This window comes from Gopherus flavomarginatus, chromosome 17 (assembly GCF_025201925.1).
Source record: "Gopherus flavomarginatus isolate rGopFla2 chromosome 17, rGopFla2.mat.asm, whole genome shotgun sequence".
NCBI lineage: Eukaryota > Metazoa > Chordata > Testudines > Testudinidae > Gopherus > Gopherus flavomarginatus.
This window is the reverse complement of record NC_066633.1, coordinates 11523812-12100527: the sequence shown is the minus strand read 5'-3', so window position 1 is coordinate 12100527 and position 576716 is coordinate 11523812. Positions and strand designations below refer to the sequence as shown.

Below are 576716 nucleotides of genomic sequence, written 5' to 3'. Positions count from 1 at the left end.
GAGGTGGGAGCACAGCCTCTCAAAGACGATGTGAAAGCCTGACCAGCATGAGGGGCCGTGGAAGGAGCAGTTGTAGGAGGCCCCCGACTCCAGCAGGAAGCGCAGGAGCGGGAAGTGGAGTTTGAAGCTTTTGAGGCAGATGTGCGTGAGGGACTCATGGGCTGGGCACTTGCTGGGGTCAGCACCATGGGCCATCAGCAGCTGGGTGACCCGGAAGCAGAAGCGGTTGATCATTCGCGCCTCCTCTTTGTCCCCACCCACCGTCTCACCAAGCAGGAAGATGATGCAGGTGAAGACGGTGTCACCATCTTTCGTGGTGGCCTTCACATCTGCTCCTGAAGCCAGAGACAAAAGGGGGACCCATGGTCAGAGGCCGCAATGGACGCAGACTCCCTAGAATGGGGGACTGACCCCGAAGAGCAGGTGTACGTATGTGTCACAGCACATGGTACCCCTCCTCTGAACTGCAGCCCCAAGCCACTGATCACTGTTACTCATCTCCAGCCCTCCTCTGCCTGCCATTTAGGGAGTTGATGGAGGGCACCGTAGCAACTGAAACTGTTTCACCTGGAGGGACAGCATCTCTCTGCACCAACCTGTGCGACCAGTTAAAACAATCACCGAGGGTTCACAGTGTGACCAATACAAGGGTTTCATGCAGACAGTGACAAGTAGGCTTAAGAAGAGTGCAGCTGTCGAGTGTAAGGTCAGATAGCACCACGAGATCATCTGGTCTGACCTGTATATCACAGGTCCCAGCACCCGCATGCTAAACCCAACCACTGACATTAGACCAATATTATGATGTCGCAGGCAGAGGATGGGGGGACTGATGTGCACCAATGCCAGGCCCCTGTAGAATAACTGATTAAGCAAGATATACCCAGCTGATTTTGGCAAGCAACCCATAACCCACGCTGCAGAGGAAGGCAAAAAAAACCCCATAGGCATTGCCAGCCTGACCTGGGGGAAAATCCCCTCCTGGCTGATCCCACATGGCCATCAGTTAAGACCTAGAGCATAGGAGCAAGAACCAGCCAGCCAAGCACCTCAGAGAGAGAATGCCTGGTGCCACCTGAAAGCCCTGGCCCTCCTCATCGAATGTCCTATCTCCAGCTGTGATCATCCCTCATGCTTCAGAGGGAGGAGACCAACCAAACTCCAGAATAGGGTGGGAAGGGCAATCTCTTCTTGACCCCTGCAGGCTGAAGCCCTGAAGCATGAGCTTTTAGGACTATCAGACACGAACCAGAAGGGTGAAGCTGTGAGTTATTGCACTTGGGGGCAGGTGAATCAGGAGAGACAAAGCTCCTGTTTGGACTATTGCAGGGAGGAAAGGCCAGTGCCAAATGTTTGCAGTGTGGTAGCACCTAGGAACCATGGTGCTAGGTGCTGTACAAGCACAGAACAGACAGGCCCTGCCCGAAAGCGTGCTCGGTCTTTACAGGGCAATGAGCCAACAGCTGCTGGGCTGCCCTCACCTCCTTCCAACAGGAGCCGGATGTTTTCGGTGTTGTGGATCTGAACTCCATCGCTGCTAGCCAGGGCATGCAGCAGAGCTGTCTTTCCTGTGGAGAAGAGCGTAAAACGGGGAGGGTGAGCATTACATCAGGGTGACTTCTAGGAGGAGTCCCTGTTGGGGCTGCCCCTGTTGGGGCTGCCCCTGTCCACGAACCATGACAGCATGGAAGGGAACCCCATTAGGGAGCTAGTCAAACTCCACGAGGATGCAGCAGCGGGAGCACACACAGCGTTGGGGATAGGGTTGCCAACCGTGTAATCACACAAACCTAAACATCCTTGCCCTGCCCCTTCCCTGCTCACTCCGTCCCCTCTCCCTCCATTGCTCACTCTCCCCTACCCTCCGCTTCTGGGAGACTCCGGGCGAAACTGGGAGGGGTTGGCAACCCAACCTGGGGCTAGTGCGTGTTGGCGCAATACTGCTTTAGAGTCAGCAGAGGGAGCACTAGACATCGTGACACTTCCATTAGCCCCTGACCACAGCGGGGCAACTGCAGGCATGTTACAGCGTGAGTGGCACTAGCACAGACGGGGGTGGGCAGGAATGAAGCGTGCTAGCCAGAAGGCGCCAGAGACTGGCAATGCCAGGTAGTCTGAGCACTGCCACACTGCAGTGCTAGGGCATGGCTGAGACCCACCATGTTCAAATGTGCTTAAATCCCTGGCTGTTTTGTCTGTCCTAGAGATGCCAATGCCCCTGAACGCCAGTAGGGTTTGAAGATCTTAACCTGGATCTGAATTTCCACAGGTGATTCTGACTTCTAAAACGGGCTGAGCACTGGGCGATTCAGAAATCCAGAACCAAATTTAACAGCCTAGGCAAAAGAACCCAAGTGTCCTGCCTCCCCGTCCCCTGCTCTAACTAGATCACACTGTCTGCCCATTCTGTTTGCTACACATACCAACAGTTGCTTCTGGGTGGGAATCAAGTGCAACAGGAGTTGGGGGGGGCGGGGGCATTAACGCTTTATGTGTGATGGAAAGGGGCACAGACCATTTTTGTCAGCTCCGTTGACGTCAGCACCGAGTTCCAGGAGACGCTGCAAACATGGCAGCCGTTCGGGCTCCTCACTGGCGAGGTCCAGGGGGCTGCTCTCGTGAATCTGTGGGTAGGAAGACGACAAGGACGAGAAAAAGCCAATGTTCTTCCGGTTTAGTACTTTGCTGTGGCGGCTGATCACATGGAACGATCACTGCCGCATGAAAAGGTTCCACAGTCAGATAAGCGGTTGAAAAGCAGGGCTAGTACAGCCAGAAGGGAGTAGCAGGGGTTCCCCCCATTAGTGCTAGCACTATGGGGCAGGGCATGCAAAGGACTGACTGCAGCCAGGCCTCATTACTGAAGTGCAGCCTGTGCAAACTACAAGCCCCAGCATGCAATGCTCCACCTGGATCCCAGCCCCTCAAGATTTTAAGATAAAGGGAGATAAGCTAAGCAGGCATCACTCTGGATCCCTCTCTGCGTGTGCTCTCTGCAAAGGAATTCACAGGCCCAGGTCTCCCAGGAGGCATTATCAGTACCATACACCTAGGAGAGGTCAGATCCTTTAACCCTGCGTCTAAGGTGGGTGCTTTCCATACCCGATCTCTCCGGTTAATGTCCGCCCCGCGGCGCACTAGCAGCTCCACCATGTCCGGCTGGTTTCGGAGAACAGCGATGTGCAGAGCAGTATAATAGGTGACGGGATCTAGGGCCAGACCAAACAACAAGTCAGGGAGTTTCAGGACTAAAGATACTCTCCAAAAAATCAGAAACAGTCCACGCTAAGGCAGAATAACCCAAAGCAGCTGGGTTCAAGAGAATCCAGCTCCCAAATGGGGCTGAGAGCGTGGGAAGGGGCTTGGATCCTGCTGGGCTTGGAGGAATTACAAGGAGGGCTGGGCTGAAGCTAAGCAATTGGTTGCCCAGGCTCTGCTGTTGTGCGGGCCTCGTCTCTAGGACGATGAACAAGCTGGCCCTAAGCCTCCAGCAGCTGGATCAGAAGAGCCAACTCCATCCCAGCCCCTTTCTGGCAGGCTGCAGCCCTGCTTTTGCGGCAGTGGGGCAGCCTGGATCCCTTACAAGCTCTGCGACCCACAGACGGGCCCCAACCACCTCCCTGGCAGCAAGGCTGGGAGCGAGGAGGGATGAATGGATGGAAAAGAGACTCACTGCTTGTCACTGCTACCCTGGTGCGGCTGGGCCTGCAAGGGAAGCAATTCATGGCCCAATTCCCCCATCCCCACCCCCTTCCCAACAGTTGGATGCTCCCCAGATCATAAAGCCAGCTGTTTAAACCTGGCCACCCCGCGGGAGCACAGCCAGCATTCCGGGTGTGATGTCACAAAAGCCCAGCCACTGCTGGAAGAAGGGTTTCTCTGGCCACGGGCTGAACAGAAGAGTCAGTGTTGGTTTCTGCAGCTTTTTAAACCCTTCACCCTGCTAAACAGGCCATGTGCTAACGCGCAGGGCTAATGCAAGGAGCGTTGCTGAGCGAGGCCGGACGTACAGGCCTGGAGCCTGGTGTTCACTAGCCATCCACAGCCCACGCTTAGGACAAGCTAGTCAGCACAGACCAACCAGCATGCCTCAATCCTGAGCTGAAGGGGTGGTTTAATCCTCGGGACTCGCATCCTTGTGCTCACTGCTGGGACTGGCAGCGCGGGTGCCTGATGTGGCCACTGAATTGGCTGGAACCCCGACTGTGCTCATCTCACACAAGCAGCCACCAGTCGGTAACAGCTTGTTGGCAGTGCTGGTGGATTTGAACTGGCAACCTAAAGGTGAGGGGGCCACAGAGCCCATTACTCACCCCTGAGCCATGCAGTCCCCCCTGCAGCATCCTCTGTGCTACAGAGACTGCCAGACAAACCACGGCACTAGCCCATCGCCTGCCCCATGAGCTGGTAAAATCAAAGTGGTGTCATCAGATTCTGGCCTAACATTTTCCTCTGTTTCCCTGGAACCACGCTGGTGCTTGCGCCCTGGGAAGCCAGCACGTTCCTACCTATGATTTAAACCTAAAGGCACTGACTGACTTCCTGCGATGCCCAGACCATTAGCACAACACATGTCGAAGTTGGCTCAGAAGAAAGCATCAAGGACCGGTGGGAGAGACCAGGCCCAGTGCCAGCAATTGTATTTTCATTAACATTGATAAAAAAAAAAAAGCAACGCAGCATCCTCTCCCTGGCTTAAGCGTTCCGCGGGGGAGAGGGGGGGAAAATATCAATCCATTGTGAGGGAAAGGGGCATGAAAGATCTTAGGAGACAGATAACAAAGGACCAATTTTATTACCCACTGACGGGGGTTTGGAAGGGAAAGTGGACTATCCTATGATCCCACCCAGCTCACTGATCTTCCCTCTGATGGAAGGGGGTTGGGCATTGGCTTCTTCCAAAACTCATAACACATCTAACACTGCTCCACGCCTCAGACAGGTTAACTTGGGAAGGACCAGCCCAATGAGGAAGGGGCAGGGCTTGGGACCTTGATTCAGATCCAGGACGCTGCGTCGTGGCTCCAATCCGTCGGCCAGCCCACAAACGACCCTTCCCTCCCTCTCTGCCACCCGTGAAGCCTGTTTGTGTCAGGAACAGGCATGTGCTTAGAACGCATCATCTCCCCCAGATTTACCTTCAAAGACAAGATTGGCCCCGTTCTGCAGGAGGATTTCAGCTGCAGGCACCAGCCCGAGTTCCGCTACCTTCAGCAAGGAGTAGCTCACGCCTTCTTGGTAGAATGGGGACTGGGTCTCTCTCTCCAACAGCTTGTTGAGGACCAAGAATTTGCCACTGTCTTCAGCTAGGCAGCTGGGGCTTGAGACACAAGTGGCCCATTGTTAGAGCTCCACGCATTTTTCCTGGGATGTGCATTGGCAAAGGGCAGGAGGGAGGCCTAACACTGACACTGCTATTACCTGCACATAGGGCCTGATCCACAGTGACTGAAACCAACGAAGAGACGCCCACCAGCATTTGGATCAGGCCCTGAGACAGCACCGTTCCTCAGAGGGTCTCAAAGTACTTTCCTACCATAGTAAGTCTCAACTCCACTTTGCAGAGGAGGGGAAAAAAAAAAAAATCATCAAGGCACAGACAGCACGAGGGACTCGCCTGTAACCACATGGCACATCTGAGGGCGTGCTAAGAACAGGGCCCCACTCACCAACCTCTCAGACCTGCGCTGCAACAGCTAGACGACTCTCCCTTCTCACCAGCCTTGCAAGGACCACAGCTGCGATCGAGGTGCCCAAGATATTTTGACTTCTAATGGGATTTGGGCACCCGACTCTGTTGGGCTCCTTCACAAAGCCCAGGCCAATAACAGTCTCTGCAGGTGTCCTGCCCTCCTATCGCTCCAGTCTTGTGTTGCGGGAGCCAGCCGCCCCCTCGGTGCACTGCGCCTGCTTTCGCTGCTGTTTTCGGTTAGGGTCTGACTGCCGGGGGAGGTTTTACTTGCTCAGAATTAAGTGTCAGCTGCCTGACTTAGTTCCTATTGCAAGAGTTTGCTCCAGGTCAACAGACTAACAGGGAAGGTCTCTCTATAGGGTTAAACCACCCCCCTCTGCAGGTTTTGGGGAACATCGTAATCTGCCTTTTAATCCCTGTATAAACAATTGGCCCTCCTCTATTAAAGGGCTCCCATAATCTTCTTGGCACCCACATCCATCCAACATCAGCATCCAGCTTTCCTACAGCGAAGGCCTCTGATGGTACAGTCAGGGATTCAGGGATAGCACACCAGCTATCCCACTGCACTGGGCCTTAGGACACCTGGGTTCTTGTCCCAGCTCTGCCACTGGACCTGCCAGGTGACCTTGGGCAAGTCATTTCACCTCTCTGCTGCCTCCTCCACTTTCTGTATGTCTTGTCTATTTAAATTGTAAACTCATTGGGGCAGGGACCGCCTCTTACAACATGCCTATACCGCAGTGGGGCCCTGATTTCAGGTATGACCTCTACATGCTACTGTAATACAAACAACAATTTAGAGTGCTAATTAGATACAACACTGCTATTCAGAGGAACTTCTGTGGAGATAAGCTTAGAGTAACCCACAACCACTTATTTAATCCTTCATTCAGTTACTTAAGAAAAAAACAAACAAAACGCTGTCACAGAGTACAGGCTCGAAATTTGTTACCTCTCTAGAATTTCCTGCTTTTCAGGATCCTGTATCCCCAAACATCCCAAGATCTCATCTACCAAAGGCTGATACTCAAAAATGATCCTGCGGAAGCCGTGCAAGAAAGGCATTGTGCTCTTCTATTCAAAGATCATCCGGAATATCCGGTTGTCTCAAGCCCAAGAGATGGATTCTTCTTTTCTCCCTGAAATCAGAGAGATGTTCAAATACGGATCAGTTACAGGTTTCTGGAAGGAGCGCATCAGATACAGAGCTGGCCAAAAAATGACGATTCGGTGACACCAAAACATTTAGCGAATTTGTGTTGGTTTCATCTGATCGTTTTGGATTGGAAAAAAAACATTAAACAATTCTGGAAAAAAATCAAAATATTTTTGTTTCAGTATTTTCAAAATGTTTCAATTTTTCAGTTTGAAACAACTTTTTGTTTCACAGTATCTTTTAATTTTATTCAAAACAACCAAAAGTGTTTTAAAATGATCAAAACAATATTTCAGTTTTGTCAAAACAAAATGATTTGTTTGACCTGAAATAAATGTATTTTACTTTTCAATTTGCTGAAAAAAAGTTTTCAGTTTGACCCAAAACATTTTTTTTTAAACTGCCAGTGAACTGAAAAATCTTTTATTCACACAAAACTAGCGAGAAGGTCTCACTAAAGGCAGCCTAGGATAAATAAGGAGAGTTGAGGGTTAATCATGACCAGGTAACATGTTTTTAAACACAAGTTGTCCTGTCTACATTAAAACCAAAGCCCTGTTTAAAATTCGTATTAGTTAAAACACATTGATTAATATGTTTTAAAACCCAACAGTATTTCCTGGTTTAGCTGTGGCCTAATTTTAATCAATAGAATAGTTAGAAACAATGATCAGGGAGTCTTGGTTCTGTTTTTTTAAGAAGTGTTCTCAACACTGGCTATAAACAGAAACATTCCTAGGTGTTTTAAAAAACATTAACTACACTGAACTTAAAAGATCATAATGTTGCAAACAGAACACTTTTTGCTGTGTTACTAGTAACACATTAGATGCTCTGATTTCGTAGTGATGAGCATGATCTAAGAACCTAACCAGAGTAAGATTTTTTAAAATGAAAGGATTGTAAGGATCGGATTTAAGTCATCACTATTTAGTTCCTTTGTTTACTTTTTGCATTTCTCCCAGTGTAGACAATGGGAATCAATAAAGTCACCTCTACTGTTGTTCAGTCAATTTCACTTTCAGGTTCTGTGTGGAGCACAGTTGGAATCTCTGCAGAGAAATATCTTTGTTTAGAAGCAACTGTTTTCACTGGATTTTTTCCCTTTTAATTTGTACACACCATGTTGGTCTTAGGTTTTTAGAAAAGCTGGAGGGCTTCCCCCACTCCTTACACATTTTAAAAATTTGGCCCCTATCTAGGTCATGCCCCTTTAAATTCAAACAATTTTTTAAAATTAAAAAACATTCCCTGCATTGTTTCCTGGGTTAATTCAGAAGAACCAAAACATTAAAGCCACTGGTCTATTTTCATTGTCCAAATACCAAATGTAAAAATAACCAAAACCAGAGATAGAAGTAAATTAGATTTTTTTTCAGTTTCAATCATTTTAAGTATCGTTAGTAACCAGAGGCAGGAACTCTCGCTCTGTTTCTCCAAAACAGGATTTTAGCCTGACTGTGTGTTCCTTTCAACATAGATTTAATTTCTGACTCTTCTACTGCTATGGCCCTGACCCTACTAAGACCTAGACATATGCTTAATTTTAAGCACTGCAAGTAATTCCATTGACTATTCACAGTGCATGGAGTTAAGCACAGGCATAAAGCTTCGGAGGATTGGGGTGTAATACTGTAAGTTCTTTAGGTTAGGGACTGTCTTTTGTGTGTGTGGCTGTGCAAGGCCTGGCCCCCTGGGGCCCTGATCCTGACTGGAGCTGCTGGTTGCTACCACAATAAATGAATACCACCACCTGCGGAATAACAAGAATATCAAGATACCACAAGGTTACCACAGCAGTCACAAGGTGCTTAATTCACCTGATGCAAATGAGGAATTTGTATGAGTGGAATCAAGCAGATAACACCTCCCTCCACTTGAAACAGGACCATGCACAGCAAAAAGAGCACCCAGCTGGATGGGAAATTTCACAAATAAGCAATGTTGTTTACATGCATGCACACACGCATATGTATGCTTCCCAAGCAGCTCGACCGGATCATACACACCAGGAGTCCTCACACAGTGGGTCCCAGGGTACAGGCCAGGTGACTCAATGACCACTTGCCATCTGTAGGGGCATGCGCTTCCTTGCAGAAGCAGGGTGGCTCTCTGGGGGATCTCTCACTGAAAGCAGCAGCTTGCCTTTATTTAGTGCTTATGGCCACCAACAGCATCTGCCACAGTGCAGCTACCAGGCATTGCAATAGGGGATGTGACCATCATGCCACAAAGCTAGTAAAGACAAGTACCAGACCCTGCAGTCAGCAACAGCACACACACGTCTGCCATTGCACACTGCTGCGCTCACACGTTATTTGCACAACCTGCACACACGCATCTGCCAACGTGTATGCCATTGCACACTGCTGCACCCAAACATGTTATTTGCACACATGCACCCACTCCTGCAGTGCTGCACCCACGCACCCGCCATTGCATGCTGCTGCACCAACACACACTATCTGCACACTTGCACACACACCCCTGCAATTGCAGTGCTGTACACACACGCCTGCCTACCATTGCACACTGCGGCATACACGTGTGTGCCACTGCACCCTGCTGCACCCACACGTCATTTGCACACTCGCACGCACACACCCGTCGTTGCACAGTGCTCTGCACACACCCCGCCTGCCATTGCACACTGTTGCACACCTGCTATTGCACACTGCTGCACGCACACGTATGCCATTGCACACGCTGCACCAGAGAGAGCCACGATTCCTGCCTAAGCCCAAAGCAGCGCCTGAGAACCGCCCACCGGGCTCAGCTCCCTTCCCCAGCACCCAGTCCCCACTGCCCCCCTAGGACCCGGGGCCAGGCAGCCTCCCCCGGGCCGCCCTGCGCTGCGCTCCCTGCTCCAGCCTGGGCCCGGGGCGCGCGCGCTCCTACCTGCACGGGGCCCCTCGCGCCGGGCAGCGCAGCGCACAGGAAACGGAAACCGCCGCCACACGGGCCGCAGCTCAGGGTCCCTCTAGCGGCCGAAGGGGGATGCTGCAGGGGGGCTGGCTCAGCAGAGGGCAGCAGCCTACAGGGGAAGGGGAGCCAGCCAAGCCGTGCACATTGCAGCCTGGGCTGGCCGCAGAGCATGTGCTTTGCAGGGGCTCCTTCGCCACTGAAGGCACCTTGCCTCCCCCTCCCCCGCAGCTACTGTAGCTCGGGGGCTGGGCATGTCACACACCCCAGCTCCAAAGTCTCAAGGCCATCAGCGCTGGACCAGGGCCAGGCTAGATGCCCACCCTCAAAGTTGGTCGGGGTTCACGTGCAAGATTTGCAAATGTAGCGACAACCCTTTGGGCCAAAATTCACACCCCCCCCAAGCGTGGCACACAGTGCGAGCGTGCACCTTGTCTGTGCACTGATAATCCAAACGCGCCCATCTGCTGTTAACCAGAGTTTAAAGTACCTAACAGGGCCAGCTTGGCTTGCAAAGGGCTAATGCGTAAAAAAAGAAATGATGTCAGTACGTGAGCTGTGCTTCAGGGCCAGGCACTGCAGTTTAAAAGTACACATTTTTACCTTTTGGGATCACAGCTCCAGACAAATGGCTCAGGTGCTCTGTCCCATTAACAGAGCCAGCCTGAAATGATTACTCAGCTGTTGGTCTAAGTGATGGACCTTATCTGGAGCTGGCTGGCCCATTACTATGGCATGGCGATAGAGGTTGCGCTGTGTCTATAGGTCAGTAACAAACGGCACACAAAGTCTCACATGCTGTGATACAAATGTTTGATTATTTTTGTGCCATCTATGGTTTGATCCCATCAATAGAACATTGTGGGGTGCTCTATCTTAGCAATACTCTTTGTCCTGCATAGTTCATGTCCTGGTTTCCCTGAAATGCAGGGCCACATGGTGTGACTGATATTTCTGACGTATCTAAGGAAGTCCTTGCTAATGGAAAAAAACCCCTGAAATGGTGCCTGGTATTGTGTTCAGTGCTGGCCTTTGAAAAAAAGCCCATCCAAAGTGTCCTATATCATATCGCTCATCTAGACTTCTGGAAGCTTCCCTGGGGCCTGCACCTTGACATGGTAGGAAGGTGCATGTGGCCCAGTGACCCCCCCCCATAAGCTGTAATTTATGGGACTTAACAACATAGAGGACATGCCAGCAGCAACCCAGGCGAGACAGGGAGGGTAGCACCTTTTCGTGCCCTAAGCACTGTCTGATGGTGCAGGAAGGGTTCGGATTCAGAGGCCTCTGAAAAACACAGGGGTTTGATTGTATGCCTGCTTGTCTCCTTGTTTTTCGTGAGGTGCTCCTGGAGAGCAAACATTTGAAATAAACACATACTTCACATAAGCTATGTGGCACTGAGAAACCTTGGTGATAGCTGCCTTAGAAATACCCAAGATTTAATAAGATGCTAAAACTAAGTTTAAGTTATTGCAACTGCAACAACCATAAACCAAACTACATTACTGCTTATTTAGTTCTTACAACTCACTCAGTTGGCCAGTGAAAATAGGCAGGTCATTTTCCTCTTTGCTTATGGTCAATCGCTCTTGTGGGTTCTCTAGGGCTAGGACAATAGCACCACTTGGCTTTACAAAACCCAGAAGATGTGTCACATTTTAAGAATTGTTTTCAGTGATTTTTTTTTTCAATTTTTGCTGATATAAGGTTTTGCATGGAGAGAGCGCTGGTCTAAGCAAAAGAGGCTCAGTCCTGCATTCTAATCCTGTCTTTGACACTGGCCCCGTCTGTCACGGAACAAATCTTTTCAGGTGAAAGTCTGACCCCACTGATGTCAATGGGCCTTTTGCCATTGGTTTCAATGGGGCCAGAATTTCACTCAGGCTCTCAGCCTTGCTCGCCCCACTTGTAAGTAGGGGAAAACGCTTGTAATTGCAGCATGTCCCTTGTAGCACCCACTAAGTGGCCCTCACAGAAGCTGCAGCTTCTCATTCAGTCCTTGAAGACTGATGCAGTCTCTTGTGAGGTAAGGGTAGGCTAGGCAGGGTTAGCTTTTAATCAGTAACCTTTGATTGCACTAGCTGCACACAAACCAACCAAAAAATATGTCCATCACTAATCAAACTTCACAGCTAGGCAAAGTAAGAAAAAAGCAGCTTGACAACTTCTTAGCATTTGATTTAAGGATTTTTTGTCACTTTGTCCATTGTGCTGTGATGGTCACAATTTGCACGTACAATGCTTTAACTTTTTGAATCGCACCGCGTTTACTGTCATTCAGTAATTACTGTCATTGTCTGAGGCCCATATTTTCATGCAGGCGTGAAAATTTAAATAGCTAAACAGAGACAAAAATGCTTAAAATAAACATCCGTATGATTGATTGAAATTCTACCCAACTGGCTTCGGCCACATCTCGCTATAGCGCATCGTGCTGGCTGCTCTGGGGCCGCTGAACCCAAAGTTATGGACATGCTTTTGCCCCAGTGTAGCCCTTTTCCCATGTTAATCCTGTCACCCTCTGCCTTGTAGCAGCATCAGCAGAAGTACAGGCCATGTGGCATGGCACATGGAGTCCTAGGGGAGAAACAGCAAAGATTCAGAGGTAGAGCTGGGCCCTCCCCCCAGTGCAGAGTCAGTGACACTGGAGCATTTTGCAAATTTGTGTCATTTCCACTGAATTGTTTTGGTTAAAAAACAAACAAACAAAAAAACCAACCCTAATAGCCCCCCCCCCAACATTCCAACGATCAAAACCTTTAGATTTCCCAATTGAAAATGACCTTTTTGTTTCAAACTATCCTTTAATTTTACATTTTAAAAAAATAAAATGGTTTATGATGCTCAAAACTGAACCAGAAATATTTTAACTGAAACAATTTTTTTCGACTTTTCAATTCACCCCCAAAAAACTTTAAAAGTTTTTTTTCATTCAATCCAAAACCACCACCACTCCCTGCCCCGAATGGCCAGCAAACCAAAGAGTCTGTTAGTCACACTGCTTTAGTCAGAAGGACAATCTAGGTCCTTCCAGGGCCTGCATCATTGCAGGGCCTGAGCCCATCATGCCACACACTGCTGAAGCAAAAGATTTTTTCAACAGTGGCAAGTCCAATGACTAGTCACCATGACCAGGGGCCTCGTCCTCTCTGCACTGGTGCTGTCCTAATTTTGAAACGGAGGAAGTGGGACTTACCTTTGATAACTGCCACTCAGCGACATTTGATACCCCCGCAGGTTCAAATGTCAGGCTCCTGTCTTCAGAAATGAATCTGCCTGTTAACCTTTCTGTTAATAAAAAATGCCTCGTTTGCTACCCAGCTCCATCTGTCTCTAGTTACTACCCCGTTTCTCCTAGCTTCAGCCTGCTTTATGAGTATTCCTCTCCTTCCTCACACACCCACCCCATGTTCTTTCTCCCTGGACGTTGTATCATCCTGCTGGGCTCTCGATGCATGGTGCAGTTTGGTTTGCAGACTGGCTTTCCAAGGGCTGTATAACTCTGGGGGAGTGCCTGTGTTTCTTAGGGCCATGATCACAGTGTGGGGCTGGGGTAGTAGTGATGGGGGTCCTTTGTGTTTTCTGAGCTATGGCCATACTCGTGATGGGATGTAGGCACCCAGGGCCCTGTGATTCCTCAGGGCCGTGACTCTGACCTGCAGCTGGAAAAAAGCCATGTCTGGTTCCCAGCTCGCTCCGCGACCCATGCCCGCTGTGTGCTCAGGAGCGTGTCTGAGTACGGCATGAAAAGTGAGTTTGTGGCCTCAAGCAAGGCAGCTCTGAGGAGACAGCGCGCCGAGTGCTGAAGCTATCTCTGCGGGGAGCAGACGGAGGGAGGCCGAGAGGTGGAGAGGAGCAGGGGGGAATGGAGAGTCTGTGAAGACGATCCTGGGGTAGGGCACAGCAGTTCCTGCACCGTATGGCAGAACAAATTCCCTACCAAGGGTCTTCTCCAGTGCCCTTCACTGTACTGTGTAGGTGCCAAGACAGAGTCATTGCTTAGAGGGGCAGAGCCTGGGCTTGCGAGCACTAAGAACCTGATTGTCCTCTCATGCAGACAAGGCATAAAGCCACAAAAATCCAGGGATTTACACCAAGGCTAAATGAGTGCAAGTGAGAGGAGCCTCAGGCCTTTAAGTTTTAGCAAAGACCCCAAGTCAGCTTGTAGAGCTGATAAATGAAGTTGTTTTTAATTGTTCACTTTATTAATGTAACTTCTGTTCACCATCCACTACACTTGTCTATACTGTAACTTCTGTTCACTGTTTGTCATATTGTAATTCAAACCCCACTTTAAAACACTCACTCCATTTTGTAAAAGCCTCCTGCAACCTTCATGTTTGCAAACCCTGCTGTAATCTTATTAGTTTAGTTTAGATGTGTGACTGAGGTATGTATGGATGATGGAATCAACCTCCAAGCCCCAGCCTGTCCTGATGAAATAAAGTTCAAACCCCACCGACTGAAGATGCAGACAAGAGCCCTAACAAAGTAAGAAGAGTCCACCCTAAAAAGAAAAGGTACAATAGAAGGAAGATCAAAGCCAGGTCCCAGGCTGAAAGTCACACCTGCAATTGATGGGTGATCAGTCACCAAACCCAGAGGCAGCGTGACAGTGCAAGACCTAGAGACTCTGGATTCAAACTAAAGCCTACAAAAAAGGATGGATGAGATGGGAGACTTTGGAAGGTAACATTCTGCTGTCAACATGGAAGGACATCGGTGCATGCCCAACAGAAATCCTTGTGCCCGACTTTCCTGGCCAGTTAGCCACCGCAAGCTACGAACCCAAGCTGCAAAATCAAGCCATGAACTTAAGCTATCTTCAGGACTGGTAACTATGCAGCAGCTGCAGAACATCTGATGGATGTTATGTGTGTGTGTGTGTATAGGTATTAGGTATAATGTGTGTGTATAAGGATTAAGATATTAGTTATTGGTCATAAATCAGATTGTTATCATAATAAATGTGGCATCTTTGTCTTGCCCCCTGAAAAGATCCTGTGTAGTTTTGTCTGTACAACAAGCTGAGAGGCTGAGATGTTCCCAGCTCCTACACCTGTACTCCGGCTGGCTGATAGATGTTTGCCATGGTCTCCTTGTTGGCCGTGCAAAACGAACACCGGCAAGGTGCCACTCACGTGCAGCCAGCATGTCCCAGCCTATCCTCGTGTCTGCCTTTCTGCTCGCGCCCCATGAGCACGACAGCACTTTGTAACGTTTACTTGCGCCTTGGTTGGAAAGGGCTGTGGGCATCACAGCTGGGTGTTTGCTAGCCCCCTTGGGAGAAAATGAACCCTGACAACTGCCCCGCCTTGATGGGTAGGTCAGAACCCTGCGGTCAGAAGACTGTGAGGCCAAGCCAGTAAGCCACAGCCTGGCCTCCTCTCTGTCACCAATTAATCAGCAGTTTGTAATTTGGGGAAGGGGCACGCTCCCTTGCCACTAGTTCTGCCCTGGAACGAGTGTGAATCTCACTCAATCTTTCATCAGCGTTTTCCTGGGAAAACTCTCCAGGCTCTTAGGCAGCCAGACCTGTCAGACCTGAGGCCTAGCACCTGGAAGTTGGAGATGCAAACGGTGAAAATATGTTGGCGGAGGTGATCGGTTACAGCTCTATTTCCAACGGAGTTCTTCAGACACAGCTTCCAGCTACGGTCCCTTCTCTGGTCTGCTTTCATGTTGCTGTTCCTCCAGGCTTTCTTTGGTCCACAGGTCCTGACGGCTCCATTGTGATCATCTCGTCTCACTTGCTTTCTTCCTTTTGCTACTTTAATTTCCCCATATACTGAGATGCTGGAAGAAGGATTTGTTCAGAGCCCTCCCCTCCAGACTTTTCCTCCCTGCCCGGGAGCTGACTTCTCCTGCAGGAGCAGAATCGAGGCAGAGAAATACATTTTGGAGCCACTGGGAGATGCAGCCCATCAGGGTACTCAGAGACTAGTAAAGAGTCCAACTGGCCTAACCCAACAGCCTAGGAGCTTTATAGCCATCCACTTTGCATGGTGTAAATGGCTACAAAAAGTGCAAGGCGGCTGAGAATCAGCCGCACTATCTGCAAAACACTTTAATCCCAAGGGCGTGTCAAGATGCTGCAGAAATCCAAAACTAGTGTCATCCCAGGGCGCTGAAATTCCAGTGGGGCGGGACGGTTGCCTTCCTGAAATACTACCTCCTGTCTCCCCAAAAAACCCTCCCCCTCTCCAGTGCCCACTCACACCTGCAGGGCCCAGCACCAGGTCTGTTACCTTGCTTATGTGCCTGGCCCAGATAAACAGGACTTTCTGCAGGGAAGAGCTCAGCTGCGTGTGTGCCTGCAAGGCTGCTGTTAGCTTTCTCCTCCATCTGCAGCAGGCCCTAGCCTGCTCCCCTCTTGCCTTGCAGCCCCAGGAGACGACTTCCTGAGCCCAAGCTCTCTAGGCAAATGAAGCCAGTGAGCCTACAGCCAACATCGCCCCTGCCCCTCTCCCAGGGCCGACAGGGTTTGAACATGGCTGGGTGGGCTGGAGGGGGAGGGTGGTGTTAGCCTGGGGTTTTGATTTGCTTTTAACGATGCTATTGGCATTTCCAGGCATTTGGATCGTTGGAAAGTTAACAATAAGGGAAGCAGGGCTGATGATGGGTTTGGTTTTTTTAACGGAATGAATCCAAATTTCAACACAGGGTTGCGTCCCTGGAGGGAGGGGGGCGGGGCGGGGGCAGAGAAGGCATGCAGCCCAAATAATCTGGCATTTTTCTGACATGTAGTCATGAAATGCTCCCTCCATCCCCCTCTTTCCATCTCCTGTAGGAGGCAGAGCAAAAGGGTGGGGTTATAGCACTTGCCCGAGAGCCTCTCCCCCACAAACTAAGTATAACAGCCCCTCACTTGAGCTACCAGTGGGGTTTGAACTTGTGACCGCCAGGGCTAAAACCATGCGCCGCTACCCTTTTAACCCATGGTTTAATGCTGTTAGCACATAGCAGTAGTAGACTCTTATCGTCTGTGGCTCAGCCTCCAATTCACCTACTATGGGTAATGACAAGTTCCCTCACACTGCCCCCTGCTGTGCGCCTCAGCCCAGCCCTGGAGTTGCCTGTCCCCCTCTAGCGCTGAGAAGGGACACCAGACTCCACAGTCAATTCTTGGCTTCCCTGCTGACCCCCCGCCCCCACAAGAAATCAGGGGAGAGGCATAAATGCCAACTGTGGTGAGAGTTACCAGCAGGCAGACAGCTCTCCCTGGGGCCTAGACGGGTTCTCTGAGCTCAGCTCCTGCAGTCCAGCATAGTTAGGTTTAGTAGCCTAGCGCCTAGGACCCCCAGTTGTGGATGAGCCCCCGCCCCCGCCGCCAATGTGCTAGGTGCTGTACTAACAGAAGCAGATTTGACTGGCAATGAATGGGATGTAGCCCAGGGCCAGTCCTATGCAATCCAATCCCCTCCACCTTCCCCAGCTGTTTTAAACTGGAGCAGAGGTGCAGCTGTGGGGAGGCCCTTTAACCCCCCCCCCCCCGGTTTCCTCAGCAGGACACAGCAGGCCCCCAGGAATGCAGAGCATAGCAGTGCTGCCATCCAAGCTAGAACAAGAGCCCCAAAGGGCCAGGTGTGCATAGGTGTGCAGGGGGCACTTTTGTACAATGTTGCGGATCCACTGTCCCTCATCAGGGCACAGCAAACAAACCTCTGGGGGTGAGGAAGAAACAGAATCTACCACTATGCAGAGCCTTACATCGCCTGCCCATTGAGTGCCCTGTCCCCAAACCCTGGTGCTGCAGGGTGAGTTACCTATGGTACTTAGCAAGTCCGCCTTGCTGTAATATCTGAGCACCCCACAAGCTCACAGGCAGGGCATGTTACAGATGGGGAACTGAGATGCTAAGTGACTTGCCCAAGGGCATACAGGAAAGCTGTGGTGAGGTCCATAAAGACCCATCTGTCACCCCCCACCCAGCTCGCAATTGTTCCTTTCCTCCCCAGAGCACTGGCTCCTGGGGCCTGAGTCTGGCACGGAGCCTGTGAGCCAGCAAAGAGCCTGCCCCAAAGCATTGGCTTCAGTGGGATCTGGCTCAGGAAAGTCTCTTGTTGCCTACAATGGGCTTCGTCCCATAGACTCTAAGGGCAGAAGGGCCCATCGTGATCATCTACTCTGACTCGCTGCACATCGCAGGCCAGAGCTGCTCACCCACTTCTGGCACAGACCCCCAGCCCAAGAAGTGGGCAAACTTTTTGTTCTGAGGGCCACATCGGGGTTCCAAAACTGTATGGAAGGCCAGATAGGGAAGGCTGTGCCTCCCCAAAGAGCCTGGATCCTGCCCCTATCTGCCCCCTCCCACTTCCCGCCCCCTGATGGCCCCCTCAGATACCCTGACCCCTCCAACCCCCCCCTTCTCCTTGTCCCCTGACCACCCCCTCCCGGGACCACCTGCCCCTAACCGCCTGGGACCCTACCCCCTCTCCAACCCCCCCCTGCTCCCTGTCCCCTGACTTCCCCAACCCCTATCCACACCCCTACCCCCTGACAGGCCTGCTGGGATTCCCATGCATATCCAACTCTCCCTGTTCCCCGTCCCCTGATCGCCCCCCCCGAACCTCTGCCCCATCCAACCGCCCCCTGCTCCCTGTCCTCTGACTTCCCTGACCCCTATCCACAACCCTGCCCCCTGACAGGACCCCCCCCTGGGACTCCTATGCCTCTCCAACCCTCCCTGTTGCCTGTCCCCCGAACCTCCATCCTATTCAACTGCTGCCTGTCCCCTGACTGCCCCAGGACCCCCTGCCCCTTATCCTACCCCCCCGCCCCCTTACGATGCCACTCAAGAGCAGCAGGACTGGCAGCCACGCCGCCCGGCCAGAGCCAGCCACACCACTGCACTGCCCAGAGTGCTGGTGGTACAGCGAGCTGAGGCTGCGGGGGAGGGGAACAGTGGGAGAGGGGCCGGGGGCTAGCCTCCCCAACCGGGAGCTCAAGGCTGGGCAGGATGATCCCGCAGGCCAAAGTTTGCCCACCTCTGCCCTAATCTCTGGCTGAGTTACGGCAGGCCTCAAATCATGGTTTAATGACACCACAGGACACTCCATCCCCTATGTGACCCAGGGGGCTGGTCCCTGAGGGTAACTATTCAGTTGTGGCAGTGGGCTATCAGGCCTGAGGCTCCTGGGTTCATTGCTGCACAGTGACACAGTTACAACAGTTCGCTCCTCAGAAGGGGAGCTCCAAGCACTTTGCAGACATTAGTGCATTGGGGGCGGGGGAGGAGAGGCGTTGTGTGGCATCACCAGGCACTGAGGTTTCCTACATGCACCACTCTGGATGGGGGCAATGAACATGTCTTATAGCCCCACACAAGGAAAACAGAAAAAAAAAATCCCTCGTGCTACCAAACACATTAAATGTTTGTATGGGTTTACCACATTTTTCCTCTTCATCTATTAAGGGGCTTAGAAACAGCTCAAAGAGTGTATGTGTTAATGAGATATGTTGTGACACTGAGAATAATTCCTCCTACTGCATTTCTACTGCCCTGATCACACAGACTGGTTCTATCCCCATGCCACCTGGGGAAGCATCCACCCCTTGGGGTTTGAGCCAGCCCATCGAAGTCAATGGCCATTTTCCCATTGCCATTAATGGGAGCAGGAACAAGCATTTGCTGCCTGCCTCTGCAGTGTGGGCTAGTGGTCAGAGCAGTGAGGCTGGGTTTCAGGACTCCAGGGGTGTAGTTCCAGGTCTGCCACTGACTTGCTGTGCCATCACGTGCAAGTCACAGAGCCCCTCTTAGGTCACTAAAAGCAGCAAAGAGTCCTGTGGCACCTTATAGACTAACAGAAATATTGGAGCATGAGCTTTCGTGGGTGAATACATGCATTCGACCAAGTAGGTATTCACCCACGAAAGCTCATGCTCCAATACATCTGTTAGTCTATAAGGTGTCACAGGACTCTTTGCTGCTTTTACAGATCCAGACTAACATGGCTGCCCCTCTGATCCTAGGTCATTGTTTCCCCATCTGTCAATCACGAGTACTCATGTGAAAGGCAGCGCTAGATAAGCATGAGGTATTAGCATCATCATTCAGGCCTGGCTCTCACAAGCTCCACCACCTTTCTGGGGGAGGGGTGGTTATCAGCTCTTTCTCATAAGACCATTAGAATGGCCAGACTGGGTCAGACCAATGGTCCATCTAGCCCAGTATCCTGTCTGCCGACAGTGGCCGGTGCCAGATGCTTCAGAGGGAATGAACAGAACAGGGCCAATTATCAAATGATCCATCTCCTGTCATCCAGTCCCAGCTTCTGGCAATCAGAGGCTAAGGACACCCAGGAAGGGTGACCAGATGTCCTGATTTTATAGGGACAGTCCCAATTTTTGGGTCTTTTTCTTATATAGGCTCCTATTACCCCCCATCCCCGTCCTGATTTTTCACATTTGCTGTCTGGTCACCCTACACCCAGGGCATGGGGTTGCATCCCTTGCTAATAGCCATTGCTGGACCGATCCTCCAGGAACTTAGCTAAATCTTTTTTTCTGCCATCAAAGATCTACTGCTGGCGATAAGACAAGCAGAGCCAGCTGCAGAAACGGCCCTGTCAGCCTAGCAGAGTTTCTCACTAACCATATTTAAAGGTCTCAGGCTTTTGCCCCATCATGGCCATTTATAGCCCTGAGACGTGACATGCCACGGGCACGGTGCAGTGCAATAGCAGTCTGCGGCTCTGGCCAGGCAGGCCCTTCTCCATCTCAGAATAGCCCCGGCTGGTCAGAAATTAGTTTGGGGGGGGGGCCATGCTCAGTGCCAAAGGCAGATCAAAAACTGCCTCTGGCAGTGTAATGGCCAGAGGTACCCAATGGGTCAAGCCCCGTCTTATTAATGAATATTTATGACCCCCAAGGCATAGGTGAATGCCTCTTTATTGTCCCTCATCCCAATGAGGAGAAGGGCGCCAAAGTATCCATGTGTATAACATCCTTCTTCAAATCTCTCCCACTCTAGGTATCCAGCTCCAAACCCTGCAAGCCAAACCTTCCCGGTGGGGAAGTGACTCCAGATTCCAGAGCTGGAAGAAGTGCATTTTTAGGGAAACAAGCAGCGATTGCCTTGTGAATAAAAGCTTCGCTGGCCACCGCCAGCCACAAGCATTCTGTGCCCTGCTAGAATAATAGAGGTGGGAGCTGCCCTCTTTCCAGATCTCTTTGGCTGGGCTGATTGCAGGAAGAATGCAGTTGGCTATCCATCAGGGAGACAGAGCAAGGGAGAGAGAGAGAGAGGGCATTTTAGGAGGAGAGCCAGGGAAATTTGATCATTAAGAAACCCTCCTGGCTGTCTGGGGGAATTTAATTAAATTGCTGGAGAGGGCTGTATACAAGGGAGCACATCTGGATCCAATATGTGCAGCTTTGATTTTTTCTTTCTTTTTTTTCTTTTTAGTTCAGTCTTTTCCCATCTCGCTGCTGAAGGGTGGGGGGAAAACGGGAAATAGCAGAGCCACGGAGCATTGGTTCATCTGGGACTAGAATTCCTGGCACAGAAAGAAAGAGAGAGAGAGAGAGAGAGAGAGAGAGGGGGAATAAGAAATCTGGGAGAAAATCTTTAACAAGAGCATGGAACAGGGCACTTTGTAACAATGTGGACAAGTAGCTATATCAGGCTGTGGGTGTGGGTGTGTTGGGTAACCTAAAAGATACAGGGAGAGGATCTAAATTCCCAGTGAATTGCACCTTCTGGAAATTAAGGAGATGGCAGGAGAAATAGGAATGGATCAGTGAATAAAGAAATACCATTCATAATTAGGCAGACAGAGATAGCTAGAACCACCTCCTTTGCCAACCCTCTATGGCCTGCCTCCCTCACAATAGATTTCCTTTCCGAATAGATTAGCACTGCACTCCACTCAGCCCCGCAGCTAAGCCTCTCTCTCTCTCTCTCTCATATAGTATAACACCCCCCCCTCGCGTCACACACACACAGTCTAGATTTCTCAGCTCTCTGAAACCCTCCAGCATTCTCGCTCCTATCGACCTGTAGTCCTTGCTCATCTGCTAATGGGGAAAACAACCCAACCAGCCCACAGAAGGCCCGATACCACTATCGGTCTGGTGACTTCAGTGGAGTTACTCCTGATTTACATCAATCTATGCAAGAGGAAGATACGTTCAGACAAACAGCACTGAGGAAAAGCTGCCTGCCCAAAAACCTAGCACCCCCCTTTGACATCCAGCTGTCGAGAGCTCACTATGCCTAAACATGCTTAGTCAGCAGAATCAGGCTGCAAAAGGGGTCAGACATATGAAAATGGGCATTTTTAGTGAAGGGAGGGAATTATTATTTCTGCAGTGTAAAGCGTGGCCACTGGCAGGCGAAAATATCCCCCTGTTGGTCACCTGTTGACTGGGCAGGAGATGAGATTGTTACTGTTGAACCTCAGACTCCAGCCCAGATGTCCATAAGGGCCCTCCACCCAAAAAGAACTAGATATATTCGTGGAGGATAGATCCATCAATGGCTATTAGCCAGGATAGGCAGGGATGGTGTCCCTAGTGTCTGTTTGCCAGAAGCTGGGAATGGGCGACAGGGAATGGATCACTTGATGATTCCCTGCTCTGTTCATTCCCTCTGGGGCACCTGGCATTGGCCACTGTCAGAGACAAGATACTGGGCTAGATGGACCTTTGGTCTGATCTAGTATGGAGGTTCTTATGTTCTATAGGGTTGAGGACCCCTGGCTTAGAAACATTTCCTTAGGCTCCTGCTCTGGGCCCTCCACCCAAACCCAAAGCTTGAGGCAACCATCTGGGCTTCCCAGGTTTGCAATTGGGCCCCTGTTGCAGGCACGTGATGGCCATAAGGGCTCGGACCAATGGCCCTCCCAGCCTGTGATGGTGCCACCTGGAGCACAGCGGGGACTGGGAGTCAAACTGAAAGGAGGAACTGTCCTGCAGGTAGAGGGAGTGCACCAAGGGAAGTAATCCCCAGGAGTAACGGGCACAGGGGCAGGGACTCCAAAGTAGGTGGCTTTGAAGCTGGCACGCAGGCAAGTGAGACAAGACATCCTGGCCAGCGGTCAAGAATTTGATTGAAAACCTGGCCTGGCAAACTCCCATTGACGCCAATGAGGCAGGAGTTCACCTCTGGTGTTTATTGTATCTAACATCACAGGGGAGCCTTGTCATGCCCTGGGCCATATGCCGTCACATGCACTCGACTGTGACGCGGCAGAGCCCTAGGGCAGTATATTTGGAAAGGGGCTCATTGCTGACAGGAGTTAGGAACACACACACACACGCACGCACGCGCACACACACACACACACACACACGTGCACAGAGACATGGCTACATTAGTCCATACTGGAGTTCCAGAGGCAACGTCTAAGCCACAGGGAGGGGCAAAGTTCAGCAGCCTTGTGTAGCTGCTAGAACCTAGAACCTAGTGGCCTTTGAGTAAACCCCACAACAGCTCCCTGATTAATTCTGACTCCTCCTCCTCCAGCCCCTGCTGCCCTCCTAAGCCCCTGCAGCCTGGTGCTCACTCCCTCTAAAAAATAAATAAATAAATGCTCTTAAGCAGCCAGCAGCGCAGCTTTGCCCTCGAGCTTCTGTGCCGGCTTGAATTTGGCCATTCAGTTATGTCACTCCTGGGAGCTCCGTGGATTTGGTGCTCAGTTTGTCTATTTAAACCTGCAAACCACACAGCATAGAATCATAGATTATTAGGGTTGGAAGAGACCTCAGGAGGTCATCTAGTCCAACCCCCTGCTCAAAGCAGGACCAACGCCAACATATACAACCTTGCAATCGCATTCGTACCCATCTTGTTGCCCAGTGGAAAAAACTCCTTTCCTGCTGGATCAGTCTCGGTATGGAGATGTCAGGCGAAAGCTTGTGATCTGTAGACGGACAGTCTGGCAGGTCTCCTGGATTTCCTACCAGGCCAGCTGCTTGTTTACTTCACCTGAATACTACTCTCCTCCGCACAGCCAGAGAGGGGGCAGAGAGGGTGGTTAGTAACTGCAGGTTTCTGTCAGCTTCCCCCCATTCCATTTCCTTCTGATTTCCTCACAGCTCCTGTGAGCTGAGAACCGTGCTGCGGAGGAGGTGGAAACACCACCCAAACTCAAACAATACCACCGACACCCAGAGGCTCTGTAATGTTCTGGACCCTGCGCTGCAGTGAACCTGCAACACGATGGGTTACACGCCACTGACAGCTCCTCTGCTGTGATATCAGGTGCCTTCTACACTCAGCTAGACCATATGTGGCTCTTCCACATTGTGGAGCTGACAACTCTGGTAGGTGTTCAGGAATCGCGGGTAGGACTCCGAAAGTTTAGGCAGATATTCTAGAGCCTGAAGACTGTAATCCTTATTCAGGCAAATAATCCTTGTTTGAAGCCAATGGGAGCTGTGCCTGGATAAAAACCAAGGGGAAGGTAAGACTTTGGCTCTAATCCAGCAAAACATTTTAACACATGAGGTCCCTTGGCTGCAACTGGACTACTCTTGTGCTTAAAGTTAAGCACGTGTCTAAGTGTTTTGCTGGATCAGGTCCTTAATGACACACACATGGAGAATAGCAATATTCTGCTTTTGTTGCAAGCGATGAAACTAGATAAACTTCTAGCTGAGATTCCCTCTCTGGAGTTAGTTTCAGTGCCTGATGTTTTGAAATCAGTTGCAAGTCAGGAGACACACGTGTTGTAAATGGCTTCCTAACTTGTAGGGTAAATAAGGAAAATTTATTGGTTTGACCTCTTGGATCATCTCCTCTATGAGCGTAAAGGGGGAGAGAGCCCAGCAAATGAAACAGAAAGGTCAAAAGTGTACATGGCTAGGAATTATCACAGCATAAAGATTCAGAGGGGGAGCTGTGTTAGTCTGGATCTGTAAAAGCAGCAAAGAGTCCTGTGGCACCTTATAGACTAACAGACGTATTGGAGCATGAGCTTTTGTGGGTGAATACCCACTTCGTCGGATGCGTAAAGCTTGACTGCAAAGAGAGGTTTTGCTGCTCAGGGAGAAGAGGAGCCAGGATTTGCATGAGAGCTGTTAAAGAGTGCAGGAAGGTTTCAAGGAAGACGCAGATTCAAAAGATGGAGAAACTCTAATGGGGTATTATGGACAGAGTAGTCCAGTACTGATGCAAGGTAAATGCTACACTAGTAAAACACTGAATACCCCTGTGAACCCAGGTAATTGCATTCTGCCTATGCCCTGTAAACTTCCTCTGCAGTTTCAGACAGAAAATATGGGTCACATCTCAGATGGTGTTAGTTCTAGAGAGATGCTGATGCCATTCTCATCACTGCAGCATGCAAGTGTGCTAGAGAAGCACCGACCCAGTAAGTGCAAGCTACCTTCCATACCTAAAGTGTTGTGTAGCATTGCTACTGAACTGCTGCGGTGTTCCACCCCTAGAGGCAGCTGTATTTCAGGGATGAGGAAGAGGATTGTGTTTGTAAAACATATTAGGTTCCTTTGTGCTGGTAGGCACTACATAATAAATAAATAATCTGAAAGAAAACCTGAAGACATTCAATGAGATTACTAAAATAAAATAAAATAAAAAGAAAGGTTTAGAAAAAAAACTGAAGGAAACAGGACATGGCAACGAAAAGTCCATCCACAGGGTTTCAAACTGCAGCCTTCGCAAACGTTGACCATACAATGGGCCAGATCCGTAGTAGGGGTAAATTGCATTGCTCCATTGACTTCAATGGAAATATGCCACATTTACACCACAACTCAGCAAAGCATTTAATCACATGCTTTAAGCTATTCAGCAAAACATACATGCTTAACTTTAAGCATGCGCTAAAATCTCGTTGATCACGTGCTTAAATGCGTCACTGAACAAGGATGAGGGGTGGATTGCTGAACCGGGGCCCCACTGAGATCTGGTTTTGACTATTTAAAACAAATGAAAATTTAAAAAAAACATTAGGGTCCCATCCGAAGGAGCCAGCAAAGCAAGGAGATAGGTGTTTTTACATAGATGTCTCTAACTCTAGATGCATCGTATGGCTGGAGGGGGAAAAATGATGCTTTAAAAAAATACTACAGCTGAAAAGGAAATTGCATTAATACAGATTGTTTTATTTTAAAAAAGCAAACCCTGACCTCTACTTCAAAAAAGTCATTAGCCATTCCCCTTCTGAAAGGCCGACAGGGGATATTATTGAAAGGCCAGTTAATTTCTCAATGACTTACTGTTCTTGCTCTGCTCCTGGAAATGTGTAAAGAGTTGGAGGGTAATTTAAGGCACCCTGCAGAAAGGTGTGTAAATCTTTGCATGTCTAAAGAAACTTTACCAGACCGCTAGGATTGGGAAAAAGAAAACTCGCTGCCTTTTTTTCTTTCCTTTGGAACTCTGATCCCCTTTGATCATAAAAAAGGTCATATTTCACCCAAAAAAATATCAGCAATCACAGGGGCTGAGGAAGTGCGAGCCCAAGGGGGTTTCACTGCCGATTAATCCCTCCGTTTCATTATTTAACACTCTGAACTGAGCAAAACTCTCCTCTGAAAGAAACAGGCTGGCCTGGGTTCATGCCTAGGGTCTAAATAATAACAATGATGCTGATGATAATTATAACCCTGATTAAATAGGGTAGGAGGGAGACAAGGCTAAACCATTCAGCCTCCCCCTTCCCCATGGCCTGAAAATGAATAGCCCTTGCAGATCTCCAGCGCTCCACAACATAATCACAGCAAGATGTTACCCAGCTAAAGAAGGCCTCTGGGTTTGAGCAATTAGAAGGCTTGTGGGAAGGTCAGAGGCCAGTCCTTAGCCTTCAGGACCTATCCTCTAGCCACAAATGCTCAATCCCTAACCAGGAGATACCAGCCCTTGAACCCTAGTTGCCAGTATTAAGCTACTAGCTTTCCACCAGTCCTGCTGTCCTAAAATAGTGTGTTGTGTGAGGTGCCCAGCAGTGCTGTCCACTGTCCAGCTGTGGGAGGTAGATCTCCATCCACCAAGCCGAGGGGGCAGCACTGGGCAGCCCTGTTAATCCTTCAGTGTTCACAGCTTGGTCTGATACTTCTAGAATTTAATTGTAATTTACAGTAACTGTAAGACATAATTGAGTAAGATCGGTCTGACAGAGTTTATGACCTCCCTGGTGCATAATAATGGACGCGGCGAACAGATTCTTGGGCAAACCCAATCTTCTTTTAAAGATACATTTCTAGCCGCAGCTGCCAAAATATCTGCCAGGCCATTGCTTGATCGACTATCGTGAGAAAAATCGAGTCTGGTGTGCTTCAGGATTAATCCCAGTAATCTCTGTCTTGATCGTTCTCTGGGAAGAGTTCATCCAAGTCAGAAATTGACAAGAGGGAACAAACACAGCTGGGCAAACCTCTGGTAGCAAAATGTGAAACAAAGCAAAACTTGGTTTACATTTGCCAAATGGCAGCATGGCTTAGTGAACTGCGTTTGGAGCTGGGAGCCGGGTGTTTGAAGGCTCCTACCTTGATGATACCAATGAGGTTATAGCTCAGTGGTTTGAGCATTGGCCTGATAAACCCAAGATTGTGAGCTCAATCCTTGAGGGGGCCATTTAGGGTTCTGGGGCAACAATCTGTCTGGGGACTGGTCCTGCTTTCAGCAGAGGATTAGAATAGATGACCTTCTGAGGTCCCCTCCAACCCTGATATTCTATGAAAATATAAGCTTTGAAAAGTACCAATGATCCTGTGTAGGGGGTTGGACTAGATGACCTTGGGAGGTCCCTTCCAAACCTGATATTCTATGATTAAGATACTCTCAGGGCAACCCTTTGTGCCTAAGGACAATGACTAGAACAGAAGGTCTTTTAATCTGAGCCTCAGTTCCCCCATCTTTAAAATGGGGGTGATAATCCTCACCTACCTCCCAAGAGGATTGGTTTTGTGTGCAGAGCTGCTTGAAATTTGAACAACATTTTGAAAATTCAATCAATACAAAATAGGCAGGGGAACATTTTGATGAAATTTCCCCCCCTCCATTTTTAGCCAGCTATAGAGTTGGTCAAAATAGAATGAATTTCAAACTTCCGTAACTAAACAAAAAAAAAAAGGCAGAAACATCTGAAAAAAAAGGCATCATGTTTGTTTTCTTATCCGACCTGCTCTGTTGGGAAGCATTAATTCATGAATCTTATTAAAGTACTTCAAAAAATGTAAACTACTGGAGAGTTTGCTGATGAGCCACTCTGGGCCAGTTTCAGGCCTTCTTTATGGTTCCTGGTGGAAACCAGGCCAGATGTGATGGTTTCACATTGAGCTTTTGGATTAATTCGAACCTGACATGGAAGGGATGCTATCGATTCCATCCGGAAGCCACACACCCCTGTTTCTCTGGTACTACTAGAAACACAATCCTTTCCCACACAACACACAAGGCTAAGGACAGAAATGGGTCCAACCCAAAACCTCAGCTCCAGTATCTGCAAACCTTGAGGAAGTTTGAATCCAAATCTGAGCCGGGCAACTCTTCATAAGGACAGCATTCCTGGCTCCAGCTGCTGACTCCTCTAGGAAAACTGAAAAATGTTGTAAGCTGTACAAGCATTTTGTTTATACCAAGGATGGGCCAGCATTGTCCAAATTTAGATTTGATTTAGGCTCTGATTCAGGGACAAGGTCAAGTCAGCATAAGGCTTTTAAGTTCAGATTTGGTGGTGATGCTATCTCACCAGCTGTTCTCATGAGATTTCACCAGCATCAGGACGACAAAACAGGCCCTTCCTGGGTTTGGATAAAAACCGGAGCCAAAGGGCTCGGACCAAAAGATTAGATTCCAAACCATCTAAGAATCAAAGGAGGTCTGATTCAGGGGTTTACCCTGGGCCTGTTTCTCGTTTCTACATCCTGTCTTGCTCTCAATTTATCCTTTAGTAATTTACAGACATTTATATGACAGCAAGGTCTTTACTCCTTCAGACTCCATCCACTCCTGCGCATTACCCATTTGAAGACATAATTTACTCTTTGTGACACTAGCAGGTGGAGATGAGGATTAGGTCACAGAGGATATTAAATGAGCTAAATTCTTTGTGGGAGTCAGATTATACAAGCCCAGGAGACCACACTCAACTCTCATCCATAGATCTGGACCCTGCAGCTCAGCTGAGGAGTTGATTGGTGACAGAGCACGATGGGAAACCTGTCATGCTTCGTCTCATGATTTATCTGTCCTTTGGTCAGAGACTCTCAGTTTGACAGCCGATCTCTAAATTCATGCAATAACATATTTTGAAAAAAGAAAAGTTTGGATTGGCTTCTTTATCAGCCCAAATTGCCTCACTCTAATTCAGAGAGATCCATGCTCTGATTTCAGGTACACCCATCTAAATCTGGAGTCTCTCTGCTGACTTCAGTGAAGTTACTTCCAGTTCACACCAGGGCTAAGAAGATCAGAACTGGCAACATTTAATACTAATGAACAAGGCTGGAGTCCTGTTTTGGAAGCTTAAAAAACAGCCTCTGAAACTCCATCCTTGTTCTTGTTTTAAAATAGGCTTGTCTGTCACCGAAAAACAGAATGCACAAGTGAAACTTGCTACATATTTTAACTTGATTCAGTCAGTGAGCTCCCTAGCTGGGATATTTTAGGGCATGTTAAGAGTTCAGGAGTAGATTTTTATGAGCTAGGAGTTTGGATCGCCAGTACAGGTCACATAGCTGTACACACATGTGCCTTCAAAAACAAGCTCACCCACAGCACTGAGGAAGAATCAGGATAGGCACAGATACATCAAAAGAAAGAAAAAAATAACTAACCTCCCCTCGTGTTGTCCTGACTGCAGCCCCTCACCAGACACTAATAACAAGCCCCCACCTCACTTTTCAAAGCTTGCTTCTTTCTTTCTTTCTTTCTTTCTTTCTTTCTTTTTAGAGAGGAAAAACTCATTTTTCCTCTCTCAGTGGCTGCTTTTCATTAGGGAGGCTCCTTAGCAATCCCTAGGGAAGCAGCCTATGAGTTTTTAACTGTGGTGCAGGGCATAATTATCTCGTTAAGGCAGGAGAGCTGGGTTTTTCCCAAGAGAAGTGACCTTGATCTGAGGCTGAGGGAGGCAGTGGGGGCTATGCAGAGATTTTGAGGAGGGTGTGTGTATATTGTATATATGGAAGGGGGGGGTTACATTGATGTGCGTGTGAGCTTGATTTTATGAGGTCCCTTATGCCAAACCATGGGTCAGATCTTTCTCCGGTGGAATCCGTACATGTGAAAAAGCCCTTCCCTGTCGAAGCTCTGCTGAAAACATTCACTTACACGTGTTGATAGAAGCACTTAACTTTCTCAGGCACAGGAGAGGGGAAAAATGCGTGCGGGGTAAGAGGGAAAGCGAAGTGGTTTCTCTCTCTTTTAAAAAAAATCTCTGCAGCAGAAAAGAGGGGGCAGACAAGTGGGGGGGGGACAGTGGGGGCTGTTCGCGTCAGTTTCAAAGAAGGGGCGTTGTGTGGACACGTTTCGCTGAGCCACTCCAGAGCGAAGGGGAGAGGAAAGTTTTGGGTGTTTCTTTTTTTTTTTTTTTCCTCTCCCCCAGACGTCAGCACAAGGCGGACCGGCGCTCGGGCCGGGAGAGGGAGAGCGAGGGGCTGGCTGCCTGGGGCAGGGTGGCTGCCTGGCCGCTCGGGGCACGGGGGCGCGGGGCGGGCTGGGGGGCGCCGGAGCGAGCCATGGACAGCGCGGCAGCCTTCGGCGTGGACAAGCAGTTCGGCCCCAGCCCCGGGCGGATCCCGGAGCCGCCTGACAACCCGCAGGGCAGGAAAAACTTCAGTGTCAGCCACCTCCTGGACCTGGAGGAAGTGGCGGCCGGCATGAACGGGCGCAAGGAGCCCGGCGCGGAGGCGAGGGACGGCGCCAAGGGGCTGCAGGAGCCGTCCGGCGGCAGCAGCGGCAGCGAGGCGGCCCCCCAGGACAGTGAGTAGCGCCGGCCGGGGGGGGGTCACTGCTGGGGCAGGGAGCGGAGCCCCCAGAAATAGCTGGGGGGCAGGATCACTGCTGAGGCAGGGAGCGGAGCCCCCAGAAATAGCTGGGGGGGGCAGGATCACTGCTGGGGCAGGGAGGGGAACCCCCAGAAATAGCCGGGGGGGGTGAGACCGGTATAATGGGGGGCAGAATCTGAGCATCCCTTAGAGGCACCAGCTGAGCAGCAGCTGGGATGGGACACAACTGAGAAGGGAGGGGACAGTGCTACTTAGTGCCAGGGGGCACCCCAGGCCTGGCGGATCCGAGCCCCAGCACCCCTGGCCCTGGCCGTTCCGAGCCCCGGCACCTCTGGCGGTTTCGAGCCCCGGCACCTCTGGGCTTGGCGGTTCTGAGCCCCGGCACCTCTGGGCTTGGCGGTTCCGAGCCCCAGCACCCCTGGGCTTGGCACATCAGTTATGAATGTCAAAATACTGCTTGAGCCCCGGCACCTCTTTCACTACAAATTAAGCACTGAGTGGAGGGCATCAATCCAGGGTATCAACAGTGACTGAACCAAGCTTCTGAGCACCTGATTTCATAGGGTCAGACCCTGAGTGTCAGCTGGGATGGGACGCAGGCCCCCAGCCCTGGTTTTAACTTATTTCTCCAGGTAATTTTGAAACTTACGTGATTGGACTCAGCCAAGACATTTGTGCTGTGGGTGGGGATAAGAATGGGACACCTTCCCCTTCCCCCTACACACTCCTAAATGGGTGGCTGGCATCTCTATACTGATTGTGGATGAGACAGAGCCACTGGTTGCCCTTTACAAACTGTGACAGAAAGAGAGTTGTTGGTGGGCCACCGGCACCAAATAAAGGCCAGATCAAGCCTGGCTCCAGTGGGCATAGACATGTGAGACTGGGCTGGTGGCTGGTTGGAGCCGCAGGTCTGAGGGCTGGGAGAAGAGCACGGGAGACATAAAAGTGCCTGGGAGTGAGTAAGGGGCAGAGGAAGAGCATCATCCATGGTCAGGGAGAGCTCTGTTGATGCACACAGGGTTTGGGCAGCATGATTTGCTGGTTCTATTTGGGAGTTCCATTAACAGGCCTGTGGACAGACCTTGTGGTCTGAATACTCTGACTTTAAATGCACCAGCGCAGCAAAGGGACTATTCGATTGAAAGAAACTCAATTCATTCAGGCAGGAAATGCTACAGGCCAAATACTCCCCTGACCAAGATGTTAAAAAATAACTAGGAATTTTGAGTGCCTCAGTTTTGAGGTCCCTAACCCAAGGCATCTGAATGTCGCCCAATTTTCAGAGAGCGAGGGCTCAGCGTTTCTGACAGTCAGGCTGCGTTTAGGTGTCTTGAGCTGGATATCCAAAAATCACTAGTGACTCTTGACAATCTGGACCATTATTTTATTTTCCAGAACAGATAATACCAAACAATTCTGGCTAGAGCATGTGCCCATATTTATTTAAAAAATAAAATTAAACCAGCACGTCTTTGATTTTTAAAGGGCTAGATTTTGCCCCTCTTCACTCAGATTAAGCAGTCCCTTGCTCCACAAATCATAGCAATGAGATCCATTGGACCATTCACACAGCAGGGCACTGCTCAGAGTAAGTCAGAGGGGCAGAATCCGGCCTCTGGTTTAAAATTAACTGAGTGCTGTGTGAGGTTTGCAAGCAAGCTTCTAAAGTCACGAAGGTAGAATAATATATTGATATTTTGCTGGGTCTGCTGCAATAATATCACGGGTCCAAACCAAACACAGCAAACTTCAAAAAGCCAGAAGTATTTTTTAATGCCATAAACACTCAAGTTTGGTTCCTAGCTGTCCAATAACCTGGGTAACCCAAAAAGATCAATTATTTGATCTCTCTTTGGAAAATTCACAATAGGTCTCTACCCATCCTAAATTTATGGATCAAAAATTACGCCTTGCCCCTCTTTTTTTTTTTAAGTAAGGAAAATAATTTGGCTTAGGTTTTTAATCTGAGCTTCAATAGGCACTTTTTCCTCTCCGCCGAAGGCAAACTGAGACGTAGGCATCCCAGCTCCTTCTAAACTCATAAAGAAAATGAAAAGAGACCCCTTGAAAAAGTGGAGCAGAGCACTTGTAAACACCCGTAAGAAGCACACTCCAAAGAGCCAATGCGCTAAAACGAAGGCAGAACGAGCATTTTTCTTGTTTTCAGTCTGGTAGCGGCGTCTTGTCGAGTGACTAGCATCTATCTGAATGCAACAGAGAAGCCGCTTAATCTCATTCCTTATCATTAGAGACTCCATGTACGGTCTCTTTTTCACAGCATCATTCTTGCCAGGAAGTTGGGCTAGCTATTGCATCTAGAAAATGACTAATACGTTCGCCAGTCGATGCAAAAGCACTGGAAAGATTCTTGGGGGGTGGCAGGATATTGGTTTATTGCCCTCCCAGGAAAAAAATATTAGCACATTTTTTTTTAAAGTTCTTCCTACTGATTTCTAGTAAATTTTGAGAGAGAAGCTGGAAAGCAAATCAGCTACAGTTCTGCGCGGATCTCTCTGAAAAAGGAAAGACCAAAACCACGCAGGTTTCTCTCCGTCTCTCTCTTATTTTTGTGGCTGGTCTTATCTGTTATTGTTACCAAATCAGAGAGGGGGAAAGACACTCTTTTTCAGAAGGAGCATATGCACACACACCATCTGCAACAGAAAACCTCCAGCATTTAAATTCACAAATCACAGAGAATGGACACAACTTTTGAATATAGACTCTGATACTTCTTGATTTTGTATTGTGTTTAAGATACCAACATAATCGGTGCCTTAGAAGTATGATAGATAGATAGATGCCAAAGGAAAGAAAATACAGTGATTATGGGAAAGCCAACCAAGTCAATTTCCTTTGGAACACACATTACAAAGCTTTTTCAAAGCACATTTTTTCCGATGAGTCGAGATTAAAATACTGTGGGAAGCTCCTTTCGCAAAGAAACGTCATCTGCTTTCCAGCAAAACAAAGTAGCAATCGCAAAGTTTCTAAGCAATGCAGTATACAGAATGCAATTCTGGTTATAGTGAACCTCTGCAGAATGAGGAGGGAAAATACTATCAAATCACTTCCTGCAAGATTACTTTGCAGGAAAAAAATATTGATCAAATAATAATCCCGTTTTCCCCACCAAATTACACTGGGTTTCATCAATAAAATATTTGATACATGGGAAAATAAACACAATTTTAAAAGAAGCAAATTACTAAATCACAATAAGTGGAACCCATCCATGTGGTGTTTCTATCCAAAATGGGTAGAACATTACAGTCCTCTACGTCAGTATTCCCCGACTCTAAACAATGCCCAAGAGACATGGGTTGAGAATTACGGCTAAATCCCGAAAAACCCTTTTGGAAACAGCCCTTATGGGAGTGGACGACAGTGGAACTACTCATGTGAGTAAGGGCTTGCTGAAGGGATCCCTTCGTTATCATAATCTTAAACGCTACCCATGTGATGATAACATATAGTGTCCTCAATGGATTGCAGAGCAAAAGGAAAAGGGATGCTGGGGAAAATACGTACACAGACAAACTTTGCTGTATTGTAACACACATCCCTAAATAGGTATTTGACTGGAAGGCTGGAAAATGCCCGTTTTGTAAGGATTAATAGCTGTCTAAGCCCACCGGGCTAGTTTAAATGACACTAGCCATTTCTACCAATGAGACAGACGGCAACATTTTCACAAGCATCTAAATGACTTAGGAGCCTTAAGTCCCATTGATTTTTCACTGAGACTTAGGTATCACGGTGACTTTTAAGAGGATCTTAAATCACTTAGGCAGATTTGCCAAAAAAAAAAATTACCCGGAAACACTGAGATTCCTCATTCCACAGCTCAAGACTGGGAGAACTCAGGCAATGTTATCAGTTTGTCAGATAACGACAGTCTCTACAGCTCATTAATTAAACCTTTCCACCGTGGCACACTGAGCTCAGCAGCAGTGCGTCTGATTCGAGCAGAGCACATTGGGTTTATTTTTTAAAACTATTATTACTTCCTCTTCCTTTTTTTTGTGGGGGGGAGGGATCAGCTTTTTTGATGTATAAACATGTTCACAGCAACTCTGTTGCTGTCAGCACGATACTCTGGAGGGTTCCTCTAGGAAGTACGGCACCGGCGAGCATCAAGGCTGATGTAACTGATTGTTAGAGAAAACAGAGGGCCCTTCAAAGCCTTTTCAAAGTCGCTGCATGTAGGGAAGGGAATTACTGGGAAGTGATGGTCCCAGACCAGCACCGGGGGAGCTGCAAGTTAAAAGTGCCCCTGTAGTGAACCATCCCATGCAGCAGATGGAGAGACCCCGAGCACCTCCACCTAACTCCACCCTGCACTTCTGTCCATCAGAGACCTGCTGGTTCAACCAGCGTCCCCTCTGTAGTGTAACATACCTGAGAGGTCAGAGGCAGGCTGCCATGCGAGGCCACTCCCAGGCATGCCTCTTAACTGGGACTGATTGCAAAGCCGCCCGTTTTATTTTGGACCCCATCAGTTCCTCATGGTCCTGCACGAAAGCAAGGGCCCAATCCTGCAGCCCTTACTTGGGCAAGATGACCTGACGCGTGCAAGTTGTCCCGCTGAAGTCCCAGCGACAGCTCTACTCGCTCGTGTGTGACAGGGCTGCAGGATTAAGCCTTTCGATAGGAGGAAAAGTTATGTGCACGTTAAAGGAGTGAATACCTCCTCACTTCCAGCGGCCTCCTTTGCTGGTTTTCATCCTGCCATGGAGTTCATTCTGGGTCTGTGTTGCACATGGGAAGCCAGGGAAAGCCGAGAGCAATAGACTTGTTCGATGGCCGCCACAGTCAGGCCTCTGTGATCCCATTCCTAGCCAACTTCTTTATAATATTCCCTGGGTCCTCAGCCTTTTAAACAGGAAGCCCGCTCCTAAAGCATCCAGACACCTTTGTGAAGCTAGGCCAGAAGGAACCTTTGTGATTATCTAGCCTGACCTGCCATAAAACACAGGCCAGAGAACTTTCCCAAAATAATTCCTAGAGCAGATCCTTTAGAAACACGCACGGCTAGGATGCTCTGGGGTTTTACAGGAGAAAGAGAGAAAAATGTGCCTCCATAGCTCCAAATAAATATAAAATAATAGCAACAAATAAAAAATTAGCAGAGGAGTGGTTAGCAGGGACTGAGCTGAAGTCCTGCACTTAACAATCTTTCTGTCGCTTTCCTGAAATTGCAGATTCATACATCCTCAGCTGGCATAAATCGAAGTAGCTCCATTGAGCTATGCTGAGTTACATGAGTTTGTTATTTGGCCCAGATTGTTCCTTTATTGCCAAGGAACCATTTCCTAGAGTCCTTACTCCAGTTTTGCTCACATCTTACTTAGGGAAACTGACGTTTTACGGGAGCGGGAGCTCACCGGAGTGGGAACAGAGGAAAGATCTTAGGAGATGACCCTTAAAAAAGAAAGATTTACAAACAGAAGACAACATTGCAAAGAGGCAGCCACAAAAAAAGCCGTGTCTTGGTCCCCCTAAGTCAAACTTTGAAGTATGAATTAGGAGTATTAAAATAAATCAAGCACATGCAGAAATTAGAAGTTTGGGCCACATCCCCAGCTGAGGTCATTTGGCCTGACTGGAGCTAGGCAGATGGACACCAGCAAAGGGTTTGGATGCTTCATTATTAATCCACGGTAAACTACAGCAAATAAATAATATCAATGCTGAAATTTTCTCCCCACTGGACAGATAACCACTGCCACTGAAATAAACCTACATAGAAAAGGGAATAATTAAACTTCCCTGCCATGTAGAATTATTTTATCCTTTCCAATTTCCCCCCCCCGCATGTTAAAAAAAAAATCTAAATCCCAAGTTTTTGTTTCTTAATGAGCATAAGACAATTTTTTTTTAAAAAAAAGCAAATAAATTTCCCCCTTGAATGTAAAATGTGTAATTCTTCTCCCGATCTGATTACAAGAAACGGAGAGGGAGGGTTTGATTTCAGCAGCTATAAATCAGTCGCAGGCTCTCGCAGATTGAGAGCACCACAGAAGGTTTTATTCGGATCCTGTGAGACGCCAGTGATTAGTTCCCATCCCAACTTCCACCGCACCATCCTGTTTGCCTGGTGTATAACATGGGTGGGTGTGGTGGGAGAGCTAATGGGAAACTGCAAAGAGATATACAGAAATAAATCAGGATCTCTTAGGGGGCTTCGTTTGGGGAGACAGCGTAGGGGGATTTGGGTAAGACGGACTAGTTCCTCCCTGAGCTGAGGGGCATCTGTAATCAATTAGTGCCATGGGGGAGTGAGCTGGATTTCCAAGTTTAATGTTGCCCCTTTTTGTGACTTGCTTGGAAACTCTGTGGCTAATGAACCCATGTAATGTTACATTTCCTGTGTGCTCATATCAGAAAACTAAAGAGGACCAGAGAGTCAGAAAAGCCTTTTTAACCAACCGGCCAGTGCAGGACAGAAACAAAAGTCACTTTTCCAGCTGTCAACTGCCTTTGTTTCTTCTGATCAGGATCTCACCATTGAACCTAAGGGATCCCTAAGCCCCTTAAGGGCTCACTAACATCTAAGTAAAGCTTATAATGGGAAAACTCTCTCCACTGATATGCTCAGACGTTCCCCATTAATGTGTGTGATAGGATGTTCATTCAGTGCAATTCTATAAGCAGCAGACACTTGCCAGAGCAGGAATGTAAAGGGTTAACCATGGATTTTACCCCTCCAGTCTGTCCCATCTTATCTCCAGGGGAGCCAAGAGCAGCATAAGGAACATGTGGGTAGCGTAGAACGTAGAAGCGCTTTGCAAAGAGAAAGCTAGAAAAACCAATCCGAGATAGCGCGTACTCCCACCAATCCACCTCGTGCGAGTGTCCGCACAGGAGGAAAGCAGAAGGATTTATCGACCACACAGGGAGGGGAATGAAACTGTTGAACTGGGGGAAAGGGAAGATGAAGAATGGCCGGCTCCTTTGAAAATCTCAGGCACGCTCTCTTAATCTTGGAAAGTCCTGGCTGGTTAACACAGGCCCCATTTAGCCGCATCTGGCTTTCTGATGGGCTGGGGCTAAGAGCACTGCAATAGCTGGTACCTAGTACTTATTAATCAGAGGACTGGTTGCTGTTGTTTTTCACAGCTTACAATTCATGGGGGAGGAGCGGGTGTTGGAATCTGGTGTTCACCAAAGTCCTGCTCTCCTCCCCAATTTTACAGGTGGGCTGATAGACCAAGGCACGCAGTGGCCCAGGCCGGATTCAAACCCAGGATAACCCTGGCTTTCAACCCTGCTGTTAGCACTAGATCATACATCCCTGTTTCCGTACTTGGGGCCAGAGGCTGCTATGAGAGCGATGCCGCATGCCTTTGGTAGTGGCCTGATGGTGGCTATGGGGCTCAGATTTTGCAAGCCGCGGCAGCAGTCTGCTTGCCAGAATCTTGTTCTGCAGCCTCAACGTGTTGTTAACATTCGTAGGTCGCCCAAAGTGGGGTGTTGCGGAGAAGGGGATGAATAGAGGGGAAAGCGAAGAGACCAAAACTGTTGCCCCCATAAAGTACTGAGGAAAATGAAGCTACAATAGACCCCTCCCATGCATCACTGGCACCCCATAGGTTCTTTCAATGGAGACGTGGAAATACAAGGAGCGTAGGATAGACAGAGGGAGCTGTATAAACACAGGGAGCATAAGAATTGCCAGATCAGATCAGACCAGTGGCCCATCTACTCAGTGTCCTGTTCCCCACAATGGCCAGTACAAGATACTTTAGAGGAAGGGGCAATAAACCCCGATGAGGGCAGTTCTGGGATAAACTGCCCATAAGGAAAGTTTCTTCTTAATTCTTATCCCCGTCAGTTACTGGTTGGTTCACACCCTGCCTAGTGTAGCTGGGGCTGTTCTCATTATCCATGTAAAAGTCTAATCCTTTTTATAATCCTTCTGCGTTCTCAGGCCCAATGAAATCTTGTGGCAATAAGTTCCACAGGCTAACCAGGTAAAAAAAAACATTACTTGGTGTCGGGTTTGAATGTGTTGCCTTTCAGCATCTTCATCTGTCCCTTGCTCATGTAAATCACAGGCGGGTGACAGGGAACACCTAAGTATCTTCTCTGTACCTGTCATTACTCTGAAGACTTCCCTCAGGTCTCCTCTTCTTCATCCCCCCAAAATGGCCTCATTCCTTTCGCTCTCTTGTCAGTTGGAAATCCCTCTGGGGCTCTGGTCCTTTTCATCCCCCTTCTCTTACTGCTGTGTCCTTTTTGAGGTGGGGTGGCCAGAACAGAACGCAGTATTCCAAATGAGGCTGCGCCATTGATTTCTGCAATGACATTGGAATATTTTGTGCATTATTTTGCATCCCATTCCTTGTTCAAGCTAACGTTTTGTTTGCTTTGCGGATTGCTGTTGTGCCCGGAGCAGAGATTTGCACAAAATGGCCCGCAGGTCTTTTCGTTGAATGGCTCCACGCTGCAGTCCTGACTTTCATGCACTGTCTAGCCCAAGTCAGTGGGTGAAATCCTGACCGTATTGAAGCCAGTGGCAAAACTTCTATTGACTTCACCAGGGCCAGGATTTCGCCCAGTGTTGACATCAGGGATACAGGATCACAGGGTCCAGATCCGCATTCCTTGTTTGTCCAATGGATTCAATGAGCCCACAATTTTATCACGTATACAACTGCTATTTTAGGGTCCTGACCTTTCCCCTGTAGTTAAGGGGTTTGCTGCTATTGATTTCAGCAAGATTAGGATCAGGGCCTTAAAGTTTCCGTGTTAACACACAAGTTACTTGTAATATCGGCCTTCCTATTTACTTACATGGCATTTCCACCTGAGCATTTGGAATGACAGGAATCATCTAAGCACAAGCAGAATTTCAGCATCTCTTCCAAACCAAAGCAGCACTTCCAAAGGAATATTGCCTTAAAAAAAGAAGACAGGTGGGGTAGGAGGAGTTGTAAATTTTTGCTTTCTAATATTTGGCAGATTGTATTTGTAGCATTTGCTAGCCTAAAATTCTTTCCCAAATGCCAGACATTGAACCTTCCCAGTTAAGCACAAGTGGCTTGGGGAAGAGACCAGCATTTTGTTTTGTTTGTACGTACAGCACCTAGCACAGTGGGGTTCTGGGCCCATGCCAGGGCTCCTGCCTGCTACTACTGCACAAATAAATACCAATAGTGCCCTGACAGTGCTTTGCAAATGGTAATTAAAACACGTAAGCGTCATACCCCACCCTGCCAAATTAACCAAAACCTAGGCCCTGATTCAGCAAGCTTCTTAAGCAACTGCCTAACTTTAATCGTGTGAATAGACTGACTTCAATTAAACTACTCATGTGCTTAAACTGAAGCATGTGCTTAAGTGCCTTGTTGATTCAGGGCCATAAAGAGTAGCAGCAAGCTCCACATCTGGGGCTAATGATGCGTGGGCTGCAGACCACATGTAGGGGGCATGCCAATTTCCTCAATCCACTCATAAACCTCATCCACCAATGTGGGTCTCTGTGTTGGGAGAGAAGCACACGCTGGCTGGGATCTGCAGAGCAAGGATTCCTCTCTCCCTAGCCCTCCCCTGTGCTGTACAGAACAGCACCCATGTAGATCTGAGAGATGGCAACGTTTGGTCCAGAGGGACTAATTCTGATCTCTGCAACACTGGCATCAATCTGGAGCAACGCCATTGATGTCGGTGGAGTTACTTCAGGTTTACACCTGATTTACAAAGAGCAGAATTTGAGCCTTAGTTTCCTGAACTGATGATATTGTCATAAAGTGTGTTTCCTAACTAATTCCCATTGCACTTACTTTAGCACCACATGTCCAAACTGCTAACTGGGGTCTGATCCTGCAAACGCTTACTGCCAGGCATAGTCCTTACTAGCACGAGTTATCCTCTTGAAGTCAGTGAGTCTCCATGCAGGAGTAAGCATCATGCTCTGTAAGTGTCTGCAGGATTGGGCCCTAATGTTTTCTAATGGTTGGACCACAGGTCTGGGATCAGGCCTCCTGGTTTCTATTGCTGGTTCTCCCACTGATTCACTATGTGACCTCTGGCAAATAATGTCACCTCTCCCTACCTCAGTGTCTCTATCAGTAAAATGGGGATAAATGATATTTATGCATCTCGGGAAAGCATTTGAACTTCTCTGAGGAAAGGCACCATGGAAGTGAAGTCTTTCAGCCATACCTGACTATTTAGGTAATTGGGTGATGGAAAAGTTGGGAGCTAAAACTCACTAATCAGAAGCTGAACATAAAGAGGAGGAGGGGGAAATGATCCAACCATGTAAGTGTCAAGGCCCTTTAAACTGAGGATTGGCCTCTTGAGCCATGTCTAAACTCAGAATCCAAATACAGACCAGGTGAACCTACTAGCATGTCCTCCCTTTGCAACCAGACTCACCCTCACTGCACATCTGGGATGCTTTCCCTTATGGAGAGGAGACAGTGTGATGACAGGAGAAGGTTCGCATGATAACCTTATCTTTTATTGTCATCCTAAACTGAAACAGGCACTCGACATGATGTCTCATTTCTTTTTATGGCCGTCTTCTGCTAGATGTAGTTTTGATGGCTGACGTCACAGACTGTGGCAACAAGTTTATTAACATTAAAAGTAAAATGAAATAATCTCCCTGAGTATTTCCATGAAGGAGCTGAGGCCCAGAGTCCAACACCCTTGCGGCCCCTCCAGGACATGAGGTCTCTGGAATGGAATCATTCAGTGGGTCCCAATGGTGGCAATGCCATTCTCACCATGTGTCCTGAACACGAACACATTGAACGAAGACCTGCATCATGTCTCCATGACAACTCTTTCCCTCCACCCCCTTATACATACAGAAAGGCCACAGCTGTGAGGAAGCAGGGAGGCCCAATGCCCAGAATGGCTATGGTGACTTCCAGTACCCTAAGTTCTATTCCTCACTCTGCTACCCATCCCCTTTGTGATTTTGGGCAAGTAGCTTCCCCTCTCTGGATCCCTGTTTTCCTCCCATCCATAAAGAGATATTCCCTACCTTATCTGCTGCTGTGAGGATTAACAGCACTTAGAGATCCTTGCCAGAGAGACACAAAGGGTTATTCCTTTGGCCAGGAGAAAGCCCTATGCAGGCATTGCCCCTCTTCCTTGTTCTTGGAATATCACGACTACACCTCCCACAGCGAGCACAGCAAATTCATCTTCATCCTTGGCCACACGCCCCCTTCATTCTCCAGCAATGGCATCCCAAAGCCACCACCACAGATGGTCATGTAATGACAATGTCTTCTCCTCCAAGTGGCTCTTGGCAAACAGCCATCACCATCTCTTGCTTCTCATCTGCATGGCCATCACCACTCCCCTCTTCACATGTAGCATTTGCTTTATGGGTAATTTGCTTTCTTCCTTGCTAGAACACAGGTACGGCAAGCCAGTTCAGTTTCCAACTACTACCAAAAGTATCCATCTATTTTTTGATGTTCAGCTGGGCACATGAATACACATTGTGCAGTACTTATTAAATGGGACATTTAACTAGATCAAAAATTACAATGCAAAATGATTGAATACAACAAAATCAAAGGAAGAAATGCCAAGTGAATTGGCAAGGAGGTCTTTTCTCTACCAGAGCGATGCAATAATCTCATATAAAACCTTACACAGAACTTTTGAGGTCTTGAAAGCTTGTTCACCTCCTTTCATTAGACTAACAAATAACGTCTAATGCAAAACATCTGTTAACAACAGCCTTTAATGTTCTCAAGATGATAAAGCAGAAGGATAATTTTAGCCAGCAGGCCTTGACTGATGCCTTTTCAAACAGTACAGTTACTTTTGGTGTTTCTTGGGGATGGAGAGGAAATTGTGAACCTCAGAGTTGGTTTGGTTGGTTGGTTTCTCACTGGCTAAAGCTACAAACCTCTGGGAATGATCTGTTTCATCAGGGTTCCTAGAGAAATTTCTGTAAGTTGAGCTGTTCCATTGCAAGGGTTTGCTGCACCAAAGTTAAATGTGGTCACCCAGGAGAAACATTTGCCCTCTGCAGGATTTTCAAAGGCACCTGGAGGTCCCAGCTCCCAGGAAAAAAAAGAGACGATTCATACAGCATGGCTAGAGAAAGCCTTCTCAAATAGGACTAGTCTATGTGCAACCCCCAGTTCATGGGAGAGCCCAGTGGTTTACTGAGACTATTTCATCCCCCTCATAGTCTTGGACACCAGAATGGATTGATTTCAAGCCAGGTCCTTCTTCATTTACTAAGTTTGTCATTATTATTATTTATATTACCATAGTGCTTTGGAACAGTAGTCCTGGAGCAGGACCCCATTGTGCTAGTTCTGGCTTCTGCCCCAAATGATAAGAGTTAGACATCGGAATGGGAAGGTTTGCTCTTGTTGTATGTAAAGCAGCTGTAAATGAAGAAAGGAACAGAGACACATACAAGATGGCAGCTGGGACCAGTGATGCTAGAGTGATTTTTTAAATGTAAATTAGTGTGAATATAAACAACAACCAGGACAATAAGAACAATAATATTTCACAAAGCTATATGTAGACACAGTATATGGGGTCTTTAACCAGTCTAAATAAACCTCTTCTAAAGCTAAGAGACCGATTAGACCCCCTCATTGACACAAGTCTGCTTCTGGGCAGGACTTAGCCTTTAAAGGAGAACGTCCTCTGTTACATTCAAGACACACACACATACAGTTAAATAAAAACAGAAATACTCTTGCTGGGAGGTTGTAACATAACATTATTTCTGATAATTCACTGTGTTAACACACAAGAACCCAAAACAGAGAGAGACAAAGCAGGCTGCTCCCTAAAAGAGAGTGACACAATTCACCCCACCTTACTGTAGGATAGCTGCCTCTAGACTAATTGGGATCTCTTGCTTTCCTACAAAGCCCCCTAGCCCACAAGTAGGAACGGCAACCCCTTTACCAATTAAAGTGACAACCTACAATTCCAACAGAGGTTTAAAATCCCATCTTCCATTTTGAATGCTTTTCTCCAAACAAGCCCATCTCCTGGTGCAGGAAAATAAATAATCTTAAACCAATGAGAGAAGGTGGGGAGCAGGGAAAGAAAGCATAGACAAAGGAAAGAATAAGGAGATAAGTGGTGGAGCAGAAATCATGTCCTCTGCCTGAAATTAAAAAGGAAAGTAGAAGAAACAACACACTTTATTCCTTGGAGTTTCTGGGTCAAGGGCATTTCAGGCCTTTCCCCTGTCCCAACTGGAGAACCAAGAAGTGACACTGATGACAAACAGGAAGTGAAACCAACCAGTCTCAAGCAAAGCGCAAGTAGTAAACAGCAAAAAGGAGGCAAAATACAGTGATGGAGATGGTCAGAAAATTGGTGGGGGAGGAGGACCCCATGGAAAAATTATATTTTTCATCAAAAAACTGAAAATCCTTCAGGTTTTTGGTTTATTGAAAAAAAGTGAATTTTTTCCCCACAGAAAATAGACGCTTTTCATGAAAAAAATATATTTTAGTCAAAAATTCAATTTATCATCACAAAAGGTTAGTGGAAAGTTTTTGACTAGCTGTATACATTGGGTTTTTAAAACTTTTCAGATGTAGTGAGATGAAGGTGCTGCAAACAGCACAGATAAGAGGAAATAAGTTAGAATTGGTCAAAAATGGTAGAGAGAAAATGTCAAAATAATGTTCACTTTGTGGGTTTTGAAAAACAATTTATTTATTTGAAATTTGTCACAAAAATTTTGGTTCAGATCATTTCCTAGTTTTTTGGGGCTCAGCCCCCCCTTTATTTTCCTTGCCCCCTTTTTCTCTTCTTTTCCCCTTTTGCCACTGAAAAAACCGGTGGGGGGGAAATTAAAAACATTTGGAGGGGGATTCACTGAAAATATTTTTCACCAAGGTTTCTGGTTTGGGGGGAAAAAAGGCAATTTTCAATGGGGAAAAAATGGAGAACATTTCAAGCAGTTCTAAAATATATAAATAGGGTTGGTTTTTATCCTGACAGTGCCCCTTTAATGAGGAGGTTACTGTGCCGAATGGTGAGTTGCATTCTGAGTTTGGGGATTCAATGGTTTTTTGTCAGATCTTTCCAGGCTTGCAGTTTCCCACGGCTCTCCACGGGCTGCTACATGAGTTTTTAAATGAATTATTAGTATTACTATTGACTAACCACAGAGGGCTTCATTTTAAGTTTCTATAGAGGCAGAGAGGACACGTGTATAACCTGGCTGTCTGTGTCTGTGGCTAGTTTTGTAATCTTTGTCAGATGATGGAATGGTATTTTGGTGGACACATGGATGATGGATTAGCTCCCTCCCTCCATCAAGGTCTGTCCCTTCAGAACCTGCCTTGGAAGTTCTGATGAAAAGGACGTTGGATAGAGCAAGATTGAAGTTTTGTATTTATCATTCCCAGGGTCATTTTTAGTTTCTATTTTGATTCGGCTAATTCAGTTTCTCTCTCTCCTGTTGACCCCTTCTCCTCTCAGTTCACCTCTTGCACAGGACAAGGCAAAGTGGGAAGATGTCATGATTCATTCTCCCCAACCTGATTTCCAGAGTGCAGCTCTCTATCCCAATCATGTACAAACATGCTGGTGTCAACCAAAGGCAAAGAATCACAAGTCCAGCAGTTCCACCTGCCACTGAATTCTCCTACTATGGGATCAGAAAATCCAGGTTTCCTCTGAATGGGCCGAACCAAAACCTATCGGGTGATAAATCCCTAACCTCACCCCAGGATGACCCAGCCACCCACCAAAGGAATCACAGTCACTCTCAAAACAACAGATGGTGCGAGCTCCCATCTAGGGCCAAATTCTTGCACAGAGCACACAGCCCAAGTAAAAGAGAAGTGCACATGGCGATGCACATATCATGGCTAAGGGGTGGAATCCCCATCTCCAAGCTCAACAGCTGGCGTGGAGTCGCTCTGCTGTCACTCCTGCAGGGTGGAGGAGAGGATGGAGCCTGCTTCTGATCCCTCTCCCACCAACCAAAGTTTGGGTCGATGTGCCAGTCACAGCCCCCTTTGCACTCCTCTCTATGGCAGTCTGGTGCTCAACAGCGCAGAGCTGGGGATTGTGAGCAGGCCTGGTGAGCAGTGGAGTTGGGTCTGTACGTACTATGCACGTACTGGCCTGAAATCCTGAGTAGAAGCTAGGGGAACAGCGGGCACAGCTAGACAATGGACCTTTGGGGCAAGAGTCACAAAGCTACTGAGGGAATAAGGGATTGGGAACTGGAGGTGAAATCCTGGTTCCATTTAAATGAATGGCAAAACCACCACCCTAGGTGTCTAAATCCCATCGGCAGCATTGAAAAAAATCTCACCCTCAATGTCCAGTCTCAATGGGCTCTTGACTCTCCAGCCAGGCAATGGATCCTTAGCTCACTATTAATCCAAGGGCCTAATAAAATGAATTTCCTAGTTGTAGTGGCCTGGCTGGGCCAGCAGGCAGCTGAGAAACCCTCTCCCGCACCCTTTCCAATTGCCTTTTGATCACAGGTTTCATAATGCTCAGAATTAAATCTAATTTATTTCTCATAATTTAACAAGCAAGCCCTTCCAATGAGGGGGGAAGTGGCCGGCTTTCCCTTCCACAACGGGATAAAAATCTACTAAGATGCAGGGGGAGAAGGAAGTTCGGTCTCACAGTTAGAGCAGGGAAGCGGGAGGCAGGATTCCTGGGCTGAATTCCCAACTCAACAACTGACTATTCGCTATGGGCCCAATCCACTTAAGGCAATGGAAAGACACCCAATGGGCTGTAGATCGGAACCCGTGTCAGCTTGGGTCAGTTCACTTACCCTAGACATGTGCCTCTGTTTCCCCATGGGTGAAATGAGGCTACTCATACCTGTGGCACTTACTGTGTAGGGCTGATGTGAAGCTCAATCAACATCTGTACAGCCCTTTGAGCTGCTCAGATGGATAATGCTATCGAAATGCTTCCCCTGTTTCAACTGTCTCAGTCACAGGAGGAATCACAAAGCATAGTTACTATCCAGGCGTCCCTTTGGCAGAGGTCCGGCACTGGGCTCTCTACCACTGGTCACCATCCTTCGCTACCCCACTCAAGTCCAAGCCCATCTTTTCAGCAGTCCCTTTATTTTCCATGGCACATGCTGCATCCATGCAGCTGCTATGAAATTACATGGCAAAGGCAGTCTAAATACCCAGGGATTGAGGAGGGTTTTTACCATATTTGAAGTTAACAAGGAATTCAGTTCTGAGATTAATTGTTGTGTCACCTACAATATTTAGATCCCGAGAGAGAAGGTTTTGTGTTTAGAGCAGCAAAATGATTACAGATCTACCCTGGGGATAGCCTGGCCAGGAGTTACAATACGGTCCCGGAGTGTAGACATTGGTTGGTCCATAAACCAAAGTGATGCAAATCTAAGGGCAATACTAACCATTCCAATGCTTCCATGTAAACATTATACACGGTTTCTATTTGATGCCGGCAAATACAAGGACAGCTCTTGCCCCCATTTACACTTGGGCAATCTTTCTCTAGACTAGGGCAGTATTTGGCCCCCAAGGTTGAATAAAAGGGACATCCGACAGGAGAGCAGAGCAGAACGTGCTCAGGGGGTAGAGGCTGCAGATTCCAGGCAGAAGCAGTGCTGGCCTCACTAACAAACATGGCACCTAGATGTACAGTGTGAGTGCATCAGACACATGCAAATTAGAAATTAAACCTGTACCAACCTTTGTTGCCCTTGCAGGTGATCTCTGCAGAGAGGCCCAGGAATAAACAGGGCAGGGAACCTAAGCTCCTATCTCAGTCCTAGGGAGGATTCCTCTAGGTCAGGCTTAAGATAAGAAGATGGGGTGGGGAAATCTGTCTGAATGCTGTAGAGAGGAAGGCTGGCCCCATGATTAAGTGTCTGGAGTGGGACTCAGGAGACCTGGGTTCAGCTCCTGGCTTTGCCACAGACGCCATGTGTGACCCTTGGCAAGTGACTCCAGTCACTAGAAAGTGCCTCGGCCAATCTGTGTTTGTATTCCTGCAGCCCTCCCTCCACTTGGAGCTCCTCCCAACAGCCCCCTGAGCTAAGGAACTGCTACCCCCATTGTACAGATGGGGAACTGGGGCCCAGAGAAACAAAGGCCCAGATCACCAAAGGCATTTAGGCGCCTAACTCCTATTGAAATTAGTGGAAGTTAGGAATCTAAATATCTTTGAGGATCTGGGCCTACGTGACTTCCCCAAGGTCACAGAGGAAATCTGCAGTTGAGGCAGGGATTGAACAGAGATCTCTTGAGGGCCAGTTGTGTACCCTGTCTCCCAGGCCATCCTTTCTACTGCAGCTGCCCAATGGGGATAATAATGCTCCCATTCTCCTGCGCTCAGTCTTGTCTATTTCAACTGTAAACTCTCCAGGGTGTGGATTGTCTCCTACCATGTGCCTGTACAGCACCTAGCACAGGGAGGCCCAGATGTTGAGTATGTCCATAAAACAAATAAGTCATAATCATTATCTGCAGTCTGAGGCTGTCAGTCCAGGCCTTTTCAACAGCACTGCCACCCCTAAAAAACAGACATGAATGAAAGTTTAGTTTTGATGTAGTGCTTGCGTTTTGTGAGGAAATGCGAACGGATAGCCATGCTGAGTTGTGACAGCTCAAACCCAACCGTGAGAGAATCTAGGGGCGAGTGGTGCCGCTGGAAAAATCTGCAAGAGCTGCCTCTACTGCCCTGCCACAGTGTGAGTTTTTCCAACCACAAAAAGCAGTTTGAGCAAGGTTAGGAGTCCATTCCCCATCGAGCCAATGGGGTTTGCCAATGCACCTCCCGGACAGAGTTAAAAATCCCCATCTGGTTGCAACACTTGTACTTCATTAGCCAGTTATTACAGCTTTTTGTGCTGACACTGGGAAAAGAATACGATTCATCAGGCACCTTAAATCTTCCAGCCCCATGGCACAGAGACTGTGTATATAGCATACAGATCGCTGTAACTGGCAGGGAAGGATTAAAGGTAGAATCCAAGGGAATCCTCAGTTGCAGAGGGCCCATTGCAGCAGTGCAGCCGTGAGCAATCGGTGGCAATGCACACAGCTGACTGCTGCTGACACAGGCCCCAAATAGGAAGAGACACACCCTGGGCCAAAGGTGCCTCTCACATGACTCCAACTTGAATGGCATCAGCAGCACATGCTGCCAACAGAGTGTGTGTGTGTCGGGGGAAGAGGAAGATTATTGTGGGGAGAGGCCAATATCTGAGAGGTTCTGGTGCCGGTCCCTGCTCTTGACTTAGCCCCAAAAGCTGGAGATGGAAGAGACCAAGTTAATCTACAGGCTGTAGTTTTCCCCCCAAGGAGAGACTATATCAGCGATATGCATTATATTTATCAGCACAATAAGTGTGAAAATGGACAGACTGTTGTATTGTAACCTATATAGTGTTCTCAGGGAGCCAGGATTCTTCAGACTTATAGGGTCAACTAGTCAACTATCCAGTCTCCAGCAGTAGCCAGCACTAGATGCTAAGAGGGAAAGTGTAAGAAACCGTGCAGTGGGCAAGCGTAACACAGCTCTGTGTATGCCGCGCGTGGCGCTCCTTGCAGGACCAGGGCCTAAAAGGAGACAAAGTCGTTGCGTTAAAGAACTTAGGCCCCGATGGATCTACAAAGGTACTTCAGCGCCGACTTCCATTGAACTCGCTGGATGTTAGGTGCCCAAATACTTTTGAGGATCCAGGTCTTCCAGTTTAAACCGATGGGCATGGATGGGGAATGAGATGCCGAGAAGGACAGCGAGTGAGCGGTGATATACATTATGGGATTGGTTAGTTCTGTGATTTTATATTTTGGCAGCCTGTATCTTGGTGGGGGAACTAGAGGTTCGGAGCCTGGTGGAAGAAGCATGCTTCAAAGGTTCTACAAGTTATTTTTAAACATCGTAAAAATACACTCTTGTGAAATTAGCTTAGAAAAATAAGCAGAGGACCCTGACATTCTGTCTGTACGGGGAGCACTTGCTGTGGATCTCAGATCTAACCTCAACAAAACTGATTTATTTGTACAAGTTAGCAAGGGCCCTCCTAACATCAGGAGCTCTGCAGCACAGGTCATGTCAGACTCCAGAATAAACACACACCATACATGATCTCCCAGGTGTGGGGAGGAAAAACAACATCCTCGTCTTCAAAAGCCGGAATGGGCCTTCCCACAAGTTACTTGCTCTTCTTCTTTGTGCATATAAACGTCACCTCAGACCCGCGTATGCTCTCAAGTGCACGGAACACAGTCAAGGCAAATGAGTTTTAAGCAAGTTCAGGCACTCAGACGCTATGATGAGCAGCCCCGGTGCTACCCAGAACCAAGGTAGTACAGGGAACATTTGCCCCCTGCTACCTCCCCCCCAAATAATCTGCGAAGGGCTGCAAATTACTGTCAAAAAGCATACATACAACATATGTACAAAGTTATCCAGTGCTAAGCAGCGGAAGTGACAAAGACAAAATATTGACAGCAGCCAAAGTTTACTTTTTCTAAATCTTAAAATCGAAGCTTTTCCAGGGGTCTCACTGGCCCCTGGACTCCTGGAAGGCTGGTTGTTTTTAAACAGCATCATCCAGGAGCCCCAAAATGCCCACTTGTCCCTCCGCCCAATAATAGGACCCTAGAATCGGCCCTGATGTTGGGTATGGTGTAAGATCCTAGACAGAATAGAATAGGTTAAAGCTTATACTAAGGCTTTGCCTACCCTTGATTTTGTTGCACCCCTGTAACTACATTGATCTAGTGTAGATGTGCTGCGCCAGTGGGTCTTACACCTTAAGCGGTGAAAAGCCATGCTGGTGCCTGGGACAGCATCCACCAGGTAGTGCATGCACAGCCAGCGTGTGCCGCCGTGCAGCTTGTCTATGTTTACTACGCACTAACTGGTGTGCAATGCATAAGCCACAGTAATAGCATTCTTACAGACAACGGTGTCCTGTTTCGGTCTGTAGATTGCGGACACACAACAGGGCCTTGGTACTCACTAGCATGGTCCTTTGCTTCGTTACTGAGCTGTGTGCTTTCTGGGATTTTTCTCATTGTACGTGGTGGGATACACAGTGAAAGCCAGGGGAATTCTAGGACTTAGAGTCAAACTCCAAAAGTCCATGCAACTAGACTAGTGCAAAAAATTAACCCAGCATAGACAAGACTAACATCACCCAGCTGCAGCACTTTGGACTCTAAAAACAGGGCATGATGCTCCTACATGTTCTGCCCAATACTGAGACATTAAAGGGGGAATTAATGATGGAGCAACCTCCAAGAAATTGCACTGGCTTGAACCACATATATTATATACGTAATGCAATCTCAGTTCCCCAAATGACCTGACGGAGAATAGCTAGACATGTGGATAATTGAGGTTTCAGACAATTGAGGGCATTTGCAATGTCATTAATCTTTTTTTTGTGGTTGAACATACGATCCGGTGTCATATAACAAGATGTTCCAGATCATAGATGTTGGAGTTTATGTTATCCATCTCCCCTTTTCTCTCCCAAACATGGCATCAGTTGGAGACCCCTTGGCACAGGATCTCATGTCTGAACTGATTCCTTCTGGAACCATTATAACTATCAAGCTTCAGACAACCTTTCAAGGATCACTATAATATTTTTAGGTCTGACCCCCTTTTGTTTTGCACGGAGGGAAGAGAAACAAATGCCAGAAATGGTATGAGGCATTAGAAGGGAATCTTCTCCAACGTCCATTGAGAACTGTGAACCAGGAGCATGTGTTAGATCAGTCTAGTTTGTTTCAGTCATTGTAAGGCCGCTGCAGCCAGTGCTGGTGGTTAAAACATGCGTTAAGGGTCCATAACAATACTGAGGGCCATACGATACCCCTTCACAGGAATAAGCCTTGAAGGAGCCAAAATCCGCTGGCAAAAAATACACGAATAATAAGCACTGAGAACATGGCACTGAAGCCATGTGCAAAGCAGTTGGATGCAAACTTCATGGAGTAGTGGGAAAAACAAGTGCAGAGCCAAAATCCATGTTGGAAAACAGGTTTAGGATTGTGTTCAATCTCACTTGCCTCTTGCTGGCACAGAGGTAGGACATTGTAAGTCAGTGCTATCCTCACTGGATGGAGGTGGCTCCTGGATGCCTCTTTAGTAGCCATTGAGATGCATTGCTGTATGATTGCAAGTTATTTCTGGTAACTCTCAACCCTTTTTACCCATTAATTCACATTCTTTTATACAGATGGCATGCTGCATAACTTCCTTTAACAACAGCAGCACTTCTCTCAGGTTTTCGAGGCATTGGGCAAACATCAATCAATCAGTATTTACTAAGATCTGCCAATTAATCAAGCTTGTCTTTTGCCTCTTGGCACCTCCTCTCCCCCAAAACCTTTCAGAGAAACTAATGAGTTGTGGTGCCTGTGAGCTAATTTTCAGCAGCGGGTAAAAATCCAACTCCATCCGAGTCAAAAGATTATAGGGAAAGCCTCCTCTCCCTCCCCCCAGAGCGTTCCACATTGCAGTATTCCCACCCCAAGGTTCAGCTGCATAGAATTGTTTGAGACTTGGGTGGGCATCACCCCAGGAAGTGTAACTTCCCCCCACAAGCATGATACAGCCACATCCCTAGCATACTCTCTATCCTCCCATTCACGCTGTGCCTCACTGGGGGAGCAGAGAACCCCAAACCAATATTGTAAAAAGCAACGTGAAGATGCACAACAACCTTTCCAGCATATGTTCCCGGAGCCAGAGTAGGCCATTTCTGCCTTTGCTTACAGACCAATGCAACTCCACTGAATTCATAGCATTCTTTCTTTATATACCAAATGGGCCTGATCCACATTATGCAACAATGAAAAGCAATGTGTCATTAAATGCTAACCATTTTAAACTCAAAGAGATGGGGAGTTGCCTCCCATGGGTACCCATCACGCACAACACCTCCGCAGAGAGATGGAGCTCTCCTTGAGCAAATATTAAGGCAAGCAGAGCAGACAAGTCCTACATGTTCTATGTCTCATCCAAAAGACTCCGATGCAGTTTGCTGCATACTTAATTTAGCTGAGCCAGCCCTGCAGGGACCCAGTTCACAGTTCCAAGGAGTCCAGGATGTTCTAAAACAGCAGTGGCATAGACCACTGGATGAGACAGTGTGGTCTACTGGTTAGAACAGAGGGCTGGGAGCCCGGAGAGGGAAGGTTCTTTTCTCACTGACTGGGGCAATTCGCTTAGGATTTCTCTATGCAAAGTTGCATCCCTTTAACTTAAATCGGTTTTAAAAATATTTAATTAAACTGGTGCAAACCTCTGTGTGGACACACTTAGATCAGCTTAAAACTGGGTACATTGGTTTTCTTTGTGCCTGGAAATGTCCTGGTGCAAACTAAACCAATGTAAGCCAGGTTTAAATCCATTGAAGAGTGTCCCATCAGCAAAGCTGCACTGGTTTAATTGGATTTTAAATCAGGCCTTTAGTTAAACTGGTGTAGCTCTGTGTGTAGACCAGGCCTGTTGTGGCCTGATCTAAAAGTTATTGAAGTCCCGGGGAAAACTCCCACTGGCTTCAATGGCCTTTGGATTGGGCCCTTAATCTCAGCCTCTACTATCCCAACTTTTGTACAGCACGCTGAGCCCCTTGAATGATGGTGCAATAATCGTACAAAACATTATGAAATGGCCTGTGGCCACAAGCTAGACATGGGATGTTCCTAGAGGAGGTGGATAAAGTCAGAAAACTGTTTTTAAAAAGCCCAGTGCTAAGTGGGGCAGTTCTACCTTCCTCCCTACGCATTTGGCGGGCTCTCTCCTAGTCACACAATTAACATTTACAGCATCCCATTGTCCAGGTGAGGTTCCTTCCCCTCCCCAGCCATATTCATTTTACAGCACTGGTGGAATACTCCTCTTCCCTCCTCTGCCTGTAGAAACCATGCAAATCCTACACTGCCCAAAAACCAGACCTTTGATTCTCCGCAAATCTCCTGCAAGCTGAGGAGAGGGGAAATGGCACTGAACCCAGGAGCCAGGGAAAACAGAGCCCGGTCTGTAAGAACAAAACCATAAGGCACAGTTATGGGGTTTCTTGGTAAGAGAGTGTGCTGCAAACTTTGCTCAGCTGGGGCCCGATCCAAAGCCTACTGAAGTCAATGGAAAGATTTCCACTGACGTCAATACTCTCTGCATTAGGCCATATTCAGAAGCTCTGAAGCTGGGGTCAATATGGGACCGGATCTCTCTCTTTCTCTCTTGCTGTAATGTGACTGTAAAACACACAGGGGGGGCTGATAGAAAACAGATTTCCAGCAGATTAAAGCTACGATCACGCATTGATCGTATTTTAGTTGTCAATTGCACAGCCATAGAGAAAGAGAAAGTGCTTTATAAATAGACAAATGGAAGGAGAAGGAAGCAAGTAATATTAATTCCTCTGGCTCATTGGCTTCCTACTTTCCAAGGTTCTGGAGGGAAGACAGCAAGTTTTGTTCTGGGAAAAATAAACGAGAAAAAAAAGTTTCCATGTTTTTTTCTCTACTGCATGGCGGATGGAAATTCCTGCTTCTCCTGCACCATATTTTCTTTTATTTGTCATTCAAGGTCTCACATCTACCCGGCTGCTTTGGGAGCCAGATTGGTTGTTGCTGTTATTTTGCAGACAGGCTAAATATACAACTTACATACAAAACTCACAACTTCAGGTGTATATTTGTGCGTCGATTTCTCGGCTTTCACCCTCACCAGTATGCAGCAGAGATGGGCCAGCATTTTTTTATCTAGAAACACACAAATACTTAGGCTGATGGAAATGTTTGTTTTTTTTTACCAGGGACAATGATTGGGAAGGGAGATGTTTTAACAAAACACACACACACACACACACCCCAATCATACAAGATAAAGGGAATCACTTCTTTTCACTTGCATCTTAATAAATTCCCACTCTATAGAATTCCAGAACCAAAATGTTTTCAACCAAAGCAGATCTGGCTCCAATAACAAACAAATAAATAAATAAATATAACCTAACCTACTGTTCAGCCTCATTAGTGCAGATGTGGCTTGTAACTAAAATCTAGCTGGACCTGTGTATCTTATACGTAGGTGGAGCTGAAAGGGAGTTTGCTGCCCTAGTGGTATTCAGAGAGTTTGAGTCTCAGACATATGAGCTGTGTGGCACCCACACGAATCGCTGGGCAGGAACAGACCCGCACGCTGCTCTCTTTTTCTCGTGCCCCTTAATGTCATCGTGTTGGAAAGAGGAACGTGCTCAGGTGTTTTGCAGTGGATGGCCTGGTTTATCAGTGAAGGGGCCCACAAATAGGACTGGGCGCTAGAATCAGCATCCTTGATGCTTTCGAGATAAGTTCCCCGTTAATGTTTTGAGGGTGGCTATTCCAAAGGGCTTAAAAATCAAGAGGGGTGGGGTGATGGTGGGGGGATGTTAAAAGATCATTTCTCTACAGTAATCAGTTCTGTTTATTTTAAGCTAAAAAGGGATCCAAAGTTTTTTTTGTTTGTTTAAATGAGACAAACGAAAATTTGCTGGAAAACCCAAGCTCGTGAAGGGAAGTTAGTGTCAAAAAGAAAACAGGACCAAATGGGTTGGTGTCCTCCCCCTGCCCCAGTGTATCAGGCAGGAAGTTGTTTTAATTGGAGATTTTTGTGGAGACTGGTTTCTCTGTCTCACCCCTACCCCGTCTCTCCAGACTCTTCCTAGAGACAAATTCATTCTTGCTATAGTGAAAATAAAAGTTCTCTTAGCAAATCTCTGTCTCTTACCAGGTTATTTCTTGCAATGAAACCTTTCAGAGCAGATAGTAAATCGGCCCGCTGCCCTAAAGACACCCCCGTGAGTTCAGCCCTTGTCCTTTTACTGCTCGGATTTCGCGGCGTTTGCCCCGGAGATAAATATTTTTTTCCTCATAACGCATCATCCTCACCTTCCTTTGCTTTCTGTATACCGCACCCCCCTGCCCCGCACACAGCCCGGGCGTGAGCTCCCACCCACGGCCCCCAGCGCAGGAATGATTTTGCCAATCACCCAGCTGGGAGCGGGGGAAGAGGGAGCGAGGTCTGGGCCGATTGGAGGGGCTGCAAGTGTATTGGCGGCAGGGGTCGAGGGAGCCCCGGGGGGGAGAGACCCGCCCCATCCCCGCCGATCTCCCAGGACGCAGGAGAGGAGGAGAAAAGCGCCTAGGAAGGCGGCTCCGGGGCAGACACCGCTCTGATCTCCTAACGCCCCAGTGCAGTCGCTGCTCGCGCGGCGGGTCCCCGGGGCAGCCGCCGGCCCTCGCCGGCCAGGTGAACCCAGGTCCGCGGTCCGGGCTCCGCAGCATCCCCAGGAGCGGGGCTCTAGGGTACCCGGCTGGCTACTCCACGAGCGGCCCCGGCCCCCTAGTGGTGCACAGGCTCTGCCAGCCAGCCCCGCCCTTCATTAGTGCTAATTAGCGGCACGTTGCCATCGCCCCCACAGATGGGTTTTCTCCCCCTTCCACCGTAGTGTGAACGGGACTGAGAGCGGAGTGAGAGGCCGAGCCGGGTGGGCAGGATTCCTACAGAGCGACCCTCAACTCACATTTTAATTTTAAATCACTTTGGGGGGGGGTGAGGGTTGGATTAATCACCTCTCCCTGCCCCCTAAACCTCGCGGTGTCCAGCTAAAACGGGGCCCGAAAGGAAATGCGAGCGGCTCAGTGGAGGATCATGTCGATCTTCCCCGGCGCTCTCGTGCGGAGAGCGGGTCTGATTCACGGGGAAAATGTGAAATTTAAACCGTGGGGCGAATTGCACCGAATCAGCATTTTCAGGGAGACGGGGCGTGTGTCTCTGGAACGCCAGTTGTTGAAATGATTTAATCGTGGTTCGAAATCTTCCCTGCTCTGAGTGATATTGACAGGAGTCGTGTTATTCCATAAATGCTAAAACGATCTGGAGCGGGAAGGGGGCTGTGTGTGAGGGAAGGGTCCTCCAGCCCTCAGTTAGTGCCCTAAAAATATGATCAAAGGGATTTCCCCACCTAATCCTAGCCCTAAACTTCAGAAGGAAGTAAAACTTTTATTCAATACCTTTTCACAAAGCGCTCAGTAGAAAGGCTCCTTTTCTAGCTTCTGTACTGGAGTATCACAGACCTCCATGTGTCTATTTGCAGCTAGGCATATTCACACACATTTCTGTGTAGACAATGTACATGCAATTTGATCTTGGGGAGTGTCCCACACCTGCATGTATACCTTTAGAGTGTGCACCTGTGTGGATAAATACATGCACATAAATACGAATTGTACATTATATATTAATTGATCCTATTGCTGTACATTGATTCTATTTGGATTTATTCTGTAAACCTTTACTCTACTTTTTGTCAAGCATTTAGACTTTGGTAGATAAGCACTCTATAAATAATAATTATATATAAACAGGCTTTACTGAACAGTTTTCCATGAATTGCTACTAGCTCTGAAAAACTGGCATTGCCTGCTAAGACAAACGTCTGGCAAATGAAACTGAAGCCAGGTCCTTCAAAGTTTTAACAACAAATATTCGAGGATTTAAGTGGGGCAGCTGATTAAATCCTAACATCTATCTCCTGGAGACTTACTAGACTGGGAGTTGAGGTCACAAGTAAATGGAATCTGATGATCTGATTCTAGTACTCAGTTGCACAGGTTTGACATCCCCAGATCTCCATACTTTTACATGGTCGACAACCTCTTAAGACCAGGTAACACCAGTGCAAACCCAGAGTATCAAACACTGACTTCAGGGGCTTTATTCCTGGGTCACACTTAATCCGAATCTGGCCCATTGTGTTGAAGCATGAAATACTATTGCCAACTGCACTGACATAATGGTTTCCTAGGGGCAGTGATTAAAACCCTCCCCGGGCAATGTTTTCCCATTATAGTTCTGAACTCCAGCCAATATTTTATGCCTTTGTGCCATCTACACACTACAATGCACCCTTAAACTTGGTGTACTGTAGTAGTCCTTCACCAGCCTTGAAAGCTGTAAATAATTGAGTTGAAAGGGCTAGGTTTGAAGTGGAACTGGGTTTAGTTAGCTTCCTGTGGTTAAGCCCCCAGACTGGTTTACACAGGCAATGTTTGGACTTACAAGGGCCAGCACTCCCCCTCCCCCGTGGAGTTTAACAGCCTGCAGCATAAACTCCAGTAACGCAGCCCACACATGGAACAAGTTAACCAGGAAGGCGAAATAAGGCAGGGAACTGCATCATTCAGGGCAGGACAGAAATAGAGGCTAAAGGCATCCCAAATACTTAAAGTCTGCAGTCAACGATTTGTCTTTGGGATGGGCAATATGTTAGGCTGTGCATTCTACAGAGAGGTGATCAGTTCTGTTGAATGGGCGGGGGGGAAGAAAACGCACTTCCTCTTACTCCCTCCCCTATATAGACATCTTAGCTCCCAACGCCAATGAACTAATGTTTGCTTCCTTTCAAGTTTCCCTCTGGCTAAGCTGGTCCATTCTGCAACCTCGTGATTGTGGTTGTGCTGCTCTTTAGACCCAAGTTTCTGTTTTGGAGGCTGATATTGTTCCTGGCTGCAGTATGGAAAGGAGGTGTGGAGGAAAGGGAGATAAATTACAAATTATAAATTACAAAGCCAAGACAAGGGGATAATTTATCATCAGTAGCCTTAGTTATAACTACAAGAGATGCTTTTTAAAAGTAGAATGGAAGGGGTTCCAGTGGAAACTGACAGGAAGACGTTTATGCTAGAGACTTACTTCGTATGAAAATCAGTTGGGCTGGGTAGGACAATTTATAGCATTATTCGTAGACGGAGAAATCGAAAGCTCTGGTTTAGAGGAAGTGTAGCCCTGGTTTTCCAAAAGTGATTAGTGAGTTTGGAGGCACAAATTGGACACCTTAAAGAGTCCTGATCATCAAAAGGAGCCAAGCACCCACCCTTTAAAAACCAGGACATTTTAACATGTCTTAAATCAGGGCCCCAAAAATCACTAGTTACTTTTAAAAATCTTGGTCCCAAACTTCTGAAGAAACAATATTAGTAACAGAATCCCCAGTTCAGTGCATCTGATGTCATCTGGTAGGGGACTTGTGCTGGCTGGCTTAATTTATAATGTAAAATAAGGCTCTACTAGATAAGAAGTCTGATTATACAGCGGCTTTTAATGTTCACTGATCACAGTGCATTTTCATATTAAAAATTCAGTTCTTTCACTCCATAAGGGAGGTAAAAGATTGGCTTTTCAAACTTTACACAATATAATCATCCAACCCTCCATCATGCAAAACATTTGCCACCAGAGCAACAACTATGGGGCAGACATCAGAAAAGAGGAGCCATGAGGTGAACTCTCTCTTTGTTCTTCATCCCTCTTCCCCTCTTAAGGGTGTTATGACTAGTTCTTTGCAGGTTTCCTTCTTTGCAGGTTTCCTTGCTCCAGTCAATGCTTAACCACTATAACAAGTCGCTTTGCTCATAAGAACTTGCAGGGGCACTATCTTAAGTGGAGACCTGAGGTTTATATCCAGCATTCAGACCCAGAGAGTGAGGCTTTAAGTCCTGGCCTATAAGAGGAGTGTGTTGTGACTTCTATGAGCTTCAAGCTGGATTTCTTTAAGAGGAAAAAATAGGAGGAAATATATTCCTAGAGCATTGGAAGATACATGGGTGTAAGAAAAAGATGAGACACATGGAAATAAGTTCTGTGGAGCTTTGGAATGGCATAAATGTCTAATTGTTTACCTAATCCAAGGTACATTACACACTTACTTCGATGCAGCAAAGTGAAAAGTGGTCTCTTTCAGGGGCACTTAAACAGCTTCAGCAGCTCTTCAGATTTGATGTTAGTCTTGTAAGTGAACAAGGGGAAATGCCCTTTCCCAGAAGCCCCTTCTTCCTTACATGTTACAAGTGTAATATGACTGGCATGTCCCTTTTTTCACCTCCAGTCCTTGTAGTAGTGGACTTGAGAATCCAATACATCTTTTCCATCCCTAACTACTAGGACCCTAGATATAATGTTCATGATGTTTTTATTGGTACTAGCACTCTACATATTACCTTCACGAAAGAACACATTTATAGAAAATAAATATATTTTAAACTTTGGGGGAGTTCTGCTTTCACTTACCTGCTAAGATATTAATTCAGGATTCCTTGTTTCCCTTGTAGTATCACAGACATTCACAGAACACATCCCTGATACTCATCTAGGTACCATCAAACACCAAATCCTGAATGCTGTACTGGGCAAGTCTGTGAAGGAAGTGAATATATACATATTAAATATATTGCACTCTTATAAGCATCTTTGCACCTTTGAAGTCTTACTTTATATTATTGTTAATAGTCTGGGACTTCTTTAGAGAAACAGCTTTGCAGATTTTGATCTTCAAACTTGAGTAAATTACTACAGGTACTCCTGTGGACCCTCTAGAGAAGTTGGGATGCTGGGCCTTAGGTTCACCTGGTGGCTGAACTTTATAGAAATGAAAGAAGCACCCAGGCCAAACCCCTGGATTCAGCTCCACAGACTCTTTTCTCTCCAAACTTTGTGGCGTTCAAACCTAGATTTTGCAGCTGGTCCTTTTAGCTTTGCAATGGGCTGAGCCCCAACTGAACACTCCCAAACGTTAAATGAGCTGAATTTCAGAGTCTTGCCCATTCCTCAGAGAAAGGCCAGGGCAAGGAGGAGGCAGGGACCTCTTTGATTCACACCCCTCTCACTCCAGAGGAGAGAGAGTTGCAAAGGCAGGCTCTGAAGGGCTTTTTCAAGAGCTACCGTGTTTCTGGGAAGCTCAAAGCCAGGGTCTGATGAGATGCAATGGATTAGCTCAGTTATTAAATGGAGAACCTGCAGCTACAATGAAGGCTAGGAGTGGGCAAGCCACAAATCAATCTATCTAGGTATTTAAACTGTCTAGGGCTTTGTGCACCCCCCCCCCCTCTCTCCCATCCCTTCCAGAGTGCATGGCAGGCACTTAACACAGAAGTAATCACTATGGTGTGGAAGCACAGACTGACCGTTTGCAGCCCCCCCAATGAAGACACTACAGTACACGCTGTGCAGCAGAGAAGGGGGGGTTAACACAACAGCTGAGTTTGGGAATCTGAGTCCTACATAGGCAGGTAGGCAGCTTGCTCTCTGCAGGGCCAGGTGTTAATTCAGCAGGAAATTAATCAGTTGTTGGAGGCGCCCTGCTCTGGGGAAGTGTCTTGCGTGTGGACGCGTGTCTGAACCGCTGGAGCAAAAACCCACGTTGCCAAGGGCTGCTGATCCCCGGGGGTGTGGGGAGCCCGCCCTGAAGTCAATCCCCGGACCCGGGCAATAGTTCTCGTCCCTTCTGGTGCGCAGCATGGGGTTCCCATTTCCCTGGAGACGGCGGGACCTGGGCGATAACGGCCTTTGCCAGCCCCCAGAGAGAGCAGAGCCTGGTGCCGGTCCTGCAGAAACCCCAGCCCGCCCTCCTCTTCGGAGCGCAGCTCATAAAGCAGCTTTTCAGCTGCGGCTGCAGTGACAGATCAGGAAGAATTGCATGAGTCTATTAAAGGCTGTGTGTCTCTGAGTGAAGTCTGTGGCTAAGCCAGGCGCCAGGCTCTCACATTGAACCAGATGTGGAGAGGCGCCATCCCTTCCAGCCACTGAATCCGAGAGGCTGCAGCCCTCACACGCAAGGAAACTGGCGCGCACATGGCAGGGGAGCCAGGGGATTGCTCCGGCGAGCACATGGCGCGGGGCTGCAGCCAGAGGACGCGCAACCCTCCTGGCAAACGAGGAGCTGCCGGGGGACGCATGCGAGATGCGAGCCATTGCATTGGCCCTAGCGAGCCAGCCGGCTCCTGGCCAGGGTGCACCGAGCCTGCCTGGCTGTTGGGGTATCAAAGCACTGCGCGCGCAGCCGGGCCAAGGGCCAGGCTGCTCCTCTCCGCTCTGCCGCGCCGTGCACGGCGTTGCCATGTGGGGGTCCTGCTGCAGGCACTGGCCGCCTTCCCTAACCCGAGCCCTGCTGGGCATTGCTCAGGTCACTGCTCCGCGGGCCCTCAGCAATTCTGCTCTATCACCCAGCGTCCGCAAGCCCAGGCTCCAGGACTCCACCTGTCTTCCCCGCGGGGAGCAATGCCGTGACCTGGTGCAGGCGTCTTGCCCCGGGAACAAGGCGGGGCGCGTGGGGTTTGCTACGCGCGGGACTCAGGCTGCACAGCTGACCCGTCCGCACAGCGCGCGCGCGTTTTCCACGTGCACCCTGCAAAACAAAGGCGAGGTGCCCAGCTCCCCGGAGAACAAAACCAACCCACCTGCTTGGGAGGCTGCACTAGGCAAACGGCTTGGCCCTCACCCCGCTCCCGTCTCATCACCCTGGCGGGCAGAACCCCCACAAACCCCGTTTTCCTTGCCCGAGATGGAACACCTGGTCCCGCAGACCTGCTCCGGAAGTGTCCCTACCCTACCTCCACCCTTTTATTTGTGGTGCAAACTGCAGTTGTGATCAGCCTGTTTGCAGAACTCAGCGGACTATTTTCAATACCTGGCTCTCGGTCTCAGTTTTTTCCCTCCCAAAGAAATAAAAGGGAAAAAAAATAAACCACCAGCGCTTTAGTTGCAAGTGATGACTTGGTTTAACATTTAAGCAACTGCTCCAGAGAGAGGCAGAGGGGCTGTTTTAATTACTTGCAATAATTAAAAAAAATCAGGGACCAAGGGTAGATCGTTTGTAACACACTAGGAAGTAGTCTGAGCCTTAGCTGCTTTGTTACTTAGTTCTTTGCAAGCTAAGGATCTGTGTACAGTTCTTAAAACAAAACTTGGGAGGGTCTTGGAATGCGTGATGGCCTCTCAATCTAGGTAGAGAGAAGGAGCTGCACTGGGTTGCTTCCATTTTGCTTTTATTTTCCTGTTTATTTAGCAACCAGATTGCTCAACAAATCAACTGTAAGCTTATAAGGTGTTTTCACTGGTATTAAATCTGCAAAAGGTGGAGGAATGCATCTTCCAATTCTCTTTTTATAGTTCCTTCTGTTTAAAAACACACCCTACTCTCCAGAGCAGCTCCAAAATACACCTACAACTCAGGATAAAAACATAAAAAATAGCCTTGGGGTCATAACTGTAGAGTTGTGAATTTATGGCGGGGGTTTGCAAAGAGTCGGAATAGATTTTAGTCCATTAAATGTCAATAAGCAACATGTAGGCATCATGTGTTATACATTAGTTTAAAATGACTTGTGCATTGATTTTAAATAGGCAATTAAGACCATATTAAGTGCACCAACTTTCCTTACAAGCCTTTTGAATAACACCTCATTATTAAAAATACAGGAATTAGATAACATACTGTCTCTCTCAGATCTTGGGAACAACACAGCTAACAATATATTTGTTGCCACTGATGTTCTTTGTTTGAATTTTCTGCACTTCATTCACATAGTCAGTTTCACCTTGGTTTCTAGTTATTTTGTTTCTGGTTCTTTATAGGTTAGCTTATGTCCACATTTTGGGATTGTAAATACTGCAGGGACATTTTTTAATTAAAATGGAAAGACACTGAACCATTTATATGAGTTTTAGGGGACTTATAAAATGTAAAACAAATGTTGAAATTCAACTACCGGACAATGTCCTTTTAATGAAGCAAATAACCACTAAATGTGGTCCCATTTACTGACCATTTTTGACAAGCTTTTTGCCATTGTCATTTTATTTGTTTGTTTTTAGAAAAAGCAGCTCATTTACAGATCTGGGGCCTAGTCCCGCCAATCCTTGCTCACACAAATAGCCCTGACAAACACAATCCAGTTCACAAGCACAACGCTTCTGCAGACTCAGGCCCATAATCCTGCAATCAACAGGTTTACAAAGTTACACCCCCTCAGGGCCCAATCCTGCACAGTGCTGAAGGCTCCTCCTGCAAGACGCAGATGGGCGCCTATCTGCATCCTTAGGCTCCTAAATCCCACTGAAAATCTGCCTCCAAGCACCCTGTGCTCCTGCAAAATGTGCTTATGCCAATTGCATTGTTGGCTGAGGGAGGAGATGGCAAGGGAGAGAACGCAAATGTAACTACAGTTATCTACCACGGTTATCAAAGCTAGCCTAGGGAATCAAAACCAGGCTGTTGATTACATTCAACCCTCATTAGACAACTTGTCCCTAGGGTGAAAAATGTTTTAAAACCCTTTGCCTATTTCAGGTAAGGCCCAGCCCCCAACCCTTTTCCTGTGGGGCTACGTGCAAAGAGCTTTGGCTCTCTCAGTTGCACACTGACAGTCTGAATGGACACGAACGAAAATGGATACTCCGATAAATGTTTTCATATGGGGCACATCGGAGGAAAGAGGTCACCTTGTGTTTACTTTGTCAGTGGTTTTTCCCTTGCAAGGTTTGGTACTTTGGCCTCTTACATTTTTCCCTTTGGAGGAAAAAAGAAGAAAAAAGAGAAATTGTAACAGTTATCCCAGTTTGATATTAAAAAGCCCTCTTCCATTTGTGTAGGTTATATACACTGATATGGAATACTGGCCACATGTCCTGTCTGCGTGGCTTTTTCTTTGGACCCAGGGATTTCTGTTATACCACATGTATATAAAGGAGGAATGTTTCTGGTAAGCATGTATGGCAAAAAGCTATTTATTTAAATTAACAAAATATAAGTTTAACACTGATTCTGGGAGTAAGACATTCAAGGCTTTGGGACCTTGGTAGTACAGTGGGAGAGAGAATTATCACATTCCTTAATGCCTTTCACTCTGGAGAGCCAGGTTCAAAGGTGAACCAGGTCACCAAAAATAAATAAAATAGAGTTGGGAGTAGATCTTTGGTCCCATCTGCGCACATGGCAGTCTCCCAGGCCTGGCTGAGCAGAAGGTCCTGCAGGTAGCAAAGTAGTGAATAATGAGATGAGGTGACGGAGCAGCAATGGCCTGCTAATCCAATGTGCTCTGCACATCTGGGTTTGAATTCCACCTCTGGTGAATCTGGTTCTCAGATAAGATGATCTCATGGTCCCTTCTGGCCTTTTGAAGTCAAGCTGAATTGGCAGAGCTGTGAGGAGCAGCAGGTCTGGGATCGCAGAGGACATTGCAGGTCAGGTCTCAGGGGCTTTGGTAGAGTCGTGCCTAGCGGAAATTTGCCTACACTGCTTGTGGCTTTAACCAGCGTTCCCAGCCCTTCTCTTTCCTGGAACACCGTGTTCACTCTCTGTTGTCCTGGAGAAGTGACTCCTAAGCATCTCTGCAAGTGGTGGACAGGCTGTAACAAGCATAGACACTCAAGCGCACCTTCTGGGAGCCACAATGGCCTTACAACCACTCCTCTTAGGAGTCCCAGGAACGTAGGCTAGAACAGATGATGCCTTAGAGGGAAAACCAGTCTCATGGTGCACTGTTCCAAAGGCAGAGCACTAGCTCTCCTTCGATCGTATGGATAAGACACATGAGCTGGCTCAATCATAGGCCCCTTCCCTCTGTTCTCATAGGTCATTCTTGTCTTATCTCACCTTCCCAAAAGTAAATCAGGGGCCATGCAAGGCTTATGCGTCTGCTCTGAACTTCGGAAGGGAGAACCAGCCGACTCTTGCTACTTCAGAATCTATTCTCAGAAACACTCACTGTGTTTCCAGTTCCAGGGGTGGGTTAAGCTGACTCAGGGGCTAGGAGGTCAGAAACACCAGATCTCATTGCAATGTTGGGACCATCTAGTCCTCTGTCCGCATTTTGCGTGCCCGTGAGTTGCTTGGACTGCCCCGCGGTTGGTTGGGCTTCCTAAGTGCTTCCCTGTCCACCACCACCGCAACGTCACAGCATCCCTTGCTGCTCAGGCAGTGTGACGGGCAGACTGGAGTCACTCACATGGTCAGCTGTCTCTGCCCACATGAGCCAGACAGACTGAAGCCAGCAACACAGTTGCTGTTTCATCTTCTCCCAGCAGCCACACAGCCTGGGGCACATCACATGTCCTGGTGAGGTAGGAGGGGGTGAAAGGGCAGAGACACATTCACTCTTGTCCCCCCCGCCCTCCAACACCAGCATCTTATGTCCATCCCTGACCTTGTCCCATGGCTGTGTCTACGCTGGGACTCTCTGGGAAATCTCACCACTATGCTAGAACCAGTGCAATTGATGTAGACCAGCCATTCTCACCGGCATGTCAGCTGGACCTGCTCGGTGCCTGAGTGAGACTGTGTCAATTCCTGGCTCCCAGTCCTCTGCTCATACCTCTAGGAAACACCTTTGGTGGTGGAGCTTCCATCCCTGGCCATTTTAAAATGAAGAGTGGATGTTTTTTCTAAAAGAACTGTTCTAGTTCATATAGGAATGATTGGGGGGGAAGTCCTATGGACTGAATTACGCAGGAGGTCAGATGAGATTATCACAGGTATCCCTCCTGGCCTTGGAATCTGTGAATCCAATCTCTCTCCATCGTAGATTTATAAATATCCTGGGAGAAGTTCTGCTCCTATTGACCTCAATGGCAAAACTCCCATTGACTTGAATGGGGCCAGGATTTCCCCTGCATTGAGGGGGAATGTGGCTTCAGGGGGAACGGGAGTATAAACCCCAGTGAATGCCTGACGTTTGGGGTGGGTCTGGAAAATAATACGGTGCCTGTTTCCTTTCCCTGCCCCCATTTGATATAATCTGATGCTCTCCCAGTTTGCAGGAAGCACCAGTAGGTGTGCTGGAGGTCTGCTTTCCAACACCTGCCCACTAAAGTGCTGTTTCCCCCTGTAACCACTGTCTTTCTTTTGTGGATTCCTTATCATAAGCTAAACAAGGCTTTGGTTTAACCTAGAAACAGTTAAAGGGGCTGGGTTTTGAAGAGATACGAGCCACTGATTAAAATGAATGTTTTACAATAAATTTGGCGAGAGGCCACCGACCTCAAATGAAAACCAGATTGAAGGACAGCGACTCCGTGCGCAGAGCGAGGGTTTCCAGCATGCGTGTTTGCGCCCGCCGAGTTGCCGTCACAGACTGTGCGGGCCGGACGACTCCCAGGCGCTGGCCCTTCCCCCCGTGATCTTCTCTATGTCACCAGCCAAGAGTTTCAAAAGTGAGTTCAGGCGCCTCCACTTTGCAGGGGGTTTGAGTTGAGACACCCAAAAGGGGCCTGTGTCACAGAGGGTGGGTGCTCAGGACGTTCTGAACATCAGGGGCCTTTAAAGCGTTTCAGGCTGCACACCAAAAATCCCTGAAAATCTTGGCCTTTAACCGGAAAAGCACAGTCCTGGTGCCAGGCAGTGAGGCTCAGGCCGTACATGCTGAAGTGGCAGTGCGGGGCTACAGGGAACTATCCTTATAGAGGGGAGTACATGTTAGTACCTGGATGGCAGCTTGTACTTGGCAGTCTCCCTAATGCAATTAGGTCTCTGCTTTAACATGGAGGGGCAGTGTTGGATTTCAGTGCCAGATGCCCCTCTGGACTGGTTTGCCGTGGGCTTCTCCCTATAATGCCTATTAAATTTCAAGAGACTATGCTTTTGGGAGGAGTGGGAGCACCGTGCCAGGGGCCCCTGGATGGAAGCCAGGGCTTTGCATAATAGTCTTACTATGCAATCCACACTGGATTTATTTTTGGTATGCAAAATCTCTGCCAACTATTGACATCCTACTGGGGTGAGGGACCCACCGATCTCTATCCTGTCAATAGCAATGTGTTCTGGGGTGGCTAGTTGTACTGCTTGTCTATTCAAATTTGAAACAGGAAGAAGTTAAATACAAAAAGTAACATTAAAACATACTGCAGCCGATGGCAGTGTGGCCTAGTGGATAGAGCTGCAGACTGGGACTCAGGAGAGCTAGTTTCTAGTCCCAGCTCATTAAATTGCAGGACACATAAGCCAACAGGTTCAAACCAGGGCACTTGGCATTAAGCATTTAGGTCTCAGTCCTGCAATGACCTAAGTGTGAGCCAATCCTGGCACCCATGTGGTGCTCCATTACAGTTAGCGGGTGCAGAATTCGGCCTTCATGGAGCTCATGGCGGTTTGGAGCTGTTGGCCAAGATCTACAAAGGGATTTAGGCTCCTCAAGCATTGAAATCAGTGGGAGTTAGGCACCAAAATCCCTTTGAGCACCTGGGCCTTCAGTACTTACATTTAATTGACTTCTGGGGAGGAGTGGGGGGGCTATGGGTGCTTGGCCCCTTTAAAAGTCAGGCTACTTAGTTAAGGGCCTCAATATGGACTGCGGAGAGGGAAGCATAAACGTAGACACCTGAGTTTGTAAATATTGCCATTGACCAGTGTCTCCGTTTCTCCAGTAAGTACATTTCTTAACCACTTACAGAAAAGAGATTCCCAGTAAAATAACCGAGAGATTTCAATAGAGCGTGTCCGCAAAACAGTAAAGGCTTCCATTTTCAGTGATTCAGTGGGGAGACCCTTATTAACAGTAATTAATGCCTCCGTTCACTCCCCACACACCACAGGTCACCCTTCATGTCAGGGGATCACGAGAAGGACGTTAGTGCCTCTGCAGTTTTGGAGGGAGACCCATAAGGTCACAGGCCAGGCTACAGTGGCCAAGCTCTGAAGCCCCCATGCCAACGATGGCTATGACAAGGGCAGACTTTGGCTGTGATCCCACATGTACCTGGATTCTCTACAGGTGGGAATGTTGTCAAGAATGAAAGCAGCCGCCTGGGTCCTATTCCCACTTTGCTCCTTGTCTTACTAGGCAAGTCGCTTCTCTGTCCCTTGATCTCTCCACCTGTGAAGCGGGGACAATAACACAACACCCAGCCCACAGAGCTGCGGGGGTATTGCAATGCAGAGATGCTGCGAGGTTGAGCTCCTTGAATAGTAGCTGCAGGGGAAGTACAACGTACCATAATTATGTACACACACGTACGAGGCAGTGGTGATAGCATAGACTCTGAGTCAGAGCTACAACCAGGACTCCTTTATTAAGAGTCGGAATCGATCATACTTACTCACAGCAGAAGCCATTCCCACATCTGTTAACTATCACCAGCGTTGTCATTCTCTCGCTCAGCTATTTTTTTCCCTTACTAATTTTAAAACTTAAGAAGCAAGACATAACGTACCACATAAAACGTGTTAGCAAGACAAGGAGACTAAATTAGTCCCAGGTGGGTCAGTCTGGGCCTGTTTCCAGGGGCCCGGTTGTAACAGCAAGACATCCCAGTAAGTAACTCGCGGAGCTGACAGGGTGCAGGAGAGACCAGGAGTAGGTTCCCTTCTACCATGAGATTGTCTCCTGGTCTGGAGACTAAGGAGAAACCCATCAGCAAGTTCATTTTATAAGGGCGTGTGGTGGTCCATCGTGCTTTGCAGCAGGGGCTGGCAATTACTCTGGACAACTAAACTGAAGTTTCCGACCACATCCATCCACTCTTTTGTACTTGGGCTGATCCATCCTTTCAAACTGTCCATCGATGCCTTGGTCAAGGTGACAGCGGCCAGCACTGCCCTACAGAAACGGAGGCTCCTTTCAGAGGACTTGTTCCAGTTTGGTGAGCAACAGGCAGTGGCTGTTTTTTATTATTATTATTAATCTTCCTTCTCCAGCAAGAAGAGCTAAAAGGGGCACAAAGGTCTAGTGAACATAGGAGGGGTCTGGAGAGCTGGATTTTCTTTCAAGCTCTATCACTGACTTCCTCTGTGACCATGGGCAAGTCATAGAACCATAGGACTGGAAGGGACCTCGAGTGGTCACCTAGTCCAGGCCGCTGCATTCATGGCAGAACTAAGTATTATCTAGACCATCCCTGACAGGTGATTGTCTAACCTGATCTAACAAATTTCCAACGATGGAGATTCCACAATCTTCCTGGGCAATTTATTCCAGTGCTTAACCACCCTGACAGTTAGGAAGGTTTTCCTAATGTTCAGGCTAAACTGCCTTTGCTGCAATGTAGGCCATTGCTTCTTGCCCTATCCTCAGAGGTTAAGGAGAATAATTTTTCTCCCTCCTCCTTGTAACAACCTTTGATATACTTGAAAACTGTTATCATGTCCCCCCTCAGTCTTCTCTTCTCCAGACTAAACAAACCCAGTTTTTTCGATCTTCCCTTGTAGGTTGTAGTTTCTAGGTCTTTAATCATTTGTGTTGCTTTCCTCTGGACTTTCTCCAATTTGTCCACATCTTTCCTGAAATGTGACGCTCAGAACTGGACACAATACTCCTGATGAGGCCTAGTCAGCACAGAGCAGAGCGGAAGAATTACTTCTCGTGTCTTGCTTACAACACTCCTGCTAATACATCCCAGAATGATGTTTGCTTTTTTTGCAAGAGTGTTACACTGTTGACTCACATTTAGCTTGTAATCCACTATGACTCCCAGATCCCTTTACGCAGGACTCCTTCCTAGGCAGTCATTTCCCATTTTGCATTTGTGCAACTGATTGTTCCTTCCTAAGTGGAGAACTTTGCCTTTGTCCTTATTGAATTTCATCCTATTTACTTCAGACAATTTCTCCAGATCATTTTGAATTTTAATCCTATCCTCCAAAGAACTTACACCCCTTCCCAGCTTGGTATTGTCCGCAAACCTTATAAGTGCACTCTTTATGCCACTGTCTAAAGCATTAATGAAGATATTGAACAGAATCGGACCCAGAACTGATCCCTGTGGGACCCCACGCAATATGCCCTTCCAGCTTGACTGTGAACCACTGATAATGACTCTCTGGGAACGGTTTTCCAACCAGTTATGCACTCACCTTATAGTAGCTCCATCTAGATTGCATTTCTTTAGTTTGTTTATGAGAAGGTCATGCGAGATAGTATCAAAAGCCTTACTAAAATCAAGATATACCACGTCTACCACTTCCCCGCATCCACAAGGTTTGCTAAGAAAGCTATTAGGTTGGTTTGACAGGATTCATTCTTGACAAATCCATGCTGACTGTTACTTATCACCTCATTATCTTCTAGGTGTTTGCAAATTGATTGCTTAATTATTTGCTCCATTATCTTTCTGGGTACTGAAGTTAAGCTCATTGGGCTGTAATTCCTCAGGTTGTCCTTATTTCCCTTTTTATAGATAGGCACTAGATTTGCCCTTTTCCAGTCCTCTAGAATCTCTCCCATCTTCCATGACTTTTCAAAGATAATTGCTAATGGCTCAGATACCTCCTCAGCAAGCTCTTTGATGTATTTCATCAGGCCCTGGTGACTTGAAGGCATCTAACTTGTCTAAATAATCTTTAACTTGTTCTTTCCCTCTTTTAGCCTCTGATCCTACCTCATTTTCACTGGCATTCACTGTGTTAGACGTCCAATCGCTACTAACCTTTCTGGTGAAAACTGAAACAAAAAAGGCATTTAACACTTCTGCCATTTTTACATTTTCTGTTATTGTTTCCCCCCACCCTTTGAGTAATGGGCCTACCCTGTCCTTGGTCTTCCTCTTGCTTCTAATGTATTTGTAGAAAGTTTTTTTGCTACCCTTTATGTCTCTACCTAGCTTAATCTTCTTTTGTGCCTTGGCGGGGTTCTAATTTTGTCTCTACATGCTTGTGAATCCTGGGGCTCACCAGAATGAACTGTCTGCCTCCCTCAGATGAGGGAGGGGGCCACAGACCCAGGAATGAACTAAAGACAGAGGACAACAAATGAAAATACAGCGACAGGAGTGAAGGGCATAGGTACAAGATGATGGACTCAGAAGTGACCACAGAACAGAGAACCCTAGACCAAGCCCTCTGCTCTGCAAAGGAGTCTCTGGTGGAATTAGCCAGCAGCCTGATGCCCTCCGTTTATTTGCAGAGCAAACAGCAGCCAGGCATGGCTTGCTCATATCAGCCTGCCTTAGCACTGGCGTGGAGGGATTCACTCTGTGTGTCAGAAGCATTTGATCTCCATGGGCCATTCAGCCCTTGGCTTCTCTCCTGAGGCTGCCAAATAATGTCTGCTGCAGTCGTGAGTTAGTGAGATGCTAGACTGAGATCGCCAGGCCACTCATGGAGGAGTTATGGATTGCTAGCAGCCTGCACCCGAATTTGAATAGGCGACCTGGTGCTGAAAGGCCTTATAGCGCATTAACCTCGGTGAGCCTCCCAGGTTTCCCGTTTGTGAAATGGGGACGATACCTCCCAGTTTAAGTAGTTAACGTTTGGGAAATGCTTTGAAGATGAAGAGCACATTAAAATTGCTAAGTGCTGCTGGCGTAACTCCACTGCACACAAGATTATTTATTATATATTTCTACTACAGTAGTGTCTAGAGCCCCAACCAAGGCTTGTGTGGTTGCCTTGATTAGTTTATAGTCTAAATAAACAAGCATTCCCCCAGCCCTCCCTCCACTCTCCTGTTTTACAGATGTGGAGCTGAGGCACTGCAAGCTTAAGTGACTTGCCAAAGTCACACACACACAATGCGTAGCAAAGCCAAGAACAGCACACACAGCTCCCACATCCTAGGCCAGTGCCTTAAACGGAAGACCATCACTCCTCCCTTAGAAAGAGTTTTATAAAAGCACACAAATAATGCCCAGCATTACAGTGTCATTAAGGTTCCCCGAATGAAGCACATTCAACCAGGAGAGCTAGAGTGAAGGTCTGTCTCTCACCCACCCACATCCCTCCTTCCCTCTCTCCCATGACATGCAATTCATTCACAAAGCTGTCGAGAAGAAAGAAATCTCCCCCCCACACACACACTCGGGTGAGCTAAGGACAGCTTGAATTTTGACTCTTCCTTCTTGTGTGGGTTAAAGCCAGATCCTCAGTGCAACTTTAACGTCATTTCTTTTCTTTTGTGGTTTAATTTCCGCTGTAGCTCCATCTGCCTTAAAACTGTAGGAGCTTCGACACAATAGACCTAAGAGGCTGCTTTAGAGCCATCACAGTCTATTGTGCAAGTGTGTAATTACAGACTCTTTCGAACGCACATGATTCTCTTGGCAGCTTATGAAAGCTCTCCTCCGGGTTGTAATGACCCGCATAGTGTTGGCCGCAGGAGGGAGTTTTAGTTTGCAGATCACTGGCTAAGACAGCAAACTTTAACTACAGGCAGACAGTCCAAAAGCTAGAAATCTTTATGCAACAGTCATTGTCACAGATCACGGCGTGTGTGCTCTTGCCTGTTCTTATAAATGCAGTAACAAAAGCCTGCTTTACAATGGGGAGTTGCTCTAATTGCAGTTAAACCTGCTTTAAGCTACAGTTTGCACCAGTGCCACTTTCTCCCACTCTGCTGGTACAAACCGTAGCTTTGTGCCTACTAGGGGTTTGTGCTGGTGCAGCTACAGCAGTGTTTTAGGCTGGATGGCACGTTCCCAGGTGGACAAGGCCTCAGAGCCGACGAGGGGGGAGAAGCCAATACAAATTACCGAGGCCTGACGATCCGGAAGGGGTCCAGAAGGGGGCCCAGGACCCAGAAGGGGACCCAGCTTCCCTGGCTTCATTGGCCATGTTTACCCGGTCCGCCCTTGCTGGGGGGGGATGGGGGGGGCTGAAAATGTTTTTTCACCTGGGCCCGATCACGCTCTCGGCGGCCCTACCTCAGCCTTTCCCAAAGGTCTTTTCGGAGTCCAGAACTCGTTAACATTATGGCTGAGTCACATTCAATGTTTCATTTAGGCAAAAGAACAGGTTGCTTCTAGGGCCTCTGTTCAAATCCCGTCCTGAGCGGCAGTGACAGGACGTTGCTAGGTGATGATTCTTCAGTGGCTTGTGTGAAATGTGCTTGGCTCAGCCGAGATCCCAGTGGGCAAGTGGCTGCAGTGTGCAGTGTGCACACACACAGTCACACGCACACGCTCTCTCTCTCTGAACTGGCTGGCTGATTGGCAGTTTCAGCAAGGACTGGATGGACTGAGAAGATGGAATTATCATCTTGCCCTTGAGAGTCGGCCTGCTCAGGGCAGCGTGGGAGAATTTTGCCCTGTGCGATACCGGTCCTGTGGGAGGACTTTTTCCTCCATAGCTGTCTTCCAGTTCCTTCCCCTCCTGAATATCACGTCCACCTCATTGAAGAGGGGACCGAACCAAAACCCCCGACCCACATGCCCCCAGGCCAGGCAGGAGGAGCGATCAAACCTTATTTCAATATTCCTCCTTCCTTCAACCTTTCTCCACTCACTGAGGCCCTGGCAGCCACTCGCGTTGAGGATCATTCGCCCTTACTATTCATTATTGGTTATTTACATTGCAGTAACGCCTAGGGGTGCCAATCATAGACCAGCAGCCCATTGTGCTACGTACCATACAAACACTAAGACAACCCCTGCCCAGAAATCTGGGGAATCCTGTTGACTCTACATCCTGTTCACCTGTGGGGTTTGCCCCTGAACAAGGTAGGGCATTCTCTCCCCAGCTCAAAGCATACTGGGTAACATTTTTTAAAATGTCTAAGGTGCAGAGCTTCAAAGATACTTAGGCATCCAACTCCTTGTGAAAGTCAAAATAATAATAAAAAAAATATTGGAGCTATACCTATCTCATAGAACTGGAAGGGACCCTGAAAGGTCATTGAGTCCAGCCCCCTGACTTCACTAGCAGGACCAAGTACTGATTTTGCCCCACATGGCCCCCTCAAGGACTGAATTCACAACCCTGGGTTTAGCAGGCCAATGCTCAAGCCACTGAGCTATCCCTACCCCCAAAGTCAGATGTGGGAGCCTAAGTCTCTTAAACAGTTTTGATCGTTCCCACATCTCTGCCTCCTCTCCAGCTCTCCAAGCCTAGAGCAGCTCTGGGCAGTAGAGAAAAGAGTCCTTCTGGCTATTCAGCTTGCTAACCCTGCAGCTACACGCCCAGTCCTTTGTATTTACTGATTATCCTCTCCCTTGCCGAGCAGACCCTCCTAGACACTTGAACCAGAATGCTTTATTCCCTGCTAACTCGCCTTCCCCATGGGGTAAACATGGGAGAGAGACTCAACTACTTCCGCTGACTGAAGCGCCTTGCCCTGCCCAAACGCCTTTGTTTGTGCCCTGGCCTCAGCTAGATCAGCCCAGCTCTGGGGCAAGTGTCTTTTTTAGTCTAAAAAGTGCTGCTGTGGAAACAGCTTAAACCACTGCGATTCTGTAGGTCATGCTTAGAGTTAATGTTAAAGCGAATATCAGCAGTATTGTAACTTAACAGTCGGGGTGTTGATAAGTGTGGCTCCACTGAGTTTGGGAGAGCTATGCTGATTTGCACCAGCTCTTGGTCTTTATTATTTGGATTGCGATCATGCCTAGGAGCCCAGTCATGGCACAGGGCTCTGCTGTGCTAGGAGCTGTACAAACGCATAACAAAAAGATGGTCCTTTCTCCAAAGGGTTTACAGTCTAAATAATTTCTGTTCATAGGGCCCAACCCATCTACCTTTAGTCACTCAAGCAGCCCTACTGAAGTAAATGGGCTTATTCCTAATTTATGTGAGTAAGGATGACAGGTTCAGAGTCTTTTAGTTACACTGGTAGAAATCCAAATTAGGTCCATTTAAGTCAGTGGAATTGCTGTAAGTAACACGGTGTAAATTCAGAGCAAGATTTGGTCCCTAGACTGCAGAGCCCATCATCCAGTTGTGAGCCAGGTGAAATCAGGGGCACTCTGCATTGGGTAAGTCCTCCCAGCAAGTTTTCAAGCAAGTTTGCAGAATAAAATGAGGTCTGGGAAGAGTCCAGCCAGTCCCTTCTCCTGGCTAATGCTGGATTGTTCTCGAAATCACAACGTTCCAGACAACGGAGCTTCTGCCGCTGCCCTGGGATCATACACAGCTCATTGGCAGGGCGCTTCTCCTCATACATTGTCCTGCCTTAATTTCATCCTAAACTGGACACCTCTAGCCCTCAGCCCTCTTTGGTGTTCATGCCCTTCAAATACATTACCTTGTTACCTATCATCTAGTGCGGAATCCTACCTACAGAAGTAAAATGCGGCTGCTTTCCCATTTTGGTCTATTAGAGCCATCTAGTACAGACATCTTTGTGGCCAGGATTCACAGGATGGTGTCACAAATCGCAGGAGATATGGTCCTTCCCTTCCAGAGTGGTTCTGCCCCTGGCACCCATATAAACATCTGATCTGCCCGACCAGCATGATGGGCCTGAACCAAACCCCTCGGTGTGAATGTCTTGCATACCCAAAATGGGCAATCGTGCACCACGTGCACATAAAGGTTCTGCATGTGCATCTTTTGGGGGCACAATTCTGGGGGTTCCTTTGAAGCCCACTGATTTGGAGGGGATACACATAACACCCACATATCTACATAGGCTTCTGGGCATCCCCACTGGAGAAACAGTTCTGGGTAGAGACCCTGCCTCCTAACCCACGTGTACGCTTCTCACACACCACAACAAGGTCTGTGGCAGCGAAGGGCTGGGCTGGGTGGTTTCTGACCGGTGCAGGCTGCAGCTTCAGAACCATAAACTCCTCTGCTGCTGCCTGTCAGTGACTGGAAGGGAAAGACCTCAGGCTCACGGGACAGCTTTGGCCTCCTTTTGGGTCCCGGCTTTCGCTGCTCTTTTTAAACAGACACTTCCCCCCAGCAAAACTGGCAGCCTGTAAAAACGTGCAAGTGTTTCAGTTTTTTCACAATTAATGAGGTGAAACATCCTCGGAAACATTCGGCTGACTCTGTAACGTTGCTACAGTAGCGGAGATCTGCTCCCCCTCCCCCAAATTTTTCATGGACTCCACTTGCGCTGGGGAAGTTTCCGTAGGATTCAGCAATTCTTCAGCCTCTCCCCCCTTCCACATGCACTTTGCTTGGCTCCATCCAGAGCCTGGGCCCTTCCACAATGAGCTCGCGCGTTGCTCTTTGTTTGAAAACTCACCACAGAGTGGAAAAAGCCAGAGCGGCAAGCAGACTGGTTATTGATATGGGAGCCAAGTCTCGGGGCTTCTTGCATATTTCCTCCTGTCGGGTGGTTTTACTCTATTTCTTAACAGCGCCACATGCCTTCAACCCGACGCCACTGTTGATGGCCAAAGCTTCTCCCTAGTAGCTGTTGACTGACAGCCCCAACTGTACACCTATTGGGATGATTATTCCCCGCCTCACCCCATCCCATGTGATGGCAAGGGGGAGTAACCTGTTGCATCCAGCCATGGAGCGCCAGTGCCAGTGTTTGTGGCTTGGCAATGCTGCACCTGGCAGGATGCACTCAGCCAGAATTTTCCACGTATGATTTATGCAACCAGCACAGTAATCGCTGCTATGAAAGCTCTCCCCTTAATCCTCAAACGCATTTCTGGAGACAGAGTAGCCCATGAGGGACGGGGCTGACTGGGGGTTGGCTTTTGGCAGGTGAGGTGGAGAAGAGGCCTGGATAAGCGTTCATTTGATAGCTAAACATTGTTTTCCTGCCCTGCCTTTGGAGAGGTCTAAAGCCAGAGCTCTGCAGAAGGAAGGGGGCGGGGTGCAAATCCTGCGCTTGCATGATGACTCCATCGGCTGAGGCTTTAGCTTTCTCTCCACTTCTTAGCCACGCCCCGAAGAGAGCTCACTAACAGGGTGTGTCTACACTGGAGCTGGGGTAGACATACCCGTCCTAGTTGCAGTCACTTAGTGTAGCCCCAGCTGCTTGGGCAGCGGGATGGGCTGGCTGCCCCGTCTGAAACCCTCAGGACATACTTAGGGCAGCTAGCCCACCCCGCCACCCACGCAGCTATGGCAACACTGCTATTTTTAGCGCATTAGCTCGATCAGAGCAAGCAAGGGCCCGTGTGCCCGGACTGCAGATTACACCTGCTTTCAGCGTGGTCTGAGACGCAGAAGCAGAGAACATCCCTCTCCGTGGCAGATGGCTCCTGGGGAACGTGGGATGAGTCATTAAAAGAGAGTTCATTGCAATAGGCCTGAGAGAGCCACGTCTTACTTTCGTGAATGTCCCCAGGGACTTAACCGTGAGAGGCAGGCTCAGTCTAGAACTGCACACGCATCCCTGGCACATCCACACAAACTAAGCTTGGCTCACGGATGCCGGCCAAATGGCGCAGCTCAAGGGGTTGGCATCACCCTATATTGCACCTGGCTACATCCAAGGTGGTTCTCTTCTTTGCAACAGCTGAGTTGCTGGTAATCTTTAGTTCTGAGCCTTAATGAGGACTCAAGACAGTGTCAGTGGTGGGTTCTTGCTTTTGGAGGCAGCCCACCTGAGCTCTTCTTTCTCAGCCATCAGAGCATTTAGCTCATTGCCCAATGGGTCCAGATTGAATCATTCCCTTCCTTTTCTGGGTGGGTAGACGATTACCCAGAGGAGGTTAGTATTGTGATGAAATGCACTATAACTTATTAAATATGTGTCTACTCATCTTTGGAGTTGCTAATTAGGGGTGCAATCCTGCAGCACTGAAGGGAATAGGAACTTTGCATTGGCATCAGTGGGCACAAAAATCAGGTCCTAATTGCCCAGGGCAGCTTGCTTGTGCAAAATGCAAGCTCCGTGGTGCACCTGCTCTAGTGCTGACTCAAAGCCATTGAAGTCAGTGGAATGATTCCCGTTGACTTGAGTGGGCTTTGGGTCAAGACACATGTTCTTGTCTGAAAACTTGCTGCATCACCTTGCACCAGTAGAATACTCAGTAGACCTCAGGGAACCCTGCTTGGGTCAGTTCATTTCACGCCAAGAAAGTGTCTTCAATTCTGGGGCCAAGAAGTGGCTTCACACCCTGAGCCAAAACAGAAAGTGGCAGCTGGGTTCCATAGAAAAGATCGTTCTATTCTCTCTCTTTGGGAAGGCAGTGTGACCTAGCGGATAAAACACTAGACTGGGCTCCAGCAGACATGTGTTCTACTCCTCCTCTGACCAGCTGTGTGATGCTGAGCGTCTGCTCCTGCCTTATCTATCTAGATTGTAAACTCTGGGGGCAAGGGCTGTCTCTCACTGTATGTACAATGGGGCCCTGATCTCAGCTAAGGCCTCTAGGTGCTACAGCCATACAAATAATTTAAAAAAATCTCACTCCCTTGGCCTGCTCCTGCGCTGACTGAAGTTAGCCAGAGTATTGCTTTGACCTGAATGGAGCAGGTTTGGACCTCATCCTGCAAGGTGCTGAGCGAAGTCAATGGGAGTGGAGGGTGCACAGAACCTTATGGGAGACACTCAGCACCTTGCAGGATCAGGCCCAGTGTCAGCAAACTGATCCATCTTAATTGCTTCCCACCCCTCACCAAATCCTTCTGTGGCAGACAGTTGTGCATTCATGAGCCGGGGGCAGATATTTCTTCTGTTGTATTTTTCAGTCTATAAGATGGAAAGCAGGTCCCAGCCCAAATAGCCAGCTTGGCTATACAAATGCAGTCAGCTTTCCAAACTAGCAGACAGTTCAAAGCACAGACACCAGCATAGTGCACATATACTGCACTCGGGTGTCAGCCTGCCCATACTTTTGCAATCTTGTATTTCTATTGTGTAACGCAGGCCAAATTCAATAAAAGGAATAATTGAAAACAACATCACAGAGGCAAGCACAAACACTTTCAAAAGTCAGGGCTTCCAATTACCTCTCAAGCACAATAGCCTTGTTGACATAATTTGTACAGATTAAAATGTTTTTGTAGAGTATTTGGTTCCTACCATTTCCATGACTGTCTAATGGGAAATTCAGTGCAGTCTAGTGGTTAGACCAGGGGACTGAGCACTTGGATGCCTGGGTCCTATTCCCAGATGACTCATGCTGTGACCTTCAAAAAGTCTCTTTCTGCCTCACTTCCCCCACTCTGTAAGACCCAGTTCAAGAAAGCACATGAGTTAAGTCCGTTCCTATTCAAGAGAGCATCGTAGCATGTATTTGGTTTTAAACACAGCAGGTTTCAAGTCAAACAAGTGCTTAAGTGTTGTCCTGAATAGGAATACTTTTCTGAGCCACAATCTAAAATGGGAGTGATACTATTTAGGAAGTTTGGAGTTGCCTAGTGGTTAGAGCTGGTGACTTGGCATCAGAACTCCAGATTCTGTTCCCAACTGATCTGAAATGCGACTTGCAACAAATGACCGTACCTCTTTGTGGTCAGTTCCCCCCTTTTCCTCCATCCTGGGGAGGAATTATGATGAATTAACATCTGTAAAGTGCTTTGAGTTCCTCAGATGAAAAGTGCTGGCAAGACAATTATTAGTGTTCAAGGGGGAGGGAAAGGACACAGAAAAATAACCGCAGCCCCTGGATCATTTACTCCACAGATTAATCCAAAGGGAAACATTGAAAATAGATTTCGTGATTTAAGGAACAAGTTAAACAATTGCACCTGAAATCTAGGTGGACGTCATTGGTGTAGTTCTTTTGGTTTCCCTAGAGTATATAATGGCAGTCCACATGTGTACTGAGAAAGACCATGGGGGAAATGAAAGACATTGTTTTTCCAAAGAATTTCTTGGCTGTAAAAGCCCTCCGCTGCCCTGCAGCTTCCCTGATTAAGGCCCAGTGTTAATTTGTTAAATCCACATCAAGTGTCCGGAGAACCAGTTGTTTATTTTTGCTAATTCAGCCGGCTGAGATCAAATTGGGGTTTTATTTGGTAGGATAAACATTAATTAATAAAACCTATTTATTTGGTTAGAGCTGGCCGCAGCCTTGGGGTCATATATGCCGTGATCATTATTTCAAACAAAACAAACCCAAAACGTCTCTCAACAATTTGAAAAAGGCACAAACTTAGAGGGCTGAATTTATTTGTTTTAGGAAGAATTTACAGTTAATTCCCTCCAGGCTATTTCAAATCTTAAATTATACGGAATCAGGGGAAAAAGAAAAAAAAGGCTGGGTTGGGAGGGAGAGAAGTGGGAGGAAGAAAGGGAGGGGAAGTGACTGTAGAGGAGATTTGATCATTTGGCTGGGTGAAAAATATAAAGCTTAAAAAGGTCTTTGGCAAACTGTCCACAAATAAATGGAACGTGTGAAATAATTTAATGGCAAGAAACTGCTCCGCTCCAGGTTTTTACATTGCAACGCAATAGGGCGAGATGTAATTTAAGCTTTTAGAGATGTGGGTCTGATCTGACCAGGCCAGAGATGCACGAGGAGGAGTGTTCTGTATTCACCACCAAATCATAATCGTTTAAGGGTCGAAGCTGCTGTCCAGAGAATGGGCTGCACATAGCGAGGAAGGGGATGTGTAGTTAAAGCAACCAGAGAGCATGTGGCCAGAAGGGACCACCCGACCATCTAAGTCTGACCTCCTGTATGTCACGGACCACCAGCACCCACCACCCAACGCCTGCACACTAAGCAGAACTAGACTGAAATAGGAACAGAGGGAGCCTGTAGAAGAGAAGAGTGAGGTGGGATTTGATAGCAGCCTTCAACTACCTGAAGGGGGGTTCCAAAGAGGATGGAACTAGGCTGTTCTCAGTGGTGGCAGATGACAGAACAAGCAGCAAAGGTCTCAAGTTGCAGTGGGAAGGTCTAGGTTGGATATTAGGAAACATTATTTCACGAGGAGGGTGGTGAAGCACTGGACTGGGTTACCTAGGGAGATGGTGGAATCTCCATCCTTAGAGGTTTTTAAGGCCCAGCTTGACAAAGTCCTGGCTGGGATGATTTAGTTGAGGTTGGTCCTGCTTTGAGCAGGGCTGGAGTAGATGACCTCTTCCAACCCTAATATTTTATGATTCTATGATAGTCCCTGGTTTAAATGTCAGCTTTTCCTATATTAAGGAGGCCAGCCAGTGTCTCTTGCACTGCTCCCCAAAGCCAGGGGACGAGGGGTGCACTCCTGCTCTGAGCTGGGCTCCCCCCACTAGGCCTTATTTTAACCCCCAGGCTCATTTCTCTCCCTAGCCCATAGCTGCAGACCCATTCTACAGACGCTACTTTAGCACTGTGGCTGACTGTTGCAGCACCCCACCTCAGCAGGGGTTCCCAAAACTTTCCCTAAGCAGTAGGGCACCAGGAGCTGCCGTGGAGCTGAGCTTAGCAGCATACCATGATCAGAACCCCTGCATTCAGGGCCTTGCCTGAGTGGCAGGATTAGGCCTTAAATAAACCCTGATGGCTAGTTTTCAGGTATCCATCCCCTGTTGACTTAAGGTAGCTCAGCCTCTGAGAAATGAGACCATTCCCCCTTAGATTCATCTCAAAGCAACAACTAGGGGAGGCAGTTTGCACTTGGAAGGTGCAGAAAAGCACTGAGGGTCGTACATTCCATTACAAAAATCTCCCCTTTCCACACAATGTGACGATGGCCAGGTGCCCGGTTTTCAACCGAAAAGGCCAGTCGAAAAGGGGACCTGACAGTGTCCGGTCAGCTGTACTGACTGGACACCTAAATTTTGGTTACAGTGGGTGGGGGAGCTGCTGGGTCATCACCCATGCCAGTCCCTACTCAGCCGGGGCCACCTCCTACCTGCGTGGGGTGGCTGCAGCTCCCAGCCCCAGCAAAGCAGGTGAGTCCCTCCTGAACTGGGCAGGGGGATGGGAGGGGAAAAGCAGCGAGCTAAGAGGAGTGGATGGGGGCAGGGCATCAGGGGGAAGAGGCAGGGCAGGGGAGGTTCCGGCACTCCTGCTGGAGGGTCCAGTTCTTAAATATTACCAAGTTGGCAACCCTAGTGAGGCCTACAGGAATAGTACACTTGCCTGAATGAAAGGGAATTGCCATCTCTCCCTGATATGGGCACTCCTCTCCCATGGCACAGGGACATTCCATGTAGATAAGGTACATTTAGAAATTGAGACATTCCCCTCATTGAGTTCCAACATGTAAACGGATGTAATTTCAACGCAAATCAAAATAAATAATAATAATACATTCAGATTGCCTGGATCACGACTGCCTTGAGCTCATGAATCGCTCGTGAACAACGGTCATAAATCAAATCTGAAACCTTGGTGGAAAGGTAGGGAAAATTCCCTTTCTAATGGCACAAAGTACAACTTTCTACTGCTGATAGCCTAGGAGGAGTTCAAGGGTTAAAATCCCTCACTACATGTATATTTAACCATGACCCAGATTTGCTATAATACCTGGCTTTCTAGTCTCAGCTCAGCAAATAATTATTAAAGAAAACTGCTATGAGCGCAGATGAGAAGTGCACACTCAGCAGAGCTGCTGTGAGCTGCTTAGAAAATGAACATCGGAATACTGCCTTTGGGCCTGATCCTGCAGTCTCAGTGACTCCAAACAGGCATGTTACCTGGATAAAGAATGCAGGATCAGGCCTGTATTTTGACAAAGCAGTTTTCCTACGAGCCACAGGTCTGAGTCTGCTCTCACTGAAGCTAAATGATAATGTGCATAGACGTCGGAGGGACAAGGATCGGACTGTCTCACATGCGTTATGGGGTTACCTGGTAGAATAGCAGTGTTAAGTAAAGAACGGCCAGGACAATGACAAAGGAAGAAGAGGCAAAGGAGAAAAGGGAGGCTATCAAATGGGATGATCAAGATTAATTTAAGAAGAGGACCAGAAGGGCTGTGATTTTCAAAAGACCCTTAGAGGGTTAAGCCCCAAAGTAAAACGTTCAGAAGCACCTGATGTCTACACAGCATATTGTGGCATGAGTAGGTGCAGCCGTTCTAGCTTTAATCTAGCTAGTACGGGTAACAAGAGCCGTGGCGACATGGCGGCAAGGGCTTCCGCACCATCTAGCACCCAGACCGCAAGCCTGTCAGGGAACACGGGGACACACACTGGTTGCTAACCCATACTGAAGCCTGTTTCACCATGTCTACGCTGTTACTGTTACCCGTGCCAGATAGATTAACATTAGTGGTATGTCTGCCATGCTACAGTCAGACCTTCACTCTCAGTTTAGCTGTACCCTGACTGAGGCACCTGGGAAGCTAAGTCCCATTGACTTTCTAATGAAACGTCGGCTCCTAAGTGTCTAAGTCCCTTTTTGAACAATGGGACTTAGGATCCTAAATCACTTAGGTGACTTTGAACATTTTATCCCATTTTCTCTAACAAGCTTGAAAATCCCAGCTCAAGTCCTTTGGAATAATTTAGTATTTGGATGAGATTTTCAAAAGCCTCTAAGTGATTCAGGGATACAAGTTCTACCGAAAGCCAACGTCCATTGGGCGCTTTTGGAAATTCCAGCCTTTATCGTTAACATACCCCAGCAATGAGTAGGCTAGATTTAGTGTTAAACAGACAACAAGGTTCTAGTTTGTGCAATGTCTGAGACGCGCACACACGCACTTGTTACAAAACAACAGCTTAATTCCATGTCTCGTATATTCCGTTTAATGCCAGTTTCCCTTGGGGAATGTGTTTTTCATCTCAGGGTTCCTGAGCAGTCTCGCTTTCCCTTTTTATCCTTGCAATGTCATCGTTCATTATTCAGTAATATTATCCCTCCCTCCCCTCTTTATTTTTTCCCCTTAGAGGAAATTGTAATCAGTGGAAAATAAATACACCATACAAAAAGCGGCCACAGGAAGGGGGAATATTCACATGTCCCCTCTGACCTCTAGGTTGGACAATCAACACAGTCAGTATCTCCAAGTGAGCCAGACAGTAACCAAAAAATGACAAATGCAAACTTGCAAATTCGCTCCATCCTTTCAACCCCCCTTGCCTCCCAAAACGAGGCCTGCAAAGTCCTTCAGGAGGGAAAGAAATCCAGTGCGGAGCTATTTCTGCCTTTCCATAATTAATTAGTCTTATTCTTGGAAGAGCATCAGGATGGGAAAACACATTCTAATTCCTTGGTGAAAATCACAGAGAAGCCAATTAAGTAACTTTTCCTTCTGTGTGTCTAACGCTCAGAAGTGAATAGGGTTATCTTATGGCACAGTGGCCTTTGGCATGAAAAAGTAATGGCTGGATGGCCAGAGTCTGCTGTGGATTTCATGTAGGATTTGTGACTGCAGATGGAAATAGGATCTATTAGGTTTATCCTCCTATCCCACCCCGTGAAAGCACAAAAATGGAACGTTTAATGACATTCATTTTTTAATGCTGATTTCAGCTCTATCTTTTTATAGAACGGGCGATCGCTCCCAACCTTGCACACCATAAACCTGTCACACACATGCCATCAGCAATTAGAGTGGCATTTATCTGGTCCTACATTTCTGGAGTATGGGCAGGGCTCCAAAGCATAAGCTAATTGAGAAAAGATGTGGATTCATTATGGAGCGGGAGAACCCTGTCTCTGGGCTAATTAGAGGAATCAAACAGGTACGTTTGGATCAAGAGCGGCCTCATCTGCAATCAACGGATGGGCTTTTTTTTAAAGAGGAGGGAAAAACATCACATAATGGAGAATTCATCTGGAAGCAGAAGGGCCTATGTAGAGTTCAGGAACAACGATACCCTTTGAGCTGTACGGGGAGGCAGCTATCTTTCAAGGGAAGGTTTGATTAGGTGAGGAAAGGCTTTCACCAGCTAACAATAGCTTTTAAGAGTTTGCCTGGAATGTGCTGCATGGTTTTGTGGCTCAGAAGAAGATCTCACTTGTACATGGTTTAGGGGCACATTTAAACTAGCAGAGGGGCCTGAACATAAAAACTGGACCCGTGCACCCCCAGACTTTACAACTCTTTAAAACGGTCCGCCCTATTCCAAACATGGAAGGGGGGTGTAATCCATATTGGAATCTTGCAGCTTGGGCCCATCTCTGATGCAAATCCCACATGGAAATAATTTTACACAGTGGGTCCGTGGTAGCGCCTGACCTCATTTCCATTAAATTCCATGTGAGTTTTTGTGTTGATTTCAGTGGGAGACAGATCAGGAGTCCTGCTTTGCTAGGAGGAAAAAAGGGCAGGCAGAGTGGGTGCAGTTGAGAGCACATTCTCCACATGCCATTTTAAGAGTTAAATCAATAGGTTCTTCTCCCTCATTCTTTCAACAGAGCAACCTGGAAGCTATCGCTCATGGAAAAGTCCTACAGACAGATTTAACTAAGGATCAGCCCAGCTGGGTTCAATAGAAATCACTATAAAAACCTATACCATTTAATAGAGAATGAGATCCTCTTTCTATAATTTGTCCATTAAACCCTATCAGCTAGTTCATAAATCCTATAGGGAGCTTATTTCTCCCTATTAAATTCTGTAGGGCTTTTCCATCAGGGATGGTTCTTGCATGCCGGCCCATGTCAATGCCAGGTTCTGGGAGGAAGCTGGGACAGCAGCGAACTGACGTATTTTTTTAATCCAGAGGCTCATTAGCTTGCTGAAGGAAAACAAAACCAAAAAAGGAGTTAAACTAAAAGGGGCAACTGTAAAATAGAGATTGGCAGCGAATTTGAGGCTCTCAACAGAACCAAGGGCTGGAGGGAATTCTGGGAATTTTATTTGTGATGCAAAGCTAGACTGCGGTCTCCTGGGCGGGGCAAAGAGCGTCTTTCTCTCTCGGCTTTTTGACTCAGCTTGCGTTTATTTCAGATTGAACCAAACACGTGTCACCTTTCATAACATTCTCCCCCGCCCCAGTCCTGGAGCTTCCCAAATGCAGCCGCGCTCAGCTTCTACCAGCCCGAGGGTCCCTCTTTCCTCAGAGGGGTTTACAGGGGCAAAGAAAGGATGAAACTTACTTGGAATGCAAAGATGTGTAACTAAATGATCAGAAAGCGGCAGTACATAAGGAGCTCCCCGGCGCTATTCAGACAACTAGGGCCCATGGTAGCTGAGGTCACCTCTCTTTCTACAGCCCCTCAAGGGAGTTCCTGTTTCACCATCCAGTTATGGGGATGGTGGTCTCAGTGGACTGTTCCCTTCCTCTATCCCCTGGACACCTACTTGTGTGGCTGAGGCAGAGGAATGAGGTACCCTGACACAACGCAAGCTCTATTTAGTCACGCTTGTTGAGGAGCTGCACCAATAACAGGTCGAGGAGTAGGGTGAGTGCTGGGTTTTGAGCCTGACCTGTGGATTGTTAGAGGCCATTCCTACAAGGTGCAGAGCATTCTCACTGCCCGTAATGTGTAATGGTTTCTAATGATGGACGGCATCCAGGGATCTCAGGCCTCAATGTGCATTGTAAAAAAAACACCAAAGACTCATCTCACACTGGGCCATTGTCAGCACCAGCCACAAACCTAACCCCTCATTCTTGGAGATTTCAATTGCCACTTCCCCCGGGGTAACTGCCACATGGTTGTCAGGATTTCTGAGTCAAGCCAGGGAGAGCTGCCTCTGCAATTATGCCCTATGTTAGGGTTGCCAACCCTCCAGGATTGTCCTGGAGTCTCCAGGGATTAAAGATTAATCTTTAATTAAAGACTATGTCATGCGATGGAACCTCCAGGAATATGGCCAACCAAAAATTGGGAACCCTGGACCTGATAGCAGTGGTGGCTTCAGTGGAGGTCCATGGCTGCAACTGCACCCTTCAGAATCAGGCCCAGTGTTCAATGGGAGCACTTGCACAGGGGCTCCTGTCTCAGGTTTGGGCCTGGCTGTCCCTCCAGAGGCAGCTGGGCCAGACCTGAGTGGTGGCACTGTGACCTTGTGCACCCAGTCACAATGCCCAGAGTGGGCAGCTGGGCCCAGCCCCGTGGGACAGGAGTCACAACCGCTGAATGAGCATTGAGTGGGTTCACTCTCTATGCCCACCCCTGGGGCCTCCCCTCCATGCCCGGCCAGGATTAGGGATGGAGGTGCTGCTATGGGTGGTCAGTGCCCCCTCGGCGGGCTGAGAAGCAGGCTCCCATTGAATTGGGAGGCTACGTCCGCCCCTGCTTGATAGCCACAGGCACAGCACAGCTGAAGTAGACTAGGCTCAGTTTATTCATTATTAAAATGGGACTGTCCCCGAAGTCTCTGTCCGACCATACTGAACGCTCCCCAGTGCTACGGAGAGAGACTCTCAAATACAAAGTATAGCAAAGAAAGGGTCCACCTGGAAATTAGCAGCACAGATGCCTACTCTCGGTTTCCTTAACCGATAAAGCAGACAGCACAGACCAGTAATTAGGACAAGGGCTCAGGAGTCTTAGAACACGTCTACACAGAAAAAACCAACCCCAAACCAAGCCACGGCAGTGAGTCTCAGAGCCCAGGGCAACTGCTTGGGCTTGTGGGGCTAAAAATAGCAGCGTAGACGTTTGGGCTTGGACTGGAGACTGGACTCTGAAACCTGGCAAGGCAGGGAGGGTCTCAGAGCCCCAAACGTTGAGCCAGTGGACCCAGGCTCAGACTCACTACCGCGTGTCTTTTTCTCCAGTGTAGACAGACCCTCAGGTTCTAGTCACTGTGTGACCTTGGTCAACTCACTTCACCTTTGTGTGCTTCACTTCTCCCCTCTGTAACTCAGGGGTAATGCTGACCTTTGTAGTGCGCTTTGAGATGCTGGAGAACCACGAAGGGTTGTAACAACAGCCATGCACATTTCTACTGCCCCACTAACCTAAGATTGGGGGGTGGGTGGGTGCGGGGTTGATGGGCGTCTAAATTATCTTTAGTTTTTCATCAGCGTGGTAAAAGTAGGAATCAGATCACACTGGATCACGTTGCCCCATTGGATGAGATTCATGGTGCATCTACTCCAGTATCCTGTTACTCACAATGGCCAGCACCAGATGTTTCAGAGAAAGGTGCAAGAAACCCTGCGGTAGCAATGGAGTACGGCACAGAAGTTTCCATCTAGCCCGCAGTAGTCAGAAGTTTCAGAGTAGCGGCCGTGTTAGTCTGTATCCGCAAGAAGAACAGGAGTACTTGTGGGACCTAGGAGACTAACAAATTTCTTTGAGAATAAGCTTTCGTGGGCATCGTGCATCTGAAGAAGTGGGCCGTAGCCCACGAAAGCTTAAGCTCAAATAAATTTGCTAGTCTCTAAGGTGCCACAAGTATTCCTGTTCTTTTTTTAGTAGTCAGAGGGTGGCATGAGGGTTTATATTCCTTTCAGGAGATTTGGTGCCTGGGCTAGTATCATCTCATGACGATTTTACAAAGCTGCATTTGAAGCTTTTTAGCAAGAGGCAACAATTTCTCACCTCATAGGCTCTAACTTTGACATAGGGCACAGAAATCCAATGCAACGGGTGTAAATCCATGGGATGTCATAAAACTATAACATTTCAAACAATTCAAAAATATTTTCCCGCCATTAGGTACAAATTGAATCCAGATGCTTTGCTAATGGAAAGAATAACTGAACAATACTCCACTACAGAATTAAAAACAACAACATACTTTCCCCACTGGGCCTCTGTAAGCAACTGACTGTGTCCTCCAGAACCAGTCTCCATCAGCCTGCCCCATCTCATGTAACGCTGGCGACAAAGAAAGAATGAGTTACCCTGGATGAAGGCCCAAGATGTGCCATACTCAGACCTGGATCTGGGCCAAAAAGGCAAACAGACGGACCAGTGGCAGGCTTAAGGTTCAAAATTTCACGAGCCACAAAAATGGAAACAAATGCTGGGTGTGAGCAGAAATCTCAGAGCCTTGGTAACATTTGTTTCTAGCACTGGCGGGCCATGAGATAGTTCACCTTAAAAATCACGTTCTAATTACCCTCCTGTTCCTCCCCATGTCGCAGACAGATGTAGCTGCTGCTACTTCAGGAACTACCGGCAGGGGAGCTGGAACCATTTTTATAGTGAGTGCTTTGAAAGCCATTGGACAAAATGGTCTAATATGTCATTGCTATTATTATTCCAAGCCAGGGTGTGCGGCTGCATCCACAGCACCACTAGTTCCTGCACCGCTGACGCTGGCGTTAGAGACTACGACCTCCATTTGCAAAAGCGGCCACGGATTTTGGGTGCTTCCATTTTTGGGTGCCCAACTTGAGACATCCTGGGGCCTGATTTGCTCCGGTGCTGAGCTCCCGCAGCTTGCATTGACTTCAACAGGACTTGCCAGCACTCGTCGCCTCTGAGAATCAGGCCTCAAGCATCTGCTGCATCTGAAATCAGTGGCCACCTTTGGGAATTTTAAGCTTCGTACTTACATAGCACTTGGCATATATTAACTAGTTAAACCCTTTCCCCATTCATCCCCCCAAAGGTAAGTATTATCCCTGCGAGAAACTGAGGCACAGAGAAGGGCTGGGACATGTGCCATGAGACACAGTCTGTGGCAGAGCTAGGACTGGAACTAAAGAACTGCTTCCCCTTCCCATAGACAGTCCAGTGGACCACGCTGTTTCCCCTCGCAGTAGGCTGAGAAGTTAGATTTCTATCGGTAAATGTTGGTGAACAGCGATTTCACCCTATACATGCACACTGAAGAAAAAATATTTCCATCAATGATCATCAAAATGTACAGACAGACGAAGGAAGAAAAATGCTGCTTGAGAACTTAGTCCAGTTCAATTTCAGGGTATTTACCTTGTATCTTTTGACACGGGATGTTGACAATGTGTATTTTAATGGCTATAAAGCTTTAGCTTTTTAACTTCCAACGTCTGCTGTCAAACAATTATTGCCTGACTCTCCCCGTCGTCTGACCTCTCCCCCATAATTCTGCATCACTGTGAACATATCAACTGGAAACAATAGGAAAACATGCTTTCAAATAAACATTGATGTTATCCATCAACATTCTAAATGAGTTGTATTCTGCCAAGCTTGGCTCTAGGCCTTGCAGAGAAGGGCAGGCTGTGTTCCTCTGCCGAATTGCAGACATCTGCACTGAGCAAGGTCATCTCCCAGGCCCAGCAATGAAATCCTCTCTAAGAAGGTTTCAGAGTAGCCGCCGTTTTAGTCTGTATCCGCAAAAAGAACGGGAGTACTTGTGGCATCTTTGTTAGTCTCTAAGGTGCCACAAGTACTCCTGTTCTTTTTTCTCTAAGAAGGGTCAGTCACCGGCCTTGTTCACCCTTTGAATAGAGACACAGAGCAGTGCCCCTGCTGCACCCTGCCTGCCCCATCCCCCTCAACAGTGCCTGGGTGTGTCTGTCTAACCGGCAGGGGAGAAGTGGGCTGGCCCCATGGACGTGTCACTTGTACCCAGCCCCCCTGGGATTGTCTCCTTTGTGCTCCCCCTAGGTGAGAGTCTGAGTCCAAGCCGGGGGGCTGCCAAGCGGAAGAAGAAGCAGAGGAGGAACCGCACCACATTCAACAGCAGCCAGCTCCAGGCTCTGGAGCGAGTCTTCGAGAGGACGCATTACCCCGATGCTTTCGTGCGAGAGGAGCTAGCGCGGCGGGTCAACCTCAGTGAGGCCAGAGTCCAGGTGAGCAAAGCGATTGGGAGAAACTAGGCCTCTGCCTCCTGGCTCTAGGCAAGGATGCTGGCTCCCCCCAACCCTCTTGGCCAGCTAGAACTCAGGCCTTCATAGAGTTCAGAACGATCAGGGCAGTGCATCCTCTAGGAGCATCGCAGCTCCTCCTGGCCCACTGTGTCATGGCAGGCAGAGCAGAGGTGTCACTGCCAGGCTGAGATCTGCCAGAATTAACTCGGCCCCCTGCTCAGTGCAACCAGCCTGCTGCGCTATGCATTAGGGAGCGTGGGGCAGCTCCACCTCTCCCTCCCACCTGCCTTGTCTGTGCAGCTCAAGTGACCAGTCCTGCCTCTCCTCCCGCTAGGTGTGGTTCCAGAACCGAAGAGCCAAGTTCCGCCGCAATGAGCGGGCGATGCTGGCCAACAGGTCCGCATCGCTCCTCAAATCCTATAGCCAAGACGCAGCCATTGAACAGCCCATGGCCCCCAGGCCGACTGCCTTGAGCCCAGAGTATCTCTCCTGGACTACCACATCCCCATACAGGTAAGTCCAGGCAGCCTCATCATTATCTTTCCATCTATTCCCAAACTGAGTTACCATGGCTGCCTTTCAGGAGGTGCTGGAGAGCCAGCCAAGGCCACCCTACCAGGCCTGTCCCTAGTGGGCAGAAAAGACGGCAAAGGCTGGATGGTTGAGAGATTCATAGATTCATAGACTCTAGGACTGGAAGGGACCTCGAGAGGTCATGGAGTCCAGTCCCCTGCCCTCATGGCAGGACCAAATACTGTCTAGACCATCGCTGATAGACATTTATCTAACCTACTCTTAAATATCTCCAGCGATGGAGATTCCACAACCTCCCTAGGCAATTTATTCCAGTGTTTAACTACCCTGACAGTTAGGAACTTTTTCCTAATGTCCAACCTAAATCTCCCTTGCTGCAGTTTAAGCCCATTGCTTCTTGTTCTATCATTAGAGGCTAAGGTGAACAAGTTTTCTCCCTCCTCCTGATGACACCCTTTTAGATACCTGAAAACTGCTATCATGTCCCCTCTCAGTCTTCTCTTTTCCAAACTAAATAAACCCAATTCTTTCAGCCTTCCTTCATAGGTCATGTTCTCAAGACCTTTAATCATTCTTGTTGCTCTTCTCTGGATCCTCTCCAATTTCTCCACATCTTTCTTGAAATGCAGTGCCCAGAACTGGACACAATACTCCAGCTGAGGCCTAACGAGCGCAGAGTAGAGCGGAAGAATGACTTCTCGTGTTTTGTTTACAACACACCTGTTAATGCATCCCAGAATCACGTTTGCTTTTTTTGCAACAGTATCACACTGTTGACTCATATTTAGCTTGTGGTCCACTGTGACCCCTAGATCTCTTTCTGCCATACTCCTTCCTAGACAGAGAAGACTGATTAGAAAACTGCTCCCCCTCCAAGGGAGAGAATTAAACAGGCAGGGGAAATGGAGAAGGCACAAAGGCCACAGGGAGTCTTTCCTGGCTTTAGCGGGAGTTGGGATGGGCCCTAAGCCTCAAGTAGGAAGGAGAAGTTAGAACTGAATAAACTGCAGGCCCATTGGTCCAAGATGTCGGCCTGCCGCTAGGACAAACACAGCCAGCATATGGGATGGAGGCAATGGCTGTGCTGAGCTGAATGCAGTGTTGTGGGAGCTGTGTCTGCCCCAGGTTATTAGGAGACAAGGTGGGTGAGGTAATATCTGTTACTGGACCAGCTTCTGTTGGTGAGAGAGACAAGCTTTCGAGCTTACACTGAGCTCTTCCTCAGGCCTGGGAAAGGCACTCCAAGTGCCACAGCTAAATACGAGGTTGAATAGATAGAATATGTGCTAACTCCTTATGCTAAACTAAGCGACCATTCCAGGTGAAGTGGCCTATAAACACCACTGTCATCATAGGACGAAAACAGGGGGTTAGCGGTTGTCTGGTTTCACCACAGGTGGCAACTTTCCAATGTGCCGGGGTGCTCTACCCCATACCCTGCCGCCACTCCCCTTTCCCCCAAGTCCCCAACCCCACCCTGTCTCTTTCTGCCCCATTCCACCCCTCCCCTGAGCACGCCACATCCCTGCTCCTTCCCTTCCCCCCAGAGCCTCCTGCATGCTGCGAAACAGCTGATCACGGCGGGCAGGCGGCATGGGGAGGGAGGGGGAGGTGCTGATCAGTGGGGCTCATCGGTGAGCAGGAGGCACTGGGGGAGGGGAGCCAGTAGGAGGGCTGCTGGTGGGTGTTCAGCATCCACCATTTTTTCCCTGTGGGTGTGCCAGCCCTGGAGCACCCATGGAGTCAGCACCTATGGGTTTCACTCGCATAGTTTTTGTTAGGTCGTTTAGTGCCCTGGATGAGGTACACGACACCACATGTTGTGATAGGCGTGTGTAGGACCCATGGATCGGACTCATCCTCAAAGGAAACTGCACAACACTTTCAAAAGACAAGCCTGGGAGCCATAGGCACCGACTTCCCTTCTTTTCCATGGGTGCTCAAAGCCCCCTCTGTCCCCAGCCCCGCTCCCACTCCATCCCTTCCGTGAGGCCCCACCTCTTCCCCGCCCCCATTCTAACCCCTTCCCCAAAGTTCCTGCCTCAATTCTACCCCCTCCCTGCCAATATTCCAACTCCTTCTCCAAATCCCTGCCCCAGCTCCGCCTCTTCACCGCCTCCTCCCTGAGCGTGCAAGGTCCCCGCTCCTCCCCCTCATCCCGGAGCGTGCTAATGCTGCCAAACAGCTGTTTGGCAGTGGCCAGGCAGGAAGAGCTGGGAGGTAGGTGGGGGAGCGGGGATGCAGCGTGCTCAGGGGGGAGGAGGAGGTGGGGCGGGGGAGGAGGGGAGCTTGGCTGCCGGTGGGTGCAGAGCACTCACTAATTTTCCCCCATGGGTGCTCCACCCCCCAAGCACCCATGGAGTCAGCGCCTATCCTGGGAGCTGAAATTCATAATTTTGCACGATGCTAAAAATCATGGTGTTAATGAAGACACTGGATTCATGGTTTATTACAACAATATGTAACCCACTAACCCCCCCCTTTTTGTCCTGTGACTACAGGGGTCACTTCCCCTGGAATGGTCCCTTGGAACACGTGCTAACTACTTATGCTAAACTATGTGTTCCACCTTGGATTGAGCTGTGGCACTCAGAGTGCCTTTCCCAGACCCAAAGAAGAGCTGCGTGAGGCTTGAAAGCTTGTCTCTCTCACGAACAGAAGTTGGTCCAATAACAGAGATGACCTCACCCACCTTGTCTTCTAATGTTGAGTTTAAATATTTATAAAAGAGTGAAACTTGAGTGAGGATAGTTAATATTCTAAGTGTCGGAGGCACATGGTGCTCCCCAGGGGTCATGAGAACCAACAGAGCTTTTTAGCAGCCTGAGCACTAATGACACCCCTCCACCCCCCGGGGGTAAAAGCAGAGCCCAGAAAGCTTTGCAAGAGAGGTCTTTTTCAGTGGTTTAGGAATCCTGTAAACTAGGGACAGGCAAACTCAACAGGGTCAAATTCCTTTCTGGGGTAACTCTAGCAATTGCATCAGGGATGAATTTGGCCTGTTTTATCTAAGCCAGAACCCACTTGGAAATGCAAACTCATGTTCTGCTTGGGAGAGACGTCAAAATAAAGAGCCGGAGAGGGAGAGGAGGAGGGAAGAAATTCTAATGAACAAATAATTACAAGCACGGAGTTGGTACAAGATAGACCCTCCCACCACCTTGGTTTCAGGTCAAGGGGCTCTTGCAGGGCCGCCCAGAGGGGGGCGGGGCGCAAGTGAGGCAATTTGTCCCAGGCCCCAGGCCCTGCAGGGGGCCCCCACGAGAGTTTTTTGGGGGCCCTGGAGCGGGGTCCTTCACTTGCTCCGGGGGCCCTGGAAAACTGTCTCAGGGCCCGGGCCCCCGGAGCTTCTTCTGCTCCAGGTCTTTGGTAGCAATTTGGCAGCGAGGGGTCCTTCTGCTCCAGGACCTACCACTGAAGTGCCCTGACGACCCATGGCGGGGGTCCTTCCGCTCTGGGACCCGCCGCCAAAGTGCCCCAAAAATCTGTGGCGGGGGGTCCCTCCGCCCTGGGACCCGCCGCTGAAGTGCCAGGTCTTCAGTGGCAATTCAGCGGCGGGGAGTCCGTCCGCTCTGGGACCCGCCGCTGAAGTGCTGGGTCTTCAGTGGCAATTTGGTGGCAGGGGCCCCCCTTCATGAAGACCCCAGGCTCCCTGAATCCTCTGGGTGGCTGTGGGCTCTTCTACCCCAATACACTGCACAGGGGCTTTGTTTCAGCCAGGAAAAAGCTTCTTTTCACTTTTAAATAGAATTTCCTTTGGCAAAGCCATTCCGGGGAAGAAAGGGATTGCAAATTCACACTCATTTGTTGAATCCTGTAACCAGAGTCAGTCATAAAAACTGCACTGGGAGTGTCCATCCCTGAAAACTCGACTCTTCTGTACAGACCGTGGAACTGAGAAATTGTAAGGGGTGGGGGGAACATCAGCCATCCCAGTCTTGGGTTCTCTCCTAGGCCCGCGGGTGATCTGAATGAAGTCAGCTTGGGATACTTGCAGTAATGAATACCTTTCCCTAAGTGCTTTGAAAGCCTGGGAGGAAGAGCTTTGCAAAAAGGACCCAGCATTTCAGTATCTAAGAGCCACAAGGGCAGAATTTTGGTATGGAGACAGACATTTGCTCCAGCATAATCCCCGTCTGATTTGCTTCTGTATCTAACGCCTATTTCATTCTTCAGCCCTTGAGCAACTCGTGTCATTGAGTGCTCAGATAGTGGGTTTTCCCTGCGCTGCAAAGCTCAGATCCAGATCTGGACTTCAGGACATGTTCCTCTCTGGGTTTGTGACTCGATCCATTGCCAACCCTAGCGATCAAGTGCACAGTCTGGAGTGAACCTCCCCTGTAATGTTCAGAGTGGGTAGGGAAGGGGTTTAGCCCAGGGGTGGGCAAACTACGGCCCAGGGGCTGCGGCCCTTCAGATGTTTTAATCCGGGCCTCGAGCTCCTGCCAGGGAGCAGGGCCTGGAGCTTGCCCCACTCCGGCGCTCCAGCTGAGGAGCGGGGTCCGGGACTTGCCCTGCTCTGTGTGTGGCCTGGCTTCCAGAAGCAGCAGCATGTCCCCGCTCTGGGTCCTACATGAAGGGGCAGCCCGGGGCTCCACATGGTGCCTGTACCCCAAACGCCGCCCTCACAGCTCCCATTGGCTGGCAACTGGAGCCAATGGGAGTGCAGGGGCGGCGCCTGCAGACGGGGCAGCGCAGAGCCACCTGCTCGCGCCTCCACGTAGGAGCCGAAGGGGGAACATGCCACTGCTTCTGGGAGCTGCTTGAGGTAAGTGTCCCCAGAGCCTGCACCCCTGTCCCCCTCCCGCATCCCAACCCCCTGTCCCAGTCCTGATCCCTGTCCCACGCTCCGAACCCCTTGGTCCTAGTCCAAAGCACCCTCCTGCACCCTGAACTCCTCATTCCTGGCCCCACCCCAGAGCCTGAACCCCCAGACAGAGCCTTCACCTGCTCCTGCACCCAACCCCCAATTTCATGAGCATTCATGGCCCGCCATACAATTTCTATACCCAGATATGGCCCTCAGGCCAAAAAGTTTGCCCACCCCAGGTCTAGATCCAGGTTTTTGCCCTGGGCCCATCTCAGATGTATTCAGTTTAGAAGCTAGAGGCAGGGACTTAAAAATCTCATTTAAAATTGGTATGCACAAACTGCCTGCCTTCACTGAGCAGCATAAAGCCATCCAGCCCCTGCTATGGTTTCCGGGTGAAGTTTACTATTGGCATCAGCCAATTGTTTCTGAGAAGCTGGTGAAAGGAGCCAACTGCCTGACAACTTAAAATCAAATGAATCAAATAGAGAGGTGCTATTCTACTTAACCATTGCAGCGTCGGCGTCTAAGGCTTTCCCTGGGCTGTGCCTAAGTCTCATAACTATTTTCCTCTCCCTCGCTCCTCTCCCCCCCTGCAGCACCGTGCCATCCTACAGCTCAAGCAGCACCGCGACGCCCGCCCAGGGGGTGAACATGGCAAACAGTATCGCCAGCTTACGCCTCAAAGCCAAAGAGTTCAGCCTGAATCAGAGCCATGTGCCCACGGTGAACTGACTGCACATCCCCAGAACCGGGACAAAATACCAATGTGCCTGCCCTAGGCGGGAGAGCATCTTCCCGATCACAAGAGGCCAGCTTGCTGCTCCTGTTCCAGTCTAAACCCAAACCCTTCTGACTCTCAACCAATGCCGAGTCTGTCACCAGCATCCCCTTCTTCTTCTGGCCCCTTTGGAAAGCAGAGCAAGTCACAATCCCCTTTGGAAAGTGGCGTGTAATTGCAGCCACAGATGGAGTGAACTTGATAAGAAAGTTGCTTTCCCCACACACTCTATAATAAAATATACGTACACACACACACACACACACACACACACACGAACATTTCAAGGATGAACAGACTTGCCAAGTTAACTTGAAGATGCTTCCGAACAGGGAAGAATCTTGGACTACAGGATTTGACCAATTTGGATATCTCAGCTGGACAGCCAAAGAGCGACTGAGTATCCTCCTACGCTGGGGACGTCCCGCTGGTCTTTGTTGGGAGGATCACTACGTTGTATTATGTCAGTTATATAGTCCCTTTTCCTGTGGTTGTCACTCAAACTTGACTGTTCAGCCATTGCATTTGTAGCCGACACATTATACGACAGCAGTTCCAAGGCTGACAACTTTGCTCATATATTTTTGTGTCACCAGACTGCAGTGCTTGAGAGAGAAAGACTTTTGCAAGCGGGACTTCCCACCCCTGCTGTATATATTCATTACCCTAACCCTGCATTGTGCTTTGTACATTTAGGAGTAGCCAGCTGCCCATGCCAATGTAAGATATATGTTACCGACTTCTTTTTTTTTTTTTAAACCCTTAGTCAAAGGCAAAGATGATGGTTTGAGTGCTCAGGAGAACTCACTCCAGCTAGCTGACGGGACTTTGCAGCTTTCCAAAAGTTGATGTTTGCTCTGCACTTTGTGGTTAAGTCAATGAATTCACAAGCAAGTCTGAAGGGGCTTGGGTCCTTGAACTGTCCGGGGGGAAAAAAAACGGCTGTGGGCTTTGGCTGAGTGCATCGTTGTCCAATGGCCAGGCAGGCTGCCTCCTTCGGAAACACTGCCTCTCTTGTGGAACTGCCTCCCCTGGATGTGGTTGATGGCCTGGCCTCGTAAATTAAACGCCTTCTGCAGCAAGTGGCTGGCTTTTCCCATCACCCCACCTCTTAGCAATCTCTTCCCTGCCGAACAGCTGAAAATCAAAGTTAAAGTGTAAGATGTGAACAAGCAGAGCCTCAGCTGGAGGCCTCAGGGGTCTTCTCTGAGCTTTTTATTCTGGGGCTTTAATTAATGGGGCTAGAGCAGGGGGCTGGACAGACAGCTCTGGAGACAGCTTTCCTTACGTATGCACAAGTACAGATATAACATGGGCAGTACAGGCTTCCCTTGGTACTGCTATACCACTGAGCCTCACCCCTGCTCTGTTGGGGCTTCCGGCCAGGAAGGAGAAGGGAGCTCAGTTTCCAGGCTTCATTCAAGCCCCGACCTCTCAGCTGCGTAGTGCTGGTTTTATGATGTGGACAAAATACCCACTGGAAACCGGGCTGAAACGGCTTATTCATTTCACATAGGCCACCAAGCAGGCACCAGCTGAAAACAGCTTTGGGTCCTGACTGACTTGCCCTGGATTTGAACTAGTGACTTAGAAGTAAAAGGCATCATCTCCCCATGCCAATCCCCCAGCCCATTCAGTCACCCTCGTGTTAAGGCCTGTGTCTTGCTGGGAATTTAGTAAGGAATGAATGAATGTGCTGGTACTTTTAAGAACAAAGGCGGCTACTACTGAGATGCTTTTCTACAGATAACTCTCTACAGTAGGATGACCATATGTTTCGATTTTATAGGGACAATCCCAATTTTGGGGGCTTTTTCTTATACAGGCATCTATTACCCCCCACTCCCTGTCCTGGTTTTTTACGCTTGCTCTCTGGTCACCCTAGTCTATGGGAAGCCCAGTAGTTTTGCTGTAGCCAGTACTACAGAGGTGGAAAGAGCTCGTATTCTGCAACGTGGCATTAAAAGGCACAACCACCTTCCCTCGCAGTAGTCACAGATGCTGAACGGGCTCCAGGACAAAGGCACATGTGGAGTTTCTGACGGGCTGGCATAGCTCGTCCATAAAGGTAACCTAATTCCTCCCCCACTGAGTGCTTCCCTTGGGAGCAGCCTTTTCTTCAATGGGTCTTTGGCTGCAGCCTGATACGTTAACTGGCAGGAGGACTCATGCACGGGCCCATCTGCTTCAAAAGACACAAGTCTCTAGTGCCTGAGCCAAGGGAGAGTCCCCACAAGCTAGGCAGCAGCAGGATTTGTATCTGCTGTAGTTATGATAGGAGCAGATCCTACTGAGCCATTCTAACTTTCCACCCAGTAGAGCGAAGTGATGCTGTAGCCACTGAGTGACCCTTAGCTGCTGTTATCAAGGTCTGGAAAGACCCAGGCCTTCTGGGCAGCACCAGCAGGGCCACGCCTGGCCTGGGCGGTCCAGTGGGGAGGATCCTGCCAGACTTATCTTCCCAGCTGCTTCCCAACAGATGAAAGATGTTTCCAAAATCAAGGTGGTGACACCTAGTGTGCGTTTACCTTAACTGGACATGGGGACGCAAACTTCTTAAAGAAACCAGCACAACCAATGCCAAGATCATTGTCAGAGTGAGCAGATAATAGCACCCACCCCCTTGGAACAAGATGTTCACTGCCCTGCTCGCTATGGATGTGAATCACAGCTCTGATGCTTTTAGGCTGCTCCAGCCCCCACCCTCATGCTGGTGATTCTGTACTTAAATTCCAACAACCAATTCACGTGCTGTGGTACCTGAGCACTTCTCAGTCTCTAATGCATTTACCCCCCCCCCGACACCCCTGTGAACTAGGGAAGTGCTTATCATCTCCACTGAAATGATGAGAGCAGAGGTGCAGAGATATGGGAGGGGGAGTGGCATTGGGTGTACCAGTAGAGTTAAAGCAGTTGCTTTTTTGTGCCTAGACAAGCCGGTCATGCAGGAAGTCTGTGGCACAGCAGGGACGTGAATCTTGGTCCCCTAAGTCTTCAGGGTAGCACCCCGACCCCTGAACCACCCTCTTTTAAAAAGTAATTCCAGATTTTCCAAACTGGCCAGCATTTTGGGCCCTGAATGCTTTGAAAGTATGGCCCCCGCTGTGGGTGATGGGCATAGACAATCTGGTCCCGGTCTCTTAGGAAAACTCTGTCTCCATGAGGCCAAATATACTTGTCAGATCAGATACCACCCCAATTACCCCCACCCCACCCTACCCTCATTGCTGTGACTGTAAGGGGCCTCATCTTAAGGGCAGCCTCTTGGCCAGCAGGCACCTGCCAGCATCCTGGTTAACACAGCCTCTTGAAGACCATCTAACCAGTGCACAGTTTCAAACACTCGGCGAGAGGTCATTTCAAGCGCATAGAGAACAGTTGTAACACTTCATGGAAAACTGGTGGCAAACATCATCGGAGCAGGGCTGAGGCCCATTAGCATGAACCAGGCGTGCAAGTGTAGAAAACCTTTACCCGGGAAGGAGCTTGAGAGCAGGCAGAAGCGCATGAGGCAGGGAAAAGAGATCATGGGCTTGAGTAAAGTTCTGGCTGCACCGGTTTCAGTTTAACACCGGGTGTCACTAGCACAGCACCAAACAGCCCAGGATAACCATGCAAGGACTGAAACGTCCTATTTCCCCCGTGAGAAAAGCCATGGAACAACGAATTCCAAATTTCCAGCCCCAGTGTTTGTTTGATGCAAAATAAAGATCTCCAAGCAGCGATGAGAGAAGCAGCGCACGATGGAGGTAGCCTGTCAAAGCCAAGACGTGCAGCCATAGAGTCACTGAAGATAGAACTCCCATCATGAGAAACTTTGCTTGGGGGTGGGAAGAGGGAAAATCTTGGAGCTTTTATTCCCATGGAAAGCGTGGGGCTCTTTCCTGTTGTATAAGACGAAACCGCAGAGATATAAATGTCACTCCCTTTTTGAGAGCATTAATGAAAATAAACCGGTTTAATAGTTTGCAGATGCTGTTTCTCTAAATGTAAAAAAAAAAAAAGGACGGGGGGGATATTTCTTTGCACAATCTCAATTAGAAAACATTTGCTCTTAATTTTACAGCTCTCTTGGCAGCCTCCTCCAAAATTGTCAGCTAACGTTAAAGCATTACCAAGACAAGACACAAATTGCCCCAGTGGAGTGATAGCAAGAACTAGGGATTGTCCTAATCTAAGCTTGCTCTCTTCCGTTTTATTTGTACATTTCAATTACTTGTAACAGGATCTATGGGGTGGGGTGGGGTTGTTCGGGTGGGGTTTCTTTTTGTGCATGTCTGTGTAGGGTTTTTGGTTTGGTTTTCGGGGGGGTTCTTTTTGGGGAGGGAAGTAATTTTTGTAAGAACAACTTGTGAAATAACTGAGAAATAAATATTTTACTGAGTAGTTCAGCGTCTAGATGCATGAATGAGGATTCAGCTTTTCCCTGCTCTGTCACAGCCAATTCTGGGACGATGCCCGGCCCACAGCAGGACTGGAGGCTGCACTGCGCTGGAAGATGGCGGGGTGGGGCTCTTTGGACTTCTCAGGCCAAGAAGAGTAATGAGATGAAGAACACAAATAGGGCCATTTAGCAGCATTTAGCATCACCTTCTTCCAACTGAGCTGGCACTCATCTGTTGAAGCCCCACCAAGGGTGTATTTGACTATTGCACCATGATTGTCGAATGCTCCCATAGTTCCTGCCAGTTGAGAATCTCTCTGTGTTTTACAAAAGCGGGGTGGGGGTGTATTAGTATCTCCAGCTAAGAAGTGGGGAAACAGAAGCTCAGAACAGCAAGGCTGCAGATCTCGCAAGCCCTGCTCTAACTGCTAGATGTGTTGGATTCCTAGTAGGGAAGGGTTCCCCTTCCACAGGTGCTTGGTTAATTCCATGCTAACGCTGCCCCTGGGTCTTTTCCCCGGGGTGCGTCATTAACGTCTGTGATGTGTGATTCAGGTTGGGGATTGGGCCTTTGTATCCCCTCTCAGCCTGGCCCCCAATCCCTTACAGAGTATGTCAGTTGGGAGCCTTGTGCCACAGCACTGAGGAGATGTCTACGCTGCATTGAGGAACGAACCTCCCTGTTGATACCCACAGCCTTGGGCTGGTGGGCCTTGTACCAGCGTGCTCAAAACAGCCGCGTAGGCATCGCAGCCGGAGCCACAGCGGGAAAGCAACGTCTACACCGCTATTTTTAGCGCACTTGCGTGACATTCCCCCCAAGGCTGCAGATGCCAGCTGGAAGGCTTGCTCCGTCTCCCAGCTGCAGTGTAGACATACTCTGAATGTCTGGTAGGCCACCCTGTAATAACCAGGCGTCGCTCAGCCCTGTTCCAAAGGAACAGACGCATATTGCAGAAACTGGGAGCTGCCCGTGGCCTCCACTAACCCACCACGGTCTCAGCTACAGTCGAGTGGGCGTGAAAGGAGCCACAACCGTCCTGCAAATTAGTTCAGTGGAATTCTTCAAGCCAGGAGGCTTTCAAGGCCCGGCACAGTCGATGTCCAGAGGGAATAGAAACTTACAGCCAGGGGCACAGAATCGAAGGGCTCGGCCTGGCATTTCATTGCAGAGCTGTGCCAGAGCCTAGTGATTTCATTACATTTCATGGGGTAGAAAGTGCTGGTTGTTGGTTGAAGGGCCTGAGTCTTGTCAGAGGTAATAGGATTGGTTCACTGCAGGCAAAGCCATGGCTGCCTTAGTACTCTGTGAAGTGGGGAACGCCCGTAACTAGCCCTCCCCCCACGGTTATGACTCTTTTCCCCTTGCAAGGGCAGCAGCCCCTCACCACAGCCCTGCCGCAGGAACTCCTGTTCGGGAGGTCACAACTGCACCGTGTTCACTTGGTCCTAACACACGGGGAGCTCTTCCACATCTGGCTTCACGCTGCTCCAGTGTGCAGGCCCCTGACACTTGTTTTCACGTCGCTCCCTCTTTCCCGTTTTTTGAGCTATTCCCAGCAGCAGAGAAGGACTCAAACCCCGATACTCAGGGCCAGATTTTGAATATCCCAGAACTGGGGGCAGTATGGATGCAGCGGGGCTGGACTGGGACCATCTCTATCCATGAAGAGGAAACGGGTTTAAAAATCTCTCACACCTCATGCATTTCACACCTGGCCATAAAGTTCCTACAGCAACCGCATGTCTCAGGGAGTCAGAAACAGGCTACAGAGCTTTTTTTTAACTCTTTACTGCTAAACCACCAGTTCAAATCCTAGTGCAGCCAGGGATTGGGAGAGAGGTTTTGAATAGATGGTGGATACTTAATGGGCGGTTCCTGGAGTTTCATCTCACCGTGACCATCCGTGCACAGCCTTGGGGAATGTTGGAGAAGTCATCGAGTGGTTCTGCTGTAGCTGCTCGGGAAACAAACATTCACTCTCGGACTGAACAGAGTCAGTGCATCGCACAGCTTCACGAGTGACACGTTTGGGTCACAGTATCTGTCAAATGTCCTCAGGGAGCTACAGGAAGGGTGTGACTGCTGCTCTGCTGAGGTGAAGATTCAGTAATGGCTGCAAAGGAGCATTAAGTCTGGGTCATATCATCCTCTTCCCAAGTCCATTCTGGAGAAGCCTATGGACTGAGAAAAACTTTAAAACAGCAGCGCCAAAGTTCAGGGTAAGTTATAACCTGGTTGGCAGGGCAGGAGGTATAGAGAAACACACACACACACACACACACACACACACACACACACACACACACACACACACACACACACGATGTGGGGTGGAATCTGATGGGGGAAGTGAACTACTCCTACTGCCCACACTCCATCCAGATTCCTAATAACCCAGTTTATACTGTAGCCTGAATTATAAACCTCTGTCCCACGTCCCCTGACTTGTGGGTTGCACCATTGCTTGGCGACATGTCTCCATGAGTTCAGATGTCAGGTATGCTGTCCAAAGCAGTCCCTGCCCCGTGCCCAGTTTGGCTCTTCCCCAAGGAAGCTAGAGGGTGGCTCATTTGCAGAATCATTCATAGCACTTCACCCCTCTTGGCCTGGAGGATGCAGAGCCTGTTGGACCCTGCTAAACACCATCTGCGCGATTTCTGTTACCTGTTAGGCACGTATGTACAGATACAGCAGCTGCAGGACAACCTGAATGGCCATGTCTCAGTCAGATCCAACCTTCAATTAACTCACTCCCTATATCTGCTAAAAGTCTGTGTTGATTCATTTCTGGGAAACTTTCTAAGAGCACAAACAAGACAATCCCTGCCCAAAGAGCTTGCAATCTAAACATAAGACAAGAGACAAACAGGTAGAAACAGCTGAGGGGGCGGGGGGAGTGAGGGGGAGGCTCAAAGAAACAGTGAGACAATTATCGGTCAGCATGATAGACCACTTAGTTACTAATCCCTACATTTAAGGCCAGAAGGACCTGACCTGCCTAACACAAGGCATAGAATTTTGTCCAGTAACTCCTGCATGGGGTCCAATAACTTGTGGCCGGACGAGAGCATCGTTCAGAAAGACATCCAGTCTTGACATGAAGAAATGGAGAATCCAGCACACTCCTGGGCAGACTGTTCCACCGGCTCGCTACTTTCACTGTTAAAAATTTGCACTTTATTTCCAGTTCAAATGTTTTTAGTTTCAGCTTTCAGTCATTGGGTCTAGGGCTGCCTTTGTGTACTAGATGCCACATGGTTAGTCTCTAGCAGTGGAATTTTAGTTCGAGAGTGAACCAATGGTGACACATCACCCCCCAGGGCTGGCCAAACATTTTCTATTGAAATACTTTCTTTCAACAGATTTTTTTTTCATTTTGATTAAACAAAACTTTCCCCAGAAAGCGTCTGCTTTCCCTGGACATTGTTGACTTGCATTAGAAAACTGATTTTTTTTCAGGAGAAAATTTAAAGGCTTTTTTTTTGTTTCTGACCAAAAACTGAATTTTGGGGGTGTAACTGGGGTCCTCGTTGGGGAGCCAGCAGTGGTCACTCAATTAAGGTGACCGGCAAAGAATGGGGCAGACAATCCCCATAAAGCGGGTGGATATTCCGATACCTAGATTCACCAAACCAGCATAAAACAGCTTCTTTGTTACCTCACTGGTTACTCAGAAGTCCAGACAACATGGTTCCCTTAAAGTGATCCAGCCTCCGGCCTCCATCCAGGTACCCACATCAAACATGATGAAAATTTCTGTAAATCTTATTTCATCATATAAAAGAAAAGGTTCTACCAACTCCAAAGGACCGGACACATCGCCTCCCAAGTTAGCAAATGTTTCAGATCTTACCCAAATACATGCTACAGCCAATTCTTCTTAACTAAAATTGAAAGCTTTATTTATAAAAAGAAAGAAAGGTGAGAGTTAAAATTAGTTAAAAGAATCCATTACATACAGTAATGACAATTTTCTTGGTTCAGGCTTGTAGCAGTGATGGAATAAATTGCTGGCTTAAGTCAAGTCTCTGGAGCACATCCACAGCTTGGATGGGTCATTCAGTCCATTGTTCAGAGCTTCAGTTTGTAGTAAAGTTACTCCAGGGGTAAGAAGCAGGACTGAAGAAATGGAGAAGATGCAGCTGCCTTTTATAGTCTCTTGCCATGCGGCCTGTGTTTCCTTTGTTCCAAACACGAGCTGCCCAGCACATGGCTTGGGAGCCATAGAGTTCTCTCCATAGGCATGTCCCTGCCTGCCTTGCTGAGTTACAAGGTGTATCTGCCTTCTCTCCATGGGTCAAGTGTCTAGTTGGTGGTCCCTAATGGGCCATCAAGCAGGGTAGGCAGTGCTGATACCAAACTGGCTGGGGTGTCACCCAGAAGCATAGCACAAGTTTGAAATACGGACATACATACATATTGTGATAGACCCAGGCCTGTTGGGTACCACAAAGTAGCAGAAGGCAGACATACTGGCCACTGGATTAGCAGTTTTCTGTTCCCTGACTGACCAGAGCAGGGGCTGCTCCAGACTAATGAGAACACCTGACTCCAATTAACCTTCAAAGAGTCAGGTGAGTCCATTAAGGTAATGTGACCTGACTCTAATTAAGGCCCTTTTGATACTATAAAAGGGCTCACTCCAGTCAGGCTGGAGAGAGCCGGGGAGCCAGAGGAGAGGAAGTGCAGCTGAAGGGCTGGTTAATGAAGACACCCTCAAGTCATCAGTAAGGGAGCCCCAAGGTAAGGGTGAAGAAGGGAGAAGCAGGAGAGCTGTGGGGAAGTGGCCCAGGGAAATGTAGCAACTCTGGCAGTGAAAGGTTGGCTGCCAACAGCTGCTCCCATTAGGGTCCCTGGGTGGGAACCTGGAGTAGAGGGTGGGCCTGGGTTCTCCCGAAACCTGCCATTATAGGAACATCTCCTGGGAGGGGAAGACAGGCCCTGTCACGACTGGAGGCTAAAGTGTTCTGAAATAAGCCCTAGAGACAACAGAGACTGTGGGAGTTCTCTCACCGACCTTCTCGCTGGCTTATGATGAAAAGGGCTCAGTAGACTGTAACCCTGGCCCTAGAGAGAAGGGCTACGTGGAGGCTCGTAGTGAGCCACTGAGGCTAGCATAAACCACCTGGAAGTGCGGGACCCACAGGGTCGGAGCTCTGCCACAATATCTATAACTCATAATACAAAGGCGATACAAACATATAAACAAGATGATCATATCTGGCAAATTAGAACATTTTGCAGATCTCTTACAAGGCACATCTGGCTGATTACTTAGTAGGCATTACCCCAGGAGCCAACATTTGAAATCCAGGTATAGAGCCAATATTTATAACTTTAAATATAAAAATGATACAGGCAGGCAGACAGCATGATCATACCCAGCCAATCATAACCTTCTCAGAGACACCTTACTCAACAACCTTAGTACAATATTTGCTGCAAATGTATAATAGTGATTGCAACAAAATATGGACATATTTTAATCAGGTAACATCACGGGGCTGGGGGGAAGGGTTCAGTTTGACCTGCTGATAAGTGGAAATCTTCCACTGAAAATTTGGCTGAAACCAAAGTTTTGTTTTCATCAAAATTTTCTCAGAGGGAATCAACACAACCCAGTTTCCAATCAGCATGGAACAGCCGGGCTAATAGTCTAGCTCAGTGTTTCTCAAATGTGGCCACCGTGGCTGCATGTGGCCATCAGGGGCTTTTCTTGCAGCGACAGCCTCCTGGGTGCTGATCGGGGAGGGGAGGGCTGCAAAGCAGCAGTCCCTCCCCCAGGTCCACCAGCAGAGGTTGGGCCCTCCCCACCCTGAGCCAGCCAATATGAGTTCCCCACTTCCTGGGGGAAGTGGGGCTCAGGTTTCCGGCTTCAACCCTGGCTCACACCACCCCCCTTATTACCCTGGTTCCGCTGCCTCCTCTGGCCCCTCACCCATCCAGCCCATGATCCTGGGCCCCTACTGTCTCCCTACCCACCTCCCCATCCAAGGCTTAACTTGTCCCCAGGTTTGCCAGGGCTGAGTAAGTCTGTTGTGAAAAGTGATATGTGTATCTTTGTTAATATCACTTTTCACAGCCTCCCAGCAAGCTAACAAGTCTTCTGCTGTGAACAGTGATATTATCAAACATACAAATATCACTTTCCACAGAAGCAGACTTACTAGCTAGCAAGTCTACAAAGAAAATGCAACAATAACAAAAAGACAAGAATATGCAAAGCACCTTATTTGTGTTTCTTTTCTGTTTAGTTCCAATAAAGAAATAGAGGCAAGTGTACATTATTTTTATTATTCAGTCTGCGAAAAACTCCTACAGACATAAATGACTACGATTTGGACATTGCATGGGGGGGTGTGCATCTGGCTGACACCGCAGGGGGGTGCTGTAACATCACACAGAGTAAGCCGTCAGCAACGGGTGAGAGCTGACAGATTCTGTGGGGGTCTTGGTGAGAAGGAAGAGAGGACACTGAATTCCCATTGATCCCTCCTGGAACAGTTTCCCTACCACCAGGTTACAGTTTCGTGTATCAATGGCCATATTTTGGTTACAGTGCCGGGTTAGATTTTCTTCCGCACCTGGTACCTATTCTAGAGGGACTATTTTTTTAACCCCACTCTCATCCCTCTCCGCAATACTCACTCCTGCCTTGTTTCTTGCGTTTTTATCCCGTTCCCAACTGCAAAAACCCGAGACCCAGCAAATCCCACAAGAGAGAAAGATTCCCCCAGGCTACTAAAAAATCCCAAACAGTCAGTTAATATATACATGGAATTCAGACACAATTTTTACTACTCAAGAACTAAAACAAATCTTGTTTAAATCATGTAGAAAAATACTTTAACTCGTTATAATAGATGTCAAATCTCTTTCGGTGCCTTGCTTAAACAGAAGTAGTAAAACCTTTATTTAAAAAGATGTCGTCTCTTCCTACAAATTACCGCACTCTGGGGGTTTTGCCCACCCAAACCCACCTGCTCCCACTGTTATGGCAGCAGGGTCTGCGATACCCACTGGATCCCAGACCCGCTGCAGGGCTCTAACCTGCTCCACCCTCAGGTTGGCATTTCCACATTCATCCAGGCAATGGAATGGTCACCACACTACATGAAAAACAAACCCTGTTCGCCCCACGCCAGCACAGCTCCCCTTTAACACTCCCCAATCTCAGACCTAGAATCTACAGCAAACAGGCCGGTGTGAACGGACGATGCTTCTCTGTGTGGTCACTCGTCATTTGAGGGCAGATTTCCATGATCTCCTTACATTTACTGACAGAGTAAGACCCGTCTATCAGTAACAATAATGCTATGCCGAGAGAGAGAGAGAGAGAGAGGGAGAGAGAGAGAGAGTGAGAGTGTGTGTGTGTGTGTGTGTGTGTGTGTGTGTGTGAGAGAGAGAGAGAGAGAGAACTTGATCTTGAAGGGGTCAGGGAGTGGGGGGAACTATTTTCTTTGCTTTTGCTTGTAATAGAATTTAATTCCTTATGAATTTTCCCCCGTGTCTTTTGTTACCCCCGCTTCCTTCCCTGGGGTTTGTTTGAGAAGTCGGCTCTAGTGGAGAAATCAGCAGAGCAATTCATGAGAGGCCTACACCTTCCTCTTGCCCCACCTGTATGCTGCTCCCTTCAGCACACGAAAAGGGACCTAGATCTCTCTCTCTCTCTCTCCCCTTTACAGCTGTTAAATCATTACAGCTCGCACCCCGTGTTTCCTATACCTTGGACTCTAACCAGTCCAGCAACCTACGCCCTGGCTTCGCCTGGTATTTCCAGGTGTGAAGTGGCAGGAGTTTATACTTGTTCCTTTCACAGGGGCATGGTGCACACCTATGTTTAACTATAGCCCCACTTCCACAGTTCATTCCTAAAGGTAGTTTGGCTTTAGGCCAAGGGGGTGTCTCTTAGGTATGGCTTTGTGAAGGGACCACAGCTCAGTCCATCTTCTCTGCCCCAGCCCCGCCCCACCCTAACCCCATTATTAAAGCCTGCTGTGGAAGAGTCATGCCTAAGCCATGAATGGGAGAGTACAAATATACACGTTCCCTTTGCACTGGGCCAATCCGGGGGGGTCCTTAGGATGCTGCTTACATCTAGCTCGGGTAGAGGACATAGGCAGTGCCATGATCGGCCACAAGCAAGGGCAGCCGGGAGGAAAACAAGAGCTCTGCCTGCTGGTGGGGTGCTTCAGACAAACGGGGACTGTCTTGGGACAGGTCCAGAGAAACCCAAACTCAGCATTGCCAACCCCAAGTCTTTACAAAAAGAAGCAGGAGTCAGCACCCCCAAAACCCCATGATATTTAACAATAATAAATACAAACCTACTGGGTTTTTTTATTTATTTATTTGCCTTGTGCCTCCCCCTCCCCCCGGGCCCAGTTTTTACAGTTCACTTTTTCAAGTTTCTCTCTGTAACCCTCAGGCCAGGAAATGAACTGTTTGTTTTTTAAAGAAAGCCAAGATTCCTGGAGTCATGTGATCATGATTCCAGGAAAGACGACTTTATGAGGGACAAACATCACAAGACTCTCAGTGAAAGTCGAGAGCTAGCAGCTTTGCAAACTGGATTTTTCTGTGCTCCACCTCCCCTTCCCCCCCAAAATAGATCCTAGCACCTACTCCCCCACCCCCAAAAAGCAACAATGGGTCAGATCAAGGTCTCATTTTATCCAGCTCTTCCCTCCCTCCCTACACTTTGAAGGCAGAGGCAGGGTTGAAGAGAACAGGAGTCAGCTAAATGGGTCCTGAGACAGGGCAAAACCCAGGATGATTTAGAACCTCACCAGCTGCCCCTCTTTCTAAAAAAAGGGGGGTGGAAAAAATACTTTAACTCATCTTCACTTACAAGGAGGGAAAACTCCTAACCACAAAATTCAGACTGTACCAGGGAGGCCTGTTGCCACCCCCATCCCAAGCTCCTGATGCAGCAAGGGAGAGCAATCATCCCCTACCTGAACTTCTCTAGCCTACCAGGCTGCCAACACACCATCTCCAGCTCAGCAAGGGACATAATGGCACATGCCGCAGGGTTCCAGCTCCTGCTCCAATTTGCCCTTCCTGGCTGTGTAATTAACTCCTTGTTTGTCATGGGAGGGGAGCAGGAAGAGGACTAACATTATTTCCTAGGGTAACATCATCATGCAGTTGGTGAGAATGGCCCATCCTCAGGAGCAAAAGAAAACTGAACAGGAGAGAGAGACTCACCAGCTAGGAAGGAAGGCAGGAGATGCAGCCACTCACCAAATATGGCTGCTTTAGGGCTGCAGCTCCTTGGCTCTGCCAAATTTAAAGGGCCAGCTCCAGCAAGGCATGGTGGGAAGAGAGCTCCTTTAAGAAGGCAACCTTGTACCAGGGGAAAGTTAGGAGGGGCCAAGAGGTCACCCAGGAAAGCGCTGCTTCTGCCTCTGTGTGTTACATGCTTTAATAGCCCTTTTTATCCAAGCACGTCAAAGGACTTTGCTCCGAACAGAGGCACGAGGTGGTATTCTGCCTGGTTCACAGACGTATACAGAGAGGCATAAGGAATGGTAGAGAAGAGGAACACATACTATTCATTTTACGATGACTATATACTTCGTAACTCCAAGGAAGCACAAGAGGGGAACAGTGTAATATACGCAGGTTTGCGGTCTTCCATTCAGCCCTGCACCTCATATGAAGCTATGTAGAAATGACAGAACATCTAGGTACCTGTAGGAAATAGAAAAGGCCCAGATCCGTGCTGAGCACCCCAAACTCCTTTTCAGCTCACTGCTCTTTCCAGAACGGAGCCTCAAGATAGCTTGATGTGCCCAGAGCCAACTCCCCCTTCTCAAATGGAGCTGTCTGCTCTGGAGTTCACAGTCAAGTGAAATCTTGATCTCAGAGGCCCAGAGGAGAGCTGCCTCTTTGGATTGATGATGTAATTTGGGTTTGGAAGGGGGACCTGCACTAGTTCTGATTCCCTCTGTGTTTTTACTGCCACCCTCTGAAAGATTGAACCCTTTGGGTTCTGTTTCCTAGCAGAGATTTGCCCGGCAGTGTCAGATGCTGCACCACCAAATTGTTTCCTTCCCGTGTAGGAGATTAAACAAACAACAAACAAACAAACAAACAAAAGGAAAGTCAGGTCTCTCTAATCAAAGAGTAAAAATGAGGTTTTGGGGGCAGGGGTTTGTTTAAAACAAAGACTCAGTTTGTTCCTACTATAGCTTTTTCGCTACATCACCAGGTATTCTTGCAGAAGAGAGGAGATGAGACATCATCTCTCTTCACCGTACACACTCCCATCGAAGTGAGTTAGGGGGACCAAGTGTCTCCCGCTTTTCTCTCCCCATAGTGATGGGGCCAGGCTACTTAGAGACTTTTCACCACTTCCTGGTTTAGTTGTGTTCTTAACTTGGCGTCATTCCCTCTCCCCCTCAAGAACCCTCCCCCCAGGTCGCCAGCGAGAAGATTGGAAGACACCACAATGCTATTGCTGTGGTACTAATGCAGTGGCATTACTGAGTACTTAATGTACGAGCACCCAGCTGCGAGGAGCACATCCTTCCACCTCTGCAGCCTACTCCTGGAAATAGGGCCTTGCACACATCCAGAGGAGATTTCCCAGAGCCCTGAGCTCTGCCCAGATGAGAGATGCTGACACTGAAGCCACAGCAGAATGAGTCCTTCTCTTGGGAAAGCGGCAAAGGCGTGTCTTTCCAATCCACGTTGCAGCACCAGCAGCAGCGGGTTATCTTTAATGTTACCAGTGTGTGATGATCGCGAAGAGAATCTGCAGCGCCATGGAGAAGCAGGGCAGTTGTGCCACGCTGTAGGCCACGGAGCGTGTGGGAGCTTTCAGCCGCAGAAGGTATGCCACGGTGTGAACTATCCGTCCCACGCAGAAGATCAGGAAGTGGATCCTTGCCACGATGGGATTGGGGTCCAGCAGGGAGTAGACGGCCCCAAGGAAGAGGAAGGGGAAAATGTTCTCCATGTCATTGCGATGGGCCCTGGAAACGTGAATAGGACAAGTCAGGCTTATGGGGCTGCCTTGGAGTCCATTCCCTCCCACCAATCACTGAGCTGCCCAATTCTTCTTCCCACCCCACCCCCACACCCTAGTCAGTCCATATTGATGCCCCTGCCTTTCTGGACTGGATGAACTCCCCCTTGGCAGCCCAGCCGCACAGAAAACAGGATGGATGGCTTGCTGTTGGTCAGAATGCCACGGACTACTGGGGAGGAATAAGCAGCCGAAACAAGTGAGCCAAGAAATGAAGAGGCACCAAGATTTTCAAAGGGACCTGGTACTCAACTCCAGCTGGATTTCAGTGGGGGGGTTCGGCACCTCATTTTCTCACCCAGTAGCTTTTTAAGGCAAGTGTTATTAGTGATGAAAAACGGGGAGAAGTACAGAAACATTGTGATAGGACATCTGACTGAGTTTAGAGCCTACGGTAAGACTCATTTTTCCCACTAAACTCCCTCTGTCCTGCCCTGCCCCACCCCACCCCTAATGGAAGAGTTTATGAAACAAGGACAAAGCACTGCTTCCTAGAAGCTGGGGAAACCAAAATCCTGGATGAAACCTACTCACTACGTCAGTACACAGACGTGTGTAAATTCTTCCAAATTTCCCATGAGATGCCGAAAGGAAATTGAAGGTCCTCCAAGCTTTTACTAATTTTTTGACGCAAGTTTCCCTGACTCTGCCCCTCTACCCCCTCCTCTGGCTGGGAGAGAGTCTAATGGGAAGTGTTAGGCAACCTTAAGTATATGCAATGCTACCAGCCATCCCAATTTATATATAAAATAGTTACAGTTAAGATGACGGTCAAGTTCACGATGACCTGTTAGGGACCAATCCCACTCCCAGGGGAAGTCCATGGGAGTCTTTCCATTGGACTTAGTGAATGCTGGACGGGATCTTTGCACCACATTCTCTCTTTGAGCCCTCCATCCTATGAGGTGCTGAGTGCCCTCAACTCCTACTGAAATGAAAGGAGCTGAGGGTGCTCTGTATCTGATAGGATTGGGCCTCAAAAAATTAAGATCGGTGCAGGTCTCCTCCCAAAAGCCACTAGAAATGACCCTCCTTCACACTGCAGCTCTCAGCCTAGAGCAGGGGTAGCAAACCTGAGCCTGAGAAGAAGCCAGAATTTACCAAAGTACATTGCCAAAGAGCCATAGTAATACATTCCCCACCCCGCTCTCAGGGCCTCCCACCCCCCTGGCCGCCCTGCCAATCAGCTCCTCAGGCACAGCAAGCTCAGAGGAGGGGGCAGGAAGGGGCGGAGTGGGGGCAGGGCCTGTGGCAGAGACAGGGGTTGAGCAGTGAGCACCCCCAGCACATTGGAAAGTTGGCGTCTGTAGCTCCAGCCCCGGAGTCAGTGCCTATACAAGGAGCCGCATATTAACTTCTGAACACCCCTGGCCTAGAGTGTTAGTTCACAGAGACCTTCCCTCACCCAAAACCGCACACATAGAATAATCTCCACTTCAACTCTGGCTTCTGCTGAATGAATTGGGGCACTCCCCAAGGGGCATCAGCTTTCCCCATGGAGTCTTGTTTTCTGTGTCCTTGTTTATTTAGTCACTCAGTAGGTTCCTCTTTCCAGCCTGCAAAATCCCACTGCATTTGACAGGCAATTCTAACCTAATGCTGCTTTTGTTTGAGCTGAAACTGGTTGTATAAGTGGGGTCAGCAAAAGGAGTGGAGACAGTACAGGAAATAGGTGCAGTTTATTTCTCAAGTCCAGGCTTATACAACAAGCCACTTACATTTCATACATGCACCTTTAAATGGTCTGTGATAGAGATGGCAATGCACTTAGTCATCCTCTCACGGCTCAATATCCTTTGGGGACTGGGCCCAGGGGGAAAAAACCCTAACGACAACAGCCACGAGGAATGGAATGCTGGAAATTCAGATGCAGCGCTGAGTTATGAGGGTTGGGCCAGTCTACAAAATACCTTGACAGGTAACCGGCAAAAGGAAAGGCTACTGGCTTCTTTGCGATCGGTCTGAGAGGTTTTGCTTCTATTTTTCTGCTTCCCCTGCTTGTTTTAGCTGGAGGTCTCATTAGGGGACCTAGAGCAATGGGGGTGGGAGCTCTCTCAGCCCTTACCAGGAGATCATCATCCTTCCTTCCAACTCTCTGGTGGGCACAGGAGTTACATCAGTATTTAAAAGCATTTTAGGGTTTGATTTTAACAAAGAGGGGTGTTCTGACTCCAGAATAACTAACAAGCTTTAGCTATCCTGGTGTAAAAACCTAGTGGAGAGCGGGCACTGTGGTCTTACTGCAGATTAACGTACTGTGGGGGGTCAACATGGACAGGGGCTATAGGACTGACCTTCCCTAGCTCAGCAGGCCCTGCAGCTGGCCTTGCTAGCAAGAGAACCCATGTAGTTATGCCCCCATTAAACCCCATCCCCAACCACCTGCGTGTCAATGGGGACGAGCCTTGAACAGTTTGACCAAAACGAAACCCTTCATCTCTCAGTCAGGTTTCGCTGGCTTGGGACCTGTGATGTCATGAGCCTACTGGGTCTCTAGTTATCCACAGAGGCTTCCAGGAAGGGAGGGTAGACCAGACCCAAACTGCTAGTGTTAAAAGTAGTCAGAAAAAAGTCCTTTTTCCTATCAAAGAGGAGTAGTATAAACCCACTTCCCTGTCCCATTGCATGTCAGCTTTAAAATAACTCCTTCCCCTTATCCCCCAGAGATGACTGGTATCTCCATGTACCAGCCCTTACTTAGCCTGCAGGCTCTTTGGGGCAGGGACTCTTTTATTCTGTGCTTGTACAGTGCCTAGCATAATGGGACCCTGGTCCATGACTAGGACTCCTAGGTGCTACCATGATACAAATGAGCACAGCTGGTTGAATTTGGAGTTTCTGTCCCATGAATAATTCCCAGATTTTAAATATGATTTAATCTCAAATCAAGACAAAAAGTTGAAGTGTGTTGCTTCAGTTTGTATGAGATAGGACATCGTGTCATAATGTAATGGGCTAAAGCATGACATGAGCCATATGGCACACCACCACCACATGGCATGATGACACCACAACATGAGAGTGCATCATAGCCTGACATATCACACTCTGACATCATTACGTCATGGTAGGATATGAAGACTCATGATGTTCTGAGACAAGAGGTGACATTACATCATAATTTATAATACTACAACAAAAGTCAAATAAAACAAAAACCTACACATGCCCACAAACATTCCGATTCTGTCAAATCAGTATTTTTGAGGGCTGTCAAGCAATTAAAAAAATTAATTGCAATTAATCATGCAATTAATTGTGTTGTTAAACAATAATAGAATGCTATTTATATAAATATTTTGGATGTTTTCCACATTTTCAAATATATTGATTTCAATTACAACACAGAATACAAAGTGTACAGTGCTCACTTTATATTTATTTTTATTAAAAATATCTGTACTGTAAAAATAAAGTAATTTTTTTCAATTCACTTAGTACAAGTATTGTAGTGCAATCTCTTTATCATGAAAGTTGAACTAAAAAATGTAGGATTAAGTACAAAAAATAACTGCATTCAAAAGTAAAACGATGTCAAACTTTAGAGCCTACAAGTCCACTCAGTCCTACTTCTTGTTCAGCCAATCACTCAGACAAACAAGTTTGTTTACATTTGCAGGAGATAATGCTGCCCGCTTCTTGTTTACAATGTCACCTGAAAGTGAAAACAGGCATTCGCATGGCACTGTTGTAGCTAGCGTGGCAAGATAATTTATGTGCCAGATGCGCTAAAGATTCATATATCCCTTCATGCTTCAACCACCATTTCAGGGGACATGAGTCCGTGTTGATGGTGGGTTCTGCTGGATAATGATCCAAAGCAGTGCAGACCAACGCATGTTCATTTTTATCATCTAAGTCAGATGTCACCTGCAGAAGACTACAAAGAGTCTGGTGACACCTTAAAGACTAACAGATTTATTTGGGCATAAACTTTCGTGGGTAAAAACCCTCACTTCTTCAGATACATGGGCTCCATGATGATACAAAAGTCTCCATGCATCTGAAGAAGTGGGTTTTTTACCCACAAAAGCTCATGCCCAAATAAATCTGTTAGTTTTTAAGGTGCCACCAGACTCCTTGTTGTTTTTGTGGATACAGACTAACATGGCTACCCTCTGATACTTGACAGCAGAAGACTGATTTTATTTTTTGGTGGTTCAGATTTGGTGATGTAGTTTCTGCACCGGAGTGTTGCTTTTATAAGACTTCTGAAAGCATGTTCCACACCCCATCCCAATCAGGTTTTGGAAGGCACTTCAGATTCTTAAATCTTGGGTCGAGTGCTGTAGCTGTCATTAGAAATCTCAGATTGATTGATACCTTCTTTGCCTTTTGTCAAAGTTGCAGTGAAAGTATTCTTAAAACGAACATGTGCTGGGTCATCATCAGAGACTGTTATAACATGAAATATATGGCAGGATGCAGGTAAAACAAAGATCAGGAGACATACAATTCTCCCCCAAGGAATTCAGTCACAAATTTAATTAATGCATGAGCGTCATCAGCATGGAAGCATGTCCTCTGGAACGGTAGCTGAAGCATGAAGGGACATAGGGATGTTTAGCATACCTGGCACGTAAATACCTTGTTACGCTGGCTACAAAAGTGCCATGTGAATGTCTGTTCTCACTTTCAGGTGACATCGTAAATAAGAAGCAGGCAGCTGTACCTCCTGCAAATTGTAACCAAACTTGTTTCTCTTAGTGATTGGCTGAAAAAGAAGTATGACTGAGTGGACTTGTAGGCTATAAAGTTTTAAATTGATTTGCAGTTATGTAACAAAAAAACCCTACATTTGTAAGTTGCGCTTTCACGATAAAGGGATTGCACTGCAGTACTTGTATAAGGCGAACTGAAAAATATTTTAGTTTATCATTTTTACAGTGCAAATATTTGTAATAAAAATAACAAAGTAAGCGATGTATATTTTGTATTCTGTGTTGTAATTGAAATCAATATATTTGAAAATGTAGAAAAACATCCAAAATATTTAAGAAAATTCAAGTGGTCTGTATTCTATTGTTTAACTGTGCAATTAAAACTGAGATTAATTTTTTTTTTAGTTCAGCGTGTGACTTAACTGCCATTAATCAACAGTCCTAGTATTTTCCCTAACAGAAAACTCTGCTGTTGGAAATGTTGTGTCCAGCTCTAGCAACAAGCCTTAAGCAATAAGGCTTTGAAAGCCTGGATTTTCGAGGTTTCATCTAGTCTCTAGTCGACACTAGCCTTTTCCGTAGCATGGCAAGCCATAGCAGGAGTGCACCCTACTCACTCGCACCATGCTGCCCTCTGGCTATGTTATTAGCTCACTTGGCAGGCCTAGGTCTCCACGGCAAGGGTGGGGTGAGACGGACAATGAGCACTCGGCACTTTGAGCATTTGCACTGACGCAGAGATGCTGGGAAGAGGGAGCTGGATGACAGACCTCAGTGCCTTGCAGCTGCTTCCAATCACCACATCCCTATTTCCGAGGGAGACAGACGGAGTGTGCGCCAGAAAGTCCCAAGGAACCCAGTCACCATTTCCTGTTTCCCCATCCTCACTCCAGACCCGTAAATGCAGGTTTTATGTAAACAAGGCAACCACAGCCCGTGGCCAACACCTCAATCAAGCCATTTCCTGCCCCAAGCTGTCCAGGAGTGGGAAGGCAGCCACTGAGTCTGTTTATTTTTAATAAGGATTTTTATCTGCTGACTAAAAGGCCCAACCCTACTACCCAGTTACCCTCACCTGGGTGCCTCTGTGTCAAAAGCTCTCACTTCCTACCTGCCTTTTGCTCAGTAACATTCCCCTGGAGCCTGGCTTGGTAGCTAAGCTCTGTGGGCTAAATTCTTCTCTTGGTTACGCCAGTGTAAATCCAGAGCAACTCGCCGTAGCCTGGGCAGTCAGGCCATATTGCATGCTGGGTGGTCTCCATGAGAAATGAGGGGGCGGGGGGCAGTTCTGATTTTTTAAGTGCAGGTACAGTAACTCCTCACTTACTGTCCCGGTTAACATTGTTTTGTTGCTGATCAATCAGAGAATACGCTCGTTTGAAGTTGTGCAATGCTCCCTTCTAAGATCATTTGGCAGCCACCTGCTTTGTCCATGGCTTGCAGGAAGAGCAGCCCGTTGCAGCTTGCTGGTGGGGGCTTGGAACCAGGGTCAACAGGCAGCCCCCCTATCAGCGCCCTGCTCCCCTAAGCTCCCTGTGTTGCAGACGCCCAGCAGGCTATCAAGGCAGTTGAGCTGTCCCTCCCCCCACTGCCATATGCTGCTCCTGCCCTCTGCCTTGGAGCTGCTCCCGAGACTCCTGCTTGCTGTGGGAGGGGGAGTGGTAGAGGGGGGCTAATGTCAGGGTGTCCCCCTCCCCCTGCTCCTGCACCCCGTTTACCCCATCTTCATAGAGCAGGGGGGGACACACGACAGGGCTCAGGACGGAGGGAGCTTCCTGGCAGCAGCTGCGTCTCAGCTTGCTGATTTACTTAACAAAGCAATGTACTTTGAGTGGGGTCAGCACACTTAGAGGGGCAATCTGTCTCACACACACACACACAGAGTGTGTGTCTCTGTCTGCCGTGCTGTCTCCCCTCCCTTCATTCATGCTGCCTTGCAGAGTGTGAGGCCAGGGCAGGCCCCAGGCCCCAGCACACCAAGAGCATGCTTGGGGCAGCATGCCGCAGGGGACGCTCTTCCGGTTGCCAGGAGGGCGGCAGGCAGCTCCGGTGGACCTCCCGCAGGCATCCCTGCGGAGGGTCTGCTGGTCCCGCGGCTCTGGTGGAGCATCCGCAGGCACACCTGTAGGAGGTCACCGGAGCCGCGGGACTGGCGAGTGGCAGAGCACCCCCCACGGCGTGCCACTGTGTTTGGGGCGGCGAAATGGCTAGAGCCGGCCCTGTGTGAGGCCAAATTAACAACAATGAGTTAACCCTTGAGGGCTCAGCCGAGTGTTAGTTCATCATTTAGCAGCAAGGCATTCCCTGGGAAATATCCCTCCCTCTTCCACCCTCTGACTTCACCACCTCAACCAAGCTATCAAGCTTCCCAATCATCATTACTGTGTACAGTATTAATTATTTAAAACTTATACTGTGTGTGTGTGTGTGTGTGTGTGTGTGTGTGTGTGTGTGTGTGTGTGTCTTTTGCCTGGGGAAAAAAAATTCCCTGGAACCTAACCCCCTGCTATTTACATTAATTATTATGGGGAAATTGGATTCACTTAACATTGTTTCACTTAAAGTCGCATTTTCGGGAACATAACTACAACGTTAAGTGAGAAGTTACTGTACTCCACCCACACCAGTGTTGCTCCATCCCAGAGGCTTGACTCGCCCCTTGGTGCGTTTCTGTATAAAATGGCATCTTCCATGTGGCATGGCCTTGCATGTTCAGTGCGTGTGAGGTCAAATGTGTGGGTCCCACCCCATCGTTCCACATGGATGACTACAATTATTCGGTCAAGTCTCTCTCTCTTACACATACACACATATCTGAAATCACAGACTCCTCAGTGAGCTATATCCCTGAGCTGGTAGGAGTAGCAGGTTGTCATCCTCCCTGTGGGCACACACTAGGGGGCAACCCATTCTCACACACAAAGCTGCTCCATTACAGTTCATTTCCCCACTTCCATAAGCAACCCATCCCCAGAGCACACACCTCCTGCTCTGTACTTTACCGCAGCAGGCCTGAAAGGCAGGCCCCTAAATCCTTTGCTTACAATTCCTTTCCAGTTCCAGCTGTATATTAGTAAACAACTATAAATCTCCCCACACCCAACTCCAATTTCGCCACCATTTCTGCGTCATTCAACCAGTTTCTCCGCTGACACGTTGGAAGTCACAGAGAAAGAACAGTTAACTGCATCCAAGTTGCCTCAGCCACTAACCAGCCCTTCGCTCAACAAAAATAAACTCTCCGGCGCTAGCTATGCCAGCACATAGTGTCCTCCCAGAGAGACTTCAGCAGGAGAAATGGAAAGAAACAAAGGCAGCTTTTAGGCCAACTTTAATGCCGGGGCTCCTTATAAGGCTGCGGGATTCCAGACTCTCTGCTCGTTTTCCCTCAGGTCTCGCTGTCGAGCTCTCTCCAGTCCTTTTGTGGCTCACTTTGCACAACTCCTAACCACAGGCATCTCCTCCTCCCAAGCTGCGCTGAGCTGCTGGGGCTCGAGGGAAAGTCAGGCTTTGTCTTCACTTGGAAAAGAGTTCGCTAGCATTGTAACGTGGGTCAGTTAAGAGACAGCAGTTGTCTCTGTAGCCCAAGGTAGGCCCTAAGCTCTCCTTGGGGTTTGCTTTGACCAGCCAACAAGGATTAAAATTGCTCCTGCCTTGTATTCACTAGGGCTACATCTTCACTGCCAAAAAAGAGGGGATTTTTAGCATTCCCATCAGTTATCTCATGGAAAATTCCAGCAGAGGCAACGCACAGGCAGTTTGTACTGAGCCTTTTAACATAGCGAGGTGAAATCAAACATTATGCCCCATGGCGGAGCTTGCTTTGACACATCACAATTATAACTACAGAACCTTGTCTGCATTAACATTCTACAGTGACCTAGCTAACACACACACACTCACACACACCACACACACACACACACACACACCAGGGCTGGCTCCAGCTTTGTTGCTGCCCCAAGCAGCAAGAAAAAAAGAAAAACCCAATTGAGCTGCTGCCTAAGTGCCACTGAAGAGGAAGAGAGGGAGTGAAGGACCCACCGCTGAATTGCCACTGAAGACCTGGATGTGCCGCCCCAATAACGGATGGAGCGCCGCCCCAGGCAACTGCTTCCTTCGCTGGTGCCTGGAACTGGCCCTGGCTTAGGGCAAGTCTACACTACAAAATTAAGTTGACCTAAGCTACGTCGACATACAGCAATTGAATCACATTTACACTACGTTTCTTGTGTTGGTGGTGCATATCCTCACCGGGAGCAATTGTATTGATTTAAGGTGCTGGGCATTGTGGGATGGCTTCTGAAAGGCAGCTACAGTTGATCTAAGCAATGCAGAGTCTACACTGGCACTGCATCCACCTAACTACATTGACTTAATTTCTATGTCTCTAGCAGAGGTGCCATTATTAAGTTGGCAAGTTACATTGGTGGGAGTGACATTTTAGTGTAGACACTTACAGAATTAGGTTGCTGGAAGCTGCCTATCTCAAAGAGCTGGAAGGAACCTTGAAAGGTCATCAAGCCCACCCCCCTGCCCTGCCTTCACTAGCAGGACCAAGTACTGATTTTGCCCCAGATCCCTAAGTGGCCTCCTCAAGGATTGAACTCACAACCCTGGGTTTAGCAGACCAATGCTCAAACCACTGAGCTATCCCTCCCCCCGTTATGTCAACCTAACTCTGTAGCATAGACTAGGCCTTAGCTATGGTTTCACTGTCAAGTAAAACCAAGTTCCTTAATACAGGTTTTTAATTTCTCATGACAATACAGCGTCTGTAGGTTAATGCACTAGCCTGGCACCTTTTGGAGAGCTGGGTTCAAATCTAGCCAGGAGCACGAGTGAGCTCAGATTGGGGGCAGGGGTCTCAACCTCATTTGCACCCATTAGAGGCAAAACCAACATGCAATGTGACATCACCGACTGTCTCTTCTTAGACCTAGGACTGAAACGGTGAGCAAGGTGCACTGGCAGAAATGTGTGGGAGTCCAGAGCATTCCACTGTCAGAGCTGTGCAGGTATTAGGGGAGATTTGGGTCTGGCAGAGCTGGGGGTCGGGGGGCTGGGGGAACCTTAGTGCATTAATTCAAGACATGGCCACAGTCACCTGGGACACTCTGAACATCTGGACCCTAAGGAACCAGTTATAATGGGACCCCGGAGTTCATGGCTTTAGGACCCCAGGCATGAATCCATCCCTGTTTCATGAGCCAGAGCCTCCATTTAATATTTAACTAGCCCCAGCACTTGCTTCAGGCACCTGTTGATCAATCTATGTAGGTAATTGCCAAATTAATGAGCCCTTTGTTTTCCTTTCCCATGACACCGAGCAGCTGCCGAGGAGCGTTTTGCCGCACAAGAGGAATTCCAGCCATGTGCTGGCCAATGGAATTCACAGTACAGCACTTGCCTGCGGCATCGCTCCACGTCTGGGTCCTCTCGACAGTACTGCAGCCCTCCGTTCCTCAGGGCATCCTCTGGATTGGCGAAAGCCTGGAAGAGAGAATTGCCGTCTCAGAGGCGTGAGGAGATGCTACCCACCAAGACTCATGGGGGCATCAGGCGTAGAGCCCTGCACAGATACGACATTTGCATCTGCATCCGATTGGCGGCTAGCCGCGGATTTGCAGGGCTCCAGAACTAGGACGCTAAGTGCAATCAAGTTTGCTGCACAATGTGAAGGTTGCTCTATGAATAGGGAGCCAGGAAATGGGGAGTTAATGTTCCCATGGCAAGGCCAGCTCCTCTGGGCTGCACATAGCATGTAGGAGGTGATCCCTTTCTGTTCCTCATTAAGTGTGCAGCTTTTACACACAGTCTTGGGGCCTGCTCCTGCCAACTCCCCTGCACGTGATTAATTCAGTCACGTATTCAGGCCACTGGAGCATGCAAGTTGCTCTGACCAGCGTTTGCAGGATCCGGCTCTTTGGCTGAGATTGTCAAAGCTGCTTAGGGATTTGGAGACCCAGGCCCAGCTCCTCAAAGGTATTTAGGGGCCTCGTCTGCCTCTTTGGGCACCACTGACATGTTCAAAACAGCCCTCCAAGATCCCCATGGTGCTTACATTTCCACCAATCAGCATTTGAAATGCTGTCTAAGCCCTGATGTTGACCCACAGCTAGCAAGCTGCTCAGAGCCTCACTCAAGCCTAAGCCATGCAGGGCCCAAAACACAGGAATGCCTATCCTGCCAAAGGGACCCATCGGCGTGCTCACCCCAAGACCCAATCCCTGTCAGATCCCATTGCAGGAGGGCTGGATACAAGCCGCCAGTTGGTATGTGGTGGGGGGGAGAGCACAGCACCCCACAACGAGACAACTGGGGGCACAGGGAAAGCATGAGAGAAACACACACACACACACACTCTGTTGGTTTCCAGGGCATGGACTTGGCTTTGGAGCCTAGCTCCAGGAGATGGAGGCACCTATCTCTGACCTGCCAGGGGCACCAGGTCAGCTCTTAAAAATATCTAAGCCCTCTCCTTGGCATTTCGCTAATGTCTAGCTTAGATGAGTTGCCTTAGGTGCCTAATGCTTCCCATGCATTGACCGGGGAGCCGATGCACCTAGCTTGGGGCTGAGAATTCCACCAGGCCTCCGGCTGCCGCAGCACAGCAATGCTGAGCAGAGCAACATTTAAGTACCTTAGTGGGTACTGGGGCCCAGATCTTCAGAAGTCAGTGGGACTCGGGAGAATCTCAGCCCTAGTGTTTATTGCACACAGCAGCAGTGACCGCTATTCCTTGGGGTTTCCATTCTCGCCCCCTTTTCCAGTTACTTACAATACAGTCTGAAGCTTTTGAGGGCTGAGGTTTTCAGACGTGGGATGAAATCCTGGCCTCGTTGGAGACAGAGCAAACCTGACTCCAGGGGGACCAGGATTTCAGCCTTTTCATTCATTTGTTCGGAGGTTCAGGGAGGAGGAAGTGATTGTCTCAAAAGGCTGAACCGTATGCGAGGGTGAGAAGGAATCCGCATATTTCTAGTGCCATCATATCACCACCACCTTCAAACAGAGCCCAAGCATGGGAGAGCAAGACAGGTCAAAGCGACCAGGATTGTAATCAAAGCCAAAGGCGACACCTGGGAGAGACAAGAATGATCAGATGCCCCTCCCCAGATGCCTGGGGGTGGCACATTCAGCAGGGACCCGCAGCAGCAAAAGGAGCAGAACATGGGGTCGCCCCGCCCCCAGCCCTTCCACGCAGCTGTGTCTCCTGTGTGGGTCTGTACAGCCTCACAGGTGGGCAGGGCTGGGGGCTCGGCTGGGGGCAGTACAGCCACACTGGAGGAGCTGCCAGCGTGGGGCTACCCAGCAACCCCATGTTCTGCTTCTATCGCCGTTGTGGTTCCCAGGAGAGCCCAGCGGCTCAGAAATCAGTAGACACTGAAATTGGTACCCAGCGCAGCACGGGGACAGAGCACCTTCCCCTCTCAGGTAACGTGGAATGGGGAGGGGACAGGGAGAGCTTAGGGTCCCCGGGCTGGGGACGGGGTGGGGAACAGTCACATGGAGGGGGTTCACGTGCCCCCCTTTAGCTGGTGTCCCCTTTTCTGTGCCACCTGTGAGTCACCCATGATCAAAGCCACACTGCAAGCTTAACTCAATTTCACCACCATGTGATCTGTTATATAATACAGGAGATACTTCACCTAGCACTGAAATGCAGCCGCCTCTGGGATGGTACACGGCAGCTGTTTAATAGTGCAATGCAGTGATAAAAAAACCAAACAATTGCCAGAAATGGCAAAGAATTCTGTGTCCTATGAAATCAGAAGGGGTTTTTTGTTTGTTGGTTTTTAGAAGTACAGCTATCATACAACTTCCTGAACTGGCATTTGATTCAGTAGCTTTAATGTGCCTTTTGAACTTACTGAGTCATATGTACGTAAAGGATAATTATCCAACTCACTGATCACAGAGTTCAGATTTTGATAAATAGCCTGTCCCCACATATGTTACAGGAACTGCTATGCTGGGATCCATTTACAGCAGTGGCAGTCTGGTCTTGCAGCACAGAAAGGACCCGACTCTGTTCCTTAAACATTCTAGAGCCTTGGATTTTAGCAGGGCTGAAGCACAGTGCAGGGAGATTGAATGATTTGGGATTGACAGTGCAAGCCCAAACCACGTTAAGTACATCAGAGTTACAGCACAAAAGTACCAGGTCCTCACAGTAGTTTTCACAGCGAGAGAGAGTCCTAAAAACAGGCCTGTTATTACACACACACACGCGCGCGTGCACACACACACACACACACACACACACCTTCACCAGTTTCCAGTAGAAATTTGACTAATATTTTTGAACTGCTTTATAGCAGATTTCTCTTTGTTGCAGGGCATTTGGTTGGGATTTTTTTTTTTTAAAGGAAAAAGGACAGAATGTCCTAGCAAGAGGAGAAAAAACATGAGCTAATGTTTGATTGACTTCCGTTGACATGTCAGGCCAGCTTTTCTGCCTGCACTAGGAGAATACTTCTGTTCTACTTCCCAACCCCAAAACAAGTTCCCTCTAGACTTGTTTACCTCCTCAGAAGTTAGGTCCTCCTGTAACAAACACAAGTAGGAATTCAGCCTTTAAAAAGCCACAAACAGACTCAGAGTTGTTTTTTGTTTGTTTGTTTGTTTTGCTATTCACTTAAACAACATTTTTAAAATTAGTTTCTTACAGACAAACTGTCAAACTGATAGTTAGTGAAAAGGCTGGTTCCAAAAGGAACTCACCTGCATGGCATTTCAGATTTGCAAATGACTGTTTATCTTTTTGAATCCTACTCTAAACATGTTGCAGATGGGAGGGAAATACTCACACACCACTCCAACCTGATCTACTGCAGCTACAAAATAGTTTCCAACTTGCTTCAAAACCTCAGTAAAAGCAGTCAGCCACTATTTAAAGGCTCAAACTCAACCCTCCGTAGTTGCAGAAATGCTAACAGAAACCCCAAAGCAGCGCAGGCAGTTCTGGAGTGCAGAAAAGCTGGAACATACCTTCTTTCTGAGCCTCACTTGTCCTGTAATAATGGCGAGAACATACATTTTTATAATCAAGATTGTGCTGTAGAAAGTAAACGATGCAAACACTTCATTTTCCATCATTTTCCAGAAAGGCAGGAGAGGATTTGCTTTTCCTTAAGCAGGCTGCAGCCACTAGCAATCTCAGTTCAGAGTGATTCTGTGAGAAAAGGGGATGGATCACTGTTTTATTCAAGTCTAAACATAAACTTCTACACCCACAGAGCGCCTCTTGCTTGGTACATCCAGCACTGCAAGAGCTATTCCACTCTAAACTGCTCAAACATATTCGAATCCCTCAGATCTATAGATGCAAAGAATCCAGTTAGCAAAGACAGACACCCCTGCCCCCAAACACACACACTTTGAACCCTAGAACGGACCCACTCCACACCATTTTCATAACATATTGGTGACTCTATGGCTAGTAATAACAGCAAGCCCTAGCCCTTTTTCAGTGCTCCAAGTGGGGCATTTTTTACAATATATCTACAGCTATCAGGGGGGTTTGATCCCCGACCGATAGAGATGTGCTGGCACACAAGCCCCCAGTGTAGCCACAGTTACCCCGGCCAAAATGTGCTTTTGCTGGTACAGCTTTGTTACGGTTCTGGAGGGAACCGAACCTGCTCAAGGGAGTTCTGTCAGGTCTCAACCCGTCCAGTACTCACCTCTCAGTGGGAGGCAACCTGCATCCCTCTCCCTGCAGATCGGGGCTTTAGGCATCCAGTCTCCCCACGATTCACTGCGATTAACCCAGCGGGGCAGACCTTAGCCCAGCACCTGTGGCTCGCTCACGTTCCAAGGTCAATGGCAGCGTCACCAGTGACCAGCCAGCCTCCCCCGAGCAGTTTATTTTAGCACCCAAGCACTGCTGAGAAAGCAGGACAGCAGTCTACCCACATGCTAGCTTACCTGGTGTCACCCTCTTCCACGGTACCCTCTAGGTCCAGTCCTTCAAATCCTACCAGCAGGGCTTTGCCCTCTTGCTTCCAGTTTCAGATCAGTGCTTCGGATCTAAGGGGGGGTCACTCAGCCAGTTCAAGGTGACCCTTTAGCCACGAAAACTCGTGCATCTCCCTGGGCCTCTTGAATCTGCTCTGACCAGTCTGTACTATTCCCCCCAGGGGCTGCTACTTCTCTGGAGAGACTGACCTGCCTGGGATTTGCAGTAATTAGCCCCTCATTGATATTAATGCCTGGGCGAAACTCAGCTAGAATATAGTTCCTCACTCACACAGACACAGGGTTTCATGGCAATTCCCTGGGCGTCTGGCACCTTTTGCGGGGTACAGGGCTTGCCACACTCCACACGGCTCCCGAAAGCAGCGACATGTCCCCCCTCCAGCTCCTATGCGTAGACACAGGCAGGGGGCGCCACATGCTGCCCCCGCCCCAAGCGCCGCCACTGCAGCTCCCATTGGCCAGGAACTGTGGCCAATGGGAGCTGCAGGGGCAGCGCCTGCAGACAGGGCAGTGTGCAGAGCTGCCTGGCCGTGCCCCCGTATAGGAGCCAGAGGGGGGGAACATGCTGCTGCTTCCGAGAGCTGCTTGAGATAAGCACTGCCTGGATCCTGCACCCCAACCCCCTGCCCAAGCCCTGATCCCCCTCCTACCCTCTGAGCCCCTCAGTCCCAGCCCAGAGCACCCTCCTACACCCCTAACCCCTCATCCCCAATCCCACCTCAGAGCCTGCACCCCCAGCTGGAGCCCTCCCCCCCACACCCCAACCTCCTGCCCCAGTCTGGAGCCCCCTCCCACACCCTGAACTCCTCATTTCTGGCCCCACCCCAGGACCCTCACCCCCTCCGGCACCCAACCCCCAATTTTGTGAGCATTCATGGCCCGCCATACAATTTGCATACCCAGATGCAGCCCTCGGGCCAAAAAGTTTGCCCTCCCCTGCTGTAGCAAGTACTGATGTGGTCTATTGTAGTACTTGGTGGCAAGATGGCTCAGGGGAGGGGGGAGCGGGAAAGGGCTAAGAAAAGGGCTCTATAGGGCTGGTACCAAGCCAAATAGCATCACATTTTTCAAACACACGCGCGTGACTGCCCTGGTTTAATGAGACAAAGCAACATGCAACCAACATGCCAGTACGCAGGAATCAAACCACATCTTGATGGATCTGCAGTGGTTCTCAACCAGGGGTTCGCGTGCCCCTGGGAGCATGCAGAGGTCTTCCAATGGGTACCTCAACTCATCTAGATATTTCCTTAGTTTCACAACACACTACATAAAAACAGTAGCAAAGTCAGTTTCCTACAGACAATGGCTGGTTTATACTGCTCTATAAACTATACACTGAAACATTAGTACAATCTTTATATTCCAATTGATTTCTTTTATAATTTGTGGCAACAATGAGAAAGTCAGCAAGGTTTCAGCAATAGTGTAGCGGTGACACTTTTGTATTTTTAGGTCTGATTTTGTCAGCAAGTCGTTTTGAAATGAGGTGTAACTTGGGGCACACAAGACAAATCAGACCCCTGAAAGGAGACAGCCACCTGGAAAGGCTGGGAACCGTTGATTTAAAATAGCTAAACCAGGTCTGGTCCTAAACCAGAGATTTATTTATGTAGAAAATTGGGTAGACTCTTTTCTCTGCTTGGGTCGCTAATCCAAGCTTCCCTCCCACAGCTGAAGAGTGCCTCAAGGACCCTAGCCCAGCCCCAGGATATCATCAAGCCTGTTAAAGAGAACAAGTGAAGGGTGAGTTAGGGCAGGATGTCTTGCTTCTCAGCCTCCAATCCCCAAGGAGCTATTTAGACCCACAGGCTCACTGAGGCAGGGAAGCTGCCATGTTTGTTCTGCTCCTCAAATGTAACCTTGAAAACAATGAGTTGCTTAGTGTTTTCCGGCTGGGATCAGAGCTGAGGAAGCCGTTTCTGTCAGAGTCATTCATCATTCCAGGCCACGCAGCAGCCTCGCACGCAAGTTTCATACTCCGTAGGCCGCAGCGGAGCACGGACCCTTCCCTGCCCCCGTCCAGCATAGCCTCCACTGTTGAGGGGTGGTCTGTCCTCCTGTGCAGCGCATCCATCTGCTGTCCCTTCCCACGTTCGCAGCAGGGCCTGGATCTATAAAACCCACCAACAGGCCAATCAAGCCCGAGAGCAGGAAATTCACATCCGTTACTTACATATTGGAACTGCAGCTGCTCCTCTGGCAATCAGAACAGCATCACCTCCTGCTGGCTGATTAGTCGTTTCTAGGAGGGGCCACAGGTACCACACTCAGGGAAGATTTGTTTTTTTTAAGCAACACCAGATACTTGATGCATTTGGAAGGCAAGAAACCCAGGGCTTTTCCCAACTAGCTTATGGGCCCAAGTTAGAAGATCCCAGGGTGGCAAGAGGTCAGGTTGCACGCAAAGAGTAGATTATCAGAAGAGCTCAAAGCCAGATTTTCCAGCACCTCCCACGGTGCTGCTTATGGCCAGATTTTCAACTGAGCTCAGCACCCAGCATGCACCAATCCCATTGAGCTCTGACCCATCTCGTTTGGGAGAGAAGGAGGCAGGCGGGACACAAGCCAGCAAGGGGCAGCTGGTGAAGCAGCATGTGGTCCTGTGTTTAGCAACCAATCCATTGAGGATGGGCAGGAAAGGGGGATGTCTGAAGCAAAGCCCCAGAGCCACAGAGATTGGAAGGGTTCATCATTCCCCACTATCACATTTGGGGAACGGCAGCTTGTCAGCACCCACCCCCAAGTCACAGCCACACTGACTGCAAATGCCAGACTTTCTTTCCTGGGAGCTCTGCAGCAAGGGGATGGAAAATTCCCTTTGCTGCTGGCCCTGTGAAAGGTGGAGAAACAATCCAGGCCCAGAGTCACAAGTCAGCCTAGGTATCAGCTCCACTTCCCCTCTGCTATTTACAGAGAAGTGGGGGCTAAATGACCTTGACTTCTAATTAGTTGGCAGATGGGAGGAACACACCAGCAAAGCAGAAGAAGGGCAGCAACAGGAGACATTCCCTTAGGAGCTTCTAGCCAACACCACCTGGGATTTTCAAGCCGAGCCACAGATGGTCAGATCATCAGCTGGTAAACCAAGGCAGCACCGTTAAACTTTGTGAAGTAACGCCAGCCAAGGATCTGACCAGAGATTCTTAGGGACAGTAGCGTCCTAATCTGTATTCTCATTTCTGCTGCTCCCCCCACAGCCCCTTTCCTTCCTTACAAAGTAACTGGTGTGTGGCACAAAGCATCAGCAATACCTGGAATCAGGTTCCCACCAGCAGACAAACTAGCCCGTCTCCTTGGCGCCTTGGGTGTGGCTAATTTCCTCCTCCTTGGCTTTATTAAAGGGTCACCGGGAGGCCACAGGTGCCTTGGCGCCAGGGACCAATTAACCCAGACAATGCATATAAATCATCCATGTACATTTCAATCAAGTGAAATAAACAGCATGCAGAGTTTATTTATGTATGTGTAGATGGGGTAGATATAAATGCAGGTGTATGTGTATATATACATATATATATTCAATGCCATCAGGTAGTGCACATAACAATCTGTAGTAAGCACATGTTTTTTTCTCTAATGTTACCCTCTATTCCCATCCCATTTTTGATGCTCTCTCACATTGTCTCTTGCCTGCATTTGCTCTCAGTCCAGCAGTCGTGGAGCTCTGTTGATTTCGAGGCGGCACTGTGCCGGTGCAGAGGGCTGCCTTAGGATCATTATTGGTATTTCTCACTTATATTGGAGTAGAGCCCAGAGGCCAAGCAGGTCGAGGCCCAGTTGCACTAGGTGCTGTGCGAACATACAGAAACGACAGCCCCTGCCCCAAAGCACTTACAACCAAAAAGAGCCGCGCCTCTCGTTGCAGGATCACACTCTCTACAGGATTGAGCATTGACCGTGAGCTCTTTGGCCCAGAGCCTCAAAGGGTGTGTAGGTGCCTACTCCCCTGAAAGCAATGGAGATTAAGAACCTAAATACTTTTGAGGACCTGAGCATTTTGCCACCCCAAGCACGACAGGCAGGCTGCCTGCGGGAGGTCCTCCGAAGCTGTGGGACCAGCAGACCCTCCGTAGGCAAGCCGCCAAAGGCAGCCTGCCTGCCGCCCTCGCGGCGCCAGCAGAGCACCCCCCGTGGCTTGCTGCCCCAAGCATGCGCTTGGCGTGCTGGGGCCTGGAGCCGCCCCTGTTTGGGACTGGGGCGTCTTCCCAGGTTTCATTTTATTCTCTACGCTTGCTTAAACAACTTGCTATTAAAGGGACACTCTGGCTGCAGCATGCCCCTATTCTACCTGCCTCCCACCTGGGCAACATATACTGCAGCCTATGGGCCTAGCTCACTCTCAGCAACACTGGTATCAATTCAGAGCAACTCTGCAACTTACATGGAATGACTTTGGGTTTACACTAGTGTAACAACAGGTCTGCTCCTGCCAGGCTTACTCACACGAGTAGCCCTTACTCACAGGAATAATTCCATTTACTTCAGAATGGCTACTTAGGTGAGGAAAGCCTGGTTTCGAGTAGCAGACGTAAGGGGTCAGGGACCGTTTCTCTGTTGTGTGTGTGTGTGTGCAGTGCCTAGCAAAACGGGATCCATGACTGGGGCTCTAAGGCTGCCTCAGGACAGATAACGATAATACACGCATTGGAGCAGGGGCTGGGTCTGATTTACCTGCCCATAAGGCACTTACACCACAGCCAGACTTCCGCTACAGACATGCGCTGAAGGAGTTCAGGATTAATCCATGGGGTTAGAATGACCCAGAGGATGAGGGGAAGGCAGTTTCAAAGAAAAGCGAAATCAATTACTGTGCTTTGGAAGTGGACTGGTTATTCTGGAATACAATCGCCTTCATTCCAGACCACTGCGCACATGGGGAGTTACTTTGCTATACCTATGCTCAGAAATTTCCCCCCATGTAGACAAGGCTGACAAGAGAGGAGTGACTCGGAACCATACACCTGGGAATGGAGCTGTGCAAGTATGAATTCGAGGGCGCGGTGGAGAGTTAATCTCTCTGCTGCCAAGATCAGCCCTGCAATCAGACATCTAAGAGCTGCAGCATGGAGGTGCTTGCAAGGCAGCTGAGTTTTAATAACCCAGGGTCACCTTAAACCAGCATTTCCGCAACTTTTGAAAAGTAGAGTCCCAGTCCAGGAAAACAAACCCCATCTCTCTCTCCTGCAGTCCAGCCACGCAGTAACAGCCTCCTCATCTTAATCTGTGTTTTTAGGTGTTTGCACCCTGTCCCTTCCGCTGGGAAATGGTGGTATAGATCTCCAAACAGTCTTTTTCTTATATGTTTTGGTGAGCAGTGAGATACTTTTAGCACCTACAGAAATGAATGGTGCATTTCACACATCTCAGTGGTCAGGCTCTCTGCAAACTCAGGCAGATATCAGTTATGCATGGGTCACGTTTTGATGCTTTTCTTTGCAACCATAAAAGCTAGAGGCTTTTTGAATGAAAACTAAGACTCCTCAGAACAAATGAGAGGTCTGTCCATGTCCCCCCCAGTTAGTCCTTTGTGCCCCCTGGGTGGCACGCCCTTCACTTGGAGAAAACTGCTTTAACAAGCGAAAACAAACAACCATGTCATTTTCTAATCTCTGCTCCTCCATTGTGGCTGGCAGATAGACTGCTAGTTTGAGGAGATGGGGACTATGGAAGGGGCTTCAATCTCTCTTGTTATGAGCGTCACATGGACTCACTCCACAACCTCTCTCTCAGGGTGAAAGAATTTCTTGGCTAAATCACATGAATGTGTGCTGGGACACAGAACAGCTGCAGAAGATGGGACTGAAGCACAGGGTTTAGTCTAGTCTTATCTCTCCCCTTGCTTTAGCATTTCCAGTATTCACAGCTGGGTTTTAAAACCTGGATCTGAGTAAAGCAACACCTGTAATTCTGGGAGAGATACGCACTGGGCCAGGGAGGGAAATCAGGAGTCTGCTGGAAGCCAGCCGCCTCCTCTACTTTTGCTCGGACATGAATATGGCAACCACCATCTGGTTCTGTTCCAGAGAACTACATCACCTCAGGAAATCATTTCTATAAAAAATGTAGAATGTGCCTCACATTGCTGCCTTGAAAATGGACTTTTCAGCCAAAAATATAACTAGCAATGTTTCTAAACTGCTGAAATTTACATGCATCTTTAATCTTTGACCATATAGAACAAACCTCTTCATCTCTGCTTATGCAACCTGAAACTGTTCCCAAGCGGAAAGTACCTTATAGATTGGTGACTCTGAGACAATGCTATACTAATCTCTCCCCCACTAAAACAATCTACGACTCTCCTGCCTCTCACTTCATGGCTGATACCGAAGATTCTGCAGTGAGAACTTAGTTGACAACGTTGTTGATGAGAAGAATGCCTAACTCTTATATAGCACTTATCAGTAGATCTCAAAGCGTGTCATGATATATAATGTATTTATTCTCATCACACCCTTGTGAGACAGGGCAGCGCTATTACCCCCATGTTACAGATGGGGGACCTGAGACACTGAGAAGCTGCGTGACTTGCCCAAGGTCACACAGAACCCCTGTAGCAGAGCATGGAATTAGACTCAGGTGTCTCACGTCCTAGGCTATTGACCTAACCATTGGGCTGTCCTTCCCCAGGCAGATCCAGTGTGCTCTCCTGTTGTGTAACAGGCTGTGGAGCACTAGCAGGCAGAAACACTTGTCTTTGTCTGTCAGATCAGCAGCCAGGGACCAGAGACACACAAGGAACCTGATCCAAAGGGAAATCAATTAGAGTCTTCCCACTAACTTCAAACAGCTTTGGATCTGATCCATCATCCCTCTCCTCGCCCTCTGTGCCCACACTGGGGAAGAAATGTCATGTGGCTTCTTCTCAGATGGGTCAGCAGTGGAACCTGCCATGATGGTATTTCAGGTTTTCATTGGCTAGTAGCAAGGTTTTGTGGTGACCATCATCACTAGCTCCATGCAGGAGGAAGAGGAAATCTGGTCCCCGGTTCTAATTATGAGTAGTTCCCCTCTCCCATTCAGTGCCTTCAGTCCTCTTACTTGGTCCTAAAGGGCTGGTCTGCCGCGGCATAGCTACCTGTCTGAGCAGTGTGAACCATCTAGCCCCCAGGTGCAGACAGCACTAGGACAACAGGAAAAACCTACTGTCCCTTGGAGCAGGACTCTCTACACCAAAGCGAGAACCCCTCCTGTTGGCGTAAGAGGCGTCTACATTGACGCGATACAGAGGTGCAACTATAGGGCAGCAGATGCACTGCTGTAGCCTTTGAAGTGTAGACAGGCCCTGACTCTGAGCCAGGGGCATCACGTGCCCCTCCAGATTCCTGCCAGGGTTTAGATCTTCTTATTTATTTAGTTGTGGGGAGGGGGTTCAAAATCCATGCCACCCCTCATCCCCACTATCAACAGTTACACGTCCCCTTTCTGTCTGAGCCAGCTTCAGATTCTGTTCTCTTCCTCCACTGCAAACGGGGGTTGTTTTAGCTGCGTTGTTTGTGGCGCCACTTGCTGGACGCTCTCGTTATAGTTACCACAACTCTTGCTCTTCAAGCTATTCATTCTGGAAAGAAAAAAATGAATCCCCTTCTTCTTTTAAAAGCTGGGGCTTACAGGTGCCACCTCTTCAAAATCCGAGAGGAGATGCCGCTGAAATCCTGCCTCCTGCACAGAGACACAAGTGCCCTTCAACCCCGCTGTAAATTGCAGTGCCAGGGTAGAACTACAGACATAGTTACAAAGGGCCTAATTCTAAGCTCAGTTACACCGGCGTAAATCAGAAGCCAGTGGGGTTACACATCCATTAAGGTAGCATGAACCAGATCAGAGTCAGGCCCGAAGGCAGCAGAATAGGAACTAGGCCTGGTCTATACTAAGGCCGTAGTTAGGTTGAACAAGCCTCTGGTGTAGATGCGGCAAGGTCAACAGAAGGATTCTTCCATCAACCCAGCTACCGCCTCTTGGAGCTACATTGATGGGAAAACCCCTTAGCCGCAGTAGGATTTCGGTAACACTCCTGCAGTGCCATAGCTGTACTGCTAGAGCTGCTGTAGTGCAGACATATCCTATGTGAAAATAATGAGCATAATTTATCCACTTCCGGTAGAGGCGGTAGCTACGTTGCCAAGAGAAGCTCTCCGATTGACAGAGTGCTGTCTGCACTGATGGATTTTTCACACCCCTGAGTGATGTCATTGTACCAATGTACGTTTGTAATGCAAACCTGGCCTCAGTGTCTTGTGCAGCACCATGCACGTTGTCTGAGCGTAAATAATATTGAACAAAAACCCTTGGCCAAATATATCCCTGGCGTAACTCCACGGTTTGAATGGGACCTGGATTTGGCCCAAAATGATCTGGGGGCTCCCATGTTGAGTAGCGAGACCCCACATTAATGCTTACAGCAAGTAGTAAATCCCTGGACTAGCCCTCCCTAGGTCTCTTCTCAATGAGAATGAGCCTGGAGAAAGAATCCTTGCTAGTTCTCTTAGAAATCTATGTGATACCTTACGGTTCTGCTCCTCAGGAGATGCTCTTGTGTCCATGGCTTGTGCTCAAACATCTCTGACTCCTGAGGGATTATAGAATTTCAGAGCTTGTACCAGGCACTGGGGGTACGCGACTTCTCTGAAATGGAATGTGTTCATACCACAAGCATTTACACAACAGAACACCTCTGGTCCAGCATGACAAGCATCTGTTAGGGCAGCCACGTTAGCTGAAGTTAAAAAGAAAATACTGCCCTATAGGTCAGAAGATGTGAATGGAGAGATAAATGGAAAGGAAGGGTTGGTTAGTGGTCAGAGCTGGGACTCTTGGGTTCCATTACCCACTTTTCAAATGACCCACTGGCTGACTTTATGGAATTAACTTGGCTTCTCGGTGCATTTCCATTCAGGGCAGCCCATCCCCAAGCTTAATTCCACAGCCATTTAGCCACAGATTTGAATATAGTTCACACAGGCTCATAACATCTCTTTTCTTTATTTTTTGGAACTTTTCCTTACCCATGAATAAGGTCTTCTCTGTGGCTATCAGTACAAGCCCATGACCTCTCTTTAGAGCAGCTGTAAGCACTTACACCTCTAAATCATGCAGAATTGTCAGCTGTAAAATTCCCATCTCACTAATGTTCATTTAAAAATAAATGGTGATCAGAACTCTGCACACATCAGTCTCTTTGTGACGGGGGTAGACTAGTCCCAGAGGCCCCTTGCTAGAGGTCTCAGGGTCCTGCAATACCCTCCCCAAGAAAAGAGTAGTACAGGAGTCCTCCAAGTAGCCTAGAGTGGCTGCAGGGGAAGCAGCCAATCAGGGCCCAGAAGGGCCATATAAAAGGAGCTGCTGGAGTCAGTGGAGTGCAGATGGTGCTCCTAGCTAGCTAAAGGGGACTGCAGAACCATAGACAACCCAGGACTGGGGGAGCGAGGAAGAGCCCCTGGCTGGCTGCTGGGCCTGAATGTAGAAGAGCCCTGAGCTAATGGTGAAGGCTTGATGAAGGCTGGGGCCATAGGGAAGTGGCCCAAGGAACTGAAGGTGGTTTCGTTAAAGGAACACAGTGGCATATAGCTGCTATTCTTAGGGTCCCTGGGCTGGGACCCAGAGTAGTGGCTGGGCCTAGATCCCCCCACAACCCCAAATACTACTAGGGAAGTGGGCCTGCCGTTGAACTGAGATAAACCCCCGGAAGGGGAACTAAACTGCTAAGAGGCCCAGCTGGGGCCAGAACAGACCAGAGAGGGTGAAACCATTGCCTCCAGGGAGGAAGCCTTGGGGGTATGGCCCGATACCATGGCCGGGACTATTTAAAGACTACAGACACACCTGGCTGGAAGGGGCACTCAAGAGAGATGGGTGACACCCCATTCTACTCTTTAAGGGACAGAACAATTGCATCTGCCCAGAGAGGCAGTGTTGCATAATGATGAGATCAAGGGACTGAAAGTCAGAATGCCTGGGTTCTCTTTGACTCTTCATTGCATGATCTTGATGAGTCACTGTCATCTCTCTGTATCTCTTCTTATCTATCTGCAGCATGAGGAAAATGATACTCCCCTCGCTGGCAGAGGGTGATGTGAGGCGTAATTAACACCTTGTAAAGCACTTTGAGATACTTTACAAGAAAGGCAATGTTGAAGTAGAAAGTATTAATTAGGATTAATTCCCTCTGCTCATCTACATACACAGTGAAACAGCTGGACTAATGGTGGAGGTCATATTCAAAACACCACGAAGGAAGAAACCCACATCTCTCACTCTGTCCCCTATCTAGGGAATACATATCTTTTGTTTCCAGGGAAGCGGGGCTGATGCCAGTGGCTCTCCTCCTACACGGATGCTGTCACAATGAAAAGAACATGATCAGCTGCATCTGGAAACTGGACTGATCCAACTCAGAGGAACTTGGAAAGCTGCCTAAGGTGCCACAGGCTTGCCTCGGGGCTCAGTTTAAATGGAAGGGCAAGACTGGAGCATCCTCTCCAACTGGGAGGAGGCTCCAGCCTTGCTCCTGTAGTTGAATTTCACTCTCAATAACAACAACTGCTATTTTTCTAACTTGCCTCCAGACTCTTCTATTCTTTTACTCCAAACACATCAAGGACCTGGTGGAAATAGAGGGCCTGATTCTGCTCTCACTTACCCCAGTGTAAATCAGGATTCTTCCAGTGAAGTCGATGGAGTTACACCTGCATAAAACCAGTGTGAGATTAGACTCAGGCCCCCACTTGGGCCTGACTTTTCATTGCCCTGGTAGCATTTTACCCTCACTTTGCACTGACGTAAATGACAGCACACAGTGCAAGGCAGTGGAGAATCAGGCCTTCTCAGAAAGAAGTTTCTGCCAACTGGCTCTGCAGGTGGACCTGTGAATGGAGCATGACGCCCTGTCCATGCAAGCTAGTCCCACTGCCGCTTACTGGCAAGCCCCTTGCGTCTGTTGGTCCCCTGCATGAGACTCTTCAGAGACAGCTATTTCTCAGAGCTTCCCTCTGTGTCAGAGCCATTGTCCAGAGTCAGGCTATCCACAGGGACTTCTTCACAGCCGTCCTCAGGATCGGAGAAGGAAGAAACAGAGTGCAGGGCGGAGATGGGCAGGTAATCCTGGGATTGGGCCTTGGGGAAGACGGAGAGCTCCAGGCAGCTGGTGCCGGGCTGTTTGGTTGTCACATCCCAGATCTCCACCAAGGGGGAGCACATGGCACATCCCATGGTCAGCCACTCAGGGGCATAGGAGTATGGATGGTTTCAAGGCCAAAGTCAGATGCTCCAGGCTGCACAGAAATAGACAGGCTGGTGGCGTTGTTCCACTTCAGAGAAGTCTCCGTGCTGGGATTCCCCAAAGGGGCGGAAATCAAAGCCTTGTGCCTTTCCCAGCCGGGATGGTACGGCATTCTCCAAGCACAATGCTCTCCATCATTCATGCCCAGGGTGGCTGGCCGTTCAGCGCCATTGTGTTCTCCGATTATCAACCCTTTCCAGGAGTTCTATAACAAAAGCAGCTTTTAGGAGACCATGAAGATGGTTCTTGTCCTCAAGCCTTCGTTCTGCTGGGGCAGTGCAGCACTGTTCTTCGTTGATCCCTGCTCCTCCCAGGGCCCCTCGCTCAGCTCCCAGCGCACAATCTGCCTCTGAGCAGCCTTCGTTACATTAGGCGAGGAACCAGACTTGGCCTGTGAGAACAAATCAGGGAAACAGTTTCAGGCAGCAGCGCATGGCAGCAGGCAGTCACTTCCTCTTGGCGTGTTTGCCTCTTCTGGAAACCCGTCTGGCACAGCTGATTAGAACATACAGAGGCATCAACAGCAGCTCTGCAAAACTGAGGTCTTAGTGAGCCACATGGACTCTCCCTCAGCAATAAGATACACACCAAAACCCAGGGCATTTTGCCTTGCACACCCCAAGCCAGGAGCAGTTCTGGTCTGGGCTCCCCCTTTTCAGGTCAAAGGTTCTGGTTCCAGTCCTGCTCAAACAACACTTAGCACTTCTCAAGCACCTTTCACCTGAGGGTTTCAAGATGCCTGATAAGCAATCATACAATTAATACTAATACTTTAAATACTGAGGGTGAAATCATGGCCCAGTGGAGGTCAATGGCAAAACTCGCATTGACTTCTGGATTTCACCCTATTTCTCTCTCTCTCAGGAGCCTGAGCTTATGCAAACAAAAATCTTGATTGCAAATTATTCTTCTCTTGCTGCTTCTAGGATGGCTAAGAGAATAGAACGTGCCAGGCCTGAGGTCTACCAAAGCCAAATGGAAATGGATTCTCAAGTTTCCAGTTACACTAGATTTAGCAGCCCCAATTTCCAAGCAGGATCTAAATCTAGCAGTTATCTCCATTTTACAGATGGGAAACCAAGGCCTGGGCAGCTTGACTGACTTACCCAAAGTGCACACAAAGCCTGGGCTCTGACTCAGGTTTGCACCCAAGCCCCTCTTCTGTCCACACGCAAATCAGTCTGACTTGGGTCAGCAATCACTCAGGACCCAGGTCCTAGGATCCTGCTGGGGGGGCGGGGTCCAAGTCCTGCCATTTTGCAGCATAGACTTAACTCACGCTGCAGATCCAAGTCAGAAGGTCGGCATAGTGCAGTGTAGATGCATTAGCACAGCTGTGAGACCCAGGCCCAGAAACTGTAAACCCAGGTTTACAATACAGCTTGGATGTTCAAGCATCGGCACCGACTCCGTGCGGGGGGGGGTCCAAGGCTGGAGCACCCACAGAAAAAAAAAGGTGGGCCCTGCCAATCAGCTTCTTCCCCTACCTCTCAGCGCCTCCTGCCCACCATGGATCAGCTGTTCAGAGGTGTGCAAGAGACACTGGAGGTAAGGGGGAGGAGCAAGGGCGGGGCACACTTGGGAGAGGGGACAGAACAGGGCAGGAAGAAGTGGCGTGCGGGCAGAAAGGGTTGGGGCAGGGATGGGGCCATGGAGGATGGAGTGGAGTGGGGGTGGGGCCTGGGGCAGAGTGGAGGTCAAGCACCCCTGTGGAAATGAGAAAGCTGGTGCCTATGCGCTCAAGCATGGGCTGGGATACACTGAGCCACAATCCCAGTTCCCACAGACCCGGGACGACAATGCAGTGTAGACACAGCCTCAGGGAGTGGCAGCAGCAGCACAGGAAACAGAGCCCAGGTGCCCAGACTCCCAGTCCCTTTGTCTAACCGCTAGACCACAAATGACTTCCATATCCTGGATGCTTAGTTTATGCATCCAAACAGAATCTCCCTGCCAGCACTGCAGGTGCAACCTGATATTTCATCCTCAAGCTGTGTTGATTCAGCTTTGTACACCCAATGCGGACCCTGAAATCAGAACCCAGCTGGCAATTTTGCCGAGGATTATGCATGAGGAAGGAGCAAACCCAGCCATGTTCTGCTGCAACTAGGGGTGAAAGGTCAGGTTGTTAATCCACCACGCTCACTTCCACCTGACCCTGTTGGTGACCTGGAGTTTTGTTTCAGTTACTGCAGCAGGGGTATGTTTCATCCAAACCCCAGCCAATACAAATTTGCATGGTAGCTCTATTATTTATTTGCATCTGGACATGGGTGACACCACGAGATACCTGAGACGCACTGTATCGCCTTTCCCTGCAATATGAACCACCATCCTCAGCACCGCACAATTTCCACCTCAACTCATTAATGGGCTCTGCAAAGGCCCCCGAAATGCAAGGGCTTCGGGATCCAGGCCAGGCTGGAAGGCATCAGTTCCAAAGGAAAAGGAATGTGACAGCTTCGCACGTGTAGATGGATTCATACACCTCCTTACCTCACCATCTCTCTCACACTGACCCACAAACCCAACCCAGTCATTATTATGAATGGGAACTGGACAGCCCAATTCCCGCAAGTGGTTTAGAAAATGTCAGACGGTATCTCCAACTAATGCCTGTGCCGACAAGGTCCTGCTCTGCCATGGTGGAAACACAATCTGCTGAACAACATGCTGCAGGCTATTGTGGCAATGTGATCTAGTGGATAGAGCAGGGGCACTTGGAGTCAGTACTGCTGAATTTCTTTAGCTCTGCCTTGCCACTGACTCACCGCATGGGCTTGTGCCTGTTCCCGTCCCCACTCCGTGCCTTAGTTTCCCCACCTGTCCCATGGAAGGCCATAATTACTTACCTACCTCGAAGGGCGTTGGGAGGGTGAACTCACTCATGTCTGCAAAGTGCTTTGAAATCCTCAGAAGAAAGGTGCTCTAGAAGGGCAAAGCGTTACTGATTTTCATTCATCAAGGAGCTGCACCCTGGCTTTAAAAAGCTTCATAAATTTGCGATCAGCATCAGCTCACTGCACGTGGCACCACTGTGGGACGTACTGAGCCAGCTGGTGCATGGAGGGAGAGCAAGGGAAAGCGTCTGTGTGCCCACAAATTGCTGCAGGATCAGGGATGCTTTCTATGGGTGAGGTGTCCATGCAGATAGGCTGCTGTAAGCTGAATTGTGTGGCTTGAACTGCCCTGCACTTCTCCAGTGATCACATTCCTGCTGACACTGAGGGGTCAAAAGCTGCCAAACAACAAGGCGCAGAGCCATTTTTCTCCAGTATTTGTTGATGTCAACCCAACAACTGAGGCAGCTCGGGCCTGGAGTCCTTATCGCAGCCTTTGCAAAGCAGGCTTGGACTCAGACCTTCCTGAGTCAACCCCGCCACAGGAAAGCAAAGAGGGGCATCAGGGAAGGCTCCAGGCTCACAGATGGTTGCTGACACACGGCTTTGCTTTCTTTTATCACATGTGGCCAGTGGGGGTGGGGATAACAGCCTACAAAGTAAATTTCCAGGAGCATCTGAGCAGACACGATAACATCCCAGAGCCCAACTGTGAAGGTAACACAGAGACTAATTCTGACCCCCCACCCACTGGATTTACACCGGTCGAACTCCCTTGACTACAGCAGCTATTCGCAATGTGCACTGGAATGGGCAAGAGGAGCCCGCGGTCAGGGCCGGCTTTAAGCCAATTCCACCAATTCCCCCGAATCGGGCCCCGCGCCTAAGAGGGCCACATGCCCAGTGAGAATCTCTTCCCTGGCTAGAGACGCCTCTTTAATTTTTATTCACCTGGCGGCGCTCCGGGTCTTCGGCAGCACTTCGGCAGTGGGTCCTCTGCTTGTTCTGGGTCTTTGGCGGCACTTCAGCGGCGGGTTCTTCACTGGCGCCGAAGATCTGGAGCGAGTGAAGGACCCACTGCCAAAGTGCCGCCGAAGACTCGGAGCACCACCCGGTGAGTACAAGTCCCACATGTTTTTTTTAACTTTTTTTTTTGTCTTCCCTGCCGGGGCCCCGTCAAAACTGTTCAAATTGGGCCCTGCACTTCCTAAAGCCAGCTGTGCCCGCGGTGTCCCCAGTAATAGAGAGAGGCAGACACCCTTGTGGCTACAGAGATGGAGGAAGGCTGACTTACCAATGGCCTGAGAGGTGGAGGTGTGAGCACCCCCAAAGCCCAATGAAATCCAGAGGGGCTGCAGGTGCTCAGTACCTCCAGAAACTCACCCACAAATTGTTACTCATCTTGGGCCATTTTTTCCCTTCACTTCTCCCAGTGTGGTGCAAATGGGGCTCCTGCACCCATGAGAACTGAGGGTGCTTTTTTAAGAGGCAACAGAGTTGGGGTGGTTGAGATTTTTGGGGAACAAAAAACAGACAATATTTCCCAAGTCACATAGACCTGGTGTACATGGAGCTCTTCAATACCTCAGCATAGAAAAATAACCACACCCAGCCGCATGAACCCCCCCCACCTCACAGCTACACAAGCACCCACACACACACAAATACATATATGCACCCATACACATCTAGTCACACAAACACACAACCTAGTTTTGTTCACTTGTAGATACAACCATACATCCGCATGCGCAAAGCCACATGTACACACACATAAACACGTCACCCCACAAACACACAGATATCCAAACATATGTCACCCCCGACACAGGGAGTCACATGTATACCCCAACAGCCAGTCATTGTCCTGCACCAACACATCCCCCAGGCTCAGATACACCGAGTCATATAAACCCACGTGCAAACGCACTCATAGACATATGCAACCCTCTCTGCGCGCACAAACACACACACCTGCACAAACACCCGCAGAGCTACACAAACAGATATGCCTCTTTTCTCTTAGGCACAAACATGCGGAGAACAGATACATGCATGCACATTTTCCACACCAACGTATATGCCCCAACACTGGACGTCGACTGCTTAGTAGCTGCTTTCCCCTTCCAAGCCAACCTGGGGAAAAACAAACTCCCCCTGAACTTCTGGGACTCTGACATCAAAGACTATGGGAGCCTGGAGATTGTTTATATAGTGGAATTAGGTCTGAGCAATCAGTGAGCATCCAGCTCCAGATCAAACACTGCTCTCCCTAAAGCCAATCAGTCAGAGTCAGGGCTCCTGGATTTGAAGAGATTCCTTGGATTCACCCCCCACCCCAGCTTAAAAAAGCCATTCCCTCCTCCTGGAGCTGCAGGTAAAGAACATAGCAGCTGGTGGAAATGACAGACTCCACGCGACCTAACATGCCTAGTGGTGTCTGTTCTGCACTTGCAAAATGGCGATGCTGCCTTCTGCACTCATTTCTGCATGGGAAGCTCACTGTTCGCTGGCGCTGGGTATGGAGATGGAAAGGTCAAAACAGGTGCAACTGGTCGGACTGCTCCAACTAACAGGATTCCACCCAACACACGGAGTGGGGAAACAGAGAAGAGAAGGGCTGTGACCCCAAGTGCACCCACCCCACCCCTCATCTAGCACTCGCCTGCACAAGGCTTACCTTTCCGGGCTGCTTTGGGCAGAAGTGAGAGGCGCCGGACAGCCGATCCCAACACCCGTGCAAGTGCTGTCGAGGGAAATGGCTTCAAACACACTGAGCCTTTTCACCTTCTCATCTTTCACTTCTGCTCAGGGCTGTGTAATCCTACCCCAGCTGGAGCAGCAGACTCAGGGCTGCTTGGATGCAGTAGCATGTGTTTCCCTCTCAAGACAGCTGGGGAAGGGCTGCATTGCTAATGGTTAACACCCGCAGCCAGAGCCTCCACTGGGGTTTGCAGCTGGGTTATTTACACCCAGGTGAGGATCTGTCCCTACCCGCCTCCCCCTCTGTAGCTTGTCTGCTCCTGAGGGCAAGGTCTGTCTCTTTGTTCTGTGTTTGCACAGCACCTAGCGCTGGTCTCTGACTGTGGCTGCTAGGCACTACCACAATACAAATAATGGTATCAATTCAGATTGAGCCACAATAACCCGTTACATATTCTGCTGAGCACTCGCTGACCTGCGGCTCGCACAGTCAAGAGAGCTCCATTTGTCAACAGAAGACACGTACATTCCCCCAGACAAACCCCAGGCAGCAGTTAATAAAAAGTCAGTGGAAGGGACTGGGTTGCTCAGGGGATTGCTAGCAGGCTGTGGGGACCGATCACTTCTAGATCACTGGCTAAAATCAAGCCCAGATGGCGGTGGCTGGTGGTAGTCCAGTGGCCTGGAATGAGCTGGTAATCGCAGGCCTAGTCAGTAGGGTGACTGGTGATCTGTGGATAAATAGAGATCAGTCCATTTCCGATTGTGGAGGTGCCCACATCACAGAAAACACTGTTGCAGCTGGATGACTTGTCGGCAGCCTCAACAGGGAAGTCAAAGACAGAACGAGCCATGGGGAACGAGCTCCCCCCATTCCCTTAGAAGTCAGACTTGAGGTTCATTGGTGAGGGAAGTTAGTTAGCTGAGCAGCGTGCATGTGATGTTTGCACTGGGGCTATAATCAGAGGATTCAGTTTGCAGGGCTCCCAGCTCACCGGCATAAAAATTCACTTTCAAAGTAAAGCCAGGAGAAGATCTCCATTGGGTTCACTGGAAAAATCAGGGATTGCTGGCTTGTGCCAAAGATCACAACGTGCAGAAAAGGTTTGCCTCGTTACAGAGTGAGAGAGCTGGGCTTGCAAAGATTCTGGATATCCTGCCTCCAAAAGCATGGCTGTTCTGGGATCCTCTTGTTATAGCTGGATCTGGATAATCCAGAGATTTGAGCCTCAGAGTCCCAGCTAGTTTCTGGCCTGCTGAGTCACTCTGGCCCTGGGGCTTCCAGGCTGCGGAGTGTAGGGACTACAGTGCCATGGATTGGGTACCACTGCCAGTCCCCTTTCAGGTCAGCGCTTTGACAGGCAAGTGGACTATGAAGATGGGCCCAGTCCACTCTACCCTGGAGAGCCACGCCGCCGAGCTTGCTGGGAACAAGGCTTTCAGGACACAGCCCCTGCTGAAGGGAAGGGCTGCAGATCGGCATGTCCAATTATTTATTTAACACAAATTTCCCCTCTTGTTTGCTGTTCATCTGTGATCCCGTCAGTGCTCATCATTCCTCATCCAGACACTTTCACTGAGTGGGACAGTTGTGGGACCGCTGTGTATTAGCCCATTAATACAGATGTGTATTAAGAGTCTGACTAGTGTGACTAGAAGCTGGCTAGAGAGACAGGCTGACACAGAGAGGGAGGGAGGGAAAAGAGTGGTATGGGGATTTGCAGAGGAAGTCTAAGCAGTAGGCCCCTCCCAAAGCCAGGGAATGGGAACCCTTTGGAAGAGCTAACTGTGCACACCATCTGTTGCTGTTGGTTTTAAGGTCTGTTTTCTCTCAAATACTTTTGTTCTAAATAAATGTTTGCTTGGCGGAAGCTGTTTGGCCACTGATCTGCACGGTCATTGCCCCAGAGGGAACAGACTTGCAGAACATATTGCACTTGCTCTGGTTGTTACACAGAGGACTTCAACGCTGGGTGATTCTGGCTTGAGACTGATGGCCAGAGGCCTGGAGAGGGTGCCCCCAGAGGGATCAGAGATGCAGTTAGCCTGGTTTCTGGGGTACTGAGTAGTTTGAGCTAACAGCCTTCAGCCTGCGGGTCAATTGCAAGCCATCCTTTTTGACTCTTCATAACCTGTGGTGAGCAGTCACCTAAGTCACATGGTGTTGTCTCTGCTCCCTGATTGGATGGGTAAAACTTTTGAAACAGGAGAACAACAAATAGCAAACACCATGGTTGAATGTGAATATGGCGTGGGAGGGAATGCAGCCGAGCTCTGTTCCCAGTCAGGCAGATGAGCTCTTGCCCACACATTAAAGCTGGACCTACAGACCCCCCATGCTGTGATAGCCCTGAGCCCCCCACTGAAACCCTTGCAATGCTCCTCAGCCTTGACCCACAGCAGCTGAAAACTGTCCTAGTTCTAGGTTTCCACAGCTGGGTGCTGACTCACCCAGTCCTTGGCCTCTCATGCTCAGTGGTGCCAGATTATACAGTGGTTTTATGATGCAGATAAATGGTCACTGAGACTAGACTGGAAGTTGCCCAACTCACTTTACTGAGGGGTTTTCCCCGCTTTTGAATTTGAACCCAGGTCTCTAGAGATGACGTGTTGGTGTGTGTATAAGAGCCACTCTTGGTTCCCGGCAGGGATTGAACTGGGGAACCGCCACAGCAAAACGCAGGAATTGTGAAAGCATGAGCTAGAGCCAGACTCTAGGTGGGGCTGTAACAAACTCATTTCTGCCGTGGCTTGGGCACAGAGTGGCGCACACAACACACATTGATGTTGCACTAGCACTGCTCCTTCCTCCTTATTCCTCTTAGAAACAACCATAAACCCCCGACCGGACCAACGCAGGGCAGGCTGCAAAATCTAAAGGAACCTGTCCTGCCTACAAGGTTAAATGTGCTCCCAGGGTGGCCAGGTATATGGGGAGCTCCAGTCACAATGAAGGATAGATAGTGTGGCAGGACAATCAGGACATGGAGCCATTCCCTGCTCCTGCATCAAACATCCAATTACTGCCGGTTTAATTAAAATTTGAAGCCAGCCAGATGGGCTATGGGAGCAACTTTCACTCCTTCTGCCTGGACTCTGAAAGGCACATTATTCTGTGTGTTAAATACTGGAAAATGACCAGGGGACGGAAGGGGAGAAAAACGATTGTCTGTGTCATAGACCTGCCCATTCTGCCTATCCATGAGCTCAAGGGGCTCACACAGCCACTAAACAGAAGGGCTGATTCTCAGGTGCACTAAGGAGTCTTTATAGCATGCTGGCAGAGTGCAGGGCTCTTCGAGCAAGTGCAAATGTCATTTACTCATACTTTATGGCCCCTTTGTGGCAGCAGAGCAACATCAAGCAGCTGCAGTGTAAATAAGAGTCCGGTCCAGAATGTAACGACAACTAGATGAGAGATCTGATCCTACCAGCCTTACTCAGGACAGCAGGGATGGGCCCTAAAATCAGATCCCCTTTCATATTCTTGTACAGTAGGCCGTTCCCCTTACCTGGTCACTTTGTCCAAAGACAGCATCTGTCCATAAAAACATCCAGGATCTAAAACTTTTCCAGATGTATGAGAAATCACCAGTGACTCCAAAATCCATTCAAAAGTCACACTCGTCCCCCAACAGAGGGTTAAGATGTGATCAAAGAAATCACTTGATCCAGGCAGGTTTATCCTCACACCTCTACATTTTTCCCAACAGGACCTTGTCCCCATCCCTCCCATGCATCACAGGCTCATGGACTCCCTCTCTCCTGCCCCCATGCACCTGACATAAAGCGGCACTACACCCTGCAGAGTGGTGTGGGGACTTTGTAGTTCTCATCTACAAAGTTCTCATCTCTTGAGGTGCCTTCCAGCCCCTCAGTGGATCTATGCTGTTATCCCCTTAGCTCTTACCTGTTAAATAGCATCCCACACCCAGGAACACCTTTACTGTTGCAAAAAAGCCAGGAGTTCTTTAATGAGAACCACTGGACAGTTTAACAGCCAAAAGACAGTCCCTCCCACACCATTCTGGGGCACTGGCTCCAGGCAGATTAGAAGAAAAGGGTGCCACCCTCATCCGTACTGCAATGCTTTGGTGGTTCTTAGGAGGTGTCTCAGACAAGCACCTCACTCAGGCCAAGCTTGGCTGGAGTTATTGCCTGAGTAAAGACTGCAGGATCTGGTCCTTGTTGCATAGTCTCTCTTCTCCCTGCTATAACTTGGAGATAGAAAAACAGAATAAGGATCTTAGGCAAATCACTTCTCCTCTCTATGCCTTGGTTTCTCCAGCGTAGCATGGGGATAATGATCCCCACCCTCATCTCACTGGGGTGCTGTGAGGATTAAGCAATGTTTGCGCAGTGTTAAGTGATAAGTGTTACCACTACCCGCAAATCAGAGAACAGCCAGATATGTCCCAGTGAGTCAGAGCTCATCCCACAGTTCCTGATGCATCGGCAAAGCGCAGCCTGGCTCTGTGTTTGGATAAAGCACACTGTCATCCAGCTCCTCCAAAGAGTCTGATGTGCGTCAGAGGTGCAGTCTCTCCCTGCAGTGCCTCCTCTGTGAGTTTAAAGGGGGCTCTAACCTGACCTTCTCTGGGAAGATGCTCTCAGAACAAACAGGCATCAGCCTACTCATGAGCCAGCAGGCAAAGAGGGCGGGTGTGTGTGGATGAGTCTGCACGCATGGATGTGTGCGGGGTAACTGTAGAAAGGAGAAGCTCTAAAGTCCCCTGAAATCAGGGGCACGTTTTAAGGAAAATGGGGGGGCTGCTTCTGTTCTCACTTGTGGCCAGTTTCATGATGTTGCCAATACATTGTACCAGTGGTGATACAAATAGTGTGCATTTGTCTAGTGCCTCGCACCTCAAAGAACCCAAAAATACTCTTCAACTAGCATCCAGCTTCCACTGTCACTGTCCAGAGACATCACTTTATCCACCAACTGAAATGCAGCCCCTTCTGGGATGAAACACATCAGCCGCTTATTAGCCCACAACACCTCAATGCATTCAGCTAGGAAAAGAATCCTGCTTCCGGCTGAATCTGCATGGGGAACTTAGGAAGGCAGAGTGCAATTATCAAGCTCTGAATTTGGCCAGAATAGCAGAGGTAAGACACCCACACCCAGGAACACCTTTACTGTTGCAAAAAAGCCAGGAGTTCTTTAATGAGAACCACTGGACAGTTTACAGCCAAAAGACAGTCCCTCCCACACCATTCTGGGGCACTGGCTCCAGGCAGATTAGAAGAAAAGGGTGCCACCCTCATCCGTACTGCAATGCTTTGGTGGTTCTTAGGAGGTGTCTCAGACAAGTACTGACCCATCTTGATGCTATTTAACAGGTAAGAGCTAAGGGGATAACAGCATAGATCCACTGAGGGGCTGGAAGGCACCTCAAGAGGCATCCACTCCTTCACCCCATGCTGAGGTAGGACTGAGTACACCTAGTCCAGCCCTGACAGGTGTTTAACCTGTTCTTAAAAACTCCAAATAACAGGGATTTCATAGCCTCCCTTCCAGTACTCAACAATCCTTAGAGTTAGGAAGTTTTTCCTAATGTCTAACCCAAATCTCCCTTGCTGCAAACTCAGCTGATTATTTCTTGTCTGGTGGATAGCAGTTGATCACCTTCCTCTTGATAACAACCTTTTACATATTTGAAGACTGAGGTCACGTCCCCCTGCAGTCTTCTCTTCTCTAGACTAAACATGCCCACTTCCTTCAACCTTTCCTGATAGGTCATGTTTTCCAAACCTCTTATTGTTGTTACTCTCTGCTGGACTCTCTCCAATTTGCTCATTTCTTTACTAAAATGTGATGGCCAAAACTGAACACAGTACTCCAGAGTACTCCTCACCAGTGCTGAGTGGAGCAGAACTACTATTTCCTGTATCTTACATATGACACTCCTGTTAACACATCCCAGAATGGCATTCACCTTTTTCGCAACAGCACCACACTGTTGATTCAGATTCAATTTGTGATCCACTATAACCCCCAGATTGGTTTCTGCAGTACTGCTTCCCAGCCAGTTGTTCCCCATTTTATATTTGTGCATTGGATTTTTCCTTCCTACCTTGCATTTGTCTTTATTGAACATCATCTTATTGACTGCAGACCAATTCTCCAATTTATCAAGATAATTTTGAATTCTAATCCTGTCTGCTTGCAAGCCCTCCCAGGTTGGTATCACCCACAGATTTGATAAGCACTCTCTCCACTCGATTATCCAAGTCATTAATGAAAATACTGAGTAGGACCAGACTCAGGACAGACCCCCATGGGAGCTATTAGATGCAACCTTCCTGTTTGACAGTGAGTTATTGATAACTACTTTTTCAGCATGAAGTGTTCCAACAGCGAATCACTTGTACACCCCTCTGGCACACGTTAAGCAGCACACAGCCCATCTCAGTATAGGAAATATATTATTTCCCTCCCATATGGGAAAGAAGAGTCTATAGACTTTTCCCCCTTTGCCCCTCTCCTATGCAAAGCTCAGCTGATTCTTCTCCAATGTGCTGTCTATAATATATAGAACTGTATTTCAATAGTCAGCCCTCTTCAGCCCTGAGGGACCTCAAAGACAGAAACAGACTCAGAGAAATGAGTCCTCCCCTCGCTACCCTGTATTTCAAAAACAAGAAGTGGGTTCACACCACCGAGGTCTGATGGGATGATGAGAAATATGGATCTCAAACTTTGAGACCTACTCACTTGACAAGAGAGAGAAGTACACACAACTTTCTTCTCCAAGGCCATGCAAGACAAACAGTTCACTCCAGAGCCTCTAGCTATCCAGCTCAATCTCTACCACAGGAGTGAGTAAACCTCACCTGAAACCTGTGAACTCTGTAACGGGGCCTGCTTTCTTCTTTAATACAAAAGTTTAGTCCATAGAGTCTACAGGGCCTGGCATAAAATTCTCTTAGAGCTTGAATCAAGTTCTGCATCTCCATGTGAAAGATGAGAGTAGCTGCATTGTGTTGCTCTGTAACAGTTCTTGGGTTCTGGATACACTGTCCATGTGACTCTTGGCTTGGCAGCTCTGATGGCTGGGCAGCTTGGAATCCCCCTGAATCATGTTTCGAACACAAACCAGCAGCTCTGTTTATGTTCACGCCCATCTCTTTTCCTTCCATTGTTTGCATTCATTTTGCAGGGGGTGCTCCTAGGTCTAACTCAGGGGTAGGCAACCTATGGCACGTGTCCCAAAGGCCGCAAGTGAGCTGATTTTCAGTGGCACTCACACTGCCCGGGTCCTGGCCACCGGTCCGAGGGGCTCTGCATTTTAATTTAATTGTAAATGAAGCTTCTTAAACATTTTAAAAACCTTATTTACTTTACATACAACACTAGTTTAGTTATATATTATAGACTTATAGAAAGAGACCTTCTAAAAACGTTAAAATGTATTACTGGCACGGTAAATGAGAGTGAATACATGAAGACTGGGCACACCACCGCTGAAAGGTTGCTGACCCTGGTCTAGCTCTAAGGGTACGTCTACACTACGGGATTATTCCGATTTTACATAAACCGGTTTTATAAAACAGATTGTATAAAGTCGAATGCACGCGGCCACACTAAGCACATTAATTCGGCGGTGTGCGTCCATGGTCTGAGGCTAGCGTCGATTTCCGGAGCATTGCACTGTGGGTAGCTATTCCGTAGCTATCCCATAGTTCCCGCAGTCTCCCTCGTCCCTTAGAATTCTGGGTTGAGAGCCTAGTGGCTGATGGGGCAAAAATTATTGTCACGGGTGGTTCTGGGTAAATGTCGTCAGTCATTCCTTCCTCCGGGAAAGCAACGGCAGACAATCATTTCGCGCCCTTTTTCCCTGGATTGCCCTGGCAGACGCCAAAGCACGGCAACCATGAGGACGGTTACCAGCCATTCTGTACCATCTACTGGGAATGACCGAGAATCATTCCTGTTTTCACCCAGGCGCCCCTGGCCAGCCTCACCTGAAGCCAGCCAGGAGCACTCACGGGTTGATAACAAGGACGGCTACCAGTCCTACTGCACCGTCTGCCACCGGGCAGGGGAGAGGAGTGGATACTGCTCTTCACTGCTGCAGCATCGCGTCTACCAGCAGTATTCAGTAGACATAGGGTGACACTGAAAGAAGTCAAGAAACGATTTCTTTCCCTTTCCTTTCACGTGTGTGTGGGGGGTAAATTGACAAGCTATTCCCTGAACCACGCCGGACAATGTGTTTGAACCTACAGGCATTGGGAGCTCAGCCAAGAATGCAAATACTTTTCGGAGACTGCTGTGGACTGTGGGATAGCTGGAGTCCTCAGTACCCCCTCCCTCCCTCCATGAGCGTCCATTTGAGTCTCTGACTTCCCGTTACGCTTGTCACGCAGCACCGTGTAGCCTGTAGATTTTTTTTTCAAACTCTTGGGCATTTCGTCTTCTGTAACTGAGCTTTCATAGAACAGATTTGTTTCCCCATACAGCAATCAGATCCAGTATCTCCCGTACAGTCCATGCTGGAGCTCTTTTTGGATTTGGGACTGCATTGCCACCCGTGCTGATCAGAGCTCCACGCTGGGGAAACAGGAAATGAAAATCAAAATTTCGCAGGGCTTTTCCTGTTTACCTGGCCAGTGCATCCGAGTTCAGATTGCTATCCAAAGCGGTCACAGTGGTGCACTGTGGGATATCACCCGGAGGCCAATACTGTCGATTTGCGGCCACACTAACCCTAATCCGATATGGTAATACCGATTTTAGCGCTACTCCTCTCATCAGGGAGGAGTACAGAAACCGATTTAAAGAGCCCTTTATATCGATATAAAGGGTCTCATAGTGTGGATGGGTACAGCATTAAATCAGTTTAACGCTGCTAAAATTGGTTTAAACACTTAGTGTAGATCAAGCCTAAGACCTTGGTTGTTGCGCCACCTGATGTTCATACAAATAAATGCAAAGCAGCAGAGGTTTGAGTTGGAGGAACAGTGCTCAGCGTGGCTTAGAAGGCTCTTACACACAGTTTTTGTACAGCTGAAATTATTTTGGATAAGGATGTGATTTTTTTAAACCAATATAATGACACTGGTACAACCCCTAGTGTGGGCACAGTTATACTGGTAAGCAGGTGCCTTATACCAATATCACAATTCCCAGTCCCATACAGGAATAGCTACACCGGTGTCACAGTTCAGGGCAACTGCACCCGTATTTCCCCTCAGCAGACCAGCAAGGGCACCCACTGTAGGCTCCCAGCTGTTGCTGCTGTTGGGTTGAGGTACACATCAGGCCTCTAGATGGGTATTTCCAGGCTGTGTATTTCCCAGCACAAAGATACCTGCTTGCTTCATCTTCAGAGCTGTTTAACAGGTTTACTGTAACCTTTGCTATAGGTATAACTTACCAGCCAGCACTTTCTATGCAAGCCTGCTTTATTCTTAAGGTGAAAAGCACCACAGAGAAAACAAATTAAAAACAATGAAAGAACCTACACGCATGTCCAGATCACCACCCCAACCTAACATGGATTCTGACAGGAACAGTTCTTTAAACCCCAAGCAAGGGGGATTCCTTGTGGTTACCAGCTCATCACAACTTCAACTCTGAACAAGCACCATAAGGCCTCAGTAGGATCAGTCCTTCCAACCCTCCCCTAAGGATTAGGGCCCTCTGTGGACCAGGGGTCCTGTCAGTTTGCTGGAGCAGGAAAAAGGCCACCAGCCTGTTTAAAACCAGGCTATTTATCCAAAAACTTTTTCTTTATCGATTGGCCCCTAGAGAATCCAGTTGGAACCAGTATATGCATCTCTCTCCAGGGGGTTTGCTACAAAGGGTTAATAACAGAGGAAGTACATATGCATCTAGAGAAGGTACATACAATGCCACAATAATACACACTCAATTGCATTTTTAAAACCATCCCCAAAGATATTAACCCTAATTCAATAAGGTTTAATTTAATTCAATAAAGTTTCTTAATTCCATAAGGCTTGTCCAGGATACTACAGGGAATTGTCAGCCTGTCACAACTAGTATAAACGCCTGTATGCCGATATCACTGCCTCCACTTTAATTCCATGCATAGACGAGCCTTGAGTGTGACGTTGCACTCTATATGATTTTATGAAACTATGCTAATGAGTGTGAATATAATATAACTGAAATATGCTTCATGCGAAAGGTTTCTTGGAAGGTATCATTACAAAGCTTGTAATCTACTGAGTGTGTTCATCCTATTTGTATGAATGTATCATTCTTGTATCTGAAACTAGAAATATGAAATATAACTCTAAAGGCCTATTGTAATTATGCAAAGCGTGGGCCATTAATGGTGGTTTGGAATCTTGATGGCTCCCATAAACCAGAACAATTGACTGTAGATGGCTCTGTTTTACTTGTAAGTGTTCCTGTCTATGTGTGTGCTGGCAAGTGGGTAATAAAGTCTTACAGTGACATGTGATCATGTCACCTGAACTGGAATCCATCTTCAACCTGGTGCTTTTCCATTTAGAAGTGTGTGGGTGGGGGGGGGAGACAGAGAGACAAAAGATTCCCTTGTGCCAAAGATACAGAAGCGGGTGGAACAGAACAAAGGGGGCTGCAGTCAGGAGAAATCCCCTAGCTACCACCTGAGCTGGAACAAGGGCTGTACCAGGGGAAGGGATTGTGCCCACTAGGAAGGCGTCCAGTCTGTGAAAGAAACTTATTGAAACATCTCTGAGGGTGAGATTTTAATCTGTATTCAGTTTTATTACTGTACTAGGCTTAGACTTGCATATTGGGAAAAGGAGAACAATCCCCACAGTCTCTGCTGGCCCATCTAATGGGTTGGGGGACAGGCCAGAGACCTTCCCCTCTGGTGGGACCCACAGTCCACATCAACTCCTCTTATATCAAAAAGGGAGGTGAGTGGAAAGGGGGAACCCGGGCCCACCTTCTACTCCGGGTTCCAGCCCAGGGCCCTGTGGATTGCAGCTGTCTAAGGTGTCTCCCGTAACAGCTGCATGACAGCTACAACTCCCTGGACTACTTCCCCACGGCCTGCTCGCAACACCTTTTTTATCCTCACCACAGAACCTTCCTCCTGAGGTCTGGTAACGCTTGTATTTCACAGCCCTCCAGCAGTTTGCCTACTCACCCTCAGCTTCTTTTGTCTCTTACTTCCAGCTCTTCACAGATGCCCTGATTAGCCTGCCTGTCTTAATTGAGTCTAGCAGCTTCTTAACTGGCTCCAGGTGTCCTAATTAGCCTGTTGCCTTAATTTGTTCCAGCAAGTTCCTGATTGTTCTGGAACTGCCTGTTACCTTACCCAGGGAAAAGGGACCTGCTTAACCTGGGGCTAATAATCTGCCTTCTATCACTCTCCTGTAGCCATCTGGCCCAACCCTGTCATACCATATAATTTTAATAACTACATTGACCCAGTCTAGCCACCTCTAAACCCGCTTGTAAATCAGTGGGACTGAGGAGCACATATGGAAACATATCAGTTAAACACCGATTACTACATGCTCATATAATTAATAAAGACATTTTCAGCTTAATCAAATTGTACTCCCTTGGGAAGGCAAGGGGCACAGTTTAGAGGCCAGGGCTCTGATTCTCCATTGCTCTGCATCTTGTTTATTCACTTACACCAGTGCCAAGTGAGTGTATCATGCTATTAAAGGAGAATGGTAGCAAATGCACTGCTTTTGTGACTACACAAGTGTGGGTGGTAATGGACAAATAGACCAAATGAGGCCATATTCCATTGTATCTAAAGCAACTCTTACCTTGTTTCACCAATAGAGCATAGAATCCTGTGACTGGGAGAAAGATATATTTCTTAGGAGGTCGAGCATGAAGGAGATGAGGTCTCACCAAATATGTATGTTAAATGCTCACTCTTCCGTGGAAGACTAGATGCCACTTTAAACTGTGGGACAGAACACAAGTACAAAGGAGAAGCTTGCCGCAGTCTGAGTCATATGCGTTTGGGCCTCACATTGTTGTGGCAGGAGGTTCTCCTCCCTGGGCCAAGATTCTGAACTCCCCTTTCAAATGTGTTAATTGGAAACCTGGAGATGTGCAAAAGAAAGGGAGCTGTCCAGGGTGCTGAAGGACAGTATTAATCCAAACCCACCACCCCAGGTGCTGAAAGGTGCTCGTTGGCCAATGGAGTTCCAGCTGAGTGTGGTTGAAAAAAGTGGAGCCTGCTAAATATTTGACAATTCAAGCATTAACGGATCCACCGGATGGACCCTGGCTTGTACCGGTCAGCAGGAGCACAGATAACAGGTAGTTTGAGCTAAGTTACAAACCAGTTAGGGCACTGGAATACCCTACTTAGTCAATGTACAAAGCATTCAGGGACCATGAACATTGGGGCTAGTCAATACAAACTTTAAGATGATAGACGAGCTTTCTTGGAGAAAATCACAAGCACAAGCCCGAAAGACTCCTGTTAACTCTAGTGGGTTATGGATCTGGTTACTGAAAAGGAAAGCTTAAAACTGGGGCTTACTATTTTTTTTTTCATATCCATCCTTAGTTCTCTGGTTATTTTTTGGTGCCACTACCCTCACAAACTCCTGCCTGTTAACTGTTTCTCCAGGACACATGCACCATGCCTACTTATCCACCCATGTTGCAGTGAACACTCCTCTCCAAGTTCCTGGCAGTGTCCTTTTCAGCGATGACGATACCCAGCTCTTATAGAGTGATTTTCATCCAAAGGTCTCAAAGCACTTTACCTAGGAGGTCAGTATCATTATCCCTTGAGACAGACAAAGTGACTTGCCCAAGATCACACAGTAGAGCAGTGGCAGAGCCAGGAACACAAGCTGGATCTTGGGGGCCTGATCCAGGTCTCCACTAGACTAGCCTGTCTGCCTCTTGTTGCCTTGCTCCTCAGAGCACTTAGCACCCGTCACATCAGTACAGGAAATCAAAGGAATGGCTGTACCCACCTTCCTCTGGTTGGCTCAGGTCTCCATTTTGTATCTCTTCTCCTTCCTATTCTCCTCCTCCTTTTTATCCCCTCAACATTTCTATTTCTCCCCTTGGTCTGTTGCCTCTCTCTTCCTCCTGATCTTATCTCTCCTCCCCTCTCCTTTTCTACCAATCTCCTCCCTGGCCTTCATCCCCTACAGAACAGTAAAAAGCCTAAGTCACAGGGTGCACCACTCACTGCTTCTCTGGCACCTCCTCCTGGTCACTCTGGGGATTAGCTCTTGAGGTCACAACCCTTTCCATGGTCACACACTGTCGCATTGTCTCAGGTCTGCAGCTCCTCTCTCACGCCAAGTACCGCAGCATCCTCTTCATGATTCAGCCCTCTGGCCAGGTCACTCAGCATTCCCACTCCCCTCATACACGGTACAGTCCCCCAAAGTCTCTGTCACTCCCCATAGTGACCCAGCCAGTCTTCCAGTTCACTGCCCCATCAGTGCCACTTCCCTGACAGTGTATAGGGAAACCCAGGCCTGCCGTCTACTCCAGGTTCCAGTCCAGGGATCCTCCACCTGGCAGTTCTGGGCTCTACTCTCCCAGCCCTCACTGGTCTTTCTCTGGACTGTTTCCTAATTTTCCTGGTTCCCCACTCCTGGGATATACCAACTCCAAACACTCTTCCCTCTTCCCAGGGAGTGGCTACCCCTTTCCCAGCAACAGCCCCTGTCTGTGTAAGCCCCACCTATTCCTGCACAGCTGAACCTGCTTGCAATCAAGTCCCTGCTCCCAGGCTCTTCCTCCAGGTGCAGCTTGTGGGGTTCCTAGGCCCGCATGACCAGCTTAACCCCTTCAAGTCCTGTGTGAGATGGACACCCCATTGCAGGCGAACATCCCCAGCCATCAGCTGGTGAAAGAGACACCAAATCTTTAACACAAGTCTTGACTGGCAAATAAAGCTGGTTGGAATTTTTCCAATGAACACTTTTTTCATTGAAAAATAAGATTTAGTCAAAACCAAAAGAAATCACTTCTGTCAATAATATGAAGGGGAAGGGGGAGATTGTTGAAAAAAATAATCAGTATTTGATATTTTTTTTTAACAAAACCTGAAATTTTTCCACAGGGGAAAAATCATTTTCAGAACACCTTTACTGGTCATTGCAGAGAAAATTATTTCAAATGTTTGTCCAGAGGATGAATTCGTTTTCAAGCTTACACACATCCTGTTCCCGATCTGGGACTTTGCATATCCTCTCCAATCGACCAAGCTGTGCAGGGCATGGAGACTGGAGCTGCCCAGAATGATCCCGAGACACCTTGCCAGGGCAGCCCAGTCAATGGAACCTGCTCTGTAGAGGGCTTTACTTTAAAAAGGAACAAGATGCTCTCTCCCGGTACTGTTTCAGAGGGGTAGCCGTGTTAGTCTGGATCTGTAAAAGCAGCAAAGAATCCTGTGGCACCTTATAGACTAACAGACGTTTTGGAGCATGAGCTTTCGTGGGTGAATAACCACTTCTTCAGATGCATGACATGCATGACATGCATCTGACATGACATGACATGCATCTGAAGAAGTGGGTATTCACCCACGAAAGCTCATGCTCCAAAACGTCTGTTAGTCTATAAGGTGCCACAGGATTCTTTGCTGCTTTCCCCCGGTACTGTATCTGCTGGCGAAAGGTTCAGTCCTGCAAGGTGCTAAGTGCCCTCCATTCCTGCAGAAGTCAGGGGGATTCAAGGAGCTCCGCACCTCATAGGATCAAGCCCCAAATGTGCAGGGTCTTGAGGCTAGGCAGCATACACCCTAGCAGCTCCCTCTAGAAATCTCAAGGCTGGGATCCTGTTCAGTTGCTACATGGGAGCATGAAAGAGTGGGCCGAAGAAGCTCGCGGCCTCCCCCCTCCCTCCCAACAGGAACATAACCCAGCTCAGGATGCGACTTTGCCTTTAGGCTAACACCAAATATAATAATGTGATGATGACTCAATTATTGTTATTGCTTCAGTGGCTTATCCACGCTAATGGGAACTAGCCTCCAGCTCTCAGAACATCCTGAGATTGCAGAAACACATCGGGAAGTCATGTTCTGGTGCTTTCCCTTTTGCTTTCACCGAGCCAGGCTGGCATTCAGCTCCTGCCATGAAGCTTCTGAACGTGGCTGGATTCTTCGCTCTGGTGCCCACTTTGGTGTCAGCTCTGGAGCCCATCACTACCTCACTTGCTTTCTGCGGGGCAGCTGTCATGTGGCAGCTCTTCTCCCCCGCCTCCTGGCTTAAGTGCCGCTTCCTGGAGTGCTGCAATATGAAGGACACCTTGGACATCCCAGGTAATAGCAGCAGCAAGCGATGACGCGGGCGGAGGAATCCAAGGGCCCTGCTGACCTCAGGAATGCGATTGCATTCTGGGTGAAGGGATTCTAACTGGGGAAGTGCAGGCTGCCTTTTCAGGCAGCGGTTCTGATGGGAAAAGTCAGCTTTCCTTCCCACCAGGGCAGGGCTCAACCTGGCAGAGACTGGCCAGGGAATGGACCTGACTGCATGCCTTGGCCATGCCCCTCCTCCCATTCCATGGGTCTTCGCTGGCAGAGAAGAGGTTGCAGATGCCTCATGTCACAACTGCTTTTCCTTTGATGGACGTTTCCCTTGCCAGGAATCCCCTGCTTTATGCTGGCATAATTCAGGAGTGAATTTAAGGCCATGAGCTAATTAATCCTCCCAATGCCCCTGCTTCCAGTTGTGCGCTCAGATACCGCACAACCAGGAGTGGCAAAAACTTCCTAAAAGTGTGTGTGTGGGGGGCAGCCGTGCCACCCCTTTCCCCTGATGCCCTGTACCTTCCCCCAAGGCCCCAGTCCCACACTGCCTCTCCCCCCAAGACCCCATTCCCTGCTTGTTCCTCTCCAGGGCCATGGGCCCCTCTGTGCAGAACCCAACATCACTGGTGAGAATGTTGGATGCACGAGTCAGGTCTGGGGGTGGGATTACAACTCAGAACTGCTAGGTTCAGAGTCCCAGGCTTTCTCCACTAGCCCGCCCTGCCTCTGAGCCCTGCCACCTCTGTCTGTGAAGCAAGCAGCCGCCCCAAAGAGGAAGTTGGGCAGCAGTTCTCGCCCTGCATTCAAGGCATTAGTGCTGAGAAATGGAAACCGAGATGATCATTAAATGGCCTGTTGGAAACTTTCCATAACCCATGAGCCTGGCAGCCTAGGAAATCCCCTTGTGTTTTCAGCACCAGTAACACCAGGCCTTTAATTAACCCTTTCCCTGAAAGACTATGCTGCAGATTCTGAGCCAGATCCTTTGTTGGTGAAAACTAGCACAGCTCCATTTACTTCAAGGTACACAGATTTCCTCCAGCCCTCCGCCTATAGGCAGTGTTCCTTGAAGTGCTTCTTGCCACTGAAATGTCAGCTCTTCTTTGAGAATGGGGGGGAGCAAGGGAGACATGTCTTACCTCATCTATTAGGTACCTTACATGTCACCAAAGGTGGTTAAAGAGGATCCAGGAATTTCAACAAACACGTCCCCCCAGAACCACAGGATCACATCCCAGGCCCATGTATGAGGCACCAGCTACAGTGATAGACATATTGGGAGTCTCCAGGTATCCCGTGCAAGCTGCTTAGCTCCCATGAACAGCCGCTGAGGGCCAGATACAGGGAGCAGCTCAGTGCCTACAGCTCATGTTACACAGGGAAATGGCTCCATGATAATGTTAACTGGGAATGTTCTCCCCATCTGCGGCTCAACAGTAGCATGGGGAGGGAGGGTCAATGAAGTGCTTCCTGACGCTGACCTCCCACCATGCCTCCAGCTCTGCAGATGGCTTTGGAACAGAAAGTCTTTGGTCAGCACCTCGCCACCCAGGTGGTTCTGAAAGCACTGAGCACGCACTCCAGACACAAACAGCCCAGGAAGCCCCTGGTGATGTCCTTCCATGGCTGGACCGGCACTGGCAAGACCTTTGTCAGCAAGATCATTGCACAGAACCTGTACCAGCGTCAAGAAGCAAGGAGGAGGTTCGTCCATCAGTATGACGCAGTCTTGCATTTCCCACACGCTGAACATATAAAGCAGTATAAGGTACTTCGTTTGTGACTCTACTCTCCTAATGAGATGGATAGGTCAGGAATCCTGCATGCAGATCACATATGGGGCTGCGTGTGAATAACACTGCCCAGAGAATTTCAGCACCTCTGCTGCCCATCATGGGCATAACCAGACAGTGCAGAGGGGAGTGGAAAATGATACAAAGTTCACCAAACTTGTTGAACCTCTCCAAACACTTGGGTTGTTTCAATGTTTGAAGTGAGGTCCAAGCCAGTTCTTGCTTTAGCCACAGAGTTTGCCCCAAATTTATTACTGTAGGTCCTACATAAACACTGGACTTTTTAATTTGTCACTAGATTATAACATTTAGGAAGTAGGTCAAATTTGAGACCTATTCTATCTGACTGTATCCTTTCAGCGAACTATAGCTCAAGGAATCTACAGGCCTCATGTACAGAGACACAGAATTTACCACAGCACATCAGATTATTGGTCCATCCTTTTCAGTATTTCTGACCCCACCCCCCCAGCCCTATTGAACCAAAGCTCCCATTGACTTTAATGAGTTTAGGATTAGACCTTCCGGCAATGGTTAAACCGAATGTCTCATGGAAGTCAATATCCAGACAAATACTTCACCGACACACAAGGACATACTGCTCCCACTGAAGTCAATGTGAGACTCTAACACGTGAGATTTGATTACCTTTACATATCACTAGCATTACATTAATAGTCCCTCCAAGATAGAGCACCGGTGTAATCCCCCATGAAAAAATAATCCAGCTCCAATCTTGATTTCCAGCTCCCCCTGCTCACCGACCATCTTGCCCGTCCCCACAGGAGCAGCTGCAAAATTGGATTCGAGGGAATGTCAGCGTCTGTCCGAGGTCGCTTTTCATTTTCTCTGAAATGGACCAGATGCCGCATGGTCTGATCGACTCCATCATGCCGTACCTCAGTCATCGCGAGGCTATCAATGGCGTCTACTACGGCAAGGCCATCTTCCTCTTCCTGAAGTAAGGAAATCCAATGGTTAGTGAGTAACTGTGACCCAACAGAGTCAGCAAGGGCAAAGGGAGAAGCAGGTGCTAATAGGCTTTCATCAGGCTACAGTTTGATGGCACAGGTTCGGGTACCTTGCTGTACATGCTCTCCTTGGTCACCGAGAAAAGACTGTCCATATGTGGTAACTGAACCTGTCCAACCCTCGTGTCAGTCAGAAGAACTTATACATCTACAATTATACAGAGTAACAGGATCTCCTTCCTTCAGAACTGTACAAATGTTGCCATTAGCAACTCCTCCGGTACCTCCTCTTTCTCCAACACCTTCTTATATATTTTTCCTAATGCTTTGATAGCACTTGTCCCACTGGCTTTTATCAACTCAACTTTATATTGTCTATTCCTGCAGCTTTCCCATTTGTAACTGCTTCACTGTTCTTTCCATTTCTTCTTCTGATGGATACATATAGAAAGATAAATATTGAGAGTTCATAATATTGAACAGAATTCATAAGATATGCATAGATTCCCCAAGTCATACCCATCCACTGAGGGCTCCTTCCATGCACGGATCTAGGGGGTACAATCTGGCCCTTTGCATTGTTCCTGAGATAATACCTTGCTGAGGGTCATTCTGATGATCCAGTTCATTTCTCTCCTAACAGTAATGCAGGAGGGGATAAGATAACAGAGGTGGCGCTCGATCACTGGAGGAGGCAGAAGGGAAGAGAAGAAATTCCCCTGACGGACCTGCAGTCTATACTATCTGCCGAGATTTTCAATAACAGGAACAGTGAGTACTTCTGAGCTCGTGAGGTCCATGAGATCCCATGTGTATTGTCCAGCCCCAGTTCTCTGTGGAATGACCCGTGCACTACTGGTACACAGCACTATATCCCTGCAACATAATTATTTTAAAGAACTCAACTGTAAACCTCCCCACATAGGTCAAATAGTGTTTGTAGAGTGCTTTCAGATCCCCAGATAGCAGGCTTTGTAGAAGAACAAAACATTGTGGTGACATGTGCTCATTCCAGCTATGCATGGACAGACATCTTTCTCTCTCTTCTCTCCCCCACACCCCAGGTGGTTTTTGGAATAGCAAGCTGATCCAGAAGAACCTGGTGGATTATTTCATCCCTTTCTTGCCCCTGGAATATAAACATGTGAAAGAGTGCATCCAAGAGGAGTTGCGCTACCAAGGCCACCAAGAAGATGAAGACCTCATCATAAAGATTGCCTTAGCAATGTCCGACTATCCCACAGAAGATAGAATCTACTCTAGCAAAGGTTGCAAAACTGTGGCTTCAAAGGTGAACCTGGCTACATAGAAAGGCCAAGTGCTCAAGGACAAGGAGGAAAAGAAAACAAGTCTCTTTCTCCTTCTCCCACCAGTATCTTCTCAGACTATAAGCTTGTTGGGGCAGGGAACTTCCCTTTAATATACCTAAAGACTGTGGCACACTGGGACTGGAGAGAGAAGATAACTTCCTCATCTCAACATGATACAGTACATCCTTTCCCTACCTTCAAAACATGCTGCTGTAAGTAAAACAACATTAATATGGTATTTATTCTTAATTATGATAGGGAAAATAAAATCCCCTCCACAACAGGGGCTTTTCTGTTATTCCCCTTCACAACAGGGATTTTTCAGTTGTCAAGATTTTACAGGCCAAGCCCTTGGCTGTACTAACCCTAACTTTCCTAAAACTTGTTTACACAGATACACTGTCTGGAAAAGTACTAGCTGAGGACAGGGGGGGCCCTAGGGGAGTCATTGCAGCTTTGTGGGTTATATTGTAGAAATAAGTTGCTTGCTTAAGGTAACCACAAGCTAGGGTCACAGAACATTTAGGCCCACATGACCACCTAACAAGAAAAACAGGATAGTTATGACAGAGTGCTACTGAATTTGCAATAGCTGAACCATATAAGGAAATTATCAATTGTGTGTTGCTATGGCTTGCAGAATTAGCAATGTAAGTGCCAAATAAGGATGTATTGAATGTATTGCTGAGCGACGCTTTGTGGTTTTAAGCTTTAAAAGCTTAGTGAAATTTGTAATAGGTAGAGCAGCCAACCCTCTGCGTAGGCGAACGCTGTCTCTCCCTGTGTGCACACTTGTAATCAATAAAAGAGCCTTGGGCTGTCTGATCCAAATTCAACGGTGTGGTCGATTTTCCACAACAATTATCTCTCTGGAATCTTGACAAACCTCCCCTATTGAGACCAGAAGGCGGCAGCACAGAGCAGGCAGGGCAGATATGCCAGCCTTGTTTTTCCGGGGATATGAACAAAGGAAAAACAAAAGCAACAGAAGAAAAGGGACCCAATATACAGAACTACTGACTCAGGTTTGCTTGCCCACTTAATTCCTCACCAGTCTCTATTAATGATGAAGGTGTGAAGCTTTCGATTTTAACAGCAAATCTAGAAAACTCTGGTTATGGACAGAGGTTTGACAGAGAAAAGGCCAGAGGTGCTATAGTTTAGAATGATGCTCTAAAAAGCATGGAGCCAAAATAAGCCCCCCCACACTTCTAAGCTTTTAAAAATCTTCCCTACCATTTTATTAAAATATTTTTAAGGATCCTGTCAAGGAAATTCTTGGGGCAGGATAACAGAGGGGAAGATGATGAGTTTATTGGTATCTGCCGAAACACCCATCAGCTTAGATCTTTAAATGTACATGCACCAATTACACAGTGTTTCTTTCCTGCAATTCACTCAGATGGCAAACCTCTACCCCAATATAACACAAATTCGGATATAACACGGTAAAGCAGCGCTCCGGGGGGGCGGGGCTGCGCACTCTGGTGGATCAAAGCAAGTTCGATATAATGCGGTTTCATCTATAATACGGTAAGATTTTTTGGCTCCCGAGGACAGCGTCATATCGAGGTAGAAGTGTATAATGAAGATATATTAGTCTATTATGCTTTTGGTGCAAGTCAGTTTCACTTTCTAACCTCTCCTTGCAATGTTTTGGTTGCAAACACCCTAGGGAAATGTTTGAATCCAAACAATAAACCCTTTTTTATAGTGAGTCAAACACATTATGAAAGGTTTCTGTCAGTGTCAGGTTTTGAAAAACTACTTTTTACACCACCTACATTTTTGCCCTGGATTAACACTTGATCATTTTACTTTGACAAACCACCAACAAATAAAGTATTTTTAGCACAAGAAATATGAATCTGATGGAACTGAAAAGAAGGCAAGACAAAAAAGCAAACACCGAGGTTACTTAAAGACTTGTCTGCCAAGAGGAAATATACAGTTGAAAAATGCAGAAGCCACTTCATTTGGACAGTTTCACACCCATTAAAACTTGCAGAAATAAAACGGACGAAGCAAAAAATACCAAATGAAACTTACTTAGTAAAGGGGAGGAAATGGAAAGCCTGTTTATAATCTCTCACCCTTTCACACTCCATTGATTTAAATGGAGTTAATTCTGACTTACGCCAGTGTGAATTTCCAATTAAACCATAGGGAGTCTTTTAGCTGATTTCAGTGGGACTTGGATCTAGCTAAATGAGATCAGAATGAGCCCCAGAAATCTTAAACATACACCAAAGGTGACTGGGGCTAGAGATCTGTGCACAACAGTGACTCAACTTCACTTCTGCTGAAATCCTCATCCATGCTTCCATCTTCACTCATCTTGTCTATTATAACTCTCTTTTCTATTGTCTTCCAAACCGTCACTTCACCAGTAGCTACTTGCTTTCTTAAATGTACAAAGGAACATAATGATGTCACCCCCATCCTCAAACAACTATACATGCAACGGCTGGAATTTTAAAATGCCATTTTCCTTCAGGCTCTTTTCTCTTGGTGGTTGTAGGATTTAGTGCTATTTTGGCAGTCCCTTGTGTATTTACCCCAGTTGGCTCACTGTTTACTCTCTTTTGTAATAGTCTGCAATGATTTACCTCTCCCATTTGCGGGGGCTGGCACAGGGCACTCTGCTGCTGCTGCAGACGTGTAGCTTTCAAACTGTAATGGTAAACAAACAAGAGAGAAGCACTGTTCAGACAGGTTCAAACTATTCCAATGCATGATGAGGAAAGGCATCAGCACTGACATTTTACATGCAAAGGAAGGTATCTTCTGGACTGTGATAGACACAATGCAGGAGAAGGCCTGTGAGATCAGAGAAAGGGTGCGAGTCTGCCACCATGGGAACCTTTGCGGGAAAATGGGATTGTGATGATGACATTTTACTCTTACATCATCACGTTGCATCATGGGAAGAAAACATTCTTGCAGACAAGCTTTTCAGCTGGTCTCTTGCTCTCGGAGGTGATGCTGTATCACAACAGATTGTGACACCAGCACCCCCAGAGCCAGAAAACAGGTTGTAACACACACACACACACACACACACACACACACACACACACACACAATGGGAAACATCCAGGTTAAACTAGGCCCCTGAATGGAGCCAGAAGCCGGCACAAGCCTCTCCCAGTCTTGAACTGAGCAGACCATGTGTCCCTATCCATCCCTCCCTTCCAAGCAGCGGCCCGCATCCGCCCCTCACAAAGATGGCCGGAGGAAGCCTGTGCTTGCGGGGCGGAAATAGCTGACGTCGGAACTCTCCGTCCCACGCTTTTCAAGCAAAGGGAATCTAACTCCCGCCCTCACAAAGATGGCGGCACAGTGCTGCGCGTGGCGGAAGTGTGCATGAAGCGCAGGGGCCGTCGGGAGTTGTAGTTTCTACCGGGCCCTGGCGGCAAGCCGCTGCCTCCCTCGCGGACTGGGCCGGTCAGCTGCAGCCGCCATGCAGCTGCTGCCGGGGCTGCTCTGGCTCCTGGTGCCGGGCTCGGCTGCGCTGGAGCCCATCAGCCTGAGCATCGTCATCGGGGCGGCCTCGGTGCTCACCGGCTACCTCTCCTACCCCAGCTTCTACTGCGGCTTCGTGGAGTGCTGCCCCGGGGAGGCGGACCGGCCCAATACCACCGGTACTGGGGCGGGGCTGGCCCGGCCCGGCCCGGCCCAACGGAACCGGGATCGAACCCGGGCGGACTGGGCTGGTGCTGCCGAGGGCACTGGCTCCAGGCTGGAACTGGGGGGCAGGGGGCACGAGGGGCCACCCAGTGTAACGGGGAGAGCGGGACCAAGCCTTGGGGGACCAGCAGCTGCAGGCTGGCCCGGTGGAGGGGCCATGGGAGAAGGGAGAGCTGCTTGGGACAGACCCTGGGTTTCAAGGGGAAGGAGCATGGGTTAGTGGAAAGAGCGGAGAGCTGGGGTTGGCACCCTGGGGTGCTGCTCCCAGCCCTGCTACTGATTGGCAATGTGACCTTGAGAAAAGCACTCGCCTTCTCTGCCTGAAGTTTCCCCATCTGTGAAATGGGGCTGATACTTCAGGTACCTCAGCTGGACATTCTGGGAGCCACATTCATTAGTGTCAAGGATCAGAGGGGTAGCCGTGTTAGTCTGGATCTGTAAAAGCAGCAGAGTCCTGTAGCACCTTCTAGACTAACAGACGTATAGGAGCATGAGCTATCGTGGGTGAATACATCATGCATCCGATGAAGTGGGTATTCACCCACGAAAGCTCATGCTCCAATACGTCTGTTAGTCTAGAAGGTGCCACAGACTCTTTGCTACATTCATTAATGTTCTTAAAACACTTTGAGATCCTTGGTGTAAGTGCAAATCAATATCGGGCTCTGTTTCCCTAGCACAGTTACCGAGGCTCCTCTAATGTTTCCCAGTGTGGGATAAAGATCACCTAGAGAGAGAAATGGGATTCATGGTACCATTCAATTTGCAAGCCATTTTTGGAAACCCTTGTTCTTCTAAAATGACCTTCTTTCTTTTTCTCCTTGGATTCTTCAGCACTGAGGGAGGATCTGGATAATAAACTCTTTGGACAGCACCTTGCCAAAGATGTGATCCTGAAAGCAGTGACAGGATTCAGAAACAACCCAAATCCCAAAAAGCCACTCACTCTCTCCCTCCATGGCTGGGGAGGCACGGGTAAAAACTTTGTTAGCCAGTTCATCGCAAAGAGCATTCACAAAGCGGGACAGAAAAGCAAATTTGTTCATCTCTTTATAGCCACGCTACACTTCCCACATGAACATCAGATTACACTGTATAAGGTAAGAGAGCAAATTTTAACTTCCCCTTGGTGAAATCAGTAAATATTAATCTTTAAAACTCCACACCATGAAATTAGATTGTTCTTGGTATACAAATCCATAGGTGTCTCAAATAACAACCTTGTATCCAGCCGTTTCTGTGTATTTTCAGACATTCACTGAATCGAAATATCCCCCTGCAGTGCTAGAAACTGGAACACAACAGCACTGAGTTAAATGCTAAGAAATGGAAAGTGAAAGAGTGAAATCTCTTTACTCCTGCTTTTGAGTGTTCCTCAAAGGATTAAAAGTTACTTCCTCTCCTTCCTTCCCCTGAGGCTACCCTTCAGGTTTCTTTTTACAGCGTTCACTGTTGTGAAATGTCCTCCGCTCTAGCTAAATGAGGTGACTGTAAGGAGCAGTAATTTCAGAGGCTTATAAGTGACTGATGCTAATCACCTTGTTTATTCCCTGCAATTTTCGTGAAAAGGATAGTCACAGACTGAAGGTTACATACCCCAAGCATCTTTACATGTTTACAACTGAACATTTCAGGAATCAATTTTTGGTGGTGGTGGTGGTTGTTTTTTATTATTATTAGTCAAGTAGATGGTAGAAGAAATTTCTTCTTTTCCCCTGTATGGTCTCTTCTCTCTCCCATTTGAGCCCTGCTCTTCATGCTTTGACTGTTCAACTGAGGATGGAAATAATGTGCTTTATGGTGACTCTCATAAAATAACTGGAATAGGATTCACATTCTAGCAGCATGTGAAGGTAGTGGGCATATTCCTCCCTTCAAGAAGCTGGATATAATCAGAGCATTTGAAGGATCATTACTCACACCCCCTCCCAGGTGTTTTTTGAGCTCTCTACCAGTGGGACCTAGTTTTTTTAATGTGCATTTCTCGTTTGTTCCAGGATCAATTGCAAATGTGGATTCGGGGTAACGTGAGCGCCTGTGCCAGGTCCGTGTTCATATTTGATGAAATGGATAAATTGCACCCTGGCCTCATTGATGCCATCAAGCCATTCTTAGACTATTATGAGCAGATTGATGGGGTGTCCTACCGGAGAGCCATCTTTATCTTTCTCAGGTTTGTGGTCTGTCTACTGTGGCAAATCCAGGCTCACCCGGACCTTCGCTGTCACTGTGGTTTGTGTCTTGGCCACTCAGAGCTTCCAAGCATCAGCAGGGATAGAACCCAGATTCTTCTGTGAAAAAGCATGTGCTATCTGAGCTAAAGAAGAAGGTCCATTAGCTGTCTGCATTGCAGGGACTATGGTACAGTTGAGCAATTTTGCCTCCATCCAGCAAAGGACTGTAGCACATAACACCTTAAAGTGGGCCGATCTGGTAGTCTCATCTGGTAATAGCACGCTGCTATACAGCAGATGGGAGATCAGATCCTAAATCTGTCCCTCATTCCATGCACTGGGAGCATTGCACTGGTATCATACTTCACTACGGGGTGGTGTGGAGAGACCACTATGCATCACTCAGAGGGCCCACCACATGTGCTGAGCTGATGATTTCTTTTGAGAGGGAGCTACGTGACCATTTCTTCTGAGCAAGAGGTATTGTGGCTCAGAAATAACGCTGTAGAGACAAGGTGGAATTTAGTCCTGAGTGACTTAGACGTTGGTTTAAGGGTTTTTATTCTGGTGACATGGTTGCTGTGCAGACAGACATTAGAACAGACAAGTGTTAAATGTAATCCTGCTAGAGAAGAGCTGCTGGACTCTTTCTATCTTGGGTCTGTACTAAACTCTTTCTCTTATGAACAGTAATGCAGGTGGGGATTTAATTAATAAAGTGGCTCTGGACTTCTGGAGGAGTGGAAAAGACAGGAAGCAGATTCAGCTGAAAGACCTGGAGCCTGTGCTATCTGTAGCAGTCTTCAATAATAAGAATAGTGAGTTACTTTCCCAATGAGTTGGAGGTTCTTTTACTTCATAAACACAGAAAATCCTCGCTCGGTGTGTGCTGCTCCAGCTTGCCTCTTTAACTCATGTAAGATTGTTGTGCACACACCCACTCACTTAGGCCCAGATACCACTAGGCACTGAGCACAACAAATCATTGATTTCACTGGGTGCTTGGCAAATTTCAGGAGGCACCCTGCAGCTCTCAGGATTGGGTCCTCACCCAACAGAATGTTTGTTTCAGAGAGAAATTATGCCCAATGTTTCTGGGGCTGGGAGACTCTAATGCGCTAACCGTTCACCTTTGCGGATTGACCTGAGTTTATAACCTAACTTAAGTCCCAGCAAAAATGATGTTAGATGATCCCAGCCTAGTTCTTAGAAGACAGCTGCCTACCTGATAGCTAGGGCACTATCAAATTCATGGTTCATTTTGGTCAATTTCATGGTCCTGGGATTTAAAAAATCATAAATTTCATGATTTCAGCTATTTAAATCTGAAATGTTACAGTGTTGTAGTTTAGGGGCTCCTGACTCAAAAAGGAGTTGTGGGAGGGGAGGTTGTAAAGTTATCGGGGTAGGAGGGAGGATTTGTGGTACTGCTACCCTTCTGTGCTGCTGCTCACAATGGTGCTGCTTTCAGAGCTGAGCTGCTGGAGAGCAGTGGTTGCTGGCCGGGAGCCCAGCTCTGGCGACAGAACCGCCGCCAGCAGCAGGGCAGAAGGAAGGGTGGCCTGGTGTGGTATTGTCACTCTTACTTCTGTGCGGCTGCCTGCAGAGCTGGGCCCTCTGTCAGCAGCCGTCACTCTCGGGCCGCCCAGCTGTGAAAGCAGCAGCGCAGAAGTAAGGGTGGCATGTTATGGTATTGCCATCCTTGCTTCTGTGCTGCTGCTGGTGGGGCGCTGGGTGCCCAGCCAACAGCCGCCACACTCTGGCTGCCCAGCTGTGAAGGCAGCACAGAAGTAAGGGTGGCAATACCACAACCCCCCTAAAATAACCTTGCGACCCCCTGCAACTCCCGTTTGGGTCAGGGCCCCTAATTTAAGAAACACTGGTCTTCCTTGTGAAATGTGTATAGTATAGGGCAGCAGTTCTCAAACTGGGGGTTGGGACCCCAAAGTGGGTCACAGCCCTGTTTTAATGTGGTCGCCGGGACTGGCTTAGACTTCCTGGGGTCAAAGCCTGAGCCCCTCCAACTGGGCATTGGGGCTCAGATTACAGGCCCCTTGCCTGGGACTGAGGCCCTCGGGCTTGACTTTGCCCCTTCCCCCTTCAGGGGGTGGGGCTCGGATGGGCTCAGTCTTCAGTCCCCCCTCCTGGGGTCATGTAGTAATTTTTGTTCTCCGAAGGGGGTCACGGTACAATGAAGTCTGAGAATTCCGGTATAGGGTAAAAGCACACAAAAGACCAGATTTCACAGGCTGTGATGTGTTTTTCTGTGGCTGTGAATTTGGTAGGGCCCCACAGATAGCTTAGTAAAATCAAAGACCTCTGCACAGGGGATGAGCTGCAACTGGACCAGCAGAGGGCGCTGCAGATCAGGAATGGATTGCACTGACAGAACGGTGCATAGAAGATTGCTGCTTTACGCTTGGTAACAAATATTAATCAAAGTCTAAGCCCTCGTCCAGACTAACCCGCGGCATCGGCGGGTTAAAATCGATTGCTCGGGGATCGATATATCGCGTCTAGTCTGGACGCGGTGTATCGATCCCCGAGCGCGCTTACATCGATTCCGGAACTCCATCAATCCGAACGGAGTTCCGGAATCGACGCGGAGAGCCGCGGACATCGATGGCGCCCCGTCCAGACTGGTGAGTATCTCGATTTTAGAAATTCGACTTCAGCTACGTTATTCCCGTAGCTGAAGTTGCGTATCTAAAATCGATTTTAATTCCTAGTCTGGACGTGGCCTTAATCTTAGATAATGTCCCTAGTGGTGTAAGACCGAAGTGCAGTGCACAGGCCTTTCATGTTTGGAAGTGTTGGGGGCTGTTCATCTGTCATTTAGTAAAATCACCTACCTAGAAAACAAGGACCAAGCATTTATTGACAATGGAGGACAGAGCTATCATTAAGATATTACATTTTTTCTCCCTGACCATTTAAGCAACTTCCTGTCTGATGTTTTCTAGGTGGCTTGTGGCACAGCAGCCTGATAGACAAAAACCTCATTGATTACTTTGTCCCCTTCCTGCCCCTGGAGTACAAGCATCTTAAGATGTGCATCAGGGCAGAAATCGAGGCTGGTGGCAAGAAAATCAACGAGGCGATCGTCGACGAGGTGGCCAAGGAGATGACATTCTTCCCAAAAGATGAGAAAATCTACTCCGATAAAGGCTGCAAGCTTGTGCAGCAGAAGCTGTTGTATTACTGGGAGAGGTTATGAGCAATATGGAACTGAGGTGGAACAAGGAATGCGATCCCCTTTCCTCGCTGAAGCACTTTTAATGGCATTTTGAAGTCTTGTCTCTTTGCACTTTTAATATTTTGGGACATGTCAGGGATCCTAGGAATGAGTGATTTTTCTTTTATTTTTTTAAACCCCAGTGCTCTTCCTTAAACGGGCAGTACCCAAGTGTTGCCTTTTTAATCTGGGATAGTCTCTAGAAATCTTTGAGCACAGCATTCATCACTGGATCCAGCCTTCACTACATTGTGTTTTAACAGCTGAGATTGTTAAAAATTCCATCCTCTCCCTCCAACCCTCTCTTCTAGACAACTGGAGTAAAACGAAGGAATCCTTCCTTTTGGCCACAGTCCCTTCCTAGTATATGGAAATCAATGGGCGCTTTGGCCTTGACTTCAGCTGGCACGTCCAGAGTCCATGATAATGGCAGCAAGGGTTGAGGCCTTGATGCTTTGCTAGTTCAAATGCCTCTGTGCTGGGAGGACTCCTTGTGCTCTGGAAAGGGGTGGTAGTGTTGTGCTCAGGTGGTCAGTTGTCCAGGGATGGAAGGGCAGGACCTTGGTTCATTTCTGACTCTAAGCTGTCTTCATGCCTCCTGCTCTGGTGATGTGGAACGTTAAGGTGAACTCAGAGAAATCTTGGGTTGGGGAGAAATTAGTTGCTTCCCTCCACAGTCTTTATCTAAAAGACTCTGTATTCTTTCCCCTCCTCATACGAAATTTGAATCAAAGAGTCCAAGTGGCTGTGGGCTTGGCTGCCAATGGGTATTTCTGTCCCTTTCAGTGGGGGGGAACCGTTCACGAGGCGTTTGACTGCTACAGCACCTCAGGCAAGTGTCTTGTCTTCCAGGGGAAAATATTCATGAGGGTTTGACTGTTACAACTTGTCAGGTCAGTATCTGTGCACAGTGGTGGGCATGAAATCCACAAGGTGTTACATTCCCTCCAAGCCACAGCCACATAATCCAGCAACATCCCCCCTTCCCCTCCCCAGACGCACCTCTTGCTTGAATGTTACGTGGGAGTAGAAATGATTTTGAATAGTCTATTTTTTATACTATTTTATACTGGATTGAAGTGGAAGTACAAAATCTTTTCCTACAGAACCAGGACGGGAAAGGGGGGGTGGGAAATATGGTCAAAGAACAACCTCTCCCCCCCCCAGCCTTATTTTTAGTAGTTTTTAATAACGTTGTAAAATTAATGAGAACCGGTATCTGGGATGGTCAGTGTGAAACATCGTGTTCCTAGCAGAAAGGTGAAATGGGAACCTGAAGGGTTAGGAAGCTGGGAGAGGATCAACCTTCACCCAGCGAGTAAGGGTGGAATTTTCATATTGCAGCTTACTCACCAAAGACTCAACTTTCTAACGCTTTCTCCCTCCTACTCTGCCCCAGACATGAGATGGAAGTGCCTTTACATACATGGAGGAGAGAAAGTTTAACTGAACTACATAGTATGTGCAGCATGATACCAGTGCAGCTAAGATTTATGGGAGGAAGTTGATTTTATTATGCAGTTGCTGAATTAACTCCCTCCTATTGACACTTGTTTTAAGACGGTGTGCAAAACTGCTTTATATTAGTGTCTCAGATCAAGCCTGTTTTTGTTCAAACTACCAGCAAGAAAGTTTTAAATGGTCAGGTGAACCTCTGAAATTGGAGTTAGTTACACTTTTTTTTATAACCCTGCATGCGGTTTTGTCATAACTGTGACAAACTGTTTACTCTGATGCAATCACTTGAAGTAAACATTAGCTCTTAACCTTCGGACATTGGACTGTTGCTTTGATGTGTGATGTTTTACCCTTATTGGTAACTCTTCCTCAAAAAGGTTCTAAACACTGCACCCACAAAGTCTGGTAGCTCTTCCAGCTCTGATGTTCTGAATGTAAAGTACTCATGCAGTTTTTAAAACTCTAAATGTCATAGCTGCAATAAATGTCTTTCATCCTTCAGCTGCCTTTTGACTTATTAAATAACTGCCAGCTGGTAGACACTACCATTCTACTGCTCAACCCCGAGGCAGTCATGCTGTGGTATCTCAGGTTCCTTCTGCTCGGGTTTGTTCAGATGAAGTCAGGCCATCTTTAAGTAACAGCTGACTTACCTGCTCCTTCCCAGGGTAAATAAGGGATCCTTGTAAGGATAAGCTAGACCTCCCTGTAGCTTTTTATTGAATTCAGCAGTTAATACAGCAGGGTGCTCCAGTTAAACCACAGCAATGCAATTGGCAAAAGTGCCATTCAGGAGTATAAAGGTGGAAGGCCTTCCTGGGGCAGAGAAGTAATGCTCTTTTCAGGTGATAGACCTGAGGTGGGAATTTAGCTGAAAGGGTTGCATGTTTACCTGTTTCCAGCAAGAGTGGCTGGAATTTTGCTCTTCTCACAGAAAGTCTTCAGCATTCCTGCCAGTTTTTTCTATGATGCAATTGTAGAAATGTAACTTGTCACATATCTTCTGCAGCATAGGATGTATTCAAGCAGGATCTTGGTCCTAACTCTGACCTGACCAGCTCAATTGATGTGTCCCAACAAGCAATTTTCCCCACTGCTACAGTGTAAGTACTGTGGTAGTACCTGCTGGAATTTAAACACCCTATCATCTAGACAGCAGGGTGGTTAAAATGCCAGCAGCCTAGTCTAAACATCCTATCATTAGTGGGAAATCAGGAAATTAGTGTTCTATGCAAGACAGGGCAAATGCTCTTTCCTCTCTTCCCCACAGTGCTCTCAGAGGGATAGAAATCTAACAGCATTAAGTGCTTTGAGTTCACTAATGGATGGAAGTGCAAAGTATTACTTGGCAGAGTTGCATAATGTTCTTCACTATTCAAAGTGAGCGGTTCAGGATATTGTGATATAAACGAAAGCAGGATTTCTTTAACAGAAACCACCATGGACAGCGATGGAAGTTTCTTACTTCCCCTCTCTAATTGCATCATGGCGCTATAAGCTTGTAGAATGTAATCCTCATAATTTATGTATTTTGGAAAAGCCAGCAAATAGTGACTGTTTGGAGCGCTACACCCTTATTCCAGCTGGTCTGCCCTGTGAGTTTCAAAAACTCAGGCTCCTGGTGGGTTTATGAAATCAGCAGGTTAAAAGGAACCTGTGAGGATGAGCTAACAGATTTAAGTTAAATTACATTATCCAAATGTAACAAGAACAAACAAGAAAGGCTTGAATCCTGCTGCTCCATTTCTCTACAGAGATCCGAAAAGCAGTACACACCAAGTGCTGCACTCTAACTGTCCCGTGTGGACACTGCTGGAATGAACTAAAAGATATCTACTTTGCATAAACATAGTCCTCTTCAAACAGGACTACATTAATGCAAACTAGGTACAGCATCCACAGCTGTTACAATGCAGCACCCTGGTCTACCCTGTGGCACAATGTAGACATAGCTAAGGCCATCATCACTTACTGTAACTAGTCACCCACATTAGCGATATCAATAAGTGGGCAGACAGAGGAAGTGGGGTCTTAATCTACTCTATCAGCTGGACAGATCCAGTCCATGTTTTAAGCACCTTTAGAATACTGTTGAGACTACAGCATGTGGAAGACTGTTCCTCTTACTAGGAGCCAGGAGCCTGGTTTGTAGTAGCATAGCATTAGAAAGTTCATGCACAATCCCAAGCAGTCTGCCCTAATTGCTTGCTTCATGATGCAAACCATAATGACTTAGCTAATCTTTTTTAGCAATGACTTAAGAACCAGGCCACTCTCCACTACCTAGCCCCAAAAAGCAAACGAACGTTTGTATTCAAGCACAGCAGAATGCCACTAACCAGATGGCAGAATAAGTGTGGTAAGATGGTAAATTACATACAAAGGTAACCATGAGGCAGTCCCTTCTATATATGCAAATAGCAGAGAGGTATCATATACAAATTTTACTGGTGAGAACTTTTATTAAGGGAATTATAAAAATCTTATTTTGCAATTGAGAGAGCTAGAAACTGGAGAGAAAAAAGTTATCAGTGTTGGCATTTATAAGTAAAACTGGCAGATGGGCTGCTGTAACTTCGGCATTACTGTAATTAAATATTTTCCTGGGTAGTGTTGAAGCCATCTTCATCCTCTTCCACATAGCACTGCCTTGTAAGGCTGGGATCAAAACTAAATCACACAAGAGCTTGAAAGAGGTGAAACGTTATCCAGACGGCTGCTTTCTGCATTTAGAAAAGTTTAAAACTAAAGAAAGTCTTACAGCAGCCATGTGGACTAAACAGGATAACAGATTCTGCCTTCCAATTACTCGGACTCTATGAAACAGCCCTTTTCTTCATTACTGCAAAGAAGGAAAAGGAAAGAGACCGAGTGTCACCGCTACACTTCACAGTAAACAGTCAAAGAAGGAACTAACTCCATTACAGGGACATAGTCAATGACTTGGCTGCAGTTCCTCTTCTTACTCCGCCTTGTTTCACATACTGACCTTCCCCTAATGCAGTTTGGCACCAGAAGGGACAGTTTACATGCCTGTTTTTATAAGAATAGCACTACATTACGCTAGGTAAAAACATACTCACTCCCGTACTTTGGTTCCATTACAGCTGGAAACACCAAGGCTGGTTATCTTCAAGAAAACAAACCTGCATATCCACCTTTCAGACAGTCTGGGAAATACCCCACCCACAACTCCTAGGAATGGTCTTACAGAATATTTTAATCAAGGCCTTTATATCTGCACCATCTGGAAACCATTTCTACAAATTAAAAGCTAATTAAAACTGCAGGTCTAATGTACATAGCTGTGTTCCATTGAACAGTTGTAGCAATCAATCCATGATATGAGCTAAATCATAGGCACTGTTAGACAATGCTCTGGAAGGGGTGACTGTTCCATGCACAGTTCTTTCCCAGCTTCTCAGCATAGGACTGATGTCTTTTGAGGATACGACTATTACAAGGCTCCCCCAGAATAAAAAGACACGTGTATTGCCACTTATTTACATCAGGCAATTAAATTACAATGTTTGGTTTTTTTTAAAAGTGCTTGACAAATGAAATGTTTCGGATTCTCCACTTTGTGATTAGGTTCATTTTTTCCTTTGCAGATCACAGCATCGTAAAACATTATAAGTCATAGTAAAAATCCAGCTTGGTGAACACAGTTTTGCATCCTTTATCAGAGTAGATTTTCTCCTCCTTGGGGAAGTAGGTCAACTCCTCAGCTACTTTGGTTACGATTTCTTCATCCACCATGTAGCCACGTGATTCAAGTTCAACCCTGACACACATTTTCACGTGTTTGTACTCCAGAGGCAGAAAGGGGACAAAATAATCAATGAGGTTTCTGTCGATCAGGCTGCTGTGCCAAAAGCCGCCTGCAAAAAACACTGTTGGTTAGTGCACCTTTTGTGGAGGTTGACAGCTAGTAGGGAAGGGGATATATTTATCACAACTTTCTGCTACCCACCCTAAAGTTGTTTACTCTGTTTTTAGTCTTACCACAATCACTTCTACTTTTATAAGGTCACACATTGCCACGGTATGAGAGTGGCTTCACTTTAAGCCAAGCAGGATGGATACAGAAATATCACATATTGGAGCTGTTGCTGCATGTCAAGGTTTCAAGGCTAGCAGCACCTCTGCCCTCTCTCCAGTCTCTGAGTACAGCCCCTCAGGTGTTAGGCTCTAAACCTTTACCTGTCCTGGGACAGAATCCTACAATTCTCCCACTTTTAGACTGGGTCCTGGCTACAGTATCTGGTGCATCAACCATGCTTTCCCTAACGCGTCCAACTGGGTTCAGGTACCTACGGTTCTTCCCTTCAGGAGCCCGTGACCAGCAGTAAATACACTGACCAGACACCCTTTTCAAACCAAAGTATTGTTTAATCTTAGCAGTAGAAATAAAGCATAACAAAGAGGATTTTCAAACAACAAAAGGATTGTGCACATGTTTATTTTACCTATGGCTTACCGTCTCCCTGTCTTGGAAGCCTCGGAAGGCCTTCCTGCTTTAGACCCTCCAGCAGGGTCTATGAGTGTTTCAGTTTATTCCCCACAAAAAAGTACCTCACCTCTCACCAGAGAGTCTTTTAAATTGTCATTTTGATTCCCAGGCTGGGCAAAACAAGCTCTGAAATTTGGCTAGAGCCAAGGAAGTAGGTTCTTCACAGTTAATATCTCAGGTATTTTCTCTTAGCCCCCTTCAAGTGTTTACGAGGGCATGTTTTTATTTCCCAATCGGCTGCTGTTAAACTAAACTAACACGCACAGAGTAGATATCCAAATATTTACCCAATGCAGCAGAGTGGGTAGAATTAAATCAAAGTGATTTAAAACTACTCAATTTTAATCACGATGTAAATCAGCAAGCAGGAAAACTTGATTAAATCATCAGTTTTAATGGAATTTTGCATTTGTACTTTAGTTACTTTCCTAAAGAAAGGTTGATTCTTATTGGTTGGTAACCATTAAAACAGGCTGGTTTCCAATTGAATAGAGCCTTTACATTCAATTTGGTGCTTTTGTTGGGGGTGGGGGAAGCTAAGAGGATGTGCTGTAACCTATACACAGGTAAGCAATTATATAGCTTCATTTATATTTATTCAGATTTTTAATTTTTGTATTTATTATGCCAGAAATGGTGAATGATACACTTATTTACTAGAAGTATTTTTGATTTGTGTCAAAAAGTTTACCAAAACATTTTCCATTTAAAACTGATTTCTTAAAGAAAATACTATCCGTGGTTAGTGAACTTAACTGTTTGTTTCACATCACCATCTCCTTCAGGATTTTAGAACTAAGTACATGTCATCTTCTGACACAGATTGGAAGAGGAAAACAAAGTTTTCTTGTTTTGTCAAATCCCATTGATCTCTTATTGTTGAATGAAATAGTCATTGAACTGACCTACTGGATAAAGTAAAAAAAAAACAAAAACCAACTCTCTGCATCTGCTGAAGGGGCTACTGCTGTCAAGAGCTGGTTTAGCACTTCAACAAACGCTAGTTTGGCCAGTGACTTCCACCAGTGCAGTGGTTTGCTTTTCTTTAAAATTTGGCAGCAACCATTTAAATTTTAATAGATTTAGTAAGTTTAGGCCTTAACATAGGTTGTCATAACCAGACATTTAATTTTAAAGAGGTTTATTTAAAAAAATTGTTAATACACCTCTACCTCAATATAACGCTGTCCTCAGGAACCAAAAAATCTTACCATGTTATGGGTAAAACCGTGTTATATCGAACTTGCTTTGATCCATTGGAGTGTGCAGCACACACCCCCGCATCTCCCCCCGGAGCACTACTTTACCGCGTTCTATCGGGTTGCGTTATATCAGGGTAGAGGTGTAATTTGAACAAAAAAGGTCTGATTTTATTTTTTTCTTAAACCATCTATTTATCCTTACTGTGTTGTAGACACAGTCAACTTCAAGAGCCAGGTCACCAACAATATTAATAAATTACAGAGCAGTCCCATGTCCTTCACGCTGGACCATTCCTCTCCACCTCAAATCAGCAACCAGACAGCATCAGTCTGAATACTTCATGACTGTACCATGGTACCTCCCTGCCTGAAAACTGTAGTTAGCACTGAGCTGCAACAGCTGCTGCCACACCAGTTCACATCAACTCTAGCCCTGCCACTTTTGTTTCTCTCTCTTGGTAAATAAACCTGTGTGCACTTTCACCATGGTAAAAGCAGTTCCTCTCTCTCTCCCCCTAAGGCTGCTCAAAACAACATCAACCAACAGATGCAAAACTCATCATTTGACACACCAGTCACTGAGTGCATTTCTTAGCTTGTCATCCTGTGGACTGCTCTGTTGGAGAGCTGCAATAGTGTGGGTCCATTGTTAGAAGGTTTATTTCTAAGCTATTGTTAAAAATAACTTTGTAACTATACAACTATGCCATTATAATTTAGGGAAACAGTAACTCAGGCTGGCAATCCATCCACCCTCAATTCTGAAGGGCAAGGAAGGATTAGGGTGTGGCATTTATCGTGCCGCCTCCAAATTATGAGCCAAAGAAATCGATCTACAGTCTTGGGAAGGGGAATGGCAACCTTCCTCATCAGAGATAGTAACTCAGTGCCACAGGCAGCAAAAAAGATGCATAAAATAATCCCACTTAAATTGCATATAGTCTGTTGAAAAGTCAAACTATATAAAGAGAAATATTATGGCAATCTCATGAGTACCACTGGGACTCTTGTAACTGAAACATTTGTTTCTTAGGTGTTCTCCAAAAGAGAGGCAGTTGGTGAATACCAGAAACAGCTGCAGAACCACTCATTCAAAGAGAAGGATTTTTAGCCACGGGAATAATCAATATTACTCACTATTCTTATTGTTGAAGACAGACAAAGACACTCCAGCTTCCAGGTCTTTGAGTTCCATGTCTTCCCTTTTCTTTCCACTTTTCCAGAAATCTAATGCCACCTCTGTTATCTTTTCAGCCCCCGCATTGCTGCGTGAAGGAAGGAAAAGGATTGCAGATGGATGTGTTTCAGAGCATTCAGTTGACAGTACTGCAAATATTTCACAGATGCTCCTTACCTGAGAAAGATGAAGATGGCTCGCCGATAGGACACTCCATCAAGCTGCTCGTAATAGTCCAAGAACGGTTTGATGGAATCAATGAGTCCTGCATGCATTTTATCCATTTCATCAAATATAAAGATTGACCTGCCACAGGCACTCACATTTCCCCGAATCCATGACTGCAACTGGTCCTATGTTACATAAAAATAAAGGAGAATGCAAATTTCATTTGCATCAATGTCACATTAAAGACACAGGAAATATGTAGACTTTAGATCACCATTTTCCATTCAAAAGCTATAACTTCAATTGTACACCTGTAATTATGTGAATTTCTCGATCAAAAACGGGTTAAAAGATCAACAGTAAATAATGATAAAAAGAACAGAAATGCATTCTAGTTGTTAAAATAACCTTAAAAACCCAGGTGAGTTACCAGAATCTGTCTGCCAGGTATCCATGAAAAGGACTATACTTCAAGCCAGTGAATTAACATTAATACAAAGCAGTAATCTGGCTTGTAGGACAAAGTGAAGCCCAGGGGCCAAACTATTTTCTCTGGTGCTAATACTCTGCAGTCATATAGCATATTCCATCTTTAGATCTCAAAACATTACCAAACTAATGAATGTTGCACAAATTTAGTCAGTGAGAGATTAAGTGACCTAGCCAAGGTCATATAATAAAATCACAGGAACAGCTAGGAATAGAACCTAGAATTATAACTCCTAGTCCCATGCTTTAACCACTAGTAAGTAATCTAACTGGAGGGGATTAAAAACCTTTCAAAAGTGCAGCTTTGTTCAGGAAGGGGGTTAACCTCATGTAAGTATTTTATTATATGGCACAGGGGTTAACCCACTGTTAAATGTTATGTTGAAGATTAGCAATGAGAAAGAAAAGGAACTGGGACAGTTGATTAAAAACCAACAATGAGTCTGCTGATCACCATCATTTTACCAGTCTCACTATTATTTGGTTCCTGCACATGGGTGAGGCAATGCAGGGAAAACTCCACTGCCTGTGCTATGGATGGAGAGGGCTTTAGTTTCTAGCACTGTCCACATGGTAAATTTCATAAGACGTTTTTCTTTGTAAGTGAACAAAGAGCATAAAGATCCTTTTCTCCCACTGCATTTAGGAAAGACTCAGCTGGGACAGGACAATAGAAAGCTTTACAAGGGGAAATATATAATCTAGAGAAAAAGTAGAATTCTCCATTTTAAAAGCTAATGTAAACATTGTTCCATTCCTTTAAATCTTCAACATGCACACATTTTGTGTTTACATGTTCAAAACACTGTACAAACATTCACTGATCAGCATAATACTCCTGCTAGGTAGTAAAGTTTCACCCTCATTTCGCAGGCAGCAGAAGAGACTCTCACACAACCCAGTGGCAGAATCAGGATTAAAATTCAGGAACACAAGCAATGGTATTTCTTGAAACTGTGCTGCCTCACATATCTACCTACCTAAGGTACTTATATAGCCCGTTACTGGGGTCTCTCAGCATTTCACAAGCTTTAACGTATTCATGCTCCCAACACCTCTGTGAGGGACAAAGTACTACTAGCCCCATTTTTCAATTGGGAAACTAAGGCAGGGAAAGAAAGTCACATGGCCAAAGTTACACAGGAAGCCTGTGGTGGGATACTTGGGTTCAGTTCTCTGCTCCAAGTCCCATGTTGATGCCCTACCTGTGCCCTTTCCCTCTGGATAGAAACATGAGAGGATGCATAAATAATTTTTTTTTTTTTAAGGGAAATTAGTCCCTAAATGTTGGGGTTTACACATTTGCACTTCAGACTCAGTATACATTGTATTTTACTGTTTCAGATAAAAAAGTCTTCACTTGCTAGTACTGCTGATACCATAACCTTTATAAACTAGCAAAAGAGATAACGCAACCAATCACTTATGATGAGGTCCAAAATGAACTCGTACCTTGTACTGGCCAACACTATGTGCATGGGGAAAATGCAAAGTGGACACAAACTGATGGACATAATTGCTGTTCAGGCCTCCTTCATAGATACTCTCTGCAATTATTTTACTGACGAAGTTTTTGCCAGTACCAGTCCATCCATGCAAGGAGAGGGTGAGAGGCTTTTTCGGGTTTGTATTGTTCAAGAAGCCACTCACAGCTTTCACAATCACCTTCTTCACGAGGTGCTGGCCAAATAGTTTCTTGTCCAAATCGTCCTGCAGTGCTGAATGAAGGAGAAACCAATCAGATAAGTAAAAAAGAAGGCGATAAGTTTTAGTGTTTCTAAGCTGCTTCAGAAGAGAGGACCCTTGATAACATTATCCAGGGGTGCCCAAACTTTGCTCATCCCAGGGCAGCTGCTGGGGAATCAAAGAGCTACCCTGATTAGAACAGAGCAACCATTTTTCTCTTGAATATATAGATATGACCAGTGGAGACTACAGACCCTAGCATGTGATGCTCTGGTTCCAGCTGCCAAACACTACCCCATGTTCCTGTGGAGAGAATCATACTACCAAGTCCCCCTTTTACTCCACCTCCTTCCATCTAGGAGCCACACATCCCTTTAAAAGAAGGCAGAGCCCAGTCCTCCCTAGAGCCCGCACCAACAGGCCCTTTCCTCTAGCGACAGCCTCCCTGTATCTCCTTAGCATCCTACCTCTAATCGCCTCTCCCTGCCCCTCACCACCTTCCTCTGCCTGCTGCCCCATATCGCTCTCCCCAGCGACCCTGCCCTGCATTCTGAGTTTGGGGATTCAATGGTTTTTTGTCAGATCTTTCCAGGCTTGCAGTTTCCCACGGCTCTCCACGGGCTGCTACATGAGTTTTTAAATGAATTATTAGTATGACTATTGACTAACCACAGAGGGCTTCATTTTAAGTTTCTATAGAGGCAGAGAGGACACGTGTATAACCTGGCTGTCTGTGTCTGTGGCTAGTTTTGTAATCTTTGCCAGATGATGGAATGGTATTTTGGTGGGCACATGGATGATGGATTAGCTCCCTCCCTCCATCAAGGTCTGTCCCTTCAGAACCTGCCTTGGAAGTTCTGATGAAAAGGACGTTGGATAGGGCAAGATTGAAGTTTTGTATTTATCATTTGCATCTTCCTAGGGGCCCCCCCCCATCCTTCCCCAGGTTAAATAGCCCCCAAGCTCAACCCCACCCTATAGGGACAACTCTCAAGCCCTCCCCAACCCCGCACTTACCCCACAAGTGCCAGCCCCGCCCGCCGTACCTGCTCCCGCCCGGGCCCCCTCCCGCTGGAGGCAGCACTCCCTGAAGTAGCAGTAGAGGCGGGGATAGGAGATGAGGCCGGTGAGCGCTGAGGCGGCGCCAGCCAGCGCCAGCCCGAGGCTGATGGGCTCCACCGTCTGCACCGGGCTCAGCAGCAGCAACACAAGGCCCAGGGCAGCCCCCAGCGGCCCCCGCAGCAGCTTCATTCCCCCTCCGCCAGGCCACCACAGCCCCGAGCCTGCCAGCCACCACCCCCACCCGGCACCGGCACTTCCGCATCCGGCCTGACCGCTTCCGGCACCGCCATCTTGGTTGTGGGCAGAGGCCTTGGCCCGGGGGCGCGAGGCGGCGGCGACTATTTTGGAAACAGAAGCGTTAACTGTCACGTGACCTAAAATGGTCCCGCCCCTTTGACGCTCTGCGGCAGGTCACGTGTCGCGACATGCGGTCCAGCGTGCAATGTCAGCTCGTCATCATGACGTGGCGTCCGGACCCAGCTGCGTTGATACGGCCGCAGCGGGTGGTGGGGTGGGCTCTGGGGGCGCGGACAGGCCAGGTTGTGCCGACGCGGCACCGGGCTGGGCCCCATGTCGCCCCGTGAGACAAACCGGCACCAGCTGCTCTTGGGACACGGGCACGTGGCCACGGAGCCCCAGCTGGAGGGGCATTGAACCAGCTGTTCACAACCCCCCTCCATGTTCTGTTAGTCCAGGGGCCGGCAACCTATGGCTCGGGTGCCAAAGGCGGCACTCAGCCTGCCCGGGTCCTGGCGGCTCTGCATTTTGATTTAATTTTAAATGAAGCTTCTGAAACATTTAAAAAACCTTATTTACTTTACATACACCAATAGTTGTTCTATAGCATAGATTTATAGAGACCTACGAACGTTAAAAGGTATGACTGGCACGCGAAACCTTAAATGCGAGTGAATAAATGACGACTCAGCACACCGCTTCTGAAAGGTTGCTGACCCCTGTGTGAGAGCTTTTTTGTGAGGCGCCTAGTTCGTTCTGTGCGGTGTAACAGGTAGAAGCAGGGGTGGAAGGAGGGCAAGGATGTTATATAAACCCTTTAACACCCAGCCCCATTGAAAAGAGTAATTAGTAAATAATGCTTTTGGTCTGTCAGAGTCACTGCTGCTTGAGAATAGCCCATTGACAGGTGCTCATGCTAAAAAATGAATACAATATTGGCACTGCTTTCAGCAAGACCGATTCATTGTACTTCCTATTATGAACAGTCATGTCAATTTGTATAAAATGTTTTCATGCTTGCTAAATCAGGTGGTTTTACATATCAATGCACTGTTGATCCTGCATTAAAGTAGTCTTGAGCATCACTAAAATGAACTGGAAACCTTTGGATTCACACATTTTGTTTACCATGCAATCAAACATGATTTACATCAAATGCAGGAATGTAACTCACACCAACTGTTTTTCAGCTATAAATATGAAAAGAAGATGGTGGTTCTGTAGCTGCACAATTGTGACTGTTAATGAGGGCTGGAGTAATGTTTTTAATTTAACAGAACAATAGTTCTTAAGTCATCTTTTGAGGAAAATATTATTTAAATATTTGAAATCTCCATGCTGTTTATACATACTCTAAATGCTAGGTGATGTACTATTGTAATCTATTTATTATAAACTTTATGTATATAACAGCACCTGTTAAGATATAGAATGGTCTTACGTTTAAACGGTGTAGGAGCTTGCCATCGGTGTTGCTTAGACATAACAGTTACTGCTGTTGTAACAAACAAAACAAACAAACAAACAATCAACTATTAGATGAAAGGTCAATATACCAAAAACACATGATCACAGAACTTCACCCCAGGACCAAAATCACGTAAAGAATCATTTCCCCCCATTTTACAGATGACATTAAACACAGACGTACAGACATTAAAACATGTTCCAGCATACAGCGTCTGTCAGTGGCAGAATCACAAAGTTGGTATCTAGACTGTCAGAGTATGTCTACACAGCGAGTGGTAGCCCTCAGCAGCTAATCTCAGAGTCCAGATTGACAGACTCAGGTTTGCAGGGCTTGTGCTACAGTGCTAAAAATAGCTGTATAGATGTTTAGGCTTAGGCTAGAGCTTGGGCTCTAAGATCCAGCCTGAGCCCAAACATCTACACAGCTATTTCTAGTGCCACAGTGCAAGCCTGAGTCTGTCAATCCGGGATCTGAGATTTGCTGCCACGGGCTATGTTCGAAGTGCTAAACAATATTGCCTCTTTCAATACATTTTCATAGCTAGGTTTTTTGATTTGCAGGAAAAGTTGATTTACAGGAAAAGTTTATTTTTCTCCTCTTTACAGAGATTTAAAAATTAACTCAAAGAAAAATGTATTTGAAAGGTGTCAGTCCAACAGTAGTGGCAACAGAAATTCTTGGAGGTGAGAAGGCAGTCTAGTCTCAATGCTCTATTCACTCATTAAATTGCCAATAACCATGCTAACTGTGAGGGGTAATTTCTGTGATATGAGCATGTGCTTAACAATTGGACCAACACCATCAAACTCATTTGAACGAAGATAAACAGCTATCAGCTAGGAACAACGTTCAAGTAGTACTTTGGCAGATGACACCATGAAGATTGATTTGAGCAGATGAAAGCCTATCTGCCATTATCAAACTCCTGAACCTACCAGTATCTTTAGTATTTTAGACAGGCAGACAAACCAGTCATTTACATTTTCACTGTTGTATACTTCACTCTAAAAATTTGTTTGACTTGATACAAATCATTCATGAAAGCATCCAACAACGTTACTAAAGCACTGGATGTGAGCTGGCTCATGATCCCAACTCTCACAACAGTTGCTGCTGCTGCTACTTGTTCCGATTTGATGATTTTGTCAATTTCACACAACTTTAGAAATTTTTTGACTAATATTTGTTTTAAGTACATCCAGGACTTCATTACAAGCGGCATGGGATGAATCTAGTGTGCACATTACTGAAGTAACAGAATCTCACTGATGTCAAGTTAAAAGTTTTATTTATTTTTTTAAAAGTTCAAAACCCATTTTCAATTTCATTTTAATTTATTTTACAGACAGTTTCTGGAAATATATAGCTGGTGTTTGCTTCCTATTTGTTTGGCTTTCTGACACAAAATCTTACATCATCGCTATCTAGAAAGGCCTCAAAATAGTTACAATAATGATTTTTCTCATTCTTGGCAACTGAAATAAAATGAAAAAACCCTCATTGCTATGGAAATAAATCCATGGCGAGGAAACGATACAAACACAATGGGCATCATTTAAAAAAATCTCAAACACATTAATTATTCACGCACCTACAGTAACTGCTGTATTTCCCTACACTGAAGATAAGAAATCCTGTCATACTGCAATCCCTGCAGAGTAGCACACATTGAAGATCTTACATGGCACCCACTCTAACTGGAAGAGAAGTTGAATACTGCTGTGTGCTGAACAAATTCCTGTATTATCTCAGAGTCGCACACTGTCTACAATTTACACCCTTTGGAACTAACAAAAAGTACCTTTTTATGAAGTTGCTTTGGAACCTCAATCTGGCAAACCAGCTTTAAACATAGACTATATGTTTACAAGCTGAAAGCATTTTTGTCTTTAAAAAGTTTCTTTTTTTAAGGTGAAAAGATCTATGAACAAGGTTGACTTTACGCTAAAATAAATGCCAAACAGGAAGCCAACATATTTAGAAAAGAAAAAAAAAAGTTTTATAACAAAATAAGTTATATACAAGTCACCACGGGGAAGGGAGATGTCACAAGCACTGTGCCCACTAATTCACTATGACTTTACTGTGAGAAAAAATCTTGTGGGTAATACTAAAAATCTATAGGAAGTGATCCCGTCCACTTCAGGAGTTTTTACACAACATCTTGCACTTAAAAGCTCTAGCAAAATGTTTGGTCCATACTGTTCTACTGAGCAGATTTCAGTATCGTCTGTTCATCTTCTTGAATTTCTCATAGTGGTAGTCATCTGTTGCTTTCTCATTGGGTGGGCGCTTGCGATTCGGCGGGGACCCTTGAAGGAGAGAGACACACCTTATTTCCTATTCTTTAATTAAGAGAGGATAGTGCAGGGAAGCATCATTCTCCTTCACCTCCTAAAGAGTCAGTCTAATGACCTTTAAACCACCTGGCCTGCAGCACCCCTGCTATTCTACACTTGCGCCTCCAATAATGCCAGTGTTCTTTAGACTTGATTCTTTATTAGTCCAAATCCTTCCCTCCCCTTCCTCCCTCATTCCAAGACAGGTCTGCCCAATGCACTTAAAATCCCCACCTTCAACATCCCCCATTACTCCAGCCTTGGACCTCAGCTGAGCACAGACTGATAGCAATGGTGTGCAGCCAAGCACAGGATGGAGAGCTAAAGTGTGGGGGTCATTTTCTACATGTAATCCTGACCCTTCACCTATGATGGGAGATAGCAGGAGGGACATCTTCCATCCAGGGTTGCTTCAGAACTCATCTAGCAGGGAGCACATCAAGAAGAGTATAGGCATCACCTTTCCCTTGAAGATCAAAGGCAAACCACTCTACAATACAAGTCCTTCCCACCAGTTCAGGACACCCTGCCTTAGAAGGCTAGAAGAGAAGATCATATCTGTTCATGGATCTTGGATAAGGAAGACTTGATACCTCCAACAACCTGGCCATGCTTTGTGTTTAGTACTCACGCTCAGGTTCTGGCTTCTCCGTATCCCCCACTCTCAGTGGACGAGCTTTTGGTTCTTCTTTATTCCTCCTCACTGGTGCACTCAGCTCCTCATGGTAGACTGGAAGAAGAGACACCAAATGGTGAATTTTAGAGAGTAGCAGTGTTTAGATGTAGAATCACAGAAATATACACCTGGGATGGATCTCAAGAGGTCACCTAGTCCATCTCCCCACACTGAGGCAGGATTAAGTACACCTAGACCATCCCTGATGGATTGTTTATGTTTATCACATATCTTTCATCAGTTGGGATTAAATTTTAGCAGAAACACAAATGGAAGCAGGGAGTAATCACTATGATCAGCCTGTGGCTACGGATACTGAATGAAGGCAAAGCGATGGGACACTAAAACTTTCAAGAGTTCAGGGGATTTTTTTTTCTGGTTTCTTTCCACCTTTGCATTTGACCTAGCTACTGCTTCATCGTGGTCCTGAGACTCTCCATTGTCTTTGGGTCCCATGAATATTAATCTGAAGTCAGCCATCTGGACATGGTGAGAGACATTAGAAGGTTGCCTTTCCTCCAGATCCTGTACGAGAGGCAGCCTCAGAAATGAACTCTCTTCTCTTGTCTAGCAATTCTGTCTCACCTGAACATTGGTCTGTTCTAGCATCCCAAAATGCTCTCGCTAGTCCAGTAAGACAGACTTTGTCATCACAGGATGGTCAGAATTTTCCATCATACATCCAAGAGGTCATTTATGGGCCCCAGTCAACTGGGTGTTCACGAGTGGAAAGTATGAGTAACATGCCCTACCTTCAGTCCTACTAGGGGAAGGGAAAGATTAGGCTAGCCCAGATGTTTTCCATGTGGGAGCCCCAAAAGGAGAAAATCGAACAGTGCTTAAGGTTGACCATATGAATTAATAAACTCCGCTTGCATCAGACTTAATTCCACACCTTATTGCCTCTAATCAGTAGAGTAGCTGCCCATACCTGAGACTGGAGAGCTACACAGTTAGACAAACGTGTTAAGGATGGTCAGATATACTGGGTCCTGCCTCAGTACAGGGTCCGTACTATATGACCTATGAAGGTCCATGATACTCACATCTGTTGTGCTGGACGTAGTTCACAGCCATGTTTGTGGGAACAAAGGAGGTTTCACTGTCTTTCTTTTTGTTTTGCTGCTCCGCCAGCAGCCTTGCCTTGGCATCCTCAGTAAAGATTATGTTTTTTATTTTTGCGCTGAAGAGAAAAACAAACGAGGAAGAGACTTGTTTATATGCTGCAGGTAGAAAGAAGTCTGGGTCCCCAAGTATCAAAACACACAGTAGAGCAGTTTTATCTAAGAGTTAGTGGATGGACAGTTTCATGTCGGTGGGGCAGCAGTTGTTGGTGTCTTTGACTAGCAATCTGATTGTCAGAGAATTGGCAACGCTGTAAAGATGAGTGCTCCATCCAAGGATGGAGAGGAACATCACATCCCTCAGCAGCTCACCCTATGTTAGTACTTGCTGGGAGCTAATACTACTGGAAGATGCTGCATCACAGACCCGGGGAATTAACCCCTCTATTATTCTGAGTGCTTAAGCGCCCATAGGACCCCACTGTGCTTGGTGCAGTACAAACACAGAACAAAGAGACTGTCACTCCCCTAAGAGCACAGGAAGAGGCAGTATAAATTACCCTATCACTTGCCTATCAACTTGCCTCAGCCATGACCTGCAGGGATCACCAGCTATCAAACTATAAATAATTGAACAGTGAACCACATACTCTATTCCCAGATCCACTTCAGGAATGCCACTCAGCATCTGATTGGACAGCATCTCTTCGGTCTTCTTGGCTGAAGAGACGCGGATGCTCTCCGGCAGCTCGTACAGACAATCCTCGGCATTCTTCAGCTTCACCTTCTGCTCCTCGCTTTCTACAATCCCCTTCCTCTTCTTCAGCTCTGTCTCAATGTACTTCATCCTTAGCAGCAGCAGCACATAAGGGGACAGCTGGCATTAAGTTCTATTTCTTACACATCCCTCCAATACCACAGACCACAGCTGTGTCACTGTCCCAGCAGGTAGGAGGGAGGAATGAATGATTTCTCTGATGTCACTCAGCCAGCCGGGGGGGCACTGAGAAGCAAGAGATCTGCTATTTTGTTCAAGAAACTAATCAAATCCTCCCTGCAATAAGCAAGCTCTTTACCAATCCACAGAGCAGGTTGCCAATAGCTCACAGTGTCAGCGGACCACCTGGCTGGCCAGCAAGTCTAGGCTCTAACCACAAGACCACGTTGGTTTCCAGAAGGTGAAAGATCAAGCAGAAGTTTCAATGTAAACTTGGAAGCTACTCTGAAAACTCCCCCCGAAAAAGGCCTAGGACACCCAATCCAGCATAGTGAATCAGAGCATACAAACTATAACAAAACAAACACTTACATGTCAGCATCCTCATCCCGCCTGTTGGTTTCTGCTGAGAAAGAGGTTCCCAGATTGAGGTCCTCCTCTTCGTTAATCCTAAACGGAACAAATATTTTTTAAAAGAATTTGACAGCCTAAGGTGTAAGTGACCAGACAGACTGCATTAATGGAAGCCTTCAAAACAACACGAAGCCTGGAGCATTTTGCCTGCGTTCTTCAATAACAAAAGCCGCCTTGGTGTCATTAACTGCTGCAGACTCAGCAACATTCAAGGGAGTGTTTTTCAGGACCAAGTCTCCCACACACCCACCTGTCCTTGCCGCGTTCTTTCAGCTTCTTCATGTCCACCATCCCACCGGTCTTTATCTTAAAGGGATCATCCTACAAAACAAAAAAAATAGTTCAAAAGCAGGAAGCTGGTGCCTAGGTTTATACCATCCTCAGGTTCACTTTCTTGAAAATCCTACACTTCCATCACCTGGGCAAAAATGCCTATGATTTTTCTGTAGTAAGAGGCTGCATCCTAACCTGCCTTTTATTAAAGCAAGTCATTTCTTGGAACTAGACTTTCAAAGAGATCTACTGGACTGAGCAAATGCTTTCACATTGATATGAACCAGCAGTGCAGTAATGAAACTATTCAGAACTTACCGCCAACGTTGTCTCTTCTTGCAATTTCTCCCCAACAAGCAGGGCTGCAGCACTAGCAAAACACACACAAAAGAGACAAATTAAATGCATAGAGAACAAGTCCACAACACTGCCAGTGATGACTACCACGCAAGGTAATTTCTTAAAAAGAATATAGTTCTTCTTTGCCCTTCTCTAACATCTTTTACCTGGGGATCTTAAAGTGCTTTGATAATACTAAATAATTAATCCTCACATCACCTTTATGCGCTATGGAATGATTATCTCCATTTTACAGATGGGGAAACTGAGTCAGGGATAGTTTAAGTGATTTACCCCAAGTCATGCAGCAAGTCATCAGAGTTAGGAATAGAACTCTCTGTACAGAATGAACCCTGACTCTCAGTCCCCTTTTCTAGTCACTACACAACATTTCTTTCCATCAAAAAGCTTAAAGGGAGAAAATGAAATTAACAGGAGAGACTTGTTTTATGGGTCTCAATTTATAAACTATACACTACAATGTGGTGTGTAAGATACTGAGTCCTACCCCCACCCCCCAAAACGGTACAACTCTGGGAGATAAAAACCCCGTCCATGAGGGTGATATGGTTAATTAGCAATATATGGCATATTCATTGAAAAGTATGACCCTATTCTCATCATTTAACTTCATAGGTATGTTGGGAACAAGTGCCCCACAATAAAGTCTGCTAAAAATTACTGCACCTATCCCCAATATCTCCTCTTATCTGTCTTCACATTTTTAATGTACCTGGCTCCTCTCACAGGTCAGATTCTTGTGGCCACTGTGACATATTACCATTTCTGACTGAAGACGCAAGGAAAGGCAGGAACATCGACCCTCAGATGAAACACAAACTTGCCTCTTTTACTGCGTCACCTACCTCACCCCATTGGGCCGTCTTCTGAGACTCTGAACTTCTTTTGCTTCCTCAAGTTTTAATCTGAAGAAAGAACATTTAGTTTATTAAGATAGTCTTAATAGAAAGAAAAAAAAAGGCAGGCATTTTCTGTACCTATCCCTCAACTTTCAGGGCAGACTTTTCACTGACAAGTTCAAGCAGGTTTTCTAAGCAGATCTCACTCTTTTTGATAATATCAGACAGCTTTCACATTCTTCTTCATGAACCAACGGGGAGAACCTTACAACATCTGTCTGAATATACCACTTCTGTACAAGTTCCTTCAGCTAAGGAAGGAAGCGTCCAAAGATGGCTTCCAAATCCAAAAAAGCAGCCACAGGATTCTTTGCTGCTTTTACAGATCCAGACTAACACAGCTACCCCTCTGATACTTTCCAAATCCAAGTCTCCCTATCCAATGGGGCAAAAATGCTGCCTTGGGCGACTAGCCCAACTTCAATTTTCAGTTTGTTAAGATGTACAGCCACGACTGTCTCACAACAAAACAAGGGAGTCAGAAGCCTAGTGGGAAAAATCATTCATCACTGATGGGCCAGCTAGGCAGCAAACGTTTGCTTATGTTCTTTGATTGGTTGATGTTCAGTACGAACTGTTTGACTACAATGGTTAATTAGCAATATATGGCATATTCATTGAAAAGTATGACCCTATTCTCATCATTTAACTTCATAGGTATGTTGGGAACAAGTGCCCCACAATAAAGTCTGCTAAAAATTACTGCACCTATCCCCAATATCTCCTCTTATCTGTCTTCACATTTTTAATGTACCTGGCTCCTCTCACAGGTCAGGAGATGTTCCCTCCTAAACACGTTAGTATTTTACAGAGATAATTTTTACTTTTTTTCTTTCTTAATTAAAAGCTTTCTTTTTAAGAATCTGATTGATTTTCCTTGTTTTAAGATCCAAGAGGATTGGGTCTGAACTCACCAGGGATTGGTGGGGGGAAACTACAAGTCAAACAGAACACATATATTTGCATGTACGATATGATACAACATTACTATTAACCTTAGTATTATTCTTCTGGAAGTAAACAGAAACAAACCATACTCATCCCATGACTATTTGAGCCAAACATGGACCAGGATTGTTATCATACAAGTTTCACTTGTATCACATAACAACAGGGATTCTTAGGTTGTCCTGACTGGCTCCCAAATGGAACCTCTTTCCAGTCTGTAATGTCTCTATGTGCAAATAATTCCTGATGAGAATTTACAGTTGAATAAACACTAGCCAGGAAAAACAAAGCAATAACGTAAGGAAATGTATAATAAAAAATACTGCCATCAATACTAGCTCAAGGTTTCGGAGTTAATGACTATAAGAGTTTTTTTGGGAAAAGCGGGATAGGGGAGATTACAAAAGCCCACCTAATTCAAATTAAATGTGTACAACTTCACTTAGGTGTCTTTTCAAGTGCTCTATACAATTTTCTAGCTAACTGACCAAGGTAACGCTACTAGATATTTATTGGATAAGAGGGACAAAGGTGCAAGGAAGATTATAAGGAAGTTTATAATGTATGATCTGTGATTTATAACAATAAAAGATTACAGGATTAATGGTAAACAGCACAGGTAATACTTTTACTTTGATTATTTATTTTCAACATTGTCATACCAATCCAGTTCTTCAACTGAAATCAGTGGTAGTTTTGCCATTGCTGTCAATGCGAGCATGATCCTGTTTCTTAGTCTCCCATCAACACCAGTGGATTTCACATGCAAGTTTTCTTTTGGTGATAGATGTTCCCTCCTAAACACGTTAGTATTTTGCAATATATTCAAAGGTTAATAAATCCACTCTGTCCATGCTGCCTAATCAAGTGGCCAAGATTTTCAAAACTGGGTGTCTAAAATTAGTCCTCTAAATCTCTATTTAGGGATTAAATTAACAGTCTGATTTTCAACAGGTGAAGCACCCAATGACTTCACTACACAAAATAATAAGAGGGCACAGTGGGTCCACAGAAGGTTGCCACTTATCCTGGATTTCCCAGGTTCCTCTTCATTTTATAAAGTCAATCCCACAAGTGGGGCTTTGAGGGACAATTATGGGTCTAGAGCAGTGATACCCAGACTGAGGTTGGTGAGCTGCAAGTGGCTCTTTAATGTGTCTCTTACGGCTCTTTACAGCACATGATGTTGAAACACTGTGTGATTTAATTATTAACTAATCAGGATGCTTTTACTGGGTTGTTAACCAATTGTAGTTGATAAAATAATACTTGATCAGTCATTTTGCTGTGAGAACCACACACACACACGCACACAGTGAATTCACACTACTGTGGTTCTTCTGGGTAATGTTGATTACTAATTTGGCTCCTGTCATAAACAGATAGTCAAGGGTGTCATAAACAGATAGTCAAGGGTTAATGTCTCTTTTACCTGTAAAGGGTTAAGAAGCTCAGTAAACCTGGCTGACACTTGACCAGAGGACCAATAGGGGGACAAGATCCTTTCAAATCTTGGTGGAGGGAAGTCTTTGTTTGTGCTTTTTGTTTGTTCATTGTTCGCTCCTGGGACTAAGAGGGACCAGACATACATCCAGGCTCTCCAAATCTTTCTGAATCAGTCTTTCATGTGTCAAAATTGTAAGTAATAGCCAGGCAAGGCGATTAGTCTTATGTTTGTTTTCTCAACTTGTGAATGTTTCTTTTTGCTGGAAGGATTTTTACCTCTGTTTGCTGTAACTTTGAATCTAAGGCTGGGGGGGCGGGGGTCCCTCTGGTCTATATGAATCTGAGTACCCTGCAAAGCATTTTCCATCCTGATTTTACAGAGATAATTTTTACTTTTTTTCTTTCTTAATTAAAAGCTTTCTTTTTAAGAATCTGATTGATTTTCCTTGTTTTAAGATCCAAGAGGATTGGGTCTGAACTCACCAGGGATTGGTGGGGGGAAAGAAGGAGGGATGGTTAATTCCTCCTTGTTTTAAGATCCAAGGAGTTTAAATCTGTGTTCACCAGGGAATTGGTGAAGCCTCCCAAGGCAACCCAGGGAGGGGAAACTCTGGGAGGGTGGGGTGGGCGGGGACAGGGAGTGCGCCAGACACTGAATTTCTGGCTGGTGGCAGTATTACCAGATCTAAGCTAGTAATTAAGCTTAGAAGTGTTCATGCAGGTCCCCACTTTTGTACTCTAAAGTTCAAAGTGGGGAAAGAAACCTTGACAGCTCCTGAACCACTGAGGTCTGAGTATCATTGGCCTAGAACAGTGGTTCTCAACCAGGGGTAAGTGTACCCCTGGAGGTCCACAGACATGTTCCAGGGGGTACATCAACTGAACTAGATATTTGCCTAGTGTTACAACAGGCTACATAAAAAACACTAGCAAAGTCCGTTTCCTACAGACAACGACTGGTCTATACTGCTCTGTAGACTGTACACAGACATGCGAGTACAGTATTTGTATTCCCATGGATTTATTATACGGTAACAATGAGAAAGTCAGCAATGGCTCAGCACGAGGGGGCGGTGACACGCTATTTTAGGTCTGTATTGGTCAGCAAGCAGTTTACAAGTGAGGGGAAACTTGCTGGTGCACAAGGCACATCAGCCTCTGGAAAGGCGGCGAGCCAGTGGCGTAGCGAGAAGGACACTGCGCCAGGCAGCCCTGTGACAGCTGGACACAACCCCGCCTTGTTCCACGCTGCTCCACGTGACCAGGGCCCGAGCTCCCTGCAGGGGTCGCCCACCCACCTGACCTCCTCGGTGACCTGCTCATCCTCCTCCTCGTCCTCGGAGTCCGCTCTCCGCCGGCGGAAAACCTTCCCCGACGGCATCCCGGCCACCCGAGCGGGCCTCAGCTTCCCTCGACAACCCCCCAGCCCCGCTTCCGGCGCCCGGTGATTGAGTCACAGCGTCGCGCCGACGTCACGCGCTCTGCCTCCCTGCGCGTACGGGGGGGCGGGGCTGCGTGGAGCTCGCTCCATAGGGAGGTGCCTGGGGAAGGGGGCGTGGCTATTGCAGGGCTAGGTCAACTGGGTGTGCACAGCAAGGGAGAAGGAGAGAGCAAAGCCAGGGGCGTCCATTGCCCAGAGGGAGGAGGAGGAATTTCCCGGCTAGCAGCCTGGGATGGAGGTAGGATCAGGAGTTCGTGACTGGCTGACAGGCTCGGATCAGCTGCATCTCAGGTTTCTGGAGGAGTTCAGCTAGCTATTATAGGAAGGGATGGGATCAGCTGCATTCTCTATTTCTAGGAAGGAATCACCCACACATATATATATGTGTGTGTGTGTGTGTGTATATATATATATATATATATATATATATATATATATATATATATAAATAAATGCCCTAGGGACCAACTAAGATCAAGACCCCTTTGTGCTTGACAGACGCAAAGTAGTAGCATGTGGTCCCTGTCTCAAAGAGCTTATCTTTGTAAATAGACAAGAGAGCAAAGGGTATGGGGAAAGACTCTAATATACAAACAGGCTTTGGCAAGGATTCAGTTGCATGATAAATATCAGGAAGGGGGAGTCACCAGCATTATATATTTTAGTAAGGGATTAGTTGCTTTATTGCTGTATATGTTTTAGGAAGAGACGGTACCCATTGCTTTCCATATTCTAGAGAGAATCTGTTGTATTTGATATTTTAGGAAGGGGCTTTGGTGCTTCAGGAAAGGGTTGATTATATGAGGTGTAGTTTAGTAATGATCCATATCCATTAGCCATTTTAGGGGGGGATTGGGTATAGTTGATGCTTTTGGGAAGAGATCAATTACATTTGATAATTTAGGAGGAAGAGTGAACTATCATTATGTCACTTGATTGATTCCTCACAGCTAGTCCAGGGTTTCCTCCAGTATATATTTAATGTTTTTGGTATGCCTAATGTTCTGTGTCCCAAGCAATGTGGGTTTCACTCATTCAACAGGGAGTTTATTTCACAAACTGATCGCTCTCATCATCAGGATTTTTTTCCGGATATGGGCCCTTATTCTGCAATGGGTTTTGCACAGGTGTAAGGGGCTGCCTGTGTGGATAATGTTGCAGGATTAGGGTAGTGATCCTGAACCATTCTGGTGAATTGATAAATGCCTATCTCAACATACCTTCTCCTGTCAGATTTTATCTGGGGGAGTTGAATTATTTTAATTTTTTTAAATGAAGAAAAGCAAATTTTAGCATGTTTAATGCAATCCTATGAAAATTAAATTTTATGAAATTTATCAAAAGATAGAATAGAATAGAAATATATGAAAAAGTGGACTTATTTTTACATGGGTTTAAAAAGAGGTTCAAATTCCTATTGTCCTGACATAGTTTCTCCAGAGTAGTGATTAAAGTCCCATCACTTGGGGCATTTAAAACTAGACCTGGACACAACAATAGAGAATGCACTGTAGGGAACAATCTCACTCCTTTGATTCTTTGAGTCTTCTTATCTTTTAAAATTTAAATTTTATCTCCCAGAAAAAGGAGAGAAAATTACCAACAGCTTCTCTCAGATGAATGAGCTAGTGGGGCCTTTCCAAGTCACATGGCTTTTAATGCTGACAATTCAAGCTCCACTCCTTCTTTTACTGAGCAAGTTAAAACCCACCAGGGGTGTCTTGAAGAGATCGCTGCCATGTTTGGCATGATTGTAATTTTCAAGGCCTCTTCCCAGATTGCAAAATATTTCCCATAGATGCCTCCTGGCTGTTAAGAAGTGTGGTGGGGCTATCAGAGCATTGGACTGAGAGTCTTGAGTCTGGGTTCTATTCCTAGATCTTCCACTGAATGATCCTGGTAGTGAGTCTCTCTGTGGCTCAGTTTCATCATTTGTAAAATGAGAATGGAACTCATGCAGGAGCTATCACTGAAAGATTTGAGATCCTTAGATGAAAGATACAATGCAAGGTCATCTTCCTTTGTGTGTTAATCACATCAAACAGGGGCTGCTCAGTGCAAAGTATTACCATTATTACCAAATCACTCCATTATTTTAAACATTTTCCCTTGTGCTTGAGTGCTCTAAATTCAATAAGGGCCAAATTCTGATCTCACTGAAGCCAAAGCAGCTCTGGCACTGATTGCAGTGGGATCAGCATTTCACCCTAAGTGCCGTGAAGCTATGAAGTTGGATGTCCTTGGTGCCCATCCTAAAAGGTACTTTGGGATACAGTCTCAAATTTCAGCTAAAGAAAGGAAAAAATATGTACATAACATTGCTTGTTTCTTGGTAAATTGGTCATAAGAAACCAGGATTGTGTATTTTAAAAATATTCCTCATTTAATACCCCTTGAAAGACGGTAACTATCTAGTTTAGGACAGCTCCTTCTGCCCTTTTGGCTTGTGTGGTAGAATTACTGCCTTGGCATTTGATTTTTCAGGGGCAGTAATGTTGCAGGCTGTACATTCAGCCACTGGATGGGAGACTCAGCTAACTAGTTGTCTTGTCTGGCTGCTGGTTGGCTAAAACATTTCTGTTTCCAGTATAGATGTATAGAAACTACTTTGGTGCAATCGCACCCTGATCCTGTAATGAGGTACATACAAGTGGACCCTTGCAAACTTTTTGTTACAAGATCCGGTCTTGAGGTAACTTTCTCTGGACCTACACAATAAACTTGCAATATTAGATGTATCCAGCTGGTAACAAGGAACCCATGAGTGTGTGGCTCCTTCTATGAATGACAATGTTGTGTAAGAGCCAGGTCTGATTAATTTTGATAACATTAGTATTATTCAGCAGTTGCGAAGTGACAGCTCAAGAAACTGATTTCCTTCTCCTGGATGGTTTAATGCATAAAAAAATATACAGGGTTCTTTCTCTGTCTGTGTCCTTTTATACCTGTGATAGAATGCACTTTTTACCACAGGAGAACAACGGCCCTGAAGGAGGAAGGGTAAACTAAGGACTATGTAAGGACAAAGAGTCATTGCCTTAAGGGCTGCCAAGTCCTGGAAAAACTCTGCAGCCCTGTCAGAAGCAGGAGCCAAGCTGCAGAAATGCTGTACTTGCATTCTGTACCAGGTCATTAACATGCAGCACACATTCTTCTTCCTTTGCAAGACGCAAAGAGCAAGTAATCTATTCTTATTGTTAGTTGGATTACAGTAGCATCTAGAGTCCTAATTTGGGCCAGTTTGTTGCAGATGCTGTATTGCAGGTGTAAAGGACACAGGGTCTACACAGCCCACTGCAGTGAGCCTCCCAGCTCAGGTCAACAGACGTGGGTTGCAGAGCTGGTGTTCTAAAAATAGCTGTGTAGACAGTACTTTGAAGTTGTGGCTCAGGCTCGTGCTTGGGCTCTGAATCCTAAGGAGGAGGGTGGTATTTAGACCCACAGCTCCAGCCTGAGCCACAATGTCTACACAGCTATTTTTAGCGCAGTAGCATAAGCCCAAGTTTTGTCAACCTGGCCTGGGAGTGTTGCTTCTGCGGTCTGTGTAGACACCCCCAGACAGGGGAAGAAACCTGAATATCTTTACAATAAACTTTTCCAGGGGAAAAAGAAATCTATATTATGAGCTGTCACCTGGTTGCTGAATTTGCCATATAACTTCATGGGTTCCGAGGTGTTCTGCACTTTATCTCCTAGGGTAGAGTTAAGATGGTTTGATGATAACCTGTTCTTGTAAATCAATGGGCTTTCACTAGTCTCTATGGATACTGACCAGTCCATTCCTTATTCTTTTCATGGTATTTCTTCTCACTTATACTAGCTGCTAGTAACCCCTTTGATGCTTCAATATCTCTGTCTTTTGTCTGAGAAGCCTGGTATAATGAATTGGCTTGAATAACTCAAGAAACATTTTGGGGGGCAGGGGGTGATTTCATGCAAAACACAGACATTCAGGGTTCTTGTTCTGTGTATGTTCTTTACAACTGCATACTGTACATGGTATGTAAGCATGCAGTATGTGGCATCTGTATTCCTAGCTCTTTGCTATGTGTGTAGCACTGTCCTTAGCTGGACCTGTTCAGTGTTTCTGTCCCCTCTCCTGGCTGGCTCCTTAACTCTGTGAGGGGGAGGTGAGCTGTGGTGTTTTAGTGACAATGTCCTGGGTTCTAATTTCCCATGGTGAGCACGTGTCAGTGTATCCACATGACCCCTCTTTATGGGAACCCTAACTGGGACTGGCCTGAGAAAGTCTCTGCCACCTTTCTGAACCATTCCAGCCTAGTATCCTCTCCAGGCCAGGCCAGGCCACCCCTTCTCCCCCTTTCACATCCAATGGACAATCCCCTGCGCTGTGTGGCTCAAAGCAGCTCAGGATCAGGGGGATCCTGGTGACTCAGGAGCTTCCCAGATGTTCAGAGCAGGGCTGGCACCTGTCCAGGCTTTCCTAGGATCGCCCCTTTTTTGAGGTAGCCGGGTACCCACTGCTGTTGGGCTAAGGATCATCCCGGGGTTCTGGTCCCCCGAGGTGGCAGCTGTAAGCTCGGGGGACTCCTGCATTTTGGGAGCCCCCCCCCACCTAGCGAACCGGCTCCCTGGAGATCCCGGGGGGGGGGTGGCGGAGGGCAGTGGGGTCCCCTCTAGCACAGCCCGTCTGGCCGGGCCTGCTGCCCCACTTCTCCCTCCAGGCTCAGCCCGGCCCCCATCGCCTCCTCCCCGGCCCGGCCCGGCCCACCGGCCCCTCCCATCCTGCCGGGCTTGCCTGCTGCAGCGCCCGGCCCCTGGCGTCTCCTCCTCCGGCAGCAGGTAACCGGCCTCGCCGCCCCGCCCGGCGCTGGGGTCTCGGGCCCCCTTCCCGGGAGGAGTAGGCGGGTTGGGCCTAGCTCGGGGGCCGAAGCACCGGCCTTGCCTAGTCAGGCACGCCGGGAGCGCCGCGCCTCGCCCCGCGTTCCAAAGTCCGCAGGGCAGGAAGGGGTCCCTGTCCGGCTCCCCAGAGCAGCGTCTCCAGACGGGCCGCGGAGTGACTGGGGAATAGGGTGACCAGGTGTCCTAGTGCTCCCCACCCCCTGGCCAGAGTTGCTGTCTGGTCACCCTACTGGGGAAGGCGGCTGTGTAATGCTCCCCATGCACCCCACCCTTCACCTGGGGTGCCAGAGACTTGTCACATCCCCACGCTGGGAAGAGGGGAGATTCCTTAGGCAGTGGGGGGATGCGCTTCCATGTATCAATGGGGCCAGGATGGGTCTTCCATTGCCTATGGGACCCCAACGGGCTCACTCTTGATTTGTGGGGCCCTGCGTGAACAGTGTGTGGAGCCTTGGGGTGCACAGCGCAGTGGTGGGTCCCTAGTGTATCAAGGATGCTTCCCATTGGGGGAGATGTAGGAGAGTTTTAGTATTTGGGGTGTGGGGAATTTGGTGCTTGTCATCACTTGGGGCCATGGAGGGAGTGGGATCAGAAAGGTTTTATCAGCTAGATGTGGAGGTTAAGGCAGGATTTTAATGAGGATACGTGGTTGTTCCTGCACATTTGATCTTCATATTGGGATGGCATACTGCACAGTGTTAGCAAATAGGGAAGAGTCCGGGGGTGCTCTGGAAGAGTGTGCAGACAAAACAGCTATCCCTCCCCAAGATAAAAGTGTGGATACCCGTGTGGCTACTGACTTGGCATGTGCATAGTGCAGGCCCCGAGGTTTCCTCAGTTACTGAAAGTTCCCAAGTTTGCAGATGAGGGAACTGAGATGGCTTGAGAATTTCCAGTATATTTAGGGTTCCCCCAAAATGCAGGTACCCCCAAATATTGATTGCATTGCTTGTCTTTAAGGTCTTGACACTCGTCACTGTGATCTTTGCTGTGAGCTGAGTCCCTTGGCAAGGTAATGGGCATTTATCTTAAAGAGTATTTTAAGAACTTTGTTTATTATATATTCCTGATCAGTAGGTGGAAGGGGGGACACAGAAGTAGAAAGCTCAGAGACTTAGCCTGTGCAGAAAGAGGATGATGCAGCATCAGCTGTTTGAAAAATGATGAGTAATGCCTGCTGTTCCTACTAGGAAAGGCAATCCACTGCTTCCTTTCAGCTGCACTGCCTGATAGTGCTGATACTCTATTATCCCCTGGTCCTTAAAATTTTGGTAAGTGTTGCCAAGGCAGCAGTTTGGCTTATTTAGCAGAATTTAAGGAACTTATGTCTTTCCCTAAGCAACAGTGAACACCTGATTCTAAATATTTGTCCTTTGTTAATTGTTGCAGAATTATTGTTGAAGAAGGGACTGTGTTGGTATTGGGCTAGTATATTAGTTGGTCTGTTTTCTTGTACAGAATCTTATCATCTGTTGATTCAGTCTTTCCTCTAGTAGTGGACAGGATCACATTTAACTTATATTCTGACTAAAAGTTGTAGCTTATATTAACAACTGCAATACTACTGGAGGAGGGAAATGATTTTCTGGGCCTATTGTATTTGAAGAGTTGGCTTTTTGGAGGGCCTAAATGGCAAATGCTCAAAGATGATAATTTTGCAATCCTAAAGCTAAACATGTGGGCCCATCATTTTTAATTACCTCAAATAATAAATGAATATGAAAAATTTTGCTTCTCTTGATTGTCCTTCAGTAAGGCAAGTAGTACCATCAGGGTTTCTAATGGGAGATGTGTTCTGAACATGAGACTGGGACCACGAGTTCTGATTCCATCACTGACACTGACTCTCTGCAAGTCACTTAATTTTCTGGCCCAGTTTCCCCCTGTATAAAATGCAGATAATATTGTATGTATGTATGTATGTATCTTTATGGAGGGGAAGGGGGAGGAATAACTAGCAAATGTTTGTAAATTACTTTGCAGATGGAAAGCACCAAGTATTTCTTACTATTAATACATTTACATAGTATGTTGTGTACTAAATGTTTAACTTCTGAAAAGATATTTGCAACTGATTAGCTTTGGTGTAGGTGCATGTAGTTTCTTTTAGCAAAAAGGAGAGAGAGATGTTGTTGAGTAGGATAAGCCACCAGTTTTGGCAGCAAGTGTCATCTTTTTGTAGTTCAAAGTTACTGTGGAATTGATCTGACATGTTCATGCTGTTCTGCAGTGCTTGTTGGGAAGGAGACAGACTTGCTTTAAGGTTATTTTCTTTCACTTTAAAACAAAATATAGGAACTTTGATCAATAAAAGGGTAGCTTTAAGAAATGTGTTTATTATTAAATTCCTATTTTCTCAAGCAGCAGCAGAGAGAGAACCTGTACGTACGATGTAATTAAGTCGACTTAAGCCCTAGTGTAGACACTGCTAAATCAACAGAAGAATTCTTCTGTCGACTGAGTTACCACCTCTTAGAGAGGTGGATTTACTTCAGCGATCTAAGACTCCCTTCCATTGCTGTAGTGTATACGCTACAGAGGCGCACTGCAGCATTTCTAAGGGCCTGTCTACACGTGAAATGTTACAGCCACACCACTGTAGCACTTCACTACCTAAACTGACAGGAGGGGTTTTCCCCAAGAGGTGGTAGCTAGGTCAACAGAAGAATTCTTCTGTTGATCTAGCGCTGTCTACACTGAGGGTTAGCTTGGCGTAACTGCATTGCTCAGAGGTGTGGATTTTGTAGTTAAGCCAATTAAACTTTCTAATGAAGACCAGGCCTAGAGTAGATGTACCCTATACTACAAGAAAATCAACTTTAAGAATGGTTGCTAAACTCATTTACAGCCTAGCTGTGGTCTAACACATTCAACCCGCACTAGGTGGATGGGACTGACCTGTTTCCCAGTTGTATTCGAAAAGTGAAATGCTAGGAACAAGTGCAGGGGTTCTCAGACTTTTGTACTGTTGATCCCTTTCACACAGAAAGCCTCTGAGTGCGACCCCTTACATTAAAAACACTTTTTAAAATCTATTTAACACCATTATAAATGCTGGAGGCAAAGCGGGGTTTGGGATGGAGGCTGACAGCTCGCGACCCCCCATGTAATAACCTTGCAACCCCCTGAGGGATCCCGACCCCCAGTTTGAGAACTTCTGAACACGTGGGAAAATCAACTCCCCCGTATTGCAAACACTTCACACACATTTAACTTTAAATATGTGAGTAGTCCTTTGGAATACAGTGGAATCAATGGAATTTAGTGGGACTACATGTGTGTGTAATTTTAAGCATATATTTAAATGTTTGTATGATCAGGACAGCTATTTGTTAATTGTTTTTTAAAAATAGTTACCATTTAATTTAATGTTCCTATGTTAAAGATGATAGTGAGGTGCTACCGTTTGGCTTTCCTGCTCCAGGCTCTAAACTGCAGCCCTGTGGGATTGGGCAGTGGCTATTTAGGCATCTGCTCACTGGTTATTAAACCCTAGAGCCTCTGGCTACTACCAATGTGTCATTTTCTATTATTTGCAATGACTTTCTTTCCTCCAGTGCTGCTATGCTCCTGCAAAATGTTCAGTTCCTAGCTGGTAAAGCCGTTTTTAAAAATGTCATATTAAGTCTTAATTTCTGCCAGGACCTGGCATGGAATTAGGAAGGATTTTCAGCTTTGAGGGAAAAAAAAACTTTCCTTTAGCTGGAGTGGCTTAGCTCTTAAGCTCTTGGTCCCCCTAATGTTTTAGAGTATCTTTGGAAATGATGTCTGAGGTGTCAAAGAATGTTAAACAGCAAGAAGCAATGAATATGCTGCTGTATGCATCATTTAAAACTTTTGGTGAGCTTGAAGCTGACCTTTCTGTACTGGTATGGAGCTTTTACAGCTGGTTGGCCTCTAGCTAGTAGTAATATTATGGAGCAGGTTCTGAACTGTCTGTATTGCTTGCAGAATTTTCATTTAAGGCCATAGATGCAATTTCCTTAAAATATATTGCTCAGAAGATGCCTCACTTTGATTCCTTATGTTGTGTTATATGCCTGAGGGCATGTCTGGATTGCTCCATAGGTAGGCTCCATGTCTCAAATACAGACTACTCCAGAGGGGTTTATTTTGCTTATAAATTATATTGATTTGAAACCCTGGAAATGTTCCTTTATACTGTGTGTGCTTGGCTATATTATCCTGAGTGGAACTCCACTTGTCATACTCTGCACTGTGCTTTACATATGTTAATGTTGTTGAGCAGATATTTAATAAAATGCTGGTCGCTTCCTTTCTTTTGAAGGAGAGTTACTGACTTTACAGCCCTTCCTACTCTGGTCCCCCCACCCTCCTCCTTTTAAAACAGTAAGTACATTTGTAGTGATTAGGGACTAATGGCACTAGCTTCAGCTAAGCATATAGCGTAGGTCCGGTGCCAGCTTCTATACACAACTATGTGGGAGCACCTCAAAACTGAGCTGCAGCATCCTTTGGATTTTAGTCTAAGCCTCCTGTGAACAGACTGACTAGAATTTTATCCTCTGCTGTGGAGCTTTGGTTATGTTTGACAACAGGAAGTAAGATAAGATAATGAAGTTCGTTTTTACTTGTGACCTGCTGAGCCAGGATGGGAAACTTGGTCTCCTGTAATAAAACTCTAGTCCGTCAAGCCATCCTTGGCTTAATTAATTAGAATGTATTCATGACATGTAGCTTACATGTTTTTCTAGTTACCTTGTGTGGACTCAGAAGAGGTTTAGTGAAATGATATATGTAAATACATGTATAAAATGTGGTGTTTGTTTTTTTTTAAACTGGATTAATATTCTGTAGCATCCAACGATGCTGTGTGATCCAGACAAGCTGGGACTTTGAGCCTTCAGAAGAATGTACTCAGTGGTTCATCACATTATCATCTTCCTCTGAGGTAGGAACCGAATCAATTTCAGCAAATCCAAATCTTTATTTTTACCTGTGGTTCTTAACCAGGGGTCCGGGGCCCCTAGGGGGCCTCGAGTAGGTTTCAGGGGGGCCTCCAAGCAGGACCAGCATTAGAATTGCTGGGGCCCAGGGCAGAAAGCCGAAGCTCACCGCATGGAGCTGAAACCCAGATCCCCAAGCCCTGCCACCTGGGGCTGAAGCTGAAGCCTGAGCAATGTAGCTTTGTGGGGGCCCCTGTGGAATGAATCATAGACTTTAAGGTCAGAAGGGACCATTATGATCATCCAGTCTGACAATGCAGACTACAGAATCTCACCCACCCACTTCTGTATCAAACCTATGTCTGAGCCATTGAACTCCTCAAATCATAGTTTAAAGACTTCAGGGTGCAGAGAATCTCATAGACTCTAGGACTGGAAGGGACCTCGAGAGGTCATCGAGTCCAGTCCCCTGCCCTCATGGCAGGACCAAATACTGTCTAGACCATCCCTGATAGACATTTATCTAACCTACTCTTAAATATCTCCAGAGATGGAGATTCCACAACCTCCCTAGGCAATTTATTCCAGTATTTAATTACCCTGACAGTTAGGAACTTTTTCCTAATGTCCAACCTAAATCTCCCTTGCTGCAGTTTAAGCCCATTGCTTCTTGTTCTATCATTAGAGGCTAAGGTGAACAAGTTTTCTCCCTCCTCCTGATGACACCCTTTTAGATACCTGAAAACTGCTATCATGTCCCCTCTCAGTCTTCTCTTTTCCAAATGAAATAAACTCAATTCTTTCAGCCTTCCTTCATAGGTCATGTTCTCAAGACGTTTAATCATTCTTGTTGCTCTTCTCTGGACCCTCTCCAATTTCTCCACATCTTTCTTGAAATGTGGTGCCCAGAACTGGACACAATACTCCAGTTGAGGCCTAACCAGCACAGAGTAGAGCGGAAGAATGACTTCTCGTGTCTTGTTTACAACACACCTGTTAATGCATCCCAGAATCACGTTTGCTTTTTTTGCAACAGTATCACACTGTTGACTCATATTTAGCTTGTGGTCCACTATGACCCCTAGATCTCTTTATGCCATACTCCTTCATAAACAGTCTCTTCCCATTCTGTATGTGTGAAACTGATTGTTCCTTCCTAAGTGGAGCACTTTGTATTTGTCTTTATTGAACTTCATCCGGTTTACCTCAGACCATTTCTCCAATTTGTCCAGATCATTTTGAATTTTGACCCTGTCCTCCAAAGCAGTTGCAATCCCTCCCAGTTTGGTATCATCTGCAAACTTAATAAGTGTACTTTCTATGCCAACATCTAAGTCATTGATGAAGATATTGAACAGAGCCGGTCCCAAAACATACCCCTGCGGAACCCCACTTGTTATACCTTTCCAGCAGGATTGGGAGCCATTAATAAGTACTCTCTGAGTACGGTTATCCAGCCAGTTATGCACCCACCTTATAGTAGCCCCATCTAAATTGTATTTGCCTAGTTTATCGATAAGGATATCATGTGAGACCATATCAAATGCCTTACTAAAGTCTAGGTATACCACATCCACCACTTCTCCCTTATCCACAAGACTCGTTATCCTATCAAAGAAAGCTATCAGATTGGTTTGACATGATTTGTTCTTTACAAATCCATGCTGGCTATTCCCTATCACCTTACCACCTTCCAAGTGTTTGCAGATGATTTCTTTAATTACTTGCTCCATTATCTTCCCTGGCACAGAAGTTAAACTAACTGGTGTGTAGTTTCCTGGGTTGTTTTTGTTTCCCTTTTTATAGATGGGCACTATATTTGCCCTTTTCTAGTCTTCTGGAATCTCTCCCGTCTCCCATGACTTTCCAAAGATAATAGCTAGAGGCTCAGATACCTCCTCTATTAACTCCTTGAGTATTCTAGGATGCATTTCATCAGGCCCTGGTGACTTGCAGGCATCTAACTTTCCTAAGTGATTTTTAACTTGCTCTTTTTTTATTTTATCTTCTAAACCTACCCCCTTCCCATAAGCATTCACTATGTTAGACATTCCTTCAGACTTCTCGGTGAAGACTGAAACAAAGAAGTCATTAAGCATCTCTGCCATTTCCAAATTTCCTGTTACTGTTTCTTCCTCCTCACTGAGCAGTGGGCCTACCCTGTCCTTGGTCTTCCTCTTGCTTCTAATGTATTGATAAAAAGTCTTCTTGTTCCCTTTATTCCCATAGCTAGTTTGAGCTCATTTTGTGCCTTTGACTTTCTAATCTTGCCCCTGCATTCCTGTGGTGTTTGCCTATATTCATCCTTTGTAATCTGACCTAGTTTCCATTTTCTATATGACTCCTTTTTATTTTGTAGGTCATGCAAGATCTCGTGGTTAAGCCAAGGTGGTCTTTTGCCACATTTTCTATCTTTCCTACCCATCGGAATAGCTTGCTTTTGGGCCCTTAATAGTGTCCTTTTGAAAAACTGCCAACTCTCCTCAGTTGTTTTTCCCCTCAGTCTTGATTCCCATGGGACCTTACCTATCAGCTCTCTGAGCTTACCAAAATCCACCTTCCTGAAATCCATTGTCTCTATTTTGCTGTACTTCCTTCTGCCCTTCCTTAGAATTGCAAGCTCTATGATTTCATGATCACTTTCACCCAAGCTTCCTTCTACTTTCAAATTCTCAACAAGTTCCTCCCTATTTGTTAAAATCAAGTCTAGAACAGCTTCCCCCCTAGTAGCTTTTTCAACCTTCTGAAATAAAAAGTTGTCTGCAATGCAGCAAGTGACCCGTGCCCCACGCTGCAGAGGGCCAAGGCAATTGCCCTGCTTGCTAACCCCTAACGTGGGCCCTGGCTTTTATATGCAGAAAACCACAGCCCACCTGTGCCACAGTAACTGGAGTTTTTATAGCGTGGGGGGTGGGGGTGGGACTCAGAAAGAAAAAGAGAATCTCTGGGTTAGACAGTATAGATATAACTGAATTGGCAGTTGTGGCCCTTAAAGTGTGCATGTATATTTAATATTTTACTACATTTTTGGAACACCGCTAGCACATTGTGCTAATAATGATAATTATGAACTTTGTGTGCTCCGTGGTCTTTTCTGTTGCATCACCCACTTACCTCTGATATCATAATGCCATTACTCAACAATGAGCTCTTCTGTATTAGCACAACTGCAGGATTGAACTGCAGTGTTACCTGACATCAAGATTGGTGCCTTTGTGTTCTGTATCTGGTGCTTGGAGGTTTAATTTAATCTCTGAGATTTGCTCATGTAGTCCCTTCATCCCTGCATTGGGACAAATGTACAGTCTGGGAACTGTTTTACTTCATTACAGGGGAGATGTATCTTTTGAGATTATTACCTTATGCTTTTCAGTTGTAAAGATGGATTCTCATACTCCCTAACATCTTAAAATTGAAGCATATGAGTTTACTTTCCTACTGTCTTTACCATCAAGTCTGACACTTGACCAAATTGAGGAGTCATCCTGCAATTTCTCTACCTCTGTAGGTGAGCTTTAGTGAGAATGGGAGATACAAGAGACATTTGTCCTCACCTCGATTCTATAGGTGAGGTCACCAAGGATGAACTGCTGCTCAAATCAAAGGTAAAGGACGTGCTGCTTGCAGTGTGGTTACCTCTTGTGTGTGTGTTTGGGGTGGGTTCTGCCCTAGGATGCAAAGATTGTACAAGTGGGATGTAGAAGCTGAAATTCAAATATTGATATCTTTTTGAGTATGCCACATAAATGAAGTTTTGTCAGCAATTTGTACTTCAGAAATACAATTAGATCATGTGAAGAGGCTGTCTTTATGAGATAGCCTAAGGGAAGGCCCATAACTCTAGCATTTAGTCTTGAGTGCTGTTGATCTGTCTACCTCCTCATTAACAAATGAAGTCTTCAAAATCTCTTTCCTGTTAAATGGTTTCATTTGGCAACTAATACATTTTCAAGGCTCATGGGCTTACTTCAGAAAGGGGGTGATATGAAAAAAAAACATCTTAGTAGCTGGAATTTGGAGTGAGTAGAAGTGGCTGATGAAATTAGATTAAAAAACTTAACATTTCTGCCATCTCGGCAGTACTCAAAGCCCTCTTCACTGGTGCATTTCTGAATGACTGTTTATCCTGCTCAAAGATGTCTCTTATCCCAGGTATTTTAAAGTGTAAATTTCATTTAGGTGGAATTCATAGTACTGTGAAAAAAATAAATTGTGCAGCCAAATAAGTTTTTATTCTCTGCCCTAAAAAGTCAACTCCCATGCAGTAAGCCTAGGGTGCTCCCCTCTGAGTCAAGGACTAGGCTACTAAAATATAATGACTTTTTCTTTGTGTGTGACTGCAGGGAACTTGCCAGTCATGCAGAGCTGGGGGACCGAACCTCTGGGCTTGCCTGCAGGTAAAAAGAGCTTGCTATTTGTGTGTGCTGTATAGAGGGGCTTCTCATTTTTTATTTATAGTGTTTCTTAGTATAATGCTGTACTTACTTTCAGGCTGAGTTATCGCCTTCGGATATGAAATTAGGTCTGAAATCACAGTATCTGGTAAACAAAGAAAGAAGCATTAGAAGAAAGGAAACCCAGTAAACATTTCCATCAGCTTTCAATTATATCCCAGAAAAATAAAAGCCAATGATCAAACCCTAATGCTGTTTGCCTCACATCTAGGCCTATTTTGTTCACACCTCACAAATGACTTCCTCCTGGAGCCCCACTGGGAATGAACACTGGAGAATGCTACTAACTATCATCTGTTTTTAAGCACCTAGTGATTGATTGGATCCTTCCGCTTGCAGCTTTGAGGGAGATTTAAAGTGTATGGAGCCAGAGAACGTTAGTGATGTTGTTGAAAGGAGGGGAACAAAGCAGAAGGGAATTAAAAAGAGCTGGCTTAAATAAGATGAAAGCTGGAATGGACTCCGATGTCATCGAATCTGGGACATAGGCCATATTTAGCCCTACTGTAAACAGATGCACCGCCATTGACATTAAAACAAATCAAAGTAAAACACTCTATGCAGTGACATCATCATTGACTGGTGGAGCTTCACCCACCTACACCAGCTCTGATCTTGGTCTCTGTCACTTAAAATGATCAATGCGAGGAGCTGCAGAGTAGTGTTTCTCCGTGGGTTGCTTCCCCTGGGGGCAGATATCAAAAGGCAATCGAGGAAGGGGCGCTGCAAGGCACTGAATATGTTCTTACCATCTAAAGCAAGGAAAGTCCCCACTCTCCCCACACTGGTGCTGTTCAAGGTCAAGTATTCTCTGCCAAACCTCTTCAGACACACACACACACAATTATATAGGCTTTTCATTGTTAGCATGGCTACATTTACTATAAAAGCATGAGTAAACAAAAAAAGTAAGGAAGTCACGAAAATGTTTGAGTTGAAATAAGGGCTTGCTTACCTGAAAAAGCGGAGAAGCACTGCTCCAGAGAAAGTTGTAAAATTCCCACCATTCACCTGACTGTGTAGCGGAACATCACACCTGTGTGTATCTATCATACCAATTGTCGCTCAGTTGTACTATCAAAAATTATTCCTGGGTAAGAAATGCATGAAGCATTTTTTTCAAACAAGGGGAAGTCGCACCTTGAAGCGCTTACAATGCTTGTCAGTTTCATGTGTAGGAGCTGTAGAGGCACCAGTACTGGTACTCCGGTAGTGCTGGGGCTGCTCTATGAGGAGCCGAAATAATCTTCCTTCCCATCCGTGAACACCCTGAGCAGTGGGCAAGGATTGCCCTGTATTGCCTCTGAATATCAACTTCTTTTATGATACTTAAGGGTAGTTTGCATCACGGTAGTTTCTAGTCCTGTTGTGCTGAGCTCCGTATAATCAGAGTAAAAGACAGTCCTTGACCCGAAGAGCTCTTAGTAGGAGCAGCGGAATAAAGCTGAAAAAGATTTTGCCAGATTTGACACTGTTGTTCGGGAAGCTGCAGCATGCCCGGAAGTATGAGACTGATAGATCTTATACCTGTAACTGCAGGGGCAAGTTATTCTTTTTAGATACATTTCTAGTCCTTTCCAAAACATACTTGTAATAGAAGAAAGAAAACAAGGCATTTGAATGAGGGGACTGATGGGAAAAGACAGCAGTGGAAAGAGAAGAGGTGACAGGATAGACGTGGACCAACTGAGCGCTTCTCATCTTAGTATCTGGATTTCAGCAGACAAGCAACTTATTTTTACAACAGATTTTTGAATGATCTGATCTGATTTTTGAATGTTCTGATCTATCTGTAAATCTATGGACACATAGATCAGAACAACTAACTTCAGTGATTTGGATTGGAGGTTTCATAGAGTCATGTGAGCAAGGGTGGCCAGAGTGTGTTTTTCTTTTTTTGTTTTTTTTTTGTTTTTGTTTTTTTTGTTTTGTTTTTGTTAAGAAGTGCCAAGTCTTTTGTACTGCTGTGACTCCGGTTACAACGCATGCTTATGAAAGGCAGCTGCTGGCTGGGATGGGGGTCACAACCCCCTTTTTTCATTTTGTTGTGGGTTTATCTTGCCACATCCAAACTGTTCTCCCACTATCTCCTCTCTCTAGGTTGCTTGTCCTTATGTTGGGTGTGGGGAATCCTTTGCGGATCATAGCACCCTTCACGCACAGGTGAGCTGTTCTCTATAACCCTCTCTCTCTCATCAGGACAGACAGGGTTGGATTTCCAAATAATTAAACTCCGATCCACAAAGCATGGGCGCTTATTGATTATAGCCATTCCCTGCCACCTTTCGTGCCCAGACATTTACATAATGACTATGGTGTATAGGTTCCAAACTCTAGCAATTGAGTTACAGTTTGTGGTTCTCCGTATTCTCACGATTTTGGTTTTTAGGCCAAAAAACACAACCTGACCGTGAACCTGACGACATTCCGGGTGTGGTGTTATGCCTGTGAAAAGGAGGTATTCTTGGACCAGAGACTGGCAGCACATGCTCCATCCCCGTCATCAAAGTTCAGCGAACAGGTGGGTCTTTCACCCCATAAGTCAGAAGGACACTGTTGAACAGGATGGAACACTTTGTGGGGTTTTTGTTTTCTTTTGTTAGGTGACTAGTTTAGGACTCCCTACTATTGGACATGCCATTGTTGCAATGAGAGCTCTCAAATCTGAAGGAAGATGCTTCCCATCAAGATAATCTTGCATTTCTTTAGCACCTTTCATCCAGCAGAATTCCTAATGTGCTTTAAAAACTCCGTACATGTCTATATAATCAGTCTGTCTTTGGCCACTTCTGAAGGGTGGCCCAGTCTGGCGTGAACTGCAGCAGTGTTAACTGCCAAACTAGAAATGTACCCACTGCAGACACTATTGACTGTCCCTGGGGCCCCTTGTGGCACATCTTGAAATCACTGAGGGTGCTCCTTGGACAGCCTCGTCATGTTACTGAGGCAATGCCATCAGGGAAGGTAAAGCGGTTATTGCAGTGCTTATTGCCAGTGCCTTTGTTACTGGTGGACCTTCTTAGTGGCTGGCAGAATAAATGGTACTGTGTGTGTGTGTGTGTGTGCGTGTGTGTGTGTGTGCGTGTGTGTGCGTGTGTGTGTGTGTGTGTGTGTGTGTGTGTGTGTGTGTATCAGACCTGCCACCGATGCTTATTTCTCTGCCTTTAATCTAGGAGCCTATATTGCCTGCTCATCCACTGAAGGCAGTTCCAATTGCAGTGGCTGATGAAGGGGAATCGGAATCAGAGGAGGATGATCTGAAACCAAGAGGTAATGCCATATTGAATTATGGGATCAGTTATAACTGCACCTCTGGACTCTAAGACTTAAGTTGTGAGGTTCCATTTCAGAAGGACTGGGATGCTGAGCTCATCTGCAAGGGACATGCTGGATTCCATTTCCTCTTGTGTGGAATGTAAAATGTGCTGCTTCTGAAAAGGAAGAGGTGCTGAAAAGTGACATTCCTTTTTTGTCTCATGTCGCTTGCACTTTCTCCAGGCCTTACTGGAATGAAAAACCTTGGGAACTCCTGCTACATGAATGCAGCGCTTCAGGCCCTCTCTAACTGGTAGGTGACAGGACCATTCTGTGGTGATGCTCCCTTGAAAATACTCACTGAAAATAAAAAAGTGGCTGTTCCAATCCAAGACCTCCCTCGTGAATGCTGTGTGTGCAGATCAGCCCAGGTGCAGAATAGGGAGGGAGAAGGGAAAAAACAGGATCATGGTATGTTTAAGGCATAAAAAGCTGTAGAGTAGGGAACTGCGCGAATCAGTGGGACGCATACCATTGGACTGATGATGGAAGTACAGGCCTTTAGTTTCCACTGTGATCTTTAAGATATAGTAAATATAAAATATTTTATAGGTGCACGTGCATGTGTTTTCCTCCCAGCTTCTTTTAAATGTTCTCCCTAATGAGGTGGCTTTGAGAACCTCAACCCAAAAAATAATTCTCACCATCCTGTCTTGGCAATAAACTCCAGCATCTCTCAGACATGCTGGGGAGGGATCCCAATCGTTCTGTCCAAAGGGAACGATTTGTGAAGAATCAGAGGGTGGCATTTGCAGCACCGCCTCTTTCCCCTTTTTCTAAATGTTACATCTAAAAAGCAACCTTAGGACATGTCCTCTTGTTCTGTGTGACTTCAAATGTACGCGTAGAAGAAATTCCCCTCCACTTAACTCTCTTATCTTTCCTTCTTTAGTCCGCCTCTCACACAGTTTTTTCTGGAGTGTGGCGGGCTGGTCCGTACGGACAAGAAGCCAGCATTGTGCAAAAGTTACCAGAAACTGGTCTCTGAGGTTTGGCACAAGAAGCGGTGAGTAATCCCTCCCCAGTCCAAACGGGCAAGTGTACAGCGGTTCGTACTTCAGTTATGAACCCAGTAAAAATAACGAGAGGTGTGACCCAGTCCCTGAATTGAAGCTTTAGGGCCAGCCCTAGAAGATGTGGTGAGCGCTTGGTGTAGTACTCCCCTTCTTCCACCCTGCAACTAGTGATCAGCCAGCCATCTTTTGAGGAACAGGGTCTAGAAACATCTGAAAATTCATTACATTGATATCAAACCAGTGAATCAAAGTGTGCATGGTAATGTGAAGTGCTTTAAACAAAGAGCTGCTCTTATGCTCATTGGTTTGCTGAAAAGAGGGTGGAGATATATTTGGCTGCTGCCATGCAAGTGGTGCTGCTCTTGATTTGCGGAGGAAAAAGCAATTCGCATCTGATAGTGATATTTACCAGTCAGCCTGGAAGCTGTTTTTGATTGTCAGTTGTTTGCTGTTGACTCAGTATGAGAACTAGTAACCCTGGGCCAGATCCTGAGCCGGTGTAAATTGGCGTAGCACCACTGAAATAATTTGGTTTATAGCAGCTGAGGATCTGGCTCCCTAACTGCAAATGTAAGTAGGTGCAAGAATCAAATCGAGTGTCTAAGTGGTGTCCTGTGTTTAGTGTTAATTGTTATCATGGTACAAGACAGACAAGGTGGTTGAGGTGATATCTTTTATTGGATCAACTTTGTTGGTGGAAGAGACAAGCTTTCGAGCTTCACGGAACTCTTCTTTGGGTCTGGGAAAGGTAACCAGAGCGTCAGCTGTTCTACCAACAGAAGTTGGTCCAATAAAAGATATTTGCTCACCCACCTTGTCTCTCTCTTATCCTGGGATCAACACAGCTACAACAACACTACAGACAGCGTATGAGTAAGTTGTGGGTTTGGAATGGACTACAACTATTTGGAACAAGCTGTGGAGTCATGGCAATAATTTTTAGCAGTGTAATGTAATTTTAATAGAACTCTTGTGAGTTCTGATTCTTTGAGGTGGGCACTGCTCTTTGTCTATGAAATCAAAATAAATAAGGAGACCAAATCGTTCTGGCAACGGAAATGACAGATGGTTCCATCACTTGATATTTTAAAAAGTGACAAAGCATTGGTGAATGTACAGTAGGGATCAGTCTGTCACTAGTAGGGAGAAGAGATTAAAATACTTGGTAGATACCTGCACCATCTGAAATCTTATGATTTCTAGTTAACAGAGAAGTTCAGACTTTGCAGCAACATAACTATTCTTTCCACCGTTTCTGTTAAAGCTGACTACCTCTCTGTATTGTATGCTTACTACACCGTTCCGCTCCAGACATGATATGTGAACTAATGGTTTTTGTTCTTAAACAGCCCAAGCTATGTGGTTCCAAGCAGCTTGTCTCATGGAATTAAACTGGTCAACCCCATGTTCCGGGGCTATGCACAGCAGGTGGGCCATCCAACACACACACAAGCCTTTCTAGACGTATGCCTAGGTTGTTCCACATCATGGGATTCTTACTACTCTAGTGGAGCCCGCTTAACAAAGTACCTCATGTAAGAATAAAGGGCCCATATTAACTGGCTGGGTGCTGGGATTGTCCCGTTATTTACTGCATCTGTATCAGAGAATGGCTAGAGCTCTTGACTGGGACTCAGGAGATCTAGGTTCTGTTTCTGGGTCTGTCAGGGGCCTGCTGTGGGACTTGGGGCAAGGCTCGGCCCGTCTCTGTACCTCAGTTTCCTTGTCTGTAAAATAGGGATGATGACACTGACCTCCTTTGCCAAGCACTTTTGAGATCTGATAAAAAATACCATTGAAGAACAAGGTGGTATTATTATTACTTATATTAGAGATGAGAGTCTGGGTACACCTGCACTAAAAGGTTACAAATACCGACCTTTATTACACGCACACCCTTCTCAGCACCCAATTTAAATGAGTCCTTTTAAAAGAGCATGTCTTTTTTGGGGCGGAGGGATGGGAGAAGTATTTCACTGTACAAAAAAACACCACCACTTATTCTTTAGAATGAAATGTCACCCTCAATATTTAGTTGGTTAGAAAGTGAACAGAGAGAGGGGACATCAGACAATAGCGTGTTTAAGCCATGGCACTGGTAGCAAATGAAAACCGAGATGATGATGATGATGATAAAAATATCAATTGCTGAAACAGAGAGACTAGGGCTGCTATATTTGCCCGTGATCAAAGGGCATTGGATTGTAATTCCAGCTATAAGGAGTTAAAACTGAAGAGCTGATGATCTGTTATTATATTTTAAACCAAATCGTCACATAAATCTTCAAAATTTCACTACCCAGAGCTGTCAGGACACCAAGTGGTTCTCTGGGAGGTCCCTCATGAGCAATCTCCACCATCTCATGGGCCACCTGGGGGCCTGACGATTTGTCTTTGATTTCTAGTTCTAATCCCTGGCAATAGAGTACTTTAATGTCCTGCTTGCTGTAAGGGAATGGGTTATCATCTGAAGACATCAGTGGAGCTTGAAGATTGGTTTTGTAGCATAGACTGTACTGTTCTTTGCAGCCCACTGTCTTGATTGTCTTTCTCCTGGTTTCCCACGTTCTTCCAGTGCTGACATCCCAGTAAACAAAATAACGGTCTAAATTCTGTAGCAGCAGCCCAGTTTGACCATCCTGATTCCTTCCTAAATTCCTGAAAAAATGCAGAAGCTGAAACAGTTAGCTGCAAATTGGGACTCTAATCCCCAGGCATTAGAGCAGTCGGTTAAATGGGCAGGATCCCTCTGTCCATCTGCTGCATATCACCAACTCCATGTGTTCTCTGAGTGGGACTCCCTGTATTCCCCTAGAGGCTAACTTTTGTGGGCAACAGATGAACTAAGTGGAAACTGGAGTAGGGTTGTTTTGTCCCTAGATGGGCAGTAGATAATGTGGGATTGCTCCTGGTTTTAAGGACACCCAAGAGTTTCTGCGATGCCTGATGGACCAGCTTCATGAAGAGCTAAAAGAACCAGTTGTTGCTGAGGCAAGAGACTCTGACTCCAGTGACATGGATGACAAGCGGGAAGGTGACCGTAGCCCCTCGGAGGATGAGTTCCTCTCTTGTGATTCGAGCAGTGACAGGGGTGATGTGGATGGACAAGGCAGGACAGGGGGCATGAGCGGCTCCCTAGCAGAGCAAGAGTTGCTGATCCAGGATGAGGCCGGGAGAGGGATCTCTGAGAAAGAGAGGCTGAAAGACAGGAAATTCACCTATAGCCACCGGCGGAGCAACTCAGAACAAGTTGATGAGGATGCAGACGTTGATACCACCATGAATCCAATTGATGGCAGAGCTTCTCCTGAAACCCTACCTCCTCCATGCCCTGCCAGCCCATGTAGGACACAAGGTACTAATATAGATTCCCTATCTCACCATATAAGAGAACCAGTGCCATATTCATGTGTTGAGGCATGTCAGACAGATATACTGTGTAGACATTCCCACTCCTGATCTCAGAATGTCTTTGCTTCTAAGACAGGAGACCTGCTTCCTTCAACTTGCCTCATTTTCCCATGCACTGCTATGGTAGAAATCAGCAGGGAAGTACTTCAGTGTGCCCAGATACTGTGGTGATGAACATGGTTTACATGCTGGATAGGCTACTAGTTTGAGCTGCCTCTGCCAAATCTGATCATTTAAAAAAACCTTGTGTTGAGGGAAAGGTGTGTTTTGTAATGCCAGACTAGCGCTTTAAAGAAGTGAACTGTATGTGGTAATGCTAAACCAACTATTACTAATAACACAAGACATACAAAAAGAAACCAAAAGACACAGTAACCCCGAACAGAGCACAGTCTGAAGGAACTCCTGGTCCTGCACATCTTTTAAAAATTACTTTAGGAAAAATGTGGAATAAGTATGTAAAGCTCATATTATCCTACAAACTGACCCTGGGAATGGTTGGTTCCGAGACGGGTAAAGGAAGGGAGGTAATGAGGGGTGTGTGGAAGAGTGGACTCACTGCAGGTGCCCCACCTCATGGCTAGGTATGTGGAGTAGTAGCTCTGTCTGTAGCACCCCCTGCCAACCGTGGCTCCTGTCCCTCGGTGGTCTCTCTCTTCTCATGACTCAGCCCTCTGGCCAGGTTATATTTAATCCCGCACCTTCTGTGGTAACAGAGAGTCCAACAAATAGTTCAGTGTCCCTACAAAAGGCCTTTGGACCCTGCTCTGGGGCCCATGGTCTCCTCTCACTGCTCTCAATCATTCTTGTCCCCTTCTGAAGGGCCTCATGTCACCTTCCCCAATGGCTGGTAGGGGAACCCAGGCCTGCCCCTGACACTAAATTCCACCCAGGGATTCTATACCCAGCAGCCAAGGTTTGCTCCATCAGACTCCTTGCTGCTGTCTCCCTGGATTTCCTCCTCCTGTAGCCTGTCAGCTGGCCTCTCTTGCAGTCTCCCTAGGTTCCCCTGTCTCTCAGGGCTGGGACTTGCAGGGCTCACCCAGGAATTCCCCAACAAAATCACAGATTAAAGGTACAAAATGTAAATCCATTTCTGCCCTCCGCAGGCTTGACCTTTCATCCCTCTCTGCTCCTCATCTGAGCATCTCCCAGGGCTCTCTCCATGGAAATCCAAATCCTGCCCTATTATCGTAGTTCCAGAGCCTGCTCCTTCCCCAGTGCTGTTGTGTGTAATTCCTGGCCTCTGCTAGACTTCTTCTCTACTCAGGAGAGGATGCCTGAGTGAACTCTTCCCCTAGGATTCCTCCTTGACCCTCCCAGTCCTTCTGCTCTCTAGTCCCAGAGAGTGACTGCAAAGCTTCTCTCTGCAGCAAACTGTTTATAAAAGCTGCCCAATTCCTCTGGCAGCTTGGCCTCATCTTTAATTAGGCATGGCCCAACCTCTAGGTGCGACCAGGTGGGTCGATTGGCCTCTAGGCCGAGATGAACCCTTTCATTACCTGTGGGGGGGACGACACCCCTTCACCAGGAAATAGAGGTATTTGTTAGTGCTGGGCAATGAACATTGAAAGAATCTTTTTAAGCTGTGGAGAGATGCCATGTGGTTCTGCAGAAGAGCTGGCATTTAAAGGCTGTGCTCCAGCTGTGACTCCTTGTCTTGACCCAAAGGTGATGACCCAGCCTACAGCCCTGTGGGCTCCAGAGACAGGAATGCTGGCAGATGTCTGTGGGGTGGTTTGTTTTCTAAGAAACCCAGAGGATTCCTCAGGTATCCAGTCCTCAGAGTGGTGGGCTGGGCTGGGAACTAGCTTCCCTGAACATGAAAGACTTTTTGTTGTGCTAAGATTCAGAGACCAGCATTCTACCGGGACTGACTGGTGACCGGCTGGGCTGGCACGTTCGGTGTTTCACTGGTGGTCTCTCTCCCCACACAGAGCCAGACAACGACGCCTACGTGCGCTGCTCCTCGCGCCCCTGCAGCCCAGTTCACCAGGAGATGCACTCCAAACTGTCCAGCAGTCCCCCTCGCTCCAGTCCTGTGCGCCTGGGACCTTCCTATGTGCTGAAAAAAGGTAGCATAGATGGGAAGCTACTGCAGCCAGGAAGCTGAGGGGGCCATGGAGGCAAAGGGCTACGTTTGCGCGAGGGAGCAGGAGAAGAGGGAAGTACTGAAGCCATCATGACCCCATGGCTGACAGTCCTTCAGTATGTTCTCTACTAAAACAGTGTTAGGAAACAAATGATAGAGAGTCTCAACGTGGCTGTGTTTAGGGCAGAGGGATGCCTGGCTGTCCAAATACAGCCTGAAATCAATGAGAAAGGGTTGTCATTGGCCTTATCTTCTTGGTATCGTAATGCCTAACTTACTAATCACGGTAAGGAACTCCTGAGCTACCCTGCACTGAGGGGAGAATCCGGAACTGGCCTTCAGTCTTACGCTTCATAGCATATGTGGCCAAGGGACTGCAGGGCAGCATTACCGTTCAAGGCCTCCTGACTATTAAAGGGATGTTGCCATATTAGTCTCCCTGCGGGATTGAAGTTAAGAGCATTAGTCTAGTGTGGGAGTGTTGTGAGGTTACAAAATTGGGCCCGTTGCTTCATCTCAAAGAAATCCCAAAACTAAACCCACTGTCCTTCCACAGCCCATAAACACCATGGCTTGTGTCCCCACCCTCGCCCTGCTGCCATTCAATAATTGTGTTCTTTCCCGAGCTGTGCTGACCTCAGCCGGTGGGGGTGGGCACGCAGACGCAGACGTTCCAGCCCGATAAAAAGCACTCTAAGTGGGGGTTTTGTTGTTAAACAAAACCACCACGTTCTGCCAGCCACCACATTCTGTGAGGCAAGCCGCAGTGTGAAATGCATGGGGGAAAACTGGATGATGGCTGGAGGGGAAAAGACAAAATATCCTTGGGGAAAAACAGTCGGTGAGTGGTGAAGAGAGTGCTACAGAGATTAAAGCCGTCAAGAATGCTACACGACCCCATCATGTCCTTCTAAACTAGTGTTAGAGGAGGGTGGAGACAAAGACAGCACCTCCAACAGTATTCGGGTGCATTGCATTGGTGCAGATTGTTACACCCGGCTTCCTGCTGTCACCTGAAACAAGGATGTTCTTAATGTAAGCTTAAGTTCGGAACCACCGAGAGATTCATGCAGGCTGTGTCGAAGCGGGTACAAAACACACTTGTCTTGTGCTGTACTCTGAGTGAGACGTCCCCCTAGCTTGACTGCAGGACTCTGCTGAAGCTACGTAAGAGCTTGTAAGTGACGGAGGCGTATGTGTGTCTTTTCAGCCCAGGTGCTGGCTTCCGGGAAGAAGAAGAAAGAGCTTCGTTATCGCAGCGTTATTTCTGACATCTTCGATGGCTCCATTCTCAGCCTGGTGCAATGCCTCACCTGCGACAGAGTGCGTCTCCTTACTGCCATTAATCAAGTAATAAAACAGCAGGGCCTGTTTGCTTCAAAAAAACCCTCGCGTTGGGAAACAGCTGTTCCCAAATGTTCTGGGATGTGAGGGCCCTATTAACATGATGGCATGTTAGGAATAGTCTGTGTTATTGTTTATGTGCCATACAGAATCTTGATCCTGTGTAGCTCAGTCAGCTTCGCCATTGTGCGTGTGTCCTACGATGGAGCTGGCCACAGCAAAGGGAGAATAAGGTGGAGGAGCCAACGAAATAGAGGGAGCCGGACAGGACTTGGGGGGCCTCTCTGTGGAGAACTTGGGGCCAGAGCTGTAGGGAACACTAGGCGATTAGGAGGGGGAGTGACCACACTTCTGTTACCCTGTTTGCGAGTGAGGAATAATCCTAGTGTAGACTGGACAAAACCATTTCAGCGCTGCTTCGGAGAGCATGGCTGGGGCTGGGCCAGACTCTTCCTGGTGGCGGTGCTGAAAATTGCCTACTACAGTCAGCAACGCTTCAGTTTCCTAGTGTAGATGGGCCCAAGTGATGCTAAAAGTTCCGGGCCGAGTACCGGCTCCTTTGCGTACACTGGAGGCCCAGACTTTTTTGCATGTCCTCAGGTATCCACAACGGTGGAGACGTTCCAGGATCTGTCGCTGCCGATCCCTGGGAAGGAGGACTTGGCCAAGCTGCATTCCGCCATTTACCAAAATGTGCCTGCTAAGACAGGGGCCTGTGGGGACAATTACACTTCGCAAGGCTGGATTGCCTTCATCATGGAGTACATCAGGAGGTGTGTTTACCTTGCAACCTTTCTGCAGTTTCTCACCCTCTTCGGCTTTGCTCTCGTCAGTTACTGGAAGGCAGTTACCCTTAAGTGTAACAAGCTGATTGGTTCTTTACAGAAGGGAAATGAAGGAGAGAGACACAAATATTGGATATAATTGTGTCAAAAAGTCACTGTAAAGAATTAAGATCCATAGCCAGGAACCTGTATCTGTAAGATCCACAGCAAAGAACAGCTGTGCCTAGCTCCTTCCTCATTTAGTCCAACAAAACATATTTTCAATTGTGTTTAAAAAATAAACCGTGTGCAGTAGTAATGGCCTGACTGTAAAACACCTGTGAGCTGAAGGTGCAGGACATTGCAAATCCTCACTGGTATATTTCCTTCCAGGTGAATCAGTTCCTTCAGTCATTTAATAATGTTCCTTTGTGGCTGCCTTCCTTCTGGTGGAAACCTCTGTCTGGGACCTGTCAGTGCCTGCCTTTTCTTGCCACTCTACAAGAGCGAAGGGTTAAATCCTCTACTCACCCACCACCTTGGCCCTTCCTGGCGTGGGAGGTCCCAGTAGCAGCCCCAGTTCTGAGAAAGACCCAGCGCTTTCCCATAATGCTGTGGGATGCTGTTCCTGAGCTGCCCTTCCAGGCTTGATTCACAGAAAGCAGCACATCACCAGGGAATTTTAGACCCAAAGTGCATAGATCACCAGTGACATTCACATTTCTTTCTTGCATGACCCCTCCGTTCCGCAGGTTTGTGGTGTCCTGTATCCCCAGCTGGTTTTGGGGTCCTGTGGTCACACTGGAGGACTGTCTTGCTGCCTTTTTTGCTGCCGATGAGTTGAAAGGTGAGTTTGGGGAGGGCTGGCATAACTTGTCTTCTCTGTCTGCCTCCGAGGGAAGCTGTCCAGAACCCTCCCCGATGCGTTTCTGGAACAAATGGAAGCTTCTGGGAGTCTGGCTGGAAACTGCATTCCTCGGGAGCAGGAGTGAGCGTTTGCCATCTACTCCGGGGCAGGGTTTGCTGTTTGGAACTAGGGTGTGGTGGGCTCAGCAAAGAGCAGACGCGATTGTCTTTCCCTTTTGTGCACAGTGGGAGTCCATAGCCTAGTGCTATGCAAGGACTTTCCTGGGCGGGAGGAACAAGGTGGGGTTGCCAGGCTCAGCTGTGCTTGCTTGGGGGTGGGTTTGAGCCGCTCGTTTCCTGCATTGCTTGCAGGGTGTTGTGGTGTTTTCTGGTAAATTGTCTGGTTGGCTGAATTTGTAACATTTGCCCTGGCTCCTCTGTCTGTTGTATTCAGGGAGGATAAATGGGCCTGTGGCTTCTATGTAAGACAGAGAGATGGAGCCAACCCATGTGCTGGCTGCAGCAGCAGGGAGATCAAAGCAGGGACTGCACTGTATGCTGGTGCTTTTGGACCCAGTCTGTGTAGCATTCATCCTTCCTGCAGGCAGCACCACTAAACCTGGGCTGTGGACTCCTTAGATGTTTCCCAAGGTCCTGGTCCCGACAGGTTTTTCCCTGGGGGCGTTGCAAGTGGGGGATGAGTTCCACAGGGCAGAAGTGTTACAAGGAGATTCTCCCACAACTCTGCATGCCCAGCTGAGGAGTCTGGGTAACCTCAGTCCGACCCTTATGCCTAGGAGTGCAAGATTTGCATTTTGTGTTCATGTAGGAGGTTCCTCACCAGGAGCCCACACTGAGGGGGCAGAAGGAGGCTGTGTGGTTCTGTCTGCAGGACAGTCTCCTGTGCCATCGTCCTGGGATGGAGAGCAGAGGGACTGAACACATTTTGCCCCTGTGTTAATCTGGGGAGTGGAAAGGAGGGTTTGAGCATGTTTCCTACCATCCCTGCTTTAACTGGGGAGAAGAGGCTGCTCCAGCCACACATGAACCACTGTGGGAGGGCAAAGCGGGTTCCCTTCCACCTCAGTAGACACCACCACTTTGCATGCATGGTGCCTGTCTGTTGTCTGTGCTATGCCTGTGTTGAGTGGCATAGGGGGGTGGCAGAGAGGCTCCTGCCCAGATCTGCTTTATCTCTGCTAGGCAGGCGCTTTACCCGGCTTCCCCACCTGGGAGGAGAGTTTGTTTCCTTGTGGGGGCTGCAGCCTCATGGTTCCTCCTGTCAGTAACATTGCGACGCTTGTCTTTTCTCTCTCCAGGGGACAACATGTACAGCTGTGAACGGTGTAAAAAGTAAGTTTGTGTCCTCCATGTTGTGCTCTTTCCATTAACCTCTCTCTGCCCAAACTGACTGTCCTCGGCCAAATGTCCCCCCGCTACGGGCTTGCTGAACTGCTAGTTGCTGAGTTCTAGGTTTGAAAGTGACCTTGAAAGCCCTGGTTCTGGGCCACTGGAGACCTTGGTGCTGGTGGGAGGAAAAGTGGGGGCTGTGGTAAAGGGAAGAAGGAGGGGAGTGAATTGGGGCACTTAGAGGATACTGAGGAGAATGGAGGGATGAGGCCAGTGGCCCATGCTCTGATACATAGTGGGAGGCTGCTCTCACTGAAGTCCATTCCAGCTTTGCCATGGAGTTCAAATGTGACCTGCCCAGCTTAGCCTGGGGTCCCCATTCTTAGTTCTCATGGGGACTTGACTCTTTCTCTCTTAGACTGCGGAATGGCGTGAAATACTGCAAAGTTCTCCGGTTACCTGAGGTGAGTGGAGGAGGCTTGTTTCTCCCGTGTTAGCTGGGGGGTGGGGAGAGAAGAGTTGCTGAACCGAGAATTGAAAATAGCAAAGTCCTATTTTATTAGCAGATCAGAAAGGGCCTAGTGACCTACAACTGATGGGCCATCAACACCTCTGCCAGGTTATAGTGACTATAGTGTGAGGACATTCATATAAAGATCAGGGGGTCCAGAGAGGGAACTGTATTTGATTTGGGTATCCTCTGGTGCCTTAGATCCTGTGCATCCACTTGAAACGGTTCCGGCACGAGGTCATGTATTCCTTCAAAATCAACAGCCATGTCTCCTTCCCGCTGGAAGGACTGGACCTTCGTCCCTTCCTGGCCAAGGAATGCGTCTCCCAGATCACCACCTACGATCTCTTGTCTGTCATCTGCCATCACGGCACAGCAGGCAGTAAGTCTGTCCCTGAAATGCCTGGGCATGAGATTGATCTGATACATGTGTCTGAGAATAGCCTCAAAGAGTCCTGTGGCACCTTATAGACTAACAGAAGTATTGGAGCATGAGCTTTCGTGGGCGAATACCCCCTTCGTCGGATGCATGACACAAAAGCTCATGCTCCAATACGTCTGTTAGTCTATAAGGTGCCACAGGACTCTTTGCTGCTTTTACAGATCCAGACTAACACAGCTCCCCCTCTGATACTTGAGAATAGCCTGAAGCTCTGAGCGTGGTATCCTGCTGCTGGTCTTTGGGCAGTGGCAGGGCATTAGGTTTTTACTTTGACTCTCCCCTCAGGAGCTGCATGTAACATGCCAGCATGTTTTGTAGTGGAGTTGGCTTTGATGCTGTCCAAGCTGCATGTTCCTACAGGGTTTCCCAGTGCGACTTTGGGATCCTCTTTTAAACCTCCTCAGATTTCTTGTCCCAGCCTGGTCCCATTGTCTGCAGTCTCCTCCTCCTTTCCTGTTGCCTACGAAGTCGCCCTTTCCAGGGCAGCCTCGAGCCTCACTCGAGTGCATGCAGCAAGACGCACTAGAAGGCTCACTCCTGCACTGCTAGGCTTCCTCCGCTCTACCTGTTTCAGGCTGGAGTGGCGGGTTGCGCAGTATTCGCAGATCCCCACCACTGCGCTGGTTCAGACCCGTTTCCCAGTGAGGCCCCTAGGAGTGTTTCCTCTCATTCAGCAAGGGGGAAGCTTGTCAGGGAGGGCAGAACTGAATAAATGGAAATGGGCCTGCACCTGCAGCCCCCTTCCAAGCTGACACAGCACCAGGTGGCAGGCCTGCCATACTAAAATCTCTGCAATACACCACTTTTCCCTTTGCTGGGCCAGCAGCCCAGGAGTCATCTCCGCTCAGTCGCTGACATCATTCCAGGCCTGATTCCTCTTTCTGCATGGTGAGTCCCAGTGCTGCTACATTCCCTCCATTCCAGGTGGGCACTACATCGCGTATTGCCAGAACGTGATCAATGGCCAGTGGTATGAGTTTGATGATCAATATGTCACTGAGGTCCATGAGACAGTGGTACAGAACGCGGAGGCCTATGTCCTGTTCTACAGGTGAGTGAGTTTCCTGGCTGGAGCTGTTGGTCGGTGCTGTTAGCATATCAAGGGCTCAGATACTGGGGATTGCTTCACTGTCTCTCCCCTTTCCTCCTCAAGGAAGAGCAGCGAGGAGGCTGTGCGGGAGCGGCAGAAGGTCGTGTCCCTTGCCACCATGAAGGAACCCACCTTGCTGCAGTTCTACATCTCTCGAGAGTGGCTCAACAAATTCAACACCTTTGCAGAGCCTGGTCCCATTACCAACCACACGTTCCTGTGCGCACATGGAGGTGAGGGGAAGTGGCCAGGCATCCTGGTTTGGGAATTGTAGTGTTCACTCAGCAGCGGGAAGTTTCCGGCCACACCTTTTGCTGGCTGACACACGGTCGCATCCGGATAAAAGCCCCAGCTCCGTTCCCAGTATAACATGTATTGCAGTAGAATCCGCCTCGTTGGCAGAGACCCCAGTGCACTCAGGAACATGACAGATCATTGACCCGCTGATCAGGGGCCTGGAGGGATATGCTGTGCTGGGAGACAATCGCTTTCATTTCAGCAGTTGTTTTCAAACAAGCATTTAGCAAGCTAATAGGGTGGAGGAGGTAAACTCTTGGGTAGCTTCCGAATGGAAGGGAAGAGGTAAATGCAGCTGGGAGAGTGTAACAGGTTATTGGTGCTTTAGCTGCACTGACTGCCATTTACTACTGTGTTAGCAGTAAGGCTGGTATTCAGTGTGACTTTTGGGAGGGGTGGGGTGGGCTGATACCAGGAACCCTTATAGACTGGTAAAAACTGTCTGTCCTCCTCCCTGGGAGTATTTATAACTCTCTAGTCAAACCAAGAACTCTCCAAAAGCCAGTGTGCGAGAGCGGGACTTGCCTGAAGGCTTCAGCTGCCTTAGAGCAACAGTTGAGGGTCTCCTGCTGAGAAAGCCCTGCTCCCTCCCCATCAGCTCCTTCTTTTCTTTGCCTCACTCCTCACCCATTGGCGAGATGAGTGATACCTACCATCAAGTCCTTGTCCCCCTCCGTTGTCGGAAAACGCTGCTCCTTGTTCAGTACCCAATTGAACTGCCTCTCGCTCTGGTTTGCAGGGATCCCACCCAATAAATACCATTACATTGATGACCTGGTGGTGATACTGCCCCAGACTGTGTGGGAGTATCTATATAACAGGTGAGGAAAGCTGGTTTACTCCTCATCGCACAGTGCCTTGGAACAACTGAAGCTTTGTCTTGGTTGAGAACTACGTAGACGTGCCAGGCCACATCCCTAAAGTGTGGGATCGTGCGTCTGGCATTGGCCAGACATGGTGCTTCCCTCTAAGACACCTAAGCAACTGTATATGCTGTTGCAATGCTGTCTGTAAGGTGGTGAGTCTATTTCTTGATCTCCAGGGTGATTCTTATGCCCCGAATCCTGAGGGGAAATTTCCCTCTGGAGAGATGGAGCCTGGTAATGTGTAATGTGAGAGCCCCTAATCTAGACAGCAGATGAGCTGTATTCTCCATTATCCCAAAGATCAAAGAGGTGGGAATGGTCTGATCCACACCATGCAGGGTGGAGGCAATGGTGTTCATTAAAATAACCAGCCATAGCCCCCTCTGCATCCTCTGGATATGGAGAGTAGTGTAAGAATCCACCCTATTTACTTGTAGGGCTCAGGGCAGTTAACTTCTTCCATATCAACCCAGTTCTCAGTTCCTTTTTCCTTCTCATCCTGGGCTCAGGTTTGGGGGAGGCCCTGCTGTGAACCATCTGTATGTGTGCTCGGTCTGCCAGGTGGAGATTGAAGCCCTGGCCAAACGCAGGAGGATTGAGATTGACACCTTCATTAAGGTGCGTGTGGAAAGGAGCTAGAGAAGGGAACCAAGGGCTGAGGCCAGAAGTGGAGACTTCATCACAGATGGGTGGCAGAGAACTCACCCCTCTGACTCCCAGAACAAGATCTGCACCATGGCATGTAGATTCAGCTCTGGGTTCCCTGGTGCACATGCCTCAGTGAGGTGAGGGTGATGCTTTGCATGGGGGCCTGCGGTTTGAGAGCAATCTAAGGACTTCCACATGCTGAGCAGGTGGCTTGCTGGGGTGGGGGTGGAGGGTTGCAGCTGAGTAATCCTGAAGAGTGGTGAAGTTTTTCCAACCTGTAATGGAAAGATGGAAAGCCCTATTGCAAACCTCAACAGTGACAGAATATTTCCCTTCTGTTCCTTGGCCTCCAGCTGAACAAGGCATTCCAGGCAGAGGAGTCTCCCAGTGTCATCTACTGTATCAGCATGCAGTGGTTCCGTGAGTGGGAGGCTTTCGTCAAGGGGAAGGATAATGGTAAGGAGCCTGATGACTCTGGAACCTGTTAGAGGTGGGGCATATCGTGTACCTAAGCCTCTTTGTTTATGTATCATCTCTTCTGTAGGCAATGTACCTAATTAGCCTATAAATGACACCAACCAAAACTAGGCTAGCAAAGAAGGGGGTATGGCCTCTTCCCTCCAGTCACGTTCAAGCTATTCCCAGAGAGTACAACAGAAGAGCAGTTGACAGGAAAAGAAACGTCAAGGTAGAGGAGTGGGTCGAATCGCTATGAAAATCCAGCCATTGAGATGGTAAGGATAGGCCAGGGCATGTCAAACTCACATTTAAGTACCACATGCCACGTTATTCAAGCACTTGTGCCCGGTTTGTTAGGGTGGCAAAGTGAAGTGGAAAACAGAGTGGGTTTGTCTACACTGCAGCTGGAGCCATGGTTAATACAACTCCAGTTAGCAGACCCTGGCTTCTTTAACTTTGGGATTGAGCGTCTACACTCATTTGTAAGCCCAGGTTAGGAATTGTTGAATCCCGGGTCCCAACCTGGGGCTCCTGTGCCTGCACTGCATGATACGGGCTCGAGTCCAACGACTCCTATCCCAGACTGCCTAGCGCCCTCCCAAAAGATGGCCACTCTCGCCCTCTGTATGTGGTGCAGTTTGGGGTGGGAAAACGTCACTATCCAGAGGACAAAGAAAGGCTGTGAGATTGTGGAATATTTGATAGACTCCCAGAGCCTGAGTCCAGTGGGGCGGCTTCCACACTGCAGAGCACCAGGGCTTGAAGCCTAGGTCCCGGCTTGACTCAAGCTCAGACCCTCCACCCCTGTAGGGTCCTTGGGACCTGTATCTGAGCCTGGGTTAGTGCAAGTGGTGTGTAGAAGGAAGGGGGTGAGGTTGGACCCTTGGGGCTTACGTTGCAGTGTAGAAATACCCAGTGAGGAGCTGGCTTCCTGAAGCTCGTAACCCCCCCCCCCCAGTCCGGGGGGGGGGGGTTTGCACACTGTCACTTGCTGTGAGGGCTAGTGTGATATTTTGGAGGAATCCAGATTGAATCTCTTTTGGGGGCTAGCAGGGAACGCAGCCTGTCTGGGGGAATCCTGTGTTACTCCACAGCTCTAGAACACTGTTCTGCGTTTGATGCTTTTCACCGGAGGCTCAGAAGTGGGCATGTTCCAATCCCCTTTTGACAGGGACACAGAAGCACAGGGAAGATAAGAGTTGTCCAAGGTAACACAATGAGTCAGTGGTAGAGTGGGAGTCAGAACGGCTGGATTCTCTCCTAGTCCCTGATTCTGATCATGCTGCCCACCCGCCTCCCTCCAGATTCTCATGGAGGAGTGGCCTCCTCTAGTCCTCCGAGAGCTGGATGGAGCAGTGCCGCCCAGCCAGGAGGTGATTGTGTCAGCTCTGGTGGACTACCTGCCTGGGAGAGCAGGGGTGAGAGAAGCCTCAGGAGGGGAACCTGGAAGTCTTGGCCACATGCTGCGTTCGGCTCTGCTGTAGGTCAGATCTCCCTCCAGAACAGCACGTGGTGCCGTTTCAGCCCATGCGAGGTAGCGACACTCCACCAGCCCTTCTTCGGTCGGTTTCTCCTACGGTGAAAGGGCACGTCCCTGTCTTGGGAGGGTCTGGAGTGTACCAGCGCAGACAGAGCTGCTGCTCTGCTCACCTCTCCTTTCCAACAGCCATGAGTTCTTGCTTTTCAGGAGTCCAGGCTCCTGCTGCCAAATGAGATGCTGCCTGGGCTGGTGTCTCCTAGTTTGTTCTGTGGCTAGTGCCTTCTGCAGCAGACTGCTGAGGAGAAGCTTTGTTTCAGGGCTATGGATTGGTTGTCAGTTCCCTGCTGTTTTAGATCTCTGGAGCTCTCGGACAATTGCTCTCCTGGACGTCAGCTGGCATCAGCCACTGCAGAGTATCTTTGCATTTGATATCCATCATATACAACCAAAGCTCTTCGCTATGTGTTTAGTGTGATCGCTGGGGCAAAACCCTCTTCTCGCTCCTCCCCCAGCCCCAGTTGGGCTTCCAACTGCTCAGACTAGCAGCTGAGGGCAGGTGGAGGGGAGAAGCAGGTAACTGGCTCCCTGATCTACCTTCCATCCTTCCTTACAGAGCCTCCTGGACCAATTGACAACAGCAGGATTGCACTTGCAAAAGGAGGTGGACACGTGCAGGTGAAGCAGGGTAAGGCTCATGCTTGCCCCACTCCAGGCTTCTGTGTGTGTTGCTGTCCCTTGGCGGGGTTGGTCCCATGAGGAAGGGGGAACATGCCTGGAAACATCCTTTTTCGATCTATCATTGTCACTCTGCCTCTGCTCAGCGCAAAGCTAGATCGTTGGCTGATATCCTAGTGCTGACTCCCAGATCTGCCTTTCCCTTTCTACCTGGGCTCGCCTCTGCCATCTCCTTCTGTATCTCCCACGGGCTTTTCAGACTCCCTCTTTCCTCTCGGTCCCCCTAGCCGCCTCCACCAACCTCCCTCGTATCTAGGCATGCAGCTTCTGTCTCCTCTTCCTCATCACTTTCCATTCCCAGCTTCCCGGCCATGGGCCACGTTCTTGCAAAATCCAGTTGCTTTTCTCCATCTCAGGTGTTAAAAGCTTTGTTCAAACCTTGATCATCTCATGCCTCCACCATTGCCGCCATCTCTGTCTGCATGTTCTGTCTGGCTCCCTAGTATGTAAAACACATTGCAGCTAAAATCCTCTTGCTACTGTGACTGTGTCACCTGCCCCTCTGATTCCCTGCACAGGCTCCCCTCATCTTCTGCATCACCTCCAAGCTTAGAGGCCCTCCACATCTTCCATCACTGCTCTCACTCCTGGGGCCTACAAACCTTCACTCAATGCCCTTGTTAGATCCCTGCCTCATCTCCCTGTCTCCTTCCACACTGACCTGTGTGCTTGGAACTCCCTTCCTTTCCTGGCCAGCCAAACCTCACTCACTCAATTCACTTCCTCTAACTGCACTTTTCCTCAAATACAGCTTACAATCAGTCTGCAGTGAGGGTGGGGCCTTCCTCCTGTGCATCAGAGGGGCCTGAGTGGGTCTGACTGTGTGTCGTTTCAGACTGATTGCCCATTGGGGCAGGGACCTAGCCATTAGCACTGTGCAGACAGACAATGCTCAATACATAATATGATTACTGGGCTGAAAGACAGTCTAAAAGCTCCCGAGGAAGAAAGCGTAGCCTGAGAATACTTGAACAAACTGCTTTGGGTGCATGGTCCTACTGTCTAGGAACCGCGAGAGCTGCAGTGGTCAGAGTGTCTTTGGTTACCACGTGCTGTGCTCCGGCAGGCATCTCTCTTCCTGGTTGCACATGAGAAAGCTGGGCTGGTAGCATGGTCCTCTTTGGTGAAGGACAGGGATTCAGTGTGAACCCAGTCACGGGTGGGCAGTGCTTTAGGGTGAAGTGCTGAGGCGTGCCCTGCACTGCTTTTTACTTCCTCCTGGAAGCAAGAAATGTGGCAACTGCATGGAGCCCTGAAGGGTTTGATGGCTAAGTTGTGTCAGGTGAGCTGGCACTGGCCCTCTCTGCCTTCACCAGCAGGTGGCACTCCACACCAGTGCTCTGGGAGCAGGAGGATATAATGTCAGCTACAAGATACAAGGGTTTATGTCTCTGACCGTCCATAGTGCGAGCGTTCCTTGCCTGGCGCTGTGCGTGCACTGCCCAGCCATTCAGGCCACAGGGCTTCACCCTGGCTTAGTGTATTGGCAAGTACACCTCCTCTCTCACTCACTGAAGGAGTTTTTAAAGTCACATTTTCACCTGCCTCACTGTTCCTCACTATCTGAGCAAGGAGGAAGATTCCCTTTCTAGCATAGCTCCCCGCAACACTCTTTCCCACCCCAGCACAGCTTGAGTGGTAAACCGAGACAGCTGCATTTTGTTGTTGTTGCTGCTGTGCTTTTCAGGAGCTGATTATGGGCAGATTTCCGAGGAGACGTGGATTTACTTGAACACGCTATATGGAGGAGGGCCGGAGATCCCTGTACGCCAGAACATCGCGCAGGTGCAGGAACTGGAGAGCCTGCATGGGGAACAGAAGATAGAGGCTGAGACGCGGGCTGTGTGAGCCGCGCTGGACGAAGTGGTGGAGGTATGCCATGGCAGCCCTGTGTGTCTGGAAAAGCGGGGGATCGTTGGACTGAAGAACAGGGGACATAGTCCACCTCAGAGAAATAGAGAGGAGATTTTCCTTCTAGGGTGGAGGTGCCCCCCGGGTGTAAGCTTGCTCCATCGTCCTTGTATAACAATGTAAAACCTCATGCAGACTCTAGGCTTGGCTATAAGGATGCTGCTGGTCAGAAGAACCTCACCATAACCCAGCTCCTGCACAGCCTCCATGCCTAAGGCTGTGGTGGGGAGACTGTCTCCAAACAAAACTTAAGTGGAAGAAGTTTGGCCTGAACCTCGCCCTGCTTTGGCTGCTCTGGAGAGTAGCCCAGGTTTGCCTTTGGTGACTGAATCTCTGCTCCTCTGCAGGTGACGCTCGGCCCCAACTTCACACATTGCTCCTCAGGAGTAGTTCTGAGCACTTTTTTTGGAAGGCAAATGTATAAGGAAGAGACATTGTTTTGTTCACAGTAACGTTGTGACTAGAGAAACCCTATTTGTTTGGAGCTGGTTAAAGCCACAAGGGCTTGTAGCCTTTGTTTTGTTCTGCTGGTGCGCAGGTGACAAGCGTCCTCCACGTTTTGCTCTTGTTCTAGTTCTTGCAGCCCCACTTACAGCAGAGAGACCGTTTCTCTTCCACTCTCAGACGTGTCTGTGGCCCAGCGCTGCCTACATCTGCTCCGCATGTTCTTGGTGAACAAAGCGGGAAGACTGGCAGCAGCTTCACACTCACTCCCCACTGTGCTACTTCCTGGTAGCCTTGTAGCTGTGGACAAGTCCCAGGCCTGCAGGGCTCTGTTACGAGTGTTAAACAGTCAGACTCCATTCGAGTTGCTGAGGCTGGACAGAGGCAGTTCTGCAGCAGGTGCCATGGGTCTTGGTGTGGCCGAGATGATGTTCCCCTGCCTCCATTTCATAGTCCCTGAATGGAACATCTCCATATTCTGCTCTCCAAACACCACTGCCCAGCCCTCTCCCATGGGCCTGAGGAGAGGGGAAGGGCCCATTAGGAGTGGGGGAGAGCCATTCACTTGCAAGAAGCCAGGTGTTAACCCACCTGTGCTGAAATGTCCATCTTTTGACTTACTCTAAATCTTCTCCCGTCCTGCTGGGGAGGGCACTTGGCTGAGCAGTTCCTGCTGTGGGGGTGGGAAACAAGCTGCCTGCAAATGAACCTCCATGCTCCCCCGTGCAATGCAGTGCTGAGCTTGCTCTAGCTTTGTAGGGCAGATAGTGTTTGGTGTGTGCAGTGGCTCATTGAATGAATGGGAATACCTTGCACCCCAACCGTCAAGCAATGGGATGGGATGGAGGGGCGGGACGAACGGAGAATGGCAAATATCATTTTTCACGTCTAAGCTGCTTTTCAAAACGAGCGATTGGATTTTAGCTGTTGGCCCCACTGTAAATCAGTGAGATGGCTGCAAAATCCAGCCTGGCTCTGGGAAGGGCTCTGCAAGCCCTCGGGTGAGATGCAGCAAGTGCAGGGCAGAGCGAGGCTGGCGTGGCGTATCTGGCCAGCTCGAGTGCGTGCCTGGACCAGCCTCGCAGGCCGTCTCAGAGGAGAGCCACGCCGCATGCTCACAGTGGCACTGGTGCTGGGAATGGAATGAATTCACTGCATCAGCCTGACTCCAGCGTGTGACTGTGGCCTCAGGGGAAGCCCACACGCTCCTAGCGTAAAAGATGAACAAGGGTGGAAGGGGGCTGCTGTTTGTCTCACCGCAGGGAAGTGAAAATAGGTTGGGGGGAGGGAGTTTCTGAAATGAGGCCTTTTTAGACCAAAAGTTTGCTGCAAACAGCAAGTTCTTGTTTAAAACAAAAAAAATTCCTGTAAATGGTTCAATGTGTTCCTTTTACTGTCTTGGTTACCTGGATCCTTGTCTGTACTCAGCCGGGGGTGGGGGTGTGTCAGAGAATGAGCCACTGTTGGATTTCTCAGTGTTTTAAGCTGTTTTTTGTTAGCTGCTGCAGCCAGCATTGAATCTCTTGTGGAGCCTCTAGGGCTGCATGTTGTATCTTGTCTGCGTTGTCTAGAGGATGCTGTACAGATTGTAACTACACTCCCCTGCTCAAGTGTTACACTTTGTGCTGAGACTGTTACAATAAATACACGTGCATTCAACAAGTTGCATGACTGCTGCCTGTGCGGGCATGAGGCCTAAGTTGTACACAGCTGATGGTGGTGGGGAGAGTCTAGGTTTCCTGCTGCCAACAGCCCCAGCCTTGGCAAACCCTTCTAAACAGCAGCTGGCTTTAGTAGTGATCCACTGAATCGTGATAGCACTTGGATTCTGTCATCTACAATAATGCTCCTTAGTGGTACTTATTCGAGCAAGGGCACTTGTGTCTTTCAGCCTAACTTGGAACTGCTTAGAAAGGCTCTGTGTATTAATGATGGCGCTTTCATGCACCAGTGCACTACAATAGATCAGGAACACATTCTCAGCTCCTGGCTTCTTTCTTGCATGGTCTCGTTAGCTGGATCTCTGCTGTCCCAGTGGCAGGACAGTGCGTTCACTGTTCATGTCCATGATTGCTAAGAGAGCACTGGCAGAAAGTAGCAGCACCCGGGGAGTCAATTCCTATTTTGTAGCTAGGGACACGGCTTGTGTTGCTAACCTACCACAGTGAAGTGCTTGGAGAGCTACGGCTGAGCAGCACAATGGAAGGGCACTGGGTTCTAAAACGTTCCCTGCCGCATGCGTATAAAGCTAGAGAGAGTGATCCCAGGACTGCACAGCAGGCCAAACATTACTCCTTCCCCCCGTTAGACAGAGCACAGAGGGTTCTGTAGAAATAACAGCATTTCTCCAAAAAATGCTCTAACTCTCATCTTCCCCGTGTGCTACATCCAATATGGAGTGGGGCTGTGTCTCCTTGAGCACTATGGAGTTCATGTTTAAATTGAAATGTGTAATCCTAGCGCACTATGGCGCGTATTTTCTGGATGGAACACGGTGTGGGTAAAGCAGTGGCAATTGACCCCTTGGAGCGGGTGGTATAGAGCCTGAGACTGAAAACACTGTACAGCTGCCTTGCTAATGTGAAAAGTGTGTCTTCAACTGTGCTCTGCTTGGTATGGCCACACCGTATTAGAGATAGTTCCAAACAAAATCCAGACTGCTCCTTAGAGGAAGGCATTAAACTAAGATAGTCCTAGTACTGGAAAGATCATTACATGAGGCTGTACAGAGTAAACTGTCAGTGTCCCAGCAGCAGCATTCTGGAAGCTGCAGATATCGCTTTACCGGTGAGAGAAGGGAGCGTTTCACAGCCTGAAATATTCAGGAGGAAAATGCTTCTGCAGTTGAAGTAGGCACAAAACTGTAGCTACTTGAAACAAACCGTGGAGTCCTGGCCACTCTTGGGCTGTAAATGTGACACACAGATCAATGCACTAGGAGTTAATCTTGGCAGATTTGAATGTGAAGTGCACCCCTGTAATGCCAAATAGTCTCATCCTATAGAGAATGGGGTTGTATCTTCAGAGGTGGATTCTTGACTGAGGCTCACACTGTGGGCTGAGGGACTGCAAGGAAGGGTGGCTTATCAGCTTTGTGCTCTTCAATCAGGGGCTCGTCTCCTGGCATCAATCAGAGGAGCCTAAAACTGCTCTAAATGTCACCAGCTGCCAGTGGCTCCAAGGCATTGATAATGGCAGCTGGGGATCCAGCACCCTGAAGAGGAGGCTGGGCCCCATCCCTTCTGCTGATGGTAGATATGGGGGTTGCATAGTTACTGCTGTGTGTGACTGGAGAGCTCTACCCTGGGATGATCGTCCTTCCCCCGCGTTTGAGCAGCGCTGTGCTGGCGGCATGGTGCGGCGCAGCTGCCTGGATCAGGTCTACAATAAGCATCGTGCTACCGCCAGCCTGGGTCTGCTCTTCACAGCAGTAAACTTGAATGGCTCAGACATGTTCTTTTGACTTACAGTTGCACTAATCAAAAGTAAAACCGCTGAACTTGCCAGATGTGTCCCAATAACTGGATCTAGCGTGTAGTCGGTAAGGGAAAAACCCACAGCTTTTAGTCCTCCAACTCTCAGCCACCCCCCCCCCCCAACTCATAAGCAGAAACTGAACTGTGTTCTGTAGTTGCTAACATTACTAGACCGTTTGTGACATTCTACAAGATGTAATCGGCCTGTATTTCCCTGTCTCGTGATTAGACTGTCTCTAGACAAACATCTCTTGTTGTACAAGCAAACCCTTAGGGTACTAAACAAACACTTCCTACTCATCATAAAACTCAAAGCCACATTGTGCATCCACGCTTGACTTTAGAAGTGGAGTGTGATCAAAGTTCTGATATTCTCTTAGCAGGTATCTGAAAAATGATTGGGCCAAAGGGGTCTCTGCTACCTGTAGCAAAGCTGGCTTGGGAGCTGTTCTTCAGTGAGACACTCTCAGTTAGTTTGATCCAAACCACCACCTCCGATTTTCCTCATGGCCAGTTCCCCCTCTTCCTATCTGACTCAGCGCAGCCTGTGCAAGGCGAGGTTAAAGAGACAGCTCTGGTCAGTTATTGTATGGATTAACAGCCCTTCCAGTCAGCTGATGTGATTCTTCCTTCCTGGCTCTTACCTGCATGAGGGTAACAAACCCATCCTCTCTGCTGCTAGGTGGCAAGGCTTTCCGGAGGCCGTTTTTAGCCTGTCATTAGCAACCACACCCCCCACTCCCTTTCAAATAAGGGAGGACAAAGGTGGAGCTCTAACCATTCCTTCCTGCTGCCTTCCCCACTCCTGGCTGTAACAACAGCCTCTGTAGTTTTATGGTCTCTTGTTGACAGCACCTGACCCTGTCTACTGGCTGATGATAAATATCACTGACCTCTGGCTGGCCAGGGCTTCTTGCTGCTGACAAACAGAAACAGCCGAAATTCTAAAGATCCGGACTCTTAAAAAAAAAAAAAAGTCAACAGCTGGCTGCTTTGGGCAGATGCTATTACTCCCTCCTCTGTTTGCTACTCAGCCTCGCTCTGCATGTGAGCTATGGAATAGCAAGGCTCCTGGAGGAGGTTGATTTCAGTGCACAGGGGAGAGTGGTGGTGGTGAAGGAAAGCCTGCAAGGAGCTACTCACAGTTTTGTGGTGAATGATGCAGGGAGCAGGATGGTTCAGGCTGGCATGCTCAAGCCAAAGGAAAATCATAATGGAGACAGCTTGATCAGGGCTACAGCTGAAAGGCCACTAGCCTGTTTCAAAGTCAGCTGGAGTGGCTTGTATAGCCCAACCTTTAATTCACCAGCAGATGGCAGCATTCACAACTGCCAGAAATAGTGCCGCTTTACATCAGGTATAAATATGTGCCAGCACGTGGTCGGGGGAGATTTCTTCTCTGGGCTGGTCTACACTACAGGGGAAAATCGATCTCAGATACGCAACTTCAGCTACATGAATAACGTAGCTGAAGTCAAAGTATCTAAGATCGAATTACTCACTGTCCTCACGGCACGGGATCAATGTCCGCGGCTCCGTTCGGGTTGGTGGAGTTCTGGAATCGATATAAGGGCGTTCGGGGATCGATATATCGCATCTAGATGAGACGTGATATATTGATCCCCGAGCAATCGATTGCTACCCGCCGATACGGTGGGTAGTGAAGACATAGCCTCCGTATTCAGGGGCTAGTTGTCCCTGCTCTTACATTCCCCTACAGCGACATAGCATGCACTGCCCTGTGTTTTGTACAGTAACTGGGGTTAACATCTTAAATTCAAGGCTGTTTCTCTGAAGCAGTGATAGAGAAACTACTTGCAAAAGGGGGAAGCAGCAGTCCAGATGCTAGATCATGTTCTAGTTACCAGCAGCTGAGCTCAATCTTCAAAAAGAGGTTAGAGGGAGGTGTGGTCCTACCTTGAACACACTATTGCCATTTTCACTAGCTCATTCCATACGAAAGACATTAAAATGCAAAGCTTGTAAATCTAGAGCTGATTGGTGCTTATGCACCCTTAACTCTGCCCCGTATGCGTATGCATTACGATACCATCTTCATGTGACCACAGGCCCCCCCTTCCATATTCAGTATGACTGATGAATGTGCCGTTAGAGCAGCAGCTTATTGGTGGTGTTTTTATCCTCATGTACTGACCTCCCTTGTCTTATCTGAACTCAGTGAGGCAGAGGCCCTGCGGATTCCTGCCACTTATTGCCTCACCTCCATCTCATCCATTATACCCCATTCAAATTCTAGAGTGAATAAGGCAGCACACCTCTCTGGACCCCGCTTTATTCACCACCCAACCTGTGCGTGGAATGAGGAAGGGTTTTTATGGGAAAAAAAATATGGTCTGCTTGTGTAAATGAAGCGTGCACAGCAATGTAGCCGCACACGTGGGCAGAGTTAAAGATGCACAGGCAGTGTAGAAATATCCAGATTTGAGTCACTTAATAGTTTTTTGATAATTTCCTTGTTTGTTTTTAAAGGGAAAATGATCAAAATTTCCCCCGTGATGGATTGTAGCAGAATGCCAGCATTAACCCAGAGGGTGTACCGTACACAGAGAGGCAGGGCAGCTGGGCCTGAGATGGGATTTCCTTGGATCCTCGTTTGCTTCCGCTCAGCCAGTTTCTATCCCATGAATACTTGCATAATAAAACGTGTTCCACTCACCCTTCTTTCCCACATGTGCCAATTCAGCGTTGAGATATCCTCCACTCACTGGCACTGTCCATATAATTACACAGGCATGGGTTATGGCAGCAGTGCAGTGACAAATTTAGTTCTGTTGTGTATATAAACTAGTGTTCATGTGTAAAGTACCTTTTTCAAACCTTCAAAGCAGCTAAATCAACCCGCCTTTTCACTCGGCCCCGAAAGGCACAGCTATGCCTCAGTGACTATGGGCCAGATTTTTAAAGGTGTTCAGGCAGTCGAAATTTTGAAAATGAAATTTCGGCTCCCGATTCAGGTACGTATTACAATGCTCAGTGCAGCAACACCTCATATCTTTAAACATCTGTCCCTGTCAAATTTCAAGTTCCCAGCACCAGACACTTTATAAAAAAAAGAAAAAGATATAAACAAACTTTTTCAACCACCATAACTGCAGTTTTCCTCTTCTCAAATGATTGAACAGGTTCTGTGTGAGCTTCCCCAAAACCCCATTCTAAGACTGACAGCTGTACAAATTCCAGCCCAAAAGGTAAAAGTTTGACAAAGTATCAGCTTCTCAAACTGACCCGCTGGAGAGAAAACATTTAAGCCATTTTCATCCTAGGCAATGTTCTTCCTGGTATCAGCACAATTAATGCCAAAATGTGCCTAAACCCCCCAGTGTGATGTAAAAATTCAAGTACCGAGAGTAAAAGTGTTCCTTCGCCATCCCACGGATTACAGCAGCTAGACACAAACATCGCACTCAAACAGATTTGTTTCTCCTCATTTGCCAAGACATGTTGCAGTTTAATATAAAAATTAGAAAGCCTCCAGCAATTCACTGAGAGTGCAGAGGAAGAAGAAATTGGCATAGTTCCAAGCTTGTGATTTATATTTGGCTACATCTAGAAGTAATGCAAAGTGGAGTTCCCATCTGCAGGTGTAGGTGGTAATGGCAAATGTGTCACTGCAGATATAATAGACCTGCCAATGATAGCAGCAGTGAATGGCGAGGGTATGGACTCTTTTTGTGAAACAATTAGGCCAGTTTTGCTTGCATCCCCTACATGATAAGAGGGTTAAAGTAAATGGCAGGTCAAATGAAAGGTTTATTTAAATATGTAGATAACTTTTCATTCATGGTTACAAGATCAATATTCGCTTTCCAATGGAAGCACTTTATTTGGCTGAATTCTGTCTCCAGAAATGAATGGGCAACACCAGAACCTTTTTACACTGGCAATGAAATCACAACAGTGAGATGCCACCAAAATCTAGAATTCAGTGCGCAAACACATACACACACAAATACAAATTTTAAAAGTGCTCAGCATCATGTTAAAATATAATTTGGCTTCTGTTAAGTCTTTTGACACTTCAAGCAGGAAAAAAAAAAAATCAATATGCATCAAACCAAAAAGAACTTTTGAAAAATACTCAGCATTAAACACAACTTTCAGTATCAGTAAATATGTCTCTTTTCTTCTATATTTACAGATGTTAAGAAAGGGCATTAGAAACACTGTTTTGCTGGGGACAATGGTGAGATTCCATTTCATAGAGTGTACAATCACACTTTTTCAGTGTGAGCTTAGTCAATTCAAGCAAAGTTTTTATAAACCAGTCATATGTTTAGAGACACAAAGTGGGTGAGGTAATAGCATTTATTGGACAGAAAAGCTTTCACGCTTACATGGAGCTTTTGTTCAGGTCTGGCCTCACCCACCTGTGTCTAATATCCTGGGACCAACACAGCTACAACAACACTATGTAAGTCATATGTTTAGTCTGTCTGTTTGTTTTAAAGTTAAACTCTATCACTTACCTACTTCTTATGCTGAATACACACAGCAGAAGAAAGATCTAAACTATAGTACCTGACTGGTAATTGTTTCCTTCTCATCAGTTGTAAGGTCCAGGCTTTCTGAAATGGGGCAGCAGGTTTATAAAAAATCCACGGATGGTTTTCTAATACATCCCTTTCAAAGAAAATCAGTTGGCATGGCCAAAGCTAATGCTCCTTCTAAAGCACTATGTAGCAACACTGACATTGGAATAGTTCAAATGTTCCACAGAGGCTGACAATAATATACTGTCCACCTAGATTAAATATATAAAAGAAAACACTCTCGTTTTTACATAGATGGCACATTAAAGGGTGAAAGTCAGCTGATTCTAGCTGCTGATTCAACAGTGCATCAGACACAAAGGAATAAATACTGCAGCTAAAAATATTTGTAGATATTTGCACACCTGTTGGCTGCTTAACCATTTAGATCCCAATGGAGATATGCTAATATTGAAATGAAACAGAATTCTCACACGCTTGTGTCACAGGTCCGCATATGAAGTTATAAGAGCAAACTGCGTACGTGGTGGATTTTATTCTGGTATCAAAGGCTTGCGGATCTAAAGAGCTAAGTAAAGGCAGTAACAGCAGTGGTATGGATGGCAGTTGAGCTGATTTTTGACCCTTCCGACTGTGATAACATTGCAGCAGAAGGGCTTCAGAGGTTTCTAAGTTTGTACTATCTGCTTAGACAACGCAGCCTCCTGACCTATGTTAACTTGATTAAAAAAAATTGTCTTCTTGCTTGCTGAGGCTCATAGTTATTAAGCATGATGAAGCATTAGCCACAGTATTAACTACTGTAGAAGTGAAGAACTCTGCTATTAAAAATGAGGATTTTTATTATTATTATTTTAAGAGGGACAAAATTGTGAACACAACATTTAACCCACCTTAAAGACAACCACCTCATCCTAAAATGGGAAGAGCTAGGTGATACCCTACATAAGAATGCACAATTCTTGGATACTATATTTTACTATTGTCCCTGCTCACAAGAACAGGGTACAGCATTGCAACATGCACAGGCCTGCCTGCAAACCAAAACTGACAGGTCTCATTTTAGGGCCACTAGCCATGATGGCATCCATTTTAATTCTCTCTTATTCCAGGCCTTTTACAAAAAATCCAGGATATTTCTTAAGAGCTGGGATTTCCCCCCGCTACTAAGACAGGTCTTGGTAAGCTGATCTTATTACCCACTGGCTGCTGTTAGACAAGGTTTGAGGAGGTATCTGATTTCTGCAATAGCCTAGTTATGTGAAGATTTTGGGAGAAGGAAAGCGAGAAACTCAGTTTTAGGAGCTTAGAAAGCAACCTGACCCCTCTTTAGGGAGTTTGGCTCCAGATCACTTGATATTTGGAAGCAGCATAACTTCCTCTGCACTAGGTACAGCACCACCATCAAAATGTTTCTCCTTTAAATAAGATCACATGACAACAGGATGGTTGATGATGATGGATAAGTCCGGATTCCTGTCTGAAACGCCTGGGCAAAAGTCCAGTCCGTGGCGAGATGGAGGAGGGGAGGGGAATGCCGTTGTTTTTTTTTTTAACGTAATTTCTGCTGTTCACACTGATGAGAGTGCACAGGAGCTCATGCAAAGGGAGAAGGCAGGTCTGAAATGCTAAAAAACTGGAAAGAGATTCAGAAGAACGAGCCGTTAGGAAGGTATGCGCAGGCAAGGCAACAGGGCGAGCATGCAGGCTGAAACAAGATTCAAATGGAGGTCTTGGTGAGGGGGAAAATGTGACTTTAAACCAAAATTCCATTGTGTGTGTTTGTTTGTGAGAGTGAGCAGGAAAGCAAGCAGACACTCATGAGTTGCTAGGCTCGCAGGACACAGCAAAAGCCAACGGGGATTGAATGCTTCGAGGGAGCACCAGCCATTTGTAAAAAGGCTGATTGACATTTGGGATCTTTTGGGGAAGGTGTAATATGAAATAATGGGTGTGTAAAATTTAACATAATCCGATTCGGGGGTCAGTCCAGCTGCTGTCATATTGTTCCTGTTAACTGGCTTTCCACTTGTATGTACCTCCTTCCCTAGCTGTCTGATGAGTCTGCCTGCAGGATTAGCACTAAAGGCACCATGTGAAATGCTGATGGACCAGTGCAGACATTCAGATGGGCTGAGGGCCACGGGAGGATAGAATCCCAACTAGCACATGCATGGGATTCTCTGGTTACTCTTTGCATCCAAGTGCAGCCAGCCGTTTGTGTCTGGTTGTGGGTAAGATAGTGGTGGGGGTGGGTGGGGTTTGTTGGTTATGCTCTACAGAAGGGCAATGCCCAGTTGGCAGAACAATGGGAAACGTCAGTAAGTTAGTCTGAGCCACAAGTAACATGCCATAAAAAAGAGCAAGCGGCTGAGTAATGTTGGGATGGAATTTAGATTTCAGTTTTTTCAAGTGCTGACTCCACACCAGACCAGGAGTCTGTTTGTATGGGCGAATTTTAACTGCCTGCAGGGTAAACAGACCATTTGTTTCTCCTTCTGTGACAAGCTCGCCCCAGCTTCTTGCACCAACACAAACACCTTTAGGAATCTAAAACATAAGAGACAAAAAGAAAGAAAGAGACTTAGGTTAGAAAGAGGCAGGGTGAAGGGCTCGCCTGAGAGTGGGCCTGCTTCGGGGAGCTTAAAGGGGAAGGACAGCACCAAGAGCATTTATCAGGCTGCCTCATGAAAGGGTTAAGAGCAGCTCTAAGTCAGAGATTCCCTTTGGCCAGAAGCAACCCTCCTTGTTGAGGGTCAGCCACCAGGAAGTGTATTTTCTCCTTGAAAATCAAAGTAACTCTGCCCCCCCTTCCCCGGTGATCCCCAACTCAGGCAAGAGCTTTACCTTGAGCACAGCTCTCCTCTGGTGACCATGCGGGATGCAAAATTCAAGAATGGTTCCCACCAAAGGGAATCTGAATTGTTTACACCAGATGAAACAATTAGCTTCTTGTATCTGCAGGGGAGCAGTGGGTGGATTTGGTCAGACTACAGCTCCCCATGACAATGAACTACTGGGGAAGGCTAGCAGGGGAAGTATTTTTATACCTGGATAAAGCATTTTGCAGTGATTAGAATACATACATCCAAAGAAAGCTGATTGTTCATCAAGCAATAAACAATGAAGACCCTTCATCTTGATGGGAAGTCAAGAAAGAGACAGGACGGATGCAAACATTCCTAGCTCATAAACCCTATGGGAAGGTACATTCTTGTAAGCACATGGTTCTGGCCCAAATCCAAATTGTCCCCAAAGTTCAAGGGTGTTCTGATCCAGGGGGTTGGGTTGGCCCATTAGCTGGAAGGACAAAGGGTGAATTCCCCCATACATGGGAGCACATCTGAATCTGAAATTATGGGTCAGGCCTGTCTCTAATTTTCATAAAGAAAAGGAAACACAAGAAGAGAAAGGGAACATATTAACAATGGTGAAGTGTGAGCTCTTTCTTAAAACGTAATCACATCCTTACTGTTAATAAAGTGCTTTTCTGAGGGTTTGGACCATTTGTTTTGCATCTAACAGGTAATCTGCTTATGTGAATAATCATCAGAAAACCCCACAAGAATGAGAAAATATGTTTATTAGAGGAAGAGATGATGGTACAGCTAGCTATGGGGAGAGACGCTCACCCAGTAGATGAGTTTTCTTTAAAGAATAAGAATAGAAAAGGAACAATCACATTGACCAGATGTAACAAACTTTAACACAGAACAGAAGTTTCTATAAAAGTCCAATCAGAGGCAGGCAGCAGGAAACACAAAAAAAAGTTATCGACTTAACAAGATTTTGTCTTAATGGTTATCAAAACAAAGATTGGGTTAAGCAGCAGAACAGCAAATAAAACCATTTTTAATATATATATGTATATATAAAAATCAAAATTCAAGTACCTTTAGTTATTAAGTTACATTATATACAAATTATTCTTTTTATGGGGAGCATTATGGACATATATTTAAGAAAAGGAATTAAACTAAAAAAAGGTGTCCTAATCCAGTTCATAATTACTGTCTCCTAAATGTTTTGGCAAGTGTAAGTAATCATACTGTATATCCAAGATAAAAAGTGCCTCAACGTGGTTAAAAAAAAAAAAAAACACACACACACCCTCCCCCCCATGAACCTGGGTTACAGTTGTAGTGAACAAGCAGCAGAGCTGCAACAAAGCCAGAATCCTAGAGCTGTCGATAGATTTATATACACACAGTGGGGAGAATGGAACCAACAGGAGCAAAGCGACTGAAATACTAACCAGATTGTGGGCCCAACATTTGTTTCAAGAAATAAAACCTCTGAAACAGGCTCTGTTCATTGTTTGTTACTCAAACAGCCAGTATTTCTAGGGGGAGTGAACTGGGCATGTTTGTTGGGAGCAGCGGGAAGTTACTCTAATATTAAGAGGGTAATTTATGTAACTTCTTTTGATTATCTATCTTTATCTCACAGCATTACTCAGAGACAGACAGTTTTGCTCCTAAGTGGGCTAGAAGGTATGATTTCCAGTAATGCAGGAATTGCCAGACTGGATCAGACCAGAGGTCCTACTAGTCTAGTATCCAACAGTTCCAGATACTTCAGTAGAAGGTGCAAGAAACCCTGCAGCAGACAATTATAGGATAATCTTCCAAAAGAGGAATTTTATTCCTGACCCCCTCAATAAGAATCCCTGAAACCAGAGGGTTTATAGCCAATATATTCAGTTCCTAGTTTGCACATGTAAGTATCTGGCATTAATGGAAGCTGCATGTGTGCACCACAAGGAGAATGGATTACTTGTGTATCCTTCCTTTAAATTATATTACAAAGGGATAGGAATATTGTCTACAATTATTCCACAGAACTGGGCCAAAACCCACACGGGAAATGACGCACCTTTAGTTTCAGGGGCTGAATGAACTGCACCTAACAAATGATCGTTCATTGACAGGGCATGTGCATTCCATAACTTCTAAAGAAAACCTTCTGAAATACACCTCTTAAAATAATTGAAGAAGCAAATCAGCAGAACGAAAGGACAACAGGCCTATGCAAACCTACTCAGGGATTTTCTGAAGTGATGTGTACACATCTGGAAAAAAGCAAACGGCCTTTATTAATGAGGTTCTTGCTTTTGCTGGTTTCAGTCAATGTAAGTGTTTCATTCTGCCCTTAGACACATGGGCATGCTCAGAGGCATATTCCACCAAACCTGCTGCTCTGCTCCTGAGCAGCTGACTTCACAGACTGCTCTGCTGATGTCTATGCATGCCAGTATATTCAAAGGGAGGGGTGAACAATTGTTATTTTGAGGTGGGTTTTCTGTTGCCCAACAGAGACTTTTGCAGGACAAAAATTAAGCCTGGACATGCAATTACCACTGTGCATGGAGCAGGCACTGCTTACAGGCAGTCTCCATACCAACGAGCACAAGGGTAATGACCAAATATCTCATGCTGAGCTTTCTGCCTTTCCCTGTATATGGAGTAGGCAGTACTTGCATTCAACTGTATACCGCTTTACAAGGGTAATGAGAAGATCCAGGATGCTGAGTTTTCCGCACAGACTATCTTGGCGGAGGACGGGATCCAACTGATCCTATCTTTGCCAGTGCAAACTGAAGGAATTATGGCAAGATCAAACAATAATCCAGGCTGTCATTTCAAAAGGACATGGTACTGCATTGCTTAATACTGAACCAAAGAAAAGTGAATGAATAAAGTTGTGTGGTTTTGTACAGGAAGCTCCTCTATTTCTATTGCTTGCGGTCCAACGTGAAAGTTACATCTTCCTTTTAAAAGGGACAAAAAGACTTGGTGCACAGAGAATATTTAGACTCTATGAAAGAAGATGACAACTTGCAGGATTAAATGATTGAAAAATCCATGCACTATTTAACAGTGAACTTCAAAATCTTCCTGATTGGAAACAAGATGTCACTTCCTCAGAGCTGGAACCTCTTTGATTGCTCACTGGACTATATCAGCAGGGAGATACTTGCAGGGAGCAGCATGCACATACCCTGATTCCATGCACACACTTTTCACTTACAGAACACAGACCTTCAGTCATGAGGTGTAAATAGCGACAAGGGGAACAAAAGGCATGAATCCAGGCTCTGAAATACTCCATTGATTGTATGTGAGCAGAGGATGAAACAACTAACTGTGCTGTGCAGCAGTAGTAACCACATATGCCCAAAAGAGCATTTTCTAAACTGCAGCTATGGAGAGGGGAATTCTAGTCTAACACCACCATCCTCTTGATCTACCAAGGATGGTGGAATACTTTGTGGTTACATTTTCGATAGACCCCCTTCCCCTTCCCATAAATACTAACAAACTAAATGATGATCCCTGCCTGAATTTACATGGCCCACAGAGAGTATATTAGGCTCTGAAAAGCTGCCACATTGAAAGACAAACAGCATCCTAACTATTTCATGTATAACATTTCACGGAGTCAGTTTGCAACAAATAGCATACTTCTGACTATGGCTGAAATGCCACGTATCATCTGGATAGCTAGAGAAGACACATAGTTATTAAGAATGGCCTTATATTCCCCACCTTGAACTGGGTGGTATTTTGGCAGTAACTGAGCTCTATCCATGGAAGGCTGTCTCAGCCAGAGAAGGCTGGGTATTCCCCTATTGTTAACAGTTTTATCCCACTCAGTATCTTCTAATCGGACCAATCTAAATCACAGTGCATAAAGTCATATGAGTCCGTTATTTAAGAGTATGAAATAATGCACTTTGTGGCATTATGTAGTCCTTAAAAAGGCTCATCATAGAGCAGTTTCAGGGTGGGATGTCCCTGTGAAAGCAAGCAAAGTAATAAAAAGGATATTAAATGTAAGTCATAGCACCTTTGGCATTTTTGTCCAAATAGACTTCAACATAGGATGTTGGGACATAACCTTCCTCATCTTCATTCCTCCGGATTCGCGTCCACCCATCGCCTTTGTCTTCCTCTATTACATAGAGCATTTCACCTTCCATTACTGAAATTGTGCCTTCATTCTGACCTGAGACAGAGTATACAGTAGTTTAGGATTTCCTGTCCACGGGAGAACATACAGACCCGATTGTGGCAAACTCAGCAATGGTACTGAAATATACCCTCCTTTAAGCATGAGCAGCATGAATAAAACAGCAATAATTGGGAGAAAACAGCATGTATTCAAAGAACCAGAAGAATGCAACTCTGACATCAGACCTGTAATAGAAAATTTCAGTACAATCAACAAGTAGACACAAGTGAGTCATGAAATTGGGCCTCCACTGAATATCTTTTAACTAGTATTGAATATTTAGCCTTTACTGTTACTCTGCTGAGATGCAGCTACCAAAGGCAAGTGTGTTTATTTACCATATTCAGGGTAAATTTACTAGCCCTTCTGTCTGGCAGTGATAGGAGGGTCTGCTCATCTGGTCTACAGCTGAATACGGTACTTGTACGTTAAATAATCCTTGCATAAAATCTATTCCTTATACTCTGAACAGCTCATTTAATACCACTCTCCCCAACAAACTGTCCAGTAGTCTGCAAAGAGCTTGGGAAATATTTTTGCTTCAACTTTTGCAACCATCAAAATTGCTCAAGTCTTAGCTCCAAATCCCAGGACTCTGCTGGAGCCTGCTCACTCCTAGCATTCTCTGCTCCCCCTGAGCATCCCCTCTTGCTGCAGCTTCCAGGGGTTGTTTATAGGGGAATCACCTGATCCCTCTCCAGGCCCTCCATCTCTGGCAGGACAAGACACCATGTTACATCCATTTCTGCTTTTCACAACAGGAACAGTCTCTTATTCTATATGTGAACAGTGCATAGCACAACAGGGGACTCTGGAGGCTACTTGTAATACAAATAAGTAATAAATAAGAAGTGAAATGGAGGCTGAGAGTTAGTGGTACCTTCAAATGTATAGAGAGCTTTACAGGTTCCTATGGTAGGGAGTGGCTCTTCATCATCAAACTCGTCATCAAACTCTGTCACTGGCACCTTCATCTCACTCTCCTGACTTGGCTCCTCTGTGTAACTGCCATCTGGGCTGCTCAAGAAAGGAAAATATACGGCAACTATAGCAACCAGCCTCAGGAGCAGTGTGACAAGGAACACGCACCTGCCAGAAACACTCAGCTGCGGAAAGTTAAGGGCCAAGTGAGTGGTTGCAGTGAGGGCCAACTTGATCATTTAGATATACCGTCAGGACGTGCCATTGTCAGTCACCGTATTTCCAGCACAATGGGGGAAATCAGTTCAGTCAACTCCTCCTGCCAAGGCCTCTCAAATGCATCTCTCTCGCCTACGTTTCCCAACGGCCAATGTAGTAGTTCTTTATGCTATTGTGTAAGGGCTTGCTGCATGTTCAGAAGGGCTGTTCCAACAGAAATACAGGGAGACTGTTTTGGCCAGTGTCCTCTGCACATTGGAAGATGGGCCTAGGATTTTGGGCACTCCCAGAGTTTTTGGGCACCTGGATATTTCCCTTTCTAGTTTTCAGGTTATTTCCATTAGGAGATACCTCTATAGCGGTGTGTAACGACTGAAAACATTATATGCACTGAACAAATGACATGCAACAGTTCTAGCGCTGCCAGGATTGGAAGTTTCCTGAGACAGCCAGCTCACGTGAGATTTCCAGTCCAATTTTCCATTCCCAAGAGTTCTGGAGGGGTCTTTATTGGGAAAAGAAGGGATTCCGGCCAGAGTGCTGCAGCTGGTAAGCATCCCACACAACAGCTGTGTCTTCCTGCATATAAATCCAGAGGAACCCCATGGAAGTCAGTGGAGTTGCTCTGGATTTGCAGTCGCATAACAGTACAGAAAGTGGCCCCAGTCTTCAATCTGCTCTGCAGGGGTGAAATTCACATCTATTCAGAGGGCCAGCATGACACCTAAGCAACACTCACATCCCACTTAATGTCCTAACTGAGACATGACTGGTCAATAGGCCTTGTGCTAACTCTCTGCACAGGAATGAATTTCACCCTGTGCGCATGTTTGGAAGTGACAGAACCAAACTGGGCTTTGGACCTGTTAATGTTGTTCCTGGAAAACATTTATTCTCTTTGCATTTCCCCAATTTTTGCTGTGGCAAATTAGAATTTTCTGCATCAAAGTAAGGAATTATTTTCTCAGAGTGGCAGCTTGCAGTCTCATCATGGATTAGGCTTGTTGCATGCAAGATTTACACATCTATTGTTGAAGCACAGCAGTATCTTGTAAAGAAGAATTTGCCTCTAATGAAACAAAGGGAGGTGTAATAGTAACTAGCATGCTAGTCTGGACAGCTCTGTACAGATACTGTACCTCTCCCGGTCCTGTGCACAGTTATTGAGGCCTGATGTGTTCTGGGTATCATACATTCCACTCTGTCGTCTGCTCTGCTCAGTCCGCACAGGTAGCCTGCCTTCAACCTCAGCCAGCCAACCCTGCAAACAGAAAGCAACGGGTTTCATATGCACCAGATAGCCAAGGGACAGAGTTTGCTCTTCCTTCGCCCGTTTGGAGATATACCTAACACCTGAACCACCAAAACTACAGGCAAACAGTCCACTAGTATAAACACACTTAAATGTAGCTTCAAACTGCTGTCATTTAGAATGTCATTCTGCATTCTAAATCTATATTTAAAAATAATAACGTTGCAAAAATGTATGGGCTGATTCGAAACACTGCGTGACTCACACCCCTGCTGGCTTAGCAGCAGGAGTTTACTGGAGCTGGGCTGAAGTGCTGTTGGTCTAGGAACAAAGAGGTAAACAGAAGGAAGCCGTGATAATTTCAGAAACACAGAAGCACCCAAAAAAAAAACCCCTCTCTTATTGGCCAAATGGAAAAGGACAATAGTTGGGAGAAAAGGAAAAGCTGTTGGCTTTCAAAGGGGCCTCACAAGCAATGGAGAGTACGACAAACAATTGTGACAAGCATCCAAAATTAATTGGCTGTGTACGTTTTAGTCCACAACATAATCTATAGCGCATGGAATGTAGTCCTTCCCTGTCCTTCCTAATTCTGATGTAATTACAATAGTTTCTGTTTATAATGGGTTCAGTTATTCCAACTATTAGTTAGACTCCAGAGTCTTTATATCTTTAAAATGCTTTCTGTTGACAGCAGAGATTGTTCCTTAAAATGTGCTTCGTCTCATGGCTTCTGTCCAGCTCTCAGACATTTCGATAGCTCTGTCCATGGATCCTCATCACATTTACCATAGCAGCTTCTTTAGACACTAACGGGTTTCACAATTGATTTTTTTTATCCTGTTTTGGATTCCTACGAGACCTGGGTGGGGGCTGGGTGGAGATGAAGCTTTCGGTGCCCGTCAGGTTTTCACCATCAGCAGATATCAGATTGGTAAAACGCACCTTCGGGTGTGAAAAGATTAAAGTGGAGTTTTTCCAAGTTCTCACCTGTATCTCTGTCTTCGAAGAGGCATTTAAACCCCGCTATTGTTGCAAATGCAAGAGTACCAGAGCATTTCAGAGCATTCTCCTGCACCTCCCTGCTCTACATAAGCCATTTTCGGTGACAAATTACAGAAAAATCGAGTTGGCTGACAAATGCAGATGAAGGATCCAGGACATAGTTATGCTAAAAGGTGGCTGTAAGGCTCCACTTGAGCAACATATTTAAATGCTGCCTGACGATAAGAACGTTCTTAAATCCATCCCTGTTACGCATGCACTTAAATGTCTTCCTGCATCGGGGCCTAGTCGTTTAAAGCTACCATCATGAAAGTGCATTAGTACTTAAACCCCATCCAGACCTCAAATTTCTGAGCCTCTAGTCGCAACTTTTCCATATTTTGTCCCAGTTCAGCTAATTTGTGATCCACACTGGCTGCATCTCCCATCTGTGGGTTCTTGATGTAGACATCTTTCATTTTTGTTAAGGCATCTCTGTGAGAAACAAAGAAAATGCAACACCAGTAAGTCAGGCAGCAGCTGGGTGTATAAATCCTTCTGGAGAAACCAAAAAGTTCCAAACCAATCATTCTGCGTCTATGGTTACAGGGGTAACAAATTGTAGGGAGAAACCATGCCAGGGCTTTTGTTTTGTTTAGTGCCACCCATTTACTAATTAAAGATCTCTCCTTAATTTATCGAAGTTGTCTGCATGGAAGAGAGTTTATAAATTACCAGGCATTGCAAGAACTGGGGATAGCCTTTAGCAACAATTTGTAAGATGTGAGACATTGCACTGTGTATAAGCGGGATTCTTCCACCCGCAGTCATGTTGAGCCTTACTCCACAAATAGCCCATGAGGTTTTTTCAGTGTAACTAAAGATGGTAGAATGAGCTCTACAAGCAAATCATTTCCAAGAGTGGCATAAGAAAGGTACTGAGCCAGTGTAAACATGCAGGATTAGATTTAGATTAAAATGAATGGGAATTGGACATCCAACTAATCAGGGGAAAGGGGACTCTATTCTTGGATTAGGATATTTTGGGGGGAGGAGATGGGGAAAGTCAAGGTGTGGAATTGTCTTTCATTCACACCCACAGCTCTTCACCCTTCCCCCGCAAAGAATGGCCTCTGAACTCACTAGATCAGGGGCAGGCAAACTTTTTGTCTGAGGGCCACGTCTGGGTATGGAAATTGTATGGTGGGCCATGAATGCTCACGAAATTGGAGGCTGGGATGTGGGAGGGGGTGAGGACTGCAGGCTCCAGGCGGTGCTTACCTCAAGCAGTGGCATGTCCCCGCTCTGTCTCCTACTCGAAGGGGCAGCCAGGGCGCTCTGCACAGTGCCCCTGCCCCAAGCACCACCCCCACAGCTCCCACTGGCCACAGTTGCCGGCCAATGGGAGCTGCGGGGGCAGCGCTTGGGATAGAGGCAGCATGTTTAGCCCCCTGGCTGCCTCTCCACATAGGAGACAGAGGGGAGACATGCTGCTGCTTCTGGGAGCCGTGTGGAGCAGGGCAAGCCCCCGACCCTGCTCCTCGGGTGGAGCAGGGAAAGCCCCGGACCCTACTCCCCAGCAGGAGCTCAAGGGCTGCATTAGTTTTCCCACCCTGCGCTAGATAAATATCTTCCCAGTCTTATGGATATATTGAAGTGCTTACATCATCTCTCCACATCCTGGGCTGAATGCCGTCGTAGAGAATAGGCTAAAGGCTGGGAGGTGGGCATTCCAGTAACAGAATGGAGTGCTAACAAGAAACTCCTGCTCTGCCTACTGCATTGTGTTCACCTTAAGAATATGCAACATAATTTGCTCCTGATAGCAGGTATCCTTGTTTTCCATGATAAAAAAAACCCCAAAATTCTCTGATTAAAAAAAAAATAAAAAATCGGCATTTTTCCAACATTAAAATGAAATCTGTAGCCCGCACCCTGCCATCCAGGGCTGGCAGCCCGAGTCCCACTGCCCCGAGCTGAAACATCAATTTCCAATATTCCTGTGTGCACGCTGGTGGCAGGGGGTTCTACTGTATGTGTTTTTATTTTTTCCCAAAATGTAAAAACTAAAAGATTCTCTGTAAAAAGGCAACTTCTGCATTTTTTCGCGTTTTTCAGCGGCAAACACATTTCTAGGATCCCTGCTGATCAGTTTATTTCACATTGCTCCACTGTTCAGTCTAAAACTAAATCCAGATGGTTTAGCTTGGTAACAGTGTGCAACAGATGGACCTTAGGTCATGATGTGACACTAGGTCTAGTTAAGTTATGCAGCATTTTGAGATTGTGTTAAAGGCTACACATTTCATATCAACTCAGGTGCTAAATGCCTAGGATCTCAGAGATGGTGCTTTTGAAGCACAATATCAGGAATCTGATATCACAAAGCCAACGTTAACATGCCTCACGCTGTCCTGTGCTCAACTAGAAGGCATGTCCTGCAGAGTCATCTTTCATGCAATGTGTTGCACCTGACCTGAGGTAGGTTGAGGATGAATTTTAAGAGATTTTCTCTGCAGAACACGAAACATTTTAGGATTCAGAAATGAGCTGATTTATGAGCTGAGTTCTCATTACTGATGTGACTCTTCAGCATTGCTCCAGGCTTTACTTGAATCAAAGTCCCACAATCCAAGTTATAAAACTCTTTATTTGTGAGGTTCCCACAAAATCTTTGACAATGGCAGCCCTCTGTCTGCTTTTGCTTTGTGTATGGAGAAACTAAGAAAAGGAGTGGGTGGCAAGGAAGTGGGATTGTTCTGTGTTTGGAGCCTTAAGGGCATTATTTCAAATTTTAACTCTTTTTTTAATTCATTTTGTGTGTCTCTGACTGTTGCTGTTAGTACCTTGCTCATCAATCTTATTTTTCTGTCTACTGTAGTCCTCACTCTGCACTGATTTCATGTATGATCTGAATATTAGGTTACACTGAAATCAATTAAAGAAAATTAAGGGGAAAGGGAAATCTATTCAAGGAGAAAAACTATAGCTACCATATTATATAAAGGGAGCGTGTGAAAAAGAAGTAAACAGCTACCTATAGCTACCTTTTTTATTTCTGGTATGAAATAGGGATTAACATCCCCACATAATTTATACAAATAAGCTGTGGACTGATTTTTAACAGAGTTATCAGATCAAAGTTAAACACTTTTTTTGTGAAAACAAAAAACACACTGGTTAAAATGCACAATTAAAGGGACAATCCTAGCCCAAGATGTGAATGAACATAGGAAGCTGCAAATACAACTGGCCAGAACCGATCAATATAAATGGAGTCACTTGAAGTGCTTGCTTCTAAAGTAGGATGACAAATTAAGCCTCTTAATAACACATCTGCAAAAGCACAAGAATCATTAGCTCTTCTGCTTCCAGGAAATGGACACTGGAGAGCACAGACTTTTAAAATGGGCACTGATGAACAATCTCACACTTTTGTCAACACAGCCCTGCAGATAACAGGTTCTGTTATTAGGAATCTCCCTAGTGCATGTGATTTCTAAGCCTAAAAAGTACAAAAGCTTTTGGCTAAGTTCCAAGTACACTATACAGTACTGGGTTAATATTGGATTTGCCCTCTATTGGAGGACTGTATCTTGCATTACAGGGGAATGTGATAATCTAGGAAGTGTTTTCCCTCTCTGTTATAATCCTAAACTCACAAGCAATAACTAGATGCCAGAAATGGAAAGCTTCCAAGGTTGCCATATACAGGCTTGGTATATTTACAATAAGCCTCCTGCTCAGTGCTGATGGGTCTGTGATTTCAGTAGTCCTGAAAGACATGGTGGTTTGGCTAACTGAACAGAGATGGATCTTGTATTAAAATACTGTAAATATTGGGGCTGATTCATATTCAGAGGCAAATACAAAGTATCTGCGACTCTTGCCTGACTCAGAAGTACATGATTGCTCAACTTAAAAAGGCTGTGCCAGAAAGAAAGAAAAACTTTCTGTGGTGGCACCATCTACACAAGTCACTGAGATTCTTGTGCTATTGCCTTAGTATCCTGATACAGCAGTGGTGGAATGCACTGCAAAAGTGGGTGGGTAGAATATACAGATAACTAGCAATCCTTCCCTCCACTCCTTTTGGCCTCCCCTTTAGGTCAAAATTAAACAATTAACTTCAGAACTTAGACCACGGGGAATTTTAGCTCATCTCCTTGGTCATCTAGTGCCCATTGCATCTTCTATTCCAAGAGCATTGTATCAAATAGTGATTTACAGGGCATGACCTACTATCTTGTTCTTATTTGTTGCTTGTGAAAAGAACAGCTTGCTAGCGGACACTCCTGTTCTGCTAAATGAAAACCTCTTTCTAATTCTTTATTGTATTGTGGTTAGGCCTACCTTTGATCCATCTCCTTCTGAATCTCTTTGTTTAGCTCATCAACCTTTTGCTGGAGTTTCTTTCTTCTTTGCTCAGGTGGGAGATTGCTGAAGTCCTCTGGTCCTCCCCCCTACACGCAGAGTGGGAGGAAAAAAAAAGGCAAATGAGAGACAAAAAAATTCTGGTCCATCCTTCAAAATTCTACTTTGAAAATATTCCACAGGAAAATCTGTGAAAAATCCCCATGGTCTGAAGCATTTGCATGCTTTATCTTTAGATCCCTAAAACCTTGAATAGGTCGGGACCTGGATACTTGAAAAAATCCCATTACAACAGTTGAAAACAGCTGGGGAACTCTTGTGCCGTTGACTAGGATCAACCTTTCTAGAGCCAGCAGCAGGGCACTAAGCACAGAAGTCTTTCTACCAGGAAACTTGCTCCCTTCCTCCTGCTGTTTGCCATGGTCAGAGTTTCACACCCTTTAGGACATCATGTAAGATGCACTTATGCAGCCCAGCCCGTTTCTGACTACAGACGGTCACCGCTGAGCTATTTTTAGCCTGGCAGTTGAGTACTGTTATTGATCTCATGCAGGGTGGTTTATTTGGCTGCCCCAAGAGGATAGCTTTTACAGGCCTGTTTAATTTATAGCTCTCTAGTCAGGGCCGGCTTCAGGGTTTTTGCTGCCCCAAGCAGCAAAAAGAAAAAAAGAAGAAAAAAAAAAGCCACGAGCATGATCTGCGGCACTACCGCCGCCGCTTCAGTCTTCGGCAGCAATTCAGCAGCTGGTCCTTCGCTCCGAGAGGGAGTGAGAAACCCGCCGAAGAGCTGGACGTGCCGCCCCTCTCCCTTGGCTGCCCCAAGCACCTGCTTGCTGGGCTGGTGCCTGGACCCTCTAGTACCCAGATGCAGTGGGCACTCAAGACCTTTTTAAGTGGACAAATAAAAATGAATGTGGAATTTTCCCTAATTAAGGTGAAACATAAACCCATGTAATTTGCATGAACTTCCTCCATTAGTTGTATGTCATTTACATACTAATAATTCATTGCTTTTATTTAAAAAAAAAAAAAAAGATGACTGCACCAATTCTATTAGCTATGTGGGAGTTCACACAGGGTGAAATTCACCCTGCCCAGAGTAACAGTACAAAGCCTTGTCATCACTTAGATCCCTCTTAAGCTGCTCATGCATAGCATGGCCCTGGTGCCAGATACTTGCACAGGGATGAATTTCACCATCAACGGAAAATCCTTCTCACCACATGGAATTAGGGGAAATTATTTGAAAAACACCTAACAAGAGTGTCATTCCTGAGCCACAGATGGCACAGCCATAGAAAACAGACAGCAGAAGACTGCCAGCCAAGAAACATGGAAGCCCAATGCTAGAAATTGTGAATCTGTTTCCATCCTGATTTAACACCACACTGGATTTTATCTGACAGAGTTCCATTCTCTCCAGAGGCCATATCTTTCCTGCCTTCCCCTGCTGTGCTGCAGATGTCCTCCTCACTGGAAGCACTTGCAAGCTTTTACTCTCATGCTGTGCTTCCATTTCACCTGTGCAACTGTAAACTGCAAACCCACAGCCAGGATATGACTTCCTCTGGCAACGTGGAGATTTGGGTGCTAGCGCCACAGAAGTAACCTTGATAAAACAGGTAAATCATTTTCCACTCTTAGAAGTGCTCTCTGATGTTAAGACTCTCTTGCACTCACTCACGCTACAGAAATTTTACCTTTGGGGCTATGCATGCAACTTATAGCCATACTGTATTCTTTCCAGTGGGTCATGACCGATGCACCATATGTTGAATCTCTAAACCATCCAGCAGGTCTGGGTCTCCTCTCACTTACACTGGTTTAAATAGGAAGTAATTCCATTAGAGTCACAGAGTTATACTATCAAACAAACCAGAACAAGAGAGAGGAGAATCAGGCCGCCCATCTCTCATCTGTTTCTGATTTTGTTTGAAACAAAATACCCCGTCTGCCTTCAGACTGCTGCTCCCCTCCTTCCTGGCAGCACAGGGTTTATAGAGTAGATAGAACATATGCACAGTGAGTTTCCGAGCCTTTATGATTTTTTTTATGGCAGCCCCTGCTTTCTCTGGCAGGTAGATGAGTGGAGGGGTTATGGTGAATGAGGCTGAAGACATCTCAATATTAATAAACTAGCTGTACCCTAATCTAAATTACTAACCTGAATTTATACAGCAGATTTTACAAATTTAATGCCAACAATTCCTTCACACAAAGGGATATTGAGGTGGGGGGTGGGGGAGAGCTGACCCTGCAAATGCAAATCCAGACAAAGTTCAGCTGGCTAAGCAGCTTTGTGATGGCTTGTGATCGAAGTTGCTAGGTGGATTGTGTTAAAATGCCAAATGCTTTCCTCAGAAGAGTGTGATTCAGCAAATACTTTGCCTCAAAACCTGCACTCAGACCTTTTCAGCTGCGCACTGGCTGGGTTCTCCAGAACAGCTGCTTTTTCCGATTTGTAGAGAGTGCTATCTTCTAACAGAGCCTGTGAGTATAGGAAGGGAGTGGAGGGCAGTTATAATGGGTCACCTTGCACCCTCCCCTGGCCCTCATAGGAGTACGAGTGTAACATACACTGGACAGGCCATTAAGGAAAGCTGGCACTCTCACTTAAAGGGACAATGATCTCCCATATCCCTGGGCTTGGTCTCTTTAGTGGAATTTAAGTCCACTTCCAAAAATACTCCCATTTTATGAAAGGATTCAAAGGCAAAATGAATGTGAATGCAGGAAATAACAATGGGTTTTGTTTGTTTTTTGTTTTTTTTACCAGTTAGCTAAAATATGGTACATTCCAAAAATCTCATGCCACTCCCTGTAATCCTGGACAGATTTTATTTATTACCTTCACACACCATTAGAATCTGCATGCTACAGGAGAGGTCTGTTTTCATTTATATTTGTTCGTGCAAATGTCATTTTCTTTAAAATCTTCCCCATCCCCTGTACAGGCATTACAAGAGGTCCATATATTTTGCCAATGGAGTAAGATCATTAAAGCTGTACATATCCTGGTCATGCTGAAGAGTCTGGAGTTGTTTGGAGGATGGGAGGGATATGTAGCTACAGAAAAGGCTACAAAAACATACTACTTAAAGGATACACACATGCAACAGATTCCCTCCAGTGATACCTTAATGGCAAGTCACAAAAGCACCTAATTGAAAATGGAAAAGCCCTTTTAACACGGGGGTTTAAATTCTGAAACCTCCTCATCCAGAAACTTAGGCACAGCTGGATTAGCGATACGGTGGGCTCTAGCAGACAATATTTCAGACCAATGCATTAACATTGCACAGAACTACATCACTGACACTCAAAAAGAACCCTCACTGAATTCACTCAAAAAGGAGGCTCCAACTTCTGACCCAAAAGGGTCATGTCAGGAATCTTTTGCACATGTTGGCTATACTTATAGTACACGCTGCTGCATAGAAAGATCTTGCTTACACACATAATGCATCAGCTGCTTACTAGTAATATGACTAGCAAATACAATGAGTGGAAGGACACTGTCTAAACATCAATGACTGCTAGCTCTGTGGCTTGGTGGAGAGACAAGGTGGGTGAGGTAATATCTTTTCTTGGACCAACTTCTGTTGGTGAGAAAGAGAAGCTTTTGAGCTACACAGAGCTAAGGGCAACTGGGTTTGTCAGTGAGGGAGGGATCTCTGGATCTCTGCCATTTTTCCTTGGGACTGTCATGGGGCTGAAGTATTTAGCTTTGGACTGTGTCTGGAAAGGTAATGGCTACACTAGTTGTAGTACTAAGGCTACTTAAGTGATGCTTTTCACTGCATCAGTGGAGCAGAAGGCCTTGAAATGCCCATGAAGATGCATAAACCCTGCTGCAGGCACTGCAGTGGAGGAGAGTAGTCTTAATGGCACAGATATTCTTAGAAGAAGCCACCAATAATTCTCTCACCTTGTGACAGAAGTCACCTGCTTTGGGGAGACTTGGTGCAGAATGGTGACCCCAAGAATAATGGGGTGAAAGAAACTTAAAGCCTCTGACTGACCCGAAAAGGAAACCTCCCAAACTAACACCACTAATGAGCTACTGCAGATCCTTTGAGGCTTCCTAAAACTTACATCAGTCCTTTGTACCCTGCTACATGTTGGCCTGAAATGATTCAGCAAAACTATTTAAATTGAATTCTTCTGGCTAGGATCAGGAGCGGCAAGAAAGCCAAGACAAGTTATCCAAAACATACCAACGCTGGGATAACTCTGCCTTAACAGTATGCTGTCTTGGATGTAAAATACATCATCACATCATTTCTTTTCACACATGCTCTAACCCCTTCCCTTTTCAGTTTTGCGATGCATTCTCTTACCGTATTTCGAGATATCATCCTGGTTGTATCCAAGACTAGATTTAGGATTCATATATACATGATCATTTGCAAATTTCAATCAAACTGAGTTAACCTTCTTGGTTAAAGTTTATTTAACTTTAATTAAATTTCATTGTTAGTTTTTCTGGAGGACTATATAGGGCTGTAAAATGCAGGTAACAATGATTCAGACTTCCAGTGATTATTAGTACCTGAACATGGAAAACATACAATTTATGACTGTGTTGCAGTCAGATAAAAGGCTTTTACTTTTCTCTCTATGAAGGGCCACAGCACAGCCACAGCAGAGACACTTCTAACATTAATTCTCCCATGTGTATTTCAGGTACAGCAATAGAACTGATTGGTGTAATTTTTGCTACATTTTTATAGCCCTAGATCAGCGGTTCTCAAACTGTGGGACGGGACCCCATTTTAATGGCGTTGCCAGGGCCGGCTTAGACTTGCTAGGGCCTGGGGCTGAACCCCGAGTCCCACAGCCCAGGGCTGAAGCTGATGCCCAAGGGCTTCCTCCTCCTCCCAACCGCCGCCCAGGATGGTGGGGCTCTAGCTTTGGGACCCCCCTACATCCAGGCTTTGTTTCCCCCTCCTGATCAGGTCATGTAGTAATTTTTGTTGTCAGAAGGTCACAGTGCAATGAAGTTTGAGAACCCCTGCCCTGGATTACAAAAAATAAAGATAAACTACACTATAAATTAAGAGTTAATTTTTTAGCAGCTTATTAGAAAGATTGAATTCTGATCACCTCTATTAGATTCCAGACCTGCGTATTCAAAGTTATCTGATAAATGTCAAACAAAGCAAACACAAAGAAGAAACAAATTTAAAATTAATGTCAGTCATGTTGTAGGTGTCACAGTGCACACAAAGAAAAACACACAGAAAACTGTGGTTAAAACGCAGGACAAACATGCTGTAATTGTGCTTACCAGCTTGAGAGAAAGCTTCATGTAAAAATTGTAGGGGTAGAGAAAAAAAGAAAAAACAAGAGCATCAGTAGAAGAGGAACTTTTTCAGTCCTACTGTTATAATAAAACGACACACATATTCTCATTGTTGGTACGTGAAAATGGGTAACACTAGTAATAGATCTGTGCAAAAGTTCACAAGATGGGCCAAACCCTACCATTCAGCTGCCATTTCATGAGTGGAAGTGGAAAAGGAAAACATGTTACACCTTTGCATCATGTTTGCTCTGGCAGTGCAGGTGAAAATGTGACCCAGGCTGACTTACTTCAATGGCTAAGATAGCAATAGGGTATCCCCTTTAAGTAGCACCTTGCACTCAGGAAAACTGGTGCTTTACAATACTTACATAATTAGGTGAGTCACCGCACTCAACACTGAGGTGGTGCTGAAATTCAGCCTCTGCTGGGGTGGCACCCAACACACATTACAGGTGCCAGCCATGCTATACAGCTCATTAGGGCAGGGAGTGGGAAATAATGAACTGAAATTCTGCCAGGACATGGGGACCAACCCTTGGACCCCTCCTGTAAAACATGCCATAGGATCTATAATGATTCCAAGTGGTCGGGGCTTAGTTTGCACATCACCACCCAAAAGGCAGTATTCCTTTACTACCATGCTAGAGCATTAATTAAGAGGGAAGAGTGTCCTCTGTGTAACAACCAACACCACTTCTTCCAGCACCTAGGACATCCTCGCAGGTTTCCCATCCAACTACTAATCAAGTTTGTTTATAAAGTCTGACAGGATCACAGCAAAGGAAAAAAAAATCTCTACCCTTCTTTTTACCCAATTATTTCCATTTACAATTTTTACTTTTATCTCCATGCCCACGCTACTGACTGATATACAAGTCCCTTATGTGACACATACAATCCCTTTCCTCAAAGGCTACTATATACAGCCAATACGTTATCATTTAATTAGCCTGGATACCAAGAGCCTGAGTGTTGTACATTCACGGCCATGCGAGTGATTTGTCTCTGTCCTACAAAACTTACAAATACAGCTATATTAAATGGTGTTGCTGTACCTCATTACTTAAACTACAGTGCCTTCTTACTAGGGTTGCAAAGCCACTGTCACAGCTGCAACACAGGGCGCTTTCCAGGAGCTGCACAGAATACTAAGAAGTATTTCAGCACCATTCCATACTGGACCTAGGGGCATGATTTAACTGCTGTTTAATACAAGAAACTGGGTTTTAAAGGTTATTGCTTGGAAGGGAGGGAAGAATCCAACTTTGTTTCCCAAGAGCTCATCCCACCTCACTCTCCGATATTTGCATTCTGAGTGTTGCAAACCTCTTGGGCGTAATGGCTGGGATGCACAAACTATGTAGCAAACCCCTAGAACATATAAATGTATTTAAATATACTCTGTGCTGAAGCAAAGAAAGCCAGCTGGAACACGGAGGGCAGGCACTCCGCTCACACCATGAGCTAGGCCATAATTTAAGACTTTGGCGCACTTCTGCATTCAAAAGTTGCATGCAGTTAACAACTGGGAAGTCCACTGGTTATTGTGTTCTGATCTTTAATAAGCTAACCGAAGTGCCAGTTTTAGGCAAACACAATTCTCCAAGACTGGACCTCAAATAATGGTAGGGCAGTGGAAGCACAAGTTAAGCACATCTTTTTTTGACATTGCATTTTAATCTTTATGAAGCTTTCAAGGTTATTTACAGTCACTTGGCAGAATCTAATTTTATATTAAAATAAAAATAAGCCAAGCAATCAAACAAAAATGTGGTCTTAAAACAAATAATGATAGACTCCCCGTGAACTGATCCAACATGAATTGCATTTTTGTGATAATGGAACTGGTCAACTAGGTTCCCCTGCAGTTAAGTCAGCCAGTAAATAAAAATATACCCTAACCCCAGAGCCTAGAGAAGTCTAACTCAAGAAATGAAGAGGCCCTTGAAATAACCAAACAAAAGGAATCTATTTTTGAAAGTCGAGGAATAATTATACCAATGAAAAGAGGATCTCACTAAATATCTTGCTGTAGAGATTCAAATCTAGGCAGCCCTTATTTTCATAATTGCTTTAGCATTCCTGTGAACTTTAGCATAGACATGATCAGCACAAGTTGAGATCCTTGTACATAAATACACACAACAGTTATGGTGCAGAAAAAATATTGACCTACAAAGCACTCTATAATGCACAAATGCTTGCTACATGCACTACATTCTAAACACTAAATCATTCTAAAGACTAAACTATGGCCAAAGAGTCATCAGCATTAAAACTATTCTTTTACTGTAAATTCAGCAAATGCTAAGGAATAATAGACATTGCATGTCTAATACGTAGGTTGTTGTTTATTACGTATTACGAAAACCAGAAATCTGATTAATAACGCCCCCCTCCCAAAATGTACAACAGGCATTGTTATACACAGCATGAATAACAAAGCAGTAGAGATTTTAGCAGGTTGTAAATCAAATGAAAACAATGAAATGCTTAATTTAAAAGCAGATTCAAAGTTTTCTGTTTTTGAAAAACATTGACATTATATGGCAGCAATTCAGCTGCTGTACATCTGAGAAGACTGGGGGAAAAAAACGTGTATTAAACATAGCTTACCAAATGACTGCTTTTTTTTTTTTTGGCCAATTCTGTTGGGTTTTCACAGTTAGAGATTTGCTCAGTTCATGGGAGAATGGGGACTTTTCTTCAAACGATTAGAGTGACATTTCTAGTAAATGTAATGAGCAAATCCCACCCAACTGTCCCTTTAAGGCAGGTCTAATGTAGCACTGAAGGGAACAATAAAGAACCTAAGAGCCACAAGCTTCAATAACACATGAGAGAGCACGAAAGCCAACAAGTCCATGTGTTATTGGACAATCACGGACACTAACCTCACTTACAAGAGACAGGGGATTGGACGTTGGGTTTATCAAAGGCTAAAATGTTTCATCTTTGATCCTGTAACAATCTCCTCTACAGTCTGGCTTTGTGCATCTTGTTTAGAAGTCACAGCTCTCGATTCCATGAACCACAAATGTTACATGAAGTTCAGGGAAGCTTTAATGGTGGGTTAAAGCTCTGTTGTAGATAGCACAGTATCACTGCACTGATACGAACGCACTGCCATTCTGCATGGATAGGCTTATACTTACAATGAGCCACAAAAATATTCTTAACAAAGAGTGGAACCCTCTTAGAATACCTTTACAGAGAAAAACCTCAGTGTATAGCAGAGGTCAGCCTACAAGTCTAACCAGTCTTGCAATTAGCACACTGCAGTGAGTTGAAATAGTTTGGGATTATGCTTTCCTATAGAGGTTTCTGACAGCTAAACCCACTTTAAGCAGGTTCCACTGTGGTCTGAATTTCTCATGTTTAACCATTTTAGTGGTGCCAATTTCAGCTTTTCCAGTACTGAGAGCTGTCCCTCTCTCACAGGATCAGTTGTTTCTATCAGTTAATCATGGCTCTCCTCACAATGAATTTGCAGTTTCCTTATGCCTTCTGCGAACCTCATTTCCACTGAAGCACCCTTTTGCAGTGTTGTAAGTGGGGTTAGTGACTGTGCAGCAATTGTATGGGCTGATCACACCATACACAAACTTACAACATAGTCCCTAGCCTCAACGGCACACGTGGGTTTCCCTAAAGTCCTCTTCATGAGTTCTTTGTGAAAATACAAAGAGTGATTCTGCCAGTGAGTCAGCAAGAGAAAACACACACTTGTTAAAGAGGAGACTAACAAGAACACCTCAACATTTACTGTTTCTACAGCAAAATGATAGCTCTGGGCTTAATTAAACTTTAGATGCGATGGTGGGAACCTGCAAGATACCAGGTAACTTCTGAGGGATTTTTTCTCTTTTGGTAAATTAACTAAGCGTCATATTTTTAAACACTAGATTAAATATGCCAAATTAGAAACTATTCTTTGTTCAGGCCAGAATTAATTAAGGCTTTTTAAAAAACTGGTCTTGGCACAGGGTATGTATTAAAATAATGAACATTCCCAAGGGCAAGGAATACAGCTACTTTTCTTGTATGCTGACATTACATATCACCCATAATGAAGAAACGTTTACTACAGGCGGACTGATAGTTAAGGTGGCACATCAATGAACAGTATGTCACAGAGGTGAGACAAAATGATCAAGGAAACATATTAACTGGTGCAATGGAAAGAAAAGTTACATTGTAATAAAGTCAACAACTTCCACTAGAAAAGAAACCACAAAATCCCTCTCTCATTTTTAATGGGAGGGATGGCCTGGAGAACAGAATCTGGTTGAGCCTAGTAATACAGGTAAAATCTGGATTTTTCTGTTTGTTTAAAAGAGTTGCTCTTTAAATGAAAAAGCTTGTGTTACTGCCACTCAGCAATTGTAAAATAAAACAACATAAAGTTAATATCAAGTAACAAAAGAACTGGATTTTGTATGCCCTTAAAAATGGCATTTGAAAATGCAGAGCAAGCATAAATGAAACTAAGAGTTATGTAAGTGGTTCCTTACTTTCTGCATATGCTTTTTTTGCCCCTCTACCTTCCTGAAGGGACACAGTCAACCTAAAGACCATACTTCTGCCTGATTTTAAAAAAAAACATTCTTTTTACATATAACATCTAAAATGACGATAATTAAAAGAAAATAGAGAAACACAATCTTTCTCCATTTCATGTTGATTATAGCACCTAGTATAGATCAGTTTCACTGTTTCCCCTGTACTGTCTGTCAATTTCTTCTATTTGTGCGGATCCTTCAGAGCAAAAAGGGAGAGAGAAAAATGTTATGGAAAATATTATTTGAATACCACAGAAATTTGCAGGATGCAGGCACCTGCAACTACTTTTAACTAAATTTTTAAAGACTGACTAGGATTTCAAGTTGCCAGTGACCCTTCATATTGATGCTGACTGAAACCCTTTGAACTAAGCTAATGACTGCTCTTGATTATTGGATGGACTTTTGCCTCTTCCGAAGGAGAAGGATTCAAGAAATCATCAGTTTGGAGGCCTAACTCAAAACAGGTTGAAGGTAGGATCGGTATCTCACATCGTTTCTTGGAATATTTGTTAACAGTTTTGTGCTATTTCTTTTTTAAATTCAGGAATTATTTCTCCACATCCCCGAGCTGTGTAACACCCTGTGCTAAATAAACATTACACGTGGAAATCACTAGAATTTGCTAAACAGCCAAATCCATTCTGAATGCCTGGAATTTGTGTAGGAATTGTGTGATTTTCATTTATTTTTGGATAGCAAAGTGCCAATTACCATGGGAATTTCACACCATGTGCAATTTTGCATCTGTTGACCTAAGTTGTTTAGATCCAGTTTCTCCCAAACTTGCTCAAATTGAGTAATCTCTTACTATGCAATTACTCCCACTGAAATTAAGAAGAGTATTTATATAGTATGGGTCAGATCCAACTCCCAGTGAAGTCAATGGTGACCTTTCCACTGATTTTAATGGGAGTTGGAGTGGGCCCTAAGAAACTAATATGAGTCAATATGAGTAAAGCTGGCAGGGGGGAGTGATAGCTCAGTGGTTTGAGCATTGGCCTGCTAAACCCAGGGTTGTGAGTTCAATCCTTGAGGGGGCCACCCAGGGATCTGGGGCAAAAATCAGTACTTGGTCCTGCTAGTGAAGGCAGGGGGCTGGACTTGATGACCTTTCAAGGTCCCTTCCAGCTCTAAGAGATAGGTATATCTCCAATTATAAAATACACACACATATATATATATATATATATATATATGAAAGAGTACTTAAATATTGTGTGCAGATGTGGTCGCCCCATCTCAAAAAAGATATACTGGAATCAGAAAAGGGCAACAAAAATGATTAGGGGTATGGAATGACTTCTGTATGAGGAGAGATTAATAAAACAGGGACTTTTTAGCTTGGAAAAGAGATAACTAAGGGGGGGATATGATAGAGGTCTATAAAATCATGACTGGTATGCATAAAGTAAATAAGAAAGTGTTATTTACTTCTTCCCATAATACAAGAACTAGGGGTCACCAAATGAAATTAATAGGCAGCAGCTTTAAAACAAACAAACAAAAGGAAGTATTTCTTCACACAGCGCAAAGTCAACCTGTGGAACTCCTTGACAGAGGATGTTGAGAAGGCCAAGACTATAACAGGGTTCAAAAAAGAACTAAAGTTCATGGAGGATAGGTCCATCAATGGCTATTAGCTGAGATGGGCAGGGATGGTGTCTATAGCCTCTGTTTGCCAGAAGCTGGGAATGCGTGACAGGGAATGGATCGCTTGATGATTCCCCGTTTGGTTCATTCCCTCTTGGGCACCTGGCATTGGCCACTGTCGGAAGACAGGATACTGGGCTAGATGGCCCTTTGGTCTGACCTAGTAGGGCCGTTCTTATGTTCTTAGAGTCAGTCCCTTATTGATTAGATTAACTGAAGAATCTACGTAATATTTAGACATCTATGGTGGCAATATCTATTTCAAGATATCTGGCTAGGATGGGCATACTCTCTGAGCAAACAGAGGTGGTATATAGACAACAGCAAGCTCTAATGAAACACTTTGGTCAGCTAAACACTTTTGTTTTGCCAAATATCTCCTAAATCATACTGTCCTATTGGGTTCCTGTATTTCTTTTCCATCTGTGGCTTCTCATTTGTGCATCAATAAAAGCTTCCTTCAGTATAGGCAGCTTCTCCCAACCTCCTCCTGCCAAATTCCTTCAGTAACACTAATGTCCAATATGTGTAACATCAGAGGTCATCCTCATGCGCCAAATTCAGGTCCTGTTGATTCAGGGGATGTGGGAGGAGGGCAGGACAGGCATTCCTTATAATATCAATACTGTAAAAGCAGCTTTAACCCAGATGTTTACTCTGACACAGCCGTGACCTCATGCAGATATTCTTGACAGGGCTACAATCAACCTGCACTAAACACAAGGGGTTGGGTTAGACCATATCTGCACTAACACATGCCAGCCATACTCCTTTTATATAGATATGATAGGTTCATAGGTTTTTCAGGCCTGAAGGGACCATGATGATTGTCTAGTCTTGACCTCCTGCTTAACGATGAGCCACAGAATTTCACCTAGTAACTCTGGCAACCAAAGATCAATGGAACATGAACTTTATGAGTTTCACAGACAACCACAGCAGATTGACACAACTTAGCTGCCTCTTTTGCTCTGTACTTGTATATGGAGGAAGTGGCCTGAATTTGCCCCACAGAAGAACGAGTAACGTTCTGAACGTTGGCTTGTGGTATCACTGAATCAGACAGGGAAAAGTATCTGTTTACACACAAACATCTTGGTAGCTAACAACAAAAGGACGTGAAATACAGAAAAGCACATCCAAAGGTTTAACAAGGCTTTAGCAAGATATTTTTGTTTTTTTAAAAAATCAATGTGTCAGTGGGTAATTAGAGTGATTCTAAAGAAAGCTAGGTGAGCTTTGTACCTTTATAATTTCAGCTTTCACTCTATTCAGTTAAAAACTATACAGTATACAATAAACGTGTGTGAATTTGGCTGAGGGGGCATTAAAGCTTGAATAGCGGCTCTCTTAGTTCTGTCATATGATTAGTGTATAATGACATTTCATGAAGAAAATGTTTAAAGCGATTAGTCATAATTGCTTAGATAGCAAAATATTTACTTACTAACTAAGTATATGTACATTGGAAATACACATTTCTGAAGCACCCACAGGGTTTTTGTGTAGTGCAAAATAAAGAAGACATTTTTACAAGCTAGAACTACCCAACACTGTTTTGGGAACACTGTCAGTGAACCGCACTGATGCCTTTTACAAGGCCAGACTGTTATACCCTTGCTCATTCTATTAGTAGTCCCATTTAAGTAGGGTGACCAGACAGCAAATGTGAAAAATTAGGACAGGAGGTGGGGGGGTAATAGAAGCCTATGTAAGAAAAAGACCCAAAAATCGGGACTGTCCCTATAAAATCGGGACATCTGGTCACCCTACATTTAAATCACTTGAGCTAATCTCGGAAGAAAGTGCTATTCAACCTGTGCAGGCCTATCAGAATCCAGCTGTCTCAGAGATACCCCTACAAGTAGAGCCTCCAATGTAGAACTGAAAGAATGAGCTTCCCCCTCAGAAGTCATTAGGAAATATTCTTGTGACGGAAGTTCTGTAATTTTGCACTTATTTTATGAAAAACTTTGAAACTTTCAAATTTCCAGTGGTTTTTGACAGGGAAACTAATTTTTTAGTACTACTTTGAACTGTAATCTTGTCAAGCTGGTGGATTCTCTGCAGCTTGAGGTCTTCAAACCACAATCTGAAGACTTCAATAACTCAGGCATAGGTTAGGGGTTTGTTATAGAAGTAGATGGGTAGGGTTCTGTGGCCTGCTTTGTGCAGGGGGTCGGACTAGATGATCACATTGGTCCCTTCTGACCCTAGAATCTATGAATCTATAAGATGGCAGTTCTCAGACAGAACGTAATATTCTTTTTTATATGCTATTTAAGAGATTTTTTTTTCAATTATTTACTCTTTGTAACCAGATGCAGTGATTAGGATACGGGTGGCACTGGAGTTCTCCAAATACCTCAACATCATGTAATTACAAAGAAGGTCTCTATATAGATCATTTTCAGCTTTACTGAATTACATCTTCTGGATCAAACTATCAATGGGATTCCCTGTGGAGAGCAGAATTTGGCCCTTTATATCCAGTTACCTCCTTATTGTGACAGCTTGCTTTAAAAAAAACCTGAAAACTAACTATTATAGCTGCTTTCTATACTGTTCTATTAGGCTTAGAAAGGAAAATAATCCTTATGAAATAACCTAATAACCAAGGGCTATACTGTGCCATCCACTTCTTAGCACGCTTAAAAATTGATGGCACAACATGGTAGAATAACAGACATGTCTTAATTTTCAAAGGAAGAACATTCTGCCTTAAATGTGAAGCTTAAAAAATTTACAGAAGCTGTATATACAAAGAGTTATAATGAGAATAATATTTAGCTCAATATAAATATCCTAAACATCAATTTACAAATACAGACTCAGGCTCCTGCAAGTAGTCCACTGAAATCATGTGAATAAAGATTACAGACACAACTAAGCATTTGCAGGATCAGGCCTGTTTTACTGTCTAGTTCTATTTGTTTTAGGGCTGTTGATCAACCATAGTTAACTCACGTGATTAACTCAAAAAATTAATCGTGATTAAAAAAATTAATCACAATTAATTGCAGTTTTAATTGCACTGTTAAACAATAGAATACCAATTGAAATTTATTAAATATTTTGGATGTTTTTCTACATTTTTAGATATATTGTATTCTGTGTTGTAATTGTAATCAAAGTGTATATTATTTTTATTACAAATATTTGCACTGTAAAAATGATAAACAAAAGAAATAGTATTTTTCAATTCACCTCACACAAATACTGAAGTGCAATCTCTTTATCGTGAAAGGGTAACTTACAAACGCAGATTTTGTTTAGTTACATAACTGCACTCAAAACCAAAACAGTGTAAATCTTTTGAGCCTACAAGTCCACTCAGTCCTACTTCTTGTTCTGCCAATCGATAAGACAAACGAGTTTATTTACATTGTTGGGAGATACTGCTGCCTGCTTCTTATTTACAGTGTCATCTGAAAGTGAGAACAGGCATTCGCATGGCACTTTTGTAGCCAGCGTTGCAAGGTATTTACATGCCAGATGTGCTAAACATTCATATGCTCCTTCATGCTTCAGCCACCATTCCAGAGGATATGCTTACATGCTGATGATGCTCGTTGAAAAAATGTGTCAATTAAATTTGTGACTGTACTCCTTTGGTAGGGATGCGGGGGGGGGGGGGGGGGGGAACTGCATGTCTCCTGCCTTGTTTTACCCGCATTCTGCATACATTTCATATTATAGCAATCTTGGATAATGACCCAGCACATGTTCATTTTAAAAACTTTCACAACAGATTTGACAACTCGCAAATAAGGTACTGATGTGAGATTTCGAAAAATAGCTACAGCACTCGACCCTAGGTTTAAGAATCTGAAGTGCCATCCAAAATCTGAGAGGGACAAGGTGTGGAGCATGCTTTTAGAAGTCTTAAAAGAGCAACACTCCGATGCGGAAACTACAGAACCCAAACCACCAAAAAAAGAACATCAACCTTCTGCTGGTGGCATCTGACTCAGATGATGAAAATGAACATGAGTCGGTCCACGCTGCTTGGATTGTTATTGAGCAGAACCCGTCATCAGCATGGACGCATGTCCCCTGAAATGGTGGTTGAAGCATGAAGGGACATATGAATCTTTAATGCATCTTGCAATGCCAGCTACAACAGTGCCATGAGAACATGTGTCCTCACTTTCAGGTGACATTGTAAACAAGAGGCAGGCAGCATTATCTCCCGTAAATGTAAACAAACTTGTTTGTCTGAGCGATTGGCTGAACAAGAAGTAGGCCTGAGTGGACTTGCAGGCTCCAACATTTTATATTGTTTTATTTTTGAATGCAGGTTTTTGGGTTTTTTTACATAATTCTACATTTCTACATTCAACTTTCATGATAAAGAGATTGCACTACAGTACTTGTATTAGGTGAATTGAAAAAATACTATTTCTTTTGGGGTTGTTTACAGTGCAAATACTTGTAATAAAAAATAAATATAAAGTGAGAACTGTGCACTTTGTATTCTGTGTTGTAACTGAAATCAGTATATTTGAAAATGTAGAAAACATCCCAAAATATTTAACTAAATGGTATTCTATTATTGTTTAGCAGTGCGATTAATTTAATTGTTTGACAGCCCTAATCTGTTTCTCTCTCTCCAGGTATCTAACTAGGTGCCTGTGTGTATACAGCTCTATAAACATCAGCAGCTGTGTGCACATATATATGTTAGCCCAGGTTCTTGGCTTTGGGTGAGGAGAGCACAGCGCAACAGTGGTTTACACAATCTGGGCTGGCTGCCTGGAATAAGTGAGAGAGCCAGAGGGCCTCTAATTTATGCCTGCTGCCAATGACATCAAAAGGCCAATATGTCAGGCAGGGATCACTTGGGTGCAGGAAGACCTGGCCATGTCCACTTTGCTAGAAGCAAGGAGGACAGGAGCACAGGATCTGCAACAACAGCGCCACATCACTGAAGGACTGACCTATCACTGGAGTGAAACTCACATGGCAATGGCAGCTGCTTTTGGGCCCCTTTGCACCGGTAGCATACCGCAAAGCAGCAGCACCACAATGCAACATCTGACATTCTGCCAGAGCTATTTAAAAGAAATCTTATACACTGCTACCTCGATATAATGTCACCCGATAGAACACAAATTTAGATGATATAACGCAGTAAAACAGTGGTCCGGGGTGGGGGGCTGCACACTCCAGTGGATCAAAGCAAGTTCAATATAACATGGTTTCACCAATAACGCGGTAAGATTTTTTGGCTTCCAAGGACAGCATTATATCAAGGTAGAGGTGTATGTGTCCTGTAGCCCCCGAGCATAGAGGTGTAAAGTTCTTACATATGGCATGGAATTCTAAATAGTGCATGTCCTTTCTCAGTCATGGGGAAAGAAAGTCAGTCCAGAATCCAACGGATTCTGCAGGCTCAATGGGAAACATCTGGAAGGCATATCTAGAAATATCATGGTACAATTCTTCATGCTCCTGGATCTGGGGGAGGCAGCATGGGCCAACAGAGTGGAGCGTGTTCTTTCCCAGCTCTTCTACAGGCTGTGAGATCCTGGACAAACTCTCACTTAACTTCTCTGTGCCCTAGTGCTACTCGGTGAGGTACTTATTTTGTCTCTGTGTGAAGAGTTATTTAATATTACATGTCTCCGTCCACCTTTGGGAAAAGGGAAGTGAACTTCTGTCCAAAAGGAACTGGTCATTTCAAACAGGAATCTGTTTTTGAGGTTTTGTTGTGGGGGTTTTGACTGCAAATGACTTTATAGCATTGGATTCCTCAGGTCTGTCTGTATGTTATGGTAAAACACAATGGCTTCATTCACAAAACGAGATTTTACATAACAGAACGTGCAATAAAAGCGCAAGAAAGACAGACAGCAAGCAGTATCCAGAGGAGAACTTACCCCGCGCTTTAGGCTCCTGAAGCAGTGGATTTTGGGTTTGGAGGTCATGAACTCGTTGAAGCGATGGGAGAGGGGTTCCTTTTGCTGCTTGGGAGACTGGGGGCCGTTGGGAACAGCAGAGGGTGAGGCAGAGGCAGGGGGAGGAGGAGGGGGCTGATGGGGGGATGTTAAAAGGGACATAAGCTACGTATAAGAGATGGAGAAGTGACAGAATAAAAAACCAAAATAAAAAGATAAAACACAAAACGAAAATAAGCATCAAAAACAATATTCAAAGTCCACGAAAAGCAATTAAAAACAAAATAATTAAATATTTAAAGCCATGGTTCAAAAAAGAAGGAGGGAAAACAGTGTTCGAGATTTGTGTTAAAAGAAGAATGTGATAAAAATGGGAGTTTTAGTAAGTAATGCAACGAAAAAATAACACGGAATAATTTGACAGAAAGCTCATGCAGACTCTTACATGCAAACTCTATTCCCATAGGTTACTCTGTGCTAGTTCTATGGGCCAGTCAGAATGACGCACATGTACAGATCTTTCAAATACCTGAATTTACACCAATCAAATTAGGAAGGTACTTTAGTGCCCAGTAGCGTTTCTATTATCCGGAAAACAACAAGCCTCATTCTTCCTGCTTTCTAGTCACCTTGCTCTACGCAAACCACATTTATCTTTTTAAAATTACACTACCAATTTACAAGAGAGGTGTTAGGTCACATTCTGCTGTTGGTTACATGAGTGTGAGCACCAGAGGAATTGATTCTCTCTTGCCCTGCATTTCAGGCAATCATTTACATCAGCGAATGTACCATTCTGATTTGTTAATGTTCTGCTCTCACTTTGCAACTGCTGTCAATGGCTAGGGAAGGAGAAGCGCAACAGAAAATGAGGCTAAATCAATGGAGTTTTCTGGTTTTGCATTGGTGTAACAAAGAGCAGAATTTGTCTAGTCATCCTGATACAGACCGATAATCCCAGATAAATGTTGCCATGCATCCTGGTGTAAAATATGACAATGGAGAGAAGAGTTCAATGGATATAAATGATAATAGTGCGTTAAAAAAAAATCAGCTGTACTGTAAAGGCTCGGTTAGATGTGTTGTGAAAAGATGAGTTACAGTCATTCCCCACTTCCAGGTTCCCCAACTGCTGTACCTATAGGGTGACCAGATGTCCCAATTTTATAGGGACAGTCCCGATTTTTGGTTTTTTTTTCTTATACAGGCTCTTATTACCCCCTCCCTCCACTCCCGTCCCGATTTTTCAGACTTGCTGTCTGGTCACCCTATGTACCCATGGTACAGATTGAGATGATAACGCAAATATAAAAAGCTGAGGAGAGTTTTAGAAGTATCAGAATACTGGAGTGAAGCTGCCCAAAAGTAAGAGAGTTAGTTAGCATGCACAGCACTGTGTAAACGCATACAATTCCAGATCTGAATTAGAAACAAATGGACCATGGCAAAAAGACAACTAAAAAGGTAAATAAACAAAGAGCAACACACTTTAAGAAATTATATAGAAATAAAAATATCTTAAAAGTAAACAACAAAATAAGACTATAACAAAACACACCATAATAGGACATCAGTTATTAGTTTTCTGAAACTAAAGTTCAGGTTTTTTTTTAAGTCTTAAATTAAATTGCCAGGACTACTAAACAAGAAAGCCGTTAAAGGCTACAAACATACTGACACTGAAAGGAAGTCTGCAAGTCAGTACCTTATTTTTCTTGATGAATGGCCACAATTTGCCCTTGGATTTGCTGCCAGGCTTGGGTTCAGATTTTCCATCCCATCTGGAATTTGAAAGGCTGGATTCCGAGACAGTGCGTTTCATTGGCTGAGTGAAGTCTTCAAAGTCAATATCTCCTGGTGGTTCGAACCCTGATTTAAAGGCTTCTATTACCAGTAGTGAATCCTGAAATGCCATAAATACAATCTGTCTGTAAGTATGTTGCAAACCAATAAAAAAAATGGCTGTTAACGGAACAACAGTGTAAGAGTAGAGGAGGAAAAAGTTTCCTAGTCACAGTGAAGCATGTGATAGCTTAACAAAACCAACCTAATTGCTAACGGGTTTGTTAGCACCCAGTCCATCATTCCTATATAAAATCTGAGTCCAGTGTAGAAAGGTCTCATTGAGACCAACTGCTTCTTTAACCACCAATATTTTTAAATGGTCAAAGAACTAAGTATCATCTAAAGCAGAGGTGGGCAAATATGGCCCGCAGGACCCTCCTGCCCGGCCCCTGAGCTCCTGGCCCAGGAGGCTCGCCCCCGGCCCCTTCCCCACTGTTCCCCATCCTCCGCAGCCCCAGCTCACGGCGTTGCCTGCACAATGCTCTGGGTGGCGGGGCTGCGAGCTCCTGGGGCAGCGCAGCCGCAGAGTCTGGCCTGATCCGGTGCTCTATGCTGCACGGTGCATGGCTGGCTCCAGACGGGTGGCGCGGCTGCAGCACTGCCAGCCACCAGTGCTCCATGCAGAACAGTAAGGGGGCACGGAGCGGGGGGCAAAGAGGGTTGGATAGAGGTCAGGGGACTTCAGGCTGGTGGTCGGGGGGTGTGTGTGGACAGGGGTTGAATGGGGGCAGGTGTCCTGCGTGGGGGGGCAGTCAAAAAGGAGGGGGGGGTTGGATGGGGTGGTGGAGGCAGTCAGAGGCAGAGGTTCCGGAGGCAGTCAGGGAGAAGAGGTAGTTGGATGGGTCAGGGGTCTGGGGGGGGGCAGTCAGGAAGGAGGGGGGGTTGGATGGGGTGGCATTGGGCAGTCAGGGGACAGGGAGAAGGGGTGGTTGGATGGGGTAGGGGTCCTGGGGGGGGCAGTCAGGAAGGAGAGGAGGGGTTGGATGGGGTGGCGCAGGACAGTCAGGGGCAGGGGTTCTGGTGGGGGGAGTGTTCAGGGAGCAGGGGGATTAGGATGGGTCAGGAGTCCTGGGCGGGGGGTCATCAGGGGACCAGAAGCTGGGGGGGATGGCTAGGGGGTGGAGGCCGGGCCACACACCCCTCCCCAACCAACCCTACATACAATTTCCAAAACCTGATGCGGCCCTCAGGCCAAAAAGTTTGCCAGTCCCTGATCTAAAGAAACAAGAAGTATGTAGCACTAACACCAAATGCAATCAGAAATCAAACAGGCAACATGGTTCACTGTAGAAGACATTGAAATGGGAGTTAAGAGATCTGAGTTCTTTTCTCAGATCTCTCACTAAGCTGCTATATGATCTTGGGCAAGTCACTTCACTTTCCTGTGCCTCAGTTTCCCAGTTGTAAAATTATGCTTAATCACCTTTATAAAGTGTTTTGAGGTCCACAGATCAAAAGTACTATGTAAATGCTCATTAGCATTCCTGTTTATTTCCCTTGAAAAAATTAAAACACCTGCGTTTGAATGGACAGCTTGCATTAGGTGACTCATAACAGCTTTTGCATGCACTCAGGTTCACTAATGGGCAGCCACAAAAAATCTTGTGCAATACAAACCTTCCATTATAGAATTGCTATGCTTGCAATTGCAAGCCAGATATCAAAAGCTCTGATAAATGCTGCTGTCTTACGGAGAATCAACTTAAATGCTAATTAGTCTTCTGCTGTTGTGAAAAGCAATGTGCCCTTCTGTCCACATTGAATTTCTGTAGACTAGAGATTCTCAAACTGTGGGTCACGATCCAAAAGTGGGTCAGGACCTCATTTTAATGGGGTTGCCAGGCCTGGCTTAGACTTGCTAGGGCCTGGGGCTGAAGCTGACACCCAAGGGCTTCAGATGTGGGCACTGGGGCTCAGGTTACAGGCCCCCTGCCTTGGGCTGAAGCCATGGGGCTTTGGTTCCCCACATCCCACCCCCGCAAGGCAGTGGGGCTCGGGCTTTGCCCCTCCTCCCGCACCTGTGGTGGTGGGACTTGGGCAGGCTCAGGCTTTCGTTCCCCCTCCTGGGGTTGTTCAGTAATTTTTGTTGTCAGAAGAGGGTCACGGTGCAATGAAATTTGATAGCCCCTGATGTAGACAACTACCTCATTCACAAAATGGCCACATATTGCATGCAATTATTTTACCTATTATCAGATAACTAACCAACCAACCAAAACAGTAATGATACATAACACTCTTGTGCGTTAGATCTACAAACGTAGCAAATTTTCAGATGCAAATCTTTTAATTGCTAATGTGCAATTCACAGCAATTACATAAATGCATTTTAATCAAGTGGGCTTTTCAAACACCCAGGCTGTGATTTTTAAAGGAGCCTACTTTCCATAAAGCACATGGGACCAGATTTTCAAAATTCTCTCAACACTTACAAATCTGGCCAGATGTGCAAGAGTGCTCCACATCCTGTGCTTGATATCCGCTGGCCATTTATTCTGGTGCCTAAATGGAAGCTGAGATGTTCTGTAAAACTACCCCTACCTCACTTAAACAAAATCTAGCATGTACAAAATATTAATGCCTGGTGCAATGCAAACAAACTTTGGCTAAGTCCATTCACCATAGTTTTTAAAAGTGTCCTAGCATGAGCCTCACCCCATTGAATATATGTTTCAAATCTGTAAACAAAGAAAACTATTATTCTTTAAATTCTTTCTCCTATCATCCTTCCTTAATATACATATAATCTATTGGCTTTTCTGGAGAGGAAGCTCTTCATTTCATACCATATGGATATTTTCTCTCTCTCAGGTCATCAGAGATATTGCGCCATAGTCCCTAGAGGGCTCATTAGCCAATGGATATTAGGAATACTGCCATGTCACTGCACTTCAGAGAGAAGAGTGGTGCTTGACCACATTTTGTGGCTTTTGTTTGTATTCCTCTGAGCATATGGAAGCAGCCTAGCATGATATGCACATATCCAACCTGCATTAAGCAAATGAATTAAGCAAAGACACGATACAAGATTTTCAACATCAGCTAAGGGGCTGAGGAGGAAGGATCCCATTGAAAGCTAATGAGATCTGTGCTCGTAAATCTATTAGGTGCTGTGTAAATCACCCCCATAAACCTTAAAGGAGGTACTGTAGCACTTTAGTTTCACCTTAGCTTGACATTAAAACTTGTCTAATTCTAAAGATATTTAATTATAAGCATGAAAGCAAAAGCTGGGGGGCGGCAAGAGACAAAAAAAAATCAGATTACATTATATACTTGTGCTTTATTCCATCCTTCTGAACCTTTCAATTCTTCTCCTTTAATTATATAATATTCCTTCCACATTGTCAAAACATCCTACCACTACAATGGAGCTAAAAATAACCAGCTCATTCTGTGTATCGGACAGTGAGAATGTCATAACAGGAACTCAGAAGTCCATAACAAATTAATCCTATCTACTGACAGGGCCTGCAGAGGCAAATTCCACACAGGTTCACTTAACAGTCACTGTGGTTTAGCCTTGAAAAAATGACATCTGCCTTACAATGAAAACGAATGGAAAAAAGTAGCATGCACCTAGTAAGTATATTAGAAATACAGAGACAAATTTTAGTCCCAGATAAATCCATGCAACGTCTCATTTATTTTAGTTGGAGTTCTGCATGCTTAGGAGAAGGGAGAATTTGATTCTTAACAAGTATACTACTTTTCAACAAGTGCAACAACTAAATAAATTAAGCCTGAAAAACTGGCAGCTTTGGAGGTGGATAGGAGAGTCGTTCAGTTTTCTTTCCAGCTAATGTGTAATGAATATTAAATATATCCAACATATCCTGTCAGTTCTTAACACAGAATAATGAAGTGGAACAAAAATGGTTTTCCAGAAGTCTCGCAAGGAGAAGTCCCCACATGTATTTCAGTGCTAGGGAACAGATACATAGACAAGGACATTCCGTTCTGCTTTGAGCTCCTTTGACTCTTGAACATTGTCTCTGAAAATCAATTAGTTGATGGCAAGAAGTGTAATTCATTTACTTTCATTTTATTATGAAGCAGCACCTCCATCACACCTGCTAGAATCCACATGATGAATGGTTTAGCCCAGGCGTGGCCAACCTGTGGTTCCGGAGCCACCTGCGGCTCTTCAGAAGTTAATATGCGGCTCCTTGTATAGTCACCGACTCCAGGGCTGGAGCTACAGGCGCCAACTTTCCAATGTACTGGGGGTGCTCACTGCTCAACCCCTGGCTCTGCCACAGGCCCTGCCCTCAGTCCACCCCTTCCTGCCCCCTCCCCTGAGCCTGCAGTGCCCTCGCTCCTCCCCTCTTCCTCCCAGAGCCTCCTGCACTCCACGAAACAGCTGATTGGGAGGTGTGGGGAGGGAGGGGGAGGTGCTGATTGGCAGGACTGCCGGTGGGTGGGAGGTGCTGGGAGCAGGATGGGGGGCTGCTGACATATTACTGTGGCTCTCTGGCAATGTACATTGGTAAATTCTGGCTCCTTCTCAGACTCAGTTTGGCCACCCCTGGCTTAGCCTCTCTGTACCTGAGGTTTCCTTAATGTAAATGTTGATAGCAACATATTTGTAATGTTTCCACTTTGGCAATTCAAGCCCATGGTGGCTCTTCATTTTTAATACTTCCCAGTCATCAGTGTATAGGGCAGATGGAAAGGAGATGGGTGTGACATTTTGATGCAGAAAGTAGCATCTTAGATACAGTGAAAGAAAAGTTCAAGCATTATTACTGCAGCTGTGTGAGCATGTGCATACCAGAGGAACAGATGGGATCTAACGGAGTATGCACACAACTCCCTCAGTGGGCTTGCTCAAGTCAAGTAAGGTGTGTGCAGACCTCTGAAGATCAAAGGCATAATACAAGCCGTATTACACACCATGCGACCACAACTGTGGTGCTTCCTATGGAGTTCACTCAATTATGTTTCCAGCAGAATAAATACATTGCAATTCTGGGTGCCACCTTCTTATAGACTCATAGACTCTAGGACTGGAAGGGACCTCGAGAGGTCATCGAGTCCAGTCCCCTGCCCTCATGGCAGGACCAAATACTGTCTAGACCATCCCTAATAGACATTTATCTAACCTACTCTTAAATATCTCCAGAGATGGAGATTCCACAATTTCCTTAGGCAATCTATTCCAGTGTTTAACTACCCTGACAGTTAGGAACTTTTTCCTAATGTCCAACCTAAATCTCCCTTGCTGCAGTTTAAGCCCATTGCTTCTTGTTCTATCATTGGAGGCTAAGGTGAACAAGTTTTCTCCCTCCTCCTGATGACACCCTTTTAGATACCTGAAAACTGCTATCATGTCCCCTCTCAGTCTTCTCTTTTCCAAACTAAACAAACCCAATTCCTTCAGCCTTCCTTCATAGGTCTTGTTCTCAAGACCTTTAATCATTCTTGTTGCTCTTCTCTGGACCCTCTCCAATTTCTCCACATCTTTCTTGAAATGCGGTACCCAGAACTGGACACAATACTTCAGTTGAGGCCTAACCAGCGCAGAGTAAAGCGGAAGAATGACTTCTCGTGTCTTGTTTACAACACACCTGTTAATGCATCCCAGAATCATGTTTGCTTTTTTTGCAACAGTATCACACTGTTGACTCATATTAAGCTTGTGGTCTACTATGACCCCTAGATCTCTTTCTGCCATACTCCTTCCTAGACAGTCTCTTCCCATTCTGTATGTGTGAAACTGATTGTTCCTTCCTAGGTGGAGCACTTTGCATTTATCTTTATTGAACTTCATCCTATTTACCTCAGACCATTTCTCCAATTTGTCCAGATCATTTTGAATTTTGACCCTGTCCTCCAAAGCAGTTGCAATCCCTCCCAGTTTGGTATCGTCCGCAAACTTAATAAGCGTACTTTCTATGCCAACATCTAAATCGTTGATGAAGATATTGAACAGAACCGCTCCCAAAACAGACCCCTGCGGAACCCCACTTGTTATACCTTTCCAGCGGGATTGGGAGCCATTAACAACTACTCTTCTTATTTACTATACGTACAGCACAATTTCAGCACTATAAATAGTAGACTTCATAGTTGCTGTATGGAACAGTATTATTTTTATAGATATTTGTAATACTAAATGTACGGAATTAGGTAAAGAGCCAGGCGATCCTCAGAACGTCAGTAATGGTCTTGCTATTAGCCTTTAACCTTTTAATGCCAAAAAGAACAAACATTGAAATCTTAAAGATCCGTACATTATTCAAACTAGAGTTAATTTGAGATACTTTGGTACAAAAGGCAGTGTTGCTCACTCCTGTGATTTTTTTTCATGTGTCTTACAATATCTGGTATTTTACTTAAACCCTCAATTCCTGGAGTCATGTTATTACACGAGAATCTCAGCTTTCATTTAAAAAAAAAAAACACAACCACCAAATTTCGAGCCATCAGGGCTATGTAGAAAGCTAGAAAACATGGGTCAGGTGCACCCAAAAGGCTCAAACCCAAAAGCTAAATGAAAATAACCCGTATTTATTATATTTAACAAGCTCATGATTTTTGAGCACTGTACTTGGGGTTGGGAATACTCTACTAGTGCTTGCAATGAACAAAATGCCAACGTTTCTTGCATCTAAGAACTCCTGTCTCATCTCTGCACTGGTTACATATGAAAGCTCACAGTCTGACTTACCCAAAGCAGGGTTGCTCTTTTCCTGCCAGGGCAGGTTTTGAGTCTTGGCTCGTGTTCCTTTAACCACATACTATCAACAGTTCTCAGTGCATTCAGCCTTGCCTGAAAGCTGGCTCATTTTCAAAGATGAATCCAGCCCAATCTAGGTAGGCTGTCCAGCTCCACACTCAGAATCCAGCATTTCCATAATTATGAGAATAATTACAATAAACAAATTTCTGCAACATTCAGTTTGATTTGTGGTTCTGTTGAAAAGCTAGAGCAAACATTTCTGCCACATAAGAATTGATCACTAAATATCTGAGAAAATACCCTTCATCTTCTAATTGATGCTGAAACCTATTTACTAAGGCCTTGTGTACACTACAGAGTTAAGTTGATGATCATATGCTGCTGTAATTACATCAGTTGTCCACGTCCACAGAACACTCGTGTCAGTGGAGCGCATCCATAGTTGGTGCTCTGGCACTGACAGAGAGATCATTGCATCATGGGTTGCTATCCCACTGTGTAACCAGCCACCCTCTGCTGCTGGGAGATCTGGGAGCGGATTGCAGTGCATCATGGGGGAATGCTCACCATCTCACGATGCAGTTATTTCCGTCCCATCATTCCACGGGCTTCCGACTTCATTTTGCGCCGGTTTTGAATAGCCTCTGTAAACTGTGTGCCTGCCATCTCTGCCTGAAAGCATGGATCCTGAACTGCTGACTAGTCTGGTGATGAACATTATGAATGCAACACAGCTGGTCCTGCAGTATTTCATGAGCAGGGAATAAAAGTGAATCTGTGGTGCCTGCCCTGCTGTGTGCAATGGAAAGAAACAGTTCAAGATTACAGCTGGTATTCACGAAGCAGCTGCACAAGGTGGACTGTTGGTACTGGGCTTGGGAAACAAGCACTGAGGGATGGTATCGCATCATGATGCATGTATGGGATGACGAGCAGTGGCTGCAGAACTTTCAGATGTGCAAAGCCAACTTCCTGGAACTGTGTGCGGAGGTCGCCCCTGCCCTGCGGTGCAAGGATACCAGAATAAGAGCTGCCCTCACAGTGGAAAAGCGAATGGCAATTGCTGTGTGGACGCTGGCAAATCCAGACTGCTACCGGTCTGTCACGAATCAGGTTGGAGTTGGAAAGTTCACCGTAGGGGCTGCGGTGACGCAACTGTGCAAAGCCATTAATTGCCCCCTGCCACAACAGACTAAGACTCTGGGTAATGTGCAGGAAATAATTGATGGCTTTGCAGCAATGGGATTCTCTAACAGCAGTGGAGTGATAGATCGCACGCATATCCCAATTTTGGTCCCAGATCAAACTGACATCAATGTGGGTTGGTCAAGGAAAGTGCATGATGCACGCATCTTTAGGAACACTGGACTGTATAGAAAGCTGCATACTGGAACTTTCTTTCCAGACCAGAAGATTCCAGTGGGGGATGTGCAATGCCCACTCTGCCAACCCTTTGCTCCCGTGGCTCATGAAACCTTACCCTGGGAACCTAGACAGTAGCAAGGAGTGCTTCAACAACAGGCTCAGCAGGTAGCAAATGAACACTGAATGTGCCTTTGGCAGATTAGAAGGTTGCTGGCACTGCCTTTCTGACAGGTTAGACTTCAATGAGGAAAATATTCCAACGATCATAGCAGTCTGCTGTGCTCTGCATAACATTTGCTTTGTTATAAATGAAGGGGGAAAAGTTTCCCCAGGGCTGGAGCACTGGGGTGGATTGGCAGGCTGCTGATTTTGAGCAGTCAGATACCAGGGCAATTAGAGGGGCTCAATGTGGGGCTATTTCGAATCAGGGAGGCTTTGAAGGAGCATTTTGACAATGAGGCACAGTAATGTGTTTTTATGTGATGCATTCAGACAGACACTGTTTATTTGCCACCTTGAATGACCACTGCAATGCTTGCTTCCTGAGCTTTAATTCCAGTGAGCAAACGTTGCTGCTAAAATTCAAATACAGTGGCTATAGGCAGGAACTACCATGTGCATGACACAAATACTCATTTTGTTTCAAAGACTACACTTTAATTAAAGGATAAAATTTTTTATTTTTTTTCCCCAAACTGCAGACATGGCAACGAGGAAGCGTCTCTCGGTTAAGTCTCTCCAGTTGTGTGTAACTCCAGCTTTCATCATGAAACCAAGCTCTCCGGGTGGAGTGCAAGGGGTATGGCGATGGAACGGGAACATGCAGGGAATGTGTTGGGGGAGTTTGGAAAGGGCATGGAATGACATTCTGTATTAGCTGCAGAGGGAGTCATGCACGGATGTGCTCAGACTGCAGCGCTATGAGGGACTCGAGCCTCTCTGTCTGGCCCTCCAATAGCTTTATCATCCACTCTTGTTCTTCTATTATCATCTCCTTTCCAGGCTATCCAGCCTGAGTTTTTCATTAACTATATGGTTTGTGAAGAGGGTCACTACATGCACCTAGGGAGAATATTCTGAATATTGGCACCTTTTTCCACAGGCTTGGGTAATCAAACCTGATATCTCACTTCTGAGGGTAACCCAGGATGCAAGGGTGCATCTCCTGCACGTGTGCAGTTTCAGACCAGGTCCGTATGCTGCTCACCTGTATGCTACTTTGGTCCCTGCAGAAATAATTGCCGGCTGGCATGGAGTAGGGGGACAGACAAGGCAGCTTTGCCAAGGAACCTTTGGCAGAGGATTGCAGAGTACCTACATGAAAGTGTCCTGTGGAGGATTCCCAAGACATCCCAGTGTACATTAACAAACTTTTCCACAGGGTCCCCAGTGCATAGCTGCATAGGCTTTGTTGTTAATTTCTCTCTCTTATCCCTTCTCTATCATATAACAAAGTAAATGAGACCTCAATCTCCTATCGCTGTGCAGTACCAAAGCAAAACACATGCTTACCAAAGCTTGCCTCTCCTGCTTCATGTGAGCCAGAGTGCTAGGTCTGGCTAGACCCCTCCGGAGTCAAAAACAGATACTGGCTTGACACACCACCAGATGACTCTGTTGCATGTCCCACATGCTTCTCCAACTCCACTTCCTCATCCACCACTTGGTCCTCAGGGTTGCCTCCACTGGCCGCTGCCTCCAGCCCAATGTGTCCATAGGGCTCTTGGTGGTGGGGTTACCACCTAGGATGGCATGCAGCACCTTATAGAAGCAGCATGTCTTTGGTGCTGCACCAGAGCAACAGTTGGCCTCCCTTGCCTTCTGGTATGCCTGCCGCAGCTCCTTGATCTTAGCATGGCACTGCTGCATGTCCCTTTTGTGTCTCTCATCCTGCATGAGACGAGCAATCTGCCCACAGATATCAAAGTTCCTACGACTTGAGCGACGCTGCAACTGCACAGCCTCCTTTCCCCACAGACCCAGCAGATCCAACAGCTCTGGCGCACTCCATGTGGGAGCCTGTCTGTTGCAGAAAGTTAGCATGGTCTCCTGGGAAGATGCTGTGTGAATAGTCTATGCCATCCAAACAGGATATTCAAAAATTCCCAGGCATTTAAACGGGAGAGTGGCACATGCCTGTGTACCTTCAGGGCAGTGGAATCAAACTGCTGACCAGTGCGGTCATGATGGGCACTGTGGGACACTTCCTGGAGGCCAATTAGGGCGACATATGCAAGTGCTGTCTACACTGATGCTGCGTCACTCTAATTATGTTGCAAAAAGCTTTATGCCTCTTGCCGAGGTGGTTTTATTTTGTCTGTGTAGCAGGGGAGTTACATCAGTGAGAAGAGCATTTCAATGTTTACACCTCCACTATTTTGCTGATGAAAGCTGACTTTTGTCGACAATACTGTGTAGTGTATACAAGCCCTAAGTCACATCTTTAGAACACATTATCTTATCTAAATACACCCAAACAAAACATTTATGTATAGAATGCATGTTAATGGAGTAAATTTGGTACAGAAACTTTTCCTTCTTAAAAGACAAACGACCCTATGGATTAACTTGCTAAACGAATCCATTTGTGAGAAGAACAGATTTTTTTCATGTATCTGACTAAGTGGGTATTCACCCACGAAAGCTCATGCTCCAATACATCTGTTAGTCTATAAGGTGCCACGGGACTCTTTGCTGCTTTTACAGATTTTTTTTCTGTAAGAAGACAACAAAGCAACTACCTTTTCATACAATAAAACAGCACTAGAGCTATCCTTAGTTAACATGTGACAGAGGAAACCTTTTCGGTGCACTAACTGGGTTTGGGTGCAAGTTCTGTGTTTCAGTTTCTCTCTTAACAGTGTACAGTAACTCCCCTCACTTAACGCTGTAGTTCTGTTCCTGAAAGATGCAACTTTCAGCTAAATGATGTTAAGCGAATCCAATTTCCCCATAAGAAAGAATGTAAATAGGGGGGTTAGGTTCCAGGGGGATTTTTTTTGGCCATACAGTACAGTACTATAGTTGAAAGGTGCCCCCACCTTACCCCACACAGGCAGGTGCCCACTGGCACTGCAGACAATGAGGCAGGCAAGGAGGCTGAAGGTGCAGTACGCTAGGAGCATGTTGCACAGTAGCATCTTCCCCTACTCTGCAAGCACCAGGGGCTAGGGGCTCAACCCTTGGCCCCGCCCATGCCACCTCTTCCCCCAAGCCCCCACCCTTAACCTGCCTCTTCTTCCCCCCCTCCCCCTTTACTCTACATGCCACATCCTTGCTCTTTCCCCTGCCTCCTGCCAGCAGCAATCAGCTGACTTGCGGCGTTCAGGAGAGAGGGGGCTCCTCCCCTCCCCTCCTCCTCCCCTCTCCCTCCTGAACACCACAAGCCAGCTGATTGCTGCAGGCAGAAGGCAGGGAAGGGAGGTGGGAGATGCGGTGCATCTTCGCTGCTCCCTTCTCCCTCCTGCCCGCAGCAATCAGGTGGCTTGTGGTGTTCAGGGAACAGGAGGGAGAGGGGAGGAGCGAGGACTCAGCGCGCAGGCTCCCCCTCCCTCCCCCCCAGCCTCCTGCCTGTGGCAATCAGGTTTGAGGCATTCGGGAGGCAGGGGGAGCCTGCACACCATGTTCTCGCTCCTCCCTCGCCTCCCGAATGCTGCAAGCCAGCTGATTGCCGCGGGCAGGAGGCAAGGGGAGGAGGGGGAAGGCACTGATCTGCAGGGTCTTCCGGTGGGCGGGAGGCGCTGTTGGGGAGGGGACGGGGACACATAAGGGAACTGATAGGGGGGCTGCCAGCTGTGGACAAAGCAGGCAGCCAAACGATGTTATAGCAAAGCATTGCACAACTTTAAATGGAACATGTTCTGCAATTGAGCAGGGACGTAAGATCGAAACAACATTAAGCGAGAGGACCTTAAGTGGGGAGTTACTGTAGCTGGTTGTAAGCAGTTTGGGGCAGCGACCATCTTTATGTTCTGTGTCTGTATAGTGCCCAGTACAATAAGGTTCTAGCTCCCGACTTGCACTCCTAGGTTTTATTATACAACTAATAAATAATAAAGAACACAGGAGAAAGAAGATACAAGATTCAGCACTTACATTTTTCTGATCAATTGATTCTGCTGCCTTTGTTATTCCATCCAGACACTTCCCAATTATGGGGATCACCTGGCGGTCCACTTCTGCATAGGTTTTCATGCATTCGCCTATCCTCACTATCCTCCTTTCCTCCATCTCTTGTATTTTCTGAAACATTACATTTCACTTTGATCAAACATCAAAAGTTATTTCACAGTTTCAATTAATTTTAAAATTTCTGCAACAAAACAGCTCCTGTTATATTAATTGTTTAAATAAGACTTTAAACCCAGGCAAATTAAGATGGTTATTCTCATGTACTGTATGGTTTAGTGATATTAGAGATCAAAGGATGGCCTCAGAATAATCTCCACATTACTTTATAATGTTTATATCAGGGCATCTCAACATAGCGCCCTATTGATCACTACAGAGAGTGCCAAGGATCTCAATATCTGTTCCATTGACCTCTGGTTTAGGACACAGGAAAACCAGATGTTGCATATTTCTGTTATGATGGATCATAATAGGAGGCACAGTGTGTGTCCAGGTGTCAAAGGTGCATGTTTCATGTTGAAACATGAGATCTGATAGGACACTGACTGCTGAGAACCATCCCCTCATATGCATTTTTTTCCTGTTAAACTGTGACCCAACCATGATCAACAGAAAAATGGAACAATTACAGGAAAGAACACTGATATTATTCTTTTAAAAGTAAAACAAGCTCTCTGAATGCTATTTTAACACTTAAAGCAAAGCAAGGGAATTTTCTGGAGCACTGGTAACGCACAGGAACCCAAACTATGCTTAGCCAAGGATGCAAGTTCTATTCTGCTTACCAGATCCAACGTTTTATGGTCTCTAAAGGCCTTGTAAAAAGTGTATACATGGCCTGGGGATGCTGCTTTTTTTTTTTTATAATACAAAATACCTTGGAATAATTTATCCTAGACATTGGCTTGAATGACCATGCATAAAGAGCACAGCAGTTTCTCTCTGCCATGTCTTTTTTGGTCACCATCTGACATTTTTAGTAAACGCAATCAAACTGTAAGCATCTGCCCCCTTGACATCCATTAAGTTACTGCCCTGCATTAACGTGGTATAAATCTAAATATCTTTGAAATCTAGGTTTGAAAACAGGTCACAAAGGAGCACAAGGTTTTATAGATGACAATTCTCTCAGTTGATTCCTGCCCCGACAATGCAAGCAATGCTCTCATTCCCCAGACGCTTGGCATAGAGTATAATAAAATGAGACTATGAGTAATGTCACCAGGCATGCCCCTTCCTGCCATACCAAGTAGCAGACTCCCACCTCCCACATTATCAATCAGTCTGGTAGCTAGCCCAGAGGTCAGAGGGAGTTTAGTAGACTGAACCCCAGAACATCTCTCTGGATTCATAGGAATTGTTGCTCCCACCAAAGAGAGGAACAACTTCTTTTAGAGATCCTGGGTTGCTGCATCATGTCCAGTGTCTGCTAATGTGGTGCTGTGGTTTCTGAAGAGCAAAGAACTGGTATCACAGAATTAAGCTGGCTTACCAATGCATTTGCAAAGTATCTAGTCGATGTAGCCACACCAAGAACACAGGCTGCTGTAAGTCAGTACTATGAGATCTCACCTGGAAGATGTTTGGTATGTGGGTGTGATAATGTTCGCGTTGGTCGTGGTTGAATTTCTGAAGAATGGATGAGTATTCTGCTTTGCTGTCTTCTGCCATTTGATGTCGTATTTGTGCTTGCTGTCTTGCCTGAGGAAAAGCCAAAACAACATTATATTTTACACTATTTAAAGGTAAGTTGCACCAGACTAGGACTGTATGGTTTTAGCCACTCCGATTTTATTCCTACTGCATTGACCACTATTCAGCACACACTAAACTTGGTGGGAAACATTCGCAGATGGATCTTTGCACACTTTCCATTTTTACCATGTCTGTTCATTCTCCTCCTCCATTAAATATTACCTGCTCCAAGTATTTTTTCCAAATTTACACTGCCAAAATGCATAGTCCTTATTTTTCCTTTTCATGTTCTCACTTTTGACATCCAGGAATCTACTCTGCACTTTGCAGGACCTGCCCTTTTCTAAATACTCTGAATAGTTGGGACCAATCCCGTGAACCTTCTGCGCTTCAAGATCTCTTTGAAATCATGGAGATAAGCACTTTGAGAGCTTGCAAGACCAGACTCTTTAGAACTGTGTTCTTAGTTTGACTAAGATGATAATGGTTATTATGCCCCAAACATGCCTTCAGTTCTGACATCACCACTCATTTTCATTATTATCTGAGGAAGAAATCTTGTACCATAGCTGTAATGTTACTGCTCAATTTATTTCCTCCGATTCCTATGCTCCAGTTTATGTTTGGGCAGCTGATCTCTCCTATTCTCACCAATTTGTTCTTTCCGTGCACATGTTTGAATTCTGTGATCATCCCCTTATTTCCATAACAAGACTGTCACAGCCAGAACTCATCCAGCTCTCTCCTCTCTTCCTTACTTCTGAACATCTCTTGACCCATATGGCTGGTCTTCCCACTCTACCCCAGGCCTGCTCAGATGTTTTCTGCTCTCCTCTGAACAATCTACGTCCCTGTTAGCCAGCAAAGATTTTTTGCTTCCCCACACTAGAACCAATACCACAATGCTGTGATCCCACCACGCTCTTCCCAATGCTCCTGCATTTACACAGATGCACTTCCATGAATGACCCCTTCCTTCATATTTGCTGATCTCTCTCTCTCTTTTTAGATTCTCCTTCCTGAGACCTTCTGTCATCCGTTACACTGTCCAATATTATTTTCCTCTTTGTCTACCCCATCTGTTTATTTTAGCTGCCTTTTCCTTCCTCACTGTTGGCCTTTGCACAGCATCCCTCCCTCCCTCACCCCATAAGCCTTTGCCTCCTATCCTGTGTACACTTGTTCATTCTCTCCTGGTTTCTATTTTCTCAGCCATTGCATTGTTGCCCGTTCTGTTCGGACATATCACACCTCACCTGTATGTGCTCTCATCTGTTCCAAAAAGAGTCTCGTGTCCCTGGACCAAACGCTGGCCTCAGATAAGTTAACTGAAATTTTGTCATTGATTTCAATGCGATCAAGATTTGGCCACGTACACCTAAACCCTCCTGCCTGCACTAGCTTTTCAGGTATCCAGGCATGCTCCTAATCTGACAGTTTTTATCTAACCCTTGGAGCAGAGCTGAGAATATTTCTGGAGGTTTTGAATTTTAAGATTCATTCCTAAAATATTGCCAGGTTCAATCACTCATTCCCTCCCAAAACAATCCTATTAGAATAGTTCAGAATTGGGTTATTCTGTGAACTGTTCCAGGCAGACAATAGTTTCCTGACAATAAATCCACATAAAATATCAAATCATTAAACATTTTACGCATGATAAATGGAAAGTAACAAATTGTGCCAGAAGGTTTCAGGTCTCCTGTTCCTCATCTATTCATCCAGCTCATAGATATCACCTAATTATTTATTTCACTCAGTTCTGCAATTTCTTTTGCAAGCACATATGACTGAAAAATTTTCCTGGATTCATTTTATCTTAGTCTCATAAAGTGATGTAAGAACGCCAGTGAGAACTCATTGGGCATGATGTGCATGTCAAGAGCCAAAACAGTAGCATTAAATGCAAAATACTATAATTAGAAACAGATAAGTGAACTAAATCAAAGAAAACATCCATATGAAATGTTCCCAAGATTCTTCAGCTTTCTGCTAATTATGGTAAGCAAGCATGTATGTCTTCAGGAATTTTATTTATACTCAATGAAATCCCTAGAGGACAGTTCAGTTGTTTTTCTACGTGAGAGCTATATTATACACACATATTTGCATTAAATTTGTCTAAGGAACAATTATTGCTACATTTTTACACTGAAAAACACAATATAAAAATGAAGTCAACCATACATTACTATTATTACCTGGCAGATTTTTGTAAGATTGTCCCTTCCCCCACCTCTTACTCATGGTCCAGCTGCTATAGAGAAATATTTACTTATGAATCCAATTCTGTACAGCCATCTAAGAGCAATCCATTGTTCGAGCTAAGTTCTATGGACAGCGAGCTGCCATCATTTCTTGACTTCATCGTTGAAACATAAAACAAGTAATTCGTTAATACAGATTCAGGGCCTGGTCCTGCAAATCACTCCCACAAGGAGGCCCATTAGTTTCACATGAGTAAAGTATCTCATGTCTAAATGTTTGCAGGACATGGCTCATAATTTTCAATGTGAGTGTAAGTGTCCCAAAATAAAAGAACACAGCAGATGAGTAACTAGAATTGGTTACATTCCAAGACAAGAATTCCTATCTGAGAGCCACAGTAATGTTATTGTTCCTCCTCAACTTTTTTTTTTGCATTGGGCAAGCTCAAGACATTTTAAATGTTTTTCCAGTGAGGTATTTTGATCTTAAAATAAAATATAAAAAGAGCCTGAATATATATAAATATTTTACTTATTACTACTAACATCACCACTAATATTAACAGAGTTATATTTTATAGCTCTGTTCTTGTACTCCGGTGGGAGTTACAGAATAATGAAAATATGAATTGGGAACATTACATTTCAGATTCCGAATCCTAATAGATGCAGTAGTCTAGAGCTACAGGCACTGAGTCACACAGTCACACTGGAGAGGGAATCATAGGAATAATTTAAAGGCAAACTGCACATGAAATAAAATACAAAACTCTTTTTTTTAATCCTTTACTGCTCATTTATACATAAAGAAAGCTCTAAAGAGATGGAGTTATCCCTGCTTCTTTTTACATTCGAAATTTCTGGTTTTGGCTTGGCTTTTCCTAGAGGACAGGCTTTGGAAGACCAGATCCATGACCTCAGAAGTGAGTGCGTGAAACCTGAGCTGCACCTTTTTCAGCTTTTTCTCCCTTCTCCTTTCAAGTGGTCTGGGTCCATAGAACCAGAGCTCAGGTTCCAGATGTGAAGTCACATTCCAAGTCTTCCAAAGACTGACAGAATTCTCCAGAAGAATAAATATATGTCCAGACTAGATAGTTACAATATAACCAAACAACAACAAAAAATGAGGTCATCTGTATACATCCTTTTCATTAATGATCTGGAGGATGGCGTGGACTGCACTCTCAGCAAATTTGCAGATGACACTAAACTGGAAGGAGTGGTAGATACACTGGAGGGTAGGGATAGGATACCAGAGGGACCTAGACAAATTAGAGGACTGGGCAAAAAGAAACCAGATGAGGTTCAACAAGGACAAGTGCAGACTCCTGCACTTAGGACGGAAGAATCCCATGCACTGCTACAGACTAGGGGCCGAGTGGCCAGGCAGCAGTTCTGCAGAAAAGGACCTAGGGGTTACAGTGGACGAGAAGATGAATATGAGTCAACAGTGTGCCCTTGTTGCTGAGGCTAACAGCATTTTGGGCTGTATAAGAAGGGGCATTGCCAGCAGATCGAGGGATGTGATCTTTCCCCTCTATTCGACATTGGTGAGGCCTCATCTGGACTACTCTGTCCAGTTTTGGGCCCCACACTACAAGAAGGATGTGGAAAAATTAGAAAGAATCCAGTGGAGGGCAACAAAAATGATGAAGGGGCTGGAGCACATGACGTATGAGGAGAGGCTGAGGGAACTGGGCTTGTTTAGTTGGCAGAAGAGAAGAATGAAGGGGGATTTGATAGCTGCTTTCAACTACCTGAAAGGGGGTTCCAAAGAGGATGGATCTAGACTGTTCTCAGTGGTACCAGATGACAGAACAAGGAGCAATGGTCTCAAGTTGCAGTGTGGGAGGTTTAGGTTGGATATTAGGAAAAACGTTTTCACTAGGAGGGTGGTGAAGCACTGGAATGGGTTCCCTAGGGAGGTGGTGGAATCTCCTTCCTTAGGCCTGGTCTACACTACGCTGTTAAACCGATTTTAACAGCGTTAAATCGATTTAACACTGCACCCGTCCACACGACACTGCTCTTTATATCGATTTAAAGGGCTCTTTAAATCAATTTATGTACTCCTACAAAACGAGAGGAGTAACGCTAAAATCGATATTACTATATCGGATTAGGGTTAGTGTGGACGCAAATCGACGTTATTGGCCTCATTATTTTACAGTAGCTACCCACAGTGCACCGATCCAGAAATCGATGCTAGTCTCAGACCATGGACGCACACCACCGAATTAATGTGCCTAGTGTGGACGCGCACAATCAACTTTATAATATGTTTTATAAAATCGGTTTAAGCTAATTCGATTTTATCCTGTAGTGTAGACGTAGCCTTAGAGATTTTTAAGGTCAGGCTTAACAAAGCTGGCTGGGATGATTTAGTTGGGGTTGGTCCTGCTTTGAGCAGGGGATTGGACTACATGACCTCCGAGGGGGGCAGGGGATAGCTCAGTAGGGGGGAGACAGCTCAGTGGTTTGAGCATTGGTCTGCTAAACCCAGGGTTCTGAGTTCAATCCTTGAGGGGGCCCCTTAGGGATCTGGGGCAAAATCAGTACTTGGTCCTGCTAGTGAATGCAGGGGGCTGGACACAATGACCTTTCAGGGTCCCTTCCAGTTCTATGAGATAGGTATAATCTCCTTCCAACCCTGATATTCTATGATAATAAAGAGCACACAGAGGTTTGTTTTGGTTTTATTTGCTTTGCTTCTCACCTGTCATGCTGAAAGCTAATGAGGTCCCCCTCTTCATGGAATCCCTTTTCCAACATTAGTTTATGAGTCCCCAAATAAACATGCATATGAAGCATGCTGCCTCCTTCTTAGCTGTCTTTAGTCTGCTTTTGCTAAAGCAATTCTTTCTTAAAGCTCATATGCAACAAGAAAACCTAATCGTCACAGATACAACACTTCTAATAAACAGACAATTTCTTAAAAATTGAAGTGCAGCCTGATATCTTCTGCATTGTTAGTCTTTTCAGCCCCATATTTGCCAGGACATAGTAAAATTCAGATTTCCATCAAAACCACAACTCAGATTTTAGTGTTCAATTATTTCAAAGTCATGCTTTCTATAAATGCCTGAGTTATAAATAAAGGATGAGTCAGATCTGTAGGTCCAGATCCTCAGCTAGTGTAAACTGCCATAGCTTTATCTGACTTTGAAAGAGCTATTCCAATTTACACCAGCCAGGGATTTGACCCATTAGAACCCTCTCTAGCATAGGAGGTGCACAAAACTGCCATTATTTCGGTCTGAATGATGATGCTTCCTTTCTTAGCTTGCCATGCTAGATCTTGATGGTAAGTGGGAAGAACTGAAAGCCGTAGCTATTAATTGAATGGCTTTTCCAGTACTCAGTAAAAAATACAGCATAAAATGTCCATGTAAGAGGCTGGGTTTATTATGCCATGATGCTGCTAAGCAATTGTAAAGTTAAAATAAAACAAAGGATTATGTGACGTGTTTTAATGGCCTGATTTTTAGAGGTGCCAGTAGCTGCAATGGGAGTTGTGGGTACTCAGCACTTCTTAAAAAAACAAACAAAACAGGCCTTACATACACAGATTTGTCTCCCATGCTGGAAAACAAACTGAATAGCTGCTCAGTTTGGCAACAGTGCTTTTGCCTCTCTCTGCCAGCTAGCAGGAAAAAACAAACACTGTGGTATCAAACTTATGTTTGCCACATTTCCTGCACCAATTTTCTATCTAACCACTGAACTGCATTAATCAGACTTGCACACAGCAGCTACCGGTTGTTCCAGATGCCTGTAATGATCCCAGTGAGCCTTTGGAGATAGGGAAAAAAGGTGAGCTAAATGGGTGGCATTGGAGCAGAGATCAGTTATGGTCTACAGTCCTTTATGGATGAAGTAGCTCATTCAGAAAAATATTTTTTTCCCTTAAATGTAGGAATTAAAAGAATTTCAAATCTGGCAAACATTTTTTTCTGATGTAACATGGATTATAGGGCATGTCTGAGTCTCACATGCGGCTACTTAGAACACCTACTTTTAAAAGCTGCACTCCAAGAATTCTGCAGTTTAGCAACAGGGTGCATTTTTGTATAGGATGGACACTGCATATTAGGGCTGGAAAATTTCTTGGCTTTATCAATAATTTTTGCATGCATGCAGTGTAATTTAAGTATCTGCTTACTGAGCTCTAACCAAAACGTAGTACTTTATAATGGAAGACTCTTTGAATTCCTTTGACTATACAAAGATTTTTTTTAAAACACTCATGTTGCGAAGGTGAATTGGAAAAGGAAAGAATACCGATGTAAAAACATAAATTCCAGGTACTGAGCCTCTTGGTATGAATGCTGAGATGCAACGTATTATGAAATCGGCTAAACTGGAGTTTTAAACAGGCAGTCGGGGTGTTGTCATACTGTACCTTGTCCAACTCCCATTGAAGACAATGTAACTGACTTCAATTGATTATGGACATGGCCCTTTTACGATTAGCATTCAGAAATTCTGTGAGGAACAAGAGGCTATTATTATGTTATCATGCCATTACAATGATGTGTCAGAGAAGTTTAAAAAAATACATTATTCAGACTATGTCACATCCCCCACTATGGTTCTGTGTTAAGGGAAAACTGTCAATTAGTTTTCTTTGAGGGATGTTAAAATTTCTCCTATCCTATTTACCATTTCAGTCTGCAGTAAGGATGAAGAATGGAGCATGTTTTGCTGAGAACAATTCAAGGGAACTTTTCAAAAGACACATTCCAGAAACAGCAAAAGGGTCAATAGATATATTGTCTTCTAACTTTACACAGGCAAAATGTAACTCCCACAGGCTGTTGTGGTAGAAGGCAGATGAATAACTGAAAAAGGAAAAAAAATCTCCCCACAAAAAACTGTTTCTAGGGTACAATCAATCCACAATGGGTGGAACAGTTCAACTTCTCAGCAGTTGGTCTTGTCCAGAAGTGCAGAGTTTCCAGTTAAAAGTTTGATGGAGTTTTTTTATTTTTTTTTTAAATTTTGGGCAGACAAGTGTGTAAGATGAAGCACTGCCAGGCTGCCACCTGCCAAACAATAGATCTGTCTTTGGTAAATACAAGACCAGACTGAAATGCAAATATGAACAAGAAACTTCAAAATAGGTTAATGAGAAACGCATGCTAAGAAATAATTCACCAATTTCAGGAATGTTTTCAATTGTTCCTATAATATTTCAGTCACAGTGCCTGATGCTGCAACACAAACCATGAGTCACTGCTTATAACTGCAAATATTAATTACCAGGGAGTGCAATGGGACTGCTCCTGGTAGCAGTATGATCAGTAGAGTTTGCAAGACTATAATCCATTTTTAACGTTACAGTTTATGGACAAATAGTCCTATTGACTTCAGTCTCAACTCAGCAAGGTGCTTGAGCACATCTCCAAGTCAATGGGACAACTCACAATCCTAAAATTAAGCATGCATTTAAGTCCCTTGCTAAAACTATCCATTCAGTGGGACTGAGTGAGTATGGGTTTCATAATCAGGTCCTATGTCACAATACATTACAAATGATTTTCAAGTAGTGTATTATTATCCCATTGTTATTTATTCCTTTTTTTTATTTATTTATGGGACCAATGCTGCAAACACATGAGTATTATTATTATTATTACTAATTATTTGTATTACTGTTGCACCTAGAAGCCCAGTCATGGCCGAAGACCCCATCCTTCTTAAGCGCTATACAAAGAACAAGTAACTTTACTCAGATGATTAGACTCAGCTGGTGAAATCCTGACCTCATTAAAGATAGTGGGCATTTTGCCACTGACTTCATTGGGGCCAAGGTTTCACCCTTTGACTTTCGTGCTGGAAGAATCAGGTCCTATTATTAACTATTATGCCATGAGCATTTTGACCATCTCATTGAGTAAGCAGGAAATAGGTTTTCAAGGTTTTCAACATTTGATTTCCTTGGGAAAAGTAAAAGGAAAACAGATTGTTACTTTCAATCATTAGAAGGAAGAAATCTAACAAACTGTGAATCCCTGAAAACCCTTGGCTGAATGTAGCCAAATACAGTCAAGCAAACAGCTGATAGGGAGCTTCATTATCAAACCCCAGCAAATGTTATCTAGTGCGTTAGCACTCCATGTAGTTCTGCCAGCTTATCTGAACACACACTAATGAGAGAAATATTAGAACAATAAAATACCAAATAAGGCTCTAATGAGTAAGACAGATCTGATTTATAGAGTTCAGAAAGAACCACCAGCATTACAAAGCTGTAACACAAATCCCAACCCCAGTTCTTTAATGGTTCTGGTCCCATCTATACTGCAAACAAAAATTCATGTTCATACACATGCCAGACATGTACAAGCCCAGTTAGTCCTGGGACTACCTACCGCCTACCAGTTGGGCAGGTAAGCCTAACAACCAGAGAAAGGATGGACTTGTGGTTAAGGCACTATTCTGGGACTTGGGAGATCTGGTTTCAGTTCCTAGCTCTGCCACAGATTCCCTTGTGCAACCTTTGGCAAATCTCTCAATGCTTCTATTCCCCACCTGTAAAATGGGGATAACAATACTTCCTTTCTCCCATGTTTTGTCTGTCTTGTCCATTTAGACCAGGCCTGCACAACTCGTAAAGCGGCGAGGGCCACATTACTCCAAAGAAAACAGCTGAGGGCCGAAACCCCCCAGCCCCGTGGAAACACCCCCTACGACCTCCTGGCTCACGGAAACACCCCGCCTCAGCACCGCCCAGCCCTGCAGAAACAAACCCTCCTTCCCCAGCACCACCTCACCAAAACAGCTGTGGGCCAAAAAGGAAGGTTGGGGGTGGGGAGGTGACACTTGATTTTAAATCAGTCAGGGGCTCCCAGCTGAAGAGGTGGCTGGGAGCTGTCAGGGGCAAATTAAAGGGCCCGGGCCTCCGGCGGCTGGGGGAAACCGGAGCTTTGCAGGGCTGGGGCAGGGATTTAAAGGGACCAGAGCTCCTGCTGCGGAGGGGAGCCCGAGCCCTTTAAATCCCAGCCCTAGCCCATCCGCTGGAGCCGCGGCCGGGATTCAAAGGGCTCTGGGCTCCCTGCAGCCGCCGGGGAGCCCTGAGCCCTTTAAATCTCAGCAGCAGCCGAGAATCTTTGCAGGCAGCCCAGAGCCCTTTGATTCCCTGCTGTGGTTGGGATTTAAAGGGCTCTGGGCTCCCAGCCGCTGCGGGCAGACCAGAGCCCTTTGAATCCCAGCCGCAGCTGAGATTTAAAGGGCTCAGGGCTCCCCGCCACTGCGGGCAGCTCAGAGCCTTTTGAATCCCGGCCACGGCTGAGATTTAAAGAGCTCTGGGCTCCCCACCCGGCGAAAGCCCAGAGCCCTATGATTCGCCATTGCGGGCCGCACAGTGAACCTCCGCGGGCCGCCGTATGTTGTGCAGGCCTGATTTAGACTGTAAACCCTGCAGGGCAGGGACTGTCTCTCACTAAGGGTCTGTACAACTCTAGCCCATCAGGACCCTGTTATTGTTTGGAGCCTGTCAGTGCTACAGTAAAACAACAAATAAAAAACAACAGCAACCAACACCACCCAATGGTAGTAAATACACACAGAGAAGAGTACCAAGATTCATCCATACCGCTCGAAGCCTTACTGAATCAATCACACCTTGAAACCAGAAGTCCATCTCCCTACAACAGTGGTTCCAAGCCTCTGCTTATGGAGCATAATAGTCTGCAGAAACATTTCTGGTGGTCTGCAGAGTGAAACACAGGGATAGCTGGGATGTCGGAAGAGAAGTTAATCCAGGTGCATATGAAGTGGCATGCAGCATAAATAATGTGGAGAACCACTGCACAATTATAACACCTATTTGTAGGTCTAATTTATTGCAATAGAAACAGGTGTTCAAATGCTTGCAAACAACGAGGAAGAGGAAGCTTTGGAACTGTGGCTGATAAAATTCAGATAATAGAATCATAGATTATCAAGGTTGGAAGGGACCTCAAGAGATCATCTAGTCCAACCCCCTGCTCAAAGCAGGACCAATCCCCAAATCCCTAAATGGTCCCCTCAAGGATTGAGCTCACAACCCTGGGTTTAAGCAGGTCAATGCTCAGACCACTGAGCTATCCCTCCCCCCATATGTGGTGCTCTGTTTAGCTGCAGTAAAATAAGCAAACTAAATTCTGGGCTACATAAATAGAAGTATATAATATAAACAGTGGAAGTTATTCCAGCACCGAGGGATGAATCAGATCATATTTGGAGTACTATGCACACTTCTGGTCATCTTACTCTAAGAAGAATTTTACAGACAACATACAACCACAAGGCAGGACCAATGGAAGTAAGGAAATTGCTATTTTGAATTGTTAACCTTGCATTATTTTATATTTATAGCTAAAAATTATTGACTGCAAAATGTTGATTCATAGGCTAGCTTACAAACAATGTGCAAATTCCTGAGCCCTTGACCTCACTTTTTCGTAGTGCTTATTCAGGCAAAATACCCACTGAATTCACTTGAAGTGCAACTGAGTAAGAATTATTATTATTTGTATTGACATAGCACCTAGGAGCCCAATAAAAATGGAGTACGATGGTCCCAAGAATCTGACACAAAGTTAATTAGTCTCACATTGTATAATAGTGCCTTATTATTACATCCCTAATGAGTTTTTTGCCCCATATTAGCTCTTTACTAATTCAGAAGTTTGCAGTTTACATTTTTTCTCCCAGTATTGTACTACGTAATATAAAGTGAGGAAACTTCTACGAAGGATGCATTTTTATAAGATGCTCAGTCAAATGGTCATTTAGTTAAGAACTGTTGTGGGGTACAGCTGCTAACAGAAAGGAGATGAGGCCAAATGGATTTGCTGACCTAACATCCAAAAGCATCTGATGTTTCCAGTACTTGCTCTCCTCTTAGAAGAGCCAACACAGAATCTGTACACAGTACATGAGGGTATTTATGAAATGCAGCTGCTTCTTCATGTTACGGTGACCAGATTTCCCAATTTTATAGGGACAGTGCCAATATTTGGGGCTTTTTCTTATATAGGTGTCTATTGCCCCCGACCCCCTGTCCTAATTTTTCACACTTGCTATCTGGTCACCCTACTTCCTGTACACACCCAGAGACACTGAAGCCATTAACCCGTAGTTGACCAGAAAGCAAAATTCATAAATTGTGAGTCAAAGTGGAAAAGCAGCTGTTAAGAATCATAAGAATGTCACTAAGGTAAATAAACTGTAAATAGGACTCACCGTTAGAGAACATGCAAATGACTACCTGGAAAGAATCAATGCTTTCATGTACAGCTCTGCCCGTTGGGAAGGAAGCACTTAGAAAGAAGATGTGTTGGTGTAAACTGAGCAAATCACATTAGGTTTAATCCCACAGACCTCATGCAGACATTACCAGGGCAAAATCCCAATGAAGTCGATGGGAATTTTGCCTGAGTAACAAGTGAGTAAGGATTGCAGAGTTTAGTCCAGCTTTATGTTTAAAGCAAGACAAAAGCAGCTGCTTGTTCACCGAAGGTGCAATTCAGCTTGTGCAGAGGGCAAGCACAAGTCCTATGCACCACTTACCTCCCGCATAAGCACTTCAGTGGTACATAGGCTGTGTGTCTGGGCTGTGTAGGGGTGAATTTCAACCAGACTGCATATTTTGTTTGCATTATTGATTTACTGTTATAAATTCACAGCAGACAAAGTGGAGGAGGGTGGGGAGGAAGCTAGGGGTTTGGGATTATTTAATACAAAGGGTGAGATGCGCATTACTGCTATTCACCTGCGGCTCTGGATAAGTTTCCTCTGAGGCTTGTCTGCGAGGGTTTTTTTTAGTTGGTATACATCTTATCTCATTTTGTTATGACTTGACTACTGTTCAGGCAATGTGCACTGTAAAATGACAAATGAAGGGAAGCTTTAAACACAGATCAGAGGTCTCTCCCGGTCCCTCAGGTCTTCTGTAAAAGCAGCTCAGCATGTACAGGATAACAACAATTTATAAATTCTTAATGAAAAGGGCACCAGCCCAGAGGCTGAGAGAGCAGCTAACACTGCTGGTATGCCTCCATTTGCAAAGGCAAGAAGAGCTGCTTCTCCCAGGAATCCCTCTAACTGGCAGCCTTTCCAGATCTACGTGTAATGAGACTCTGCTAGTGATACACTGATCCAACTCATGACTATTTGATGCAACAATAATGGACACTCCTCCTACAAGGAGAAATAACATTGTCAGTTTTAACACAATCAAAAGAGCCTAAGAGCATCTGGAGGGAGCAGGGGGGGATGCAAATTTCAGACCCTACTGACAGCATTTTATTGTAATTACTTTTATTGACTAGAAAACAAAATAATATAAAGATTTAAATTGTTTTATGTGTTTTTACCCTTGTAGGCTGACATTAAATCACTCTGAAATATCTTATTTCCCTTGGTTATTTGCAATCAACCCCATTTATTACTGAATAAAAATGTTGGGGTAAGGGCATATAATGACAAGTACATATTTGTGTGTATTGAGGCACTGGGCCTGAGGAGGCGATGGTGGTTGGGAGGATTTATGCTCCTATCCACCAAAGGATGGTTGTGTGGATAAGGCACTGGACTGGGACTCAGGAGATCTGAATTCTATTTCCAGTTCTACCATGAGTGACTTGGGAAGTCACATAGGGCCTGATCGGAAATCCACTGAGGTCAATGGAAGTGCTCCCAGTGACTTCAGTGAGCTTTGGATCAGGTCCTTACTCTCTCTGTGCCTCAGTGAAATAAGGATAGTACTTCTCTACTTCATATGGTGTTTTGAGGATCAACTCCTCAATGTCTGTGAGGCACTCAGTCACTAAAGGGTTAAGGCTATAAAATTGGATCAGTTGTAGGTTTTTATTTAACACTGGGACTGATGGGAGGCAGTCATGTCTTGGGGGCAGGAGATGGCAGAAGCATTTTGCACTTTCAGTGGGATTCAATGCAAACCAGGAGCAGACATGTAACAAGCTCGAGCACCTGCAGGAAGCATCTATAGAGGCAAATGCAAAGGAGAACCCCACAGCACAGAAAGACACACACATCAGCAGAGCACAGGATGTGAATAAAGCCCTAATGCAAACAAAACCTTTCCGGATGTGGGCTGAAGATTTACAGAAGATGCACTATTTAAAAAAACCCAGAGCTAATTGTGGGGAGTCAGGAACCACTCCTGAAGATTAAAGTTGAGTTTCCATTATAAGACTCTGACCCTTTCCCTCAAATCCTCATAAAAAAGTTGCCTTTCCTGCACAATATGAACTGTCGAATAGCATTTCTGTCATCTCTGGATTGAGGACCACAGTGCTGACAGCTCACAAACAAGCTTCAGTTTCTCCTGTTAGAAGCTGACAGTGAACATTATCTTATGACTAACTGATCATTATCTAAGATGTGACTATGTGGTTTTCCTGCCTCCCTACTGTGGACCTGATTCTGCCAGGTGCTGAGCACCTTCTGCAAAGTGCTCATTGCCCTCAGCTGCCATGCAAGTCAGTGAGAGGCAAGAGTGCTCAGCACCTTATGCAGCTGGGCCCTAAGCACTTCCTCTTTAAAAAGTGATGCTATAAAATGTTACATATAAAAATAGACCCTTAAGAAAAGCAGGCAGACTTTTTTATTGTACAAAATCAGCAAAGGCACCGCTGGGTACCACATCATCCCATAAAGATGTCAGCTTGTTAGTGATTACAGTACTAAAGTAAAGGAACAAACAACAGAGTGATTCCTTATATGTACGCTAGCTGGACTGCTCATGTGAAGACTCATTTCCCCAAACGGTCAAAAAATTAAATGACTACATGGTGGTTTTTGAAAGAGAACTACAGCAAACTCTCACATCCCACTGGCATCAAAACTCAGCTGCAACCCACAGTGTCACCTACAAGTCTTCCTCAGTGTTAAAAGCATCATGTTAGTCCATTTTGAGGACTTCCAAACCAGGTCCCTATAACAGGACTTACTGCAAAGTTTAAGTTTCGTAACCTGAGCTCACTAAACCAAAGAACTGAACTGGCAAAACCTTTCATAGGAGAGAGACACTTTATGCCAAACAGCAAGTGTGAGTTTACACCTAAATACTGTGTCTGCACACAGCTAATGTTTATAATTTAAAGGCTGACCGTGAATGCAGAAGGGGAGGTAAATGCAAGGAGCCTAACCCACACTTCGTTTCCATGTGCAGAAGCTGGCCACAACTGCAGATCTCCTGACCGCAGGGAGTGGTCCCTGCTACTGCCAACAAAGCAGAGGCAGGAAATGAATAAAGCTCTCACCCTGCCACCTGACCCCTGCACCAGCTGGCAGAGCTATCCTGATGCAGAGGCCAGCAGATGCTTCCCCCCGCCCCCTTAAGTGGCACCGTGAGGATGCTTCCCTTGTGCACTGGCAACCACTTGAGCCTCTCTGAGGCACAATGCTTCCCAGAGCTCCTCTTGGGTGCACTGAGTAGCCATCATTGTTGTATAAGGATGTGGTTTTAGAGACCAAAGATCATCCTCCTTTTGGACAGGTGGGGTTCTGGACTGCAGGGGACAGAACAGACTGTGTCTCTTACAGAATCTCTCATAGCTGTATGATGTAGTGTTCAAACAGAAATAATTTAGTTGTAAAGTACAAACTCTCCACACCTTAATAAAAAGGCTAACACACTGGAATGGTGCATCTTAGCACTACCTCCAAGGGGACCAAGGCATATTGGGCACAGTCTGGTCTGTAACATTTACACTTTGCAGTCAATTGATCCTGCTTCTTGCCCTTCCTTTAGTTCCCGAGAAGTCTGACTTTAAACACAACTGAAGCAAAGCAGCCACTTGAGACGCTGGTCATTAGCGGGCCTAACATCAGCTGCAAGCTCTGATCGCAGCTCTAGGAAGAGCTTATCTAAAAGGCTTGCTCTAGTTCCACCATCATCCTATCCCACCCCCAAATAAGGTTTGCAGAGTCCTTTTAGGTGTTGATCACTAGCCACCCTACTGCAGGATTTCCTGCTGCATTTGTCAAAGCTGGTTATTATCTAAGGATTAAGAGGTGGGGGCTGATCAGAGATGCAGAGCTTTCCACAGCCTCCTCTTGTTCTCAAATCACAGGGTGCATCAGTGAATCACAGCTTAAAAAAACAAACAACAACAACTTGCAAATGTAATTGTGATGCACTGCAGAATTTTAATTCCATTTCTCTGCAAAGGCTGATGCAAAAATAGCCCGTACTGTCTCCTCATGTTAGCAGGTACAGGCTAAGGCAGCAGAGGTGTTTATCTCGAGCCCCAGAAATGAGGGCAACTAATCACATTGCTTGGGAGCACCTTTTTCAGCCAGCAGACTGAACAGCACTGGAACCAAATGAAGCCAGATTGTCTGCTTTCCTGGCCAGAAAGTTTTTGGGAGTGAAACTGTGGCAGCCAAGTTATGAGAGGCAAGCGAAATTAGAGACACCATAATAAAAGAAGGACAGAAAATTATCATATTGCATCACTTGAGACTGAACAGTTTTTGTATCTCTCTACCACAAGTTAGCTAAAGCTACCCCCAACTGCAATTCTTGGTTAAACAATATCCTATTTTGCACTAAGGAGTTACGTAAGGGCAGACCCAGTCACGTGGGCAGGGTGAAGCAAAGAAAGGCCATTATTCACAGCGTGACATGGATGAATCCAGTTTAACACATGCACTTCGAAAACACTGTCCTCTCTGTTTAGCAATATTATTGCACATTTAATTCGTTTTGATAACCCCTTCCTTCTACATCTACCATGCTGCTGAGAGCATAACTGGGGACTTCACGGATTTTTCTGCAGGGAGCAGTGGACACTCATTGCCACCCCTGGCAATAGATCCTGCCTATTTATGTATTTATAGCCTTCAAAAACATCTATTTATTGTATCGGTCTCCTTTTGCAATAAGTTTAATTTACAAAACGTGATAATATGGTGGTCAAATTCTACAAGGAATCTCTCCCTCCTTTCTCCCCCATTTCCCTCTTCATTTTACAGGGGAGAAAAATAAAGTTTGCCTTCCAGAAATTGCCTAACATTAGCTTATGCATCATTGATATGTGACTTAGTTATAGTCACAGAGAGGCAATAAGTGTTACAGCTGGGATTAGAACTCAGGAGTAACTGTTTCCTAACCCCATGCTTAGATAGCAAGGTCATGTCTGGGCTCAATCTCAACCTTGCATAAATCTTGGGCGGGGGGGAGGAGGGGAAGAGAGAGAGAGAGGTCCTAATTTTATAACTAGAAAATGAATTCTAGGACTTATTGTTAACAGATAAAGCAGAGATAATCTCTTTCCAGCACAGAATGTACATGAAGCATTACATTTTTGATATGCTAGGATATACAGTCACCTGAAAAATACCGTGATAAATCCAGAGAAGTGATAAGGGATTAAATCTGCATGGCGAATTTACAATTAATAGCTGGGCAAATGATAAAATCACAGGGGTCTTTTCTCCTTTGATATGCCAGAATGCTTTGGGGAAATTTTCTGGGCTTCCTGTACATTTTGTTGTGCTGCTCCTAACATATGGAGACCGGATGGTATCTACCTATTTTCCAACTTCCATAATGCTGAATGTGCCAGGGCTGTTCTTACATCCCATTGATTTCAGTGAAATATTAGTGTATGGCAGTTTCCCAGCTTCCCAGAATGAAATTAATTGGGAGTGGCATGCAGCAGACTTCCCAATGTCCAAAAACTGCACTGTATATGTAACTCTTTTGGTATAAATCAATACTCACCTGAAATTTAACGGCTTTAAGAAATCCCCAGTAAACACACAGATTTAATAGCTTGAGGGCTAAGCAGAAAACATGCCTCTAACACTTTAACTTTATGCGGGAGGTGACAAAAACCTTTTCTCTGCTAAGAGTACAGTGACAATACACCATTTGTGGCCTGATTTTCCAAAGGTGCTGACTTCTATGGATGCCCTCCACCTCTGGAAGCCAGGACATTAGGTTTTATATCAACTACATATTGGCTTGCTTCAAAATGCTGGTTATTTTTGGTCCACATGGACCAAATTGTGCCATGCAAGACAAAATTGCCCTTACTAATTTTAGCTCTCTAAAAAATAAAACAAAATCTCATACTTCTGCATCTTCCAAACAGATGTACAGCTCCATCAAGAACAGAAGTGATTTAGATAAGTCATCTTCCTCCATGTAGTTTTCTTAAATTACAGCAGCATCACTGAACTAGATGTATAAACATACTATATTCTCCTGCATGTACAATTCTGAACTTGGCTAAGGGACGACTTCATGTTTCAGGCCCTGACTGCAAAACTCTGATATACATTTAAAAAGTTAAGCATCTATTTAAGTGCTTTGCTGAACAGGGGCCAACATGCAAAAGCCACAAATAATGTTACAACTTGATGCCAACTGTGATCCAGCAGCATGTTGCTAATTACTGGCATACCACACTGGATTTCAAATTTTATGTGGGCCTTAGACTAAATGCATTATAATGTACGCTATGGGATGATAACCCTGATGTTACAGACAGGGTTGGCCCTAAACATTAGCGCAATTCTACAACCCCTACTCACATAAGACATCCTATTGCCTCTAATATGGGTGAGGGTTGAAGGATCAGGCCCTATCTTAGTACATTGACAACAACAACAAAAGATATTTTAGAGCATGGATGTGGCTGATATCATAGTTTCACAATGCTTCTCATTAAGCAAGCAAGGTAGGAAATAAGGAGAACTGCATTAGAACATCATGTATTAAACATCTTTAGTGCATTAAGATCATTGATGCATCTAAAAAGAAAAGAAGAAAGAATTCCCTACATTTGATAGCACTAAGAAACCAGAAGAAGCCCCCTCAAAATAATACATACTATGAGGCATCTATCTGGATGAAGTGGTGCTAACCAGTGTCAAGTCTAATAAAGGTACTTTACATGCCATCGGTGCCAAGCAAGACCTATAAGGATACTTTACAATATGAAAACCTTTTCTGCTACACAGCAAGTCTGTGTATCATGAATAACCACCCTCTCTCTGCTGGGATGCAGGCATGCACTAACACTTCACTGTAACCAGTGGGATGTTAGGACATCTCTGCTACAATCAGCAGCATGGAAAGCTAGGGGTCGTGTTCTACCTGAATCACACAGCAACAGTCAACATGTGATTGTCGTTGGCACCAGCTGTCCTTGGACTCTGATTCTGCCACCCTTGCTCATGGTGATAGAAAGGATAGCAGAATTGGGCCTTTAATTGTGGATTTCCATGGGCCCATGTGCAGAGTAAGGCACAGAATTTGGCTCTTAATTAATACTGTGCTTTAACAGTCATTCTGCTGATTATTTCTATTTTAAAAAGGGGGAAAGTCCATAGTTATATTGGTTTGCATTTGAACAAATCATTTAGGTGACCCTGCCCCTTTGATGCTTGCAGTTCTGTGCTTTCAGTCCCAAGCACTAGCAGAGTTTGCACACGCACTTGCCATTGGGAAGTCCTCAACACTCAGCCTCTATGTGTTAGATTACTTTTGATGGGCAGCTAAGATTAGCACACAAAGTATCACCTCCACCAATAGTGCATGTCAATTTTCAGGGTAGGGCTTGTGCCTTTGCATGTGTTCATAGCATACCTATCACAATGGGATAGCCATCCTTGGCTTTGCTGCTGCAATATCAATATTTAATAATAATGAAGTCCAAATCTTTCTCAATCTAGTTGTCCTAGAGGTGGAAGCCCAGGCGAGTTACACTGCTGACTGGGAGTTATGAGTTTCTGAGTGGAGCCCAGATCCTGGGCTGTTAGCCAGTGAGGACTGATTTTGAGTTGGGGCAAGATCCTCGTCTGATATAAACTGAGTTAACCCCATTGACTTTAATGGAGCTATGCCCATTACACTTTTCTGGGCAAATGGAGGTGTCCCACTACAGAGAATCCCTTGTTTAGGCCAAGCTATGGACGGACACAGTTAAGATGACAAGGTGGGCCAAGCAATATCTTTATTGAACCAACGTCTGTTGGTGAGCAAGACAAGCTTCCGAACCTTGTTTCTGTAACATCTGGGACCGACACGGCTACAACACTGCATACAGTTAAGATGGTCAATTCTGGAGGACGTGTGTTATCAGTGGGACTGAAGGAGTGACCATTCTAACATATGTATTTCCAAATGGAGTGCCTTGCCACCTGGCTTACCTTTTCAACATCTGCTTTCGTAACGTTGATGTCAGCATCCATTTTCTCAAAATACTGCTGTGCTCTATCGGCTTCCTTGCAATCACGTTCAAACCGCCTTTTACTCTGAAAGGGAAAAATGAGCCCATCAGATACCAGAGAGAAACATGATTTGAAATTCAGCCTAGCAAGCAACACCTACTAACTTCATTTTCTGTAATCACTGTCAAGAGTTTTTGAGAAAAGCTCATTTACATCTGCATACATTTCCACGCTAAACTGCAAAAGCGTTGAAGTTATTGGAAAGAAAATCTTTGCTCTGATCTTCAGACAGATTGGTTCTGATGGTAAAACCAGTCCTGCTGTCCCATTAGCCTCTGAGCCTCTTTCCATATTTCCCCTATACATGAAACATCTTCTTGCTCTGATCTGCCAAATCATTAACTTCTCTGCATTTAAATCCCTTGCTTCTGTGAAGGCCACAATAAATGAGCCAATACTATCTTTGTTATTTTGTGTGTGTGCACATATGACTGAACGACGAAGGTGTGCACATACACAAGCTGAGTATCCATGGGCAACACTCACCTTTTCTAACACAGTCCCCTTCTGACAGTTTCTCACCTTCCCTCATTGTGTCACATCTATTACTGAGGTCCAGATTCTGATATACGGATGGCACTTAAAGGCACTATTTTATACCTTTCAATATCCTTTAGAGATAAGTTTTCAAATCATGTTCTTTTGGATTTCAGATGCTCTCCTCAAACCATATCATAATCTCTTTTTAAACACAATGTTTAGAAACACCCTATGAAGACAATGTCAATGTAGCTATAACATCATTTCTGAAGATGTTTCTACTTACTGCTTCAAGCTGTTTCCAGAAAGTTTCAATGTACTGTTGTGCCTTTCTGCCATCATGAAAGTGCTGTTGAAAAAAAGCCAAAATATTATAAACAAAAGAATCAACAAACAGTTAAATTAGAGGAGATATGGAAACACAAAAAAATCTTGCATCTATTCTGGGACTCTACCAAGCCATACAGGTGTACGATAGCTATTTTATGTCTTAGCAGGCCACAGATTTACATCGGCAACAATTAAAGAGGTTTTGTAGACAAGGTATAATTAATTCCTTTAGCAATTCCACCACGTATTGTTCACTGTAACCCTTAATTATTGGTTTCCCATGCAACCATCCCCACACTACTCCCATCTGAACAAGATCTCTTTAAAATACCCATTGAACACTGTCTCTAAATTAAAATTTTTCTCCATGTGACACTTGCCCAGCCATCTTCATGATACAGAATCCTCCTCCTTGATTGGCACATTCTAGCATTGATACTGGTCCTTCATTAACTGATTTCATTCACATACAATATGAGCATATTCTTTTTCCCCCATTACAAGCTTACATCTGTGGGACCAGCTGTCCTCTTCTATTCTGTTTTGAGATGTGTCAATTACTTTGGATTCCTGCAGAAACCTTATTTTTCATATATTTTCTTGTTTACATTAAGCTGCTATAGAAATCTTGACATGTGAAATGTCTATTAAGCAACCTACCTTGTTAAAACAGATTAATCTCCTTACAAGAATAGTAGAGTGTACAGTTGTATTCTTCATATCATACTATAGTTTTATTAAGAGATGCTTGCTTGAAATTCTCCTTAATTAGCGCCAATTTTAAACAACAGATCTTAGCACTTATAGACTGCTCGTTATTGGAGGCTCTAATGTGCTTAACAAAGATGGGTATATCCTATTTTACGCATGAGGAAAGTGAAGCACCTGGAAGCTAAGTGGCTTGCTCAGAGACACACACTGACTCAGTGGCACAGCTTTAAATAGAATACAAGAATCCTGATTTGCAGTCCTCTGCTCAACCACTATCACACACTGCCTCCTGTAATAGCCCTTGACAAAATATAATCCAACAATAATCCACTAACAGGCACAGGCATGCCTTTACGTTGCATCATTATTTCCATATGGGAATTAAGATTTTACATTAATTAAAAGTCAGACACAATTTTACAAGGAAATCTCAGCGAGAATAGGCCTGATCCTGGCAGGTGCTTAGCATTTTCCAATATGAGCTTCAGTGAAAGTTGTGGGTGCTCAACACCGTGCAGGATCAGGCCTTATACCTATTTTATGCAAAATGACAACATACGGTTACATTAGAAACTATAAAACCTCATGCTTCACTGTCAGAGCCAGCCACTAATTGATGGGGTTAGGAAGAAACTTCCCCTCTAAACAGATTAATCCACAAGTGGCCACTACAGGGTTCCTGCACCTTCTTCTGAAGCAGTTTGTCCTGGCCACTGTCTGAGAGACAGGATACTGGATTATACTGATCACTGGCTTGATTCAATATGGCACTTCCTTTGTGCCTTTCTGATGCCACCAAACAAGCTGGCCATTTCCCACACGGGGCTTAAAATAAGACCTCAAAGACCTTTATCATCACTCTCACTGAACACCTAATAGCATCTAATTGCCACAAACTCATGTTAGCTTTCAGGTGAGGGAAAGAATAAAGACCAGTCTGAGGATTCTAAATACCACAACGTATAATCCCAAATCTCTCCTTTGGCCTGGGTGCTCATCTGCAGCTAAACAAAGCAGTGCTGCACAGCATTTATCTTTAACCTCGAATTTTATTAGTAGAGAGGGAAAAAAGGGAGACCCAATGTCAGTAATACTTTTAATTATGTAACAATGTCCAAGTCAGACTGTCACAGTCCCACCTACAGAGAACACTTGAATGTGGAGCAGCCAAGCCATAAAAGGCAATGCAGCTGAAAACCTGGCAATGCTACAGCTCTGAAGAACACATCCTTTTCCATTAACTCTGATAGTACTTGTGCTAGTCTGACCTTTACCCACCGCATTTCAGTTCTGTGAAAAATACACTCACCGCAGTATGACATTACAAAAACATGTCACTGTAAATTCCCTGCTCGAGAAAAAAAAACAACTCCTCCAAACGGATTTAAAGTTCCTTACCTAGAATCAGATTCACTCTAACTCATCCTCTGATGCTTCCTTTAACTCCTCAGGCTGCTGATGAGGCAAGATACAGTTTTCTCCCCAATATGGACTTTGAAATGCTCCTACTTTACCTTAATTTTATAGGTCTGTTCTCCTGAACTCTACTTAAGAAACAACTGCAATTTAACTCTAGTTCCTTTTCATTTTCATTCTGAGCAATATATCTCTGACAAAAAGACATGGGGAATATTATCTCACTCACACTGAGGCTGCAAACAACATTGATTTCCGAAGTGAGCTGTAGCCCACGAAAGCTTATGCTGAAATAAATTTGGTAGTCTCTAAGCTGCCACAAGTACTGCTGTTCTTTTTGCGGACACAGACTAACACTGCTGCTACTCCGAAACCTTTCTTCACACTGCATTTCCTGCCTGCAGCTATCCTTCGTAAATGCTTATTGGTTTCCTTGTCTTCTCTACTTGCAGATTTGCTGCCATGTATGAATGAAGCTGATTCCTAAGCACTATACCTGCTCAACGCCCTTAGTGTAACTGTTTAGTGTTTCATAAACCAAATTCTGTTGGTGAGAGAGACAGGCTTTCGAGCTTACACTAAGCTCTTCTTCAGATCTAGGAAATGAACTCAGTCCTGGTCTATATTACAAACGCAGCAAAGAATCCTGTGGCACCTTGCTCATGCCCCAAAACGTCTGTTAGTCTATAAGGTGCCACAGGATTCTTTGCTGCTTTTACAGATCCAGACTAACACGGCTACCCTCTGATACTATATTACAAACGTACATCATTGTAACTATGTCACTCAGAGGTGTGAAAAATCCACTCCCCTGAGTAACACAGTTACGTTGCCCTAACTTTTGGTGATTCGTGACAGTGCTAAGTGGACAGGGCGGCTTCTCATATTTCAAGGGACATTCAGGGTGAAGTGGCCTGCTAACGCGCCTCCAGTCATAGGGAGGAAAGGGAAGGTGGAAGCAGATGGGAGCGAGGGTTGCTAGTGGGTTACAGATTGTTATAATACACCATAAATTCAGTGTCTCTATTCAGTCCATGATTTCTCGTGTCTAGCAAAGTTACGAATTTAATCTCCCAGGCTCATCTTTTGAAAGTATTCTGCAGGTTTAATTTGAGGGTGAGGATTGATAGGTCAGATATCGTGCGATCGCTTTGTGAAGTGTTCACCCACAAGTGATATGCTATTTCTGTCTATCATCTTCCTGTGAGAGTTCATTTGAGAGCATAGTGATTGTCTGGTTTCACCTACATAGTTGCTATGGGGGCAACAATCTGTTCAAACCTTGTGTTTAGCAGTGACACTGAGTTAGGCCATGTCTACACTATCACTTATGTTGGCAAAACTTATGTCGCCCAGGAGCGTGAAAAAGCACCTCCTGGAGAAACATAAGTTTCATCGGCATAAGTGGTAGTGTGCACAGCACTATATCAGTAGGAGAGCTTCTCCTGCCGACATAGCTACCACTGCTCATTGAGGGTGGTTTAATTATGTTAACGGGAGGAACGGCTACACAAGAGATCTTATAGCTGCGCAAATGCATCAGTACAGCTATGACACCGTAAGGTCTCTAGTGCAGACATAGCCTTAGTTTCCCAGATCTGAAGAAGAGTTCTGTGTAAGCTTGAAAGTTTGTGTCTCTCAACAACAGAAGTTGGTCCAATAAAAGACACTACCTTACCCACCTTGTCTTGCTAATATTCTGGGAGAAACACAGCTACAACAACACTGCACATAGGGATAACTGTAAGATATACTAATAGAGTGAATGATAATACATAGCACTTTTCATCCACAAATCTCAACACATTAGACAGAGGTGGTGAAGTATCATCATCCCCATTTTACAGAGCGGGAAACTGAGGCACTGAGCAATTAAGTGATTTGCCCAATATCACACAGGAAGTCTGTGGCAGGGCCCAGAACAGAACAGAACACAGGTCTCCTGATCCACATTCATGTTTTCCATGCACTGCATTATCTTGGCTTCTGCAAATTCTTTTCTTTAACATTATTTTGTAGTCTTTCTATAAAAGAATGCGCATCTCTTGTTCAATCTTCTGGATTTCAAGTTTAAAGAAAAAAAGATTTTAAGACCAGTTTTCCATTCATGAAGTTTCAGGGAACATGCTCTAATAGATAGATAGATAGTGAGAATGTTTTTAACCAAATCTGATGTTCCCATTAATTAGCTATTCTATCTTTTGCACATACAGCACATGTGAAAATGACAAATAAATCAGGAAACCATGTGGAACATCAGCACTTCTAATTATTCACACAAATTTATGCAGCTGAGTCACAGCAATGTGCTTATTGAAGCAGTTGATAAATAAGGAATATGGCATTCCCTTCTGAGTGTGAATGCTCGAACCCTGACTTGACCAAGCTATTTATTTAAAAAATGGAGAGTCAGATTACAGGCAGGATGCAGTCGCTGGCATGCCTGGCATGCAATACATTCAGAGATGTGCAGTGGAGTGGGCTGCTGTCTCTGTGCTTCTATTTCCTCTGGATTGTTTCTGTCTATACCAACATAACCACACACCTCTAGCTGACACAGTTTCTCTTTCTATACCAACTCGACCACACAACCTACTTGTCATCTCCCACTCCACACTGGAGCCCCTATGGGGTATCATCAAACAACTATAACCCATGCTTGATGGGGATCCCATCCTGAAAGAAATCTTTCCTGAACCACCTTTTCCAGCCTTTAAATAATCCCCCAACTTCTCCAAGCTCATCATCAGATGCAAGTTCCCCACAGATCAGGACACAGCAACACAAAGCAGAACCAGACCCTGCCAGAACAACAGATGCAAACCTGCAGACATCTTCACTGCTGCAATGAACACACACACACACAAACACACACACCCCGCCGCCCTCCCAACACACCTTTTCAGATACACATACCGGTGCACCAAATGCCCAACAACAACTACATGGCTGAAACCAGACAATCACTACACTCTTGAATGAACTCACATAGGAAAACAACAACAGACCAAAACACCCCATGATCTGTAGGCGAACACTTTTCACAAAGCGATCACTCTACAGTTGACCTATCAGTCCTCATCTTCAAAGGAAACCGGCATAACACTTTCAAAAGACGAGCTTGTCCGCTTAAATTCATAACTTCGCTAGACACTAAAAATCAATGGACTGAATAGAGATACTGGATTTATGGATTCATACAATGATCTTAACCCAGTAACACTGCCCCCACCCCAGCTACTTCCCTTCCCTTTCCTATCTGTGACTGGAAGGGTATTAACGGACCACTTCATGTTGAATGGTCCCTTGAAATATGTGGTAACTATTATGCTAAACAATCTGCTCCACCTTGTGTTCCGCTGACACACACTGTGGCCAGGTCTATACTACAAACTTACATCAGCATAACTATGGTGCCATGGGTTGTGAAAAATCCACATCCCTGAGCTACACAGTTATAAGCACCTAACACGCCCCACCGCCATTCCAGTGTAGACAGCGCTATGTCAACGTGAGGGCTTCTCCCATCAACTTAATTAATCCACTTCCAGGAAAGGGGTAGCTTGCTGATGGGAGAAGCTCTCCTCTCAGTGTAGCAGCATCTTCATTGAAGCACTGCAGCTGCGCCACTGCAGCATTTTAAGCATAGACCTGCCCTGGGTGGGTTTCCCAGACCTGAAGAAGAGCCCCGTGTAAACTCGAAAGCTTGTCTCTCTCACCAACAGAAATTGGTACTATAAAAAAAATTACCTTTCCCACCTTGTCTCTGTAATATCCTGGGACTGACAGGGCTCCTACCACACTGCATGTATATAAATACAAAGCATATATGAAAGAGTAGTACCCAAAACGGGACCATTTAGAGGCACTGCAGAAATAAGCAAATCAATGCAATGAACTATGGAGAAAAATCCTAAAGAGAAAACTTAATAAGGGAAAAAGTTGAAAAAAACACTTTGCCCTTCTGATGATATTGACTATACTATGATATGCGGCAGAATTTTCAGATGCTTTGGGTTCTGTCTTGCAACTTTTACTCACATGACAAATCAATATGCAGTAACATTGCAGTTAGGCGTTTATATCACAATAATGTGAATGTTTCCTTCTTAAGTCTCCCCAAACCACTTTTTAATCTTCACTAAAAGGTCTAGTTATTCTGGTAACAACTTTGCCAGCCTTGAGATTTTTCTGGAAAAATATTTTTTTCAAGGCATCTGACCTACAGATGAGTTGAACAGCTTAACAACTCAGGTAAAACATATCCATAGCCTTCATAACCATCATCATTTACACCAAGCAAAGTGGGTGTTAAAGACTACCAGATCAAAACAGATTATTCCCATTTTGTACTAGTGTAAATGAGTGTACCAGGAGCAGGCCAATGGGGAATCAGACCTATTATCACCTGATGGCCTTTGAGAATGGAGTTGGGGCCTGATTTAACTATTTTTTAAGCCATTGGGAAAATTTCCTTTGACTTCAGTGGGAGGTGTGTAATGGAGTGTGCTCACCTCTCGAGTGCTCCCAGTCAAGTGTGTGCATACCTGCAGTTGTTCTCAATTTCCTCTGCTTGTGGTGCCACCTGTTGCCCGCCGCACGTATCAAGCAGGTCTCCAGTGATTCAGCCCTCCAGCCACGTCACACAATATTCATATGCAAAACCGAACGAAACAAACCCCTTCCGGAGTATACTGTCCAATCAGGCCTATCTCAAAGTCCTCAGGAATGTCCTGCTGCCCTCCCTGGGCTCAGTATTTTCACTGTCCAATAGGGCCCATCATGGTACCCCTCCATTGGCAAAGTTTCTATAGCTCTCCCCAGACTCAATCTCAGTCTGACCAACAGGGTGTCTCTCAGTGCCCTCCTTGGCCAGGTTGCATGCAAAGGTTCCTGCCATGGGATGGAGTAGCACCCCTATGGCTTCCTACCTGGAGGCTCTTCACCTGCCCTTTAGTCCTCTGACCCCGGCTCTCCAGCTGGGTCAGTCTCAGTTTGGCCCCCTTCCGAGGGGTGGGGGATAGCAGTTCCAAGTACAATCTCCTCCGTGGGCCTGTCTAAACTCCCTTCTGCCTTGTGACTTGCAATACACATGAGTACAGACTTCAAGAAAAAAATATTACCATGATCAACAAATACATATCCCTGTAGCTGCAACATTTATTCCCCCTAAGAAAAAATGTTTTAGATATTAAACTAATCGTGTATTTGATCATGGCTGAAAAGTAAAGAAGTGGCTATTCCTGAAAAGCAAAGTAAGATTGGCCTTTATATAGTACTATAAACACAAAACTACATTAAGAGAACATTAAGGTTGCAAAGTCAAGAACTTGAAAGTGAGGGAATGCCAAATTTAATGTAGCCCTTATCAAACAGTCTTTAATTACATCATCACATACTATATTTTCAACAGGATCCCTGCCTTCATCAGTGCACAGAATGGACAGCACTCACTTAATGAGCAGCTATTTACTATTTTGCTTTCTCTTCATTGTTCAATGTCTGTCCTCGTGCCTTATTTACTGCATACTATTTAAACACTGCTCCAAAGATAGAATTATTAATTGTCTCATGGGCTTTTCTATGTCATTCATCACTATAGTTTCTGAGTCCTTCACAAACAATATTATTTGCACAACACCCTTGTGAGTTGAGAGGGATATTATTATCCCCATATTGCAGATGGGGAAGTGAGACACAGAGAAATTAAAATAAAAAGCTTCCACTAATATTGGGTGACCAATCTGCGACACCTAGAACCTGCTTTCTTAGAGCACTTAACATTAGATAACATCTCCTATGTTCAAAGCTCAGCCCCCATTGACTTTAGTTACAGCTGTGAGTGTTTAGCACTTCTGTAAATCAGACCCCCGGTACGACAGAGAAATATGAGAACCACTGGAATGATCTTACTGCAGATCAGTAAGTAAATGATAGTGCATCGCATTTCTCACCTACAGGTCTCAAAGCACTTCACGTACAAGGTGAGATGCATTACCCTCATTTTACAGATGAAGGAACAGACGCAGAGCGGTAAAGTAACTTGCACGAGGTCACCCAGCAGGTGGTCTACTGCCTGCTTTGTTCTCTGAGCAGGCAGAACACCATCCTTTAATTATTGTCCTGTTCTCTGAGGGCAAAATGCATTCCTGTGCAGAGGGACTACAGAACCCTACGCAGTACGTAAGCCCCCAAAGTAGGGTATAGGTTGGCTCTCTGCACAGGGGAAGTTTTACCTATCATGCAGAAGATGGGAACAGCAGGAGAAGTGTGTAATAGTCTCATACATCGGTATCCAAAAAAAGAGAGGGATCTGGCTGGTCTGGAATTAGACTTACTGGCCTTGACAGTGCCCTTTCAGTAATTTGTTTGTAATAATCTGAAACCTGAGTCCTTAAGACTCTATTCCAGCTTTCTTAAACTTAGACATACACAACTGGGGATTGAAAAATGAGGGGGAAAATCCTTGGATTTAAAGCTTGCTGAAAGATTACCCCAATAAACATAAAATTGTTTGCACCTTCGGACTTCGGGTATTGTTGCTCTCTGTTCACGCGAGAAGGTCCAGGGAAGCGGAAGGGTGAAGAAAGAAGCCCTCCAACAGCTGCCCATCCCCAGAAGGACATGGGCTGCACTCAATTCTTCTCAAAGAACATCCAAACCATGGGCTTGAGCCTGCTCCAGTTGGAGTATTTCCATTTGGAATCAGGCCCTTTCCTATTGCACACGAGCTACTGGGCTCTGGCAGACAGACAGTCTCATATTTTAATTCCAGTGTACAATATAATGGCGCTTTTGGGGGGGGCACATCACTTTATATGGGATTCTACCATAAAGGACAAAGACTTTCCATCAGTACATAGGAACTTTCACATCACCTCGAATAGATAAGTACTCCAAATACATATTGCCAAAGCTCCCTCCCTCTCTTTGTTTAAAACAACTTCACCTTTCACAGAAGTTTTCCATAATTAATGGCCACATTCAGCTAGATGGTTCTGTATTATTAGTTTTTTGGATATGTGCTTGCGGCTACCTTTAGGACTCTTAAGCACTGCGGCGATGAGACCTGTTATTTGTTTGGCACGGTTCACCCAAAGTGTAGCACTGGGCACACTTAAAGCACAACACGAACAATAAGCACTATAACAAGCTTTTTTCTGATGGACCAGGAATATTGACTAACAAATTCAGTTGCTTAGACTTTTAAATATATGGGAAAAGTGCACAAAATCCTAAAGGGATACCTTTAGGGCTTTGTATAAATATAAATAAATACATTTAAAATAACTATGTTTTAACTAGAAGAGGAAATCAATTTAATTTTTGAAAGGTACACTATCAACTTTTTTTTCTTTAAACATTTAAATTGAATCCTAGGGTAAATTAGCTATTTTAAGCACCATGCTCACTGGAGAGGTATTTGACATGGGGTGAAATCCTGGTCCTATGAAAGTCAATGAAAAAACTTCCACTGACTTCTGTGGGGTCAGAAAACGTAGAACAATGGTTCTCAAACTTTTTTCATTTGTGGACACATCACTTTATATTTCCCTTTGGAAATTTCAAATGGAGGTGCAAGCCCCTTTGGAAATCTGTTGCCTGTAAACAGTACACCCATGCTATAATTTCCTTCATAATAATGAACCTTTGGATATAATGAACCTGGTCTCTGCATCCCACCTCCAGGTCTGAGCTGGAGAAGCTGTCAGCACCCACCACAGCCCCAGGCCTGGAGGAGCTGCCAGCCCCCGCTGCAGCAGATCTCTTCTGCTATGACGACCCCAAATGGCTTGGATCCCAAGGGGTTCGTTACAGCGAGGGTGTGCTGTATATAGTTGAATTCTGTTCAGTCAGTTTTCAGTTTAAGGCTATGTCTACACTACCATGTCAGCAAAACATGTGTCGTTCAGGGGGTGCGACTATTCCACCCCCGAGTAACAAACTGTGCCGGCATAAGCACTATTGCGCACAGTGCTATGCCAGCGGAAGAGCTTCACCCACCAACACAGCTAGCACTGCTCATTGGGGGTAGGTTAATTATGTCAACAGAAGTGCTCTCTCCCATTGGCATACAGCAGCTACACTAGAGATCTTACACTGCTGCATGTTCTCTAGTGCAGACATAGCTAAATCTTTCGCGAACCCCTTAGACAGCACACCAGTAGCAGCCTATCTGCACTACAGCTCTCAGCATTCTTAACATAAATGCAGCTGAACTGAGGTCAATGACGGTGGGAAATTATTGAAAAACTTCCCTAGTGTAGACAAGACATTACTCTTTCCAGCTAGGCTGGGATTGCTGGCAGCAGAGCTTGGCGTATGCCATCTCAGTGTCTCTCACTTAGCCTCTGTCTGCCCCTTTGAGGGTGGAAACAAAATGTATCCCAAATTCTCCAAAGGAGAACAATGACATTGTGTGACTGCACTGTGGGAGCCATGGAGGTTTGTGTGTAATGTTAACTTAAAAAGATTCCCTGAGAGACACACAGGACTTAAGCGAGAACAGAATAGAGCTATCTGTGAGGTATTAAAAATTGATCATGTGAAACATTTTACTTATCAAAGATTGTGACAAAACAGCCTTATTTGTCTTGCAGAAACAAACAATGATTGTCCCCAGCTTTGTGTCACTCTGTTCTATTTATATTGCAAGTACATGGAGAAGTAATATTGCAAAGCAGCACGATTATCTTCGATTAATTTACATGCAGATTGTTCAGCAAAAAGTGTTGTATGAATGGACATTTCAAAATAGATTGAGTACAAGGGTTTTTTCATTTTCTATCTGACTCCTTCACATAGTCTAAATAAATTATGATATAGTAGAAGACATTTTAACCAGCTGCTTTTTTCTTCTCTGCTTTTCATTGTTTATCATTCCAAAGGGCGGAAGACTGGCACCATAGTGGTTAAAATCAAAGAAGCTCTGTCAATTTAACAAGTAACTTTTCTATCTAAAAGTTCTCCCTAACATTGTTATAAGTTACTCTTAAAATTACTATAGCTGGAAGAGATTAGAAAAGTAGTAATTTTTCTCTTTTTACCCACTTCATTTCATTTGTGCATATGGCAGCACTTTGTATATAGGCAGTTGCAGTTTCTCCCATGTAGGATATAGAAATATACTGGATCAGATGTGTGATCTATTCAATCTAGTACTCTGTTTTTGACATTGGCCAGCAACAGGATTCTCAGAGTGGGACAGAGGAGAAGATGGGATTTGCCTTACCAAGTGGGGGGTCAGTGCTAACAAGACAATTCAATTAAAGTGGAAGTGGGCTATTCTCAACAGTAAGGCAACTCCCATCTTTTCGTGTACTGGGTATATATACCTGCCTACTGTATTTTCCACTCCATGCATCTGATGAAGTGGGTTTTAGCCCACGAAAGCTTATGCCCACATAAATTTGTTAGTCTCTAAGGTGCCACAAGTATTCCTCGTTGTTTTAGAAGGTGACAGAAGTTGCCTTGCCTCTTTATCAGTTAACCTGAGAGGCAGGAAATGCTATCTCTTGAAAAGAAATCTTTGCTTCTAAGAACTGGTCTTGAGGTTCTCTCTCTCTCTTGTTTGTAACAACTGTCATGTAAGCAAAGTTTAACATTGTGAACAGTGTCATGAAATACATGGCTATCTTCACGTGTGTGTGTTTGTTTATTTGGCGTTTTTCAGATGTGTGATTTAACCTTGGTCTTTTAGATAATCTTTAAATTGACTGTTGCTGTTTCTGATATCTAACCAATAACTAGGTCTATTTTGAAGGCACACTCTAAGAACAGCTAACCACAGGCAAGGTTAACTAAAATAATCATACTTTAGAAGTAATCCTGTCTTTCTCTGAAGCAGAACAGACTGAGGGAGTCATGAAAACAGATCACAGAGACTGAGAATCCAAGGCCTTAAGGACAAAAGCAAGAAAGGTGACTGTACAAAAGGGGCAGAACTAGCTGTCCAGGGCTACTGATCTGTACCACTAGGGCCATTGCTAATGGACAGAGAGAAGACCTAAGAAAGAGTTTGTGACAGTCACATTTATAGGACTATAGCATTTTATGCCATCTGCTAAATTACTATAACCAAAATCCTACTTATTGAAAATTTCCTGTTATGCAAAGAGGAGCAATTTTTCCTAGGACATTCATGTAACAGAAGGTGCATTGTGGGCCTGGTAGCATGAGAGCTGCTGCAGGAGGAGGAGGTGCAACAGTGAGTGGCTATAGGGATCCCTGGAGCTTCACTAAGCACCACAGGTTGGGAACTGCAGAAGCTTCATGCGAGTGGATGTGGCCAGAGGGCACTAGTGTCGATGGAGGATGGGCAGTGATGGGGGCTTAGAAGTGACAGAAGGATGGGCAGGACGTACAAGAGATGGGAAGCTGCAGCACTTCAGTCTTGCAGTTTCAACAGAAGAACTCCACAGGAGCAAAGCTTCAGGGATCCTGGTGATGCGCTACTCCAGCGGCCCACTCTTTGAGTGGCTCTGCTGAACGATCTGGCCTTGGGGAAACAGGCCAGGTATCAAATCCGGGCAGCTGGGCATGGAATCTGTGTGCTCAGAAATGGGTATTGCAGAGTATGTGCATCCTCACCCTCAAGTCCTTGATATGGGACTACTCATATACTCAAAAGTTAAGCACGAAGTGTTCTGCTGGATCAGACTCAGAGTGCTCAGCACCTTGAATGATCAAGCACACAATCAGGGTTACACTGTATTGTACTGTTGCTCATAAAGCCATGATACTGCATTAACACTACCAAAAAAAAAGAAGACATTTTGGGCTTTAGAAACATGCCAACAACCCTGGAATAAATAATAGGTTAGCTACCCCTAGCTTTTCTGGCTCCCCATAAAACACCCCGCCATCTGGATCCTCTCATTGAACAAGTTCCATTTCTACTAATATTAAACAGAAAGATGCAATTACAGCAGGACTCTCCCCATTAAGCTGTCATATGACATCTGCCTGTGACAAATATGGCAATTCTTCACAAATCCTAGTCATTTAAAAAAAAAACAACACTAGATTTGCAAATTAAAACCTCAACTCAAACAATTTGCGTTATTTTTAAGTAATTAATACTTTTAACCTGATCTTAGTGCACCTATGCATATAAAAGTGTATGTATGCATGCATGCATGTATCATTTTCCATTTTAAAAAAATACTCTAGCCCTAATTAAAAACACTTGCTTCTTAAAAACCTAAACATGTTCATATATAGTCTGGCAGTGGCACCAGCTAACCAACATATCCACCTGCAGTTCTGGTTCTATTACTATATCATCTTTGTTCCTTCATTCACTTACATTAGAATAGATTTCACGAAGGTCCATTTCAGTGCTACTTTGGATAGATCACAAAGGGAATGCAATTGGATGAGATGTGCATGGTGTGTATGCTCAACCTCTCCTCCTCTTAGGCCTCTCAGACTCAATCTTCCTACACAATATTAAAAAGAAGTGCCAGTAGCTAGAGAAGACATCCTGTTTCACTGCCACGGTGAGTTGCTGCTTTGAGAAACACTTCATTATTCACGCAATATCTCAGATTATATTAACTATATTCGTACTTATTATAAGATATAATATTTCCTGATCAGAAACCCTCATGCAATAAACTAATCGAGATAATTTTAAGGATTTCATAGCTCAACCTGCACAAAAGTCAGAATAAAACTTCTTACATTGAAACTCACTCATAGTAAATGGATTGGCTGGGCACACAGCCAGAAAATGACCTTCACTAGGTTTTCCTCATGCGCAGAAATAGCCCTGGGGTATATAAAAAGTAACTCTCAACTCTGTCTAAATAGGTCTCTCTTTTTCAAACCATTAACCACAATTAGCATTTATCACCTCCCTAGCTTCAGCATTAAACAAGCTGCAGTTGATAGTCAGTTGGAGGTTTTGCAATGTATTCATAGTTATTTGCAGTGTGGATCTGGAAGTGTGAATTTCACAGTGGAAGATACTAGTTATCAACTATGGGCAGAGAGTAAAGAGAGGTTTGTTATCTGATTTATTAAATTTTTACTAACTTTTCTACAGCTATCTGCCTCACTGATACTCCATCGCTTTCCAAAGCTCAGCTTTCAGGTGAGACATAAAACGATGGTTCTGAGCACCTGTGGTCATTAAAAATTCCCATGACACTTTTAGTAAGAGAAGGGATATTAACACTGATGTCCTAACCAAATTCTAAACCAGTTAACTACACTCTGCCTACCTAAATTAACCCTGTATTTTCCAATTGGATATGGTGTTCTTCCTCACTTCCTATCCTAAAACGCTGAGTATCCTTGCTTATCAAACTGCTGTCGTGTTTTGCCCCAGAGCTGACTGCACTTCACAATTGGTTGCATGATCCCTATATATAAATTGTGTATGTCACTTTGGGAATCTTCAGGAGGAAAAGAGGTAGATAAATAAAAAGAATTTATTATCATGATCCTTAAATATATCTTTTCTTTACTGCCCCATCTCTTCATTTCTTTCTCTGCTGTTACTTAACTTTCTAATAGTACTACACTTCTACCTCGATATAATGCTGTCCTGGGGAGCCAAAAAATCTTACTGCGTTATAGGTGAAACTGAGTTATATTGAACTTGCTTTGATCCACCAGAGTGCGAAGCCCCGCCCTCCTGGAGCACTGCTTTACCGCGTTATATCCAAATTCACATTATATCGGGTGGCATTATATCGAGGTAGTGGTGTATTTAGTTTTGTAAAGCCTTTGGAGCTGTATTTTGTATGAAAGACATGATGACTATAAAATTGTATTATTGTGTAATGTCTTCGTTAAGCTTGTTAGAATCTTCCATAGTTAATTGGATATTTTCATTACATTAATGAATGACTCCTGTGCAGCTTTTACCTGCCAACATAAACCTTATTTTAAACTTTTATAATTAACAAATTGGATTGAAAACGTGTGTCCATAGCGCCTATAGATGCATAATCTAGTGTACAGGTCACAGGACTGGGATTCTAGAGATTGGGTATTCCCAGATCTGCCACTGACCTGCTGGTGACCTTGGGCAAGTCACTTCATCCCCCTGTGCCTCTGTTTCCCCACCCACTCTTTGTCTGTCTTGTCTATTTAGACTGCAAGACAGAGACAGTGTCTCTGTCTATGCGTCTGTACAGCCCCCAGCACAATGGTTAAGACTTCTAGGCCCTACCATAACATAAATAACGCATGTGAATGTGTGAAAGCCAATAAGTACCAAATTCTGCCACTCTTTTTCATACTGAGTACTGCCTTGCTCCATGAAAACTCCCATTGAAGTTAGTACCACTGCTTGAAGAGTAAGATACTATTCAGTGTGAATAAAGGGGTCAGAATCCCTGAGAATTATTTACTCTTTTCCAGCACCAGTACCATGGAGTCCATCAGATGCAAACAAGCGAGTTTACTATCAAAAATAGACTCGAAGTGGAACGCATGATGTGACAAAATTAAAAGCACTACTTGACCTTTGCTGCCAAACATATTTATATTTCACAAAAATAATCTTCGCCTGGGTTTTCTGACACCTCTCTCGTGATTGACAGAAGGTCATGCACCAAAGCATGTGATCTGTTCTATAAAAACAAAAGGCAGCCAGGATTCTCACTGAGCTCCAAACCAGGCCAAGACAGAAGCAGCACAAAGTACCTGCCTTTTCATCAACTGACTGCATGGCCACTGTCAGCCTCCAGACATATCTGCCATACCGGATCAAAAGCCTCTCCCCATACTTTCACTAGTAGCAACTGTCCAATCTGCAATATGTTATCTATACAGACATTAATTGTATCTTTCACAGCCAGAAGAGATCAGTGAAGCTCAAAATCTTGTCCCTTCCACCAACAGAAGCTGATCCAATAAAAGATACTCCCTCACCTACTTCATCCTTCACAGCAGTGAAACAAACCCAGTAATACTTTTAAACACCACTTAGGGTGAAATCCATCAAGCACAGAGCCCAGACACTATGAAAAGCTTTATGTTGTATAGTTGGAGCTATAGGCCTCATGCTGACCTTCTGGAGATGGGTGAAATTCACCGCTAGAAAGGGAGAACATAGTGAGCAGGACTCTCTATTTCTTTACTCCCATTTCATACTGGTGCAATTCAATCGAGGGAGTTATCTCAACATGAAGCTAGAGTGAAACACTGGTGAATCAAGCCATGCGTGTTTAAAATGTTGAGTATCAATATTTTCTGAATATGTCATAAAATTAACAATAAATATATCCAAATTTGAATACTAATAATCCCTTTTTATCTTCAAAGTACTTTACAAATATTAATTTCTATCCATCTAAGGTACTTATCTGTACCCCAATGCTCTATTATCTGACCACTTCACAATTTTTTTAAAATGTATTTATACTCAACACACATCTGTCAGGTAGGACAGTGATATTTTCTTTAGTTTGCAAATAGGAAACTGAGGCACAGAGAGACCAAGGTCACCTAAGAGTCTGCGGCAGACCAGGGACTTGAATCTATGTCTCCTGAACCCAAACCTAGTGACCGAACCATTAGACCATCCTTCGTTTCGCATAGCTTATAATTATAATAATTTATAGCACATGGTCTAATTATACATTTATACCAAACGGAGGGCAGAGCCCTCCCCAGCATATTTCCAGAAATCCTGAACCATTCATGAGTGTGTATTGTAAATGTTTTTGCAAGAATATCAAACCTCTGTGATATTTATCACACCAACAGTTTTCCCCTTCTACAAAGCCCAGTGTGAGTGATGCATTATTTGTGTTTTACAGCAAGAAACAACAGAGAGATGTACAATATGTCTGAAAAGAGCCTGAAGGGAAATAGCAGCTTGCTTTTCAATATTCCTCATCAATATGAAAGCTACACAAAGCAAACAAGGACTCAACAGTTCAGGCATTCTACATTCCTGAGACAAACACAAACCAACAACGGAGGATCACAGACTTCCACTGCTACCAGCAACAGCAAGTACACTTATATTGTCACATACTGTCTGCTGTGCTATCACTGCTATTAGCTACTGTCAATAGACCCAACAGGCTGCCTGAACTTGGCTTCTGCAATGGATCTCATTAGAATGACACAAATACTTCTCACTCACGCATCACACATTTACAGTGTATCTATTTCACTTTTACTACACATTAATACCAGTCACTTTATTCACAAGAAAAAGATACCAAATCCCACTTCCTTTTGCTATAAAACACCCACAGAAATGTGTTTTAATTGACACATGTTTCAACTGTCGTGCCTTAATTGACTGACAGGATCTTTCTGTTCAAAAAAAAAATTTCCCCCTCAGTTACGGGCTGAAACATTTGAAGTGACAGAAGAAAACTAGATTAGCATCACATGGGGTCTATATAGAAAGTACCCTCCATGGGTATGTGTACACTGCAATTAAAAACCATTGGCTGGCCCAGGCTAAGGGGATGTTTAACTGAGGTGTAAGTATTCAGACTCAGACTGGATCCTGGGCTCTAGGATGGGAGGGTCCTAGAGCTCAGGCTGCAGCATGAGCTCAAACATCTACAGCACAGTTAAACAGCTCGGCTACGGTGACCAGATGTCCCAATTTTATAGGGACAGTCCTGATTTTTGGGTCTTTCTTATATAGGCTCCTATTACCCCCCACCCCATCCCAATTTTTCACACTTGCTGTCTGGTCACCCTAAATCCCGCATGCCTGAGCCTCAGAAGCGTGGAACAGCTACGGGTGTCTAACTGCAGTGTAGATATACCGCACGCTATTAATACTGGTCATAATGACCTCAGCAGACTGTTCAACATTCAGCAAATTAAAGGCATGCCAAGATATATGATCACAATAGGCAGACTTCTCATCCTCCTAGTACTGTACTAAGCAGATGATGCTTTTCAGGGCCACAATCAAGCAAAGCACTTTCAGAGGGACTATCTGCAGGTTCTTAAGTGCTTTCATGGCTTGTGGGCCCAATTACTCAATAGGGTTGCCAGTTTTCGTTAGATGTATTCCTTGAGGTTTCATCACATGATAATCTTTAATTAAAGATTAATCTTTAATTCCTGGAGACTCCAGGACAACCCTCACTCAGCACTTTTCAGGCTGGACCCCTAATTTGTTAGCTATCTAGAGTTCTTGTTTAAAAATGAAATCTTGGGGCCTGATTCTCCCGCTTTGCCCCTTGTGTAGATATTTACCCGTGCAAAGCAGGTGCAAACACTGCCATCTGGAGAACTATGATCTTGTAGCATTGTTTGCCCACTTTGCACAGAGGTGAACATCTACACAAGGGGTAAAACAGGAGAGAACCAGGCCCTACCTATCTGCCTTTCTAAATTCCAGGCATTGCAGAAGAAAAGCAGCTATGAACACATACTGTATAAGGACCATGGATTCATAAGCTACTACCTGGAAATGGCTACAAGCACACACCTTTGCTAATTTTAGCAGAGTGGGAGTAAATGAGTCAAAAAACGGATTCCCCCTCCAATCACAAAAATTTGCATAAAACCCCCAACACACCTATTTTTTATTAACTACAATTTTAGACAAAGTTTTGTTAACCAGCTCTAGCAAGAGGTAAGGGACGGTGGTCCAGTTCACCGATCAGAATTCTTTCAGCTAGTCTCTGAGATGAAGCATTTCTGTTTATTGCATGCTAAACACTAGACTATTGTACAAACCATGTTTTTTTGGCTGAAGATGCCTCAAGCACACATGAGTTTTATGACCTTATTTGGAGAACATTTTCCTACAGGCATTGCTGTCTGGTGCTATAACATTTGATTCAAACAGTTCAGTGATTTGGCCTGTGCACGTAACCCTTTTTTTTTTTTGGTCTATGTTCAGTTCATTAGTAAACCTTGATTGTGTTTAGTAACTTTGTGTTAACCTCCTGTTAAAAGATTTATTTACCATTGAATTCTACCACCATTAATCACCTGCTTTAAAAAGGTAATTAATGGCAAACAAGTAAAAAAAAAAAATCCATTACCGATTTCCTTTCCTGTTTCAGCTCTTGCACAAAGCGTGCTAACTCCGCAGTGATCTGAGAAGTCATGTTCTCTGAAATGACTTCATGCTGGCCGGCATAGTCATTCATTTCATTCAAGGTGGCTAGGAAGGCTTTGCACGATGTGTACCTGCAAAGGACAAAAAATACACAATACTTTTAGTCCATTTGTTTTCAGGAACACATACTCCAAAGGGAACTTGCACTCTTCCCGGCATTCAGTATTACTACACAAGATGGGATCTTAGCACAAGTTCATTGACAGGAGTTTACTGAAAGAGAGCCTCCTACCATGCATTGGCAGTTCTAAGAAAATAACGATGACATAATAATAGTTTTACAGTGGCCTCTTATAAATATCAAAAGCATTTGGGCTCTACCAATCTAAAAACCATTCAAAAAATATCTTCTGGCTTCACTAACCATTATGGCCCTGATCCTGCTGTTTGCTGCACTCACGCATAGCAGCACACCTATCTCAGCGAATTGCAGGACAGGGGCCTAAATCATTAACATTTGGCTAATGTGAAACACATACTAGTAAATGAAAGAAAAAAAATACTTTCTAAGCATTATTTAGATGTGGATCAATCAAGTTTATCTAAAACCCCTTCAAGATAATGTTCGCTTTTTGCAAGGTGTTTGTCCTCAATACTTTGTGAGTTATTTCCCTCCATCCTCGTATCTCTTTAGCAGCTTCTAGTGATTGCCACATTTATTTTCCATGGGTGACAGATTCTGTAACACTGCATTCCATGTATTATTAAAAAAGGAAAAAAAATAAGCTTCCATGCATATGGTTAATTTCAGGAAGGCAGATTATATCATTGGCATGCAAAGAACTGAACCAACAGAGCAGCATTTAATGCCCCCAGGACAGGCTGGAGTGCTGATCAATTGGAAGAGAGAGCAGCTAAGGAGAGCTGCACTTCTAGATACTAGAATTATCCTGTTAGTGTCAGATGCTTGTTGCAGCTTCCCATGCTAGGAGCCCATACATGATAGCAGTACTTAAAGGGACAAAGGTAATGGGTAGGGGTAGGAATAAAAGTGAGAGTAATAAGAAGGGGATGTGGGAAGTAAGTGAAGAGAGGCAACAGTGAGTGTGTGGGTGGGAGAGCAAACGTAATGGGGAGCAAAAGAAAAGTCTGAAAGAGAGGTAGCTACGCAAGGGGGGGCAGGGAACAGCAATAGCAAGGGAGAGAGACCAAAAAGGTATCCTTATTGAATCAGCTACACTTATCAGTCCTAGTCAAGCAGCACTGAATCCATCTATAAGAATTTGCAGTTAACTAACTTTGAAAATGCTGGGTGCCCTGATCTAAGACAAGAAATGTGAAGTTTAGGTCTGACAGCCTGTCATTTGGGAGATTCCCATTCTAGGATGCTCAGTTTGAAGAATTACTCTTGATCCAATCAATGTCAGAGTGATAATTTAATGTGTTCTATCATTATTTGCATACATTTCCTCCATGTCAGCCATTGGAGGAGCCGTTTGGAAGCAGCACTCCCTATCTGGCCAGCACCATTCTAGCTGTCCTTGCCACTAGAGATACCATCTGGGTGTCTGGGTCAAGTGGGGACAGTTGAGGCAACACAACAATCTCCAGCAGCACCAAGTCAGGCACCCAGCTCTGCCCCATGAGATGTGGAATCCAGCTGAGGAAATTTTCCTCCTTTCACCCTATTCCCCATGAATTGCCCATTCCTCCACTGACTGATGTCATAACTTTACTCTTCATCCATTTAATAAAATAGACTGGACAACATAACTGGATTCTGCATATTTAAAGCTCTGCACTAACATTCTGGGACTGATTCTTCCACTGAAATCAATGGGAGTTTAGCCACAGAGTTCAAAGAAATCAAGATTAAGCCTCAGTTAATAAGGCTCGGATTTTCCAAGGGGCCTAAAAAATATTAGGCACCCAATGTCCACTGATGTTCAATGGGAGCTGGGTGCTTAAGGACCAAATTTAAACCCCCTTGAGCTTTACTATTAAGCCATAATTAGCAGATAGGCCTTTTGTACAGCTATGTCTACATTTACAGAGGCGAGTAGAGTACACATGCTGCAAGCCCAGCTAGCATGGGTATGAACAGCAGTGTAGACAGTGGGGTTCTGCTTAGGCCAGTAGAGTACAGACATGCCAGAACCTTCCTTAAGTTATATACCCTACTCAGCTTGCTATATGTCCAAGCAGTACCTCCCCCATCTACAATGCTATTTTTAGCAGTGTAGCGTCCGGCTGCCTCCCCACCTCAGTGGAGTCTTTACTCCTGCAGCAGAGAAAGGCTCTAGCAGAGGGGAGGCAATGGGGAAAGGCTCTGGCAGCTCCAGCCTGCTGGTGACTTTCCCCAAGCCTCCTCACTGCCTGGGAGCCTTTCACTGCCCAGTGTAGCTACACATCATAGTGGGGATGCAGCCTGCTTTTCACTGTGACATGTAGCTACACAGATCCTACCACTGGCTGCAAGTGTAGACAAGGCCTATTTCTAGGACTTCTATATTCTTCTATCACACTTGCTGCTCGATAATTTACTCCCCTCTCTCTACCCACCAAGACACATCCCCATCCATAGGCTGATAATGAGCATACTTGTATTCTTCCTCTTCTTTGGAGTTCTTTTTGGGTTGATATTTCTTTGAAAGGTTCCTGAAATTAAAAACAAGCAAACAAATAAATAAGTTGTATCTTAAAATGACCAGATAGTCTCCACATCCTTCCACACTCGCATCACTCCAGCATTAGTTGTAATGATTTGATACATTATTATTACTACTGTATTTATTATTTGTATTGCAGTAGTGCCCAAAGGCCAGTCCCCCGTTGTGCTAGGCACCTCACAAACATGTAACAGAGACAGTTCCTGCCCTGAAGATTTTACAATCTAAGTCTCTCTCTCTACTCAATGCTTTTTGTTAGCCTAACACGCAAACACACTAGCAAATCCATGGCCACCACGGCTGTAACTATGCTGCACATCCTGAACATCATGGTGGCAATGGTAACTGAACTCAGATTGTCCTGCTCCATAAGCACATGCCTTGTCTACTTGAGCAAAAGAAGAACCTCCTGCAGCTATTAGAGGTATTAGGCCTGTGACATGCAGTTGAGCTGTTCTGATTCCATCCAGGAAAGAGCAGCAGTACGTATAAACACCAAGCAGCCCATTACAGTATGATTAGCTATACTGGACACCACCAGTGGTCCACTGAGTCTAGTAATCCCCCTCAGGCTGTGGCCTCTGCTTAATGCATAGAAGGAAGGTGAAGAAACACTGGCCAGCTGTTGGATGCTGCACAGATGGGATAAGGGGGAATTCCTTCTTAATTGCTGTGGTGATCATCTGATGCAGTGGGAAACAGGAAACCTGATTACCCCATTTTATCACATATAATTCTACACATTATTGGTCATCAAATTATCCACTCTCTTGTAAAATCCTACTGTGTTATTTGACTGCTTGTGTCTGGGACAGAGAAGTCAAAGGTAACGGGCTTAAGCAGCTCTCTCCTAGAAACCAGGCACTACAAAGCCCTAGCCAATGGCAAATCTAGAGTTTAACATTCTATATGCCAGCCACTCACTCAGTGGAGCTCCTCAGTGCTGACAGCTTCAGAGTTTTAACATTCTCCTTTTCACAGGGATATTTGTCCCCTACAGTCAGTCTGGCATAGCTCACAGAGTATCTTTGGAAAATGCAGACTAGATAGGATGATCAATAAACCTGCCATGGTGATTTTTTCAGGGCTTCAATGCAGAATGGGAGGCAACGTATTGAAACCAAACAAAGTTCTGTTTATACAGGAACCTGCCATTTCATATTGTCCCACTTCAGTTTCATAACGCTAAACAATCACGGTTCCCATAACAAACCCCTCTCCATTCCTCACTTTCAGTGGTACTTATTTCCTTCTTTGCTAACTGTCTGCAGTTCCCATTTCCTCTTTTGCAAAGACAACTTTATTATTCACCCTAAGCAAGCAGCTTCCATCAAACTGCTTTTACTTCTCCATTTTCTTTCTTTCTTTACACTTTAACGTAAGGGTACAGTGGAGATGCAGCCAAGGAAACCAGCCAAAACCTATTCAACAACATCTGTAAACTTATACTTTTCAAAATAGGAGCCCGGGAGGATGGGGGGGGGGGAAGAGGACACCAAAAAAGCTCCCCAAGGAAGAAAAGTGCAGAGCGAGATTTTATCGTCCATACCCAAGAGGTCACTTGATGAAGGATACTAAGGGCTTGTCTACACTTACCGGGGGATTGATGCACGGCAATCGATGCATCAGCAGTCATTTAGCGGGTCTAGAGATCAGAGATCATATCAGCAGTTGTCTCTCTACAGCTGATTTCAAAGGGCTGCTCCTTGGATGGATGGATGGGCTAGTCCAGATTAGGTCTTCTTTTCCCTTGGGGACTTAATGCATCATATGTGTGACACTGCCTGACTCCCAGTGAAGGTAACAGGAGTTGTGCCAGAGTGAAAACTGCATCAGGACCTCAGGAGGTGTTCATGCTCTATATCGGGGTAGGCAACCTATGGCACGGGTGCTGAAGGTGGCATGCAAGCTGAATTTCAATAGCACTCACATTGCCCCGCTCCTGGCCATAGGTCCGGAGGGGGGGGGCGCTCTGCATTTTAATTTAATTTTAAATGAAGCTTCTTAAACATTTTAAAAACCTTATTTACTTTACATACACCAGTAGTTTAGTTACATACTATAGACTTATAGAAAGAGACCTTCTAAAAATGTTAAAATGTATGACTGGCATGCAGAACCTTAAATTCGAGTGAATAAATGAAGACTCGGCACACCACTTCTGAAAGATTGCTGACCCCACTCTATACTGTGGCCTGCTCTTCTCTAAACCATATTTCCCCATATAACTTCCCTGCCAAATTTTCCTCCCCAAGGTTCCACATCTGACTGACACATACAGCTTTCACCTTGTCACTGACAGCAAGATAATGTAAATATATTTATGGCATTGTGTCATTAAAGGACACAAATTCATGAAACATTAAGGTCCATTTACTAACAGCAACTTCTATACCTTAATGATAAAACATATCCACAACAAGTATAGCTGATAAGATTACTGGTCTGTCTATGGCAGATTTTCTAGAGAAGGCCTGTCCTGAATTCAGGAATAATTGCAGAGGAGGATTCACAGGGTGAATATCCTTCACAGTCCTAGTCAGTATTATGACATTTAATAATGTCACATGCAATTTCAAGTGTCCCCATGGGAAAAGGGGTGAGAGCAAGAGAGGCATCATAAAATCATAGAATATCAGGGTTGGAAGAGAGCTCAGGAGATCATCTAGTCCAACCCCCTGCTCAAAGCAGGACCAATCCCCAAAAGGCCCCCTCAAGGATTGAACTCACAACCCTGGATTTAGCAGGCCAATGATCAAACCACTGAGCTATCCCTCCTCCCTAGTGAGTGAGCATAGACAATTCCTATGCTGGAGTACCCAGACTTTCCATATTCTAATCCCAGCTCCACCACTGGAGCTCATCGCTATAGGGCCACAGACAATTCTGTTAACGTCTCTCTGCCTACCCCAACTGTAAAATGGCCATAATAATATTTTCCAGCTTCATACAGTTGTTCTGTGTTAATGGCTATAAAATGGCATACAAGTGGTATTGGTCAAGTCTTTGCCCTTGGGGCTCCCAGAGTGCATTCACTGGGACAGTAGCTCCCCACTTTCAAAAGGTGCTCCCTGCCAGCCAGCTCCATCTGCCAGGGGAGTGGTGAACCTGCCCTCATTCCACCTCTCCCCATCCCTTTTGACCACCTAACATACATGGAGCACTAGGAGGGAGTATGGACTGTGCTCCCACACGTGGTTCTGGCCACACCCTGCAAAATGAGAGGTGGAGAATCTTCTTACGTTCCTCACTACTTGCACAAACACACTGAGGCCAGCCAGAATCCACTTCATTTTTAGCATCTCTATTCCCTCTTATGCCTCTTCCAAATAAAGGATGCTCTAAACCAGCAAACTCCGCCCTTGTTAGCCTAAATATTAAACATGGCAGTTTAAACCAAAGCATATTACTGCTGCAGGAATTCAGGAAGCAGTTATGCATGTCCAAGGTACATAGTGCCATTGGGATCCTGTGGGGAATGCCTGCTCTCTTGTTTCTCAGTATGGCTTAATTTGTTCATTCATGGGGCAACAAATGAGGGGGATAAGAAAAATGCATACAAAAGACTAAATACTCTAATAAGACATTTTCACCAAAGAAAACATGCACCATCTCCTAGCATTTCAGTTGCCTAATTAATCCTGACGTGTCCAGTAGTCATCTCTGTGTGAGCCTCCAACTGTGCAGAATCACCTTAAAACTGCATGAAAAGCACCAAACTGAGCACATTTTCATGCAAAGGATTAGAAAGTGTATGACAAGGATCAGCAGCTGGATTAAACAAACATGTTTATCACATTGTGTCAGCTGGTTTTTTGTTTGTTTTGTTTTGTTTTACTAAGACAAAACTAAAAGTTGGGAACTGTAACCACAGCGCTACACAGTCAGTGGGAAATGTTTTCTCGTGTAAGGCTTGACCCTTCAAGGGACTGAAGCATACTAGCCTAATGCTGTAAGCAACATGCTTAAAGTTAAGCATGTGACCAGCCCTGCTGAAATCAATGGGATTATTCACATTTAAAACTAGGCATCTGCTTCAACGTAGTGCTGGATCAGGGTCAAGAGCATTCACTACTTTGCATGACAAGCCCCTATAGTATTTGCACTATAGAAATTCATTTTGTAGTAGGGTGTGAAGCTTTCCTCTATTTGGTAGTACCAGTTAATTCTTAAACGTTCATAGTGTTTGAAATGCTCTTTTATACCTATCGTTCTTAGAGCTATCTACACATCTCTGCAGGAAACTAAGCTAGTGTCTGTGGTATCTGAGAACCTTGGCCCTTTGATACTCTGAGCTTGTCCTCTATTAAATAAAATCAGATGGGGGAGCTGATACCCTTTGAACTTCCAGATCAAACCACTAAACATGTCAAGACTCAAATAAGGGTAAAAACACAGTTCAAGAACTACTGATGTTGGATCAATTTATTTTAGCATTTTTTCCCTAAAGTCTTGGTTTAATGATTCAATATTTATGATATAAATAGCTTGTAATCATATGAGTAAGAGAACCATCAGTTTGAGCAAGGTGTGAATTTAGGTCTAAAATCAGGAATAGTTAGAAGTAAATCTCAAAGACTGAAATTCTCCCCTTTGCAGAGCACTTATGCGTTACTTAAGTGGGACTTAAACAATGCATAGACCTTGTGCTGTTCATTTGTATTCCTGGGTGACAATCCCAGATAGAATATGCATCAAGGCTAGAAAGCTGTGTGTGGATGGCCCATCAAGGACACTCAGCTCTCACAATGGGGCATTGAAGAAATGCATCCGGTCCAAATGGCTCTTCCTGAAGATGCTTCAGACAATGAGGGGCCAGTGGCCACCTCTGTGAGTCAGCAAACCACGTAAGGACATATGATATGCTCATATCACCCTGGACTCCATCTTGGACCAGTAAGTTTCCACAAACAGCAGCTGTGGACTTTGTTTGGGACAGTGAACTTCCATGCATATAGGGTTGCCAGATGTCCAGTTTTTGACCAGAATGCCCAGTTAAAAATGGACCGTGCTGACTGGGACATTAAATGTCCAGTTGGCGGTGCTGTGGAGCTAAGGCAGGCTAGTCCCTACCTCTCCTGGCACCATGCTGTGCCCCGGAAGTGGCCAGCAGGTCCGGCTCCTAGGAGGGGGGATCAGGGGACTCCACGCGCTACCCCTGCTTTGAGCACCAGCGTCGCACTCCCACTGACCGGGTATCACGGCCAATGGGACTGGGGGGGCGCAATATCTGGGTGAGAGCAGCGCGAGGAGCCTCCTGGCCCTCCACCTAGGAGCTGGACCTGCTGGCCGCTTCCTGGGTGCAGCATGGTGTGAGGACAGGCAGAGAGCCTGCCTTAGTCTCGCTGCGCCGCTGACTGGGAGCCACCCGAGGTAAGGCCACATTCCAACCCCCACCCCAGCCATCAGCCCCCCTCCCCAAACCCAGAGCCCCTTACTGCACACCAAACCCCTCATCCCCAGCCCAAGCCTGAACCCACTCCTGCATCCTAATCCCCTGCCTCAATCCCTCAGCTCCACCTCCAGCCTGGAGTCCCCTCCAACACCCTGAACCCCTCATATTTGGCCCCACCCTAGAGCCTGCATCCCCAGATAGATCCCTTACCCTCTCTGGCACCCCAACCCCCTGCCCCAGCCCAGTGAAAGTGAGTGAGGGTTGGGGAGCATGAGCCACCAAGGAAGGGGGAATGCAGTGAGCAGGGGGTTGGGCCTTGGGGAATGGGGAGGGCTAGGGGGTTTGGTTTTGTGTGATTAGAAAGCTGGCAACCCTACATGCACGTGGCAGAGGATATAAAAAGGCAACTGAGACATCTCCATTTTGTCTTCATTTCCTGCTTCATTTCTCTGGACTGAATTTCTAACAAGGAAGCTTTGAACATGGACTGATAACCCCCAATCTGTTTGAGTGATTCCACAAACTTTTGCAAGTTAGCAGTTTATTCCATTACTGCTGTGATGCTGATTTAAGAACAATGAAAACCATTTGTATGTTATATATGATCCTTTAACTGTTCAAGAACTCTCCTCTTCTTCCTTTTTTCAATTATTATAAAACCGTTACTTTTAGTTACTAAAGGATTGGCATCAGCATGATTATTGGTAAGATCTGAGTTATATATTCACCTGGCTAAGAGGGTGATCCCTTGGGATTGGAAGGACCCTGTATCTGATTAAACTTGTTTTCAGTAACCATTCATCATCAAGTCCATCGGCTCAAGCCAAGGGATGGAATGCCTAAGAATACTTCATTTTTGTCTTCTTGTTAACCAGTGTGGTGATACAGAAGTTCACTTTTATAACTGGCTTGGTATACTCTAATGATAGAATAACCACCAGTTTGGGGTTAGTCTGCCCTATTTCTCGGCAGTCTTTCCTGAATTTGGCATTCTCAACAGTGTCATAATTTAACATTTAAATTGTTTATTAAATATAAAAACAGGTTTATTTTAAAAATAAACCTATTTAAAAACTAAATTTCAAGTTATGACCAACCCATGTGAAGGCCTAAACTTATTATATCAGAATTGTTTAAATTAAATTTAAAAAACAAAAACATTAAGCAGTACATATTTACTGCAAAGTTTTAAAGAAAATCAAACCACTGAACTTGTGGAAGTCACTGGCTAAATACCTGGGACCAGAGTTTGCTGAAGCGTTAAACCAGCCTTTGACAGCAGTAACCTCTTCTGCAGGTGCAGTGTGAATATTTTCTTAATTTCAATTTATTCAGTTAGTTCAGTTCAATTACTAGTTCATTCAAAGTTATGAAACCTTCTGAGAGTTAAAAAAAGCAGGGAAGTTTGATTTCCTCTTTCAATCTATGAAGAAAAGCTAAGTGTGAGAGGATGAGATCCATCAGTTCTAAAATGTTGAAGGACTCTGTGACTAGAAACAATCAGTTCAATTCACTAACTACAGATAATACTTCCTTTGTTTAATGTAAGTTTTCAATGCAAAACATTTTTGATAAATTTTTTTCTTTTGTATCCAGCACATTTAAAGTAGTTTTAATATAATTAAAAAAATTAAAAACGGTGCGTTTGTGCATTTTTAATTCATTTGAATTTCCATTCAAATGCAGCTTGACACGAATCACAGGTACAACAGTAATCATCTAGAAAATGAGCAGTGCATCATTCAACATTTTCTAGCATAATAAAAAAATGTAAGAAAGTAAATGGAATAAATGGAAAGTAAATGGAATCAGTTAAGCTATATAACTGCTTAAATAAATGTGCGCAGACATAGCGTATCCTCCTAGTTGGCAAAAAGAAATACCAAATTAAGTGTAAAGGCTACATTTATTTGCAAATCAACCTGTTTTAATGGTTACCAATCAATGAGAATCAGTCTTTCTTTAGGAAAATAACTGAAAAATATAAATGCAATACAATTAAAAACTGATTATTTAAATTGCTTTGATTTAAATCAGTTTATCCCAAGGCAAACAATACATTCTTCTTCAGCAGTCAGTAAGTACATGACGGGCTTTCTCCAGACACCAGCTCATTATACAATTACAGGTCCTGCATATGGCAAGTCACACAGATATGAAAGGTCATTTTCTCTCAAGCACAGCTATTTAGCAGAAACATCACGAACCTCCCACACTTTGTATGGGTATTATGCCTTGGTATTAGAGATAGGCCAGAACCTCATACCTGAATCCCTTTGAATTTTGGGGAGTAGGGAAGAGTTTGGATCTAAATCTCTAGGTTCACTGCAGATTGTAAACAAGTAGTGTCAACGTTTGTCCCCCACTCTGAACTTTAGGGTACAGATGTGGGGACCTGCACGGACACATCTAAGCTTAATTACTAGCTTAGATCTGGTAACACTGCCAACATCCAGAAATTTTAGTGTCTGGAACACTTCTTGTCCCCCCAAAACCTTCCCCTCCCTGGGCAGCCTTGAGAGGCTTTTTCACCAAGTTCCCGGTGAACACCAATCCAACCCCTTGGATTTTAACACAAGGGGAATTTAACCATCCCCTCCTCCTTTCCCACACCAATTCCTGGTGAGTCCAGATCCAATCCCCTTGGATCTTAAAACAAGGAACAATCAATCAGGTTCTTAAAAAGAAAGCTTTTAACTAAAGAAAAGAAAGGTAAAAATCATCTCTGTAAAATCAGGACGGAAAATACTTTACAGGGTAATCAGATTTATATAGCCCAAAGGAACCCCCTCTACCCTTAGGTTCAAAGTTACAGCAAACAGAGGTAAAATCCTCTTAGCAAACAGGAACATTTACAAGTTGAGAAAACAAAAATAAGACTAACCCGCCTTGCCTGGCTGTTACTTACAAGTTTGAAACTTGAGAGACTGATTCAGAAAGATTTAGAGAGCCTGGATTGACATCTGGTCCCTCTTAGTCCCACGAGCAAACAACCCCCAAAACAAAGAGCACAAACAAAAGACTTCCCCCCCACCAAGATTTGAAAGTATCTTGTCTCCTTATTGGTCCTCTGGTCAGGTGTCAGCCAGGTTTACTGAACTTCTTAACCCTTTACAGGTAAAAGAGACATTAACCCTTAACTATCCATTTATGACAGGTAGGATCTTTTCTTCTGGTTCCAGTTCAGATACATCCACTTACTCATTTAGGAGGGCTGTACTCATGAGATTTGGACCAATAAACTGGAAGTTCTCATGAGATTTTTCTATGAGTTCCACCATTCAAGCTGCATTCACAATTTTGCTGCCCTTTTGGGCTCATCTGGACTGCTAATGAGATTTTCAAGCAATTGAATTCAAATCAATGCCTTGATTCAGCCTCAAGGCTGAACTCTCATCACTCTGTGCATCCTTTCCTCAGCCTGTCTCTACTATCATGTACAAAGTTCCATGAACAGCCTTGCACTCAGACCAGAAACCATGAGTAAACTAGGGATGCTACTTTGCCACATACACAACACATTTACTTTGAGGAGGAATTTGCTCTAATTTCAAGTGTGTGAAATTAACTTGAACTTTTATTTTCTACTGTTTAAGCAACCCATTCTGCCTGCTAAACAGGATTTTTGTAAGCCAAGCAAATGGAGAGCTAAGGAAAGGGAAAAAAGTTGATACAGTATAACCTCAGAGTTACAAACACCAGAGTTACGAACTGACTGGTCAAACATATACCTCATTTGGAACTGGAAGTATGCAATCAGGCAGCAGCAGAGACATCTCCCCCCACCCCCACCTCAAAAAAAGGCAAATACAGTACAGTACTGTGTTAAGTGTAAACTAGTAAAACAAATTTTAAAAATATTTGACAAAATTAGGAAACTGTTTCTGTGCTTGTTTCATTTAAATTAAGATGGTTAAAAGCAGCATTTTTCTTCTACATAGTAACGTTTCAAAGCTGTATTAAGTCAATATTTAGTTATAAACTTTTGAAAGAACCACCATAAGGTTTTGTTCAGAGTCACGAACATTTCAGAGTTACGAGCAACCCCTATTCCCACCACATTACTCACGTTCTTCTGAAATGAAGACATCAACTTACCTAAGTTGTTTTGCATAGCTGATTTCAATCTCCGTTCTTTCTTTTACAAACTTGATGTATTTTTCCAGAACATCAATTCCCCATTGTGTATGTTTTTCTAAGTTGTCAAACTGATCCTGCAGTGAAACAAATAGATAGTTTAGTCTCACTGAGTTTGGAGATAACTTAAAAAAACAACAATCCCCAAAAGGACACACCACTGAAGAGAAAGTATTGCTCATATTTTCCATGATTACAGCCAGGCATTTTTTGTAGCACAGGTTTTTATCAACCTAACCAAGTTCAGTTCCAGAGAGGCCAAGACAGTAACTCTCAAGCACTGCTTTATGAAACATAATTTCCGAAAGTTAGGCTTGTCATGTGACAGTTTCTGAGCACCAAGACATGCTTCAACAGAGATGTACAGAGTTGTACCTTTAGGACTGCATTAATCATATCACTACAGTTAACTGCTAAAAGACCCAGAAATTCAGAAATCCACTCTTAATTAACACCTCAGCTGTTTTTCTCAGGTTGATAACACATCATAGGTATCATCTGAAACTGTGTGGAGCCATTCCTCAAGATTTTCCTTTCAATAGTTGGCATTTATGGACCATCCTTCTACGGAACAGAGCTCACTTCCCATAGACCCTTATGTTTACTTATAAAATAGAAAACACACAAAACTGATACACAAAAACATGACTTTAGCTCCATTTACAGTAATCCTTCTTGTAAATCCACATTTACATACAGATGCTACTTTCGTCTTTAAATATTGCTGCTCCCCAAATGACTCATGTTTTCAATGTCTTCTGCATCAAAAAGCATCCCATGTGTCAGTTTGGAGTTTCCCAGATGCCAAGAGATTAGACAACAGCACATTCAGATTAATTACCAAATCATAATATGAGTTCTTTCTAGGGTCTAAAGAGCTAGTGCAAAAAATCTTAGCTTTACAAATTCTAGCTCTCGGATGTTACGTTGTCGCTATTTAATTTCATTATACGAACACAATACACAAGCCTAAGCTTCCCAGATCTAGCCTTCTGAAAATCATGATTCACAACGCAAAATCTAACAGGCCTCATTTTTTCCAGTATATCAGAATGCAGGTGATGATAGGATGAGCATCTCAATTATGTTCCTGACTGAGAAGCAGGGTGCGATAGAGCCAGCTTGCCAAAAATGGAATAGGTAGGGAAAGAGCACAAAAATTAAATCCTTAGTACCTTCCTGGTAATGTCCATACTAATCTGCAACAGGTAACATTTTAGCAGTTCATGTCTATATAATAACTTCATTGCATATTTACCTTGACAGAAGTGCAATACGAACCCATTATTCATCTACCTTGTCTAGCTTACAAACTCTGCAATTCTCTACATCTTAGTTTCATGTCTTATGAAAGCTATATGTTTAAATAGGTTTGAGGTCAGATACTCAGCTAGCATAAACTGATGTACATCCACCGAAGTCAATGAAGCTATGCTAATTTACACCAGCTGAAGATCTGGCACTGTACGACTTTCGGTTTGTAAAACCATCAGCTAACATCAGTAAAACAGACATTGGGGGGGCGGAAAAAACCCACTTCCTTTGATTAGTAGAATACGGAAACAGACTCCCACAAAGTCTACTGCAGAGCACTAATATGTTGCTTCAAGCAGACTACATTTGGTGCAGTGTAACATATGTCAATCAAAATATAAATTCTCTTGACATAAGTACGGCTCTCTCTAATGTATAGTAAGTCAGTCTTGCATAATGGAAGCTGCTACACTGCTTGCTAATCTTATTGCTCCATTCTTGGCTTGACAGAGAGAGATTTGAATCAGATCAAAAAAGCGCAATATACAGAATTTTATAAAGTAGCTTGTTAATATACAATACAGGAGCCATCTATTCTCATGCTTTGGTCTTGTCTAATTGCAAAGTTGCACTGGCTTAACTTAAGGTGCAATTTTAAACTGATTTAGTTAAATTGGAGCAATAGGTTTTTCATGGAGGCTTATTTCAGTTTAGTTAAGTTAATTAGGAATAGATTTTAACTAAGTTGAAATAAGGTATACTCAAACCAAAATAAGCTGCCCTTAAACCAAAATGCCAGTAGTTACACCGCAGTGGGAGAGGCGGAAGGTACCTGAACTGGTGCAAATTTGTCTGTAAACACCCCAGGGGGTTCCCTAGACCCCTCCCCCCCCAGGCGGGGTGTACACCCCCATTTAATTCCCCCCCACCCCCCCGTTACATGCAGTGTTGCCAATTTAGTCATTGGTTGGAAATTTGAATTGAAACATTAATATACACTTTAAAAGCTCATATAGCATATGAAAAAATACTTCTACCTGAGAAAGCATAATGGGGTTGAAAAGTGTGAACAAAGACTAGCTTCCTCATACAGCTGTTATTTATGACAATGTCGGCACATTTGTTTTGGCTATATTGGCCTACCTAATAATTTAAAATTATTATTTATAAGAAAGGTTTGAATGAGCTCTCTCCTGACACCTAGTGATGAGCCAAGGGTGGGTGGAAAGGCTTCAGGAGCAGATTGTATTTACATTGTATTGAACTCACCTACTCTGCCCAGGAAGCCAGCAGGCAAAGCTGTGTTGCCAAAGTGATCAGTTTTGGCTAGTGTTGGGTTACAAATCCCTGAAATGTGTTATCCTTATTGTATGAGTAAAAGGCAGCAGAACTGTATTTAGCCTGTCTGAATAAGGGGGTCTCCTTCAGTGCTAATTTGTGCCAGGACTTGCCAGGGCTCAGCCCTGGGACCTCTGGGCTTGTCACATCAGTTATGAAAGTAACAAACTTGCTTGAGCCCTGGCACTTTTCAATACAAATTAAGCACTGGTCACCCTCAACTGAACTGCACTCCATAAGCAGGAGGTTTGGATGTCATATCGTAGTGAAGAGAGAGAGAGCGAGGGCGGGTGGGGCACAGGTGTTTTGCTTGGTAGTGTGGGCTCTGCCTAAGTCACAAGCACTATTTGACCTGCCCCTCTCTCCTGTTTAGAGAAAGATGATTAGGCTTCATAAGTAACCACTAGAGCTGAAATCACTGATAATCAGGTCCAAGTGCTTAGACCTGCTGTCGGACAATGTTTCTGTGGAAGACGCAGCCCAGCCTGCACTAGCAGCAAGGTTTCCCCACTGAGAGCTGAAATCACCGACAGCTGGGTAGAACCTCGAGAGACCAACTCGCAGAGGTCACAGTGGCAGGTGGCAGCAGAAAGTGACAGTGCAGGGCCACTGGGGACAGAGCGGTAGAGTGAACAGTGGCACGACAGACAACAGCGGCCAGAGCATTGAACCATATTTTAGTGACTCCGCTCCAGAATGCCATATTTGTGACTGGGAAACTTATATAAATATGGATTTCCTAGTAGGCCAAGATTTTTAAAATGCATTATTTGCCAAGGTCATTATCTCACACCACCATCTCAAGAGGCCATTATCTCAGGGAGTTTCTGTACTAAACTTTTTTATTGTTATAATTATTTTTTATGTAAGAATGGCCATATTGGGTCAGACCAATGGTCCATCTATCCCAATATCCGGTCTTCCTACAGTCACTATTCCAGGTGCTTCAGAGGGAATGAACAGAACAAGGAAGCATAGAGTGATCCATCCCCTGTAGTCCACTTCCAGCTTCTGGCAAACAGAGGCTAGGGACATTCAGAGCATGGTGTTGCATCCCTGCAAATCCTGGCTAACAGCCACTGATGGACCTAACATCCATGAACTTATCTAGTTCTTTTTTAAATCCTGTTGTAATTTTGGCCTTCACAACATCCCTGGCAAAAAGTTCCGCGGGTGACTGTGCGTTGTGTGAAGAAATACTTCCTTTTGTTTGTTTTAAACTTGCTGCCCATTAATGTCATTCAGTGACTCCTGGTTTTTCTGTTAAGTGAAGGGGTAAATAACACTTCCTTATTTATTTTATCCACATCAGTCAAGATTTTATAAGCCTCTATCATATCCCCTCTTAGTCATCTCTTTTCCAGGCTGAAAAGCCCCAGTCTTTTTAATCTGTCCTCTTATGGAATCTGTTCCATACCCCTAATCATTTTTGATACCTTCTCTGTACCTTTTCCAATTCCAATATCTCTTTTTTGAGATGGGGTGACCAGACCTGCATGCAGTATTCAAGATGTGGGCATATCATGCATTTATATAGTAAAAGTGGAGGAGCTTGGTTTGCCAGACTGATCTGCTAAGACAGTACTGACAACCTGGATGAAAAAGGCTGCAAAACCCCATGCCTCTGGACTGCATCATCAACATGCAGAAAGCCTTATAAGCCAGTCACAGTCAAAGCCAATTTAAAAAGAACTTAATGAGGCTGTTAAGAATGCTGGAGAGACAACTCAGTTTATGTGAACCAACATGGCTGTTGCACCATACTTTCTATTTAAGCAAGAGATACCAGACCACACACTACAAACTGGAGGCCAATGTTAAGTGCATTGGCATTTGTTAATCCTGAAGTTGGACACTGGTTTCAAACAAGACTGGCAAATGCTCGCTATCTTTCTGAAAAAAACTCAGCTGACTCTCTAGAAGCATGTGGTGCAACAGTGAAAGACTCAGCAGTTGAAAAAGTGGAGAACTCTCTCGCTGTATTCAAAATATTTGCATACATGGCTGATGAATGCACCAGTGCAAACAGGCATCAAATATTAAGTCATTGCGTATGTTATCTTGATGTCCGTGGTAGCTCAGTAGATGCATTCTAGATGTTCAGGTTATAGAAGACACATCAGCTGCATCTGTGACATCTTAGAAGGAGTTAAATGCTTGTAAATTGAACCCCAAACAGAGGGTACTTGTGCATTTAATCGAGCTACAAACTTCTCTTGAAGAGATAGTGGAGTACAAGCTTTGCTCAGAGAAACGTGTAACCCTAATCTCTCTATACACACTGCAGAGGCCATCTGCTCCAGAATCTTCAAAAGCCATTAAAAAGCCATAAATTTAATGGCTTTTTTATACTCTTTTTTTTCCAGCAAGAGTCCAAAAGGACTGAACATCTTGGAAACAAATAGAAGATACACTGGGATTGAAGTTAAAGTTAGTCCAACTGAGAAAACCTGCTGGCTTTCTCATAAGCAATTCTTGGCTGTTTTAAAATTACTGCAACCACTATTACTGGCTTTGGAAAGTATCCTCCAAGATAGGAGAGATCTAAGTAGTGAGGCTGGTAGACTACTTTTGTTACGAAGTTCAGAGAACACTATTGCCAATCTCTCTCTTGTAAGTCTACTCTTGAAACTACTTGGGTCATTAAACAATATCATCCAGGCATCTGCTACAACAGTAGCAGATCTTTTTCCAGAAGTAGAAGCCACCTTTGGATCAATGAGAGATATCCATTGAAAATGTACTGGAAGAAGCAAAGACTTCATTCCAGAAGTTGACTAATGAAGGTACTTATATTGACTCCTTAAGTGAAGAGGATAAGAAGTGTTTGTAAAGCCAGCTGAAAAAGTACACAGACTTGATTCTTACAAATCTGCAATAGTGATTTCTGGATTCTACTCAACCTCTGCATAGCTTTTACAGATGCCTCTCTTATAAAACACCTACAGCTGAGTGGAGTGAGGCACTACCAGCAATGGTGCTGCTATGTGATCAGGACAGAACAGAAAATTCTGAACACAGAGTGGAATATCATACGACAAACAAATGAAGATTTAACTTCAACTTCTTTATCATCACTAGTGGCTTGACCTGATTTTTGTGCTATGTTTCCTGGAACGAAAGAAGTAGGAATTCATCTCTTGCTACTCCCACTCACAACAGCTACAGTTGAGCATTCTTTTTCCTCACTGAATAGAATTTTGTGTTCTGAAAGCAGTCGCCTTCTGCCTGATCATGAGACTATCATGAAAGACTGGAAGTAATGGACACACAAGACGACACCAAAGAGTGCAAAATTACAACAAGAAACCAAGAAGGATGTAGATGTAGTGCTTCATAGTAGGCTTGACTAGCCAACTTTAATTTTTGTGATGATTTTAAAACATGAGTTAAATCTAATAAAGTGGTCATGAAACATTTTTCAGTTTTGCCATACAGCCTACCTTTGCCCTCACGGTCTCAATCCTCGTCGGCCCTCACCCCCCTGAATATTCCAACACCCTCTCTAATTTCAATTCCTGGGGAAAACATTGAGGTTACCCCTTATTTCAGGAGGCTTCAAATCTAGAGACAATACAAAGAGACAGCACGTACAGAATAACAGACTTTGCCCAACCCCAGAAGCAATTCAGGTCAGAAAGAGCAGGGGTGTAATTTCAACACCAAGAGACACCTTTTGCTCACACTTGCAACCACATAACCTCTACCGAAGTTACTGGGATTACACAGGTGTATCAGAGAGCAGAACTTGGCCTACTGTCTGTCTTTGAAAGTTTTTGGCAAAGAGCACTGCGAGCTACCACACTCCATACTGTTCTATGAGATACAGCATCACTAAATAAATCTGAACAGTATGTCACAGAGGCAACCAGTCACCCATATATTGACATTCAGTCCCCTCAAACTTCTTGGAGAATTTCAAGAAGTGAAAGCCTCTCTCCAAACCCTTTTTATGCAAGTCACAGCACTCTCATTGGGTACATTATATTAACAGCAAACTTAACATCCAACTGTACCCCCCGTACCCTTTTCAAAGAGGAGGAATCACTCCTCCCATCCCCTCCCCAGGCACATTTCAAGGAGATATTACCCTTTGAAAAATGCAAAATGTGCTGAACACTCACAAAGATACAGCAAGTTCACCTTCAGAAGGTGATCTCCTTGCTGTCTGTGTCGCCTGATCAATTTGTTTAACACCCTATTTTTAGAATACCAAAGAGATCAGAATACGAAAAACCTGATGATAACGCCTTGTGGCTGAATGAGTCAGGTCTGTTGTCCCGTAAGTTAGTCTGCTCTGCTGTTTGAGTGGTCTGCCCAGGTCTAGTTTAGAGAAAGAGAACTCCATGGTGTACAGCACAAAGGAAGAGTTGAAATGCTGCCGTGCAGATAGCTGTCTGAAAGTAAAAAGGTGCTAGAGTTGTATAAATGGAAAAGGAAGCAGAGATACTGGTCAGTGGCTGGAGTTGTGACCAACCGGAACAAACAGCTGCAAGAACTGAGTTCCACGAACAAGAACGAAGATAAGATGAACTCTGGCTGCTTACTGTAGTCTTTGGGCTAGTCTACACTGGTAACGCTGAAGTGCTGCTATGGTAGCACATTAACGTGGCTTGTGTGGTCGTGGTGCAGGGGAGTAGCTACGAGTGCTGAGAGCGCGGCTCCAAGCGCTGGTGCACTGTCTATACTGGTGCTTTACAGCGCTGTTTTTTCACACCCGTGAGCGAAAAAGTTGCAGCACTGTAAATTGCCAGTGTAGACCAGCCCTTAGTTACAGATAAGAGTTGCGGTCCCTTTGGTATCTCTCAAAAGTATTAGGGTTTCAACTGCAATTGTAATAAAGAGGCAACGTCCTGGGCGCAATCCCTTCATACCATGGGCATCTGTGCCACTTTCAGAGGGGTGTGTGTGTGTTCGTTCCTTCAGGAGGCAGAAAAATATCACGGTCAAGTGAAGATAGGCCCAATTGTGCTGCCAGCAAGAGAGAGGAATGAGGTCTTGAAGGACAAGTGGTGCAGTGAGAGAAAGGGCTCTAAAAACCTATTCATCCTCATTGTCCCATCTGTCTATTCAAGAAGCTTAGGCTAGGAAGTGGCTCTCACTTAAGACTGATGAGGCACGGAGCAGAAAAGAACTTTTAGCATAGGGAATTCATTTGATCACAAATAACAGCTTTTAAAAAATGTGTAATCCTTAAAGCTGTGTTGTTTGCAATAGCCCTAAAATAATTAAGCTGAAAAAGGCAGATTTCAGAAGCTGTTGGCAACTGTGTCTTACCTTCAATCAGCCAATGAGCGTTTGTTAGTGGTTTTCAACCCGTGGTCCGCAGATCCCTGGGGTTCTGCAGGCTATGTCTAAGATTTTCAAAGGGGTCCACACCTCCATTCAAATTTTTTTTAGGGGTTCACAAGTGAAAACAGGTTGAAAACCATTGATTTAGAATTTCTTATGTGCATTGTCACTACTTAGAATCTGAAAAGTTAGCCAAGATGGTACCTTTCTCTATCGCACAGACATTTCAGGATTGCTTTCTGCTATATGTTTTGCACTGCTTTGCTCAGTCTTGATTTAAAATGTCCCCAATAATAGGGCTTCCACCACTCTCCTTAGGAGACCATTCCACATGCTAGCAGACCTCAGTTAAAGGCCTTCTGGAGAGCTTTGAGGGAGGAGTTCTTTGAAAGGCTACTACTTTCCTATCATACATTTCACTTACCAGCTTTCTATTATTCTTACAGTCCATTCATCCAATCCATACTTTTTTAACTTGCTGGCAAGAATACTGTGGGAGACCGTATAAAAGCTTTGCTAAAGTCAAGATCACATCCACTGCTTTTCCCCATATCCACAGAGCCAGTTATCTCATTACAGAAGGCAATCGGGTTGGTCAGGCATGAATTGCTCTTGGTGAATCCATGTTGACTGTTCCTGATCACCTTCTTCTCCTTCAAGTGCTTCCAAGTGGTTTCCTTGACGACCTGCTCCATGATTTTTCCAGGGACTGAGGTGAGGCTGACTGGTCTGTAGTTCCCCGGGTTCTCTTCCTTCCCTTTTTAAAAGATGGGCACTATATTTGCCTTTTTCCAATTGTCCAGGACCTCCCCCAATCACCACAAATTTTCAAAGATAATGGCCAGTGGCTCTGCAATCACCGACAATTTCCTCAGCACCCTCAGATGCATTAGCTCTGGACCCATGGATTTGTCCATGTCCGGCTTTTCTAAATAGTCCTTAACCTTTTCTTCCACCACTGTGTTGCCCAGGACAGCAGTGTGGAAGCCGACCTTGTCTGTGAAGACCAGTGCAAAAAAAGCATTGAGTACTTCAGCTTTTTCCATATAATCTGTCACTAGATTGCCTCCTCCATTCATTAAGAGTCCCACACTTTCCTTGACCTTTTTCTTGTTGCTAACATACCTGTAGAAACGCTTCTTGTTATCCTTCACATCCCTTGCTAGCTGCAACTCCAATTGTGTTTTGGCCTTCCTGATTACACCCCTGCACACTTGAGCAATATTTTTTATATTTTTACACTTGTTTTTTTGCAATGAAAAGAACACAAACTTGTTTTCCAATAGTATGATCCACTTTCTCTCCCCTGAATAAAAAATTTCTGTACACAAAGAAGCATTTTTTAGCTGGACAATGTATTGATGAGGATACCTATATTACAGCATCTCCAACCACTATCTGCATGCGTTTTTGTACACTTCATTCAAATCTCTCCTTCAGACCCACTTACTTCTTCCATGCTGCCCACAAGAAGAGAATCAAAAATAGCTTAAAAGAAAAAGATAGCATTTTTCATTGAACGAACAGGCTGTGCACATACCTAAATACAGTAACCACCTATTCATTCTACTATAACCTTTGTCCTTTCTCATCCCATTCCAATCCGTCCTCTCACTGTCCCTACTTGTCACACCATGCATATTAGGCCCTGGTTCCTGTAAATGGACTCTTACATCCATGTGGAGCCCCTGGGACTTCCCCAGTTCCACTGATTCCATTTAACAAAGAGCTTATGACGTAAAGGCCTACACCTACAAGCTGACCTATGTGGCTCCGTGTGCGTAGAAACTTGCACAACTGGTACCTTAGATTGTACTGGGACTGCGTCTTTGTGTTTCTTCTGCGAAGTGCCTAGCAATCCAGATTATTACCATAAGAGAAGAGCTCAATAAAGGAAAGAGAAGACCTTTAGTCATTAACTTTAATGAGAACTGGGCATCTAAATCCCTTAGGCACCATTGAAAATCTCAGCCCTATGACAGTGTGCGCTTCTAACAATTTCCGGTTCCATTCATTCCTCTGGAGTATTTTTAATCACAGCCCCAAATAATGTCAAACCTATGCATTCTTTTCACAGCTCTGCTGCAAGCTGTTTACTCTGGCAATGCTCAGCTTGGAAACAGTCACGTGTGCTTGTTTTTCCTCATTTTATTCTAACTGACAGTTGCAAAAGATCAGAAGATAGCAATCCAGGGAATGCCTGTACTGCAATCCAAGATGTGACTGCAACCCAGATAAATATAGGCAAATATTACTAAAAACAGCCGTGTAGGTGTGGTGGCATGGGCTTCAGATCAGGGTGTTCAAGCATACCTGTTGTCACATCTATAGTGCTATTTTAGAAATACTATGTATACCTGAGTTGCAGTCACACCTTGGACTGCAGTACAAATATTCCCCCCGTCTCTGCTCCAGTGTTAAACAATCAGATTCATTAGCAGAGCAAAGCACCATAGGAATAAGGAAAGAGGTCATAAAAGATGGTACTGAGCAAAGCAATGAGGCAAAGAAAACAAAACACATACTGTAGAGTTTCTTGCACAATAAAGGAAAATGAAGATTTTTCAACAAGGTTTTGGGACTAAAGCAACAATTTATGGGTATTTTAATCCATAGCACCATGCTCTCAAATGAACTCACACAGATAACTGATAAAAGAAAAAACACTTTTTGCAAAATGATCACTCCATATCTGACCTCTCAGTCCTCAAAGGAAACCTGCACGACACCTTCAAAAGATGAGCCTGGGAGCTTAAATTCATGACTTTGCTAGACACTAAAAATCATAAATAAAGACACTGTTTTACGTCTTATTACAATAATCTGTAATCCACTAACCTCCCTTTTTTGCGCTATGACTTCAGAAATGTTAACTGGCCCACTTCATCTTGAATGGTCTCTTTCAATATGCGTGATTCCTGAAGAAGAGCTCTGTGTAGCTCAAAGGCTTGTCTCTTTCACCAAGAAAAAAGATATTACCTCATCCATCTTATCTCAAAGATAGCAACTGTCAATCTACCTAATATTAGGCTGATTCAGACAAAAAGAAACCCTGGTATGCTCCCAAATTGTGGCTATACTCCAAGATCCACTCCTGATGTCAAGTGGAGATGATGCTCACAGCAGTCTGTGGAGATCAGCGTAACAATATCACCCTTCTTTCAAGAGTGTTTTGATCAGCACTGAAATAGCTAATGTTTGTGCCCATGCAGGGCCAATGCAGGATTGGGTCCTTAATTTGTCATCACTAGGTTTCAGTCCCCTACCCACTCAGATGGACAGAGCAGATCTCATTTCTCTGGCAGTTATTGTTTCCAGACATCTGAAAACTCAAGTAGACAGCATTACATGATGCACACTCAGTTCAAGCTTGGTAGATTTCCTCACAGATGTAAAGGCTAGAGACTTGGAGTCAAATTCTGTTCTAACTCCACTGAAGTCATTGAATTTCTGCCAGGACAGAATATGGTCCTTTATTTTTTTAATTAAATATTAAGTTCTGGAGGAAGGATACCAGTATCTGCTGGAATTTAAACCATTATGTCATCTATCCAGAATGGCTTGAAGCAGGTTTAGACAGCAGTGTTTAAAACACCAGTGGTTGGTCTACAGCAGGGGTAGGCAACCTATGGCACGCGTGCCAAAGGCGGCACGCAAACTGATTTTCAGTGACACTCACACTGCCCCGCTCCTGGCCACCGGTCCGGGGGGCTCTGCATTTTAATTTAATTTTAAATGAAGCTTCTTAAAAACATTTTAAAAACCTTATTTACTTTACATACAATAATAGTTTACTTAGATATTATAGACTTATAGAAAAAGACCTTCTAAAAATGTTAAAATGCATTACTGGTATGTGAAACCTTATATTCAAGTGAATAAATGAAGACGCAGCACACCACTTCTGAAAGGTTGCTGACCCCTAGTCTACTGTATTGGTCCCACTATTACTCCTCTCGTGAAGCTGCACTGGAGGCATTGCAGTCACGGGACACTTAAGAAAATGCTAGAGTAGACACAGTCGATATGGAGAGAGCCTTAGAATTGAGTTGCAAATTAATAAGAGGAAATTAACCAACCAATATTTAGTATTTCTGTTTCACTTTTAGTAACCCAGCAACAGAATAAGAGAAGTGTGAATAAAGAAGGTTAAAAACACTTATGGGAATTTCTAATTCTCAAAATTTGATACACTGAGGTTTCACTCCAGATCCCAAAAAAGTTTCGTTTTCCAACTGCAGCAAAATATATATATATATTGTTACTGTAAAGGTATTAAGCATTAATTTTCATCCTTGACTCTGACACCTTTTTATCCCATCACCATCCTTCCTCATTCCTCGGGGGGGATGAAAGAGAAGACCAAAAAATTTTAATAAATCACAAAAGATCACAAAATTTAAATTATGTGTTTTAATAAATAGCATATTAAAAAAAGACAATGAAAGCCTAAATCCCACATGGTAACATAGGGCAAACAAAATACAACAAAACACAAATTCTCAAGGACCTATATTAAAGCTATATCCAAATGTAACAGTTTTCAAGCAAATAAATATGGTAATACACCAAACGTACAATAATATTGCAAGAACCATTCAGAAAGTAGTGGTGAGCAGAAAGTACAGAAGCATGTTAGCTTCTGTCTAACTCAGTTGCCACTAAATGAAGTAAGACTTTCCACATAAAATCTGTCGGTTAATTAAGTCAATGCAGCTCAGTCAATGAGCCCAACAAAACATCCATCTTTATATATTGTTAAGAATGAAATGAGATTAAAGGAGATTCTGTACCTTTTGCTTCATAAAGCACAGATAGGGGTCAAGTAATAGCACCATGGAAGAAATGCCTATCTTTTCCTTTCAAACATTGCTCTTGCTTTAAAGGACATTTCAAGGGGGCAGAAGGAGTGGGGGAAAGATGAGTATATCTACTGCTCACTGACAGCGTTGTTTGTAATCATACATATTTTACGTGTTGCTTTTCCATTCATTCAGACAGGTCAGTCTATTTTACCATTTGAGTACCTATATATCCTCTCTGATATTTCACTTTGAATATGCAAAATATTTCACCTAGAGTTAGACAATAAATAAAAAACCCACCCAGGAACAAATCTACTATACTACTTCTCTCCCTCCCCCCTTTATCCACATTCCCTGAGGTTGTGTTCTGGGAGGGTTACCTGGTGTTTAACTATTTCTGGGTCCTTCCAGATATGCTTAAGGAATTAATCTTGAGTAGGAAAAAATAAGATTCTTTGCTGCATTATTGGGCAAATCTCAACACAGAGAACAAAATGTCCCTAACATCCTAGAAATTAAGGGTAGAAAAAGATTAAGTTCTAAGCACATCGTATGTTCTTGAATGAACTCAACTCCTTATTTCAGTAGGTGAGTGAATGGAGAAGCAACTACAGTGCTCCCTGCTGAATCTTTGCTCTTTGGGCTTCCCTTACCTTGGGCCCATGGAGAATGAAGCTCCACCTCTCCTGGGGCCAGTCAATATCATTCTCGTCCTCACCCCAGCTCAAATGAGGCCAGGCCCAGAGCACGCCTGCTGTGCCTGCTGCCAAGCCCAGTCTCCTTTCATTCAGCTTCATTTAATTTGTCCTTTCGCTTATGCTGAAGAGGTGACAGAACAGAGTGAAATAGCAATGCGAACGGAGCAGCCAGGAAGAGAGGTGTGGCACCTGCCCCCAGTGGAATGCTTAAGCTGCAACTGGATGGCTAGGGTCTGAAACTGCTGTTGAGGCAGTGGAGACGACTGACAAGCTGAGGGTGAAGAGGGAGTGAAAGGAATGGTGACTGTGTCTGGGGGTACTGAGTAGATAATAAATAGCAAGGCTGTGTGGTTGTCTGCTGTGTGTGAGAGGGTGACAGGTGTGAAGCCTGTGGTTCAGAGAGAGAAGGGGAGAGTTTGGTGTGAAGCATGTATGGGAGAGCACAACCAGGGTGCACAAATGGGACTGTGCATCTGCCTGCAGTACGTATATTGCTGAATGGGTGAGGGAGTTCTGCACATTGGTGGTTTTGTTATATGAGGGCAAACCATTTTTTTACTGGACCTGGTAAAGTTTCTCAAAAAAGTCTGTATTAAAGGATTAAGGACTTGACCTCACTCCCACTGAAGTCAAGGGCTGACTTGAATTCAAAGGGAGTTTCAGCTTGAGCTAGATCCCTTACATTAAGTGCCACCATTAAAAGAGAAAGTAGTACTAATGGGAGTTACTCAGGAGAACATCCGCAAATGAAGATGGGAACATAACCCATAACCTAAGTAAATATACTTCCTTTGTAATACCTAAGGGCATTTTTCATAGAACAACACTGAAACAACAGTTAATTTCCCTCAAATACGTTTATATGCACTGAAGTTTTGGGCAGTGCATGACTTTACCACAACGAGAACCATGTGTCATAAGTAGCTTATTTGGAAATAAATATTCCTTTCAAAGCACAAAATTTTGCTTGTAAAATTCACACAAGAAATCTCAGAATAGGTCTGTTTTTTGTTTTTAAATGTGTTATAATATATAAATTAAAATTTAAAGTGCAGTATATGATATTTTCCTCTTTAAAGGTCTTTAACAAAAAAGAGAACAAGTCTCTATTAATGCCAGAAGTCAAACAAAAACACCATCTAGCCTATTAAATTCAACTTGCCTTAGAATCTCTTTCTGTATACCCACATGCATCTGAGGAAGTGGGTATTCACCCACGAAAGCTCATGCTCCAAAACGTCTGTTAGTCTATAAGGTGACACAGGATTCTTTGCTGCTTTTACAGATCCAGACTAACACGGCTACCCTCTGATACTGTATACATTAAGTTATCCATGTTGAGTTAAGAGTCATATGCCACGAAAGCTATTACATATGCAGCACCTCATTCTCTCACTGATACCAGTGCAACCCCAGTGGATTTACTCCTGATGCACACTGGGGAAAGCAGAATCTGGACCGCAGTACACAGAGAGCCGCACTCAGTTTCAGAAACTAAACAAAGGCTGCTACTGCTGAATCCCACTGGGCACAGAGGTATAATTTTTGCATGTCTCTCAGTGTTGATAAGAATTTTTTTTTAACCTAGTTAAACAAACAGTGCTATGCTCTTCCTCTCCCCATCCTCGGGGAACAGGAAGAGGACTAAGGCCTGATCTACACTGGGTGGGAGAAATCAAAGTTAGGCAACTTGAAGTTGACGTACTTAGATCTACTCACCGTGGTGTCTTCACTGCGGTGAGTCGACTGCTGATGCTCCCCCACTGACTTTGCCTGCGCCTCTCGGCCTTGTGGAGTAGAGGAAATTATGGGAGAGCGCTTGGGGCTTGATTTATTGCATCTAGTCTACACACGATAAATTGACCCCCACAGGATCGATTGCTGCCCGCCGATCTGGCGGGTAGTATAGACATACCCTGAGTGTGTTTCAGCCTCTAAGAACAGAAGAGCATCAGAGTGGTCATATTGCGTCAGAGCAGTGGTCCATCAAGCCCAGTATCCTGTTTTCTGACAGTGGCTGGTGCAAGATGCTTCAGAGGGAGCAAACAGAACAATTATCCAGTGATCCATCCCTTGTTGTCCAGTTCCAGAGTCTATCAGTCAGAGGTTTAGGGACATCCAGAGCATGGGGTTGCATCTCTGACCATCTTGGCTAACAGCCACTGATGGACCTATTCTCCATAACATCATTCTCGATTGTTTTCGCCGAAATGTTTGTAAACAAGACACAAGAAGTAATTCTTCCATTCTAGTAAGCACTGATAAAGACTTAAGTGGAGTACTATGTCTAGTTCCGGGCACCACACTTTGGGAAAGATGCAGACAAATTAGAGACAGTCTAGAGGAGAGCAACAAAAATGATTAAAGGTCTAGAAAACATGATCTACAAGGAAAGACTGAAAAAATGGGTTTGTTTAGTCTGGAGAAGAGAAGAAACATAACAGTTTTCAAGTACACAAAAGGCTGTTACAAAGAGGAAGGTGATACATTGTTCTCCTTAACCACTGAGGACAGGACAAGAAGTAGTGGGTTCAAACAGCAGCAAGGGAGATTTTGGTTAGACATTAGGAAAAACTCCCTAATTGTAAGGTTTCAGAGTAGCAGCCGTGCTAGTCTGTATCTGCAAAACGAACAGGAGTACTTGTGGCTGTAGCCCACAAAAGCTTATGCTCAAATAAACGTGTTAGTCTCTAAGGTGCCACAAGTACTCCTGTTCTTTTTTCTAATTGTAAGGGTAAGCACTAGAAAAAATTACCTAGGGAGCTTGTGGATTCTCTGTCATTGGAGGTTTTTAAGAACAGGTTACAAAGACATCTGTCAGGGATGGTCTAGATAATACTTAGTCCAGCCTCAGTCCAGCCTCAGTGCAGGGGACTGGACCAAATGATCTATTGAGGTCCCTTCCAGTCCTAAATTTCTGTGATTCTATGAACTTACCTAATCCTTTTTTGAACCCAGATATAGTTTGGGCTTTCACAATATCCCCCTGATAATATGAGTTCCATAGGTGGACTGTGTGTTGTGCAAAGAAGTACTTCCTTATGTTTGTTTTAAACCTGCTACCTATTAATTTCATTGGGTGACCTCTGGTTCTTGTGTTATGTGAAGGATTATATAAAACTTCCTTATTCACTTTCTTCACATCATTCTTGATTTTATAGACCTCTATCATATCCCTCCTCAGTCATCTCTTTTCAAAGCTGAACCTTTTCAGTCTTTTTAATCTCTCCTCATATGGAAGCTGTTCCATACTGCTAAAAACATTTTTGTTGCCCTTCTCTGTACTTTTTCCAGTTCTAATATATCTTTTTTTACATAAGGCAACCAGAACTGCACATAGAACATAAGAACGGCCATACTAGGTCAGACCAACGGTCCACCCAGCCACTATCCTATCTGCTGACAGTGGCCAGTGCCAGGTGCCCCAGAGAGAGTGAACCTAACAGGTAATGATCAAGTGATCTCTCTCCTGCTATCCATCTCCACTCTCTGACAAACAGAGGCTAGGGACACCATTCCTTACCCATCCATGAATTTATCTAGCATGGACTTAAATCCATGGATTTATCTAGTTCTCTTTTAAACCCTGTTATAGTCCTAGCCTTCACAACCTCCTCAGGCAAGAAGTTCCACTGCTTGACTGTGCACTGTGTGAAGAACTTCCTTTTATTTGTTTTAAATCAGCTTTCCATTAATTTCATTTGGTGGCCCCTAGTTCTTATATTATGGGAACAAGTAACAAACTTTTCCTTGTTCACTTTCTCCACACCACTCATGATTTTATATACCTCTATCCTATCCCCCCTTAGTCTCCTCTTTTCCAAGCTGAAAAGTCCTAGCCTCTTTAATCTCTCCTCATATGGGACCCATTCCAAACCCCTAATCATTTTAGTTGCCCTTTTCTGAACCTTTTCTAATGCCAGCATACCTTTTTTGAGATGAGGAGACCACATCTGTACGCAGTATTCAAGATGTGGGCATACCATGGATTTATATAAGGGCAATAAGATAGTCTCCATCCTATTCTCAATCCCTTTTTTAATGATTCCTAACATCCTGTTTGCTTTTTTGACCGTCTCTGCACACTGGGTGGACGTCTTCAGAGAACTATCCATGACAACTCCAAGATCTCTTTCCAGACTAGTTGTAGCTAAATTAGCCCCCATCACATTGTATGTATAGCTGGGGTTATTTTTTCCAATATATATTACTTTACATTTATCCACATTAAACTTCATTTGCTAGTTCATTGCCCAATCACTTAGCATTCAAAGTGTGGACACATCATGGATTTATGTAGTGGCATTATGATACTTTCTGTTTTATTATCAAGCCTTTGCCGAACGGTTCCTAACCTTGTTAGCTTTTCTGATTGCTGCTGCACACTGAGCACACGTTTTTCAGAGAACTATCCACCATGACTCAAAGATCTCTTTCTTGACTGGCGACAGCTAATTTAGACCTCATCATTTTGTATCTATAGTTGAGATTATGATTTCCAATATGCATTACTTTGTATTTATCAACAATGAATTTCATCTACCGTTTTCTTGCCCAGCCACTACATTTTGCGAAATCCCTTTGCAACACTTTGCAGTCTACTTTGGACTTAACTATCCTGAGTAATTTTGTATCATCTGCAATCTTTGCCACCTCACTGTTTACTCATTTTTCCAAACCATTTATTAATATGTTGAACAGCATAGGTCCCAGTACAGATCTTTGGAGGATCCCACTATTTACCTTTCCAGTGAAAACTGACCATTTATTCCTCCCCTTTGTTTCCTATCTTTTAAACAGGTACTGATCCATGAGAGGACCTTCCCTCTTATCCCATGACTGCCTACTTTGCTTTAAAGCCTCTGGTCAGTGACTTTGTCAAAAGCTTTTGAAAGTCCAAATACACTGCAGACAGTATCCAGACAAAAGAATGAGAATTACAAGGGCCTATTAGGATTCACTCCTGCTGTTCTAAACACTATAGACAAGAGCAGTGAAACTGACCAGATTCTGGTATATTTCATTCTGCTGCTGATGTTGGAGCAGATTCTGAGCTGCACTGCTCAAGAGTTGCAGCCTGGTGTTTAGTAACATTGGTTAAATATATGTTGCTCTAATAAGATTTTTAACCTGACAGTTCTTGTAACTTCTCAGTACTTCACCCCCATCTCCACAATTTAATTCACAGGCACTCTTATCCTTCAATGCTTTGACCTCAAGTTAGGTTAGCACTAATTCCCAATAAATCATGTGGTGCATGGCTAGACCTTTGGAATTGCTATCAAATGATTTTTTTCTTCACTCTATGAAGCTCTCCCTTCATATGCCAGCTGTTAAAATATAACAATCCACAAAACATCTTTACTATACAGTTTCCCTTTGGGCAAATGTGTACTAATTACTAAAAACAAACCAACACTTCTGCTCAAATGGAGGATATCACTGGAGCAGAAAATTAGCGTGTTGACATGTTTCACACTTTTTGAAGGATCTACAGAAAATATAAAACCTGCAATTTATACCAATATCGTAAATCAACATGAATTGGTACACAGTGTTCTACAAGACCAGTGATCCAAACTGTAATTGTTGATGGTAACATTTTGGGAAAATTGGGCTACTACACAAACATTTTCCTTGGCAACCTGTTATTTCAGGTTTGGTTAATCTTGTAGAATAGCTAAATGGTTCTATACATTCTCAGTAGGTAATTCATGCACAAAGTTAGAGTTTTCAAATATTAAACGCTCTGAGAACCAAACTTGGTGTTTAGGAACTCCAGAATTGTCATCTCAGCTCTACCATTGACTCCCTTTCTGTTAAGTCACCTGGTGCTTGATTTTCAGACATTCTGAGAATCCACAACCCCATTTCCAGTTCATGCCAATGGGGGAACTTCTAAAAATAAGGCCATTGTCCTCTGTTCCTCAAATTTTCCTATCTTTTAAAATAGAGATAATAGTTACTTCACAGGAATACCACGAGGGTATGTTAGTTTGTGTTTTTAAAGTATACTGAAAATGAAAACTACTGTCTATGTTATTCTTAGTAGGAAGAGAATCTCCAGGATTCTTAATACAAGAAAGGTTGCATCTTGGTTTTGTTATCCTAATTATCTAATTTAAATGAGAGTACAGACAATTAAAGCCCCATCTACACCAAGACAAAGTGCAGGTCTACAGAGATGCACAAGTTTAATTTAGCGTGATTTTAAACCAATTTAGTAAAACTCATGCAAAAGGTTGCAGATACTCTTATTTTGGTTTAAATAGGTTTATTTTGATTAGGAACTTATTTAAACTAAACTGAAATAAGCCTCTCCTAGGGGTTTGCACCAGTTTAACTAAACAGGGACAAAATTTATATATAGAAAGAGATAAACCATAACTTTGCCAGTTACCTAAACCATATGATTCCCTACCAATTTTATAATGGTGCTGGCCCATTTACACTGCAATAGGGCAAGAAAACAGACTCTCCCCAAACTGAGTCAGACAACAACGTGCTGCCATAAGCTGTTCAATTTTAGATGGGCATGAAGAGCATGATTCAAAACCAAGGAGATTTCAAGAAACAGGGAGGCTTTTGTTGTATATACTTGAAAACTTATCTAAAAATCAGTTAAAACTGCTTTCTAAAGAAAGAGATTTATTTAAGAATGTTAAGGATACAATAGGTGAATAAAATGTTAAATTTTAAGTATGAGTTGAAGAGTACCATTTAAAAGGAAAAGGATAGATCGGTGTTCTAAGACTCGGGTTTCTAATAAGCAAAATACTTGGCCCCGGTATTTCATATCTTGACAGAGGTGATTCAGACTTCGAGCTTAAATTATGTATACAAGGTAGTTCACTATAGGATAGTGAGTGTGGATATGCAAGGTCTTTCAAATGAGATCTTAAAAAATCAAAGATCTTGTTTACTCTATGTAGACATAAAAGAATCCATGAAAAGGTTTTATTTTTATAAGAAGAAGAATAGAGGATTACCCTGGTTTCCTGGACTCAAATTGTCCTCCTCCTCCTATTGTTGTGTAACGCGCTGGGAATTGGCTGCTGCTCTCTATCCCAAGTCTGGTGTGCTGGGGTGATGCTTATGCAGTAGTTTGGTATGAAGGACACTAAATAAACGTAAGATATTATAATAAAATAAAGCCAGCATGATTTTGCTGAGCACAGCAGAGAGTTTCCCCTGGAACCATGAAATGCATTTAAGGGAAAGTATCTCTTATCAGTAACCATATATGAACAGTCAAAGAGATAAGTTTATCTTTATGCATGCCCACGGCCATTTTCAGACATCCAACTCCAAAGTAAATTTCTATGAAGCTGATTTTTTAAAAACTTTTTTCCCCAGGAGCAGGTGGAGTCAAATCTCTTACTAGCTCATATGAAGTGGAGCCAGTCCTCCTTATACAGAAGGAGCTGCAAAAAAAAAAAAAAAAAAAAACAAAAAAAACTCTCTTAAGGTTACGTGCTGGTGTCTTGAATCCTTATCTGTAGTACTCCTTCCTAGGCAGTCATTTCCCATTTTGTATGTGTGCAAGTGATCATTACTTCCTAAACAGAGTACTTTGCATTTGTCATTATTGAATTTCATCCTATTTACTTCAGACCACTTCTCCAGTTTGTCCAGATCATTTTGAATTTTAATCCTACCCTCCAAAGTATTTGCAACCCCTCCCGGCTTGGTATTGTCTGCAAATTTTATAAGTGTACTCTCTATGCCATTAACTAAATCACTGATGCAGATATTGATCAGAACCAGACCCAGAACTGATCCCTGTGGGACCCCAATCGTTATGCCCTTCCAGCATGCCTGAATCACTGATAACTACTCTCTGGGAACAGTTTTCCCAAACAGTTATGCACCCACTGTATAGTAGCTCCATCAAGGTTGCAGTTCCCTAGTTTATGGGAAGGGTATGCAAGACAGTATCAAAAGCCTTACTAAAGTCAACAGATACTATATCTACCACTTCCCTTCTATCCACAAGGCTTATTACCCTGTCAAAGAAAGTTATCAGGTTGGTTTGACATGATTTGCTCTTGACAAATCCATGCTGACTGTCACTTCACTATCTTCGTTATCTACTTATCACCTCATTATCTTCTAGGTGTTATATCTTTCACTGTGTTTGACAGCACCTACCACAATAAGGCATCAATCCATCTGGGATTTTTTGATAGTACTACCATAAATAAAGTCTAACTGATTTTTATTTGTATATAATATTTACACCGTGAAAAAAATCATGAAATATTTCTCATCTTTTGCAAAATATCTGAAATCATTTGTAAAATCAGTGTTACAGAGTGAAACTGAAACGGTCAGCAAAATTAAAATATACTCATGTTCCAGCTAGTGTGTATGTACAACACTGTCCTCTCCTGGATGAAATCAGAACTGCTCAGCTGCATGTCACCGACTCTATACTAGCAGTTAATGGAGAGTCTCCTATAGCTCAAGTGTCAGGGCCAGTGCACTAAAGGAAGAGACAGTGTCATCACTGTGAAGATCTGAATGGCCACAACATGCGATACGGTGATGATAGCTAAGACGACCCTGTTCTTTCTGAGGCACAGAGAACTTGTATTAACACTTACATTTTTATTTTAACATTGCATAACTCTAACATAATAGCAAACTGAGCCTGGTGTTGACTGCAGCCTGCATCTCCTTGCAGTCCCAAACCCAGCCTTCTAAAAGGGAGGATGATGTTCAGACTCTGCAGCTGCACTGAGCATTCATACACATCAATAGCATCTGTCCCAAACATACCTAGGAGTCCACAGATTTTTTACTCTCTGTTTTATAAGTAAATGTTCAGTTTGACTGTTTCTATAAACCTAAGAACGATAGCTTGCCTTTGGCTTGAGTATGAACTGCAGAATCAAGCTCAGTATTTGCAGCTGGCATCATATAGACAATTTACTTTGGGCCCTCAGTTACTATGGTGCAACTCCAATCAATCCCAATGGGCACCCACGTGCAAGAAGGCAGAACTCAGCCCTTAGCCTCTTTTGTTTACTGCACTGAAAGTCTAAATTTGAAGAAGGCAACAGCACTTTTCTTAACCAGCGAATCTCTGTTTAGACTCTCTGAAGCTACAGTAGATTTTCCACAACAGAAGCCTCTGTCAGCGCTCATGAACAAGATCCCAGCAAAAATAAATGAATGCATCAAAGTAGGTGGAAAATAAAGGGAAAATATTTGTGCAAAATGCTGGCCCACCAAAAGCACACAAAGCATTTGTTCAGTAGAAATTATGAATAATATAACTGGAGGCAAATTACCAAACATCAATTCAGATGCAAACTATACAATACAATAAAATGTTCACACACACATTTCATGTTGGCAGAGGAAGCAGTTTCCAACAAGTCTAGCAGGGATGCAATGCTCTATAGGACTGTCACTCAGCAGCTATCCTATCTACTTGTTCAATGGTACATGAGATTCTCTTAGAGATGTAAGAAATTATGAGCAGCTGAAAAGAAACATTTAGGTCTAAATCCATAATCCTTAATTGACTATTAATAGTCATGCAAGCAGGAATAAGGAGAGGTCACTTGCTACCAGCCTCCGCAATGTGAGGACAAGAAACAATTGTTTCCTGTATCCCGCACATGGTATCCATGCAAATGATTCAAGAAATGGATTTTTACAGTACAATAGTCCATAGCTTTTAAGGCATGGAGTGTTCACTTATTTGACCAATGAGAGGAACTGAACTAAAGCACACAGCTCATCAGCATTATGTGTATCCAGCAAACTGTATTCACAATTTCAATAGACAAGACAGACAAATAGTGTGGAAGTAAGGCACAGAGAGGTTAAGTGACTTGCCCCGGGTCATCCAGGTGACCTGTGGCAGAGCCAGAAACTGAACCCAGATCAACAAAGTCCAAGTCCAGTGTGTTAACCACGAGTTAAAACAAAACATAATTCCATTTAGAAAATAAAGGCAAGATACTGTTGGGCTTCAACTGATTCTGCAAGCCCTCTACACTTGTGATACTTCTAGCCTCTTCAAGTAAACAATCAAGGAGTTTTATGGGAGCAAATCAGCTGTGAAACTGTCTTTTGATCAATATAGCAAGATTTGGGAATCTTAGTATTACAGATACGCAACATCTAATTATATTGAGCCGATAATACACTGAGAAAGACTGTATTAGGTAATGGATCCTACTCCCAGCCACTTTATACTAGCAGTCTGGATAAGCAAGTTTAGCTGCACAGAAAGGATTATTCAGTTTGCCTGCCATTGCTGGTTTTGCTTTGCAATAAGTCTTTAAATCCTCTCAGATTCAAAGAAGGCATGTGAACATTTTGCATTGTAACATATACAGTAATAATAATTAGGACACTTTATGCCTTCAGAATATTTGTACAAAAATAAAAATGTGTACAAAAATTGTACAAAAAAATAATACTCACAAAACATCTAATTGAATCTTACCTTGAACACAAGTTTGTTTGTTTGAAATCTATTCACGCCTGGGTATTTTTTAGTATTGTCCAATGGAAGAGAAATATGAGTTTCAGTTTTTGCTATGGTTCAATGTAGAGATTAAAAGGAAAGTTGTTCTAGTTTAGTACCAGACCTGCTCAAGTATCCAAATACCAGTTTATGGACAACAGGTGTCCCTGCTGGAGAAACGGAAGATACCCTTTGAAATGCTAGGTTGACTGTATCAGGTCCCATTAAAATTCTGTGGTATTCAGACTGAACTACACTTATGCTGTGTTAACCTACCTGGTCGAAAAAGGGAACTATATGCTCAACCTGTATGACTTCCTCAGACTGTCTGCTAGGATTGGATATGGTACAGGCATTTTACAAAAAGACTACATACCTGCATAAGTTGGTGCTTAGATACCAAGAATAAATGAGTATCAGATACACCATATTAGATACATAATAAAATAACAACAACAATACATAAGAGCACACTGAGGGCCCAGTCCAAAGCCCTCTAGTTGATTTCACTGGGCAGTGACTATCTAGCACTTTTCATCCACAGGTCTGGAAATGTTTTATAAAGCTGGCCAATGGGCTTTGACTGACAAGAATTTAAAACTCTCTTAAAAAGAGTTTTAAATGAAAAACATTGCTGGTATTTAACAACACTACCGACTTTGGTAAATTTAAGACAGTAAGAAATGCTAGCAAATTAATATGCTACATCAATTCATTTGGTGAACAATCTTATTCAGACCTTAAGCTGTTTGTACTGTGTTCTGAATGTGTTAACAGGCTGACAAAAGAACTCAGGCGCCAAAGAACTATTCTGAGAGGGTGCCATAGTTTCTCAAGCATAAAGCAGCTTGCTGTACTTTCGACTGATCGCAGGCACAAAAATTTTCCTTTTAAAAAAACAAACAGAAGACAACCACATAACAGAGATGTTATTAATTAGAAGACTGATAATAACTGGGATTCATTGTTACAGAGCTTCATAATAAAACTGATGAAGGTGTGGATTGAAGTTTTGAATCAGTAGTTATAGCATATTGTGTTATTTCCCCATGTAGTTATCCAACGTATTTTAATTTTATTTGTTGTTTCGCTAGGACTGTTTAGCAGAAAATGGTCTAAATCATAGCATCCCCAATGTGTCTAATGATGTGCATAGAACATGTGTGATACAGGAAATTCTGTTCTTAATGCAGCTCCATGAACAGAACCAGACAGTTATGCATTCCTTGTAACTACTTTTCTAATGTTCTAATAACATCTAATCATAAGCTTTCACAACACAAAACATGCATTTCATACACGAGAAAGAAAACTGATTCTCAGTGTGTTGCCTTGTGTTCTTCTATAGATGCAATAGAAAAAAAAATGTGAAGTACCAAAAACAATGGCAAAGCATATACTGTAGTTGCTCTTTTCCAACTAATACTGTGGGAGGAAATCTAACAGACGTTTGCTTCACTTTCTGAAAGTAACAAATTCAAAAGGGCAAATGAATACTCCAAATGTCTGGTTAGCATAAACAGTGCCTGTAAACTAGATGCAAATTCTTTACAATCCACTTTCCAGCAGACTGCTATTCAGTGTAACCATTGATAAGCATAATTACAGTTACGGTTAAATATTAAGAGCGAATTCCTTTATTTAGTAAAGAGGATAATGCAAACATTTTAGCACTAGATTAGCACATTGCAACATACCATGGGTTAGGGGCAGTAATGTAAAGTGTGATTCATAGGCCCAGTCAGTCCATATTTCCATCTCGCTCCAAGGAAAAAGTAAGCTTAACTAACCCTTTTCCAGATTCCCTTCCTTCCGCCCTCTCCTCTCCTCTCCTCACCAGCTATGAGGACCAGTGTGTGAGGATTTGAGCCAAGGCTCACTCTGAACGAGAGATGGGAGTAGCATCCCTGAGGTGTCTGTTCTACTCCCATACGGCAACCTACCATGCAAATATCACAGAAAGCAACTCCTTACACCCCTTTATTCTTAGTTCTGCATAAGAAAGTACGTCGGTTCATGACAGAGCCTTTAAGGAGTAAGTAATCAAATCCTTGCATGGAAGGTGCATGTACAAATCCTAATATCTCTCAGAGTTGCAAGCACATCACCCACACACTACTTTGAAAGTCTAGCCCTGGAGAGTTTTAGCAGATGCTATTAAATATTGATACTGTTATATGCTTAGTATTTCACGGCAATTTACTTGATGGGGAATTAATTTGTATATAGGGTAAATAATTCTTTGAAGGCAGCTTGTCAAGATTATTGATTTTAACAGCATTAAGCACAGACATCATGTTACAATCCCAAAATAGCCTATCACAGTATATTGATTTTAAATTTTAAAATTACAGTAATTGATGCCCTTTTGGTAGGATCAATTTTACTAACTGATACTTTGCCTTAGCAGAACCACTCCTCATCGGTTTGAGGAGTCAGGTCAGGATGTTCATGAGAACAGTATCCACAACAGCACCCTGTTTTTCCAAGGCTGGAGCAGTTATGAAATGGAGGTGAAATATATGAAGACTGTGCCAATTTCATCTCATTCAGTAACTCTGTTTCCCCCATGCATGTATTGCATCTACCTGTCATCTCTTGTCTTCTACTCCTATTTTAAGCTCTTTGCGGTAGGGACAGTCATTTTTGTTATGTTTGCATTGGGCCTAACAGAATGGGGCTGGGGTCTGTAGGTGCTACCAGTATAATAAAGAATAAAAACAAACAATAATAGTTATAATAGGTGGCAGGTTAGTGGTGTATAGCCCATTTGCAAGCCCTCCATCAGGGGTGAATTTCACTCAAATTGAGACGTTTATCTCCTAAAGGTTATGGAATGCTGCAGTTTCAATACTCCAAATTTGCCAAAGGCCAAAAAATTGGATCTTTCCCCACTTTAAACTCAGAATAAAAATTCCTACTCCAGCAATGCTCTTGTTAAAACTAGCAGAAAGCAGTAGGCACTTAGATACTATAGGGACTGGTATCTTGTAAATTAAATAGAGAGATTGCTCAAAAGCCTTTGAACTGTAGCTGGATTTACAACTTTTATGCTTGGATTTAGGATGGGTTGGAGCACTTAGCTTTAAAATAAATGCACCAAAAAGGGAATGTTTTTAAAATTTTGTATTAAAGATATTTGACTTTGGAATTTACAGTGAACCTTATTAAATACAGCACTAGAGACAAAAAATGCAGGCAATATCTTAGGTTTCACGTAATGGAGGGAATAAACAGAGACCGTAATCTGTAATATTCTCCTCCCATACTAAGAAAACCCTGGGGCCTTTCATTCCCAACTCTATTTCCATTCTCTTGTGCCAGTCATTACTGTTGCACATATCTACATGGCATAGAGCCTGAAAGGCTATATTGTGTGTCCCCTAAAAATTATAAAACACAGCGTTTGAGCAATTAAAAAAAAAAACACATTTGCTTATTGCTGACTTTGCCTAACGCAGCCCATATGCCTCTTTTGAGCAACACTGCCTGTAGCACCATATTGGTTTAGCTCTTTTTGCTACAATACTCCTACATCAAACTGGCCCTGATACTGTGTATCTAACAGCAGAGTTGTCCCATGCTAGAAACCAGCATCCCTGTGAGTGTTTATAATTTTATTCTGTGTCACAAGTGCCGGCATATTGTTAAGTGTTCAATTCCTGGATCTATTAAAATGCACTCTTTGGTTCCTTAGTGCTTTCGAAGAACAAAAGAATAAAAAAAGTTTAATACTACTACAGTATCAACAAAAAGGAGTCCTTGTGGCACCTTAAAGACTAACAAATTTATTTGGGCATAAGCTTTTATGGGCTAGAACCCACTTCATCAGATGCATGGACTGAAAAATACAGGAGCAGGTATAAATACATGAAAGGATGGAGATGCTTTACCAAGTGTGAGGTCAGTCTAACTAGATAAATCAATTATCAGCAGGATACCAAGGGAGGAAAAATAACTACTGAAGTGGTAAGAGAGTGGCCCATTAGGGATAGTTGACAAGAAGGTGTGAGTAACCATAGGGAAAAATTAGTAGGGGACATTAAAGGTTTAGGTTTTGTAATGACCCAACCACTCCCAGTCCTAATCAGGCCTAATCTGATGGTATCCATAGACTCATAGGTCAGAAGGGACCAATATGATCATCTAGTCTGACCTCCTGCACAAGGCAGGCCACAGAACCCCACCCATCCAATTTTATAACAACCCCTAACCCAGGACTGAGCTATTGAAATCCTCAAAATTGGTTTGAAGACCTCAAGCTGCAGAGAATCCACCAGCAAGCAACCCGTGCCCCACGCTGCAGGGGAAGGCGAAAAACTAGATCATTTTGAATTTTAATCCCATCCTCCAAAGCACTTGGAACCCCTCCCAGCTTGGTATTGTCCACAAACTTTATAAGCGTGCTCTCTATGCCATTATCAAAATCCAGTTTGCAAATTAATTCCAGTTCTGCAGCTTCATATTGGAGTCTGTTTTTGAAGTTTTTTTTTGTTGAAGAATTGCTACTGTTAGGTTTGTTATTGAGTGACCAGAAAAACTGTAGGGTGATCAGACAGCAAATGTGAAAAATCGGGACAGGGGGTGGTGGTGGGGGTAATAGGAACCTATATAAGAAAAAGACCCAAAAAGCAGGACTGTCCCTATAAAATCGGGACATCTGGTCACCCTAGACTGAAGTGTTCTCCTACTGGTTTTTGAATGTTATGATTCCTGATATCAGATTTGTGTCCATTTATTCTTTTGCGTAGAGACTGTCTAGTTTAGCCAATGTACATGGCAGAGCAGCACTGCTGGCACATGATAGCATATATCATATTGCTGCAAAACTGGAATTAATTTGCAAACTGGATACCATCAGATTAGGCCTGAATAAAGACTGAATAAAACCCGTAACCCTAAGCACTTGCATCCTTTCATGTATTTATACGCACGCCTATAATTTTCAATCCATGCATCTGATGAAGTGGGTTCTAGCCCACAAAAGCTTATGCCCAAATAAATTTGTTAGTCTCTAAGGTGCCACAAGGACTCCTTGTTGTTTTTGCTGATACAGACTAACAGGGCTACCACTCTGTGACTACAGTACCAGTAAGTTTTCTATTATTATTATTAGCTGGATTCTGTCACCTTTACTCACATCAAGTAATACCTCACAACAAGTAGCACATTGGAATTAATGGGCGTACTTTTAGAGTAAGAGTCTACTCAGTGTGAATATGGATTGCAAAGATCAGGTCTTAGGCTCATTTCTCATTAAGGAAGAAAAAGTCAGAAGTTTATTTCCCCCTTTTGAAAGTACACCTTACACATAAAGGTGAAAAAAAAATATTTACATTGTCTTAATGCCTAAAATGTGCTAAGTACTTTCTAAACAGTCCCTGTGATGGAGTGTAGTAAAGTTTCTTTTAACTACAAAATCAAAATCAGGGTATGTGACATCTGTATTTAAAAAAAAATAAAAGTAACTGCAGATTAAGGTCAAAGTCAACCATCTTACTGTGACAAGAGAGCCATATGGTACTTCCAGCATTATTTTCGAGCAGTAGTAATGGATGCAGCAAAACAATTCTGCTCGACATATAAAATACAGAATATCCATAACAGTTCACTACTTTCACTGAAAATCATTCAATAAGCTTGATTAGAACTTCTATTAATGTCAATGTCATCATCTTAGTTTAACTGAATATTGATGTTTTTCCTCTGTTTAGTGCTTATGAAATCTAGGAGGACATAATGATTTAACCTGCTATTGTTACATCACCAATATACAAACATAGTGTGTAAAGCTTCTTCCAATTTTCCATCATATCACTTTATCCCACTTTTCACATAATATTTTACTAATTAAGTCAATGTGTTGTTGAAGTGTGGATTCAAATACAAAGTATCAAACAGAGTTACTGAGTCAGTACCACGTGAACGTCTTCTAAAAGTTTTAATGGAGCTTGAAATAACTATTTTCATCATTACATTCCTGCAGAATCACCATCAAGGTCACTGGACGACTCGTGAGGAGAGGGGAGACTTGGGACTTCTTGCCCACAGGGATGGAGAGCTGTTGACATAATTAAACCACCTCCAATGAGCGGCAGTAGCTACGTCAGCTAAGAGCGTCTCCTGCAGATACAGCGCTGTCTGCACGGGTGCTTTGTTCGGTTCAACTTATGTTGCTCAGAGGGGTGTTTTTTTCCACACCTCCTAAGCAACGCAAGTTATACTGACAAAAGTGCTAGTGTAGGCATAACAAGGATCTTCACACTGCTCTGAAAGCGTAGAGAGACCTTAAAGTGAAAATAAATTGTTTCTTGGATGACTCTGTTCATCTTTATGACACTTTCCTCTTTAAGAGGACATTTGCTGAGAAAGGCCCAATCGTGCAAGTCCTCCTCATACAGAACTTTTCTGACTTCATGAAACCTACCTTGCAACTTCTGAAAAATACTGGCTTTATAATTAATCTTTTCAGTAGCATAAACCAACAGTCTATGTAGAGAAACAGGACTATGCAAGAAAGGACACTTCTTTCCTGCACAGGTCTCTTAGAAACAGAAACTGGGGTAGTAAGAGGAATGAAATGAGCATGAGAGAGCACTAAGCCAACAACTGGCCCTACTGCAGAAACAGAACTTCTGCCAGGAGCCCATCAGAAGCAGAGTTTCACCTCTCTGGAGTTGAGGACTGAACGCTTTCATCATAGTGGGCAAGAGTCTCAAGTCTCCCCTCCCAAGACATCCAATGACTTTAATGATGGTTCTGCAGGGAGACAATGATGAATAATTACTGCAGTGTTTCTCAAACTTCATTACACCATTGCAACTCCCTTCTGACAACAAAAATTACTACATGACCCCAAGAGGGGTAACCAAAGCTTGAGCCAGCAAAAATCTCGCCACCCAGGCAGAGAGGGGGGCGTGCGGATGCAAAGCTGAAGCCCAAGGGCTTTAGCCCTGGGCAGGAGGCCTGTAACCGGAGTCCCGCCACCAAGGGCTGAAGCAGAAGTCTGAGCCCTGATACCCAGGGCTGAAGCCCTCAGGCTCTGGCTTTGGCCCTGGGTCCCAGCAAGTCTAACACCAGCCCTGCAACCCCATTAAAAGAGGATTCCGACCCACAGTTTGAGAACCGCTAGATTATTGCAATCTCCTCTAGTATTTTTAGTAGTCATTCATGTGATACTGAAAATGCAATAACTCTATTTTGTTTTGTATTGGAATCAACACTGCTTGCAGAGAAGAACAAAGCTCAACAGTTCTGTCCTGGGAAAGGTGAACGTGTGAACACACTGTCTTCCTGACTGCGAACTTAGGCTAAGGATCTGAACACAACCCACACATCTACAGCTGGTAGGGCAAGCAGAGTAACAGACAGAGAGGAGAGACAGCATTACTAAGGCCTTGTCTACACTACAGAGTTGCAGCGCTGGTGAGGGGGTTACAGCGCTGAAACTTAGGATGTGTACACACTTGCACAGCACAGCCAGCGCTGCAACTCCGTTTGCAGCGCTGGCTGTACACCCGGTTGAGCCTCGAGTGTAGAGGATCCAGCGCTGGTCAGCAAGTGTAGACACCCACCAGCGTTTTTGTTGACCTCCGTGGCATAAGCAGGTATCCCAGCATACCTTAGAAGCCTCTCTGGTAATCATGCAAACTCCACTGCCCTGGGCTCACCTGACCCCTCCTTTAAATGCCCCGGGAATTTTAAAAATCCCCTTCCTGTTTGCTCAGCCAGGTGTGGAGTGCAATTAATCAATCAATCACTCAGCGACCATGCCTCCACGCACCAAACGAGCCCCAGCATGGACCAATGCAGAGCTGCAGGACCTCATAAGTGTTTGGGGAGAGGAGGCTGTGCAAGCACAGCTGCACTCCAGAAGGAGAAATTATGATACCTATGGGCAGATATCGCAGTCCTTGATGAGAAGGGGCCATGAACGGGACGCGTTGCAGTGCAGGGTCAAAATTAAAGAGCTGAGGAGTGCTTACTGCAAAGCTCATGAGGGAAATCGCTGCTCAGGAGCTGCCCCCATGACCTGCCATTTTTACCAGGAGCTGGATGCCATACTTGGGTGTGACCCCACTGCCAATCCTAGGAGCACGATGGAGAGTTCAGAGCAGGGAGAAGTGGGGGAGGTTATAGAGGATGGCAACAGTGAGGCTACTGGCATGGAGGGAGACACCCCGGAGTCCCAGTCCACATGCAGCCAGGAGCTCTTTTCAAGCCAGGAGGAGGCTAGCCAGTCGCAGCAGCTGGAAGTTGATGGTGAGGAAGAAGCTGAGGATCGTGCTCCGGGTAAGTAGATTTTTATGTTTTGGGAGAGGAGGGTTTTGGTTATGGCTGCCTGCATGCATGCCTAAACGTGGAATAGCCCATTGATTTGCTCTATCACGTCTCTGTAATCTGCCTCGGTAATCTCTTGAAAAGTTTCAGCAAGAGCGTTTGCAATTTGCTTTCTCAAGTTGATCGGGAGAGCCACCATGGTCCCTGTCCCGGTCAGGCTAACTCGTCTGATCCACTGTGCAGCGAGGGGTGGGGGGACCATGGCTGCACACAGGCAAGCTGCATAGGGGCCAGGGCGGTATCCACATTCCTGTAGAAGACCCTCCCTCTCTTCCCAGGTAACACGCAGCAGTGATATGTCTGGCAGTAGGAAACCCTGTTGAGAGTTTAGGGATACTTGAGTGCAGGGCGCCAGGTTCACGTTTCCCCAGCCCATGGCGCTCTGTTGTTAACCCCTCCCCTCCCAGCACATAGCCAGCCATGCGGTGCGCTCCGGTGTTCCCCACCCCCCCTCCAAGCAGGCATCCAGCACTGCGGTGTGCTCCGGTGTTCCCCATCCCCCCTCCAAGCAGGCATCCAGCACCACGGTGTGCTCCGGTGTTCCCCACCCCCCCTCCAAGCAGGCATCCAGCACCGCGGTGTGCTCTGGTGTTCCCCACCCCCCCTCCAAGCAGGCATCCAGCACCGCGGTGCTTCCCCCCCCCCCACCAGCAGGACGGCGTGAACGCGGACCAAAGAACACCCCCGCCCAAGCAGCTCAACACTTTCCTGTTCACTACTGTCCCCTCTTCAGGACACCAGCTACCTCCTGAACCCATTGCTGATGAACCCTAGTGACCCATTGGTCAATTCCCACTCCCAAGGGGAAACAGGGGCAAAACCTCACCCCATTGCTCGCCATGACTTAGCTTGCCTGCCCTCTCTGTGTTATGTGAGGTATGTGAGAAGGAAGCTACCAAAAATCTAAAAAGTCCTTCAACGTGTGATAATAAACAATGTAGCCTCTGTGTATTACATGGTTCTATCTCTCTTTTTTCTAGTGACCTTGACTACTGCAGCCGGATCGCCGGCCTCACGTAGGTTGCAGAACTTGAGACGGAATCCTAGAAAATCAAAAGAGGAATTGATCAAATCTGTTATGAGCCACTACAACAGAGAAAGTAGGAAGACACAGGAATGGAGAGAGAAGACGTATGAATGGAGAAAGAGTGTACATGAATGGAGGCAAACAGAAAGCAGGAGAAAGGAATTGTCTGCCAAAAAAACCACAAAGCAGATGATAAGCCTCCTGGCTCGCCAAACTGAGTCTTTTGAGTCTCTTGTAGCCATGCAGACAAATATGTACCGTGGTAACCCACAGCCCTCCCAAAGCCCTCTTCCTTGTTCCCCAGTATTTCCACAAAACAACTTTCTCCAGCAGCCAGTTCCTTATTATCCCCAGCTGCCCCCAACACCTGTACGATCACCTACCAGCCCTGATAACTATAATTCTTACCCTGTTCACTCCACCCCCATTATTCTGCAGCATAGTAATCCTGAAGTGCAGCAGACATTGAATAGTGATCAAAATAGGGCATATTCAAACCTGTGAATGTACAGTCCACCACCCCAACCCCCTTGCCTTTTATGTACTGTATGTTGAATAAAGGTTTTTTTTCTCTTTTTCACTACGTTATATTATTGCTGGAAGTGGTAAATATTATACACCAAGGTAAAGCAAAGCACAACAAATGCATCAAACATTACTGTTGGCTCTCAGCATCAAATTGCTCCCTTAAAGCATCCCTAATCCTTGAAGCCCTTTCCTGGGCCTCCCTATTAGCCCTGCTCTCTGGCTGAGCAAACTCATCCTCTAGGCGTCGAACCTCGGAGGTCCATTCCTCACTGAATCTTTCACCTTTCCCTTCACAAATATTATGGAGGGTACAGCACGCGGATATAACAGTGGTGATGCTGCTTTCCACCAAATCTAGCTTCCCATAAAGACAGCACCAGCGTGCTTTCAAACGGCCAAAAGCGCACTCCACAGTCATTCTGCACCGGCTCAGCCTGTAGTTGAACCGGTCCTTGCTCCTGTCAAGCTTCCCTGTATATGGTTTCATGAGCCAGGGCATTAAGAGGTAAGCGGGGTCTCCAAGGAACACAGTGGGCATTTCGATATCCCCTACTGTGATCTTGCGGTCTGGGAAAAAAAGTCCCGGCCCTCAGCCTCCTGAACAGGGAACTGTTCCTAAAGATGCGTGCATCGTGCACCTTTCCAGGCCATCCTGAGTAAATGTCAGTGAAACGCCCACGGTGATCCACAAGCGCTTGCAGAACCACGGAGAAATACCCCTTGCGATTAACGTACTCTGATGCCAGGTGGGGTGGTGACAGAATAGGAATATGCGTCCCATCTATTGCCCCTCCACAGTTAGGGAAACCCATTTCTGCAAAGCCATCCACAATGTCCTGCATGTTCCCAAGAGTCACGGTTCTTCTTAGCAGGGTGCGATTAATGGCTGTGCAAACTTGCATCAGCACCATTCCAATGGTAGACTTTCCCACTCCAAACTGGTTCGCCACCGATCTGAAGCAGTCTGGAGTTGCCAGCTTCCAGATTGCAATAGCCACCCGCTTCTCCACTGGCAGGGCAGCTCTCAATCTCGTGTCCCTGCGCCGCAGGGTAGGGGCGAGCTCAGCACAAAGTGCCATGAAAGTGGCTTTTCTCATCCGATAGTTCTCCAGCCACTGCTGGTCATCCCAGGATTGCAGGACGATTTGATCCCACCACTGAGTGCCGGTTTCCTGAGCCCAAACGCGCCGGTCCACGGAGCTGAGCACGTCTGTTACTGCCACAAGCAATGTACTGTCTTCACAGTGAGGCGATTCAATATCATCGTCTGACTCCTCACTGTCACTCTCACTTTGCAGCTGAAGGAATAGCTCCACTGCCATGCGCGATGTGCTGGCAACATTCATCAATAAGGTCGTCAGCTGCTCAGGATCCATTTATAACAAAAATCACAGAAAAAGCGCTGTAGAATCACAATGCCGCCAAACTGCTCAGAATGTGTAGAAAAGCACCACGGGGCATTGGAACAGGAAGCAGAAAGACAATCACACTTCCTTCCCCTTCCCACAAGCCACAGCGCCGAAATGGGATGAGGTGCTCTGTGGGATAGCTGCCTCCCAACAGCGCTGCAAGTGCTGTAAATGTGGCCACACTGCAGCGCTGGTTGCTGTAAGTGTGGCCACTCTGCAGCGCTGGCCCTATACAGCTGTACTAACACAGCTGTAACTACCAGCGCTGCAAAACTGTAAGTGTAGACATGGCCTAAGTTAAGCATGGCATCTGAATTTCTTATTAATGTAAAAAAAAAAAAAAAAAAAAAAAAAAAAAAAAAAAAGAAAACCAAAATATAAACAAACAAAAAACACCCAACAGTTCAGTTGTAGTGTGTGCTTTAAAGAAGGCTGGGACGCTGCCCTGGAGACCTTACTCAGACTGAAGCTATTAAGACCAGCAGTTCACTCATCTGAGTGAAGAGCAAGGCGCATGATCTTTTACAACTATGAATATGCTTTGGCGAAAACAGTGGCACAGGAAACAAGGGCAGAATGACAAGTTATCTCCAGAATTAACAGAAACAGTAATGCCACAAAGAATCCAAACAAAGTAAGGTTTTACAACCTAATTAAAACCACAAATCCTGTACAAGTTAATGCTGTTTGGTATTTATCATAATAAATATATACTGTTATTCTACTGCATGTGATAGATACGCCAAGATAAACTTAACTTTCATCAATTTATCCTTTTTCCATATTAAAGAAAATATTGAAAAAGGTTAAAACCTAGCAAAAATAAATGGCTACTAAGATTTTCACTGCACCTAAAAGCATAAACTGCAAATATATGGAGTATCCAAAATAGCTTTTCTTCAACATTTTTAATTCTTTACTTTGAACTTCTCTTAATTTACACAGCAGAAAATTATGTTTTATGAATATTTAGACCAAATGCTCTAAAATCTCAAGCATTACTTTAAGAAATGGCAGTGTTAAAAAAATTAGCTTGTTTGCATACATTTGCCCAAGAGTGCTTAAGATTGTCTTTCCAGAAGAGGATTATCACAAAAGCATTTTTTGCTGTATTATTATTACTGGTAATGTAAATCCCAAAATACAGAGTCAATCAATATTAACTGTCCAAACTGGAAGTAAATGACAAATCATCTATTTCTTGCATGCTGCTCAAGGACAGCCACACAAGTCTTATACTAAATAGGTAATTCTTAGATGAAGTGAGATTTTTGCCTCTTAAAAAAAGAGAAAAGAAAAGAAAAATGGAAGTGAAATACCATAGTGACTAAGTTTCTCAGAAATGCTTATGCAGAACCAGATCTCAGTAATATATAAAGAAGTACACGAAGCCTGTCATATGCAAAACAACTGTTTCACTGTTGTAGGCAGATAACCAGCAACAGTCTTACAAAAAAAATCAGAAAGATTCAAGTGAAATAATCCTCAAAGGCTACTGGCTAAGAGAAACTCAGTGACCTCCATGGATTTTGCAGACTTATTTTTTTAAATAGATGCACAGATTTTAACACCCAAGGGACCATTACAGCCATTCAGTCTGACATCTTCTATTACACAGGCTAGTGATCCCAACAACTTGTAGTGAAACTAGAGCATCTCTTTTAGAAGATCATCCAATCTTGATTTAAATATTCCATGTGACCCCTGGTAATCTGTTCCAACAGCTGATATCCTCACTGCTAAAAATGTGTTCCTTATTTCCAGTTTGAACTTCCCTGATTTCCACTTTCATCCATCAGATCTTGTTATGCCATTGTCTGCTACGTTAAAGAGCCCTCTACCTATTATGAAGAGGAAGTAAAACCTCTTCCATCACCATATTACTAGGCGTGGAGTTACTGATCACCACATATTGCAGTTAGGGAACTTGAGCAAGGCTTCACAGGATACCCCACAAATCCCTTGGTGTTTTAATATGGGGCGGACTATTCCTCAGATAAATAACTAGATCTTCCACGACTAATTTGAAAGGGTACATTGGTTTGAATTTACCAGATATTCTTCTTTGCTGGCAAGGGAAAGAAAAGAAATGGACCAATGAACCAAACTGAACAAGGGAAGAAAATAAATACATGGGTGCATACACACACGAAGGGGGAAGAGAGAAAAGTGAATTTCATCTACCCAGACCTCAGTGGCCAGTCTCCTCTCCCACAACAATGAGGGGGGCAGGAATTTCCTTAGTGCTCTCTAGCAGTCATAGTGAAACTTCCCCCCCATCCCCAACAGCAGCATTTTGATTTAAAGTTTCTAGAAACCTCTATGTCTGGTCCAAAGTCTCACTTGACACTGTTGCTGCTGTCAGACAGGACATGGGAAAGTAAACTGCTTATTTTCAGAAGCTCTAAAGCCCACTCCCAGAGAATGGGTTTTGTTTCAGTTTTCACATCAGGCTGGTATTTTACCTGGATAAATTGACTTGGCACAGACTAAGTATCCAGGGCAGTGCCACAGAGCCAGTATCCATAATCTTCCAGAGCCTGTAGGGCCAAGGAAATTTCGTATTGGACTGGGTTAACAAAGTGTTTCTGGAGATTGCACTTGTGGGAGAAAATCTAGCCTCTTTATACCTCATAATCATGCTTGCCTATGTCCTTTAATGCAACTTCATAACCCAATTTATAAGAAGTATTTGTTAATAATAAATATTTTAACTTTTGTAGCAAAGTGCGATGTTTCTGTTAAGCAGAGGATCTCAAACTGCTCTATAAAGGTGGAGAAGTACTGTTATCACCCTTTAACTAACAGGCAAACTTAGGCACAAAGACCTTAATATCACACCAGGTAACATAGCAGATTTAAGGTAAAGCCATGGAGCCTCATTCCTTTCATTGTATTCTTGTATATAAATGACATTCAAAAACATCAGTTCTCTAGCAGACATAACTAGGCATTTATATAACACTATCACCATTGTATCTCAGCACCTAATATACAAAATACTGCTAATGGTCAGCTCCAGTTCCTGTCCAAGTCAGTGGGAGTCTTTCCATTGACTTCAATGAGAGTTGGCTCAGACCGTAAGGTCTCAGTCTTGCAACAACAGAAAAAAACAACCCAAAAATCACTTACTTATGTGTTTAACTTTATGCACTTCACAGTGCATAAAGGTAAGAACACGTGTTAGCCTTTGCACTATCAAGACTACCAAGCAAAGCCTGTTGCAACAATGGCAGGATTTTAAAGAAATTAGCAAAAGATCAAGTAACTATCAGTATGCATATATAAAAGGATGCTGTGATAAGTCTGTGTGTGTAACCTTAACTTTGGAATTTCCTGACTCCTGGAAGTTTAATTGTTCAACTTTAATGTTCTTTGATCAGTTATTTTTGGATTAAATATGGAATGTATACACAAAGGATAGAAAAAAAATACATTCTTAATGCAGTGCCATGAATGGAACTATGCAGTTCATGCATTTCTTTTTTAACTCCCTAATAGAATCTGAATGTAAAGTACAGAAAGCAAATGTATTAGTCCCAGGCTGTTAAGGATGATTCTGCCCTTCAGCCTTTTTTCTTTTATCAGTGGTTTGATTTTCTGATTAATTTTTAAAACTCTTCTTATCTGATGGAGTCTCTCAAAGTCTATTACGGCTTACACATTAGGCCCAGATTGTTTAATTTAGCCCTAATACCCTGAGGAAGCTTCAGGGTAGAGTGATTCATATAACCCCTTCTCTGAAGCCAACATGATTAAAGAATCAATCCAACCCCCAGCTGGGAGGTTAGTTGAGTGATTTGCCCCCAGAAAGAAATTAATACTGCTCCACTGACCAGCAGGCTTCAAGGACGGCAACTTCCCTACACATTTTGAACACAGAAAAATGGTGAGCACTACATTTTGTGACCCTAATTCTAAAATAGACATCTTGCTTTTCTCTGCTTCGGTATCTTATGCTAAATAGCAGAGGATGCAAAAAAATCTCTTATTTGACTTCCAATTACTCTGTCAACATCTCAGGTGATGGCTTTATGACTAACCAAAGACTACTCCATAAACCCACCAGAAAAGCAATATTACGTCAAGCCAATACAAATTTCTGTACCCAACCTGGATGAAAACCCAACAAAAATCACATGAAAGGGAAAGTCTTGACTTTTGATTTAATTGAGTTCAAATACTAGTTAAGAAGGTGACTACTGTGCTGTTTCCGGTCATTGCACAGCTCAGGTGAACTGTATAACAAGTTGAAAAATCTCACCTCATAAAGAACAGTCCAGAGAGGGCCTATGTTACATTAGTCAGAAAGACATAGTATGAACCAATGAACATGTTCCTAAAGTGGCAATCACAGTGGCATTTGTGTGCCATGTTCAGAATTAAATATACTGTATTGCTAAACATGTTCCAAGAATCCTGTAGTTCCAGTCCATGTTACTCAGGAGGTCTTTAGTTGTTTATTCTGTAGGAAACTTTGCTTGGCCTTTCTTCTGTTCTCTTGTCTACTAGAGTGAGGGAAGGCTTTTGCTAAATGACAGGTCTTGCATTGCATTTTAAAAGTTTGGAGGCTCATCAGGCTCTCCCATGGGTAAGCATTTCATACCTGCAGATCCATTACTGGAAATGCCCTACTTCCCACCATCAGAGAGTTTCATCTTGCTCTCTGCCAACCAAATTATCTCTGTACAGTATAGCTGGCATTGTGGTTCTTGAAGGGAGAGAAAGGGTTGGTTTTTTTTAAATAGCTAGATCCCAACCCATCAAGGGATTTGAAAATAAGGATCTGGACCCTTCAGCTGGATCCAAATTTAAACAGGGAGCCAGTATTGTGTACATAGGGCTCACGTAATATGCCTTCTTATTGCATAACAGACAGGCTGTTGTACCTGCCAGCACTTCCATGCAGCCTTCACTTTTATTGCCAGGTAGAGTACACTGTACTGATCGAACTTGAAGGTGATGAATGACTGGATCAGTGTGGCTAGGCTCTCCTCTGAGAAGAGCTGACCTGATCGTCTGGCCTGATGATGATGGAAGCTTTCAGAAAAGAAGCAACTAAACTAGTGTTTATTATTTTTTCTAGGTTATTAAATTTTTTGTTTAGCTTTATCTTCAACAGAAAACTGAAAACAAGCATTAGTAAAATTTTAACTACAGTTACATACCAAGGTGAGAACATTTGCCAGAGATTATCTTCTGTGAAACACACAAACGATATGTGTTGTCAAATTTTAACGCAAGTCATAGGAAAATAAAGGATATTGGCCTACACACACACAGATTTCCCCCTCTTTCTCCTTTCCTTTTATGCTTCTTCCTTGATTATATATGGAGTATTACATCCAGAAGAGGAAGGTTGGTATCACAGAACAGACATTTACGTAGTTTAATATCTGTCATTTTGTATACAGCCTGTTTTTCTTTTGATAAAGAAGCAAAGAAAAATCTTGGCTACACATTCCTTAATGAACACAGCTCTTATAAACCTTGCCTGTGACAGAGTAACAGCCCTCATGTGGGCAAAAAATATTTCTCCTTGCTCATTTAACTTTTGTTTAAACAACCAAACAAAATGCATGCTCATTCATTTGTTTGCTGCTACATGCCAATTTGGTGGGTTTTCTGGCGTTTCTTTAAAATACAACAGAAATGTGTTAAAGCAGAACTTAATGTTTTTAGTATTTATGAGATAATATAACTCACTGAGTAAAAAAATCTAATCTGTTATTTTAAAACTATTTGTTAGATAAGGTTCACAAAATTCTAGGTATGAAATCGGTAAATGCAAACTGAGAATAAATAGTGCACACTTCCGGATACAGCTCTTGTTTTCAGATTTGATCAAATATTCATCCACAGTGAATAAGGAAGTAAAGTATAACTGCAGAGGTCTACGTGTACATTCAAGCTAACAAAATCACCCATATATGAATATTACATGCAAAAACCTGTGGAAAAAGAAAATAAAGCTTGCAAAATCAAGCCCTTGAATGTTGGAAAATTCCAGAATTAAGATTGCTTGTGCAATATTAATTCAGCCCCCACGTGCCTAAACATTATGATTAAGGCCACAGGCACCAACTTTTCAAAGCGCCAGGGGCTCTGCCCCAGACCCCGCCCCAACTACACCCCTTCCCCCAAGGCTCCACCCACACCACACCTCTTCTCACCCAGTTCTGTCCCCTCCCCCAAACATGATGCATCCTCACTCCTTCCCCTCCCTCCCAGCCTCCTGCACGCTGCAAAACAGACAACTGCAGCAGGCGCGGGGGGGGGGGGGGCGGACAGGCGCTGAATGGTGAGGTCACTGGTAGGCAGAAGGTCCTGGTGGGGTGGGGGTGAGCTGACAGGGTGGCTGCACCTCAGCACCCACCATTTTTTTCCCCATGGGTGCTCCAGCCCCAGATGTGTTGGTGTCTATGATTAAGGCTGCAAGTTTGTCATGGAGGTCACGGATTTCGTGACCTTCCATGACCTCTGCAGTGACCAGTGCACGTGGCCTGGGGGCCACCTGACCAGCTCGGGCAGCCCCTGCATCAGCCACACTGGCTGCTGCTGGGGCAGTCTCAGGCCACCACCAGCAGCAGGACTTTGGGGCGGGGCCTCAGGGCTGGGGCATAGGGGGGTTGAGGGCTCTGGGCAGCACTAACTGTGGGAAGCTCCCCAGAAGCAGCAACATTCCTCTACTCCTAGGTGGAGGTGCGGCATGGCCAGAGGTTTCTGCACACTTCCCTCGCCCGCAGGCTGCAGTTATTGGCCAATGGGAGCTGCGGCGCTGGCACTTGGGGCAGAAGCAGCACGCGGAACTGCCTGGCCAGGCTTCCACCTAGGAGCAGAAGGAGGGGGATGTCACCACTTCTGGGGAGACATGAAGCCAGGTAGGGAGCCTGCCAGCCCCGCCAACCCCCTCCCCCCAGCACTGGCAGGGTCCCAGGCCGCACTCCCCGGCCACCTCCAAGCCACACACCTCAGCACCCACTGTGCCCCCACTCCCCCCCAAGATTTAGTCAGGGATATACAATACAAGTCATGGATGGTCATAGGCCATGAATTTTTGTTTACTGCCCATGACCTGTCCATGGCTTTTTACTAAAAATACTTCATGACTAAAATGTAGCCTTAATTATGATACAGTCTTTAAATTATACTTTCTCCACACAATTCATGGTTTCATAGACCTTTATCATATCTCCCTTAATCATCTCTTTTCCAAGCTGAAAAGTTCCAGTCTTTGTATTCTCTCCTCATACAGAAGCTGTTCCACACTCCTTATCATTCTTGTTGCCCTTCTCTGTACCTTTTCTATTTTTAAATCTACCTTTTTTTAATTGGGGTGATCAGAACTACACTCCTATTCAAGGTGTGGGAATACCATGGATTTATATAGTGGCATTATGATATCATCTATCCCTTTCCTAATGGGGCCTAACATTCTGGCAGCTTTTTTGACTGCTGCACATTGAGCACATTTTCAGAGAGCTATCCACAATGACTCTAAAATCTCTTTCTTGAGGAGTAACAGCTAACATAGATCCCATCATTCAGTATGTATAGTTGGGATGTTTTCCAATGTATATTACTTTGCATTTATCAGCACTGAATTTCATCTGCCATTTTGCTGCCTTATCACCCAGTTTTGTGAGATCCATTTGTAACTCTTCGCAGTTTGCTTTCGACTTATCTATCTTGAATAATTTTTTATCATCTGCAGTTTCTGCCACCTCGCTGTTTACTCCTTTTTCCAGATCATTTATGAATACGTTGAACAGTACAGACCCTTGGGGGCCCCCACTATATACTTCTTTCCAGTCTGTAAACAGACAATTTATTCCTACTCTTTGTTTCCCGTCTCTTTGTTTTAACCAGTTACTGATCTATGAGAGGACCTTCCTTCTTATCTCATGACTGCTTACTTTGCTTTAGAGCCGTTGGTGAGGAACCTTGTCAAAGGCTTTCTGAAAGTCCAAGTACACTATATCCAGTGGATCACCTTTGTCCACATGTTTGTTGACCCCCCTCAAAGAATTCTAGTAGATCAGTGAGACATGATTTCCATTTACAGAAGCCATGTTGACTCTTCACCAACAAATCATGTTCAACTATATGTCTGATAATTCTGTTCTTTATTATACTTTCAACCAGTTTGTCTGGTACTGAAGTTATGCTTACTACATGTAATTGCCAGGATTGCCTCTAGAGCCTTTTTTAAAAATTGGTGTCACATTAGCTATCCTCCAGTCATCTGATACAGAAGCCGATTTAAATGATAGGTTACATACCACAGTTAGTAGTTCTGCAATTTCATACATCAGTTCCTTCAGACCTTTTGCGTGAATACCATCTTGTTCTGATGACTTATTAGTGTTTACTTTATCAATTTGTTCCAAAATCTCCTCTACTGGCATCTCAATCTGGAACAGTTCCTCAGGACTGTCACCTACAAAAAGTGGCTCAGGAGTGGGAATATCCCTCACATCTTGTGCTATGAAGACTCATGCAAAGAATTCATTTAGCTTCTCCACAATGGCCTTACCCCCTTGAGTGATCCGTTAGCACCTGGATTGTCCAGTGGCACCACCGATTGCTGGGCAGACTTGCTGCTTCTGATGTACTTAAAAATTGTTGCTGTTAGTTTTTGAGTCTTTGGCTAGTTGCTCTTCAAATTCTATTTTGGCCTGCCTAATTATACTCCCATGAGGAGATGGTATTTTACAGATGGGGAACTGAGGCATAGAGAGATTAAAGTTAAAAATTTCCATTAATTTTGGGTGCCCAGTCTGAGACACCTTGGAACTGATTTTTTTTAAGAGTACTTAGTATTATAAACAAATGTATATGTTCAAAGCCCAGCTCCCATTGATTTCAGTTGCAACTGTGGGTGCTCAACACTTCTTCAAATCAGACCCCAGAGTATCAAGTTGGACTCTCAGAAAATGGGAACATACAAACAGCGACCACCTGTGAAAAGTCTGATTTAAGAATTTACTTAGCATTACATGGGAAATCTGTGGCAGAATCCAGTTCTTCAGGGCAGCATTCAATAGCCTTAACCTGAGGCCATCCTTTTTCTTTCTGTACTCCCTTGCCCTCTTAACTACACAACTTCCAACTTCTGCAACAAATGAGTTAGGGTCCTACAGACAACAGACTCTTTTACTGCACAACCCTCATTATCTACAGAGCAGGTCCATCCTGTGTGTTGAATGAGGCAAGGGTCCTGTGGAAAAAAAGTTGCATGTGATCATCTAATTAAAGACAGTATCATAATGCATCCCTAGCACAACGGCCACCCGTCCTTCCTCCCCCCGTTAAATTTCAAGTCCCTGCTCCAAAGCGGGTACTAGAACTTTTCAAAGCAAAGGTCACCATAATTTAATATGGGCAAAACAATGCATTTTTCCCCAGCTTCGTTCTCAGCAGAGTCTGAACCATTTTGGCTGAAATTTTCCGAACAAATTAACCTCAGGCAGATATACAATATGGAAAATTTTAGCCTGAATTGTTACAGGCTGTAAAAGTCATATGCCACTAAAAAGAAGCAAAATTAACAGGCAGGCCCTACAAACCACACCTACAACATAGGCTGAGATTTTCTCAGATATACCTTTGCAACTACCTTGACTGCTATGTGGTTGCACTGTGAGAGTGTAAAATTTGGCCCTATATCTAAAAACTACAGGAATATTGGAGAGAGCTCTTTCATATATTATGTTTCATAACCTCAATTCTTTGCACCTAAAATGCACTGCCACAAAATAATTACCCACTGACTGAATAAACATGCCCCAAGAACATAGCTGTAGTTAATGTAAGAACTGTTTGTTATTGAAGCAAGAACAATCCATAATGCATCAGAGTATTTCCCAGGGATTATTGGCTGTCTAGATGAATTGATGGTCCAAGCCATTCATTAATTCCAGAGAGAGAACCTATGCCAAGGTCACTGTTTTTATAACCTGTGCATTCCCTCTATAAAGCAAAAAAAACAAAACAAACAGGTAAAGGTTTTGTTTCAGGCCAACTTGCGTTCATCAGCTATACTTATTGATCCCACTGAAGTCCATAGGTGTGGCATATGAGTTTACAGGACAGCCTTTGGCATCCCTTCATCTTTTTTCTATGGCCTTGAGAAGGGTGAATTTGCAATAGCACTGCTGCCCTACCAAGCCTCTCTAGGAAATTAATGTCTTTCGCGGCAGTCAATTTGGAATGTTCCATCAGAGTTTTATTTATGTTGTTCCATATCACAGGGAATCTAGAACCTGAGCCCAGATTTGGCACAAGGCTTACATGAAGCGCAAGAAACATCTTTAGAAAAGAATCTTGTGTAGCCTTTTAAAAGAATACACAAGAAGAAATCTTTCTGAATAAACTTAGTCAAAAGAAATCAGTGACAAAGAAAATGAGGCTACGCAAACAGCCCAGCAGCAACCTAATCGTGCGACAAACCCAGAGGGATCCCCAGTCGACACTACCACGACTGCATGGAAAGCATAGAGCTACATGCTGCTTCAATATACAGTACTTTTCACATTTTGGCATCTCAGTGCTAAGACTGCCAGCTGAAGAGGAATCACTGCACATGTCGAGAGCGCACAGCATTTTTGGCTTCTGCTGGTTTAACTAGTTTGTTGCAAAAAATATTTGTTAGACATAAAGACAAGTTTCTGGGGAGAAAATTTCATCAGAGGTGAAAGACTTGTTATGCACAAAGGGAAATCTATTTTTAAATATTTTTATGAATTGTAAAGTAATTGATAATACAGTGCATGATTTAATACATAAACCATGAATTAGCTTTTGGAACCATTTGATGGAGTAGTATTCTGAACAAGTGGAGAATGTTTGCCAAAAGTTCATAAAGAGGATGGCCACTGAATGAGAATGACATAGGATGAGGTAAATCAAGTTGCAAAATGTACAGCTGCTCCTTTTTAGTGAAGTTATTCATGCAGAGCAGGAATTATGCAACAAAGCTTAAAAAGAAAGTTTCACAACATTAATATAAGATAAATGTGTTTTAAAAACTCCAAAAGACCATCATCTCATGTTTGATTGTACTCACTGCTTAGGAGGGTGCAGGGATTTTCAGCATCTAACTCAGCGGTTGAAAGATTCTATGACTATGAAAATGAAAAAATATATTGTGCTCCATTCCTGACTCATTCCAAAGAACTGTAAACTCCCTGTTCTTTAACAAAGAGGTAGAAAATATGAGGACAGGCCATTGAAAGTACCTCATCATTATATAAATCCTCTCTCCTTAAAGATAAAAAGCAGAACAGTAGATGAAATTGCTCAGATATTTTTAAACACAAACACAAAGAGCCCAACAATTCCTTTTACAGTCAGTACGGATGGAGTCTTTCCACCAATCAAGTTATAAAATAACCATGGGAGAGTATACTGAGGACTAATACTCATAACATAGTTCTTTTATAGACATACAATTCCAGATGGCAATGCAAGACTTTTCACAAAACTGATTTTTTTTTATTTTAAAAAGCAACTTATTTTAACATGGTCTAAAAGAAGATGACCATGGGAGTTCTGCTTTTAAAAATATGTTTAGTCATTTGCCTCTTTTGGCCTCTAACACCATTATAACTGGGCAAGCAGAAAGAGACCTATACAATGCAATGAAGATATTGTAAAATGATTCATAATTTTTATAATCAATGTTTGACCCAGCATATAGACAAATACACACATTACATTAACAGAATGTGATCCAGTGAGAAAACAGTAAGACGTTAGGATCATGACATTACATACCCAAAACTGTCCACATATGTGGTATTTTGCCACTGAATACAATATCTTTTAAAAAATACATACAGGGAGAAAAGAAAAGTTGCTCATCTCCACCATCTGATACATCTATCTCACAAGGAAGTGGAGAGCAAACAAGCAGGGCATTGTTGCTACGTATGATCAATTTAATTATGGGCCCAATTCTTCTCCACGCCCTTCCTTACTTGGTTTAAGTAGTGCCTTAGGCCTGGTCTACGCTGGTGGGGGGGGGCGGGGGGGAGGGACATCGACCTAAGATACACATATCTTAGTTCGACTTACCTCACATCCTCACGGCGCGGAGTCGATTGCCACGGCTCCCCCGTCGACTTTGCTTCCGCCTCTCACCAAGCTGGAGTTCAGCAGTCGACAGGAGAGCGAAGGGGATCAATTTATCGCGTCTACACTACACGCGATAAATCGATCCACGATAGATCGACTCTTACCCGCCCATCTGGCAGGTAGTGTAGACATATCCTTACTCTAAGATCAGGCTTGCTGGGTGAAATCGTGACTCCATTTAAGTTAATGGGAATTTTGCCATTGACTTCAGTGGATCCAGGATTTAACCCACTTTCTTCAGGACTTTAATAAGGCTACTCGTGGAGGAAGGTATTACTCAATACAAATAAGGAGAAGGTAGTCAAGGGAGCAAAACTGAGACCCATATAAAAGTTAGAATAGCTTCAAATAAGGTGGCTCATAGCAATTTAGAGACAGTTTGTGCTAATACTTACTACCTGGCATAGTGTTTACTACTATTTGGTGAGAAATTCTCATGGTAATAAGCATTATGCTCAGTTGTAAGTGCTTGCAAGATCAGGCCCTTGTCACTATATGTAAAGGGAGTTCTCTTACATTTGCTCATGACCAATGATATATTAACTCATGATTCAGTGCATATACTCTACTAGTTCAGTATTCTTATGCCTCAAGAACTGTCTCCTTCTCTCTTAGTTCAAGGAGAGTAATGGATTAGTGTATCCAACTACAGGGGTGCACTACTTAACTATTCTAAGAATTAACCATTTACATTGGGGAAAACACAGGAACCAAGATTGTGCTTTACAATATCAATTTCAAATGCAGTGCATAGAATAAACTAGGTGCTGGGCTTGGAAGAGAATCTATACATCAACCTTAGATCCAACTTTGTAGATCCTCTTAGAGGAAGCAAGCTGACAAGAGCACAGCTTTCATTTAACATCACATCTGATGGTAACATCAAGGTCAGAAACACAAATGCACTTCATTTTAAGACAATTTCGGAGTGTAAGGTACCCCATTTGCAAAACCCATTAAAATAACTCATGACAATATATTCAAGTAAATCTATACTGTTCAGGAGTTTTTAATACCTACCAATATTAGAGACTTTTATTTTAAAATGTGGGTGCTGTCGACGAAACAGGGCCATGAGTAATGAGAGAGGAAATGATGCATTAGTTGCAGCGAGGAAGTAACCTTCAAGTCCTCAGTGTTTCATCAGTATTTCGTTTGTCTAAATTAACAGGGTGTGTATGTCTGATTATAACTTGGCATATGGGAAACCACAGAATATTGTGAACTAAAAACCCATTATTTAATTATTAGTGTTAAAATAACCGCCCTCTGAACACTTTCCACAGTTTTGAAGCTATTTGTATTTTAAAGTTATGTTATGCAGTTATAATAGAATGCTCTTACATTTATATAATAACTTTCATAGAGAAGGGTCCCTAAGTGTTACAAATATTAGGTAAAATGCTAGGCACAATCCTACAAACTTAACTTATGTGAACAGTCTCACTGCAGCAAATGGAACTATTTGCATGATTAAGTGTTGCAGGATCAAGCCTTTTGTACTGTAATTCAGCTATTGGGCAGCTGTTAAGAAACATCCAGTCCACTACAAACAACCAAGTGGAAGGGAAAATTTTAAGTGAATAACTTTGAAAAACTTTGACCAACTGCTAACCTATTTTTCACATTCAGTATAAAGTTACCACAACATCCACAACTCTGCTACTCATCTGGTCAAGATTCATTACTATAATGAGATGAATCCTTCCACATCTAATCACTGCACATGTACCATATGTGACAGTGCATAGCCAGAGCGGGGTTCTCCCCAGCAATCATGACAGACCATTTCTTAACCACAATTTATATGTGGCTATCTCAAAACTACATATTCTACCAAACTTATCATTAAAAAACAGCTGTTCTTTTTCATTCCCCTTCAGTATACTGATTCTGTGGCCATTGCACATTCCATTCAAGAGAGACTAGAGTACAGAGGTTAGTTTTATTTAATTTTGCTATGTAAATCTGACTGCTTTCTATACAAGGACCCAATCATGAAAGAAAGAAAAAAACAGGGGGCTTACTAAAGTGTACTAGTATTCCTCAATCTAAAATACCATTCAGAATACTTAAACGCAGGCACACAAATACAGATGTTTGTTCTCTTGATTCTGAAGAATGCAATATTGAAGGTGATTCCATGAGATTTACACATCCCCAGGAACACGCCAAAAGATGGTTAGCTACAGTTTTGTAAAACAGGACCGTACTGAAATACTTGTTTGCTGGTTATATTATCTTTCCCAACCCTAACACCAGCACTTAGTCAATGTTGTCAATTTCAAATAGGACATTGCTAACACATACTTATTAACATTAGGAACTACAAATATCACAGAAACCTGAATATTTAGAGAGAGAACCCATCCTCAAATGCCTACAGCTCAGAACTAACTACAATAACTCGGGCAGCGGGTGGACAGAACTGGGGATGCATGGGAAGTAACTGTTAATCTCTAGGCCACATAATGAGTTGTGGAGTATCTCAGCTTTGACTTTGACCCACACCACTCCCTGTCTAGCTACAAGATGCCTCATTTCAGTACTCCGCAGACAAAAGCAAGCAGAGGATGTTTAGGGGTTAGGCACCTCCTGCAAAAAACAGTGCAGAATGTGGAGTAGTCACTGCTATGCTGTGTAGCATACTTGCATACCGGAAATGCCGTGCAAGCAGGCTTCTACGGGAGATATTCTGGGTCTTCCTCTGTGTGTCCCTGGCCCGACTAGGGGTCCCAGACAGACAATCTCATTATCCTGACCATCCAACCTGATATTAAATATAATTGCCACATTAACAGTTGTAATGAGTTCTGCTAATTAAACATACATTTACATTCAACAAGACCGTATCCTCAGGCAAAACTCACACTGAAGGCAATGGGAGTTTTGAATGAGTAAAATCTCAATAAGAATCTCAGAACTGCAAGAACTCTGTATATAATGCACATGACAAAGTATCTTGGGAATATACCACTTCAAGTCACCAATGACATTTGAAAATGTCTTCTGAAGTATGGTACTTTACAATCAGTCTTCTTTGCAGGAACAAGCAGATACTGTACATAAGACATATAGGCTAATATTCTGTAGCAGCTGAAAGGCAAGCTATATTTCACCTCTCCTTTGTTAACTTTGAGGAGTGAACATATGTCCACCCTGCTAGGTCAGTACACATGATTGACTCAGATGTGAGTACAGCAATACTAATTTTTCAATGGATTTCAAGTTTCTAAACTTCTGTAGGAAAACATTCACTCCCACCCCCACTTGTGATTCATCAATTCATGACACCAATACACACAGAATTCTATAGACATTTGTCATATTCACTATTTTTTGTGATTATTACCTGACTTCTTAAAATAGACACTGCAATTTAAAATCACAGAAATTTAATTTTTCAAAAATAATAGCATTGTCATCAACTGAAATCAACGGCATGCACTAAATACAGATTTGAAACTGATGAATTTTTGAAGCTCTGTTAAACAAACTTAAAATAAGCTAATTCTGATCAATTCCTGTTCTTCTGAATTACTATTGTCCATTGCATTCTGAATTTAGAATTTAGCTCTGTGCAGTTTAGATACTCAATCCTTTTGTCAGTAACCTGCCACAATTCTCAAAGTACATGTAAGATATTAAGGGTGAAATCTTAGCACCACTGAAGTCAATTATACGAAGATTTCACTCACAAGATTAATTAAAAAATTACCAGTAGTTATATAGAAAATACAACTATTTATTCATTCATTTTTATCAGAACTCCTATCCAAAGCTTTTTCATTACAGCAGCCTAGAGTAGGGATGATATATTATATGCACACCTGCAAAAGGTAACTTTTTTTTTTTTAATTAGAAAATACAGTAACACAAAAACTACTCAGATCACTTGTTCTTGTGAAAATATCTTGGTATACTATTCTTCACAGATTTTAGTTTTTCAAGAAGTAAAATAACATTATTTGATATATGACATTTCAGAATTTTGGTTTTTTTCCATTTAAAAAGTGTTATACTGGGTCATTTAGCATATGTCCATTATTTTAGTCTTTTTCCTCCCCTTAAATCATCATCATCATCATCAAAGACAAAAAACATCCTGTATACATTCCCATGCAGTAGGGCTGTTGAAATAATAATGAATCAACATAGCATCATCTGCAATTATTTTAATATTACGTACCACATTTACCTTGCTCACCTAAAATAACCTTCAAATAAGCATTTGCTTCATAATTTACTATCTAGACATAAACAGGTTTAACTAGACCATAAATATATCAGCAAGACTGATGCTTAGGCAAGTGTATGCCATAGCAGGCCAGTAATGTATCTGTGAAGGATAACAATCTACTAAACTGTCTCTTTATTAAACCAGTTATGTTTACATCTTTACTTGCACTGATTAGCATCCTTAAATATTTGCGTACAAGCCTGAAACCCTGCAGCGCTTTGCAACCCACACAATCCTCTACCACTAATTTCTGACTTCCTCAACCAAATCTCAATTTCCTTTTTCCTTCTCACCCCAAAACACGGTTCTGCCCAAAGAGTTTTAATACCCTATCATTAACCCATTATGTGTGTGCACAATCCCAAACCCGCTATTACATATTGCCCCATGCTCCACCATCATGCTGCCAAACATGGCTGCATCATGTCCTTCTTGTGTTTAATGTGTATGTATTTTCTTTTTCACCTCTTGGGATTCCTTCCCTTGTCCTACATTTGCATGAGGGCACCAATAAAAAAACTAAACACATTATTAAAATCTATCTTTCACAGTGTTTAATAGTCCCACATTTTATCTTAATCTTTCAACATAAATCAAAATATGTTTCTCCTTCTCACTTTCCCGGATCACTTTAAAAACAGTCAGGTAAACTATACAATCAAAATGCTCTGTTTTTATTTTTTTGAATTTTTTAAATATTTTCCCACCAGAAATCTTTTCTCATCAAAAATACTGTCCCTCCACCAAGTATTGACCAAAAACAATAACAGCAAAAAGAACATTTTATCTGCTTTTTTCCCCTGCAGCTCCCTCTCCTGAAATTGGACCCCTTGTATACAAATTCATTCTGAACCATTCCACCAAGCCCTTACAAAAGAAAAGAAAAATCCCAGTCTCTGTTTTGAAAGTCAATTTCTCTCAGCTTTGGAATTCCATTTCTTTTTTCTTTGTTTTTGTCTGACTGTTTTTTTTTAACACTAATCACTTTCTTCAACCACAGGAAGAAAAATAAATTCTAGCAAATCTATTAGTTATTTCCCCGTATCTTTCTCACAATTTTTTTTTAGAAACTGAAGACTTTTATATAAATCTACCAAACAGTTTTTTTTTAAATTGTAGTATGTGCGTTAAAATAACCGTACAAATTATACCTATCGTTACACTACACTTGGGTTTCAGAGTTTCTTTCACTGTTGTACTGATCTCAAGTTTGCAAATAGGTTGCAGACATTTACTAAGAAGCCACGAGCTGCTTCATAAAAGGTGCAAGTTTATCAAAATATTATTCAATCTTCTTTCACGGCAGCTGCCCGGAGACTGCTCAAGTGGCTGTACGCGTCAGCGCAGAGCCACTGTGTATATCCTCGGCTCACAAACCGTTATGACAATAAATTACAGCTGGGGCTGGGCGGCGGAGCTGCATTTCGGATACTTTTCTTGCAATATGTTGGAACTTTGTAAACAGTCTCTCTGCAGGGCTAGCCCTGCAGAGGGGTCACACCCACCCTCCTCTATACGGAAAGGAATAACAACCCTCCCCCTGCTGCTCAGCCAGGCAGAAATCCCACCCCCGGCGCGCGCACACACACACACTGCAACACAATGTGTCTGCCCTCCACACTTACCCACAGCTCTGTCCCCCAGCTCATGGTTCCAGCAGCTCCGAAGAGGAGGGTGAGGGGGGTTGCACTGGAGAGTGGGGGGATAATCAGCCAGTGGGGGTCTTGCCCCTTTTTTCCCCCCTCTCCCCACAAAAAAAAAATCAACCACCCCTTCCCCTCCCCCACAAAAATTCCTTTGGCTGCGCAAAATACCCCCCCCAACCAAGTCCTAGGTCTGGGTCTCTCTCGATCCCCCCCCTCGCTCCTCCTCTGTGGTGGTCACTGCAGCGTCTGCTGCTGCTGCCGCCTCATTTCTCCCTCCACAGCAAAATGGCCAGGGGAGCCAGCAACAGCAGCACCACACCATACGGGGAGGTGGGGGGAGGAATTGACAGCTCCAAGGCACTGCGCATGCGCCCTGCTCCGAGGAGCAGCATCAGCGAGGTGGGAGAAGCCGGGGAGCGAGCATGTAGGACCGCGCAAGCGCAGACCAGCAGGCACGCGAGGCGGCTGTTGAGAGAGAAGGGCTCGCGCCACCGGCTGGAGGCGCCTCGCTTTGCACGTTCCAGCTGTCGCTGCGCCCTGGGAAGGTGGGCAAAGTGGCCACGTGCTGCACGGGTGCAATCCCATTGATTTGGACCTAAGGGGCGGAATTATTGCGTCCCGTACCCCCACAGATCTGTAGCGCTACAACTGAAAGTATAATTTGCATACTCTACTCCCTCTAAAAGCACATCCACTTTGCACAGATTTTTGCATGGACCTCACTGCCTGGGACAATTTTCCAAACAGTCACTATTCACTAAGATTGTGCATATATTATGGTAAACTTTAGGGCTCTCCTTCCTCTGACCTCTAATCTCTAGCCTTTCCCCCTCTTCCTCCCAAATCTTTCTCACAATTAATTCTCCAGGTCTAGTCTCCCATTTCTACAGGTTTCTGTTCCCTTGGTCTCTTTCCCCATTTCTGCCACTCCAGAAGTACCATTTTTACAGTATTTTTTAAAAATAAGGCTCCAAATTATTGTGATTGTGTTGAGGCTATGGGGGACAAGGGTGGGAGAGATCAAATTGCGGCAGGAAAATATGGTATTTGAAGCGTGTCCATTTTGTGTTACCTAGTTAACTACCACAAGTTCAGCTAGAAATTAACCCAGTGATTTCTAACAAAATCAATTGTCAACCATTTATCTCTTCTAAACTTGACACATGAGCAAGTGAGCTTTAATCAAACTATCATTCTTCAAGTGAAATATTGGCAAAATAATTGTCCAGAGCATTATATCAACTTTGTGAACCATCGAGAAAACCATGCCTATGCCCTCAACCCCTAGAAACAAAAGCTTTGTGAACCATCGAGAAAACCATGCTTATGCCCTCAACCCCTAGAAACAAAAGTTTTGTTTTGGAGTAATTTCGCTTAGCAACAGTGCACATCTTAACCAGACTCAACTGTGCCACTTAATCTGATTTTACAATGCTGTTTTCTAACCACAGGAAACTTGCAAGAGTTTTAGATCATTATGTTTTTAAGTGTTATTGGGCCCATTCCAGAAAAGCTTACAAATACAAAAATCCACGGAACTCACATGAATAACGGCTACTTGAATAAACAAGGGGTTGTAAAATTGCGATTACCATCATTACATACATTTAAGAAGGTATCTATTACTGTACAGATGGACAACTTTTAGCCAATTTATAGCAAGACAAGTCCCCCAAAATAACATACACTCTGTGCCAAACTGAAATCACCAACCCCCACATTTGTGAAAGGACCAGAAGCAGAGAATTACTAAGGGATTCCAACACCTACACCAAAAATGCGCACAAAGTTTCAATTACTTCATTGCATGAATATTTATCCTATCTAGTTCAATAAATTGATTTAAACATAACAGGACTTGTAAGATACTACTGCAGTCACCATTATCTCTGAAAGGAAGTGGGTCTATGGTTTTGTTCATGCTATATTTTAGCAGTGAATTGTAACAAGTTAGATTCACCAGTCACCTGAACAGAGTTCAGTTTGTGTTCACACAGAGTTTTTCTGATATCAAAGCCACGTTTATATGTGTTCACCTATCATGCACTGCTGCCTAACCACAGCCTCAATTTTGCAGTGAGTGCTGCTTGGACAGATCTTTGCACCTAGACAGGGCCCCACTGACATTAGGGGTCTGGCCAGAGCTCACTACAGGATCAGGGCCTGTATTTGTATCAGTGCATTTTGGAAAGTAAGAGAAAGAGTGCATCTAGGACAAGCACCCACAGGGCACTCTAGGATGTCCTGTCGCACAAACTGCTGGAAGGGGGACAAGCCAAACCTGTTACACAGGCATGGTTAGGGAATCCTGTCCATATTTGTCCTTCTTGTCCATTTAGATTGTAAATTCTTCCAGCCAGGGATTGTCAATAGCTCTGTGTTTGTATATCACCCAACACAACAAGGCTCCCTTCTTGGTTGGTGTCTAGGCACTACATCAATAAACATAATTAACAACAACAATAGCAGAAATTCTGGAAACATCTAAAACCAAAGTGTGAAAGCCTCAAGTGCTAACAAGTTGTTAAAACCTCAAAAGAGCAGTTTAACTGGTACTTAGAAAACACTTAAATTGTTTTAACCACATTGGTTTAGACACAGCTCACACAGAAGTTAATGGGAGTTTTGCCTTTAACATCAAATGAACCAGGCCTCCTATGAACGTGTCACAATAAGACATGGGCCCAGTCTTGTAAATTCTCCATGTTTAGGACTCCCATTTACTTCAGAGTTCCACATGCAGAGCATTCACAGGACCACACCCTTAGGCCTTCTCTACACTGCCACATTACAGCGCTGAAATTTTTTCGCTCAGGGGTGTAAAAAAAAAAAAAAAAAAACACCCCAAGCACCGCAAGTTTCAGCACTGTAACATGGCAGTGTAGACAGTGCACCAGCGCTGGGAGCCAGGCTCCCAGCGCTGGTAGCTACTCCCCTCATGGGTGTGGCTGTTTTACAGCTCTCCCAGCACTGGTGCCGCAACTACACAAGAGAGAGCTCTCCCAGCGCTGGTGCCGTGACTACACAAGCCACGTTAAAGTGCTGCTATGGCAGCACTTTAACGTTGCTAGTGAAGACGTACCCTTAGTAAAGGCAAGCGCTGATCCCTTAGGCCACGTCTACACTACAGACCTAGGTCAGTAGTGAAAAATCCACATCCCTGAGCAAGTAGTTATACTGACCCCTTCATTCCTGCGTCGACAGTGCTATGTTGACAGGAGAGCTTCTCTCGTTGACATAGTCACTGCCTTTCTGGGAAGTGGATTAATTACGCAGATGGGAAACGCTCTCCCGTTGGCATAGGAGTGTCTTCACTTAAGCGCTACAGCAGCACAGCTGCATCAATACCACATTTTTAGTATAGACCTGCCCCTAGTAGCAGATCAGAACTTATTTTGGGAGGCCCTGATACAATCTCTTATGAACTCTCACCTCTGTGAGAAACTTCCTGGATCGATTACCCTGTCAGATGATTGGCATTTACCCCAGTCAGGGTCAGGGAAGATAAAATAAAGCCCTGAACTAAAGTTCTGTCCAGGACCCTTTTACTGGGACTGGCTTGATTAACAACAAAAAACAAGAAAATCAGAACTCTCTTACCAATGGCCTTTCCAGCTTTCAGCAAGCTAGGCAGGGAGAGGACATACCTTGCCCCCAGGTCACCACTACTGCAGCTGCTTCCTCTGTACTTTATAACTCCTCCCAGATCACCCAGGTGATAGGCATAGAACCTGGGTTCTCCTTTTAACCTCTTACACACTGGGGGCTTACAGAGCACCTTCCTATCTTGACGCATGTCCCTACTTTATCTTGCAATGAGAAGCTCTTGAGACCATACCCATCTGCCAGTTCCCCCAATTGCTTCCCAGTAACAAGGGACTTAACCTTACTGCCCCCATCTCAGCAGCTGAAACTCTCCTGACTGGGTATAAAGGTATCTATGAAAAGAGAATGGAACATGAAAGAAAAAAAAACACCATAGCTCAGTAAAAACAGGACTCTTTGCTGCTTTTTCAGTAAAAACAAGTACTGATGAGAGGAGCTGTATCCACTGGGGATTTAAAGCAAGATAATGCACCTTGTGCAGAAGCTACAGTAAGATTTATCACAGTAAATATGCCGGTGTGAGACTATGATGTGGCACACTCAACATACACAAGCCAGTTCTGCTTAGTCGTAAGATGAAACCTTAATTGTAGATATGCTTTAAAAAGTTATTTAAGGGTCTGGCTGCTCAACAGACTGAATGAGACACAGACTTTCACTTCTGGGTCATAGGTCCACATATGGTCCAGGTCAGCAGGGACTGAAAGTGGAATAATAGTTGTTTGGTGGACTAGGAAATAAACGGGCGGTCCCCATCTAGTTTCTAGTGCACAGTAACAACAAACCCATCACCCCATTGGCAGGCTTGTTTGGAGTATAGGAGGAACAAATGACTGAGCCTACTGCAAAGACCACGAAGAATGAACAGTTCCCAGTCATTCATTGATGTAGCATCTCTACATCAGGACGGTGGTTTATCAATGAGGTGATGTATGGAAACTTCCATTGCAGCTACCATTGTAAGCAATGTTTCATGCAAGACTAAAACAAGGAGGAGTCCTTGTGGCACCTTAGAGACTAATAATCCACTTTGTCAGATGCACGGAGTAAAAAAAAAGTAGGCAGCTGATGAAGTGGGCTATAGCCCACAAAAGCTTATGTCACAAGGACTCCTCATTGTTTTTGCTGATACAGACTAACACAGCTAACCCTCTGAAACCTGTCATCATGTAAGATTGTCATTCTGGCACCTTCCACAAGAAATAAACTCACAAAAGAAAAAAGAAAAATCTAAGCTGCAAGAAAAGATGTTTGGGCCATGAATACTTTTAAGAGACAATCTGAACTTTCATAGTCATTTACTCTGGGCAATGGATTTTCAAATTTGGTTTGCTGCTGAAAGGACATCTAGTGGTCAGTTAAAGTAATTAAATGAGTGAAATAACCCTACAAGATGACTCAGGGTTTTTATTTGTTTCAAAATAGTTTGACACCAGTCCAGGTTCCATCTGTTTACAACAGCATTTCCATGTTTACATTATCTAGCAATTAATTTGGGAAAAGGGAAAGTAAAAGCATAACAAGGAACATAAAGTAACATCCAATTAATCAGAAATGACTGTGCATATGACCATCTGGCACAATCATGGTATTGCATAGACAGATCATATGAAGCTTCTTGTATTTTTTCCTTTGTACATATTCATCCTTCCCCACCCACTACTCCCCTCTCTAGAGACTGTTCCTCAGGGTAAATATGGAGAAACTTGCACAGCTGCTACCTTATACAGGTGTGTGAATAACAGACTTCAACTTTCCAGAGCTGGCAATACAACACCTAACTTTATTCTTTAAACGGTCACTCTAAATTTAAAAATAATTGTTGTAAACTATTTTTACCAATATTATTAGCAATGTTTTAGATTACTAAAAGAGAAAAAAGTAAACATTCAATTTGATTCTTGCTATTGATGCTCTTTGCTTTTGTATTATTTTCCATTTGGACAATGAACATCAGTGAAGTTAGTTCCATTTTGATTACAAAAAAATCCAACAACTTAATAAAGGAGCAGAAAAACCCTTATATATTATTTTAAAGGAATTTAAAAAAAATAATTTCTGAAGGAGCAATTTTTAAATTAAAACAACACAAGGCGGTTTTCCTGCTCCCTTCTTTGTGCATATAGCAGTCTTTTCAGGTTTAGCCCTAGATACTTATACCCAATTACTAATTAAAAAAAATGCAAAACGCCCCTCGTTCGCCCCCCAGGCCCGCCAAGCGCACTCCCCGCCCCCCTCGTTCGCCCCCCAGGCCCGCCAACCGCATTGCCCCGCCCCCTTGTTCGCCCCCAGCCCCCCAACCGCACTGCCCCGCCCCCTCGTTCGCCCCCAGCCCCCTCCGCACTGCCCGCCCCCCTCGTTCGCCCCCGGGCTCCCCAACCGCATTGCCCCGCCCCCCTCGTTCGCCCCCGGGCTCCCCAACCGCACTGCCCCGCCCCCTCGTTCGCCCCCAGCCCCCCAACCGCACTACCCCGCCCCCTCGTTCGCCCCCAGCCCCCCAACCGCATTGCCCCGCCCCCTCGTTCGCCCCCAGCCCTCCAACCGCACTGCCCCGCCCCCTCGTTCGCCCCCCCCCAACGCACTCCCCGCCCCCTGTTCTCTCCTCCCCAGCCGCAGGCTCGCTCCGTGACCCCAGCACGGCCGCCCCCGATCACATGACCTCTCCTGTTGACCCCGGGCCGGAAGTGACGCTATGTCGAAGATGGCCGCGCGCGGTGCCTGCTCTCCGGCGGGGAAGGCGCTGGCCTTGGTGCGCGGCTGTGGCTGTGGGCAGGAGCGGGAGCGAGAGCGAGCCGGGTGCATCGGCTCAGCCTGCAGGTGAGACCTGGGCGAACTCGGCGGGCCCCTGCGGTCCACAGCCCTTGGCGAGCGGTAGCCAAGGGCTGCTCAGCCCCGGCGCTCTTCCCCCCGAGCTCTGTAGTCCCCCATTCCTCTGTGTCCGGCCCCTGCTTCTGGGCTCTTTCCGTGTTTCCCCGCTGGGCCCCCGCTGGCCTGGCTGCCCTGTTCCCCCGCCCCACCGCTGGCGCTTTAGCTTCCCTCCGAAGCTGCCCTGGACTGCTCTAAAGCAGCGCATCTCAAAGTGTGGCTGGACCCCATTTCAGTGGGGTCGCCAGCGCTGGCTTAGACTTGCTGGGGTATGGGGCCGAAGCCCGAGCCCCACTGCCCGAAGTTGAAGCCCAAGGGGGGGGGTCTGGTTACAGTCCCGCTGTCTGGGGCTGAAGCGCTTGGGCTTTGCCCCCCACCCCCCCGGGGCAGTGGCACATGGCGGGCTCAGGCTTCTGACCCCCCACCCCGCCACTTTCTGGGGTCGTCAGTTATTGGGAGTGGACCACATCTACTGAACTGACCTTGTCAACACTGGTTCTCCACTTTGAAGGTAACTCCCTTCTCTTCACATGCCAATATATTTATACCTGAATCCGTAATTTTCACTCCATGTATCTGAAGAAGGTGCGGGGGGGGGGTGGTTACCCACGAAAGCATGTGCCCAGAGAAATCTGTTAGTCTTTAAGGTGCTACCGGACTCCTTATTGTTTTGCCTCATGATCCACTGTTCACTTAATGTGCTTCATGTGAGAGGTTGCTACTGCTTATATCTAGCAAATTGGATGGATGGGAGGCATGCAAAAAATTTCTATATTGAATTTGTTGATCCTTGAGTTATGACAGCGCATGTCCATTAAAAATGATGTTTAAGAATTAAAAGTAAAAAGCTCCATGAGTACACTTCTTCTAAAAAAAAAAAAAAAGTGGGGGGAGGGGGTCAGCTTTCAGTCTGAAAATTTTCATCACAGATGACTGTTCCTGATAGTTTCATTCCATAAATTTATCTAAATAATGTTGAGAACATAAATGTATTATGATCTCTGTAGCCCAGAAAAGTAACTAATGCATAGTTAAGGTTGAATTTAATTCTGTAATTATCATATAAGGTGTTGACTCTGTCCTTGAATCTTCCTACTTATGTGTTTATAGTTAGGAAGTGTGAACAAAAGAAATCTGTAGCAAAGTGTTATTACTCTTGAACTAATCTTTTTGTGAGGTTCTGGACTAGTTTTAAATCAGAGTCATGGTTCTAGTGGTCTGAAATATATTTAGAATGTCTAAAACCACATATTCAAACTCAGGGTGGTCTTAGCCCTTTGCCTTTCATAGGGAGACAAATGGAGTGCAGTGGAGTCTATTTTACGACTGGCCTGAAAGATGCAGAGACTGACAACCCATCTGAGCAATGTAGATATTGTATCCAGTGATTCTTCTCAAAAGAGAAGAGGCTTACTTTGTCCTAGCATTTTTTGATCAAAACTTCCTTCCTTCCTACTACGGTCTAGATTGCGGCTGCCCTCCACCCTGGAGATGACTGCTCCTCACTGGTTCTGTATACTTTGTAAAGTGTTCTAGGAATCATCAGGATGAAAGGAACTATTTGCACTTGAAAATGCTATCAGTTACCTTCTCTTTTTTAATGAGAAGCCCAGAACGTGCCAAAGTAAATGGTATTGGCAGTAGACCTAGCCCTACTCACTGCTTCTAGTTAGGTTAGGAAGGCTGCAGAACTTTACTTTACTTGAGGTGTGGAGAGTGCATGCTGGTAGGAAAGGACTAGATCTCAACACTGTAGCTATTTGTGTGTAGGCCACATGTACACTACAAAGTTCAGTCAAGATAAGTTACATCGGCATACAGCTGCCAGTGTTTGAATATTACTTGGGCACTGTGCATGCTCATCATGAGTGTCTCCATAGGTGGAAAAAGTGGTGCACTCATGGGGCAGTCTGTGGCCCGTTCCACTTCTAGTGCAGTGCCTAGTGGGACATTTGACAGTGATTTGTGAGATACCAGCAATTTGCCCAAGGATTTCTGAGAACTAGGGGTCAAGTTTCCACAGTGGTACTTTCACCATACCAAGTCTGATGAAGATTTCACAAGAGAATAAAAAATGACATCTCCATTAAACAATACACTCTGCATGAATTTGCCTGCCTCGTCCACCGTGCCAAAAAGTGGAAAAGCAGACACTCCCCTTGCCTCTGCCTTCTTCCCCTATCCAATCTCAGGACGCTGATGTGATGGAGATTGTGTAATTTGGGTTGCCATACCAGTTTTTGAATGTATTTGCTAACATTGTGCAAGTATTGTGAGCAATCAAAAATCAATGTCTTTGTTCTCTTATCTTGTGGGTGGGATGGGAGCTTTTTTTTAAATGGGGGGAAGAGAGAGAAAGGAGGCTTCGGGCAACAAAAAGTTAAGAAATACTTAAAGGAATAATGCATGTACACACGTACCCACACTCCCTTCTCCTTCATCAGTGGGCTCGTTTGTGCTCACGTAGCAGGAATGGTTTGACTCCAGTGGAGTTTCAAACAGCTCCTGACTCGCTGCATGGTCTGCGTCTGCCCTGAGAGAGGGAGTTACTCCTCCCTGCTGTGCACTGCAGGGGTCTTGGCATGAGGCTCCTCCAAAGTATCCACAGTATCATGCAGGATGCTGTCCACATCAAGTATGGCTTGCAGTTTGTTGTAGAAACAGCAGATCCCTGGGGGTGGCTCTAGGTTTGTTATTGGCCTCCCTCACCTTGTGGTATGCCTGCTGAAGTTCCTTCATTTTCACACAGTACTGTTGCTCATCCTTGTCATGCCCAGTTTCAGCATCCTCTGTGCAATCTGCACCTAGATGTCTATATTTCTTCAGCTCTTCCATAGCTGTGCTTGCACAATCTCTTCTCCCCACAGCCCGAGGAGCGCTGACTTCTTTCCTGCTCCATGCAGGAATGCATCTTGTAACTCGCTGTGCATGGAGTTGGCAAGGTCGGATGCTTGCAGAGGTGGGCTATTATATGTGCTTGCCAAGATGGGTAGGAAAAAGCATTTCAGAAGCACACAGGCTTTCAAAATCTTGACCTCCACTGCTCAGGGTTCAGAAATTGTAATCAGAGCAACCACTGTTGCTTGGTCAGGGGCATTGTGGGGTAGCTTCTTGGAGGATTGTTAGAGTCAACACAGTAATGCGGAGTCAACACTTGCACTGTGTCAGTGCAAATAAGTGAGTTGTGCCTCTGCATCATTCTAGGAGGTGGTGTTCTTGCATCGCTGTAACTGGGTGCTGACAGCAACAGAAGATAAATTTAGGTGCAGACACATGCAGAACTAGATTGAAACAAGTCGACTTGGCTGACCTAACTGTATAGTGTAGACCAGTCCTAAATGACATAGTATGCAAATACCTGAATGTTGTGCTATCCAAAATGGAACTATTGAAGGGCCATCTATCTGTAACCGTAACAAATCTCAAATCTCTTGCATGAGGGCTTGAAAAACTCACTGGCCCTTGACAAGTAGGAAGCTTTCCTTAGTGATAAAAGGAAACTAAGCCATAATTTTTGGCAGGGCTTGAACTTGAATTTTTAAAAATTTCTCACAAATGTTTGGCATTTTAAGCTATTGCGTTATTCTCTTCCTGAGATTGTTGCTTGGACGCATGCTAACAGGCTTCTCAAGGAGCAGTAGAGTTAAATTGACAAGACACTGGTTAGTTGCACCACTCACTTGAAAGCAGTAAATCCAGAAGACTGGTGTCTTCAGAAAGCTGTGAGCAGCAACCAGCCACTAGATCAGTTTCTCCTGGATACTACTCTGTTCTCTTCCTCACTTCCCAGACTTTCAAACTAACCCCAGGCCAGTAGTTATCCTAGTAGCTGTTGGCTGTGCCCCCTCACCTTACCCCAAGCACAGCATCTCAAAATGCTGGGTAATATGGCGTTATGTCCTCAGTAGTGCAATGAAAATAAAGTATTTGCTTCTATAATGCAAATTAGCTTATATCAAATCTTGTGTTATTACAGGCCTGGTCTACACTACGCGTTTAAACCGATTTTAGCAGCGTTAAACCAATTTAACGCTGTACCCGTCCACACTATGAAACCCTTTATATCAATATAAAGGGCTCTTTAAATCAGTTTCTGTACTCCTCCCCGACGAGAGGAGTAGAGCTAAAATCGGTATTACCATATCGGATTAGGGTTAGTGCGGCCGCAAATCGATGGTATTGGCCTCTGGGTGGTATCCCACAGTGCACCACTGTGACTGCTCTGGACAGCAATCTCAGCTCGGATGCAGTGGCCAGGTAAACAGGAAAAACCCCACGAAATTTTGATATTCATTTCCTGTTTGCCCAGCGTGGAGCTCTGATCAGCACGGGTGGCAGTGCAGTTCCAAATCCAAAAAGAGCTCCAGCCTGGATTGTACAGGAGATACTGAATCTGATTGCTGTATGGGGAGACAAATCTGTTCTATCAAAGCTCCGTTACAGATGACGAAATGCCCAAGCGTTTGAAAAAAAAATCTACAGGCTACACAGTGCTGCGTGACAAGCGTAAAGGGAAGCGAGAGACTCAAATAGACGCTCATAGAGGGAGGGAGGGGTACTGAGGACTCCAGCTATCCCACAGTCCCCAGCAGTCTCCGAAAAGTGTTTGCATTCTTGGCTGAGCTCCCAATGCCTGTAGGTTCAAACACATTGTCCAGCATGGTTCAGGGAATAGCTCGTCAATTTACTCCTCCCGCCCCCCATGTGAAAGAAAAGGGAAAGAAATCGTTTCTTGACTTCTTTCAATGTCACCCTATGTCTACTGAATGTTGCTGGTAGACACGATGCTGCAGCAGTGAAGAGAAGTATCCGCTCCTCTCCCCTCCCCGGTGGCAGATGGTGCAGTAGGACTGGTAACCATCCTTCTTATGAACCCGTGAGTGCTCCTGGCTGGCTTCAGGTGAGGCTGGCCGGGGGTGCCTGGGTGAAAATAGGAATGACTCCTGGTCATTCCTAGTACATGGTACAGAACGGCTGGTAACCGTCTTCATCATAGCAACTAGGGGCTGAGCTTCAATCAGCCCCCTCCCTTTCATGTGAAAAGAAAAGATTCTGTACTGCCTGGACTATCATAGCAGTGAGATGCTGGACTCCTCTCCCCTACACTGCTTAATGTCCTGCCTGGACTATCATAGCACCGGGAGGCTGCCTCTCCCTCATTTTATGTCACTAAAAACTCAGTGTTTCTTATTCCTGCATTCTTGATTACTTCATGACACAAATGGGGGGGACACTGCCACGGTAGCCTAGGAAGGTTGGGGGAGGAGGGAAGCAACGGGTGGGGTTGTTGCAGGGGCACCCCCGTGAATGGCATGTAGCTCATCATTTCTGCAGGATCTGACACAGAGCAGCTGTACTCTCTGATACACTGCTTCTCTAGTACATTTGCCCCATATTCTAGGCAGGACTGACTATTTTTAGAAACCATAAAGGAAGGATTGGCTCAGGGAGTCATTCCCAGTTTTGCTTTTGCGCCCCTGGCCGATCTCAGCCAGGGGCACCCATGATAGCAGCAAACAGCACAGAAGGACAGATAACCGTCATCTCATTGCCAAATTACACTGGCAGCAGATGGTACAGAATGACTGGTAACCATCTCTGCTATCATGCAAAAGCAAATGAATGCTGCTGTGTAGCGCTGGAGTATCGCCTCTGTCCGCGGCATCTAGTACACATACCGTGACTGTAAAAAAAAAAAAAAAGCTGAATGGGCTCCATGGTTGCAGTGCTATGGCGTCTGCCAGGGCAATCCAGGGAAAAAGGGTGCGAAATGATTGTCTGCCATTGCTTTCCCGGAGAAAGGAATGACTGACGACATTTACCCAGAACCACTCGCGACAATGATTTTTGCCCCATCAGCCACTGGGCTCTCAACCCAGAATTCTAAGGGGCGGGGGAGACTGCGGGAACTATGGGATAGCTACGGAATAGCCACCCGCAGTGCAATGCTCCGGACATCGATGCTAGCCTCGGACCATGGACGCACACCGCCGAATTAATGTGCTTAGTGTGGCCGCGTGCACTCGACTTTATACAATCTGTTTTATAAAACCGGTTTATGTAAAATCGGAATAATCCCGTAGTGTAGATGTACCCACACAGGCATCATGTGATCTTTATAACAGGGAGAACAAAGGGTGAGAGTTTACAACCCAAAAGATAGGAAATGCTTAGTTAAATCCACACTAATCACCCTTAAAGTATTTGCAGCAGTAAGAATGTTCTTATATTTAAAGGAGGCCAGGGGAGGGGGGGACGACTCTCTCCAAAGCCAGTCCTCATTCTGTCAATTACACTATTATTTTAAGGCAGCAGGCTTTGTGGGAGGCTGATGTTAAGAGTTATAGTTCTTACCTAGGCACTGACTCGCTGTCTCTGGATGAGTCACTTATCCTCTCTGCCTGTTTCCTGAACAGTAAAATGGAATACTGGTATAACCTTACAGGAGTGTTGTGAGAACTGGCAATGACTTCCCACTGAAGGAAAAGAAAAGGGCTTTAAAATCAAGCTTATGATACAGTATTTATATAGAGATTTAACACAATGCATGCTGGAAGTGCAGCATCTCCACTTACCACCTTTTATGTAATGCCTTCTAACTCTTAAGCAAACACCTAGCTCATACTTTAACTGTATCATGAGAAATTCCTTGTAAAATGTTTCTGCTGTTGGCTCTTCACTTGTAACTAACTACAGCAGGTCGGTTTGCCAAATTAAAGACCGCAGCTTGTGAGTGAATATTTGACATTGCACTTCCTGAAACAAACTGCTGACAACAGAGTTGGTTAAAGAGCCCACATAATTATGATGTCACAATAGTTAACACACTGGAGCAAAGAGTGTTCCTTCTGTTAGAATTTTTTGTTTGCTCTTAGAGAGATCTTATTTTGTTTCTCATTCTTTAGTATGAGGGTCATTTTTATAATTTTTATTTATGAAGTATCCTTTCTTTTTGAAGGTGCAAAGAAATGCTTTGCTATTGAAAGGCTAGTCCATACAAGTAAGATTCACTTGAGGGAAACTCTTTCCTTGGGAGTGCGTGCTGTCTGTGACTTTAATATTTTGTGCAGAATGTTTCAGCAAAGGTTAGAAACATGAGAAAAAAAGTCTGCACTTAAAAAACACCAGCACACACATGGAAAGTGTTTTCAAAGCTGTTCCAGAAATAACTTTCAGCATTTTCTGTAATTAAAAAGATGGTGATGTCTTCATGGAGCTCCCCTCAGGCCTTATCTGAACTTCAGATCTTCCTGTACTATGAAACAGTTTTCATGATTAGATTTTAAACTACTTCACTTAGATTAGTGGTATTGCCCTATGTGGACAAAGCATCACTTTTTTTATTTAATTTTTTTAACATGACAGAAAAATTTACTAGTTTTTTAGGTGTCTGGCACAACATTGGGACCTTAAATAACACTTGTTCAAATTGCTTCATGGCATGAGAAAAACCTATTGTAAAGGTCCCAGCTACATACTTGTCCCTATTGGGTTTCCAGGCAGCTACATACTTGTCAGCAGGTGGTCAACTTTGATGCAAAGTAAGGCTAAAATAATTGGTCTCCCCTCTGATAATCACTGGAAGCTTTCCCACTAACAAAATTGTACAGATATTCGATGTTGTTGTATTAAGAGTTTCTTAAATAGTTGTTAAATGAACAAATATATCTTATCTTACAGCAACTCTTCAATTCACTAAGTCCCAAGGGAGAAAATATTCTGTTCTATCATCATGTTGTCTGGTTAGTAGCTTCCTGTTTAGTTTTAAGATGCTAAAATTTTAATACATTATTATTATATTGGGGTCTTTCTTTAAACAATCTCAGATTTCCATTACTCATGTGAGATAACCTTCTAAAATCCATTATACAGCTTTTCTGCAAGTACTGGTACTTCATGTATGAGTTACAATTATGAGTGTTTGGTGATACCTCAGTTGTCCATATCCCTCATCACAGGTCAACGTAACTTCTTATTTTGTCTGGTATTAAACAGGATGCAATGTACAAGTTGCCTTCTTAATGGTCCTAAGCCCCTATTTTTATTGCAGCTATAAGGACCAAATTCTGCTCTTGTTTATACTTGTACAGCCTCTCTTGAAATGAAAGCAAAATTTGTTTGTCTTAAGAATCTTACAGGTAGGAGGCAAGATAAGTATTAACAATTTATAATCTTTAAACTGCTGATTTGGTATGTTCATGGGTGCTCTCCAACCATATAATTTTTCTTATTAGAAACTAATGACAAAATGTGCCTTTTCTTCAAAAGATGAAAATCTGTCAAATGTCTCTATAAACTGTGCAAATATTTAAAGCTGGGTAAAAGTAAGAGCAAAAATATTTTGGCTGTAATGTATTAAACTTTTTTGACCATCTTTTGGTGAGGGAGTATGCATGATAATGAAACTTTGCTGATTAAGTATGGTTTAAGTTGAATATCTTTTTCCAAACATCATTTTTACTTGGGCTGCAAGCAAAAGCTGACTGTATATTATCTAAACAGCGTAGGTTTCATATTTTAGATTAATAATCATTATATGGAGGGTAGTAGCAAATGAACCAGATTATTGTTTCAAGTGCAGAAGTATGACCCAGAAGCCAAAGAGAAAACTCTAAAATAATCTGTTAAACAAAGAATGAAATGTGAAAATCTTCCATTAATATTTTTCCTTCAGAGCACTGGTTATTCACATCTGGTTATTCACAAAGTTAACCTAATAATGGGGTTACCTCTTATTAGAACTAGTGTACATATATGTATATGATAATTACGCATAAGGGAGTATTTTAAATTGGGATCTCAAACAAGTTTACTAGAAATCAGAGATGAGGTGAGAGAAGAGAACCTATGAGTGTGCTTTGTGGATTCCCTGCTCAGTTCTCCAGTGCCGTGTCCAGGCTAGCTTTAGTTTGCCTGAGCAATGAGGGTTTCAGGACTATTCTGCTATCTAGTACACCTTTGCTATTAAACTGATCGAATTCAGCCTACATGTTTTCTTTGCTCAGTTTCATCCTATTATTCCTGGGGATGGAGGGGAATATCTCCATCTTTAATCCTTATACCTTTCATATGCCTGTCAATTTCTTAGTTAAAAATTGGACAAACAATACATGCTTCAAATTTTCCTCTTAAATTAGTCTTCGTTCTTGTTTCTCTACTCTCACTGCCCTCCAGTTGTCGATTTTCAAGGAGGGAGATGTCCCAGTCTATGATTCTAGGTGTACCAATGCAAAAGGCTTTCCTACTCCATGCTATGGCATCCCTGTGTATAACACTTGAATGTTAATTACCTTTCATCTGAAAATCATGATGTGCTTTAAAAGCCTTAACTAATTAAGCCTTCTTACCCTCGTTAGATCAGCAAGGGGAAAAAAGGATCACTTCCTCCACTGCTGAAACATAGTTACTCTAGTAATTTAAGTCAGGAGGTTGAGAATACTACAGCTAAAATTCCAAGGGGATTTTGTGTACACAGAATGTAATTACTTGAGGTGGAACTATGCTATTAGTGGAATTAATACAAATTTTCTTGAAGTGCAGTGGAAACCTCTATGACCACAGATATCAAGTATCTCATTTTGTCTCACCTAAAAGATGGTATTCTCAGATGAGTGTCCATTAGCTAGAAGATGAGGCCTTCATTGAGTTCTAGACAGGAAAATGGCCACCTGTTGAACTATCTACTCCAGCACCTTATGTTTTTGTTGGATCATCTAAGCATTGACCCAGCTTGACCTTGCTTAACATGTGAGATTTGACAGAATCACAGTATGTGGTATTTATAGCATACCTAAATGAGAGCTGGGCTTGGGCCAGGGAAATGTATTTGAATCACCTAATTCCTCTCGTTTGCCACGGCAGCTGCTTTCTAGAAAAAGCAACCAGTATTGAAACGGTAACTGACTGTCTTGATCCCCCCCCCCCCCCCCCAACAACTTTATTTTTTGTGTTGCGATATTACACTAGGCAGTGGAGCCAAGACAATAGCCTTCATTTGATCTTTATCATGAATACACCAGGGAAATACTGAAGAGAAATTCTTTAATATATTTAAAAAATATTGTGGCATTCAGATGATTTGAGACGTTATTTTTGACCAGCTCTCGTGAAGCAGTTGGTTCTCTTCTGAAGGATGCCCAGAACTGACTTACATTTGGCTCCTTTAGTTTACCCAGAGTCTGTTTTTGATAACAGCTTCACTTAAGTGACATGTCACTGTCTACACACACATACAGACACACGCATACCCCAAATCTTTAATTGGCAAACACCTGCCTGTTTAACTGTTATAACAATTGTCTGTTAAATCTCTTCCAGGATGATGTGAGGCAGAAAGTTCACCTCAGCACCTTTGGCGTCTTCAAGAATGGATTCATGATGGTCAATGTCAGCAACCTTTCACTGAAGGGACATGGAGCTTTGATGGCAAGAGCAACTCAGCAGTAAGTGACTTTGTATACACCTTCCGTTGTATCTTCCGTTAACATTCATGGAACATAGCAAGTATTGAGAGAAAGGAAGCTCCTTGCACTTGTTATCCCATTATAAAATAATTTCTCATTGTATGCAGCAGTACAGGAGCAGAGAAAGACATACACTTTAGGAAAAGAGAATGGTCAGACTGCTGGTGCCTTATCAAGCTCTGGGTGAAAGCCTATATTCAGGCTTCCTGTAAAATTCTTTGAGTTGAATACTGTGACCCTTTGAGCTGGGGTTGCTTCTTAAGTTGTACAGCTATTATCTGTTAGTCTGGATCTGTAAAAGCAGCAAAGAGTTCTGTGGCACCTTATAGACTAACAGATGTATTGGAGCATGAGCTTTCGTGGCTGAATACCCACTTCACTTATGGAGAATCAATAACTTGTCTGGTCTGCAATGATTATGTTGTGAAATGGTGATCTCAAATTGCTTCCTACACAGGCCTCCCCTATGGATTTTTGTAATGGTCCTCTGCACTGTTCCTATTCCTCTAAACCACCTTACAGAGCCGAATTATTTGCTGCACTAGGCTGATAGGTTCACAGTGGAAACAGTGGCTGCATCTGCATTCTGTAGTGACTCATATACCATGTAGATTAATCTCTAGGGAACTGTCACATTTTAAAAAATGCCAGTGGGCAAAATATGATATAACTTTGTTAAAGGTGAAATGCTGCTTATAAAACACGGTATTCTTTACTGCTTTTATTAGACTTGCATACAAACAGTGCTTTGTTTCCTGCTCGTTTCTTTTAAATTAGAAATATGATGTTGACATCTATTTACTGGGGAAGCAGTGAGTAATGAGGTCACAATGAACTGAAACCCAAGTAGCAGCATTTTAGCCTTAATTTGAGGCAGCTGAAAAAGGGTTCCTGGCTCACTTGGTTTCGACTTGCTGTAGTTGTGTGTGTCTCCCTTAAAAGCTATTGGGCTGAATTGAAGGCTAGTTTAAAGTTATGAAACAGACTGACTCAACAGCCTTTTTTTTTTTCCAGTTGAGGATAAATGAAGCATGAAGTTTCAAATTGGTATGGCTGAAAAATTGTTGTATCAATTTATATAACTTGGCAAATATATTGGTATTGCTATAAAATTAATTTAGATGTGTATAATATCTGATTATGTGGGTGGCTACTTGATGTTTGGTGTTGGAGTATCTGAAGTTGTCATTAGAATGACAGTGACTTCTTAATGTATTTTCCTTAGGTGAGATTCAGTTCAAACTGAACAAGGAATGATGGACACTGCACTTGGCTGGTAAGATTGAAAGAGTTGGATGTTCTCTGCCAGAGAAGACAAATCAAACCCCACACAACTGATCCCATTGTCTGCAGCATTCCAAGAATTAATGGAGTAGAATGATCTATTAGCACAAAGTATCCTGGATGGAAGTAGTTGACACTAGAGCACCCCCCTGGAAATAGGGAGTATCCCAGTTTTTTCAGCTCAAGAGCTCACTTACCATATTAGGAAAGCAGGTGTGTAACTTGTGATGTTTTGCCCTTGCATTATCAGGACGAAGAATTGGGTTACTGTATCTTGAAAAAGAAGCCAGAGCAGTATGTTTCTGTTATTCTTCTACGCCGGGACTTTACAAACAATGTCTGAGAGAACCTCAGAAAGCCTTCAACCCTGCCCTTTTTTCTTTAGATTCTGAGAGGTTTGACAACACTAGCCATGTGGGCTATCCAATGCCTTTCCCCTCAAACAGAAGAATTCAAAAGCAACTCCACAAGGAAACCCTCAGCCTGTGGGGTTTTATATGAGTGTGTGTTCTGGACCTGAATTTGTGTGTTTGAAACTAACGGAGCCAAACTGTGTTCTGACTTACCCATGGTGTAGCCTTGCTGAGCCAGAATCTGGCAAGTTGTCTTGATGTGCTAAATTCAACTAGGCTCAACATCACCTTTTAGGCTCAAGTCTCTGACTCTTGCTCATCTTAAAACAGCGGCAATGATATATTCGAGGACAGCAGCCTTTCCCGGAGTCTGTGTGGCTTATTGTCTGGGTTCTTTACCGGCAGGGGTGCCAGTATCTGACAATCTCTGCTCTCATGAGATTACCTTTAAACAGTTTGTTATCCTGTCACTGAGAAAGGGGTAGGAAGAAATGTAGGAGGCTTATTTTAAATGGCTCTAGGTGTCTGTCTTGCAGTAACACTCACAATTTCCAGGGTAGCTTTAGGTGAAAATTGGTGACCTGCTCTTTGTGTTTGTACTTAGGCAACTAGGTTTATAGTTATTCAAACAATACTGGCATTAAATAGATAAAAATAATCAAATTGGCAAATCTATTGAGAGCTTTGCTGCACGAGTATGCCTGGTCTTGTATTAAGAAATACAGCGTGTATGTTGGTACAACATGCTGCCATCCAGGGGTCATTTCCTAAGCTCGAGTCTTGAATTTTCACTTCCTGATGGCTTCTTGGAGGCTTCTATCTCCAGCCAATGTTCATCGAGTCTATTGAAGTGGGACTGTGAACGTGATGTGCTGTTCCATCACGGCCTACTCATTAACTCTAGAAAAACGTAGTTTGCGGACAGTATCTCAACCTTAATCTGGTGGATAACACATGATCACTTACTGTGCGAGGGCTAGAACAGTGACTTCTTTAGTACTAGTATTTCCTGTGAGGTACATGAGTCTATATTGATCTTCAGTTAGTGATTGTGTGTGGTCAAAGACTTGCCTTCAGGATTTTAAAGCTGGTAGGGAGCTGGTAGGTAGACAAGATTAAAACTGGGTAGTGTAATGGCTAGGCATAAACCAGAAGAAAATACAGCATGTTTGCAAATTTCTGAATTCAAAGTGTCTGAATTTGCTCTAAATGCTCTGTTCTCTAGGTGACAAGTCCAAAAGAAGCAGAACAGCAACTCAGGTAAGACTGAAACTAGTTGTTTTCAGGATAAGCTAATGGGAAGGGGTGGGGGTGGATCTTTCAGACACAAGCTGGAGTGGGAAGTGGGTGTATTGATCAGTGCGGGGTATAAGTAAGCCCTTTGTTTTCACCTTAAACTGATTTTTACCGAAAAATTCCCGGGTTTTACAAAAAGTATTCAGTTTTTTTCTACTTTTGTATCATTCAGATATATAAAATAACTTATTTTATTAGGAAAATATAATACATTGCATGAGATCTATGTATTACGATAAAACATTAGTCTGTATGTATATGCAAAGCTGCCTGTTGAAGTAAGGCTATGTATTAGTCTAGAAAATACACACAATAAACAGGCACGCACGCAAGCTCTGAAGTGCGTGCGCATCTGAACGTACTGATGAATTTCACGTTCACCACATTTCAAGCTGTTAACAGATAATGGTTAAAAGATTTGACACACTAAAATGGGAAGAAAACAAAAATCTGTCAGAATACGTTTCAGAACACAAGGAAATATTTGAAAATTTAAAAAAAAAAAGGGTGGGGGGAGAAAAAGCTGAAGTTCAGTGTATGTGCTGCAAATGGTGTGGCCCAATTATTAAACAGAACTGTTAGCCTAAAAATATTTACAAGTCTACAACAGTAAACTGTTTATTCAAATGGAAAGTTTTATTTGGGGATTAGAGATGTATTGTTAAACTCAGAGGTGGCATTGTGTTTTGAGTTCTGTCATAGTTCTGCAGCAAACCACATTAATAACTTTGAATTCCATTCATTAATCTACTGAATACATTTTCCCCCTGTCTTTCCGTCCACCAAACTGAAGCCTGATATTTACCCAGAAAAATTAATAGTTTTTTACACTGATTTGTTTTTGTTGTTGTGGTAATAAACTCTGATCCATTCCTGGGAAAATTTAAATAAAATAAAAACTGAAAACAAAGGGCCCTAGGTATAAGCATGCAAAGTGCACCACGTATTTCTGATTTTATGACACAACTGCAGTATTTACCTTTTAGAAAGCACTTCTAGATGCATTTTTTTTTAATTATTATTATTACTCTTCTTCCCCAGAATGTAATGGAGCAAGTGCACCATTTTCGTAAAGATAAAGGAGCTGTTTCATTCCAGGTAAGATTTTTGTCAGTAGCTCTTCTGTAAACTCTTTCCCTTCACTGTAGCTCTCACTGAAAAATATAAACTCACTGTCCCCCTTCATAGTCTCCCATTCCGTTAACAAATCTGCCTCTCGATAGCACACACATTTCTTTTAGATGGATTCTTCTTTTGGGGAGTAAGAGCTTTGTTCTTTATAAGGTGCATTAGAGTGTCTTGTAAATCACTCATTGACATGGTGCTCCTTTACAATGTACTAGCTTGAATGTAATAAATGTTGCTTTCTGTAATTAGGGTTACAAAAATATAGAAAAACTTAAATTAACTATGGGTTGGCAGTGTGACACCAATACTCTAAGAGGTAGATCTTCTGGGTGAGACCAGATTAACAAACTTTCTCACTTCAGTGCTCTTACTTGCTTGATCTAAAACTTAACTGCTGGCTACTGCTGATAAAACAGATTTTGTGGCATGTGACTGAGTTTGTGGTTTAGCCTTAAAAATTGTTTACATTTTACTCAGTTCTAATCTTCTGGTTCTGCCTGTCATTTGTAGGACATTGTACCATGTCACACACAATAAGCTATTGAAATGCTATGATTCCTGTATCTAATGGCTCTGGATTTATCAGAGGGCATAGTCAAGGAATTAAGTGTAGGAATGGAGTATATTTGACCTGCTTTAAGACTTACAAACAGTGGCATCTTGCTAACTTTGTGTCTGTACAGGTACGGAAAGGGGGCAGTATGATTCTAAATGTCAAGGACTTTTCATATTTCCATGGAGATTGTTTTACAGCAGAGCAGTGCTTTTCTAAGGTATAAATATGCTGACTTTCCTTGTTCTTATTTTTTCTTTTATTTTAATATCGGCTCTGAAAACAGAAAAGGTCTGTACAGACTTTGCTTCTCCAAGTGTGTTGGCAGTGTTGTGCAGACCAGTGCTCAGCTCCTATTTAGCCTTGATGTGAGTATCATGTGTAAAACATAATTTTAGAGATGTTATATTTGCTTAGTCAGTAGCATGAGATGATGCATGAGACTTCAGCATAGGAGCACCAACTCGTGCTCTGCACAGATAGCTGGGGGAGGCAGGGTGGAAGCTGGGATGGGGAAACCCAGCTGTATCCAACATATCCTTCTAATGTCTCATTTCATAGCAGTGGCATCCTCTAAGGAAGTAGTTGTAGTATCAGCTGTGGTGTAATAGGAAGAATTTAAGGAATAAAACATAGTGCCAGAAAGAAGTGGCTGAAGATGTAAAGACTCCTCCAGGGCCGTGCACAGCCTGCATACTGTGACCTAGATGCTGTGATGAGGGGAGAGCCAATGCAGTGGTGTGTGCTTCTCTTTTCTCATCAAATCCTTTTTCTTTACATAACAGCAGCCGTTAAGGGCACTGTCTAAATCTTAGTTATCAGCCTTCTTGAATTTCTGTGTGTTCTGTCTTTCTAGCTTAACAGAGGATACATCTTTACTACACATCACCGAAGGGAGCATCTGAATAGCAGAGTATTATAATAGATGTTCTAGGAAATGTAAGAACTTGGCAGCCTAAAGCTTCCCTGAGCTGCACCTTTATAATCTGCAAGAATGAGATGGGTGGGTAGGAGAGGAAATGAGACTCGAGTTGAAGGTGATGGTGAGTGGGGCTATGTGAAGATCCAGGTTGATTTAACTGGTGGTTTGCTTTTTTGTGTGTGTTAGCACCAGCCTCAGTAGAGCTTTTTAAACACAATCTGAACCAATTCCAGCTTTTTTAAAAAGGCACTTGAGTTCCTGACTTGAAGAGTTCAGTTGATGTGAAAACTTGGTTTCACTTGCTGTAGCAGTGATCTCACTAGTAGAATTGCAGTAGGAAAGTGCTTCCTTCCCCCTGACAGGAGAAGAAATCTATGGTAACAGATGTAAGAGATTTTAAGTGTTTGTTATGAATCTTTGTGAAGCCTTGTACACATAAGAATCTGAGCTACGCTCCTTATTTAAACAAGGCTCTGGCTAGTGTGTCTGATTCAAGTACGGACAGACCATACAATTCACTGCTTGTAATAAGTTGTTCCTGGAGGAAGTTACGTTCTGCTTCCCTGAATTACCCTGTGCCACTCAAGCAGCAGAAGGCATCTTCAGTTCCTATCCTCTCTTATTGTATAATGTTACTGTTCGTGATTAATCAACAGCTGCATTTCAAAAAAGTGATTCCTGTGTGTTTAGTGTGCAGTATTCTGGGACTCCTTGGGGTGGAAAGCACAATTACTTTAGGAATATGAATTCTAAGCTCGTACATCTGTCATTGTGAATTGTAATAATTAAGCTAATGGCGATAGTCAAAGGTCTCTCAGCTACACATCTAACACTTCTCTATTCGGATAGAGATCAAGGAGAAGAACCCTGAAAGTTACCTCTTAGCGGGTGAGATCCCACTTCCAAAGCTCTACATTTCAATGGCTCTCCTCTTCTTTCTTTCTGCGACCGTGTGGATCCACATCCTTCGTAAATGCAGGTAAACTAATTTTCTTCAGCATCATGACAAGTGTGAACCTGGCTTGCCTTGGTCTCTACTGGGGAACAGTTTTGTCTGTTTCCTTCCTCTTGCCTTCCCTTGACCTCTTGTCTCCCGAGAGAACTTGATTCAACCATTTTTGAGTTACAGTAAGACAACTTTGTAGTTTTAAACAGTCTTGCATGCTTAAAAAGCTTCTAAATGTAAACCTTACCAAAACTGGTTTTTATTCCTGAAGACCATTTGATTTGGTGAGAAAGCTTAATTGGAAATGGTAACTGTAGGGGACTGCTGTTACTGACAGCTAGTGGATACTCCTGTAGCTCAACAGGCACTCTAGAGGTACCACTTTGGGATATGAAGTCCCAAAAGAAGCAAAATGACTTCAAAATGCAAAGAACCATGAATTTGTTAGCTGCCTGAAATGAGCTAGATGTAAACTAACGTGAATTTCTGCGGTTGTATGTAGTGATGGTGTAGCCGTGTCAGTCCCAGGATATTAGAGAAACAAGGTGGATGAGGCAGCATCTTTTACTGGACCAAGTTCTGTGTTCTCGTTCTCTCTCTCTCTTCTCCCCTCTCCCCCAATAGAAGTTGGTCCAATAAAAGATTCTCTCACGCACCTTGTCTCTTGAATTTTCTAAAGTGATCCTTGTGCAAAATATGGTCTTACAGTGCTGCCATTTTAAATACACACATTCATCTTTACTTCAGATGGAAACCTTTATTGAAGAGAATGATGCCTTAACAGGAAGCTTGGTTTATAAGCCCCAGACAGAATGTGTCCATATATGATACAGTATCTCAAGGAGCATTTTTTTTAATGTACCTCCATGGGACTCTTGGCTTATGCTACTTCTGCCTCCTAGTGTTTACAGGAATGATGTATTTAAGATTCACTGGCTAATGGCAGCCTTCCCTTTCACAAAGTCTCTGTCCTTGACGTCCTGTGCAGTAAATAAATAGAGAATATTTTAAGTTTCTCCCATATGGGGGAAGCGGAAAAGTGGAAAGCAGAGCAAGGTATATCAGGGAAATGGCAGGTTGTGCCTTTACAGCATGTTCCCTGTGGAGATTCCAAAACACTTTCCAAATTACTGAAACACAGCTGCCTCTGGGGTGGAACATGGCAAGAATTTTGTGCCAACAATGTGCAGTATTTCTTAGGAGAAGAAGTTAATGTTAATCATTAAAACTACAGGGGACACTCTGCAGCCACAGAGCATCAACTTTACATTGAAATTTGATTAGGAGAGAGAACTAGCCTTCCTGTTCTTGGAAGTAGTACCATGAGAATGCTAAAGACCATTGTTGGCCAAGATATTAATGTTGTGTCTTGGCACAAAGGTGTGTATTCCTTTTCTTATAGACGTCAAGCAAAGACTGCTGTCTAATGAATCAACATCACTGCTGCAGAAGTTTTGGGTTTCCTTCGAGTTCTAAAGTTTGACTTAGCCTAGTAGAGCTGATGAAGTTACAGCCCTAAGTGATGTGGCTGCAGGCAGGTATAGCGGGGTAGGGTGGTCGTGCACATCTTCACTTTTCAACTCCTTTTCCTGTTTACATGTGGTCAGAAGTACCCATGATTCTTTGCCCCTCCATCTGGTCCATAGCATGGGTTCATAGGTCTTGGAGTTCCACTTTTTTTCTCTGCAAACTTCTCTTGACAGTCTTTCCCTTTTGTTTTCTGTCTTCCATATTCTTTCTTGCTGTCTTCTCCCTTCCACGCTTTCTTTGTTGATTGTTCTTCTTTGTAACGCTTCCCGAAGGTACCTAGGGTTGTGAGGCACCTCGCTACCAGCCTGCCCTTAGCGTAAGAAAGCCTTGTCTGTGCCTACTGTGGGTCAGCTCCCCAATTCCACTGACCACGGGCAACACAAGCCCTCCCCTCTAGGCCTCATAGGCCCCGCTGTCTCTCTACAGGTTAGCGATAGGCACACTCCAACCCTGAGCCCTGCAAATTTCTTCCTGGAGCGTCCAGCTCCTGATCCACTGGATCCTTTCAGGATGCACAAAGAAACAGTTCACCCCAGCTTACCAGTTTCACCTCAGTTCACTGCTCTGCCTAACTCTCAGCACTTAGATATGTTTATACTGAAATTAAGGAAAAGTTTATATAACAAAGCATAGAGATTCAAATAGAAGAATTGGAAACAAATGGTTACATTATGAAATAAAATCATGACATGCATTCTTGAGCCTGGCCTTAATTAACCAGATACTCTCCTGTCTAATAAAGTATTGCTCACCCAAAATCCCTGCAGCGCTTTACAGTAACCGTGGTGGTGGCCCTTCTTTCATGAGACATGCATACTCCTTAATGAAGGAATCCCCACCAACCACTGCGAAGTTGTTATACTCAGCCATAACCGCCAGCTCTGCTAGCTCATTTCTACAGCTCTTCGTCTCTTCCAAAGGTCTAGCAAAGAGTGCAGCCTGCTAATTCACCAAACCTCAATGTTACTTACAAGGAAAGATCACAGGCACAGTTCAGTGACAAGGGCACTCAGCTAGGTTTGTTGCCTTCAAGGTATGGTCCTAGCGGCCCATAGGAGCTTCATGTACACTAACACGAGTGCCCAGTTATAAGAAGCAGCTCAGTCAGCAGTGGAAATTTCTCTTGTCCCCTTAGCCACACAAAATTTTAAGGCAAGGTACCCCTACATTTATAGACTGAGACAGACGACTTACTTACCACCTTATGTGTTTCGTGACATCTGCTTCTTGCCCCGCCCCCCTCTTGTACCTTGCTCCAGACATCTTAAGCAAATCATCCCTATTTATCACTGCTGTCAAATCCGCTTATCTTGTGTTAGGTCCGAATGTACCAGTGCTGATCTTTTGGAATGTGTTCACAAACATATCCAATGACTAGTACTTCCTAGCAGTACCTGTGTTTTAGCAATGCAAGCAGTACCTTTGCCAAGTTCATGTACCAGAGAGTGAACTTGTAAGCGTCTGCTTTAATACATGGCCTGACTTTGGTTCAGGCCTCAGATGTTGCACTAGTCCCAGTGCTCCAGGCTCGCTCTCTTGCTCTCCACTAGGATCTGTGCATCACTGCTATATTTGTTCCTTTTTCAGGCTGAAGGACCTTCTGCTGTTCATCACCATCATACTAATCAGCACTGGCTGGGCTTTCATTAAACATCCTTTCAGATAAAAAAAAAAAAGGTCTTTATGATTGTCATCCCACTACAGGTGAGGACAGAACTGGCAACAATTAGGTTAGGATTAAATGCTCCTGAAACGTGGGTTCTACCCTAAGATCTCCCACATGATAGCAAATTGCACTAGAGTACTGGTCATCAAGTGTGGCACAGCAAAGCTATTCCCAGAACAAGCCTGTCAATGCAGTGATAGTACAGTGGAGCTCGAGTTGCAATCTCTTGAGTGTCTGTGGAGGAGGCAGTGTCTGATCACTGGAGTGACTTTTCAACTTTCCCCATGTTGAATAGCAGATACAAGGGACCAAATGGGCACTGACTGGAATGAAGTTGCGTTCACTTACGCTGGGGTTGAATTTGGCCCCTAGAATAGTGTTCAGTTACTAAGCAGAGATCAGGAACTATCTGCCCTATACCACTGGAGTGAGGTTAGCAGAAGGAGTCTAGAATTGGAGGTCTCCAGGCTTTCAAGTAAAATATGCTCAATGTGTTCATAGTGACCAGAATGCCTCTCCTACTCCAGAAGGTAGTACTGGTACTGGAGGTATCGGACAGTGGACCTTAGTCCTCTTACTTTGTAAGCTAGCTTCCTGTCTTTTAAAAACCACCACAGATCTTAGATGCCTTTGGGACATGTATAGAGCAGGAGAGCTGGGATGTGAAGCACAGAACATTGAGTCATTCACTCAGTTGAGACAGACCAGGAGACTGGCCCTCAGTACCCATCTGCTCCGTGTGCGTATTCAGTTCTATCTACATATTTAAAAGAATAAGTTTGCTATTTCTCATTCTCATTGGCACTATAGATCAGCACAAGTAAAGAGTAACAAGGATTATATTTATTCTTATATATCAGCAGAAATTATGTTCAGTCAATTACACCTGTGAAAATCCTTTGAAGGTGTCACTGAGCATGTGATTTTTAGACAAAAGGGTGCAGTGTTGCTGAGCATAATTACAGGTGTTGATTCATGAGTGTCAGTGTGGGCTCTTTCTATGAGGACAGACTGAGTTTGCAGAGCTGGCAGTCAAAAAAAAGAGAGAAAAAAAAAAAAGAACCAACCACAACTTTCTCCATGTAAAAATGGGTGCACTTGATCTGGAGTCGCTGAGAGATAAAAGTGAAGCCCCATGATGCCACTTTTAGTCTCTCTTTGTCAAGTGGTCCTGTGAAGTAGTGTTAATGTCTTGTTGTGTCCTGTAGGTCCTGGCAAATGTGGCATACGTGATCCTAGAGTCAACAGAAGAGACAACAACTGCCCATGGGCTGTGGAAACAAATTCTATTCCTATTAGACCTACTATGTTGTGAAGCCATCCTATTTCCAGTAGTATGGGTGAGTCACTGTGTACAATACATGGCTTCTGGGGTCCTGATGGTTTAGGGCAGTGATTTTTTTCAAATGATGGGTTGCAACCTACGGGGGGGGATCACACAAGGTAATTGGAGAGCAGGGGTCACAAGATGTTGCTTTTACTATAATTTAAAGCCAAGAAAATCAATCTGAGGCCTTTCAAAAGTGCTGAAGTCATTAGATACAGAAGCAGTTTTTTGTTTTAGCGATCTAGGTTTGGAAGTCTGGCAACCAGATGTTAAATCAGTGGTGCTAGCTACGTCCAGTGGAAGACGCTATTTTCAGCCAGTATCTGTATTTATTTACCTTGCTTTACAAGGAATGATCCTATAAGGAACACGTCCCTGCCCTTCCCTCTACTCTACTTGGCAAGGAAATGTTGTTGGCTAAATAAAAGCATTAACTGAGTTATTTCTATCTTTGGTCCTTAAAAGAGGCATTTAGCCAGAATATTTGTCTGCTGAATTCCATTTTAGTCTTAATCAAACAAGCAGCTGGGCTTAAATGAGGAGACAAATGAGCTACTGGCTCCTTTGATTAGTAAAACAAGAATGGCTCCCATATTTTGATCCTTACTACTCTTGATTTTTTTTCCTGTAACAGAGAAAGGAACATAAACTTCTTGTATAATAAACTTCACAAGCCCATCATTTTAAATGCACACCTCTTGTGCAGATATTCCATACTGCCATACTCTAGAAAACTGTGGACTGTTCAGATATGGAGTTAAGCTTCATCTCCAGCTTGGCTAGTGGTGTGATTAAATTGGGTTGTCTTTGTGCAGTTATAGTCCTTTGACAGAAGGCTATTTACATTATCAGTGACATTTCCCCTGACACTGTAGGATGTCCTCCAGGAACTCCTAAATTCCTCTCTCCCCATACCTTACCTCCCTTCCGCTCAAAAAATAATAATTAAAAAAAAAAAATACAACCAAACCAAACTTCAGGGTTTCCGCTAACCATGTTGTAGATAGAATGTGAGTGTTAACTTGCATATAGATAATGCTGTTCTGGTTTTTCTGTAACTTCTTGGAAGCAAAATCTTAGGGCAAATTTACACTACAAAATTAAGTTGACCTCAGTTAGCTCGACTAACAGCCACCGCTGTAATTAACTACTCTATGTGCTGGCAGTGTGTGTCCTCACCAGGAGAGCTTGCACCAATTTAACTGTCAGTTGGGAACATTGTGGGACAGCTTCTGAAAGACAGCCACAGTCGATGTAAGCAATGCAGTGTCTACACTGACACCGCGTCGACCTAACTACATGGACTTAAGCTCTACGTCTCTCACGGAGTTGAAGTGAGGCTATGTCTACACTAGCACTTTTGTCAGTATAACTTATGTCGCTCAGGGGTGTGAAAAAAACCCACCACTCTGAGCGACATAAGTTATACGGACAGACACGCCAGTGTGGACAGTGCTGTGTCTTCAGGAGATGCTCTCCTGCGGACAAAGCTACCGCCGCTCACTGGAGATGGTTTAATTATGTCGATGGGAAGGCTCTCTCTCTTCTGCATAGAGCAGCTACTTGAATGATCTTACAGCTGTGCCGCTGTAAGCTTGCTAGTGGAGACGGCCTTATTAATTTGGTGTAGTGGGCGAGTTACATTGGTGGGAGCTGCATTTTAGTGTAGACACTTACTGAGTTAGATCCACGTCAGCTATCTTACGTCGACCTAACTCTGTAGTGTAGACCAGGGCTTGCTTCCAGAAAGTGATTGTTTGTTTTTAATGAAATATTCTGTGGTGTTTTATCACAAATGCAGTGTCCCTTTGTTGCCAAGATGTTGACATAAGTTGGCATTGAAATCTTGGTTTCAAATCCAGATCCACCCTTATGTGGATAGTTTCATTTAAACCAGTAGGATGACTCATGTGAGCAAGAGACAAGTTGGATGAGGTAATATCTTTTATTGACCAACTACTTTTGGTGAAAGAGCCACACAGAGCTCTTCTTTCTTCAGGTCTGGGAAAGATACCAGTCACAGCAAAACACAAGGTGGAACACATAGTTTAGCATAAGTAGTTAGCACATATTGTCAGGAACCATACCAGGTAGAGTAGCCTATTAGCACTTCTTCAGTCATAGGACAAAAAGAGGCGGTTTGTGGGTTACAGATTGTTGTAATAAGCCATAAATCCAGTATCTCTGTTCAATTCATGATTTTTTTTTAGTGTTCACAGACTAATGATTTTAAGCTTCCTGGCTCATCTTTTGAAAGTGTTTGTGCTGGTTTCCTTTCAGGATGAGGCTTGATAAGTCAGATAAAGAGCGATCACTTTGTGTAACTTGTTCACCCACAGATGGTAGGGTGTTTTTCTTTTATCATGTGAGCAGGCGAATGGGACTGGGTCCTTGAGATGCCATTCCTGCAGAGTGGCTTCTGTTGCTGCATCATAACGCCTGCTTGGAGCCATAAGCAGCGATCACCCTCTTCAGTGAAAAGGGTTTAAAAGAGCAATAATATGCCAATCTCTTGACATTACTTTGAGTAGTAGCAAAAGAGCTTCCTCCTACCAGTGGAACCTTTATTAAATGGATAACATCAGTGTCTTATCCCTACCTCTTATATGTGGCTTTCATAGGGTAATGCAGAACTTAGATGTCAGTTTTCCAATTCAGCAGAGGGCACTCTGGTACAGGAAACCCTAAAATACCTTATCTTGAGGGGGTGGTGGTGGTGAAGTGCATGCAGTGTAAAACATGCTGTAGACACTTAACCAAGAAGATACTGTCCACGCTACAAAGCTTGCTGAACTCTGACAGTGTTTATTTGCAATGTTATAAGTCAAAGTAATGAAGTGCTAACTTTATAACTAACCTACACTTTTTTTTAGGTCAATAAGGCTCAGGTTACACTAGCAGGGGGGTTCAAACTAAGATACACAACTTCAGCTACTCTATTCGCGTAACTGAAGTCGAAGTATCTTAGTTCGATTTACCTGGCCATCCTCACGGCGGTGAGTCGACTGCCGCGGCTCCCCCATCGACTCTGCTTACTCCTCCTGCCGAGGTGGAGTACGGGTGTTGATTCGCGGATCGATTTATCGCGTCCACATGAGACGCAATAAATAAATCCCCGCTTTTTTTTTTTTTTTTTTTTTTTTGCTGCTTCATGCTAAATGTTATAAATTGCTCCTGCCCAGGTTCCCTGGGTTTCGAAAGGCTTGAGATTTTAATAATCTTAAACGGAGAAATGTCTGTCCTTGAATAAGCATTGAGAGAAACTGCTAATCTTAAAAATAATAAAATACGACACAACTTTTTAGATGATGCTGGGTACCTGTTCACGCAGCAAAGAGGGTGATCACCCATCCCTGATGCAGTGTCTGGCTTTCCTGAGTTGTTTTGGTGTTCCTTCTGAATCAGTCCATCCCTAGCTAACATGCCTGCTGATCTGTTCCATTTAAGCTTAACACTGAATTCCTCTGGAACAGTGAATACTTTCAGATATTCCTGTCACTTCTCAATTCTTGAATCTGATTCGCTAGAGGCAGTACTTTGGGTAGGATGAGTAGATAACACAACCTCTTCACTATTCTAACTCATTCACCTTCTTGTAACTACTTTCCTTTCATCTCTCCATCCTTGTATTCTCTTAATCCTTGAACTTTATCCATCTCACCAGTGACCATCTCATGGCTTCCAGCATGGGATACTGGAATTACCTTTAATGTCGAATGCCATGGACCTCTGTGATATAGTGGGCCAAGCACAAGGCTAATCATCCCAGCTCTGCAACTGTGTAATCTTGGGCAAATCAATTAATCTGTCTGCTTCCCCATCTGTAAAATAGGGATAATATTACAAACATAGGTGCCAACTCTGTGGGCACTCCAGGGCTGGAGCACCCAAGGAAAAAAATTAGCAGATGCTTAGCACCCACTGGCAGCCAAGACCTGCCCCACTGTCACCTGGCAGCCCTGCTGATCAATTCCTCCCCCTCCCTCCCAGTGCCTACTGCAGTCAGCTGTTTTGCGGTGTGCAGGAGGTTCTGGGAGGAAAGGTGAGGAGCAGAGATGGGGCACGCTATGGGGAAGAAGTGGGATGGAGTGGGGGCAGCGTCTGGGGCGGAGCAGGGCTTTGGGGGTAGGAGGCTTATGATTACAAAGATGGGTACAGTATTTTGAGATTTAAGGATGAAAAGCACCATGGAAGTGTGAAAATTACTACTAGAAATGGATACAAGAGCTGCTACCATAAATTATCTAACACAAGTATCACTATTAATAATTTCTAATGGGACAATCTACCCTGCTACCCCAGAAGATAAAACACACTTAAAAATGAATTCAGTATACTTTGCCCTCCTCCCTGCATCTGGTTTGGATCCACCTTTTGTCTCAACATATGCTTAGATTGTAAGATCCTTGGGTCAGGGTCACTTTGTGCATGTGTGTGCATGCAGTGCTTATTCTTAATTGTGACCTCTAGGTGCTACTGCAATACAAATAACTGGAGGGGGCATGAGGGTGCCCAAGGTAGAATCACTGTTTGCTTGTAATGAGTGATGTGAATACATAGATGCTGGCAATTCAGTATCTGGGGCCTGGCTGCAAGCAGTTGATGGGGTGCTCAAACCCTAGATTTGTGTGGCCCGAGGTAATGCTGGTAGACACCCCCCCCCCCCCCCCAGCTTGCAGTTGACTGTTTTTTCACAAGATGGTGCTGTGGAGTTTGCTTAGTGTCAAAATGCACTGACTGAAACAGAAAGGTGAAGCAGCTGATATCAAGGGTACTCAACATGAGGCTCTTAAGAGTTTGCCAACAGTAAAATGTGGGACACAAGATCAAGATTCAAATAAAATCTGAACACTGCGATCCATCTTTTTTCCAAGTACTTATTTGTATAACTCCAACCATTGTGTCGGTGATCAAAAGAATCCTGCAAATTCAGGGATTCCCTGTCATTGCAAAATCTCTGGATAATATTAGGAACTACTAAGGAAATGTGTTGCTTTTTGTTCTTCCTCTGCCACCCCTTTGCCTCCCCTGCTATAGTGTGTCTCTCTCTCCATAGCCAAATGGCCAACCAGCTGCTGCTAATAAAAAAGAGCAGCTAAAGAAATAATGTGCCAGGAAAAAATATTGCTTAGGGCTTGTCTACATCAGAAAGTTGCAGCGCTGGTGAGGGAGTTACAGCGCTGCAACTTTGAAGGTGTACACATCTGCAGGGCACCACCAGCGCTGCAACTCCCTGTTTGCAGCGCTGGCCGTACTCCCGTTTTGTCTCGGGTGTAGAGGATCCAGCGCTGGTGATCCAGCGCTGGTAATCCAATGTAGACACTTACCAGCGCTTTTCTTGACCTCCGTGGAAGGAGGAAGCCTCTGGTAATCAAGCTGGTCTCCTTTCCCGGTTTGCTCTCTCGTTCCCGGAGCCCAGAGCAAGCAGGTCTCCTTCCCTGCGGTTTGCTGGGTGGCTCCGGGAACGAGAGAGCAAACCGCGGCGAAGCGGGTCTCCTTTCCCGGTTTGCTCTCTCGTTCCCGGAGCCCCGAGCAAGCAGGTCTCCTTCCCTGCGGTTTGCTGGGTGGCTCCGGGAACGAGAGAGCAAACCGCGGCGAAGCGGGTCTCCTTTCCCGGTTTGCTCTCTCGTTCCCGGAGCCCCGAGCAAGCAGGTCTCCTTCCCTGCGGTTTGCTGGGTGGCTCCGGGAACGAGAGAGCAAACCGCGGCGAAGCGGGTCTCCTTTCCCGGTTTGCTCTCTCGTTCCCGGAGCCCAGAGCAAGCAGGTCTCCTTCCCTGCGGTTTGCTGGGTGGCTCCGGGAACGAGAGAGCAAACCGCGGCGAAGCGGGTCTCCTTTCCCGGTTTGCTCTCTCGTTCCCGGAGCCCCGAGCAAGCAGGTCTCCTTCCCTGCGGTTTGCTGGGTGGCTCCGGGAACGAGAGAGCAAACCGCGGCGAAGCGGATCTCCTTTCCCGGTTTGCTCTCTCGTTCCCGGAGCCCCGAGCAAGCAGGTCTCCTTCCCTGCGGTTTGCTGGGTGGCTCCGGGAACGAGAGAGCAAACCGCGGCGAAGCGGGTCTCCTTTCCCGGTTTGCTCTCTCGTTCCCGGAGCCCCGAGCAAGCAGGTCTCCTTCCCTGCGGTTTGCTGGGTGGCTCCGGGAACGAGAGAGCAAACCGCGGCGAAGCGGGTCTCCTTTCCCGGTTTGCTCTCGCGTTCCCCGAACCGCCGAGCAAGCAGGTCTCCTTCCCTGCGGTTTGCAGGGGGGTTCGCGGAACGCGAGAGCAAACCGCGGCGAAGCTGGTCTCCTTTCCCGGTTTGCTCTCGCGTTCCCGGAACCCCCCTTGAAGCCGCCCAACAGCGCTGCAGTGTGGCCACATCTAACACCACTTGCAGCGCTGGTTGCTGTAAGTGTGGCCACTCTGCAGCGCTGGCCCTATACAGCTGTACTAATACAGCTGTAACAACCAGCGCTGCAAAACTTTAGATGTAGACATGGCCTTAGTCTTAGTTCATGGCAGGCGCAGCTGCCACTGCGATGGGATGATGTGGCCTCACTTGCCAGATCCAAATGTTTTTCATTAAAGGCAGAGTAATTATGCTGCTGTTGATAGGATTCTTGGGCTCCAAATTAGAATCTTCAGTTAAGTAATTAACAGGAAGGTGGGGCCAGCAGCAGAATTTTGCTGATGGGTCCCACCCTGGGTAACTCTTTCAAAGATGAAGGATAATTTGCTCTGCCTTATAATCAAAGTGAAATGAGTTTGTGCTTGTTTTATACAGGTATATGCCTATCTGTCATGATAGAGGGAAAAATGTGACACGCTTTCAAATAGCAAATGTTGACTGTAAATTCATTGGCATTTCTTTCATGAATTAAAATGGTCTCTCCCTTTTAAGTAGTAAAGTGACTAGATCCTTCCATCACGCAGCCTAACTGCTGTGCTGCATACTCTGTGATTAGAATTGATTGAATCTTGCACAGGCAGACACAGTCCTGGTTGGACTGCCTATTGCCTGCCAGGACTTAATATCTGTTGTTACATCTAAAGCTGCTTCCCCTATTTCTCTGTTCACTACTTTGTAGGGCATTTGGGAATTTACACCGTAAATTCAACAGCCATTTCCCCTTGCATTTGGTCCTTTTGCAACCTTCTCACTGATGAAGAAGACTTCGCCTCTTTAAGGAAATGTTTTTAAAATCTTGGTCACAGAGAAGCCTTCAGAACTACCAAACCTGTAGCCCCAGGCACTCAATGACATAGTATCCTGGCAATTTTGCCTGCCCATATGTCTACTAAACTGTAAGTCTGACCCTTTTCCAGCCACATCTCAGCATGTTGATTAGGTAGTAACCCCAGGAGCCTGACACAGTCATGACTGCAGTCTGACTGGAATAGAAAATGAAGTAAAAGGCTGTCTGACAAATAATTCTATTTGCCACAGTCACAGCTGTGCTTACGAGCCCAGTGGGTTCACTTACCCATAACTATTTAAAAAGCCCACTAAATGCTGAGCTAATTAATGAGAATTAATTGCAGCCTGCATGAATCTCTGGCAGAAGTAATAACAATGGCCATGTGGCTTTTGTCTTCTGCTCATTGTTGTCCCAGGACAATTTAGATGCCTGGGCAGGGAGAACTGTTTGCTGAAGGTGGTTCGGATATAAAGTGTCTCCAATTGGGTGCGTTATTCTGCCTGGTCTGATGTGCTCCTTCCATTCTCTTAAAGCAAAATGGCTGGCTTGTGCCTAGGTTACTAGTTGGCCTGCAGAGCAGTGGGATACAAACATCCATCTGGGCTAGGGTTGGTTTCTCTCTTCCTATCATTTGACAGATAACTCTAGAGCGTTTTAGAGCTTTCTTACTTACCCTTTTTTAAACTCTAAGCAAAAGCCTCACTGCATCTCCTCTAGTCCGTTTCCCCCACCTGCACAGCCGCCTCCAAATCTGTGCTTTCCAGATAGGAACTACTGGGCTGTCTTTTATTCTGCAGCTATTGAAGGTTGGAAATGTGTCATTTACAAATCTGAAGACGCAAGCTTAGGAAACTCCCCAAAGGATTAAGGGGGGCAATCCTGACAGGTCTAGTGGAATCAGTTATTTGGCTTATGGCTTACTTACCTGCAATCTCATTCTAGTCTCCATCCCTCACAACTAGAACTGTGAGGGGAGAGGGAAGAGAGAGGAATACAGTTTTGTAGATTATCTACCCTTCCTATGTTGCGACTGTCATTTAAATTCTCAATAGCTATACGTGGCCCTCTGTTCATACTGTAGGGTGACTGGGCTTTAAGTCCTCTCTGCCTTTCCAGGGGGAGATGATAATACAGCAGCAGTCTTTGTTCTTCACCTCTCCTGTGTCTGTGTGGAGGGACGTGGAGCTTGGTGCAGTCTGGTCACGAACTGTTAGCAGTTTTACTGAAGCACTGCAGCATGCCATAGTTGGCAGTGGTATTAGAGGAAATATGTTGCAGCTAATAGCTGCTGAGCACTGTTCCCTTTGTGCTGTGCAGTGGGCACACACTTGCCCACCCCCGCCCCATGGAAAAAAAACTTGATCACCTTCCATATTCAGACTCTGCTCCTGCTGCCGCAATACATAAAAACACTGCAAACTGAAGGGCCCAATCCTGCAAGCTGCTGAATGCCCTCTGCTCCTAACAAATTCAGTAGATGTTGGGAGCATGTGGTCCTTTGCAGGATCTGGCCCTAACACACTTCTGTGGGTCTTTATGAAAAAGAAACCACACACACTCATGGGTGTACACTAACATCTAAAATCTTGAGAAGAAACAGCCTGGCGCTAATAAAGCATCTAGACCATAACTGATGTCAGCACTGAAGGATCTGAGTTTACATTAATAAGGGGAGTTGGGCTGTATTATTTCACTGGGGTCTCCAGTACTGCAAATACAGGTGTCAAATACAAGTCTAGGCTACAGGTTGTATGACTGCCTCATGTTTGAGATGATAAAATTGTTTATCCTATACTCTGGGCTTGCTCTCTCATGAGTGTGCACCTCCTAGATTTGAGATAAAAGCTCCTTTTTTTTTAATTTTTTTGTTGTTGTTGTTTCCCCTAGCAGAGGTTAAGGAGGTTAAACTGTGACCTGTCTGATGCTTATGCTTGGTGCCAGAGACAAATGTAATACTAATCTCCAATCTAGTTGTTGAGTCAGTTTCCGTTCTGGCATAGGAATATAGTGTCTCTTCAGTGATTATTGGCTCCTGCTTTCCTGAGTTATTCTTTGATTAGACTTCAGGGAGTAAATGTGTGTTCATCCTTGAAAATGGGAAATAATTCAGGAAACTACCAGTGTATTCTTTGGTATTGGCATGGGGAATTAAATCTCTCTAATGCATCAGGATTGGCAGAGCATGCAATGCTTTCTAGTGGTGTTCTTTAGCTGCCTTGCTACTGTATGCAGTGTTGTTGTAGCTGTGTTGGTCTCAGGATATTAGAGAGACCAGGTGGGTGAAGTAATATCTCTTTATTCCCAGGCCTGTGTAAGCTCAAAAGCTTTTCTCGCTCTCACCAGCAGAAGTTGTCCAATAAAAGATATTACCTCACCCATCTTGCCTTCTACTGTTAATTCTAGGTGCTTTATGGCTTGTCCTTGCATGTTGTATAGTTGTCTGGAGTTGATCTGCTTGTACCCAAGGTTCTTCTATTGCTATTACATAAGTATTCTGAAAAGGTCAGATTGATTCATCAAAAAACTATTGTCTGCCAACGTGCTTGGTTGTGGTGGACAATCTGACCTTTTTCCGTCTTGTAGCCTGTTACAGCATTTGAAATTAGCATAGTCGGCACTCAGAGAGTGAGACAGTCTAATTTTGTCAGTTTTGATCAATGCAGCTCGGAATATATATAGCAGGTGCAAGCTGTAAAATGGAAAGGAAATGGAGAGGGAAACCTACAGAGGCAAGATATGCAAGGGGTTTTTACAGAGCCATGAGACACAACTTAGTCAGCTTTCGTTGTCTTGCGGTTAAATTTTAGAATCTCCACTCTTGTTCTCACAGTCATGAGGCTTAGTAACTTGCTTAATAGTAGGTTCATTAGAGTGCTCTGTGGATCAGAAGTTGAGACCGTAGTTAGGGTTTGAAGTGTAGAAGCTGTCCTTTACTTTCTAGGTGCTAAATTGTGTTCTGTATAAAAAATACAGTAGTGTTCGTCCTCCACAGAGCTTGAAGCCAGTGCTGCTCTGAGAATCCATACAGATGGCACAAAGTGTCCCTGGTAGTCTTTCTACTCCAGAATTCAAATGAGTTGTGTTTGTGAAACATCCAATCATAGAATATCAGGGTTGGAAGGGACCTCAGGAGGTCATCTAGGAGCTCAAAGCAGGACCAATCCCCAGACAGATTTTTGCCCCAGATCACTAAATGGCCCCCTCAAGGATTGAACTCACAACCCTGGGTTTAGCAGGCCAATGCTCAAACCACTGAGCTTCCCCCCCCCCCCCCCCCCATTAACAGGGATTCAAATGTGAATCTTGCATGCTGACTTCTTGAAAGCTCTATTCATGTGGAGGCAGTGAGTAGACTCAAAGACTAGGACTTGATGGTTTTCCACAAAGATGGCATTTTCTTGAGCTCCGTGGCTCCGGTTTTCTATAGCTCAGTTGTTGACAGGTCAGGTACTTTTTTGTTAAAGACAAAACATGTTGGATGTCTGTTAATGGGAAAGATGCAGAAAGCGCTAGCTCTTCCTAAATCAAAGCCACTCATAGCTTGCTTACAATTTTATGAACTATCCATCCGTACACCCATAGTTGCTCCCTGGAAGCTTTCTGTCTGACAAGTTAGATGAGTGTTGGTGAATCTTGAGTGTCATGCGGACTAGAAGTGTATAACTATAATATGCTTAGGACTGTGGAGTTCTTGGTCACTAGATTTTGATAGTGGTCTGTCACTGTAAATCCAGTTGGCCTTGTCTTAGCTGTGCTCAGTGTAGTGGGAACTTAGAACACAGCTCTGCATCCAAGGAGATGGCCAAAGGTGACACATTTGACTTGGAGGCCTTTCCCATTAAAAGGTACACTTCTTGTCACAGCTGTGACAAGATGGCTGCCCTAATGATGCCGCATTGCTTCCCTGTGTATCTCTGTCTGCCACGCTGTCTCCCCTCCCTCCATTTGTGCTGCCTTGTAGAGTGTGGAGCTACATTAACAATGTCTTAACCCCTTGAGGGCTCAGCCGAGTGTTAGTTCATCATTTAGCAGTAAGGCATTCCCTGGGAAATATCCCTCCCTCGTCCACCTCCTGACTTCACCACCTCAATCAAGCTTCACAATCACCATTGCTGTGTACCGTATTAAATTGTTTGTTTAAAACTTATACTGTGTGTGTGTGTGTGTGTGTGTGTGTGTGTGTGTGTGTGTGTGTGTGTGTGTGTGTGTGTGTGTGTGTGTGTGTGTGTGTGTGTGTGTGTGTGTGTGTACTCTTTTTGTCTAGTGAAAAAAATTTCCCTGGAATCTAAACATCTCCCCCCATATACATTAATTTTCATGGGGAAATTGGATTCGCTTAACATAGTTTTTCTTAAAGTCTATTTTTTCAGGAACAGAACTACAATGTTAAGCGAGGAGTTACTGTATTAAAGCTCGCTTATGGGAGATGTCACCAGTGTCACTTCAGGTTGATTTAAGGATGTCATGTCTGGTTAAACTTAAAATCCAGTTAAATTTAGCCATTGCAAAAAGCGTTTCTTACCATGTAAACCTTTAAGATGCTGTCTGAATTGACTGAGTGTAGCTTTCTTGGCAGATACTAAACACACTTTCTGTAAGCTAGACAGGTTTGCTCTCTTCTTTGAAGCCTGCATAGAATCCTGACTGGCAACCTACATTATTCAGTTGCTTTGAAAGCAAATTACATCTGTATACACTGCCAATGTAGGTTATAGCACTTGAGACCCTTTGCCATTCTTGAGGTTACTAAAGCACCAGGAGGCCACGTGCATCGTTCCTGCACCACCTGTAAGAGCCTGAATCTCAAACCAAGTTTGACAGCTGCTCCATCTGTTGCTGATCTCCATTTCAGATTCACATCAGTATGTGCTGCCTTCAGTAAGAACCTATATAACCTTTCCAATCAACAAGCCGTTTAGCTTCAGGGCCTGAGCTTATACTGTTTGTGACTAAAATGCAGGGATCTGTCATAAGTGCTCTGTGGCTGCTTATTACTGCAAATACTGCTCTTAAATTATGGCTGGAGCATGACTGATTGGTACAGGAAAAAGCTTCACTGCTGTAATTGTTTTTACCCCTCTTGCCTGACGTGGTGGACCCCGAAGCATTTCTCAGAGAAACCCAGATTAGCCATTCTAAGACTTTGCCATTTTAAATTCCATGCATCTTGAACAGTTGAGCTCAGTGACTTCAGCTGACACCGTGGATAAAGTGTTCTGATGTGCTTTTGATCCATCTAGTTTCCCAGGGTTTGTGGGTGTCTGGCTATGCAGAGTACCAGCACATATCCCCAATTTAGTAAAAATCCTCCTTCCTATACCCCATCCTGCTTGAATGAACCCAGTGGTGATCAGTCACTGGTACATATGAGACATTCATTTGGTGGTGCTGGTTGGAGTTGGGGAGAAAAGAGGAGGTGTGAGGAACTGTTTGCCACGTGTTCATGGCACATGAGAAATCTTAACATGTGCCAGCATGACCAGACCATCTTGTCCCTGGGGCTTGTAGGAGTGCAGTGGAGACAACACAATCTACCCTTAAGGAGTGGGAAAAGTGGAGCTGTAACAGGTGTGGGAGGCTGAAACACAAGTCATCAGGAACAGGTGCAGATGTGCTAGCTGTCTCATGACAGCAGTCTAACAATCAGGTAGAGAGGAAATTTGGGGGTGGGGTAGGGGAGAGAGAGAGAGATCCCAAATCCTCCTATCTAAAACTTGTTACATTAAAAGTTTCTGGCTTCCTTATTCATGCTGCTTCTGAATTCTAATCCTAGCTCTGATCCAGACATTTTTGGTGGCATTGGGCACACCTCTCTGCTTCAATTTTCTTTGTCCATAAAATTGAGATATTTATTTACTGATCTGTCTGGCGTTGGAGGATTAAAATGTTTGAAATACTGTAAGGCTTAGGTAATGTGTAAAGCATCAGCTTTAGAAATGGCGATTTCTTTCTAAGAACAAAAAATGTGCTTTTGGTCAGTGGAGAAAACAAACCTTCAAATATTGTTTGCCAAAAGCTGCAGAAGAGACTCGTTGCTCTGTACAGGCTGAAAGAACAGAAAGGAAAATAAATATTAAACTGCAAAAATATGCTATTTTGCTGTACAGAATGCCGAGGGAGAAGTGCCTTTGCAGTGGGGTGGGGATGTAGATGATAACCCTTGGACCACGAATTACACTCTGCCCTTTCTGGGGAAAAAATGTTTGTGAGGGCTTCATGTTAGCCTTACTTCTAGGCAGTGAGGTTCCCCATTAAGGACCCGAGACTGTGTTAGGAACTTATCCAATGAATGGATCAATCACTTTTATTTTGTCTTAAAGTATCTTGTCTCCTCTGGGGAAATTATTTGCTCAAGCAAAAATTCCTGGAATCTAGAGTGCCCCATATTAATTGTCAGTCCTCTCCTTTCACCGTTCTCTGCCCCAGTTTTCAACAGCCACAATAATGCGTGAGTGCTACTGCAGGAACTGGAGAATGATTCTACTCTGTAAGACTTGTGTGGGCTGGGAGGGAGGCAGGCTGTCCTCTGCAGCCATCCATATTTCATACAAAGGAGACTCAGGTTGCTTCCCTGACTCTGCTGACCTGGGACAGATGCATCTCTCGGAGAAGTGAGCATGAGGTGGAGTCAGTTCTTAGATTGTTTACGTTCAGGGCACCCCAACTTGATTTTGAAAGCTGCATCGATAATATGTTCAGAAGATGTAATAGATCCTGCAGATTCAGCTGGTGAGACAACTTCATCCCACAGCTGTTGGCTTATGACCAGAGTGGTTTAAACCAGGTACTGAATAGCAGTTCCCTCATGATTTCACCCTACAGTACACTGGCCTAACGATAATAGGAATCACAATAATGAAGGCAAGCTTAGATCATGGATTGTAACCCCTCTGATAAAGTTCCTGCTGTCTTATGGCTTATCCCAAGCAATTTCCTCTGGCTATAAATGTGTATTTTCCCCTCGACATTACTCTTTCATTCCTCACGCCACTGACAGATTTTTCCTTTTCCCTGTTGCTTGCTAAGGACACTCAAGTGCAAGCATTGCTTCCCATTTATTGTCACTGAACTGCTTCCATGAGATCCAAACTTGGCTGTTGAAACCACTGCACTCTGTCTCTTGGTTAGCAGTGGCCAGCTCCATTTAAAAACCTAAAAATCAGATCCTCCAGAGACTGTGGCAGAAAATCTGGTTTATAATTGACACTGTTAACCTGTCCAGGGTCTGCATTTTTTTTAAATGCTCAGCTCTCTCTTGAGGGCTTGTCTACCTGGGGAAATGTACTGATGTAGTTACACTAATAGAAGACCCTGTGTAGACACTTATTTCAGAACAAGTGGCTTTTTCTGGCTTAGCTTATGTTACTGAGCATAATTAGACTGGTATTTCCCTGTGTAGACAAGCCCTGAAAGGCCTGTTATTTAGGTGGCTTGTATTAACGTGTTTCCTCATGGCCTTGTGTGTTCTTTCCACATCAGCTATTATCCTAGGAAATCTGAAGCAGTTCAGACATTACTACAAAAATAAAATATGTATGTATGTCTGTGAGCAGGGCTTGAAGTGAATAAAAATGGATCAGAAAGCCATTCTGGACCTACTTCGGTGGATTATTATTTAGATTATTTCAGGAGAATCTATAGGCTCCAAAGGAAATGGGGGACCTATTGTGCTAGTTATTATAGAGAGGCCGTAAGAATGGTCCCTGTCCTGAAGAAATCAGTTTACTGAAATTCTTTTAAAAAAAAAATTCAGATCTTCGCCCGACTTCCTAAAACTGCACAAAGTTCTGAACCAATAACTATAAGAGGTGTGAATCACCTACAAAACATTGGTGTTGAAGCTTGAGGACAACTTATATATTTGCACTAAGGGCTGGTCTACAACTTAAAATTTAGACAGACATAGGAACGTTGCCTAGCACTGTACCTAACCACCCCTGTAGATGCAACTAGGTCCACAGAAGAATGCTTGTTGATCTAGCTACCTCCACTTGGGTAGGCAAATTACCTTCAGTGACAGGAAAAACCCCTCCTATATCTGTAGGAAACATCTACATAGCTGCAGCGCCCGTAGTGTAGACATGGCATAAATGTTGTAACTGATTATTTGAATGGAAATAGCCTGCTAATGTCTGAATAGTCGTAGAAGTCAGAGATGGAAAAAGACCCCTTAGGCCAGGGTTTCCCAAACAGAGGTCCCTGCTTCTGTAGGGAAAGCCTCTGGCGGGCCAGGCTGGTGTGTTTACCTGCCCTGTCCACAGGTCCAGCCAGTCGCGGCTCCCACTGGCCATGGATCGCTGCTCCGGGCCAATGGGAGCTGCTGGAAGCGGTGCGGGCCGAGGGACATACTGGACGTAATGTCCTTAGTAATAAGGTTTGCATCCTTAGTGACTGTGGGTAAGTCACTTAGTTGCTCGGTGCCTCAGTTCCCCACCTGTAAAATGGGGATTATACATGTCCCTTCTGATGGGTGTTGGGGGTGATAAGTGTCGCCAATTGTGCAGCACTCTGATAATAGTCGCCACGGTTGGTTGAGAAAGGAGTGTGTAAGTACCTTAGAGTAAAGGCAAGTTGAGAACAGTCAGATACTTTCAGGTTCATGGTGATGCCGCGCTCTGGCACCTTGGCAGGCTGTTAAAACTCTCCTCTCACTTTCCAGCTGAAAATAACTTGTCTTCTTTCCCTAGTGGCAGTATCCCCCTGGCTGTCTTTAAATTGGATTCGACTAGTTGTAATATTTACTAACTTCCCCACGGAGACAGACTGAGCTTTGCTGACTGCACTGTTGGCTTAGAACAACATAGTGTAAAAATACTAAAAATTAAGCTTGGGGCCAAACTGTGCTTTGGGATACATGCATGCAGTTCCTGTTGAAGTCAATGGAAGCTGCGCGCACACATCCCAAGAGAGAACTGACCTCTTAGTACTTTTCACTTGCCTGCTTTCACACATTTTTCATAACCCATAGGGATCATAGACTATACTCTTGATTTTGATGCTCTGTGGAAACCCTTGTATGTTCCCACTGAAATGTAAGGGACTCTATTGTATATATGAGGAATAGATTGAGTCATTTAGATTTCAAGTCACATAATTGTCCCTCCTTATGTGTCAAATAGTGTCATAACCCTAATGAGATATATTTCCCAGGTAACTCTTTGCTTGAAATATTTCTCCATGGAAAAAGAGATTATAAAAAGATAATGCCGTCATTCTCACTCTTGCTCTTGTCCCCTCTCTTCCTTCTATAGATTGTATGTTACATTTACTTCACACGGGTCATTCCAATTGTCATCAGGTTTGCTGTTCTGTTCCAGTGGAATTGTCTCTACCAGGTATCTTACTGCGAAGGGAAAATTTTATCCCTTCTCTCTCTCTCGTTTTCATTTTTAACTGTAACTAAATAAAAAATCAGAGGTGCTTTTCCACATTGTAATATAACTTCTCAAAGCCTACTGCTGAGGTCTGATTTCTGCCAGTCTTCAGCACTGGTACTCCTGAGGGCGTAGGGGAAGGAAAGAGACTGGGCTGGGTTTTTAAGTTTCATGCTTGTCCTGCGAGGCTGCTCGATTATATGTGAGACATCTGAAAGTAATTACATTGAATTTTTGTTTTTCGATTTTAAAATGTCTGAAGGAAATTAATCAAGAGTGTACAAAGGAAAAAAAATTAGGCTCTGGGTTGCCCTGTGTTAATTGAGACCCCAGGGAGCCAGTCAAATGAGCTTTCACTTCTCCATCTACAGTCTTTTGCTTAGTGACTTTAAAATACATGGTTTCTTAAAGTATAATGCCAGCCACCATGCAGCAATATTTGGAATACATTAACTGTTGGTGCCAAACGACGTAGGGGGCATCTCTTTCCCTTAAAGCAGAGTCTTGCTGTAGTTGTTTAAATGACATTTGGAATTCTGACTATATTTGAAATGACATTTGGAATTCTAACTATATTTAAAATGGCAGGGAACACAGTAAACTCAGAGGGCTAATGTTCTTTGTCCAGGGATTAACAGCAGTAAGGCGGGGGGACACTTTGGGGGACTACCTTCATTCATAGGATGCAATATTTAGTGGCCAAGAAGCCTTTATTAGGTTAATGTGTCATGACAATATGGGGTCACGAGAACAGTCTTCAATTTCCTGTTTTACTTGCAGCTGTTGGATGAAATGGCAACGTTTATGTTCTTTGTTTTTACAGGGTACAAGTTCTGTCTGGCATCAGGTAACCCGGACCTCCATCTCTCTTAGGACGATGGAGATGACTTGAAGGTGGAAGCTATGTAAGTATCTTTTTTCCCCTCTTCCTCATTGGCTTTGACAACTTAGTGCTAGAAAGACAGGCTGCTTGCACTTTTCTTCTGAGGAGGTTTGTTCTCTCCTCTTCCTCCTCCCTGCCTCCCCCAGTATTTGAGATCAGCTGTGTGTGTAAAAATACAGTTAGACTCAAATTCAATAGCTGTCCAAACCACTAAAGAAGCTTATGGTATGCCTACGCACCTCAGAACTGGATGTTACAGTAGTTTGCAACAAGTTAGTAGGGTACCTAATGGTGTAAAAAATGACATGCGTACTGAAATCTTGCAATGAACGTTCACATTTATGGACTCCTAAAGTTAGCAACCTAAGGGCATGTCTACCCTGCAGGTTGAGGTGTGCTGCTCTTCTGATAGACATACTTACACTAGCTTTCCATGCATTATCATGGGTAAAAATTGCCAGGTAGGCATTGTGGTACACATTGATGTGTAGACATGCGCTAATTGTGAGGGGCTGAGCAACTGAAGATCTGTGAACTTCGACTGGAGCTGAATGCTCAGCACATCTGAAAATCAAAGTGGGCGTAAGGATCCCTCAGGGGGTCACGAGGTTATTACATGGGTGGTTGCAAGCTGTTAACCTCCACCCCAACCCCACTTGCCTCCAGCATTTATAATGGTGTTAAATATATTTTAAAGTGTGTTTAATTTATTAGAAGGAGGTCGCACTCAGAAGCTTGCTGTGTGAAAGGGGTCACCAGTAAAAAAGTTTGGGACCCACTGCCCTAGATGAAAAAGGTGATCTCTTCCCTTCCTCCTTCCTTCCCACACTCAGTGTGTCTTTGGCCAAATGCTCCTCTGTTCTAAAACAGTGCTTGTAGTTGTGCGTGCTGTACCAGGATGAAGTATCAGCTTGGTTTATCGCTGTGGGTTCATAGCCTTATAAAGGTGACCAAAAAGGCTAATGGTTACCACATTCTATAAACTTGAAGCAGAAGGGATGAATTTGGGCTATAGATGTCTGATTTTTTTCTGGCCATCTCTCTAAAATCTTGCAGATGTAGCCAAAGCCAATGGCGGTGCTGGCCTTCCTTGTGTCCCCTGCATACTCCAGTAAACACGGGCAGGTTGGTGATATGGCTGCTATATATTCTCTTCATATTTTGTGCTTGTTTGAGACTACTTACTGTGCTGACAAGGCTTCAGTGCATCCAAAGCTGTACCTGATTCTCAAGTGGCTGCATTTGGACTTTGGAGAGATGATGTTTTTGTATGTTGTTGTTGTTATTAGAGTATGATGTTGATCTTGAATAAGAGCCACTGTGGGACACTGCCCCACTGGTGTAACTTAACTGTGCTATTTTTGGCTGCTTATGAATGCGTACATAGGGAAAACATCCTTTGCCTGGGCTGAGCAGTGTTTTGGAGCATTAAACCCCTGGCGCAGCTGTCATGTCACATCCCATTGATGGCAGTAGAATTAACTTGAGCCAATCCTTAGGAAATCCCTAACTCAGCCATCAGAGTAGGGGAGTTGTTAATTGACCTCCAGCTGAAAGATCAGAGAGTGTGAGATCCAGATCAGCTCACCTTACTAGAGTTGTATAGTGTATAACTAGTGTTATGTTCTTCCAGGGGTTCCTATCTGCCCCGTGCCATGAGAATTCCACACAGGCATGCTTTCCCTGTGGCCATTAGGTGCTGTTCTCTTCATCCACTGGAGAATTGCTAGAGCATGTGATGGGAGGGAGGAAGGGTCAACACCTGAGGTTGAGCGTGTGGCTTTGATAGTGCAGCCTTGGGCAAGTGTCTGGTCTGGGGAGCTGGACTCCTCTGTACCCTTTATTCCTCACCCCTAGCCAGAATACTGTGCTCCCACTAGACTGCCAGGTCCAAAGGCAGTTGCAAATGAGGTCAGAATTCTCCCTGTGAGAGTTGTAGTCTGGAATAATCACAAATAAAGCTGGATCTCAACCCAAGGTGCCTCCCCACCTCCAGTGTGACAGCCTCAGGGCTAAGGTTCAGAAATGCTTCTAATTTTCTGTAATGGAATATGCCATAAATTCATCAGGTTGAAAAGCACTGAATGTAATTTTAATTGGCACATACTCAGTCACCTTTAATTTAGTGCTGCATATTATCCTTTTCTGAATTACTTCTCAAATTGAGTGTGGGTCTGGGGTGGAGAGGTTAGCAAAGAATGCTTTGATATATTGGGAATGAGGGGAAAGGGAGGAGCAGGGATAGTGAAGTACAGTTTCTACAGATGTTTGATTCCATCATGAAAGTCTCGAGGTTGTCACTAACCTTAGGTCTGTCCCAGTCCATCTAAGTGAAGGACACAATCTGGTCCTTTCCTAGAGGCTTGTACAATAGAGTGGTCTCCCTAAAGGGACAGCAGCTTCCATCACCTGTCTGTATTTCTTTACTTTTTTTTTTACCTGCTCTTTGTAACAAAGTAATCCCTAATATGACTGAGATCTGAGAAATAATTTCTCCTTGCGATTTGTTCTCTGCATTTGACGGCATGGGTCATGTACCCCCACTTTCCCATGTATATCAGTTTCTCTTGTTTGACTGTCCTTCAGGCCACATGAGTTTAAAACCTTTTTCAATTATTTAAAACAGGCCTGCACAGCTCGTAAAGCGGCGAGGGCCACATTACTCCAAAGAAAACAGCTGAGGGCCGAAATCTCCCAGCCCTGCAGAAACACCCCACCCCAGGGCCGCCCAGCTCTGCAGAAACAAACCCTCCTTCCCTAGCGTCGCCCCGCCAAAACAGCTGTGGGCCAAAAAGGAAAGTTGGGGGTGGAGAGGTGATACTTTATTTTATATCAACCGGGGCTCCTAGCTGAAGAGGTGGCTGGGAGCCCTCAGGGGCAAATTTAAAGGGCCCGGGGCTCTGGCAGCTGGAGGAACTCGGCAGGGCTGGCTCTAGGTTTTTTGCTGCCCCAAGCAAAAAAAAAATTTGGCTGCCCCCCATCCCAGCCCTGGGCTCTCCTCCCACCCACCGACACCCCCTGCCGCCCCAGCGCTGGGCTTCCCCCTTTCCTCCCCACCAGTGTCCTCCCCCCACCCCGCTGCTGCCCCAGCCCTGGACTCCCCCCCACCAGTGCCCCACACACACACACCCCTCCTGCCGCTCCAGCCCTGGGTCACTGGTAACTCACTCCCAGGGCGGGTCATTCAGCAGGAATTTTGGATGTGCACAAAACACAGACAGGATTAGTTCCTATATGGTTACAGAGCTGCAGTAAAATGGAACAATTTTCAGCTTGTGTGATTGGAGGATATCTGGATGCATATTATAAGACTGTCCTCCATAAATGAGGAAAAGTTGAGGTGCCTTTATTATTCTTTTGTTCCACTCTTTCTTTCTATGGGGAATTTGCCAATACAATATCACTGTCTTCCTTTTAAACAAACAAAAAGGCAATGGCTGTTGAAGATAGCAATTCCAGTCTTAGTAAGCATTTCTTGCTCAATTTTATCCTACTTTTTCTACAGCAAGTTACAGAGGATCAGTATATTTGATTTGGGAGAAATGAAGTAACAGCTGCCCAAACTGAGCTTGAGCACCCCAAAATTCAGGATTGCTCAGATCTGGAAGGCAGGTGCTGGGGGTCGTGGGGGGCTGTGGGCTCCGCGGGGGAGCATGGCAGCAATGTGTCTGGAGTTGCATGGAGTGAGACACGCTGGTCTGAGTGGCATGGTAAGGGGGCTGGGGGTTGGAGAAGGGGTAGGGGGTTCCAGGGGGCAGTCAAGGGACAGGGAGCAGGGGGGATTGGATGGGGTGGAGGTTCGGGAGGGCAGTCAGGGGACAGGCAGCAGTTGGATAGGCATGGGAGTCCCAGGGGTTTATCAGTGGACAGGTAGGGGGTGGGGTCCTGGGGGAAAGTTGGGGGGGTCTCAGGAGGGGGCAGTTGGGGACAAGGAGAAGGGAGGCTTAGATAGGGGCTGGGGTCCCAAGGGGCAGGGGTCTCGGGAGGGGGCAATTGGGGGACAAGGACCAAGGTGCTTTGATAGGGGATGCAGGTCTTGGGGGGCAGTTGGGGCAGGGGTCCGGGAAGGGGGCAATCAGCGGCCGTGGGCTGGGGTTCCAAGGGTTCTGGGCTGCCTGCAGCCACGGGGAGCCCTGAGCCCTTTAAATCCCAGCTGGCCCCGCTGCCGGAGCAGCAGCCAAGATTCAAAGGGCTCTGGGGTGCCCAAAGCCGCGGGGAGCCCTGAGCCCTTTAAATCCCAGCCGCAGCTGGGAATCTCTGCGGGCAGCCCAGAGCCCTTTGATTCCTGGCCGCGGCTGAGATTTAAAGGGCTCTGGGCTCCCCGTGGCTGCGGGCTGCCCCAAGCCCTGTGACTCCTGGCCGCGGCTGGGATTTAAAGGGCTCAGGGCTGCCCGCAGAGCACCGTGTGCGGGGGATTTAGAATCCCACAGCGGGCCGCACAGTGAGGCTCCGTGGGCCACATGTTGTGCAGGCCTGATTTAAAAGAAACAACGCCACCACACCACCAAAATTGGCAGGAAGATTTAGGGGCAGGTGTGATACTTGAAACCACTACTTAAATTGCTCTTTGAAACTGACTAGATTGCATCCCTTCAAGGGTAGGATGTTCAAAGTGGTCAAAGCTTCAGTGGAAAAATGTGACTAGCTTGTCCAGTGTGAAACTGCAATTCTGGCTTACGCTTTTTCAATAGCTTAATCCTATAAACTGGTCCATTCCATAGCTTTTGGCTATTGTATAAATGAAATTGTTCCTCAGTTGGAAGGAGGAGAGTCATAAAGTCAAGAGTACAATCAGGCCTGGTTTAACAGGAATACGTGCAACTGGGTGACTAGATATAGGTAAAGTGAGGATATGGACAAGTTCTGATTAGGCTGGTCTCCAGCATAACTAAACAATCTGGAGTCATTACCCAACTGTCTCAGTGACTTCAACAAGTTTTAATAAAACATTCAAGTAGTACCATCTTAGGTGCTTGCAGTGTTCACAGTCTAGCTGGAAGGGCCTGCAGGGATCAGTTCTGGTTCTGGTCAATATCTTCGTCAATGATTTAGATAATGGCAGAGAGTACACTTATAAAGTTTGCAGACAATACCGAGCTGCGGGGGATTGCAGGTGCTTTGGAGGATAGTATTAAAATTCAAAATGATCTGGACACTGGAGAAATGGTCTGAAGTAAATAGGATGAAATTCAGTAAGGACAAATGCAAAGTACTCCACTTAGGAGGAAATGATCACTTGCACACATACAAAATGGGAATTGACTGCCTAGGAAAGAGTACTTGGGTCATAGTGGACCACAAGCTAAATATGAGTCAACAGGTTAACTGTTACCTCCCTCCCACCCCCCAAAAAAAGCTAACATCATTCTGAGATGTATTAGCAGGAGCGTTGTAAACAAGACACAAGAAGTAATTTTTCCACTCTACTCTGCGCTGATAAGGCCTCAACTGGAATATTGTGTCCATTACTGGACACTACATTTCAGGAAAGATGTGGACAAATTAGAGAAAGTCCAGAGAAGAGCAACAAATATAATTAAAGGTCTAGAAAAAAGACCTGTGAAGGAAGATTGAAAAAAAGTGTTTAGTCCGGAGGTGAGAAGACTGAGAGGGGACACAGGAGTATCATAGAATATTAGGGTTGGAAGGGACCTCGAGATCATCTAGTCCAAACCGTTGCTCAAAGCAGAGCCAATCCCCAAATGGCCCCCTCAAGGATTGAACTCACAACCCTGGATTTAGCAGGCCAATGCTCAAACCACTGAGCTATCCCTCCCCCCAACAGTTTTCAAGTACATAAAAGGTTGTTAAAAGGAGGGGAGAGAGAAATTGTTCTCATTAACCCCTGAGGATAGGACAAAAAGCAGTGGGCTTACATTGCAGCAAGGGAGCTTTAGATTGGGCATTAGAAAAACCTTCCTTTCAGGATACTTAAGCAGTGGAACAAAGTGCCTAGGGAAGTTGCGGAATCTCCATTATTGCTGGTTTTTAAGAACAAGGTAGACAACAGCTGTCAGGAATGGTCTAGTTATTGCAAAGTCCTGCCTTGAGTGAAGGGGACAGGACGAGATGACCTCCCGAGGTCCCTTCCGGTCCTACACTTCTATGATTCTATGAGACTACCAGGGAAAAAAAAACAACCAAAAATACATGGCTGAAGTTGGATGCTGGGATTTGTGAATCTAGCACTGGGTGTGAGGTGTATGTGCTAATTATCTGTATTGCTCCACTGCTTCTTATCTTCTCTCCTACCTTGTATTTTAAATCCAGTCTAGGCTGCCCAGGCGTGCCTTTACGCCTCAAATATCACCCGATGGTGAGGGAATAAAAGCCACTGTATTAAAGTAAAGGTAGTTTTGTAAGCATGTAAAGCGTATAGTGTGGAGTGTGTGTTTATAAGTAACAGGGTAGGGGTGGGCCGGTATGGATTACAGTAAACACACTGTATGAATTTAGCCACTATTAATTAAAATTCTGTGATTTCACAGGGTCTTTGAAAGTTTTTTTAACTATGCAGCACACATGGAGGTGTGTGGGTTTCCTATTTTGTTTAGCAACACAGCTAGTATGTAACTATCACTTGGAGGAGATGAGAAAACTTGTAGAAGACGCTCTCTTGGTTAGTGGCCATGGTAAGTTTTTTTTGTTTTTGTTTTTAAACTGTACATCATAGTAATAAGAATCCATTTTGCTTGCCACAGCTGTTGTAACCAACAGTGCCATGTTAGCTATGTGTGTGTCTTCATACTTTTTCAAATGTCTCTATATAATAGAGATGTTGCCTGGATCCATTGATTTAAAAGCTAACTTTTGAATGGTCTAAAGTGAACTAGTTAAAGGCACTGAATAACATGAATAAAACTACTTTTGAATGGTCACTGGCAAAATTGACTTTCAGCAGTACTTTCATATCTAAAGGTGGGTTGACATTCAGATGTGACTATCTCCGGACATGTATTACATGTCCAACATACGCTGGTATCAAATTTAGTGTACAGTGAAGTTGCATACAACTAACACCAAAGTAAAACAAGTGTAAATAGAATACTAAATATTTGAGCTCGTTAGATGTAAATATTTTCTATATTTGGTTCATTCTTTGAGATCTAATTCAAACTAAATAGTCTTCATATTTGATAGCTGGATTATTACCCACTTCTTTTCTTCCTTTCTTGGATTGTAGAAAGGAGCTGTTTATAATTATAAACAAGCAGTTCCAATTAATGTTTTCAGTAGTTAGGCATTTTGTACACTCTGTTTTTTGTAATCTTAGAAAGCTCAGGAATCTTCCTATCAATTAATTTCGCTCCAATTTGTCAAGCACTTTCCTCATCCAGATTTGAATGGAACTGAAATTAATATAAAATGCCTTTGCATGTCAAAACACATTTTTGTATTATCACCAACCTCACTGATGTCTGCATAGCTCTGGAAATGATGTTAATTGAGGGAACTGCTGAACAAGGCAGACTAGTTTTTAAAGTTCTCAGAAATAATGGACTTCAAAATAATTCAAGACCATTCCCTAATGCAGGAGTCCCCAACGTGGTGCCCGCGGGCACCATGGTACCCACGGGGGGCATCTAAATGCGCCCGCGTCCTGGCCAGCGGTCGAGCATCCTCCAAAATGCCACCGAATTTCTGCGGCATTTTGGCAGCGACGCCTCTCAGTGATGCTGCTTGCCACCGCCGCTCGCCAGACAAAAAGGTTGGGGACCACTGCCCTATTGTATTACAACAGTTCTAGGTCTATAAATTGACCAGATTTAAAATGCATTTGATAGTGTTCTTTTTTGAGCATCAAGGGGGAAACTTCCTGTCGAATGTCTTGCACCTACCCAATAAATTATAGCTGTGAGGAACAATAGTGTATGTAATGTCTTGCGAACCTGTCTTCTTGATCCTGGTATAACACTGAAGGGAATTTATTTCTCACTGGAACTTCTTTCTTCAGCTCTTATGTCCTAGTCATTCTTAAGAAAAATCAAAAGTTCAACAGATATTTAAAGAGTAAAGCTGAAACAGGTGTAAGTATCTCCTTTGTAACTGATGTGAATTACTTGGGAGTCAATTCTGCAGTGCCATTCCCCTTTCTGAAACTGAATCTATAGTAGGGATGTAAAAGTTTAACCGATAAGCTTTAGACTTACCGTTAACCAGACTTTAACCGTTAACCCCAGCGGCACATCGGGTCAATGGGCCAGAGCGGCCCGGGCCCCATCAGGCTGGCTGGCTAGAGGGACCCCAGCCCCGGCCGCAGCGGGACCCCAGTCCCGGCCACACCAGAGCAGTCCCTGACCTTGGCCAGCCAGCAGGACCCTGGCTGCAGCAGACTTGGTGGGATGGAGCAGCCCCACCTGTAGCGGGTAGGCAGGACCCTGTCCCCGCCAGCCTGGCAGGACCCAGGCTGGAGCAGCCCCGGTCACACAAGGCCAATGGGACACCAGCCCCGCCCACCCTGCACTGGCCCACCGTAGCAACCTCGGTTAACCATTAAATGATATAATTTTAATAATTTAACTGGTTAACTTTTTAACCGATATTTGCATAGCAGAAAGATATAGACTAGGGATGTAAAGTCCACAAAGTCATCTTAATCCAGTGTTTGCCCTCTAGGACAGCAGCCCTCAAACTAGGGTCCGCAAGGGTACTCCAGGGTGTCCGTGAGTCATGTCCAGCTCCAGGAGGTCCACAAGTCATGTCCAGGGCTGCTGGCCCCACTGATAAACTGCTCCCCCTCCCTCCCAGAGCCTCCTGCACGCTGCAGAACAGCTGTTGAGAAGCGTGCAGGAGGCTCCAGGAGGGCGGGCGAGGAGCGGGGATGGGGATTGCTCAGGAGAGAGGGTGGGAGGAGTAGGGGTAGGGGTGGGGAGACAGTGGTGGTTGGGGCCTTGGGGGAAGTGAGGGCAGGGCCTGGGGCTGAGCGGGGGTTGAGTTCCCCTAGGGAAAATGAGAAACTGGTTTGGAGGTCTACAAAAATTTTTACATCAAAAGGGGGGACCTTGGGTTGCTAAGGTTTGAGGACTGCTGCTCTAGGAGTTACAATAGAGATCTTGGCTCTGGTCAGCTGCTTAGAGTAGATTGGGGCTCCTGGAACTGGTAATGGGCCCTAAGAACAAAAAGCTCTAAATCACTAGTTTTAGTCACCCCCAAGTAACTGGATTCAAAGCCATTATAATTTAATGGTGGTTAATGGCCTATCTGTAAGAAAATGGTCTCAATCTGGGTCCCAGTGAACAAATGTCAACATCAGAAAATGGCCTCCCTAATTGGAAGACTTGCTAGAAGGGCCCAGGATTAAAAAAGCATGAAGACTTGGATAATTTCTTTTTGTGGGGAGGCACATTCAGGTTGGGCTTGAACAGTGTGGTGAAATCTTGCACTGGCACTGCACCAGCTTCATCTGTTTGGAAGTCTTTGCTCATCCACAGCTTCTGAGGTTGGTAATCAGACACCTACCACAAATACTAAATTTGCAAATCTTAAAGAATCCATTTCAAGATTTAAAAGGGCAGATCTGCTGGGGATAAGTTTGAGCAAGCCTGGCAGAGTGACTCAAGTGTCTTAAGCCATCAGCATCTCAGCAACGGGGAAGCCGGTAGAGCATTGGAAACCTGAAATCAGAACTTTTCTTGTGAGCTTTTGTTAGATTAGGGGACTCCAGTGTTTGTTCTGGGACTTTCCATTATTGCATCATTGTGGGTAGCATCCGCGCAGCTCTGCTGGAATTCTCTTCCTCTGACTCATGGGTCTGTTCCATTCCCTTGGCCATCTGGCACAGGATCTCTAGGAGATTCTCGTTCTTCATTCTCCAGCTACATCAGGAGTGAAAGGTTATGCATTTTTGAAAAGCACAGTAGGTGGGGGGTTTTGGTAGGTGAAACATAACAGTAAATTTGCCCTTGCCTGTCCTATTCTTGTTAATAAATATTAAACAAATATTGTTTCAGCTGAAAAATATCAAGGCTTATGTGAGCACAAGTGGCTATGTGATTGTCCGTATCCTGACTGACTGTACCAGCTGTGTGTGTGTGATGGCTTTTTCATGTGATAGATACACCTTATTTTTCTGAAGCTATGGCAGAAGGTAGAAGGCTGTAAACTGATCTCATAGGGTATACTTCACCATGTTTTGTTGTTTCCAGTTTGATTTTACAGGTACAAAGCAAAAATGTACCCCCGCCCCTTTTTATGGTGTATAAAAACTACCTGGCTTTCCTATTTCTTAAAACAAATGATGCTTGCCTTTTATCCTTATTGCTGCAGAAATGTCCTGATATGTAGATTCAGCATCCTCTTTACTCCTGAACCAAGGGAGAGCTGCAGCTTGGGTTTAACATACTCTGAGGTCATCTTGCGAGTGCTCCATGCATTGCGCAAATATTCCAGGAAAATGTCAGAGTTGTGACCTAATACTGTAGCACAGATACTTTACCTTCTGCTTTCTGGCCCACATACGTTTTCAGTGAGTAGCTTTATGAGCTCTCGCTGTCTGTAAACATAAATGCACATATGCTGTTGGTGATAATGACAAAAATTAATATACGTGAAATAATTCAGCAGTATTTCAAATAGGCCAGTATTAGGCAGAAGAAAGAAACCAGAAGACCCTTTTTATGCCATAAAAAGACAGCATAGGGCACACATTTCCTACATATGTAAACTCTCCTAATTCAACTCTTAAATCAAAAGTGTAAATTAGGAAGTCTTGGCTGTAGGAAATATCAAGGGATTTACTTTTAGTAGCTTTACAAGGAGTTACTTAACCAGAGAACATCTCAGTTCAAGTGTTTATAGAAGAAAGTAGCCTTAAAGATTATAGGTCTTGTTTTCTGCTCAGATACACCAAAATTAATAAGAATTGCACTGGTGTAGGAGAGAGTATAACCAAACCCAGTCTAGAGACCAGTCTGTTTCTTCCAGACAGGGTCAGCAGCCAGTCTCTAGCAGCGAAAAGTGACCTTTGTCACTCTGCTCTATGCTACTTCTAAAGTGAGTTCTGTCAGTTTGTGGGCACTTAGCTGGCACTTTGCTAGATTAAAGAGTGCTGCCTGAGATGGTGCAGACACACTTGGCTAAATCCTCAAATGTAAACAATGCAGTAGTTTGAGGTGGAGGGGAGATAGCTTGCTTCTCTCTCTCCCCTGCTATGAATTATTTCTCTAGCTAAACAGGCCTTACTTGTAAATGTCAGATGCTTGAATGCTGTTTTACATATCTGAGTTGAAGTGGAGTGCGTGTGGGAGTGCCGGTGGTGGTGGGGAGGAACCCCGCTGAAGTAGGATGAGATTGGGAGGAAATGCACTTGTTAACCAACGCCTGTTTTATTAAATGAAACTAATGTCTTATGAAGGTGGTATCCTCGATTTCCTCCTGCCTCCCAGCTGTCCACAGTGGCCCTACTAAAATCACCTCTATTTGTGATAACACCTTTGCTTTATTTTGTGGTATCCTGAGTTAGTTCTCTTTGCGTAATGGGATGAGCAGCTCTCTGGGGTAGGAGGAAATTGCAGAATCCATAGATTCCTATCATTCTGCCTCTGCACGCTCTCCCAAGTCCCTGCTTCACAACAGACTAATTCATTATGTTCTCCATTAAGTAAAGAAAACCGCTATAAAGCTTTTTCTCATGCTGAGTTCAGCTTCCTTGCTTGATGGCAGATCAATTTTCGTTCCAGTTTGCAATATCAAAGACTTGACTCATGGAGGTCAGCTGCTATTATCTTTCCAGTTTTTCCTCTTGTCATTTTTCCTCAGGTAGGACTATAAAACAGAAGACCAAGCAAAAAAGAGGATCATGAAACAGAACTGTGACAGGTGGAAAAGATTCTTCATACTTAGCAATTCTTGCTTGATAAATTGGGATTAACTAGGGTAGAGGGAAACAAAACTATTCCATAATTTTTAGCCACGTATTACAAATGTATACGGCAGTGGGGCCCAAACCTATTACACAAGAGGACCACATAAACCTAAGCACAACCTTGTGGAGGACAAACATATTCTGCATATTTTAATAAGATTTAAACTTCCCATATTGATTTATAGTTTAAGTTCAGCTTGTTTCATAAGTATTAGGTTGTTTCTATATATAGTATTGTCTGTTTACAGACTTGTGTAAACTAAAATGATGTAAACATGACAACAAAGTGCTATGAATTGATTGTTAGTATATTGCGTCGCAGCAGGCCACAGGCCTTATGAAATGCTCTGGTGGGACGTGTATGGCCATAGTTTGGGCACCGCTGGTATAAGGCATCACTTCCTCCTCCTGCTTGTGATCATTACTTACTAGCTCTGTGGTAACTCCAGGAATTGCTCACTTGGGAAAAATTAAGAAGGAAAAGATTTAATATATTTGAGCTGCCATTCATGTAATTTGTTGCCTAGAGACAGATAAGTGCTCTGTGGACTGCAGTTTGAGAGTCTTTGACTTAGGGCCTTGCAGATCAGAAGTGAAGTCCTGTGGCAGCTCAGAGGCCTAGTCTGAATTGCAGAGTGCCTGGCTTTAGTCAATGCCATTAACCCCTAGCTTTTGTGGGCCCTAATAAGCATTTTTCTGAACTGTTTTTTTGGAAGAGGGAAATCTCTTGCTATATACTGGAGTTGTGATGGCGGAAGCAATAATGTAGACAAGACCTCAGCCTTCTTACCACCATGTCCTCTGGACTTGCTCTGTGCCCAGCCCTGCCAGCAATAGAACTGCAGTGGCAGAAAAGCATATTTATATATTTTTTCAGGGAAAGTACCTGCTGTAGCTAGTGTAAAGAGAAGCTTATTCACTGATTGTCTCTGTGGTGGTGAAGTTAAACAGGCAATATCTTAAGAGCCTTTTGAAAAAAGAACTCCTCTTGTTCCCTCTTTTATTTGGAGAGAGGAGAGATTGCACTGAGCACAGAGACTACAAACACACTTTTGTTTAATCAAACTATATAGAATGCAACAGCGGGTCAAGGTTGCAACTCCAAGCAAGACTGTTGCAACTTCCTTCAGGAGTCTCATGTGTCTGCGTGTGTGCATTGTGTATGGGCAGGAGAGGGAGGCTAGCAGCATTTTTACCTGGCTCTCCTTATGCTAAATAAGGAACTTTATGCGTGTTAATGAGTCCGAAGATACCAATAAATAAAATGGGAGGGAGTACATTATTCTGCAACAGAATAAAAAGGGAACATTGATATACGTCAAATTACCATGTGGGAGGCAGACTATTGTCTCTCCTTTACAATGGAGAAGGCTGTCCTATTGATATTCTGAAGAACTTGTCTGTTACTCAAGGTAATCATTTGACACTGGTGGCATTACTGATGCATCAGGTGGGCCTGCATAATATTTGCACAGTATAAGAAGGTTTTATGGTCCCACTGTCAAATTGTACTGATAGAGTCCCAGGTTGATATGGGGGATGACCTCTGTTTTTTATCGTTACTCTGATTTCCCCTGAATAACTTTAATAGGACTCAGTATGCTTTAATACAGTATGTTGGATTCTGGACTATAGCCATTGGCATGTTCTGTAGTATAGATTTTTCCTTTTTATTTTGGTTAAAATCCTCAGAATGCAGAATGGAAAATATTTAATACAAAAAGGGTTAATCAAAGCTTTAAGAACATTCAAACTCATAAGCTTATTGTTTTTTGTTTGTTTGTTTTTAATCAACCGCTTTGCTTGGAACTTCAATAAAAGCCAGTAGCCTCTGGCGTGTCGCTTGTCTAGCTGAGACACACACCGTATTGCCATTCTCTTCAGTATAAACAAAGTGTGACAAAGTTCCTCCTTTACCTTGCTGGGTCCTGCGCTTATTAGCAGATTTGCTCACCTTGGTGATCTTCCCCACAGTTCTCCTGTGTCTAATCAGGAGTTGGGAGGCTTGGGGGGAACCCGGGCCCGGCCTCTACTCTGGGTTCCAGCCCAGGGCTCTGTGGATTGCAGCTGTCTATAGTGCCTCCTGTAACAGCTGCATGAGAGCTACAACTCCCTGGGCTACTTCCCCATGGCCTCCTCCAAACACCTTCTTTATCCTCACCACAGGACCTTCCTCCTGGTGTCTGATAACGCTTGTACTCCTTAGTCCTCCAGCAGCACACCCTCTCACTCTCAGCTCCTTGTGCCTCCTGCTCCCAGCTCCTCACATGCACTTCCTCTCCTCTGGCCTGACTGGAGTGAGCTCCTTTTTAAACCCAGATGCCCTGATTAGCCTGCCTTGATTGGCTGCAGGTGATCTAATCAGCCTGTCTGCCTTAATTGGTTCTAGCAGGTTCCTGATTACTCTAGTGCAGCCCCTGCTCTGGTCGCTCAGGGAACAGAAAACTACTCATCCAGTGACCAGTATGTTTACCCTCTACCAGACTCCTGTACCCGACTGGTTTGGGTCTGTCACAAAAGATTAAAATACATTCAGTTGCAGCATGTCTAAATTTTGGTCTTGTCCTTGGTTAGTTAGCAGTGGACTCTTCTTTGCAAGAAAAAAGATTCTATCAGAAAACTTTCAATAAGCAGTTTTACTAACAAGCTACCTCAATATCCTTTCCTCCACCCCAGGAAAAGACTTCTACCAAAGAGCTGTACAGCTAAGAATGTTTGGAATAGAAGGAGATTTTTTAGAAGCATTTGTAATTGTGATGTTATAGTCTTCTCTCTTTTTAGTCTTGAGCCTTCACTGTAATCTGCCATTTTTGCTTTCTTACATTGGTTGGGGTGGCTTGTGGGTGGTTCCTTCTTGAGACAGCTGGAACCAGAAACATTTTTAGGGTAGGAAGTTGGCATTGTTGCTCTGGCTCCTGCTTACAGATTTGTTTGTCCAAACCCTTTTTAAGCACACTTTTTTTAAATGAAGCTTGAGAAACCCAAATGGATTAGCAATAGTCTTTACACTGAGATTTGGCAAGAAGCTGTGACAACCATCTATGTTTAGAAACTCTGGCGAAAGAACATTCTGAAAGAGAAGCAGCTGCTCTTGGTGCCATAGTGGAAGGATGGTCTTGTGGTTAATGCACTGCACGGGGACTCTGGGTTCAGTTCCTAGATCTGCCACTGATCAAGTTATTTTATCTCCCTGTGTCTCAGTTCCCCATCTGTAAAATGGAGATAATTCTTCTTTGGCTCTCATCCTTTCTTCTGCTTGTAAGCTCTTTGGGGCCAGGACTGGCTATTGTCTGTCAGATCTTTGCACAATGGGATCTCATCCTGATCTAATTTTTGTTGCCTCTGGCTAGTACTGTAACACAAACAGAACTATCTGAGTACTGACTAGTATTTTTGAAGTCTAGATTAAATCCCAAGGTGCCCCTTCCTATATGAGTACTTCCTTTAGAAAAATGATTGGACTTTAATCACTTGCCTTGTGTTTGAACCACTCTCTGTCAATGCTTCTGTGACTCCTTCAGGTCCGCTACTTCTTATGAGCCAAAATCCTCAGGACTTTTGCCACACACTCTACTGAGTTGAGATGGCTTGTGACGGCAGAGACCATGAACTTGCACTGTAGCAATGATTCTCAACTTCTTCCCTCCCAGTACACCATATCCTGTCACCTTGCTCCTTCTGGGACCTCTTTCACACTTAGCGATATGGGCATGGCAGGGTGGTTGTGATACCGTGCTCCCCCCAGCACCAGTTAGTACCTGCCTGGCTGACAGCCAATGATGTATAGGCTTGGGCTGTGGCTCAACGGATTAGAGAATCAAATGCTAGAGGGGATATCAAAGGCAATGGATTTTCTGTAAATTCCTGTCCTTGTTGGTTGGCTTCAACCACATCTGCATTATCTCCAGAGAAGATACGTGTCTTGCAAAATAGTAACAAGAAAAAAAATGACTGAAAACTGGGAAAAGCAACATAGGTAATGTTGAGAGATTCCTGTACAAATATAAAGGTGTCAGTTGGTTTATAGAGAGAGCTACGCCTGGGCTGCTGCTGAGAATTGCTGGTGTAGTTCTCAGGTGCCCAGAGCTTTATTTTCTTCTGAAACACTTTTTTTTTCCTCTCCTCCAGGGTGGCTACTTCAGGGGTGATGAAAAGCAGGGAGAAGGTCAAGAAAGCGGTAAATGGTTCAGCAGAGCCCCGACACAAGTGGAAGAACACAGCACAAGGGTCCGATTCCTCTGGACCAAGGCAGCACTTCCCAAGAAAATGTTACTGTACTACTACTACTCCGTGGAAAGGGAGCAACCTGAGCTTCCCAACACTGAGACTGCAGACTGGGGTGTGTGAAGGGGAGCAAAACATTGCAAAAAGCTAATTATTCCTCTTTTAAAGATATGGGTTTATTATGGGATATTGTTACACACAAGGAATCTGGAGCTTTCTTAGGGATGCTGGGTGGCTTATTTGCTTCACCCACACACCCCTTTCTGGAACTGTTAGGACTTCTGAATTGTTTGCAGTTGTGTTCTCTGGAGTGTGTGATATCAATGTGAAGAGAGACCTATAGTGTGTGTGAGTAAAGTAAATGCATATACACATGCTGTGTGACACCTGCGCTGGAAGTTATGAAGTGTCATGAAAGGTGGGGAAGTCCACCAGAGGAGCTCGTTCTTGTGGAATGAAAAGGTGGGAGAACCCCTGAAAGAATTCTGTGACTAGCCTCTACTGCAGCACGAGTCTCCTCTCTTTTTATGTTGAGCCATATCACCTCTGTTGGGGCCTATTGCCTCTGGCTAGGATGTGTAGCATCAGTGAGACTGCTGCCTAAGCACCTGAATCAGTCAGGAAGGCATTTAGCCCTCGTCCAGACTAACCCGCGGCATCGGCGGGTTAAAATCGATTGCTCGGGGATCGATATATCGCGTCTAGTCTGGACGCGGTGTATCGATCCCCGAGCGCGCTTACATCGATTCCGGAACTCCATCAATCCGAACGGAGTTCCGGAATCGACACGGAGAGCCGCGGACATCGATGCAGCGCCGTCCAGACTGGTGAGTACCTCGATTTTAGAAATTCGACTTCAGCTACGTTATTCACGTAGCTGAAGTTGCGTATCTAAAATCGATTTTAATTTCTAGTCTGGACGTGGCCATAGACTGCAGCTACCAGATCTTCATCTTCATGAAGAGATCTGGACATTCGGTGTTCACTGCGCTTCTACAGAAGAATGGCAGCGTGGGGTTCCATCATGTAAATGTGCTAATATCGCTCAGGTTACAAACTCACTAGGGATCAGATTTGGTGAATGACAGTTGCAGAACTCAAGTCTCCAGGGACTGGAGAATTGGAACCACTGGGAGCTTTGTCCTTTCAATAAAGACTGGAACAGGATGTAATGGAGTTTGGTTTTAGAATGTTGATTCATTTCTCTTTTGGACTGGAGCTGAGATCGCATAGCTCTTAATAAATGAGTTTTAAAGAATTAATTGAAGATCACTTGGTTTTTCCTCCCCCAACCATCTCTGCCATTGCTAACTGCGAAAATCTTGGAAGTGGGGGTAACCAGAGCTACTTGCTTTGATGTCTGGGACTGGTTTCCTTTCAAAGAGCACATGAAAATATAGTATCCCTCTTCCACCAATCATTCTCCTATAGCATTCCTTTCCTACCTTTCTTGCTATATACCCAAAGCAGTACTGGTCTGACTCTCCTGTTAGTGGCAGGCATCTTGCAAGCCTAGAGCTCCAGCCAGTGGAAATGGAAATGCACTGCCAATTGGATAATCCATGTTGTATGATCTATGGCTTTAGGACATCTGAAAATAATTTCTACTTCCACACGTTAAATGGCAGAGAAGTGAGGAACTGGCACATGCCAAATGTGCTAGGCAACCATGTTCTCGACAGTTAATTCTCTTGTGAATGGGAGAACCAGCTAACTGTACGTACTGCATTACAAATGTGATTAACAAGTGGTCTGCCCAAAGAATTTGGGGAGCCACTCTGTCCCTTCAGAAATGGCCCATCTGACACAGACTCACCCACAAACTCCATTCAGAAGAATACACTAGGGGCTCGAGTATTCTACTGCAAATACACACTGAGTAAGTGGACAGGCTTTCCAGTTAGGAATAAACATGCACTAATGCATTCTTAATCTAAACAAGGTGCTGTCATGGTCTGTTAATGCATTTTTTTGGATTAAATTAAATCTCAACCTTTTTTTAAGGGTATGGCTTTTTCCACCCCAAACATAGACCTTTTAAGAGCCACATCAGCCCTGATTATGGGGATCCTAACATTTGACTACTACATATTGTGGCTTCAGAGGAGCTGCTGAAATAGCCAGTGCTTATATTTTAGTCTCAAGTTTCTCTTTTTATATGCACTTTTGCTAATGATATAGCCAATATAGCTTTATACATAGAGCTCATAGCACTTTGGAGAACTCTGGAAAGCCAAGGAATAACCAGGAGTTGCATCCTCCCATGGATTGTGAAGCTGAGGGACAAAGCTTTGCAAGTGTTTCTAAAAGGATGACTCAATTCAAAGGATGAGCTAAAGATGAGTGGACAATTATCTGGCTAGCTGGCATGTGATGTCATCAGGGATGTTGAATGCTAACCGGCCATACTTAGCATATGACAGCTAAACTATTTGTATAAAAAGAAAGCCCATGATGAAAATAAAACCCATTACAATATCGTGGGCAAAGAACCGAAGAAACTGGTCAAAGTTTTATACAGCATCCATTTTTAAAGTGAGCCCCTCACTTCCTTTTCTTCCGTCTTTCTCAGTAAGGGCGTTTTGGCTTTTTGATCTTCTGTCCAGCGCAGTGACAACGCATGTGATTGGTAAGTGTTGCTGCTGAGAAACGGGCCCAGTAGTTCACTAAGTAGCATAATCACCACACTTGGCTTTTAAGTGCTGACATAGTGTGTATCTGCTAAATTGGCTTCACCTTTGACAGAGGAGTGTCACAAGTACTGCGTGGGGCTGAATTCAGTGTTCTGGGACCCCAGTGGCTTGTAACGCTCCTGCTTCTGCCTATAATAATCCAGGTTAGCAAAAGGATTAAATACATTACAGGGGCATTAGAACTATCAATGACTAGTCTTGGAAAGCCCAGGCTTCTGTGAAGCTGCGAGTGCCTTGGTGTGGATGGTTGTGTGTGTCACCACTATAGAACTCTCAGGTCATACTGTACAAACTCCGTGAAATGTCACACAGGCATCAGTTTGCTCTTCAGTAGTAATGCACTGAATAAATCAATATCAAAGATGATTTGCAAATGACACTGGTATACGCTCACCACAGTAGCAGTGGCTGCTGCAGTAGTTCATCAAGCTGTCTTCCACAGCAAACTTGCTTGCAGTGTATTTGCCAAATTCCTGTGACCTGCAGGCTTTGGGACTGTTCCTTTCAATAGTTTAACAAGGGTTGTTTTTTTAATCAAATCATGACACAGGCAACATTCCTGATGACACTTCTTTTCCTCAAGGGCAGTAGTTCCAGTTAGGACAGCATGTGGCTTCCCAGTTCGGATTTCCTCTTTCTTGTTACTGTCTGAATCCAGCATGTCATGATCTGCAGATAGTGTACAGTGTGTCTCTCCAACTGATTGCCCTGTTCTCTGATTTTCATGCTGGCATACCCTGGGAGCAAGTTGTAAAGATTTGGTGCATTGCAGCATTTTGTCTCAGAGCTGGTATGTGGAAGATGCATTTTTTTCTAAACTAGATTAACTGTGTACGGAGTGAGTGCACATACACTATATAATCTTAGCTGTGTAAGGTTCTTTCCAAATATTAAAGGATCTATCTCGCCTGCTTGGCTTTCCAAAATGCCCAAGTATTGAACAAGAACTGTGATTCCTGAGAGAAGGGTTTAAACACAGGCACTAATTTATCTTTTTTCTTAAATTGCTCTTTAGGGAAGAGAGATTTACAATCCAGCCAGTTTACACCCTATTAGACTCCTGGGAAAATAAATTGTTGTCAGTTCACTAATTACAGACTGCTGAATTTTTTCAAAGTTGCTGAGTGCCTGCAATTCCCATTGAGTTCAGTAGGAGATCGGGCTGCTCAGCACTTCTAAAAATCAAACAATGAGAGCAGGAACATCGAGGAAGAAACTTGTTTTCCAATATACATCTATTATCCTTTGTCACATAACAGACTAAAATGGATTCAGGAGAATACTCCTAATATTGCTTCCTCCATCCCAGCCATCAAAATACTTGTTTCTCCCCCTTTGAGAGAACTCGGAGATTCAGCCTACAGTAGAAGGAAGTAACTGGGGGACATGAAAGACTGCACAGAAGCAAAAATTTACTTTTCCTCTGAATTGTTTTTCATGCATAAGCTGGATACATTTGAAATATGATATGGTGCACATGTGAGACTTGACCAATTAACTTTTTATTGTATTCCACGGAGAAAATATCATCCCCTGTCTAAAACAGATTAATCTTAGCTTTCCTAGTCCCTCCTCATACACTCCTCTTGGCCCACTTTGCATTGTTACTAGTGATGCTGAAAGTTCTGTGTGTTTCCCAAGGGGTTTCTTGCTTAGCAATAGCAGGGATTCCTTAAGATCTCTGCATGGCTTATACATGAAAGAGGCTGTTTGCTGTGAGGCTGATGCATTTGATGAGAAAATGTTCTCTTGAAGTACTAAATTATATGTAAAGTGAAGACACCAGAAGAAAGTGGTAGAGGGAATAGCGCATTCCTTGTGAGCCGACTGGCTCAGGAACCTGCGTTAATTTTGATTACAGTGCTCCTGTAGAGTGAGCAGTTTTAAAAAAATGTCCCTGTAGAAACTTCACTGAGCATTCTGATCTCCATATAATGCAGTGGAGTTAATGACAGCCATGGTGCTAGGTGAGTCTCACTTTTTTTTCTTTTGTAGCTAAGGGTATGTCTACATGTGGAGCCGGGGGTGTGATTGCGCTAGTACTGAGTATGTAGCTACTATGGGATGGGCTAGTCACCCCATGTATGTACCCAGATTCTCCTATGGGCATGTACTCAGGGAAGCTAACAGCTGGGTGACTGAAGCAGTGACATGATAACCATTCAGTTAATGCGAAAACACCCTCCCATTAACTCTTCTAGCTCATTCTGTATCATAAAGCAGCTTTAGGATACCTCAACAGTATAGGTTTGATTCACTAGTCATTTGACCTCTGAAAGACTCAAAGATGTCAGTCCACAAACAGGTTCTTTTTGGGGGGTGCTTGTAGATATGTAAAGATTCTACTCTTCAGTTCAGATTGGGGTGCAAAATAGATTTCAGTTCTTTTAGCTGTTAAAAGAGCAGTGGACAGTATGTAAAAATAAGCCGTCAGGAGCTACAAATCAGGACACTAAATCTTCCTGCTGTGATGCAGATGTATATAATCAAGATTGTCAAACTGCAATGAGAATTTCTATTGCATTTTCTCTTCTCTCTCCTCGTTTTGGGTTTGAACGGAATTTTTGTTTGACCAAATATGCCCAAGGGCTTGAGAAACCTGTCCTCTAACTACTACCTACTGGGGAAAGCACTCCTGACCACCTGAATTTCTAGCTGCTGGTATTGGCTGGCAGATCTCTCAACTGTAGCTAATGCTTTATATGTATTTAGAACTTGATTAGAAATATGAAATTATTTGGCCTCTGCAACGTAGGAAAATATTCCAGTATGATTGAGGAGTTTGGTATCTATTCACTAGCGGAAAATTGCTCAGTATTGTAGCTAGCTGCCATCTGGCCATTCTCTAGGTTGCCCTGAGACAAGTCTGATTTAATTATTTTTCACATGCAGTAGGATATTACAAGCCTTTGCACTATTTTCACAGTGCAACTTGTAAGGCTGATTCTCCCCTTGATGTCCATATGACTCTAACGCTAACAGGGAAGTTTTATGTACATGCCTTACACTGTCTCTATGGTGACCTCTTACAGAAAATGCTGGTTATTGGGAAGGCAGGTCCTTGAGCTCTTACTTCTCAGAGCAGCCCAAAGCAAAGCAGAACAGTGGCACCAGCTGCCTTCCTGCTATGTGATTATCTAACCCTTGTTTCAATGCCACTTTCAGAAGCCAGTTGGGTATTATCAGTGACTGACTGACTGGGCTGATTGTGTATTCCCAGCTTCGTCTTCCTAACGCATACCATTGATTACTAAAACTACATCTTCTTAATCTGGATGTTGGTTGACTCAGCTTATAGTTGTGCCACTGCTAACTTCACTAGGGTGAGTTTAACAATATAGGCTAATCTGTTTACCCTGCCAAACTTAAATGGCCAGGTCCGCATCTCTCAAAGGTGTTGGGAGTTTTGCCATGGCCTTCAGTGAGAGCAGGACTCCTGGGGAAATGATGCACCAAAATATTAAAAATTCTCTGCACGATATTTTTAAATTCTGCATATTTTATTTGTTAAAGTGCAATCTAATCCTGCTGGTTGCAATTATTTTGGTAACTTATTTAAACTACAGTACAATGGAGGGAGAATGAGGAGCATGAGAGAAAATTCACAACCCCCCTCTGTCTAATAGTAATGGAGCTAGTATTGACCCTTTTACTTCTACTTATTAGTCAACAACTATATGCAGCCATATGCCACATCATGGGCAACTGAAGAGCAAGTGTGGGCTGTGGACTCAATCTCAAGATTTATATTGGCTACTGACCATCTCCAGAAAGGTCAGTAGCAAACAGTTCATGGAGCACATTTTGATAGGAAATGTTTTCAGTCCAAAAATTTAGATCAGTTCTAATCACTGAAGCACCATAAGCATTTATAAGGCCATACTGTCCTTTACACTACTTCAGCCATGTAAAAGAGCCTAAAATTTTTTTACACCTATTTTAAACTCCTGGGGGAATTCATGAAGAACAACGGGAACAATTCATTAAGCAGGCAGGCTGCTATGTTCTGCTCTTGTCTGAGGGGATGGCGCCTGCCCCACCCCTATCTCCTGAGAAACACCCCAAAGCCCTACCCCTCCACACTGAGCATGCTGCAGTAGTGAGCAAGAAGGACAGTGTCTGTCTGTCTCTCTCTCAGATGCATGACTACCCAGCCTCCCCATCCCCCGCTCCAGTGGTGATATACATCTCTACTGGCTGCTCTGGGCACCCAAACTGACCTACCTGCACTGCTGAGGCGGAGTGCATAACTGCTACTGACAGTGAATTAAAGGGAAGCTGCAAGAGTCATTTTTCTGCGAGGAAGCAAAGAAATCTGCGCGGGCCATGATTCTGCACACATGCAGCGACACAGAATTTCCCCAGCTGTAGAGCAGGATTGTGCCCCCAATAGGCAGTACATGACTTCTGGAGTTAGTAGCCCACAACATCTTCAGTAGGAATAAAATTTGCCTCATGCAGTGTGTTATGTTCAGTTACTTCAGTAAGAGTAATCTACGTCTTTCTCATGCCGTCAGCTTTGACTATATACCTTGTTAAAATAGAATGCTTACTGCCTTGTTTTTATTGTGTAGTCAGCATTCAAATAAACCAGTGTAGAGTGTTGGAGCGAAACTGCAAGCTTGCAGTAATCAATGCAATGGAGTTATACCAGGGCTGAATTTTACCTACTGCAGATAATGGAGGGGAGACTATCCTACTGCTGGAAAGGCAAGGAGGGGCGTGGGATTGTTTGCATTGAGCTTGTCAGGAGGCTAATTTTAGCATCGTCAAGAAGGAGCAAGATTGCTCCATTTGATTTCCCCACTCTCCCATCTAGCAGGCAGGATTCTGAAGGAAGACCATGATGACAGAGAGGCTAAACAATGGGAAGGCCTATCTCAGGCTCAAGACTGGTGCAGGTTAGGTGGGAAAGATTAATTTTGGTTTCCTTGCCACCTTTGGACCAATGGAAAGAGAATACCAGCCCCCCCAACACCTACTCAAGCACCTCTGCCATTGCAGGGAGGTTTTTTGGTTCTGGTGTAAAGTCTTTGCCCCCACCCCAGGCCTTGCCAACCCTCTCCCTCTCCTTTCCCCCCCTAGGATTTGGGCTCTTTAGTTTTAAAACTCACTGTGGCCTCTTTATCCTCTTCCCCCCACTTTGTTTCTGCTCCTCTGTCGCCCTCCCTAATGTTCTCCATAGCTGTTGGTTCAGTTGTCTGTATTGCTCCAGCGAGATCATCTCCATGACAGCAGAGAATTGCTTCTCTTTAAATCTGACCGTAACCTTCCATTTTTCTCCTTAGCACGTGATTGACAATTTCTCCAGCATGTTGTGACACTGTGTATGAAGGATGCGCTATAAAAACAAATTGTTACCTTTTTCATAAAATCGATAGGCTCCATTATGAATACACAAAAGCTACAGGAGAGGTTTTTCAGTTACAAGCTGGCGCCTGCCCCAAGCTTAGGTTGTAACAAATGCATACCAGCCCCTCTATGCAAACAAGTTCTGTAATGCGGTGCTACTATGGCTTGGTTTCTCAGTCCACCTGCGGCTCTTCAGAAGTTAATATGCGGCTCCTTGTATAGGCACCGACTCCAGGGCTGGAGCTACAGGCGCCAACTTTCCAATGTGCCGGGCTGCTCGCTGCTCAACCCCTGGCTCTGCCACAGGCCCTGTCCCCCACTCCACCCCTTCCTACCCCCGCCCCTGAGCCTGCAGTGCCCTCGCTCCTTCCCCCCCACAGCCTCCTGCATGCCATGAAACAGCTGATCGGCAGGGCTGCCAGTGGGGGGGAAGCACTGGGAGTGGGGTGGGGAGCTGACGGGAGGCTGCTGACGTCTTACTGTGACTCTTTGGCAATGTACATTGGTAAATTCTGGCTCCTCCTCAGGCTCAGGTTGGCCACCCCTGGTTCAGACTATATAGTCTACAGCAAGGTGGCTATATCCGACAGAGACATGGAACCTCTCTAGTGGGACAGCTGAAGGACAGCATAACAGAACGAGAGACGACTATCCTACTGTTGGAAAGGCAAGGAGGGGCGTGGGATTATTGCAGGCCTACCAGATGGGAGGGCGGGGGAATCAAACGGGGTGATCATTTAACACCTACCCTCTTGACCATGCTAAAATTAGCCTCCTGACAAGCTCAATGCAAAAAGAGTCAGTTAAACAATACATGGGACTGGCCACAAGACCGAGAGGTTTATTTGAACAGAAATGGGGTCTCTGCATGCGAGGTCAGACCCATAATGAGCTTCTGGCCTTGTTCTAATGTCCTCATTTTAAACCAGTTTTGCAGTTTGAATTTCCCATTTCCAGGGAAGGTTAAAAAAAAAAACCACTGTTAGCTGTGGACTGGCCAATCTCTTGTAAAGCCTGGAAGTGAGTCAGCCGTGGTACAGTTTAAAAGCTAACCCTCACGCTCTCACTCGCTCACTCAGCCTAGCTTCCGCTCTGCAGGAAGAAATCTGCAAGCTTAAAAAAAACCCTCTCAACTTCATGGCATAGCTATGCAAAGTATTGGCTTCTTCATCCCTTGGGAAAAGCCCAATGGAGAGGCCTCCCATAGCATGAAGCTGTAGCCAAAGTGGAGGGAGTGCAGAGAACAGCAGCAGCGATTATGGGGCGAGAGGGAATTGGCCTCTGATGGAAGATTAAAAGAATTAAAGCTGTGGAGGTTTGGGTAAGTAATCACTAAAGGGAACCGAGACGGAGCTGCAATGCTTGGATGGCATAAACAGCAAGCAGTGAGGGGAATTAATTGGGGTGGTCCAAGGCCCTAGAATGCAGAATAATGAGATGAAATAGAGAAAAGGGAAAATTAAATGTTAGCCGCTTTCTACTAGTGAGATCTGCCAGTCTGCAGAACAGTTTCCCTGGTGAAACAGAAATCTCTCTTGCTTCAGGTAATTAGTACTTGACTGGACAACTTGCTACTAACTATACGGTAGGGAGCAATCCCACACTGGCCGTGGGCTGGACTAGATGCCTGATTCAGTCATTCCCATCGCTAATTACTGTGTCTTTTAAAAATATCAAATCCACTGTTTTACTATCAAACCCTATTTCTGTCTCTCATGCACACATGGCATCAGCTCAGCTGCCACCTAGAAAGACATCGCTTTGAGGAAGGAAAGTGATGCTTGCAGCTCGGGTTCTCTAATCTGTATTCCTGATAAGTAAGGGACTGTAACTGCTGCTGCAAAAGCTAACCAGAAATAGCTGCTGGGACTTAATGATTCTAGAATGCCTGCCTATTGTCATGAATCACAGCAGCCTTATGGGAGGCTACAGCCAAGCCTGGCATGGTCCTACAGCGATCTGGAAAATAGGTGCAGATTTTTTAATTCAGTCTTTTACATTAGGATGGAAAGTTCTAAGACGGACAGAGACCTCTGCAGTCTAAAATGGATTTGTTCCTAAAGCTTAGATGTGTTTTCAATATGAGGCTTGGGACAGAGTTCTTCCTGTCTATGCTGTCCCTTTAAAATCACACCGGATCAGTAGTGACTAAAGCTTATTACTACTTGCCCGCTGTTAGCCTGTTTTATTTGCAGCACTGACAGCATGTGGAGTGTGTGAAGTAGACAAGCTCCGGGGAGCTGAAATGTGAATGTGACTCCTAAGTAATCCATTGAAATCAACTGGTTTCAATCTAGTTCACAGCATGAAAACGGCCAGCACAATTGTGCTTGAGGGTCAGACCCATTTTTAGGAGCACCCTTGACTAAGGACTGAATGGGATGCAAGGACTGAGCTATCATTCTCAGGTCTTGTTTACTGGACCTGAGAGATTTTGGTTGGAAAGCTTAGATGCTGCACAAGCAGAGGGTCTATCCACCCAGGGCTGGCAACCTGGTACCTTTCACTTGCCCTCGAGTCTCGTGTTAAAAAACATGCTGGTTCTCTGCTTTTAACCTACATGCCACTGCCATTGCTTCATACCAAGGGCCGCTTTCTTGCTCAAGGAACCTTTCTTTCACTGTAAGATTTTCCTTGCAGCCTGCCATTAGCGGCCCTGTGTCCCCTTGGAACGTTCTTCATGGTAATGACTATAACGCATCATCTTACCTGTGTGCTGAGACATTTGGAAGAAATCAATTTCTCTAAATCTTCCATTTATCCTGAATGGTCCAGTGACCTGAGCGTAATGGCTGTGCTATAACAAACGACTGCTTGTTGCATAGCTAAACAGACACAACTCTGCAAAATTCAGTCTTTGGGGCCGCTGTCATAACAAATGCGCTGTCCAGTTAGAAATTACCTCTATCTTGAAACCCACTTGGGAGGCTCAAAGCAGCTGGATAAGCTGAGGATCCTCTGCTTCAAGAAGAACCCATGAGGGGCACAGAGGAGAGCTGTTTCCCAGTTGCGATCCCAGAAGATTTAAAATCCTATGAAGGCCATTACCTCCCCTTTGCTTTGCTGTGTCTTAGCTGCAGTGCTTAATATGCAAACAAGTAAACAGGAGAGGGGCTGATTAGTTCATAACAGCCAGCCTTCTCAAGGTTTACATATTAGCATAATAATTAGTGCCCCAGAAGCCCTGGAGAGGATATAGTCTTTAAAAAATATACTGGAATGTAACAAGATAAATTAATAGTGTATTGAATATTAGCACTTACCACACCATCTGCTTTTAGCATACCACTGTGTGTTCAGCCTTATAAAGTCATGTTCACTTCCACCGCTTCGCTTATCCCTGCCCACGGTTTAACGCTTGTAGTCCCACAGCCTGGGGAAAGAAGGCCAGGACCCCTGGCCTCACTGTGGTATGCCATCACTCCTCACCTGAAGCCACACAGCACGTATAGGTGGAAACTCCATGTTATGTAGAATTAATTTATAAGAGTAACGCCCAACAGGCCTGGTGGAGTTCGGAGTCCCTCTGTGTTTTTAAGTTTTAAATCCTGATTTCCGAGGGCTCTGTGACTTGGCTGGATATAGGTCGGCCATCAAAACAATGACAATGCCAACCTTCTGCCAGGACTTTACAAAGCATTTTGACTTTGCGTCGATGTGACCTGTTCTGACATTGGAGGAAAGCAACAGCAGTTCCGTTCACATCTCGTCCAGTCTGAAACGGCTTCAAGCGTCTGCCTTATGATAGCCAAAAAGCACCAGAGTCAGAGTTACGGCTGCCAATGCTATCCCTAATCGACCCTGTTCTGCCTCTGAATCACAGCCCCTCTCTGAGACCCCAGTATGCTTAGAGATCCCTGAATGGCAAGCCAGAGAAGAACAGGTGGTCACACACACGGGATTGACGAAATTCATCCCTGGGATAACGCCACTGAAGCCTGTTACACCAGGGATTCATTTGGCTCACAGCAGTAGAATTTTCCTGGCCTCCTGAATGTTGTTATTTCTGTGAAGGTGGCAGGATTTTCACTACTTCTGTAAGAGGATATGATGTACACGCAAAGCACGATTCATTCACTGCTCCAGCAAGGTCCTGCTGGGCAGGTAGAGCAGTGGTTCTCAATCTATTTCCTATTGTGGGCCGCATATGCAGCCCGCAATGTGCTATGTGGGCAACATCCGATGCTACTCGTATGGCCCTATGTCACATGGGCCGCAGCTATGTGCTGATTGGGCCGCAAGTGGCCTGTGGACTGCAGCTTGAGAACCACTGTGCTAGAGCGACAGCCCTGCAGACGGGAGGCCTTTCTTCATCCACCGAACTGATGCCACAGGGGCAGTGCATTTGCAACGTTCTTTGTGGTGCCCTGACCTGGAGGGGCCTTTTCCGAAGATAGCAAGGGTGTTTGCTCTCCCTGGCACTGCCACGCTTAGCTTCTCCTCTAAGGGTGCCAAGAATTTCCTTGGCTTTTGTCAGCTTGTCAGATCATTGCTATCTTAAAATAGCCACTTATTATATTTTTTTAGTGAATTCATTTGACTGTGACAGGGAGGCCCATTCGTGCCAGCTGGCAAAGGGTTCACTGTTCTTTGCAAGCAAGTCCTGTTGCAGACCTGACACACTCACGGCACCTAATATGCTGCTTTCATGATATTTATCCGTAAAGGGTGAGGTCTGTACTGAAAGCTTGTAACTTATCAGTACTCATAATCATTGCGAGATGTGTGTATGGGTAATATTTAAGGAGTAATGTAACTATATTGAAAATTATGTCCTTATGGTCTCGGAGTGAAAGTGAGTCATCAGAGAATAATTGTCTTGGTGATGTGTCTCAGTGATGCCCCATTCACGAAGAGGGAGTTGTCACCCCTCTCAGGTTAGCCAGTTACGTAACATCCACAATTGTCCACCTTTGCACCAACCCAGAACAGTCAATGGAAAACCTGGAAATGAAATGGACGATACGGCAGCGTGGGGATCACCTGAATTGTGAATCAAGACAAATGATTGATTCAGTATATCACCGGGTGGAGAAAGACACCCTGGATCCATTTACTGAGAAGGTGACGAGTGGGGCTGCTTCATGAATGATTGATCTTAGCTCCATAGGGCCCGCAAATGCTGCGAACGCCTGAACTTTGGGGTAAGAATCTTCTCTCTTAGACAGGAAAAGTGCCTATTCAGTGTAGGCCCTAGTCCATGTTTATGATTTTGTTTGGTATTTCGTCATTTGTTTCCATCACTTGCACTTGTTTCTATCTAAATCTGTAATTTTGTTTGATTGTTATCAAACTCAAGTGCTATGTGTGATACAGGAGTGGTGGGCTACTGTAAAAATGGTAACTTGAGTTTGATTACAAAAAACAAAAGGAAAATTTACTTAAGAAAAAATTACAGATTTAAATAGAAACAAGTGTGAGTGATGGAAACAAATGGCTAACTACCAAACAAAATCATAAACATGAACTAGGGCCTACACTTGGTAACTTGGGGTCAGCTGTTACTTTGGGAATGGTGGATCTGGGATTTCTATGGGTATTCAGTGATCAGGGCTCGATGTCCCTTCAAAGTGTCCCCCTGGGACTTGGGAGCCAAGGCAGGGCTGGTGTAGCCAAGAGGAGAGTGCTTGAGCTGGTTGTATTAGTGAGCTAACACCCAGCTGGCACAGGCAAGATCCCCCTTGCACAGGAGGCAAGTGCCAACAAGCTAACTCACAGCCCTGAGCGTGCCCTGAGGAGCATCACATTCACCCACATGGTCCCCCGGCCAGATGCCTACCCTTGTGGCAGCTGCCTGTATGTTGGGAAGCAAGAAAACTCTTGCAAAGATGATTTTCCCCAGGACAAGCAAATGACAGAAATGCTGTATGTACCCCACTGTGTGAGTTCCCTTCAAGGAAAGAGGAGATACTCAGTTTTCTAGCTAGGGAAGTCTCCAAGACCCAGATTCTGATACTTGTTACTCCTTGAGCAGGTGCACTGGAGATGAAAGGAGTCTATGGCTGATGTATGGTGCTCTTCATGGTCAGTAGGGGTATTTAACGAGTGGGGGTTGCAGAATCTGTCCCTGCAATAGCCATCCAACCCACAAGCACCCCTGCTATGCACACAATGGCACAAAAATGTATTAGGGCTATCGATTAATCACAGTTAACTCACATGATTAACTCAGAAAAATTAATCACTATGAATTGCAGTTTTAATTGCACTGTTAAAAAATAGAATGCCAATTGAAATGTATTATTTTGGATGTTTTTCTACATTTTCATATATATTGTGTTGTAATTGAAATCAGAGTATATTATTTTTTATTACAAATATTTGCACTGTAAAATTGATAAACAAAAGAAACAGTGTTTTTCAATTCACCACATTGTTTTGTTTTGGAGTGCAGTTATGTAACAAAATAAATCTACATTTGTAAATTGCACTTTCACAACAAAGAGATTGCACTGCAGTACTTGTATGAGGTGAATTGAAAAATACTGTATCTTTTAGTTTTTTTACAGTGCAAATAATTATAAAAAATAAATATAAAGTGAGCACTGTGCACTTTGTATTCTGTGTTGTAATTGAAATCAATATATTTGAAAATGTAGAAAACATCCAAAAATATTTCAATTGTATTCTATTATTGTTTAACAGTGCAATTAATCATTTTTAATCCCTTGACAGCCCTAAAATAGTATTCTATTATTGTTCAACAGCATGATTAATCATGTGATTAATTTTTTTAATTGCACAATTAATCATGATTAATTTTTTTAATCTCTTGACAGCCCTAAAACTTATATATTTGTCTCCACTTGTAGCTAGGAGGAACTAATTCACATTTCCCAAGGCTGCTACAGGAGATGATGGAAACTGGCAAAATCAGCTGTGCAGTGCCCCAGAACAATGATGGTATGAAGCTGGGCAGGCAGATCTGGCGACATATACAGGTCTGTCGCATCTTACGTGCATTTAACATGCGCGATTTCAGCTTTACGTGGTCGGCAAAAACAAAAAGAGAAAAATAACAATTTTAATACGGTACCTGTAGTGTGGGCGATTCTGCCCGCCATTCAACTCAATGTAATTTTGACTACACGCGGTTTTCACTCTATGTGCTAACGGCGGAACGGAACCCCCGCGTAAGATGAGACTTGCCTGTACTCCTTGAGCCTGATGCCTTTTGGCCTCTTATCTCCGATGTCCATATGCTTGATACCATACTAACACAGAAGGTGGCACGGCCTCTGCCCCTGCTTGCCAGAAGAATTTTCTTACTCAGGGTAGTGAGGGGATTTCTCACTTGCCTGATCAGCACTGAGCAAAAGAGAGGAAGACACAGTCTCTGTCCTAGTGTGTTTACAATCTGATTTAGGCTAGAGGGGATCCTACCCACTCTAACCATCCATGTCTGAACCAGGGCAGGCCGCTACCCTGCAAGTGAGGAAGACGCCGTACAGGAAGGGCCAACGGTCTATCATGTCCAGTGTCCCACCTTCTGGGGCAGTCTCAAGACCTGGAGGACTTGCTTCAGCATAAGATATCTGCATACCCTGCGCAATGCTCAGTCTGCTGAAGTGGGATGTACTCCCTGAACTCAGATGGGCAGCAGCATCTGCCCTACAGCCTGAAGAGGAAAGAAGGTGCAGTGGTTAGAGCAGTAATCTGGGAACCCACATTTAGTGCTGTGCACTGCCACAGCCACCCTGTGTAGCATTGGGCTCTCTGTGCCTTAATGCCCCTTTGGGCAATGGGGACAACAGCAATGCCAAGGCAACTCCAGCGGCTCTGCTGGCTACGGCCATAGGTGTGGAAAAAGGTGGGCTCTGAGAGGCATCACAGGTAAAAACCAGCGCCTTGAACTCCACCCGGAAACCAACAGGGAATCAATAGAGATTACGGTGCTGGAGAGATGCTCTGGGTGTCAAATTGATGCTACATAAGGTATTTCTCTCACCCAATGGTCAATCTTTACCGCTACACTAGTCCAGTTCAGACAGCTGGCCTCTACCTCCCAAGAGACACCCCCACTGGCAGTTTCTCCTCAGTCATGGGTAACAACTTGTGTCAATTCCTCTGCTCTTACACAGTTACAGACTATTGTCTCTCCCTTCAGGGGGCCCCCTCTTCAGAAAACAATGCTGGGGTTCATTTGTCTTTGTAAGTGCCTGGTCCAGCCCCTGCAGGAAGTGCTGTGGATTGTTCTCAGCGCTGGTTGAGTTAGCCCTGAAACCCCATCTCACCTCAGGCGAACAGGTTGCTTCAACTGTTTCGCACCCTAATAGTCCACATTTTGCAGATCTCTTACACTAGTTCCCATCCAAACCTCTTGCAGTAACCATGGCACTCAGCCAGTGCATAGCTTTCAGCAGAAGCCAGGCACAACCCCCTCCGGCGAAACAGCGAGAGGAGGGCTGGACACAGGTAACATACCTGCCGGAGTATGTCTGGGTCAGGGGTTCTCAACCTTTCTCTTTCAGAATCCTGCCCCCCCCCCATTCTATAAAAAATCCACAGCCCACCTGTGCCACAACAACTGGTTTTCTGCATGTGAAAGCCAGGGCTGACATTAGGGGGTAGCAAGCAGGGCACTTGCCTGGGGACCCCACGAAGCTAAGTGGCTCAGGCTTTGGGGGCTCTGGGCTGCAGTCCTGTGCTGTGGGGCATTGGCTTTCTGCCCTGGGCTGTAGCACGTCTAACACCAGCCCTGCTTGGCAGCCCCCCTGAAACCTGTCTGCGGCCCCTCTCCCAGACCCCAGACCCCTGCCTGGGAAGCAATGGGCCGGGTCACATTCACCATGTTCAGCCCCCGAGTGACAGGGACTCGACGGACAGTGGATGTGGCCCCCCCTCTTCCCAACCAGGCCTGGACTGTCACCACGTGCGCCCCCCCACCGCGGGATCGTGATGCCCCCCGCGGAGCCCACGCGTGTCCCTGACCCCGCCGCCCGCTGAGCCGCCCCCGAGCGCCCCGGGCTCCGCATCCCTGCGGCGGGAGCGGGAGGCGGAGAGACGCGCCGGGCGGAGCGGAGCGGGGCTGGGCCGAGGCCCGGGCGGGGAGCGGGGCGAGCCTGGCGGAGCGGAGCCTGCGGGTGAGTGGGGGAGCGGGCCGGGGCCGGGGGAGGGGGCGGCTGAGCTCAGCCCGGCCCCGGCCCCAGCGCGGGGGGCTTTGCCCGGCACATCGCTCCGCCCCGGGCCCGGGCGCGAGTGGCGAGGTGCGAGCAGCCCGGCCGTGCCGCGCGGGGCCCCCCGGGGGAAATCCCCCCCTGGCTGCCGGCGAGCCCCGGCGCCGCAGGACCAGCCTCCCAGGGGCGGCCTGGGGGCCGCGATCCGCTCTGGCGGCACCGGGGGAGGCTGGGGCCGGCAGGCGCCCTCCCCAGGGGCGCAGTGAGATGCCCAGATAAGTCCCTGCGCGTCGCCCCAGCCGCTGCAGATGCCTGGAGAAAAGGGAGACACGAGGTTGCCTGTGGGGGGTGCGGGGGAAGTTGCCTTTAAAGGGGAGAAACTCCTCCAGCGGGATGCTTCGCAGGCTGCGTCTGTCACCCAGGAGAAGACAGGAGCCAGGCCCCCTCCGCTTTGCCACCTCGGCTTCCTTAATAGGGGCAGCCCCAATTCCTGTCTCGAAATTCCTACCATGTTACACCCTCCCGCCCTCCAGAAAGCTCTTCCAGGCCCCTGGGTTTCAGCGGTGTTAGAAACAAAACACCAGGCGTGCGCCTGCAGGCATTGTCGCTGTTTCTGCCTTGCAAATACTGGTCGCTTTTTGGCAATGCCTCTTTGGAAGGAAGGATGGTTTTGTGGTTAAGAAACTGGATTGGGACACATGGGGACTTGGGTTTTATTCCCGGCAGGGATTGTCTCTTATTCTGTGTATGTACAGAACCTAGCACAATGCGGCCCTGGGCTCAGCTGCGCTCATTAGGCTCTGCTGCAAACAACACTCATAAGAGCTTGGGACACATGGGATTTTTACATGTTGCAAAGCTTGTGTTATTGTGGATGCTGGCCATGCACAGAACATACCCCCTTGTCATTTGATTAGGAGAACGTTGCTGCTAGCAGGGGCTGGGAGAGTGTCAGACTTCTTTGGGTTTATATTTTCCACGCTCTTTTGTTTAAATATATATGTACATACGCAGAGAAAGGGGAAGAGGAGAACGTTTGCCTTGCGAAGTAAGTGACCGGAATGTACAAAAGGTGCAGAATCAAATGTTGCCCCGTAGCTTCAGCAATATTTGATGAAGTGACTATAATCATAGTAATAAAATGACAATGACGTCTTCAATTAAAAAAAAAGACTCATGAAGGCAGATAAAGGTGCTTATTAAATCATCTTTGACTGCAGAGTGGTTATCCCACCTGTAACAAAGAATGCGTTTCTGAAGTTACTAGACTTGCTGGGTACCGATTAAAGAGAAGTCAGAAATTCTATTAAACTCATTAAAATAAATAGTGGGGGGCAGGAAAGAGCTTGTTATAGAAACAGATTTTACTGTACACCAGATCTACACATTTCACAGTTCTTCCAGTGATAATGTCGAGCATACTCTAAAACCCCTTCGGTGCTTTTTATTTATGCATGAACTTTCTCCCTGCCAGCCGTGTTTGATCACGAGGACGATAGAATAATGAATATAGTTGAATGAATAATCATTTCCATGGCAGCAGATTGCAGGATGGTGAACAGAAGGTGTTTTAACTCAGGACGCAAACAGTTGGTTAATGGAAAAGCTAGTTCTGAGTCTTGAGACTTAATATCCTTTGTGGCATGCTGTGTCTGTTGTTACCCTGCTGCAAGAGTACCCAAGGTTGTTGCTGATTGCACTGCAGTACTGTACTGCAGTAGCTAGCGATGTGATAAAGAGAGCTGCCCAGGATGGTAATGTATAGCTCAGAAGGGAGACAGAAGGGAGTTCATGAAGCAAAGCTGCATTCAAGTGCTGGCCCAGCCTTCAGTTTCCTCTGTAAGGAAGTTACCTCAATATTTCATTCATGTACGAATACTCTCCGCATGCGTCATGTTTAGTTAGAATTCTTTTGCCCCATTCTGATTTGAAGCCAGCCTGCCCGAAGCAACTTGTGTCTTTGTATCTTTGGAAATAACATTCCATCCTTGCCAACACCCACCACCTTTTTCCTTACCAAGGAAGGAAGAAAGCCAATGTCAGTAATTAGGGAGAGAAATTGACTAGCTTGCACAGTTTCTGATTACTTTTATCCTTTCACCAAGTGAGCGCAGCTCCTTTATAGTGTTTTCTGTGGCATAGGCAGGGTAGAGTTTTAAATTTAATTGAATCCTGTTAACATCAGTTTCTCAGCAGCAGAGAGCTATATTCTAAAATGATTAGTCTGGGATGGCATTGCTTATTACAGTAACTTCTTGAGGCCTCCCCGGAGAGGGGGGGGACCCTTGTGCGCTGGTGCTGTACATAAACAGCAAGAGACAGTCTCTCCGCCAAAGAGCTTACAATGTAAATAGGCAAAGTGGAAGTATTGCTATTTGCATCTTGCAGATGGGAAACTGAGGCACAAAGAAATTGCCTTGCCCAAGGTCCCACAGGGAATTTTGTGGAAGCGCCAGATATTGAACCCAGACTTCCAGAGTCCCAGTCAGTGCCTTATCCCCAGGCATCCTCTCACTAGTGTAGGGGTCTATGAGGCTAGCATGCCTCACTACCACCCTATTATTATTTTATTATTACCCTACTATAGTGCCTAGGGGCCCTAGGCATAGACCAGGCCCTATTGTGCTAGGTGCGGTACAAACTCAGAACAAAAAGATGGTCCCTGCCCCAAGGGGATTACAATCTAAGTAGCATCTAGAAGAGAACAGACTCTTGCCACGTTCTGCTCTCAGATATGCTGGATTCTCTGTACCATGAAGTCTTTACATTAAGATTTGAGGGCTTCACACCCCCCTTTCATACTTACACCGGTAACTCAGCCAGAAATTATGGGCCTTTACCGGAGTGGGTGGGTGAGGTTTTGTGGCCTGTGATGTGCAGGGAGGTCAGACTAGATGAGCATGATGATCCCTTCTGGCCTTAAAGTCTCTGAGTCTATGATGTAAATCCCTAGTAACTCACTGGAAGTCAGTGGGCTTATTTGTTTTGACACTAGTGCATAAGAGAGGAGAATTGGTGCCTCCTTTCTTTTGTCTCATACCGGTACATTACCGTCAGCCGTTTGTTGCCCAGGCTGAGGATTTGTTGATAAAGGATGCTGCTGTGTTTTTAAACTTTGCTGCCTTAATGAGCTTGTTTGTGGCAGGTTTGCTAATAGAGGATTATGTATTTTAGAAATGTCTGCTGTAGGGACTATGTCCCTGGACAATTGGCTGTGGCAGTCTTCACTAGTAAAGAAACATACCGTTTGTGTACTGTAATCCACGCTTGCTCACCCCCACCCACCTTGTTCCTTATAAACACACACACAATTTGCACTGTACTCTTTGCAGGGTTACAGAACAGCCTTTACTTTATTATTTAAAGTGTCTGTTATTCCCCTCAGCAGTTGCTGATATTTGAGGAGTAAAGGCATGTCCGGACAACCCAGGCAGGATTTAAAATACAAGATAGGAGAGAAGATAAGCAGCAGTGGAGCAATAGAGATAATTAGCACATACACAGAGCTTTCATTGACTGTGAGTCTGTATGATCAATTCTCCTTTGGCCCTCACCAAGCCTGGGTAACCTCCTCACACCCAGTGCTAGGTCCACAAATCCCAGCACCCAACATCAGCCATGTGTTTTTGGTTTTTTTCCTGGCTACAGTCTCATAGAATCATAGAAGTGTAGGACTGGAAGGGACCTTGAGAAGTCATCTCGTCCTGTCCCCTTCACTCAAGGCAGGACTACGCAATAACTAGACCATCCCTGACAGGTGTTTGTCTAACCTGCTCTTAAAAATCGCCAATGATGGGGATTCCAAAACCTCCCTAGGCAATTTGTACCAGTGCTTAACCGTGACAGGAAACTTTTCCTAATGTCCAATCTAAACCTCCCTTGCTGCAATGTAGCCCATTGCTTCTTGTCCTATCCTCAGAGGTTAACAAGAACAATTTTTCTCTCTTCTCCTTTTATGTACAGTAACTCCTCGCTTAACGTTGTAGTTCTGTTCCTGAAAAATGCAACTTTAAGTGAAACGATGTTAAGCGAATCCAATTTCCCTGTAAGAATTATTGTAAATGTGAGGGTTAGGTTCCAGGGAAATTTTTTTCACCAGACAAAAAACTATATATTATATAGACATACACACAGTATACATTTTAAACAAACAATTTAATCCTGTTCACAGCTATGATGATTGTGACGCTTGGTTGAGGTGGTGAAGTCACAGGGTGGAAGAGGGAGGGATATTTCCCAGGGAATGCCTTACTGCTGAATGATGAGCTAGCACTTGGTTGAGCCCTCAGAGGTTAACACATTGTTGCTAACGTAACCTCTCATCAAGGCAGCGTGAACAGGAGGGAGGGGAGACAGCATAGCAGACAGAGACAGACACAAACCTTGTGTGTGGGAGAGGGAGAGAGATGCACACTGCCCTTTAAGTAAGCTGACCCACTCTTAAGTGCACTGTCTTTTTAAGTGGATCAGGAAGTTGAGACAGCAGCTGCTGCCCCAAGCTCTCTCTGTCTCTCTCCATCCATGTCCCCTCCCTGCTCTCTATGGAGAAGGGGTAAGTGGGGTGCGCGAGCAGGGGAGAGGGGTACACCCTGACATTTGCCCCCCCTGCCCCTTCTGCACAGCAAACAGGAGTCTCTGGGAGTAGCTGCAAGGCAGAGGGCAGGAGCAGCACATGGCAGTGGGAGGAGGGACAGCTCAACTGCCTTGATAGCCTGCTGGGCGTCTGCAGCACAGGGAACTTAGGGAAACGGGGAGCTGATAGGGGGGCTGATGGTCCACCCTGGTTCCAATCCCCCACCAGCTAGCTGCAACGGGCTGCTCTTCCTGCAAGCAGTGGACAAAGCAGGCGGCTGCCAAACAACGTTAGAAGGAAGCACTGCACAACTCTAAACGAGCATGTTCCCCAACTGATCAGCAACTTTAAGTGAGGAGTTACTGTACTTGAAAACTGTTATCTGTCCCCCCCCTCAGTCTTTTCTTCTGCTGACTAAACAAACCCAATTCTTTCAATCTTCCCTCATAGGTCATGTTTTCTAGACCTTTAATCATTTTTGTTGCTCTCCCCTGAACTTTCTCCAATTTGTCCACATCTTTGCTGAAATGTGGCACCCAGAACTGGATACAATACTCCAGTTGAGGCCTTATCAGTGCAGACTAGAGCGGAAGAATTACTTCTTGTGTCTTGCTTACAACTCTCCTGCTAATACATCCTAGAACAGGGTTTCCCAAACAGGAGTCAACGCTTATGTAGGGAAAGCCCCTGGTGGGCCAGGCCGGTGTATTTACCTGCCCCGTCTGCAGGTCCGGCCAGTCGGGGCTCCCACTGGCCATGGTTTGCTGCTCCGGGCCAGCGGGGGCTGCTGAAGCAGTGGCCAGTAAGTCCCTCAGCCCACGCCGCTTCCAGCAGCTCCCATTGGCCCGGAGCAGCGATCCGCGGCCAATGGGAGCCGCGATCGGCTGGACTTGCAGGCGGGGCAGGTAAACACACCGGCCCGGCCTGCCAGGGTTTTCCCTACACAAGCGGCGACCCCTGTTTGAGAAACCCTGTCCTAGAATGATGTTTGCTTTTTTTTGCAACAGTGTTACACTTTTGACTCATATTTAGCTTGCAATCAACTATAACCCCCATATCCCTCTCCGCCGTACTCCTTTCTAGGCAGTCATTTCCCATTGTGTATGTGTGCAATTGATTGTTCCTTCCTAAGTAGAGTACTTTGCATTTGTTCATATTTAATTTCATTCTATTTACTTCAGACCATTTCTCCAGTTTGTCCAGATCATTTTTATCCTATCCTCCAAAGCACTTATAACCCTTCCTAGATTGGTAGGATCTGCAAATTTTATAAGTGTGTTCTCTATGCCATTATCTAAATCAGGGGTCAGCAACCTTTCAGAAGTGCTGTGCCAAGTCTTCATTTATTCACTCTAATTTAAGGTTTCTCGTGCCAGTAATACATTTTAACATTTTTAGAAGGTCTCTTTCTATAAGTCTATAATATATAACTAAACTATTGTTGTATGTAAAATAAATAAGGTTTTTAAAATGTTTAAGAAGCTTAATTTAAAACTAAATTAAAATGCAGAGCTCCCCGGACCAGTGGCCAGGACCCGGACAGCGTGGGTGCCACTGAAAATCAGCTCGCATGCCACCTTCGACACATGTGCCACAGGTTGCCTACCCCTGATCTAAATCATAGATGAAGTTTTTGAACAGAACCAGATCCAGGACTGACTCCTTCAGGACATTGATGTGTCCTTCCAGCATGACTGTGAACCACTTTTCCAACCAGTTTTCCAACCAGTTATGCACCTATCTCATAGTAGCTCTATCTAGGCTCTATTTACCTAGTTTATGTATGAGAAGGTCATGAAAGACAGTATCAAAAGCCTTACTGAAGTTAAGACATCTACCACTTCCTCCCATCCATAAAACTTGTTACCCTGTCAAAGGAAGCTATTAGTTTGATTTGACACAATTTTTCTTGACAAATCCATGCTGAGTGCTATCACCCTATGATTTTCTAGATATTTGCAAATTGATTGCCTAGTTCTTTGCTCCATTATCTTTCCAGGTACTGAAATTAAGCTGACTGGTCTGTAATTCCCCTTTTTATAGATGGGCACTAGATTTGTCATCTTCCAGTCCTCTAGAATCTCTCCTGGCTTCCATGAGTTTTCAAAGATAATCGCTAATAGATCAGTTGTCTCCTCAGTCAGCTCCTTGAGTATTCTAGGATGTATTTCATCAGGCCTTGGCCACTAGACATCTAACTTGCTTAAGTAATTTTTAACTTGTTCTTTCCCTATTTTAGCCTCTGAACCTACCTCATTTTCACTGATATTCACTATGTTAGACATCTAATTGTTACTGAACTTTTTGGTGAAAACTGAAACAACAATGTCATTTGGCTCTTCTACCGTTTTCTGTTATTGTCTTTCTCGCCTCATTGAGTAAAGGACCTACTCTTTCCTTGGTCTTCCTCTTGCTTCTAGTATTTGTGTGGAAAGTTTTATTGTTACCCTCTATGTCTCTAACTAGTTTAATCTCCTTTTGTGCATTGGCCTTTCTAATTTTGTCCCTACATACTTGTGTTAGTTGTTTCTATTCATCCTTTGTAATTTGTCCTAGTTTTCACTTTATTTTGAGTTTCAGATCACTGAAGATTTCCTGGGTAAGCCAGGGTGGTCTCTTGCCATACTTCCTATCTTTCCTACACAATGGGATAGTTTGCCCTTGTGCCCTTAATAGTGTCTCTGAAAAGCTCCCGATTCTCTTGAACTGTTTTTCTCCTTAGACTTGCTTCCCATGGGATCGTACCTACCAACTCCCTGAGTTTGCTAAGTCTGTCTTCTTGAAATCCATTGTCTTTATTGTGCTGTTTTCCCTCCTACCTTTCCTGAGAATCATGAACTCTCTTATTTCATGATTACCATGATCACGTTCAACGAAGCTGCCTTCAGCTTTCAAATTCTCAGCAAGTTCCTCCCTGTTTGTCAAAATCAAATCTAGAACAGCATCTCTTCTGGTTGTTTTCTCCACTTTCTGAAATAAAAAATTGTCTCCAATGCATTCCATGTTGGATAATCTGTGCCTTGCTGTATTATTTTCCCAACAGATGTCTGGGTAGTCCCATCACCACCAAGTCCTGTGCTTTGGATGATTTTGTTAGCTGTTTAAAAAAAGCCTCATCCACCTCTTCTTCCTGGTTAGGTGGTCTGTAGTAGATCCCTACCATGACATCACCCTTGTTTTTTACCCCTTTATCCTTACCCAGAGATAAGTCAACAAGTCTGTCTCCAATTTCCATCTCCGCCTCAGTCCAAGTATATCCATCCTCCTTTTTCCCCTGCCTGCCCTTCCTGAGCAAGCTGTACCTTTCTGTATCAATATTCCAGTCATGTATATTATCTCACCAAGTCTCTGCGATGCCAACTATGTCATAGTTGTGTTTATTCACTAGCATTTCTAGTTCTTCCTGTTGATTCCCCATACTTCTTGCATTAGTGTACAGACCTCTAAGATACTGATTTGATTTCCCCTCTGTGTTCCCTCTTGTCTCTCTCTTGTCCCTGCTATAATGGCCCATGCTCTCCCCCCCTCCCCAGATTCTGACCCTCCTCCCAGGTTTCCATGTTTTTTGACTTACCTGTGGGCTTTTGTCTCCTGTCCCCATCAAACCTAGTTTAAAGCCCTCCTCACTAGGTTAGCCAGTCTGTGTCCAAAGATACTCTTCCCCTTCCTGGCTGCAAAGGATTGTGGGTTGGGTGGGTTGTGGCAAAAAAAAACATAGATGTTTTTTAGCTCCAGGTGGAATAGGGTTGAAGGTCACTGCCCTAGGCTAAGCTGTGAGCTCTTGGGCTGTATTTTCACCTCTGTCAGTGATTCTCTGTATGGCCCATGGGTAGGTTGATTGGGGTCAGATTTTCAAAGAATCTCAACATGGTCTCCATTTGCACTTTACAAACATGAATGAATTAATTCTCATGAGAGCCCTGTGAGGGCGCTGAGTAATACCTTTGAAACCTCCAAGTTGGGGGTGCCAAAAATTGAAGCATACCAAACAAAATCAGAGGCCACTTCTCCAAATGATGATCCCTCTGACTTACCTAAGGTCATCGAACAAGTCAGAGGCAGAGCAAGCACTGGAAATTGGCAGGAGAAGGCACGACTTCAGTAGGTTTCTTCTCCCTTGGCAGGTTTAACCCCATCAATGCTCTTTTTGCTTCACCACTCTCCTGAACCTGAGTGAGCAGTGCACCTAAAGAAATGGAACTGCCTGCAGGGAGGTGCTTTGTTGCTGAGGTTACTGGCTGGGTGGTCAGAATCTTTGCCTGCTTATGGGTTATAATATTAATGTGGTGTCTAGTGCAGAGAGGTCACTCTTAATGTGTTTGGTGCATAAGGGGCGGTGATGTTCCAACCTCTGTGATCAGCTGGCTCAGTATGTCGTCTTTAGTAAGTCCTAATTTTAACACCAAAGAACCCACATGGCTCTTTGAGGGAAGGGGCCAACATCTGTGTTTCTGACTGGCCCCAGAGGGGAAAGAATCCCTTTCACTGATAAAAATGACTGTAGGAAGACTCATAGATTGCAGTATATTATTTGATCTCTTTGGAGATAAATAGCATAAGTAGAAAACGGAGTAGAGACACGTTGTCAGATGGGATGTATGTTAATCATCTGCAACACAGTCAGCTTGGTAGGCTGGGTGTTTCCACCAATCTGGGCACGCTCTGTCTTTGAGATAAGAAAAATATTGATTTACAAAGACCCACCTGTCAGTGATGAAAATCTATTTTGTTTCTTGCAGGTTTCTGCTACCCTGGCTGCACACTCACTATAAAATTCCCCCAAGGGAGAGAAAGCAAGCAAACGCCTTAGAGTTATCTACAAAATTCACAAAAAGTCACTTCTTCGTAAATTATTACGTGCCAGGAAAACATCAAGAGAAACAGAGTCTCAAGAACACAGGCAAGGGAATCTGGGAGAAGGAATATTGGTCTTCAAAACAAAAAAATGCTACAGTGCTATAGGCAGTAAATCTCATTAACGGGACTTTGCATCAAGGCAGAAACCAGTATAGTGACAATAATAATCCCATTTATTTACATAGCTCCGAATGTAGCGTTGCCACTTTCCAATAAAACAAAGGCAGATTCCTCATTGGCAGAGGACGGATCGAAGGACCCAATCAGTTTCTTCCATCCCTAACTTCTGTGAATCTCAGATAAATACACGACTTTGGAGAGACTGGAGTGGGGGGCTCTGCGATCTCCATTAGACACTCAGCTCCAAGTTCGAGACAACAAGCGTTTTCTCTCCAGGCCCCAGAGGAAGGAAATCAATGCATCTGCAGAGAAAGAGGAAGCCATTGAGTTGTTTTGAATGAAAATGTTATTGGGTTGTGGGTTTTTTTAGAGGATTGATCTAAAAAGGAAAGTGAGGAGACAAGAAAGGGAGACATAAGACATTGGCCTGCTGCTGTCTGACTGGCAGATTCCAGTTAACACCTTATCAGCAGAGCAGCAGGCAGCAGCAAATCCTCATCTGCTGAAGCTGCACAGGGAAAGAAAGAGGGGAGGGTGTTCTGTAACCAGGGACGACAATAGCAACACTCCACAGTGCTATCGAGAGGATAGAGAGAGAGACGCACACACAGATCCTGCACAATAACCTTCCTTACCAGGCTGTGCAAGTAAGGGCAGGGGAGGAAAAACAAATCAACCTGCAGTGTTTAATTTTTTATGAAGAGAAACCATGACTGAAATGTAACCACGGCTTTGGTCGCTGCAAAACAGAACCCGAACCCCAAAGCCCTCTCTCCAAGTGGAATGTAGCAATTCTGTTTATTAGCGTTATTCTTCAGTTGAAGAGCGGGGTAAAATCCTCCAGGACTGAAATCCTATCTCCCGGTAAGGCTGGAGCACCACTAAAACAAAAGCAATTCTCCCCTCTGCCCCTTACTCCACTGCTGCTGCTTTTTTGTTTTTTAAAGAAACATTGTTCTAGGAAGGAGAGGAGATTGGAAGAAGAACCCAAGGTGATTTTGATTTTTTTTTTTAAAGTCAAGGTAAGCCTTCTGATGACCCCTCAGTGAAAGAGGGGGAGTTACAAGGCAATATAGTAGTTGATGTACTGAGTGATCTGGAGGAAGAGCTGCTGGGCAATAATGGGGAAATCCAACAGCAAGTTGAAGCCTGAAGTTGTGGAAGAGCTCACCAGGAAGACCTACTGTAAGTATTCTAACCCCCTTACAATCAGGCAACTTTCCGATTGCTTTTGTACTAGGGGTAGGGGTGGAGTAGGAGCTGGTCATGATCAAAAGATGCCCTTGATTTTCCGTGTGGGGCCCTGCTGCTTGCTGCACATGTGCTGGTTGTGTCACAGGAATGCGTGCACCCACACAGGTTGAGGGGAAGGATGTGTAAGTGTGTCATGGTGTGTAGCATTTGCATGATCTGCTGCACTGATAAAGAAAGCGAAAGAAAACCCAGGTATTTGAGGGGGTTCATCACAGAAGGGAGAACCCTGCTATGGTATCATTATTCAGTGATTAGCCGGCCACTGCTGTGAGAAGCACCAGACAAGCAAGTATTTCTTTCTAGAGAAGCTCAGCCTGGTGATTCAGACATCACGATGCACTGAAGTGTTGGCGAGGAAAGCAGAACTCCCCCGTCTCCCCCAAACATCTCCCGTAGGGGTGTGTGAAAGGGAGAGACAGAAAAAACTGTTCAGTGGTAAACATTGCTGCAATCTTTGCTTTCCTGGAGAATTTGCACCGAGTTCAGAAATTCTTTCCCTTCCCTCTCACCCCCTGGTGTCTTGGTTTATTTTTAGTTCCGAGCATTGGGTTTTGTAGAACATTGACAGTTTCTTAATTATTCCCCTAATGGAGTGCTCAGGCGTTGCTGTGCTCTGTTGCAAGAATTCAGAGGAGGTTAGCCTGGAAAGAGACGAATATAGACAGTGATTTTTTTGGGAGGTGGGGGCAGGGAGCCAGGGGAACACCCCATCCCATTAAAAAACTTCTCCCTCTAGCTTTAAGCAACCAATAATTCACAGTCAAGGAATGTTCCCCTCCCCATATCACTTGCTAACTCGAAGTGCACTTTACCTGGATCGACAGTTTCCAGTCCTTTATGGGGCTTCCCGACTCTAATCTGAAATGTCACTAATACATTGGTGCGCAGAGAGAACCTCATTTCAGTTCACCCCTCCTTGCCACCTCCACTTTAGAAGCAAGAAGCATTTTTTAATGTAAGGTCTCTACCACTGGTAGCTTTCAAAGTTTGGGTTCATTGGGCTGAGGGATCTTCCCCGTGTTATGGAGCACAATGAAGGGTCAGACACCCGAAAGCTCCTTCTTTTTCTCCCAGAATCTTAAATATCAGCTTAACAATCTGCTCTGTTAAATGGGTGGATTTTTCATTTGAATCGCTGATATAATCTTATTAACACTGCAAGCTGCTGGATTGTTTTGCTTATTGAAATCAATGCTAAGGGTGTATTAAAGAAAAGCAGGAAGGTACAGCCAAGGCTGCTGTGTTCAATTCTGCTCCTCTGCACACAGGTTGGAGGTATTGTTGCATAGCTGGAGAGCACTTGAAAGCTAACAGAGCAAGGAGCTCTCCCTCCACTGTCACTGCTGCAGTCCTATGGCAGCACTTACCCAAAAAGGCAATAGATTAGGATGCAGCAGGTTCTCCCATAGGGAACAGAGCCACTCTGGTGCATTGCACAACTCCATCATTCAGTGCTGCTCTGTGCATCCACTGGGCAGTCTGGTGTATCGAGCGCTGGAGCAAGTCATTAAAGGCTTCCAAGCCTGCACACTGATTTTGTCTGCCGTGACATGATCTCATCTCCATTTCTGTCCTTCAGAACAAATGGGGATGGTTCCGAGATGATCCAGCACCATCACAAACTTCCGGGCTGAGTGCTACCAGGCACTGGGCTACCTTGACATCTTTTTTTGTCTCCTCTGTAGTTTCACTTTACACAGCAGTGGATCCCTCGAGAGAGAAATGTGTGGCAGACAAAGGATCATGATATCCTATGTCTTGCCAACAATAGATGCTGAACAAGTATAATAGTATTGTGAAATTGTCATTCATACGGGGATGTTTCCATTGCTCGATGAGGCCAACAAGGGGTCATTTGTTTTAAATCAGTCATTGCGTCACCACTATTCTTCTCTCCAGCTTTCTTTTCTGCATGCCCAGCTCCTCCTCCCCCATCCAAAAAAATCCCTCTACCTCTTGACTTTGGTCAGTCTGCCCAGTGACAAGCACTATCAAAAACTATGGGCCACATTTTCAGCTAGCTGCAAGCTGGTCCCTGATATTACACATCTGCTCTTTCATATGCAACTCACTGCACCTTTTTTTGTAGGTACTAAACTCACATTTGCACACACAGATTGGGCAGCAAGGCGCACGCAGCCACCAACTGGATGTGTGCAGGTGAAATCCGGTTGCGTGTACAGGAGTGGGCATATAAAACATGCAGGTCCAACTGCCCAGACTCAGAATTTGATCCCATGGCCCAAATTCTCCTCTGGTAAATGAATACGACCTCCTTGACTTCAGCAGAACTGCACCTGTGTAACTAGAATTTGACTCTGTTTGCCTAGTTCTCATCATTCCAGGCCTCGTCTCTGGTGATAATCATTTCATCTTAAGTGTTCCTGCATCTTTGCCACAGTTGTCAAGAAGAGCAAGCACTTTCCTGTCTATCTAGGTACTTACATGGCCCTCACCCCCATCGTATCTGAGTGCCTCAGATTTTATCCTCAGATCCTTGGGAGTTAGAGAAGTGCTGTTATCCCCATTTACAGTTGGAGAACGGAGGTGCAGGGATGATAAAATGACTTTCCCAAGGTCACACACATAAATATAGTCTCTGGCTAAAGTGGGAATTGAATACTGATCTTCTGAGTTCAGTGCCTTGTCTATTAGGGCCCCTTTCTTACCCTGGGGAAGTAACCCTGGACACCTAGATCAGGCAGATGGTAAGCAGCTCCTCAAAGAGACTTAAACCCTCCCTTCCACCCTGGCCTAATTCCCTGCACCTTATCATTCTGCCTTATGCTGCTGCCCAGCATCGTAGCATCAGAGCACTTCCCAGGTAAAATTAGTAGCAAAAAACAACCCTGCTGGGATGTGAACCCATAACCTTTGCCTGAGCGCCTTGGTCATTACTGCAGAGAATTATTGGGCTAGCTGTTATGCTATAGAGCCCATCAGCTTTAGAAGCAGCAAAGAGTCCTGTGGTACCTTATAGACTAAGAAATGTATTGGAGCATGAGCTTTCGTGGATGAATACCCGCTTCGTTGGATGCAAAATCCGGTGGCTGCAAGTTGAAGCTAAACAAATTCAGGCTGGAAATAAGGTGTAAATTTGTAACAGGGAGAGTAATTAATCATTGGAACAATTTCCCAAAGGTCATGGCAGATTCTCCATCGCTGGCAATATCTAAATCAAGGTTGGATGTTTTTCTAAAACTCATGCCGTAGTTCAAACAGGAATTATTTCGGGGAAGTCCTGTGGCCTGTGTGATACAGGGGGTCAGAATAGATGATCACAATGGTCCTTCTGACCTTTGAATCTATGAAGCGTAGTGCGTTGGCCAAGTTATATTGTGAATTGAGATACACATGTAGATAGATATCCCCTGGGTGTATCTGTAACAGGCGTCTGATAGTAGATAAACAATCTTGTCTGTGAGGTTATGATTCCATTGTGTAGTTCCCATGACATTGGAAACCATGTACACCTCTATCCCGATATAGCGTGACCCGATATAACAAGAATTCTGATATAATGCAGTAAAGCAGCACTCCTAGGGGGGTGTGCTGTGCACTCCGGTGGATCAAAGCAAGTTTGATATAACGTGGTTTCACCTATAACGTGGTAAGATTTTTTGGCTCCCGAGGACAGCGTTATATCGGGGTAGAGGTGTATATGTACTCTGAGTACTATAGCACCGTGCTATAGCACTAGACCCCAAGATGGAATTTCCTTCTTTTACATCATCATGTATTTGTGGGGGTTTTAAAAATAATCTTTTCGTTTTTGTTAATTTGAGCAACTGCTGGGTAGAGCCCATCCTCCATTGCTCTACTGTACAAGGTTATCAGTACAGACACGTTCTATAGATGCACATAACAATGTAAAGTGTGGCTGTGTCTCAGAAACCTTATGCTGCACTTTCCCTATTCAGAAAAAGTTAGATTGGGCTAAGGCATATGGCACTGGGCTAAGGCATTGTTAAGAAGGCATATGGGCAGTGCTATATAACCCTCAGAGCAGAGGACTAGGAACCAGGACTCCTGGGTTCTATTGCCAGTTAAACTACTGACTTACAGTATTAAAAGTCAAATTTTAAAGGTATTTAGTTACTTACAGCTGCTGATAGACATCTAGTGAGATTTTCAACAGTAACAAGCACCCATATCCTTAAAGGTGTTTGTGCACCTAGCTCTCATTGAAATCAGTGGAAGGTAGGTGCCTAATGCCTATGAGGAGCGAGGGTTTAGCTACTTCTCTGCATCTTTAAGCACCTGAATACCTTTAAAAATCTGGCCCTGAGGCTCATTGCCTCCCTGAGAAGTGTCAGAGTGAATCCAGCCTGAGTGGAGCCTCGATGAAATGTAAAGCGAGATCTAACCTTTCTTGGGAGGCCAGGCTGTGCCCCATAGGGGAATATAGCAGAAGCCAACAGTGAATGATAATAATAATAAATAATGTAAATCTTTGCACTTCCATAGTGTGGTTCCCAGCTTCTTAAAGTGCTTCATAATCATTAATTGATTAAGTCTCTCAGTGCTCTGTCGAGGTAGCTTAGAAGGACGACTTTCACTGCTGTGTATTTTGTCCCATGAAGAAATAAGGACCTGAGCTGCAAAGTAAGTGCTTTCCACTCTTTAGCCTCACAAAGACCGTGAGTCAGCGTAGACCTTAAACATGTGCTTAACTTTAAGCATGTGCTTAAGTCTCACTGGCTGCAGTGGGAGCTAAGCATATGCTTAAGTGCTTTGCAGAGCTGCGGCCGAAGTATCTTAAGTTGTGGCTCTGTTCTGTGGTGTTAGGGTATTTCTGATCCTTATGGCTGAGTTATTGCTTGTAATCAGAACCATGTCATGTGAGCCCAGGCGCTGTGATGATAGGCACAGTAAATATGCCTGTAAATATATATATAATATGACATGGGGTCCTGTCAGAATAACAACACAGCACCGAGGAGCCTCATTTGCAAACTACAGTCCCAGTCCTGCAGTTGCAGCATTGTCACTCCCACATGTTCAAAAATCATGAGTCAGGGCCCTAAAATCTTGAGATTTTTTTAAGAGTGCATTTGAGGTGATTTTTATGTGTTTTCTGGTTTTTGATGCTTTAGGCTTCAAGTTTTCAAGCTTTTTTCTGCAACCAGAAGGGCTAGTACCATTTTTTTAAATGAAAGCTGAGAATCTCACCTAATCACATGACCCCAGCAGCTGGGGCTTTAAGCCAAAAACACTAAATATCATGGGCATTGGCAAAGCTACCCTTAGATCCAAGCTGGTATAAGGGTCCCCCTGGGCGGATCTGACTGCAGGATTGCAGCCAAGGTCCCCGTTTTAGCAGCTGCATTTTTTGGGTACGCAATGAATTTCCAGGAAAGAACCTGGAAGAGGGCATACAGGGTGGGTGCAGTTCTTCACGAATACAGAATTATGCCTGCAGAAATGGAGGTCCAGGTTGAAAAACTGAGCCCAGAAAGAATAAGATGCTCTTTTCCTAAGAACTGTATCCTATCCATACGATGTACTTTATGAATTTTAAACTCATTCCAGTATCATTATTTGTTACTCCTTTACAGTACAGCCACAAAATTGACTCTGTTGCTCAACCGTAATGCACTGAATTAATGGATGTTAATTTAAGAGCAAACTATGACTATTGATTTATGTTTACTGTGGAATCTAGAGGCTGGTTGAACTCTCTGGGAAAATAAAGTTAAAACGCAGCAGTGGTAAGCTAGTCACTTCTACATGTTTTTCTGATCAAGGGGCTACAGAATTGGGGCTTGGTTATGTCTTATTTTTGCTGGCCTTGGGCAAACCTGGTGCCAGAGGCCATTCCTTTAGTGGAAATCGTTGTATATCCCTGGAGGCAGAATGGTGCAGTGAATAGATCTCACGGTTCTGTTCACTTTTCTGCCAATGGTTCTCTGCCTGGAACACCAGATTCACACCACTGCAGATGTTAGTGTGCAGCCAGGGCCAAATCAGTGAGCCAAATGACAAGCAAGACATTTTGGAGGCGAGCTGGATCAGCACTCTGTACACTGCCATGCACAAGACCCTGGTGGGTCATAAGATTCTTGCCCTGAGTAATAGACTCCAAGTATGTCACAGATTTTTGGAGAGAAAAAGGGCAGGGAAAGATGCACTCTGCAGTGCTGTTCTCTACAACCCCCTGCTAATTAATGGCTGGCTGGCAAAGATCATATTAAGACAGAGAGGATTTGGGAAACGAATATGGGACAGAAAAAACACCTGGACTGTGGAGAGGAACAAAACCCCCAGAAATTGGATGGCATCACGCGCCAGAGGGTCACCCATTGTGGAGTTATTTTAGACCAGGGTTTCTCAAACGGGTTGCCGCTTGTGTAGGAAAACACACCGGCCTGGCCCGCCAGGGCCTTTCCCTACACAAGCGGCTACCTCTGTTTGAGAAACCCTGTTTTAGACACTGGATTGTTCGGCCCTAGAATTAAGGTTTATTAGCTGAGCCGATTACTTTTAAAATTCCTCCATTGCTTATCAGATAAAACAGAGACGAGATTGTAAAGAGAAAGCAGAGTGTTTAGCACCTATCGCGCTCCGCGGCTGTAGATCTCAGAGCACTGCATATAGACAGGTACATGTTATTAGGCACGTTTTATAGCTGGGAAAAGCAAGCACAGATGAAGTGTTTTTCCCAAGGTCACCTAGAGAGTCAGTGACACAGAATCAGGAGTAAAATCCAGGTCCCTTTCCGAATCCAGGTCCCTCTCCAAATCCAGCTGCTCTCTGCACTGCAGACTTTCCTGTTATACTGCCAGGTAGCCCAGGTCTGCTTAGCAACTAGCCTTTTCTGCCTTCTCTCTAGAGTCTTGTCTACACTAGTAGTTCCCTTATAATTGCCTGCTATTAGTGCTGCCAGTAGATTCACACAGCTGGAGTGCCACCAGCATCTTAATCAAAGTGTCAGGCTGGTATGAGCAGCCCCTGGGAGCAGGTGGGTGTGCAGTTCCTTAGACAGCCCCCTAGTTAGCTGGGGAACTCCAGAGCTACCTTCCCCGTGGGTAAATGTCTTCCCAGCATTCCTGGGCAAACCCAAAACACAGGCAGCTCTTCCTATTGCAAGGCAGTGCATGGCCTCTGTATATTGTATTTATGTGGGACTCTGCGCCCTGTGCTCCTGAAAGCAGACCTCGAGCCGGGTTTTCAGTTCTGCTTAATACTGAAGCCCTTACTAGCTTCAGCTGTAGTTGTAGGTTCTCGGCATGTCTGCAAACCAGGCCCATGGTGGCCAAGGGGGAAATAGAGGCCCTCTTTTAGGAGCTGGACCCAGGTATGTTTGCCATGTGCATTTAGTTTCCGACCATTTCCAGAGCTGTTCTGTAGCTGAGTGCTATCACCGAACAAATCTGTCTTACGCATCTTTAACACAGTTGTTGTGGCATCTCAGGGTTTTTAGTGGTGTGTCCCCTGAGGAGTGATTTTCCAGCAATCTCATGTCCTGCACTAAACTCTTGTGTAGCATTAACGTGCAGTGTTAAACAGATGTTACGTTCCACCCCAGAAGTGGCTGTATTTTGGCGGTGAAGGAGGTGATCCCTGGATGTCTAGTTTCGAGCACTCTGGGATCCTGGATGAATGTAAGATCTGATTGTGTCAGACTAGAAATTAAGAGGCTCAACTGCAGTTTCCCTTCACTCCCAAAGTAAACCAGTCAGTTCTTCTCTCCAGAACGTCCTGCTGAGGTTCATGCACTTGCTTCACTTGGCAAGCAGAGTCTGGAGCCGTGCGCAGGCTGAGAAGTAGCAGCTGCAAGAGCCTGTTTCTCGCGCTGGCTCACTTGTTGCTGTGTTTCTTGTCAGTGGCAATTAATATTTACAAGGATGTGCAATGGAGGCTAAGCATCCAGCCAGCCTGCGCATGTTCAGAGCGGGACAGAGGCTGACAGCTGGGCTAAGGGCGAGCGGGCAGCTTGGGGACCAGCCACTCCACGATCACCTCATGTTCTCCCACTTCTAGAGCCGCTGGTATCATTCTTGGGGAGAGCTCTTCGAGCTGCGGGGCAATGCCGCCCGAGTGTTTATCTTCTGTCCCAGGAGGAGGGATCAGGAGATGTGAAGGGGGAAATGGGGGACCTGATGGTTTGAAAGATACACAGAGACTTTTGCTCCAGCTCTGCCTATTCTTTGCAGGGTGAGATGACATCTTGGTAAAAGCGCCTAAGCCCTGTTTATGCTGAAGCCAGTGGGGAAGAGCAGCGGTGGGGTTTGCTTCTCTGCTCAGGTCACCAGTTCCAAGCCAGCTGGGTTGGTGGGGACCCCAAGTTAGTATCAGGTGATGGCCTACGACAGGGATATTCAACCTGTGCCATACTGGGACCACACAGCATCCCCCCACCTCCATGTAACCAGATCTAGTCAGCACTCCCAGCTCCCCATTTAGGAGTATGGGAAAGGCAGGGTGAATGTGACACCCTGACACTTGTCATAGAACCCATGATCTACATGGAGCAAGATGTCGGGTTTCAGTCCCCTTTCTACTGGGCAGGTGTCCACCTTTGAGCCGTCACCACGACTGGCATTGACTGGTCAACAGTCTCAGCGGAGAGGGCAGAGACTGGGCAGGCCGTGGCCACTGAACTCCCCTCCCATCCCTACAGGTGGCTTCTCTAGGTCAGACGCAAGGCCTGTTGCCAGGGCAGCATGGGGGGACCTGCTCTATCGGTAGAGGGAGTCACTCAGTAGGGCTGGCTAATCTAATTCACTCCCAAGGACATAGAGGGCAGTGGTGCCTTAGGAGTGAAGGAAATGGGGGAACAGTGGTCCAGGTCAAGGTTCCCTTGATGGTGAACGCAGCCTCCTGTGTCTAGAGACAGCATGGTCCGATGGACTGGGCTGTGTCTCAGGAAGCGTGGGTTCTAGTCCTGGCTCTGCTGAGTGACCGTGGGTAAGCTGTTGCCCTTCCCCTCCTTTGTCTATTTACAGTGAGCTCTTTGGTGCAGGGACAGTGTATGTACAGCACCTAGCACAGCGGGGCCCTGATCTTGGCTTGAGCCACGGCGCTGCTGTAGTAGAGGTGCCCCTCAATGACATTCACTGGAAGCGCAGCGCGGGTGCATTCTCCGTAGAGAGAGCAGAGCAGTCATTTGACATCCCTTCACATTTTACCTTCCATCGGAGGCAGAGGTGCAGCTGCAATTTGAGGACCCCCTGCCCAGTGGGAAGGGAGGTTCCCCTGGTGTTTTCAGGGCTGGGATTTTGAGAGGAAGAGCTCACAGCATGGCTCCAGTGCTGGGTGTGGCTTCTTCTCCTACACCATAAGCCCAGGCTCCCACCCAGTACGTCCTGGGCATTGTGGAAAGCTCCCTTTCTATAAGGGGCAGTGGGGATTCTTGACTGGCACTTGCTTCATCTCCTCCTCCTGATTAACCTAGAGGGAGCTGAGCTCTGAAGGAAGGGAGAGGACAGAGGGTGCATAAGGCATGCTGGGAGGGTAGCGGCGGGCGGGGAGGAAGAGCGAGACAACTGCATTGTCTGTCCCTCTATGGAAGGGCTGACAGAGAGCAGCGAAATCCTTCTCTGACCCCTTGCAGGCTGCGGAGAGAACCTGCCTAATGCTGCAGAGGCATCAAAAGAGTCGTATTTCATGTATCCACTGATACGTTAGCTTATCTGCGTGTTCTCCCGACCGTGGCTGCCTGGTGCTGTAATTAAGGTGGTGAAACAAAAAGCTCTGAAACCATCAAAGGTGCCGATTCCAAGATCCAGTCCACGTGCCTAGCTTCTGTCTCTGGGCGTGACATTGCCTCACTTCTTCTTTCTTACTTTATTTCTCTCTCATTCTTTTTTCTCTCTTTCTCCTTCTTTCTTGTGGTAGCGGCACTTCTGGGCCCCCAGCCTCCTGGTTCGCACAAAGAGCACCAGCACAACTCTCAAACGCACTGAAAACCATGTGTGCTACGGGCCCGCAATCTCCCACTGCCCAGAGGCGCAAAGGCAAGAGGATAAGGCCAGCTTCACAGTGGGAGAGTTGTGGGGCACTCAGTGATGAGTCTATGTAGGGCCGTATAGCCGAGTCTCTCGCAAGCTGGGCTTACTAGACAATGCTGCTTCTCTGAGAATTACGATTATTGTCTGAGCAATTCCCTGTGTGAGGGCTGCTGCGAGCTTTTTTGTCCTAGTGATACAAATTATGCAGCTGGGCGGGGTTGTTCTGTGCTAATGAAAGATTCAGGCTTGTTTCCTGAACCTTCCTCAAATTATCCTGCCTCTGAGGCATATCTTAGACTTCTAAATGGAATCATGTTTGTTGGCTCCTTTTCCTTTCTGAGATGAAGATGGGTTTCTTTCGGGCCCTTTTGGTTGGCTCTTTGTAAGTGATAAATGTTATTCTGAAGAGATTCTCCAGTTCGGATCCTTCCTCCCTGATACGAAAATACTGACTGCCCTTGGTGATGCCACAGCAGTTCCCCCCCCACCATGTTATTGGCTATGGAGGTACTTATATGGGTTTCATCACTATGGTATCTGAGCATCTCCCCATCACAAATGGGTTTTAGTCTCCCTGGGAGGTAGAATCTCCCATTTCTACACAAGGCTAAAACTTGCCCAGACTCACACAGTGGTAGAGCCAAGATTTGATCCCAATGCTCTCGAGTCCTGGTTTCGTGCCCTATCCACAAGATTATCCTTCCCAGTCTAACGTGCATATGGGATTTAAGCCTATTGGGGGCCTTCTGTTGGTCTGAGGAGCAATCTCCTGCCTTCAAATTTCTCCCCCACACATGCTGTGGATGAGAAGAAACTGTTTCCCTTCAGTGGGGGCCAGTTCATTTGCCTTTGGAGTAACTATCCATTTCAGAGCTGGTATGGAGCTATTCCATGAACGCGATAGTGATGAAAATCCATTAGGAGCAAGGAGAATTACCCAAGCAACAAGCCCAGTTTTATTTAAAACTAGGACTGCCAAGCAATTAAAAAAATTAATCGCGTGATTAAAAAAATTAATCGAGATTAAGCGCATGAATAATCGCTCTGTTAAACAATAATAGAATACCATTTATTTAAATATTTTTGGATGTTTTCTACATTTTCAAATATATTGATTTCAATTACAATACACAATACGAAGTGTACAGTGCTCACTTTGTATTTATTTTTATTACAAATATTTGCACTGTCAAAATGAAAAAAGAAATAGTATTTTTCACTTCACCTAATAGAAGTTCTGTAGTGCAGTCTCTATCATGAAAACTGAATTTACAAATGTAGAATTATGTACAAAACATAACTGCATTCAAAAATAAAATAATGTAAAACTTTAGAGCCTATAAGTCCACTCAGTCCTACTTCTTGTTCAGCCAGTCGCTTAGACAAACAAGTTTCTTTACATTTGCAGGAGAGAGTGCTGCCCGCTTCTTGTTTACAGTGTCACCTGAAAATGAGAACAGGCGTTCACATCGCACTGTTGTAGTCGGAATCACAAGATATTTACATGCCAGATGCAGTAAATTTTCATATGTCCCTTCACACTTCGCCTACCATTCCAGGGGACATGCTTCCATGCTGATCACAGGTTCTGCTCAATAACAATCCAAAGCAGTGGACTGATGCATGTTCATTTTCATCATCTGAGTCAGATGCCACCAACAAAAGGTGGTTTTTCTTCTTCGGTGGTTCGAGTTCTGTAGTTTCTGCATCGGAGTGTTACTCTTTTAAGAATTCTGAAAACGTGTGCCACACCTTGTCCCTCTCAGATTTTGGATGGCACTTCAGATTCTTAAACTTTGGGTCAAGTGCTGTAGCTATCTTTAGAAATCTCACGTTGGTACCTTCTTTACATTTTGTCAGATCTGCAGTGAAAGTGTTCTTAAATCGAACATGTGCTGCGTTGTTATCCGAGACTGCCATAACACAAAATATATGGCAAAATGTAGATAAAATAGAGCAGGAGACATACAATTCTGCCCCAAGGAATTCAGTCACAAATTTAATTAATGCATTCTTTTTTCAACGAGCATCATTGGCATGGACACATGTCCTCTGGGATGGTGGTTGAAGCATGAAGGGGCATATGAATCTTTAGCTCATTTGGCACATAAATATCTTGCAATCCCGGCTACAAAAGTGCCATGCGAACACCTGTTCTCACTTCTGGTAACATTATAAATAAAAAGAGGGCAGCGTTATCTCCTGTAAATGTAAACAAACTTGTTTGTCTTAGTGATTGGCTGAACAAGAAGTGGGACTGAGTGGACTTGTAGGTTCTAAAGTTTCACATTGTTTTGTTTTTGGGTGCAGTTATGTAAAAAAAAAATCTACATTTGTAGGTTTCACTTTCACGATAGAGATTGCGCTACTGTACTTATGTGGTGAATTGAAAAATACTGTTTCTTTTTACCATTTTTACAGTGCAAATATCTGTAATAAAAATAATACTCTAAAGTGAGCAATGTACGCTGTGTATTCTGTGTGGTAAATTGAAATCAAATATTTGAAAATGTAGAAAAACAGCCAAAATATTTAATACATTTCAATTGTTTCATTCTGTTCTATTAAACATTCGATTGTTTAACGGTACGATTAAAACTGCGATGAAATTTTTTGTTAAGCACGTGAGTTAGCTGTGATTAATCAACAGCCCTATTTAAAACCATTGTGGAAGAACATGTTTTTCACAGGGCTGCTGATTTCTTTGCAGTCAATGTTCGTGGGCCCTGGTGGATGGACTGGAAGATGTATTTGGTCTTTTCCAGTTCTGATTTCCAGGCTGAACCAACAGACTCCTTAATGCTTGGGAGGGAGTCCCATCAACTCTTGGGAAGCCACAGCTAAACGCTACATGGAATGAAATTAATGCAACTCCCAGATGCTGCTGCTGGGTGTGGTTTTTCCATACACTTATTTGGTTCCCAAAGAGTCATTCTCCCCTGCTCTTCCCCTATCTTATTTGTTGCAAACAGTGAATCTGTTTTTGGTTTTTTTCCTGAACCCAATTTCTGAAACCTAGTGTTAGGCCTTTCAATATTTAATAGTGTCTGGGGAGGATTTTAACTGCATATCCATGCACTTGTTGATACCAACCCCATGGGAAATGGGAACGGATCGGCTTTTGGACTTGTTTGGTCAGTGTGGTAGCTAGACAAGCCACAAATGGCACCAGTTAAAGAGAAGATCGCACTGCATATTGTATAATGCTTTAACAGTAACTGTCACAGGGTGGCTGGGCTCTTGAAGGGGGGATGGGCACAGCCCAATCGGTGAGGCAATTAATCCCTTCCCCAGAGGGAGTGATGAGCCTGGGAGGGGCTGAAGGGAGAAGGAAGACTGCCAGAAGAAAGCCCTGGAAGTTGCTGCTCAGTGGAGAGCTGGGAGCAACCCAAAAGAGCCCAGGAGGGGCTGAAAACCCAGGAAGGGCTGAAAGCTGAAGCTGGGCTGAAGAGTGCCCAGAACATGAGGTGAGGAGACAGGCTCCCAGGAAGGAGGGGCTGAGCACCGTTGGAGACAGGGCTGAAGACTCTGTGTTTCGTTCGTTGTGGCCTTGGATGTCTTTGAAGGGCTGGACTTGTTTCTTCAATTAATGAGCCAGGCTGTGGCATCCAAGCCAGGCCATGAGATCCAGCGTGAGTGAGGGGAGGCTTAGGCAGCGGCGAGCTGAGCCAAGACCCAGTAAGTCGCCCTATGACACTAACAAATAATAGTAATAAAGCTTTGTCCTCCCATAACACCTTTACTGTGAGGATCTCGGAGTGCTTTGCACATGCTTATCAGTTTGGCTTCATGACCCACTGTGATGTCGGCACAGTTATCCCTGTTTGACATATGGGGAAACTGAGGCACGGCGCAGTGAGGCGACTCACTCAGAGTTATACAGGTAGTCAGTGGCCAAGCTAGGGGTAGAACGCAGGATTCCTGGGTTCTGATCTCCTACCTTAACAAGTAGGCAGTGTGTCCACTAGGGACGGTTTCCACAAATTCCCCACTGTTGCTAACACTGGGTCAGCTGCACCAGTGCTAGCAACATGGAGAGCCCAAGCATACGTGGGCACCAGTATCGTGAACCCAGCTTGGAACAGGGCTAGGTGACGTGGTGGTAAAGATGCTGGTGGCCAGTGTACGAAATGACTCCTATTGTGAAGGCAATGTGGTCCTGTGCTTGAGGATGACCGCAAGATGGAAGATGTGCGTGCTATTCCCAGTTCTGGCTTGCGGGGTGACCTTCGATAAGTCACTTCAGCAACGATGCCTCATTTTCTGCCTCTGTAATACAGGCATAATGATACTTACCTCCTAAGTAAAGCACTTAAAGAGACTGAAAGCACCATATCAGTGATAGCTAGGTGTTGGGGGAACTTGACCAGCTTTGGTGGAATTTGGCAAAGACGTCAATGTTGAAACAGCTGAAGCGTCGCTAAAATCCAGGTTTATTCATGGTTCTCTCAAGCTTTTAAGGGCTATCTTGGAAATATATTCTTATTAACAAAAGAAAGTATTTGGATAGGCCAGGGAGCAGTCTAGTGTAGAAACCATTTCTGACCAGTGAGTCTCACCTGGTTTGCCCTGTCTACACTGGCTGACCAAACTCTGCCAGAACCCGGTTTAGTGGAGGTCATGTTTCAAAAGCAGATTCCTTGCAAACGTAGATAGGACCTGGGGCCCAGATCCTCAAAAGTATTTCAGTGCCTAACTCCTATTGATGTCAATGGATCTGAGTATAACACAGCATTGTGTGTGGAAGAACTTTGGACAACACGACTGTGGCAGAACAAGGCAGACAATGAAGTAGGTTTGCAGATCCTAGGTGTTGCTGAGGCTGCTGGTTGTTGGCTATATAAGGAGGAAGATGGGAATAAGGATATAAGAATAAATCAAAATTATTTTAATGTGTGTAAATGGCTCCCTTCCCTGTGTGCTGGCACAGTCACAAGCAGCTACTGGTAGCGCACCAATAGCAGACCTGCCTTTTGAACTAGTCTCTGAATCCAGACAGGCATGCTGAGCCCGGGGTTAGGAATGTGGTGTGTATTTAATGTTTAACCAGAGACACTGTTTACATTTTTAAACTTGAATTTTTATGAGGGGAAGTCAGTAGACCAAAAAACATCGGATGACAGACTATTAATGCTCAGGATCCTTCTGTTTCAAAATAATGGGCTTAAAGATATTATAATTTATATTACAGTAGAGTATCCAGATCCCAACTGAGATCAGGGCCTCTTTGTGCTACGTGCAGTATAAACACAGAATAAGAGACAGTACCTGCACCAAACTGCGTACAGTCTCAAGACAGACAACGGGAGTGAGGGGAAACTGAGGCATGAAGAAATAAAGTGACTTGTTTACGTTCACTTGTAGAGCCAGGAATAGAATCCAGAGCCCTAGCCCATGGTCTGCTATACTGGACCAGTGGCTCTCAACCTTTCCAGAGGACTGTGTTCCTTTCAGGAGTCTGATTTGTCTTGAGTATCCTAAGTTTCACCTCACTTAAAAACTCCTTGCTGACAAAATCAGACATAAAAACACAAAAGTGTCACAGCCACACTACTGCTGAAACATTGCTTAAATTCTTATTTTTACCATATAATTATAAAATATTGTACTTACATTTCAGTGTATAGTATGTAGATAGAGCCCTTTGTTTTCGGTTTTTATTTTATTTTATTTAATTTTTTGTGGGAATTTATCAGTTTATTACGACAACAACAAAAACAAGTGAAAATCGATAGAAAAAACTCTTAATTTTTCTGGGTAAATATCAGGGTTTATTCTGGTGGATGGAAGGACAGGTGGGAAATGTATTCAGTATATTAATCCTTTGATGAATGGAATTCAAGGTGGTTAGCTGCAGATCTATAACAGAACTCAAAACACACCACCTCTGATTTTAAGAAAACAATATATCTCTAATCCCCAAATAAAACTTTTCAGTAGAATAAACAGTTTACTGTTGCAGACTTAGAAGTATTAGCCTATAAATATTTACATTTAATAATTGGGCCATCCCATTTGCAGCACATACACTCAACTTCATCCGTTTCGCCTGTTGTTTTGTTCTGTTTTTTAAAACTTTTGAATACTTCCTGTGTTCTCAAACGTATTCTGATACAGATTTTCATTTTCTTCCCATTTTAGTGTCTCAAATCTTTAAACCGTTCTTTGATAACAGCTTGAAATGTGTACGTGGTGAGCGTGAAATACATCAGTATGTTCAGATGCGCACGCACTTCAGAGCTTGCGTGCGGGGCCTGTTTATTGTGTGTATTTTCTAGACTAATACATAATGTGATGGACCCAGGCCAGTTGGGAACAGCAGAGTAGTAGAAGGGACATCCACTGGCCACTGAATAAGCAGTTTTCTGTTCCCTGAGTGACCAGAGCAGGGGCTGCTCCAGACTAATGAGAACACCTGACTCTACTTAACTGGCTAAGAGTCAGGTGAGGTTGTTAAGCACCTGACTCAAATTAAGGCCCCTCTGATGCTATAAGGGCTCACTCCAGTTAGGTCAGGGAGAGCCAGAGAGCCAGCGGAGAGGAAGTGTGTGTGAGGAACTGGGAGCAAGGGGCGTGCAAGAAGCTGAGAGTGAGTAGGCATACTGCTGGAGGACTGAGAAGTACAAGCATTATCAGACTTCAGGAGGAAGGTCCGGTGGTGAGGACAAAGAAGGTGTTTGGAGGAGACCATGGGGAAGTAGCCCAGGGAGTTGTAGCTGTTGTATAACTGTACCAGGAGGCACTCTAGACAGCTGCAATCCCCAGGGCCCTGGGCTGGAACTGGGAGTAGAGGGCGGGCCCAGGTTCCCCCCAAACCTCCCAACTCCTGATCAAACACAGGAGGAATTGACCTGGACTGTGGCTCTACCAGATAGGAAGGTCTCTGGGCTGTTTCCCGACCCACAGGGTCATCTGTGAGGCGAGCAAATCCGCCAATAAGCGCACGACCCACCAAGGTAGGAGGAACTTTGTCACAATAGCCTTACTTCAACAGGCTGCTTTGCATATACACACAGACTAATGTATTATTGTAATACATAGATCTAATGCAATGGATTATATTTTCCTAATAAAACAAGTTATTTTTTTAATATATTTGAATGATACAAAAGTAGGGTAAAAATTGGAAAAAAACTAATACTTTTTGTAAAACCCAGGATTTTTTCGGTAAAAATTGGTTTAAACTGAAAACCACGGGGCTTATATAGAGAGCAGTATAAATGTCATTGTATGAAATTTTAATTCATACTGACTTTGCTCATGCTTTTTATGTAGCCTGTTGTAAAACTGGGCAAATATCTAGATGAGCTGATGTACCCCCCTAGACCTCTGCGTACCCCCAGGGGTACACGTACCCTGAGTGAGAACCATTGTACTAGACAACAATTAATACTACTAAAGGTTCATCTTGTGTAACTGAGTCATGCATTCCTGGATGGAGATTCCCGCCATCTTTATCCAACTAGCAAATATGGCTTCTCAAGTAAGACGTTTCCAGCCACTTTACATCCTCTTCCCTTCAAGAACCAGCGTTTCTCTGTAGGTCTCCGGGTTGCATCAGGAGAGTCCCACCGAAGATGAGACAGTCTCTTCCCCTGGTCAAAGGAGTCTCTCTCGCAGTGCTGTAACTTACCGCTCATAGGCAGTGTAGTCAGCATGCTGATCCCAGACTGCTAGTTCAAGCCAGGCTTTAGGCACCAAGACAGATTAATCTAGGAGCCAGAAAGAACCATAGCAATCTCCCTGTGTCCCGCAGCCCCACTAAAGAATCCCCTTCAAATGATCACAACCAAGTCCTACCTCTGCTGTGAGAGGCAGGACGCTGGGTTGCAGTGGGTTATGTACATCCTGTCTTATAAAACCCAAGGAACTGGTATGAAATATACGGTATGAAAGGGGCTTTTGTAGGCTCTGTGCAGTCACATGGTGCGTTTGTGGTTGCTTATGTACATGAAGAAGCTGGCATAAAGCTGGGCTGCCAGGTTGCCTCCTAAAAGACAAGTGCTAATCCCTCAAGGGACCCCGATCCTGCTTGGGCCATTTGGGTGTTTCCGTAACATAAATAACGAGGATAATTAGTAATCTAAGGGCCCAGTCCTGCAGGTTGCTGAGTGCCTGTAACTGCTACATTCCCTTGGGCTATATAGTAACTAATTCCGATCATCCTGAAAATCCTTTGCCCCTGAGGGTAGCATTCAGTGCACATTATATGATGCAAACAGGGCCAAAGTCTGCACTCAGTTACATCCAGCCAGCCCCACTGCAGACTCAACAGTCTGTTATGCACTGAAATGTGTATACACCTTGCGATGTCCGTGCTTAAGCAAGGGCTCAAGAAGAGCCTGAGAGAGGCAGCTGACTTGCCTGGCGGGTGAGAAAAATTGAGGGGATAGCGTGATTCTTCTTCCGAGGGGGTGCCTGGTGGATGTCTCGTGGCAGGAGAGTCTTGGGATATGTCTGTACTGCGGCTGGGAGGGAGCCTCCCAGCCAGGGTAGACAGGCTTGTGCTAGAGGGGCTTGCGCCGTTGCAGCACCGGTGGGCGCTTAGGCTGGCCATGTGAGCTCAGCCTGTCCCTGCCCTCAGGGTCCAAGGCTGGCTCCCAGCTGCAGTGAGGACGTACCAGTAGGGGCTGGCTACTGTCTTAGCTGGCATGGTAGAGGATGCCAGTGTCAGGGATAGGATCACACAGGGTATGTCTACACTGCGAAAAACAAGGCATGGCCTTAACTCAGGTTAGCTAACTCAGGTTAAAACAGCAGTGAAGACATAGTGACTCGGTGTTTAACATGGGTTAGCAGCTCAGGTTCAACCCAAGACTGCCCTGTGGGCTATAACACGAATGGCTCACCTGAGTTCAAAGCCAAGTAGCTCTGTCTTCACTGCTTTTTTTAACCCAAGTTAGCTGACCCGTGTTAAGGACACACCTTTTTTACACGGCAGACATATCCAACCTGAGCGACTTTGAGTATGGGCTGCATAAGAGGCAATGGTGGTGCCATCTAACTGTGGGTAAGTCAGTGCAGGCCCACTGCTCTGTGGATGCTGTCACTTGGGGCTGGCCCGCCCTGCATTGTGTCTCTAGCTTGCTCCACCGTTAATTCATTTTTGCATGAGAACGTTCATAATTAGATGTTCCAGATCCAGGCTGGAAGCAGCATTGGCTAGCGGCAGTGCAGTGCAGTGGTTACAGCCCATGGCTGGGATATTGGAGATGGAGACAATAGTTCCAGCTCTGCCATGGGCCACTGCTCAAGTAGCTTGGCCTCCCTGTGAAGCGGGGATAATGATGCTAACTCACTTTTGTAAGGTGCTTGGCAATTGTTGGGTGAAAAGTGCCGTATAGCAGCAAATAAACTAGGTCTGTTGCTCCCAATATCTCATTTCGGTGTCTGCATAGCCCCCATCTTTGCATTCAGTGCTACTGTCTATTCCAGAGCAGGAGGCCAGGAACCAGGACTTCTGAGTTCTCGTCTCAACTGAACTCACTGTATGACTTTGGGCCAGTCACTTTACCACCTGTTGCCCCATCTGTAGCGTGAGGATAACGCCTCACAGGTTGGATGATGTTTGTCAAGGGCTTTAAGACGCTCAGCTTAACGATGCTGTAGAAGGGAAAATTTGAAGGCACCAACGTCACTCATGATGGTACAATATAATGTGACCCACTGGTCGCTGTGTGTTATGGGCCTTCCCCCCCACCCCCATGCCTAATCCACAGAGGCCATGAGATACAGCCCCAGCTACAGAACCTTTTGGTGATTTGGGTGTTTCGCTCCAGAAGTCCCTGCTTCAGTTCCTGCTGGTGGCTGCCATAGTAACCTGGGAGACAGTTGGGTGTGAGCAGATGGCTGCCCTGTGTGAATATCTAGGGAGCTTTACAGACAGACCCTGCTGGCCTAGGACGTGGCCCAGGGAGCCTCCCTGACATGTTTCCTATTTGTCACTCACAGGGAGCTCCATCTCCTTCTCCCTTCCCTTCTGAGCTGGCCTGCCTGCTTTAAAAGCTCCGCACTGAGCTATGATCCTGTGAGGCCGGCAAACTCCTCTCACCCCTGACGTCAGCACCCACCTCTAGTCCTGGGCATCCCTAAGCAACAGGCCTTCAGCTGCAATGGACTCCGGGGCCCTCTCCCTTCCCAGCCCCTCCCTGCCAGTCTGCATGTGAGACAATAATTGTTGCACGCCCGGTTCAGTGGGTGTGAAACTCGCTTTTCCTGCATCTTAAGCCTTGTTGGCTCGTTGGAGGAGCAAGTCCTCGTTTTGGGAGGTGGATAAGAGGCCAATGCCCTGGAAGGCTCATGAAACTACTCAACAGGACGATGGCTGCACCTACCCCTCACCCCCCATTGCTCCAGCCATGCCATGCGACCTGAGTGAAGGGGAAGCAGCCCCTTTCCACTCCCCCCTCCCTTCTCTATTTCAATCAAGTTTCTCCTCGCCAGGCAGTAATGAATTTGCCGTCCCTGCTATCTGCTCTTCTCGCTGCCTGGGAAACGCTAATTAATGAGCTTAATCAATGATTAACAAGAGCGAGTTCTTGTGGCCTGGGGGAAGGGGTGTGTGGGCGGGGGGATTATGGGGGAATGGTGGCAGAGCAGCCCCGGGCGGTGTGTTCGTCACAAGAGCGCCACTTGGAATTGACTCCCCCCTAAGCCAAAAGGTTGGGATTGGAGGGGGCAGGCAGGTCTCTGGACTGCTGTTTAACCCTCCACATGGAGGAGCGTGGCCGTGGGGACGGCTCTGGGCTGGGGAGGAGGTAAGGGGGGTGCTTATTATGATTAACTTGTGAGTGTGGTAGCCCCCAAAGCTGCCGTTGAGTGCCCAGTGAACGCTGGTGCTGCGCCAGATTATCAGAAAAGCCTTCCTTTGGGTTGAGTTCCACTTAGGCACAGCCCCCCAGCTCTCAAGATCCCTGTATCCAGAGCTGCCACTGCCCGAAATCCTTGGCCCAGAGGTACCAGGGCAGGGGCATGAGGATCATTGCCCACACTCTAGTCTAGTGTCACATGCTGTGCTCCAAACTCTGCACTGCTGAGAACGTGGTGTCTCTCCATTCATCACAGCTCTGGGTAGGGCACAGCACAGGCTCCTCCCTCCCCATCCAGTAGCCCCCCTCACTGATGCCATAGATGCACCTGTTCCTAATCTCCCTTGTTGGACTCACTCTGTGCCCCCAAGCAGACCTGATGCAGGAATTTGGAGTGAGAATAGGGGGTGGAAGGTGGCACACTGAATCATGGGCCTTGTGTGGGGGTAGGAGGCACTTGGATTTCCTAAGGCTTTCCCGTGCATACAGTCTAATAACAACACTTGGCATCCCTGCCACTATATATGTCCATTCTACAAATGGGGAAGTTGAGGCGCAGAGAGAGAACAGGACCCCAAGTGGCACTGTTTCTGCCTCTTGAGTTAACAGTGAGAGATGTCTCCAGAGTCCCCGTGCAGTGCCCGTTTCATAGGCTCACCCAACCTCTCTCTTTACTGTCCCCTGAGAATCTGCCCAGAACATGAGTCGGAACTCACTGCCTGCCCCTGTTGCTAGCCCTGCTGCTGCACCACTGCTGGAGATCTGGCACCCTCGCATCTCGTGCAGACAAAGCCTCAATTACCTTTGAAAGGGATCTGATTAAATATGTTAAAACTAAGCTCCCTCTGGAAGCAAACACCCTGGCAGCCAGCTCTGGCGCTGATTCATTTCATGTTCTGCTTTCGCAGTGGTCCCCAGGCTCCTTCAAGACCTGTCTGTGGCAGGGAGGCTGGGTCAGCGCTTTCCTAGTGAGCTGTGGTGCAGTCCTTTCCTTCCTCAGAAGCTGTCAGTGTGGGTTCTGGGGCCAGCGTGGTCTGAAATGACACAGGATCCAGCTCATCAGACCGAGGCTGAGATTTTCCTAGGGAGACTAAAGGATCTGGAGGCCCCCAACTCAATAGGATTTGGATGCCCAACTCTCGGCTCCTTCGAAAAGCGTCAAGGATTCCATCCAGGCCGTTTGTCTGCTTGTCTCCGAGACGCCCCGTGCAAATGGCCACAGCTGGGCTCAGGAGTTGACTTACCTCGTTAGAAACAGTTGATGACGGGTGGTTTGCACCCTAGTGGTGGCTTTTTTTCTGGCTGGCCACAGCCTCAGTGAGACGTCAGATAGACTCATAGACTCTAGGGTCAGATGATTGATTCCCAAACCTGGCAAGGCCCAGCTTAGGCCCTGTGTGGCTCTCCCTGAGGTCGGTGGGAGGCTGTTGAGCAGCACATGAGGGCAGGACCTCCCCTGAAGAACAGAAAACCCAGGGGAGTCAAATAAAATCTGTTGAAATCTAGGGGCCCAGTTCAACCCCTGGTTACATCTGCCCAGCCCCTGAGAGTTCAGTTGCAGGAATGTAACTGGCTGCAGGATCCAGCCCTAAACCTCCAGATTCATGGTGTCAATGGATTCATAATAATGAATGACACTCGCCTTCCATGTGGGGATCTCAAAGCACCTGACATACATAATGAATGAACTCTCACACTGCCCCCAGGAGGTAGATAGCTATTGTTTTCCCCATTGTATTGATGGAGAAACTGAGATCCGGCATGCATCTCAGCCAGAAAGCCTATCCTCTCAGCTGTGTGCGCACAAAGAACTGTTAATACCAAGAAACAGGTTTACAGCAGAACTGTGAATCACTCAAGAATGGCTGAACGGATTTGGCTTGGAATTTCCAGATCACTTCGCCTTTGGGGCTGAGCCCAGAGGTGGAAAATGTTAGCCTAAAAGAATGATTTTTCAGAAAGCTGCCGAGGTAGGAGTGAGTGCTAGTGGGAGTCCCAAGGGCATTTTGTAGTTCCCAGAGAGCAGCTGTTTGTTGGGAGGAAGATTGGTCTTGGGGTAAAAGCACGGCTCTGGGACTCAGGATAAAGAGGTTCAGCGGGGATCCCGGGCCCAAGTTCTAGTTAGGGGTATATAGTAAAAGTCATGGACCGGTCACAGGCTGTGATTTTTTTGTTTAGTGCCCGTGACCGGTCCATGACTTTTACTAAAAATACCCGTGACTAAAACGCAGCCTTAACTGCGAATAATACTTGTCTATCAAGATTGTAAGCTCTTTGGGGCACCTTTCACTCTGTGTTTGTACAGGGCCTAGCGCAATGGAGCCCTGATCTCATTGGAGGGCTCTAGGTGCTACTGAGGTATAAATGCACCTCTCCTTGTGTGCACATCCATGGAGCTGTGCAAGCACATGCCTGTTTCCAGAGGCGGATATATTTGGACACATTCACACCCTTTGCATATGATCGTAGTTAACAATGTGATCTTATATAACACACATGCTTTTTTAGAGCTAATGCTGTTTGCGGGGAGACACGTTTGCACACGAAATGCCTGGTGTTGGAGAAAATGAAGGTGAAACTGAATTCTGCAGAGAGTGCAGCCCTGGATGAAATAATTATCCCAGTTGTCAGCCCTTCAGCAGTACACACAACTGCTGCAGCCAGGCTGCCATGGCTGCGGGAGGAACCTGCCGTCATTCACTCCAGGACAATCCATCATTTCATAAATGCTCCCCTTGCCCTTCCCTTTCCTGCGGGCATTGCTTGTCTCTTGCCAGGAGCTGGGCTTCCATTTCTAAACCGATTGCCACCTTGATTACAGCACTTGTCTCTGCTTTTGTTTGCTGCAAGGGATAAATATTGATTCATTTCAGGCTGGTAAATGTCCCTTCCACTTGTGATTGCTGCTGAGGGATTGCTTTAGAGCCCATTTTTACATTGCCAGTGGGATTATTTTTTGGGGGGTGAGGGGGGAGAGGGAGGTGTCTTCCTTTAAATGACAGTACCCTCTCCTTCCACTGGCCCCCACCTCCTACTCGTCTACCCTCACTGGTGCCAGGGGAATCCCCGCTCACCTCCCTGCAGTACCCATAGTTACACACAGGCACAGCTGGCCTCTCTCTGCATATGGGCCTGCCCTGCAGAGAGCAGCTGCTGGGAGCACCTTCTGCAGCCTGGAGGAAAGCAGAGCAAGTGGTGACCCCGCTGCTTGCCAGAAGGCTTGGTGTGACTACAGCATCTGTCAGTGCCCTGGGACAGTAACAGAGCCCTGGCAGACAAGGGGTTAAGTATGCATTTGCCTTCGCTCTTCTGTTGCACTAGTGTCCCGGCAGGTGCTATAAGAGCAGCTGGGGCAACAAGCAACTGGGTGTGCGGGGCCCCCAGAGAGTCCCAGGGTTTGTGTGTGAGCCTGGGTGAATTGCTTGATCTCTGTGGGCCTTGGTTCCCCAGCTGGTAAAGGGGGATAATGCTCGTTCCTTTTGTCAGGTCAGTTTTCAGGCTCTTTGGGGTAGGGACTGTATCCTCCTGTGCTCATGTAGCCTGGCCCCATGGAGCCCTGGGCTGGGCTGGGGCTCTGGGGCTGCTGCCATAGGAATAACAATAGTGGGCGAGCAGGGATCTGCCCTGCTGTGTGGGGTCAGCCCCAGGTGTGTGTGTGTCTATGGGGAGGGGGTGTTGCTTTTTGATTCTTTGCTTTCTCTTCTGCCCCTCGTAAGACTTTGCTGATCTCTGCTGGATCTTATTTCTGCTAGGTCATTCCCCCCAGGTTATACACCCCTCACTCGAAATGCAGCCTCTCTGAGCCCAGTCCTGCCTTTGTGGACACCCCTGTGAACCCGTAGCTTTCAGCCAGGGCTGGTCCCATGGCATCGCTGCTGGGATACTGAGCTGAGAGGGAGTGACATCTCAAAGGGGACGTGTCCACTGTAATTAAACATCTGCCGCTGGCCTGTGTCAGCGGGCTTGGGCTGGGGGCTGTAGGATTGCGGTGTAAATCTTTGGGCCTGGGCTGGAGCCTTGGCTTTGAGATGCCTCCCTCCTGCCTCCTTGCAATTTTACAGCCTAAGTTCACCAGCTCTGTTGCTGGTGGTTGAGAACTCAGGGGGTATGTCTGTACTGCAGTTAAACATCCGCGGATGGCCGATGCTGCTGACTTGGGCTAAGGGGCTGTTTAATTGCTGTGTAGACATTTGGGGACCCTCCCAGAGTCCCACCTCACAGGGTCCTAGAGCCATAGCCCTCAGTTAAACAGCCTCTTATCCCGAGCCCGGCAGCTGCCACTGGCCAGCCATGGGGTTTTTCTTGTGGTGTAGACATACCCAAAGGGAGTGGTAGGAGGGCAGCATGACCAGCTTTCGAGCGTTTTATTACTCCGCAGGATAAGCACTTGGGGGAGGGTGTGGGGAATGGTGAGTCTAGGAAAGACTCGCTTTGCACGTGGAGGAAGCACTGTCAAATTTGGACCAAGGGGCTGGACGTTAGGAGGTCTGAGTTCCAGTCCTGTGTCGCTGTGACCTTGGGGACCTTTCTAGGCCTCCATTTCTCCACCTGTGCCATGGGGAGAGCCTTTTCCCAGTGAGGACATGAAAGTCTCTAGCTGATCTATTTCCTTGTGCAGTCCCCTCACACCAGTGCAAAGTGGGTGTTGAACCCCACTGTTCTGGGTCAGCAGTGCCTGTCACTGGTGCAAATGACTACACCTGACGTAGGGTAACAGAGAACCATGGCCCGAACTTTGCAAGTGCTTTGAGATCCTCTCAGAGATGCTGGGTTAAGGCTGATTCTGGTGAGAGTTCCCTACAGCAGTAAAAATAGATGATACAAGCCCCTGAGGGTGACTGGATGGAGGCCAGCTCAGACATGGCCCCCTCGCCCCCTCTGGCTGGTTCACCAGTATGGTAGTTAGTGATGCAGAGTGACCTGGGATTTCTCCCTGGCAGGCTGGGGCAGCATCTCTGCTCCGGGACACCCTCGAGATTTGCTCTTGCCCTGCGCTTGAGGTTCAGAGCTAGGATTCATGTTGTGACCGTGGCTGTCTGTGCCAGTTGTGTTGGGAAGGGAGGCTGGGGGAAGCTGTCTGTCGGATGGAGAGACAGCTGTGCCCCTGGGCTAGGAAGAGAGAGCAAAAGGGAGGGAGAAAAGGGAGCAGTGAGCCATTATTTTTCCAGTATAATTTCTGCTGCTTTCTGTGCAGAGCAATAATAATCGTCGGGCAGTGGCTGGGTTCCACCCTAACCTCCCCACACAGATCCTCCACCTTGCTTCCACACAGCCCCTCTGCATTCCCTGGCTTATCCGTGTTGCAGCATAGGAACCCTTCCGGGCACAGGCAGTGTCTTCTTCTCTCTAGTTGCACCCCAAGAGAACTGTCAACACTCAACAGCAACTAAACTCTGCAGGGGAACCCTGGCTCTGGTTGATCCTGACAGGGCTCGGATGCAGACCTACTGCTTCTGTCCGTCCTACCTGGCTCGGGGACACTAGCTCTGCTCTTTGGTTCTGGACAGAGATTGGCAGCGATGTTGATTTCAGGGCTCTGATTGAGTTACATGCTCAGTGGGCTCCTGTGATTTGGGCAGGAGGAGATGAGAGTCCAGGGCTTCCCATGGACAGGATGCAGCCTGCAGAGCAGAAGAAACAGCCTAGTGACTGACAGCTGCGAAAAACCCTACTTGGGGCAAGGCCAGGGAAGAATAAAGGGGACTGCGTGCAAAACCCTCTGTGCTACAGCTAGCACATGGAGCGCTGGCTTTGTGAAGCTGGAGCGTCCCAGTGGCCCTGTGGGAGCAGAGACAGAGCATTCGACCTGCAGGCTGCACTGCAGACAGAGGGTATGAATCATAAGCTGGAGCTGGGGCCAGTCATCGGTTTGGAACCCGAAGCCAGAGTCCTTGCTCCCCTTAGCTGGGACATCCTTAACCGCCACTTCACTTCAGCTCTTCCTGGAAGTGGAGCTGATGGGAAGTGATGGGACCAGCCCCAGCTGGCGAGATCCAGTAAATTGCAGGCACTCTGCAGGCTTTACCAGAAATGACTGAGGCTACTGCTCAGAGGGAAATGCAGCCTGGATTTTTTTTTTTTAAAGTTTCCAGAAATCCAGATATTATATTTGGCTTCTACTTTTTGTGACACCCCCGCCCCCCGGCACACCAGCTGACGAGAGATCTAGTCTGCGATTCTTTAAACACTTATGTGAATCTGTTGCTCATGGAAGGTGCTGGATGAAAAGCCCTGGAAACCAAACCCCTTTGTTTATCTCCAGAGTCTCCTCAGTGATGCTCTGCTGACATCCCTCCTCCTTGGAGGGACCAGTTCTATGTGGCTCCACAGCCATATGTCACTTGGCCTTCGGCTCCTTCTGTCCATCAGTGGGGTTTTGTGCTGTGGATACTTGTCCGCTGTAGCCCCCCGTTTGACACAAGCTATTAAAGGACCATCAGATGGCTCCCAGTCTGGGTTGGATTCAAACCACTAACCTACAGGTGAAAACATCTATGTCCTATTGCCCAGGCCTGAGTCATCCTTTCCCTGATGCCCTGGTGTTATTTTGAGATGAGTAAGAGAAAACAAAGACACTAGACTGCCTGCTGTATTATAGATATAGGACGACATCTTCAGAGCATAGCATGGGGGTTCGGCTCAGTGATGCCTATAGGGCTAATAATGAAGCATAATCTTACATTTAGTCAGTGCTTTTCCTCTCGAAGGTTCCCAGTGTGCTCTGCACACTTAACAAGCTGATACGCTGGCTCTTTATAGGGATCACGACATCCCCACTCCTAGAATGCGCATCCCTGGGGGCTGCACAAGGCAGCTGTTTTACGGTGCACAGCAACAGTTCTCAAGCTGAGAGAAAGGAATGTGTGCATGCAATGGTATTAGTGAGAGAGAAAACAAGAACCTCGTTAGATTGGACCTAGGGCTTAATTTGTAATGAAAGAGGTGCCAGGGCTCAAGCAATTTTTTTACATTCATAACTGAGGCAGCAAGCCCAGAGGTGCCGGAGGGGGGCTCTGAACTGCCAGGCCCAGGAGTGCCAGGGGGGTGGGGGCGGGTCCTGAACTGCCAGGCCCAGAGGCATGGCGTGGGGGGGAGCTCTGAAGTGCCAGGCCCAGAGGCGCCGGGGCTAGGAACTGCCAAGCCCAGAGGTGCCAGGACACAAATTAAGCACTGGATTGGACACCTTGATCTTGAACCTTTGGGTCAGATCCTTAGCTAGTGTCCAGTGGCACCACCCCATTAAAGCCAGTTTAAACCAGCAGAGGATCTGGCCGGCAGTTGTGTACAATGTCACATGAGCAAGAACTCTGATGGTAGCAGGTAAGAAATTTCAAGGCAGGTTTAATTCCTGCTGTAACTTCATAATCTCTGTTACAGCAGGGATGAATTTGAGCCATTGGCCAGACATGAAGCAGTACCAGGCAAGCTAAAACCTGAGTCACTCTGGATTTACACTGGTGCAGAGTCTGTCTATTGGTTAACAAGAATAGAGATGAGGAGAGAGGCCAAGGGAGTCTAAACAGAACTAGGGAAGGGTAGTTTCCTTTAGGTGGCCTAATACCTTTGCTAGTCTTCCCACACTGAATGGAAGCCTGGAGCCTTGGCACGTGTACTGCTCCCAGTCCTATACAGAACATGTACGACCACGTGGAGCTGGGCTTAGGAGGGAGGCTTCAGATCCTGGTTAATGTTAGGCCAGATCAGGGCTCTGGCATGGGTATGAGGCCACTAGAGTCTGCTGAGTGGTTGACATGAGCTGAGGTCCTGTCCCTGAAATGGAAATCGTGTTAGATCAGCAGATCCCAGGAGACATCCGCCATCTTGAGCTGCATTCGCTGAAGAAATGAGGTCCCTTGTACGTTGCGATCCAATCCCCCATAGTGGCTGATTCATATCTGTGGGTTCTAATACGGATGGGAGGGTTTGGGTCTTATTCTCTGGTCTGAGTCCATCTGTTGTCCCTAGCCGCTCAGGGTCAGCTCCCTGGCTGGGGTAAATCAGTGGAGCTATGGCTGTTTACACCTCAGCTGAGGATCTAGCTGATCATTGATTTTTCGGGAGGAAGGGGAAAATAAGCACAGCAACAAATGCCAGCTAAGCTTACAGGAACTGCATGTCTCTGAAAACTGCCAGGACATAGAAGCAGGTTGGAATGTGCTGAGTAATCGCAGGTTGGCATAGGGAGTGAGTGAAAGAAGAGAACCTGGAGTTCAAGGGGCTTGGTGGGTGATAGTTGTCTCCATTTCCCCCAAGGGCATAGCAGACCTGTATGGTGCTTCCCCCTTCCCCAACCCTTCCTCCCACTCCCGGAGTATCTTTCCAGCATTATCAGCCACATCCTGGGGCTGAGAGCTTCCCCCTTCCCCAATCCTCCCCCCACCCCCCGAGTATCTTTCCAGCATTGTCAGCCACATCCTGGGGCTGAGAGCTGATATTTTCTCAGAGGTTTACAGGTTTGCTAGCTGCAGCTCTCTGCTGCTGCGGCAGGGTCGTTTATTAGCATCAGTGATCAGTCTGAGTCAGAGTAGCACAAAATTGACCAGGTTCTGGGCGCTGGAAAAAGGCAGCTCAGATGCTTTAATCTGGATCAGGATCTGTAATTGCAGGTACATTCAGTCACTTACAGGCTATGGCCATATAAATCTTAGCAGAGCGTTTATCCTGCAGCAGGGAAACAGGTGCAGGCGCTGCAGGAGTTTCTTTCTCAGAGCTCGATCTGTGAGGGGAGAAGAGGTGGGAGGGTTAATGGCATCTTGCTCTAGGGAAGCGCTCAGCAGAAGCTGGGTTTACAAGACGCTCCTGGCGTTATCTTGTCCGTACTGCCCTGGCTAGCACCAGCTGCTCCAGGGCAGAAGTGGGAATGATGAGACAACCCGAAAGCAAGCTGACTGGGGAAATTAAGGTCGACAGGGAGCTGAAGTCAATGCCTCTCGCTTTAAACCCCCTCCAGGTTAGCCAGTGATTGGCTTAACAGTCATCTCCTCTTCTGTAATTAGAGACTCAAGCCCAAAATGTGATGTGTCACCTGGCCGGGGGATACAGTCAGTGCTTTCTGCCAAGGGGAAAGGACTTGCTGGTTAGGGGAAGGCTTGTTATAGGAGAGAGTGTTAAACGACGACGTGATTAACAAGGAACGCAGTGTGCGTTTCCCTTTCCTGAAAGCAGTTCTGCCCTGTGTGCGCCGTCTCACTCTGGGTGTATACAGGATCAGGTGGTCCAGCCCTCTGCTGTGTTGCCCAGACGGCCATTAATCACCTTTTCATTGTGCTCAGAATTAGGAGCCAGGGCCTGCCCACCCACACTGCTGGGGCTTGGTAGTATGGCAGTGTGGGAGTGAGGTAGCACCTCTGCTCTGATGTATGTCCCCAAGGGGTTCTGTGTCACCTCCATTCCCAATTGCCCCAAAAGCAGGGCGCAGAGAAGCACTGAAAGGAGACCAGGTCACCTGCCCACCCATCTACCTCCCTACCTCTCTAGTGCCTATTTCACAAATTAAATGTAGAAATGGGTGAACTGGATGGGTTGGTGGGCCACTAATAGACTGCAGGCTCTAGCTCAGGTAGGTGCTTTCTGAAAGCTGTTACCCTCTGGTGGCTTTTAGGTGAGTGCCTGAAAATGGCAGGGATAGCCTTGGGTGGTGGGTGCTTATGGGATTGGGAGTCAGGGGATCTGGGCGGTGTTCTCAGCTCTGCAAGGGAGCCCCTCTGTGATTTTAAGCAAGCTACTTAATCCTCCTGTTCTTTAATTTCCCTATATCTGGAAGACCATGGCAGGGTAGAACTGGAAGGCTCATCGGCTAATAATTCTTTCCTCACCTTTGTACAGCGTGTTTGGAGGTACTGATGAAAAACTTTATGTAGAAGTGCATTTATTATTGTGGAGAGCTTCTTTTGAAGTGGGAGAGAAAATACTAAGGTGACGATTAGAATAACGCAATGCAAAGGCTCAATACCTTGCACCTAGGCCGAAAGCACTGTGTGTCCCTGGAAAACTCTGCTGGGATTCCCAGCTCTCCTCCCTCTGTGTGATATACAGTGTTTATTTCTGTCCCGGGTGGCTCACCAGAGACCGGCCCATAAAACTGTCACTGGTCTCTCCAGCAAGCTGTGCTTTGCTTTGCATTGCTCCAGGCTGCATATTAACACATCCTGCCTCTGGAGACCATTGTCAATTTCAGTCCAGGCAGTCAGGACAGTGTCACTACAACCCTTCAGGAAAAGCTTTGATCACTACTATTAGCCTGCCCCAAGCCACCTGCTGTGGTGTTACAGTGGGACTCTTAAGGGATTCATTGGCCAGGAGGCTGGGTCACAAACCAAGCTGGGCCTGGGCTGTCAGGAATTTGCACAGTTTGGGTTAGTGGCTGAAGATGCTGAGGAGATAGGAAAATGGAAGAGGCTATTCTGGCTGCTGCGGCGTCCTTTCATAGCTGTGCAGTGATTGCAGATGCGCCTCTGTTCTCGACTGTACATGCTGGGCTTCTCTGATGGCTGCTCCTATTAATCTTAAGTACAGTAAAAGAAAGGGGCTGGGCAGGGGAGCTGTGCTATGAATCTGTTTTGGTAGCACTCCGTCAGGGCGAGTGGCGCAAAGCAGCACTTTTCATTGTGGCAGAAGTCAGAACCAGGATCCTTCTCTAGCCTGCATGCCCTGCTCCTCCCTCATTAAGAGTATGCTCCGTCCGCCATGCACATCCTCATCCTCACACATGCGTACACAACCTGGCATGCACGTGTTAGGGGGCTCTGTTTTGTATTGTGACGGAGGCTGCGATGCGTCCCAGGATCTGCTTCACATTTGAGAAAGCAGCAAAGAGTCCTGTGGCACCTTATAGACTAACAGACATATTGGAGCATGAGCTTTCGTGGGTGAATACTTACTTCGTCAGATGCATGTAGTGGAAATTTCCAGAGGTGGGTATAAATATGCAAGCAAGAATCAGGCTAGAGATAACGAGGTTAGTTCAATCAGGGAGGATGAGGCCCTGTTCTAGCAGTTGAGGTGTGAAAACCAAGGGAGGAGAAACTGGTTTTGTAGTTGGCAAGCCATTCACAGTCTTTGTTTAATCCTGAGCTGATGGTGTCAAATTTGCAGATGAACTGAAGCTCAGCAGTTTCTCTTTGAAGTCTGGTCCTGAAGTTTTTTTGCTGCAGGATGGATACCTTTAAATCTGCTATTGTGTGTCCAGGGAGACTGAAGTGTTCTCCTCCAGGTTTTTGTATATTGCCATTCCTAATACCTGATTTCACGTTTGAGGCAGTTTCTCATCTGCAAGCCTCCCTGAGAGAGGGACAGTCCCCGTGAAACCAGAGGCTAGGCTGTCATCTTCTGATTTATTGTGTACATGAGGGGCAAGGGAAAGGACGCGTGTGTCCTTGCAGTTACAGCAAAGGATTAGGAGCCAGGAGTCCTGCGTTCAGTCCCCAACTCTGCCGCTGCTGAGCTGGGTCACTGCAGGAGAGTCCCTCGGCCGTGCTGAGGCTTCCATCTGTAAAACGGGGATGATGCTTCCCCCCTGTGTTGTGTAAGGTTCAGTTCATTCATGCTGAAGGTGCAGTGGAAATTCTCTGCATTCTAATGCCGTCAGTGCTGTGCCGGTAAACACGCAGGGTGTGTGGCAAGGCGTGCACACGCCAACAGACTGTGCCAGCCAGCTACAGAAATGCTCCTGGGGCAAGACATGGGGGCAGACGTCATCTGCTCTGCAGTTGTGTTCAGGCAGGCTTCCAACAGCCCCCCCTCGCACCTTCCTTACAGGCAGCGAGCGGGGTGCTGGGCTTGCTTTCACCCGCCAAAGGCGAAGCATCCTCCAGTTTCTTGCCATACCTGAATTCGCAGGCACGTGTGCTGTGCCTCTGCCGATGCGGGGAATCAGGGATCTGAGGGGCACAGCAGGGTCCCTCCGCATGGCTGAACTTCATGACTGGCTGGCTCAAGACCAGTGAGTTCATTGGGATTAATAGAGTCACCCCCAGAGGCAATGGTCTTGTGGCTCGTTGAGTTTAACCCGTTCACTTCCCCACTGTTATAATGTATGAAGGATTCAGCCTCAGTGTCTGCAGAGCTCTGGTTGGAATTAAGGTCTCCTAGGCGATGTCTACACTGCAGTGGAAGCTGGGGCTCAGACTCAGGCTTGAGCTCAACTGCGCCCCCACCCTTTTCTGTCTACACAGAATTCTGTCAAACTTGGACCTAGGGTCCTAGTTCACTGTGGATATGGAGGGTTCAAACTCAAGTCAAGGACCTAGAGTACAAACCAATTGTTTTGCAGTGTAGATGCAAACCCCGCCCCCCGATTCGGATCCTGGGAGTCCATCATCAGTATCCCACAATCCATGGGCCAACTTCCTTTATCCTGTCTGTTCTCCTGCTTTATATGAGAGAGCTGGGTTCGGGGGTGAAGCAGAGTGGAAATTAAGCTCTTTTGCAGTAGGAGAGCACAGACAGTGACATCTCTCAGTGCTGCTCAGAGGGAGAGGTTTAAGATTATACTCCCAGATTTGTGCTGTCTCCAGTTGCTCAGATAAACTGGGGGGAGGAACTGTCTCTTCTGGCCATGCCCTGTAACTTCCCAGGCCTGGGCTCACATTTCTGACTCTGTTACTGATTTCTCTTAAGGCTTTGTCTATATACAGAAGTTGCAATTGACTTGGTTAAAGTGGTGTGGCTTTTGTGTGTGTGGCTCTTATATCGGTTTTAAACTGGTTTTATCAGTTGAGCTTGTTTCTCTACATTTACTGGCACAAGGCTGGTTAAATGACACAAGCCAGCTTGAAATAATGTCCACACACCCAGTTGCTCCAGTATAAAATCACCCCATTAGTTAAACTGGTGCAAGTTAGTGTGTAGAACAGGCCTGGAACTCTCCCTACTTCCTCCTGGAGGGGTTTTACCCACAGGGCGTGAAATCCTCTGTTGTATTCCATCTAGGTTCTTCTGCCCTCGTCACTGTTGTATTTTCCAGATGTGGATTAAGTGCCTAACATCTGTCATTTCTGGCTTGCTCTCTCTCCTCCTCACCCCAGGGGGAGACTTGTATGTGCAGTGTAGTGTTTTGTTTTGGTAGAGGTTTGTTTTGAAGTGTCCGTGCTGCCCTGGAGAAGTTGGGTAGAGGGGCATCTGGCAGTTGGCATGGATGGTGTGGGGTTGGTTGTGATGGTCCTTTTTCCTGGTGGGGATTTGTCCCACAGTTGCAAAGTGGCCCTCAAGCTCTGCCTCCTGCACTGATGAGACTTTTCCCACTGGCCCCAGTGGAGTCAGGATTTCATCCTTAACCACGCAGAGCTGCAACCCGGGAAGGACTTGCTGCTGAATTGCCACCAAATGAGAGACTTTCTGCGCCTCTCACCTTCCGCGCCCGAGGCAAGTACTTCACTCGCCTTGCCCTCGTTACAGCACTGGCCAGGGCGACTCACTGCATTTCCTTTCATCTTTGCCTAACATTGAAGGGGCCATGAGAGGCCAATGGGGAGCAGTGCAGAGCGTGCTCTTACCCTGAGAAAGCTTCCTAGGAGCAAAGAGACAGGGGGAGCGGGGAGCCCTTAGCAATACACAAAAGGCCGAATGTTATTCAGTGCTCAGACCTAGCTCCATGGGAGTGGGAGAGCTCCAGGCTCATCCCCTAGAGCAGTGGCTCTCAGTGAGGGGTACGTGTACCCCTGGGGTATGCAGAGATCTTCCAGGGGGTACATCAGCTCATCTAGATATTTGCCAGGTTTTATAACAGGCTACATAAAAAGCACTAGCAAAGTCAGTACAAACTCAAATTTCCTACAGACAATGACTTGCGTATGCTGCTCTATATACACGGAAATGTACTCACAATATTTATATTCCAGTTGATTTATTTGATCATTCTATGGTAACAATGAGAAAGTAATGAAGGTTTCAGTAGTGTGGTTGTGACACTTGTATTTTTAGGTCGGATTTTGTAAGCAAGTAGATTTTAAGTGATGTGAAACTTGTGGGTATGCAAGACAAATCAGACTCCTGGAAGGGTGAGAGCCACTGCCCTAGAGCACAGCCCCCATTGCCCTGTGTGTCACCAAACTCGCCTTCTTTCGGAACATGCTCCCACCAAATCGCTGTTCTTTAGAGGGAAGGGATTTCAAAGCCAGTTCAGGCTGCTCAGCCCCTCCACTGGGATCAGAGAGGCAGGGGCTTTTGAAGGAAGCCAGCGAGGAAAGGCCACTCCTCTCCTTGAGCCTGTTAAACCTCCCTCTCCCCTCTCAAGAGCCCAGACGAAACCTTCAAGTCCAAGGTTAATTAGCTGCTTAAAAGAGGCGGCATATTCCTCCCTTTGGTTTGCAGCCTGCTGTTACACGCTGTCTCCACCCTAGGGTCTGGCACACGCTACCTCTGTGTATGCAGCACCTATGCAGGGTGCCTCACTTGCAGCAGAGAGACATGGCAGAATGGGCTGGCTCAACAGTATTCCACTCCAGGTCAGAATTTCAGCCCCCCTGCCTAATACGAGAATGTCAGTGGCTAGATCCAGAGCTGTGCGCAAACTGGAGTGAGTCCTGGAGCTCATTTACCTCAGATGGCCAGGAATTTGTTTACACCAGGTGCGAGCTGGAGCAAGGGCACTAACTTCCAGTGGTATCCCTCCAGGTTTTTGCCCCTGTAACTGAGATCAGAATGTGGCCCAAGCAAACACAGAGGTAAAAGAAGCCGCAAGCCACAACCTATCACCCTTGTGTGTGTTAGAAAAGCTCTTAGGAAGAAGCTTTCTCTGGGTCTCCCAGTGTGTTTTGTATTGTCCGTCTACATAACGTATGGGTCCCCAGTGCAGGGACCATATCTGTACTTATCATAGAATAGCAGGGCACACTCTGGTTTCTAGTAGAGTTGATGTTGTAGGCAGAGATTCTTCAAAGTCACCCCAAGGGATTTAGAGGCTCCATTCCTACATAACTTAGGAGATTTAGATGCACAACTCCCACTAGGTAAGCACTGACAGGGTCACCACCCAGAGCACCCAGTCTGTCAGCATCAGACACTCATGAGAGCCTCTCCCACCAGCTGTGCTCAGCGGGTTTGGGGAGGCTGCTGCATGCATCCCAGAGTGAGAGCCAGATGAGCGGGGATTCTGCTCCGTCACTTTCTCCCTGCCCACCCAACAGGAGTGTGTAGTTAGCAGCATTTTCCCCTTACTAAAAAAAGAGCAAGTTTCTTAATTGTTTCCTGCTGGAGTTGAAACACTGATGCCGAGACTGAAATAGAATCTCAGAGGAAATGCATTGGAGAGAGAGGCTAGAGAGCAATTAGTTTGGGTAGTCTGAGCTGACCCCCTACCCCCATCCTCATCCTGTGCTCTGCTCCCTGGTCCCCACCTCCCTGGCCCCATTACAGAAGGCCCCTCTAACAATGGGACTCACCCCCTGCAGCGCCTCCTGCTGGTTGTCCAGTGAATTAGCTCTTCCAGCCTCCAGTGCACCCTCTGCAGGCCGGTGTCCCTCTTGCTGCTGGACCCAAGTCCCTCCTGGACCCCAGTGCCCCTTCCAGGCTGGGGTGCTGCCCCTTGGAATACCCCCACAATCTCAGGGTCTCCCCACCCTAGGGAACCCCTAACCCTCTATCCCCAGCTTGCCCAGTCATGGGCTACTGCCAGTCACCAACTAGCCCCCGTTCTCCGGGGCAGACTGCGGTATAAGCCACTCATCACTGGCAAGGAGGGTTTGGACCTGCTGCCTCTGCCTGCCCGTGGGCTGCCCTCTGCAACCCCCAGTACCCTCCTGCTAGGCTGCAGCCTGGGGCTTTGCAGGCTGGAGCCTCCCCAGCTCTTCTGCCTTTCCCCAGCCCTGCTCCACTCAAGTCCCTGCAGCCAGGTCCTTCTCCCTCTACAGCTAGAGAGAGACTGCTGAGCTCCTGGCTCCCAGCCTCCTATATAGGGCCAGCTGAGGCCTAACTGGGGCGTGACTCAGCTGCAGCTGCTTCCCCAATCAGCCTATGAGCTGCTTTCCCTGCCACAGACCTCTCTCAGGGCTGCTTTAAGCCCTTCCAGGCAGGAGCTGGGTAACTACCCTGCTACAGCCCCCTATTGTTGGGATTATTTTATCATTTATTCCTATTGTCATCCTCTGAATATAATCTGAGCCCCTCATAGGACAAAGAGGGGAGACGTAATTAGTGGCTGTGAACCACTCAGATAGGGCAGTAAGGGAGGCCATGTAAGTAGCTGGATAGATGGAGATAATGGTTCATATTCCCCCCTCAATAGGCTGCTCAAGGTACTTGTTTGCGGTGGATGTGCTGGGGGAGCGTCTTTCCTGGTGAGTTAACCCTGCACTGCAGCATTTGAAGCATTAAACGCCTTTAACCTGTAATTGACAGTGGTGCCTTCATGGTGCTTTTCAGACCTGTCCTTTCAGATGAGTCCCAGTTTGGGTTGCCCTGGGGATGCATGATTCTCTGTGAGAGGATCAGGCCAACATTTTCAAACTAGGGTTCCTAAATCCACAGGAAGGCATCTAAACAAGCGATCTGAATGCCTACAGCGCCTGCCGGCGCCAGCAAAGGAAACGATAGAGGTGTCTGAAACTGCAGCTGGGGCACAGGGCCCCTGCAGCATGAAATCTAATGGGCATTGGGCACATGGGGTGCTTCACTGGGGTATAAGACAGGGCCGACTTTGGCTTACTTGTTACCTCCACACATCAAAGGTTGGAGGCTCTTCTTGGCCCAACAGCTCCGCTCATCCCACCCTTACAGCTAGATCCAAGGGGCAGAGGTTGTCTACACAGGGAAATTGTCCAGCATAGCTATACTGGAATAGCTCGCTGTGTTCCGGAATAGCATCCACATAGGGGAGTTATTCCAGAATAGCGATACAGGTCAATTTCTCCCATGTAGACAAGGCCTCTCTCTCTGACTGTGTCATTTTTGGCTTCATTAAGCCCAGGCCTCTCTGTCCTCTACAGTGCTTGTTTCTTGACCATCCTGCTAGACACTGCTGCTGAAATCAGCGTTAAATCCCTCCTGCTGTGTTCCTGAAGCAGAGCTCCCGCCCCTCAGCCCAGGCGCCAATATTCCCTGCATTTGAATTTCCCAAGTGGCGGCAGGACTTCCAAGTCTAGAGAAGCTTCTTCAGTGAAAACATACATTGTTCTTCTCCCACTGTCCCTGAGCCCTGTGCTCTGGGAGCCTCCATTCTGGCCCATGCCCCTCAACTGGCTCACATTGCATCTGATCTCTGAAGGTGCATGGGCCGGGGTGAAATCCTGATGCCATTGAAGTCAATAGTAGTTTTACCATTAACTTCAGCTGGGTCTGGATGTCACCCAGTGATTGGCACTCGTGTGTGGCCACTGCCTGGCATGCTAGGACTTCTAGGGGCATATCATCCAGTTCTTGGTGCTGCACTAAGCTGAACTCTTTTGCAGCGTATTCTGGGAGAATTTGTTCACCTCCGGCACCTGCGGGAAAGTGGTCTTCACTCAGCAACTTAGTAACCTGGTTCCAGCTTGGCATGCTCTCCCAGCTGGCAGCCCGCTGAGAGGACGATCTCTTGGATGCCAGCTTTCTGTTTCTGTAGCAGCACAGTGGGATTGTTGCCGGTACAGCAAGCTGCATGCAGTATGGGATTTAAAAGTCTCCCCGGTGTATAAGGACCAGTAGGTGACGTCCCATGCAGAAGCAGGGAGTCGGTAAATGGCAAGGAAGTATGGGCTGGGGGAATTGTGGGAAAGCACAGGAGGAGGAGTGGCATCCAAGCTGCTTACCCTGCATCCACACTGCTGAGCGGGGACGTTAGCAGCTTGAATGTTGGCAGCACTGGGCATTAGCCTGTCCCGCTGACGGGCCCGCTAGCCCAGGTGTGAAGCACCGCCATGCTTGAGCAAAAGGTTTGTGGGTGTGGCTAGGATTTGGGTTCGGAACAACACTCAAGTAAGAACCCGAGTTAAGGCTGCAGTGAAGACAAGCACGTAGATTGTAAGCCTTGTGGGGCAGGGCCCATCTTTTCACTGAGTGGGTGTGTCATAAACAGATAGCTAAGGGTTAATGTCTCTTTCACCTATAAAAGAGTTAACAAACAGTGACCTGAAACACCTGACCAGAGGACCAATCAGGAGACAAAATACTGTCTTGGTTCGGTGACCCTCTCGGCTCTGAGAGTGATCTCTCTATCTCCAGGCTTTCTAATCTTCTGTTTCCAAGTTGTAAGTACAAGGATAGTAAGACAATAGGTTTATATTGTTTTTTGTGTATTTACATGTGTGTAATTGCTGGAATGTTTTAAATTGTATTCTTTTTGGATAAGGCTGTTTATTCATTTTTTCTGTTAAGAAATTGACCCTGTATATTGTCACCTTGATACAGAGACCATTTTATGTCTTTTTCTTTCTTTTTAAGACCTGTGGATTTTTTTTTTAGTGGGGGCTCAAGGGGATTGTGTCTGCAGCTCACCAGGGAATTGGTGGGAGGAAGAAGACAGGGGGGAAGAGAGAATCTCTTTGTGTTAGATTTACTAAGCCTGAATTTGCATACCCTCTGGGTGAGGGGAGAGAGAGATTTGATCTCTCGGTACTTGTGTTTCAAGGACTTGAAGCAGGGAATCTCCTAGACTACCCAGGGTGGGGAAATCTGGGAGGAGGTAAAGAGGGGGAAGGGAAGTGGGTTATTTCCCTTTGTCGTGAGACTCAAGGAATCTGAGTCTTGGGGTTCCCCAGGGAAGGTTTTGGGGAGACCAGAGTGAGCCAGACACTGGAATTCTCTGGCTGGTGGCAGCGATATCAGATCCAAGCTGGTAATTAAGTTTGGAGGTTTCATGCTAGCTTCTCATGTTCTGAACTCTAAGGTTCAGATCTGAGTAGGAAAGTTATGACAGGGTGTTCAGTGACTGGCGGCACGAAGCCCTAATCCTGAATAGGACTTCTGTGCACCAAAGGAAAGTCACCAAGCCAAATCCTCAACCTGCACAAATCAGCGTCACTCTTCTGAAGCCAGTGGAGCTGTGTGATTTATACCAGAGGGGGATCTGGCCCACTTTTCCTTTGGCAGCTGGTAACGGGCTTCTGGAACCCCCTTGCCAACAACATCCTGATGGAGCCATGTCTTGTATGTGCTGTCTCCATTGCCCCGATGTGTTTATGCCAGCCCTTCCCTCTCCAGTTGGTGCTTCTTGCCAAGCACATTATAAATCTTTCTGATGGAAAATTGCTTTCTTTTATTGGGTGTCTCGCCATTCAAGGTAATTGGCATCTGTTCATGCATCTTGGAGTTTCTATTTTTATCAGCTGCTCACAGAGCCACATGTAGCCACTCTGCCTCATTATCCTAGTTAATTTCAGCCCTAGTGCTTTTGTTGCTGTTGTTGTTATTAGTACATAGATGGGAGATGGGGAGGCAGTGACCGAACAAGGCTATTCCCTCTTCAGCCAGCCTCCTGGCACCAGGCTTCCTGCTGGTGCCTTGGAGTAGCCACAATCCCTTGGCTCCCTGCATCACCAGCAGAAGGGAGGGTGAGCGTGCAACGAGGTCCTGGCACCAGTGAAGTGCCTCAGCCACCTGGTACATGACCTTGCTTACCTGAGTGACTGGGTCCTTCCCCTAAAGACGTGAATTTAGGTAACTCTAGATGCGTTACGAGAAAACCGAAGAATATTGTCCCAGGCTCGGTATGCAGGAAAACATTCCTTCTTCTCCTTGGCAAAATGCATAATCACACGTGTTGGACCCTCTCCACTCCTGAGAGTGGGGCTGTGAGGAGAGCTCAGAGTGCACTGTCGTGGCTCTGGCCTGATGAGCAAGGGCCTAGTTGTCTTGTATCTGCATATTCAGTTTAACGCAGGAGTTCTCAACCATTTTTCTTTCCGAGGCCCCCCCAACATGCTCTAAATTTCCACGACCCACCTGTGCCACAACTGGTTTAAAACCAGAGCTGGCATTGGGGTTAGCAAGCAGGGCAATTGCCTGGGGCCCCATGCCACAGGGGCCCCCCGCGAAGCCAAGTTCAGCTTCAGCCTCAGATGGTCGGGATCAGGGCCCAGGACTTCAGCCCCATGTGGTGGGTCTTTGGCTTTCTGCCCTGGGCCCCAGAAAGTCTAACACTGGTCCTGCTTGGCAGGCCCCCTGAAACGTGTTCGCGCCCCCCCCCGGGCCCCTGGTTGAGAAACACTAGTTTAATGGATGCTTGCAGGAGACAGGGGATGGTGAAAGAAGAGGGAATATGAAAAGGTGAAATGCAGCTTATTCCTGCTAAAAAGACCTTGATGTGCATGACTGTGTTTCCCAGGTTTGGGATAGAAACGTATGGGCACCTCTGAGATTTAGACAGCTGTCTCCTGGCCCATCAATAATAGCTCCAAACAGATGTTCCTTAAGAGATGCTTAGCTCCACTCCATCTGTGGTGCCAACTCTCCCCACTTATTTCTAATGTTACTGGGTGTTTTTTCTTAAACCCCCAGCTCCTGGAGTCACGTGATTGTAAGTCTCAGCTTCCAATTAAAAAAAATGTTTCTAGCCAATCTCATGATTTCTGTGGAGCTGGTCTCAGGACTCTTGAGCCCTCAGGGCGGGCAATACAGCTGCAACCACAGTCAAAACTCCATGTCACTATGTAAAGGCTCAGCTGGTGTGGGGTCTGTGTGCCTGAGAATCACCCTTTTGGTGAACTTCCACTTTCTGGCTGTCTTGTTTAGGAGGAAATTGAATAATATATTTTTTTCTTCCTGTTAGTTTTATCAAGTGGCCAATATTAAAAGTTAATATCAGCTAAACTGAATTTTCTCTCCCGGTTTCTGTGTTTAAATGGCCAAACTTAGCAAATCTACAGGAAATAAGCAGAACTTTGTCAATATTATTAAGTTACCCATGCTCAGGATGTGTTAATAGTAAAGTTTTCCTGCAGCTGCTTTGCAGGAAATCTCTTCGCTAACGTGAGGTACTGGGAAAGTAAATAGGCCCCTCATTGGAATGAATTTATCGTGTGTAACATTTCATGTTGCAGAGAGATTCCCTATTTACCCACCAAACGGGTACACCATAGACAGCAGCAGCCTAAACGTCCCTCACGCAGCTTTGCCATTGTGTCTCAGTGCTAGGACTGACTAGGTGGTTCAGCCGTTCAGTCTCTTTCATTCATTGCTGGCAAGGATGCTGGCTGAGCGTGACCGTTAACTCATTAAGGCACTGAACAGCCATGCAGAGGTTCTGATGTCAGCCAAGCTCGAACTGGTGACAAGGAAAGTTCTTGTCGTGGGGAAGGGCTCGACTAGGCCTTCTTGACCAGGGCCAGCGCTAACTTTTTTGCCACCCCAAGCAAAAAAAAAGAGCGCCGCCCCCCCCGTTAGCGCCGCGGTGCCCCTCCCAAAGCCCAGCCCCTGTGAACGCCGAGCAAGCCCCCCCCTCAGGTTGATGCTAAAAACCCCATGAATGGTTTCTATAAAGTACAGCAAGGGCAGGTGTTGTCTTGTTCCGAGAGCGTACAGAGCCTGGCATGATGACCCTTGATCCCTGACTGGGGCCTCTGGGTGTGGTGTTGCTGCGATACAAAATAATGGTCTTCTTTAATCCAAGGAACTCAAAGCGCTTTGCAAGCATTAGTGCATTAGCCCTCACACAGTCTCATAGACTCATAGACTTTAAGGTCAGAAGGGACCATTATGATCATCTAGTCTGACCTCCTGCACAATGCAGGCCACAGAATCTCACCCATCCATTTTCATAACAAACCCCTAACCTATATCTGAGTTATTGAAGTCCTCAAATTATGGTCTGAAGACCTCAAGCTGCAGAGAATCCTCCAGCAAGTGACCCGTGCCCCATGCTACAGAGGAGGAAGGTGAAAAACCTCCAGGGCCTCTGCCAATCTGCCCTGGAGGAAAATTCCTTCCCGACCCCAAATATGGCGATCAGTTAAACCCTGAGCATGTGGGCAAGACTCACCAGCCAGCACCCAGGAAAGAATTCTCTGTAGTGACTCAGATCCCAACCCATCTAACATCCCATCATAACATAGCATAACATCATAACATAACATCCCATCATAACAAGACCACTGGGCATATTTACCTGTTGATAATCAAAGATCAATTGCCAAATGAATTGCCAAAATTAGGCTATCGCATCATACCATCCCCTCCATAAACTTATCAAGCTTAGTCTTAAAGCCAGATATGTCTTTTGCCCCCACTACTCCCCTTGGAAGGCTGTTGCAGAACTTCACTCCTCTAATGGTTCGAAACCTTCGTCTAATTTCAAGTCTAAACTTCCTAGTGTCCAGTCTGGTAAGGGAAGTATTAACTCCATCGTGTTTCACATGGGCAAACGCAGAGGCACAGCTTGTCTAAGGGACTTGTCTAGGGTCACACAAGCCAGGAATAGAACCCTTCTGTCCACAAGCCCCTCCTTCCTCTCTGCCCCTGTGCTGTGGTAGAAGCCGTATCATTTAAGTGTATTTACCTCCAGCGAGAGAGCTGCAGAACGCTGGGCACAGCTAAAAAGGACCGCATGACAATTAAGCAATAAAAATAGGACTAGTGGGAGAAAGGCAAGAAAAGGAATGAAATCTTCACACGTGCTGTGTGAAGCTTATTCATCAAAAACCCAGAGGGAGTCAGTTCTGAAGCTTCAGATTAATAGAAAAAGAGGTATGACAAGCAAAGACATCAAAAGATCTCGAAACCATCAGTGAGCACTTTCTTTGAAGATTTAGCTAGTCAGCAGGGAAGAAGTGTGACAATAGCATTTAAGACAACAGGTAAGAAGGAACCTGGCGCAAACAGACAACTCTTAAAGTCAGCATGTTGGCAGATGGGGAAGGAGGCCGTTTATCTGTCTGTAGGAGTGTATGTGTTTAATGTGTTGAGATTGAAGAAGAAGCAGGTACTTTTAACATGCCGTGTCATGGCAAAAGATGCATGGGAAAGAAATTCCTGATTGTTCAGTGGCCTTCCTCTACATCAGCCTCACCTTACGCTGCAAGAGGGGGAGAAATCGGGCCAGATCCTCAGCTGGTGTGAATCAGTGCTGCACAACGTAAGCCAGTGGAACTGCCGGTTTGCATCAGCTGAGTATCTGGCCCAGAAAGTTTTGCTAACTGATATGATGTAATAAGCTTCCTTAAAGGTAGCAAAAATACTCATAGATTCAAAGATTTGAAGGCCAGAAGGGACCGTTTGATCATCTAGTCTGACATCCTATATATCACAGGCCACAGACTTCCATCCAGTTACCCTGAGTTTGAGCACAGTACCTTCTGGTTGGCTAAAGCATCTTCCAGAAGCGCCTCCAGTCTCGATTTGAAGACGAGATGGAGAATCCCCCCACTTCCCCGGCAGTTTTTTCCAGTAGTTAATCACCCTCACTGCTAAAAATTTGTGCCTTATTGAATTGAAATGGTCTAGCATCAACATCCAGCCATTGGTTCTTGCGATGACTTTGTGCAGTAGATTAAAGAGCCCTTTAGCAACAGGCATTTTCTCCCCAGAAAGGTCCTCGTGCACTGCAATCTAGTCCCCTGTGCTATAGAAACCAGTCAGCTTAAAATGAAAAAACTCAGCGGAAAAGACTCCAAATGGCTTAACCCTTGTCTGTCTTCTTTTCTCTTTCAGTTACAGAGAAGGAGGTGCAGCAGTGGTGAGTTTCCAGCCCGGTGTTTCTGATTCCTGTGAGCGCCCGTGTGCATGCAGCCGTTGAGTGACAAGTCAGTTCTCTCTGCTGCGTTGAGTGTGTGCACCTTGTGTAACCGTATGCGTGTGTTTGCCTCCGTTTCTTTTCAGAGTTGTATTGTCTGGGAAGCTGGCTCAGCTGAGATGCAAAGGCAGGAGTCATGAGACAAAAGAGTCATACACAAGTCATTTCGGTGCGTGGCTCCTGTTCCCAGCAATCTTTCCCATAATCCATTTCTGCCTCGTTCAGGCACCAGGCTCTGCATGCAGCTATTTGGCTGCCTGGTTCTTCTGTACTGAGAGCATGGCTGCCCTTGCAGATGCAGGGCGCTTTGAGTTAAACCAGTCTTCGGAGAGTGCAGTAGGGAAAGCGCTGCAGTCTGTCCACACTGACAGCTGCTTGCACACTGGTGTGGCCACATTAGCAGCTCTTGCCGTGGCCACAGAGAGCAGTGCATTGTGGCAGCTATCCCAGCCTGCAAGTGGCTGCAACATGCTTTTCAAATGGGTTGGGGTGGGGTGGAATGTGACAGGGGGTGTGTTGTGTGTATGTGGGAGAAGAGAGAGTGGGTTTTTTGGGGGCTGAGAGCAAGTAAATTCAGACAGCAGCAAACACCCCCATATGCTGCAGAACCAAATGTGATGGCAACGTTAGCCGGGGTTGGTAGCAGAAGGGGGTCTCATTTTGCAGAGCCCACCCAACCTGTCCTTCCCTCCCTGTCAGGTTGCATACGATGCATTGTGACATAAAGCCCTGAAGATCTGGGGGCTCTGGGAGATGCAGTCTCTCTAAGAGCAATCTACATGGCTTAATGGCTGGATAATGCTGCATGTTAGGCAGCCTTAAAACTCCTGGAGGGCGGCATAAATAATGGAGCAGCTTAAAAAAAAAAAAAAAGCTGTAACCCATGTTTGCAGGTTTTCTCTGCTGCAGTTTTCCAGATAAATGAGCTTTGCCTCCAAAGCAAGTGCTGACATTGATGCTGTTACACGCTCACCTCTGCGTTCGAACAAGCTCTGAAATCTTTCTGAGGCTGCCCGGGCATGAGAGACATTGACAAATGTGAATGGAGAGCGAGCGTTTCTTAACACCACTGAAGGGCTTTCCTGTGGTGCAGCACCATCCATAAATCCCGCGCCGGCTGTGCTAGTTCTGCACATCGTGTCCCAGCACGCGTGGCGTGCGGCAATGCTTGTGCCTTTTTACCTCCACTAGCAGCACGTGCAAGAGCCCATCACTCTTGGCTCTGGGTAAAGGTGAAAAATCAAATTCCATCTGCTTCCAGCAGAAGGAAGAAACGGAACCAAGTGATCAGCGAAAAACGGAGCTTGCCAAGCCCTGTCGTAGCACCCTCTCTAGCTTTGATGGGTTAGCTCCTGCATGGAATAAATACACAGGCACTGATTCTCCAGCAGCAATCAGAAACCATCCCGTCAAAGCCAGAGACAGTGTAGATGGGTGTAAAAGCAGAGCAAGCCAGAATAGAATCTGGTCCATTGCCTTGGCATTTCTTTAAATGCCTGTAACATGTTGGTTATGGCAGCTGGCTCATCAGCAGACTATCTTGAAAACCCACCTAAATTACGCGATGCAGCCTGACTGCTGTGTGTGGCATGCTGAATTTGGTCCAGCAAGGAAAAGAGCTTTTCTTGTCCTCTTAAAGACAGTGCAGTGTGTGGATATCTCACCCTCTTCATTTTGCGGGTTGTCATGGTAAATGAAGCCTAATGCGGATGAGAATCAAGGTTCAGGAGCATCGATTGGAGAGTGAGTGTGGTGGTGTGTCTCTTTAATGAAGGTGATACGTGCACCCCTGGGATACTATCTTGGTTTTTATAAGGCCCCTCAGCATCCTGGTATCTGAGCACAGAAGCCATGAGAGGTTGTGCTTTGCATGGGGCAACCAGATCTCCTGGTTAGCAGGATACCAGCAGCCTTACTGCAGCATTTGGCTTGAAAGGATTATGACCATAGCCCAGGGGGCAACGTTTGAATATTCCTTTGAGAGTGGGCCTCCATCCTCCAGCCCTTACTCCTGCAAGCAGTCCCACTGAAATCAAGGGGGACTTGTCATCTGGATAAGGGTAACAGGATCAGGACCTTGGTTCAGCCCTTCCACTGTGGCAATTATTCTAGGTTGAGGATGGGGGAGGAAAGATGATGAGACCTAATTTTCAGAAGTGCTGAGCACCTGCAGCTCCCATGAACATGAAATGAAGTTGAGAATGCTCAGGAACTCTGGCAGCCAGGCCCCATGTGTGTACTGAAGGCATGTTGGTGGAAAAGGCCTTGTTCTTCTTTTTTAAAAAACTCTTGCATCCTGCTGAGTGGCTTAAAACTCAACAGATATTTTGGCATGTACAGCTGGAAGAATTCTGTTCCAGTGTCACACCAGCCAAACTGAATTATGGTAATTCAATTCTGAGTAGCATTCAGCAACCCATTGTGCTTCCAGAGCTGAGGAGAATTCCTTTTCTGAGATTTCCTTCGGACTGGGATCGTGGGATTTTAATTTCTTGCGTGGGGCAGATTAAAGACAAGGCATCTGGACACTAAACAAAATATATCCCGATGGGATGTTTCTCAGCAAGGTGATTATCCATTGTGTGCCCATTACATCTATGGAGCCCTGCGTGCCCCATATCTGACTGTAAATAATAACATTTGTAATCTCAGTGGAGAGCAGAGAAACACAATTAAAGTGCACTTCAGTTTCCAGCATGGTGTGTTATCTTTAGTGCAGTGCTCTTGTATATTGAGAGAGACGATAAACGGGAGTTCATGCTTTGTAGACTAATGGTCCAGCTTGTTGATCTTACATTGGGCCATTCCGCTCCTGAGAGCACTAGTTAAAACTGGTCTACCCGGGAATTTCTTCCAGAACGAGGTAGAGGGCGAATGTAAAGGGCTATAGTTGTTCCAAAATAACCATTGTGGGAATTGCTGGCTCTGCAGTAGCTGTTCTGGGTCAGGTTCCCAGTGTAGACACATCCTTAGATTCGGGGTGCTCTTAGCCAAGAGAGCACTCTTCTTGCCCTGCAACATGGTGAAATGTCTCCTCCCAAAAATAATCAACAAAAGAAAGAGCTGGAAAAAAGGAAGTTAGTGTGATTCTGCCATGTAGATCCATGTTCATTACGTTGATGCCTCCTGAACAGATACTCATTTGGGGCCCAGGTTCTGCCATTCCTATTCACAATGGGTAGGACTAGAACTGGTGAAAAAACTGGGAATGTTTTCCATGACCATTTTTGTTGTAAAATTCATCCTCCAGGGTTTTTTTTCTAGATATTTGAACTTTTGATGACAAATTGAAAGTAGGAAAATGTTGACCAGCTTTAGGTAATACCTCCAATGGGGCTGCTCATTGGTACCACTGGATGTGAAGTGAGGCTGGCAGGATCAGATCCCTTACCAAGAAAAACTCAGCCTGGCATAATCTCCAGCAGTTCCTCACACCTGCATGATGCTTTCAGCTTCAGATTACATCTCCCGTGATACCTCCACAGACTCATTCCCTTCCAGCTTCTGAAGTCCTGCACAAGAGTAACTGAGGGCAGAATTTGGCTTCCTTAGCAATCCTGTTCAGGATGCTTGAGAAAAGATGGAATCCAGATCCCTGTCCTGTAGCTGTATTAGTTCTGCAGGGCTATTCAAAGTGAAAAGTCACAGAAGTAACTAGCTGTGAGTCCATATGCGGGGATCTGCTGAGTAAGTAGATGTCATTTTTGCGTAGGCACTTTCCAGAGTAGAAAAGTGCTATAAAGCTTCTTAACAAACCAATGCCTTTAAAGGCAGCATGTCTGAGTTAAGCAGCGGGAATCTGGCTGTTCACGGCTGCTTCTGTCTGTGCACTCAATGGGTCAGTCAGTGGAGGGTCTGGAGGATGCAGGGAGCACTCAATAAGCCAGAAAGCTATAAAGCAACACTGTCAAAGAGTCTCCTGGTGCAGACCACCTGCACTGGATCCGCTGTCACTGGAAGTCTTGCAGAATGACTGTTTGTTTTAGAGGGTTGCTGGCATCCTAGGGGAGATGCAGGTATCCACTGCCTCTGAAAGTCAGACCTTGAGTACATTACAGTCAGGCACCCAAATCAAGTCACCTCAACCAAAGGGACCTGACATTCAGAGGTGCTGAGCTTTTGCAGCTCCCACTGGAATCCGTAAGAGCTGCGAGGGTTCAGTATCTCTGAAAATTAAGAGCGCAGTTGCCTGGGCCTGGCTTTAGGTGTTTGATGTTTAAAGTCCCTGTGTTTGGAGGTCGTGGCCTGGCTGACCTGTATTGGACAGCTCATGCTGTACGTGAATGGAACGGGATGCTGCCTTTCGAATGCTATACGGAGCATTGTACTCCGTGGGCCTCATTCCCAGTCCATACAAACCTGCTGAGGCCAATCGGGCTGCAGGGGGGTGTATATCAGGGCAGAATTTGGCCCCACACTATGTCAGTAGGAAAGGGAAGATAGAGCCAACAGCATCAGCATTCAGAGCCAAGGTTCATTGTCTCTGCAGGCTGGATGTGAAGTAGGCAGCAGTGCTGTGGGATTCACATACTCATACACCGCTCCTCGGAGAGGAGACAATTTTCTCTCTTTCTTAGCACAAAACTGGCCTTCTGCTGAACTGGTCAGGCCCACTAGCAGAGAGGATAGACCTCTGTAGGCTAGGAATTGTCACAGATCAGCTGGTTCTTAGCTTCCTGATGCTTTGGCTTCTTCCTTATGTAAACACCCTTATCCTTATTGCTCCCCTGCCTAAGGGCTTGATCTGACTCCCATGCAAGTGAATGGAAGAACTCCCATTGACCTTAGTAGTGCCGGTTATAGTGCTTGCCAGGAGCTGGCATTGTCTGTCGCAGTTCTGGAAGCCTTTCCTCTTTTTTTTGGAAACCATTTGTGTCCCTTGGGAAGCCGCCTGATGTGCTGAGATACCATGGAGTCTACCTGTTCTGCCAGCATGGGCCCCCTTTAACCTGTCCTGCTGAGCCAGGCTCTTAAAGCGCCCTCCCTCCCCCCCCCCACACACAGGCAGGGCCAAACCCAGCTGCAGATCAGCTCTGGGAAGACTCAGTTTAAGGGACTTCCTTCAAGACTCAGATGTCCACCTCCCTTGGAGGGCAGACCCAAAGATATATTATGAAATTCGCCCTTTCCCACAATGTGGAGAGAGGTGTGCACACTTCTCCTCCCCTGCCTCTCCCCCTGAAATTACAGAAACTGGGTTTAATAATAAACAAAACAAATTTTATTAACTATAAAAAGCAGATTTTAAGTGGTAAAAGGGGTGACAAACAGAACAAAGCAGATTACTAAGCAAATGAAATCAAACATGCAAACTAAGCTGGTTTCACTAAAGAAATTGGTTACCAGCAGTATTTCTCACCCTAGATATTGTTGCAGGCAGTTTGCAGAGTTTCTGTGGCTCAGAATTCCAGTTATATTCCTTTTCAGACTGGACCCGTCTCAGTCTGGACTCCCCACTTGCCTTCCCTTTTGCAATCTTTCTTCTTGGGCCAACAGGCCATGGAGAGGAGGAGTCCTGTTTGCCTTCCATCCTACCCTTAAATAGGATTTACATAAGGTGGGAATCCTTTGTTCCCCAAGCTTGACCCCCCACTTCCCTTACAGTGGAAAGTTACAAGAAGTCCCAGGTAATGTTTTAGCATCAGGTGACAAGACCATCTGACGCTGTAGTATCACAGTGTCCATGAGTCAGTGGCAATATGGAGCGTCCACAGGAAGGCCAAGCTTTTCACAGTCCATTGTCCTTGCTGATGGGCCTTTCTGCCCTGTCTGGCTTTTCCATTGTTGTACCTGAGGTGTTATCAGTGGGTGTCATCCAAAGTAGCATAGTTGAAATGCAGATACATAGTCAATATTCCTAACTTCAGATACAGAAATGACACAGGCATACACATTGGATAATCGCATTCAGTACATCATAACCTGTCCAACAATACTCACATGAGCCATCTTGCTTAGAGTACATCTCAGTTATATCACATTCATATCGTAAGCATATTTTCATAAAGAATATGGAATGACACGTCACACCAATGTCCAAAGAAGCTGGGTTTTAAGGCAGGCTGGGCCTTGTGCTCACGCTCTGAATGGAACGTGGTGTTTAATTCTTGATCGCACAAGACTTAATGGCTGTTTGATCAAGTACCCCGTACTATCAGTGAGTACTTTGCCCATGAAAGAGGAGTGGTTAGGAAGGCAGAGGTTGCTTGGGGGTTCTGCTCTGAAGTAACTTTGCAGGTGTATTGCACTCCATGTGTTTAAGGTGCTGTGCTAAATGTTAACCTGCGGGAGGTGAGTGAGCCTCATTCCCGTTTTACGGATGGGGAAACTGATGCACGGGGCTGAAATGACTTGTCCAGGTGAGTCGTTGGCAGGGCCAGGAATTAGAATCTGGGAGCCCAAATCCTGTGTTCCTTCCTGTAGAGCATCTACCTCCCAAATACAACTGATCCAGGTGCATTTTGTTCCTAAAGGACCCTCTTCACCCAAGCTTCCAGCTCTGGTAATAGGAACATAAGAATGGCCAGACTGAGTCACGCCAATGTATCCATCTATCTCAGTATCCTATCTTCGGACAAAAACAACAAAGAGTCCTGTGGCACCTAATAGAGTAACAGATATATTGGAGCATGAGCTTTCGTGGGTGAACACTCACTTTGTCACCCATGAAAGCTCATGCTCCAATACATCTGTTAGTCTATAAGATGCCACAGGACTCTTTGTTGTTTTTTACAGATCCAGACTAACATGGCTACCCCTCTGATACTATCTTCTGACAGTGGCCAGTGCCAGATGCTTCAGAGGGAATGAACAGGACAATGGCAATTTATCAAGTGATTCATTCCTTGTCTTCCAATCCCAACTTCTGGCAGTCAAAGATTTAGGGACACTCAGAGCACGGGATTGCATCCCTGACCATCTTGGCTAATAGCCATTGATGGATCTATCCCCCAGGAACTTGCCTAATTCTTGTTTGAACCCAATTATACTTTTGGCCTTCACCACAGCCCTTGGCAACAAGTTCGCCAGGTTGACTGTGCGTTGTGTGAAGAAATACTTCCTTGTGTTAGTTTTGCACCTGCTGCCTATTAATTTCATTGGGTGACCCCTGATTCTTGTGTTATGCGAAGGGATTAATAACACTTCCCTAGTCACTTTCTCCACACCGGTCATGATTTTATTGCTCTCTGTCATATGCCCCCTTGATCATCTTTTCCAGGCTGAACAGTCTCAATCTTTCATTTCTCCTCATACAGAAGCTGTTCCGTACCACTGCCCATTTTTGTTGCTCTTTTCTGAACCTTTTCCTATTCCAATATATCTTTTTAGAGATGGGGTGACCAGAACTGCACTCTGCATTCAAGGTGTGGACATGCCATGGATTTATATAGTGTGATTACGATATTTTCTGTCTTATTATCTATCCCCTTCCTAATGGTTCCTAACGTTCTGTTTGCTTTCTTGACTGCCACTGCACGCTAAGCAGATGTTTACAGAGAATTATCCACAATGACCTCAAGATCTCTTTCTTGAGAGAGAACAGCTAATGTAGACCCCATCATTTGGTAAGACTGTTTTCCAATGTGCATTACTTTGCACTTATCAACACTGAATTTCATCTGCCATTTTGTCACCCAATTTTGTGAGATCCATTTGTAACTCTTCGCAGTCTGCTTTGGACCTACCTATCTGGAGTAATTTTTTATTGTCTGCAATTTTTGCCACCTCTCTGTTTACTCCTTTTTCCAGATCTTTTATGAATATATTGAATAGGACTGATCCCAGTACAGATCCTTGGGGGATCCCACAATTTACCTCTCTCCATTATGAAAACTGGCCATTTATTCCTACTCTTTGTTTCCTATCTTTCAAGCAGTTGCTGATCCATGAGAGGATCATCCCTCGTATCCCATGACTGCTTACTTTGCTTCAGAGCCATTGGTGCTAGATCTTGTCAAAGGCTTTCTGAAAGTCCAAGTACACTATATTGACTGATTCACTGTTGTCCATATGCCTGTTGACACTAGGGTGATCAGAGGAGAGGAAAAAAATATCGGGACACATGCGGGGGGAGGGAGGGGGAGTCTGCCGGAGGAGCGAAATATCGGGACAAATTGCGTCCCGGCTGAAGATCGGTCAGGACACGGGACAAACACCTAAATATCGAGAGGCTCTCGATTTTATCGGGACGTCTGGTCACCCTAGTTGACACCCTCAAAGGATTCTGGTAGATTGATAAGGCATGGTTTCCATTTACAAAAGCCATATTGAGTCTTCCCCAACACATCTTGTTCATCTCTGTGTCTGACAATTCTGTTCTTTACTATAGTTTCAACCCATTTGCCTGGTACTGAAGGTAGGCTCACCAGCCTGCAATTACCAGGATCGCCTCTGGAATCTTTTTAAAAATCAGTTGTCTTTGGATCAGAGCCCAGCATGCTGTGGACGGAGAGAAAAAGCACAGATCTGCTTTAGGCTTTTGAAGGAAAATCCCTGAAGACACTTTTTCTTCATTCCCAGGAGGTGCCTAGTCTCCTTGGTGACAATTAAGGCTAAGATTTTGTTGTGATTTTTTTTAGTAAAAGTTACAAACAAGTCATGGGCAATAACCAAAAATTAATGGAAGCTTGTGACCTGTCCCTGACTTTTATTAAAAATAACTATGACAAAATGGGGAAGGAGGAAGATCCAGCACCCACTGTTGCTGGGGCTCCAGGATCTGTCCCCCGGCACATGGCTGAGAGTGTGGGATCCCCCCTGCCACCAGCAGCAGCTTGGAGCTGTGGGGTCCGCCCTGGGCAATTGGGATCTGCAGGGTTCCTCCCTGCACCCCCGACAGGACTGGAATCTGTGGGCTTACCCTGCCACCTGCACTGGCTGGGAGCTGTGGGGTCACCCCGCCACCACAGTTTGGAGCTGCGGGGGTCCCTGCTGTCCGCCGTGGCAGCTTGGGGCTATAGGGGTCGTCGTTGCCCGTGGTGGCTGGGAGCTGTGTGCAGGGGGTGGGAGGCGCTGGCTGATAGTTCCTGCTCCACCACCCAGGGCTGAAACAAAAATGTCACGCAGGTCCCTGGAAGTCATGGATTCTGTGAGTTTCATGACCTCCATGATAAAATCTTAGCCTTAGTGACAATCTGTCCCAGACTGTATTGCTGTGGGCATGATCCGCAGCTCACAGGTGAGTCAGGCGTGGGTTAAGTAGGCTCCCTGGCGCTCTCCAGTGTAGATCCACAAAGCATGAAAGAGTGGGACAGGGAACTTTATTTGAGGTGTTTCAAATGACCTAGCTTCCTTTGTGTGTAGGTCAGAGGTCCAGGCTCTGTCCGAAGCAGCGAGTCGGCGTGTATCGGGACATCATGCTGTCGTACTTCGGCACAGGGCGGTTAATCAGAATTCAGTGCACTCAGCCGCCACAGAACAAAAGGACTGCAGTGCAGAGGGAAGCACTGAGAATTTCAGGGGCTTGCCTTCCAGGAGAGCTTTCACCGTCCGATACATGGTGGAGCTGTGCCAAAAATGAGCTGCAGGTTATTCAGCTAGGTACAAAGGCCTCCTATCTCTTCAGGAGCTGCACACAAGGCTGACCTATAAAATCCCGCCATCTTACGCCATTTGTAACCTGCTCTAGGCAGCAGGGCCTGCCAAGGCATGAGTGAAGAGAGGGCTGGGCAGTGAGAAACCACTGGCTTTTACTGAGTCCTGAACGTGAGTAACAGCCACACTTGCCAGTTTTGGTGCCTAATCTGGCCCCACCCTGCACCCCGAGCCTGGTTTCAGAGGGGTTGAGTGCCCACAACTCCGATTGACTTCAGCTGGCCCAGCACCTCCAAGCAGCAGACCCCAGCGTGTGTCCGGCAAATAATTTTGACCTAAAGAATTCGAGCTACTTAAAACTGGGTTTATGGGTTTGCAGTAAATCAGTCCCCCCTTTTCTTTGGGTGTGGAACAGTTTTGAAATTCAATATTGTTCAGCCATTTTGTGAGACTGCGCGAGGCTGCAGTGTCAGAGGAATAATATACCGTGACTTTGCAATAGCCTAGAAAAACCATTACTGGAACATGCTAGAATTTATTGTTAAATAAGATTGTCCTTTCCTTGGGGCAGGGACTGTCTGTTCTGTGTTCACACTGCACCCGGCACAAGAGGCCCCTGGTCTGTGACCGGGGCTCCTATGTGCTACAGTAATAGGAATAATGATTGTGGTGCCTTTTTAGTGTTGTGTGTTTAAAATGCTTTGTATTAGTGCCCAGAGCTGGGAATAGTTGAATATAAGTGGAAGACATATGCAGGTCTATAGCCCCTTTCATATGAGGACCCTAAAGCGTATTACAGATGTGAGTGAATTAGGAGAGCATTGTTCTCAATTTACAGATGGGTAAACTGAGGCACAGACAGACTAAGAGCTTATCTATATAGTGGGGTCATGTGCGCTACACGGTGTGGTTTCTAAAGTAGACTAACATGGTCCGTGTATACCCTGCTGGCGCACACTCAGAGTTTTCCTAGTGCACTTTAGCACAGTGCTGTTTGAAACACCATTATGTCATAATGCACTAGAGAACTTCGAATGCTCCCCAGCAGAGTCTACATGGACCAATTAATGCACTGCACATGAGTGTGCTTTAGACGTCACACTCCTGTAGTGCTCATGGATGCTCCATGTAGCTGTACCCCAAGTCACTTACCACTACTCACACCTCAAGTCCAAGGCCCCCCAACTTTCTCCCTCTCCAGCCCGGTGGGCACTAGGCCACGCTCCTGCTCCCACTGGCCCCTAGCGCCCAGCTGTTACTGAAGAGCTAAAGCAAATAGTACAAAGAGCTTAAGAGGACGGGGGGCCTGCTGAAGCACTCAATGTCGGCCAACTCTGCTCCCGCTGCAGTCAGTAGGAAAGCTTCCCTGTGCTCCAACGGGAGCAGAGATTGGCCACCACTGAGCGCTTTTGAGAGTCCAACCCTTGAAGTGGTCTGAGCCCACCCAACCTACCAGGTTTTTATATTGGCGTCCATCACTGTGGTGTCAGAGCCTTGATCTGGCCTGCTAATAGGTGTAATAATCGGTGTGATAGGTGCTCTTTGCTTTCTTGACTCAGAAACTCTTGAGCAAGTGGGCTGGGGTAGATGGGAGGGGCGCACCCTTAGGTTAGGGATTCTTGCTGTCTGCCTCTGTGAAAGACTGATCCCCTGGAGGTCGCCAGCTGAGCTGTCCTCACCGTGCTGGCTTTGTGCATCCCGGCATCCATCCCTAGCAGCCCTCTCTGATTGCAGCCGCTTACCTCACTGCAGCATGCCAGGCAACAGCACGGAAAGGGGAGGTGAGACTGGCCGAGCGACAGGCGGGCGGCACCGAGATGCAGTGCTCCTGCGGGTTATGCCGCAGCCCCTGGCCGCCCTTCCGAGCTGGACTCGAGCGCCTTTTCACCCCTCACGTAGCGTGTGTCAGGAGGCATCGCCGGTGAGGGCGTGGTGGTGCCTTCTCCCTGAAGATTTCACTCCTCCACACTTGATACAGTGACTCTGTAGCGCAGGGCACTGCAGTGGCTTCTGCCTGCCTAACCTGAGTGGGTGCAGGGTGCGGAGCAAACCGCCAGCTAGTCCTGGGGGAGGAAAACCCAGAGAAACATAAAGCCAAGCTGGGGGGGGGGGGGAGGAGAGGAGAGACATGAGAGAGGAGGAGAGGGGGAATGAAGAGAAACCTGTCTCGCTTCCAGGCACCATCAACGGGAGGCTCTGTGGAGTTAAGGAGTCTTGTGCAACTTAGGGTGACCAGACAGCAAGTATGAAAAATCAGGATGGGGGTGTGGGGGGGTAATAGGTGCCTATATAAGATAAAGCTCCAAATATCGGGACTGTCCCTATAAAATCGGGACATCTGGTCATCCTAGTTGAACTTCACTGTCACTCAGCCTCTTCCTAGCCCAATTTGTCCAGCCAAAGTGAATGGGTCCGAACTGGGTTAGCACAGCTGGGTTCTAGCCTAGGTTGTTATTCATAACAGGAAGGGGTGTCACAGGCCTCTGCATCTTGGTTACTCACTTCCCGTCCCAGCAATTGCAGGGTCTCCCTCTCCACACAGCTCTTGCTTTGGGGAAGAGAGCCACAGGGGGACCTCTTCCCTTTCCTCCGGCCCTCCTCTAAAGGAGATGTGGCAGCTTGACTGCAGTGTCTTTGGGTTCTTACAACAGCTCAGCCTGCTGGGGTAGAATGTCAAAATAATCAGGGGTGGGGTGGGGAAGATTCCCCCCCCCCAAAAAAATAATTAAAGCGAGCACAGCTTCCTAGTCTGCTTCTCACCAGCTAACTGGCTGCGCCTATAGTACTGCATGGGAGCTGCCAGGTTGCTGTGCGTGTCCGTGTGGCATTGAGAGCAGAGAGTCTGACACCTCGGCCATCCCCCGGAGCTGGAGGGCTGCACCTCATTTGCATCGAAATGAGTATTTTTTTGTGTGTCGGAATTGAATGCACCCAGCCATGTTAGCTTGTGCTGCACTGGGCTCTCCCTTGCCTTAGCAGGAGAAGGGAAATTGCTTGTTTGCCAGCAGGAAAAAAAAATGCAGCTGATTATCTTTGCCTTCCTCCCCAGCTCTCTGAAGTGTGTGGCCATGGCCACGTTTAGGACTGTCTGTGGGTTCCATGTGGCTCTTGGGCTATGTAGAGCTACACCCTGCTGAGGGGTCCATGTACCATTCAGTGGAGGGGATCTGAGCGCATTGTTCATTTCCAGCCTTAATAATGCAGGTTCCGGCCTATTGCGGGGGTGGGGAGGGGGGGCGCTTAGAATAGGGCAACTCTTTGCTCTTCTAAAGCCCCTTTCAACCAAATTGCTCAAAAATCCTTTACAACCATGAGTCTTCACCACCCCCTGCTTTGAGACCAGGAACTATTAACACCCCCATTTTACAGATGGGGAAACAGTTTACTGAAGCAGTAAATTCATTGACATGGAGAGGAATAGAAGCCATGACTCCTGATTGGCAGTTCCTGCTGTTCCAGCCACGAGAGCTTCCTCCTCTTTGTGCTTCATTGAAGAGGATCAGCAGAGCCCACTGACATGCAAATCACACGTGTGCTCAGCCTGAGTGAACCTTTCTGCACACCCAGATTGGCCAGTGAGAGAAGTAGCCAGGATCAAGAGGAACTAAGGGCTGGGAACTTCTCCCAGGGGAGAGCAGAGATCATTTACATGGAGGGCTGCCAGTTTTGGTTGGATGTATTCCTGGAGGTTTCATCACATCACAGTCTTTAATTAAAGATTAATCTTTAATTCCTAGAGACCCCAGGACAATCCTGGAGGGTTGGCAACCCTATAATAGTTTTTTTCTGCAGCATACTGTGTAATGCTTGGATCGTGCTCCAAACTCTGGGCTCCCTGGAACGGGGCCAGCGGCTGGAATGAATGCGCATCTGCTACCACAACATGGCTGAAGTGACCAGTCATCTAAAATGAAACTGGATTTTGCACTTAGGAGCTTCCTGTATTGAACTGCAGAGGAAGGTCTCCCCGAGTCCCCCTCCCCTGCAATCCTTCTGGCTGGCTGTGGGCTATGCGGGTTGGGGTTGGCTCACTGATGAGAAATGGCAGATCTTCTCGCCCTGTCCCCCAGGGAAATCTCTCCCTTTCCCATTGTAATCTGAACCCTTATGGTATGTGACAGCCTTGTTATTTCAGACTCTGCTGCTGAGGTTGTGAATGGAGCAGGAGTGTCAGTGCACATTGCTGGCAATGAAGTGTCTTCAGCCAGCCTGCCAGCCAGACGAGGCTGTGTTCTTCCTAAAGTCAGAGATTTGATTCCCAACACTATACAGAGATAATATTACTATTTCAACACCCGCGGCTGCAATTAAACTGCTCCTTAGCCCAAGCCCCGTGAGCCCAAGTCAGTTGGCATCGACCAGCAGCGGGTTTTTAATTGCAGTGTAGACATACCCACGGTGGTCAGCACCAGCTGCTTCTCAAGTTGCAAGAACCCCCAAAGTAGGCAGATGTGGGATAATTTGCCCCCTCCATGAAAGTCTTGTCTTAATCGTCATGGTTAGAAATTGGCTTAAATCGTGAAGCATGAGGATATCTGTCCCTTTGAACACTTTGTCTGAGCATTCATCATTATTGTCACTGGATATTCTTATTAGCCATAGAAATGTCCAATTCTTCTTTGAATCTTGCTACGTTCTAGTCCTCAGTTACATCAGGTGGCAATGAGTTCCACAGTCTAATGGTGCATTCTGGGAATGCATTTTACCTTTAATCAGTTTTGAATTTGTCACCTTTCATTTTCATTGAATGTCCCCTTGTTGTTATGTTGTGAGACAGAATAAGGAAGCTCCTGATCTTCTTCATATGACCTTCTTCATATCAGGGATAGTAGTGTCATGCTGTTCTCCCCTACTGTACAGAAAGCTGGTTACTACTGGTGTATTGGAACTAGAGAGGCAGTACATGTCATAATCAGGGCAGAGGTCTGGAAGTCAGGACTTCAGTGGTATGATTTTTCTGAGCTTGAAAAGCCTCCACAGCTCCCATTAAATCCAGTCGGAGCTGCAGCTGTTTGGTACCTCTGGAAATTGGGCCACAGAGCTCCATTTCCATGAGCTCACTGAGTGTTTGTGAGCAAGTCACTTCACCTCTCTTTTTGTGACTCAGTTTCCCTGTCTGTAAAATGGGGACAGCCCTTCCATGAGGTTAGGCTTAATTCACATCTGTGAAGGGCTCTGCATTCCTCTGAGGATATGCCCTGTCAGATTGCCAAGGGCTGCTATTATAATAATAAATCTTATGAATATTGCCAAGCAAACTGCACGTAAAGATCCACTTGACTTGCCTCTGAGGAGAGGGTCAGAGCTTTCAGGTTGGAAGCAACCTTTTCTCCCCCTGGAATCTCTAAATAAAACAGGTTCACTGGAGGTCAGTGGAGACGTGCCAGTGAACAAATTAAGAACTTTGGTGATTATTCTTCACCGTCCCTCGGGTACGTTGCTGGGTTGCGGGGAAGGCAGGAGGTGGAATGTCTATTTAAAACTAATCTTTTCCTAAAGCGGCCAATTCTAACGTCTCAATGTGTGCATATGCATCCAGGCTGCCACTGGAGACTGTGACTAAGGGGACAGCTAATGAGCCAGCTTTTTGCCTGGATTTTACAGATATATAGATATATATAATTTGCCAGGCGCATGAATGAATGGTTTGCTTCTCCCCAGTGTTACACACTTTCCCTCTTTCCCTCCTTTTGGAGCTGGGGTCCTCTCCCCAGTCTGAGCTCGTAGGTGTTTGGGAGGCAAGGGTGCAGGGCGGGGGGGAAGGAATGGGAGGAGCCTAACATTGGAAGCAGTAAAGTCGAATGTTGTCTCTGTAAGAGCTGCACAACTCTCTGGGTCTTTCTGCCCAAGTGTCTGAGCAAATCTAAGCAAAGGGCTCCCTGGTGCCAGCTCGGGAAGGGGAAACCAAAACTTGACATTCAAGACAGAGGCGTGGGCTACACTACGGACCTAACTGGTGGGAGGGTTTCTCCCGCCGACATAGCTACCGCCTCTTGGGGAGGTGGATTACTTACACCGATGGGTGATGCTCCCTCCCGTCAGCGTAGGTAGCATCTTCACTAATCACTACAGCAGCACAGCTACAGCACTGTCAGTGTAGACAGGCTCCGAGATGTGTCTCTCCCTGGCCTGCTGTCCCCGGAACTGGGGAGGAGGGTACCGCTTCTGGCACTCCTCCACCAGCAGAAACCAGCTGCTTAGCTGGCTTCCCAAAGCTTCTCTGGGTGCAGGGGAATCCCCAGAGAGGGCAGAACTGGCATAGCTTGTTCTGTGCCACCCCTGCCAGGCAGCTGCCCTGACAGAAAAGCTGGCGTCTGGGGAAGGGGAACATGGCTGGAATGCTGCCCTGCCCAGCTCATCTCCGGCTGCCAGAACAGCCGCTAGGGGACTAGGATCCCTCCTGCTGCTCTCACTTGTGCTCAGGCTCAAACCAGCTCCCAGCTGGCCACAGGGAGGGCATTAAGGCCTTGAATCCAACGCTGAGTGGAGAGTGGTCACACCTGCGGGTCTCACCCCAGTATTTTGTAGCCGCAGCGCTGAAGAAGTTCTGGGCTTGCACACCATTCCTATGCTAAAGTCTCTCCCGCCGGTGGCTCGGAGTCGCCGTGAGCTGTGGAACATAGGGGCTGCTGCACTGGACAGACCTTTGTCCCTGAGCCAGTACCAGTGCTCTGCTTCAGAGGATGGGGAATTGTTTCCCCTACTCCCCTGGCTAAGTGTGCTGTGCTGCGGGTAGTGGAAAATTCCTCCCCAATCTCTCTGGCTATCAGTTCAGGCTGACACAGGAGACTCGATGGCAGGACTTCACTAACTCCAATAACTATAAATGGTATTAGTCATGAAATCGACCAGTCCCTTCTCCCCCGCCTTCTCCTTCCCTTGTTTTAAATCCCCCCACAGCACTTTCACTGCGTAGCCAGAAGTAGCTTTCTGGGGGGTCTGGAGGTTCCGTTCTTACATCCTCCCTGTTGGGGGATGGGGCTGCAGCTGGGGTGACCCCGAGCTGGGCTCGGCCATGCAGGGGAGTGCTGGGCCGTCCCAGCTAGGAGCCTGGCAGCAGAGTCCCAATGCACACGGCGCCTGTAGGCAACCCGTTCAGCCCTGCTCAGCCTCCGCATGGTGCCCCAGGCATTGCTGAATGGCATAATCAGGGCCTTCACTGAAGCGTTGCTGCGGGGAGGGAGAGACGTTCTTCTCGTACAGGCACATTCTCCTGCCATCCCATCTGCCACCCTGAATGGGAAGCCCCAGAAATGCCACTGCTCCCCTTTATCCTTCTTGCAAACTAGTCAGGGATTTTTTTTTCCTTTGATGAGTCAAAGCTGCAGCAATGTGAAAAACTGTAACTGGCACTTCAGCTTCCCACCTCCTCACCCCCTTCCTCTTCCTCCACCCCCCTCCCCACATGAGCTATTCAGTGCCTGACAGATCTGGGTGGCTGTGTTGCATAACGCTCATGTAATCCCTGAGCTGCTTCTCCGCTTACTCCCCTTCATCCCCCCGCTTCTCTCTGCCAAAAGTTCGCATCTGCACTTGTCACAAGGTGTCTCTTGCATGGCCAGGTGGCTGCGTTCCCTGGGTGTTTCCCCCCCCCCCCCCGATTGGGGTTAAGAGCTGTGGGTTTGTGGTTGCAACCTGTGCTGGGCGAGTTGATCCGTGCACGCCAGTATCTGCTCACTAAAATGGCCCACCATGGCGGAGAGGGGTTTGTGGAAGACAACAGCGCAGACCAGCTGGCTTGGGCTCTGTTTACACTGCAGTCCAGAGGTGGAATTGCAGCACATGTAGGCATACTGAGCTAGCCTGGATCAAGCCAGCTCACTATAAATAGCCCCGTGGCCAGAGCAGCACACATGGCAGCATACCTGAGGATGGGTGATGCACTCAGGTGGCTCGCCCGTGCTGCCACAGCTACACCATTGTTTTTAGTGAGCTGGCTTGATCCAAGTCGGCTCGGGTACGTCTGCATGTCCTGCGCTTTCACCTCCCACTCGCAGTGCGGGCAGACCCCTAGAGGCAATGCAGTCTAGTGGGCTGTGTCTGTGGCAGGATGTTTTTGCTGAAATTACCCTTTCAGTTCAGGGACATTGCTGGACCAAGCTCTGCCCTGGGATGCACATCACGCGTCACCCCTAGTATCTCAGTCAAAGGGGTTGCGGGAGTTGATCTAAGAGCTGAGTGTGATCCATGGCAAACAGGTGCAGGACAGTTGCTGCTGTTGCAGACTGTTATGGTCTCTTGGGTACCACCCTCCCCTTATGCTACCCCCCAGGAAACATGCTCCCATTGAAGTGGGTGTGTGGGGGGGGGACGTGGTGTAGGTGACATCTTTCCTTCCAGCCTAGAACCCTGTGGTGATGGGCCGCTCCGCCTTTCCATGGGATTCACACAGGCCTCTCCTCTGCTAGCATTAACAAGTGTGCTCCCCTTCCCTAAGCAGCTCAGCTATCTTAACCAGGCAGGATTCAGTCCTCATCCCAATCTGCAAGGTGGTGGCTGGGCTCCTCTCCGGCCTGCCTTCCCCAGCTCCACCTCCGTCAGTTCCCGCCTTCTGTTCCAGCTGGTTTGGCAGAACTTTTGCTACTCCATGCTCGGATCTGTTCTTTCCCCTGGGTCCAGCTCTGAGGTGCTTCTCCCTAGGCTGCTGGCTCCAGCGATCAGGGACCCTGCTTTTCTAGGACATGCTAGCCAGATGGCACATCGTTCCTTCAGGCTGTCGGTTGTTCTCTGCAGCCATCGGTCACCAAATGCTTAGCCCATGTGGAATGCTGGAGTTCAGAGAGGGACATCAAAAAGGGGGAGGAGAGTTTTGCAGTTAAAGCACGGGGCTGGGAGTCAAGAGATCTAGGATCAATTCCAGACTCTGCTACTGACTCAGCACGCAGCCCCAGGGCAAGTCACTTCACCTCTCCATGCTGCCGTTTCCCCCTCACTGGAATGGAGAGCGCACGGGCCACGTGAGACTCAATGCATTTGTTTGTCAAGCACTGTGGGTGGAAGAGGGCATTGTCGTGTTGTTCCTCCCAAATGCCTTCTCCAAGATGACGCCCTCAGACCCACCGTCCAGACTCACAGGCGGCAGCTCTACTTCTGTCAGCCGGCCAGCGGCTCTGCTCATCAAAGGACTCAAACCTACAGAACTCCAGGAGCCTGTATTCCCCTGCTCTCTCCTCTGTGGCAGGCAAAGCTTCCAAAGCAGCCAGGAGACAGGAGTGAAGAGGGATAGCCCTTTTGGAAGGTTTGCAAGCCAGGATCTTCCCCAACCCCCTCGGTTTTACGGGTGCCATGTGCAGTGTGGATGACACGGGAAATCACCAGTCAGCCCCCCCCCCCCCATAATCATGAGACTGGCTTAAAAATCAGGAGATTTGATGAAAAGAATCCATTTTATTTGCCTTCTGGTTTTGCTTTTGTTTGGAAGCTCGTTCCAAGCTTTTCTCTGCAAACATGAGGGCTGGATGTTTCCTTATTTAGAAAAGGAAAGCTGAGACTCTCATGCATGTACACGACCCCCGGTGCTGGGGATTTCAGCAAACCACACGAACCTCAGGTGCAGGACACGGTAACCACAAAAACCCAAATTCCCGTGTTCCTTGAAGCCAGTCGGAATCTTGCTCTTCCAGTGGCACTCCAGTGCTGAACGCTGAGCTTGCAAGACAGAACTCTGGGGTTCTGGTCCTTGCTCTGTGATTCTGGGCAAGTTACTTAACCTATCTGCGCCTCAGTTTACTTATCTGTAAAATAGACATACCTCCCTGCCTCGTAGGGATGTGTTGCGTCTCTCTGAGGCAAGGCATTATATAGGTACCAGGCAATATTGTTTATTACTATGGTTTCACTGTAGCCTGTGTTTTCAGAGCAGTGGGTTGGAAAATGACTGCGAGGTTCCAGCTAATTGAGATTTCCTCCTCGGCATCTGTGCAGTGATTCTTTTGGGAGCTTTCATTCGATCTGGTTACATGGAGTGGCACTTGCTCGTGTGTTGATGAGCCATTAGGAGGCCTTGGGCATCATGTGAGCACTTAGAAGCAGCAGAGGTAAATAAGAACTCAGCCCTTACATCACGCTTTCAATCCGCAGCCCTCAACGTGATGACCAAGAGGGGGGCGAGTATCCGTAGCTCATTTTACAGATGAGCAACGGAGACCCAGAGGGCTAGAATTGCTCAGCCTCCAGCAGCTCCCCCTGGGGCTGTTCTGAAAGGAACTGAGCACTTCTAAGAAGCTGGGGAGTGATGGGAAGTGACTTCCCTCAGATCCCACAGGAAGTCTGTGGTGGAGCCCGAAACAGATCCCGGGACTCCCGAGTCATAGTTCTGTGTCCCACCCCTGCACTTCTCTTCCCACTGCTCGGCATTTTTAAAAGCACAGCATTTTAAAGGTTTAACCCTGTTCGGCAAGGCTGTACTGCCAGCCCTGAGCATTCAAAAACCACAAGGTCGACTTGAAAACTCATGAGAGTTTAATAAAAAATAATAAATTAGGCATCCTTTTGATGGGCCTTTTGGAGCCTTTAAGTATCATGTTTTCAAGCTGTTCCCTGCCAGAAGGAGGGATGGGAACTTTGTTTTTAAAATGAAAGCCAAGTCTCGCATAATCACCTGACTCCAGGAGCTGCGACTTGAAAGTAAACAGCAGATATGAAGGGATTCCTGATGAAATCATGAGAGTGGGCAACACTGGAAGAGAGGAAGGATGGCTCAGTCATTAGAGCCCTAGCCTAGCAATTGGAAGATCTGGGTTTTATTCCCTGCTCTGCTACAGACTTCCTGTGTGACCATGGCCAAGTCACTTAGCTTCAGCTACTCATCTATACAGTGGGGATAATAGCACTGCCCTGCCTTTTGGGGGTGCTGTGAGGATAAATATATTAGGATAGTGAAGTGCTTTGACACTTACTGCTGAAAAGCACTTTGCAAGAGCTTGGTGTTATTATTTGAAGCATCTTCCCCTTCAAGGGATAGTTTTTGCTTACACAGCTGCTACCAGGCACATGGTTCCAAATGACAGCACTCACCCCTGGACGAGCAGTGCTGAACTCCTGGGGCCAGATACCCAAAGGAGCACAGCATCCTGGGTGCTGAGCACTGTTGACACTGGTCCCAATTGCAGATGCTGGGCATTGAAAATCTGGCCCCTCTTGTGGACTGCATGTGGGTCTGTGAGCCAGGAACTCCTGAGTTCTAATCCCAGCTTGAACACAGGCTTCTCTCTGACTTTGGGCAAGTCACGTCCCTGCTCTGTGCCTCAGTTTCCCCACCTGTAAAATGGGGATAATGGTTATCTACCTGCTGAACTAATGTCTATAGAGTGCTTTGAAAATTAAAAACATTCTACAGATACTGTTATCACTTGCCACCTGCTCCCTGAGATGGCCATGTGTCATTTGGCTCACTTGCACTAAATCAGTTCTTCGCCCTGTACTTTGTACAGTTTTGAATATGCAGTTGATAAATTTGCATATGCAAAGTAGACATGCCAGTTGGTGGTCACTTTTCACTGATTCTGTTTTTAAAGGCTTATATCCCCCCCCAAAACAGTTGCTGTGGGAACTGCTCTGTAACTCGAGTGCCTGGTAACCGGGGAGGCTACTGAAAAGCTGATTTTTGTGCTGCTACCTGCTGCGCTCTCTGCAGCAATCCCACAAGTCAGTCCATTGGCTTTCTGCAGCAGCTGGAGAGTCCCTGCAGCAGACCAGCAGCCATATTTCCAGTGCTCTTGTAACTAAACCACTGGCCTCTTGAAGTGGACATTTTTGTGCCAGTCCAAGCTGAAGTTGTGCTGGCCATTCCACCCAAGGGTTATTTTCCTTCACGGGGGGCCTGCTTGCGTGTCTTTGTCTCTCACAAGCTTGATGCACCTGCTTGATTAGCAACAGATGATGGTTCAGGGGGTCTCAGCACTAGAGTACAGAGGCTGGCTGTAGGGTGGGCATTAGCTGTGAGCTATTGAGGCAGCGTTTCTGACTACACTTCTGGATCCTGCACCAGAATGTAACACAGGGATTCCCAACCTTTCTCATCATGTGAGGCACCTTTAATAGAGAGCTTTTCCTAGGACCCTCCTTTCCTATGTGTTGTTGTGGGCTGCTTTCCCTCCCACTAAGGATCCTGGGTCCATTACAGCAGTTGCTTCCATGGAGAAGTAGCATTAGGAATGTCATGTATTTTTAGCTCCTTTTCATGCGGTTTAGCAGCTGGAAATGAGGAGGAGGAGCCGATATCACGTGATCAGCCAGCTCTTCACAGCCCACCAGCAAGGGCTTTTTGGATCGCAGTTCGGGCACCTTGGCATTAATGCTTTACAGCAGAACTGAGCTGCGTTGGCAGGTCTGCTGGGGACCCGGACCTGGAATAGCAAGGCTGTTGCAGGTCAGGCCTGGGGTGCATTGGCAGACTTGTGTTTGTTTGTGGGGGAGCTTGATCAGCACTTGCAAAAATCATTCCCATCTCCTCTGATGTGTGTGGGTGTCTCTCTTTCATGAGCCGTGAAATTCACTGGCCAGCAATGCAATGGAGGCAGCAACTGTATGCACTGATATGATGCATATTCACACACATGCTAACGCACCTCCACACTGGCCCGCCCCAGCAGAAGAAAAGAAACCAGGGAGGGCAAGGCCGGATGGATTGCGGGAGGAGGGGGAATCTCTGCCAAGACTGCTCAAAAGCCTCAGCGCTGAGGAAAATGCGCGGTAAGTATGAGCTGTTTGAAAAGATCATGGAAAGCCTCAGCTCCACTTTAGCAGGCTACAGCCACCTCCCTGTGTTTCCCGACTGCTCCCAGGTTACTGTTATCTTTCCCCTCCATTGGCTGGTGGAACCAGACTTGGCAGCGCTTGGCCTGGGAGAAGGATTCCAAGGGGTGTGACCGGAGCTGGATTGTATGGCTAGTGGTGGTGGGTAGCATTAGCTGGTCTTTTGTTAATGCACAGGCTGTCAGCTGCCTTATCAACCAATTTACATCCTTGGCCAAACCTTTTCCGCTTTACCCTGAGGCCCCCTGTCCTTTCTGCTAACAATCCAGAGCTTTGCAAATGCCACAACTTCTCTCCCTGTTTCCACAGGGCCTGGACAGGTGGAATCCAGGCATCAGCATCATTTAAAATTCTGATATTTTTGGAACCGCCCCAAAATGGGTTGCTTGGAGTTTGGTGCTAGAAGTGGGTGAAAGGTCAGGGGAGGCAGCAAGTTCAAGAGGAAAGAGCTCCTAAAATCTGACCTACAGTTGAATCCTGGCCCTGCCACTGACTCCCTGGATCCACCGGGCAAGTCACTGGGGGGAGGTTCAAAGGAGCCTTGGGGTGTTAGGGCTCCCATCCTCAACAAATATTTAGGCACCTAATTCCCTTTGAAACTTACTGGGAGCTGGGCATATAACTCCTGTAGGCACTTTTGATAACCCCAGACTTGGCCTCTTTGTGCCTGTTTCCCTGTCAGGGGAAGAGGATAATTGATTCTCATCTTCCTTGCTAGGGAGCTATGATAGAAGATGGGACCTGCTTCAGCAAAGCACTTAAACACGTGCTGAACTTCCAGCCAACGTCACTGAAGTCGAGGACAGTGGTGAAGTTGAGCACACAGTTAAAGTGTTCTATGGAACTGGGTCTCGGTTCTTAGACTGTGTTGCATGCCAAGTATTTTAATGTTAATTCGTAATAATTACTTATTAACGGATCTGGGCTGATTCACAAGTCACTAAGGAGAAGAGAGGCCACCTTCCTGTTACTGAACCTGCCCCCTGGGCTGGGCAAAATGTTTGCAACCAACTTTGAAGACCTTGAAACATGAGGCTTTCACATCTCATTTGAACTTCACACAATCTGTCCAATTTAATGAGAGCCCCCGGCAGCCTCTCACTCACCACTCCCAACACCCGCCCACACCTCCTTGGTCTGGCAGGGCGGATGCACCCTGCACTTGCAGGATAATAATAGTGATTCCTAGCTCTGAAACACTGCGTGTCATCAGTAAAACTCAGAGTGCCTTACAAAGGAGAGCAGTATCTTATCCCCATTGAATAGGGGAGAAACTGAGGCACAAAGAGGGGAAGTGACTTGCCCAAGGTCACCCAGCAGGCCAGTGGAACAGCTGCGAATAGAAGCTAGATCGCCTGCTCCCCAGATCAGTGCTCTATCCACTAGCCAACATTGCCTCCCATATGTGGCGCAGCCGTGTCCCCTGGTGCATTACTGGTGGGCAGGGTTGAGAAGTGGCTCCACCCACTCACCTACCCAGATGTGTGGGGTCGGGGAGGAAGGAACGCAGCAGCTGCAGGGAGGCTGATCTCCCTCTCTGGGCGGAGAGGCAGTTAGGCTGGCGTGGTGTGTCTGCAGAGCTGTATCCCAGCAGACATCTCCCAGAGCTGACCGTACCCCCTCACGGCCAATGGTGTGCGTGTAGGAGGGGAGAACGGTGCTGTCTCATCCCATCTTCGACTGCTAGGGCAGGCTGACTTCACAGCGAGGGGGCGGGTCAGTGACAGAGGCAGTGTCCTGTCCGATTACGTGGAATGGAGACCACTGTGTTCTTGCATCCACACCCTTGTCCTGAAGGAATCTTGGGTCTCCCCCCCCGACACACTTCTACATTTTCCATGGGATTAAGTATCAATGAATCAGCTAGTCTGATGTTTAACCTTGCTTCAGACAGCTCCCACAGGCCCTTTCATGTGCATTTCCTTCTCACCCTGGGTTTCTCACGGCTGGAGGAGACAGGATGAAGGCTTTTAATATCCCAGGCCAAAGATACCCGTGCGTCCCACACGGACCAGACCCCCCTCTCCCTTTGTGGTCCTGGGTGCTCCATTCTTCTGCAGGTCCTGCAAAGTTCCTTCTGACGGCAAAGGGATAATAGAGGCTGCTCTCTGCAGCTGCTGAAACTGTAGCCACTTGCCTTTGTCAGAGAGGAATTCGGGCTGCGCTGCAGAGATGATTTCGGGGAATTGATTAAAGTGGCAGAGGCAAGCAGCATTTGGAGATGAGGTCACTGGTGTTTCGCCTGCAAAAGGAGTCTATTCAGACCCATTCTCAGTAACTCCACAACCAGCAGACACTTTGATCGTATTAAGCCGTTCAAACCCTGCAGCTTGCGGGTATAATCAGCTGGGTTCTTTTGGGCTCGGCTTCTTTTCGTGTTGCTATACCTCAGGCTGTTGGCTCATCTGAGCAGCAGGGCTGTGTTAGGAGCTTTGGACGCTCTCCCTTTGGTGATGACAGAAATGAATGCATCTGTGACGGATGAATCCTTTCCTTTGCCACAGGCTATGCCTAAAAATATTTGTTCCTGGTCCCGCACCTCCTTATTATTATTAATTTGTATGATGGTGGCATCTAGAGGTCCCAGCTGAGACTGGGGCCCTGTTGTGCTAGGTGCTGTGCAGACACAGAGTGGGAAACACTTCCTGCCCCAACGAGCTTCCAATCACAGAGGGCAAAACTGAGGCACGGGGAGGGGAAGTGACTTGTCCAAGGTCATCCAGCAGGTCAGTGGCAAAGCCAGGACTGGAACCCAGGTCTCCTGAGTCCCAGCCCTGCCCACAGGGCCACACTGCCTTTCCCACCTGAGGGCAGGAAGTAAACAAAGTTGCCTGCCCCTCTATCTAGGGAACTAGCTCTGTGTTGAGCAAATCTTGGAGCGTATGCATGAAGGCACGGGCTGCAAGCGAGCACAGAATTGACTGCTGGGGTCCACAGAGGAACACACGACACTGTAGCAATGACATCAATTTACGGATCAGTCTGTCTGCGTCTCTTCTTCAGCTGCAGCACCTTGCTCCTTGTTGGCCATTGTTCCAGCCAGTGCCTAGAGCAGTAGTTCCCTGGGTCTTTCGTGAGCCTTCACTGTTCTCCTGAGAGCAAGGACATGGAGCTGCAGAAACTCCTGCCTGCTCCTGAGCTGCTGGGAGACACCAGGCAACGAGGCAGGTCACTTCACATTTCTGTGCCACCGTTTCCCCTCCTAGCCCGTGTCCAGCTATTTCGATTGCAAGTGCTTTGGGGCAAGGACTGTCTCTTACTCTGGGTAGGTGCAGTGCCTGCCTCAGTGGGATCTCTAGGTGCTACTGTGATAGAAATGATAATGGAGAGATGATTGGTTGGGACTAGTGTGCCTTAGCAAAGGGCAGTCCAAGTGGCAGAAGCCCCAGTTAGCTCTAGGCTAACAGAAGAGTCCCATCCATTCCAGCTGTTGCTAGGAGGTTAGTGATGATGTCTCTTGCCTCTATTTCCTTGTAAATTGCAAACCATTTTGATAGAAGACTCCCCGCACCCGGGACTCTGGTACCGTCCCTGTGGATTCTACTGTGTTACCTGCCTTTGCCAGCCAGGCGATGCTCTGGATTGCCAGACATTCTGACTTTGCCAAGCCTGTTGTCTCATGTTGCTCTTGGAAATGTTGAAACCGCTGAACGGTTACATTCCTCCGGGGAATCAGAGAGTCCTGCCTAGAACTGCCTCGCTTTGAGCGTCAGCTTTAGTACCCAAACCACAATGAAATTATGGTGCTGGTGCCCGGGGGTCGGTGGTTTCTGAAAACAGACAGAACTTTGCTTAGCAGAGATGAGCACAGTGTAGAAGATACATGGGACTTTGGACAGAAAAGGATCATCCATATTCACAAAAAATCGCCCCATTGTTTTGATGTATCTTTATTTATGGTAATGCACACAGTGAAATCACGGTAATGCTTGAAATGACCAATGAACAGCTTGACTGCATGTAATCAATACCTGGATTCAAGTGAGCAGTGGCTGAGATGGGGAAGGGAGCTCCCAGATTGTAATCCCTGCCTTTACTCTGATTTGCTGTGACCTTGAGAGGGTCCCGTCACCCTTGTGTGCCTCAGTTTCCCCACTGATGGCATTTTCAGGTTGTATGGTCTTGTCATTGCAGTGGAGGAAGTTTCCAGCATCAAGGTTTTTGATCATTATTGTTTTATACATTATTATTTGTACTACAGTGTCACCAGCTCAGCGCAGGGCCCCATTGTGCTAGGCTCTTCGTGCGCATAGTGAGCGATACCCCTGCCCCAAAGAGCTTACAACGTAAACAGCCTAAACAGATAAGAATGAGAGAAAGGAAAGTGCTGTTATCCCATTTTTGTGACGGGGAAACTGAGTCATCGAGAGATTAAGTAACTTGCCCAAGATCACATTAGAAGTGGCAGTGCTGGGAATTGAACCCCCATCCCATGGGACCCAGTTCAGCGCACTAAACAAGATCAGCCTTCCTCCCAAAGATTCCCACCTTGAAATCTGTTTTAGGATTCCCCCCCGATCCCAGATTTTTCAGCAATGTCTTGTTTTTTCCTGTCCGTGTCCGTGGTGACATCATGCCGTTTTGAGCAGCATCCAGTTGCACTGGGACATGTTATCCTTACCTGCAGTCTCTTAGCACAGCTATTGTTTGTTAAGTGTGTCCTGCAGGGCAAAGTGAGGATGGTGGTAGCCTACAGACCCCAGCCGCAGAACTCCCCTCTCTTTGATCTTCCCTGGTGCAGACTCTGGCTTTGTCTTTCTTTCCTAACTGCTGGCCATGGCTCTGAGCCCCATGTGCTGTGGGTAACGCTGCACCTAGAGGATCTGCATGAAAAAGCATAAAAAATGAGACTTTTATCTATCACATGGGCCTTTCGGAACCTCCCGTCTTCCTCCTTGTATGCTCTCCGCCCTACACTGGTTGCATGATAATTTCCCCAGGGAAGTGATGGAAGCTACAGTGCTTGATGTTTCAAACGACTGGACAAGATCCACTCGAAATGTTCTGCAGGAGATAATCCCACACTGGCCAGGAGACGGCTGGTTATTCTCCTGCCACAGGTGTTTCCATCCCTGACTTGTGTGATAGACGCTGCCTGGTGCCTGCTATTTGGCCTGAAGGCTCAACAGGCAGCAGGTGGGCTGGGTTTTTGTGTTGTCTGTGCCTGAAGGAGGTTGTCTTGGTGCCCTGGGGGTGGGTTTTCTTTGCGTTGCTCTGAGGAGCAGTGAGCAGGTGTTTGTACTCACCTGTCATTGTGTTATCTGGCCCTTCTGAAGTCTCATGCAGCCTGAGGTGTTACAACCTCTCGTTAAAGCAGTGCTATTTTTACAGCAAGCCACAGTGTCCTTCTAGCTGTGGGGAAGTATTAAAGTCAGAAGAACCTCCAGAGAGCTAGACAGGCACCAGGTGGTGCTCTGTAAATGGTGCATATTGTAACAAATACACAACCATCTAGGATATTATGCTGTGCGCCATGGATGCTTATAACCTCACCACAACAGAGTTCAGATTCTTCTGCTCCAAAACTTCTCTCACTTGAACTAAAAGAGAATCTCCATTAGGTGCTAGCAGTATGACACACAACTGAGCAGTTCTGATTCCATCCAGTAGACCTGATTCCATTCAGTAGACCTGATCCTGCGAGTGGTCTGTGTGCTGATCCGTGGATGATCAGGGCTGGGATGACACATAGCTCCTAAAATCTGACCTACAATTGAATCCTGCCACACATTTGTTAAAGCCTCACGCTGTTCCTGCATGGTAGGTATTCTCCCCCTTTTACAGATGGGGAAACTGAGGCATGGAGCATTGACGGGACTTGCTTGAGGTGTCACAGCAAGGCAGTGGCAAAGCCCAGAATAGACACCAGATCTCCTGACTCGAGGCCCTGCGCTTGCTGGAGCTCAGTAGAAAGAGAACTGAGTTGCGTCGCTCTGCTGAAGTTGTTGCAAGGACCAAAGGGGAGGGCACGTTTTGAGGAGCCCTTTCAGTCATCACCCTCAGCCCACAAGCACCCATTGGCATTACAGGGAATCGGAACGTTTTACCTCCTGTTATAACACGGAAGAGTTAGTCAATATGATGTCTTCTTAGGAGAATGAAGTCTTTCATCCTTGTCAGGAGAGCTGAGTGGTCCAGTAGCTGGGGCATAGTGTTGTGAGTCAGCAGACCTGGGGTCTGGTCTTAGACTCTGCCAAGGACTTGCTGTGATGCTTCATGCCTCAGTTTCCCCATTTTGAAAACGTGCCTCAGTTTCCCATCTTTAAAAGGGAATGATGATCCTGACCTCTTTTGTAGCTTGCCTTGAGAGGCATGGATGGAAAGCACTATTATTCAAATGTTAATCACTATGATTATTTTATGTTACACTTAAGGAATCCTCAACCAAAATAGCCTGGAGCAGCCGTTCTGAAGATACTTTACCCTTTCATTCCACTCACAGAGCTCCTGTTAAAGTCAGTGGGAGTTCTGTGAAGGGACTGGAGGACGTCTTTGGCCTGTTTATATTCTGGTGCGGGTACAGAGACTTAAGGTAACTTTGGTGCTGTTCTGTTAGGCTGTGACTGCATTAGAAGGGCTTCAGCGGCACGACTGTAGCCGCACCGATGTAGCACTTCTTTCAGTGCGAGAAGAATTGTTCTGTTAACCTCGGGGTGTCTACACTGAGGCTTAGGTTGGTTAAACTACCTCTCTCAGGAGTGTGAATTTTCCATAAACCTGAACAGCACAGCTGGGGCAATTTCACTTTCTTGTGTTGACCAGTTCTTAGATTGTTGCCTTGAGACTTGCATGGTAACTGCCACTCGGTGAGATTACAGAGCAGCAGCGGATACCGGACGTTAGCAGTTCAGGGCCGAACCTGAGCGGATCGGTAATTGCATAATGTACTCCAATGGCAGGGCTGTGTACATGTAGCTTTAATTACTTACAGTGTTCCTGTAATGCGCGTATTCTGCTCTGTGAGGTCTCTGGACTAATGCATTCAGCACTTTTCATCTTGCAAAGCACTTTGCAGACATTAACTTAGCTTCGCAAACCCTGCTGTGAGCCAGGAAAACATGGCTGGAACCAGTCAGCATCAAAGCAAGGATTAGCACTCAGGCGTTGCCGGTGCCCAGCCCTATGTTCAGATCACGAGAGCGGTGGGCTGCCCCCCAGCACTGAACACCAATAAAAATACTCCTTTGTCAAGCAGAAGGTTTGATCGGTGGGCTAGAGCTGCTTGTAATAAGAATTTATACCTAGTTTTGGTATGGCCCTTTCTAGCTTTAGAGCTCATTGATCTATAGATTACCAGTGGGTAAACTGAGGCACAGAGCAGGCACGTGAGTTGCTAGCAGACTCACGAATAGACTCCAGGTCTCCTGACTCCCATGCCCTGGCTGCTGGACTAGACTCCTTCCACGTGTCTGGAGTGGAGGTGGGCTTGTGAGCGTTCTGTAGCATGCAGAGATGGAGCAGGAGACTAGTAAGATGTGAAATACATTGCCAGTGTGGTAGGATTGTAGCATCGAGGAAGGGGATTGGCCAGTTGGGGGCGGATCCCCTTTGAACCCATTGTATTGTGCCACGTGCCAAGTGCTGCCCTGGTGACTGCATGCGCAGAGGAGAATGTCAAGTGAGGTTTCTGCCAGGGCAAGCTCGCTGGCTGGAAATCCTCACAGGACTCCATCAGGAGAGTATTGGAAACCTCGAGAGATCGCCAGCCACGCCCTGCTTCTCTTTGGTTCTTCTGGCTGCTTGCTGAGTCGGTCAGTGCTGTGGAGAGCCAAGATTCAGCCTGGCGCCAGCCTCCAAGGGGCACGTGACTGAGATACGAACGCAGAACCGTGTCTCTGCACCAACTGCTGACACCAGATGGGCGCCTCCCACAGAACACCCGTTGTCCTGTCACTGAACCGCGCAGGCTGCGTAGATGCTCAGGGAACACACAAACTATTTTAAAAGTGGGGGGAGGACAGTGGCCCTCAGGAATTTCTCACTCTCTGGATGGGCTGTTTGTAATGGCAGAGAAAGCTCAGCCCTGGGGTAAAGGAACCGGGCTGTGAAGATAAGCCGTAGCACAGCAGAAATGGCCTCAGCTGGGTCAGTGGAGGGGAAGGTGGATGTGATGTGCCCAAGCTACCAATTACTAGGTTTTCTTTCTTTCTTTCTTAGGTACAAGGGCTTCATCAAGGACTGCCCCAGCGGACAGCTGGACGCGGCTGGCTTTCAGAAGATCTATAAGCAGTTCTTTCCCTTTGGCGACCCAACGAAATTTGCAACTTTCGTTTTTAATGTCTTTGATGAAAACAAAGTAAGTCGGTGACTGAGAGCAGCTGAGCTCCCCTGGCCCTCAGTGCACACCCCTCTCTCCCACCGGGAGCTATGTGGTTTAGGATACCATGAAATGTCTCATACAGTGACACTCGCTCACTGTTCAGTCCTTGAGTGCGAAAATCCGAACGTTCGCTTCCCAGGGTAGGAAATTTCAAGCAGAGAAGCTTTAGCAGCAAGTCCCTGCACTTGCTCTGCTTTACGATTCTCAAGGGGGCAGTGGATAGTCCGCGAAATGTGAAAGAGGAAAAAGGAGACATTTGGTGCTGCTAACAGAGGCCCATCAGGCAGACTGTCCCTGACTCACTCCTTTATCTCTCGCCTCTGTCCTGGTGGCTCTGACTCTCTTCCCTGTTCAGAGGGTGAGCTCCTGTCCGTGCCTGGATCGTGTCAGACTCCTGGGCACCAGCAGTTCTGTTTGCACAGACAGAGTTGCTGAGGAGATAGCCCTGGAGCCCTGCTCTGCTGAGGCCAGTCAGCAGCAGCCTTTTCCAGGAGCCGTCCCTCCATTTTGCATGCAGAAGAGTTCTTGCTCCCGTTCAGTAATTCTCCCATTTGTTTTTCTTCTGCAGAGAATTTCATGGGAGGGAGAGAGACCCTGTCATAGGCCCAAAGCACCTGACTCCCCATCCCTCAGCTGCAGTTTGTTCTGCAGGCTACCAGGACTTGTTAAAGTTGGGATGGGGGGGTGTGGGGGAGAGGACTCTAACTTTGTACATGTTTACCCCACCCCCCAACATCCCTCTCCTCTGATCACGAGGGGTGGGTCTCTAGTGCACACTGAGCCTGGGTTGGTGGGACCTGGGCTTGTGGACTCGGTGTTTCCCTGCCCACACTTGAGTGTCCCACTGCATTGTTAGCCTGGGTTTACGATTGTCGGACCCGGGTCTCACAGTCGTGGTAACATGTCCACGTGGCACTACGCCAACCTTCTCACTTGGGTCTGCAGCTTAGGCTGCATCCACACTGCAAAAGGACAGGGCTTGGACGTGAGTCACGGCAGGACACAGGCTCTGACACTCCTTCCCCCCCCACCCCTGCATGGTCCTGGGTAATTGGTGACCCGAGTCAGACTGATTTGTGTGTGGACAGAAGTGGGGATTCAGCTCAAACCTGAGTCAGAGCCTGGCCTTAGTGCACTGTGTAGAGATTCCCAAAGATACACCAAATGTAGCCTGCCTGGAACTGTTCCCCGCTGCCTTGTGCACCGTGTCTTCATTTACTGGTGCGCAAGGCAGCTGTAAAACACTCTCAGATCAGAATGGTACAAGGCAATAGCCGTTGAGACTCTGTTACATACCCACTGATGGCAGCGTAACTTACACTGTGTCTCCTGTGGGTTTGGCCCTGGGATTGGAACTCACGCAGAGAAGGGATCAGTGAAACTCCGGTCAGAGAAATGAAGTTGCTCCACCAGTCGGGATACCAGGGAGCTGCTCCCCGTCCACAGAATCAGGTGCCTGCCAGTGGAGTCTGGTGCCAGCTGATTACTCCCCAAGCACCAAGAGTAACTTGACCTGTTACTCTATTGGACAGGGGTCACCTGAGCAAGATCGAGTGATGGAGTCCCACGAGCAGGAATGCAATTAGCCCCACTTATGTCACCACCGTGAATCACCAACGTGGTGTCTGAATGGAACAGGCCTGTGTGGGACTCCACATGTGTTTGCATGCACGATTCATAGGCGCGGGCACACACGTGTAGCCATACAAACCTTGGCCCGTGTGCTTTTGACGTGTGTATCACTCCAGATCTCTCTTTCCCTTCTCAGGATGGGAGGATCGAGTTTTCGGAGTTCATCCAGGCGCTGTCGGTCACTTCTCGAGGGACCTTGGATGAGAAATTGCGGTGTAAGTCCTCAGCTCAGTTTGAAACCAGGAACTGCGTCTCTCTGTCCCCCCACTTCTGCCCTTGAGCCCAGAGTGGGTCCAGAGTAGCAAGAGGCCGCCATGCAGTGAGCATCTGCCCAAGCAGGGAAGCGCTCTGGAGAGGGGTCTCACTGGGTGTGTCTTTAACCTGCGTCCGGGAGCAATGCACAGACTGGGGCTAGTAGGGCTCACACTCGCAGTCTAAGCATAGCTGCGTGGGCGTTGCTTGTACACTGCGGCTTGGGCTGGAGCTGGGGCTCTCAAGCCCCGGCACTGTTCTGCGGAGTCCAAGGCGGAACGTCACAGCAACCCCCACGCAGCTCGTTTCCGTGTGCTAGGGCGAGCTCCGCTAACACAGGGACGCTCACGCCCAGGTGCAGTGTAGAGTGTGTTGCGCCAGGGCTCTGGCTTGGGGTCTCAGTGCAGGCGTTTGCATTGTACAGCCCCAATTAAAACGGGGAGACACTCGCCGGGGTGCAGGAAAGGAGGCTCTCAGAGGAGAGAGCTGGGCGTTAACTTTCTGTGCGTGCTGCCCCACTAATCTACCCCTGCCCGCAACTTGAAGATCCTGGCCTGCGGCGTGGCGGCTGATTCAGTCTCCAGGACCCATTCAGTTCTTGGCCTCTGAGCTGAGACTGGCCAGGGAGTGCCAGTGACGTCTGTGCCCTGGGAAGTGGTCCCCAGGAGATGGCTTGTTCCTGGCACAGACAGGCCACTAAGGGCCATCAGACTCTGCTGCCAGCCCAAGCTGCGTTCACACCGGGTGCTGCCTGCCTGCTGGCACCCAGCGCTTCCTCAGTAATTCAGCGTCTCTCTTGGTTTCAGGGGCATTTAAACTGTACGACTTGGACAACGACGGGTACATCACGAGGAACGAGATGCTGGACATCGTAGATGCTATTTATCAGATGGTGGTGAGTGTCCGGGGGAGGGCGAGAGGACGCCGAGGTTGAGTGCACTGCGGTCCTGCTCACATTCAGATCTGAGCGGCAGATTCTGATGCAGTCCTCAGGAGTGCAGCAGGCCTGTCCCGGAGTCAAATTAGCATGGCTCCAATGGGCAGAGTGAGGCAGGGATGTGGGCGGCCCCCGTGGCAGGTCACCTCCTCTGCTTTTGTGGATATGGTGAAGGGGGTTGAAGTGGGGAAGAGCAGAACAGTCTGCTGGATAACTCCTCCTCCTAGAGAGCAGGGTGCAGCAGAGGTGTCTTCTGACCTGAGGCTCCTATTGTGAGCATGTGACCCCCATCGGCATCACTTGGCTGCACAGCTGGCTGCGGGAGGCTTGTGTTCCCTCCCCGCCTTCCCAGACTGCCGCAGCCCCAGGTCCCAGTGCTGCTCCGAGTGGGGGCAGGGATCAGCTCTGGCCCTTCGCTAGGAGTCTCCTGGGACTGGGATGCACGTGAGGTTGGCTGAAAGGTGCCTGCGGCAGAGAGAGTGGATGGAGCTGCCCAGAACTGGCCCGAGGAGGCTCAGCTCTAGCCCGGGGCATTCTTCACCTAATGTACAGAGAGAGTGAGACGCAGAGACCCCCTAGCATCGAGGATGCAGCCCAGCCACAAGCAGTAAATGTGCATAAGTTATGCTCTCTTTCCTGCCCCTACAGGGAAACACGGTAGAGCTTCCAGAAGAGGAAAACACACCTGAGAAGAGAGTGGATCGGATTTTCGCTATGATGGACAAGGTGAGACTTGATGACGACTCTTGTGTGTTTTCTCCTCACCTCTAGGGGGCGGCGGCTGTCACACGCCCTGCTCCTCCATCTCCCAGAGTGGGTCCCGCTCCCCCCACAGGTGCTGTGTATCATGAAACCCACCGACCTGTAGTCGTCTCCTCTCACTGTGGACACGAAATCTCGTCTGTGCAGCCTGCTCAAAGCTTCTGCATGGCCAGTGGGAGCCCCCGCTACTCGGGGCCTCTCATCATTGGCTGTGACACAGCACCACATTTGTCAGTGAACCGTCAGTCCCTGATCTAGACTTGGCCAATGGAGGGGATGTTTACTGGACAGTTTCTTGCTGCTTCCAGCTTCCCCCCTGCGCGTGAGCATGGATTCTTGACCCCAGGCTGGCCTGACCAGGTGTGGATGTGACGGATGATCTCATTTCAATGCAGGGCTGCATCAGCAGAGTGGAGATGAGAGCTTGGGCGCTTGGCTTATTCAGCCTCTGGCAGGCTGGCGCTTTGGGCTGGACTCAGCCATGCTGTACTTGAGAGGTGTCACGCCCAGGGGTGAAGTGGGATTTGCCCAGGTGCGTTTCCGTCACCGCCTGCCCTGGGGGAAGGGCAGCTTTTGTTTCTACTGGAGGGCCAGAGGAGGCTGCTGAGTGCACCAGCTTTATCTGTAACCCCTACCCAACCAGTGTGGCCAGCTTTCCAGGCCTACTGTTGCCCACCTGGCCCAGTGAGGGCTGCAAGGGCCAGTGGGGTGGCTCCAGAGGAACAAGGTGCCCTTCGAATCCACTCCTCACCGTGCACGCGAGGCAGTAGAGAGTTGGGGTAGATATAAGGGATGGGGCAGAGTCAAGCGGGGGCCGGGTCCAAATCTGAATTTCCTTGGAGTTTGGGGCAACGGGTGTTTGGCTCAAAGCTGTCTCTCTTTAATACCAAGCGCAGGTTGTTCCTCTGGGTCCAGGGCATTTCAATCAAACAATTAGTTGCAACATATTGGCCATCATCAGCTCTCATGGCCATTGCCTTTCAGAATGCTGATGGGAAGCTAACGCTGCAGGAGTTCCAGGAAGGCTCCAAAGCCGACCCATCCATCGTACAGGCACTGTCCCTCTATGACGGACTCGTATAGTCCCGGGATCCCAAGCTGAGGTAAGCCGAGCAAGGTGGTAGTGCTGTTAGTTGTAAGCAGAACTGGTGGTGCTGCCTATGCTTACAGCTGCCTGACACGGCCTATTTTCAGTTGCTTATAACCTTGCCAAACTTTAACTGTTTGAGCTGACATTTTCTGTGCTGCATGTTTGCCTCAGGCTGAACATTTTTGGGGGGAGGAGGGGGAAGTTTCAGCTGAAACAGTTGAGTCATTTCCTAGAATGATGCTAAGAAAAAAATGTTATATTGCCCGTATTAAAAATAGTCTTGCAGCTGTTTCACTGAAAAGGCCCAGTACCCCCATGCTTTGGAGAAAGAGCTTGAAATTTGGCAGGTGGGTGGCCTTTATGTCAGGAATGTGCCTTGGCCACCCCTGTTAAAATCCACGCAAATATGGTCACATTATAAACCTTTGAAAAAACCTGTTTCCACATGCACAGTAGAGACTTGTTAGAGTTTGGCAGCAAAAGTCTCCAAAGATTCCATCTTTACTGAGCATGCTCCAGCCTCTCACAGCTCTTACATGGTGACTAGACTGCGCAGGTGCCATCCCTTAAGGTGGCCTGACACTACCCATTTTCAGTTGCTTATAACTTTGCCAGGAGTTGATCAGGAGTTTCAGGGACTAAGCAGGACTTTCCCTACATAAGAGTGGCCATACTGGGTCAGACTAATAGTCCACCGAGCCTAATATCCTGTCTTCCGACAGTGGCCAATGCCAGATGCTTCCAAGGGAATGAACAGAACAGGGCAATCATTAAGTGATTGGACCGTCATCCAGTCCCAGCATCTGGGACAATTGCTTCTCATGGTGCTGGCGTCTGTTGTGGTGCCAGGCCCAGGAGCTGAGAGTGGGCAGACAGTCGCTTCTGTGCTGTCCATGCTAGAACATAAGAATGGCCATACTGGGTCAGACCAATGGTCCATCTAGCCCAGTGTCTTGTACTCTGACAATGACCAGTGCCAGATGCTTCAGCAGGAATGGATAGAACAGGGTAATTTCAAGTGATCCAGCCCCTGTCATCCAGTCCTAGCCTCTGGTATCTGGAGGTTTGGGGATACCCTGAGCATGGGGTTGCATCCCTACCCATCTTAGCTAAGAACCATTGATGGATCTATCCTCCATGAACGTACTAATTCTTCTGTGAACCCAGTTATACTTTTGCGCTTCACAACATCCCCTGGCAATGAGTTCCACAGGTTGACTGTGCCTTGTGTGGAGAAGGACTCCCCTATGTTTGGGCCCAGGTAGCATGGAACAGCAGGAAGACGCAGCCACATTAGAGTGCAGAGGGGTGAGGAATAGGGAGAAGGGAGAAGAGGAGGAAACAGGAGCCAGAGTGTAAGTGAAAGCGGAGGAAGAAGTGGACAGTGCAGTCTGGGCTATTCCTCAGGCATTGTGAAGTGCCCCAGGAATGAGTGGTCTCTGTCGGGGAAAGTTTGGCAGCGTCCAGAGAGTGGAATGAGGTGGACCAAAGCCAAGGAGGTCACCCTGGTGTCCCTGTTAGGATGGTGCCAGGATTCCAGCCAGGGGCTCAGAGGAACCTCCTGTAGCACATCTCAGTTCTCTTTGGCTGTGGAATAGTACCCTGAAGATTTGAGCATCCTAGCACTTAGAGACCATGCTAATAGCCCTAGAAAAACCCATGGCGTCACTTGGGACTTTGAAACTAGGCTGGGGTAAAGTTTGGGGATTGCACTGGAAGGAGCAGTCCTGCACTGCCAGGAAGATAGGACAGATATGAGGTCCAAGGTCGTCTCCGTCTCTGACCCTTACAATTCCATAATTCAAGCCACACACTGATGCAGCAGGAGGGCTGAGCAAAACCCGTGTTGGGTTCATTTTATTTCTGTACCACTTTACCAGGCTGGTTCTTATTTTGCCACATCTAGGGTGGGTGGGGAGAGGCCTCAGACCCAGATTTGAGAAGAGATCTCCAAGAAATGATGCTGAATTCCGCCCATCTCTACATAACATGCCCTCTTTCTTGCTGCTTTTCAAGCAGGGACATGTTATTGGAATGGGGTGACCGGCACTAATTCAATTGGCGAAAGCTGCAGATGCTGCCTTCCCTATGCATTATGTTCTCCTCTGAGCTCTAACTCTGCCTCTTTCCATCTGTGCTTGACTGTTTTTAAGGCGGTAATGTAGCAAACTCTAGTGGTGAACATGCACAAAGGAAAATGCCGTATTGTCAGAAGAGAGCTAGTCGGGAATGCAGGGCAAGCTCCGATAGGGGACCCGATGGGGTCATGAGCTCAGCAGCTGCCACCTGGCCTAGGGAAAGCTGCTCTTCAGGGCTTTGTGTGCAGTGGTGCAAAGAACAAACTAAGCTGGAGAAGCCAGAGGCTAGGAGGGAGGAGAAGACAAACTCTTCAGTGAGTTACTGGGGGACGAGCAGTTGTTAGACTTGGATCTAGTTGGTTCCAAACTCCCCTCTTGGGAGCTTTATAATTCCTACCACCCGCCGGGGGAGTCGATTCCTTCTTATGACCTTGGGGGACAATCGCAAACACGCTTTCTGATTTTCAGGCATCCACAAGGACTGTTGTACACAACGATACAGTAAAACCTGCCTCGCTGTAAAGGATTTTAAACCAGCAGGGTCTGTGATGTGACTCACACAGAATTTGCAATGGAAGAGCCCCAGAGGCAGCTTGCAAAATGTGGGGATTGGGGAAGGTGCTTGTGTGCTAAGCATCGGTAGCACAGCTGGCAGAGTGTAATATTGAATAGTCCCCGCACATCAATATTCTGCAGCATTAATCAGTTGGGTTATTATTGAATTGTATCTGTGACCGGTGGGAGCACATAGGGGCTGCACAGATGCAGTCCTTGCCCCAAAGAGTACACATCAAGAAATGTCTCTGAAATTTAGAATTACGACAGAAAAGAGGGGGTGGGAACCGTCGGCATTTTCACCTGGACATTCCTCCTTCTCCTCCTTGGACTTCTTCAGATTTCATAACTTGGATGATGTTTCCCATTTTTGAAACGTTAAAGCCCCAGAAATGGGGGGCGGGGGAGGGGGACATTTTAAAAGGAGGCAGCACATTTTTCCCCATTTACTCATCCAGCTCAACATTGCCAACAGCAGGCATTCAGAAACTGGTGAGGTCCTAACAGACCATGAGACTGGCTAATAAACCAGGAGATTTAAAAAAAGAATAAACCTGAGGTTCTGGAGTTGGAGCCTTGGATGTGTGTGGGGGAGTGTCGTATTTCCAAACTTTTCTCCACAGCTAGGATGGTGAGAAACATCCTTTTGATTTTCAGTGGAAGCATAGAGTCTCACAAGAATCACTTGACTCCAGGAGCTGGATCCTTAAGAAAAAAACCAAAAGATGGCGATAAAGTGACACGAGTTGGCAACGCCAACTTATCAATAAATTTCTTCATTTCTCTAGTTTTGTTGATTTAAACACAGGTTGACTTGCTTTCTCCTTTTCTTCTCCCACTTCTCTTTCAGTTGCCTGGGGGAAGATTCTTTCTGTGCCATCAGACCACCTCAGTAAAGAAGCTTGCCTGTCCCTCTCCAGCCTTCCTTCATGTTACACGAACAAGGGAGGCGCTTGAAGTGTGAGGTCATCCCCTGCGCCCACTCTGCACTCTGAATTAACCGTGTCCATTTGCCAACTTCTGCTTTCTCAACAACAACAACAACAACAAAAAGGGAAAGAAAAAAAAAGAAGAAAAAAGAAAGGAAAAAATAGAAAAAGAAAAAGCAGTGAATTTTTCAGCTTCTAGGGGTGGAAGGGATCGTGCATCGCTATGTGGAGACCCCTCCTGCCTCTCGCTTTTACTTAGTAGATTTTTTTTTGGAACGAACTAAAAACACCGACAAATATTTTACATTGTTTTCATAGAAAAGCGCAGCATGAAGAAGGAGCCAAAAGGTACTGCTGAGGCCTTGGAGCGGGTGGCTGCTGCACGCCCTCCGAGTGCTTGATCGCCATCGGCTTCTGCTTCATCGGCCGGGGGGACGAGGGGATGGACGCTAAAAGGCAATGGGAAATGAAAGTTCCACATCCCCTGCGTTTCCAGCAGCAACCCAGCCCGCGTCGCTAGGGAGAGCTGTATAGTTTTTGTGATACAGTATTGTGCTTTTTGGGGGTTTTTTTGGATGGAAAAAGTGAGGCTGTTGTGACTATGCCTCTCTCTGTTATCGATGTCGTTATTTATTTGTTGTAACCGTTGCTGCTGTGTTTAGTCTTTCGTGTGTTGAAACACCTAGGTGATAAAAGTTGCAAGGTTTACACACTATGGCAGGGGGAGGTAGCCTGCGATAGCAATTAAGCCAAAAATATTCCCCCCCCCCCATATACTGTGCTTTGTCAGCTGGTTGATGTTTTACGGGGGGATAATCTAACCCCCTTCTCCTTATTCCCACACCTCTAGTCCCTGCACCCTGCCCTCCCTCCTTGTCTTTAGAAACTCAGCTACTACCCCTGACAAATCCCAAGGCTGGGACTGAATGCTCTCTTCCTCTCAACACGTTGTGTTTCTGATACACTTCTGCATTCATTTTGCCATCTTGCCTTTGTGTAAAGCAGAGTGACGAAATATACAGTATCCAGACATTTTTCTGCATGAAAATTATTAATGGGGCCAATATTGTTTGAGCTTTAAAATGACCCTTTTTGGAAAATCCTGGCACTGTCGTGTATCTGTCTTGCTGGGCGGATAGGGAGTTAGAAAAATGGAACTGGATTAACTCCTTGCTAAGTCTCCTGGAGGTTGGGAGCCTGGAGTCCCTGTGGGCTGAGAACAGAGATGGCTGATTGTACAGTGTAACAGTTTTGAAAAGAACCAGCAGGTCAGTGGAGCTTAGGAGAGTTGTCTAAGCAAACTACACTTCATAGCTGTTTAAGGCAAAACCCAAAGCCTTGATGCTGTCCAGAGCTAGACGGGGCTGCTTAGTGTACTGGAGAAGGAGGAGGAAGAATGGCTACAGCCTCTTAGCGTTTTGCCACGTTTGCTCTCATTTGGTAGTTTTAAAGTGCTCCTGAGTTTTGCTCTTTGGGCCGTGCATTGAGAGAGAGCTAGAGAAGCCTTGTTCAGTGGGTCACATCCATTCCTACGGTTCGCAGTTTGGGTCACAAAGATGGACTTGGGCTTTGATAAACAGGAAGACAATCAACAAAACAAATCCGGCCTTGCCCCCTCCCCCATTTCTGCTTGGTCAAGCTCCACCTTTGAGCGAAATGGAATAGCAGAATAGACGCACAGTAGCAAAGATACCCGAGACTAGGGCAGGCACTAGCCACGGTTCCTTTGTATGATGGGGCTGGAGCGGAAAGCCTCCTGCAGCTGTCCCTAGGAAGGTTTGTGGGGTGCCTGTACACAGAGCAATTGGCAAGTGCACCATAAACATTGGAGACTGTCGCCTTTCCACCCACGTTTTTGGTCATGCACCCAGAGGTAGGTGCATTCCCCTGTTGTGTTAGCTAGCCGCAGTGTTTCTAAGGTGCCTATCACCTTGAGATCCAAACACCAAGCATTGTCCTGCTTCAGACTGTGTGTAACAAGAACAGCTGCAGAGTAATGGATTGAGAGGCAGGAGGAAGAATCTGCTCTTGGGTTCTCCCAGGCAGTACTTCAAACCTCTCAGGGGAAACGTGAAAAGGGCAGTGACTCCATCCTTCAGAGCCGAAATCCCTTTTTCTGCATATAAATCCCAGTCATTGTGCCAAGCACTGCTTCCCTTCCTTCTTTCCTCTCCCACCATATCCCTACAGTGTAACCAGTGCAAGCTGTGCTTTGCCAGAGAGGATATACAGCCCAGGTGACCCAGATTTGGCACTCGAATGCCTGCAGGGTGCTGAATGTGAGTGCCTCTTTGCACAGGTGCAGATATCCATAGGAGGGATGTCTCCTGTCTCCGTAGTTGGGCAGACTTCGAGATCGTCCACACACCAGAGCTGCATAGATTTGAAACATGAACTCCAGCTCCAAAAACAGCTGAATTTAGTCCCTGGAGCTAAAGAAGAAATGCCCATTAGCTGTCACCAGCATTGAGGCCTCTCTTCTGCGTAGGCTGCACTAGGGGCGATATGGGGGACACACAGTTGAGTAAGATCTGATTCCGTCCAGCCGTGACACATTTGCACTAGCTTGTACATAACACTGGCTTTCTTCCAGTACTTTGCATCCCATGTTCAGTCCTCCGTGTGTCACAGAGCACAGATGTATTAGGATGGCAGCTGCCCCTCAATCGCTGCTTGCTATTGCAGGTTATGGCGATACCCGGGTCACGGAAGCACGAGAGTTTTTGGCCTATCACAAGCTGTGGAAACCAGGAAGACTTTTCTCCCCAGTTTGTGTCCTCTGTTTATCACCACGCAGTTACGGTGGAAGTTCTCCGAATCCTGTTCCAGAGGAAAGAAGAGTCAGCTGGTATGGTAACTTTCTGGAGCACAGCCTGCTTTCTTTTCTTTTGGCGTGAAACAAGAGGGGAGTGCTCTACCCTCACTCTCATCAGTGTAAGCAACTGCATCTGCCCTGCATTTTGCATTTAATACCCTAGTACCTTTTCTTTGGGTGGGACTGAAAGTTATTTCTCATTGTATGGTTATCATGATGTCCTTCATCCTGCCCAGTGAGGTCACCCACACTTTCCAGAGCAATATTTTCAGCTACTGGGTCACAAATGTAGTTGGTATAAATCACTCCACTGACTTCCATGGAGCAACTCAAGTCAACAGCAGCTTGAGGACTGATCCCTAATGTGTGGGCAGCATTGGGTGGGAGGCCTCCTGGCCCACAGAACACCAAGCCGGAAGGAATGGGCTGTGATCAGCACATTGAAGCTGTCTGCGGTAGCCTCAGCCAGCCCAAGGTCCAACCAGCAAATCCAGGATTTTAAACAGCAGAGGTGGCAGTGGGGGAGAATTAACTCCAGGTGAACTGTGTATGTCAATTTTGGCACAAAGGCTGGGATTTTCAAAACCCATTGGCACCTAACTCCTAAATCCCAGCCCTTGTGCAGAGTGGCCATCTATCTACGGTGGCTATTTATTCCCCACCCCCTGACCCAGCACTAGTAAAGAGCTCTTGTTTTGTCCTACGACTGCGTTCCATTGGTAACCATCGCACAGAGCACCCAAACGTCCCGTCTGTACCATGCTTAAAGGCCATCCCCTTCCACCCGTTTCTCTCACTGGTATCGGAAAAGCACAAAGTGTGGGAAGCAGCATGATCTGTTTTGTTACCTGTTAAGCTGGGCTGCCAGAGCTTGATTTGTGTGCACATCCGGCTTGCGTCCGTCCAGACGGAACTGAAGGCTTTGTAAAGACCTTGGTCAATATGCTGCGTAACAGACCCAGCTCCAGATCTAGCTTGAAGGCTTGGGGATGACTCATGCATTAGCAGGTCGAGAGAGAGAGATTTTCGGGGGAGGACCACAAAACTGTATATTTTTGTTCCCCTCAAAGGCTCCAGTTATGCAGTGAGGCCGGAGACTGTCCACTGATGGGTTGCGAATCCCATGGAGTGCTTAGCTTGACTTGAAAATGTGGTAGAAAAGTCAGTTTCCCCTCTTGTTCTATTCACCAGGTAGGTTGCATATTCTGGATCAGTTCAACGATATCTGATTCCGCCAGAGAGAGGCCTCGAGCCAGAAAGGCACATGCTTAGGTCCATCTTTCTTCAGGAAATCACTTAAGCGTGTGCTTAATTTTCATTCCTAAATAGAGATGAGTCCCTGGATTGGGGCTTGAATGATATCTGTCATTACTTAAAATAATATCCAGCCTCTTCAATGACTCCTGATCCTGAAAGCCCCGTGGGTGGAATGTCCTGAAACCAACCTGGTTCCCTTAGGAAATAATCCTGTATGAGAAGATGCACATTGTACAGAAATAGCATCAAGACACTGCAGTTCTGTATGGTGAGAGGTTTTGTCTTGGGGCTCTGACTATGGGCTACTGGGGATTGTTTTGTAAGGAGGGACCCATTGACTGTGACACTTCTTGAGGAGGCTTGGTCAACCTTAGGAAAACTCACCAAGCAACTGCTGCGTTTTATGGCAGGACAAATTCTGATCTCATAGAGACTCATCCTGATCCCACTAAAATCAGTGGACCAGATCTTCAGCTGGTGTCGAGTCAGTGGCTCCGTTGATGTTGATGGAGCTATTCCAGTTTATACCAGCTGAGGTCTGACCCAGTGTGACTTTTCCATTGACTTCAAGAGGAGCAGGACCATAATGTGAATGTGTTAGAGCCCTTGCGATAAGGGGTTTTGAAGGTGTCGGAGGACCCTGAGCTTTTCCTGGGTGCTGCTGGCTCTTTTGGAAAGCTTTGCTTGAAATAAAGGAAGCGAGACAAGGAATTGAACTCATTTACCATGTTCTCTTTAAGGGCACACAAGTTGTTTTCACACTCAAGAGCAAGGCCTTTCTCCCTTTGCAGCTGGGAATTGGCTGGCTCCTGCTTTTCCCTACCATCTGATATGTTACAGGGATGGATGGGTGCAGAATGGACCACACCACCCCGGCGGTTCCAAGGGAAACTCAATTCCCCTGCTGCTTTGTGGCCAGAATGCCCTCGTTTTTGGTAGCTCTCTGCAGTGCCGCCTGGCTGACTATTTCTTCCCCCCAGGCTGGTCACTCTAATACCAACTGGCGTTTAAGGTGAATGTGACACTTCTGTAACTTCTCCTGCTGATAAATAACTAACCGCACAAAGTTTATAACAGTATCCAGGCGAGTGTGAATGTATTTGTTCTGGCACTTTCCTCGGAAAGGCTTTTAAGTTTGGCAGAGGGTTTTCACCGTCCAGTTCACTGTTTGAAGGAGCCACCGTACTTCAAGGGACACTCTGTAATCAGTCCGGCTCACACAGAAATGTTTTTTAACAAAGAGATTGTCTTTGCCAGATTTGCAGTGGCAGCAGCCGTCTCTAGCTCAGCCCCTGGTCTGGGAGGTGCAGAGAGCCTCGGTAACTAGCACTCTCGAGTAAGCAAGGAATCTCAGGTTTCAGCGAAACACTTTATTTAACCATCAGCAACATGGGGGATGCTACCGGATTCAGTGTCTTACTCAGAGAAGCTCCAGGCTCTTTCCATTGCCATGTCTCTCTCTCCAGCTTCCTTCCTGTGAGCTAGTAGAAAGCCCAAAAGACGGTAGTGGGTCCCACTGACACACACAGCTAAGGGACTAAGCGGAACGGAGCCTTGGGCCTAGGAAAGACAGCTGTGTTTGTCAGGGCGAGTGAGTCCAGATGGGGCAGGAAAGAAGTGTTGGGTTTGAGCTCACGAGGGCTTCAACTGGTAGGGAGTGCAGAAGAGAAACGTACCGCACAGCAACACCCAGGCTCTGGCTGTTCCAGTCCACCCCCGCTCCCCTAGAGCTGCACCTGAGGTCTTCGCCACAGTCCTGCCTGACCGCCAGTGAAAGATGACTTCTGCTTGGCAATTTTTGCTGACCCTCTGGGTGGTCGCCAACTGCCGCCTTCAGGACTGTGCAGTTCCCTAGCCCAGGGTCATTGTCAGACCCCTCTGATCTTTTAATATTTGCAAATTAAAAACAGAGGAGTTTTTGAATGAATAAAAAGCTTTGGTTGATTAATAAAGAGCCTGTTTAATCTTCTCTTTTGTAACAGTGTACGTTTTCCCTTGTGGACAGGCAAGTCTGTTCCTGGAGCCAGACATTCCCTGCAGGGCTGTTTGAGAACTCAGCAACAGTGTATTTTCTCCCTGAGGGGCAATGTCTTCCAGTGGAGAGGATACGAGGCTGGAACTGGTGAGACCTGGGTGCTAATCGTGCCACAACTCTTGACTCTTGAGTGGCTTTGGGCAAGTCACGTAGACCAAACTTTTCAAACGTGGCCAATGATTTTGGGACCCTGACTTTGAAATGCCTTCAGCCTTGTTTTCAGAAGTGCTGAGCATCCACCCCTCCAGCGGAAAGCCACGGGAACTGCAGCTTTTCAGCATCTCTGAAAATAAGACAGAAGGCATCTCACCTGAGAAAACGTTGGCCTTAACCTCTCTGTGCCTCAGTTTCCCATCTGTAAAATGGGGTTGACACCTACCCAGTCTTGTAAAGTGCTTTGAGATCTACATATAAAATGCTGTCAGAGCGCTGACTAAGTATTATGTGACTTATTTATTATTAGTGAATCGATTTTGCACGGTCTCCAGAAAATGAAACACGAACCATGAGTAACGGGGAAAACACTTCCTCCTGGTTTTGGAATATTCAGTTTATTTCCCCAAGTCATGACCTTTTAAAAAAAATATCTGGGTCATTATTAAAAAACAACAACGGCAACTGATGTATTTGTTTTTGTGATGTTTTCTGCTCAACATTTCCCGAAATGTTCCTGGACTAAAGAGAGAAGAGTGGTGCAGCTGTGACGTTTGAAAAAACAACCAGTACTAGAGTCTAAGGTGCATGGCCAGCCTCTGATAACTTGCTTTCTGGCACTAGATGTTATCTGTCACTGTCAGTGTTGCATAGATTAAAATGCGGGATCTGTACTTTTCTTTTGTTTTATTTTTCCATTTGTGTGATAACTCTTGCCGTTTTATGTCACCTTTCCCTGTAGCTCTGGGTCTTGTCTGGGCTTGGCTGTTTCCTCCAGAAGGAAAAAAAAATTGCAATTCTGGGGGCAAAGTCTGACCAATAATAATAAGTTTCCATCATACAAGGCAGAAGGAGAGGGAGACGTGATGGTTTTTTCCTCTTGACTAGTCATTTAATTACAATGATCTGTAGCACAGGCAAAAGCAGCTATATACAGCTATTCCCTTGTGAGGGGTTATAGCCAAACTTGTGATTTCGTTTTTGATGGCCTATGCGAACTGTTTTAGTGCTGGCACACTATTCCACAAATCTCCCATGGGCCATATTCTGAACAGGGCTCAGTACTTTCATTGAGCTTCATTAGAAGGTGCAGCCTCCCAGGGTCTGGCCCTGCCTTTTCTGCAGATAGAACTGATGTCCAGGTGTGCTGGTCTTGAGGACATGGCATCCTGCAGCTTGTTAATCAGTTGAAGAAGCAGAGGACAAAGAAATGGCCCCAATACTCTGCTGATTTAAATGGGTGAAGCTGCATAGGCATCAGTGGAATTGCACCCGTTTACACCAGAGGAGAATTTGGTCCAGGGCAGAAAACGAGTAGAGCTCCCATTCCATGGAACAGGCGTATTCAGCGTCAGATGAAATGTTTCAACGTGAGAGCAGGGCAAGGAGAGTTGGCTGGTTGCCCATTGCAGTCAGCATGTTGAGTTCACCCTGGAATGTCTGTGAGCAAATCTGCACTGACACAAATTGTGTTTTGCCCTGCATGTCACCTGAGTGGAGATTAAGGAGATAGCTTCAATCCTAGACCCCGGGAAAACTGCCTTTCCAATGGTGTGTGATGCAGCCTTCAACGCCCAGTAATCCTTGAGACATTCAAAGCTGCCATCTACACATAGATTCAGAATTCTATAGGTGCCACCATAGATACACCTGGGTCGTTGTGATAGCATCTGGGACTGGGTGAACCAGCTAGCCAGCCACTGGATAAGGAGTAAAGCTGTGTGTGGATTGCAAAGCACAGTCTGCGGGACCAACAGAACAGACAGCGGTAGCCTGGGGTGAGGCCTGAGCTGTGAGAGGATAATTGTCTCTTAAAGAGATCCACAGATGGCAAACAGGGGAGAACCACTTGGTTTCGTTAGGAAAGGTCAAACCTGGGGGAGGCGCAATTAGCAGGTAAAAGCAGAATGACCTGGAGGATGAAGAAGGATTGATTCACCTCTGCTTCCTTGTCAGCCCCTGCTCTGATCTGCAGGAGTTGTCCATTCTCTCCCTCCCTGCTGCTAAGGAAATCAGAAGTCCCAAGTCCTTTTGATTCCATTTTTTTAAAAGTTGGTTTTAGCAATGGAGCAGGGAATTCGTTTTCGCATGTAGGTCAGTTTTAAGAAGCCAGTTATAACCTGCCTCCGCCTGAGCTGGCTACACAAATGACCCTAGAGCAGTGACTGCTTCACTGTTTGCCTGCTGAGATTTCCTACCCTAGTGAGGACCTTACAAGGCAAGGGGGCAGGGAGAGAGGGGGCCTGCAGAGGTAATTTGCATAGAGAGACATTGGTCAAACTAAGCCAAAGCCATAAGGAAATCCCCTTTCTGAATGTAGTGAAGGTGAAATTCACCCCAGTGCCCAGGGCTCCCGCAAGACACTTAAAGGTCTTTAGGCTCGATTTCAACGGAGTTAGGAGCTTAAATACCATTGAGGGTCTGGGCCTTGGGGTCTTTATGTGGGGTTAAAGTGATGAATAAAGTCTTGCCTGGGCCTTCCACAGTAGGATGAATTTCACCCTTAAGAGACTGTCATTGTGTGAGTGTTAGGGCATTTTTGAGGACCTGATTCTGACTCATTGAAGCTTTGTCATTGATTTCAGAGACTACCAGATCCAGCCCCACCTGGACTTAGCAAAGCTTCCATTTCCTTCTCTCTCTCTCTTTCTGTTCCTGAGAGCGTCTGTCTGCCCCTTACTCTGTGTCCTCACCTGCAGTCAGCTGAGCTCTTGGCTAAGAAACAACAGCTTCTGCAAAGAGCCCCATTAGTAAAGCCCAGGCCCTGTGTGTGTGTCTGCACTGGTGTCACTCCCTTCCGTTTGGCTTGCATGCCCCTAATTGCCTTGTCTTTTAATCTTGAGCTCAATTCAAAAACAGAACAAAAACCCCAGAACGTTGTGACATTTGAAATAAACGTTTAATGGCAGTAACAAAGCGCACGTGGTCTGTGGTGCACTGCAAAGCCGGGTACGTGAACTATGGAGAGAGTCTCTACCTAGGAACATACCCGCTGTACACATACAAAGAACAGACTAAAGAGGAAGGCGTGAACTGGCCCCACTGAAGTCAATGGAAAAATTCCCTTTGGCTCCAATGGGGCCAGGATTTCACCCAAAACGAGGAGCCCTTGTATTGTCCAGGCTTCTTGTTCTGTAACTGTTGCCATTAGCTATGTAGTTAGGTTGAGCCAGGCCCTGGGAATCTGTTTGTCCCTCAGGTTTATTGGTTTGGGGCAGGATTCTTCTACCTCCACTTTGGACCCAAGTATGATTCCTATAAACATGCTGATCAGCCTTTTATGCCACACCCGGCTACTGGTGGGACTCTCCAGGCAGTCTGGTGTTCTCCATAACAAGTAAAAGGCATCACAATCTGGCCCTGCGGAGACGCACCTTACTCCACAACTATCCCACTGAATTCAGTTTGGCTTAAAGCCCGGTCTGCAGGATGACATGGAGGTTCTGCTGTGAGCTTGTCTCGTAATGAGCTCCATGAAAGGCCAGCATCTCCATCAACTTCCTCCCATGCTGGAAAATCCCTGGGACTCCCCCCTGGAGTAAGGCTC

The 576716-nt window shown here is 45.7% G+C and overlaps 11 protein-coding genes across 56 annotated transcripts in view; 6 read left to right on the top strand and 5 right to left on the bottom strand.

Annotated features, from left to right (window-relative positions):
- Nucleotides 1-9804, bottom strand: part of ASB6 (ankyrin repeat and SOCS box containing 6) — a 12189-nt gene extending 2385 nt beyond the window's left edge. The window contains exons 1-8 of one of the 9 annotated variants that reach the window (XM_050926148.1): nucleotides 9513-9616; nucleotides 7799-7903; nucleotides 6648-6834; nucleotides 5139-5320; nucleotides 3103-3209; nucleotides 2516-2624; nucleotides 1482-1568; nucleotides 1-335 (exon numbers count right to left, since the gene is read on the bottom strand). The exon at nucleotides 1-335 is cut by the window's left edge and continues 2385 nt beyond it. In XM_050926148.1, the coding sequence (XP_050782105.1) occupies nucleotides 1-335; nucleotides 1482-1568; nucleotides 2516-2624; nucleotides 3103-3209; nucleotides 5139-5320; nucleotides 6648-6760 (933 nt within the window). In that variant the 5' untranslated portion in view covers nucleotides 6761-6834; nucleotides 7799-7903; nucleotides 9513-9616. The other 8 variants (XM_050926152.1, XM_050926151.1, XM_050926150.1 and 5 more) reach the window with 8 other exon arrangements.
- Nucleotides 9805-30061: 20257 nt separating this feature from the next.
- On the top strand, nucleotides 30062-103316 carry PRRX2 (paired related homeobox 2). Its single transcript, XM_050927083.1, has 5 exons — nucleotides 30062-30072; nucleotides 30287-30663; nucleotides 90414-90598; nucleotides 90951-91129; nucleotides 96560-103316. Exons 1-5 carry the CDS (start codon nucleotides 30062-30064, stop codon nucleotides 96693-96695), a joined length of 888 nt encoding a protein of 295 aa, XP_050783040.1. The 3' UTR covers nucleotides 96696-103316.
- A 6433-nt stretch (nucleotides 103317-109749) lies between these two features.
- On the bottom strand, nucleotides 109750-137514 carry PTGES (prostaglandin E synthase). The gene is made up of 4 exons (XM_050926190.1): nucleotides 137452-137514; nucleotides 125820-126003; nucleotides 122236-122318; nucleotides 109750-112111 (listed from the first exon to the last, which is right to left on the bottom strand). The coding sequence occupies exons 2-4, from the start codon at nucleotides 125925-125927 to the stop codon at nucleotides 111862-111864; spliced, it is 441 nt and encodes a 146-aa protein (XP_050782147.1). The 5' UTR covers nucleotides 125928-126003; nucleotides 137452-137514; the 3' UTR covers nucleotides 109750-111861.
- Nucleotides 137515-158488: 20974 nt separating this feature from the next.
- Nucleotides 158489-162991, top strand: LOC127035909 (torsin-1A-like). The gene is made up of 5 exons (XM_050926171.1): nucleotides 158489-158875; nucleotides 160363-160631; nucleotides 161442-161617; nucleotides 162271-162398; nucleotides 162692-162991. Exons 1-5 carry the CDS (start codon nucleotides 158689-158691, stop codon nucleotides 162934-162936), a joined length of 1005 nt encoding a protein of 334 aa, XP_050782128.1. The 5' UTR covers nucleotides 158489-158688; the 3' UTR covers nucleotides 162937-162991.
- LOC127035907 (torsin-1A-like) lies at nucleotides 161532-184022 on the bottom strand. 7 transcript variants are annotated; one of them, XR_007769959.1, is made up of 6 exons: nucleotides 183776-184022; nucleotides 182496-182761; nucleotides 180564-180739; nucleotides 180347-180474; nucleotides 165547-165610; nucleotides 161596-161612 (listed from the first exon to the last, which is right to left on the bottom strand). XR_007769959.1 is itself a non-coding variant. In XM_050926165.1 (5 exons), the coding sequence occupies exons 1-5, from the start codon at nucleotides 183978-183980 to the stop codon at nucleotides 161575-161577; spliced, it is 813 nt and encodes a 270-aa protein (XP_050782122.1). In that variant the 5' UTR covers nucleotides 183981-184022; the 3' UTR covers nucleotides 161532-161574. The 7 variants fall into 7 exon arrangements, 5 of the variants coding, with proteins under 5 accessions (XP_050782122.1, XP_050782123.1, XP_050782121.1 ...); XR_007769958.1 differs by lacking the exon at nucleotides 161596-161612 and adding an exon at nucleotides 162669-162756; XM_050926165.1 differs by lacking the exon at nucleotides 165547-165610 and having other exon boundaries at nucleotides 161532-161612.
- On the top strand, nucleotides 166333-180570 carry TOR1B (torsin family 1 member B). 3 transcript variants are annotated; one of them, XM_050926167.1, is made up of 5 exons: nucleotides 166335-166581; nucleotides 167462-167727; nucleotides 168625-168800; nucleotides 169492-169619; nucleotides 171765-173995. In XM_050926167.1, exons 1-5 carry the CDS (start codon nucleotides 166401-166403, stop codon nucleotides 172016-172018), a joined length of 1005 nt encoding a protein of 334 aa, XP_050782124.1. In that variant the 5' UTR covers nucleotides 166335-166400; the 3' UTR covers nucleotides 172019-173995. The 3 variants fall into 3 exon arrangements, with proteins under 3 accessions (XP_050782126.1, XP_050782124.1, XP_050782125.1); XM_050926168.1 differs by lacking the exon at nucleotides 171765-173995 and adding an exon at nucleotides 180464-180570 and having other exon boundaries at nucleotides 166370-166581; XM_050926169.1 differs by lacking the exons at nucleotides 169492-169619; nucleotides 171765-173995 and adding an exon at nucleotides 180464-180550 and having other exon boundaries at nucleotides 166333-166581.
- A 2043-nt stretch (nucleotides 184023-186065) lies between the features above and the next one.
- C17H9orf78 (chromosome 17 C9orf78 homolog) lies at nucleotides 186066-196308 on the bottom strand. Of its 2 annotated transcripts, none has more exons than XM_050926173.1 (9): nucleotides 196154-196308; nucleotides 192408-192467; nucleotides 191521-191572; nucleotides 191180-191250; nucleotides 190888-190965; nucleotides 190229-190426; nucleotides 189561-189697; nucleotides 188470-188568; nucleotides 186066-187811 (listed from the first exon to the last, which is right to left on the bottom strand). In XM_050926173.1, exons 1-9 carry the CDS (start codon nucleotides 196234-196236, stop codon nucleotides 187720-187722), a joined length of 870 nt encoding a protein of 289 aa, XP_050782130.1. In that variant the 5' UTR covers nucleotides 196237-196308; the 3' UTR covers nucleotides 186066-187719. The 2 variants fall into 2 exon arrangements, with proteins under 2 accessions (XP_050782130.1, XP_050782131.1); XM_050926174.1 differs by having other exon boundaries at nucleotides 196159-196282.
- A 122-nt stretch (nucleotides 196309-196430) lies between these two features.
- On the top strand, nucleotides 196431-239781 carry USP20 (ubiquitin specific peptidase 20). 8 transcript variants are annotated; one of them, XR_007769957.1, is made up of 27 exons: nucleotides 200980-201099; nucleotides 202120-202171; nucleotides 205978-206071; nucleotides 209575-209671; nucleotides 210410-210463; nucleotides 212621-212683; nucleotides 212910-213041; nucleotides 213694-213790; nucleotides 214019-214088; nucleotides 214728-214841; nucleotides 216201-216279; nucleotides 217771-218206; nucleotides 220200-220337; nucleotides 221565-221704; nucleotides 222299-222471; nucleotides 223215-223309; nucleotides 224628-224661; nucleotides 225077-225122; nucleotides 225371-225551; nucleotides 226536-226662; nucleotides 226765-226934; nucleotides 227738-227819; nucleotides 228374-228482; nucleotides 228866-228968; nucleotides 231065-231136; nucleotides 232874-233545; nucleotides 239508-239528. XR_007769957.1 is itself a non-coding variant. In XM_050926108.1 (27 exons), exons 4-26 carry the CDS (start codon nucleotides 209591-209593, stop codon nucleotides 233032-233034), a joined length of 2757 nt encoding a protein of 918 aa, XP_050782065.1. In that variant the 5' UTR covers nucleotides 200980-201099; nucleotides 202120-202171; nucleotides 205978-206071; nucleotides 209575-209590; the 3' UTR covers nucleotides 233035-233058; nucleotides 239508-239781. The 8 variants fall into 8 exon arrangements, 6 of the variants coding, with proteins under 6 accessions (XP_050782063.1, XP_050782062.1, XP_050782065.1 ...); XR_007769956.1 differs by lacking the exon at nucleotides 239508-239528 and adding an exon at nucleotides 233672-235203; XM_050926108.1 differs by having other exon boundaries at nucleotides 232874-233058; nucleotides 239508-239781.
- Nucleotides 239782-240765: 984 nt separating this feature from the next.
- FNBP1 (formin binding protein 1) lies at nucleotides 240766-394587 on the bottom strand. 21 transcript variants are annotated; one of them, XM_050926113.1, is made up of 18 exons: nucleotides 394226-394586; nucleotides 341007-341122; nucleotides 331446-331502; nucleotides 328828-328975; nucleotides 309669-309731; nucleotides 308822-308926; nucleotides 289314-289442; nucleotides 287706-287852; nucleotides 275421-275618; nucleotides 273698-273880; nucleotides 265196-265294; nucleotides 261399-261434; nucleotides 256272-256381; nucleotides 252281-252413; nucleotides 250822-250943; nucleotides 249423-249562; nucleotides 248378-248536; nucleotides 240766-244078 (listed from the first exon to the last, which is right to left on the bottom strand). In XM_050926113.1, the coding sequence occupies exons 1-18, from the start codon at nucleotides 394247-394249 to the stop codon at nucleotides 244071-244073; spliced, it is 1977 nt and encodes a 658-aa protein (XP_050782070.1). In that variant the 5' UTR covers nucleotides 394250-394586; the 3' UTR covers nucleotides 240766-244070. The 21 variants fall into 21 exon arrangements, with proteins under 21 accessions (XP_050782070.1, XP_050782068.1, XP_050782069.1 ...); XM_050926111.1 differs by lacking the exon at nucleotides 240766-244078 and having other exon boundaries at nucleotides 247848-248536; nucleotides 394226-394587; XM_050926112.1 differs by lacking the exon at nucleotides 240766-244078 and having other exon boundaries at nucleotides 247848-248536; nucleotides 249423-249559.
- A 5957-nt stretch (nucleotides 394588-400544) lies between these two features.
- On the top strand, nucleotides 400545-456332 carry GPR107 (G protein-coupled receptor 107). Its single transcript, XM_050927082.1, is given in 19 exon segments — nucleotides 400545-400669; nucleotides 410579-410612; nucleotides 411035-411122; nucleotides 411125-411159; nucleotides 412406-412456; nucleotides 412715-412801; nucleotides 414027-414077; nucleotides 415155-415211; nucleotides 416052-416166; nucleotides 417566-417695; nucleotides 418574-418639; nucleotides 420780-420844; nucleotides 420847-420896; nucleotides 422067-422198; nucleotides 435783-435967; nucleotides 437861-437882; nucleotides 438608-438691; nucleotides 439511-439635; nucleotides 455605-456332. Coding segments are annotated over 19 exon segments (1749 nt in total). The 3' UTR covers nucleotides 455852-456332.
- Nucleotides 456333-464916: 8584 nt separating this feature from the next.
- Nucleotides 464917-567033, top strand: NCS1 (neuronal calcium sensor 1). 2 transcript variants are annotated; one of them, XM_050926183.1, is made up of 9 exons: nucleotides 464917-465066; nucleotides 482174-483596; nucleotides 527983-528007; nucleotides 558512-558650; nucleotides 560443-560521; nucleotides 561365-561453; nucleotides 562144-562221; nucleotides 563242-563360; nucleotides 566831-567033. In XM_050926183.1, the coding sequence occupies exons 2-8, from the start codon at nucleotides 483533-483535 to the stop codon at nucleotides 563338-563340; spliced, it is 573 nt and encodes a 190-aa protein (XP_050782140.1). In that variant the 5' UTR covers nucleotides 464917-465066; nucleotides 482174-483532; the 3' UTR covers nucleotides 563341-563360; nucleotides 566831-567033. The 2 variants fall into 2 exon arrangements, with proteins under 2 accessions (XP_050782140.1, XP_050782139.1); XM_050926182.1 differs by lacking the exon at nucleotides 464917-465066 and adding an exon at nucleotides 472774-472828.
- Nucleotides 567034-576716: the final 9683 nt, after the last annotated feature.

Coding starts and splice junctions, on each gene's coding strand:
- LOC127035909 (XM_050926171.1), top strand. CDS start 158,689: ATGAAGCTTCTGAACGTGGCTGGATTCTTCGCTCTGGTGCCCACTTTG. Junction 158,876..160,362: donor GGACACCTTGGACATCCCAG/GTAATAGCAGCA, acceptor CCATGCCTCCAG/CTCTGCAGATGGCTTTGGAA. Junction 162,399..162,691: donor GATTTTCAATAACAGGAACA/GTGAGTACTTCT, acceptor CCCACACCCCAG/GTGGTTTTTGGAATAGCAAG.
- NCS1 (XM_050926183.1), top strand. CDS start 483,533: ATGGGGAAATCCAACAGCAAGTTGAAGCCTGAAGTTGTGGAAGAGCTC. Junction 560,522..561,364: donor CTTGGATGAGAAATTGCGGT/GTAAGTCCTCAG, acceptor TCTTGGTTTCAG/GGGCATTTAAACTGTACGAC. Junction 562,222..563,241: donor TTTTCGCTATGATGGACAAG/GTGAGACTTGAT, acceptor ATTGCCTTTCAG/AATGCTGATGGGAAGCTAAC.
- LOC127035907 (XM_050926162.1), bottom strand. CDS start 183,980: ATGAAGCTGCTGCGGGGGCCGCTGGGGGCTGCCCTGGGCCTTGTGTTG. Junction 182,762..183,775: donor GGGGGCCCGGGCGGGAGCAG/GTACGGCGGGCG, acceptor TCCTTCATTCAG/CACTGCAGGACGATTTGGAC. Junction 177,376..180,346: donor TGTCTTCAACAATAAGAATA/GTGAGTAATATT, acceptor TGTTTTTTGCAG/GCGGCTTTTGGCACAGCAGC.
- FNBP1 (XM_050926111.1), bottom strand. CDS start 394,249: ATGAGCTGGGGGACAGAGCTGTGG. Junction 287,853..289,313: donor ACATACCAAACATCTTCCAG/GTGAGATCTCAT, acceptor GTAATGTTTCAG/AAAATACAAGAGATGGAGGA. Junction 249,563..250,821: donor TGTGCACAGGACCGGGAGAG/GTACAGTATCTG, acceptor TCCTTTCTTGAG/CAGCCCAGATGGCAGTTACA.
- C17H9orf78 (XM_050926173.1), bottom strand. CDS start 196,236: ATGCCGTCGGGGAAGGTTTTCCGCCGGCGGAGAGCGGACTCCGAGGAC. Junction 192,468..196,153: donor CAGGTCACCGAGGAGGTCAG/GTGGGTGGGCGA, acceptor TTCTTTCTTCAG/ATTAAAACTTGAGGAAGCAA. Junction 191,573..192,407: donor AGACGGCCCAATGGGGTGAG/GTAGGTGACGCA, acceptor GTGTTTTGCTAG/TGCTGCAGCCCTGCTTGTTG.
- TOR1B (XM_050926167.1), top strand. CDS start 166,401: ATGCAGCTGCTGCCGGGGCTGCTCTGGCTCCTGGTGCCGGGCTCGGCT. Junction 166,582..167,461: donor GGACCGGCCCAATACCACCG/GTACTGGGGCGG, acceptor TGGATTCTTCAG/CACTGAGGGAGGATCTGGAT. Junction 167,728..168,624: donor ATCAGATTACACTGTATAAG/GTAAGAGAGCAA, acceptor CGTTTGTTCCAG/GATCAATTGCAAATGTGGAT.
- PTGES (XM_050926190.1), bottom strand. CDS start 125,927: ATGATGGAAAATGAAGTGTTTGCATCGTTTACTTTCTACAGCACAATC. Junction 122,319..125,819: donor AAGTGAGGCTCAGAAAGAAG/GTATGTTCCAGC, acceptor TCTCTCTTCCAG/GCTTTCGCCAATCCAGAGGA. Junction 112,112..122,235: donor GACGTGGAGCGATGCCGCAG/GCAAGTGCTGTA, acceptor TCACGTTTCCAG/GGCCCATCGCAATGACATGG.
- USP20 (XM_050926108.1), top strand. CDS start 209,591: ATGGGAGATACAAGAGACATTTGTCCTCACCTCGATTCTATAGGTGAG. Junction 225,123..225,370: donor AAGTTCTCCGGTTACCTGAG/GTGAGTGGAGGA, acceptor CTGGTGCCTTAG/ATCCTGTGCATCCACTTGAA. Junction 231,137..232,873: donor ACACGTGCAGGTGAAGCAGG/GTAAGGCTCATG, acceptor TGTGCTTTTCAG/GAGCTGATTATGGGCAGATT.
- PRRX2 (XM_050927083.1), top strand. Junction 30,664..90,413: donor CGAGGCGGCCCCCCAGGACA/GTGAGTAGCGCC, acceptor TGCTCCCCCTAG/GTGAGAGTCTGAGTCCAAGC. Junction 90,599..90,950: donor TCAGTGAGGCCAGAGTCCAG/GTGAGCAAAGCG, acceptor TCCTCCCGCTAG/GTGTGGTTCCAGAACCGAAG.